Source organism: Symphalangus syndactylus, chromosome 22 (assembly GCF_028878055.3).
Source record: "Symphalangus syndactylus isolate Jambi chromosome 22, NHGRI_mSymSyn1-v2.1_pri, whole genome shotgun sequence".
Taxonomy (NCBI): domain Eukaryota; kingdom Metazoa; phylum Chordata; class Mammalia; order Primates; family Hylobatidae; genus Symphalangus; species Symphalangus syndactylus.
The window spans coordinates 74581823-75076787 of record NC_072444.2 but is presented as its reverse complement, the minus strand read 5'-3'; the positions used below and the strand labels follow the sequence as shown (position 1 = coordinate 75076787).

Here is a 494965-nt window from a genome sequence, read left to right as displayed (position 1 = left end):
ACGCTGAGCCCAGAGCCGGACCCTGTACTGCAGCCCCCTCCATATGCATCTCACCCACCACCCCTCCAGGCAGCACGCCCTGGTGTGGGCACCCGTTCTGAGTGAATAAGAGGCTGGAGTCCACGTGGGACCAGCACCAGCTTGTTCAGCATCCCCAGGGGAGGGTGGAGAGAGTCCCTGGCTTCCTGCTGCCCAGAGCACAGGGTGCACCTCATCCCACCTACAGGAGCCAGAGTGAGACGCTGAGGACAAGACTCAACTCCCAGGCCCTCGAATCCACCTGCCAGCTGAGTGGGGGTTTTGTACCCACCCCAGGGAAACAGCCCCCAGCCCTGCATCCCATGCAGAGCTGCCTTTCTGCTCAGGGGGAGGGCCCTGTGAGGAAGGGGAACGCCTCGCCTTGGGCCCCTCCCTCCCACATGGCCCCGGGGTCCAGACACCTGCCTGATGCCGGGACTGCCGAGTCAAAGCTCCCTGTCACCCCTCCCTGCCTGTCTGGACGGCTCCTCCCCTGTTCTTCCTAAAGTCCGGGCTGCTGAGCCCCCACCCCACCCCTCCAGCGCTGGCAGACCCACCCCCACTCTGAACTCTGGCACAGACCCAGGGAGGCAGGAGGCTGCGGCTGGAGCCGGGTCCCAGAGGCAACGGGAACCCGGGAGACTCCAGGGCAGGAACTGGAGGGATGGAAGCCAGTTTTCAGACTCTGACGGGTCCCCAAGAAAGGACCCAGTCTCAGTCTGACCCAGTGGGGGACATGGAGGGAGGGAGGAAGGGCCAGTAGGGGTAGGAGCAGGGGCAGCCTCTGCTTGCATGCCCTGGGTGACGGGAAGCTCACCCCTCTCCTCTGTAGCTGTCTCCAGCTTTCGGGACCTTCCTTGCAGCAGAAGCCCAGGGGGCAGTCCCCCACGGGCCACAGAACCGAGGGCCCATCTGTCCCCTCCAGGTTAGCCAGCCCGATCCTGCCGCCTGCACCCTGGTCACCCCACCAGGGACCTGAGAGTGTGAGGCCTGCTCCGGGGGTGCACGCCCGGTTGGGCTCCACGGCCACCCTGTGACTCAGCCCTCCAAATGGGGCTATTTCTGAGGACGCTGCATCACCAGCTCTTCCCCGTTTGACCCAAGGTTTCCGGCCAGCCCGGGACTCCCAGCCCTGGGCAGCTCCCCGTCCTCCATGAGGGGTCCCGGGAGGGCATGAGAGACCGCTGGAGACCATAACGCCAGGCCCAGGGGAGAGGAGCGGGGACCAGGAGCGGGATCCAGGGCTGACGGGTGGAGGTCCAGAGAGAGCCCCGACCTGCCCAAGGTCACAGGGCAACTCGATGACAGTCTGGTCATGGGACAGAGAGGTGGCCAGGCCTTCTCAGCCTGCCGCTCCCTTTCACTGAGGAGCGAAGATAGGCTATTTATAGGAAATGCAGGAGAAGGGCAGACACTGAAGAGAGGCTCCCGCCTTGGGGACACCCGGCGGCTGGCCAGGAGTGAAGGGCCCACAGAGGAACAAGGGAAAATGGCAGGCAGCGAGACGCAGGGTCCTCGACAGCCAGACACCCAGCCCGGGAGCTCAGGCCTCCTGGGAGCTACGGGGCTTGGCCCCGAGTGTCTGCGAACGCCCAGCCAGTCCTGGGACAAAGAGCCCCGAGTTCCCATGCCCTTGCTTGAAGGTGTCATGGTGGGGGTGACAGGACATAAACAGGAGGAGACACACACTTAGGAAGCGCCTACTGTGTGCAGGTTTCTGTGCCAAGCATTGTGTGGGTGCAGGGAGGAGCCCAGCCCGGCCCCAGTCCCCCAGGGAGCTCACAGGCTGGCAGGGCACGCGGTGCAGAGGTGGGTGACCCGGCTCAGGGCAGCAGGGGAGGCGCTGGAGGTCCGGGAAGGATGGGAACTCCTGACTGGGAAGAACCGGGAAGGCTTCCTGGAAGGGGTGGTATTTGGTTTGGGCGAGGAAGGAGGTGGAGGCTGCCAAGGCGAGAGGGGTTGGTGCCCCGTGGGCTCAGAGCTGGGCTCAGGAGCAGGAGAAAAACCTCCCAGACCCAGCCTTGCCCTGCAGCTGGGGTGGGTGCCCAGCTTCCGAGGGGCGGCCCTGGAGGGCAGCTCTTACTCGTTTGTGAGACCAGGGCTAAGCCACAGCGAGGGCTCAGGCCTAGGCCGTACCCCTACGACCGTGTGACCATAGCAAGCCACCGGCCCTCTCTGCCTCAGTCTCCTCGTTTGTCCAGTGGGGGGGACGCCAACGCCCGCCCCTCCTGCAGTGCACTGGTTATCCCTTGCCGTGATCATGCTGCCTAACCCACAACCACAGCGTGGCATGGCCCCTCGGGGAGCGGCTGGCAGAGGGCACACTCTCATGTCACGGGGCACAGGGAGGACGGGTTCTTCCCCACAGTCTCCCATCCTCCATCGAGCCAGCACAGGCCGGTTCCTGTGGCGATAGCTGAGGGAGCAAACCCCAGGGTCACATCTGCTGGCATCCCATAGACCAGGGTGAACAACGGGGCCAAGCTCAGAGGAAAAGAGTGGACAGGGCACCCCAGCCCAGGGGCCCGTGGCCAAGGCTGCAGACACAGAGGGCAAAGGCAGGGGGGCCTCTGTGCACCGAGGCCGAAGGCATGGCTGAGACCAGGTGTCCCTCCCCGGGGCAGAGGGCAGAGCAAGAAGAGCAGGAAATCCAAGGCCCCAGGTCTCTGCCACCCACGCATTCACTCAGCACACAAATGCAAAGAGCCTACTGTGTGCCAGACACGCTGCCTGCCACTCCCCACCGAGAACACGTCGGTGGCCTACCCTGTACCAGATACGCTGCCTCCCCCTTTCCCCACCAAGAATGTGTCAGCCACGGTTCCAACAGGAAAGAGCAGACACCCCAAAGTAGAATCCTTCAAGGGGTTGCCTACAAAGGGGCCATTTCCAGAGACACCAAGCTGACAGCACACCTTGGCCCCCTGGGAGAGGGGGAGGAGGAGAGCCCATGAACCTGGAGGGAGAGAGAGAGGGGCAGAGAGGCCCACGCGGCCCTGGAGAGGGACCTCAGGGGAAGTTCCCAGTGGGCCTCGGCAGCCTCGCAGGAGGACTGGAGACACATGCCCACCCCCGCTTCTCCCCCGATCTCCCTCCCATCTCCTGCTGGGCTCCCTGCTGGCTGCATGGCCAGGACACCAGTGAGCCCACGATGGGGCCCACAGGGCTCAGCCCACAGACAGCAGGGGTGAGAAGGTTCAGAGACAACCTGGAGTGGGTGATGGGGGAGGCTGGCCTGGGGGCAGCCACAGAGGAGGGGGCTGTCATCTCCACTGGGGACAGGGAGGCTTTTAGAGGAGGTGATCGCTGAAGACTCTGAAAGTGGCCGGGCGCGGTGGCTCATGCCTGTAATCCCAACACTTTGGGAGGCCGAGGCGGGCGGATCACCTGAGGTCAGGAGTTCAAGACCAGCCTGACTAACATGGTGAAACCCCCATCTCTACTAAAAATATAAAAATTAGCCGGGCGTGGTGGTGGGCGCCTGTAATTCTAGCTACTTGGGAGGCTGAGGCAGGAGAATGGCGTGAACCCGGGAGGCGGAGGTTGCAGTGAGTCAAGATGGTGCCACTGCACTCCAGCCTGGGCGACAGAGCGAGACTCCGTCTCACAAAAAAAAAAAAGTAAACAAAACAACAACAGCAACAACAAAAAACAGACAAACAAACAAAAAGACCCTGAAGCACAAACCAGAGCTGGCGTGGCAGAGACAAGGCGGCAGGGACAGGGAGCGGACTTCCACCCAGAGAGGATGACGGGGACCAAGGTGCAGGCAGCACAGACCCCTGAGCCCACCCAGAGGGGCCACCATGGGGCAGTGAGCAGGGCTGGCCTGCTGAGACTGGGGATGGGGTGGAGCCAGGCTCCGTGGCCTGCTTTGCAAGTGTGAAGAAATGACAGTTGGCCTCTGGGCATAGGGAGCCATTGAAGTCTTCTGTTCTGTTCTGTTCTATTCTATTCTATTCTATTCATTTTATTGAGACAGGGTCTTGCTCTGTCGCCCAGGCTGGAGTGCAGTGGTACGATCATGACTCACTGCAGCCTCAAATTCCTGGGTTCAGGTAATCCTCCTGCCTCAGCCTCCCAAGTAGATGGAACCACAGGTTCGCACCACCACACCTGGCTATTTTGTTTGTTTGTTTGTTTTATAGAGATGGTGTTTTGTTGTGCTGCCCAGGCTGGTCTTGAACTCCTAGACTCAAGTGATTCACCTGCCTTGACCTCCCAAAGTATTGGGATTACAGGTGTGAGCTGCCTGGCCCAGCCAGTATGTTAAAGAATAACAACTTTTATTGATTTTTTTTCTTATCTCAAAAGTAATCCTTTTGCTACATAAACTTCAGAGAACAGTTAAAGAAGGAAACAAGTCATTTACTCTCCCCATCCTGAGCTAACCATGGGAATATATTGGTGTCTGCCTTTCTAGCCCTTTCTCTCTAAAAATGCAGCAGGCTTGAAATCTCTACCCTGCAGGTGGATGTGCAAAGAGGCATCTCTTTATTTTCTGTAACAATGGGTGTTTGTAGCCTCTGTTCCCCCAGATGGGGTGTAGGGCATGGTGCATGAAGATGGGGGAATAACGTGTGTTTTGGGATCCAGTGGAGAAGAAAACGTTGATGGCGAACCGAAGAGGGAGAGAATTGCCAAAGCAATGTTTGAGACACTGTGCTCCATGGAAGGGCCAGGCTTGGCCAGACAGGTCTTGGACTTGGCCGTTGCTCCTCCTTAGTGGGAGAGAAGGTGGGGATGTGGGCTCTGGCGTGGGAGCTGGGGGCACACGTGGGGCATAGGGACAGTCTCTTTGGGTGACTGCGATTTTCTCAGCATCTCTTCTCACCCCATTGCATTGCCCTTTTGTTCTACTTTCTAGGAGTCTTTAAAATTTTTACTTTAAATTTGAGGTAATTATAGAGTCACAGGAAGTTGTAAAAATAGTCACCCAGCTTCCCCCAGCGGTGACACCTTACGTAACTGGTGTACAGTATCAAAACCAGGAAGTCAGCTTGCACCTGGGTGTAATTCTGTTAACTAGACTAAGATCTGATTCAGTTCCTAGCAGCCTGTACACGCATTCACCTGCATGTACGTGTGTGTAGTTCTTTGCAAACTTACCCCACATATATAGATTTCAGTAACCACCGCCCCAGTCGAGATTCAGAACTGTTCCGTCACCACAGGGATCTTGCCGCCCCCCACGCCACCCCAACGCTACCCCTGCTTGGCAGCCACAAATCTCTTCTCCATTTCTGTCGTTTTGAGAACATTATATGAATGGAATCATGCCCCGTGTAACCTTTGAGGTGTTTTTCCCCCCCTCAGCATAAGGCCCTTAAGATCCACCCAAATTCTTTTTTTTTTTTTTTTTTTTTGAATTGGAGTTTTGCTGCTGTTGCCCAGGATGCAGTGCAATGGCATGATCTTGGCTCACTGCAACGTCCGCCTTTCAGGTTCAAGTGATTGTCCTGCCTCAGCCTCCCAAGTAGCTGGGATTACAGGCACCTGCCACCACGCCCGGCTAAGTTTTGTATTTTTAGCAGAGACGGGGGTTTCACCATGTTGGCCAGTCTGGTCTCGAACTCCTGACCTCAGGTGATCTGGCTGCCTCAGTCTCTCAAAGTGCTGGGATTACAGGCGTGAGCCACCACCGCACCTGGCCCACCCACGTTCTTTTATGGATCAACAGTTTAGTTTGTTCCTTTTCATCGCTGAGTAGTATTCCATTGTATAGATGACACACCCAGGTTTGTTTAACCATATTCACCTGTGGAAAAACATTTGGGTGGTTTTGCACTTTGGGGCCATTACAAATAAACTGCTATGAACATTCATGTGCAGGCTTTGGTGTGCACTTAAGTTTTCGTTTTTCTGGGGTTAATGCACAGACATGCAGTTGCTGGGGTGCATGGTAAGTGCGTGCTGGCTGTCAACTGTTTTTCAGGGTGGCTGCGCCATTTTTTGTCCCCACCACCAATGTACGCAAGACACAGTTTCTCCACACCCTCACTGGCATTGGGTGGTATCACTATTTTCTGTTTTAGCCGTTCTAATAGGGTGTAGTGATCTCATTGTGGTTTAATTTCTATCCTCTGGTATCTACTGATGGTGAAACCTATTCATGTGAAACCTATTCATGTGCTTATTTGCCCTCTATAGCTCTTCTTTGATGAAATGTCTCCTTACATCTTTTTTCCCCTTTTTCCCTTCCTTCCTTCCTTCCTTCCTTCCTTCCTTCCTTCCTTCCTTCCTTCCTTCTTCTTTTTTGACAGAATCTCGCTCTGTCACCCAGACTGGAGTGCAGTGACATGATCTCAGTTCACTGCAACCTATGCCTTCCTGGTTCAAGCGATTCTCCTACCTCAGGCTCCCGAGTAGCTGGGATTACAGGCACCTGCCACCACAACTGGCTAATTTTTGTATTTTTAGTAGAGACGGGGGTTTCTCCATGTTGGTCAGGCTGGTCTCGAACTCCTGACCTCAGGTGATCCACCTGCCTCATCCTCCAAAAGTGCTGGGATTACAGGCGTGAGCCTCCGTGCCCGGCCTTTTCTCCCATTTTCTAAATGTTTCGTTTGTTTCTACTGTGGGGTCTTAAGTGTTCTTTACATTTTTCTAGAAACAACACCTTTGTCAGATGTGTGCTTTGCAAACATTTTCTCGCTGCCTGTGACTTGTCTTTTCATCCTTTGAATGCAAGCGTTTTTTTTTTTTTTTAACTTTTTGAGGTCTCATTGATCCATTTTTTAATTTCGTAGATCATGCTTTTGGTGCCACATTGCCTAGCCAGAGGTCCTGAAGATGTTCTAGCATTTCTGCTATATTTTATTTTAGAAGATTATAGTTTACTTTTTACATCTAAACTCATGGCCTATTTCGAATTAATGTTAGAAAGCGCCGGGATGATGGACGTGAGCCAATATACCCAGCCAATCTCTCTGCTTTTAATAAGTGCCGTCACCTTCAGCTGTGCCTGGTGTCCTGCAGTCCAAGGTGTTCGTGATTCTTCCTTTCCTGGGACTAAATTTCTAAACAAGGACAGCCACCCATTGTGGCTTATATAAGATAGGATATATATCTTAAACTAATATAATCAGTGAATCTTCTGGACTTTAGCCCTAAGATTTGGACCATCTGTAATCAACTATCTTCTCTCCCATGCATCGAGTATGGTACCATCTATCAACCATCCTTGGCAGGCTTGAGAAAACAGTCACTGAAATCATTTTTCTGAAGGACTTAATTCCTTCCTGGAACTTCAGCTGGGAAAGGCTGTCATGGAGCCTGTCCTGCCGCAAGGCGGTGAGGCATTTGTGTCCTGCTGTGAGGTGGTCACTGACCACAAGCTGCCCCAGGGTGAGGGAGCAGGATCCCCGGGCACCAGTGAGAGGGGTGGTGCAAACCACCCAGGGAAAACCCTCCAGAGGGGAAGCAGGTGTGAACCTCAGCAGAGGCACCAGGCAGCAGCTGGGGCATGGGTACCCCAGAGGGATGGGAGGAACCCCACAGCATCTGGGTGGGTCGCCAACAGCATCTGCTGCCGACTCACTTTGCACTATTCAAATGCATTTGCTTCCCGCATTAGATGGCTTCTATCCCACACAGCATGCCTGCATTTTAGTTGGTTCAGCTGCTGAGACATTTGGAGAGAGGTAGAGGGGTGAACACTAGTACCCACAGGTGTAGTATGCCCAGGCCCATGACTGAAACCTAACTATAACCATAACCATACCATAACCCTAACGCTAACCCCAACCTACAGGTGCAGTACGCCCAGGTCAACCACTGAAACCTAGAACCTAACCATAAGCCTAACCCTAACCCTAACTTAACTCTAACCCAACCCTAACCCTAACCCCAGCCATAAGCCCTCATCACAGGCAGCCTTGCTTTCTCGTGCTGATCATGGGCCATTACTCCTGCCAGCTGGTGACTGCTTTCTTTTATTCTTTTTTTTTTTTTTCCTGAGATGGAGTTTCACTCTTGTTGCCCAGCCTGCAGTGCAATGGCGTGATCTTGGCTCACAGCAACCTCCACCTCCTGGGTTCAAGTGATTCTCCTGCCTCAGCCTCCCGAGTAGGTGGGAGTACAGGCGCCCGCCACCACGCCTGGCTAACTTTTGTATTTTTAGTGGAGATGGGGGTTTCACCATGTTGGTCAGGCTGGTCTTGAACTCCTGACCTCAGGTGATCCACCCGCCTCAGCCTCCCAAAGTGCTGGGATTACAGGCGTGAGCCACCGCATCCGGCCACAGGTGAGTGCTTTCTTTGCTTGTTTCTATCTTGGTAAAAGGAGCTCGGGGTAAACAGGTAGCATCCACCATGTAATCAAACCCAGGTTCACCTGCTTGCTGTTATGATTGAAGGCAGAACTTGAGAGACGGGCGCTGGTGGGAGGAAAAGCAGGTGTATTCGGAGGCCAGCTGACCGGAAAGACGGTGGACTAGCGCCCTATGCACCATCTTTAGTCAGCACAAGTTTCAGGCTTGGTTTATGTTACTTGTGGGGCGGGGGGTTGGGACCAAGAGGTGACTGACAACCACAGACATCTGGGAGCCAGGGAGGGTCTGAGGAGGTCGAATGCTTCTTACTCCTTGACCGGGTCACAGTGCTTCTGTAAACCTGGAACAAAACCTAATTATCTGTTTATACAGCTCCCTTTAATCTGAGAGTTAGTTGCTGTTTGTGCATTTTTGCCTCAGTGCTCTAAAACTATCCTAGCCTAGGTGCAGGAGAAGGAAAAAGCCCCTTAGAAAACGTGGGGTGAGTTGGCTGTTTCACTGTTGCAATCGTTTTAATTGTAGTGAGACATTTAAAATAGAGACATAGAGACGGTGTTTTGTATGTTGCCCAGGCTGGTCTTGAACTCCTGGACTCAAGTGGTCCGCCCGCCTTGGTATCCCAAAGTACTGGGATTACAGGTGTGAGCCGCCTCGCCCAGCCAGTATGTTAAAGAAGAATAACTTTCATTGATTTTTTTCTTATCTCAAAAGTAATCCTTTTGCTTGTGTTCCCTGGTGGAAGCCTCTTGCCTCTGGGAGCCAGGATCCTGGGAGCCACGGAGCCTAAAGTTGTGGATGGAAAGCAGACATTCCCCAGGTGGGTCACTGGTGGTGATAGACAGTGGGGTCACCCCTACCTCCTCCCCTCTGGCTCTCAGGAATCTGTCTTCTATTCATTGGGAAAACAGCACTATATAAATAGCACCACTGTGTTAACGTGTATGCCACATGCCGAAGGACGTGTCCCTGTCTTCACAGCGTCATCTCCAAGCAGGTCTCCTTGCTGTCATTACAATTCCACCCACCACTCTATCCAGCTGGCAGTTTTGGGGTGCTGTACTGTGTGGTGGGATCAGGGAATCCTGGGGTCCTGTGCTCACCGACTCACCTTCTCCTCCATAAAGCGGGTCCCTTAAGCCAAAGTGAGGTTAGGTGGGTCCTCGTGCCAGTGCATCAGACACTCCACGGGCCTCGGGGTTGGTCCTGGCTGAATCCCAGGTAGCACGAGTCCAGGCTGGAAGGAGTCCAGTGAAATCCACTTGCCACCACCACCTCGAGAGATGGCCTCATAGCGAGGTTCAGACATTTGGCAGTGGCAGAATCTAGATGAGCCCGGTGAGGGGAAGTTCTTGCTACTGGGCCCTGCAGAGCCTCCCTCCCTGCTACCATGGTTGTGCCAAATAAGAGCCACCGCACCAGCACCGAGTGGTCAAGGGCGATGCTGGGGTGGCCAAGGGTGGAGACTGGGATGGCCGAGGATGGAGGCTGCTGGCTGAGGATAGAAACTAGGGTGGCCAAGAATGGAGGCTGGCTGGCTGAGGGTGGAGGCTGGCTGGTCAAGGACAGAGGCTGGGGTGGCTGAGGGTGGAGGCTGGGATGGCTGAGGGTGGAGACTGAGGTGGCTGAGGGTGAAGGCTGGGGTGGCCAAGAGTGGAGTGTGGGGTGGCCAAGGAGGCAGACTGGGGCGACCCAGGGTGGAGACTGGGGTGTCTGAGGTTGGAGGTTGGAGGTTGGGGCGGCCGAGGATGGAGACTGGCTGGCTGAGGATGGAGGCTGGGGTGGCTGAGGATGGAGAGGATAAAGCCTGGCTGGCCAATAATGGAGGCTGGCAGGCTGAGGATGGAGGCTGGTGTGGCCAAGGATGGAGGCTGGCTGGCCAAGGATGGAGGCTGGCTGGTCAAGGATGGAGGCTGGCTGGCCGAGGATGGAGGCTGGGGTGGCTGAGGGTGGAGGCTGGGATGGTCGAGGATGGAGTCTGGGGTGGCCAAAGATGGAGGCTGGCTGGCCGAGGGTGGAGGCTATCTGGCTGAGGGTAGAGGCTGGGCTGGCTGAGGATGGAGGCTGGCTGCTGAGGGTGGAGGCTGGGGTGGCTGAGGATGGAGGCTGGCTGCTGAGGGTGGAGGCTGGGGTGGCTGAGGATGGAGGCTGGCTGCTGAGGGTGGAGGCTGGGGTGGCTGAGGGTGGAGGCTGTCTGGCTGAGGATGGAGGCTGGCTGCTGAGGGTGGGGGCTGGCTGGCTGAGGATGGAGGCTGGGGTGGCTGAGGATGGAGGCTCGCTGGTGTCCCGGCATAAGCCATCCTTTCCACCTGGTTTATCAGAGCCTCGTCTGCGTGGGCTCCCTCTGGTGGATGCCACAGTGAGCTGCAAAGATTCTCGCACTTTGAACCCACTCCTGCAGGTCCCCCAAGTCTCTTCCCAAATCATTTGTCCCCAGTATTCCAATCTTGCTCCTTCCACCTCTCCAGCCCAGCAGCCACGCCATTTGCCGCTGCTCATGAGTCCATGTGGATCCCTACCCTGTGTCCCTTCTCTCTGCACAGGGCAGCGTGGCCTGGTGGGCTGCCTGCTCTCAGCTCCCACAAGCCCAGCCTTCTCTCTCGCATCAGCCTACCTTTGAACCCACAGGCGTGAGCTGATACACAGTCATGGGAGCAACAATCAGGAGACACTGGCATCCAAGCCATCCTTCTGTGTAGCTGGCCCAGCCCAGTCCTGCTGATGGGCCAGTGTGTGCCCGTGGCTTGTTGGGTTTCTCAGCCCCCGGCTCAGCGTGGGCAGCCTGCAGGTGGCACAGTCACTGGACACCCCATGGTTAGATGCCCGGCCAGGACCAGGCCCCCCAGCACACCAGGAGCTGCTGTTTGGAATTGGATGTGGTTCTCTGCTGCAGCGTGGCCCTGCTCCGGGACTCCGGTCTTGCCCTGTGCTACAGAACTGTACTGTGGCTGGCCTGACGTCCTACCCAGCACACTCACCCACCGCAGGTGCCTTGAGCACCACAGGATCTGCCGGCCAAATGGCCCAAGTGGCAGGATTCCTTGTACCTGAGCCTCGAGCTGTGGCAGAGTCCTTGCATCAAAGCGCCACTTAAACCTGGCATTTTCCATGCCTGTTGATGAGTGTGGCAGAGCTGTTTTACCTAATGCAGAATAATCTGCCCCTGCATCTAATACAGCCTACTGAGCCCGGTGCTCGTGTCTTCATGGTAAAAGGTACTAGGCACCGTTGCTTGTCTTTTACCTTTCAGGAAACATCCCAGCCTGCCAAAGACTGTTACCAGGGGCCCCCTGACCACCTGCCCAGTGGGTGGGGGCAGGATCAAGAGGTCATCCTTCAGGTCTGCAGAGCCACGTCTGGTACTAACTGTTTTCGGCTGAGTTGCCTTGAGGCAGAGCCTGAGACAGGAATTCTTTGCAAGTGATTAGGGGGGTTCTCCCAGGAAGAAGAGGAGAGTTGTCTGTTGTTGTTTCTGAGACAGAGTTTCGCTCTTGTTGCCCAGGCTGGAGTGCAGTGGTGCCATATCGGCTTGCTGCAACCTCTGCCCCCCGGGTTCAAGTGATTCTTCTGCTCCAGCCTCCCGAGTAGTTGATTACAGGTGCCTGCCACCACGCCCAGCTAATTTTTGTAGTTTTAGCAGAGATGGGGTTTCATCATGTTGGCCAGGCTGGTCTCGAGCTCCTGACCTCAGGTGATCCACCCACCTCAGCCTCCCAAAGTTCTGGGATTACAGGCGTGAGCCACCACGCCCGGCCGGAAGAGGAGATTTGAACACGGACCACAGAGGGCCGGTGCTGTGAGGCCCCAGGGAGGAGACGGCCATCCACAAGCCAAAGAGAGAGGTCTCAGGAGGAATCAGCCTTGCCACACCTTGACCGAGGACTTCCTGCCTCCAGACCTGTGAGCAATAAATGTCAGTGGTTTCAGTCAGCCAGCCTGGGGTGTTTGTTATGGCAGCCCTTGAAGACCAGCCTGGCCAGGATGCTGCCAGTTCCCGGCTCCACCTGCCCCTCCTCTGACAGGGAAGGAGAGTGGAGGAGTTGAGCTGCTTGGATGCCATATGCCCTTTGAGGCCTCTGCCTGATCCCACAGAGGACTCTGCAACACAGAAGGAATCACAGAATCTGTCCTGCTCTGGGTCCATCGGGAACTTACTGCAGGCAACCAGGGGTGGGGATTGAGCTTCCTGACACATCATCGCATTAGGGTGGGCAGCTCCAGGGGCCAAGTCTCCAGGGAGGGCTGCAGTGCCACCACCTCTAGCTGTGGGACCCGGGGGGCCAGACAAGCAGACAGACCCTGCCCACCAAAAAGCCACACCGAGGGCCAGATGTGGTGGCTCACGCCTGTCTTCCCAGCACTTTGGGAGGCCGAGGTGGGCGGATCACAAGGTCAGGAGTTTGAGACCGGCCTGGCCAATATGGTGAAACTCCATCTCTACTAAAAATACAACAACAAAAAAAATTAGCCGGGCGTGATGGTGGGCGCCTGTAATCCCAGCTACTCGGGAGGCTGAGGCAGGACAATCGCTTGAACCTGGGAGGTGGAGGTTGCAGTGAGCCAAGATTGTGCCACTGCACTCCAGCCTAGGGGACAGAGTGAGACTCCATCTCAAAAAAAAAAAAAAAAAAAAAGCCGCACCGAGGCATGTGCCCATGGGCCCATGTTTATTTTGATGTGAAGATGTTTTGAACGCTTATTTAACACAATTTATCCAAGTCTTGTCTTTACAGATTCTGTTTTGTTTCAGAATTTCATAATAGTCCCATTCAAAACAGCCAAAAATAGAAACAACTGAAGTGTCCACCAACAGGGGAAGGGCCGAATTACAATATGACCAGAGACTAAATGCTGGCAGCAGTAAAGACGGACGGATCGCTGGCATTCGGCATAGCACGGGTGAGCTGCACCACCGCCATGCCATGCCGCAGAGGCCTCACCTAGAAGATTCCCACGGGCCCTATTTTTAATTGCTAAGAAACCCAGACCGCTCCTAATAGAAAATAATATGTAATTTGCTTTGTGTTTTTCAATCTTTTTTCCTTTTTTTTTCTTTTGGAGACAGAGTCTTGTGCTGTCGCCCAGGCTGGAGTGCAGTGGCGCGATCTCGGCTCACTGCAACCTCCGCCTCCTGGGTTCAAGAGATTCTCCTGCCTCAGCCTCCTGAGTAGCTGGGATTACAGGCGCCCACTACCATGCTCGGCTAATCTTTGTATTTTTAGTAGAGATGGGGTTTCACCATGTTGGCCAGGCTGGCCTCGAACTCCTCAACTCAAGTGATCCGCCCACCGTGGTCTCCCAAAGTGCTGGGATTACAGGCATGAGCCACCGCGCCCGGCCCAATATCCTTTTATCTTAAACATTTACTACTCTGGGATTTATTTCGGTTTGGCATACAAAGTAGGGAGCTTTGGAATTTTCTTCCAAATGATTGACCAGATGTTGGGCACGGTTATCAAGCAATCCATTGTACACCCACTGACGCGAGACGCCACTCCCACCTCTCACTAAATCCTCATCTAGGTCCTGTCTGTTCCCGGCTCCTGCGTTCTCACTCATTGATCTATCTGTCTCTTCCTCCCCAGATTCAGGTTGCTTTGGCTGGTTTAGCTAGCAATGCATTTTCGTGTCTGACAGGGTAAGCCCTCTTCATTATTCCTTTCTATTCCCACATTTTTCTTGGCTGTTCTCATGTGAGCATTCTTCAGATGAGCCTTAGAATCACGATCCCACATTGCAGAACGCTTGCTGGGCTTTTGTGTGGGATTGCTTTAAATTTATAGACTAACTTGGAGGGAAATTACATCTTTATAATATTGTCTTCAATGCAGCAACATCGTAACTCTCTCCTTTTATGCAAAGTGGGTTTTTATATGCCCTGGTGGAGAAGACATTTCTTTTTATTTTTTCCCGTGTGTGTGCGTGCGTTTGTGTGTGTGCATTTGTGCATGCGTGTGTTTATGCATGTGTGTGTGTATGTGTGCGCACGTGTGTGCGTGTGTGTTCCTGTGCACGTGTGGATACGTGTGTGCGCGTGTGTGCGCCTCTGTGTTCGTGTGTGCGTGTGTGCATGTGTGTTTGTGTGTATGTATGTGCCTGTGTGTACGTGTGTGCCTGTGTGTGTACGTGTGTGCATGTGTGCATATGGGTGTGTGCATGTGTGTTCCTGTGTGTACGTGTGTGCGTGTGTGCATGTGTGCATGTGTGTGTGCATGTGTGCATGTGTGTGCCTGGGTGTGTATGTGTGTGCGTGTGTGTGTTAGTATCTACCCAGCAACCACTACCCCAGCCTCAGAGCCTCTTTCCTTCGCACTCCCAGGGATGCCGTCCCTACCAAAGGGTTGGAGCCATGAACCAATCAGAGCCAATCAGAGAACTCCATCTCCCCGACCACAGCAATGGATCACAGCCCGGCCGTTGGTCCCTCCGTGAGATTTGATACATGGGTGTTGGGAAATGAAAGCATTTTCTTTCTCTGGAATTACCGTTTGTAAGGATGGGGTGGGTCTGGGGAGAGTCTGCCTGCCTGAGAAACGCAACGATGAAAACATTTGCGGAGCTCTTGCTGTGTGCCAGGCCCTGCTCTCCAAAGTTCACAAGAATAGACTCCTGTTGTCCTCACAATAACCGCATGGGGACAGATAGGAGTGATGTTCAAAACATTTAATAACTGGGCCGGGCGCGGTGGCTCACGCCTGTAATCCCAACACTGTGGGAGACCGAAGCAGGAGGATTGCTTGAGGCCAGGAGTTCAAGACCAGCCTGGGCAACATAGTCAGACCCTGTCTCTTAAAAAATTAATAAATTAGCCGAGCGTGGTAGTGAGCACCTGTAGTTCCAGCTACTCAGGAGGCTGAGGTGGGAGAGTTGCTTGAGCCCAAGAGGTCGAGGCTGCAGTGAGCTAGGATTGCAACACTGCATTCCAGCCTGGGCCACAGAGTGAGACCCCATTTCAACAATAACGATGATGATGATGACTGGCAGGCCCTGGCACTGCCTGGTTGAAATGGACCCCACACCGGTATGTGCCAGCCGCATCTCAGCTCTGACAGAATCATCGTCATCCCATTTACGAGTGTGGAAACGGGGCACAGAGAAGTTTCATAACTTGCCCAAGGCCAGGAAGCTGGTCAGTGGTGGAGCCTGGGCTCCCTCCTCAACCTGGAAAGTGGTCCAGGAGTGAGTGCTGCAGGCGACAGACCCTCAGGGTGGCTGGCCTGCGAGGGGCAGGTCCAGGGAGAGGTGGGGACCCTCACCCCCAGCTGGAAGGACAGTGGCCCTCGTCTGAGGGTAGCACGTTGGTTTAGGGGCCTTGCTACTGGGATGCATCCCCTGCCTGCAGAGCCTGGAGCCCCAGCATGGGAAATGCCCCCAGCGTGGAGTGCTCCCAGCGTGCAATGCCCCCAGTGTGGAGTGCTCCCAGTGTGGAGTGTCCCCAGCGTGGAGTGCCCCCAGCATGGAGTGCTCCCAGTGTGGAGTGTCCCCAGCGTGCAATGCCCCCAGTGTGGAGTGCTCCCAGTGTGGAGTGTCCCCAGCGTGGAGTGCTCATGGTGGTTCCTTGTGCCTTTTGATACAATCCCATAAGGAGGCTGTGTGGTGCTTCACACCTGTAACCCCAGCACTTTGGGAGGCCGAGGAGGGAGGAATGCTTGAGCCCAGGCGTTTGAGACCAGCCTGTGCAACATGATGAAACCCTGTCTCTACTAAAAATACAAAAATTAAGCAGGCATGGCCAGGCGTGGTGGCTCACACGTGTAATCCCAGCACTTTGGGAGGCCGAGGCAGGCAGATCACGAGGTCAAGAGTTCGAGACCAGCTTCACCAACATGGTGAAACCCTGTTTCTACTAAAAATACGAAAATTAGCTGGGCATGGTGGCACACGCCTGTAATCCCAGCTACTTGGGAGGCTGAGGCAGGAGAATCACTTTAACCCGGGAGGCGGAGGTTGTGGTGAGCTGAGATCACGCCACTGCACTCCAGCCTGGGCAACAGAACAAGACTCTGCCTCAAAAAAAAAAAAAAAAAAAAAATTAGGCAGGCATGGTGGCACAAGCCTGTGGTCCCAGCTATGTGGGAGGCTGAGGTGGAAGGATCACCTGACCCTGGGGGTAAGTCAAGGCTGCAGTGAGCCATGATTGTGCCACTGTACTCCAGCCTGGACGACAGAGCAAGACCCTGTCTCAAGAAAATAATAATAATAATAGCAGGGACAGGAATGCAGCTGTGAACATTTTATTTTATTGTATTTCATGTATATGATCATTCCAGTCAAAAAATAAGTGAATTTTATAAAACCAAAATATCTTCAAAGCTACAATTTGGGCAACATCTTTATTTTCTTGAGTCATTCTTTAGTTTTAAAATAAAATTGGCTGGGCGCAGCGGCTCATGCCTGTAATCCCAGCACTTTGGGAGGCCGAGGTGGGCGGATCACCTGAGGTCAGGAGTACGAGACCAGCCTGGGCAACATGCCGAAACCCCGTCTCTACTGAAAATACAAAAATTAGCTAGGCTTGGTGGCACATGCCTGTAATCCCAGCTACTCGGGAGGCTGAGACAGGAGAATTGCTTGAACCCGGGAGGCGGAGGTTGCAGTGAGCTGAGATCACACCACTATACTCTAACCTGGGTGGCAGAGCAAGATTCTGTCTAAAAAAAAAAACAAAAAACTAAAAGTAAATTTCAATTAAAAATATATTAGCCAATTTTAGTAAAATATCTCACATATGAAATACAATTTGCATTCACCAAATCAAAATATGACACTTTGCAATTCATACTCTGTGTCACTCTTGAATTTTAAACCCAGATACAAGCTCCACGTGGTCACACAGAATAAAGGGCTGGCGGAAGTGGGGTTCCATGTCTGTGCTTTTACGGTGCTATGTGCGGTGGGCAGAGCGATGGCCCTGAAGATGCCCAGGTCTGGACTCCCAGGACCCGTGACCCTCGTGCCTTGTGTGGCAGCGGGGGCTTTGCAGACGTGACTCAGGCAGGGCTCTGCAGAAAGGGAGTTTCCTGTGTTCTCCAGGTGGGCCTGAGGTCATCACAAAGGTCCTTCTAAGAGGGGGGCCTGGGACATCTGGGCACAGAAGATGCTACTCTGTGGGCTCTGAAGATGGAAGAAGGGCCCCTTGCCAGGGAATGTGGGCGCCTCCAGGAGCTGGAAAAGCCAGGAAACAGATTCTCCCCGAGCCTCCAGAAGGAATCAGCCATGTGGACGCCTTGATTTTAGCTCAGGGAGACCCGATTTGGACTTTACACCTAACCTATAGAACTATATGAGTGAGTTTGTATTATTTTAAGCCACCGAAATTTGTGGCAATTCATTACAGCAGCCATAGAAAACTAAGGCACTGGGTTAAATTTTGTTTTGCTTTTTTTTTGGTTTTGTTTTGTTTTTTGAGATGGAGTCTCGCTCTGTCACCCAGACTGGAATACAATGGTGCAATTTCAGCTCATTGCAACCTCCTCCTCCTGGGTTCAAGTGATTCTCCTGCCTCAGGATGCCAAGTAGCTGGGGCTACAGGTGTGCACCACCACACCTGGCTAATTTTTGTGTTTTTAGTGGAGGCGGGGTTTTACCATATTGGCCATGCTGGTCTTGAACTCCTGACCTCAGATGATCTACCCGCCTCGGCCTCCCTAACTGCTGAGATTACAGGCTTGAGCCACCGTGCCCAGCCTGAGCTACAATTTTTTTTTTTTTAAGACAGGGTCTTGCTCTGTCACCCAGGCTGCGGTGCAGTGGCAAGATCATGGCTCACTGCACCCTCCAACTCCTGGGCTCAAGTGATCCTTCCACCTAGTCTTCCTGAGTAGCTGGGATTACAAGCATGCGCCACCATGCTGGCTAATTTTTAAATTTTTTTATAGGGACCAGGGTCTTACTATGTTGCCCAGGCTGGTCTTTTTTCTTTTTCTTTTTTTTTTTTTTTTGAGACGGAGTCTTGCTCTGTTGCCCAGGCTGGAGTGGCACAATCTCGGCTCACTGCAAGCTCTGCCTCCTGGGTTCACGCCATTCTCCTGCCTCAGCCTCCCAAGTAGCTGGGACTACAGGCACCCGCCAACACGCCCGGCTAATTTTTTGTATTTTTAGTACAGACGGGGTTTCACTGTGTTAGCCAGGATGGTCTCGATCTCCTGACCTCGTGATCTGCCTGCTTCGGCCTCCCAAAGTGCTGGGATTACAGGCGTGAGCCACCGTGCCTGGCCAACCCAGGCTGGTCTTAAACTCTTGAGCTCAAGCAATCCTCCTGCCTCAACCTCTCAAGGTGTTGGGATTACAGACATGAGCCACTGTGCCTGGCCAATTGTTTACTATGAACCTATTACTCAAACCTAGGAAAATATAAGACCACACGGTGAAAACCCAAAACAAACTGTGACCCCAAATCATTCTAAACCTTTGTGAACTTACACTCAGAATAAGCATGTGTCACTGGGGCTGTGTGTGTGTGTGCTGGGGCTGTGTGTGTGTGTGTGCTGGGGGTGTGTGTGTATGTGTGTGCTGGGGCTGTGTGTGTGTGTGTGCTGGGTGTGTGTGTGTGTGCTGGGGGTGTGTGTGTGTGTGTGCTGGGGCTGTGTGTGTGTGTGTGTGCTGGGGCTGTGTGTGTGTGTGTGTGCTGGGGGTGTGTGTGTGTGCTGGGGCTGTGTGTGTGTGTGTGTGCTGGGGGTGTGTGTGTGTGCTGGGGCTGTGTGTGTGTGTGTGCTGGGGCTGGGCATGTAACTGGGAATTCTCTGAATTAACTTCACGTCTTCCATGGTGTTTATTAAAGGCTGAGTGATGCAAACCCACTAAGTAGCAGTGTACACGCTGCCTCACTTGGCTAGAGCTGCCTCTACAAAGTGCCACACACTGGGGAGCTTCAACAACAGAGACGTTTGTCCCACAGCTCAGGAGGCTGGACCCCCAAAAGCAAGACATGGGCAGGGCTGGTTCCTTCCCAAGGCTGTCAGGGAGAGTCCGTCCCTGGCTCTCTCATTTAGCTTATGATCATTGGAGGGCAGCCTTGGGTGATCCCTTGGCTTCTAGAAGATTCACCCGATCTCTGCCTTCGTCTTCACACGTGCATCTCTGTCTCTTTGTCCAAATTTCCCCCTTTTAATGGGGTCACTGGTCATATTAGATTAGGGGCCACCCTAAAGATTTCATCTTACCTTGATCATCTGCAAAGACCCTGTTTCCAAACAAGGTCCCATTCACACGCAATGACGGCTAGGACTTGAACACCCAACCCATGACACCCACGCACACACACAACCCATGTCACATAACCACAGTGCAGCCATTTTAACTGTGTGTGTATGTGCCTGTGCATGTACAATGCACACAAACACACACAGACACACAGAGAGAGAGAGTTAAAATTCACCAGGGAGAGCAGCAATTGTTTAGAGCAAAGACATCACAGCACCCACACATGCCTCATTTGAGGTCCTGCAACCAGCTGGCCTGGGGAGCCAGTGAGACCACCCACCTCTGTCTCTGCTCATGCAGCTTCCGGTGGGGTCTGTCACTTCCAACAAGAACAACACCCCAGGGCTACAGGAGCAACACCCCAGTGCCCGTTGATGTTCACTCTAAGGTCGTGGCATTTTTTCTGAGACCTAAAGCATTTTTACTTTCATGTTGTTATTATTTTGAATGGGCTCTTTTCCCCATGTTATTCTGATGGCTATTGCTAATAGGCAGGAAAAAAAGTATTTAGCTGGGCGCGGTGGCTCATGCCTGTAATCCCAGCACTTTGGGAGGCTGAGGTGGGTGGATTACTTGAGGTTAGGAGATCAAGACTAGCCCGGCCAACATGGTGAAACCCGGTCTCTACTAAAAATACAAAAATTAGTCAGGTGTGGTAGCAGGCACCTGTAATCCCAGCTACTTGGGAGGCTGAGGCAGGAGAATCACTTGAACCTGGGAGGCAGAGGTTGCAGTAAGCCGAGATCGTGCCACTGCACTCCAGCCTGGGCAACAGAGCAAGACTCCTTCCCCTCCAAAAAAATTATTTTGAAATACATCTTTCTTTTAGAAGTTTGTTTGAATTTACATAGAGTAAAAGTCAGCTTTTCTGGTGTGCAATTCTAAGAATTGGACAAATGTACAGAGTCATGTAACCACCAGCAAAATCAAGGTGTAGCTCCTCAAAGATAGCTCTCAGGTGCTGAGCCTCTGCAACTAGCCTTCCTTGAACCCCTGAGCCCGCCCTGTGCCCCTCCCAGTGCTGTGGGCTGCCCCGTCCAGCCACCCTGCGGCATCACCCAGACCCAGGACTCCTTCAGCGGGAGCCTTCAGAGCCTGGCTGCCTTCAGCTGGCGTCAGGCGTCTGATTGATCCCAGTAGGTACGTGTGTCCTTTTCATTACTGAGTGGTATTTCTCGGTATGAAGGCATCATGGTTTCCTTATGTACCAGTTAAAGGCTGAGTTCTGTCTTCAGTAAATATGAACAAAACTGCTATAAACTTGCAGGCATTGGTTTTTGTGTGAACATAATTTTTCAGTTTTCTGGCATAAATATCCATGATATTGAGGCAGGAGAATAGAGAATGAAGGTAACCAGGGGTTAAAGGATAAGCAAAAGACCAGCAGGTGCAGCCAGTTCTAGGCAAGGTGAGGCAGCACACAGGCCACGTTTAACCTGTGATAACAAGACAGACGCCTCCACTTCAGCCTCTGATTGACTGTGGGCCGAGCCTCCACTTCAGCCTCTGACTGGTCAAAGGCCAATCCTTCATAGGCGGGTAGCCAATCGGAGGCCTCTACAGGGCACCGAGGCGGGGGGGGTGGTGCCAAGTTTTCTTGGCTCTATAAAAGCCCTGGGAGCATTGCAATCAGGAGACTCTTGAGTCACCTGTTGGAGCGTCTCTTGCTCTGTGAATCGTGCCTTTGTTCCTCCTCTGTCCTTTTTTCTTGTCTTTCTTTGCTTCATTCTCTTGTTGCTTTGTGTATGCATTTTGTTCAATTCTTTCTTCAACACGCCAAGACCCTGGACAACTCGCAGCTGGGACCTTCCAAACGGTAACACGTGTTGGCAGGCCAGGAGGTAAGCCCGAATTTGGGGATGTGTTTTTTTCTTCTTTCTTTGTCAAAGCTGTCATCTGTGGGCGCGGGTTGGGCAGTGAAAAGCCACCAGGGCACCTGCTGCTTGAAGTCTCCGGTGACACAATAACTCGGTCATGGAACAGGTCATTCAGGTCCTGCCGAACACAAGACACGTCCACGCAACAGCCAGGACGATGTTTGAGTGGCAGAATGTCTTTGCGGAGGGGAGAGCCCGCTGTTCCGGTCGGTGTGTGTCCCTGTGCTGTGTGGGGAGGCGGTGGTGTGGAGTTACGTTTTTAGGGTCCTCTTCTTAGAGCAGGGCAGGGCCCCCTCAATTTATGTATAAGTCTTTTTGCCTGAGAACCCAGAATTCTTCATTGTTCCGAGGGACAGATCCCTGACTTTGCTGTTAATAGTGTCAAGGTCTGTGGTCAGGTCCCGTGTCTCACGAGGGTTACCGGCTGAAGAAGTTTATTTCACTTTGGTGGGACGCAAAAAGCTAAGCATTGCATCCCGGGACTAGGGGAATCACAGTAAATCAATCCATCGCCCACGGGGGGACGCCTGCAAAACAGCACCAGGGCCCACCCTGAGGTTCAGGATGTCTGACACCGAAAGGCTGGGGGCGTCGCCTGACACCCTGAGGTCGGGGACGTCTGACACTCTAAGGTCAGAAACATCTGCAATATACAGGCCCTCCCTAGGCCAGACCACTATGGGAAACACCTTCCAGAATCCTGCAATCTGTAAAGCTTCTAAGACTGGCCCTCAAAAAGAAAGTCCTGAGGCCGGGCGCGATGCTCACACCTGTAATCCCAACACTTTGGGAGGTTGAGGCAGGTGATCACTTGAGGTCAGGGGTTCAAGACCAGCCTGGCTAACATGGTGAAACCCTGTCTCTACTAAAAATACAACAGTTTAGCCGGGTGTGATGGCTCAAGCCTGTAATCCCGGCTACTTGGGAGGCTGAGGCAGGAGAATCACTTGAATCTGGGAGGTGGAAGCTGCAGTGAGCCGAGATCGCGCCACTGCACTCCAGCCTGGGCAACTCGGTCTAAAGAAACTGAGTTTTAGACCTGAGACTTGGTCTTAAAAAAAAAAAAAAAAGTCCTAAGACTGAGCTGGATGTTGCGGATGACCCCCTCTTAGAAGGGCCACTTTTCTCTCGGGGAACTCTGGCTGTCCCCATATAACCCCTTGCCAAATGCTCAATCCATTCAAGGCAGCCGAAGGAGGAACAAATCCTTCTCAGCCCCCCACAACCCCAGAGCGGATCACCCTATTCGGCAGGTCCCACAGCCTCTCAGGGGAGGAGTGGGGTCCAGTCCAGTGCAAGTCTCATTTCCCATGACTGATACCCAACAATGTCAGGGAAGGTGGGGAAGGTACTCGGAGGACCCTGGCAGGTTGGTGGACAGGTTCCAAACCCTGACTCACAGCTAAGACCTTCCAGCCAGTAACAAGGATTGCTAGCTCAGAAGGTCACTGTAGGTCTAAGAAACTGTGAAACTGTTTTCCAGAGTGGCCGTGCATTGGACGTTTCCTCCCACCACCGAAAATAATTCTGTTTGCTCTAAATACTCACCAGCATTTCATGTTGCCCAATTTCTTTCTGTAACCATTCTTTATAATCATTATTATTTTTAGAAACAGGGTACTCTGTGGCCCAGACTGGAGTGTGGTGGTGCAATCCCAGCTCACTGCAGCCTCCAACAGCTGTTTGTTGCTAGTCTATAGACATGTGGGTTTTTTGTTTTTTTTTTTACTTTATTTTTTGAGATGGAGTCTCACTCTATTGCCGAGACTGGAGTGCGGTGGTGCGATCTCGGCTCACTGCAACCTCTGCCTCCCGGGTTCAAGTGATTCTTGTGCCACAGCCTCCCAATTAGCTGGGACTACAGGCGCCACCACCAGGCCTGGATAATTTTTGTGTTTTTAGTAGAGATGGGGTTCTACCATATCGGTCAGGCTGGTCTCAAACTCCTGACCTCAGGTGATCTACCTGCCTCAGCCTCCCAAAGTGCTGGGAGTACAGGCATGAGCCACCGCGCCTGGCCTTTTTAAATTTTTTTTGAGACAAGGTCTCGCTTTGTCGCCCAGGCTAGAGTGCAGTGGCACGATCTCAGCTCACTGCAAGCTCTGTCTCTGGGGTGCAAGGGATTCTCCTGCCTCAGCCTCCAAAGTAGCTGAGACTACAGCCGCCCACCACCACGCCCTTTACAGATTGCAGGATTCTGGAAGGTGTTTCCCAGCTAATTTTTGTGTTTTTAGTAGAGATGGGATTTTGCCACACTGGCCAGGCTGGTCTCTAACTCCTGACCCCAGGTGATCCACCCGCCTTGGTCTCCCAAAGTGCTGGGATTACAGGCATGGGCCACTGGGCCCAGCCCAACATGTTGTTTTAATTACTTTAGCTCTTGTAATATAGTTTGAAGTCAGGTAGTGTGATGCCTCCAGCTTTGTTCTTTTAGCTCAAGATTGCCTTGGCTTGTGTGTGTCTGTGTGTGTGTGTGTGTATGTGTGTGTGTGTGTTTGGGGGGGTTTCATATGAATTTTAGGATTTTTTTTCTATTTCTGTGAAATAGGACATTGGAATTTTGATAGGGATTGCACTATATCTGTAGATAGCTTTGGGTAGTATGAACATCTTAACAATATTTAATCTTCCAGGCCATGACCATGAATCTCCATTTATTTGTGTTTTAATTTCTTTTGTCAATGTTTTATAGTTTTCAGTATACAGATCTTTCTCCTGCTTGGTTAAATTTATTCCTAGGTATTTTCTTGTTTTGTGGCTATTGTCAATGGGGGACAGGTTTCGTGATTTCTTTTCCAGATCGCTTTTTGTTAGTGTATAGGAATGCTACTGTCTTTCGTGTGTTGATTTCATATTCTCCAACTTTACCATAATCATTTATTAGTTGTAAAAGTTTTTTTAAAAATCATTTATGGCCGGGCATGGTGGCTCACACCTGTAATCCCAGCATTTTGGGAGGCCGAGGTGGGTGGGTCACCTGAGGTCAGGAGTTCGAGACCAGCCTGGCCAACATGATGAAACCCCGTCTCTACTAAAAATACAAAAATTGGGTAGATGTGGTGGTGGGTGCCTGTAGTCCCAGCTACTCCGGAGACTGAGGCAGGAGAATCGCTTGAATCCAGGAGGCGGAGGTTGCAGTGAGCCAAGATCGTGCCACTGCGCTCCTGCCTGGGTGACTGAGTAAGACTCTGTCTCAAAAATATATATATGTATGTATTTAATGTGATTATTAATATGGCTGAATTTAGACCTTCCATTTTGTTTGTTTTTGTCATATCTGTTTTAAATTCATCTGTTGGATTATTTGAGTGTTTTTTTATTCCACTTTATATATCTATTGGCTTGTTTGTTATATCTTCTTGTATTTTTTAGTGGTCGCATTAGAGATTATAGTGTATATAGTGCAACTTTTCACAGTCTACATAGAGTAAATATTTTACCACTTCAAGTACATTTCATAAATGGAGAATTCTCTCCATCTTTGTTAAGACTGTCATACATATTATGTCTGCATACATTGAAAACCACCCAGATAAATGTTACAATTTTTGCTATCAATAGTTATATGTATTCTAAAGAACTTAAGAAGAAACAGTCTATTATAGTTACCCTGATATTTCTGTTTCTACTGGTTCTCCTTTATTCCTGAGTTCCAGTTTCCCTCTAGCATTACTTCCTTTCAGTCTGAAAAATTTCCTTTAGAATTTCGTTAAAAGAAGGTCCACTGATAACAAATTCTCCTAATTTTCCTTCCTCTGAAAATATCTTCATTTCCCCTTCATTCCTGAAGGATATTTTTGCTGGACATAGAATTTTTGAGACGGAGTCTCACTCTATTGCTGAGACTGGAGTGCGGTGGTGTGATCTCAGCTCACTGCAACCTCTGCCTCCCGGGTTCAAGTGATTCTTGTGCCACAGCCTCCCAAGTAGCTGGGACTACAGGCACCACCACCATGCCTGAATAGGTTGACAGTTCTTTAGGCACCTTAAGTATGTCGATTTTCTGTGTTTTCTGAGGATAAACCCAAAGTTCCATGAGCTATTGTTTTCCCACGGTTATCACGTCCTCCAGCTGCCCTCAAGGCCTCTTTGTCTTTGTTTTTCAGCATTTTGATGATGATGTGCCTGGGTATCGTTTTCTTTGCGTTTATCCTATTTGGAATTTGCTGAGCTGTTGAATTGGTAGATTTATGTTTTCTACCAAATTTGGAAAAGTGTGGCCATAATGTCTTCAAATATAATTTCCCACTCCAATTACTTCTCTCCTTTTGGGATTTCAATGACAGGAACGACCGAGCTTATTGTTCCACAGGTTCCTGAGATTCTGTTCCTTTCCCATCCAATCTTTTATACTCTCTGTTCTTCAGAGTGGACCATTTATAGTGACCTGTCTTCAAGTTTCCCAAAGCCGTCTCCTTTCATCTCCATTCTGATATTGAGCCCATCCTATAAATTTTTTATTTTGGATAATGTGTTTTTTTTTTTTTTTTTTTTCAGTTCTAAAATTTCCATTTGGTTCTAGTTTCTATCTCTCTGCAGAGAAATTCTGTCCTTCCATTCACTTCCAGATTGTTCATCTTAACCTCATGAATTAAAAAAAGTAACCTGGGTTATTCTGGGACTGGTGTCTGTTGATTGTCTTTTCTCCTTGAGTATTGCTCGCTTTTCTTTTCCTTTTTTCCTTTTTTTCTTTTCTTTCTTTCTTTTTTTTTTTTTTTTTTTTTGATACAGGGTCTCACTCTGTTAATTTTTTTGTATTTGTAGTAGAGACGGGGTTTCACCGTGTTAGCCAGGATGGTCAAGATCTCCTGACCTCATGATCCGCCCGCCTGGGCCTCCCAAAGTGCTGGATAACAGGCGTGACCCACCGCGCCCGGCCCAGAATACACATTTTTAAGCTGACTGCTTTATTGTGCTCTTATGAATTCCAATACTTTTTTTCTTTTAAAGAAAGCTATTTGACATACAATAACATATAAAAATAGATATAAAAATCAGGGAGTTTAGGAACAGAACAAACACCTGGGAACCTGTTATGCACCTCGTCCCATTATTTTATCCCATGCTCTGGACCCCAGAGATGACCACTAGTCTGAATTAATTTTTATTATGATGACATTGCTTTTCCTTATACTACTTTTAGGTACATCCATAAATAGTGTTTACTTGTTAATTATTTTAATTATACATAAAAATGGTGTCAGTGTATGTATTCTGTTCATTTGCAACTTGCTTTTTTTTTTTTTTTTTTAAATAAACTGGGTCTTTGTTGCCCAGGCTGGAGGGCAGTGGTGCAGTCATGGCTCACTGCAGCCTCAAACTCCTGTGCTCAAGTGATCATCCTGCCTCAGCCATCCAAAAAACTGAGATTACAGATGCACGCACCACCATGCTCAGCTAATTCTTTTTATTTTTGTTGAGATGTGGTCTTGTTATGTTGCCCAGGCTGATCTTGAACTCCTGGACTCAAGCCATCTTCCCATTCAGCCTCCCAAAGCACTGGGATTACAGGCATGAGCCACCGTGCCTGGCCCCGAAAACTTGCTTTTTTATTCAAAATTATTTTAAGATTCATCTACTGGTGGGCATGGCTATAGTTCTTTAATCTCCAGTTCTGTGTTGTTGTGGTTCATTGTCTGAATATACATCTATATATTTATTCATCTGTTAAATGGAAACTGAGTTTTTTCTGGTGGTTTGATCTTGTGAACCATGATGTAGTGGCCCTTCCTGTCCTGGAGCTCTGGTGCAGAAGTTTCTCTCGGGCCTGTACCTAGAAGCAGAATTGCTGGGCCAAAGTCTATCACATCATCAGCATGGCTAGTTTCTCTCAGGCCTGTACCTAGGAGCGGAATTGCTGGGCCAGAAGCTATCACATCATCGGCATGGCTAGATCATTTGAAATTCATTTTCAGAACAGCCATCAGTGCACGAGAGTCTCTGCCAGCCAACATCCTTGCTAACACTTGCCATCATCAGATGTGATCATTGTTGTCAGTCTAGTGTGTACAAAATGGTGCCCTGTTAAAGTTTTCATTTCCATTTCTTGGAAAACTTCTTTTTTTTTTTTTTTTTTTCTTTTTTGAGATGGAATCTCACTCTGTTGCCCAGGCTGGAGTGCAGTGGTGGAATCTTGGATCACTGCAACCTCTGCCTCCCGGATTCAAGTGATTCTCCTGCCTCAGTCTCCTGAGTAGATGGGATTACAGGCATGCACCACCATGCCCTGCTAATTTTTCTATTTTTAGTAGATACGAGGTTTCATGATGTTGGCCAGGCTGGTCTTGAACTCCTGACCTCATGATCTGCCCGCCTCAGCCTCCCAAAGTGCTGGGGTTACAGGCATGAGCCACCACACCCGGCCATTTCTTGGAATACTTTGAGATGGACCATTGTTGGCCACTTGTGTGTTGTTTCCAGTGAAAGCCTATTCATGCCTTTATCCATCTTTCCATCAGGTTGTCATTTTTCTCTTTTGGATTTTAGGAAGTCTTCATTCTAGATGCTAACCCTGTGTCAGTTACGTGTGTGCTAGAATATCTTCTCTGAGTGTGCGACCTCTGTTTTCACCTTCTTTGTGTTGACATTTGATAGACATGCTGATTGTGATTATAGTTGCAGATAGTACTTTCTTTGTGGTGTGTGTCTTCAGCGTCGCAGTGTGCTTTTTGTATCTTGTGCGCTTTGTAACTCATGTTTGTACCTTGATTTCTGTTTTTTGATATGAAGTGATGGTTGAATGCCATTCCTGCTCCCCTCTCCACGGGGATAACCGGTTGCCCAAGCACCATTTATCGAATGTCCGTTTCCTCCTGCTGATTTATGGCACCCCCTTTGCCATGCATCGAGTTTATATAGGCACACGTGCCTCTCTGAGCTCTTGGTCTATCCTGTCCCTTTGACTAGAATGGTACTAACTCCTGTAGTTACTACAGATTTACAATATGCCCTGTGACATGGGAGGCAAAGTCCCTCCTATCTTCTTCAAGAGCATTTTGGCTGTTCTTGACTCTGCTCTAAATTCTAGAATCAGTTCGTCAAGCTTCATGAAAATCCTGTGTGTGCTTCCAGGAATCATCACTGCTATGCCATGTGGCTGAGGTTTGGGGTTAAGGAAATTGTCTTCACTTTGCTATGTATTTTTATTACGGATACATAGATGTTACGTTTTTTTAAATGTTTTTCCCGGCCAGGTGCAGTGGCTCACGCCTATAATTCTAGCACTTTGGGAAGCCGAGGCAGGAGGATCACTTTAGCTCAGGAGTTTGAGACCAGCCTGGGCAACACTGTCTGACCCTGTCTCCAATGAAAGTTTAAAAAATACTAGCCAAGCATGGTGGTGCACACCTGTGGTTCCAGCTACTTGGGAGGCTGAGGAGGGAGGATCACTCAAGCCTGGGAAGTCGAGCCTGCAGTGAGCTGTGATTGCATCACTGCACTCCAGCCTGGGTGACACAGAGAGCCCTTGTCTCAAAAAATAAAATTAAAAAAGTGTTTTTCCTATGCTAGCATGATGACCAGAGATGTTCCTTCCTTATTCTGTTACTGTGGAGAATGTATAAATGTATTTCCTGATGTTAAGGTACCGTTTCAATCCAGGGATAAACTTGATTTGGTCATAATGTGTTACAGACACAGGTACACACACAGAGATCGTGCTATCACATTATAACCAAATTAAATAGATAAAGCACATTATGGGCCAGGCACAGTGGCTCACGCCTGTAATCCCAGCACTTTGGGAGGCCAAGGCAGGAGGATAACCTGAGCTCAGGAGTTCAAGACCAGCCTGGACAACATGGTGAAACCCCATCTCTACTAAAAATACAAAAATTAGCCAGGTATGGTGGCACGTGCCTGTAATCCTAGCTTCCCAGGAGACTGAGGCAGGAGAATCACTTGAACCGGGGAGGCGGAGGTTGCAGTCAGCTGAGATCGTGCCACTGCACTCCAGCCTGGGTGACAGAGCGAGACTCCATCAAAAAAAAAAAAAAAAAAAAAAGTAGAAAAAGGTTTCAAAAATACTAGATTGGTGCAAAAGTAATTGCAGTTTTTGCCATTAAAAGTAATGGTATTAAAAAGTAATGGTATTACTTTTGCACCAACCTTAATAGAAAAAAACTTATGAAATAAAGAAAGAAAATATTTTTGTACAGCTGTACAACGTGTTTGTGTTTTAAGCTAAGTATTACAAAAGAGTAAACGTTTTTTTAAAGTTTACAAAGTAACAGTAAGCTCAGGTTACTTTATTATTGAAGAAAAAATGTTTTTAATAAACAGAGTACAGCTTAAGTATACAGTGTTTATAAAGTCTTCAGTAGGCCAGGAAGAGTGGCTCACACCTACAATCCCAGCGCTTCGGGAGGCGAAGGCAGGTGGATCACCAGAAGTCAGGAGTTCCAGACCAGCTTGGCCAACATGGCAAAACCCCGTCTCTATTAAAAATACAAAAACTAACAGAGTCTGATGGTGCACGCCTGTAGTCCCAGCTACTCAGGAGGCTGAGGCGGGAGAATCGCTTGAACCTGGGAAGTGGAAATTGCAATGAGCTGAGATGGTGCCACTGCACTCCAGCCTAGGTGACAGAGTGAGACCCTGTCTCAAAAAAATAGTCTCCAGTGGTGCACAGTAATGTCCTAGGCCTTCACACTCACTCACCCTCTCTCACCGACTCAGCCAGAGCAACTTCCACTCCCGGAAGCTCCGTTTGTGCTAAGTGCCATATCAGGTGCACCACTTTAAAGTCATTGATCCTGTATTTTCACCGCACCTTCTGTGTGTTTAGATGTGTTTAGATGCACAGACATACACTATTGTGTTGCCGTTGCCTGCAGTGTGCAATGCTGTCACCTGCTGTGCACGTTTGGAGCCCTGGAGCCACAGGCAACACGGTACAGCCTGGGTGTGGGGTAGGCTCTGCCATCTTAGAGTACACTACTGGATCTGTGGAAGTTCACTTACACATGACGAAATCGTCCAACAATATGTGTGCAGACAAACAGATATTGTACTATAACATTACAGCAATATGCGTATAATATTCTATGCATGTCTCAGAATGTATCCCCAGGGTTGAGTGTTGCTTGACTGTGCATATAACACTATTGAGGTAGGAGGTGGGAGTCAACTCCAGACCAGATTGAAGACTGGCTAAAACACAGAAGAGGCACTGAAAGCTCCTCTCCGTAAGACAGGCCCACCAGCGCCGTGACAGTTTAGCATTGCCATGGCAACACCCGAAAGTTACCGCACCTTTCCATGGCAGTGACCTGGAAATTACCACCCCTTTTCTAGAAATTTCTAAATAACCTGCCTTTTAACTTACGTATAATTGAAAGTGGAGTTTGGGCGTAGTGGCTCACAGCTGTAATCCCAGCGCTTTGGGAGGCCGAGGCGGGCAGATCACTTGAGGTCAGGAGTTTGACACCAGCCTGGCCAACGTGATGAAACCCTGTCTCCACTAAAAATACAAAAATTAGCCGGGTGTGGTGGTGGGCACCTGTAATCCCATCTACTCAGGAGGGTGAGGCAGGAGAATTGCTTGAACCCAGGAGGCAGAGGTTGCAGTGAGCCACGATAGCACCACCGCACTCCAGCCTGGATGACAGAGCGAGACTCTGTTTCAAAAAAAAAAAGAAAGAAAGTGGGTATAGGTATGATTGCAGAACTGCTCCCAAGATGTTACTCTGGACACGCTGCCTGTGGGGTGGCCCTTCCCTGCAGGAGCAGCCATGGGGCTGTAATCCTGCCACCTTAGTAAAGCTGCCTTATTCTACCCCACTGCCAGCTTTCCCTTGAAGTCTGTCCTAGGCGAAGCTAAGAACCCTCGCCAGCTAAGCCCTACTCTGGGGCTCGCCTGTCCTGCATCACTGCTAGATGGTTTGATTTTTGTTGTTGTTGTTTCAGAGATTTTGTGTATATGCTTATTAGAGAGAGTGCCATTAACTTCCCTTCTCTTACTACCCTTGTCTATGGGGCACAAGGATTTTCGAATCATCAGAGAATCTGCTGGGGAGCACTCCCTTTGGCTGTCTTTCCTGGAAGACTTTGAATAAGATGGAAATCATCAAGCTGAGCCTCATTTTTGTATTGTGAGAAGATTTCTAAAATACTGATTAAATCTTTGTTGTTGTTTATGGTACATTTCAGGATGTCTTTTCTGAATCTGTTTTGGGAATTTGTATTTTCCTGGGAATGTGTCCATTTCATCTAATTATCAAATTTATTTGCAAAAAGATGTTCATAATATTCTTCTTCTTCTTTTTTTTTTTTTTTTTTTTGAGATGGAGTCTCACTGTGTCACCCAGGCTGGAGTGCAGTGGTGCAACCTCCACCTCCCAGATTCAAGTGATTCTTCTGTCTCAGCCTCTTGAGTAGCTGGGATTACAGGCAAGTGCCACCAAGCCCAGCTAATTTTTTTTTTTTTTTTGAGACAGAGTCTCACTCTGTTGCCCAGGCTGGAGTACAGTGGCGGGATCTCTGCTCACTGCAAGCTCTGCCTCCCGGGTTCACGCCATTCTCCTGCCTCAGCCTCCCAAGTAGCTGGGACTATAGGTGCCCGCCACCACGCCCGGCTGATTTTTTATATTTTTAGTAGAGACAAGATTTCACCATATGGGTCAGGCTGGTCTCGAACTCCTGACCTCTGGTGATCCAACCCCCACCCCCAGCCTCCCAAAGGGCTGGGATTACAGGCGTGAGCCACTGCACCCAGCCCATAATATTCCCTTATTAACTTTTCAATCTCTACACTCCTGTGTAGTAATGTTCATTTTCTCTATCCCAATAGTTCTCGTTTTCTATTTTTTTAAAAAATTGATTAGTCTTGCTAGAGGTTTAGTTCAACTATATTAGTTCTTTCAAAAAATCAACTCCATAATTCCTCCCCATTGTATTTTTATTTTCTATTTTATTAATTTCTGGTTGCCTTTATTATCTTCCTTTCGTTTTCTTTGGAATTATTTTCCTGTTCTAACTTTTAAGTTGGGTACTTATTAATTTTTAGGGGATTTTCTTCTAATATATGCGTTTATGATTACAAAGCACTCACCACCATATGGTGTTATAATTCATTATCATTTTTGGTATTTTCACTATTTAGTCTTAAGTATTTCTGCATTTCCATTATGAGACGTTTTTACCCGTGGGTAATTAGAAATATGTTTTTAAATTTCTAGGTTTATTAAGATTTTTAGGTTTTAGGTTTCTTTCATTGTTACTGACTTCTAAACTACTTGGCGTTGTGATCAGAGAATGCTGTTACCGTGATACCAGTCCTTCCAGGTCTGTTTAGATTTGATTGATGGCTGAATATGTAGTCAGTTCTATAATGTTTCTTGGGCCCTGGAGAAGAAAGCATATTCTCCGGTTATTGTATACAGAATCCTATAAATATCCTGTGGATCAAGTTTGTTACTTTGTTGCTCAGATCTTCTAAATCCTTACTGGTTTTTATTTGCTTGTTCTATCAATTACTGAAGGAGGCGTGTTAAAATCTCCCTGTGTGCTGCTGGATTGATCAGTTTCTTCTTGTAGCCATTTCTTGTGTAATTTGCTTTCTTTATAAAATTTAAAGTTATCCTAATAGGTACATACAAGTTCAGAATTCTTCTGTAGTTCTCCTGAGTCGGCATCATATTGTGACCTCTTTATCCCTAACAATGCTTTTTGCATTTTCATTAGAATATTTTTCTCCTGGCCAGGCACAGTGGCTCACGCCTGTAACCCCAGCACTTTGGGAGGCCAAGGTGGGTGGATCACCCGAGGTCGGGAGTTTGAGACCAGCCTGACCAACATAGAGAAACCCCATCTCTACTAAAAATACAAAATTAGCCGGGCTTGGTGGCGCATGCCTGTAATCCTAGCGACTCGGGAGGCTGAGGCAGGAGAATCACTTGTACCCGGGAGGTGGAGGTTGCAGTGAGCCGAGATTGCACCACTGTACTCCAGACTGGGCAACAAGAGCAAAACTCTGTCTCCAAAAAAAAAAAAAAAAAAGAATATTTTTTCATTCTTTTTACTTTCAACCAATCCCTGTACTAACATTTTAGGAGTGTCTTTTTTGCTTTTTATTTTTATTATTTATTATTTTATTTTTATTTTTTTGAGACAGAGTCTTGCTCTGTCGCCCAGGCTAGAGGGCAGTGGCATGATCTCGGCTCACTGCAACCTCCACCTCCCAGGTTCAAGCAATTCTCCTGCCTTAGCCTCCTGAGTAGCTGGGATTACAGGCACCTGCCACCACATCCAACTAATATTTTGTATTTTTAGTAGAGATGGGGTTTCACCATGTTGGCCAGGCTGGTCTCAAACTCCTGACCTCGGGTGATCCAGCTGCCTCGGCTGGGATTACAGGCATGAGCCACCACGCCCGGCCATGGGCATACAATTTTAGAGCTTTTCTTTAACAGTTATTTTCTGTCTAAACTTGGAAGATAGTTGTTCCTGTTCCTTTTTTGCTTCTTTTCTGTCTGATAGGAAGTCAGAGGTGGTCTGTGTGTTGTAGTGTATGGGTGACCTGTATTTTCTCTGGTGCAGCTTTTAAGACTTGTGTGTCATGTTCTGCAGTTGCACTATGAGGAACCTCTGAATGGATTTCTACTCATCCTGCTTGGATTCAACTGGGTTTCCTTATCTGAAAGACTATGTCTTTCATTCATTCTAGAAAATCCTTTGCCATTATCCCTCCCAACAGTGCCTCTCTCCTGTTCTGTGCAGAATTTCTTTCTGCAGCACCAATTAGCCCTATGTCGGACCTTCTCCCCTGACCTTCTGTTTCTCAGAGCCTGTCTTTTCACCTCTGATTTTCTTGGTGCTACATTCCCTGTAATATCAACTTCCAGTCTACTAATTCCCCCTTCAGCTGTGTCAGTCTGTGTTCAGTCCTTGTGCTGCAGTCTGTGGATTTTCTGCAGGTCTACCTTCTAGTCTGCCAATTTTTTCTTTTTCTTTTTTTTTCTTTTTTTTTTTTTTTTTTGAGACAGAGTCTCACTCTGTTGCCCAGGCTGGAATGCAGTGGTGCAATCTCAGCTCACTGCAACCTCCGTCTCCCGGGTTCAAGTGATTCTCCTGCCTTAACCTTCCAAGTAGCTGTGATTACAGGTATGTGTCACCATGTCTGGCTAATTTTTGTATTTTTAATAGTGACAAGGTTTTGCCATGTTGGCCAGGCTGATCTCAAACTCCTGATGTCAGGTGATCCATCTGCCTCAACCTCCCAAAGTGCTGGGATTACAGGGGTGAGCCACCACACCCGGCCCCAATTTTCTAATTCTCTGTTTAGCTGTGTTTATCTGCTGTCTAATCTTTCCAGTGATTTAAGATTTATTCATGACCATATTTGTTTTACTTTATTTCTTTCCTAGTTTTTAAATTCTCTTACTGTGTTTTCATTTCCCTATTTCAGGTCTTTAAATATATTAAATGTTGTGTTTTATATGCTGTTTTTGTTAAGACCAATATCCCAGGTCTTTCTGGGCCAAGTTCTATTTGTTATTTGGGCTGATCTTTTACATGGTGTCTTGCTTTCTGGTAGATTTTTTATTAAAATCATATTATTGCACATATTATATGTAAATATATATTTGAAGTTGACCTTGGACATTCTCCGCGGCCTGGGTTGAGGCATATTCCTCCAGAGGAAAATGTGTTTGTTTTGGGCAGGTTCCTGAGGCACTACAAATCCACATTAAATTACAATTCTCAGCTGGGTATGGTGGCTCACACCCGTAATCCCAACATTTTGGGAGGGCGAGGTGGGCAGATCACCTGAGGTCAGGAGTTCAAGACCAGCCTAGCCAACATGGCGAAACCCCTTCTCTACTAAAAATATAAAAATTAGCTGGGTGTGGTGGCAGGCACCTGTAATCCCAGCTACTCAGGAGGCTGAGGCAGGAGAATTGCTTGAACCTGGGAGGCAGAGGTTGCAGTGAGCCAAGATCGCACCACTGCACTGCAGCTGGGGTGATAAAGCAAGACTCCATCTCCAAAAAAATAAATAAATAAAATTAATTATAATTCTTGCCTTGTCATTTTGGGGTCATGCAAAGAGCAGAAGATTCAGGGGCCAGGCCCGTGGCAGGGCTGGTCAGTGCTGCACATTGTCTTGGGATTTAAGAAATAAACTTTCCTGGTACTAAGGTTAAGACAGTTTCCCTGCTGACTAAGGCTCAGGATGTTTCCTAGTTCGCTTTTTCTGAAGGGGGCAGCCATTCCAGAATGCTGGCTTCAGGCTGGGTGGTCTCTGACCCCTTCCCGGTGTGGTCTCCAGGCGTGGTGCCCCATCCCTCTTAGGACAGAGTCGCCGTGTCAGAGCCACATTCGCCCCCCACGTATCTGCCGGCTTCAGCTCCTCTCCTGCCTCTTGGACTCTGGCTGTCCTTTTGTCCATGGACTCCCAGAATTTCTTTTAGTTGCTTGCAGGTTCATTCTGGCAACGTAATTTAGGTGTTTTGCAGGGAGTAATCACAGGGTCTCTAGTCCAGAGCTCTCAACCTTAGCTTACATGCGAGTCCACTGGAGAGCTTGTTAGCAGAGGTTCCCAGCACCCCCTCCAGAGTTTTGGACCCAGACAGGCTGGGGCAGGCCTGAGAATCTGCATGTCTCAGGAGATCTCGCGTGATGCTGGCACTGCCAGTGCATGGGCCACACCTGGGGGACATCTGCCCCTTTTTCCTCTGCAGCACCCGGTGGGCACAGGAGCTCTCATCAGGCACAGAGGATTGTCACATCGGGGGTGTTCAATTAATCTGGTATATCTGCCTCAAAAGCCATCTTCACAGTGACTCACAGATTTTAGCATGTGTGAGCATCACCTGGACGACTTCTTAAAACACACAGTGGCCGGGCACGGTGGCTCACATCTATAATCCCGGCACGTTGGGAGGCCAAGGTGGGCGGATTATTTGAGGTCAGGAGTTCGAGACCAGCCTGGCCAAAATAGTGAAACCCCATCTCTACTGAAAATAGAAAAATTCACTGGGTCAGGTGGCTCATGTCGGTAATCCCAGCTACTTGGGAGGCTGAGGCAGGAGAATTGCTTGAACCCAGGAGACGCAGTTTGCAGCGAGCAGAGATTGCGTCACTGCAGTCCAGCCTGGGTGACTCTGTCTCAAAAAATAAAAAAGAAAAACACATAGCGTACTTGCCATCAGAGTGTTAATATTAGTTACAAAGAATCAACTTAGAGTTTCTACGTGTCACTAATAAACTATTATTCACATAAATTCTGTTTTTATGTGTTGCTTCCTCCTGCTTTCTTGATGTGTGTCTTAACGTCTTTAACACACTAGCTTCATTTCTGCTTGTTAAGTAATGAAAACATTTAATCCTCTATATATTTTTTTCATAGTCTTAGCTGGATCTAAGTTTAAATGGCAATTATTTTTCCATCCTTATAGAGTTTAAGTGCAGTTTTTATTTCCTCTTTGACCCAAGACTCATTTAGGAGAATCCTTTACACATCCAATTGAATCATAAAGTGCTTATTAATTTCAAGTTATAATGCATTGCGGTTTGAGAAAATGCTCCATAAAATTTTTTTTTGCATCTCAATGTATTGTCAGTCTTTCTAACTGTCACATAGACACTCGAAAGGTATATTCTCTGCTTGAATAAAAAATAATTTGAACATATATTTATCTCTTAAATATGTCTCTTTTACAACACTTAGATTTTCTCTGATTTTTCCCTCCTTGAGCGAGCCTTATGATTCTCCAGAGTCCTGCCTGGAGAGTTCATAGACCATGACACAGGGAGGGGGACCCCGGCTGAGCTGCTGGACTCATAGAGCTGAGGAAATGGAGCTGAAGGTCCAGGGAGATAAGGACGGATGGAGAGAACAAAGCAGAACCCTGGGGAGGAGGGAGCTGCAGAGAGAGCTGGAGCTTTGTAGAGACTCCTCCTCAGCCACTCGTGAAAGCAATTCATGGATGTTAATGCACCTAACAGCAGAGTTTCAAAATACACCAAGCTGGCCAGGCGCGGTGGCTCACGCCTGTCATCCCAGCACTTTGGGAGGCCAAGGCGGGTGGATCACTTGAGGTCAGGAGTTTGAGACCAGCCAGGCCAACATGGCAAAACCCTGTCTCTACTAAAAATACAAAAAATCAGCCAAGCATCGTGGTGCCTGTCTATAGTCCCAGCTACTCAGGAGGCTGAGGCACGAGATACTCTTGAACCCAGGAGGTGGAGGTTGCAGTGAGCCAAGATTGAGTCACTGCACGCCAGCCTGGGTGACAGTGAGACTCTGTCTCAAAAAACAAAAAACAAAACCTCAAAAAACAAAATACACGAAGCAAAACCCAACAGAATGGTAAAGAGACATAGAGAAATCCATGACAGTGATTTCAACACTGCCCTCTCAATAACCAATCAAACAGGCACATAGAAAACCACTAAGAACTCACAAGATCGGGACGCCACCATTGGCCACCTCAATGGACTTGATATTTACAGAACGTTCAACCCAGCAACAGGAGAATATGAGTTCTTTTAAGTTGCACGTGGAAGATTGACCAAGGTAGACCCTATTTAGGGCCATAAACAAGTCTCAATAAGCTTGAAAAGATTCAAATCATACAAAGTGTGTTCTCTCACCTCAATCGAATTAAGTTAAAACCAGTAACAGAGGCTGGGTGTGGTGGCTCACGCCTGTACTCCAGCCCTTTGGGAGACCAAGGCAGGAGGATCACTTGAACCCAGGAGTTTGAGACCAGCCTGGGCAACATAGTGAGACCTTGTCTTTACAAAATTAAAAATTACCCCAGTCTGATGTCGTGTGCCTGTAGTCCTAGCTACTTGGGAGGCTGAGGCAGAGGCTTGCCTGAGCCCAGGAGGTCAAGGCTGCAGTGAGCTATGATCCTGCCATGTCACTGTACTCCAGGCTGGGAGACAGAGTGAGACCTTGTCTCAAAAAAATGATGGACAACCTTATGCCGTTGCAGTAGACAATTTAGAGAAAACAAAAATTTACTTGAAAAACACACCTTACTGAAACTGACAAAAAGAAATAGAAAATCTGAATAGACATATATTTGTTAAGGAAACTGAATATAAATTTAAAACTGGCCTGGTGCGGTGGCTCACGCCTATAATCCCAGCACTTTGGGAGGCCGAGGCAGGCAGATCACGAGGTCAGGAGATCGAGACCATCCTGGCTAACATGGTGAAACCCCGTCTCTACTGAAAATACAAAAAATTAGCCAGGCATGGTGGTGGGTGCCTGTAGTCCCAGCTACTTGGGAAGCTGAGGCAGGAGAATGGCATGAACCCAGGAGGCAAAGCTTTCAGTGAGCTGAGATCGCACCACTGCACTCCAGCCTGGGTGACAGAGCAAGACTCCATCTCAAAAACAACAAAAAAAATTTAAACCTCCCCCATAAGAGAACACCAATCTCAGATGGCCTCACTAATTTTTCCACTTAAGAAACAAGTAATACCAATGTCATGTGAATTCTTCTAGGGAATAGAAAATGCAGAAATACTTCCTAACTCATGTTATAAGGCTAACACACATTTGATAGTAAAACATGGCAAGGGCATTATAAGAAAAAAATTACAAGCAAATTTCTCACAACTATAAATGCAAACATTATTTTAAAATTAACAGATTGGTAGCACAAGGGATCCTTATAATATAAATATAAATACCCTCTACTTCTAGGGGGTGAACAGGAAACCATGGGCTGAGATTATTACAGGATCCTTTTTTTATTATTATTTTTAATAGAGACAGGGTCTTGCTACGTCGCCCAGGCTGGAGTGCAGTGACATGATCGTGATTCACGGCAGCCTCAAACTCCTGGGTGCAGGCGATCCTCCCAAGAGGATTCTTGCAGTTGGTGGAGGAGCAGGATCTGGGAAAGCCTCGCCCTCGAATTTTAGGATCTGCCCCCTTTTCTAGGTTAGCAAGGACCAAGTAGGCATCAACAGTCTGTCACTGAGAGACAATTGCATAGAGACCAGTTCCTTTTTGAGATGGAGTCTTGCTCTGTTCCCCAGGCTGGAGTGCAGTGGTGCTATCTCGGCTCACTGCAAGCTCCGCCTCCCGGGTTCATGCCATTCTCCCGCCACAGCCTCCTGAGTAGCTGGGACTACAGGAGCCCGTCACCACGCCTGGCTAATTTTTTGTATTTTTAGTAGAGATGGGGTTTCACCATGTTAGCCAGGATGGTCTCGATCTCCTGACCTCATGAACCAAACCACCTCGGCCTTCCAAAGTCCTGGGATTACAGACGTGAGCCACTGCGCCCAGGCACATGGAGACCAGTTCTAAGGAACAGTCACACAGGGAAGTCTGAAAGCTGACTGTAGGGCAGGAACATGGAGAAAACCTCCAAAACACAATCCCCACACTAGATCCAAAGGTAACATTGGAAGAATTTCAAGCAAGTGTTAATCACAACAACAAAACCCATGTCCAGCTGAACTTCTGACTAGAATAACTCAATTTTCTGTACTAATGATCTGGCAGCAAAAGAGGTATGCACATTTTCAGTCATTACTACCATCTACCCTTGTCTCTACTAAATATTCAGCATTACTACCATCTCCCAAGTCTCTACTAAATATTCAGCATTCAACCAAAAATTACAAGATACACAAAGAAAGCAAGGAAATAAAATGATCTGCTATCAAGAGACAAAACAATCATTGAAACTGGGTTTACAGATGATGCAGTTGTTGAAACTACCAGACAGGAAAACTGAAACTATTAAAAGCATAACCATGATTCATATGCTATTAACTATGAGAAGGTAGAAGGTATGTGAACAAATGAAAAATTTCAGCAGAACAATGGAAAGTATAAGTCAAATGGAAATGCTAAAAGCAAAACAAAAACAACCAGTAACACAGATGAGGAATATCTTCACAGGGTTCCTTAGCAGATTAGACACTGGCAGGGAAAGAATTATTGAACTTGAAGATAGATCAATAACAGATGCCCAAGTGAAAGCATACAGATAAAAAAAATGAAAATAAAAACAAAAACATAACAGAGTATCTAAGAGCTGTGACACTCTAAAGCAACATACTACATGCAGTTGGAAACCTAAAAAAAAAAGAGAACTGGGCAGAAGAAACATTTGAAGAAAATAAAGGCTAAAAATTTTTCAAAAATAAGAGATATCAAAAAATAAATTCAAAAGGTTTGAGAACCCCCCCAAAAGATAAATAAAAAAAGGAACACCTGAATACAACATATGAAAATTGCTGAAAACAAAAGGTAAAGAGAAAATCTTGATGTCAACCAAAGTAAAGAGTAGAAAGTACATTACATAGAGAGGATCAAAGGTAAACATTGCAACAGATTTGTTGTTGGAAACTATATCAACAAGATAATGGAATGATATCTTTACATAAGCTGGAGAAAAAAACTCAAACCAGAATTCTATACTCAGAAAAAATATATTTTAGAAATCAAGACAAAATGACTTTTGCAGACAAACAAAAGCTGAGGGAATTCATTAGTAGCAGATCTGCATTACAAGAAAAGTTAAAGTTCTTTGGAGAAAAGGGATATGGTATCAGACATAAGTTTGGATCTACACAAATCTTTGGAAATGATTAAAATAAATATAGTTAAGACTTCTTATATTTAATCACTGTTAAAGGAAATTGACTTTCTAAAGCAAATATAGTAGCAATGTATTATAGGTTTATAGCATATGTCAAAGTAACATTAAAGCAAAAGCACAAAAAATGAGAAGGAAGAACGGGAAGTATACTTTTGAGCAACTATTAAAAATTTTTGAAAAAGAGTTACAGACAAAAGTGGAGACAAAATGGAAAAGGAAACACCAAATTTATCCAAAATTAGGCAGAAAAAGTAGAAAACCGGGGAAAATGGAACAAAACAAGAACAAAGTGGTAAACTTTAATGAACCATGTCAATAATTGTATTACATGTAAGTGGTCTACACATGCCAATTAAAAGACAAAGATTGTCAGACTGCATGAAATACTAAGAACCAATTATTTGTTGTTTACAAGAGATCAAATTAAGTATAAATACATAAACATTAAAATCAAAAGGATGAAAAATATATACTATGGGTTCTATAATACTAAGCAATGTATTCTCAGCTCCTAATTCACCTTCAATGCCTGATCTTTGAAATTGGTTATTTTTCCTTTATGGTTGGCAAAACATTCATCAGTAGAGGGCACTGGAGAGACATGGCAGGAAGAGGGGTCTTGATTCTTGTGGCCTATTCACCATTATCCTGAAGAGCACTCTTCCTCCCAACTGCTTCTGGTTTTCTGTGGTGCTAGATGCCACAGGATTCAACTTTCTCCAGAGTGTGGTTCCATGTGTTTTTTCCAGATCTCAACCTGTGCAGGTCTCAACCTGTTCTCACCTGGTATAGGTAGGAATCTGAGACAGCCTGGCCACAGCTTCTTGCCAAGTCCTCATCTCCAGGAGCATGCACAAGGGGGATCCCACGGGGGTGGTCATCTATTGAGCTGGCCATTCAAATTTCATCCACACAGACACCCAGAGCTGCCTCCGCTCTCCACATCCTCTTCTCAGCCCCAAACACATGCATGTCAGGGTCCTGGCAGGGCTGGCTCACTGGGTGGACGGTCCCTCAACCTGCATCCCCCACATTGGCCCAGAGTGACGCTGGTCCCAGCCATACACAGAAGTGTGCTAGGTTACACACATGAGGAAGCTTCCCTGCATGAAGAAGCCTCTCTAGCTCCCAGTTCCAGCAGAGCATGCATAGAAACTTGTCCCACCACCCTTATACCTGACTCCTTTGGCCTGCCTCCATCATCCATGGTTCACCTGTATTTTCTTCAGCCCTCCCAATGCAGACACCATGAGTTCTAGGCCTCTTTCTGACAGAATACTTCTTCATCCTCTGCACACCTGCTTGCTAGCTTTAGCTCACATGCACCCTAGAGGGCTGTTCCTGCTTTCCCAGTGACCATGGACCAGCTCTTGCTCAGGCAACCCAGAAAACATCTCCACCTTCCAGTAGCTGCAACCACACGTTTTTCAATGAGGCCTGAATCTCCCTGCTGCCCGCAGTCTGTCTTTGCTCTCCTCAGTGAAGAGTGTCCTTAGAGTTCTCTTTCCATTTTTATACTCTTCTATCCTAGCTTGATAGTTTCTAAATATTAAACCTCTCCTCTTTAAATTGCTGTGTGATTTCTGTCTGATGATTGGATCCAGATTGGAACTTGAAAATTGAGAGCAAATTAAACCCAAGGCAAGCAGCAGGAAGGAAAAAATATTTTTTAAAAGGGCAGAAACAAGTGAGAAATTGAAGAGAAAAACAGACAAAAATGAATGAAACCAAAACATGGTTCTTTGAAAAGATCAGTAAAATTAATATGTCTTTAGCCAGACTGAAGAAGGAGGAGGAGGAGGAATAAATTATTATCGTAAATGAAAGGGGGAGCATCATTACAATCCCTACAGACTGCTAAGGGATGATTACAACTTTACGCTCATAAATTCTACAACTTAGAAGAATATATTTCTTGGAATGTATCCCTTTCCTAAAAACTACCAAAGCTCACTCAAAAAATAAAAATAAAAAAAGCTAAATGGTCTTATATCTATTAAAGAAATTAATACTTACAAACATTGTAAAAACTGTGGGCTCAGATGGTTTCACTGATGAATTTTACCACATATTTAAGGAAGAAGTAACGCCAGTTCTACACAATCTCTTTCAGCAGTAGAAGGAAGACCACATTTGTTTATGAGGTCAGCATTACCCTGATACCAAAACCAGACAGACATTACAAGAAAAGAAAACTTCAGAAGAAAAGCTTTTTAACATAGACCCCTTCAAAATTCTTTTTTTTTTTTTTTTTTTTTTTGAGATGGAGTTTTGCTCTTTTTGCCCAGGCTGGAGTACAGTGACATGATCTCGGCTCACTGCAACCTCTGCCTCCTGGGTTCAAGTGATTCTCAGGCCTCAGCCTCCCGAGTAGCTGAGATTACAGGTGTGCATCATCATGCCTGGCTAATTTTTGTATTTTTGGTAGAGGTGGGGTTTCACAATGTTGTCCAGGCTGGTCTTGCACTCCTGATCTCAGGTGATCCACCTACCTTGGCCTCCCAAAGTGCTGGGGTTACAGGTGTGAGCCACTGCGCCTGGCCACAAAATCCTTTTTTAAAAAGGACAATATATAACAACTAAGTGGGGTTTACTTCAGGAATGAAAGGTTGTTTCCACATTTAAAAATTAATGTAATTCACTTTCTTGATAAAGTAGAAACATATGATTACCTCAGTAGATGCCAAAAATATGCTGAAACAGCACAACCTTTCAAATTAAAACTTTCTGACAATTACAAATAAAATAGAACTTAAGTTGATCAAATGTACCAAAATAACTTACAGATAACATCATATCAATAGTGAAATATTGAATGTTTGCTCCCTTTGTAAACAAAATAAAAACACTGTCACCACTTTGACATAACATTATGCAGTAGATTCTAGCCAATGCAATAAGGCAGGAAAAATTTTAAAAGGTGATAAAAAATGAATTTGAGGAAGTAAGCTGTCTTTATTTGTAGGCACCATGATTGTGAGCCTAGTAAATCTAATAAAAAATCCACAAGCTATTAGCCGGGCGTGGTTTTGCATGCCTGTAATCCCAGCTACTCGGGAGGCTGAGGCAAGAGAATCGCTTGAACCCAGGAGGTGGAGGTTGCGGTGAGCCAAGATCGCGCCATTGCACTCCAGCCTGGGCGACGAGGGAAACTCCATCTCAAAAAAAGAAAAAGAAAAATCCACAAGCTATTAAATTGGTTTAGTGAAATTCACCGGATACAATATACTAAAACTAATATACAAACATCAATTGTATTCCTATAGTTTCAAAAAATTACAAAATTAATAAATTTTTACAATACCATGGAAAAAGAATCAAATACCTGGGAATCTAATGAAAAATATGTAAGGTCTCTATATTAAAAACAATAAAATGTGGCTGAGAAATTAAAAAGTGCTATGTAAATGAAGAGATATACTGTGTTCATGAATCGATTCAGTATTAAGATGTCAGTTCCCCTCAAATTGATCCGTAGATTCAATGCAATATCAAAATCCTCACGAGTGTTATTGTGAAAACTTAGAAATAAACCACCACATCCATAGCCCTCTGATCTATGACAAAGGCATCAGTGTAATTCAGAGAGGAAAGGATGGTCTTTTCAATGAATGGTTTTACAGTAACTGGATATTCATAAGGGGAAAAATGAACCTTGACCTCACACTATAAAATTAATTTGAGATTAATCATATATCTAAACATAAAAGCTAAACCATAAAGCTTCTACAATAAAATATAGAAGAAGCCTATCTTGATCATCTTGGGCTAAACAAAGATGTGTTAAACAATATACAAAAAACATTAACCATTAAAAAATGACAACTTAGGGGCTGGGCACAGTGGCTCCCTCCTGTAATCCCAGCACTTTGGGAGGCCAAGGCAGGTGGATCACCTGAGGTCAGGAGTTTGAGACCAGCCTGACCAACATGGTGAAACCCCATCCCTACTAAAAAAATAAAATTAGCCGGGCATGGTGGTACACACCTGTAATCGCAGCTACTCGGGAGGCTGAGGCATGAAAATCGCTTGAACCTGGAAGGCTGAGGTTGCAGCAAGCCAAGATCATGCCACTGCACTCCAGCCTGGGTGACAAAGCGAGACTCCATCTCAAAAAAAAAAAAAAAAAAAAAAGGACAGGCTGGGCATGGTGGCTCACCCCTGTAATCCCAGCACTTTGGGAGGCCAAGGTGGGAGGATCACTTGAGTCCAGGAATTTGAGACCAGCCTGGGCAATCATAGATCCTCTCTCTACTAAAAATACAAAAATCAGCTGGGCATGGTGGTGGTACATACCTGTAGTCCCAGCTGGTTGGGAGGCTGAGGTGGGAGGATTGCTTGAGCCCAGGAATTCAAGGCTGCAGTGAGCTATGACTGTGCCACTGTACATCAGCCTGGGTGACAGTGAGACCCTGTCTCAAATATAAACCCATGATAAGATACCACTGCACACCCATCAGAATGGCTAAAATGAAAAGGGTGAAACATACCAAGGGCTGTGAGGACGTGGAGGACTGGCATTCCCAAACACTGCTTATGAGAGTGACACCAGTCACTGGAAATCTGTTTGGCAGCGTCTGCTAAAGCCGATGTGATGGCCGGGCGCCGTGGCTCCCTCCTGTAATCCCAGCACTTTGGGAGGCCGAGGTGGGTGGATCACCTGAGGTCAGGAGTTCGAGATCAGCCTGGCCAACATGGTGAAACCCCATCTCCACTAAAAATACAAAAATTAGCCAGGCGTGGTGGTGGGTGCCTGTAATCCCAGCTACTCAGGAGGCTGAGGCAGGAGAATCACTTGAACCGGGAGGCAGAGGTTGTAGTGGGCTGGGATCATGCCACTGCACTCCAGCCTGGGTGACAGTGAGATTCTGTCTCAAAAAAATAAAGCCAAGGTGGATGTCCTTTGACCCAGTGGTTCCATTCCTGGGTCCGTATCCCACAGAAGTGCACACCTGTGTTCCCCAGAAGACGTGAACAAGAATGCTCACAGTGAACCATTCTTGATGCCCAAAGTGGAAATCTACCCATCAGTAGCAGAATGGATAAACTATGAAATCGTTATGCAGTGGAATTGTATGCAGTAATGATGATGAGCGAAAATAACCACTAAGACCGGGCGTGGTGGCTCACGCCTGTAATCCCAGCACTTTGGGAAGCCAACGCGGGCAGATCACGAGGTCAGGAGATCGAGACCATCCTGGCTAACATGGTGAAACACTGTCTCTAGAAAAAAATACAAAAAAATTAGCCAGGTGTGGTGGCGGTTGCCAGTCCCAGCTACTCGGGAGGGTGAGGCAGGAGAATGGTGTGAACCTGCGAGGTGGAGCTTGCAGTGAGCCGAGATCGCGCCACTGCACTCCAGCCTGGGCGACAGAGCGAGACTCCATCTCAAAAAAAGAAAGAAAGCAAACTAACCACCCACAGCAATACCAGCTGAGTGTAATGCAAACAGCATTTGAGCAGAAGCCAGACACAAGTGAAGACACACTGTGTGCTGTTTCATTTCCATGATGTTCACAGCAGGCAAAACATCTCCCCAGTGGGAGGGGTTGCCCTTGTGGGCACAGGTGGTTTTGGGGGGGGTGTCTGATAAAGTTTCCTGTTGGGAGCTGAAAAACGAAGATTCACTGAGCTGCACCCTTATATTTGTGTATCTTTATTCTTATTTGTTAACTCCAATAAAAATTTACATGTTAAAAACTCAAGGCCGGGTGTAGTGTCTCAGGCCTGTAATCCCAGCACTTACAGGCTGAGGTGGGCAGATCACTTGAGGTCAGGAGTTTGAGACCAGCCTGGCTAACATGGTGAAACCCCATTTCTACTAAAAATACAAAAAATTAATCGAGCGTGGTGGTGGGCACCTGTAATCCCAGCTACTTGGGAGGCTGAGGCAGGAGAATCGTTTGAAACCCGGGAGGCGGAGGTTGCAGTGAGCCGAGATTGTGCCATTGCATTCCAGCCTGGGCAACAAGAGCGAAACTCTGTCTCCAAACAAAACAAAACAAAAAAACACTCTTAAGAAAAGAGGAATAGATTGGATTTATTCCAGATTTCTTATCTGGAAGAAGGGATCCAACTATAATTTATAATAATGAGACATTTGATATATTCTCTTTAAAAAACAACAAAAACATTGCAAGAAGCTAGCATCCCCCTTGCGGCCCCTCCAAGTCACTTCCCACCACCCAGGAGTGACCCCAAACCCCTGTGTGTGGAGCTCAGCAATTAAGAGAGTTTGGCAGGAAGGCTGGGATAGACATCGTGACTGAGGAAGAAGAACAAAGGCGCAGACACTGATCCACGCATGTGTGGAGGCCTGATTTATGACAGTGCAGGCGGTGGAGCCAGCTTGGGAAACAGGAGACTGTTTAATAAATGCTGCTGAGACAATTCGTTATTCATGTGGAAAAAATGAAATTGAGTTTCTGTCTCATGTCATAAATAAAAGTCACTTGCAGAAGACAGTGTGGGAGATTATGTTTATGTCCTCACTGTGTTGGGGTTTCTTAAGACGCAAGAGCGCCAACCATAACAGAAAAGATTGATAAATTCAACTACGTGAACATCGAGAACTTTGTTTATCAAGAGATGACATAAAGAGGATAAAAACAAGTCACAGGGTGCAAGGAGATCTCTTCCACGCATACAGCAGCAAAGGGTGGGTATCCAAGTATAAAAAGAATTCCACAAGATCAGTAAGAAAGAGACCCAAGCCCACAGAAAAATGAGTAACAGACAGGAACAAACATTTCACAACAGAAGAAATGTGAATGGCAAATACTCCTATGAGAAGATACCTAGCTGCTTTGGTATTCAAGAACAAGCATTTTCAAGTTGCCATTTTGTACCCAGTAGACTGGAAAAACTTGGAAAGTCTGGTAGTACAAAGTGTTGGTGACAAGATGTGGCAAGATCTGGCACCTTGGCTGGGCACAGTGGCTCATGCCTGTAATCCCAGCTGTTTGGGAGGCCAAGGCTAGAGAATTGCTTGAGGCCAGGAGTTTGAGACCAGCCTGGGCAACACAGTGAGACCTCATCTCTTAAAAAAATATTAGGCAGATGTGGTGGTGTGTGCCTGTCATGCCAGCTACTTGGGAGGCTGAGGCAGGAGAATTGTTTGAGCCCAGGTGTTCAAGGCTGCAGTGAGCTATGATAGTGCCACTGCACTCCAGCCTGGGCAACAGAGCAAGACCCTGTCTCTAAAATTTAAAAAAGAAAAAGATGTTGCATCTTGTTGGTGGAAAGGTAAATTTGTCTCAGCACTTTGGAAAGTAATTTGGCTTTAGCTTGTAAAGCTGAACATTTACAGGTGCAATGCCCCAGAAGTTCTACTCCAAGTGAAATCCTAAATAAACTTTTCTACCTGAGCCCAAGGAGGGAGGTAATGGGATGTTCACAGCACACTGTTTCTAGTAGCAAAAAATTGGAAACAAACCAAATGTCCATTTGATGGATAAATACATCTATGGTATATTCATACTATGGAATTTTATGCCGTGGTGAAATGAATCAACAATCCAAGAATAATACAGATAAATCTTAGAAACAAGAACATTGAGTGAGAAAAAGTTCAGTTGCAGGCGAGGCGAGGTGGGTCACGCCTGTAATCCCGGCACTTCGGGAGGCTGAGGTCGGTGGATCACCTGAGGTCAGGAGTTTGAGACCAGCCTGGCCAACATGGTAAAACCCCGTCTCTACTAAAAATACAAAAATTAGCCAGGCGTGATGGTGGGCACCTGTAACCCCAGCTACTCAGGAGGCTGAGGCAGGAGAATCACTTGAACCCAGGAGGCAAAGGTTGCAGTGAGCTGAGATCATGCCATTGCACTGCAGCCTGGGCAACAGAGTGAGACTCTGTCTCAAAAAAAAATTATTATTCATGTTTTATTCAGCTTCATAAACAGGCTCACAAAATCATTTCGGCTTGTTTCTGTGTAGACTGTTTAAGGTTCTGTGTCCATTTCCTGCCTCCAACGGGCACATCTGTCCTGCCCACGCCTTTCAGTTTCCTCAAATCCCTGCCTCGTCGCCCACTCTCACCTCACCGTGTTTTCCTTGCACACACGGCATCTTTCAGCAGCAGTTTTCTTGGTCACTTAAAGTTTTTCTGATCACTCATCCCTAAACTAGAAATGGGGCTTCAGGAGCCCCTTGGTGGCTTGAACAAAGAAGAGATGGCCAGTGGCTGGTTGGGCGACAGCCGAGGAGAATGACTTGTTTTGTGACATCGAGGCCTCTCCAGAGTCCCTGGCTGGGGGTGGAGATGGTGCTCACACTAGCGGAGAAATTCAGCTTCTGCCTGACTCCAGGTCACACTGGGCCAGCAGCCTGCAAGAGAGACCTGGCTTCACGCCCTCAACATGGGACAAAGTCTAAGAGTTAAAGAAAGAGGAAAGAAACACAAAAAGCAGCTCAACAGTCAGAGACAGGTTTATTTTGGAGGAATATACCAGAGAGGGGCTTCTGGCTGATTTTTTTTTGGTCAGGAGTGCTCTCTCTCTCTCTCTTTTTTTTTTTTTTTTTTTTTTTTAAGATGGAGTCTTACTGTGTCGACCAAGCTGGAGTACAGTGGTGCGATCTCGGCTCACTGCAACCTCTGCCTCCCGGGTTCAAGCGATTCTCCTGCCTCACCCTCCCAAGTAGCTGGGACTACAGGTGCCCGCCACCACGCCCAGCTAATTTTTAAATTATTAGTAGAGATGGGGTTTCACCATGTTGGCCAGGCTGGTCTCAAACTCCTGACCTCATGATCCGTCCACCTTGGCCTCCCAAAGTCCTGGGATTATAGGCGTGAGCCACCGCGCCCAGTCAGGAGCATTCTCTCTTACAGACTAAGAGTATATATTGGTTTTAGGGTGAGGGTGCTTATCATAAGTTGGGAATGTTTCTGTGTGGGGGAGAAGTTTTATGGTGGGGTTGGAATGTCTCTGGAAGGAGGGCAGTTTGTCTGGGGGCTGACTTCTTTCCAGCTGGAGGGAGTTATCTCAGGGCTGGCGTATCTCTGGTTGGGGAGGGGTTTGGAATGTTTCTGGACGGAGATGTTATTTGTGGTTTATGGTCATGCTGACCTTACCCATTAGGCTGATGCCCTTTGGATGTAGGCAGCTTTTGATCAAAGTGAGCTTTAGAATGATGATATTTGTCCAAGATGGCAAAGCTCCTGCTCTGTCACAAACTGTTACTGGAGAGGGGTCCCGATCCAGACCCCAAGAGGGGGTTCTTGGACCTCACACAAGAATTCAGGGCGAGTCCATAGCGTAACATGAAAGCAAGTTTATTAGTGAAATCAAGAAACAAAAGGGCAACCACTCCATAGGCAGAGCTGCCGGGGCCGCCGGCTGGCTATTTTTACGGTAATTTATTGAACATATGCAAAACAAGGGGTGGATTATTCATGAACTTTCTAGGAAAGGGGGTGGAGAGTTCTCGGAACTGAGGGTTCCTCTCCTTTTTGGACCATAGAGGGAACTTCCAGGCATCAGCATGGCATCTGTAAACTGTCCTGGCGCTGGTGGGAGTGTCTCTTAGCATGCCACTGTATTATAATTAGCGCATAATGAGCATCGAGGATGACCAGAGGTCACGTCCGTCGCCATCTTGTCGAGGGTGACCAGAGGTCACGTCCGTCGCCATCTTGTCCAGGATGACCAGAGGTCACGTCCGTCGCCATCTTGTCAAGGGTGACCAGAGGTCATGTCCGTCGCCATCTTGGTTTTGGTGGACTTTGGCCAGCTTCTTTGCCACGTCCTGTTGTATCAACGGGGTCTCTGTGACCTGTGTCTTGGGACCTCCTATGTCATTCTGTGACTAGGAACACCCACCCTCCTGGGCTGCAGCCACGCAGGTCTCAGCCCCATTTTTCCCGGCCCCTGTTCAAGATGGGGTTGCTCTGGCTGGAAGGCCTCTTGACAAAAGCGCCTCCTCGCGTCTCTGTTCCGGGATCTTTCATCACCAAGGGGCTTCTGCGTATGCGGAGACGCCCTCCCACCTGTCTCTGCTTCGTCTCCTGATCAGTTTACTTGCCTTACAAACCTCCTAAGTCTATGTCCCTAAATATTTAAACACAATTGCAAAATTAACGAATCCCGATTTAAAAAATTAACCAAAAACATTTCCCAGGTATTTAGGTATTGATTACAGACTTTAATCAAATACTTCTAAATATTAAAATCACAAGCGAAATTTATCACTTTTGTTTAAATTACTTCAATTACTGACCATTAGGTCAAACCCACGTGCCATGGACCAAATTGTGCACTCTCCAAATTCACAGTGCAGCCCCAGCCCATGTGTGACCCTGCTTGGAGATAAGGCCTTAAGGAGGTGATTAAGGTTGAATGAAGTCCTAAGCGTGGGGCCCTGGTCTGATAGGACTATGGCCTTATAATGAGAAGAGAGGTCTTTCCTCTCTCGGCCTCTCTCCTTCTCCCCCTTCCTTCCCTCCCAGCCATGGGAAAAGACACCACCCACAAGCCAGAAAGAGGCCTCCCCAGCTGAACCAGACGGCACCTTCATCTCGGCCTTCCAGCCTCCAGGACGGACAGAAACGGATTTCTATTGTTTATAGCGGCCCGGTGTATGACATGTTACGGCAGCCTGGGTGGATGCGCACACCACAGGTTATTCCCAGGACTTAAAAGCATAGTGTTGGCCAGGTGTGGTGACTCACACCTGTAATCCCAGCACTTTGGGAGGCCGTGGCAGGTGGATCACAAGGTCAGGAGTTCAAAACCAGCCTGGCCAACATGGTAAACCCTGTCTCCACTAAATACAAAAATTAGCTGGGTGTGGTGGCAGGCACCTGTAATCCCAGCTACACAGGAGGCTGAGGCAGGAGAATTGCTTGAACCTGGGAGGCAGAGGTTGCAGTGAGCCTAGATTATACCACTGCAGTCCAGACTGGGTGACAGAGCGAGACCTCGTCTCGGAAAAAAAAAAAAAAAAGCCCAGTGTCAGAGGGTGGGAGGGTTTCGGGGGATGATGGAGTGGTGGGTTCACTCTGCATGTTTCTTTTCTTGAGACGGAGTCTCACTCTGTTGCCCAGGCTGGAGTGCAGTGGTGTGATCTTGGCTCACTGTAACCTCCATCTTCTGGGTTCAAGCAATTCTCCTGCCTCAGCCTCTCAAGTAGCTGGGATAGCAGGCATGTGCCACCTCACCCAGCTAATTTATTTATTTATTTTTAATTGTTATTTTTTTTTTGAGACAGAGTCTCATTCCATCAGCCGGGCTGGAGTGCAGTGGTGCAATCTCGGCTCACTGCAAATTTTGCCTCCCAGCTTCAAGCAATTCTCGTGCCTTAGCCTCCCGAGCAGCTGGAATTACAGACACGTGCCACCACACCTCGCTAAGTTTTGTATTTTTAGTAGAGACGGGGTTTCACCATGTTGGCCAGGCTGGTCTCGAGCTCCTGACCTCAGGCAATCCACCTGCCTGTAATACAGGCGTGAGCCACCGTGCCCGGCCGGTGCTTTTTCTTTAAACTGCAAACTCCGTCTCCTTCCCATGTATATTTCTCCCGCTCTCAGCGACCCCGCTGTATGGCTGTGTTGCTGCTCTCCTTGAGCCTCGGTTTCTCTTTTGCAACCTGGGGGCCCACTCCGGGAGTGAATTGGGATAAAGCAACTCAGCTGAACCCTCCAAGCCTCCTCCCGTTCCCCGGCGACCTCCTGGGAGGCTCCTCTAAGGCATGGGCTGGAGGTCAGGGGGCTTGTGGCTTAGAGGTGACTGCTGAGAAATAATCATAACGAAAGGGAAAAACTGAATTTCCTGACAAAAAGGGGGAATCAGATATTTAAGGTACTCAGTGGGGCTCTCGGCGGCTGTTGAAACCACAGTTCTGGAGGAACATAATGGCGTGGAAAGAGCCTCATATTCTAATTTTCAGTGAAAACAGAAATAACATAAAACAGCATATGCAGTATGGTCCAAACTCCCTGAAGAAATTATTTGTGTCTTCATAAATATGGTATATATTGTCTGTAGAAATTTGTACATATTGAGATATTTATCTGTGTAGATATAAATATATGTATAAATATGTGTGCATAGGCCAGGTGTGCTGGCTCACTCCTGGAATTTCAGCACTTTAGAGGCCGAGACTGGAGGATCACCTGAGGTCAGGAGTTCGAGACCAGCCTGGGCAACATGGCGAAACCTCGTCTCTACCAAAAATACAAAAAATTAGCCAGACGTGGTGGTGGGTGCCTGCGTTCCCAGCTGCTCGGGAGGCTGAAGTGTGAGGATTGCTTGAGCCTGGGAGGTGGAGGTTTCAGTGAGCTATGATCATGCCACTGCCGTCCAGCCTGGGCAATAGTGAGACCCTGTCTCAAAAAGAAAAAAATGTGTGGGCCAGGTGCGGTGGTTCACGCCTGTAATCCCAGCACTTTGGGAGGCTGAGACGGGTGGATCATGAGGTCTGGAGTTTGAGACTAGCCTGACCAACTTGGTGAAACCCCGTCTCTACTAAAAACAAAAAAATTAGCTGGGCGTAGTGGCGGGCACCTGTAATCCCAGCTACTCAGGAGGCTGAGGCAGGAGAATCGCTTGAACTTGGGAGGCGGAGGTTGCAGTGAGTTGAGATTGCACCACGGCACTTCAGCCTGGGTGACAGAGTGAGACTCCGTCTCAAAAAAAAAAAATGTATATATATGTATACATTTCTGTGTGTATATATTTAAATATATAGTACATATTTCTCTGTAGACATATATAAACGTGTGTGTGTGTATATATATATATTTCTATGTGTATTGTCAAAAAACAGTATTTAAACAACTTGGGCTTAATGATGGGAGTGGCTCCTGTTAGTGATTCCCGAACTTGGCAGCTCCATCTGTGTAGCTGCTTGTCTATATGACACGGGGCACACATGACGTCTGTAGCTGCTTGTCTATATGACACGGCACACACATGATGTCTGTAACTGCTTGTCTGTATGACACAGGGCACACGTGGTGTCTGTAGCTGCTTGTCTATGTGACACGGCACACACATGATGTCTGTAGCTGCCCGTGTCCACATGTTGCATGCACAGTTTTGGGCATTTCTGTCCCGTGTCTCCAGGCGTGTGCTGCATGTATAACTCCCGTGTCTGTAGCTAGAGCCCACTTGGATGCGAGCTGTGAAAGCTGCCAAGACACCCCCTTCCTGGAGATTCTGGGGTGTTGGGGGAGGGCACTGCACCCATCCTCACACCACACGTCCATGGAAAAGGTGACCAGGTCCCCTGACTGCGCCAGGGCTCGGGGCAGCTGTGGGGTGGCCCTCATGGGGTCATGCAGGGCTGTGTCGGAGGAGGGTGGTCCCACCTGCAGAGAGTCCACGTGGTCTGTAAGTGAGACCCTGATGAGGACATGCATGTAAGAGCTGCAGGTCCCAGGGGGTGATTCTGCATGTGTGCGTGTGTGCATGCAGACAACACACAGGTATGCGTGCACACTCAACACACATGCACACACGTGTGTGCACACACATGTACACATGAGCACTCACACAACACGTACACGGAGGAGGGGCGGGAAGACAAGAGCCTCCAGGGGCATTGCTGAGTGGGCATGTTTAAGTGACTTTTTGACATGGAGTCTCACTCTGTCACCCAGGCTGGAGTGCAATGGCACGATCTCAGCTCACTGCAACCTTTGCCTCCCGGGTTCAAGCGATTCTCCTGCCTCAGCCTCCAGAGTAGCTGGGATTACAGGCATGCACCATCACGACTGCCTAATTTTGTATTTTTAGTAGAGATGGGGTTTCTCCATGTTGGTCAGGCTGGTCTTGAACTCCCGACCTCAGGTGATCCGCCAGCCTCAGCCTCCCAAAGTGCTGGGATTACAGGTGTGAGCCTCCGCACCTGGACTTAGGTGACTTTCATTTTTTTCTTGAGACTTTCCCACATTTTCTAAATATGTTACAGTGACTGAGTATGAATGTTGGAAAAAAACAAAATTCTAGTGTACGTTTGTTTTTAAAGTAAAAACTCCTGAGGACATCTCCTGTCGCAGGGCTTTTGTGGGGCAGCTGTGAAGGCTCCAGGTCTGGGGCCCACTCAGCTCTGCCATACTGGGCTCAGGGGGAGGCTCCCTGCCAGATGGGTGGCCCCAGGAAGGGGCGGCAGGAGCAGCACCTCTAGCCGTCCGCCCGAGGCTTCGTTTACCACTGGGCCTCAGGGCCTTCCCCTCTCTGGCCAGCTCCGAAGGGGTTAAAATGCTTCACCAATGCAAATAGATTTAATTAATCCTTTCATCAGCTGCAAATATACCTTCTGAACCCTATTAAAAACATGAATATGCAAATATAGACCTTTTTGAATTCTCATTTTCGAGGACTTGGTGTTGGGTTTGATTAGTGAATTCCGTTAACAGCCTGTAAACCTGCTGCAAAATTTAATTTCCATTTTAAATTAAAAAAAAGCATGAAGGCAGTGGGTAATTGGGCTAATTATAGTGTTATGCTGAAGAGGCCACATACTGCGCCCTGGGGTGTCCCCTACCCAGGCTGGGTGCTGGACCCCCGGCAGGTCCTGTGGTCCGTCCGTTTTCCAGATGTGAAGACTGAGGCCCGGGGAGGGGAGGACCCTTGCCCATGACCATCCCGCAGGCTGGGCTAAGCCAGCATTGAACTGAGGCCTCCTGATGTCCCGGCTGGGGTGCACCTGGCTGTCCAGCCCCCGGCTCCGTCTGGGAGGAGGGGGTGCTTGGAGGAAGCTGAGGGGCCATGAGCTCCAGGTCCCCTGTCCTTGGTGGGCAGTGCTCACCTCTGTCCCTCTGCCCAGGAGGGAGCCAGGCCTGGCTCTGCCATTGCCTCCACCCATGCCCAGGGACACCAGAGCTGGGACAGCCACTTCCTCTGTTCTCTGGTTCCAGTTTTCTCATTAGTCAAGTAGGGACACAGCAACCATCACCTGTCACCACGCAGCATGGATTCACCCGCACACGACGGCGCACCGGTGTGAGCCAGGACTGTCAGGTGCCAGCTCCCTCGGTGAAAGTGACAAGGTCCCTCCTTCCCCATGGGGGTGACATGTCAGAGCCAGGGGTGCCCAGGGTGACTGGGCCCAACCGAGACAGACAAGTGGAAAATCCAGTGGGATCCCTGAGACCAAAGCCGACTGTGGAAGGTTCCATTCGCCGTTCACACTGGTTACACGTCGAAATGATGCCATTTTGGATATATTGGGTTAAAGGTGTATTTGCTAACATTAATTTCACTGGCTTCTGCTTACTATTTAATGTGGCTACTAAAAAATGTCAAGTTACGTATGCGTATGCGGTTCGCATGGCACTCTATTAGTGCTGTTCTGTGGATGAGGACACTAAACTGTCGAAAACATGGCTGTATCTACTGGAACAGATGCGCAGTACATGTCTATCATAAATAAACTATGCATTGAGCAAAACGCCAGGTAGTGAGGAATGCAGGAAGAAAGGATGGAGCTGGCTCAGGAGAGGAGGGGAAGGGAGGGCTTACTCATGGGTGAGGATGAGTTGGGCAGCTCCGGCCGCTGTAAACAAACCCCAGACTACGACCCGCCGGGGCGGCCTCCGCCGCAGCAGTTCTTCCTGGAGGTCCTGGGGGCCCAGGCCCAAGATCAAGACATCAATCGGCAGGTTCTGTTTCCCTGGAGCCTCTCCCCGTGGCTCTCAGAGGGCCACCTCTGCTCGTTGGGGTCTGGGACTCAGTGTTTTGTTTTGCTTTAAAAGATAGTGACACAAATGGTTCAGAACTACGGAAGTTCTGAAAAATGCTGTCAATTTTACTTTAAAATGAGAATCTGGTGTTTCTGTGTGTCACCGTTTTCAATAAAACTTAAGAGTGTTGGCAACAACAGCAAAATCCAGTGAAATAGATCAGTACACGCGTCTATGGAAAATTTCCAAGACATATTGTTCAAGTGAGAAAAACCAAGCTGTGGAACAATACGTAGGGATTTTAAAACCACACAGACCACCCAGGGAAGCAAAACCATGTGTTTTCGTGTGTCCATATGGTAGGTGTGCACATCCACCCACAGGCGGGACAGTCTGGGATGGGGGCCAGAAGGGACTTCTCCTTTTCACTCTACGTTCCTCTTATATTGTTGGAGGGATCTTTGTTTTGTTTTAGTGTTAAAAATGCATTTGAATCGTGCAGTTAGAGAAAACGCAAAACAAAACGAGACTGCCAGGCTGGGCCAGCTGATGTCTGGACTGGGCTCCTGGCACCTCCTTGCTGGCCGTCTCTCACCGTGCGACTTCGGATAGGGAACCCCTCTCTGGGCCGCAAGCAGGGATTTAAGAATTCTGGTGAAGCCGCCTGTCCTCAGGGTGTGAGCATGCACGCACACAGGTGCACACACATGCAACCATGTGCACACATGGCTATGCACCAACACATGCAGTCATGTGTGCACGCATGAACATGTGTGAACACCAGTACACACAAGTGAAGTCATGCTTGCACACAGGAGCATATATGCACCTATGTGCACACCTGACACACACCAATACACGTGTGGTCACAGATGCACACATCACATGTACACACATGCTCATGTACACAAACCCTACAGGGATACATGCACGTACACACGTCTGTATGTACACATGTGCACACAGGGCCACACACCAATACACACATGCAGTTATGCACACACATGGCACATGTACACATGCTCATGGGCACACACAAACCAAGCCTGGGTACATGCACTGCACATGCCTGTATGTACACATGTACATGGGTCGTGTGTCCAGGCGTGGCAGTGGTGCATGCCCACACCTCTGCATGTACACGCCTGTAAACACACTCCTGTATGTGTGGCCTGAGGTTCTGAGCCCCTGGACCTCTGAGTCTCCCTGCAATGCTGTCTCTGGATGAAGGTCCCAACCCTTGCCTGCCCATGGTGTCCTGGTGACATTTTAACAGGAGGGCAATGGGCTGAGTTTAACTCAGACGCTGGGGCCTGGAGGGGCAGCTGAATTTGCAGTCAAGAGAGCAGAGTTTGAGTCCGTGCCCAACACAGACTTGCAGGAGGCGCTGGTGGGCCAGTCCCCGTCTTTCTGCACTGAGGTCTCCTCTCCTGACAAGACCAGACTTGCAGGATCATTATGGGATGAGGATGAGCATTGTCAATTGGCACGTTCTAAGCCGACGAGAGCCTCTGTGTGTACGAGCTGCCCGAGAGACTTGTTAAAGGTAGATTCTCACAGTTCTCCAGGAAGGACCTGAGGACCTGCCTTTCTCGGGTGCTTCCAGGGACCCTACTCTGAAGAGTGAGGGGCTGCAGAAAACCCAGGGATTTCTCCAAAACTTGCGTGAGGTATCTGCGGGAAGGAAAGAGACAGACTAACCCTGCAGGGGTCTTGTGCTGGCTGCCCCGTGCCAGGCGCAGTGGGAGAGAGGGAGGGGGGGAGGGGGGAGAGGGGATGGGAGGGAGGTTGGTCCCTCGGGGGCCCCGGCAGGGGGCAGTGTCCTTTCCGGCCTGCCGGGAAGCTGGAAGGAGCCCTGGGGCCCCCCAAATCCTGTTACATCCTGGCAATTACAGTTTATTGCTGCAGCACTAATCCCTTAAAATTAGTCATTAGTGGCTTAAGAACCATTTAGCGTTGGGTGCCCACTAAGGAGCTGGGGGAAACGGGGAATCTGCCAGAACCAGAACTTTCTCTGGCCCGGCGGCCGTGGCTGGGCGGGGACAGGGGCCCGGCGGCGCCTCCCGGGGTCCTCACATGCTGTTTCTTTCCCATTCCACCTGGCAGATGTGTGAAGAGGATTTGACAAACTCGTGGGGAAGGTTTATTAAATCAGCCCGCAAGGGAGACATGTTATCAGAGACCTCTGCTCTCTCCAGCCCACCCAGACACGTCCCTCGGGGGTGTGAGGGCTGCTCCAGCCCCGCCTCTGCCTCTTCCCGGGAAAGGAAAATCCCACGATCAGAGCAGAGCCGCCTGCCGGCCGGAGCTGGTGTATCTCAGCGCTGGCTGGGGGGCCCAGCCTCTTGTAGACCCTCCTGGGGAGCCGGCAGGGGAGGGTCCGGCCCCGGGCTCCCCGAAAGGAAGGTGCTTTGGAGATCCCTGGCTGTGGAGGGGGAAGGGGAGACCAAGGCAGGAAGGCGCCCCGGGTCCAGATGCAGATGTGAGGTTTCACCTGGGGACGGGGGGCTTGTTTGTGGCCCTTTAGCTGCCAAGGCCGTCTCGATGCCACAGAAGCCGGGGTGGAAGGCAGGTCTGGGCGGTGGCCCAGGCTGCAGCAACCAGAAGGTTCAATAGCCTCATATCTTGGGAAGGTGACACAAGGGCTCGGGGACAGTGGGTGGAGTCCTGTGGCCACGAGGGTCTGTGGCTGTGGGAGCCCCTGCTGTGGTTTTTTGGTGTGGGTGGAGGCCGTGACCACTGCTCCTCAGCCACCAGGTTACGCATCGGTGATGGCAGAGCCAGTGGTCCCAGGGTCCCGGAGCCGAGGGGTGTGTGTCCACCGGGGGAGCCGAGGGGTGTGTGTCCACCGGGGGAGTCAGTGGGGTGTGTGTCCACCGGGGGAGCCGTGGGGTGTGTGTCCACCGGGGGAGTCAGTGGGGTGTGTGTCCACCGGGGGAGCTGTGGGGTGTGTGTCCACCGGGGGAGCCGAGGGGTGTGTGTCCACCGGGGGAGCCGTGGGGTGTGTGTCCACCGGGGGAGCCGTGGGGTGTGTGTCCACGGGGGGAGCCGTGCCAGTGCCTCCTGAGGCTGAGCCCACCTCCCCACTCTCTTCTCAGCCTCTGCCCCAAATCCTCCCGATAGGTTCCATTCCCACCTGGGCTGGCTGGAGTTTAGCTCTGGCCTTGCAATCAAGACCACCACCTTTGAGGGGGCTCCTGCCTGGACCTGGACCTGGCTGTCACCCACCAGGGACCACTCCCCCTGCTGCCCCTGGGGCAGAGGCTGCGGGCTTCTGTTCTGCCTGAGGGCCCAGCCCTCTGTCCTCCCCCAGGACGGCCCCGGACCTCCAGCCTCTGGGCCCACCCTATCCCCACTTCCTACCTGTTGGGGTCCCATCTGCCTTCAGGGCCCAGTCGGACCCCATCTAAATTGCCTTGACAGGAACCAGCCCCTGCCCCTGTGTGTTCACAGCCAGGGTGGCGCTGGCTCCCTGGTCCTGAAGGGCTGAGTGGGGGTCGTCACCGGGGCTGCTGGAAGTGAAAGGGTGGGTGGGAGCAGGCACCTCGGCTCTCAGTCTGTGGCTTGGCAGGAAAGCGGGGTGGTGGGGGCTGGGGTGCCAGGACCCTGGGATTGGCCTGGGGGGTTATTGGCGGAGGACAGCCCAAAGGCTAGACCAGGGCCCCCCATTCTGATTATCTGTGGCTGTGGGAGCAGCATCCTGTGTGGGCCCCGGTGTGCTCAGCTGAGACGTGGGATGGCGGCAGCCCCAGGGCTGCGATGGGGCCGAGCAGTCCGGGACTCTGGGTTTCAGTGTGAGAGCCAGTGGCTGCCCAGCTCTGGTGGGGCTGTGTGTCTGTCTGACGCACATGTGTGTCCAGGGGCCGAGCCAGGGCAGAACAACCTTCGCCTGACATGGAGACGTCTCACTTCTCCTCTTGTCTGCACAGCCTGCGTCCCACACAAAGCCCCGTGAAGCTGAACGCCACGGGCCTCCGAGGACCCCTCCATCAAACCCCTTGCGCCCAGGAACAGAAGCCGACGCTGAAAGGTGACATTGGGGGGTAGGGAGAGGACACGCAGGAGGAATCAGGGGCTTCCTGTCTCAAGGCTGGGGGGCACATCCATCTCTCCCAGTGGGCCACTTAGAGGACGCCCCCCAACTTTCCCCTGAGACCTGGAGGGAAAGGCCTTTCATGAAGGGTTTGTGGAACCTGGTGGAATGTTCTAATGGTGGGTGCGGGGGGGCGGGGGCGTTGGTGCTGGGAGTGGAAAGTGGGGGCGAGGTGGGGGTGGCAGAGCCAGTGCTGCCCTGCCCTTGAGGAGTCTGGGTGGAGGCAGCAGTCCCAGGTGTGGCCCAGGCCCACAGTTCGCAGGCAGGAGGCAGGGTCCACACCTCCCTGCTCCTTCCTCCCCCCGCCCCCGCCCCCGCCCCCGCCCCCGCCGTGGGTCTCCCTCATCTCAGCAGCGGCGGCTCTGGAGCGAGGCCGTTCCCCTGGCTGTACCGGCTCCCCTCTGCTGGGCTCAGATAGCAGCACCTGCACCTCTGAATCATCAGCTCATTTTCCCCATGGCTGGAGAAGGCCGGGGCCACCGAGCTGGGTGGAGGGGACTCGATCTCCAGCCTCGAGGGCCAGGTGCTCCATCTGCCCCATGGGGTGGAGCCACCCCACACCCCTGGCTTTGGTGCTGCCAGCCAGGTCCAGGCCCTCTCTTGGCCCTGGAGTGATGGGCACAGAGGGCAGTCTCCCCTTGATGCATCCTTATCTGTGAGGACAGTCCCCCCAACCCCCGTGCCTCCATCCGGGTTCCATCAGCAAGCGGAAGCCCCAGAGCTGGGGCCTGGCCTCGAGGGGGGAGCTGGAAGCTGCTAAGCAGAGGGGCCTCAGCCCATGGTGGTGGGGAGGGCACCCCAGCCACCCTTGGTCCCAGCTGCCATCTGTGCGCTGGCCGTGCACTCCCTGAGCGGAGATGCATGACCCACCCTAACGTTGTCTGGGCTGCAGATGGCAGCAGCTGCTGACGGAGCTCCTGCCCCTCCTCCCTCCCACCCTGCTAGGGCTGGGCCTCAGATAGATACACAGGGCGAGTGGGAGTGTCTGGGGGAGAAGACTTTATTTCACAAGGTGAGGAACCTGGGCTGTAGGAACCCGGGCTGGTGGCCGACACCCACACACCAGGCTCCGGGCCGCATGGGGTCTGCACGTGGGGAGGGTGCTGGTTGCCCCAGCAGGAAGCCGGACATAGGTCCCAGTGTGTCTCAGTCATGCCGCTGCCCTGTGGGGCTGGAGAGGCAGGACGTGCACCCAGCCTGCGGCTGGCAGGGCAGGGGACCTGCAGGTCAGGCCAAGCAGCGTGGCTCCGGCTATGCCCCGAGGCTGCAGGCTAGGCCACGGTCTGGCGGCTGAAGAGCTCGAGGGTGAGCGAGCTGAGGAAGGCGGGGATGCTGTCCTGGCGCCGCAGGTGCACCTCGATGAGCTCGCCCACCGTGTGCGAGAACTCCGTCTCCAGTAGCTGCATCTTGGAGCCCGAGGGGCTGGTGGCCTATGGGGTGGGCAAGAGACAAGACAGTGGTCAGCCCAACAGGCCCCTCCCCCTCCCCTCCCTCCCTACATAGCCCCTCCAGCCATGGGGGCTTCCCTCGGTCTGAGGACCTGGACAGGGGTAGATGTGTCCTCAACCCTGCCAGGCCTTATTCCAGGTCACCTAAAGGGACTGAATTAACCCAGGGCAAGGTCTCTCTCTGTCGTCTACGCAGACAGCTGGGGGTCCCAGGCACTGCGGGGTGTGCCCACCCAAGGGGCTGCCACCTCGCTCCTTCCTCCTCCACCTGGGGGGCTCCAGCACCTGTGCCCCCACCTGTGACAGGCCCCAGTGCCACTCTCCACTGAGGCTGGAGGACCCCACGCCCCAGGCAAGTCCTGCAACGCCTTCCAGACTGCCTGGGGCCCACGACCTAGTTTCCCCACTTGTGCAGGGGGCATGCTGGGGGCCTGGGGGGAGGGGGAGTCTGGCTCTGTGGATTCTGCTGCCCAGAGGGCGGCCTCCTGTAACTGCAGAACAGGCAAGGAGGAGATGGCCCGGTGACCAGGAGCTTCCAGACAGCGCTGCAGGAGCCAGGGGACACAGGGCAGGAGCCACAGGGTTCAGGTCACACAGCAGGTCTAAGCGAGCTGCTGTGTCACGGTCCTGGGCTGTGGGGAGTGGACAGAGGCCCTTCTGAGCTGCCCCTGAGAGCCAGCCCCACCCCGGTCAGCACCCACACAGCCCCAGGTCACACAGGACACAAACCCAGCCCACCACAAAGCTCCCTCTCAAACCACGTCCCTGAAAAGTCCTGTACCCAGAATATGCCCAGAACTCCCACAACTCCACCATGAAGAGGAAAGGGCCAATTAAACAAGGGGCGCTTGAACATTTCTCCAGAGAAGAGCCACATACGGCCAACGAGCTCATGCCAGGACGCCGGGCACCGAGGAAATGTGAATCGCAGCTGAGCGAGACAAGGACCTGCCTCACACCGACGGCCACTGAAAACAAACACCACACGCTGCTGGATTGAGGGGAATCAGACCCTCCGCATCGCTGGCGGGAGCGTGTGTGGTGCGGCCACTGCAAATAGCTGAACGCAGAGTCCATGGGCCCAGCACACGCCCGGGTGCGCAGCCAGGGGGTCTGAGCGCTGTCCACACACACACAGGCCTAGGCATAGATGTCCACAGCAACACGATCCCATCACTAACAGATGGAAAGTGGAACCAGCCCTCAACCGCCGGAAGGAGAGAGAAAACCGGGTTTACCCGTCAACACCGCTTCGTACAGCCGAACTCTGAGACACGCTGCCACGCAGGCAAACCCCGAAAACATGCCCAGCTAGTCACAAAGAAAGACCTGTTGGCACAACTCCATGCCCTGGGGATGTCCTGGAGGGGCACGTCAGGGCTCAGGGCCGGTGGAAAGGCACCACGGTTAGACTGGTCGCGGCTGCACACTGAATGTGCCTGGAAGAACAGAACGGTAGACTAATGGAACAGTAGACTTGAGGGTGAGCCGCATGTGTGTGCATCAGAGCTCAGGAAACCGTTTTGTAAAGCACTCCCTCCGCCCGGCAGCCCTCTGGGAACCCTCCCCAGGAGCCACAGGGCGCCTGGCCCGGCTGCACCCAGCTTGGTCCTGGCAGCTCCCCTGTCCACCGGAGCACATGCCTGAGCTGGGCCCGGCCCTGATGGTGTCGCACCCATCTGCTGTTGGCGCCCCTCCCCCCACCACCTTTGGAGCACGTGCTGCCCCCGAGGCCCTGCGGCCTGACCTGTTCCTGCACCTCCTCTGTTTCTCAGGAGCCGTCCCCCTGCCCTCCCCCTGTTCCTGCTGCCTTAGTACATTTGGCCTTGTCATAGTTCAACACAAACCATTTTTAAACAAAAACAAGAGAAACCACTCTGACCTTTTACTAAGAAAATCCTTTCATTTCTGCCTTCTGCTCTTGATTCTGAATTTCTCCCCCTAAATGTCAGAGGGGCTGATTCTCCTGCAGCTGCCGGGCAGGGGTGGGAGGCAGTGTGGGAAGAAGTCTCCTTAGCCAGCCCTTCGCCCTCTGCCCAACCCAGGGCTGGCAACCTGGCTGGGCCTGGGGCACTGTGGTGCAGACTCCGGCCAGGCTGGACCAAAGAACAGCTGTTCTCCACGCACCCGCCTTCCCCGGCCCTCAGAGGCTGGCAGGCTTTGCGAACCTGGCCGCTCATTTCTAAAAATATTTTTTTTTAGAGACAAGTCTCACTCTGTCACCCAGGCTGGAGTGCAGCAGCATGATCATGGCTCAGCCTCGAACTCCTGGGCTCAAGTGATCCACCGCAGCCTCCTGAGCAGTTGGAATGACAGGCATGTGCCACTACACCTGGCTAATGTTTAAATTTTTTTTAGAGATAGACTTTAGCTATGTTGCCCAGGCTGGTCTCAAACTCCTGGCCTGATGTGATCCTCCTGCCTCAGCTTCCCACGAGGTGAGGATTACAGGTGTGAGCTCTGATCATTCTTTATTTGAAACAGGTGCACCCCGCCAGCGTCAGCAAGACAGCTGCTCCCAACGGTAGGCCGGGCCGCCCACTCACGGCTGCTACAGCACCTCCTCTCTGCTGGCCTCAGGCGGCTCTGGAAGAATGACGCCCTAAGATACTGCGCTGCCCTCCAGGTGGGGGCGGGGGTGGATGGGGACAGGCAGGAGTGACCAGTGCTACTCTCCCAGCTCAAACCCCACACCAAGGCAGACCCAGCATTTGCAAAACACCAGCCCCCTGTGAACAAGTCGACCTGCCGTGCAGCCCACCTCTGCCTCCATTTCCCCCAGCGTACCCGGCCGCACTGGGAGGCGCCACCTCGGTCCAACACGCCGGCAGCACTCCGGCATGAGCAGGACCTGCTGAATGAGTGGCGCTGGGCCCATCCATCTCTGCTTAGCCCTCTGCCATGTTCAAATATCACACAGTCCCCAGGTACCTCGTAAATCACTATAATTAGGGGCTGCTCACTTGAAATTAGAGCACAATTTTTTAAAAAGCAAATTGCCAGTAAGACACGTTGGCTGTGGCTGGAAATATTTATGGGGCTGCCTGCGCGCCGGCTCTGGCTTCCTCTCCCTTCTGTCTGGCTGGCCGAGCTGCCACCTGTCTAGTCTGCACACACGGCTGGCGGGTGCCCTGGGGGAGACTGAGACACTCACTCTTAATGAAGACACTCGCGGCGTCCATTGTGGCCACTGCACTCCAGTCCAGATCCTGGCTGGCCTGGCCTGGGGCTCACCTGCCCCTCTGGAAGCAGAGCAGGCCTGCCCTGGAGGGCTGGGGGCCTCTGCGGCGTGTCTGTGGAACACGTGGGCCCGGGAGTGTGTGCCTGGCCCCCATTCCGGCTCTGCCACATGAGCAGTGCTCACACGGTGCCTGGGGCTGAGGGGCCTTACTAAGCGCTGGTCCCACCATCCCCTGAGCCGAGCCCCGTAGTGTCCCAGTGGGCATGACAAGAGGCACGGAGTGAGGGAGGGGTGGGGGCTGACAAGGTGCTTGGAGAGCAGAGACAGCGCCTCTCTCCACACCACCACCCGCAGGATGTGGTGGGGCTTGGAGGCCAAGGGGGAAGTGTGGGGGATTCCTGTCAAGAGCAAGACCCCCTGCTGCTGGGGGTCCAAGAGAAACTCCATGACGGGGAAACTCGAGGGGAAGAAGCTAGAGACGGAATGAAGGAAGCCCTGAATCTTGGCTCAGACAAGCAAAGCTGAAATAATGCAGTAAAAGGAGAAGACACGCAGGAAATGGAAACGATGCTACTTAGAGATACTGCGAAGTTATGTGAATCTTGTTCACCTGTGGGGTGGCATGAAGAGGTGGAGGCCACAGCAGTGGACATCAAAACCAGAAACCAGTCAGAGAAAGACAATAGGAAAACGGTGTAAGTGCCTGGAAATTAAACAGCACACTTCTAAGTAATCCACGAGTCAAATGGAATGCCTCGAAGGAAATAGAACAGAATGGAAACAAGAATACAGCATAATGAAATTTGCCAGACGCACCCAAGGCAGTGCTTCGAGGGAAACGGACAGCACTCAATGCCTGTATCAGGAAAGGAGAAAGATCTCAAATCAGTTCTCTAAATTCCTACTTCAAGAAACGAAGGGAAAAGCAAGCCCGAAGCAGCAGGAGGAAATAATAAAAGTCGGAATGAACAGGAAAACAAAAGATAGTTCCTAAAAGCAAAAACTGGTTTTTTAAAAACAGCAGTAAGGCCGGCCAGGAGCAGGGGCTCATGCCTGTAATCTTTGCACTTTGGGAGGCCAAGGCGAGAGGATCGCTTGAGCCCTGGAGTTGGAGACCAGCCCGGACAACACAGTGAGGCCCCATCACTATAATCAATCAGCCAGGTGTGGTGGCATGCACCTGTAGCCCCAGCTATGTGGGATCATGTGGGCCTAGGGGTTTGAGGCTGTAGTGAGCTATGATCACACCACTGCACTCCAGCCTGGGCTACAGAGTGAAATCCTGTCTCAAAAATTTGTTAAAAAGACCAGCAACGATAAAATCGATAAACCCCTCGCAAAACTGACAAAGATTAAAAAGGGGGCCGGGCGCGGTGGCTCACGCTTGTAATCCCAGCACTTTGGGAGGCCGAGGCGGGCGGATCACGAGGTCAAGAGATCGAGACCACGGTGAAACCCCGTCTCTACTAAAAATACAAAAAAAAAAATTAGCCGGGCGTGGTGGCGGGCGCCTGTAGTCCCAGCTACTCGGAGAGGCTGAGGCAGGAGAATGGCGTGAACCCAGGAGGCGGAGCTTGCAGTGAGCCGAGATTGTGCCACTGCACTCCAGCCTGGGTGACAGAGCGAGACTCCGTCTCAAAAAAAAAAAAAAAAAAAAAAAAAAAGGGGAGAGTGAAATGACCAATGTCAGAAATGGAAATATTACAATAGATCTACAAGCTATTAAAATAACAATAAAAAATACTACAGCAAAATCCGAACTGGACGGATCCCTCGAAAACTGCATCCTACCAAAACGTGCCAAGATAAAACAGACAGCCTCGGTAGTCCTATAACCATTAAATAAATCGAGTTTGTCGTAATTAAAATGCTACTCAAAATCTCCAGTCCCAGATGGTTTCACTAGAAAGTTTTACCAAACATTAAATATGAATTAATACCAATTTTACACAATCCCTTTTCGGTTAACAAAAGACAGGGAAACACCTTTCCACTATTAACCTTGTACCGAAACCAACAAGGATGGTGCACACACAAAAATAAGTATCAGTCTCTCATGAACTTAGATGCAAAAATACTCAACAAATACTAACAAATGGAATCCAGCAATATACGAAAAAGCGTATCACACCCTGACCAAGTGGGATTCAGTTTAGGTGTACAACAAAGGCTAGTTCAGATTTGAAAATCAATCAATGTTATTCACCCTATCAACAGGCTGAAGGAAAATAATATGATCCTATTGACACAGGCAAAGCATTTGACAAAATTTAATCTCCATTCCTGACAAGAACTCTCGCAAAGCAGGAATCGAGGGAAAGTCCTCCGACTTGGTAAAAAGCACCACAAAGAACCCTCAGCTCATGCTGCTTCATGGAAGAGTCTGGCCGCCTTCCCTCATTCGGTCAGCGGAGAGCTGGCTTTCCCCACTCATCCTCAACCCAGCACGGGAGCTCCTCACGCCAGGGCATGCAGATAAGAAAAGGAAAGCAGCAGCATAGGGATTGGAAAAGAACAGAACTGTCCCTACTCGCAAATGACATGACGGCCCACGTGGAAAACCCTGAGCAATCTGCAGAAAACTCCTGGAATGACATGACGGCCCACGTGGAAAACCCTGAGCAATCTGCAGAAAACTCCTAGATTGACATGACGGCCCACGTGGAAAATCCTGAGCAATCTGCAGAAAACTCCTAGATTGACATGACGGCCCACGTGGAAAATCCTGAGCAATCTGCAGAAAACTCCTCGAACACTAAGTGAGTTCACGAAGGTTGCAGGAAATAAGATGAACATACAAAAATTAACCACATTTCTATAAAGCAATTGCAAACAAGTGAAAAACAGAATTAGAGGGCAATATAATTTACAAAACATCTTAAATACTTGGGTATAAATCTAACAAAAACTTGTATAGTGTCTGTTTGCAGAAAGTTAGGAAATACTGATGAAAGGAATCAAAAGAATGTTTGTATAAATAGATACAATGTTTGTGAACTGGAAGACTTACAGTAAATCAATTTTTCCAAAATTGATCTTTGGTTTTAATGTAATTGGTGTCTAAACTTCAGCATATATATGTGTATATATATATATATATTTTTTTTTTTTTGAAACAGGGTCTTATTCTGTCACCCAGGCTGGAGCGCAGTGGTGCAGTCTTGGCTCACTGCAGCCTCACGAAATCTTCCTGCCTCAACGTGCCACGTAGCTGGTAACTACAGGTGTGCACCACCACTCATGGCTGTATTTTTTTCGTAGAGATGGGGTCTCCCTGTGTTGCCCAGGCTGGTCTCCAACTCCTGGCCTCAAGCGATCCTTTTGCCTTGGCTTCCCCAAGTGTTGGGATTACAGGTGTGAGCCATCACGACTGGCCAGCACCTTTTTTTTTTTTTTTTTTTTTAGAGAGACACAAGATTATTCTAAAATGTATATGGAAAGCAATTCCGAAAAAGAAGAGTGGAGGATTGTCCTTCCTGATGCTGAAAACTGTACAGCTACAACACAGCGTTATACGGCTCCTACGTCAGACAGACATGGCTGGGGCAGCACTGGAGGGGAGATGTGGAGACCAGCGGAACAGAACAGAGGAACTCAAAAGAGACCCACGGATACGTCCAGGCCATTTTCTAACAGAGAATATTATGCTGTGACCAAGTGGGACTTAGTCTAGGTGTACAAGGCTAGCTTGGTATTTGAAAATCAATGTAATCTGCTGTATCAACAGGCTAAAGAATAAACAACATATGATCCTATTAATTGATACAGAAAAGTCACAAAAAAGTCACAAAGGCGCTTGCTTCAGTGGAGGAAGAACAGTCTTGTCTTTGCTACAGCTGGTGCCAGAGCAGCTGGACATACTTAGTTAAAAAAAATTTTTTTTTTGACCGAAACCTCACATCTCATATAAATTTTAACTCAAACTGTATCATGAACTTACATGTAAAACACAGAATTACTTTAAAAAAGAAATCTTCGGGATCTGGATGAGGCAGAGCTCTGACACTCAACACCAAAGCACGATCCATAGAATAAAATTAAAATGGATAAATGGGCCTCACCAACATTTTAGGAAATTGCACAGTGGAAGAGCCTGTGAAGCAGATAAAAGGACAAGCTACACAACAGGGCGCCAGCGTCTCCCTGCCCATCTCTCCTAGAACGCCACGGCCACTGGGGACCCCGGCACCTGGAGGGGCCAGTGCACAGAACCCGGAGGGGTGACTGCAGCGTCTTAACCCCAAGTGGGATTCCTGCCTGTGCCCTGGCCCCACGGGGCAAGGCCCACATCTGTCGTCTTCTCCCTTTTCCCAGGACAGACCTCACCAGGCTGGAGAGTGGCCTGGGCACAGAGGCCGGGGCTGTGGCATTGGGGGCCATCGTGAGGGCAGAGCGCCCAGGCGTTCTCAGACACACCCCTGCTCCCACTGGCCTTCCTGGGAGAAGCACTCCCTTGTTCCAGATGAGAAGCCGCAGCTGCTGGGCCGGGGGAGGCACGAATATTCCATGCTCGGATCTGCAAGCGCCACGCGCCTAACTGGACACAGCTCCAGGCGCCTGCTTCCCTGAAGCCTGCTCCTCCTGTCCCTGGTGTGCTGCAAGCGCCGCTCCCGAGCAGGGCTGTGTGTGGGGAGAGGAAAGGAGCCCTCGGGGGAAGTTATGCTGGGTGCCCATTTGTAGGGGGAGGGAGAGCAGGAAGCAAGGTCCATGAGGATGGGGTGTCCTGCAGCTGGGTCCTGACCGGGGGCTGCTCCCTCTCCTGGGCCTAGGCACTACACGAAAACGGCGGGCAGTCAGACCACCTCCCGGCCGCCACCACATGCCCTCGACAGACCTTCCAGATAGACGGCTCGATCCTGACTGGAGCACTGCCGGCCCCAACGCCTCCTCTCTTACACCCCCTGCTTGTGCAGGCCTGGTGGCAGAGCTACCGGCGTGGGGGGCTTTCACACCCACCAGAACTAGCTTCTAACCTCGGCTTGGCCACCAGGAAGCTGCGTGACCCTGGGCACACCGACACACCTCTCTGAGCCCGGTCTGCATGCTGGGCATTGCCGAGAAGACGAATGAAGTCAGGTGCGTAAAACCGTCGGGCTCGGGAGACACCGAGCACAGCGGGATGAGGAAACCCCCGGGCCACGAGGACGGTGGCTGCCCCGTGCCCTGGCGCCATCGGATGGCGACGACTGGGAAGCGAGCTGCTGCCGGCCTTGTTCCCACCTTGCTGCAGCAGGACTGGTTGTCTGCCAGACCCCGGAGCCCCCAGGCTTCCCACAGAGGCTCCCCAACCAAGACCCGCAGGAGAGGAGATGGACATGCCTGGCTGGCCTCTGCCGGGGCAGCCGCAGGTCCCTGTGAACCTCGCTTGTAGAAGACACCTGCTCTCAAAGCCAGCAAAGGTGAGATTTTTTTTTGTCTTGAGGCTGTAAGGAAATCAAAGTGTTTTCAACTTCAAAAGACTCTCCAGGCTTCTCAAGTTGAGAATCTGACGCATCCCAGGCACTTTCATGCACACATGGGGCGAGCCAGGGAGAAGACTCAGCTGCGTCCACCGAGAGTAAGCCTTGAACTTCAGGGGTGAGAAAACCCTTCCAGTTCACACTGCGGCACGACACACTCTCACACCCACACTCACAGAGTGCAAAAGGACCCTTAGAAAATCATCAAAATGTTAACGGCGGTTAACTCGGAGTGTTGGGATGGGAAGTGACTCATGGTTCTCTGCATTTTCCAGATTTTTTTATATGCTGCATATTTGTAATTAGGAAAAAAGTATATCTAAATTATATCTGCAAGAGCGGAAGAGCTTCAAGACAGGCCGATGAGCACACGGGTTCCCCACTGCGGACACACGCAAGCCCCAATCCTTATCCACCTGGCCTGCAACCCTCGAGCGTCTTGCTCGTCTGCCCGTCTGCCCGTCTGGCTGGAGCATCTCCAGACGCTCTGTGGGAGGCCCCTCTGTGGGCTGCTGAGGCCGGTGCTGCCCGCCCACCTGCCCCAGATGTCCTGGGCCTGGGGTGCCACGCTGGCGTCGTGGCTGGCATCGTGGCTGGTGGCACCACAGACGGCGGGCATGGGTCACAGCGCAAGCCCAGCCAGCTGGTGGGGGTGGGTGGTGCTGGTCAGGTGGCCACAGCAGAGTCCGCTGAGGCCACCTGTCATAGGGCTGCTGCTGAGCTGTGACAGACATGGGCCCACGCCCCTTGGCACCCAGTGGCCAGGGCACCCGGGTTGGGCTTGCGCAAATCCCAGGTGGGGCACAGCTCTGTCTGTCCACAGGTCTTTGTGGTGCCCCTCTGAGTGCCTGTGAACAGTGCTGGGCAGTCTCACCATGCATACAGCTCTGCATGAACCTCCCTAAAAAGTCTCAGGGGCTGAAGGCCTTGGACCATGGCATCAGGGTCCAGAAGTGATAAACCTGGGTAATGTGTGCCCTCATCCCAGCGGGTGCTGCTGGGGATTAGAGGTCAGCACAGTCCCAGCCCCGGGGTTGAAGGCCAGCGCGGTCCCAGCTTGGCTTCATGACCTCGGCGGCAGTGATCTGTATCCCAAAGGTTGGCCGTGAAAACGTCAAGACCGTGCTGAGCCTGCCGGGTACAGCGTGAAAATGGCTGGTGCCACCGTGGTCTACACAACCAGTTAGACCGGGATACCAAGGACTCCTGGCAGCCTCACACCTCACAGCTGGGCTCTGCACAGGAGTCTCAGGTGCTGTGGGGCCAGCATGCCTGCTGCACATCCACGGCCCGAGGGTGACCCAGGAGCAGCAGTCACTGCCGAGTCCTGATAGTCACTGCCTGGCCTGTCCGTGCTCTGAGAAGGGAGAGAGCAAGCTTCTCGCCTCTGGTGTGTTACCTCGGCCGAGGGACTCCTCCTCCAGGCTGGCCACAGGACTTGTTCCAGTCCATGCCTGACTCCCCCGCTCACGGCCTCACTCCCTCATGGATGCCCGCGGCCAGTCCAGCCCCACCCTGCACAGGCCCCCCAGCTCCAGGCCCAGCACAGCTCAGCTCCTTGGAGCTCCTGGTCGGGAGGTCCAGGTCTCACCCCAAGACACCCTGCTGTGTGCACGGCCCTCAGCTCCCACCCCTCTCTGCCCCACTGTCCCTCTGGTGTCCCTCGGGGGAGGCGACGCAGCCGGGCCCAAAGGAGGCCTCGCAGATGCTGCCACGTGAACACTGCGCCGAGGGCCTGGCGGCAACTGGGTCAGGACAGCTTGGACAGAATGCCGAGAACAAATGTCCCGGCATGAAGTTCCAAAGAACGGAAGCTGGCAAAAAGCGTGTCCGGCACAGGGAAAATAGCTCAGCCAATTATTCCTGCCTAATTGTACCGAGGAAAGCATCTAAATACTGCCTGTGCTAATTATACCAACGTTATTGGGGTTTATCTTCCCGGCGAGGGTGACCTTTCCTTCAAGAGTGACTGGCGGGGCGGGCAAGGCCAGGCACCCCAGCAGTCGCAGAAAAATCCCAAACCAACAATTATTATTATTATTATTCTATTTATACAGCTCCCCCTCGCACACGGGCGTTCTGCTTTACAGCCACACGCAGCTGCTCCTGCAGCCGCAGCCGGAGGGGAGCGGAGGGAGTGGGGGCACCGGCTCGGGGTGGGGTGGCCTGCGCAGCCCCTGCTGTGAGTGGCATCCGCCACGGGCGGCTCCAAGGGCCGTGGAAGGGCATGGAGGCCACAGGGATGAGTTACAGGAGGTGGCGGGGAGAGAGAAGCGGCTGAGTGTGGGTTAAAAGACAGGGACTGGCCCCGAGGGCAGCAGGAGCGCAGAGCACAGTGAAGGTTAAGGGAAGAAAGGGGACGCGGCGGGCAGGCGTGACGGGTGCTCAGCTCAGGCACGCAGGTGAGGAGGGAGGAGCTGCAGCACAGCCGTTGCCCAGTGGCTCCCTGAGCCCCACCCAGGTGTGGGGTCCTCCCCTCCTGAGCCCGGCCTGGGTGTGGGGGCCTCCCTTCCTGAGCCCGTCCCGGGTGTGGGGTCCTCCCCTCCTGAGCCCATCCGGGGTGTGGGTTCCTTCCCTCCTGAGCCCGGCCTGGCTGCGGGGTCCTCCCCTCCTGAGCCCGTCCTGGGTGTGGGGTTCTCCCCTCCTGGGCCCATCCGGGATGTGGGTTCCTTCCCTCCTGAGCCCGGCCTGGCTGCGGGGTCCTCCCCTCCTGGGCCCGGGCTAGACAGCACCACCCTTTCCAGATGTAGCCGAATGAGGAGGAGAGGAGAGGACGTCAGTGGCCTCTGCGCCTTCTCACCTCCACCCAGGCGAGGCCCATGCTGCTGGGGGTGACGTTTCGTGGAGCACCAGGCTTAGGGCAATGTGATGCTGGGGATGTGGGGTGAGGGGGGCTGGAGATGCAGGCCTGCCCTCCTGTGAGGCTGCCCCTCTTATCTGCTGTGGGCCCCGGGGACCATCAGTTTGTCTCTCTGAGCTGAAGTTTCCTGAATGTAAAATGGAGACAAAATGCCTATTTTCCCACCTCAGAGGGTGGCCGGCAGCTTCCGGCCAAGACAGAGCCACAAGGACAGATGCACCTGCCATCTGAAACAGCCAGAATATGAGGCATCAAATGTGAAACAACAGTTTTCAGTCAGGAAGGGTGGCGGGCCCTGAGACACGGGGCGAGCCCCGGGAGACCGGTCACGGCCCAGGCAGGGCCTCAGGGGACCCGAGTTGAGGGACAGGGCTGGAGCTGGAGCCGGGGCCCAGGAGAGTGCTGGAGAGGAGGGCTGAGTTCCCTGGAGTGCTCGGTGAGAGGCTGAGAAAACCTGGAGCATTACAGAGAAAAACCCAGAAAACGGCGCCTGAAGCTCACACTGGGCTGGAGCAGTTGCCTGTCTCCGGCAGCCTCGCGGGAAAGCCTGTGAACTAGGCAGCTCCAGGGCACAGCACTGAGATGGACGCCCCTCAGCAAGGGGCGGTGTGAGCCCCAGACAGACGCTGCCCTGCTCCCACCTCACACTTCCTAAACCGAGACCCAGAGAACCAGGCTGTTTCCAAGTACCTGAACTGTGTCTCCGAACAGAGCTCACGAATATTTATGGGAACACATGCACATGCACACACAGGCACACGCACACATGCACACACAGCCCCGCAGCACTCAACAAAGAGAAAATCAGCTGAGTGAAACGAACCTAGGGCTGACCTGACGTCAGAAGCGGCAGATCACATTAAGTCACTGTAACTTTGCTCCATATGCCCAAAAAGTTGAGGACAGACATAAAAGGGACAAAAAAGAGCCAAATTGACCTTCTAAGGATGAAGACAACAAGTGCGGGGACGGATCCATGCCAGATCAGACATTGCGGAAACAGGATCAGTGAAGCTGCAGATACAACCACGGAAACCGTCCGAGATGAAACAGATGAGAAAAAGAAAGAAAAGCGCATACAAACAAAAAGGAAAAAACGGAAAGATAAATATAAAGGAGGCAGCACATTGGGTGTGGGCTGCGGAGTGACGTCACGTGGCCTGACACATGGGGCGGGAGTCCTAGGAGGCGGGCTGGTGGCACTTCTGAAATGGCCCCTGATGGTCCCCACCTCCAGGCATCACCCGCATCAGCGCCAGCCCTTCAGCATGACTTATAGCTGATGGAAAGTGTGGCGCAAGTGCTGGCTGTCCCCTCTGCGGTCGCGTCACAGCAGCCGTGACTTCTGCGGCTCCCACCCTGGTTCTCAGCGCTCTGACACGCCAGCTGCTGCGCGTGAGCTGCCCACATGGCGAGGAGCTGCCATAGGAACCAAGCACAGCAGCCCAACCACGGATGAGAAACAGAATCCTTCTGATGGCCACGCGGGTGTACCTGGATGTGGGACCTTCCCCAGCAGAGCTAAGAGGACCGTGGCTGGTGAGATCTCTGAGCAGAGAGCCAGCTCAGCCACACTTGGACTCCTGACCTCAGAAGCCACGAGCCACTGAGCTCTGCAGCGATGTTATTCAAGGACTGGCTGCCAATGGTGGGGACACGAAAGAGTCTTGAAAAAGCAATGGCCCCAATTTTCTGAAATGTGTGCAAAAGTGTACACTGAGAGATCTGAGAAGTTCAAAGAACCGCAACCACCAAAAAAAAAAAAAAGGGGGGGGATGACATCAAAGTACACAAAGCACATCATAATCAAACTGCTCAAAACCAGTAGTACAGATTAAATATTAAAAGCAGTCAGAGGAAGAAAGGACAATTGACTGACAGAGGAACAAAGATGAGGATGACAGCAGACTTCTCAGAGGAAATACTAGAATTAAGAAGACAGTGAGATCACCTCTGTAAAGTACAGAAAGACAAAAAAAAGCCCAGAATTCTCCACCCAGTGGAAATATCTCCCCCCAAATAAAGACTTCTTCAGGTGTGCAAGAGCTTAAAATATCCCAAAGCAGCTGATTCGCACTGCAAGAATATTAAAGGAAGCCCTTCAGACAGAAGGAAAATGAGGATGCAAACAGGGCTTACACAACAGGCCAGGCACGGTGGCTCACATCTGTAATCCCAGCACTGTGGGAGGCCGAGGTGGGAGGATCACCTGAGGTCAGGAGTTCAAGACCAGCCTGGCCAACATGGTGAAACCCTGTTGGGGCCAATACAAAATTGGCCACGTGTGGTGGCGCATCCCTGTAATCCCAGCTACTCGGGAGGCTGAGGCAGGAGAATCACTTTAACGTGGGAGGCGGAGGTTGCAGTGAGCCGAGATTGCGCCACTGCACTCCAGCCTGGATGACAGAGTGAGACTCTGTCTCAAACAATAAAAATAAAAATAAAAACAAACATGGGCCTACACAACAAGAAGGAAGAACAGCCCTACTCCTTCCATGAATGAGGGGTGGGAGCTGCATGTGCAGACATATACAACATTTACAACTATTATTTACATCTCTTTCAAAGATAACTGACTAAACAGAAATAAAAACAAAGTATTGTGGGGTTTATCATGTGCATAAATAAAATATATTATAAGCAGAGGACTAAGGCAGGAAGGAGAAGACTGGAAGTATGTGACTGTCAGGTTCTCACACTACACACAAGGTGGTGTCGTATCATTCGAGGATGACTGTGTTAAAGATCTACATACCCTAAATCCTAACACAACCTGTAAAAAAGACAGTTAACAAATCAAAAAAGGAGACACATGAACTTGTAAAAAATTCAATCCAAGAAAGGCAGAAAAAGAGGGAAGAAAAAAGAACAAAGGACAGACAGGACAAACAGAAAACAAGTAACAAGTTGATAGACTTATCTAATCAAAGTAGTAATCAATTTAAATGTAAATGTCCTAAACGCCCCAGTGAAAAGGCAGAGATTGTCAGATTTTATGCACATTTAAGACTCAGCTATATCCTGCTTTTAAGAAGCACATTTTAACTATGAAGACACAGTAGATTAAAAGTAACGTGAATCAGATACAGCGTGCTCACAGAAGCCAATTCGCCCTGTGTTCATATGAGCACACCTTGCTTCATCTGTTGCCTGACTGCTTCACAGACACTGCATTTTTTACAAGTTTAACGTCGGTGTCTGGCAAGTCTATCGGCACTATTTTTCCAAAAGCATGGATTCACTTCATGTCTGTGTCGTATATATTTCCAACTTTTTCATTATTAATATTATGGTAGTCTGTCATCTGTGATCTTTGATGTCACCATTGTAATTGTTTCGGAGCGCCACAAACAGTGCCCATAAGATAGCAAACTTAACTGACAAATGTGTGTGTGTTCTGACTGCTCCGCTAACCAGCCATCCCCCATCTCTCTCCTTCTCCTTGGGCCTCCCCATTCCCTGAGACATGACCATCACAACAATATTGAAGCCAGGTCCATTAATAACCCTAGAATGGCCTCTAGGTGTTCAAGTGAAAGAAGACTCATGTGTCTCTCACTGTAAATCAAAAGCTAGAGATAATTAAGTTTAGTGAGGAAGGCATGTTGAAAACTGAGACAGGCCAAAAGCTAGGTCTCTTGCACCACATGGCTAGCCTGCAAAGGAGAAGTTCATACAGGAAATCGCAAGGGTTATTCCCGCACACACATGAATGATAAGAAAGCAGAACAGCCTTACTGCTAATATGGAGATTTTCAGGACGGTAAATGAGCCCTTGGGGCCCTTAAGAATGATGCTACGTCTTCTCTCTCTGTGCTCTATCAGTGGAACAACAAAGCCTGGATGACAGCACATCTGTTCAAACGTAGCACAGTGCATTGAATATTTTAAGCCCACTGTTGGGACCTTCTGCTCAGAAAACAAAATTCCTTTCAAAATATTATTGCTCACTGACAATGCAACTAGTTACTGGGCTCTGATGGAGATGAATGTTGTTTCTATGGCTGCTAACACAGCATCCATCCTGTAGCCCCTAGATCAAGGGACAATTGACTTTCAAGTGTTATTATTTAAGAAATACATTTTGTAAGGCTATAGTTGTCACAGAGTGCTTCCTCTAATGAATCTGGGCAAAGTCAACTGAAAACTTTCCGGAAAGGAGCTGTCATTCTAGATGCCATTAAGAACATTAGTGATTTACGGGAGGAGGTCAAAGTATCACCATTAACAGGAGTTTAGAGAAGTTGGTTCCAACCCTCATGGATGACTTGGTTCAAGAAGATGTCAGTGGAGGAAGATGGACAGATGTGGTGAAAATAGCAAGAGAACTAGAATTAGAAGCAGAGCCTGAAGATGTGACTAAATTGCTGCAATTTCATGATCAAGCTTGAATGGATGAGGAGCTGCTTCTTATGAATGAACAAAGAAAGTGGTTTCTTGAGATGGAATGTGCTCCTGGTGAAAATGCTGTGAACACTGTTGAAAAATGACAGCAAAGTACATAAACTTAGTTGATAAAGCAGTTTGAGGGGTTGAGAGGATTGGCTCCAAGATAGAAAGAAGTTCTACTGTAGGTAAAATGGTATTAGAGAGCACGGCATGATACAGAGAAGTCTTTCACGAGAGGAAGAGTCAATCAATGTGGTCAGCTTCATTGCTGGTTTTTTTTTTTTTTTGCGGGGGGGATGGAGTCGTGCTCTGTTGCCCAGGCTGGAGTGCAGTGGTGTGATCTCAGCTCACTGCAACCTCCACCTCCCAGGTTCAAGCGATTCTCGTGCCTCAACCTCCCAAGTAGCTGGGATTTCAGGTATGTGCCACCATGCCTGGCTAATTTTTGTATCTGTAGTAGAGACAGGGTTTCACCATGTTGGCCAGGCTGGTCTCGAACTACTGGCCTCAAGTGATCCACTTGCCTCGGCCTCCCGAAGTGCTGGGATTACAGGTGTGAGCCACCGCACCCAGCCCGTTGGTGTTTTTAGAAACTGTCACAGCCACCCCAGCCTTCAGCAACCACAACCCTGATCCGTCAGCAGCCATCGCCATCAAAGCAAGAACCTACGCCAGCAAAGAGATTACAACTGGCTAAAGGTTCGGGTGATCATTAGCATTTTTAAGCAATAAAGTATTTTTAAAATCAGGACATGTACATTGTTTTTTTTTTTTTTTTTGAGATGGAGTCTCGCTGTCGCCCAGGCTGGAATCAGTGGTGAGATCTCGGCTCACTGCAGGCTCTGCCCCTCGGGGGTTCATGCCATTCTCCTGTCTCAGCCTCCCGAGTATCTGGGACCACAGGCGCCCGCCACCTCGCCCCAGCTAATTTTTTTGTATTTTTTAGTAGAGACGGGATTTCACCATGTTAGCCAGGATGGTCTCAATCTCCTGACCTCGTGATCCACCCGCCTTGGCCTCCCAAAGTGCTGGGAGGATTATAGGAGTGAGCCACCACGCCCGGCCCATTGTTTTTTAAAGACATAATGCTGTTGTACACTTGATAGACTACAGCATAGGATAAACATAACTTTTACATGCACTGGGAAACAAAATTCATGGGACTCCCTTTATTGTGATATTGGCTTAATCACAGTGGTCTGGAACCAAATCTGCGATATACCTAAGGTTGCTTATTGACAGTGCAACTCTGTATCAATAAAGTAGATTTCAGAGCAAAGAATATTACTATCAATAAAGGTCATTTCATAATGATAAAAGGGTCCATTTATATATGAAACAACTGGAATGCAAGAAGGAATAGAGAAATCTGTAATTATAGTCAGAGATGTCAATATTCGTCTATCAATAACTGATAAAACAGGAAGACAGAAAATTGGCAAGGATATAGAAGCTTTGCAAACATTATTAAAAATGTCTGCTACTTGACATCAATATAGCACATTCCAGTGGGATACAGGATACACACAGATTTCAAGTACACACACAAACATTTACCAAGGCAGTAACATTCTGGATGGACCTTAAAACAAATTTCAAGAAATGTGACCAGATGCAGTGGCTCACGCCTGTAATCCCAGCACTTTGGGAGGCTGAGGCAGGTGGATCACCTGAGATCAGGAGTTTGAGACCAGCCTGGCCTGATGAAACCCCATCTCTACTAAAAATACAAAAATTAGCTGGGTGTGGTGGCACATGCCTGTAATCCCAGTTACTCGGGAGGCTGAGGTAGGAGGCAGGAGAATCACTTGAACCTGGAAGGCAGAGGTTCCAGTGAGCTGAGATCACGCCACTGCACTCCAACCTGGATGACAGAATGAGACTCCGTCTCCAAAAGAAGTAAAAGGATTCAGACTATTCGAGAATGTTCTCTGACAATAATGAAATTAAATGAGAAATTAGTAACAGAACGACATCTGGATTTTCAAAAAATGTGGAAACTAACACACTTCTAAATAACCCATATGTCAAAGAAGAAATCAAAAGGGAGATTAGTAAGTGATTTGAACTGAATGAAGATAAAAACAAAATATCAGAATTTGTGGGATGCCACTAGAGCAGAAACTAGGGGGAAACTTATAGCACTGAATGTCCACATTAAAAAAAGAAGAAAGGTCTCAAATCAGAGACTTCAGCTCCGACCTTAAGAAACTAAAGAAGGGCAAATTAGACAAAGTAAGCAAAAGAAAGAAAATAAAGATCAAAGCAACAATGGTGAAAGAAAACAAAAAAGCAGTAGAAATAATAAAACCAAAAACTGTTTCTAGCCAGACTGACCTGGAATAAAAAAGAAGAGACAAATTACTAACATCAGAAATAAGAGGGGTGATAGCACTACAGATCCTACAGATGTTAAAAGGATAGTAAGAGAAATTATGAACAACTTTATGCCAATATCTTTCAAAACAGACAAAATGGACAAACTTCTAAAGATACAAACTACTAAAGTTCACCACAAAAGAAAAAGACAATGTGAATAACTCTATGTCTATCAAGACACTGATGTGTAGTTAAAACCTCACAAAGAAAACTTCAAGGTTCATTGGGTTTACTGATGAATTGGATCAACTATTTAAAAAAGAAATAATATCAATTCTACATTAACTCTTTTTTTCCAGTTTGTTTTGATCAAGAATTCTACATGAACTCTTTAAGAAAACTGAAGAGGAGGAATGCTTTCCAACCCACTCTGTGAGACCAACATTACTATGATATACAAATCAGAAGATATTACAAGCTGCACCCCCCAAAAACTATGGAACAACCCTAAGGAATATTTATGCAAAAATTCAAAACAAAATGGTTAGCAATTCACATCCAATAACATATAAAAAGGATAATGTACTATGACTAAGTGGGGTTTATCTTAAGAATACAAGGTTGGTTTAACCCTAGAAAATCAAAGTAATTCCACATATTAACAAAGTACAAAAGGAAAACCATATGATCAACTCAATAAATGCAGAAAAAGCATCTGATCAAACCCAACAGGCATTCCTCAAAAAAGAAAAAAAAAAATTCTCAGCAAACTAGGATTAAAAGAGAACTTCCTCAGCCTGAGAAAGGGTATCTATGAATGACGTACAGAGAATACCACACTTAATGGCTAAAGACTGGATGCTTCTCCCTCAGATCTGAAAGAGGACAAAGATGTTCACTCTCACTGCTTGTATTCAGCATCATCCTGAAGGTTCTAGCTAGTGAAATAACACAAGAACAAGGAACTTCACAAGCATCCAGTGTGGATAAGTGGAAGTGCAAGTGTACTTACAGATAATATCGTTGTCTAAGGAGAAAATCCCATCAGATATACCAAGAAGCTACTGGAACTAACACATGAGTTTAGTGAAGTTGCAAAATAAAAAGATCAATATACAAATGAATTGTTTTTATATAGTAGCAACAGTAATTAAATGTAAAAACAAAACCCTTTTATAATAATATCAAAATCTAAAATACTTGGGATAAATCCGAAAAAGATGTGAAACACCTATGTTATCAGGAAGGGGTCTCAATCTAGACCTCAAGAGAGGGTTCTTGGATCTCACACAAGAAAGAATTTGAGGACGGCCCGGCGCGGTGGCTCACGCTTGTAATCCCAGCACTTTGGGAGGCCGAGGCGGGCGGATCACGAGGTCAGGAGATCGAGACCACGGTGAAACCCCGTCTCTACTAAAAATACAAAAAATTAGCTAGGCGTGGTGGCGGGCGCCTGTAGTCCCAGCTACTCGGAGAGGCTGAGGCAGGAGAATGGCGGGAACCCGGGGGGCGGAGCTTGCAGTGAGCCGAGATTGCGCCACTGCACTCCAGCCTGGGCGACAGAGCGAGACTCCGTCTCAAAAAAAAAAAAAAAAAAAAAGAAAGAATTTGAGGCGAGTCCATACAGTGAAGTGAAAGCAAGTTTATTAGGAAAGTAAAGAAATGAAAGAATGGCTACTTCATAGGCAGAGCAGTGATGTGGGCTGCTCGACTAACACTTAGACTGTATTTCTTGATTATATGCTAATCAAGGGGTGGATTATTCATAAGTTTTCCGGGAAAGGGGTAGGCAATTCCCAGAACTGAGGGTTCTTCCCCCTTTTAGACCATATAGGGTAACTTCCTGACATTGCCATGGCATTTGTAAGCTGTCATGGCACTGGTGGGAGTGTTGTGTCATATGCTAATGCATTATAATTACAGTATAACGAGCAGTGAGGATGACCAGAGGTCACTTTCTTTTTTCTTTTCTTTTTTTTTTTTTAAGACTGAGTCTCACTGTGCTGCCCAGGCTGGAGTGCAGTGGCGCAATCTCGGCTCACTGCAACCTCCGCCTCCTGGGTTCAAGCAATTCTTCTGCCTCAGCCTCCTGAGTAGCTGGGATTACAGGCATGCACCACCATGCCTGGCTAATTTTGTATTTTTAGTAGAGATGGGGTTTCACCATGTTGGTCAGGCTGTTCTTGAACTCCTGATCTCATGATCTGCCTGCCTCAGCCTCCCAAAGTGCTGGGATTACAGGCGTGAGCCACCACACCCGGCTGACCAGAGGTCATTTTCATGGCTGTCTTTGTTTTGGGGGTTCGGGGCCAGCTTCTTTACTGCAACATGTTTTATCAGCCAAGTCTTTGTGACTTGCATCTTGTGCGAACTTCCTATCTCATCTTGTGACTATGAAAGCCTAACCTTCTGGGAAAGCAGCCCTGTAGCTCTCAGCCTTATTTCACCCAGTCCTTATTCAAAATGGAGTCACTCTTGTTCAAATGCCTCTGACACCCACACACTGAAAATGAGAACACATTGCTGAGAGAAATTGCTCATAGATTAGAAGTTTCCATATTGTTAAGATGTCAATTATCCCAAAATGATCTATAGAGTCAGCGTAATTGCAACTAAAATCCTAGCAGGCTGACAAAGATGCAAAAGGCCTTCAGTAAAAAAGAATGATCTTGATGCTGGAGTTACTGGACGTTCATATGCAATAAAAAATGAAAAAGAGTCAATCTAGACCTTGTACCATATATTTAAAAAAACTCAAAATGGATCATGAACACAAATGTAAAATTTAAAACTACAAAACTTCTAGAAGAAAAAAAAAAATGGAGGCAGTTTTTGTGACCTTGGGTTAGGTAAAGATTTCTTAGATATGACAGCAAAAGCACACTCAATAAAATAAAAGACTGGTAAGTTAGACTTAATCAAAATTAAAAATGTCTGCTCTTCAAAAGACATTGTTCACAGAATGAAAAGACATGTCATACATGAGGAGAGAACACCGGCAATGTACATATTTGATGAAAGATTTGCATCTGGAGTATACAAAGAACTCTCAAAACTCATTAAGGAAACATAGAACCCCATAAATAATTAGCAAAAGATGTGAACAGGCACTTCAGCAAAGACCAGCAAGTTGGCACATGAACAGATGCTCAGTGTCATTCGTCATGAGGAAAATGCAAATTAAAACCGCAATGAGACGCCATCAGTCACCTCTTAGAAGGACTGAAATTAAAAAGACTGATCATGTCAAGTACTGGTGATTGTGTGGAGAAACTAGAAGTCTCCTACACTGCTGACAGGAATGCAAAACAGTGCAGGCACTTTGGAAAACAGCTCGGCAACTTCTTGTAAAGTTAACCATACACCGACCACACAATCAAGCAGTTCCACTCGGATTTAGCCAAGAGAAAAGGAAATAAATGTCCGTGCAAAGCTTGCATGTGAATGTTCACTGTACACTTTATTTGCAACAGCCCCAAGCTGGAAGCCACCTGAATGCCCGTCAACGTCTGGATGGATGAAGACATTGTGATCTATCCGTATGATTGTAAAGGGATAAACTGTTGATACCATAGCAACATGGATAAATCTCAAACTAATTACACTTAGTGGAAGAAGCCAGATGAGAAAGGCTAGATACTGTGTGATTCCGCTTACAGAAACTCTAGAAAACGTGGATGAACCCGTGGTGACAGGAAACGCAGAAGGATCAATGGCTGCCTGGGGTCGGGTTGCAGTGGAAGGGGCAAGGCGGGCTGCACAGGGGCCTGGGATCTGGGGGCGAAGGGTCTGTTCACTGCCTTGACGGCCTCACGGGTGCGTGTATACAGACGGTGGCTCATCAACAATGCAGACTCAGCAAACAGGGAGGCCCTGGCAGGAGGAGGTGGTGGCATCAGGGGCAGGTCCACTGTCACAGGCCAGCCTGGTGAAACACGGCAGCGTGCTGCTCTTCCAGGAGTCTACAGGAGATTCCCGCACAGCTCTGCCTGGACTGGGAAACATGTTCCTAACCCCATGCAGGGGCTGCAGTCCCTCCACCCAAAACCCACACCAACACCCACTTCACATTTTGCATTTGAATCTCAGGAGGTTCACGGACCCTCTAACCCAGCGGCACTCACAGCCCCTGGGATGGAAAAGCATCATAAAAGCAGACAGTGGTGCGTGTTGGGGAGGATGGGGAGAAGCTGCCAGAACAGGCAACTCCTCACAAAGCTCAACGTTAAATGACCACGTGACCCGGCACTTCCTCTTATGGGTGCACACCCGAGAGAAATGAAAATGCATTTCCACACGCAAGCTTGTACACGAGTGTTCACAGCGGCACTGTGTGTAACAGCCCCAAACGGAAGCAACTCAAATGTTCTATCAACGGATGAACTGGATAAACAACGCGGTCTATCCACACAATAGACCCTGTGATTCAACAGTAACAAATGGAGCGTCAGCACACGGTCCAGTGTGAGCGAACCGTGAAAACCTTACGCTCAGCGAAAGACGCCAGACGCCAGAGACCACTCGCCGCTGAGCCCACCTCCCTGCAACACTGCAGGTAGGGGAGTCTAGAGACAGAACACAGACAGCGGCTGCTGACGGCTGGGACCGGGAGGGGATGGCTATGGGGCACGTTTCCTTCCAGGGTGATAAAGGCATTCCAAGACATACTGTGGTGATGGCTGCACGGCTCTGTAGACGACATCTCAATCAAGCTGCTTCATGAGAAAGGCCCAGCCACTGACACAGGGTGAGCGCCTTGCCGTCCACAGTCCCCGGCCGAGAAGAAGGTATGACTGACAGGTACGACTACCTAAGGTCCCAGGCACACCCTGGGGCGGGGAAGAGGCTGGGGACAAGTACAGATTGTACAAAGACACGCCGGGCTCTGGGAGGTCAGCAGAGTCTGGACCCCAGATTTGAGGCAGCCAGGAACTGCCTGCCAGTCCCAGCTCATGTGGCCTGAGCTTGGCCAACCGCGGCAGGTCTCACTCGCAAATGGCCAGCCACCTCTGTGCCCTGGGGCAGGGATGTCCTGTTCCTGCTCTTTAGAGCGACAGGGAGAGCCCTCCCTAACAGACTCCTCATAGTCATTTAGGTTGGGGGCAAAAGGGGCTGGCCGCAGCTTGGTGTAGGTGGAGCAGGGTTTGGTGGGGGGGCGGGGCTAGGTGGGCTTGCCCGGGGTCGAGGTGGTGGTCACCGTCTAGTCCCCGCCCAGGACAGCCACTCGGGGTCCTGGGGAAGGCTCTGCCTCCTGCCTGGCAGGAAAGCATCCTGCCCACCCGGTGCCATGGCCTGGGGAGTGCTCGGCTCTCAGGCCAGCTGCCCACAGGGGAAGCTGGGACTGGGGTGGGGAACCAGCCTGTTCGCTTCCGAGTGGGGCTGACAAACCCCCAGCCTCTTCACAAAGTCTCCAAAAACGGAATGTCGTGGGGAACTGGACGCAGATCCACAGGGCCATAGAGAGCATTTCCAGCTTAGTCAAAGGAGTAACTTTCTAACAGTTTAAATGCGCGTGATGGGATGTGCAGGCTTGGTAGGCAGTGGACCAGATAAAACCATTGGCCAGAAGATACAGAAGGGCTCTAGGCCGCCCAGGCCCTTCAGTTAAAACATCCCCCACCCCTCCCCGGCTCCCAGGGCAATGTCAGAGACCACCTGGATGGAGGATAGGGCTGGTCCTGGCTTCTCACAGCTTGGGAGGTGGGACAGCTGGGCACCAGGTCAGCAAGCCACAGGTCCACCCACAGCCAGGGCCCAGGCTCCCGCGACCCCCATAACCACCCAGGCACGGAGCACAGACCCTGCCTGGCCATCGGCCCTCCAATCCCTGCTGGAAGACGTGCCCAGGCGGAGCAGGCCCCCCGCGTTACTGCTGCGCGTCCAGCACCTGCAGCGGGGTCCAGCATGGCAGGCATTCCACATGGGCGAGGGCCAGACGAGTGAGCCACACCCCACCTTTTCCTCAACTATCCCCCATGACGACGACATCAGAGTCGTCCCCCAAGCCCAGGTCTGATACTCTCTTTCCCCAACTTTGGCCTAGAGCCCGAGGCCTACCCCTCTGCTCTCCCTGCACACCGGGTGCCCTGGAGCCGGTGAGCATGAGCACGTGAGATCCGGAGGCCAGAAACATCTCCCCGACCCAGCCAGACAAACTTTAATTCACCCGTGAGCCCCAGCTCCACGCCACCTCCTCCACGCAGCCTTCCTTGACTGCAGTGCGCCCCAGGGTATCTGGGAGACGCCGCTGCACAGTCTTTGTATCGGGCTCTACAAGTATCTATCCTAGCGGCAGCAGAGCCGCTTCATCAACAGTAAAACAAGCTGGCCGCGGTGGCCCACACCTGTAACCCCAGCACTTTGGGAGGCCAAGGCAGATGGATCACCTGAGCTCAGGAGTTGGAGACCAGCCTGGCCAACATGGCAAAACCCTATCTCTACCAAAAATACAAAAAAAGCCAGGCGCGGTGGCGGGCGCCCGTAATCCCAGCTACCAGGGAGGCTGAGGCAGGAGAATCACTTGAGCCCGGGAGGAAGAGGTTGCAGTGAGCCAAGATCACGCCACTGCACTCCAGCCTGGGCAACAGAATGAGACTCCGTCTGACAACAACAAAAAACAAAACAAAACAATAAAACAGCAACAGCAGCTCAGGGCTCCTGCAGTTCAAGGTCTTAGCGGCCTGGGCATGCGGTTCCTCTGCCTACTTGGACCTGAGCAGCCTCCCTCTGCCCAACGCCACTGTGCACTCCCTGCATGCCCCAGCCCTGACCTGGGTGAATGGACCGTGCAGATGGCGAGAGGCCATGCAGGCCACGCCAGGATAGAGCGAACCCTGGTGGGGTCAGGTGGTCCCTGTGCGTTTGCAGCCTGGATGCGATGCCCACATCTCTGGGCCAGGCACAGTTCTCCACTGCCGGCGGCTGGTGGGATTAGATGTGACCAAGGCCGCTCCCAGGCCGGCTCTACTCTGTGGGGGGCAGATGCGGCTCTGGGGCTCCTGTTGGGCCTGAGCATGTCCCGATAACCTGGCTGCTGCCCGCTGCCCAAGCGCCAGAGCACACGGCCACCAATGAGAGCTGTGCTTCCCTGGTCCTGGGTTAAAAATATCCCCGTAAGTGACAAGACTTTGAGAATTTCATCTCTCCAGTCACTCACATGGGGGGCGAGGACAGCTCTTGGCTCCGCGTCTCGCCTAGCTGCGTCTGATGCCTGCCTGGGCTGAAGCTGCATCTCATGAAACAGACGAGAAGTCATTCACAGCCCGACAGCACAGGCACAGAAATTTGCTGTTTTATACCAAGTTGAGCGGCCTGTCATCTAGAAGCTTCTGTTCTGACCTCCTCAGCAAAGAGGAAGTCATGGAACCAGCTGCTGAGCCTCCTGGCCTTGGCCCGGCCTCTCCTGGCTGCTGTGGGCCCCAGGATGAAAGCGGGCACCACGTCACTCACGAGACGGACGCTGTTGTTCTCAGAGCCTCCTAGGTGAGTGGCCAGGCGCCTGCCTGAAGCTGCACGAGCCCACAGTGGTTAAGGCCGGTGGCGACCCAAGGGGCCGGTCCGGCCTTTCCCGACCACCAAGGAAGGTGGGCGCTGCTTCCCTCGTGGGGCAGATGGTCTCGGCCGTCGCTCTGCTGTCCCTGTCCTGGCTGTAAGCTCAGCCTCAGTGTCCCCCCCTGTGAAATGGGGAGACCCCCAATCCTTCTGGGCGGGTGCCTCGCCTCTGCCCTCACACGAGTCTCCCCTTCCTGAGCCGGGATTCCATCTCTGCTGGGAATCAAGTGCTCCCTGGCCGAGAACTCAGTAGCCAGGCACAATCACGCCGTCACCGCCCCAGCCCTCACCAGGCCCTGCCTGCTCGCTGCGCTCGGCTGCCATCTTCCTGTGGACACCACTTACCCTCCGGCGTCGCCATCGGCTGCAAATTGCCTTGTTTTTCATCTTTGGCAGGGCTGAAAATCTGATCATGAAAGGGAATTTTCTTTCTTTTTTCTTAATTAGTACTTGGTAATATCACCAAGCTGTGAGTTTATGGCTTTGTAGATCTTGTGTGTTTGACACTAATTACTCACAAAGGCTTTTAAAGCTGCATTTCAACTCTGCAACTGCCATGCCGGTAATTAAGCTAGAGGAAGCGGCAATAGATTTCACTCTCCACAGATACCCTTCCCACCTGTGCTCCCACTCCGTTTGGCGGCAGCCCCCGTGGCCCTGTGGAAACCCAGCAGCTCCTCATGGTTCCGGCCCTGGAGGCCTGAGGTGGCCTTGCATCCAGGAGCCCGGCCTCGGCCGTCACAGCCAGGCTTGGCCCTGCACTCAGGATCCAGAGGGCAACTCTCGGCAGCTGGAAAGGGTTCTCCCAGTCCATAGGCCGCCAGAATCCCTTCCGGCGCATTCCTGCCTGAGCTGCCACAATGCCGCGTGCTCACTGGCCCCCCAGGCCTGTCCCAGGTGAGCTGAGTAACTGGAGTCACTCGAGCCCCGGCGAGGGACAGACGGTTGCGCTTCTTCAGGTCCCCGAGGGGGGCCTTCGTCCTTCGTCCATCGCTGGGCCCATCGTTTACTGAGTAGCTACTGCCTGCAGCTGCAGGCCTCTACCTCCCACTCCTCACCTGGGCCCCTGCAAGGCAGCCGAGGCCCAGGGCACGGTCAGGCTGTGTCCTGGAGGCGAGGGTGGGCAGGGCCTCTGAGTGCTGCACAGCTGCGTCCCCACACGTCAGCCCTTCGCCCAGCTGGCCCTCCCTGTGGCTCAGCACATGGGCTGCCTTGGGGCTGGTTCTGGGATGGGGAGGGTGCGCTGCCTGGAGCTCAGGGGCTGGCTGGGGTGAGTCCGAGGCCGGGCTCCAGCACAGCCTTCGAGCAAAGCCCACAGTGGGGCAGCTGGTACTGAAATGGCATCCTGGCTTCCCAGTAGCACGTTCCTTGAGTGTGTCAGTCCCTCTGGGGACCATCTGGAGGATGGGGGCTGGAGAACAGCCCTGGTCATTCTCCACCAAGACCACACACGAGGCTCCGATGGCACAGTGCCGGGATCCTCTGTAATTAGGGTCTGGGTGCCCTTGTTGCCCTACTCCTCTGAAAGCGAGCCAGGTTCACCCTGAACCCTGCAGAATGATGCTCTTTCTGGCGTCTTTCTCTGTCTTCCTGGGCCTTACAGGTTCTTTGGCAGTAAATCAACTAAAGAGCAACACTCTTCCCTCCGTCTTCCACATTCAGGCAAAGCTGGCCCCGGGGAGCTCCTGCGGAGACGTCCCTCACGGCCAGGGAGGCCTCGATGAAGGCTGAACCTGGGGAAGGGACCCAGGTGGGGTGTAGACCTCCCCTGTCACCCAGCCCCTCCTGAGGGGGCTTGATGGGCGTCCACGAGTGGGCAGCTTTTCCGCGCTTCCCCGTGTCTGACTGTGCTGAGGGCTTCCTGAAGTGCAATTGGTTAGTCACGGTTTAGTGTTCTTTACTGCAATGCTATTTTAAGATGCAATTAAAACGTCTCATTGCCAAAGTGCGTGCTTCCTCCTGGGGGCCTCCTTCCTAACACGAAGGAGTCAGAAACCAAGGCCGGGAGGAGACCTGAGCTTAAGACTCACTTCTGGAGTGGCACACTTTGTCCCAGCTCCGTCTTCCTGGAGCACCCAGGAGAGCCCGCTGCAGGAAGAAGCCCCACGGCAGGCCACGTGGAGGCGAAGTCACCTCCTACCCAGACAGCGTGGGCGATGCTGAAATGAGCGTCAGCTCCAACTGATTTTAGTGAGGTTCAAACCTCCCCTCGGCTGTCAGCCTCTGAATCTCTTCCACTTCAGCCACGGCCACTCCATGGCTAGGGGCGGGGAGGGGACACTCAGAAATCTGGTTTCCTCTGAGGGGCCTAGGCACACACTCAGGATGTGAGTGGGGCCAGGAAGGGTGGCGAGTGGAGCCTACGCGAGAACACTTGTGCAAGTCAGCGCAGTTTCACTACCACTAGAAGGCAACTAAAAAACCCAACAACTCCAGTTGTGTCCTGGCTGGTGTCACGGAGCCTCACACACGGCTGAACTGCTTAACTCACATCTAGCCACGGAGCGGCCTGCCAGGGGCTCCCCGGGAACCCGTCAAGTGTCAACACTTCCCCACAACCCTCTGCCATCCCCGGTGTGGCCCTTGAGAAGTGTGGTGGTCCCACAGGCCCCCCTGCCAAAATCTCACGCTTGAGGAAGCACTCCCAGTGGACAGGGAGCCCCAGCTGCCACTGCTGGACAGGCAGGGGCCCAGAGGCACGAGGGGCCACCTCGAGGCTGGTGGGAGACCTGGGGAGATACCCCGGTTGGGTGCCCCACCGAGACTCTGAGACGCGAGGTGTGGGACATGGACAGCATTCAAGGTCCCACCCTGCTGAAGGAGCTTTACACGGAGCCCTGCAGGGGCAGGGCCGGCCCAGGGAGAGGGGCAGGAGGCAGGGGCAGGCAGGGGCAGTCAGGGGACGCAGCTTGGGACGGGCCTACAGCTGGCCCGGGAAGGTGCTCCCCGAGGCTGCCACGTGCCTAGCACCTCCCCTTGGTGACCGTCCCCCCAAAGTCGGGGAGTCCAGGGCGCAACCCTCCTTTCTCCAGGCTGGCCCCAGGACATCCTGCTGTGGCTTGGCACAGGCCGGGCACTGACAGGGGCCCTGTCTGGTTGCATCTGATCCTTTGATGCTCCTGCAGGGGGTGGAGGGGCGCGTGGGTACAGTCAGCAGGGCTGTGGCCACACCGTGCAAGCCACTCCAGCGCCTGAGCATGTGTCCTCCTCTGCGAGTGGGACAGGAAAGCCTGCCTCGCATAGCTGCTGCCAGGACGGAGACAGTGTGCGCTGGTCAGTGAGTAGGCACAGCCAGGGTCACTGTCCTGCCATCAGAAGCACGACAGGGGTGCGGGGAGGAGGGGCCTGAGCCCGAGGCTCCTGGACTCACACTGGGCAAAGGGTCTGTGCAGCCAAGGCCCCACCTGGCAGGCGCGGGAAGCAGGCCCTGACTGCAGCGGGGAGAGCAGAGCGAAGGGGTCTCCTCTTCCCTCCCAGTGATCTGTGTGCCTGATACGCTGACCAGCTACTTAACACCTGGCACAGCCTGCTGGGCTCAGGGCGGGGAGACGCATGATTCCCATCTTGTCTGTAGCTTTCCTGACGCTGACGCAGGGCCCAGTGCTCCAGAGGGAGACTTGATCACACACAGGCAGTGCACAGAATGTCAATGTGGGAGAGGCCGGCGGCTCCGACCTGGGTGTGTTACAGCCCTCGACACCACCTCCCTCCGCTGCCCTGCATGGGGACTCAAACCACAAACAGCAGCTCGGAAACAAGCAGACACGCTTCGGGCTCTGGCTCATGGGGAAGAGCGCTGTTTGGGAGATGGACACGCTTCACACCACCTCTGGCGTCCTCTCCGCCCTCGGGCTCTTGGGCATTCAGAGCCAGGAGCTGCTTCTGGGGAGGCACAGGTCCCTCCAGGCCCTAGGAAAGGCCTCCTGCTGCCTCAGGGCAAAGCTGTGCCAGGCTCTTCTCTCCACATTCCCCAAGGGAGAGGAGATGCCCAGGAACAGACCAGGAGACTCAGTTGGTGCCAGGATGGTGCCCATGACCAAGGACATGTGCACATGCGTTCAGCGTCACTGGGGAAGGGGCAGCCACACAGGCAGTCTCAGGATGTAGCTGAAACCCAAGGCGTTTCCCTAAAGCACCAGCATCCAGAAGTGCCGAAGGGGCCAGCCCCATCCTGCCCCAGACCGCAGTGGGGAACCTTCCAGGGCCAGTCTCCCCCTGCTGCCCTTCCTGCAGGGCCAGGGGCTGGTCAGCAGCACAGGCCGCCCCCAGCGCTGCAGCCCTGGACATCCACGGCTGACAGCCCCCGGGCCTGGAACACTGCCCCTTCCTTCAGCTCTGCAAAGACACTCGAGGTTCCAGCCAGGACAGGGGACATAAAGGGGGTCAGTCCTCATGGACAGCATTTCCATAGAGGGTTCAGGAGGTTTATAAACTCCAGCAGGATGGATGACACCACAGCCACCACAGGAGCCAGCACCCGAGAGACCCCGTGAGATGCCAAGGGTCACTCGTGCCCAAGGTGCCCTCTGGTACCGGAGACTACAGATACCAGGGGATGCTTGGGCCGAGTGTGTCCAGCCACGAAGGTTACTGCCCGGCCCTGGGAGGTCACTGGGACCAGGAGCTGCCCCCACAAGGAGCGGGCGGAAGGAAAGGGTGAGCGAGCGCCTGGCCCTGCGCCCGTGGCTCAGGAAGACATGCTGTGATTGCATTTGTGTTGTTCCCACAGTGAGGGGATGAGGAGCCTGAGGCCGGCCCGTCCCTGCTCCAGACTGCACCCCCCCGCCCCACCCCGTAGGAGCCAAGGAGGAGGAAGTGCTTCATTCTTTGCAAAAAATACTCCGCCTGATGCAATTTGCGTGTGCAAGATGTGTGAAGTGCCTTTTCCATTTCATCAGCACCCGCAGCCTGTATGAAGCTGCTGTTTGCTCTCTGCCAGCTCGTGGGGCTTGAATGATATCACGGGAGGTTCTTCATCTTGCAGTGGGAGGGTTGCATCCTGCTGATGGCTCCGCATTTTCATTGACCACATTCATTACAAAGAGACATTTCAAAACATGTTCTACAGCTGATTTGCTCCTTGGCCCCAAGAATGGAATACAGATAATCTCCTCACATCCGGCAGGTATCTCTCTGTGATTTAATTTTGGAAATGCTATTTTAAAGGCCTCTGACTTTCCCGTCTGTCCTGGGAACAGGGAGTTCCTCCCTGGTCCAGGGTGTTTGTTTGAAGGCCACGCATCTCTTCCAACTGACGTTTGTCCTTTTCCGTTTAGGAAGCACTGGTTTTCTTTCAGGACACATCCGAACGTGCCAGGACTGCAGCAGCTGCTGGATTACGGAGCAGCAAACCAGGCATGGCAGGCAGTGCTCGCGGAGGTGCCATGGGGCGGACCAGGGTGTGCAGTGTTAGGTGACTTGGGAAGATGTGGGGGGCCCGATGTATCTACCAGGAGACAGTGGAGACCTCTACCCTCTAGCTGTCCTCTGTCCCACACAACCCAGCCCCCACTGGGCGGCCACTGCAGGGGAAGCTCAGCTGGAAACTTCCATGGGAGAGACCAGACCAGTTCTGGCAGTGTCCAGCAGCTGCCGTCGGCCCACGTTCTCAAACCGGGATGCACACAGCATGAAGACCTCACCCCTGGGCCCTGGGCGGGCCTCGCCCCCTCCAGCAGCTGCATTCGGCCCATCTCCCAAAGCCTGGATGCACACAGTGGGGAGACCTCAGCCCTGGGCAGGCCTTGGTTCCCATCGCTTCGGCGTCCCTGGGCCCAGGACACGGAACGCACTTTCTACATGCTGTGTACAAGAATGAACGAATCGGCCTGCCTAGCACCCCTTGGCCGGCTCCAGGCCTCCACTTTCTGTGTCAGGTGAGGCTCCCACGTGCTGAGGGGACAGATGGTCCCTGTGACCTGCGATGCTCCCACTCTCACCCACGCAGCTGCTCAGCTACACAGCCGGCTTCTCCAGGGCTAACAGGCCACCCAGATGCAAGCCAGTCTCGGCCCCTGACCACACTGGTTTTCATATGAACTGTGGGCTCTCATGACGGAGAAGCGGCTGGGAGTCCCAGTGCGGGATGTGGTGGGACGGGGCTGGGGTCTGTGCAGAGACGATGATGGAGGAGCTCCTGGGGGCACACAGACCTAGTGACGCTCTCAGGGCTGGGTCCGCAGGCCACTATCCCTCCCTCAGCAACACTCACACCTGCTGCAACCCCAGGAAGGGTCAGGACTCGCAGATGCCAATGAGCAAGCAGCCCATGCCGGACGCATCACCACCACCCGCCCCGGCAAAGGCTTCCTGGTGTGTGCGGCTGACTATCGGCCACTCGGGTAGACAGAGGTGTGGGTGGGCTGCACGCATGCCAGGGCAGACGGACAGCCCGGGGTCTCAGGCCAATGGAAACAGGAAGTTTCCGGCTCTGTTTGAATACCAGTGGAAACGCCGGGCCCTCGTGCTAAATAGGACACTCCGTCCAAGCTTGCCGCAGCCCGCGGCACTCCTTGCTGCCTCCTCGGAGGCTGGGGCCAGTCACCAGGCCCGGCTGTGCTTTCACAGCTGCTTTTCTTATGGGAGAGCAAGATCTCCTGGGATTCAAGGCCCTACCAGGAGTAGAAGACGAGGGTCATGGGAAGGCTGTGTGAACCCTCAAGGGGCACCACTGGCCCTGCGCACCAGGGATTTGCGCTCCTGGTTCCCAGAGCCCAGGGCTGAATCCTGGCAGAGGGGGAAGCTGAGCTCTGTCTGACCTGCTCTGGAAAACAGCTGGTCCAGGGGAGGAAGATGTCACCTAATTCTGAGTTGCTGAGGATAAGCCAGGGGCCCTGGAGGTGACTGCTGCCCATAGCATCCCAGGGGATGCCACGTCCCCACAGGTGGAGCCCGGGTCCCCCACAGGACTGCAGGCTCCCCACCACTGAGGTCCCTGCCCACTGGTCTGTGCCTCGATAGGATAGCCGCCTCCTCACACTGTTTTGAAATATAAAAATAATACTCATCACCCGTCACCCAGTCACTCAGAATCACACCAGCAGGGGCACAGAGGCGACGGCATGTAGCTCTCCCGCCTGTTTGTGAGCATGGGTATATGTGCGCACACACACACACACACACACATGCACGTACATGTGCACACACAGACGCAGAGCCCCCAAGCAGCCCAGACATCTTATCCGGGTGAAGCTTTGCTTTATGAAGTGCTGCCTGGACCCCCGACGGTCAGCCCTCCCTGTGGAGACAGTAGCAGGCAGGCGGGGGCGCTCCAGGCTGTCTGCTGGGGGCAGCCAGGACCTCACTGAGGTGGCCGACTGGGTCCACGCCCTCCTCAGCCTGCACTGCTGGACAGGCCCCAAGAAGTCGTGCTCAGCGTGGCCCAAGAAGGGGAAGCGGCAGCGTCCTGACGTCCTAGGCGAGACTTCGAGAAGGCTCCCTGCTCCCACCTGGGCTAAAGGTGGAACCCCAGGTGTAAAGAGTCCCCCGGGGTACAGGGGAGGCTGGATCAGCAGACGCCGGCTCAGGGAGGGCCCTGAGGGGCTGTGGAGGGAAGGTGACCCGGCAGTGGCAGCGGCAGCAGGACTGCGCGGTGCCTGACACCCAAGGCCACTCTCCCTGGACCGGGGGCGGGCGGCACTGAGAGGCAGCCATAAAAACCCGAGTTTATTTAATAAAACAAGAGCCCACGCGGGAGCAGCTGCCTCCGAGATGAATGACAAGTGCCGGAAGGGCGGCCACCTTCCTCCGAGGAAGAAACAGCCCCGCTTTGATTAGGAAAATATTGGTTAATTTTCCAGTGGAGTGAGTGACCTTAAGGGGAAAAATCTAATTTCCGGAACAGCTCTGCGAGGCGTTTGTTCTCACCACTCTCGTTCGCCTTAATCTGAGTGGTTGTGGATGAGCGGCGGCCAGGGCAGCGGCTTCCCCTGGGCCTGGTGTTCAGTCATAAAGCCCTGGGCAGGCCTCCCCTTCTGGGGGAACAGGACGGAACCGACAGGCGCCCATTCAGGTCCCGAGGGCCCCTCTGGACCCACGCCTTCGGGCAGCTCCCACCGCCAGGCATCCTTTCCCACAGAGAGTTCTATCTTATGAGGCGCCCACCCTGCCTCCCAGGAACTCACCCCCTACCATCTCTGGAGCCACCCAGCTGCCCGGGCCCGGCTCAGCCCCGTGGTGCCATGAACAGATGCTGCTGCTTTACACTGGCTGTGGAGCCCAGGCTTCCTCTAGCGGGTCCAGGTGGGGGTACCCCAAGTTCCTGCAGGGCTCCAGACGGTGAGTCAGGGCCTGGGCAGATGATCTCACTGCCCCAGGCCTGTGCTCAAGACTCCGGGGAGCTGCACGGGTGACTTGGCAGAGCTGGCCTGGGCTGCAGAAGGCATGGGGCTGGGCCCAGGTCCCGGGACCCCTAAAGCCATGGTTGCCCAAGTTCGCAGAGGGGAACAGGCACCCCAGGGCACAGGGCTAGCCCTGTGATCAGTCACCGCACTGTCCACCCCTGCACACTGGCCCTGCCCAGCCGCTGGTGACGGCAGTGATTGTGACAACAGCAAACACGTGTTCACTGCAGGCCAGACCCTGCACAGAGCGGCCTCAGGACTAGGAGCTCCTCCCCTCCTGGGATGGGGAGCAGGGAGGGCACACCGAAACCTGCCTGACCCCGGGTGGGACCCCCACAGGAAGCAGCTTCCGGGCATCAGAGAGCAGGAAGAGACGCAAGAAGGGCCTGGTGTTGCATCCGTGGGTCGAGGACCACAAATGTGTTGCCCTGAGCTTCTGTGACCCTGTGTCCATCGTGGCAGCCCGGCTAGAGCCAACGAGGTGGCAGGGAGGACAGGAAGTGAGCCCACAGGCCACAAGCATCTGTGCCCGAATCTACAGACGCTCATGTGGCCCTTCCAGCCCAACTACTGACTGATGGTGGCAACCCTGTGGGGTGACCCACGCCCAGACCAGAGCCGGCAGCAAGAGCCTGGCCTCGGCCAGCACAGGGTGGGGGGCTGATGGCTGAGCCCGTGGAGAAGGTGGGGGAGGGCCGTCTGCACGTTTGTCCTGGAGATGGGACTCGCGGTCATGTGAAACCCCGACAGGGAGGCCGTGCTGGGACAGCTCAGACCTCAAACGTGCCGCCCTCACAGATGAGAGGCGTCCCCAGCAGTGCCCGGGAAGCCCCTGATGAACTGTGCGTCACCCCAGTGACCAGCGCCAGAGGAATCTGCTGGGGGCCCCAGGACAGCACAGCTGGTCTGAAAACTCGAGGAAATGCACGATTCCTGGAAAGTCACCAATCACCAACCAAAACGGTCCCAAGAAGAAGAAAACTAGAACGGAACAGTTAGTGAAGGCGTGGCGAGGAAGACGGCGGGAGGTCCACACAGGGGAAGGTGCTGGGGACACAGCCTTCAGTGCCGGCGACCTCTGTTTTCTCAGGAACAGGCACTTACGGCGTTGCAAAACCTGCTCTGCATTCCGGGCAGGTGCAGAAGGGCCTAACTGATCTGTGACGCCTGCCTGCCAAAGGCCAGGCCTCCTAGTTGCTGCCCGGGGAGCTAGAGTCGCCTGCCTGCCAACAGCTGGTTCGCCTGGCCGCTGCCCGGGAGCTGGAGTGGCAGAAACAATGGGCTGGGACCAACAGTGGGAAGAGCCTGGGGAGGCAGGGCCCGGCACGGGTGGGCGGAGAGTGTCAGTGGCAACCAGAGAGGCTGGGAACCTTCACTGGTGCGCACGTTGGGGGCAGATGTCACAAGATTTGTTCCAAGGAATCTGCTGGCCTGGGGAGGAGCCCTCCTGAGGCCCGAGGCCCAGGGCGGGACTCAGACTTGGGGCAGAGCGGGTCGGGCAGAAGCCCCAGGGAAGAAAGTGCTTCCTGTGGGGATGCAGGTTGGGATGGACGTGACCCAGCACTGGGCGGGGATCCTGCTGACCGGGCGAGAGGCACCGTTTGGGCAGTTTCTCAGGGATGACGGCAGCTGGGTTCAGGCCCCCACACCTGCAGTGTAGCACTAGGCTGTGGAGCTCACTGGGTTCCCCGGACTGGAAGGACCTGGCTTGGGGCTGGTGTCTCTGCCACCCTTAGACTCAGAGCTCCAGGAGCTACCACTGCCCCTCCAAGGGTCCCCCTCATTGGACCTTGCACTGGGGGGAGTCCAGGCTCAGGATACCCGAGGCTGAGATCGGGCAATGCCCTGCCCCCTGGGCGGAGAGGCTGGGCAGCCAGGCTTCCACCCCGGCCCGACCGCCGCCATCTGAGAGGTCCGGGTGACGTTATGTGATTTAAAAGTTAATTAAACTGAGTGGCATGAAGTATAACAGCCCCAGGTGTTTATTTCCAAAGAGACTCTGGAAGGAAAAGGGGAGAAATCTCATAAAAAGCTTTGTGAGATGCTGCATTAGGAAGCAATCACACCGCTAAATCACCCGGTGTCGGCACAGGCCTTGGAATGACTCGGGACTTGAGGTTCCCCTGCTCCTGAGCCCACCCAGCCAAGACGCCCTGCTGGGGCCCTCGAAGGCCAGGAGAGCCAACAAATGAGGCTCTGAGAGCCGCACGTGCTGAGCCTGGAAGGGGCGCCTCCGAGGACGGGCCGCTGTCCCTGGGGCCCATGTCTGCATCATTCATCCGGGCCTCCGTGTGCTCCTCCCGCACGCACCAAGCACTGAGCACGGGCCAGCTCACAGCGCAGGGCAGCCGAGGCACCCACAGGACTCAAGGCTCAGGGTCCCGTCCCAGTGTGGAGTGGGAGCCGATGACGACACGCACCAGGAGCCTGGAGCCCGGGAGGGCCAGGGAGAGCCCCGAGGGGGTGCATCTGGGCTGAGACCCCAAGTATGTACAGGAGCTGGGGGTGGGCGGGTGGGGGCCCTGATGCAGAAGGGACCGCGGATCTCATCTCAGTCCACCACCGCCTTCTAACAGCAGCGGCACTGCTGACTGTGGGAACTTGCCACCTCACGGGACTGCCCTCTGTGTCGGGACAGGCCTGGCAAGAAGGCCTCACGCGTGTGGAGCTGACACCTGCCTCCCCCGTGGGTGGCACAGCAACAGCAGGTAGCCCGGTCCCTCTGGAAAGAGCGGAGGTGGAGGGGCCTGGCAGGGAGGATGCACACGGCAGCCCTGCCTTCATTCAACAAACACACGCTCAGCCCGGTCAGGCATCAGACGACAGTGACAGACAGAAGCAGGTGACAGCAGACGCTTAGCACCAGTGTCCTCCTGGGCACACAGGACCTTATGCCATGCTTCCTTGCCACTGCCATGTCTGACCCCGCTCCAGCCCCCACCCTGCCTGCCTGACCACAGCAGACTGATCATCAGCTCAGAAACACTGCATCCCCGCCGCCCTGCACACCCGCACGCCTCCCTCTGCAAGGGGGTCCCCTGCCTCTCCCAGGCTGAGCTCAGAAGGACACTGCCTCCTTCCTGTCCCACCCTTCCATCCCCGCCCAGTGACAGGAGGCAGCTGGGACTCCCCTGCAAGGGACCCTGGCCCTGCACCCCCTCCCAACCTGCGATTTCATTCCGAGCAGCCTGGGTGGCCAAGCATGGGAGGACCGGGCAGGCCCCACCTGGCCGCCTGACAGGTGGACTCGCCTCGGCCCCGTTATCAGAAAGCCCTGTCAGGAGCTGGCCAGAAAAGCCATCTTTTGGTCATTTATCAGGCTAATAAATGACTTCTCCTGCCGCCGCTGGCTCCCAGCGCCATTCTCATGCCACGCACTGGGTGCTTCACGATTAATATCACTCATTGTGAAGGGTAATTACCAGCTCGATCATGGGCGCCGGGCACATTTATCCACCCCATCCAGGCGTGGCGGAGGCCACATCACTCACGGGGCTGCCCAGCCTCTGCCCCTGGGGCACCTCCACCCCCGCCCCGGGCTCTTCACATTCTCTGAGCCCCAACACTGAGCGCCCAGGGCAGGCCGCACCCACCATGGCCCCGGTGCCTCGGTGTTGGGTACCGAGCCCACTGGGGCTGGGAGTGGCTGAGACTGCCCCGGCCCCAGCATCGGGTGGACATCCTGGGCCCCGGGCAGCTCGTCTCCGACCCCCGTTGTGGGGGAACCTGCCCTGTGGAGGCCTGTCTTAGTCCACTTGGCCGCCGCAGACTGGGTGGCTCGTAAGCAGAGCTCACTTCTCACAGGCCTGGAGGCCACAAGTGCAGGGTAAGGCACAGGCAGACTTGGTGTTTGGTGATGGAGCTTTCTCACCGTCCGTCACACAGGGGAAGGGGTGGGGGAACTCTGGGGTCCCCTCTGTAAGGATGTTAATCCCATTCACGAGGGCTCCCCCCCACCACCTCAGCATCTCCCGAAGACCCCGCCTCCTCACACCCTCACAGTGGGGATTCGGTTTCCACGTGGGAACTGCGGGACACAAACCTCGGTCCCCAGCATCCTGCCCCTGGCCCCACAGAACGCACATCCTTCTCCACCCCAGCAGCTCCAACAGTCTCACCAACCCTCAACTCCAAAGTCTCCTCTCAACCTCACCGGCGTCACATACGGGGAAGACAAAGGCCGGACAGGAGGGGACGGACGCTCCCATTTCAAAAGAGGGAAAGGCAAGAGGGAGGGTGCCAGGCCCCGGGCAGGCCAAACCCAGAGGGGCGAGTCCCGTGAGGCCCAGAGGCCTGAGAGCTGCCGCTGTGGCTCCATGCTCTGCCTCCCAGGCCCACTGGGGAGGCCCTGCACCCACTGCCTGGCAGAGCTCCTGGCCTGTGGGAGGCACATGGGCCGCGGTCCCACTCTGAAGAAGGCGTTGGCTGGGAGTTTTCCGAGCCAGCTTCAGGGTCACCCTTCCTCTGCGGTGAAGAGCCGCGCGTTTGCCGGCCGACAGCTCTGTCGTCCTGTCATGTCAAGTCCAAGTCGACAGCCTCCCTCATCCTTCCCGTCTCCCTCCTCTTTGGTTCCAGCTGGCACTGTCTTTGCTGTGGTGGCAGACGGGGCCCAAGGTCACACCCACACGAGCCTCCCTATCAAACGGTTGCGGGCCACACCCTAGGGTTCTCTCCCAGACACGCTCTCGTTTTCCCCAGCAGCGATGACAGCGACAGGCTGAGCATTCCCCAAGTGCTTAAGTTCCACTTCCTTTGCTTGATGCCATCCTAGGCCGCCCCTCTGTGCCCGCATCTGACTATAACAGCGGGAGGAAAGGCCACACTTCAATGCCTTGCCTGGAAAGAGCTGCGGCCAAATCTCCAGTCTCACCCCTCACGCTCACTTTCCAGAAAACACGGCCCGAGCCCAGCCCAGCCCAGCCCAGCTCCACCCAAGGCGGGTCTTCCCTCACCGCCACACACACCCATGGCCTCCTCAGAGTGGCCTTGCCCGTGCCCCCTAATGTTCTGGGAGCATTCCTTGTGCAGGAAGATGGGGGCTCCCTCCACAGTGCTCCTCCCTTCCCCCTGAGCCCTCCCTCACCAGCATCACCTTTCATGGCCTGTTCACAGCAACGTCCGCTTTTCACAGGCTCCACCGCAACCCTTCCAGCCTCTCCCACTCCTCAGCTCCAGAGAGGCTTTAGGGGTCTGTTACAGCTGCACCCTACTCTTCGTACCAATGCTCCCTCTCTTTGCGTCCAGCTGCTGGAACCCCACAGACGGGGTGGCTTATGAACAGCAGACACTGGCTGCTCAGGGTTCTGGAGTGGAAGTCGGAGCTCAAGGCGCCGGCAGACGTGGTGTCTGGTGAGGGCTTCGGGTGTCCAGCGGGCGCTTCCTCGCTGTGCGCTCACGTGGGGTGCAGTGAGGGAGCTCTCAGCTTCTTTATAAAGTGCTAATCCCAATCCAAGGGCTGCACTTCCTAATCCCTCATCTTGGGGGTTAGAGTTTCAACATATGAATTTTGGGGGGACACAGACCTTCAGCCTGTGGCAAGGTCCCGCACCCTCCTGCTTCTGACACCTCTCCACAGGTCCACAGGTGCCTCTCTGAACAGGGACACGGCTGGACCAGGGAGGTGTGTGCCTGTGGAGCCGGCAGGCCAGGGGCTATGGGGCCGGTAGGTCAGGTTAGGCGCAGGGAGAAATGAAGGGAAGGAGCACCTCGCTTCCGTCCTGGCTGAAGGTGTGGGGCCACGCTCTGGGCTCAGCCTGTCCCAGGTGCTCAGGGAAGAACCCGCCAGTCCCCACGGGCCAGCCTCTGCGGGGGCACCCTGCCTCCGGCGGCCCCTGCCGGGGTTGGGGGATGGGAAGGGGGAACCAGCGCTCGGAGCACCACCCACCCCCACAGCCCCCGCCGGCCAGCTGTCGGCTAATCTGCTGGCTACCAGCAGATAATTTCTCACTGGGGCTCGCTCGCTCCCTGTTTATCACCTGCGGCCTGTATCCGCTGAGTGCTGTGTGAGTAGAGATAAGATTCATTAATAAAGAAAAGTTCAGGAGGAGCCGCTCAGTGGCTCCTCCACAAACACAGAAGGGAAGATGGCACAGCCCCGCCAGGCTCCAGACAAGTCCCTGCTTCCTGCCAGCGGCAGGGCCCACGCACACCCCGCTTGCCTCCAGGTTCCATGCGTAACCCAACCCTGGAACGTGATCTTGGACCACAGTGGCTGGAGGGACTCCCGCGGGCCTCTCCCAGGCTCTGTCACCCTGGGGAAGGGACAGGGAGCCTGGACCTTGCTGCCTGTGTGTCCCCAGGGAGGCCTTCAGACCGAGCTGACCATGAGTGGCCACACAGCAGCTCATCCTGTTTCCCAGACCCCCCAGGAAACCCTGACTGTGCTGGACCCTGCTGGTCACGCCTCCTGCCAACCCCCCAGCAGCACTCGGGTGAGGAGGAGGAGCTGCAGGAGGCAGACTGGTGGCGCAGGAGGGACAGTGTCAGGGTCTCCCCCTCAGTGCCCGAGGCTCCGGGAACCTCCAGGACTCCTCACCAACAGTAGCCAGAGCCATGGTTTCTTAGGCAACAGCCGTGAGCGCGGACCGTACTGGCACCTTCCCGAGGATTTCATCAGCAGCCCCACCAGGAGGCACGGCTGTCCCTCGTCTCAGGCGAGGGTGGGTGTGATGACTTTCCACAACCCCTGACTCAGTGCTCAGGGCCCCTGAAACCCGCCTTTGCTGTTCTCGGGGGGCGGCACAGGGTAGGGCCGCCTGCCGGTGTCCTGGTCATGCCCCGGGAGGCAGCTGGCCACAGCCTGGTCCCTTGCTGGCCCCATGACCCACAGTCAGGCCTCTGCTGTCACACAGGCGCTCCTCACAGTCCCCCACCCCGCTTGTGCAGCTGAGTTTTCAGACAGAGGAACACGACATCCCCTCGCTGCCATCTTTTGAGTTTCTGCCCTGCTGCGGCTGGGATGAATGAGGCTCAGGTGAGGGGGCTGGGCCCGAGGATGAGCCCCTGGGCCAGCGCTGCCTGGGAAAGAACAAGGAAGGGCTGGGCCAGCCAGACAGCAGGAAGAGGGGCCTTGGAGCGAAAAAGAGGACACAGGAGTGTGGGCAAGGCCACGGCTCACCAGGGGCCGGGGGACGTCCTGGTCCTGCTACATCTGAGGCCTGGCCGGCTGGGCCAGCATGACGCCCCCTCTGAGGCTCCGATGTCTTAGCCAGTCCTTGTCTTTCTCATCCACTCAGTCCAGGAAGGCAGGCGGTGCCTGGGGACCTCCAGGCTGGGGGCCCACGGAGGCTCTTGTCCACCCTGGCCCTGCAGAACCTGCAGAGGCAGCCCCTCCTCCCGTCCCCAGGGCCGAGTCCCTTGGCTGTGGCCCACGCTGGCAACTGCTGACCACAGAGCCTGCACTTTCCTCCCTGCCTGTATTAATTATGACAGAGTAAACAACAGAGTTCTGAAAAATGCACGTTTCCATGTGACTGCTTTTTTTAATTGGTAGGTCTAACATTTGAAAGCTGCTTTAATTTCGGCTTGCTCTTCTCAGCATGGGCTCAGGCTGACAGCCGGGAACTCATCGCTGGCGCACTTGTCAGTGGCAGTGTTGGGAGTCTTGGAGCACAGACAGGGTCCCCTGCTTGCCACAACCAGGAGATAGCGGTGCTGGGATGTGTGTGGGGACGTGGGCTGGCCAGCTGCACCCCAAGGCCGGACCCCAACTCTGTTCCTGGCCCACTCTGGGCATGACAGGGGACGAATGGCTTTTGTTTTTGCCTTGGTTCAGCCTCCGACTGGCTTGGAGATCTCTGAAATCCTTGGTTTCTGAGGCCTCCCTCCCACCCAGGGGCTCCGCGTGTGAGAGGGTGGCGTCCACGGCATCTACGGCTCCCTTGTGGTGCCCCCACCTCTGCACACCTGAGGGACAGGCGTCCTGGGGTCAGCCCTGAAACTCATTCAGGTCTTGCTGACCCTGTCCCAGCACCGGGACGCCCGCGGTGCCTCCTCCTACCTGGTGGGGCTGCGAGGGTCAGACCCATGCCAGGGTGCAGGGCAGACTGGGATAGTGAGAACATGCGCAGGGCACATGGTGGCGAGGACACGTGGGCCACACAGACACGAGACCCACAGGAAAGCCACGGAGGCCACAGACTAGGCCACCACGGAGTCCCAGGGCAAGGGGTCCCCGGCTGGAAAGTAGGCCCAGTGGGAACGCTTCACGAGCACAGGCAGTCAGAGCCTCTGCCCCTCCTGGCTTCAGGGACGGGGCCTGACCACCTCTGGGAGCTCCCAGGGCAGGGCCGGGGGCCCAGGTCATGACTTGCAACCCACCCGGACCACCACGCCTTTCCACTGAGGCTCTGAAAGGCCACCCAGACACAGCTCAGATCTGGGGGACACCTCCCGACTCGGCCTGCATGGGAGAGCTGGAGGGACGGAGCAGACCTCCACACAGAACCCCACATGCAAGAGGGCCAGACGCCTGACAGAGGCAGTGGGAGATGGCGCCGGGCTTCCCCAGCCTGCCTCCCCCTGGTGTGAAGGAAGAGCCACTTCCCAGAACACTCAGGCAGACGGCTGGGTGCGCGGCAGCGGCGATGATCAGGACCCTGACCAGGCCACAGTGGCAACGACAGCCTCCTGGGGCTGCGGGTTCACCAGGCGTCTCCATACCGGCCCTTCCAGCTTGCACCTTCCCATTGATTCCAGCTCATTCTGCACAGGGAAGGATCAGGGCAGAGCTGCAGTGATATGTGTTTCGGCTACTGTGCAAAGGGCTTTGAAAAGTCAGTGCTGCCCACAGGTGGAGCAGGTGGCTGCAAGGCAGAGCGCATCCCACCTGGAAGCCCCACAGGTGGGGTCTGAGCAGCCCCAGGTGCCAGGACTTTATGTTTTTCTCTGGGGACCTCATGACACCCATGATGGGGACCTTGCCAGCAAGGAGGAGTGGACACCAGTGGCAGCCCCGCAGAGGAGGGAGGAGACAGGCCCCAGGCACAGGGAGAGCCCCTCAGCTGGTGCCCTCCCTAGATCTGACATCCTGCAGGGCGGCCTCTGTCTCCCTAGACATGACATCCTGCCGGACGGCCTCTGTTCCATAGAGGTGACATCCTGCAGGGCGGCCTCTGTCTCCCTAGACCTGACATCCTGCGGGACGGCCTCTGTGTCCCTAGACGTGACATCCTGCAGGGCGGCCTCTGTGTCCCTAGACGTGACATCCTGCAGGGCGGCCTCTGTGTCCCTAGACGTGACATCCTGCAGGGCGGCCTCTGTGTCCCTAGACGTGACATCCTGCAGGGCGGCCTCTGTGTCCCTAGACGTGACATCCTGCAGGGCGGCCTCTGTGTCCCTAGACGTGACATCCTGCAGGGCGGCCTCTGTGTCCCTAGACCTGACATCCTGCCGGACGGCCTCTGTTCCATAGACATGACATCCTGCAGGGCGGCCTCTGTGTCCCTAGACCTGACATCCTGCAGGGTGGCCTCTGTTCCCCTAGACCTGACATCCTGCCGGACGGCCTCTGTGTCCCTAGACCTGACATCCTGTGGGACGGCCTCTGTTCCATAAAGGTGACATCCTGCCGGACGGCCTCTGTGTCCCTAGACATGACATCCTGCAGGGCGGCCTCCGTGTCCCTAGACCTGACATCCTGCTGGGCGGCCTCTGTGTCCCTAGACGTGACATCCTGCGGGACGGCCTCTGTCTCCCTAGACCTGACATCCTGCCGGACGGCCTCTGTTCCATAGAGGTGACATCCTGCAGGACGGCCTCTGTGTCCCTAGACGTGACATCCTGCAGGGCGGCCTCTGTGTCCCTAGACATGACATCCTGCTGGGCGGCCTCTGTGTCCCTAGACGTGACATCCTGCTGGGCGGCCTCTGTGTCCCTAGACGTGACATCCTGCTGGGCGGCCTCTGTGTCCCTAGACGTGACATCCTGCTGGGCGGCCTCTGTGTCCCTAGACGTGACATCCTGCAGGGCGGCCTCTGTGTCCCTAGACATGACATCCTGCTGGGCGGCCTCTGTCTCCCTAAACCTGACATCCTGCAGGGTGGCCTTTGTCTCCCTAGAGGTGACATCCTGCAGGGCGGCCTCTGTTTCCTGTCCCTCGTCCCTCACAAAATGTTTTGTTCTTCCCCAGTGAAGGTCTGGAAAACGAAGCTGTCCAGCTTTGCCTGGGGGCTCCCTTGGGTGCCTAACCGAGGGCAGAGGCTACTGGCGACTGCACCCACATGGCTGCCGGCCTCAGGGAATATGAATCCCCCGGGCGCCAGCCTGGGCATCATCCTGGGCATCACCCTGGGGTCTGACTTCCACTCACATCTCAGGATTCTCTCTCTCGGCCTCAGGAAGGGACGCCGTGAGCATCCCGAGCACAAGGGCACTGCACTGAGGACAGTTCGAGGCTGCCCTGGGTCACCCCTGTGCCTCTGGGCTCTCCGGCAGCTCCAGCTCATGGCAGACAGGCTGGCCGTCGAATCTCCCCCTCAGTTCTGGGTCCTGCCTGGAGGGGCTAGTCTACAGGTGGTTGCACCAGCAGCTGCCCCGATAGAGTCCACCTCTGTCCTGGCCCGCCCCTCCCCTCGGATGCCGTCACTGGGACACCCAGTCTGTATCGCACAAGTCCCAGCACACAAGCCCAGAGGTGGGCGCTCACCCTGCCCCTGCTCGGACAGCTGCCTCCCTATTCAAATCACAACCACCAAAGACGGGCAGGAGGCTGGTGACCCCCCTGGGGCTGGGGCTCCGCCACGGCCAGGCTCTGGGGAGCAGGGCAGGTGCTGGGTCGGGTGGGGGCTGGGCTGAGACCAGGCTGATCCCCCTCTAGCCAGGGGCCCTGGGCATGTGGCTCCGCCTCGCTGAAGCTATACTTTCCCAGTGAAAACAGGGCTGAGATGGGGACTAAAGGCCACATGGGCCAGGACACACCTAAACAGAAGCGTCACTGCTCTGCCTGCCCCTGGTCAGATGGACTCCTGGTTGGCTGGACACACAGGCCAGGACACGCCTCTAAACGGAAGTGTTGCTGCTCTGTCTGCCCCCTGGTTGGATGGACTCCTGGCCCCCCCAGCCCAGGAGCTGCTGGGAACGCAGAGTCCTGGGGTGTACCCTCAGCCTCAGAGCCCCACCGCCACGCAGGAGACGTAGAGCAACTGGAGAAGTGAGTCTCTTGAAGGCCTCCCAGACCTGCAGGGCTTCTGGCATCAGCCATGGCTGGACACCCCCCACCCATTTCCTCCACAGAGAAACTCGGGGAGCTGCTCAGGGGTGTCTGGGGCATCCCCAAGAACTGCACCCCTCAGCCTCGGCGCTCTGGACGTCGGGAGCCAGGTTGCTCTGGGTTGGGCTCCTCAGCACACCATAGGGTGCCAAGCAGCACCCCGGGCCTCTGCCCACCAGAGGCCAACAGCCTGGCCCCAGCTGTGAGGACTGAAATGTCTCCAGATGTTGCCACGGCTCCCCTGGGAGGCAGAAGCAGCCACAGTTTGAACTGTGCCCTAGAAGATGGCAAAGCTCCAGAGGGGCCTTCCCTCCTCATGTCCCTGTCCTGTCTATGAAGTCTGGTGGGGACCCCAGAGGCAGGGGCTTGAGGATTTGTGCCGGAGAGTCCCGAGACTGCAGCAGGGCCGACCTGGATCCCTCCCTGCCTTGCCCCTCCCTGGCTGTGTGAGTCTCTCAACCTTTCACAGTGTCAGAATCCTCTGTACAATAAAGTTCATCAGATCCACTCCGGGCATTGCTGGGGGCTCAGGGCGCTGGCCCGGGCCGGTCCAGCAAGTGGCTGCCATCTGGGTAACAACAGTCTGCCTACAGGCCTGTTATTTACTTAGTATTTTCTTTAAACCAACTTTCCTTATTAGCTTCAATAGGCCCAGTGTAAAAACAAGCTTTACATCACTGCTGTAACATGGAAACAAACAGTGCTTGCTATAAATAGAGTGACCATGAAAACTCAAAAGAGACAAAACAATTCACCGAAACCCTCATCTACTGGTCTGAGGTGGGCTCTGGGCCCACAGCTACTTGCCGGCCGTAGAAAGGGGCCAGCAGGGTCAGATGTCAGGGCCCCATGGGCACTAGACTGAGTTCGTGTCTTCAGGGGATCAGACAAGTCCCACATGTGTTGGGGGGACCCAAAGCCTCCTCCTCACCGCCCGGTCGCTGACTGTGGGGCCGTCCTGCACAGGCCTGGGGGCTGGGAGGGGACGCCGCACTCCACACCCTCCATCCAACCCCCCCCACCACCAGAGAGGGAGCGCCAAGCCCCGCAAGCCTGGCGGCGTCCAGATCTGAGCGCATGAGGAGGACGCCTCGGCACGGGCTGAAGACCTCACTCCTTCAGCCTCCGAAGACGGGGTTAGTGGAGCCCAGGGAGAGGTGAATGCCGGGCATGGCTCATCAGGCCCGAGAAGGCAGGGAGGGAGGCCTGGGGCTGGGATCTAGTTAGGCACTACTGAGGGTCCGCAGAGAGCCTGTTACAGTCTGGCTGCAGAAAGGCAGCTACCGGCAGGCCTGGGGCCAGCGGCACGGCCGTCACCAGGCCTGGGCAAGGAGACCTCGCAGTCCACTGAGGGCCTCTGTGAGGAGAAAGATGAGTCAGCACTTCAGTCCTGGGGAGGGTCTGTAACAAGCCCCCGCACAGCATGGCCTGGCTGAAGGCCCAGGAGCCAGTACTGAGGCTGACCCCGGAGCAGCACTCCAGCCGCATCTCACCCCCAGACCCGGGAGGAGACTTGGGCTTGCAGAGACTGTTACCTGCCCGGGCCCACACCCCACGCCCTAGGCTCAGCCTCTGTTCTCAGCTGCCTTGCCCTGCCCTGCCCCACCTTGCCCCGCCGCTCCCTGGAGCTCCCGGGTGGAGGGTGGCCGGCCTGCAGTCCCGGAACACCATGGGCTCCCATGCTCCTCCAGCCCTGTCAGGCACCTGGCAGCCCAAGGATAGAAAGCCCAGAGGAAGGCCGGGCGCGGTGGCTCATGCCTATAATCCCAGCACTTTGGCAGGCTGAGCCAGGTGGATCACAAGGTCAGGAGTTCAAGACCAGCCTGGCCAAGATGGTAAAACCCCGTCTCTACTAAAAATACAAAAAATTAGCCAGGCGTGGTGGCACACACCTGTAATCCCAGCTATTCTGGAGGCTGAGGCAGAGAATTGCTTAAAACCTGGAGGGGCAGAGGTTGCAGTCAGCCGAGATCGCGCCACTGCACTCCAGCCTGGGCCCCGAGGAAAGCTGAGGGAGAAACTGGCCAGGACAGGGACAGGGCCGCCTTGCAGAGGAATTCCCGCAGCCTGGTGGGGCTTGCAGAGGAACAAAGACCCCGGGGCCAGGGTCTCCGGGAGAGTCAGACAGTGGGGGAGCCGCTTTCCTGGCCACTTGTGTTGCGAGCAGAGACACCTGAACACCTGAAGGAGGGGAGGTGGCCGCAGGGGTCATGGCCTGTCTCAGCTCAGCACTGGCTCCCTGCAGGGCAGACCTGGGGCCCCTTTCCTGGGTGGGACTCGGGGGGACTTGCCTTTGGCCAGAGCTTCAGGGAACCTGCAGATCAAAGGCCCAGCCCTTCCTTTTGACTGGGGCTCAGGGCTGGATGGGTCATTATCCAAATTGCTTCTGGCTTCTGAACACTCCCCTGCCAGGAGTCTTTAAAGGGTGGATTTGCAAAGTTCCCATGACACGGTTGCTGGGCAATTTTTCACAATGAGGAAATATTCCTTAGACATCCACACGAGCTGATACACAGAACTGCTGCAGCTGTGCCCTTCACCCACGCGGGGCTGTGGCCTGGACGTCTGTCTCCCGACCTCACGTGGACCCCTGATCCTCGATACTGGAGTGGGGCCTAACTGGAGGTGTTTGGCCGTGAGGGTGGGCCCTCGTGAAAAGGCCGGCCCCCTCCCTGGGGTGAGTGGGTTCCCACTGTTGGGAAAGCCTGGTGCCCCCTGCCCCCACCCGCCTCCTCTCTCGCGGCGTACTCTCTGCACACAGCAGCTCCCCTCGCCTTCTGCCAGGAGTGGATGCGGCCTGAGGACCTTGCCAGATGCAAATGCCCAATATTGAACTCTGCAGCCAGCAGAATCCTGTGTCGAATAAGCCTCCTCATAAACCACGCAGTCTTAGGAGCTCTGGTGTAGCCACACTGAAGCACTGAGACACCTACCACGCCCGCAGCTCAAGTCCCCACCTCACGCCCACTGACCACGCTTTCACCTGTCCAATGACTCCCTTCCAGGAGCATCCCTGTCCCCAGTGTGCCCTGTCCAGAGCAGGTGACCAGGTCCATCCTGTCCGGGACTCCCGGAAGGGGGCACATGCGTGAGGCGTGCACAAGCACCCACCCTATGGGATCTGGCCCAGAGGAGTCAGGGGCCCAAGGCTTCCCACCAAGACCCCCGCTCTCCATGGTGGCTCCTCCTTGGGGAAAGAGGGGCCATAGAGAAGCTCTTGGGGGTCTGCAAGGCCTGTTGGCCTGTCCTTGAGTCAAAGCTGACTTTGCTGGGCACAGATGGGGCCCCCAGGCCTGGTGCCGGCCCCAGGGCATCCCAGCCCTGCTGCTGCCCGGCTGTAGCCCTGAGTGCCCACAGCAGAGCTTCCAGGGGTCTCAGGACACCCTGCCCTGCGAGCTTCCCTTCAGTCTCCTCGGAAGAAATTGCTTTAATATCATTTACAAGTGCAGGGCGACGGAGCAGCCAGATGGGAAGATGAGTCTTTTTACGACGCAGGGAGGACTGGAGACCTGAGAAGGGATACTCAATATTAATACCATCACCTCAGTGTGGAATTGAGGCCTCTTGGTAACCAGAGGCTGTTCACACAAGCTCCCTTGAGGAATGCCTTCCACAAACTTTGATGTGAACTAATTAAGTTTGCACAGTTAATCAGGACTGGCTGCCTTGGAGACGCAAAGGCACAGACCCAGAGAGCGGCTGCTATGGGATCTAAAGCGACTGCTCTCTTTCTCGCACGGCAGCCCCTCCTGCCTGCAGGCCCTGTGCACCGCCTGGGGGCTTCGGGGCTCCATGAGCCAGATGACAGCCTCTAGTGACCCACTGAGCCCTCAGGGAAGCCCTAGACAAGCCTGCCTTGTGTGTGATCGGCCTGCACTGGGCCAGACAGACAGCCGTGACGTGCCCCAGGGGAGGGTAGGGCAGTCCTGGGTCTGGAGAACCATGCTGGTTTTGAAGCAAAACTCTTGGGATAGCCAGGGGTGCCCATGTCAGAGACCATAAGTGCCCCCTGACAGACCGTGGGTGGGAGCACAGATGCTCGGCAGGGCTGGTCGGGGGAAGGGGTCAGAACGCCCAGGTGCACACTGGGAGCCAGGTGCCTGGGTTGGGAGTACAGGGCCTCAGTACATGCTGGAAGCCAGGTGCCCAGGTTGGTGGTGCAGAGCCTGGGTGCGCTCTGGGAGCCAGGTGCCCAGGTGGGAGCAGATAGATGATGCCTAACCCTCGTGCTGTGGGTCCCGACAGCCTCTGCCCTCCAAGACAACGGTGGACCCTTGCAGAGCCTGCTCCTGGAATCCTAACTGGTTCTGTAAAGCTCCCTGTGCCCCCACTGCAGGCTGAGGCCGTAACATGCTCCCAGGAACAGAAGGCTGAAGTGGAGATGAGAGCAAGCTCCACGCTTCAGACGCTTCCAGTCTCTGGGGCAGAGACATGAAGGTGCACTGTGCTGAGGAGAGGTCTTAAGTGGGGAAGACGAGGCTCAGGGAGCGCTGCAGAGAAGCTGCTGGTGTGAGACGCCACGGGAGGCTGCAGACAGGCAGGCAATGCAGAGGCCATGGCACCTCTTGCCGGCCAGCCCCAGAGCAGTCCTGCATGGCGGGAGCATTGGGGGCAGGCAGGGGTGAAGGGCAGGGAACATTGTGAAAACCAACTAGATCTGTTCCATGGGCTGACAGGAGCCCCGAAGGCCTTCAATGAGGGTGCACCGTGACTGGGGAAGCAGGGGGAGGCAGCGACATGGGTCCCGGTGAGGGCCAAGGAGGAGAGACGGGCAGCTCAGCTGCCAGCGCTGGCTGGGCCAGGCTCCTGCAGGCGTCTCACTGTGCTGGCCCACTGTCCATGCCCACAGCAGTCCGCCTGCAGTAGGGATGGGCAGGTGCAGCTCGGAGGTAGGAGAGGTAAAGGGCAGCACTCACTACAGGGCCCACTGGGCTCCTGACCACACAGTGGGTCACCGCAGCAGCACCTGCTGGCCCAGTGGGTGAGGGGCTGAGGTCAGATGCAGTAGTTGGAGCTCTAGGGCCAAGCTGGGGCGAAGTGGGAGACAGAGGCAGGCAGAAGCTGGTGAGATGGGTGGCACAGTCAGTGAAACAGACATGGACACCATGGGCCTCCCCTGGCATCGCTGGCCACATGCCAGGGACACACATGCAGCTCATGCCCAGCCCAAGCTCCAGAGGCCCTTGGGGCTAATGGAGGAGGGGAATGCAGGGGACAAGGATGTGTGGGACAAGGATGAGGTGCTGGCTGCCTCCACAGGAACCCCCTGGAGGATGTAGAGAGAAGCAGGTCCAGCATGGAAGGCGGCACTGCAGCCTGAGCTCCAGATGTGGACAAGGTGGCGGCAGCAGCTTCCTCTGGGGGCCGCAGGAGTTGGGACAGATCTGGCCCTTCTGCCCGCCCAATCATCTGCAGAGCACAAAGCGGCCACGCATCCCACTACAGGCGTGCAGTGAGTAGGAGCAAGGTGGGCCACGGGGCGCGGAGCCCTCTGCACATCTCCGCGGCACCCTGCCTGATTCTACCAGTGGCTCGGGCCCAATTTCCATTCCAGGAACCTGGGCCTGAGGCCTCCTGCAGGCAGGGAGAAGGGCCATGCTCCCCGGCCTCCAGGGCAGGGCTCCTGCAGGGTGGCTGTAGGGGATGGGAGGGGCCTCACTGGAGGGACTGGACTGGCTGAGCACTGGCCCCTGCCATCAGCTCTGGACAATAATTGGAGCTGAAGTTGTTCCAACGACTTATTAAAAATACATGGCGATGCATCGGAGACAGTCCCTGCCCGGATAAGAGCCACATAATTAGAGCAGTGTCTGTGCGTGCTTCTCTCCCGTCTTCCCTAATACGGGGCGACAACCGCCTCTGAGGGGCCCTCCGCATCCGTCCTCTGTGTGGCCCCTGTCCTGCCCCACATGGTGCTGAGCAGATGCCAGCAGTAATTCCCCTTCTGACCTGTAAGCACCGTCCCTGCTGTGCCTGCTCAGAGTGGGACCTCCCGCACCCTGCCATTCAGCCCAGCTGAGGTGCACTGTGGCCCCCCAGACACCAGCACTCCTGACCCCACGGGGGCCCCTGGGGGGCACAATTTGGCCAAGATGACCTTGAGGCAGAACAGGGAGCCAAGCCCCACCTGCTGATAACCGAAATCAGTGAGAACTTTCTGGATTTGTAAGGAATCGGCTCTGAGACTTCAAGTCACTCCCTCCCTAGCTCCCGGGTACTGTGGGGGCAGCAGGGGCTTCCATGGCCGCTGCCCAGCTCACACCACGCCTCCCGGGCCGCTCCCATGCAGGCCGCGCCTCCCAGGCTGCGTGCTGCTGGAGTGGGGCCCTCCATGGCGGTCCTTCCCAGTGAGGCCTCCCATCAACCCCACCCCATAGATAATTTACACAAAGTACAGGCTCAGCAGGGGGTGGGGAGTAGGGCTCCTGGAGGTCCCTCCAGGAATGGAGCGTTATCCTGGTGTCCTGAGATTAGGCTTGGATTTCTGCAGCGGGTCATGCGATACACTTGCGGCCTGCCTGGAAGTCAGCACAGCCCATGCTGGGTAGGAGCGACGCACACTGCATGTTCACAGCCTTAACCAGAGGCGAGAGTTCTCACAGTTGGGGATGCGGCTCAGCACCAAGGGGCCAACAGGACGCAGTGATGACCACCAGGGGAATGCCCACAAGACCAGCATGTCAGCTAAGGAGCTGGAGGTGTGACCCCCAGCACAGGGGCCCAGCGGTGCAAGACCTGGCACACCAACCCTCTGCATGGAGAACCTGGCCTGTTCCCCACATGGATGAAGCTGAGCACGGAAGCGCTGCCTCACCACGCCAGGCAGAAAGCTAGCTCGGCACAGCCCAATCCCTCGCGTGTGCGGGACTCCCCCGAGGCTCTGTGAAAGGCAGGCTCTGGCTTGGCAGGCTGGGATGGGGCCCGAATGGCACCAACGCAGCTGGTCCAGGCCACACGTGGACGGTAAGGCCCGGGACGGGAACATCCGAGCAACGATCCATGCCCAGGCACCATCGCCCACCCCCATGGCTGCCGGTGTGGGGCGGGGTTGGGTCTCAAGGAGAAGGCACACACGCTTCTGTGAGGGCCACAGAGGCCTGGGGGAATGCCAGGGAAGGAGCAGTCAGCCCACGTGGAGAGCACCCCTTGCTTAGGACCCCCTCCTACACCCTCTCCCAGAGGCCTCTCTGAGTTCCCAGCATCCACCTTGGCGCAGGCTTTTAGCTCTTCCTGAAATCCACCTCGTAGGCTCTCAAGGGCAAGAACCAAGTCCAGGTTCCTAAACTCCCCAGGTTTCCTTAAACCCCCAGCCCAGGGTTGGGCACTGGGATGGCCTGAAAGAGCTCAGCCCGCGTGCGGCTGGGAGCAGGTGACCTCCCCAGGCCTCTTCCCGGTGCCTTCACTGCCTCCCCTTCTCTTAAACCTCAGTATCACAGGGACCTGGGAAAAAACACCGAAAAACGTGACAAGACGGAACACAACCATGTTCCAGCCTGGCTGTGCCATCCATCTCCAGCCGCCGAAGGGTAATTTAATTAGTGTGCGTCGGTAATGAGCTACGATCGTCAGTCAGCACCGTCGCACTAGCACGGGCTGAGGGGGCCGAGGACCGCAGCCGCGTGGAGATCACGTGCGTGGGCTCCATGGACCACATCACGGCTGTCCCTGCAGGAGGTGATGCCACGCCACACCTAGACTGGGCTCCTGCAAGTGCCTCCGTGGGGCAGGCAGGTTCAAGTCCAGCTGCTGACGGAGGAGCCAGGCTCATCCGACAGGGCAGGCTGTGAGCCCAGGAAGCAGCGGGGTCCAACAGGTGGCTGGCTGGAGCGCTTCATAAGCCAAGGGGTGCCTCCCCTGCCCCTGCCGTGCCAACCCGGAGTCCACATTGGTAGGTGAGGTGTGGGAGGCCCAGACATGGCAGAACAAGCCTGACCTTGAACCGAGACAGGCAGAGTGACTGACCCCAGATGCAAGCCGCTGCCCAGAACTGTCGGCAGGAAGGCTGTGCAGGCAGCAGCTCACAATCTGTCACATCTGGCCCAGGTGGTGCCCAACATACGCCTGCCATGCTGAACCCAACATAACACCTGCCATGCTGAACCCAACATGCGCCTGCCACGCTGAACCCACCATAACACCTGCCACGCTGAACCCACCATAACACCTGCCACGCTGAACCCACCATAACACCTGCCACGCTGAACCCACCATAACACCTGCCACGCTGAACCCAACATAACACCTGCCACGCTGAACCCAACATAACACCTGCCATGCTGAACCCACCATAACACCTGCCACGCTGAACCCACCATAACACCTGCCACGCTGAACCCAACATGCGCCTGCCACGCTGAACCCAACATAACACCTGCCACGCTGAACCCAACATGCGCCTGCCACGCTGAACCCACCATAACACCTGCCACGCTGAACCCACCATAACACCTGCCACGCTGACCCCAACATAACACCTGCCACGCTGAACCCAACATAACACCTGCCACGCTGAACCCAACATGCGCCTGCCACGCTGAACCCAACATAACACCTGCCACGCTGAACCCAACATAACACCTGCCACGCTGAACCCACCATAACACCTGCCACGCTGAACCCAACATGCGCCTGCCACGCTGAACCCACCATAACACCTGCCATGCTGAACCCAACATAACACCTGCCATGCAGAACCCACCATAACACCTGCCACGCTGAACCCACCATAACACATGCCACGCTGAACCCAACATGCGCCTGCCATGCTGAACCCAACATAACACCTGCCACGCTGAACCCACCATACGCCTGCCACACTGAACCCACCATAACACCTGCCACGCTGAACCCAACATACGCCTGCCACGCTGAACCCACCATAACACCTGCCACGCTGAACCCACCATAACACCTGCCACGCTGAACCCAACATACGCCTGCCACGCTGAACCCAACATACGCCTGCCACGCTGAACCCACCATAACACCTGCCACGCTGAACCCACCATAATACCTGCCACGCTGAACCCAACATACGCCTGCCACGCTGAACCCAACATGCGCCTGCCACGCTGAACCCACCATAACACCTGCCACGCTGAACCCAACATACGCCTGCCACGCTGAACCCAACATAACACATGCCACACTGAACCCAACATACGCCTGCCACGCTGAACCCAACATACGCCTGCCACGCTGAACTCCTGCACCTGCGATGGCGGTGCAGACTTCCCCGGAGGGCCAGCAGCTCAGAGCCCCAGAGGAGACGTGGAGGGGACATGGAGGGGACAGGGTCTAGGGTCACTACACTTGGGGGTGGAGGAGATGAGAAGAGAGGGGGCAGAACCACGGTGGCTCAGAGTCCACAGGACGGAAAAAGCGGAGGCAGGGAGAGGCAGGATGAAGACCTCTCACCTCCGGGGCTCTGCTGTGTTCCAGCACGACTCCCAGGCGCAGCTCCTGCTTACAGATCCAGGCCCAGCTCCTGCTGACAGATCTAGGCCCAAACAGCACAGTCCAGGCCTTGGGCCTTGAGGAGCCTCCTCCACATCCTGTAGGCCATCTGTGCTCCCTCTGTCCCCTGTCCCTCGACAGCGAGGCTGACACCTACCCCGCAGGGCTGCCTGCAGGGTCACACATGCACACTGTGAGCCCCACGGGGTGCCGCAGGCCTGGGACTCGAACACTCTATAGAGAGGGTCAGGGGCCATGCCGGGGCTGCCGCACCATTTCCCAGACGACAGGTCATGCCCAGAGGCCTGGCCGACGGCCCTGAGCCCCAGGAAGTGAGGTCCCTGGTTCAGGTGCACCAGGCCTCCCCACAGCACCTGCTCCTGGGTGAGCCCTCACCCTCTGCGCTGTGGCTTCCCTGTCTGTCTCTGCTCCCAGACCCTGAGCCTCAGGACAGGCGGCTCCCTCTGCTCATGTCCAGCCCATGTCTGGCATCCCACAGTCGCCTGCGACACGGAACTGGGCTTAGCTGAACGAGAGGCCTTTCCAAAACAGGATCCAGGCTGAAGATCACCTCCAGGATGCAGCCCAGGGCAGAGGCCACTCTCTGCTCCCTCCGGCTCACACTCACACGGGCAGGTCTCCAGGGCTGTCCTCCTGGCTGCAGACTCCTGGGCACCAGACTCTGCCTCTCTCATCTGCCCCCAGCATAGGGCCAGACACGGGTGATGTGGAGAAACGCTTCCTGAACGAATAAACACAGGAGTGAAAAAGCCAGCTCCAAGCCTTCTCTGTGCTGAGATCTGGCTCCACGGTGAGGATCACTCTGTTTGGAGAAGACGCTGCGATGGATGTCAATAAAATGTCAGCGCTTCCAGTGAATTCAAACACCCAGGGTGGGGAGCGCGTCAGAAGGAGAGAAAGCTGGAAACTGCCACGGAGAGAGAGATGGCCATGATCTTTAATCCTGAAATCCCACTTCGGGGACTTTAACCCCAGGTGAGAAACTTAGAGAAGAAAGGGCCCAGCCCAGGAATGATGCAGTGAGTCACACAGGGAAGGGCTGGATGCCAAGCCGTGGAGGAGTGGGGAGGAGCCCCCTGTGGGGCTGGTGGGCCCAGCTCCAATTCTGGTGCAGCCTCCCCTGCCTCAGTGTCCCTTTTCGTAAGAGGGGGCCTTGACCCCCACCGTAAACGTGTGCAGGGAGACTGGCTCACAGGCCCCATCCCCGGCTGGGGAGCCCCCTCTGGACCTCGCGGGCTGGGGTGCGAGTCTGGGTCCCGTCCTGGGGCCTCATTGGGCTAGAGAGCACCAGCCCTAAATGGGGTTGTAATTACAGCGAGAGGGTGGGAGCGGGGGCAGGGCTCTGGGAGGAGGAGGTTGGGGGGGCCTCAAGGAAGGTGGCATTTGGGCTGAGTCCTGGAGGATGTGAGGGGTGGGGGGGAGCCCTGGCGGAGAGCTAGTAGGAGCACGGCATGGCCAGGGCTGGACGATGCTGAGGGGTGTGGGCAAAGCACCTGGGCTCTCTAGAGATGGGGGCCAAGGGGCTCTTCTGGGGCTGGGCAGGGGGCTCTGGGGTGGACAGAGGGGCAGTGGGAGATCCTGGCAGGAAACACACCAGCTGCCCACTGCTGCCTCCCTCACTGTACTCCCCGACCACCATGGGGGAGTGGGCACCCCAGGTGCAGGATGTGCCCCCGACAAAGGCCGCAGCTCACCCGACGGACACCTCCACCGAAGCCCAAGCTGGCCCTGAAGCCCAGTGGGGAGACGTGTGTTTGGGGAGCAGGCAGGGCTTATCCTGCCTCCAGATGCTCAGGGACTCCTGGCCCCGAAACTGCTCCCCGTGGCTGAGTGAAAATGGACGCTGAGCCATCAAGTCAGCACTACGGAGGAAGCGTGGAGCACACAGGCCCAGGCTGAGGCCAGAGGGCCTCTTGGAGCACCCCACGCTAGGATCAGTTCCGGTGGGGAGGCGTGGAACACACACAGGCCCAGGATGAGGCCAGGCTGGCTTCTCTGAGCACTCCATCCTAGGGTTGGTGCTTCTGCCTGGCCACCGGGGATCCCGGGACGGTGTTCCAGCTCTCCATCTGCACCGGAGTGGGGATGGAAAACGAAGACCAGGCTGCCCAGCAGACAGTGGCTGACGCCAGAGGTCAGTGCAGCGAGGATGTCTCGGTGCACGGCTGGTGAGACCCGGGGTCCCCCACCAGCGCATCAGCTTTGGGGAGGTGACACACACCGGCAGACAACTGTGTCATCGCACGGCCAGGCTGGGCCACTGTGCAGAGGACAGAGAGGGTGACTGTGGCCTGGGATGGTCAGGGAGGCGTCTCAGGAGGAGACATTGCAACAGCACCGGGAAGGGGGAAGATGCTGGCCAGGCCGTGACACCGAGGGGAGCACCCGCCGTGGCCAGGGTGAGGCTCTGGTCGGGGAGGGGAGGCAGAGGGCTGACCTTTTGATCTTGATAATCCTATAGCTTTCCGCACAGCTTGTGGCTGAGTGCGGCTTCCTTAAAAAAAATAAAATAAAATAAAAGCGCTGGTGAGTGGCTCTCACCTATCAGCATTACCCAGAGGCAGGTGGCTCTTCATCGATCGCCCGGCGGGCTTAGGAATTGACCCGGGAGGGAAAAGTGGTTCGCAGCGCAACACCTGCTACCTGCTCGATTGGGGCCTTGTGTGGCTCAGCGGGACTCACCAGCCCTCCTGCCCGGGCACTTAGTGTACACGGGGAGGGGTGGGGCTGGAGGGCTGCAGGAGAGAGAGGTGGGGTAGGAAGGTAGAGAGGAGGGGCAGGTGTAGGGAGGAGGAGGAGGCAGGGAGAGAGCACAAGGCCTCCGGCTCTGCAGCATGGAGACCGACCACACCCCAGGCCTGGCCACAGGCACCCTGCATCTGTGCCCAGTCAGTGGCCCCCAGGCTGGGCCTGGGAGCTCCAGGGCAGGCATACTCCGAGCCAAGGGCCTCCTTCCCCTCTGTAGGGCAGGCTGGGCAGGTACAATCAGGACAAGCTCCCCATGAGACTGGGGACCCAGGCCCAGTCCCAGCCCAGGTGAAGGTCCCTTCCTTCTGCCACAGAGACGACTAACGAGCAGCTCCCCGGCTGCCCCAGAGCCCCCGACAGGGGCCGTGGCTTCTGACCCTTCAGACTCAGCTGTTCCGAGGGGCCCTGCTTCTGCCCTGCCCGCCCCCACGGCTGCATTCAAGCCTGTGCTGTGCACACCGAGGCCAGCTGAGTACCGGATAGGACCTGGGCTGAGGCTGCCCAGCTCACAGGGAAGCAGAAGCCAAGGGACCAAGAAGAAAACATCCCCCAACTGCTGACAGTCGCCCTCCTCGACCCCAGATGCCACTAAGAACAACGCGAAGTTCCGGCGCGCAGGGAGGGAAGTCCATGTTGACTTGGGGGCAGGTCTGCAGTAGGAAGGCTGGGCACGCCCTCCACTGGCTGCTCACTAACTCCCCTGCTGGCAGAACCTTCCAGTGAGCAAGCAGAGGAGAAAGGAAGGTGTGGAACATAGCAGGTGGGACGGGGAGAGGAAAGGCTGCAAGGTTCCCAGCAAAAGAGAAGACGCTACTCCAGGAGCCCTGGGAGGTATAAGGGAACCCTGTTTAGTAATGCTGCATGTAGTTGACGTGCACAGACGCATGCGAACATCTATGACGTAACCGAGCGGGACTGTGCAGAGCAACTGTTACAGGCTGAACTGTGTCCCCCAAATCTAGATACCTAATCCCCATGTGACTGTATTTGGAAATAAGACCTTTAAGGAGGGAAGTCAAGTCTGATGAAGGTCATAAGGGTGGGTCCTGAGCCAACAGGGCACCAGAGCTCTCCAAGTGCACAGGAGAAAGGCCACACAGGAACACAAGGGGCGGCCGCCCGCAAGCCGGGAGGAGAGTCCTCCCCAGGAGCCAACTCCAGTGCCCCTTGATCTCAGATTTCAGCCTCCAGAACTGTGTGATACACACGTCTGTGGTCTCAGCCCCAAGCTGTGGGGCTCTGTGGCAGCAGCCCCATCCAGACCAGCAGAGTGCTGGACATGGCTAGGTCTTATTTTGGTGAACTAGCCCTTTGGCTCCACAGATCTCTGTAACGTGTTTATGTGGGAGGATGGTAGGGGCACGGCAGCCCCACCTAGCAAGCAAGGTCTCCACAACCATGGGTCATGTTAAACCAGCTCCTTCTCTGGAGGCCAAGGGCCTCACGTGGTCAACTGCAGGCCAAGGTCCTGAGCCCCCCGTCTGGTCCAACACCAGGTGCTTTGTCTCTCTTCTCCTTCGCGCAGGTGGTCACCCTGCCGGACGCTGCCCCTTTCCCCACTGTCCTCACCCACCGAGAGCAGGCGCTACCACAATAAAAGGACTCTGGTTAGGGCTTTATGAAGTCACCAGCCTTTCAGAGACACATGCTAAAATATTTGAATGATTGCAGCTAAATTGATTACGATGCCTTGGATTTGCTTCAAAATAATCCAGGAAGGGGGAAGAGAGTGGGACGGGCTCACAGGGACTTCTCGATGCTGTTTTCCATATTTTTATATATATGCTTAAAACTTCCCATGGCAAAAAGTGAAAATAAACACAAATAGAAACCAAACCAAAAAGCTAAAAGATGACAACTCATCCTAGCCAGGCCAGGGTGACCTCCTCTCAAAACCCAGGCTCTGGAAGGGCGTCTCGCTCCTACCCCCAGAAGGTGACGTCCTTGGCCCCAGAGCCCCTGCCGGGGCTGCCCGGTCTTTACCCCTCTGCCCAAGGCCACATGCACAGGATGTCAACAGTATTTGTAGAATTGGCGAGGCAGCATGTGAAGGTGCGGTTCCATCTCCAGGGTCCCTGCCCTGGTCCTCCTCCCACTGGGTCTTAACTCCCCAAGGGGCCACAACGCTTCAACGCGTGAGGGGTCGTGCGCCTCTCCACCCAGGAAAGTGTGCACAAGCATACATGGTGCTGCCTGTATAATTCTGGCAATGACAGGGGTCTATGAAGCCCACTCAAGTTCCTGGCATACGGACCCCTGCCCTGAGCTCGCTCCCCATGTTGCTGTTCCTCCTCTCATGTGGATCTGGGACGTCATGCTGGGCAACTGAGACCAGGTCTGCCTTCATGTTGTAAACAACTAGAAAAATGAACAAAATACACACAGTAACCGTTCACAGACACTGGACCGCGATCTCTGAGGACAGAGAAACAAATGAGGTGAACCTCTGAACACCCCTTGCTCTGCCCAATGGTCTCTTCCAGGCTTGGCGCTGTGGGGTGCAGCTCAAGCTCAGCTTGACGGTCCTGCTGAGAGGAAGGGAGGATCTGCGGAGGGCGGAGCTGTGCACAGAAGGCTTACTGGCAACCTGGAGAAAGGTCTCGCTGAGCTGCTGAGTAATACACTCTATGCACACAGCATGCAACTCCACAAGGCTGAGCCAAGCCCATCGGGGAGCTGCCAGGGAACAACTCCAAAGGTCACACAGGACTGGGGACAGGCACGTGCCGACCAGCCAGAGCAGGTGTTCTTGCTGAGCGCCCAGGGCATCTGCTAGGAGCCTCAGAAGGGTCATGTCTTAGCAGCAGAGTTAAACTAGCCCTGGAATAAAAGCAAATCCATACAAGCCCCAAGAGAGTGTGAAAACAGTTCTTGAAAGGATCAAGCTGACCCCAAAATAACTTAACTGCTTGCCAGAAAAAGCCCAATACTCTTCAAAGAAAAAACAAGGAAATTTGCACACTTTCATACACTTAACATAATATTAACAATGCCCATTGTACAATCAAAAATTACTAAGCATGCAAAAAAAGGAAAATGTGGTCTATAGCTAGGAGAAAACTCGGCCAATAGAAATAAGTCCAGAAATGATGACATCAGCAGACAAGGACTTTAAAACAGCAATTATAAATACGCTGCAGAATTTACAGGAAAACATGAACACAATGAAGGGGATGGCTGCTAGCCCCCAGGATGGCCCTGAGTGACCCTGCTTCCTGGCAGTCACACCCTGGTGCTGTCTCCTCCCACATCATACCAAGGTTGGCCTACATGATCAATAGAAAACGGCAGAGCCAGGCATGGTGGTGTGCACCTGTAGTTCCAGCTACTCAGGAGGCTGAGATGGGAGGATCACTTGAGCCCAGGAGTTCAAGGCTGCAGTGAGCTATAACAGTGCTGCTGCACTCCAGCCTGGGTGACAGAGCAAGACTCTGTCTCAAAAAAAAACAAAAAAAAAAAAAACAAAAAGGCAGATGTGATAGTATATCAATTCCAAGATTATGTTATAAAAGACACCGTAGCTTCCATCCTGGGCTGGCTCTGTCTGTCTCTTTCTGACTCATTCAACACTCACTCTGGGTTGAATGCTGCCATGTTGTGAGGACACTCAAGCAGACCTATGGAGAGGTCCCTATGGAGAGGAAGTGAAGTCTCCCGCCAAGGGCCACCTAAATGAATTTGGGCAGATCATCTGGCCCCTGTCAAGCCTTCAGCTTTGCAACCCAGGACAAAAGCCCCTAACTGCACACTCTCACGAGAATCTGGGCCAAAACCATCCAGCTAAACTGCTCTGGGTTCTTGAATTTCAAAAACTTCACGAGACAACAAATGACTGCTGTTTTAGGTGCTAACTTCTGGAGAAAGTTGTTATGTAGCAACAGACTACTAAAATGAAGGAGAAACCAAAGATATGAAAAAAATAACCAAATGGACCTTTTAGACATGAAAAACAAATGAAATTTTAAAACTCCACTGCATGAAATCAATGGCAGGTTAGACACTCCAGGATAAAAGGTCAGTGAACTTAAAGACAGGAACAGAAACTATCCAAATTAAAGCACAGAAAAAAAATTGAGAACCAAAAAACAAAAAGTACAAAGCTTCAGTAATTAGGATAATATTAGTGACTTAAAATATGTAAAACTGGAGTACTGGAAAAAGGGGAGGGGAACAGAAAAAATACTTAAAGAAACAATGGCCAAAATTTCCCAAATCTGACTAACTATAAATCCACAAATCCAAGGAGCTCAATGAACCATAAGCAGGATAAATACAAAGAAAATCAGCTGGGGGTGGGGTGCATATTATATACAAAGTACAAAGATAAGACTACTAGCAGACTTCTTGTCAGAACCCATGCAAGCCAGAAAACAACAAAACATACATTCTTAAGACGCTTAAAAAAAAATGACTGTCAACACAGAATTCTATATCCAGTGAAAATAACCTTTAAAGATGAAGATGAAATAAAGACATTTTGGGACAAAGAAAAGCCGAGAAAATTTGTTAGTGCAGGACTACAATATAAGAAATGTTAAGGAAGTGCTTCCTGCAAAAGAAAAAAAAAAACACCAGATGGAAATCTGGATCAACACAAAGGAAGGAAGAGTGCCAGAAGCAGTAAATACATGAATACAGTTCACGTATTTAAATATGTGAATACACTTCAACAAGCATTTTTGAATCATTTTAATTTAGAAGATAATGTACTCTCTGAAGTGAAAAAATAATTTCACAAAAAAATTTTGTGCAAAAATTACACAAAAAGAAAAATGGAAAAATACTTTAAAAATGCTATACGTTAACTAGTGTAAGATTACTTGAAAATAGACTGCGACATTAATCATGCATATTGCAAAACTTAAAGCTGGGGGCATCAAACTCCAACCCATGGGCCAGTTCTAGCCCACTGCCTGCTTTTGTAATAAAGTTTTACTGGCACACATCTGAGCTCATTATGTAACATGTACAGTTGCTTCTGTGCTACAACGGCAGAGGTGTGATAGACAGTATGGCTTCCGAAGCCTAAAATATTTGATACCTGTTTCTTTACAGGAAAGGTTTATTGACCCTTACCCTACAGCAATAACTAAACCAAAGGAGAAGAAAACCAAAGAGGTATAATTAATAAGCCAATGTTGGAGAAAACATGGAATACTAAAAAACAGTCCAAAAGAAGGCAAGAAAAATGAAAAAAAGAATATACGAGACAAAAAGAAAACAAATGATAAGATGGCAGATTTAAACTCAATGTCATAAAAATTATATTAAATATAAATGGCAGAGATTATCAGTCTGGATTAAAAAAGCAAGATTCAATTACATGTTATCTTCAAAAAATCCATTTAAAATATAAAGACACAGGTAGATCAAAAGATTAGAAATAGACATAGATAGGTATATATAAATATTAAAACTGTAAGAAAGCAGGAGTGGCTATATTAATATTATTCAAGTTGGACTTCAGAACAAGAATATTTCAGAGATGAAGACAGACATTGCATAATTATTATTACAATTGCAAGTGATCAAGAAGATATAACAATCTTAACTGTGTATGTACCCCAAAATAGGGATTAAAAATATAGGAAGCAAAACCTGATAGATCTGAAAGGAGAGAGATAAAAAAATCGATAAAACTTAGAGTGATGAAGAAAAAAAGAGATGATACGTATTGCCAAAATCAGAAATGGAAGAAGGGATGGCACTACAGATGCTACAGGTAATATAAGGATAATAATGAATTATTATGAATGATTTTATGCCAATAAATTTGACAGTATACACAAAATGAGCAAAAACTCAAGAAGATACAAATGACCAAAATTGACTCAAAAAACATCTGAGTAGTCCTATAGCTATTAAATTAAATTCATAATTTAAAAAGCTTCCCACAAAGAAAATGCCAAGCCCAGATGACCTCACTAGTGAATTCTATCAGATATTCAGGGAAGAAATATCTCACACAAATTCTTTCAGAAAAAAGAGGAGGAGGGAACCCTTCCCAATTCATTTTTGAGGCTAGCATCATCCTGATACCAAGGCAAACACACACAAGAAAAACTAAACCACAGATGAATATTACACAAGATCATAGATGCAAAAATTCTCACTAAAAATTAGGAAATTGAATCTAGCAATTGTATAAAAAGGGACCCAGTGGGGTTTATCCTAGGAATGCAAGGTTGGTTTAACATTTAAAAAAATCAACCAGTATTACTTACAATATCAACAGAATAAGAAAGTTCATATGATCATCTCAATAGATGTAAAAAAACTGACAAAATTTGACTCTTAGCAACTAGAACAGAAGGGAACTTTCTCAACCTGATAAATGGTATCTATGAAAAACCCATATTTAACAGCATACTAATGTCAAAATACTGAATGCTTTCTCACTAGCATCAGAAACAAGGTGAAAATGTCCCCTCACCATTCTTATTCAGCATTGTACTGAAATTCCTAGCCAGTACTGAGGGCAAGATAAGGAAATATAAGGCATAAAAATTGACAAGGAAGACATAAAACTCTAACTTTATCCACACTATACAATTGTCTATGTTGAAAATCCTGAAGAAACTACAAAAAATTTCTAGAACTAATAAGTAAATTCAGCAAGGTTACAGAATACGAGATCAATATATAAAAGTCAATTATTTCTATATATTAGGAAAGATACATTGGAAAATAAAAATTTTAAAGCACATTTACAAAAGCATGAAAAATGAACTAGTTAAAGCTAAGTATTTAAAAAATACACATAACCTGTATATTGGAAAATAAGAAACATTGCTGAGAGAAAGTAAAGACCTATATAAATAGAGAAACATACCATTTTCATGGAATGGAACACAATTAGAATGTTAATTCTTCCCGGCCAGGCACGGTGGCTCATGCCTGTATTACAGGCAGGTGGATTGCCTGAGGTCAGGAGTTCGAGACCAGCCTGGCCAACATGGTGAAACTCTGTCTCTACTAAAAATACAAAAATTAGCTGGGTGTGGTGGCAGGCACCTGTAGTCCTAGCTACTCAGGAGGCTGAGGCAGGAGAATCACTTGAACCCGGGAGGCAGAGGTTGCAGTGAGCCGAGATCACTCCATTGGACTCCAGCCTGAGTGACAAGAGTGAGACTTCATTTCCAAAAAAAAAAGAATGTCGATTCTTCCCAAATTGATCTACAGACTGAATGTAATCCAAATCAAAGTCCCAACAGGCTTTTTTGTAGAAATTGGCAGGCAGATTCCAAAATTTATGTGGATCTAGAATAGCTATAATTTTGAAAAAGAACAAAATTGGAGGACTTACGTTACTTGACTTTGAGACTTACTATAAAGCTGCAGCATTCAGGATAGCAGCACAAGGTCACCTGAATGGAACACAGAGTTCAGAAACAGAACCACACATATGGCAAACTGATTTTCTTTTTTTTTGAGACGGAATCTCACTCTGTCGCCCAAGCTAGAGAGCAGTGGTACAATCTCGGCTCACTGCAAGCTCCTCCTCCTGGGTTCATGCCATTCTCCTGCCTCAGCCTCCCCAGTAGCTGCGACTACAGGCACCTGCCACCACGCTTGGCTAATTTTTTTTATTTTTAGTAGAGATGGGGTTTCACCATGTAGCCAGGATGGTCTTGATCTCCTGACCTCGTGATCTGCCCACCTCGACCTCCCAAAGTGCTGGGATTACAGGCGTGAGCCACCGCACCTGGCCGGCAAACTGATTTTCAACAAAAGTACCAAGGTAATTCAATCAGGAAAGGATATTCCTTTAAACAAGAGTTGCTGGAATAGGCCAACTGGGACTTGCCACAACTCCTACAGGAGTGATAGGTGACAGCCGGACACACCTTCCGTATCCCCACAGTGTTCCTGATCAGTAGCCCTCAAACCTGGGCTGATGACATCCATGTTTCCTGGGAGCCTGCCAACACCCAGGTTCCTGGATCCTACCTGCGGTGACCCAGGCTGGGCAGACAGGGCCACAGCCAGCTTTGGGAAGCCCTGCACCAGGTCATGACGTCTCTGCAGGGCCCCCAGAAGCTGAGGCTGTCCTGGTTAGGGGAGCTGGGGAGCTGCTGGGACCTCCCTGCAGAGCCCAAACTTGAGGAAAGCTGGAGCCTCAGGAGGAAGGGAGGCCACTCGACACAGTGATGACAAAGGGCCATGGCCAGGCTGCCCCAAAGTCCTCCCCTCCTTGAGCCTCCTGGCCTTTCCCTGCTCACTACAAACTGACTTCCTGCAGTCACAGTGGGCCCTCAATTTGGCAAACAGTGTAGTTCTTGAACCTGCATGCGTCCCATCTCAGGGGCCCCACACCAAACCCCAGAAGGATGCTCACGTCATTTCCAATACAAGAGGAAGCACGGTGTGGTCAGCAGAAAGCACCTGGCCTGAGGGCAGGCAAAGCTGCAGGGCGTCCCAGTCACTCACGGAACCCTGTGGAGGCAGGGATCTCACTGCTGATGGGGAGCCTGGGATCCAGAGAAGAGATGGAACTGAGAGACGAGTGAGCTGGGAGCAGCCCCATCTTCCCCCATGCTCCCTGCCCAGGCCACTGTAGCTCCACGGTTCAGCTTAGGAGTGGAGCCTGGAGCCTGGAGCCTGGAGGTGAAGTCTGGGCTGCAGAGCTGAGCTGACAGAGGGCTCTCTAGGCGGGATGCCTGGTTCTTTGCTGAGACCCTGTCCAACTGCAGAACCTTAGGCAAACCAGGCCCCGGTGCGCTGATCTTCATAAGATGGACACAGGAACTGCTCCATCACACACATGGGGTTTCATTAAGATTATGAGCCATGACAAAGTCCTCCCAGCTCTGCGGTCTCAGAACTACACGAGATGAGCCAAGTCTCTTTCCCTGAAGTCTTATATGGCTGAAATAGATGCAAAACAACTCAAATATGGGTTTAAATGGTCATGCATTTGAATTAACCAATTTATGCCTAGTGTTGCATTATTGGAACGCTAAAGTTATTTATATCCTGGTGTTCAAGGTCATCGCCAAGGTCTGATTTTTCACAAAAATTTGGAAGCTCCAGCATAAATGGGTTAATAATTTATCCAATTATTTTATCCAAACTAATAATCTATCTACAAGGAACCCAGTCTAAAGAAGTAGCCAGAGAAAGATGTGTGTCGACAGATGATTGCTGAGATGCTTTGTTACACAGCGAAAGACAAATCAACAGGTGAGTAAACAAAAAGAGGAGCTGGCTAAACGTCCTACAACAAGGAAATATTTTAAATAAATTATAGCACAACCACGAAATAGCACATTATGCACCCATTAAACACCATCATCGAGGAAATATTTGAGTGTAAAATGCTCATGATATAGTGTCGAAGGGACAGAGCAGGAAACAAAACGATCTGTCACAGCCCCGATTTCACCAGGAAACAGCCATGAAGATGTGGGGACGCAGAGGTGGCAGGAAGGCAGCAGACATGGCCTGAGGCCCGTGGTGCCCCCTCACTCCAGGTGACGGGTGATGAGCCACTGGCATCTTCTCCTACATACTTCATTAAGCCATGAGGAATTCTCTATGCGGATATGAGGAACGCTATGATTTTGGTCAGCAGTCCTGTGTGGCCGGTGCCAGGGCAGAAGGGTGATCTGAGCCACAGGCTTGCCCGTGTCCTCGGGCCCCACAGCTGGCGACCTCCCCCGTGCCCTCTCTAAGGGCGAGAATCACTCCGAGCCTCCGCCTGCTTGAACCTGGTGGTGGGCAGACACGGTTCACCAGGCACATCCACCAGGAAGGTCTGTGGCTGGGGCCAGGGCATAAGATGAGGAGGGGCAGCCCTGGGAGGGCAGAGCTCACCTTACTGCAAGTACCCCACCCTGGGCTGGACGCCCACATCCCAGGGTGCCTCGGGAGGCAAGTGTGCCGGGCAGAGGGCACCTGGGAGATGTCAGCAAACGTGAACATAGCTGCTTGGACATCCTGAACCATAGCTGAAGCAACAAGATGGGACGTGAAGTCAGCATGTGTTGAAAGCAACTCCACTCTCAATTCAGGGGACCCAGAGAGGCAAATTCAAATTAAAATGTCTGTGTAGACCTCACTGCTCCAGCAGGAGATGGGAAGGCTCCAGAAGAGACTGTGAATGGCCTTGCCTGCCTGTCAGGGAGGGAGAGAAGGGGTGAGGGGCGCGTTGGGCGTGTTTTTGATGTTGCTCTGGCTGGAGCCTCCCAGGGACTGCTGGAGTGGCCTTGTCAGTTAACCACTTCCTGACAGCGCCACCCATGGCCACAGGGTCCTGCTCACCTCCCTTCCTCAGCCAGGCCTGGAGCGTGAGCACCTCTGAGGATGCCACACACCTGCACAGGGAGCAAGAAGGCTGTTGGGTGGGCATGACATGGGCTCCAGCCACTGCCCTGCCACGGGCCCACTGCATGGCCCCTGGCACCCCTTCCCACCGCTGGGGTCCACACCCAGGCCTGCCCTCTGTCACCAGGGCAGCCGTGACTCTGATCCTGGGTCGGTGCTGAGGTGAGAAGCCACTGGCAGTTTTGCTCCTTTAGAAATGTCGAGAACTGAAGTCTTGAGAAACACCAAACCCTGCACCACAAACAGCCCCAGGAACCAGCTCCTTAACAGCAAACCTCGTATCACAAATGGCCCCAGGTACCCAAACCACCAAACCCTGAATCACAAACGTCCACCCCCGCCCCCGCCATGAGCTCCTTAATACCCAAATCCTGACTCACAAATGACCCCTGGTACGTAGGAGCTCCTTAACACCAAACCGTGAATCACAAATGGCCCCGGGTATGAGCTTCCTCTCCAGAGGCAGCAGTCTCTTCTGAACGCCTGGGGCCATGAGTCATGGGGAGGGCTGCCCATGCCAGCAGGATGCCGATTTCCATGGGAATCAGCCCAGCTCCCCACTGGCTGCTGCCTGAAGGCCAAGCTCCAGTGTCCTGGAGATCCTCGCTCTGACTTCAGCTTCAGCACCAGGGGACGGACAGCTCCCTGACCTCTGATATCTCCAACCTCCTCAGGCACAATCCACACAAAACACTTCTGCCCTGCCCAGGGCAGCAAAGAGGGTGCCGTGGCTGGGGTCAAGGGGCCCAAGGCCTGATTTCATGGAGGCCGAGGCAGAGGGTACGGGTCCAGGCTCAGAGGGTGGTCTGGGTGCCCTAGGCCGTATTAAAAGGAAGCCACCACGTGTCTCTATTACCGACAGCTTCAAACCAGATACCAACTCTCAGCTCCGAGTTCCAGGACTTGACCGGAGCAGGAGCCTTGAGTGAAGCTGAATCTGACCTGCAGGCCCTGACACACGGTCAGGACAGGGAGCCTCCTGGATACCCGGGCTAGGAGAACCATGTGCAGCAGAAGAGAGCCTGGAGGAGGAACCGCAGGCCCCGCGCTGCACAGCACAAAGCCAGCTGGGGACTCTCCTGCATCTGACCGCTCGATCCTCACAACCATGCCAGGGCGAGCAGCTCATTCGAGAGCACGTGGCCAACAGGAGGCAGCACTGGGACTGAAAGCCAGGGTTGGCGGCTGGGCCAGTCTCCACTTGGGGCAGGGGCAGCGCCAGTGGCCAGGAGGGAGGCAGCCGAGGCACACATGGTGTTTGGTGGCACAGCCCTGCTCGCAGCTGCCCTGGCTGAAGAGACATGGCCACCCACCCTCACACTTGGGCGCCCAAGAGCACGCCCCTGGCCATCCACCGGTGCACCCCTAGCCACCCACCCACATGTTCGGACAGCCACCAGCTCCCCTGCCTCTGGCTTGGGAAGCCTGAGGTGAGCCCTGGACTCCCGCAGCCTCAGCGCCCCCGGCTGAGTTCCAGGCCTCAATGCTCTCGAGGAGCAATGCCGGGTCAGGGGCCGAGCCGGGATTCCCCACCGCGTGGAGGCCCCGAGGCGATCCTGCTGACCTTCTCTCGGCCCAAACTCCCACTGCATCTTCCTGCCTCTCAGCCCAATCACTACCGAACTTCATTTCCATTCCAAAATGTCACCAGGTCTAAGAGACGACAGAGAGTGGCCCGGTGAGACAGCCCGAGAGGGGCTGGGCAGCAGGGGAGTTGTCTGAGTGGGTGGAGGACCCCTGGTCTGACGTGGGGGGACTGTGTGGAGCGGACCACACCTGCGCCCTGGGGCCCCCCAGCCCAGGCCTCCTGTCCGTTGCCCCGCAGGTCAGAGCCCTGGGGGCAGCCTGAGCCACAGCAGGGAGAGCATAGCGCCCTCAGATACAGGCGGGGCAGGCCGTGGGGCAAGAGGGCAGAGGGCATTCTGCGGCGTGGGGCAGCTGCTCTGGGGACACAGTGTGGTGGGGGGCGCACCCCTCACGTCGCCCTCCGGGAACAGGCTTTAGAATCGGAGATCACTGTGCATGAGATTACCTGTGTTGGTCAAAACCCATACATGTGAATGGTGAGCACACTTCTCCAACAACCTAAGTAATTAGTCGTCACCACTGGACCCAAGGCAGCGGCCCAGGAGCAGAGGCCACGTGGTGGAGTCATAGCAGGACAGGGGAAGACAAAGGACCTCGCTGCTCCCGCCTTAGAGATGGCTCCAGGCCCCTGCACGGACACCCCCACACATGGACACTACTTTCAAGGAACTGGTCTCAGGAACCACTCCCTGCCCAGAGCTCCACGAAGGGCTGCCTCTCACGTGCCCTCTGCCCACACCACAGCATCCCTCTCTCGGGTCCTTTGTTCTCGGTCTATCCCCAAAAACCCTGTGTCCCAGCTCTGCCTGGAGAAAGATGAAGAGGGCTTAACGAGGGCTTTGAAGCTCAAACTCACAGCAGTGAGCACCAGGCGGAGGTCGGTGCCCTCAGACAGGAGACAAGTCCAGGGGGCTGGGCTGCGGGTCTGTGGGGGCCACAGGGGTGCGGTCGGAAGGGCAGATTCCAGGTGAATGTGTGACACGTGGAGCTGTCCCACGGTGGGCCACCGCAGCTCCTGCTTCCTGAGTGGCCCTGCAGGGTATGGGCTCCCGAATGCCCGGCCTTCAACCCCCCAATTCCATCCACCTCTGGCTAAGAGCTGTTGCCATGACAACCCCAAGGTGCCCACTCACCTGGCCCCGAGGCTCTGGCTGCTGCTCTGTGCAGCAGAGGCAGATCCCCGAGGGCTCGGCAGCCCAGCGCCCAGAGCCTCTCCCTGTCTCAGCCCTTCCAGTCCTGTCTCTCTCCCTCCAGCCTGGCCCCCGGGCCGGGTGGGCCCACTCCTTGGCAGAGGAATGAGGAAGATGGAACAGGGCAGGCAGACACCCCAGCAGGGACCCCCGCCTGGCATCTCTGGCCCCATCCCTGGGGGCCACATGCCTGGCTTCCCATTCTATGCCACCAGCAGCTCTGCCTCCTCTCCTCCACGAGGTCCTACTGCCTCCACACCATGACTGCCCCACCTGGGCCCTCACCAGCCCTCGTCCGCAGATCAGGGCAGCCTCATCCCAGCAACCTGCAGAGACCCATGGGTGTGTTTACCTTCCCGTCAGCCCAGGAGCGCTGTGAGGGCCAGGTTCACTTCTGGGCACCTGGCGGCAAGCTCTGGGCCTGGAACGGCACAGGGCTAGTCACTGTCTAAGGGGCTTGTCCTCTGGGGGTAAGTGCCCCTCCCGGGGCCTGGAATCCTGAGTCCTGATCTGTGTAAGATCAGTGCACGGGAGATGGTGGGCTGGCAGATATGCCCACTTATTCACAAGCCTCTTTCAGAAGGAATGAACAGGGCAGCTACCAAGGTCATGTCTACACCTGTTGGCAGCAAAGCGGATGCTTCATCTGAGAGTGATAAATCTTGTGCAAATCTCAGCCTGTGTCAACACGCCCCAACTGGACAGCAGATCTCGATTCAAGAGTCGACACCTCTGCATGGGCTTGGTGACAAGAACGGGCGGCTGAGTGGGACAGCACGGTGGCACGGGCCTGCCTCGGGCTCGCACGCCACACTGTGTCTGCAAACAGGCATATGGGTGTGTTCAAGTTCTCTGCTCTCAACACTTCCAGGGCAGCACGGGTCAGCAGGACCCTGGGCCAGCCTGGCAGGAAGGAGGGCCTGGGCATGGGCCTGCAACCCGGGTGACCCTGGGCAGGCCCTGCTCTGCTGGTGACAGCCGTGGCCAGGCACATGGCACCGTGTGCAGACAGGCAGAGACCTGCTGCAGGGCCGGGGCAGCAGCTGAGGAGTACGCACAGGTCTGTGGCCCTGGCCCTGCACCCTTCCTGGCCCAGGCCAGCAGCTCCCTGGGGCCAGTTGGGGTGTGCAGCCGGACTCCAGAAAGTGGTGCGGGGAGCTATTTCTCTCACACAGTCCTGCCCCACAGGTTCCTGGTGAGAAGGCTTCAGGGCTGTCAGTGACCGCATGGCAGTGGTGGGGAGGACAGGAAGACTCCATATCTCTTTTTCTAACACAGTGGTTTGCACACCGTGGGCCTTCACAGCCCTTGAAACACTCGCTCAGGCTAGGGGGACTCTGGCTGGGCCCACGCTGCCCGACTCACTCTCCCTCCCTGCCCCTGGATCCAGATCATGGAAGCAGGTGCCACACAGGACGCCCAGGAGAGACAGAGGCCAACCATGAGCATGTGTGTGTGAGCATGTATGCGTGTGGGTGGCTGTGCAGGCGTGAGCATGCCTGCATGTATGTGGCTGCCTGTGTGTGTGCATGCATGTGTGTGCATGAATGCGTGTATGTGGCTGCCTGTGTGTGTGTGACCATGCATGTGTGTGTGTGGCTACCTGTGCAAGTGTGTGCATGTGTGTGTGTGGCTGCCTGTTTGTGTGTGTGTATGCATCAGTGTATGTGGCTGGCTGCCTATGCATGTGTGTGTGCATGCATGTGTGTATGTGGCTGCCTGTGGATGTGTGTGTGCATGCGTGCATGTGGCTGACTAAGCATGTGTGTGGCTGTGCATGTGTGAGCATGTGTGTGCATGTGGCTGCCTGTGTATGTGAGCATGCGTGCGTGTACTTGGCTGTGTGTGCATGTATGTGTGCATGTGTGCGGCTGCTTGTGCGTGTGTGCGCATGCATGTATGTGGCTGCCTGTGTGTGTGTGTGCATGCATGCGTGTATGTGGCTGCCTATGTGTGTGTGTGCATGTGTGTGGCTGCCTGTGCATGTGTGTGAGCATGCATGTGTGTGGGTGGCTGTGCATGCGTGTGTGCATACGTGCATGTATGTGGCTGCCTGTGCGTGTGTGCATGTATGTGTGTGGTTACCTGTGCGTGTGTGTGAGCATGCATGCATGTGGGTGGCTGTGCCTACATGAACATGTGTGTGTGTGCATTCATGTGGCTGTACATGTGTGAGCATGCATGCATGTATGTGGCTGCCTGAGTGTGTGCATGTGTGTATGTGGCTGCCTGTGCATGTGTGTGCATGAGTGCATGTATGTGGCTGCCTGTGTGTGTGCATGCATGCGTGTGTGTGGCTGCCTGTGCATGTGTCCCCGCGTGTGTGTGGCACATGGCTGCCTGTGCATGTGTGTGCATGCACATGGGTGACTGTGTGTGCGTAAGCATGCATGCATGTGGGTGGCTGTGCATGCGTGGGCATGTGTGAGCATGCATGCGTGTGGCTGTCTGTGCATGTGTGAGCATGCATGCATGTGGGTGGCTGTGCATGCATGGGCATGTATTTATGTCCATGTGTCAGTGGGAGTGTGCATGAGGCCAGTGTGAGGGCGGGGCCTAGGACAGGAGAGGTTGACTTGTTCCTCCGGCAACTGCCCTACAGTTCTCACTGATGAGCCACGAAAGCTTCTATGATGCGCTTGCTGACCTGCAGCTCTTTGTGGCCTGAAGTCGGCAGACAGTGGCCGGGATCCACTCAGGGCCCTGTGGCAGGCATATGGGGTCCCAAACGTGCCTGGCACTTGCATACATACTGGTCAAGGGCACTATCACCATGACCCTCAGGAAGATGCAATGATCCAGGCCCACATAAAGGCTTGAGGAGGTGAAGCCATGTGTCCAGGTCCCCAGGCTGGCAGAGGCAAGCGACATCCACACCAAGGCAGCTCTGGCCTGGATCCAGCCCCTCCCACCACCCGACGGGGGCTGACCAGCAGTGACACCGCCAAAGACCACCTCCATTCAGCAAACACTCGGACGAGGCCACAGATGCTGGGGAGGCTGGGGGATGGTGTGGCTGGTGTGCCCAGGAAAGGTGGCATCCTCAGGGCCACTCTTGCCATTTTCCTGGCCTCTGTACTGCTAGGGTCCCTCAGGAGGACCCCGCCAGCTCTGGACCCCAGGCCGGGCCCAGCCAGGGGCTCCACAGCAGCCCAGCCACACATCCCGAGCCTTGTCGGGGCCAAGCCTGGATGGGTGGTTCCGAAAATGCTCTCCCCAAGTGGAGCCGCCCCTGCACCATCTCCTACATTCCCTGCAACGCAGAGAGATGCTTCACGGAGGCAATAGGCTCAGCCATGCGGCCTCCGCAGGCTTACCCAGGAAGGCCCTTGGAGCTACACGCATCTTCCCCCGGGGCTGACTCATGCAGGGCTTGGGCCGCATGCCCTCTGCAGGCTCCGGGTGCTGGCAGGACACTTGCTGCTGTCAGCTGAGCCTGCCATGTTTGTGGCTCGGCCCTTCCTCACCTTCCGAGCGCCAGCATGGTGGCTCCAGGTCCCGCTAATTCCTTCCCCTCACTCCACCCAGGCAGAGGCCCAGCCACCCATGAGACTCCAAAGTTCAGAGCTGGGGGGCCTGCTGCCACAGCTCGTTAGGCCACAGCAACAGCTGGGCTCTGAGCCCCAGGCTGGCGGTGCCCTGAAGGCTGCCCACTCACAGGGCTGAGAAGGCAGCTGGGAGGTGGAGCTGCCTCCACTCTCAAGACACACAGGACCTGAGCCTTCCTGGCCCCTCTCTATGGCAGGAATGGGGAATCGTCTCCTGGGAGGGGCACGTATTCCCGGGAGGGTCTCACCCCTGGACCATGAGTTCTGTCTGGTGTGGGTATGATGGGCTCAGATCCCCGGGAGGGTCTCACCCCAGGACCACGCGCTTTGGTGTGGGTACTGTTGGTTTGTCCCTGACAAGTCTCATATTGAAATAGGATCCCCAGTGTTGGAGGTGTGGCCTATGGGGAGGAGGTGTCTGGGTCATGGGGTCACAGGCCTCACCCACCTCCTGGTACTGCCTTTGAGGGAACTAGTGAGGTCTCTCTCTTTGTTCCCATGAGAGCTGGTTGTTAGAAGGAGCCTGGCACCCCACCCCCTTGGCCTCCTGCCATATGATCTCTGCCCACATGGGCGGTTCCTCTTCCTCTCCTGCCATGAGTGGACGCAGCCTGAAACCCTAACCAGGTGCACACATGCCCACTTTTGAACTTAGCAGCCACCAGAATTGTGAGCCAAATACACTCCTTTTTCTCTAGAAACCACTCAGCCTCAGATATTCCTTTAGAGCAGCATAACGGGCAAAGACACCAGACAAGCCCATCCTGCCAGTTTCCACCGAGGCCCAACGCTGTGCCAGCCGCTACAGGTGCGTCGCGGAGAGGAGGAGGCAGACGTGAGGAAGGAGGGAGCCCTGAAACCGAGGCCACCTGTGCTGTTTTATCAGCTCACCATCGCTCAGCACCTAAGAAGCAGTGCTCACGGGCCCCACTTTGTACTTGGGGAGCTGAGGCCAGAAATCATTTCCCAGGGCCAACCTGCTGCCCTAGAGGAGTCTGGACCCTGCCTGATGCCCACGTTCTCATTTTTCTTGGGGACGTGCACAGCCTTCCTGTCTGGGAGTTCCGCAGTCCATGCAACAGTGAGAATGCGGTACCCCGGCGGGATCAGACAGACGCCAGCAGCGGGCTCTGTGCGGGACCCCGGCGGGATCAGACAGACGCCAGCAGCAGGCTCTGTGCGGGACCCCGGTGGGATCAGACAGACGTCAGCAGCGGGCTCTGTGCGGGACCCGGGCGGGTCAGACAGACGCCAGCAGCGGGCTCTGTGCGGGACCCCTGTGGGATCAGACAGACGCCAGTAGCGGGCTCTGTGCGGGACCCCTGTGGGATCAGACAGACGCCAGCAGCGGGCTCTGTGCGGGAGCCCGGTGGGATCAGACAGACGCTAGCAGCGGGCTCTGTGAGACAGCCCGGCGGGATCAGACAGACGCCAGCAGCGGGCTCTGTGCGGGAGCCCGGTGGGATCAGACAGACGTCAGCAGCGGGCTCTGTGCGGAACCCTGGCGGGATCAGACAGACGCCAGCAGCGGGCTCTGTGCGGGACCCCGGCGGGATCAGACAGACGCCAGCAGCGGGCTCTGTGCGGGACCCCGGTGGGATCAGACAGGCGCCAGCAGCGGGCTCTGTGCGGGACCCCGGCGGGATCAGAGACAGACGCCAACAGCGGGCTCTGTGCGGGACCCCGGTGGGATCAGACAGGCGCCAGCAGCGGGCTCTGTGCGGGACCCCGGCGGGATCAGAGACAGACGCCAACAGCGAGCTCTGTGCGGGACCCCGGCGGGATCAGAGACAGACGCCAACAGCGAGCTCTGTGCGGGACCCCGGCGGGATCAGACAGACACCAGCAGCGGGCTCTGTGCCACCTCCTTGCCCACCCAGCCTCCTAACCTCCCCCAGCTGAGGTCCGGCAGACGCAGCAAGGATGAGCAGAGGGAAAAATGGGTGCACAGAAGCGCCACCCCGGGCCGGCACAAGGAGGAGGGGCGCGGGGTTATTTCTGCTTCCCAGGAAGGCTGTTGTACAAAAACATTTTTCTATAGCTGTACGATGTGCTTGTGCTTTAAGCTAAGTGTCATACAAAATAAATGTTAATAGTCTGGGCACGGTGGCTCACACCTGTAATCCTAGCACTTTGGGAGGCCAAGGCGGGAGGATCACCGGGTCAGGAGATTGAGACCATCCTGGCCAACATGGTGAAACCCCGTCTCTACTAAAAGCACAAAAAAATTTAGCTGGGTGTGGTGGCGCATGCCTGTAATGCCAGGTACTCGGGAGGCTGAGGCAGGAGGATCGCTTGAACCCGGGAGGCAGAGGTTGCAGTGAGCCGAAATCACGCCACTGCACTCCAGCCTGGTGACAGAGCGAGACTCTATCTCAAATAAATAAATAAAATTAAAAAGTTTATAAACTCAAAAAGTTACAGCAAATTTTATTATTATTATTATTATTATTATTAGAGATGGGATCTCACTCTGTCACCCAGGCTAGAGTGCGGTGGCGCGATCATAGTTCGCCGCAGCTTCTAACTCCTGGGGCTCAAGCAATTCTCCCACCTCAGCCTCTGGAGTAGCTGGGACTATAAGCAGGTGCCACCACACCTGGCTAAGTTTTAAATATTTTGTAGACACAGGGTCTTGCTATGTTGCCAAGGCTGGTCTTGAACTCCTGGGCTCAAGTGATCCCCCCACTTCAGCCTCCCGAAATGCTAGGATTACAGACATGGGCCACTGTGCCCAGCCATTCATTTATTATTGAAGAAAAGAAAAATATTTTTAATAATTGAGTGTAGCCTAAGCTGTACGGCATTTATAAAGTCTCCAGTTGTGCACAGTAATGTTCTAGGCCTTCACACTCACTCACCTTCATTCACCAGCTCACCCAGAGCACCCGCCAGCCCTGCGAGCTCTGTTCACGGTAAGCGCCCTATGCAGGTGCACCATATTCCACCCTTCACACATCATGTTTATGGCACCTTTTCCATATTTAAACACGCACAGACATGCAGATGCTTAGCACTGTGCCACGGTGGTCTATGCATTCAGCACAGTCATGCACTGCACACTTTCACAGCTTGGCAGCAGCCAGCTAAACCATGCGGCCCAGGGGTGCGGGAGGCCGCACGGCCCAGGCTTGTGTAAGTCACTCTAGGAAGTTCCTGCAAAGACAACACTGCCCAACAGCACATTCCACAGCATGCATCCCTGTCGTCCGGTGAAGCGAGACCGTACTAGACTTACACGTATACACACAGGTGAGTGCTGAGTATCCCTTATGGGAAACGCTTGGGATCAAGTGTCTGGGATTTCTGGTTTTTCCGGTTGTTGGAATATCTGTATTACATGCCTACTGGTTGAGTAAGCATGTCATGCAAATATTCATCCCTAAGCTGAAAATCTGGTATCGGAAACGCTCCATTAAGCGTTTCCTTTGAGTGACAGATCCACAATAAAAAAGCTGTGGATTTTGGAACATTTCCGATTTCAGGTTTTCGAATCAGGGAAGCTGGACCTGTGTATCTTTCCCCCTCATCCATACGACAAACCTGGTAGGTCGACATAGCCACAGGCCTACTGCGCTGAATGGTGAAGTCACGCACAGTGGTGATGCCGGGTTTGCACAGTTCCGGAATCTGTGCCGTCCACGCCTCTGGCCCTGACGCCCACCCTGCAGGCCTCTGAGCTGGGGAAGGCCCTGGACAGCGAGGAACGAGAAGCCTGCTGGAACCAGTGTGTCTCCCGGACCCCAGAAGTTCACGGTTTTGCCCCAAACTGCATTTGCTCTGTGCCCCCAGCCTGGTCACTCCACTTCTTCTTACCATTGATTTTCTCCCTCTCATAACAGGAGGCTTCCTTCCCTGGGTCTTGAGAAGAGGGGAAAAGGGAGGTGGGGAGAACTCCGTGAGAACCACTGGGAGGAGTGCAGCTGGAATGGAGAGACCAGGAGCTGAGCCTCCCCACTCCAGGCCCAGGCAGGGTATGGCCTTCCCAGGAAGCTCTAGGGACGCTGGAATCTCTATCTCCTCTCAGGAGGGAGAGGAGCAGAGGCAGCAGGTTCCCGCTGGGAAGAGCTGGAGCTGAGATACGCCTGCCTTTCCCCCAAACGGCAGCCCAGGCAGCCAGCTCCCTCCACCCACGCGGCAACAAGAGGCTTGGTCCCGGCTGGGATGGGAAGTCCCGGCTGGGATGGGAAGCAGAGCGGCGGGGGACTGTGCAGCAAACCCTCAATTATCCCAGCACACATCTGTGGAACCCGCTCAACTGGAAACGGGCTCGGCTATTTCTAACTCTGTCTGCAGCCCCCTTTCTGCCTGAAGAATCATTTGGGGGAAAATCAGATAAATGAATGACGTGGCCAGGAGGCTGGGGTTTCGCGAGATCTTTTGGGAGCACAGGAGCCACGTATGCCAGCCCCCAGCTGGAGTGGGTGGGGCAGGGGCCTGTCTCCCTGCTCTCCCTGCCCTCCCACACTGGCCTCTGCCCTCCATGGCCCTATCTCAGGAGGGCAGCTCAGGGAAGACCCTCCTGGGCACACCTAGTGATGCTCAGCGCCCTGGGGATGCCTTTCTGAAGCCAAGAGGCCAGGGTCAGGGCCCCCAGGGAGCACCCAGACCACATTCCTCATGACAGATGGGAAACTGAGTGTCACAGGAGCGCAGTGGCCTGGCCAAGGCTGCACACCAGGGTCAGGAGCTGCCTGGGACAAGGTGACTGCAGAGTGTCTCTTATCTCTCCTCTGGACAGTGGAGACTGAGGCCACCGCCGCATGGCCCCAAGGAGTCAGTGACCATCTGCAGGCAGAGGTGCCAACATGAGCCCTGGCCCTACAGGTTGGCTGCTGTCTGTTCACTGTTTATCTCTTCCCTTTTGCTCCACTGAAACCTGTTTTTCTGTCTGTCTGGCAGAGCCCTAGAGCGCCCTCTCCATAAGCCAGGCCCTGAGCTGGGGGCATGGAGCTGCTGCGAACAGTACAAGTGCCTCTCCTGTCACCAAGCATGGTGTCCTGGGTACAAAGGAGGCAGGAATGACAGGTGGATGGGGCAGGACTGATGCTGATCTCCTGGTCAGAGCTCCTGCCAGAAGACTTGGCAGCTCTAGCGCTGTCCTCTTGGAACCCAAGGGGGAGGATTTCTCAGGAGGCCAACAGCCTCACCCAGCGAAGGGCAGCTCGGAGGAGGACTTGGGAAGAGTCGGCTTACAGGGAGCCTTTGAAAGCTCGAGTGTTGCAGGCCGTCCAGAAGGTCTGCAGGGACTGGGACACACAGGGCCAGCAGAGCTAGTCACAGCTCTGGGAGAAGCACGGTGCACCGTGGGCTGGAGCTGAACCAGCCAACAGGGATCCTGGTGCAACATGACCCCTCCCCAGCTCCACAGGCGGCACTTATGAGACTCGCCTCTTGCAGCCTCTGAAATGAGCCACAGTTACTTCTACTCAACAGGTGAGGAGACTGAAACGGGGAGGTGAGGCTGCATGCCTAGTGTCAGCCCTTATGAACATGCTCTAAAGGCCCATATCCTTCCAGCAGGAGATCCCTCCACATCAACCAGATGGGGTGCAGAAAGGTCTGGGAGGCCCGAGCCCTCCAAAGTGGGGAGGGGGCAAGCAGGGTGCTGGGTGCAGCTGTCAGCAGGGCACGTCGGCTGGGCAGGACAGAGTCTGGAGTGGGAGGAGGAGTGGGAGAGGGAGGAGGAAGAGTAGGAGGAGAGGGTGGGGGTTGGGTGAGGCTGGGGGAAAGAGGCTGTGAAAGGAGGCCTGGGAGAGAAAGGGAGCAAAAAGCATCTTTAAGAACCAGGCGCCCAGCAGTGGGGAAGAAACACAGGAGGGGCACGGTGGAGGGACACACTTAGGCACCCTGAGGACCCTCAAAGGACAACTAACCCAACGGAATAAAACCTCCGGCAGAGTCGCCTGTCAGGAAAAACACAAGGTGGCAGGTGTCCCAGGAGGGAAGCCAGCGGAAGGGTCCCACGTCTGGGGAACCCAGGGGGGCTTCCTGGAGAAGGCGTCTACAAGCGAGCTGGGCCCAGATGAAAAGGATGGAGCAGGTGGGCCTTAGTGCTGGGGTTCCAGGGACAGATGCAGGCACAAGTTGGCAGCTTCTTCCTGCGGGGACTTCACTGCTCAGAAATGAAACTGATGGACCAAGGTGGGGTCTCGGCAACCACGATGGGTGTGCCAGGAACATGGACCCACTTACTCTTGTGGGTCAGACATAACTGTACCTGCCTTACAGATGAGGCAGAGGCCCAGCCGGCACCCCCCAGCAACAGCTGCACTTGGGCACCAACCCACACGCTCACCTAGAGTCAGCCCCCTGCCTGGGTTGCCCAGAGCTCCCTGTGCCAGGCCCACCCCAGGGCTCTCAGCCCTGCCTGCAAACACCAACTTGTAAAGCCCTTCCATACTTTACTTAATCTCCCTGATCCTGTGAGCTTCAAGCACGAAAACACAGTGCATGTTACACATGGGGAAAGTGCATAAGCTAAGAGCAACCTCGTTCCCTGACACTGTCCACCTGAGCGAGCCCCCGGGACACGGCCCAGAGCAGGCATGGTGGGCAGCCGGGAGGGTGGGGAGCGGGGCCTCTGTGGGCACCAGGCCTTGCTGGTGGAGCACTGGGCCAGTGGACCGTCTGTCCTTCCAGAGGTGGCTGCCTCAGCTCCATGGCTTCTGACCCAGCACACCCAGCCCTCAGGGCCACAAAGTCACATTCACACAGGCCTTGGGCCAGGACAGGCCATGGTCCAGAAGGTCAGGTCAGACCAGGCCTGCCACTGGAAAGAAGGGCCAGCAAGGGCTGGAGCATGGGCAGTGAGGGGGCGGCCTGTGGGGGCGCCAAGGCTCCAGATCACAAGGGTCTAGGAAGGCGGGCGGGACGCCTGGCAAGAGCTGCGGGGCCCAGGCCACATCCCTGCAGGAACCGCGGCTCCTCGGGGCAAGCCAGGCCTCCCGTACGCTGTGTGTCCTTCAGGTCTGGGGCAAGCAGGGCTGGGGAGCTGGCCAGCTCCTGGGCTCTCTGTCCGCCTGCCTCCTCCTCCTGGGGCCCCCTTCCTGCCTCTCCCTGACCTCAGGAGCCTGAGGGCTGAGAGGGCTCCAAGGTGGGGAGGAGGGCACGGGTTCCTGCCCAGGCCGTGGGGGCTGAAGGCCCGGCCACTGGCAAGCTGAGGCCGGCCCAAGCCTTCTGCTCTCAACATCCTGCCATGGCCAGGATCCCGGGCAGGGGGACGAGGGCCGAGGGAGCTGAGATGCTAGCTCGAGCAGGGAGAGCGGCAGGGCCTGTGCTCGAGGGTATGACGGGGATGGACCTGGTGTCCAGCAAACCTGAGGACTTCAGGCAGGGCTGCACTTCAGAAGCCCATGCAGGCCTTACAGTGGTCAAGAAGCTACTTGCTGATGGTGTTTTTTAAAAGTGACACAGGAGCACACACAATGGAACCCCAGGCTCCCGAGTTCCCACGTGTAAACAAACATGCCTACGCACATACCTACGTATAAAACACCGAAAGGAAACACGGCAAAGCAGGACAGCGGCTGCCTTTCGCGGGAGGATGACGAGTGGCTTGCTTCCCTCTTTTGGATTTTCGACACTCTAAACAGAAAACACTGTGGAGGGTGCCCCAAGGTTCCGCTGGAGTTAGTCTTCCTAAGATCATCGCTTCAACTACAGCACGCGCAGGGATCCGGGGAAAACGCTGTTTCTTAATTTGTAAATGTTGATGTAACGAGTGATATGTCAAGTAATAACTGTTCGTGATACACCTTTATTAATACCTAATCATTTTCAAAACCCATGGAATTTCTATAATGCATTAAACACCTCTGTGAATTGTTCAAAGTATACAGAATTATACAAAAGCAAAGAAGTACATTTCTGATAGCTTATTTAAAGACTTGGTGTGTTTTTATTATTCAAAGGTTTGAGAGTTTCAAGAGTATAGAAATGGATGAATGTGATCTGAGAAGCAGGAAATCCAGAAGTAATGCAGAGCAAGCCTGGCGCAGTGCCCCTGTGCAGCGCAGGCTGTGAAGATGGGCGGGTTGTGCCCCCGTGCAGCGCAGGCTGTGAAGACAGGCGGGTTGTGCCCCAGTGCGGCGCAGGCTGTGAAGACGAGCAGGTTGTGCAGAAGGAGCAGGAAGAACCGGGCTAAGGCACAGCTCACTGCTGTGAGATGCTGACGGATATGCGTAGGCCGCACTGGGTACAGCTTTTATACAAATGAAAGTCGGTTCTCGGTTCTATAAAGACGCGCAGAGGCTGCAGACTGCAGGCTGTTTAGATGCCCGTTCCAGACCACAGCAGTCCCAGGTGGGGCCCGTCTCTGCCTGTCCTGATCTCCCACAGCCACCGCCCTCTCCACCCTTCCTGAAGCTGCCACATGCTAAGACGGGGCCGCGAGGTCATGCCGGGGCCACAATGCCACACCAGGCCGACAGCACCATCTTCACGAACGGGAGGTTAGCTCACTGGGGCAGTGATGAACAAGCCCTGTCGCCCTGGGTTTCCAGCTGCTGGAGGTCCGTGTGGGGCCACCTCCACCCTGAGGGTCAACATGTAACACCCCGATTTCTGCTACCAGACCCTGCTCGCCCGAGGACTCTTCATGTCCACAACGGCAGACCCAGTCCAGCTTCACCAGCAAACCAGAACAGCGCCTGCTGGCTCACAGGACTCAAGTGTGGAGATGCGGCCGGCTCTCCTTTCCTCTTCTAGTCTATCTACCTTGCCCTGCGCTGGCCTCTGGCCACTGTCCCACTGCGCAGCCTGGCGGCTTGGAAGGCGCCCCCTGCCCCGGCCCCACATGGACTTCAGTCCTCCCCAGGCACTGCTGCCTCTGGACACACTGACACACGGCTGCGGCTGCAGCCCTCATGGAACGAAGCCCAAGTCGCGACAGACAGAGTCCGAGAAAGTCAGGGGGCAGCCCAGGGCCTTCCGCACCCAGGGGGTCCGGGGCTGCAAAGCCACATAGGGTTGGCCCAAGGCTGAGAAGCCCCAGGTGGTGATGAGGACGGGCCAGTGCACCTCCTTCCCGCCCAGCCCTCCACACCATCCCCTTTGGATGTGAGGCTGCTCCTCTGCCGAGGGCTACGGTTGGATCTCCCTGTGGGAGGAGACAGAGAGTGAGACAGCCAGAGAGCCGTCGCACACAGGACCCACCTTGAAGATGAGGCAATCGCCCGGGTGCTCGGCGTACAGTGAGGTCAGCCGGTACTGGTTCTCTGTGGTGATGTCGATCTGGTAGCCGGTGAGTGTGTAGCAGGCCTTGCGGAACTCCTGAATCTTGGTCTGGAAAACCTCCTTGAGCCGCTGGTTCTTCAGCTCGGCGCTCTCCACCTGCTTCTTCAGCTCTGCGGGAGGGACAGAAGGAGACAGTGAGTGCAGCACTAGGCCGGAGGGGTGGGGACCTGGGAGCGGCCAGGGCAGGGAGGAGGCTGAGTACAGGCGGGAGTGACGGCTGCCCAGGGACACAGCAGGTCCCCGTGTCACACCAGCCAGCCTCCATCGGCACGTGTGAGGAAACAGGAGTGAGGGGTGAGCTGATAAAGGCTGACCCTCTGGTGGTGGTGATAATAAAGTTACTGCATTAAGAACGGTAACTATAAGAGCCAGACTACGAGCAGCCCGGGCCCCCCCACAGGGACCAGCCCTCGGCTGGCAGAGTGACAACACCTGGAGCCACCCCAGTCACTGCCAGGAAGCCACAGGATCAGGCATGACTCGGGGGTCACTGCCAGGAAGTCACAGGATCAGGCATGACTCAGGGGTCACTGCCAGGAAGCCACAGGATCAGGCATGACTCGGGGTTCGCCTGCCCCAACACTCCAGCGATTTAGGCGAGAACCCTGTGAGGAGCTGGTGCTGAGGATGTGGGTCCCAAAGTGAAGGCCTGGGCCGCCACGCCGCCCAGTGATCCTGACCATCCGTTCCCAGGCTGCCGCCTGGGTCCTTTCTGAGGTTGGACACCTGCCCCACAGGAGCCAGCACCGAGAAACAGGGAGGCAGGCAGGAGGCCACCTGGACGTTCCAGGTCCTACTGCCCCAGGGCTTTACCTGCCAGCCACCTCTGAGGCCAGGCCATCGTGAGATGACAGGCGGCACCCCCAGGCCCACTGCCCTGACATGGCTCTAAGTGACCATTCAGGGTACAGCCCCGCGCCCCGCCCGCCAGGGTTTACGGCTGCTTGGGGAGGAACCGCTGAGCAGAGCCATCAGGAGGATAACAGCGATTATCATGAATCTCTCACCCGAGACGCCTTCCAAGTAATTAAACCTCGATTTATCCCCCCGTTAATTATCAGGACTGGCTCCACTTAGACGCACACAGAGCCGTCCCCTAGGCCAGGTGCTTCCCAGCAGTGCTGTCTGGAGCTGGCGATGGGGAGCCCTCCAGGGCCCTGGGACTGCTCGAGGCGGGAACGGGAGCCCGCTGGACCCTCTCCTGCAGGCCACGGGAGCTGGGCCAGCTGCCAACCTCCCTCCACTATGATGAGGGACTGAATCACAGGACTGGTGTAGGCACCCACATCCAGGCACGGGATGGTCAGCTCCCTGGCTAGGCTGAGAAAGAGGACGTTGAAGTCAACCACGGCCACATGGTTTGAAAGAACAAGGGTTCCTACTCCAGGCAGTGCCCGGGGGAAGGCTGGTCCTGAGTTAGAGATGGGTCTGAAGGCCCCAGGAAGGGTGTGGAGTCCCCCACAGTCCACTCTGGGGGAGTGCGAGGGAAGGTGCAGTGTGAGTGCCTGCTGGCCAGGTCACAGCGAGTGAGAGAGGGGCTGCTGGGGAGTTTGTGCACAGCGGCCCGAAGAGGCTCTGATGGGCCAGTTTAAGGTGGATGATGCAGTCCAGGTTGCTTCCTGGAGGTGAGCAGGGACAGGGGAGCCAGGTGCAAACGAGAAGCCCTCAAGTTTGCAGAGGAAGATGGAGAACGCGGGAGGGGCCGCGGTTCCAGCTCGGCTCTGCCTCCCCGACCTGTGACCTCGAACCTACCCCTTCACCCCATCTCCCAGGACTTCTGCCTGCAACACGGACACAGGCAGGCAGCAGCCTTCAGAGGCGTTAGGCCAGATCACGCACTGGAGGCCACCACCGAGAGCGCAGGGCCGCTGGGCACCCCTGATGGCATGAGCTCAGTCGAGCAGCACGTTCCGAGTGCAAGCTCACTCACTGCCTGGCTATGACAGCTATGAACACGATCCGATCCCCAATCCACACACAAGGACACCCAGGCTCACGGAGATTGGAGATTCGCTGCTTGGCTGTAAGAGCAAGGGCGCTGCCTGCCATGGGTTCTGGAAGGAGCAGCAGTGCAGGGCCCATGTTAGCGGCATCCGGATGTCAGGGGCTGAGAGGAGATGGGGCCTGTACCACCACAGGCCTGTCAGCAGAGGGGCCCTGGCACCCGTCCACCTGTGGGATGGCAGCATTGGCACTGATTCGGCCCTCGCCCCGACCTGGCCTCCTCCCTCCGTCGCTGGCAAAGACAGCCCTGGGGGACACTGTTATTCCACAGGCCAGCCCCTCCAGTAGGACGAGGCCTGGGGCCCTTGATGAATCGAGCAATGAGGCTGTGAAATTTGAAGGTTAATTGGCAGTTCTGACCCCAATACTCTTCCCTGCATCCCTCGGCTGATCCTCCCGAAGACGGGGCTGTTGGTAGCAGGAATTGCCACATGCGGAAGGAAGAACGCAGAGACCGCATTTCAGAGGCCATATTTCACCCTAACATGGCCTGTGCTGCCTTTGATAGATCTCAGGCGTCCAAAGGGGAAGAATTAGATTTTGATAATAAATGCAGCCTGACTTTGGAGGAGGAAACAGCCCTGTTTTCCGATAGACCTCAAAGCTGCCTGTGTCGCTCACAGACGTTTGGAAGTTCTGGGGCTCCGGGCTGCGTTGCCCACCCATGGCAGGTTGGCATGAGGTCCCAGGGTGAGGAAGGCGGTGTGTGGGGCTCCCTCTCAGAGGCGAGACCACCACCCATGCGGCTGGGAGCAGCAGGGGCCACTGCACTCACTCCTGGGGCCACTCTCTCACCCTCTGACAGCCAAACCCAGGGCCCTGGAGGGGAAGGGTCCTTCCTCCATGCCACACAGCCCCTCGGAGGCGAGGGGGCCCTGACCCCGGTCTCCTGTCCAGGTAGGGAGGGGTCCATCCTCCAGACAAGGCTGCCTCGACGGAGTCCGTTCAGCTTGGGGCAGATCAAGCCAGCGTTCTGACCCCCCCCTTTATCTCTGTAGTTCAGTGGCTTACATCAACGTGAATGAATAATTCACACGATGGTTTGGATTAAATAAATAAAAGATGGGTTTTCCGCCTTGGAGATGTCATCTCTTTCTTGCTGGTTGCTCTCACGTGGTGTCCTCCCAAGTGAGCCAAGAGCCCGGGGTTCCTCTGGACTGGGTTCTGTGGGCCTGGATCCTGGGCAGGCTCCCCCCAGAGTCCCCAGAAGCCAGTGGCAGAGACCCCAGGGTGAGAGGCGACAGCTCTGTGCCCGACCCCGTCCTGTGGGACCACACAGGCACTGCCCGGGCTGTTCTCAGGCCCGACCTGCAACAGCAGTGCATGGGCTGAGGCGAGGCAGTGATGCGGCCTTCAGCGCTCCAGGCCCCCGTCCCCCGCCCAGCCCGGCCTGCTGTGTGCCCAAGGCCTGCTGTGCCAGGGGTGCCCAGAGATGGAGTCCAGCTCTGCAGCCCTGCTCTCTGGGGTAGCCCCGGCAAGGCTTTTAGGCCCTCCCCGCTGGCCTCCAGTGCTACCCCACGCTTAGAGCCAAACTGTAAGGAGGCCTTGAGCCCAGCCCACCCACAGCCCTGGCTCCTGCCTTCCCTGCCTGGGGACGTTGAACTCTGGCCACACTGACCAGGAGCACCTGCCTAGGAAGCAGCAACTCCCCTCTGCCTAGACGCCGGCCCTCCTCAGGCCCCTCCTCCACACCCCTGGGAACCCTGCTCTGGGCAGAAGCGGCCCTCTCAGAGGTACCTGCTACCACCTTGCAGGGACGCAGGGGCACAGGCCTGCTGCTGATGGGCTCTCAAGGCCTCGGCGAGGGGCAAGAGAGGAAGGAGAACGGCAGGTGATCAAGTGGGAGTCAGAGAGGATACGGCGGCAGCTGCCCAGGGCCCGGCCCAGTGGGGTGTCCCAGGGCGCTGAAGGCATCCACGACACTGGTGCCTGAACAGCCACCCCCTCACCACATTAGCCCCACACCTGCCTCCTCCTGGAATCACAGGAAGCAGCTGTGAAGAGGCCAGAATAAAAATAAATTGTGCTCCATTACGTAAAGGCTAACTAGCGGGAAAGAGAGGCTTTACAGCACTGAGGGCCGGGATGTCAGGATAAAGGAGCATTTACAGCACTTATCTCAAGAGGCCCAGTTCACAGCCTGAAACGCAAAGAATGCTTCTACCTTGGCAGGGCAGGGAGAGCCAGCACACAGCTGTGATCCACGGGGACGGGGACAGAGATGCCAGGGCCCAGGCCTTTCAGAAGGAGGGAAAAGGAAAACGCGGTACTTTTCTCTACATCCTCTTTACTCCTTCGAGTGTTATGGGGCACATGCAGATGAAAGCAAGCAGAGAACCTTTTAAAGGTACCAACGGATCTTAGGCAGCCCCAGGGCACTGCCTGTCCACTTCTGCCCTTCCCTGGGGCCTGAGCTATACTCATGTGGAACCAGGCCAGGTGGGCTACGTGAGCCTCAGGGTGCGGGGAACCCTGTCTCAGGCTCCAGCCTTGCTGTGCGACCTGCAGTGGGAAGAGGACCCAGCACCACCCCCACTGTTCCAGGCAGCGAGGACGCAGTGGCCTATAGAAGACGCTCTTGCGGAATTCATGATTGATCAAGCACTGTTCCAGGCAGTGAGGACACAGTGGCCTATAGAAGACGCTCTTGTGGAATTCATGATTGATCAAGCACTGTTCCAGGCAGTGAGGACACAGTGGCCTATAGAAGATGCTCTTGCGGAATTCATGATTAATGAAGCACTGTTCCAGGTGCTTGGAACAGCTCTGTGGGCCTGGGCTCTGTGACCTCCCTCTGGGACCTCTCCCGTGAGTGAGGCCGGCCTGACCCCCATCTGCGTCCTAGGATGATTTTAAGAGGAGCCTGGGGCTGGGCACAGTGGCTCACACCTGTAATCCCAGCACTTTGGGAGGCCAAAGCAGGCGGATTATCTGAGGTCAAGAGTTCGAGACCATCCTGGCCAACATGGTGAAACCTTGTCTCTACTAAAAATACAAAAATTAGCTGGGCATGGTGGCACACACCTGTAATCCTAGCTACTCGGGAGGCTGAGGCAGGAGAATCGCTTGAGCCCGGTAGGCGGAGGCTGCAGTGAGCCGAGATTACGCCACTGCACTCCAGGCTGGGCGACACAACAAGACTCCATCTCAAAAAAAAAAAAAAAAAAAAAAAAAAAAGAGCCCGGGCCTAGCTGTTTGGTACCAAGCACCCGCAGGCACCCAAAGGCACTAGGCAGCTCTGCCCTGAGGAGACCAGCCCCTACACAGCTGAGGCAGCTGGCCCACGTGGGAAGACCCCACAGGAGGAAGAGACGCCAGCCCTGGTGCTCCCACAGGGTCCCCCAACCCCAAGCAGCCTCTTCCCAGGCTGGCCTCGGTTGTCTGTGCCAACACCTCTCCTGCTACCCCGTCCAGGATAACCGCGGCCATGCAGACAGATCTCCATGCTTCCACAGCAAGACTTGGGCTGGGGCAGGGCTCTCTTCCGGGGTATTCATACCCTGCTGGATGCCCTGGCCTGGCTGTCACTGCAGCTGCATCTGGCCCTGGCCTGACCTGATCCCAGCCCCGCCCCGGTCCCAGCCCCGCCCCAGGGCCCTGAGCCGCCCTCCCTTTCCAGCTGCCTCTCCTGCACCCTGCTTCTCCATCGCTCCAGCCTCTGGCTCTTGTTCTCCGCACGCTCTTTTCCTGCAGGGCACGGATTGTGGCACCCACAGAGCTGTTTCAGACACCTGGGCCTCACGCTGTTTCCCTGTGGCGCACTCTGAGCTCAGGTGGGCTGGGCCAGGCCTGTGTGTCACTGTCACTCCTGCCCTGCACCCGAGAACCCGGAACATGGAAGTGTGCGACGGGCACGTGCTGAACACGCAGGTGAGTGAAGCCATCACCTGCTATAGCCCTGAGCTCCTGCCCCTGCGCAAGCTTCACAGTCGGCTTAACCACAAGCAAGCACACACACAGCAGACGGGACACACACACCTACCGCTGAACGTCCGTTTATCCCCGAACACGTGTGCGTCTGTCCCTGAACATACAGCCTTCCCGTGGCCTCCGAGGAAAAGCCCTTAAAATCAAGGCAGGCCGAAGAGAGGCCGTGCCACTGCCCCGCCCCCAAGCCCCCACTCCCATCCCTGCTGTGGCTAACAGGGTCACTGTGAGACCCGGGGGTCTCCAGGGGCTTCAGCCTGTGAGGGGACGGTGAGGGCACCCATGGCCTCAGAGCAGCTCCCAGCTGCTCAGCCCTTGCCACGCCTCCATCCCCACCATCTCCCCACCGCCACCACCTTGCCCCTGTCCCATGGTCCCCCAGCTCCTGCCCCTGACCTGAACCGGTGCCCCAGTGAGGAGCTGGCCTGGGTCTGGACCCTGCACAGCTGCCACCGAGGACCCCAAGCCCCAGACCCTGCAGCAACTCTCGGTTTAGGGACTGGAGGCAGCTTCGGAAATTTTCCTTCAGGGACTCACGGCAGAGCCATTTTTCTTTCTAAATAATGAATAAAATACAGTTAACCAATGTTGGGATTTTCAGGCTTTAAAAAACCCACAAAAAGGGACTAATATTTCATCATTAAACAAGGCAGCCCCTGAGGCCCAGGCCAAGCCAGGAGGATAATTCTACTCAGTGTAGGCCTGGCCCCGCCGATGACGGCGCCACAGGGCCAGGAGGAAGGCAGTGATTCCAGGCTCCACACACTGCCTGCGCATTCATGGACAAGTCACCTCCCCTCTGTAAGCCCCCTTTCCTCCCTGGGTGTGGCGGGAGTAGGGGTAACATCACCTGCCCCCGGGTCAGTAAGACAGTGGAGGCGAAAACCCTCTCGGCAATAACACGTTCCTCTTAACAAAACACATCCCTGTGTCGTCAACAACCACTTGGCTGTCTACGGACGTCACAGGTGCTCGGCGCGGGATCTGAGCAGCAGGCCTGAGTCCAGGTGTGGAGTGAGGGGCAGTGTGGTCTGGGCTGCAAGAACACCCAGATCACCTGAGCGTGGTCCGGACTGACTCCGGAGAGACAGGGCGACCGCCCCGGCCCCCGCAGAGTGTGGCCCCCTCAAGAGGCGGCAGCCCGTGGCCCCAGAGCTCACGAGTGAGTCCGGCCAGGGCCACCCTGCAAGGGTGAATGAAGGCTCTTGGCGGACATGGGTGGCCAGACAGTACGTTTGCCCACACACGGTCCCAACAGTGTAGCACAGCCTGGGCACAGCACCTTTCCCAGCTCAAAGGTTGGGATTCCAGCATGACAGGGCCAGCAAGTCTGTCCAGGCTGCTGCAGCTGGAACTGGGGACCACCTGGCTCAGGGCTGCAGCTGCCCTGCAACTCTCACGATCACACCCTTCAGCAGGTCCCTGAAGACGTGAGACAGGGAACATCGTCTGGAACCCTGCATGGCTGAAGGCATCTCTACCTTCAGGGCTGGTGGGTAATTTGGCCAGATGCAGAATTCCAGGCTGTATATACCCTGCCTTCAGTTGTTTTTTTTGTTTGTTTTTTGAGACAGGGTCTCACTCTGTCACCCAGGCTGGAGTGGAGTGGTGTAATCATAGCTCACTGCAGCCTTGAACTCCTGGGCTCAAGCCATCCTCCCACCTCAGCTTCCCAAGTAGCTGGGACCACAGAGGCACACCATCACACTGGGCTAATATACAGCTGGGACCACAGGGGCACACCACCACACTGGGCTACTATATATGTTTTTAGGGTCTTTCTATGATGCTCAGGCTGTTGTTGACCTGCGGGCCTCACGTATTCCTCCAGCCTTGGCCTCCCACAGTGTTAGGATGACAGGTATGAGCCCCACAACTGGCCTCTCCTTCAGTGCTGAAGGCATCGCCCTCCGGTCTCAAGTGCTCGGCGCTGCTGTGGAGAAGCCTGAATCCGTTCTGACGTCTGGTCTTCTACAAGTGACTGGTTCTCACTCCCTGGAAGTGGCAGAGCCATGTCTCTGTTCTCAACATCATGAAACTCCCCCAGCACGCATTTCTCTCGTGACCCCCCACACACAGCCTGGCTCCCCCAAGTGTCTATTTCCCATCTCTCATTAGACGTCTCTCTGGCGGCGGCTGGGCGCTTGGCATGAGCAGCAGCCCTAGGGGGTCCTGCTGGACTGTTTCTGGGAGGCTGCCAGCAACAGCATCTCCAGATCTTCCCTCTGGGACAGGTCTGACGGGTCAGAGATGACTCTCAGATGCTCAGTGCCAGTGAGAACACGGGGCAGGAGGGAACATGCTCGGACTCGGAGTGGCAGGACCAGCCTGTGAAGGAGCCTGACACCGGGGTGGTTTATTAGTGGGTGACACAGGGGCCTCCACATCAGGCCCAGGCCTGACCTCGATGAGAGACGACCAAGGATCCCCTGCACGCTGTGGACACAAGAAGCCAGTTGAGGCCCAGGGCTGGGCGAGCCGCCCGAGTGTCCCTGCAGAGAGTACTCTGGGCCCTGGCAGGCGCTGGCAGCCCCGGTCCTGCCCAGGCCCAATGGCGAGCCATGCTTCCTGGGACTGAATTATTCATGTCTTGCAAACTTCTAAACTATTTCAGTTTTACATTTTTAAACATTTAATAATTAGGCATCAAATATTGATGCAATTTTATTAGCAGTCATGGGCACAGGGCATTGCAGTGGTTATGGCTGTGGGATTTGTATCCGGGTCCTGGCTGGCTCTGCAAGAGACTGTAGGAGGTGGGGACGCACCTATAGGCTGGCTGGGGCCTCCCAGGATGTCACACCGTTGAGAACCGTACCCCAGTATGGCCCATAGGACCCCACTTGCCTCATCTCAGGGGCTGCCTGCCTGACCCATATCCAAATTCCCGGAGACCAGCCTGAGGGGCTGGCAGGCATCATGGTCCCCAGGAACTGGCTTTGGCAACAGGAGGATGGGACGCAACCACCTGCCAGCCAGGGCCTGCTGCTGTCCCAGGAAGATGGTCACTTCAACTCTGCTGTTGCCAGAGGGCCCTTGAGACGCGGCCTCCATCACGAGCCATGAGTTCCCCTGCTGGGCAGAAACTGCACACTCTGCACCAGCGAGGAGACACTCGCCCTGGAATTACACACGGAGGAGCCGCTCCTGGGCCCACCGCCTGGCAGGCGCTGCCTGGGTGAGCTCTGTGCAGCTTTCAAACAGGGCACCTCTGTGTGATTAACGACTCACTCCGGCAAGCAGCTTGTCATCTTGCACACAAATGACGTGAAAAGACACCAGCAATTACAGCCAGCAGATTATGGGGTGGGAGAGTCCCGGGGTGACAGGCGGGCGCGGATATCATATTTGGAGAAGACTCCTCCCCCACCACTGAGAACAGAGCAACTGAACCCCAAGGGACAGCCCCACCCCGACACCAGGATCCACAGCCCCCATGGGGTCCTTCGGCAGCAGAGACCCAACAGAACCTTGGCGGAAGGAGGGACATTGGCTCCCGTGTCAGTGATCCTCTGGACACCCTGCATATGTGGGGGTACGTGGCACCTGCTGGATGGACATGGAGATGCCTGCAGGAGGCCAGGATCCAGCTCCACAATCTCTGGCCAGCAACAGATGAGGGACCCTGGCACCAGGACTTCAGGGAGGGCTGGTCGCTGCAGCCGTCCGACGCGTCAGCACAGGGCCACCTCTGCGACGCCAGCACCGTTGGGGACCCCTCAAACACCCACCGCGGGGCCAAAGCTGGAGCCCATGCTGGGCACTGCCCTGGGGGTTGAGCAGCTGTCTCCATTAGTCATTCAGGCTTCAGTTCAGAAACGCCTGCCCAGGACACTCCCACATTTGCTTTCTCCCTAGAGCTCACCAGCATCTGAGTTCGCGTGTTTGCCTGTGTCCTGGCCTCTCTTCCACCTGGAACACGTTCCTCGGGTGAGAGCCTGCTCAGGCTTTGAGTAGGTGCCTGTCCGGGGCAGGAACACACAGCCTCCGTGCACTCACCCCGGCCAGGCCCCGCCCTGGGGACCATGGCTATGTCTGTCCCCACCTTCCGGATGGGGAAACCGACGATGAGAAAGCAGGGAGAGGGCTCCCTGAGACGCCAGTCAGGCAGGATGTGGGCTCCAGCCTGGGGATGTGGGGCCACAGTGTCTCTCTCCTGACCCCCAACCCTGCACCCATCCCCTGACTGTACGCCCTGGCGGGGCCTGGTCTGGGCACATCAGTTCTACACGCAGCCTCAGCTACCTGTGCCCACAGCCCTGATGAGCCATGAGGTCTCATAACTGCAGGCGTGCCTCATGTGCTAAGTGCCACTCCCACAGTTCCCGCTCCTGCGCGGCCGCCTCTCCATCCATCCCCCACACCCCTTGAGCCAGACAACTTGGGTCGCCTTCGGCCTTCCTGGACTCAGCACTCAACACCCGCTGGCCACCAGGCTTCAACGCTCTGTCCTCACCAACCCTCCCTGGCACCACCTCTGTTCGGGGTCTTTCTTTACTAGAGTCCAAATTCTACTTCCTGTCACCCTCCTCTCCCTCCCCCTCAGGCCTCAGGGGTCTTTCTTTTGACGCAGAGCCCAGCTTCGGAAGGGGAGCACTGCCACCCGGCGCAGTCACTTGCGGAGTCAGAGCCCAGCTTCGGAAGGGAAGCGCCATTGCCCGGCACGGTCACTCGCGTGCACCCCAGGTGTTCTGCCCTCTGCCGCTACAAGTCCACAGCCCTCCCGGACACCCCAGGCACACTCAGAACGCGTGGTGCTCATTTCGGCTGCCACAATACGGCGGGCACATTTGCCTTCTCTCAGGGGACGATGTTCACCAGTGAACTTCTGCAAGGCCAGGCTCCGGCGTCACCTCCAGAGGCGGCCCCTCTTGGGCATCCCAACCCTCTCCAGTCCGGCGTCACCTCCAGATGAGGCCCCTCTTGGGCATCCCAACCCTCTCCAGTCCGGTGTCACCTCCAGATGAGGCCCCTCTTGGGCATCCCAACCCTCTCCTGTCCAGCATCACCTCCAGATGAGGCCCCTCTTGGGCATCCTGACCCTCTCCAGTCCGGCGTCACCTCCAGTGGGCATCCCAACCCTCTCCAGTCTGGAGTGACCTCCAGATGAGGCCCCTCTTGGGCATCCCGACCCTCTCCAGTCCGGCGTCACCTCCAGATGAGGCCCCTCTTGGGCATCCTGTCCCTCTCCCCTGGACTGGGTCTGCACCTCTGGTGCACACACACGCCTTTCCAGCTGCGGCCACATGCGCAGGGCCACCTCCCTCACTGTGTGAGCTGCCTGAAGGCAGGGGCTGGGCCTCAGCTGTCCAACCCGGCCCTCCATGCAGCTGCAGGGCAGAAGTGGTGGGAGCGGGCTGGGTTCCACATCCCCTTAGACACTTGTCGGTGGTCTGGGGGTTGACGGGAGCCACGGCCAAACCCGGAAGTCTGCAGGAGCACAGACAGCTGTCGGGATAGTTTCCTTCTGACCCAAAATCCTAAAGAGGGGGAAACTGGGGTAGCAGGGGTCCAGATGGTGGCAGGGGCCCTGCGTGCGGGTACAGACCCCAGAACCAGCCAGCTCTGCGTGTGTTAGCAGTGGAAACCGCATGCCCAGCCCTGTCGACTGGATGACGGATGGCCATCTGAGAGATGGACAGCAAATGGGGGCATGTCTGGCTCAAAAGGAAAACTTAACCTATCCTTTTGGGGAACATGAGCTGAGAAACTCTGGTAAAAGGAAGCAGTTGGGGTCAGAGGTGACTCCTCCTGTTTGTGTGAGGTGAGGCAGGCGGCAGGTGTGGGCACCAGGAGAGATGAGAATGGGTGGCCACTGCAGAGGCCGCAGGCCCTGCGCGGAGAGGCCAGCCCATGGAGAGCAAGGGGCGCCCATCCTCTCGCGGCTCCTCCTGGCACAGGCAGGGCTGCGGTCCCTGCAGCCGATGCATCAGAGCCACCGGGACCCTGTGCTCCCCGTCCCTGCACCAGTGGGAGAACGGTCTTCAGAGCACTTCCCTCTCATCCCACTGGCTCCAGGCAGACCCAGCCTCACAGGCTCACAGCCAGGGCCCCTGTGTAGGCAGGGAGCCCATCGCGCACGCACCTCCCAGAGCCAGAAACACTCCAGAGGGAGCAGTGCACCACAGCGATATCACAGCCAAGCCAAGATGTGACCACAGACCACGGCCGCCTCATCTGTTTCCAGAAGCTTCCTTCCAGGAACATGCCCAGCAGCTGGTCCGTGAAGAGAGGCCTGGGGTGGCGGCGGCGAGGTCCTGGGAGACGTGGGGGTGGGGCTGCGCGGGCTTCGGCCGCTTTGCATGCCACGTGCATTATTAATTTCCCACGGAAGCTTGCAGAGCCTCAGCTCCCCGGCAGGCGAGCCCCCTTTGAGAAGAGGGAAGCCTTTCCAGAGCTCATCTTTTATTGACCGGGTCATTTTCGAGTCAATCTGTCTGCTTCCGGCAAGACGAGAGTTTTAAATCTCCTGTCTTTTCCCCTTTTTGAGACGTGGCAGTCTATGAAAACCTGCTAATGTAGGCAGCGAGGCCTCGGATTCCAGATGTAATGAGCTCTTCATATAAGCAGGAGACTTGGGAAGAGGACATGGAACTGCTCCAGTAACTGCAGCAGCCAGAGAGAGGACTCCGGGAGGAGAGGTGCAAGGAGCAGGGTTCCGGGCGGGGTGGGTGCAGGGAGGACCCGAGTGCTGAGGAGCACTCCACCTGGAGGAGGGGCCTGGGGTGGCGTGGGGTGGGGGACCCATCAGGGCAGACGGGCTGTGCGTGAGGAGGAATCCGCGGGTGCACGCCTGGCCTGGAGAAGGGAATGAAGGGAGTGGGAACCGTCGGGGGAGCCTCTCTGAGGCCAAAGGCCTTACCTTCTAGGAGCTGTAGCGGCAGCCAGGCCCCTTGCTCCCCCAGGTCCTGGAGATGGCCCTGGCATCCTGGGGGTTGGTGTGCGGTCAGCAACCCGGGACCTCGCAGGGCGCTCTGGCTCTAGGGGTGGCGGGGAGGGGGAGCCCTTGGCTGACACCATGAGGGTTTCATGATTTACAGCTGCTATGTGGGGAGGGAGAGCAGCCCCCAGTGGCCTCTCCCCCAGGACAAAGCTGAGGCTGAGAGGGAAGCAGCTGGTCGAGGACACAGTGGAGCCGCTGGGGCTGCAATGCAGGCCATCCGGATTCTGTGGGGAGTGGAGGGGAGGCTCCCTGGCTGCCTCCACCATACAGACTTCACCCCTATGGGAAGAATTCTGCAGGAAACGCCACAGACTCAGTCACACCTCCTCACAGTTCCTCCTGGGCCCTGCTTGGAGCTCTGGGTGGCCACGCTGGAGGGGGAACACGCCACATCCTGCTGGACGCCACATGGCGGGAGGAGAGGGGAGACGTGCTCCCAGGGTAGCGTGGGCAGGTCTCCCCCACAGCACGCCTGCCCACCTCTCCTGCAAGCCCAGGCACCGCATCCAGGGCCCAGGCCCAACCCCACAATGGGGGATATACTCTCCACTCTGCCACACGGCCTCACTGGCTCTTCCCAGCCCCTGCCTGGCCAGTGGTGGCCTGGAGGCCTCAGGACCTGGGAGTCGGAAGGAGGAGATGGCGCTGTGATGGGCGGCAAGAGACCAGACACACATCAGGAAGCGGTGGCTATGCCTGGGCCCAGGACCGCACATGGAAAGGGACTCTGCAGATGTGTCCAGGGCAGGGATGGTGAGATGGCAGACGTTCCTGCATTATCCTGGTGGCCCGCTACAATCACGTGGGTCTTCACATGTCAGAAAGGGAGGCAGGAAAGTCGGCTAGAGATCTGAAGATGTGCGCTCCGGCTCTGAGGATGGAGGAAAGGCCATGTGCCAAGGCACGTGGGTGCCTCTGGGAGCCAGAAAAGGACAGATGTGGATTCTCCCCAGAGCCTCTGAAACGAACCGGCCCTGATGACCCCTGGCCTTTAGCCCAGGGAAACGTGTGACTTCCAGAACCTAAGATCACATCGTGTTGAGTTTTTGGGTTTTTTGAGACAAGGTCTCGCTATGTTGCCCAGGGTAGAGAACAGTGGTGCGATCACAGCTCACTGTAGCCTTGACCTCCCAGGCTCAAGCCATTGTCCTGCTTCAGCCTCCAGAGTAGCTGGGATTACAGGCAGGCACTACCACACCTGGCTAATTTTTTTTTCTAATTTTTTTTTTTTTTTTAGAAATGGGGTCTCACTATGCTGCCCAGTTTGGTCTCAAACTGAGCCTCGGGCAATCCCCTGCACCTGGGCCTCCCAAAGCGTTGGGATGACAGGCATTAGTGCGCGCCAGCCCTGCTGTGTTGAGTAACTCAGTCAGTGCTGGTTTGTCATGGCAGCAACAGGAGCCTCACATAGTGGCATCTAAGGTTAGTGTGGGCCTCCGATTTTCCAGAGCTGAGCCCTCCCTGCTGGGCCACAGAGCAGCAGGAACTGGGGTCTCACTGGGAGCAACCCTGGTGCCAGGGTCCTCAGAAACACTGCTCAGCTATTCATTCACTCAGCAGGTACGTGTGGAGAGGTGCGGGGTGTCTGGCATCACCCCAGGCCCTGAGGACACAGTATGTACGGAGAGATCAACCCCCTGCCCTAATGGATGTTGCTTTTCAACTAGAGAGACAGATAAAAAATAAACTAAGTGTAACAGTGGCACCTCGGGGCAGAAGTGCTACAGAGAACCGCAGCAGGGAAGGACAGGGAGCTGGGAGGGGGAGGGCTGCAGTCTGAAAAGGCGTCCTGGCAGCACCTCGCTGGGAAGGAGACCTGGGGCAGACTTAGGAGAAAAGCCACGCGCTTCCCGGGACAGAAAGCTGCAGGGCCAGGGAACGGCACAGGCAGAGGTGCTGAGGACGGTCAGGGGCAGCAAGAAAGGCCACAGCAGGCTGACGCGGGACGTACATGGAGCGGTCTTCCACGGCGGGCTGGAGGATGCATGCTGCCTGCCTCCAAGTCTCACAGTCAGGGAAGGACTGATGGTCAGCTGCGTGGGACTGCTGCGGGGACAAGCAAATGCGTCGCCGGCACAGAAGACAACCAGGACGAAATGTTGTGCGTTGGGTGCTTTTCAAAAAACAAGTGAAAGCACCTCCACGGGGAAAGAAAAGTCTTTTCAGCCAGCGGGGCCAGACGACCCCATGTCCACACGGAGACGGTGAGATGTGGACCTCTCCTCACGTCACGCACAGAACCAGCGGAATAAGGGGCTTAGTCTAAGGGTGACTGCAACACTGGGGTCAGCAGGGAATTCTCAGGACAAAGTACTACACCATCACTACCACAGGAAAAAGTGATACATTACACTTCATCAAGATTTAAAACTGCTTATCAAAAGAAAGCACTGAGAAAATGACGAGAAAACAATCCAGTCAAAAATGGGCAGGGATTTCAGTAGGTATTCTGCGGAAGATGACCTAGGAGGGGCTAACAAGCCACGTCAGTGCCCATCATCCTCACCTGTGCGGAAATGCAGGCATCCCCACACACTCTGCACCCACCAGCGGGGCTGTGGTCAGAAAGTCAGACGCTGCCAACGCCGGGAGGGTGTGGGGCCCCAGGAGCCTCATGTGGGACATGCAAAGGGGTGAAGCCGCCTTGGACACTGTAAGGCAGCTCCTCTCAGAACCTGGCAGCTCCTCTCCTCCCTAGAACCTGGAAATTCCCCTCCCGCCCGGAGGAATGAAAACCATATCCACACAGAGACTTGTACCCAAACATCCACAATGTCCATAGCATGATTCACAACAGCCAAAATGTGGAACCACCCAGACGCCCTCAGCTGAGGAACGGATGAGTGAAATGTCCGTCTGTGCAAGGCAGCAGGCTGGGCAGTACAGAGAGAGGAGCACGACACACGTCATGGCACAAGGCGGGGACAGCATGCTGGGCGGTACAGAGAGAGGAGCAAGACACAAACCACGGCACGAGGCGGGTGGGGGAGGCCGGGACACATGCCCGGCAGAGAGTGAGCCCTCAAGGAAGGGACTCGACTTCGACGGCCCCTCGGATTACGCATACCCTCCGGGCCCTGCGGGGGAGTCAGCAGCTGCCCAGGCCAGGCCCGGGGGATGGTCACTGGCAGGGAGATGAGTTCACGTCCTGCCCTGCGCTGTGGGTGTCTTGTCACCTCCCTGCAGCTCCCCTCCCTCACGCGTAGAAAGGACAGTAGTCCTGATCCCACGGTGGGGGCCAGGCTGGGCTCCCAGGAACTCCACTGCATGAACAGCCCGGGCACCCCCATTCACCTACCAGGCACGACCCTGGCACATCTCCCGTGCCAACGAGAACGGAGGCTGGGGCTGGCAGAGGACACGGCTTCTCCAGTGTCCTCCAGTCATCACAGCATCTTGTGACAGGAACATCCTCCACTCCCCACTGCAGATTTCCTCCTGCTTTTCCAGGACAAGGATGCCCACAGCCCGAGGTTGGTTCCCCTCCCTGGACCAGGCACCCAGTTCCCTCCATCCACGTGCCCCTAGGGCCAGGCGTCCAGGCGATGCTCAGAACACACGCGGACAGAACAGCGTGGGCTTGGCGCTGGGGTCCAGCGAGGGAGCCGCGACATGGAACCACCCGCCCTGCACCGCCAGCACATGGGCCTCCCGCTCAGCTGCCCACCTGGCATGCAGACCACCCAGCCCTGCACACATGGGCTGTGCTCACAGGAGCCTCATGACAGCCTGGGGCAGGAGGGGCCACACCCCCGACCAAAGATAAGGACACAGGGGCCGAGACAGGGCTGGGTGCCCACCCCGGGTGAAGGGCGCACCTCCCCTCCAGACAGCCAGAGCTCCCAGCGGCGCCGCCCCTCTCCTCCCTCAGCACCGCCCAGCCAGGGCTCAGAGGAAGCGCCTGTTGGATGTGTCAGGCACTGAAGAGCTCCCACTTCAATCAGGTTTAAATGCAACTGTGAAGAAATCCCTAATTGGGTACTTGGCTTGAGTTACCAGCAAAGTTTACAGACATGCCAAAAAGAAAGAGGAGAGGAGAAGGGTGTCGCGGCGACGGAGCTGCTTGCTACGGCTGGGGACCGTAGCAAGAGCACGAGGGCTCCTCAGCAGTCCGTGGCCGGCGCACGCTGCCCGAGTGTGTGGCTGTGCACAGCCAGGACAGGACAGAGAAGGCATCCTGGGCACTTCTGCCAGACACAGCAGGAAGGGTGGGGCCACCTGGCTGTGCCAGGAACACTCTTACCCATCTCCGGTTCCCCAGGACGACAAAGCCCCCAGAGCAGCGGAGAGAAGGGCTGGTGGGGACGGAGGGTGGCCCTGACTCTGTTGCATCAGGCCCCACCCTGCGGTTCAGCCTTCAGCCCACAGCACAGCAGCCTAGATGTGGGGCTGGGGAGAGGCCCAGGCAGTGCTGTACCCCTACAAACTGAATTCTGGGCCCACATATCACACCCCACCTCGCAGACCAGCGCCTCTGCCCAGTCCACAGCCAGCGCCCGGCTCAGCCTGCCCTGGACCGTGCTCCACTCCGCAGCCAGGCCACCTTCCAAATTGAGAGAATGCCTCCACGGCTCTGTGTGACCCTCAGGATAGAGCCCAGAAGCCCCACGGTGGCCCAGTGGGGACTGCCCCAGCCTGGTCTCTGGCCCCGCTGCAGTGAGGCCCACCTGTGTCCCAGCCCTGGGACCCCAGCCCCAGTGCAGTGCCCTCCCCACACCTCTGCTGACTTCTCACTGGTGCTGCAGAACCTGGTTCCGGGAGCGTCTGTCTGAATCCTCCCTTGGCTCCATCTTGGGGCCCCCGAGCATGTTTCCAACACACAACCGCAGTCACGCCACTGGGGACGGTGCTTCAGCCCTCCGCACTGCCCGGGAGCTCCGAGGCCCAGGCTGGGCCCAGGGCATGGGGGGTGCCCAGTCCAGAGAGAATCTGTTTGCAGGCAGCCAGGCGGGTGTGCCCAGCACAGCGGGTGGTACCCTTCCTCTGCCCCGCTCACCTGCAAACCCTGTAATTAAATCCCGTAATTCCTTTACAACTCTAATTACACACCTAATTAATGGTGCTGGCCTTTATTACCCGACACCAAGACCAAAAAACAGCGTGGAGAGAAGGGCCTAGGGCGTGGTAACTGGAGCACCAGCCAGCCTTCAGCAAAGCCACTGTGCTCTGAGGCCACTGCCCCACCTGGACTGCACTTGGGCCCACCTGAGGAGACCACAGCTCCCAGCCCCAGGGTGAGTGGTGCTGTGGCTACTCCTGGCTCCAGCCCCCCTTCCCTCCGCTCCCCTCCCCTCCCTACAGGGCGCCTCTGAGCGCACAGGATGAGAGCACATGGCAGGGCAGGGGCACTGATCCTTCCAACACCCGTCCTGTCTCTGGGTCACCCAGGCTCTGGCGGCTCTGGCGGCTCTTGCCAGCAGGGCAGTTCCCTCAGGCCCAGGCTGCCGTGATCCGGCCCCTCCCCAGCAAGGACAGGGACCTCCCCCTATCGTTCAGTCTCAGGAGTCTGCAGAGATCGTCCGCCTGTCACGCTCACCCTCGGTGCGGGCACAGACACTCGCAACTGCCCCAGGACCTGGGCCGGTGGTCCCGTTTCTCAGATGGGGAAGCTGAGATGCAGAGAGAAAAGGGTCCACCCAGACCCCCAACTGTTATGGTGTGGAGCAGGACTTCCATCCAAGCCTTCTGACCTCAGGCTCCCAGGCCGTCCAACATGGCTGCCCCAGCCTCAGATGCCCACACGGTGTTTTGGAGCCAGGAACACCTGCGGCCTGCAAGGTCTCCTCTGCCTTCTCTCCCTGACCTGGTGCAGGAGGTCCAGGCGCCTGGCATTGAAGGCAGAACTGTAAAGCCAAGCCTGCAGTCCTCGCTGGGGACCTACCACACAAAGGGAGGACCACACCGGGCAACGGGCTCATTGGGAGCCACTTTTGTTTCTCTACCCACGAGCCTGGCTCAGCTTCTACCAAATGGGCTCCTGCACAGGCCCAGAGGCCAATGGGCTCAGGCCACAGACGCCATCGTCACCATCACCACCACGCTGAGCACACATCGTGGGCCAGCGGTGCCTATACTATCAACACACCCTCCACAATGACCGTGATTGGAGTGAGCCACATGTCAGAGCTGAGAGCGCTGCACCCAAGGTCACACGGCTGCTGGTGCAGAGCTGGGACTACGGCCCAAGTCCAGAACAGCTGAAGTGTGTGGCAGCCCCTCCTCCAGCAGCTCAGGAGCAACTTTGCTTTGGAACTGAAATTTAACTTTGATCAACAAAAAGAAACTGCAGATGACTCTGGGGAGGGAGCTGAAGTTGCAAAGTGCCCAGGGGTGGGAGGGCGGAGTCAGCCTTACTCACACCCCTCCTCCAGTCCACCCAACACTTATACAGGGCCAGTGCCAACAGCTCCAGTGACACGGAGGTCCCCAGGAGGACGCACAGCAGGGCTGCAGCAGCGTTAGGAGGCAGCAGCCCCCAGGGTCAGAAGCCGGGGATGTGTGGGCCTAGCCTCCCTGTCCTTCCCCGGGACATGAGCGCTCCTGGGTCCCTGGCTTGCCCCTAACCCTGCAGCTCTTGGGACTTGCCCGTCATTGCGTGAGCCAACTCCCTGTAACAAGCATCTCCGTGTGCGTGCCTGCGTGTGCATGTGTGTGTGTACACACATTCTACGAGTTCTGTGTTTCGGGAGAACCCTGCCCAGTAAGCTCGCCCGGGGCTGTGTTGTCTGCAGATGGAGCAGCGACACTGTGTGGGAGGAGCAGGGGCAGAGAAAGTCAGGGAGACTGGGCCGCTGCGGCAGCCTCACACTGTGTTGTGGACCCAGGGATTCCTCAGAGGCACCAAGGGAAGTGGTTAAAACAGGAAGACCCGCTGCACACTCTCACCCACGGGAGCTGGGGGAACCCATCGCATGGAGTGGGGGGAGGAGGGTGCAGGTGTGGGGTAGGCGGGGATGAAGGGAGGCTGGTCAGTGGGTACAGACACACAGCCAGACGGAAGGAGTAAGACCTCACGTTCCACAGCCGAGTAGGGGCGGACTACAGTCAGCCATGTGTGCTGTCAACTTCAAAACAGTGAGAAGAGAGGACAGGAGGTCTTCCCAATACTTAGAAATGACCAGTCCATGAGGTGACGGGTACCCCAAATACCCCTGTGTGGCCACTGCCCATCCTGGGCATGCAAGACAACATCACCCACACCCCATAACAATGCACGAACACTGTGTATCCATTTAAAAACCGACAGCAAAAAACCCTAATCTTCATTGACTGAGTGAAAGATTCACGGGACATCCGGTCCAGACAGAAAAGGGTGCAGACTCACCTTCCCTGCTCCTCCTGCGAAGCTCGGCTCTGAGCCCTGGAGACGACGCGACAGGCAACCCAAAGAGAGGGTGGGGAGGTGGGAAGAGGGCGGAGAGGTGGCCTGGAGCCAGCAGCGGGGACTCAGGACCCCCGCCCAGCAGATGGCAGCCCAGGTGGCACACCCCTGTCTGGACTGGAGCCTGCAAAGGGAACCCCGGCACGCTGTGTGTCTGAGACGTGGTCTCGGTGAGGGAGGCGGCCCTGAGGCGCCCTTCCCTGCTCAGACACAGACGCTGGAAAGCCGAAGATTCTTCTACTAGATTAACCTATAACTTCAGTGTAATTTCAGTAAAAAATAAAACCTTGATGCCTTTTTTTTGAACTTGACTAATTCTTTTTTTTTTCTTTTTGGAGACAGGGTCTTGCTCTGTTGCCCAGGCTGGAGTGCAATGGTGTGATCTCGGCTTACTGCAACCTCCATCCCCCAGGTTCGAGTGATTCTCCCACCTCAGCATCTACAGTACCTGTGGCTGGGACTACAGACACCCTCCTGCCATGCCCGGCGTTTTGTGTTTTTTTAGCAGAGACAGGGTTTCACCATGTTGGCCAGGCTGGTCTCGAACTCTGGACCTCAGGTGATCCACCCACCTCAGCCTCAGTGCTGGGATTACAGGCGTGAGCCACCACGCCTGGCCATGACAAAGTAATTCTAAAATCAACTTAGAATAATAAACAGGTAAGAAAACCTTTAAGTCAAAAAAAAAAAAAAAAAGGATAAATGAAATTAAAAAAAAAAAAGATCTGAACACAGACCCGATGTTGCATAAGTTTTAATAAAGATGAAGGTATAAATCTACGGGGAAGGAAGGATTCTGTGATAAATGGCCCTAGGGCAATTGTTTAGTGATCTGGAAAAAAGATCAATTTAGATCCTGACCTTATACCATACACCAAAATAACTTTCAAGTAGATTAAATCTTTAAATATAAAAATAAGCTCGAAGAGCCCAGAAGAAAATAGAATTATTTATCAAATCACTAAAGTACTTTCTAAGCTTAAAAGCAACGGAATTAACAGATAAGAGAGCAGACGAGGGGTTCGGGTTCTGGGAAAGATGAAGAAACCAATCAGCCCTGTCTCTCCCTGAGGCAGCTCTGACCACGGAGGGAGTGCAGCCAGCAGCCGACTACAGACCTGGAGAGCCACAGGCTGCGGGCGGACTGAGGTCGGAACCCAGAACCGCTAGCGTCACCAGCCCAGCGGCGAGCGCCCTGCTTCCAGCTGCGAGAGACGTGCAGCTGGACCTGGCGGCGCCACATCTTTACTGCGCTGCATCCCGTGAGCCACAAAGGCAGAGTCTCCATTCACGCACACCTCCCACGCCTCGCCTCAGCAGCTTGCTGTTGTCGGCATGCTGTGGTGTTAGTGATGCCTGAGGATTTCATCTTCAGAAGGGTGAACAGAAACGGCATGTTTTTAATTTCGGTTTCCACATGTGCACTGCTATTGTGTAATATTTACAGAACTACACAGACACACGGACATATTTCTCATAAAGTGAGCTCAGCAAGGTTGCAGGATACAAGAGCCACACACAGAAATCCCTGGTGAACTCACTCGACTCGTTTTTATCTTGTGATTTTCGACACAATCACGCCACCTGTGAAGAGGAAAAGGGTCGGTCCTGCCTTTGCAGTCCGTGTGCCTTCGACCCCCTCACCCTGCTGCCCATCTGGGGCTCTGGGACATGGACCAAGGCGGTGAGAGGGAAGGCCTCTGCCTGACTCGGCGTTTCCCAGTCCCTCACCAGCCAGGTCGCGGTGAGCTGCACGGATTCTGCAGATGCTCCTCGGCAAGCTTGGGGGTTCTTGGCTTCTCCTGGTTTGCCGAGTTTCCCCATGAACATGTGTTGGGCCTCGCTGAATGCACTTGTGCATCCGTTGGTTTGGCCACGTAATTTTTCCTTTTGGCGTGCTGACGTGATGGACTGCACCAGCTGATGCTCAACACCAACCCAGCCTTGCACTCTCAGAAAACAGAAAATAGCCCCGCAGTGTTCTTCAGTTTTGCCACTGGTTTTGAAGTTGGGGTAAATGCTTGCTTCACGGAGTGAGTCGGGAAGTGCTCCCTCTTCTGTTTTCTCGGAGAGTTTTGGCAAATTGGTGCTAAGTTTTCTTTAAGTGTTTGGTAGAATTCACCAGAAAACCATCTGGGCCTGGAGATATCCTTTTTTGGAAGCTTTTTGATTGTGGATTCAGTTATTTAATGGTTCTAGGATTAATGAGACGATCTATTTCATACTGTGTGAGTTCTGCAGTCTGTGCTTGAAGCTTGCTAGAGTTTTCTGTCACTGGTTGGGTGTTTGCCCTGGTGCTACCCAGTCTGGACTTGGGGACCCCTAAAACCTGGGAGTGAGCATAAGACGCACACAGCTTGTCAAGAGAAGCCTGAGAGGCAGTGGGGGAAATTCTGTCTGTCTCCATCCTCTTCTACCCTGACACCCGGGCAATCCCGTGCTCTTCCGCCCTGGCACCCGGGCAATCCCGAGTTCTTCCGCCCTGCACCCGGGAAATCCCACGTTCTTCCGCCCTGCACCTGGGCAATCCCGCGCTCTTCCACCCTGCACCCGGGCAATCCTGCAGAGGTACAGCCACAGCTGGACAGACGTCTAGAGCCCTAGAGTAGGCCCCTCCCTCTGGACAGGGTGCGTGGGGCATGTCCTGCCCCGTTCCAACGCTATGGCTGAAGCTGGCCGTGAAGGTGGCTGTGGCCGTGGGACTGACTGCACAGCACAGCGGGCAAGCCTTGCCTGGCTCTGTGGCCAGAGGGCAGTGAAGGGAACCCTGGGTCACAGAGTGGCTCTGGAAGGTGCTCTCTAAGCTGGGCATGGGGCTCTGACCCTAATCAGCACCCCACAGGTGTGAGAGGTGGACTCTGAGCTAGACCACACCAGGACCCAGCCAGGACTGTGGAGGACACAAGGTTCAGTGTCCTGGGAAACTCGGCAAAGACCTTGAAATGGAACTGCCATCAGGAAATGCTGAAACCAACAGAAATTTACATTCTCCAGAGAACTTAAGAAAGACCTAGAATCTCAGGATATTCAAAGCATCCAGAATGCAATCTAAAATTAAGCAGCATGAAAAGAACTGGGAAAACAGAAACCTGCCAGGAAAAACACGACCAACAGGCGCCAAGCCCAAGATGACGGAGTTGCTGGAATTATCGAGTGAGACTTTAAAGATGCTCCAAGAAGCAAGTGATTGGAAAACACAGACTTAACTTTTCACAGTATCTTAGAGATGATGCCGCACCACTAAGCTCAGTGCAGAAAGCACATCACCGCAGGAGTCCCTCTCGCGGCAGGGCGGCAGGCTTTACGCCTACACGCACTGGAACCCAGCAGACAATGTGTGCACATGAATTCCTTCCCATCCTTCAACTTAAAACACCATCACACTTGCAGTATCTGAAAGCCTCTCTCATCTACACGGAGGGGAAAGCGGAGATTCTCTGAGTGACTGCAGATTGCTCATCAGAAACCACAGAAGCCAGAAGACGGGGAAACAGTGTTGATTTTTAAAATGCTGGGAGACAAGAACCGTTCTCCCAGAACCCCGTATCCAGCAATGGTATCCTTCAGTAACGAGGTGCGGTGAGGACACTGCTGGGCGAGCAAACGCTAAGAGAACCTACACTAAAGAAGTCTCGAAGGAAGTCCTGTCAAACCAGAAATGATCCCAGGGGAACCTGGAAACGTCAGGAAAGAAGGAAGAGCATTTTTTTAATCCAGGCAAAACCATAAACTACTTTTTGCCTCTTATGTTTTTTAAAATAGGCATGACAGTTAAGAGCAAGAATTGTAATATTTCTTGATGGGGTTTTCCACATATAGAGAGTAAGTACGCATAACTACTACAACATAAAGGGAGGCAGGGAGAAGCCTATGTTGTGGTGAGATCCTGACGTTTCCACCTGAAGTGATAAAACATTAATTATAAGTGCACCGTGAAATGTTAAGCTTGCACACTGTAATCCACAGAAAAATAACTTTAAAAGTATACAAATAGATATAATAAAGACACAGATACATCAAAATGGAGTACTAAAAAAGGCCAAATAACCTGAAATAGGTAGGAAAGAGAAAACGGGAATAAAAAATGGAGGACAAACAGAAAACTAATCATAAAATGGACCTTAATCCAAATGCATAAAAAATTACATTAACTATAAATGGCCAAAATACATCTATTAATCAGCAGAACACACATACCTATCAGGTGCATGTGGAACGTTTTGAGGTTGCTATCAAATTATCAGCTACCAAATAAACTTTAAATTGGAAAGAAAGTGAATTGTAGCAAGTACGTTCCCTCAACATAATGAAATTAAACAAATCAGGAACAGAAATTACCCAGAAAATCAGGGAAAGACACTTTGAAATTAAAAAGCATCCTTCTTAATCTGTATGGATCACAGCAGACATCTTAGTCTATCTGCGGTGCTATCACAGAATACCTGAGACTGATTTATAACGAGCCGAAGTTTATAGGCTCACAGTTCTCCAGGCTGGCAAGTCCGAGATCAAGGCACCAGGTTCTGGCAAGGGCGTTCCTGAGGCGCCATCACATGGTGGAAGGCAGAAGGGCAGACACAGAGAGCCAACTAACGGAAGCCCCTTTTATAAAGGCACGAATCCATTCACCAAGGTGGAGCCCACGTGACCTCAACGCCTCCCATGGGGCCCCACCTCCCAACACCATCACGCTGGGATGAAGTTTCCAACACGTGGACTTTGGAGGCCACGTTCAAACTATGGTACATCTTAATGGAAATTTGAAAATGTTTTGAACTGAACGTACATAAAAATACAACATATCAAAACGTGTGGAATGCAGCTAATACAGCACTCAGATGCAAATTTCTAACACGGAACGCTTACGTTGGAAAACAGAAAAGATCTCAAATATGCAATCTCATCTTCCACCTGAAGAAGCCAGAAAAAAAAGGAGAGCAAACTAAAACTAAAGCAGGAGAAGGAAGGAAACACAGAACAGCAACAGCAAAATAGCAATGAAACCAAAAGCTAGGTCTCTAAGGAGATCAGTGAAATTTATACATCTCCAGAAAGGCTAACAGACAAAAAAAGAAAAAAAGAAAAAAGAAAAAAAGGACATAAACTATCAGTATCAGGAAGGAAGGAGGGAGTACTGCTACGAACCCAGCGGGCATGATAAAATCAGCGAGGCAAGAGCACAGACAATTCACTGCTCATACATTTGACCACTTAGATATAATGAACCAGTTCCTCACAACAACAAAAAACCCCAAAACCTACACTCTACCAACACTCAGCTGAGATGAGAGAACTCACTATGCCTGTAACAATTAGAACCTGCCACAGCCACAATCCCTAGGCCCAGATGGTTTCACCTGCAAATTCTACAAAACGTTTAAAGAAGTAACACCAAATCTACATAATCTCCTCTAGGACATAAAAGGGGAACACTTTCCAATTCACTTCATTCATTACATCTATACCACAACCAGACAAGGGCAGTACAAGAAAGCTACAGACCAATATGAACACAGACACGAAGATTACTGACGATGTCAGCAAGATGAATTCAGCAACATGTAAAAAATACTATGCTATAACCAAGGGGGGTTTATTCCAGGAATGCAGAGTTGGTTCAACGTTGGAAACTTCCCAAAAAAATCACAATGACACACTGTCAACCGCAACGGTATAAGGGAGAAAAAACGTATGATCCCATCAATTGATGCAGGAAAAGCATCTGACAGACGCCAACATCCTACATGATAAATACTCTCAGCAAACTAAGAATAGAAAGAGCGTTTTCAGCTTGATAAGGAAAAACCACAAATAAACTGCAGCTAGCAGCACGCCTCATGGAGGAGGACGGACTGCTCTCCCCCGGAGGTGAGGAGAAAGGCCAGGATCTCCGTTCCCCCATCTCCTACTCAGCACCGTACTAAGGTCCTAGACGGGGCAATGTGGCAAGAAAACAAAATAGAAGACATACAGATCTTAACAAAATAAGCAGAACTGTCCCTATTCACAGACGCTATGACTGCAAAGGATTAGAAAACAAAATCAAAACAGCAACTAACCCAGATCTAAGAAGTGAGTTCAGCAAGGTTATGGGTTACAAAGCCAGCACAAACATCCATCATACTTCTACACACACGCACTGAACCACCTGGAACCCATAAAAACAAGCCTACAATTACACAGCTCCAACACTAACAATAAAACAAAACCATGTGTATTTCTAATGAAAAAGGGGTGGGTGCGTGCGGTGAAAATCACAAAACACGGATGAAAGAAAGTAAGAAGAACGTAAATAAATGGACAGATGCACCGTGTTCATGTATGGGAAGACTCACTGCAACCAAGATGTAGATGCTCCCCAGACTGATCGACAGATTCAGTAATTCCTATAAAAATCTGAGCAGGCGTTTTGTAGGTAAAGACAAGCTGAATCTAAATCTTGTGCATAAAGTGGGGGATTGCACTGCTGATTTCAAGACTTACTATGAAGCTACAGTAATCAATACCATGGGGTGTTATTAACACCAAAGGGACAGACGCTTAGATCAAGGGAACAGACGAGACGGTATAGCAAGAGACCCCCATAACGCATGGCCAACTGGTTTTGGACAAAGGTGCAAACATAATTCAATGGTGGCAGGAAAGTCAGTTCAATAATAATGGCACAATTGGACATCCATATGAAAACAAAAAAGAGAGAAGTAGCTTGAACTCAAGCTCACATCATGGGCAAAAACTAACTCAAAATGGGTCACAGATTTACATGTGAACTTAAAACCTTTTAGTAGAAAACAAGAAAAAATATTTTTGGCCTGGATTACGCAGAGAGTTTCTGGATCTGGCCCCCATAAAAGAAAAATTGATCATTAGCATGTACCCAAATGAAAAGCATTTGCTCTGAGGAACACACGGTCAGAAAATGAAGAGGCTCGTCACGGGCTGGGAGAAGATATTTATCAGTTATATATTCGACTTGGATTCACCCCAAACTCAATACTAACAATCCAATTAAAAAATGGGCAGCACCAAGCAGCACGTGGGGGGCAGCTACTTCCCCAGGCAGTGGAGAGCCACCAGCTCGTGCCCGAGGCCTTGGCCAGCGTCACATCACTTCTCTGTCTCCAGCACTATAGGCAGAGCCCATGACAGAACACCTGCCATGCCTGCTGCTGCTCCCCACGACCTGCCGGTCCCTAGAGGAGTCCACGACGGAACTGCCACATCTGACACTGCTCCCCACGACCCGCCGGTCCCTAGAGGAGCCCACGATGGAACTGCCACGTCTGAGACTGCTCCCCACGACCCGCCGGTCCCTAGAGGAGCCCACGATGGAACTGCCACGCCTGACACTGCTCCCCACGACCCGCTGGTCCCTAGAGGAGCCCACGACAGAACTGCCACGCCTGACACTGTTCCCCACGACCCGCCGGTCCCTAAAGGAGCCCACGACGGAACTCCTGCCACGCCTGACACTGCTCCCCATGACCCGCCGGTCCCTAGAGGAGCCCACAACGGAACTCCTGCCACACCTGACACTGCTCCCCACGACCCGCTGGTCCCTAGATGGCAGGACCCAGGCAGAGGATCTCTGCTTGGCACAGGACTGGGCCACACACAGGATGCCAAACAGGCATGGTCCTGCACCTCAGATACAGCCCTTCTTCTCCAACTCCCACTAACTGCCGAACAGGGGCACCCCCATCTCACTTGAACCACTCAGCTGTCGGCATCGCACAGTATTTGTACTGAGCAAACAGAGGCGTGGGCAGGTGGCGGCCCTGCCCAGGTGGCACGGGGTGGGGGCATGACGTAAACACAGGCCTGCACCACGTGAGAGCTGGGCACTGATTTCTGGCTGCGGGAGGGCACAGCTGGCTTGGCACTGCCAGGCCAATGGGCAGCTCTCCACAGTGCTTGTCCTGGTGGTCCACGGAGTGGCCATTAGGGCACCTCACTGAGGCCACCTCTAGGGCCAGCGCCAGCCAAGCAGGAAGAGTGTGAGTCCTGAGACTGCAGAGGACACGCGCCGATACAGAGAGAAGCAGTGCACAGGACGAAACAGAAAGGCAGTCACTGCTCCCATCCTCAGCCCAGGCAGGGACACCAAACCAGGCCTCCCACCGAGGGCACCCTCCTCCCTGGGGCAGAGCAGGTGGGCTCCAGGCAGAGGAACTCGGTGGCCAACCATCTTCCCCTCCCTCCTCCCCTCTTTTCTTCCACCTCCTCCCTTCTTCTCCCTCGTATCTCTTCTCCCTCTTCCTCGCTCCTCCCTCCTCCCCAGAGACACCTCTAGGATCAGCTGTGCCCACACAGGTAGTGACAAATTTGATCACCTTCAATGTGCTGCTCTGATAAGATTATTTTAATATTAATGCATTCCCTAATTAAGCTGCAATTAACAATCTCCCTGGCCCAGCCTGGACGTGGCAGGGGGGCTGAGTGAGGAGCCAGAGCCAGCACGGGAGGCTGGGGTTGGGGGCTCCTGTCAGCCAAGGGCCCGTGCAGATGGCGAGGGTTGTTTAGTGACTGCCTTGTCAAAGAAACCAGGAAAATCACAAGGGTTTTCCCGCCTGACCTTCCAAGCAGTGACTCAGATCCCCGAGGGCAGGGGCCTCTTTACATGTTTCTGTGTCCTCTCTGGCCGGAGGTCTGGGGCCCACACCAGAGACAGCCCTTGGGGAAGCCGTGGCAAACACGAACGGGAGCTCTTGACCCTGCAGCCCCACTGCCACGTCCCCTCGCCACATCCCCTCACCACGTCCCCTCGCCACGTTCCCTCGCCACATCCCCTCGCCACGTCCCCTCGCCACGTTCCCTCGCCACGTCCCCTCGCCACGTCCCCTCACCCCACCCCCCCGCCCCATCCCCCCCGCCACATCCGCTCGCCACATCCCCACCACTACGTCCCCTCGCCCTGTCCCCCCACCAAGTCCGCTCGCCCACCCTCACTGCTGCATCCCCTCGCCCACCCCACCACCGCGTGTCCCCTTGCCTCATCCCGTCTCGTCCCCTCACCTTGTTCCTTGGGGGCCCTGATTCCCCAGAACAGGAAGAGACATCTACTGACCCCCAAGATGTCGGGTGATCAGGGTGTGAGGGGACTCCCCTGGGACTGGCTCCCTGGTGGGACACTGGGCGCTGCCTCAGGCCACCCAGCTCACCCTTAGCCAGTGACAGGCCTGCCATCTGCAAACCTGCTGGCCTGACGCCCTCACAACTTACCCTGGCCTCTCCTGACTCAGCAGACCCACCCCTAAGCCATGCTCAGGGCCAGCCAGGCCGGGGAGGAGCATCCGTCTCTGTCTCAGGCTCACACCTGCCATCCCACCCTTTGCAGGGACTGCGCAGGCAGCCCACCCACGGTCACAGGAGCGAAGATGCATCATGGGGTCCATGTCAAGGGTTTGCTGACAGTGTGGGAACACCCCCAACTTCTCACCCCACACATGGTCACAGGAGCGAGGGCATGTCGTGGGGTCCAAGTCAAGGGTCTGCTGACACCGTGGGAACACCCCCAACTCCTCATCCCACCCACGGTCACAGGAGCGAGGGCGCATCATGGGATGCCATGTCAAGGGTCTGCTGACACCGTGGGAACACCCCCAACTCCTCACCCCACCCACGGTCACAGGAGCGAGGGCACGCCGTGGGGTCCATGTCAAGGGTTTGCTGACACCACGGGAACACCATCTCCTCACCCCACCCACGGTCACAGGAGCAAGGGCACACAGTGGGGTCCATGTCAAGGGTCTGCTGACACCGCGGGTATGCCCCCATCTCCTCACTCCACCCACGGTCACAGGAGCGAGGGCGTGTCGTGGGGTCCATGTCAAGGGTTTGCTGACAGTGTGGGAACACCCCCAACTCGTCACCCCACCCACGGTCACAGGAGCAAGGGCGCACCATGGGGTCCATGTGCAGGGTCTGCTGACACTGCAGGCACGCCCCTGCTCCTCATCTGGAGAACAGGGAGGGGACGGCCCTCTCTGGCAGCAAGCGGTGTGACCTGGACTTTTCTCTTTTTAACTTTAGATTTACACGCACATGAGTTAAGAGCCCGGGAATTCTGTGGGGTGTGTCAGGGAACAGCAGTCTCCACACTTCTCGTTTCCTTCCTTTCTCTCCAGAGTCCACCATGTTCACCTCTCAGCCAATCATGTCAGTATTAACTGCATTTCTCTGGAATACACATTCTGTGGACTCAAGGGCTCGGGCGTCCTGCTGACTTCCCGAGAGACAGCGAGGCTTCAGCTCTCCCTCCCTCCCACCCTACAACATGCGTCTCCCTCCTCCCTGTCCCCCTTCTTAACATGAGGCTCAGGGCTGTGTTCAGATCAGGCCTCAGCTCCCTTACGACTGTATGAAGCTGCTCGGGCCAGCTCAGAACACACGGACGCTGCTGCTTCTCGTGCAACTCTGCTGTCCCTGGAGCCAACGATCGTCCTGCTTCCCACGCACTCAGCTTTCTAGGTGCTCCTGGCTCTTGTCAGCCGTCCCTCTTTGCCAGCTGTCTACGCAGGTGCTTCCCAGTCTTTTGGTGTGGGGTGGCAAACCTAAAACCTGAGAAATGTGTGTGGCACGCAGGGAAGGAGGAGGCTGCCAAAAAGCGACTCAGGGACCAACTTCCATAGCAGCCCACGCCTGGCACACATGTGTGGAAAGCTCCGGTCTGCATCATGACACCCAACGCACCAGGTTCTGTCCTAGAACCTCTGGTGGGTTCCAGCCCCCGCTGGAGGCTCCCCAGGCCGGGGGCTTCCTTCTCTGCTCTATATCCCGGAACCTCTGGCCCGTTCTGGCCCCTGCCTGCTGCTCCCCAGTCCTGAGGCCTCCTCCGCATGCCACAGCCACGCTCTTTCCTGGTTTAGTCCCTCATCCTTCGGAAGCGCATCCTCTGCCAGCTTCCTGAGAGATGGTGCGGGGTAGTCAAGGCCTTGAACCCTGCAGATGCCCGTACTTCTTCCTTCAGACCTGATGTGGGGTTGGGGGGCTAAAAGATCCCGAGATGCAGGTCACTCTGCTAGAAACTCGGAGGTGCTGCTGCTAGGAAACGCTAGACGACTGATCCCGGATCCTTTGACCAGTGACCTCTGTGTTTCTTCTCTGAAGTTCTCAGGGTCTTCCTTTCGTCGTGTGTCCTGAGTCTTCACGCTGCCGCGCACTGTGTGGGTCTATCTCCATCCAAAGACAGCCCAGTCTGAGCCTCTCCTGGGAGGCAGGGAGCTGCGTCCTTCCTTCAGGGAGACGTCCTTGAGGCACTTCTGTGTCAGCTGCTGTTTTTCCCTGTTCCCTCCTTCCGTGTTCCTGTCGTTCAGACGGTGGGCTGTGCCTCTAATGTTCTTACCTCTCTTCTCCTGTTTTCCATCACGTTGTCTTTACTTTCAGACTTTCTCAACATTATCTTACAAATCTTCTTAGATTTCCATTCACTGTTCCCTACTTTTGCCTCCCCGCTGCTCACTGCTTTCTCTTGGCATGTGTTAAGCTGCCCTGTTGTTTGGTTGCTGAAGCCCCGTCTTCTTCTGAGGTGATCCAGGAGACAGTTTTTAGAGGTTTTCTTCACCGGGACAGTGGGTTCCCTTCCCGCTGATGCTGTGTTTCTCTGCAGTTCGCTTTGCTCTGTTTTCCCTGCTCGTTTCCTGTCCTTTCCCTTGGGCCGTCTGACAATCCCTGGGTATCAGCTCCTCACTAGGGGAGGGCACTAGGGGCCTAGGGATACTCCGGGTAGAAGCGTGGAGCCGCCTGTCACGGTTTTCCCCAGGGAGCGATCCATGGGAGCCGCTGAGCTGGGGAACTGCCAACACCAGGTCCTTCTGGGCTGCTCAGATCCACAGGGAAGTCTTTCGACCGTGATCTACAGGGTCACACCTGCTGCCCATGTTCTGCAGGGCACGTGGCGGGGGCGTGCGATCCAGGCTCACACCTGCATCTTTCAGTCCGGGCTCAGTTCAGGCCTGTTGTCCTGACTCGGGCCTGTCCAGGGACCTCACCAGCCCTCTCCAGAGCAGCGGTCCACAAACTCACAGAGCATCCGCGTGGTCTGTAGGGCTGCCTAGCACAGACTGCCGGCCACCCCCAGGCCCCTGGCCGAGCAAGTCTGAGATGAGACCCGAGAATCCACATTTCTAAGAGGCTCCCAGGGAGGCAGCGGCCGGCCTGGGGACTGCACTTTAAGGATCACTGCTCCAAGAATAAACTGCTGGCTTGTTTTGGAGTTTTCATCTTTCCTGGGGAGGGGCAACTGCCCAGGACACACAGATGGATGGTCCCGGGGACCCGTCTCTTAATTCAGCATTCAAGCCTCCACATCCACTGTGCTTCAGTCAGTGGCATCCCTCCCCTAATGCCACTTGCAGCCAGCTCCTGGGCCACGTTGGAGTTTTGAGGTATAACTCAGGCGGATTCTCAGCTCCACCCACCACCGGCTTAGATTCCAGCTTCCCAAGTCCTTTCACTGCTCACTCACCCATTCCAGATTCCGAAAGTCTGCCTCTGTATCCTCTCCCTCTGTGGGGTTAGGCCTGACATAAAACAGAGGCCACCACCACCACTGTGATTTTCGGGGGCATAGACACGAGCTGCATCAGCCACTGGGGCCCAGATGCCTGACCCATCCTCACCTCCTGGCGGAACCATGTGGCACGGCCCCGCCTATCCCAGGCCTCTGCTCATCCTCCCATTCCTGCTTCCAGACCACGCTGGCCCTGACTTCTCCATGGTCAGCTCGGACACACCTCTCCACACCCCCTGCTCCCGATCAGCCAAGGCCTGGGACACCTGTCACAGCCAGATGCCGACCACCCGCATGCCCGAGACGCACAGAGACCCAGACAAGAGGTTAACGAACAGACGGGCGAACCCGAGACGCGCAGAGACCCAGACAACAGGGGAAGGAACAGACAGGCGAACCCGAGACGGGCAGAGACCCAGACAACAGGGGAAGGAACAGACAGGCGAACCCGAGACGAGCAGAGACCCAGACAACAGGGGAAGGAACAGATGGGCGAACCCGAGACGCGTAGAGACCCAGACAAGAGGTGGATGAACAGACGGGCGAACCCGAGATGGGCAGAGACCCAGACAACAGGGGGATGAACAGACGGGCGAACCCGAGATGGGCAGAGACCCAGACAACAGGGGGACGAACAGACGGGCGAACCCGAGACGGGTGAACCCGAGACGGGCAGAGACCCAGACAAGAGGTGGATGAACAGACGGGCGAACCCGAGATGGGCAGACACCCAGACAAGAGGTGGACGAACAGATGGGTGAACCTGAGATGGGCAGAGACCCAGACAACAGGGGAACAAACAGACAAGCGAATGGGTGCACAGCCAAGGCACAGGCCCATGACAGCAGGGGACGGAAGACCCCTTCCCAAATCCTCTCCCAGGGTGCAGAGCCACCTAAAAATATTGCTCCAAGTCTGCATGCTCAGCTCCGAAACTTGCCAATAACACTTGCAAAATGCAGGGCGGAGAGGGAGCCACGGCTGGACCGGAAGGGGGGCTGGGGACATGGGGGCTCAGGCCCTCACAGCCACAGTGGAGACCGGGAGCAGCCCTTGTGTGGGTGGGGAGCTGGAAAGGAGCCCCTAACTGCCATCAGCTCGCCCCTCGATCTGGCAACACAGGCCCCCTCTTCTGGCTTTTGTCCTCCAACTCCACCGTGCTACTCCAGGAGGGCAGACCACCCGCTAGCCAGCCACCAAGCCCCTACCTGCTGGCAGGGCGCACCCAGACTCAGGGCAGTCTTGGCTTATGGGGGTGGGGTACAAGAGGGAAGACCCTATCTAAGACCCTCCCCACAAAGGAGCAGTGCAGAGGACAATCACTCCTGATACATCAGCCTGGGTGCTGGGCTGTGGGAAGGGGACAAGTGACCGCCACACAACCTCTGCACCTGCACACTCACAGGGAATGCTCTCCCATGGTACAGGGCGCGATGACAAGTATGTGGGAAGAAACAGGAGAGGGTGTCATCGGATGAAAAGCGAGTATGAAACCAACGCGAGATGCCAAAGGCCGGAAAGCAGCAGCCTCCAGGCCCCACCACAGATGACCCTACAGACACCCCCAAGGGAGGGGCTGATGGGCGGGTGGCTCAGACTCCGGTGATGCTGCAGATACCCCCCGCCAAGAGAGGGGGCTGGAGGCCGGGTGGCTCAGACACAGGAGCAAGGGGACGCCGGGCCACGCTCCAGGCTGCTGCTAAGGGCTGGACAGGGAACCCTCCCCCAGGTCCCCCCAGAACCAGGAGCGTGGGGCAGTGCCCAGCTCCCTCCAACAGCAGAGAGCAACACAGGGGGCAGGGGTCTCCTGGGCCCCACAGCCTCCCTAGGGGTGCCGACTGCACAGAGTCACTGGGCTCCCAGCCCTGCTCCTTCAGGGGCACCCTGCAGAGTGGACACAGCCCCGGCAGCACCCTCCGAGGCTTGGCGTGGGCAGACCCCAGCACCACCTCACCACATCAGGGGATAGGCCAGCGTTCCAAAGGCCGTGGGCCTCACGTAGACCTGGAGGGTGCGGGCAGGCCCCGCTGGGCCTTGTGGAGGCCTCATTCTTCCCTGGGGTGCCACAGGCCTTGGCCGTGAAGGGCTCTCTGGACGCCATGAAGCACACTTAAGCTGGTGAGAGATGGACTTGTTTTCATGGAGGATTGGATTTACTTGTGATTAATGGGGTACACATCAACTGACAAATGATGCGAATTTGTTTAAGGGCCTGAGATTTCAGCCTCTTGCTTCTCCACAGCTGCCTGCAGACTCGGATGGCTCTACCTGTTTGCACAACCCCACGGGGCCATGGGGACACAGGGCCAGGGTGCTCTGCCCCAGCAACCACCAGGCCCGGCTGCCCGCAGGGGAGGACAAACCCTCTAGGGATGACAGGCAGGTGACGGCCTGAGGCTGCCCCAAAGGCGCGCAGATGGACCTACCCACGGAAGGTCGAGGATGGCGGGGGCCGGGGGTGGGGGGGTGCCTACCTGCCACCTCCTTGGACGATGGCAGACTTGCGGCGGCAGCCTCAAGGTCGGCTAGGACGGTGCCTCCTCTCTCCATGGCGCGCAGGAGCCCGCGCAGTCGCTCGCACTCCGCCTGCAACTGGCTGTGGTCCTCGCGCAGGCGCTGCCTGGCCACACTGGTGGGGTTCAGGCTCATGTGCAGCACTTTGGTCCTGCTCTGATCATAGTCACCCTGCAGGAACACACACAGCACAGGTCACCATGGCCCAGGCACACACGCAGCATGGGTCACACGCAGCATCGGTCACCATGGCCCAGGAAGACACGCAGCATGGGTCACACACAGCACAGTGCTCAGTTCTTTTGTCTTCTTGAGGCTGCCTGGCAGCCATCTCTCCTTCAAGGAGTGGCTCCTTCCCTGTGCCCCGTGGAAAGGTGCAGGACCAAGGCCTGGCTGCCTGCTGGGTCCCTTCTGCCTAACCACAGGAACAGAGTGCAAGGGGACACGCGGCCCTTGCTCAGCCAAGCGCGGTGCTTCCCGGAATTCCACACTCAGTGCCCGGGAGGGAGGCTTCCTCTCCTCTGAGGTTCCTGGCTGGGATGAGACTGGCAGCCCGTGTGGCCATGTTCCCATCTCTTCCCTACCAGCCTGGAAGGTGCCCTGTGCCACAAGAGAAACAAGGTCAACCACACAGAGATGGAAGGCGAGGGAGCCTGGCACCAGCGTGGGTGGCTCAGGAATGGGCCTCGCGACCTGACATTCCCATGAAACCCAGGGCCGGGACATGCATGGCCTCCTTGAGGGAGGAGTGCGCCTGGAGGCCCAGCCTGCTGACCTGTGGTGGGTGACCAACCCCCAGCAACGAGCACCACGCAGCCCTGCAGCAGGGACAGCCCCCCACAGCAGGGACAGCCCCCCAAAGCAGGGACAGCTGCCCACAGCAGGGACAGCCCCCCATAGCAGGGGACAGTCGCTCACAGCAGGGACAGCTGCCCACAGCAGGGACAGCCCCCCATATCAGGGACAGCCGCCCACAGTAGGGGACAGCCACTCGCAGCAGGAGACAGCCCCCCCACAGCAGGGGACAGCTGCCCACAACAGGGAGGTGCAGGGTCACTGCACACCCCTGAGACCTCGACCTCACACCACACACAAATATCAGTTCTACCACATTCTGTCTCCTAGGAGTAGGCACAGGTTTCTCAAACAGGGTTCAGGAAGTGCTGGCTGTAAAAGAAAAAAAAAAGAGTACAACTGACCTAATACAAATTAAGAACTTCATCCACCGAAACAGTGGAAAGGCACCCAGAGCAGGAGGCGCTGTTCGAAAATCATATTTCTGAAAAAGGGTTCAGATGCAGAACATACGAAGAAATCAGAAATAACCAATGGCATGTCAGACAACCCACTCCAAAAATCAGCAGAAAATGTGAGCAGACACTTCCCAAAGAAAGACACCCAAAAAGCTGATAAACACATGAAAAGGCGCACACACATGGGCCAAGGCCGGGGCGAGGCGCACACACACACACACACGCACACACACATACAGAGGCCAGGGCCGGGGCCAGGGCCAGAGGTGCACACACATGCGCACGCGCACACACACACACACACACACAGGCCAGGGCCAGGGCCAGAGGCGCACACGCACACGCACACACACACACACACACAGGCCAGGGCCGGGGCCAGAGGCGCACACGCGCGCACACACACACACACACACACATACACACACAGGCCAGGGCTGGGGCCAGCAGTGCACACACACACAGGGCGGGGCCAAGACCAGTGGCACACACACACACACGAACCAGAGCGAGAGCCAGAGCCAACAGCACACGCACGCACACACGGGCCAGGGCCGGGGCCAGCGGTGCACACACACACCGGCCAGGGCCGGGGCCAACGGCACAGGCACACACACGCAGGCCAGGGCCAGAGCCAGCGGCGCGCACACACACACAGGCTAGGGCTGGGGCCAGAGGCGTGCACGCACGCACACACACACACACGCACACACGGGCCAGGGCTGGGGCCAATGGCACACGCATACATACATGGGCCAGGGCTGGGGCCAGCGGCACACACACACACGGGCCAGGGCTCCTGCCAAGTGCTGAGATTCTGCAGCTCATGGCTGTGAGCTGTGGGGCAATGAGACTGGATGGGCACCTGGTCCCTCAGGCACAGACACGACCAGCCCCCGTGAATGAGGAGTGCCGGCCAGCAAGCCAGGCCAGCCCCATGCATAGCAATGGCCTCCTCCCCTTTGGCAATGAGCTCCCGCAACCCTTGAGGCTTCTGCCCACACACTGTCCTATCTCCCAAAGGGGAATAGGGAAACGTCCTGTGTTCAGGTCACCCCACGCTCTCAGGAGAGGCTGGTGTGGACACACTCCACAAGGTGAAGAGACCGGGCGCAGTAAGCCTCCAGCCTCCCAGGAGCTCAGGCTGCTGTGGGCCACTGCTCTCCAAGTCCCTGAAGGACGGTGAGGCCTGGCCTGGGCTGTGCCCTGGGGGCCTCACTGGGGCTGGAGCCCGTCAGCCGTGGGCAATCGTGGTCCCACAGCCCAAAATGTGCCTCCAACAGGGAGAGAGGAGGGGATGGGGAAGAAGGGAAGAGACCTCACCCCTCCTGGTGCCACCCTGGACTCTAAGACATCCCCCTGATGTCACGTCACAAAAGCTAACCGCTGGCCCTGCCGCCCCCTCATGGAAGAGGACAGTGGAGATGGACACGCTGACCTGGGCCAGGGACCTCCGGCCCCATGGCACGATGGCAGAGGCCGCCGCAGAGGGAAACAGGGTTTGCAGACATGGCTCGCTTGGCTGCTCCCTCTGTGCTTCTCCTGGGAAGGAGGAGGGGAGAGGAAATCCACCCACTCAGGCCCAGGGGAGAGGGAGGCGGCAGCCCCGCCGCTGGGCCGGGGCGGGAGAGGATCCGCGCAGCTCTTCACAGGTTTTCTGAGGACCTTGTAAACCTCAGAGAATGAAGAGACATCTTGTAACTCTGGCTGAATCACAGACTCTTGGGGTTGAAAGGATTGCTACTTCATCCAGCTTTCACAGCCAGGGGAAGATAACCCAGTGTGCAGAATCCAGCCACCCACACGCACTCAGGAGGCCCCTCTGATGGGCGGCACCGGCTTTCCGGGGCCTCTGTGGGCTGGACGGCATCTCAACCTCTTCACCATCCTACGGAGCCTCGAGGAGCCAGGGAGGATGCGGGCAGAGGGTGGGGCCGCCTCCTGTGGAGACCAGCCAGTCATGGGGCTGTGCAGTCACTCTGCCCCTGTCCTAACCACGCAGCGCTGCAGCTGCACCCAGAAAGCCGCAGGGCTTGCAAGGCCAGCATGGGCCCCGCTGACAGAGGTGCAGGCACGGAAACACGAATCTGAATCTCAGATAACTTGCGTGTGTCCCAAAATATTCTTCTTTTGATTTTCTTCAACCCTTTAAAAATGTACAATGGTTCTTAGTTTAGGGGCTGCACAGCAGGCGGGGCTGTAGTCAGCTGACCCGCGGCAAGGACGAGGCCGCACGGCATGTACTCAGCCCTCCTCTGACCCACAGCAGCAAGACCCTCCTCCTCCAGACCTCACCCTCCTCTTCCTCCCTAGGCTTCAACACCGCTGACCTCCTGAAGCGACCTCCAGGTGGGAGGACGTAGTGACCATCCTGGAGGCTGCCCAGAGAGGCCTCGCCTGGCCCCAGCGTCCTCCCACTTAGCAGACAGGTGGACTTGCAGGAGGGGCAGGGGATCAGCAGTGGCGTGCCCAGCGCTGGCGTTGGACCCAGCAGTGCCTGAGGACGTCAGGTTCCCCGGGGTGGATGTCCTGGCAATGCTCAACGTTCCACGGGCAGGATCGAGAGCCAGAGGCACAGCCCCAGCCCCCAGTCAGAGTGCCCCGTGACCGGCCCATCATCCTGGGGTGAGGTTTCCCCCCGATGGGGGGCTTGAGGTCCAAGAAACAATTGTGCATATCAGAGGATTTAAGGACCAAAAGCAGGAGCCAGTAGAGATGGAGGAGACCAAATCAAAACAGAGAGAAGATAAAACTGAGCAGTTCTTCTTAAACACCACCCTGTCACCCTCTGGCCCCCAACAGTGCAGCGTACTGCACTGCTGGCCCCGCTGGGGGCGAAGGCTTGGTGTGTGCAAAACCACCGCGTCCAGGCTGGGACCAACCCCCAGGCTTGTCCCCCTCAGCCGCTACGCATGCACCACCAGGTCCTGCCCTCCTGGAGCCACAGTGTGAGGCCAAGGTCCAAGCAGGTGCCCGTGGCCCGGCTTCTACCTACAGCAGGGGCCCTGGGTCACGGAGAGCATTCACTGGGCCCCTGGGGCTGGGGCTGGAGCCACCTGCCAATGGCACCGCTGAGCAGGGCTGAGAACAAGCCTGGGCTCCATAACTGGTGGCGTGGACAACCCACCTCCCAGGAGGGCCAGGGAAAGGGGAAGACGGGCGCTGGGGCCCTGTGCAGGTGGCAACATTCCGGGCAGCTACTTGCCTTTCTGTAAGTTCAGGGGACTTTCCCTGCCTAATGCCTGGAGAAGGCAGAGCCCCTAGAGGCAGCATGGGAGGGGCAGGCTGGGCACCACCCACCCTCTCACGTCCCCACTGTGATTCTGGGCCAGGCTCTTGACCTCCACGGGTTCGTTCCTGCCATCCTTCCTTTCTTCCTTCGGTCCATCCACCTGCACACCTGTCTGTCCATCTGACATGATTTCCAGGCCCGGGATGCCCTCAGCACAGCTGTGAATATAGTGGTGGAGATGCCACTCACGGTGGGAGCAGCTGGCATCCCACAGAGGGGCCTCCTGGGCCCCACTCAGCACGTGGAGGGGACATTCCCGGCCCCTCCAGGAGGAGGCCACGTCTGAGCCCCTGGGGGCCCAGGACCTCTGCTCCAAGTGAGACAGGACCGTGCCCCAAGGTGGCTGGGGGCAACAGCCAAACTTCCAGGCTGCTGCTGTGACCACAGCCTGGGCGGCGCAGGCAGGCACACCATTCCATGCCTCGGAGCCCGCGCGCCACACACTTCAGCAGGTGCTGGAAGTGCAGGGGTAACGGGAGCCCTGCACTGAGGTCCGCCTCCAGGGCAGCCAAGTGTCGGGACGGGAGGACGGCCCTGTGTCCTATACAAACAGCACCACTCCTGTGCCCGCCCCACCAAGAGGAGCCATTTCAAACACACAGGCAGCAAAACAGCATGGCAGGAAACTAGGCGGGATCTAGGTGATCAGGAAACATCCCATGTCTCGGATCAGAAGACCCAGTGCTGTTGGGACCAGAGACTCCCAGGACTGATCTGTGCGTTCGGTACAATCCCAGGACTCAGCAGGCCTTCCTGAAGAACTGATAAGCTGATTCTGAAACTCACACGGCACTGCAGGGGCTCAGAAGAGGCTTGAAAAAGGGAAACACGGGAGGAAGACTCAGTCTCCTGATTTCAAAACTTACTACAAAGCCACAGCGATCAAGACGGTGTGGCGCGGGCATGAGGACCGACGTACAGACCAACAACACAGTGGAGAGTCCAGGAACCAACCACACGTCCATGTTCAGTGATGCCGAGAAAGGTGTTAAGACCGTTCGATAGGGAAAAATAGTCTTTTCAACAAATGCTGCTGGGACAGTGGGCTGTCGCATGCCAAAGAATGAAGCTGGGCCCCGCCTCCCACCATAAACAAAAACTAAGTAACAATGGATCCAAGACCCACGGAGAGCCCAACCATAAAAACTGTAGAAGAAAACAGAGGAGGAACCTCCTAACCTTGGATTTAACAAAGAGTTCTTAGCCCAAAGCACAAAGAGCAAAAGAAAAAAACAGGTAATCAGACTTCATCCAAACTAAGAACTCTTGTGCTTCAGAGGATGCCAATGAGATGCAAAAACAAGCCACAGAACGGGAGAAAATGTCTGCAAATCTATACCCAAAGAACTTACACCTGAACACATAAAGCACTGTCACTGCTGAAACGACCCAGTGTCACAACGGCAAGGCGTCTGCAGAGACTCCTATGAGGACCCGGTGTCACAACGGGCAAAGCGTCTGCAGAGACTCCTATGAGGACCCAGTGTCACAACGGGCAAGGTGTCTACAGACTCTTATGAGGACCCAGTGTCACAACGGGCAAGGCGTCTACAGACTCCTATGAGGACCCAGTGTCACAACGGGCAAGGCGTCTGCAGAGACTCCTATGAGGACCCGGTGTCACAACGGGCAAGGCGTCTACAGACTCCCATGAGGACCCGGTGTCACAACGGGCAAGGCGTCTGCAGAGACTCCTATGAGGACCCAGTGTCACAACGGGCAAGGTGTCTGAAGAGAGACTTCTATGAGGTCAATAAACACATGAAAAGCTGCTCGGCATCGTCCAGCATCCAGAGACAGAAACCGAAATCACAGGGAGGTATCACTTTGCACCCCCAGGACAGCCGGGAAGTCACGCGACAACACGTTGGTGAGGATGGGGAGAAACTGGAACCCTAGTGTGCGGCAGCCCTGGAGAACAGTCTGGCAGTTCCTCCAATGGTGAAATGGTTACCATGTGACCCAGCAGGCCCAGTCCCAGGCAGACCCCCGAGAGAACCGCACACACATCCACACAGACTCGTCTGTGAATGTTCAGGGCAGCTGTGTTCATAACAGCCTCAAAGCGGAAACCACCCAAATGTCCACCAGCCAAATAACTGGATACGTCAGATGTGGCCGTGCAGACAGTGGGGTGTTTCAGCCACAAGAAGGAACACAAGGTCCACCAGCCAATGACTGGATACGTAAGATGCGGCCGTGCACAGTGGGGTGTTTTAGCCACACCACTGACACCTACGACCACATGAGTGAACCTTGAACATGGGGAGTGAGAAAAGCCAATCGCAAAGGCCACGGGACTCCCTTCCCAGGAAATGCTCGGAACAGGCCACAGGACTCCCTTCCCAGGAAACCCTCAGAACAGGCCACAGGACTCCCTTCCCAGGAAATGCTCAGAACAGGCCACGGGACTCCCTTCCCAGGAAATGCTCGGAACAGGCCACAGGACTCCCCTCCCAGGAAATGCTGGGAATGGGCCACGGGACTCCCTTCCCAGGAAATCCTCAGAACAGGCCACGGGACTCCCTTCCCAGGAAATGCTCGGAACAGGCCACGGGACTCCCTTCCCAGGAAATGCTCGAACAGGCCACAGGACTCCCTTGCCAGGAAATGCTCGGAACGGGCCATGGGACTCCCTTCCCAGGAAATGCTAGGAATGGGCCACGGGACTGCCCTCCCAGCAAATGCTCAGAACAGGCCACGGGACTCCCTTCCCAGGAAATGCTCGGAACGGGCCATGGGACTCCCTTCCCAGGAAATGCTAGGAATGGGCCACAGGACTGCCCTCCCAGGAAATGCTCAGAACAGGCCACGGGACTCCCTTCCCAGGAAATGCTCGAACAGGCCACAGGACTCCCTTCCCAGGAAATGCTTGGAACGGGCCATGGGACTCCCTTCCCAGGAAATGCTCGGAACGGGCCATGGGACTCCCTTCCCAGGAAATGCTAGGAATGGGCCACGGGACTGCCCTCCCAGGAAATGCTCAGAACAGGCCACGGGACTCCCTTTCCAGGAAATGCTCGGAACAGACGGACCCACAGAGGCAGGCAGTAGCTGACTGGTGGCTGAGGGTTTGGGGGCACAGGAGACAGCAGGGTGATGGATAACTAGAGGGTTCTGGCTTCCTTGAGAGGTGATCAAAACGTTCTGCGAAAGGTGACAATGGTTGCACTAGCCGTGGACATAAAAGCCGCTGAACTGCCCCCTTCAAAGGGACGAGTTACATGGAATGTGCGTCACATTTCAATATAGCTGTTAGAAATGGCGGGCCGGGTGGGGAGTGAGAAACAACAGGAAGTGTGGACGCAGCCACCAGAGCCTGCGGGGCTGAAACCAGCCGCTTCCTTTGCATGTGCCACGATTTCAACTTCAAGAGCATCTCTCCAGGGGGAGGACAAGGGCTGAGAGGGGCTGCCTGGAGGGAGCTCCCGGGTGAAGGAGAAACTCTGGGGCTCCGTAAGGAAATGTCCTTACTTGTATCCTGCCTGGGCTGGGGAATGTGAGGCTGAAGGGGGTTCCTGCCCCCAAGACCCTCCTCCTCCTCCACAACCAGAAGAGCCTCTAGGGCACAGTGGCCTGACCATCACCCCCCACCCCGTCGGCCCTGTCCCACTCCTGCCAGCTGGGCCCAGACACCAAGTGCAGTGACCACAGTCTGCAGGACCAGGTGACATCAGGGTGTGCCCACAGGGCCCTGCCTTGGTGGCTTCTCAGAGCCTGCAGGCCACCTCTGCAGCTGATGGGGACAAAGTCCCCGTGAGTGAGGCAGCTGACAGGCAGGGGACCGGCTGGCCTGGCTTCTGTAGCTTGGCACCCCCTGCAAGTACACAGTGTGGTGGCCACCAAGGGAGCCGGGAGCAGAGGGAGACGGGCAGGGGCAGCCCCTCGCCTGGGCCATCGGCCACTGGGAGAGACAGTGGACACCGAGACCGTCCCGCTAGATGGGGGCTGCGAGGGGCCAGGCCTCCGCCTCTCCCTGCAGAGCAGGGAAGCAGCACGGTGCCTTGGCGCCTGCTCAGCAGGGGCCCAACAGAGGCCGGCTGCCAAGGGTGACTGCTGTTGCCGGCGGGACACCCCCATCAGCCTAAACACTCATCTCAGTAAGCGTCCTCCCCTCCAGAAGTCCAGCTCCGCAGTGACAGGGACTGCTGTCCACCACCGCACCACCAGTACCGAGGACTGTCCCGGCACAGGCCCCATGTGGAAGACGTGTTTGTTGAATGAATGGATGATGATTATTAACACTTACTAAACTAGGATGTGCTCCTATGGGCTTAAAACCAGGTCGCTAGAGTGGTTAAAGTAACGCATGAAGTAAGAGCCAGTAGGTCCCGGGAAAGGGCTTGGAACCCTTCTCCAAGTCGTGGAGAGGCCCCCTCTCACTTCCTGGGTCGCAGCTGCATCCTGGGAGCAGCGGACGGTGTGGGAGAGGTGCTGCTGCTGCTGGGCCCACCCTGGAGATGAAGGGAAGGAGGGTGAGGGCAGCGGCCATCTGCAGATGCCATGGGGTGCCATGCCCGGCTGGTGCTCTGTGAGCCCTCTTTCATGTATTCTGCTGCTTTCTGGAGAAGAACACAGTCACGCAGCACTCAAGCGACCCCTCAGAGGTGCGGGGAAGGTGGTGGCGCTGGGCCGCAGACCGGGGTTAGGGCTCTGCATGGCGTGGCTGTGGCTGGGGGCACCAAGGGGCTCAGAGTGTTGCCTGAGAAGTCTGGAGGCAGTGGGGGAGGGACCACCAGGGCAGGAGGTGGTCCGGGGGCATCCCAGATGAGGCACAGGCCAGTGCAGTCTCAACATCCTCCTACGCAAAGACCCAAGCACTTCCCACCACAGACACACCAAGCCTCCAGCTCAGAGGAAGGGCCAGCGGGTTCTGCACTGGGGCCAGGAGGCAGTGGATGTGGGGTGGGCTCTGCAGCCCAGGAGGCCAGATCACTTCCTCCTAGGCCCCATCTGTCCATCTGCTCAGGGCTACCCCTGCCCTCTGTGCGTTCTGGCAGGACACCTCCCGCTCACAGAACCCACTTCTAGCTGCCGGCCCAGGAAATCGGTGTGAGGCTCCAGGCATGGGGAGAAGCCCCTCCAGTGCTGCCCCTGGCCCCGTGCACCCCACCCACCTAAGGCGCTGCGCACTGTGTGTGCCAGCAAGCAGGAGCACCGTCGGGGGCTGGCACCACTCAACTCAAGCAGATGGGAGATCGAGCAACCTTGCTGGAATCGGCTGTTAGATGACAGCTTCCAGGAAGAAAGGGGAAAAATGGCTATAATCTTTTGCTAAAATTTGTTGCCTTGTTTGATTCACAGCTGAGAAAACTGTTGAGACGCTGACGAGAATATCAAAAGGAAAAGTTTGGAGCCTTCCTTTGATGCGATGGTGCAATCATTGACTCAACAAAAATCTTTCACTTGCAGAGTGAGCAGGGCTCTGGTGCTGTTAACTAGCGCAGTTAAACAGAAGAGCCGGCTGGTGGGTGCGGCAGGAGAATGCTGGGACAGGCAGGGCAGATCCCCGGCCACTTGCAGGCCTACTGTCTGTCCAAGCTCCCCTCCAGGCTGGGCCTAGGGTTCTGGAGATGACAGGGCCCCACCTTCAGACACAGCGGTCTTGGAGGGGTCTGCACAGCGAGAGACAAGGCCCAGAGAGGGTGCAGGTGCTCCCAGGCTGCCATGTAAGCCCACACCTGTGCCCCCCAGGAGGCCTCGGCCTCGACTGCCCGTTTCCCTCTATGTTCAGGGGACTGTCTGCAGCCCAAGTCCTGGAGGAAGAGGCTGGGTGGTGGCTGGCGTTGGCTCCACCTCTGTTCCCACTGTGAGTTCTACCCCTAACTTGCCGGCAGGTCTCCGTCCTCTCTGGGCCTCGGCTTCCCATCTGTGAGGGTCAGTGTGGTGAGTTTCACCTTAAGGACCTCCCTTCCGGCCAAAATGCTCATAAGACCTGGAGCAGAGGGCAGGAAAGCCACGAGCACACACCCTGGTGTGTGCAGGGGCTGGGTGCCATGGGCCCTTGGCTGCCCCGGGCAAAGGAAGTGGCTTCTGAGGGGCCACACCCTCAAGGTCCCTGCCAGGGAGGAGGCTGCCCCCAGCAAGGCCCAGGCAACACTCGGGGAGGGAGACGTCTGTCCCCCTGTGCCTGATGCGCGTGCTGAGCAGAGAAAGCGCTGGAAGGAAGCAGCGACAAGAGGGGAATGGAAAACACAGTTAAATAACCGCCAGTCCTCATGCATATTTATAGATCGTCCGGCCTCAAAATTCAATCAATACCTCTCCTGGCTGAAGGAAATGGCTCAGGGAGGAGAGCGAGGCAGCTCGGGCTGTGCCTGTTGGGCCGGGGCAGGGCAGAACCAGGCCCACCAAGAGGCAGAGGCAGAGGCTCGGCCTTCCCATCTCCTGCCCGTGGCCTTGACTGCCGCACACAGCTGGGCTGTGGGACCTGCCTCTGTGACAAGCCCAGGCGAGGGTGACACCTCCCAGCCCCGCCCTCAGCAGGGCCTGACCTTGGGCACCTTGCTCAGGGCCAGCAGGAGGGCTGAAGGGCTGGACGCACCTATACACACCTGACGCTGAGGGGGCCTGCGGGGCTGTGTCCCACCTATTCCAGGAAAGCAGCTCCCAAGCAGGCAGAGGCACATGGGTGGGAGAGGGCAGCCTGCAGCAGACAAAGAAACTGAGGCCCAAGGAGGACAGAGGCCATGCTGCTGTCCGTGACCAGTGCCCGGGAGCAGCGGAAGGATGAGAACGGGATGGGGGTAGGACAGGACCCCGGGAGCTCCCTTTCTGCAGAGCTGAGTGCTCCACCATGGGGAGTGAGTGTCCCGGGCCTCGTCTGCGGCAGCTGCAGGGGGAGAGGGAGTGGCCCAGGGGGAGAGGGAGTGGCCCAGGGTCACAGGGCGGAGCCCCTGGAGGCCCCTCCAGCACATGCCCCACGGCCAGGCTTCACCAGAAGTGGAAACTCCCCACAGCCAAGGCGTCCACGGCAAAGCCAGCCTGCGAGTGAGCCCACCCACCTGCACCATGGGCCCCAGCGAACGCCCCCCACAACCCCCCTCCCACCCCCCAGTGGCCGTATGCTGCACAGCCTCCACTCAGGGCCCTGCCCAGAGGCTAAGCAAGGGTTCACCACGGCCTGAGGGAAGGGCCACAGCTTTCCCCAGTGGGACACGCCCTGTGAGCCAGCACATCTGTCAAAGCAGCGGAGCCGGGACACTGGCACCCAGGAGATGGCACTGAGGCCACCGCACAGCTCCAGGGCTGGCCTTCCTGGCCTGAGACCCTGCTGGGCAGCTCCACATGCAAGGCCAGGGGAGGAGGGAACTGGGAGGAGTCATGCCTGTCCTGGTTCCAGCAAGGGTCAGGGGCTCCTCCCATGGCACCCCTGATAACAGCCTCTGTGGTTCCATAGCAGAGAAAGGGCAGGTGGCCTGCAGTGGCCAGGGAGGACGGCATGTGAGAGTCTCCACTGGTCAATGGGGCGGGGACAGCATCCCCTTCCTAATCTGGCCAAGGCTGAGACCAGATCACCCTGGGCTAAACTCCTGGGCTCCAGGGGCTGTGCCTGTGGTGAGGAGGAGATGGTCCTGATGGCACCCAGCAAGGCTGACATCTGCCCCACCTGTCTGGAACAGTCCCTGAACAGAGACGAGACGCAGAGCTCCGGAGGGAGACCCAGGCCGCACACCCGTACAACACAGGAGAGGCTGGGCCCGACACACACACTGGATCCAGGAGGAAGGACAGACAGCTGCTGCCCCAGGACGCCATGCAGGGCTTCTCTGGACCTGCCAGCAAGGGACCAGCCCAGCTGGGGCAACTCTGCCCAGGCCCTGCTCCTTGAGGCTCCAGGGTGGCTCTCCTAGGAGGGGCCCGGGGCACGGCCCCTGGAGCTGGCACTCTGTGGTCCAGAGCATGTGCACACGCACAAGCTTGCTCTCCGAGCCTCGACCTGCTGTCTGTAGGTGACCTACCAAGTCCATGAAAAGGTCGGGCGGGTTAATGGACGTGCACATGGTCTCAGGCTGTAAGGAGCTTTGCTGGGCACACAAGCATCGCCCAGGGGGGACTCACGGAGTGAAACCAAAGATGTGGATCTCCTCCTCCTGCCACATGCGCCCGGCTCTCAGTCCCTCTTGAACTCCAGCCCTGTCTGAGGACCCAAGTCCTTCCCAAGACATCCTTGAGAACCGAGGGGCATCTGGCAAACCAGGCCATGGGCAGGCTCCAGGTCCAAACCCAGTTCCTCGTGACAGAAGCAAAGTGCCTCCCCTTTGCCAGAGTCCTGCCGAGTGGGGGCGGCGGGGAGGGGCCTCTTCCTGGCCCCCAGGAGAGCCGCAGCCACTTTCCACCTCCCCTCAAGCCCCACAGGCACCAGGAGGGCCCCGTGCTTCCCTTCTCCTCTAAAAAGCTGCTCTCATCTGTTTCCCTGCAGATACGCCCGGGAACCAAAAGGACGTCGATCCCTTGGACACAGTGCCTACAGCAGTGGCTGCTTGGGGACACCTCCATTGTGCCATGTCCAAGAGCCGCGGGGACTGGCACCCCGTGTGGGGCACTTGCAGACAGGGCCATGGCCCTTGCTTCCCAGAGGAGGCCCCAACCCTCCAAGAGGCTGCAGACATGCTCAGGGATATCAGCTTTGGGGAGCCCGGAACCCCAGGTCCCGCCTTTGAGTTTGGTTTTCTACCCCAACTGCAAGACATGGCTTCAGTCCAAGTGGCAGCAGCAGGGACAGGCTGGGGGAGATCGAGGTGCTCAGCAGTGGGTCCCTGGGCACATCTCTACTTGGGGGGACAGCAGAGACAACTGGACGATCTCTAGACAAAGGACAAGGGCTTGTGGGCCAGGCGTGCACGCCCATGCCTGCCCAGGCAGCAGACGCAGGGGTCTGGCAGAGCCCGAGTTGGGTCCCAGTTCCACCAGCCACAACTGTGTGACTCTGGGCCAGCCCCCAGAACCCTGACCTCAGTCTCATGCCACCCAGAGGTGAGGATGGTCACCATGCGATAGGGGAGCGAGAGCTCGGACACACACCATCCGTCTGTCCGGCGGCTCTGCCACCCTCCTGCACATCCCGCACCACCTCGAGGCCTGCACGCCCTCATTAAAGCTCCCCTGACCTCAGGCCTCATCAACAGATGAAGGACTCTCAGCACAGCCAATTACCCGGTGCTGGTAATCACCCGCTGACTTCCACCCCAGTCCTTCAGAAGGTGGTCTGCTAAGAGCGGCTTGTAAACAATTGGGAGGGAAAAGATAAAAACCCTAATTGTCAGAAGGGTTGGACAACAGTGACTTAGGCTGAGGCCTGGCTCTGAGCCCCAGACCTGACCTCGCAAGGGAGCCCCTCAATGTCTGCCCCCAGCTGCAGCTCTCACCTCCTCCCCTGCACCCAGGCCCTTCGCCACCCTCTGCTGCCTCTGTGAGCAGCTGCAGGCCCACAGGGGGAGGGTGTTCTAGTGGGGCCTTTGGCAAAGCTCAGCATGGGGGGAGCAACATACATGGGCAAGCGGGGGATGAGCGGGCAGAGCCCAGTGAGCACCGCAGCGGGTCCTGGCTCTGCCACCCGTGCTCCTCGTTCAGCTCACAGCCCATCGCCTGCCCCATCTGCAGACCAGGCATCTCCCTGAGCTCCCGCCACGGCAGTGTGGTCAGTGCACAGGGCACCCGCTGGCCACCCACCCTGGGCACGAAGCCCATGCTTCCTGGGAGAAGGAGGAGGAGGAACCGGCAATGTCCTGGTCCCGCTGCAACCACAGGTCCTCCTCCTCCTTCCCAGACACGTGGGCTTCACCCGGGAGGCTGCTCCCTTGGCCTGCCAAGGAAGTGAACTGGGTCCCTGCCGGACTGGCGGATGAGCAGGAGCCCTGGGCAGCCTCCACTATCCCAACCTCCCCACTACAGGGCACAAACAACAGCCGGCGCCTAAACCATCCTTCCTGAGGCTCGGCCAGAGCTGGCAGGGGGCCTCGGGGGCTCAGGCAGCAGGTGCAGGACCAGCTGGTGGACGAAGGGCCTGAGGAAGGCAGGGGCGACCGAAGGACAGAGGCCGTGTGAGGGCAGGGTTGGAGCAGTCACCCCGAGCGCCCTGCCCCTCTGGTCTGGGGTGTGGCTCACTCCTAACAAGCTGCCTGTTGGGTCTCAATGTAGTGAAATGCATGTGACAGGAAACTGACCACCATAACCATTCTAAGTGCACAGCTCCCTGGCATTCAGCACACTCCCAGTGCTGTGCGGCCACCACCACAGCCCATCCCCAGAGCTTCCTCATCTCTCCAGGCTAAAGCCCACATCCATCAACACTCACTCTCCATTCCCCTGCCCCAGCCCCAGCCCCTGGCACCAGCCTCTCCACCTCCTGTCTATGGATCTGATGACTCTAGGGGCCTCGTGTAGGTGGAATCACATAGCCTGTATCCTTCTGGGACTGGCCGGTTTCACCCAGCCCAGCGTCCTCAGGTCCATCCATGCTGCGGCAGGTGCCGGGACGCGCCTCCTCCTCGAGGCTGTATCTATCGTGCTCCGCTGTACAGAAGGACCACACTGTGTCCACCCACACATCTGTCCACAGACGCTGGGGTGCGCTCACCTCTGTGCTATCGTGAGCGAGGCTGCTGTGAACGTGTGTGCCCGTATCCATGAGTCCCTGCTTTTGGTTCTTCTGGGCATGTACACAGCAGTGGACTTGCTGGTCAGTGTGGTGAAACAAAGCCACTCTTCCATCAGTGGCAGCACCATGGCCAAGCCCCCATCGGTGACATTTCTTCTAGAATCTCAGGCTTAGTCTGCAAACTCCCACGGCAGAAATTACGTAAGTGATCACACTTTCCTTTCTCCTTAGGCTGCCAGGAAGCTCCGATTAAACAGAAGCCCAGCTTCACTGGCACCTTCAGCCCTCGTGGGCAGAACATTTCTGGTTTCCCACACACGGCATCGGCTGCCAGGAATCTGTGGAGCAGTGAGATCTCACGGAAAGGAAACGAGCACGATCACAGAAAACACTCGACGCTGCTCTGAGGACTGCGGCCGACTCAGCCTCTCCGGCGGCCCGGTCTGGAGGGGGCGCTTCTCCTGTCCTTCCACAAGCTACGGGAGGAAACCAGGAGCCCTTGGTCCCGCCAGGACCTAACATGGGTCCCTGGGGCCCCGTGCCAATGACCTGCTTCCTTTCACAGATGGGAAGCACCTCATCCGTCTGAACCATCAGCTCACTATATGACCCCGCAGAACAGGGGGCCCAGGAACATCCGGGCTGTGGCTGCTTGGACCCCGCTGTGCCTTGGCTTAGAGCAGCGCCTGGCACAGAGGAGGTGCGTGAAGGTGGCTCACACATGGGAAGGGAGGGCTGGGCTGGTGAGCATGGAGTCCCATGAGCCCTGCAGAGCTGCCCTCCCATGATCCTGCCTCCCAGGAAAAGTCCAACCCCCTTGACTCACAAAGGAGGCCCTCAGGGCACAGAGAGGAGCACTTCCCAAGGCCACCAGGTAACACCAGGCCCACTGTCCTGGTCCAGAGGCCACACTCTGTCCAACATGGTATAAGGTTCAGGAGAAAGGGCCGAACACAAAATGAAGGTCCCACTGATGAGCCACATGCATTACTAGGAGTCTGGCGAGCGGGAGAGGCCAGACCTGAGGAGGCTGGTTTGGAGCACCCACCAGGAGGCCCCCGGACAGAGAGAGGGACGCCACCCCAGCCCACCACACCTGGGCACGGACGTCAGCACAAAGGGGGCAGCTGTGGCTCCAGGAGGGGACGCAGCCCTCTCCCAGGGCAGCTGCAGGGTTGGTGGCTTCAGAATTCCACGGGTCTGGGGGCCACAGGGATGGCATCTCAGGGAGGGGGTGAGGAGGTCTGAGGAGAGGTGACGGGCCCGCCCCGCCCTGGTCCCAGGGACACCAACCAGGGATGTGAGGTACCGCACCACCTGCCTGCTGGTGCAGACGGGAGCAGAACCGTCTCCGTGTGCTTCCAGCTTCTGCTCACAGGGAACCCGACAATCTTCTACCCGCTCCTTCCCAAAACACCAAAACACATGCACTTATTTCAAACGTCGCGGGGCTTTTGTCTGGTCTCTTTCCTGAGCAGCACTTGGGGCACTGAGGTTGGCCCCGGCCACAAACTCCACCCAGGCCCCGCCAGGGAGGAGCAGGCAGGTGTGGCGGGGAGGGATCCGCACTGGGGGGGCTCCACCAGCCCTGACCACCAACCTGCCCAAACAAGCACCGTGATGAGGCCACATCGAGGAACGGCTGGAGCACGGGCTTCAGAATCCAGAGATGAATTCTACTTAATTACACGCACACTGAGGTAGTTAGAGGAAGTGTGCAGATGTCTGCAATTTACTTAAAGCGTGTCAGAAGAATAAAGTGGCGCGGCGGCTAGGCGAGGGATAAAGAGATGTCAGAAAGCCCCACGGCGGAGCATCCATGGTGGAGCCTTGGTGGTGGGTGAACAGGCGCTCGCTGCAAACTTCCCTCAGCTTCACAATCTATCTTTAAATGTTCGTAATCAAATGCTGAAAAAACCCAACAGGGCTGAATCTGAATGCTGCTCCCATCACTGCTGGGTGACACGGGGGCCCCATGGGGCACGGGTGCTGGCCCACGCTGCACACTTCCCGCACAGAAGCTGGAGGCTCCTGGGTGGGACTGTCAGGTGGGGATGCGCCCACCCAGCCAGAAGGTCAGTGTCCTGCCCAGTGCAGCCTCCACTGGATGTGCCCCTCTCTACCCGGGGCAGCCTGGGAGCCCCGACCGGCCTCACTGGGTGTCCTGCCCCAGCTCGATGCCCTCCATCCCCAGATGTGGCCCATCAGAACCACAGACGTGGAAAACGTGCAAGTGTCTCGGAAGTGAGGACGATGGTATTATGACGGATAACAGGAATGGCCGCCATGCAGGGCTGGTTCACCAGGTATGTGCAGGGCCCTCCAGGAGCCATCACCTGAGATCTCCAGACAGCCTGCGGGAAAGGCCCGTGCCCTCCACATCCTGGGGAGCACGCTGAGGCCAGGCTGCAGCCGGTGGGAGACAGAGCCATGGCCCACCGCAGGCTGTGGGCTCCAAGCCGGCAAGGCCGTGTCCCCGCCATGAGGTGAGGCATCAGAGGGCAGCCGGGAGCCAGAAGAGAACAAAACGCTGGGGCCCCAGCTCCTCGGTTCTAGGCCTGTGGAAGAGCACAGGGCACACTCAGGAGGTGGGGACAGGGGTGGGGCAGGAGGCCGTGGCTGCAGGTGGGGTCAGGGACCGTGCCGCCCACCTGACCTGACTCCTGTGGCTACACCAATAGCCACGGGGGTCCCTCTGCTGCCAGATCTGGAGTTCCATGGGGTCCGCCCGATTTCTGTCTTCACTTGAGGACACTGCAACACGTTCAAGCCTCATTCTACCTCCCAACGTGGAGCGTCTGAGCTCCTTCCTCCTTCATACCCAGGCTCCATGTGGGCCTCACTTTCCCCATCTCTAGAGGGGGCGCCAGCAGCCCGGCCAGCCACCATCAGTGGGCACCCCTAGCTCTTCCACCCCCACCACTGGATGGGAGGGCTTGTAGTCCAGGAGACCCCGCCCACCCACTTCCAGACCCTTTAGCAACACACGGGCACACACAGTCGGCCCTAATGAGTGTGTGGACAGCTGTGGGCTCTTAGGGAGACCCAGAAAGGGCAGTGCCACAGCAGCACCCAACGACGGCCCTCCCAGGAAGGCAGCATGAAGACCTCCCAGGCCTGGTCCCCTGGCCTCAGCACCGCGTGAGGGCATCGGCACTCGTGCCCAGCTCTAAGGGGTAACTGGAATTCTCTTTCCTCGCCAACCAGCTGTGAACTAATTACAAAAAGTTCTAACTAGTCAAGCCCCTCTCCAAGCATATGTTCCCAATTAAGTCAGACTGCAGCTGATTTTAATCAATCTTCCTTGAAGCGGCCCAACTTGAAGGCTTCTCCAGAGGGAGTGGGAGCAGGGAGAGAAGAGGAGAGGGCATCGCATAGTGGGTGCAGGGGCGGCAGCCGGCTCCTGGGGCCTCGCTCTGTCACCTAGGCTAGAGTGCAGTGGCGTGATCTCGGCTCACTGCAATCTCTGCCTCCTGGGTTCAAGCGATTCTCCTGCCTCAGCCTCCTGAGTAGCTGGGACTACAGGTGCCAACCACCATGCCCAGCTAATTTTTGTATTTTTAGTAGAGGCAGGGTTTCACCATGTTGGCCAGGCTGGCCTTGAACTCCTGACCTCAGGCGATCCACCCGCCTCGGCCTCCCAAAGTACTGGGATTACAGGCGTGAGCCACCATGCCCGGCCAAAAGAGAGATTTTCAATGGTCTTGCAAGATCAGGTGTCTGGTGGGCAGGCACACCCAGCACGGTCACAACAAGCCATTTATCCCCTAGTGCGCAGGCCCCTCCCCCAGTTCCTCACGGGCTGAGTCCTCTGGGGTCACAGTCTTCCTGGACGTCGCCTACTGATCGTTGGGCAGGGGCTATAGGTGTTTTTTAAGGGTTGTCTTGTGTATTTTGTTGCAGCCCACGATGCATTGCAATCCTAGTCAGCTCAGGGGCTCTTCACATATTTGGCTTATGACCTAAGTAGCTGGGCAGGCTGATAAGAACAGACAAAACGAACTGTTTTGCAGACTAGTAAAACTTTGATCATAGACTAAACTTACTTGGTTTGGATGAGGGCAAGTAAGGTGGGTGAGGGGGCGGGGGGAAGGGGGAGGCCGACAAGCAGGCATCGGTGATCCAAGCAGGGGCCTAGTACATCCTGTTTCTTCTGTAGTTTGCTGACCTAAGCCGGTTCAAGGCACTTTATCTTGGAAATGGATCCTATTTACATTATTTCCTTCAGTCGCACAGCGCTGGGCATCCAGAGCCAGGGGCAGCCTGAGCCACCATAGGGCCTGTGAGGCCTCACCTTCCCCAGGGCCACCCTGGACATCCCCCCACTAAGGGTGAAATCACAGGGGGTGTCAGAGGTGGTGGCAGCTGGAGGGCTGTCTAGAAGTTTCCAAAACTTCACAGGCCAAACCCCAGTGGCCTCCGCGCCTCACTGCTCTGCACTTGCTTCTCTCACACTATCCGGGCACTGTCGTCCCTGTTGCCCTGCCCCAGGGAGGAACAGCTCCTGAATCCTGGGCTAGGCTCGAGGTCACCATATCACAGCATAAACATCTGCTTCCCCCGGACCACCAGGCCCAGCCCTGTCCTCTCCCCAAATGGCCACACTGGCCACACTGCAGCACCACACCTCAGCTCTAAGCAGCTTTAGGACATGCCTGGGGCAGAGCCCCCACCCCTCCAAGGCCCTGGCAGAGCTCAGGGGAGGGTCACAGGTGACACTGCCAGCCCCACTCCTCATGCCAAGCCCACGGTACGTGACAGCCCTTGGCATCTCCCACAGAGGAGTGCTCCACTAGTGAGCTCCCGAGCACATGCTGTCTGTGCAGGACGGGGATGGTGGCCAGGCCCTAGCAGGTGTTCACCAGGTGCTGACACAGCACTCACCCACACCCTCACCTCATTCACGCCTCAACAAGCTCCAAGGGCCAGCCACTGAGGACGCCTTGGGGAAAGTGCTGGAAGCCGGGGCAGGGAAGCCGTAAGAGGTGCCTGCGGGGATGCCTGGCCCCCAGTCAGCAAGCAACGTGGGCGCCAAGGAGCAGGGTTCAGGCTCTGCTCAGCCCAACACCCAGAAAGACGTTCAGCAGCTCTGACGCAGAGCCTCTGGTGGCCGGGCAGCAGCCCCGTGACCGCTCCCTGTATACCACGGCCCAGTTAAAACAAGATGACAGGTCCTAGGGCTGAGGACAGGCCAGCGTGGCTCGGAGCCGCCCGTCACCACAGATGTCACTCCTCCCATCGCCAGGAACTGGTCATAAAAAATAGATTTGATCTGCCTCTAACAGGTGCCAAGATAAAATTAATGGCCTGTCCAAAAACCCAGTAACCTCGAACCTGAGGGCTTCCTGCCATGCAGCAACTCAGAGAGGAGGATGAAAACCAAAGAGAAAGTACAATTATTAAAAGAACACAAACAGCAGTCCAGCCTTGCCACAGCAGATCCCGGGTGGGCATAGTGCAAACCCGCCCAGAGCCCACTCCACCGACACCAGGCGTGTGGGTGGCACAGTGCTCAGAGGACCCCGGAGGCAGCCAGTGCAGGCCTGTCAGTGGCACAGCCTCCCCGCCAGGCAAGGGGGTACACATGGGAGGGAGGAGAGCCCAAAGAATTCAGACAGACGAGCCAGAAAACAGGTGTTCTGTGGCGGCAGGAACCATGGTCGTTCACGATGCCCAGAGAAATGAGAGGCCCCAGGCAGTGCCTCCCCAAGAGGCTGCCCTGCCCTCACCTGCAGCACACGCCGCTCCAGCTGTGCCTCCAGCATCCTCTTTTCCTCCTCCAGCCGACTCCGCTCGCCCTCCAGCTCCTCGACCTTCAACCTGCAAGGAGAGCAAGACGGTGACCAGGTGTCTGTGGCCAGCCATGCTGGGGAAGTCTCACCCTCTGGGTGATAAGCAGGTGAAAGGTTAGGAGACCCAGCTATACAGCTTTATTTCTAAATACATGTCGTGAACCTCTCAGAGTCCAGCGATAACATCAAGAGAAAATTGGAAAATGACACAAGTACAGGATGGGGGAGTCCGTGGCGGCCCCTGCTCAGCTGGAGGAGCCTGTGTGTAGAAAGTCTCTGCGGACCACACCTTGGCTGGAAGCACAGAGGGAACCAGCCCAAAGCAGGACGCCTGGGAGTCGGTGTGTCCATGTCCGTCAGCCACTCCCAGAGGGTGATGTGACGGCGGAGTGCAGGGGACACTGAGGGACAGGGAATCGACCTCAGGACATCTTCAGAAATGAGGAAAAGACAGGAAAGGACTTCTACTGCGGGGTGTAGAAGGAGCTGATGACATGGGACCACAGAGCCACAATTCAGATGACAAAAGCATGCTTCGGGGTTCCCTTCTCCACAGTGGGAACAGAATGCAAAACAAACCTCCATGGCCACGACTGGAATGGGGCCAGTTTTAGTTCACTGTAAGAAGCTGTCTAGTTTTGTCTTCATTTCTAGATCTAATATTTTGAATGGAAAACATATTCATGTGGTTTAAAAATTAAAAAAGTCTGTCAAGGCCCGTAGTGATGGAAGTATTACTTGACACCACACAGGGACAGGAGTGGGGACAGCTATTCCAGCCTGAGAACTGCTCCAGGGCATCCCAGCACACCACAACAGCAAGACCCGAGGAAACCCAACTCTTTCCAAGAAACCTAACTGCATCTCTGAAAAAAGATCAAGAAGATTTATACAAATGCAAAAATGTCTAGAACACAACAAGCTAAAATTCACAATGCCTGCCATCCAGTCAAAGATTACCAGACATTTAAAGCAGCAGGAAGACATGGCCTATAATGAAGAGATTAACCAATCAACGAATACCTACCAAGACACAGCATTGCAGAGACAGCAATGCTGGCAAACAGGGACATTTAGACAGTTATTAAAACTATTGGAAAAATGCAACAGTTCATACTTGGAAGAGACACACGTAGAAGTGGAAACTACGTCTCAGATAAACATGCTGGATGGGATTAATGACAGATTAGAATCCGTAAAGAGAAAAGTTTAATGTCCTCAAGGGCACAGCAATAGAAACTATCAAAAACAAAACACAGAGGCCGGGCACAGTGGCTCACGCCTGTAATCCCAGCACTTTGGGAGCCAAGGCAGCTGGATCGCTTGAGGCCAGGAGTTCAAAACCAGCCTGGCCAACATGGCGTAACCCCTTCTCTACTAAAAATAAAAAAATTAGCCGGGTGTGGTGGTGCACCCCTGTAGTCCCAGCTCCTCAGGAGGCTGAGGCGTAAGAATCGCTTGAACCCAGCGGGTGGAGGCTACAGTGAGCCAAGATCACCCCAGTGCACTCCAGCCTGGCTGACAGAGCGAGGCCCTGTCTCAAAAATAAATAAATAAGCAAACAAACACAGAGAGGAAAAGATTCCTGAAAAATGAAAAGAGAATCACTGAGCTGTGGGACAGCTTCATGAGGCATAAAATACATGAACGAGAGTCCCAAAAGGAAAGAAGGCAGAGGAAGCGATGGGACAAATACTATAAGAAAGTTCCACATTCAATGGAAAGGATAAAGCCACAGATGTAGGAAGCTCAACAGACACGAGGCAGCGCAAGGAACACAGGCCCAGGAAACAAAACGCTGGCAGCCCCAGAGCACATCAGGACGAGCCTGCTCAGGACCACGGCATGGAAAACCACCTTAAAGGCAGAGGTGGTACCTATGGAGGCACAAGGCGGGGTTCTCATGAGAAACAGCACAACAGAGAAAAGAACGAAAGAAATGAAATGAAAACTGAAACAACGAAAGAAATGAAAACCACCACCTTAGAACTGTGAAACCATCTCCAAAAACAAAAGCAAATAAAGATGCCTTCAGATCAGACACAAAAGCTGAAAGAATTCATCATCAGCCGACCTGCTCTACAGAAATGTCAGGTAAGGCCTGCAGGTGAAGGAGGACGAGGGTGGGGCGGGGCGGTGCGAGGCAAATAAACCCAGATCTGCGCAGAGAACCAGGAGGGCTGGAACAGCAGCTGCATTTAGGGAGATCTTTCTTACATTCATGTCTTTTTAAAAAATTTAAATTATTAACTTTTTAAAGTGATTAATAGATTAAACAAAACTAATGAAAATATATTGGGGATTTAATATATAGAATAAATAAAATGTATGACAACAGTATAAAGGCTGGAGGAGAAAGCCGACACTGCGGCTGTAAGGTGATTACACTGTATGTGAGAAGACGTAATATCATTTGAAGGTAGGCTGTGGTAAGTTAAAGACGTATACTATACACCCTACAGCAAGCCCTAAAATAACAAAGACTTATAGCTAAAGTGCCAAAAAAGTAAATAAAACAAAATCAGAAAAACACCAAACTAGGTTGAAAAAAGGTAAAAAGAAAAAAAAAAAGAAAAAGGGAATGAAGAAGAGACAGACGAATAGAAAATATTAAAATGACAAGATCAAAACTAATCATATCAATAATCAAATTAGATGTAAGTAGCCTAACCACTACAATTAAAAGACAGACACTTAAACTGGATTAAAAAGCAACACCGAATTAGATACCGCCAACAATAATGCACTTTAAATAGGAAGATGCAAAAAGACATAACATGTCATCACTAAGAAAACCAGCAAGAAAGAGCCAGAGACGCTACTAATACCGGAAATAGTAAATTTCAGAGCACATACTATTACCAAGAAGGTAACTTATAATAATAAAGAGATCCATTAGTCAAAGGAAAATAATAATCCTAAACATGTGTGTGTACTAATAAAAGAGCTGCAAAACAAATGAAGCAAAACCAGCCAGAAATGCAGGGAGAAACAGACGGGTCCACAATGACAATCGGAGACTTCAATATCCCTCTCTCAATAGCTGATAGAACAACGGGCAAAAAATCAGGAGGACAAGGACCACATGATCAGCCAACTTGCCCTATTTCACCTGGGTAAATGCTTCGACTCTAAGAGCAGAAGACCCAGTCTTTTCAGGAGCACTTGAACTATGTACCAAGATGACCTCATGCTAAACCATAAAAGAAGGTTCAGTCTATTTAGGAATTTCCTAATTCTAACTATGTTATAGGACCATCATGGAATTAAACTAGAAATCAGCACCAGAAAGTCATCTGGAAAATATCACTTACAAAAGCATCCAACACCATGAAATACACAGAGATGGAACGGAACAGGCCAAGAAAAACCTGCACGTGACAAGCTCGGAGCACTGCGGAGAAAGCTCCAGGGCGACCTCCACACAGGGAGATAGACATGCCTCGTCCAGGCTGGGAGACTCTGGGTGTTGGGAACACACTTCTCCCCCAAATTAATCCACAGAATCAGAGCAACCTCAGTCAAAATCCCACAGGCTTCTTTGTACAAATTGGCAAGCTGATTCTAAAATTCATATGGAGATGTAATGGACCTAGAACAGAGAAAGCAACATTGACGATGAAAAAGGAGTGGCTACCTAATTTCACCAACTACTTGAAAGCTGTAGTAATCACAACAGTGCAGTACTGGTCTGCAAGACAGACAGACCAATGAAACACAACAGAGTCCAGAAACAGGAGCACAAACACAACCAATTTTTGAAAAATATACACAGGCAATTCAGTGTAGAAAGGACAAACTCTTCAACAAATGGTTCTGGAAAAACTGGGTGTTCTTGGGGGGAATAAAGAATTAAAATCTTGTACAATAAATGAAAATTCCTGCTCAATCCTGAACCAAAAGTTATAAAGTTACTAAAGGAAAATACAGGAGAAAATCTTGTGAATTTGGGACAGCCAAAGATTTCTTAGCTATGATACCTGATATGGTTTGGCTGTGTCCCCACCCAAATCTCATCTTGAATTGTAGCTCCCATAATCTCCACGTGTTGTGGGAGGGACGTGGTGGGAGATAATGAATCAGGGGTGGTCTCCCCCATACCGTTCTCACGTGTTGTGGGAGGGACGTGGTGGGAGATAATGAATCACGGAGGCGGTTCCCCCATACCGTTCTTGCGTGTTGTGGGAGGGACGTGGTGGGAGATAACGAATCGGGTGGTTTCCCCCATACTGTTCTCGTGGTCGTGAATAAGTCTCACGAGATCTGATTTTATCAGGGGGTTTCCCCTTTGGCTTGACTCTCATTCTCTCGTCTGCCACTATGTAAGACGTGCCTTTTGTCTGCCGCCATGATTGTGAGGCCTCCCCAGCCACGTGGAACTGTGAGTCCATTCAACCTCTTTTTCTTTATCAATTATCCAGTCCGGGTATGTCTTTATCAGCAGCGTGAAAATGGACTAATATCCAAAGGATCATATGTAACAGAAAACATTGAAAAATTGGACTTTATCACAAAAACTTCTCTTCAAAATACCCGATGAAAGAATGAAAAGACAAGACACAGACTGGGAGAAAATATTTGGAAAGCAAATAATCTGATAAAGGCCTTGTATCCAGAACATATAAAGAGCTCTCCCAAACTCAACAATAAGAAAAATAATCAAATTTTAAAATGGACAAAAAAACAGGTGCTTTACCAAAGAAGATCTACAGATGACAAGTGAGCTGAATGAAAAGATGCTCAATGTCATTAGTCATTTGTGAAATAAAAAATAAAAGGCCACAGTGAGATACGACTGCCAACCTATTAGAAGGCCTAAATGAAAACTTTTAAAACTAGCCGGGTGTGGTGGTGCACACCTGTAGTCCCAGCTACCCAGGAGGCTGGCGTGGGAGGATTACTTGAGCCCCGGAGTCAGAGGCTGCAGGCGGCTATGATCCCACCACTGCACTCCAGCCTGGGCAACAGAGCAAGACCCCGCCTCTAAAAGAAACATTAAAAAAAATAAAACAGGGACTAAGTAAAAAGACTGTGCTGCATGCTGGTGAGGAGAAGCTGCACCTCAACCACTCTGGAAGACAGGCAACCTCGGAACACGTTACACATGTGACCGCTAGGCACTCTACACTAGGCGTTTACCTGAAAGAAAACAAAGTTGATTTCTACATGGGATTTTATTTATAATATACAGCAGTTTCATTCAGAATAGCCAAAAACCAGAAAAACTCCAAATGTCCATCGCAAGGGAACGTATAAACTGTGGTGTCTCCATACGACAGAACACAACTCAGCAGTGAAGACGACGCAGCTGTGTGCACAGTGATCTCTCCCCAAACCAGCCATGCTGCGTGGAAGAGGCAAAAAGACGGAGACCACACGCTCCAGGACTGACGCCACGCCCAGAAGACTCGACAGCCGCCTGCCAATCTACAGTGATGGAAAGCACGTCGGCGGGTTTGGCGTGGGGAGAGGAGGCAGGGAGGAGGGATTCCTGTCAAACAAGAGCACGTGTCTGGGGGTCTTGAATGTGAGTGTGGTAACAATGGCTCCATGGGTATATGTGTGTGTACATGCAAATTCATCACACTGCACTTGACATCATGCAGCTTACTGCACACCAGTTGTACCTCAAGAAAGCTGTAAAAACCGTACTGTAGTGAATGACCTCTGACATCTGCTTCCTGCTTGTACGGCGCACCTGCAGGACATGCATCTGGAGGCGGGGCTGCTGGCCGGGGGCAAGCATCTCTGTCATCCCAGCAGACGCCATGCACTGCTGTCCCTGGGTGTCTGGGACACTCCCACTCACACCAACATCCTGAGCATGGGCCTAGAAGGTATTTCTGCAGCAACAATGCCTCGCTCCTCTTGAGGCAGGGAGTGCCAGCAGGGGAGACATCTGAGCACAGCCCAGTGTCACCGTCTCTCAGGAGGGTGGCTGTGCAGCGTGAGACCTAGCACACACCTCCGGCACCAGCTGATGCCTCCTGGAGAGGTTTTGGGAGCCCCACAAGTGCTGTGGCTTTACAAACAACCCCCTCAGTCTTCACATCAATCTAGCAGGGAAGTCCTGGTGCCTGAGTAAAGGGGAGACTGAGGCTCAGAAAGCTGTCTGAGAGGCCCCTGATCACAGAGCTGCTAAGGGGCCTGGCCGAAGGCCCGGGATGGGTGTTCCTGACCCTCGCCTCCCAGGGCTTCTCAGGGGAGTGAACCTGCCCAAGGTAATGAATGACGACATGGTGGCGGCCTCCAAGGCCATCTCCGAGAAGCTGCCTTCTGCAGGGACTTCTCAACTTAGGGAGATGCTGGATGAAAAGGCCCCTTTTAAAATGATATTATGGATTCTGAAGGCTTGGGAGCAAAATGTTTTCAAGGGCTGAATTTGAATAAGCGCACGCGTGTAGCTGCAGCCATGTTAACAGAATGACCTGCGTGACCCACCCTCGCCGCCAGACAGCAAGCCCACATGCGTGCTCGTTTGTGCACCAAAGGGGTGCACTTTCTTCTGCTGTCCTCCTTTCAGACAAACTGCTACTGCACAGAGAGCAAGAAAGAGAACAAACGAATAAACAAGTTGCGGGGGATGGTGCTCAAAAGCTCAGAATTCTGGTTTGCCTTCAAACTGTTCAAAGCAATCAGTTCTGGCATAAGCTTCTTGAAATTGACTTACTGCAACTTTTTTAAACATGAGGAGTGCTACATAAATTAGCTGCCAGCCTAGATCTTTCCTCGAGACGATGACGCCAATCAAAGCAGGTGCCTGTCTCCGAGCGTATGCGTGGAAAGCAGCTGGAGGGTAGCCGGGATCTTGCTTGTAACAAACCCATCACACACGAGGGAAACTTTTGCAAGAAAAATGATTAGTTGTTTTTGCTGAACTAAAAGATGTATAATGTAATGGGGGGGGCTGGGTGCCGCAGGTGAGGCTCCCGGGGCCTGGAGAGGGGACAGTAGGGAGACCTGAGGCCCAACGGGCAGACAGCATCCAGTCCAGGAAGCCCCTCATCCAGGCCAGCCTCCCACGGGTCCCAGACCCCTGCACTGCCTGCCAGCCCCTCCCCAGTGGGCCTTGACCCCCACACTTCACATTTTACTGCTCTGTCCCCTTCATCAAATGGCTGGCTCCACATTTCCAGCCCTGATCATGGTGTCTGACTCACAGCAGGCATTGATGAGCGTTTCCCTTGAACAATGGGTGTGGAACCCCACCAGAGAGGCTGGCAAGTGGGGTACGTAGGACCCCCCAGCCCTGAAGATGGTCACACAAGGGTGGGTGGGGCCCAGCTTAACCCAACACTCGCTGTGTGTCCTGACACGGAGCACCCCGCCCCTCCAGGCTTGTCATAAAGACAGCACGTGACAAAGCCCCGCAGACATGGCAGTGTGACGGGGTGCCCACGCCTACCCTTCCTCTCCCACAGACAGGGTTACAAAGCCTGGACACACGCCCAGCTCTGGAAGGCCCACCGCACTGGCGGGAAGGGGACACCATGGCCCTTCTCTCACATCCCCTGACCTCAACCTCATGCCACCATCCAGGCAGCAGTGAGGCTGCTGTAGGAGGAGCTCAAGGCAGAGTCCTCTGGCACTCACCTGCGGGCCGGGAAAGAAAGCCACAGAGTTTCAGGAGCGTGTGGCCCTCCCTGCTCGGAGTATGGACTCCCCGGCCCCCGTGGCCTCTGCCTCTGCTTTTCACACACTACCACGGGCTCAGCCCACAGGGCTGCAGGGGCGGCAGCGAGCCTGAAGCAGGAGCCGTGTTCTCCGTTCCCAGATGGGCAGGACAAACTCTAGCTGCGTTTTCCTCCCTGTCCTCCTCCCGCAGGGCCAGGCGTGGGCCCAATCTCCACGACACCAGCAGAGTGCAACAGACGGTGCAAAGAGAGCCCCACATCCCTGGAGGACCACAAAGGGGAGACCCAGAAACATGAAAGCACCCGAAGAGCACGGAATGGAGGGACTGAAAAGGGTGGTCCTGGGGAGTTGGGGGGCATCCCTGGGTCGGCCCATGCCTGGGTCACATCCACACTGGCATCTGAAGCCAGTGAGAGCTGAGGGCATCCCTGGGTCGGCCTGTGCCTGGGTCCCATCCACACTGGCCTCTGAAGCCGACGACAGCTAAGCTGACGGGCACTGCCAATGTCCCAGGCCAAGGCCAGGAGCACTGCCAAGGCTTCACGACCTGAACTGGGATGGGAACCGCACCCCACAGAAGGTCGCTGGGACCTGGGCTAGAATCCACCAAGGTCGGCTCACTGCCAAACTGAAACACTCACATTCCTCACAGGACTTAAACACAGAACCTCTCTCACAGTGTTCAGGACATAACCCCAAATTACTCGGCACATGAAGAACCACAGAGATTTCAAGTCAGCCTGGAGAGGCAGTTCCAGCTGCCGGGGCTGAGGAGACAGGGCTGGGTTATCTGGGAAGTGCGGCAGAGAGGGGCCACAAGACGGCCCACGCAGACGAGTGTGCACAATCTCACAGCACACGGACACCCAAAGGTCTCAGCAAATTCACAGAAAAGTGAAGTGCTGAAAAAGTATTTAAGGAAATAAATGGCTGAAAAATCCCAAATTTGGCAAAAAAAAAAAATAAAAAATCCCTAGAGATTCAAGAAGCTGAGCAAACTCCAAACAGAATAAACCCAAAGAAATCCACACCCAGACACATCCAAATGAAACTGCTGAAAACTGAAGGCAAAAAAATGGTGAAAACAGAAAAAATCTGTGTGACCTCAAAGGGAACAGTGATTCAAGCATCTGAAAATCTCTCCCCAGGCAGGAACCGCGGTGAGGAGGAGGAACGCCGCACTCGTGGCGCGCTGGGAGGCGAGGGCCGCGGGCCGCGCTGCGTGCGCAGGGCAGAGCTCCTTCAGGAACACGAGGGGAATAAAGACGGACCCACCTGAGGGAAACCGTGAGGAATCGTAGCCACCTGCTCTCCAGGAGTGGCTGCCGGAAATCCTTCAGAAGGAAAGAGGACATGAAGGATACCTGGGGAGTCGACAATGAAGGAGGAACCGACGGCAGCTATCTGGGCTTACAGATAATACCCGGTTCTCCTACTGCCCTCTTCAAAACACTGTATGACTGAAAACAAAACCTGTGGCATTTCCATGTAGGTGGAAGGACGGCAGGAAGGCAGAGGGCAAGGGACCTGCCGGGAGGGGCTTCCAGGTGTGACTTCAAGTGGGATGACGCTGATTCTAAGTAGGCAGTGATAAGTACTCTAATTCCCAGAGCAAACACTCAAAACATCAAACTGAGAAATAGTCAGATGCCCATCCGCTAAATTAAAATGAAATACTAAAAACCATTCAAGTAACTTGAGAGAAAGCAGGAAGCATGAAAAGGAAAAACAAAAATGGAGGAGACACACAAACAAATAATAAAATGGTAGCAATGAAAAGACAGAGATTGCCATGATGGTTCAGAAACTGACCCGATGACATCACGTATACAGAAACTCAAAGAATGGGTACAGGCAGGCTGCAAGTAAAATATTTACAGCAGGCAAACACTATGGTAAAGGCAGCTGGCGGGAGGGTGTAGAAGCAGCGCCGCCCCAGGAGCCACAGGCACACCCAGACCCTGACCTGGGCTGCTCAGGACTGTGCTGCCGAGAGAAGGCTCAGGGCTCCGTGGAGGAACGGCTGATTGGAAAGCTGGGGCAGAGGACACAAGGTGAGTCTGGAGCACCCTGTGGTGCCGGAGAGTGAGGAAGGGCTCAGGAAATCCAATGACGGGGCACAGTGGGGAGCGGCCAGCCGCGGGGAGATCACCCAGCAAAACAAGTCCCGGTGCATGCACCGGATCAGAACACAGAGCACGTGGCAAACTCCCTTCAGTCCACACTGCGCTCAATAAACAAGTCCCGGTGCATACACCGGATCAGAACACAGAGCACGTGGCAAACTCCCTTCAGTCCACACTGCGCTCAACAAACAAGTCCCGGTGCATGCACCGGATCAGAACACAGTGCACGTGGCAAACACCCTTCAGTCCACACTGCACTCAATAAACAAGTCCTGGTGCATACACCGGATCAGAACACAGAGCACGTGGCAAACTCCCTTCAGTCCACACTGCGCTCAACAAACAAGTCCCGGTGCATGCACCGGATCAGAACACAGAGCATGCGGCAAACACCCTTCAGTCCACACTGCGCTCAATAAACAAGTCCCGGTGCATGCACTGGACACAGAGCATGCGGCAAACACCCTTCAGTCCACACTGCTGCCAATAAAAGAAGAAGTGAATAAACGGGGAAGAGGAGACACCTCCCTCACAGAACTCCACATCATACATGTAGAACTCATCCCTCCAGAAGGGGAGCGTCGCCTGCGCCCTGAGGGATTCGCTTCCAAGGAAGAGAGTGGAGAAAGTACAAACAGCTTCGCGGACGAGGCACCAGGCAGAGCACGCCTCAGTCCAGTGGTCAGGTCAACCGTCCACGCCTCAGTCCGGCAGTCAGGTCCGCCGTCAACGCCTCAGTCCGGCCGTCAGGTCAACCGTCCACGCCTCAGTCCGGCCGTCAGGTCCGCCGTCCACGCCTCAGTCCGGCAGTCAGGTCCGCCGTCCACGCCTCAGTCCGGCCGTCAGGTCCGCCGTCCACGCCTCAGTCCGGCGGTCAGGTCCACACTGCTGTTGCGTGGATGTCAGGGGCTCCCTGATGGGACATGGTGAGAAAGGACTTGCCGTCTGTGATCTTCCTTCCAAAAACCACCATCTCAGGTTAATAAGGAAACACATCACACAAGCTTGCTTCGGGGGCGTTCTAGGGACACCTAAACATACTGAGGTCAGGAGAAACGAGGAAAGACAAACGGTCACTGACCAGCGGCAGGAGAGATGTGACGACTAAAATCAACGCGGTGCCCTGGCTGCAACATGCAGGAAAGCCTGGTGGATCCAGACAAGGGCTGGAGATAGGCCCAGAGTCACACACCGGTGACGAACGCTATGGCGGCGTGAGATGTCAACAGCGAGAGAAACCGGGTGAAGAAGGTATGAGAACTCTCCGTCCAGTTTCCACAACTTGCCTATTGAATCTGGTAAATGGTGTGGCAATTCCATCTTTTCAAACAATCAACTGTTGGCCGGGTGTGGTGGCTCCCGCCTGTAATCCCAGCACTTTGGGAGGCCGAGGCGAGTGGATCACCTGAGGTCGGGAGTTTAAGACCAGCCTGGCCAATGTGATGAAACCCCGTCTGTATTAAAAATACAAAAATTAGCCGGGCATGGTGGCACATGATTGTAATCCCAGCTACTCGGGAGGCTGAGGCAGGATTCGCTTGAACCCGGGAGGCAGAAGTTGCAGTGAGCCAAGATGGCACCACTGCACTCCAGCCTGCGTGACAGAGCGAAACTCCATCTCAAAAATAAAAAATAAAAATAAAAAATAAACAAATAAAACAAAAAACCCATAGCTTATGTCAATCTCAATGGTGGAAGGCTAAAAGCTTTTCCCCTAAATCAGGAGGAACAAGACAAGAATGTCTGCTTTTGCTGCTTCTATTCAACATAGCCAGAGCAATTAGGCAAGAAAAAGAAATATTTTCCAATTGTATCCAATTGTATCCAAATTGGAAAAGAAGAAGTAAAACTACTTCTCTCTCTTTGCAGATGCCAGGCTACAGAAAACCCTAAAGAAGCTGCAAATAACCTGTTCTAGTCAATAAACAAAATCAGCAAAGTTGCAAGATACAAAGTCAACACACAAAAGATCAGTTGTATTTCCCTGTATTAGCAACGAGCAATCTGACAAGGAAATCAAGAAAACAATTCCATTCATAACAGCATCAAAAAGAACAAAACACTCTGCAATACATTTACCCAAGGAGGCATAAGATTTGTACCCTAAAAACTGCCAAACGTTGCTAAAAGAAATGAAGAAAACCTAAGTAAATGTAAAGCCATCTGTGTCAGGGAGAAGACTGCATGCTGTTTACCCGTCAGCGGAGTCAAACCCTCCTGAAAAAGAACCACCAGGAGGGAGACTCATAGCTCCTGACCTCGATATTTATGAGAAAGCTACATAAGTGAAAAAGGAACTGACTTTTATACACAAACAACTCGGATGGATCTCAAGAGCGTTGTGCTGAGTGAAAGGAGCCAGTCTCAAAAGACTGCATGTTGTAGGACTCGGCTGGAAAAAGCCGAGCTGCAGGGTGGAGCGGAGATGTGCAGCTGCTGGGAGGTCCCTGTGTGGCCGGGTGAATGGAAAGGGGGACCATGGAGGATTCCTGAAGGGGTGACGTTATTTTGCACTCTGATTACAGGGTGATTAGAGTTCACAGAGCTGTATCCTATAAGAAAAAAGTTAATTTTACTATATAATTTTAATTTTTACTTTTTTTTTTTTTTTGAGACGGTCTCACTCTATTACCCAGGCTGGAGTGCAGTGGCATGATCTCGGCTCACTGCAACCTCCACCTCCCGGGTTCAAGTGACCTCGTGTCTCAGCCTCCCAAGTAGCTGGGATTACAGGCGCGCACCACCACGCCCAGCTAAGTTTTCCATTTTTAGCAGAGACAGGGTTTCGCTATGTTGGCCAGGCTGGTCTCCAATTCCTGACCTCGGTGGTCCGCCTGCCTTGGCCTCTCAAAGTGCTGAGATAACAGGCGTGAGCCACCATGCCCAGCCTACTATATAATTTAAAAAGTAAAAAATTTAAAAACCTGCTGGGCTATGTCCTATGTCTTACTGTGGTGGTTGCATGCTTGTGCATACATTTGTTGAAACGTGACGGTGGCACGTCGTGGGGGAATGGTGGTAGAGTTGCAGATTATTGCTGGCATTCTTTAGAACTGCAGGCATGTGGTGATAAGAAGTGCATCCACTTTTATTTGCTTTAATTATTGTTTTAAAACTCTGAAGATAACACAGCCTCTATGACCTGCTCCCTGGATAAGGGCACCACTGCCCGCCCTTGGTACTCACTGACCATGAACTCAGGTTTAAATGAATCCCTCCCATTGTGTGCGAGTTGCGCCTCAATACAGCAGATATCCTTCAACTCCTTCTCAGGCCCACAGTTAGAATTTAGTGGTGTGGAGATGCATGCAGTGCCATGCAGCGCCCACAGCCAGCCCTTCAGTGTGCGAGTTCCACCTCAATACAGTGACTATCCTTAAACCCTGTCTCAGGCCCGCAGTTAGAACTTGATTGCGTGGAGATGCATGCAGTGCCATGCGGGGCCCACAGTGAGCCCTGCACAAACGTCAGCTGCCTCTCACTGCAATCATGGCCACCGCTGCTGCTGCGGGCTGTTGCCGTCACCACTAAAAACCACAAGGGATGGGATTTCTCGGTGCAGCCAGGCTCCCACAGGCTACAGTCGGTCTTTTTAGACACACAGAATTCTCTCGCACAGAAGTCAAAACATGGCCCACAGTTCACCTTCGTTCTCACTAGATGAAAACGCGAAACCACTCAAGCTCCAAAAGGGGTTAATCAACTATATGTTAAGACTTATAAAAACCTATAAAAACATGGGGAAGTGTTCACGTTATAATATATAGTGGAGAAACAGGATGCAAATGATGCGTGTTTCACTTAAAAATATATATATATAAATGGAAAAATCATCAAAGACTTCAGTTAAAGATGGTGGCTTGAATGTGTGCATTTAAGTGTAATCTCTCTCAAAATCCCAGTAAAACAAGGGTAAAGATTTTGCTTACTTTTTTTGAGGCATTTACCGGAAGACAAAGAAAATAAAAGAAAGCACAGCATCAAATAGCCTTTAGAATGGAAGCTGGAAAGCTTCCAGACAGATGAGTGGCAAACGACCCCAGAAAAGCTGACTCCTGCGCCAGCAATGGAACAGCCAAGAAGCTTTGACACCACAAGCTCCCCAGGTTCGGGGATACCCACCCCAGCAACAACTTCCAGAAGCAGGGAGGAGGGAGCGCTGGAACTGCAGGGCTGGCTGGAGACCTTTAAAACAGAATGAAGACTTCATCACAGATTCACAGCAATGTGTGGGAAACGTACAAGGAGGTCCGTGTCCTCTTTACCCAATCTCCCTCAATGGTAACAACTTAAACAGCAATATCAAAAATGGGAAAACATGGGTACAATCCAGAGACTGCTCACCTGCCACCAGCTCACAGACACTTCCCTCCACGTCTACTCCCATGCGATCTGTCATATGTGTGGATGTGTGCGCCCACAACCGCCGTCCAGACACAGACCTGTCTTGACACCTGAAGGCCCGCCCCGCTGTCGTTTTGTACACACATGCACCCCCGCGCCTAAACCCTGGCAATCTCTTCAATTTTCTGTGTCAAACTGATCTTAATTATTAACTGTCTGGTAGATTTCTCTAGGGAAACCATTTGGGCCTAGGGATATCCTTCTCATCTTTATGACTTCAATTTTTTTTTTAATAGTTTACAAGACTATTCGGATAACCTATTTCATCTTGGTCGAGTCTGGTGGCTTGTGGGTTCTGAGGAGTGAATCTGCTGCTTCAAGTTGTTTGTGGGGTAACACCCTCTGCTTAATGGCTACAGGGCCTGTAGTGATGGCCCCTATTTCATTGCTGATATTGATGATTTTGGTTATCTTTTTATTTTTGTCAAATTTGCTAGAGATTTGTCAATTTTATTGAATTTTTTTTCCAAAAAAGCCCCAGCTTACTGTTTTAATAATTTTCTCTATTTTCTTTTTCAATTCCATTGCTTTTTGCTCATTATTTCCTTCATCCATGCTTGTTCTGGGCTATTCCGCTCTTTCTCCAGGTTATTGAGATAGGAACATAAATCAGAGACCATTCCTCTTTCCCAACGTGAACACTGAGCGTGACGTACTTCCTTCTCAGCACCGGTCTAGCTGGACCCCACTTACTTAGATGTGTGTATTTCCATTATTGCTCAGTGTACTTATTTGTACCGGGAGACCTCCTCCCCCACACGGGCAATGCAGACATGTGTTGCTAATTTCCTAATGTTTAGAGACCTCCCTGTTGTTCTTCTGTTACTGACATCTAGTTTGGGTTCATTCCACTCAGAGCACACAGTCTGAGTGAATTTGATTCTTTCGAGTTTACTGGGGTCTCTTTGATGACCCGTGATGTGATCTGTTGTGACTGTCCTACGGGAATGCAGAGGCAAGAGTCCTCTGCTCTCGGACAGGGCGTTCCCCAGACACTGATTAGGTCCTGCGGGTTGATGGGGACACTCAGTTCCATCAGTCGCAGAGAGTGAGGTGTGAGTTCTCAACTGTAAATGTAGATCTGCCCGATTCTCTGTTCATCCCAAACACTTCTGCGTCCTGGGTTTTGAAACTATTGTTTGGTTTGTGTACATCTAGGCGTGCCAGAGCTGGGGGCAGAGTGGGAGTTCTGCCACCACACAGACCTGGTGGATACCATCCTGGCACACGCAGAGTGCGGAGGTGCACCTGCTCACAAGGGGGGCGGACATGCGGGTGTGAACTGGGCCCCTAGAGTGGGGATGCGTACCCCACTCACCCCACGGACGGGTGGGTGTGAGCTCAGCCCCTAGAGTGGCGATGCATACCTGCTCATGAGGGCCACGGACAGGCGGATGTGAGCTGGGCCCCTACAGCGGGTAATGTGTACCTGCTCATGAGGGCCACAGACAGGCGGGTACGAGCTCAGCCCCTAGAGCGGGAATGTGTACCCCGCACACGAGGACCATGAACAGGCGGGTGCGAGCTGGGCCCCCGCCTGTCTTGCCAACACCACGGACAGGAGACATGAAGGGCAGCCCACAGCCTCCCTGCTGCAGGGTGTGGGGAAGGCCCTGCTGAGCCTCTGACATGGGCTCCCGGGGGTTCAAGACCCCCCTCCGCATCCTGCTCTGCCTCGGTGCTGGGTGAGGTGGAGGCTCCGTTCCCTGCTGGGCACTGGGACACTAGTGGACCAGAGAGCCAGAGCTGGGCCTGCCTCTGCCGAATGGCACCAAGGTCCCTGCCATCAGCCCTGCTGACCCTGCCCAGCACAGACACAGGAGCAGTGCCGGCTGCTGAAGGCTGGGGCAGGAGACATGCTCCCTGAGGGGCCACGCTGATGACACTGGGCGGGGACAGGGCACTCTGCTGGCTTCTGCTTCTGGGAGTGAAGGGCAGGAGCCTGCATGTCACTCTGCACATCCTGTGTAACATCTCCGGGCTGAGACAGGCCGTTAGGTAAGGCACGGACAGGGTGCCCCACCGCAAGAGGAGTCCTACATTGGCGACATGCTTCCCTGCTCAGCCCCCAGGAGCTGGCAGCACAGGCCCCCCCAGCCAGTCACCCAGGCTGAGAGGAAAGATCAGAGGCCCCTCCCAAGGGCTCCCCAGTGGAAGACCCAGCCTGATTCCGCGGAGAAGCACAGGGCAAACCCACCCTGGCACGGGCAGCTGGGACCACCAAACGCTTAAGGAAATCATCCAGAAAGAAAAGAGTAAGGTCCAACACTGGCAGAAAAACAGCAACTTAGAGCAACAGAGAACAGGGTTCACTAGGAGAAGAAAACTCCAAAAAGCCCTATTATAAACATCAAAGACACAGTGACCCCCACTGCACTCATGAACACTGACAGGATGTTTCATACATAAAAGAATCCTCAGAGAACAGAAACACACTCTCAGGAAACAAAGAGTATGGCAACAAATAAAATAAGAACAGGTTAACAAAGCTGAGAAAATACAGAAGGTAGGACAAAAAGAAGGAAAACAGGATCAAAAAGATTTAAAAGAGAGAAAACTATTCAAAAATCCAACATCCAAGTAACAGTTTCAGAAAGAAGACACAGAAAACAGGAGAGGAAATGATCAGTGAACAGAGCCAAGAAAGCTCTCGAGAGCGGAAGGGCATGAGATGCCAGAAGGAAAGGCCCAGAGTGCCCAGCACAGCACACAGAGCAGGCCCCGGCCAGAGTGTGTGGGTAACCTGAGGATGCTGGGGACCAGGGGAGGCGGGCAGGCTTTTGGAGAGGAAGCAGCAGGTCCAGGGCACAGGACCCAGGCAGGCAGGGCCCTGAGGACCCAAGCTGCAGGCCGGACCTGGGGAGCGCACCTGCCTTCACCAGCTGTGGTCACCGGCCCCACCTGCAGAGCCCAGGCACAGGGGCCGCTGTCGCTACCGGCAGCCAGGCAGTGGGCTGGGGTCAGCTCTGGTGGTCACGGGCCTGCTGACAGTGCTGCCCAGCCAGGTGGAGGCGGCTCACCAGCCTTCACCCTATTGACCTGGCTGCCTCAGCCTGCTCCTGAAGCTGCTCGGGGGGGGAGGGAGAATGAGGCCACAAAGGCTCCCCAAGTCCCGCCCTGGGCTCCTGATCCCCAGATGGGCTGGGCAGTCCATCACCGGGCCCCATCGGGGCCACACCCTCCCACCTGGGTCCATAGCATCTGAGGGTGACCTCTTTCCGGCCGCAGCTGTCCTTCCAATGGGACCAATCACTTGTACTCCAGACCCGGCCCAGCCAGCAGGTTCTCCACGGTGGGCAGCAGGAGCAGCTGCAGAACAGGACAGAAACAGGGAAAACCGGTTCCACTTTCCCAGGCTGTATGCTCCCTGGCGGCCTGGGCTGGGCACAGTGAGCTCAAAGATCAACCCACTGCCCTGGAAGCTTGGCAGGCAGGGACTGTCTTTCCAGTTACCTCTATGTGGCTTCATGAGGAGACTTAGAGCAGCTGTGTTTAATGGAGATTTGTTGGATAAAAAATGATAATTTCTACAAAAGAACATTAAAAGTCTAGCACCTGGCCCTCTGGAAAGGATGTGGGCCTGGGCACTGCGTCCCTGGGGTGTGAGTGGAGATCACAGAGTGTCCTGAGGAGTGGGGACCTCGGGTTAGTGGGGTCTTGGGTCACCTCTCATCCCGAGGCAGGCCGGCGTCTCCAGGGTCCCCAGCACCTCCAGGGACACAGAAGGCATCACACGGCTGAGAAGCAAGGGCCCGAGTGTGACTAGCAGGCACTGGCACAGACAGGCGAGCCTCTGGAATTAGCGAGCGTCTAACCAGTTGCTAAATCCACAGGCAACATTTAGGATTTGCTAGAGCTGCTATTTGACAGCAGAGAGGAGTAGCTCAGATTTGTTCCAGCTGAAAGGGCTCCTCAGCTGCTGCCTCTTAAAAATCCCCACCAACGCCCTCTCTAGCTTCTGTGTTGAAAAACGATGCTGTGATACATGTCATTCACATACAACAAATAGATGGATGTGAAAATGTGAGTGTGCATGTGGGCATAGGCAGGTGCACATACATGTGGCTGTGTATGCGTGTGTGCACGTGGGCAAGAGCAGGCACACATGTGTGGCTGTGCATGTGTGTGTGAGGACCATCCCTGGTCCTCCTGTGTCCGAGATTGGTGGGTTCTTGGTCTCACTGACTTCAAGAATGAAACCATGGACCCTCACGGTGAGTGTTACAGTTCTTAAAGATGGTGTGTCTGGAGTTTGTTCCTTCCGATGTTCGGACATGTTCAGAGTTTCTTCCTTCTGGTGGGTTCGTGGTCTCGCTGGCTTCAGGAGTGAAGCTGCGGACCTTCGTGGTGAGTGTTACAGCTCTTAAGGTGGCGCGTCTGGAGTTGTTCATTCTTCCCGGTGGGTTCGTGGTCTCGCCAGCCTCAGGAGTGAAGCTGCAGACCTTCGTGGTGAGTGTTACATCTCATAAAAGCAGTGTGGACCCAAAGAGTGAGCAGCAGCAACATTTATCCAAAGAGTGAAAGAACAAAGCTTCCACAGCGCGGAAAGGGACCTGAGCCGATTGCCGCTGCAGGCTCCGGCACCCTGCTTTTATTCCCTTATCTGGCTCCACCCACTCCTGCTGATTGGCCCATTTTACAGACAGCTGATTGGTCTGTTTTGACAGGGCACTGATTGGTGCATTTACAAACCTTTAGCTAGACACAGAGTGCTGACTGGTGCATCTACAAACATTTAGCTAGACACAGAGTGCTGATTGGTGCATTTACAAACCTTGAGCTAGACACAGGGTGCTGACTGGTGTATTTACAATCCTTTAGCTAGACATAAAAGTTCTCCAAGTCCCCACCAGATTAGCTAGACACAGAGCACTGATTGGTGCATTTACAAACCTTTAGCTAGACACAGATTGCTGATTGGTGCATTTACAATCCTCTAGCTAGACATAAAAGTTCTCCAAGTCCCCACCGGACTCAGGAGCCCAGCTGGCTTCAGCTAGTGGATCCCACGCCAGGCTGTGGGCAGAGCTGCCTGCCAGTCCTGTGCCACACGCCTGCACTCCTCAGCCCTTGGGTGGTTGATGGGACCATGAGTGCAGAACAGTGGGCGGCGCCCATTGGGGAGGCTCGGCCGCATGGGAGCCCACGGCAGGGGGCGGGTGTGGGCTCAGGCATGGCGGGCTGCAGGTCCCAAGCCTTGCCCCGTGGGCAGGCAGCTGAGGCCCGGTGAGAATTCGAGTGCAGTGCAGATCGGCTGGCAGTGCTGGGGAACCCAGCACACCCTCCGCAGCTGCTGGCCCGGGTGCTAAGCCCCTCACTGCCCAGGGCTGGCAGCGCCGGCCAGCTGCTCGGAGCGCGGGGCCCACCAGGCCCATGCCCACCCAGAACTCGCGCTGGCCCATGAGCGCCACGCGCGCAGCCCCGGTTCCTGCCTGCGCCTCTCCCTCCACACCTCCCCGCAAGCAGAGGGAGCCAGCTCCAGCCTCGGCCAGCCCAGAGAAGGGCTCCCACAGTGCAGCGGCAGGCTGAAGGGCTCCAAACAAAATGGTGGGGACGAGAAGCTTTGACCTTGATGTAAAAGATATCAATGATAAAGGCCTTTTCTTAAATTGTAAAAATGAATAAACCCCAAGCATGCCAGCCCACACAAATCTGACACACGCCTGGCCATGCTCCCATCAACTGCAGAACGAGAGGTTCTAGGTGCCAAAAGGCCCAGCAGAAAGCAGAGTGCCGTCTCAGAAAGCGGGGAGCCGTGCAGCGTGATGCGGGCTCCTGCGTGGGCAGCCACGGGCCGGGACACGCTGACCTTCCTGAAACCTCCACGGATGCTGGAAGCCACAGCCGCAACTCCCCAGATTTAAGCACCTACTCCACCACCTCCCACGTGGCTCCTGGGGACTAGAGGACAACGGTGGAGACCACCCTGCCTCGCATGGCATTCAGGACCTTGCAGAGTCAGGCACCAGCCACACCAGCCCGGCCCTTCCCGACTCGCTGCTATGCATGGCCTCTCCCCCTGCACCCGCGTGCCTCCAGAGGCCCTTCTCCATGATGACAAGGCGTGGCCTCTGCTGCTGGTCCCAGCTCCCCCTCTCACAGCAGACATACATTGAAGCCTGTCTGGTACGTCATCCAGCCTTGGCGAGCTCCTGACCTGCCTGGGCTGCCCTTCTGGGCCATTCCTTCTGTCTCGCTACACACGACCCCCTCTCTGAGGCCCCCAGGCCCGCTGTTCTGTGTGGCAAGGGTCTTTCTCCCCAGGCGGGGCTGCTCCTGCAAGTCAGGGTGTGTGTGGGAGGCATGTTTTGTTCATCTCTGCAAAGGAAAAGCCAACTCCAGCTTCGGAGGGGCTCCCAGCACCAATGCTTGGCGAGCAGGTGGCGGGGACGGCCTCTCTGCCACTCTCCTCCCCCTCCCCAGGCCTGGCAGCCAGTGCTTTCTCCAGCCACATTCTTCCACTTTAAAGCCTCTAGTGCCTCCCATCGCTGCTAGGAAAGAGACTGCACACTCACCATGGCACCCACCCGGTCTCCAGCTTCCCCCGCCCCACACCCACGCTCATCCACAGCCCCTGACCCCCAACAACCTGAAGACCGCACGCAGACGCACTTCCTGGGGAGACACCCGCTGTCACAGGACTACATGCACCTCACAGGCTGTAACGACAGAGCCCCTAGGTGAAGAATGGCCCCCAGGTCCCCAAGACACGGAGACGCGGATGAAGACGGAGAGCGTGTCGGGGCCCACTCACCACTCCATCAGCCTCCATGCTCAGCCCTAAGGACGCCACGGCACACACTCGGTATCTCAACAGCTGAACAGATGTAAATCAAACCACTCAGACTCCGGCGGGTGTCAGAGAGGGCGATGTGTAAGGCACAGCCCATGCACGAGGAATGCTTCAGAGACGCTGGAGGAACCTCGAAACTAGAAGGCATCACAGCTCTCACGTGCAGAGCACTTCCTAGGCCAGGGCCAGACTAAAGGCAGCCCTTTTCCTGCTTTACTCTGGGCAACCCTGAGAAAGAGGGGCCATCCATGGGTGAAAACCGGAACCCCAGGGAGTGGGTGTGACAAAGCAGAGGCTGCTGCCGCGGGGGGTCCAGGAGCCCACACACCAAAGCTGAGTGGCCAAAGGAAGGCTGCTCTCTCCCCACTCCCATCTCACTGCAGGGCCATCAGATGTCCCCTGGAGCTGTCTCGGTCCCCTGTTCTCAGTTCCTCTGACAACCAGGAGAAACCCTGGATGCCCAGGGCCTGGCCTGCTGCAGACACTCAGAGCAGAGGAGTGGCCAATGCAGGAAAGCCATGGGCCTCCTGCCACCCCACCCTGTGCCCACAGCCACCACCTCCCACAGTGGATTCTGGCAGGACACTTGGGTTGCCCCACGGCCACTTTCAACCCACACTGGACGGGGCAGCGCCAACACAGGCACCGAAGCAGGGCCCGGAGCTCCACCTGCGTCTCTCTGGAAACCTCTTGCCTGAGGACCCTGATGGGTCCCACAAGGCGGGGGAGGGGAAGAGAGCTCTAGAAGAGCAGCCCGGCCCGCAGACCCTGCTCTAGGGGTGCCGTGTGCAAGCAGGAGCTGGGGTGAGGCTGCCCTAGGACAGTGCGGTGGCAGAGAGCTGGCAGCATGTCTGAAGTGCAGCCCGAGGGCTGCTGGACATGCCTGGCTGCCGCACTGCCCGGGCTCTGCTCTGAGCCACACTCCGGTGCAGCCGTCTCGGCACAGCACTGCCATGCAGCCCCTGCAGCTGCAGACCCAGCTCCAGCGCCGCCCTGTGATGGAGGACCTGCTCCCTTCTGAGCGTCGGGGACACAGAGGCCCCCACTGTCAGCGCTGGCTGGAGAAGTGCTGCTGAAGAAAGGCCCACACCAGCAGAGACAAGTGTCCCTGCAGAGAGGAACCTAGGTGGATGGGATGTGACTTACAAAGAAAAGCCCTTGGGCCGGGCGCGGTGGCTCACGCTTGCAATCCCAGCACTTTGGGAGGCCGAGGCGGGTGGATCACGAGGTCAGGAGATCGAGACCACAGTGAAACCCCGTCTCTACTAAAAATACAAAAAAAATTAGCCGGGCGTGGTGGCGGGCGCCTGTAGTCCCAGCTACTCGGAGAGGCTGAGGCAGGAGAATGGCGTGAACCCGGGAGGCGGAGCTTGCAGTGAGCCGAGATCGGGCCACTGCACTCCAGCCTGGGTGATAGAGCAAGACTCCGAAAAAAAAAGAAAAGCCCTTCCTGGAAGGCAGTAGAGGAGCAAGACTTCACTCCAGCCACCCACGGGGGAGCACACAGAGAAGGGCACGGGCTGGAGAGAGGGACAGGAGGCTGCTGGAGGACGTATCTCCTGCACTTCCCTCCTCTGGAGAGGGCATACCTGAGCATGCGCACCTCCCCACTGGGGGACACGCCTGAGCGTGCGCACTTCCTTCCTGGGGGACACCCCTGAGCGTGCCCACTTCCTTCCTGGGGGACACGCCTGAGCGTGCCCACTTCCTTCCTGGGGGACACGCCTGAGCGTGCCCACCTCCCCTGACCCCGCAGGACACACCTGAGCACGTCTGCCTCTTCCTCCGTGGGACACACCTGAGCGTGTCTGCCTCCTCCCCCGCAGGACACACCTGGGCGTGTCCACCTCCTCTCTGGGGGACATACCTGAGCGTGTCCACCTCCTCCCTGGAGAACAGGAAGCTCTGTTCGGCAGAGCTGGACTGAGACTTTAGCATCTTCAGCTCCATCTCCAGCTAGGAGAAAGCAAAGGACAGAGGGTCAGCAGACAAGAGCGCACCCAGGTGTGTGGGGAACCCCCACCCAGGCCCCTGAGACTGCCCCTGGCAGCACCCCCGACCTGGGCTGGGAGCTGCGGGAGAGACCGCTTTCCCGGAAACCTGAAGCTGCCAGGCCACACAGCACTCTAACTTTGCAAACTCAAGTTCTCTCACTTTGTTGTCACTTCCGTCTCCTGAAGAGCAGCAGTTGCAGAGGCTCACGGTGAGGTGTGTGGGGCAGATGTGAGAGTCTCTGGGGAGCGGACACACAGCTGGTGAGAGAGCACGCTCCAACGCTGCTGTCGGTTTGGTTTAACGGCCACAGCCGTCGTTTATTCTGCTACTTCCAATTCCTCTACAGAACAGCATAAGATGCTGCACCGCCCGGGAGGGAGCCTGGATTCTTTTTTTTTTTTTTTTTTAAGAGACGCAGTCTCACTCTGTCGTCCAGGCTGGAGTGCAATGGCACAATCTCAGCTCACTGCAACTTCCACCTCGCAGGTTCCAAGCGATTCTTCTGCCTCAGCCTCCTGAGTAGCTGGGACTACAAGCACATGCTGCCACGCCTGGTTAATTTTTTGTATTTTAGTAGAAATGGGGTTTCACCATGTTCCCCAGGCTGGTCTCGAACTCCTGACCTCAGGTGATTCACCCACCTCGACCTCCCAAAGTGCTGGGATTATAGGCATGAGCCGCTGCGCCCGGCCAGGAGCGTGGATTCTAGCTCACCCCTACACACCTGGGGTGGGAGGCGTCGGGGACAGCAGATGGTGGGGAGGCCAGGAGCCAGAACGGACTGCAGGCTCAAGGAAGAGTAGGACGCAGATGGGGGCCTGGTCAGGCAGGCTGGCGCAGGCTGAGGGGCTACGTAGGCACCAGCTCCAGGCTCTGGGGGTGCTAAGGGAGGCCCACCCAGAGACGCCCCTCACCACTCCTGGGGTGTCTCACGGACAGGATCCGATGGGCTCAGGGAGGTAAATCCTGCCCCCGGCCCAAGTCAGAACCTTGTGCCCGCCAGTCCTGACCCACTCCAAAGCCCGGCTCACCCCATCACAAAGGAAAGAGGAAGGGCAGCGTGGCCTCAGGGAGGGAAGGATAGGTGCCAGCAGGTACCAGGGCAGCTGGAGGCCCCCAGCAGTGAAGCTGCAAAGCCTGCCAGACACGATGACTCGAGGGGGGACAACACCCCCTGGGCTGGGGGCCAGCAGGAGCCTGGGAAAAAGGGCACTGGGGCAGGGGGTGCACAGCGTGCAAGGGGGTGGGATATGCTAATTACCCTGATCTAATCACCATACATTACATGTACTGAAATATCACTATGTACCCCATAAATATGTACAAGCATCATGTGTCCATTAACAAGAAAGATCCACAGTTCAGACAACAAACACGGAAGCCCATGCCCTGAGCAGCCTCTCCCCAACTTCCAACCCCAGCACCACAGGCCCCCGACTCTCAGCCAACCAACGTTGTGAGGTTTGAGCATATGTTCCTTCCGGAGGCTGCTGGTGCACATGACAGCATGTTTATGTTCTTCCTCCCACCACACTTTATTTAACAAAAATGGTAAGATGTCCTACACATCATTTGGTACCTTGCTTTTTTTCACTATATATATATATACACACATAAAAATTTATACCTAAATATATATATATATTCTGAGACAGAGTCTCACTGTGTCACCCAGGCTTGAGTGCAGTGGTGTCATCTCAGCTCACTGCAGCTCCCGGGTTCAAGCAATTCTCCTGCCTCAGCCTCCCAAGTTGCTGAGATTACAGGTGCACGCCACCAAGCCTGGCTAATTTTTGTATTTTTAGTAGAGACGGGGTTTCACCATGTTGGCCAGGCTGGTCTTGAACTCCTGACCTCAAGTGATCCACCTGCCTCGGCCTCCCAGAGTGCTGGGATTACAGGTGTGAGCCGCCGTGCCTGGCCTTTTCTTCTTTCTAACTTATCTTTGTAGACATGATTTTAAATTTTTGTTTCCCGGCCCCTTCACTAAATTCCAATCTACGGCAGCAGTTCTCAGTTGATTCTCTGGGTACACAATCTTATCAACAGCAAAGAGGGATAATTTTCCAATTTTCCTCCTCCTTCCCAATATTGATACCTTGGGTTTCTTTCCCTTGTCTACTTTGGATGACTAGTATCTCCAGAATAATACGAAATCACAGTTGTGATTCTGGACATCCTTAGGTGGCCTGTGGCTTCACTGGAGCTGAAGCCAATACTTTCTTATTTACAGCACGTCACCTTTGGCTTCAAATAGGTATTTTCTATCACGGTGAGAAATTACCTATATATTCCTATTTTATTAAGAGTTTTTAATCAAGGCTGAATGTTGGATTTTGTCAAACGCCTTTTCAGCAAATATGAAGAGGGTATCCTATAAACTGATATCCTGAAATCAAGCTGACAGGCTGGTCCTGGAATAAACCCTACTGCATATGATGTATTTCAACCTCCTGCTGAATTTTGCTCGTGACGTGTTAACACTGACACTGATACATGTATGTGCGCGCATGCACACACACATGCACACACACATGCATGCACACGTACACACACATGCATGCACAAGTACACACACATGCATGCACACGTACACACACGCACACAGATGTGCACACGCACACACACATACACACACACACAGGCTTGTAAGGCCTTTGCAGTTGTTGGTGTCAATGCAACACTTCCAGAATGCCTTCCCCTCCTTTTCCCACCGTCTGAACTGGTTTACACAGTGTTCAAAGTATCTTCACTTTGAAGATCTGGTAGAATTTTCCCATGAAACTGGCTTGGCCTGATGCATCTTCTGTTTCTTTCCTTTTGTGGTGGGGGAGAGCAGCCATGGCAATTTTGGGACAACGTTTTTCTACAATGATTGGTCTGTTTAAAATTTCTCTCTTCCGGAGTTGGGATTGACAGATAACATTTCCCTAAAATGTCATTCATTTCCTACAGATTTTTAAATTTATTAAAATGGAATTGAGATATAATTCATAATTCCTTTTATAGAATTCAGATAAAACTTGTAATTCTTCTCAATTTTTTAATCTTTGCTTTCCCATCGAGGTATACATAATTTACACGCAGTAAACTGCTCAATCTTATGTGCACAGCTTGATGGCTTTTTATACATGTCCACACCTATGTATCCACCGTCCAGATCGGGACACAGAATTCTCAGCACGCCTGAAAGCTCTCGCAGGCTCCTGCTCAGCCAATAGCTCCAGGTAATTAGTCCTGTTTCTTATTTGGATGGTGATACTTTCTATCAATTTTTTATTAGAACTGTGAATAATTCATATGTTTTATTGGTTTTATTTCAAATAACAGGTATTTGGACTTATTTATTATTTCTACCATTTTTCACTTTCCTATTAACTTCTGCTTTGATCTTTACAAATTCCTACCTTTTTGTTTCACTAAGGTTTATTTTCCTTTTGTTCTCCGACTTCTTGGGTTGAAGGTCCAATCCATATATTTTTACATGCTTTCTTGTTCAATAATATAAATATTTAAACTTGTGAATTTAGATGGTTCCCACAGGCTCTGATGAGAAGTGTTTTCATGACAATTATTTTCTACATCTTATGCACTTTTGAATCGTACTTCTTTGAACCAAGAATTGTTTAAGACACAGTGTTTTGTTCTGTTTTGGGTTTTGTTTTTTAATTTCCAAGTGTTAAGAGCTTTTGTTTTCCTGATTTTGTTCTTGATTTTACATCACATTGCAATCACAGAAGTTGTATTAGTTCTACTTATTTTAATTTATAAAGGCTTTCTCTATTACCGAATACACAATTAATCTTTGTGAATGTTTTCTATGTGCTCCCTTTAACATGAGTATATTCTCTAATTTGGGGGATATGGGTTTTACGCCCATATACATTTTTCTGCTATTTCCATTATTCTTTGCCCACTTGATATATCGCAGATTAGGACATAAATTCTGCTACTGGCGTCTTTGACAATTTCCCCTTGAATCTCTCATTTCTGCTTTTCCCTACAGTGGTGACGTATTATTTGGCTAACCCATCCGCACCTCGCTGTGAAAAGCGCCCACCTTTGTTTCTGAGCGGCTTCCGGCTTGAACTCACACTGCATCGAGATCATAGCTCCTGCTTTCCAGGTTCGCATCATCAGGATGCCTTTGCTTCCCATATTTTCCAACATGTTTGGTTTTGCTTTGCAATCCAATCAGGAAGTCCTTTCCTTTTAACAGGAGAGTTTAATCCATCTATAACTTGATTTGTGTCTATTTCTGTTGTATTATTGTTGTTATGCTTTACGATTTTGTAGCTTTTACATCTATATCATTCTGTGGCCTTTTTAATCTAGTTTACTTTTTTGCGTGTAATTCTCTCGAGGCTTAGAAAAGTGTGTGTGTTTTACCCTGGTTGCTTTTATAACTCAGCTTTGTTTCACACCTATAATTTCCTACTAGACAGTACCTACTGTATCTCCTATGTTGAGTGCCTAACTAGTCAGATATATCACCCTCACTGTTTATACAGTCTGTGACGGTTCATTCAAAGTGTCCACTGGACAGGACCTGGGGTACTCAGATCAAAACACTTTCTGGGTGTCTCTGGGAGGGTTCGTGCATGAGATCAGCATTTGAATCGGGGACTCAGCAGACTGCCCTGGGCAGCATGGGCAGGCCTCTCCAACCCCTTGAGGCCCGAATGGAATGAAAACTGGAGGAGGCGAGCGTTCCTCCCCTGCCTGGTGGCCTGAGCGGGGCAGCTCCTGTTTTCCGCCCGGGACTGGGGCTTTCACCACAGCCTCCGCTGGTTCTCAGGCCTGCAGAGCTGGACTGGGCACAGCACGGGCTCTTCCAGGTCTGCTGTGCGCAGATGCAGACCACGGGATCCTGGCTCCATGGCCAGGAGCCAGGCCCTTACACAGTCACTCTCGGGATAGACCAGTCTACTGCACCTGGTGCTCTAGGGAGCCTAACACGCAGCTCGATCTACTCTCCCCACCTGATACTACCTTTAGATGGTGTGTTTGTGTCTTCGGCTCTCAACGGCGAGGACGTCATCCTCATGTTCTCTCCTCCCTCTGCCATCCTGACACTTCTTTTTGAATATACGACATGTAGCACTTACATTTCCCAGCTTCCACATTCACTTCATCTTCCAGTTCAGGAGATGGAACTCTTGCTGTGGGTTCTTTAGGTAGTTTTTCCCATGATTCACCTCCCTGTGCATCCGGTCACCCTTCCTTCCTGTGCTGCCCCCTCTCCTGCCCTGAGACCCTCTGGGTCCTGTCTCACGCATCCCCCGGCCTCACTGTCTCTTCCTGGAGCGTGTGCGTTCCACCCAAGCCTCACAGACTCTACCGCCTCATTAACTTTTATTTCTTGGCAAAATGTCTGGATAGAATTTTCACCTGCTCAATGTCCTCCATTCTTCTGTGAAACTTTCTCTGCCACTTGTTTTTCTTCTTTTTCTCTTTTGCTCTTACGCAAATGCACGGAGTGACCTTTACTGCTCACTGCTGAAGATGAGTTTTATTGAATCCGGCTCTGTGCACAGGTTCACAGTGGGGAAGGACAGGCCTGCTTCCTTTTATCTGTAATCCAGTGACAGTTTTGCTGCGAGTCCAATCAGCCCCCAGTAGCTCCCTCCGGCAGGAGAGAAAGGACGCTGTGAGTTCTCCTGAGAGCAAATGTTCTCTCTGCCACAGATGCGGCTTCAAGCACATGTGATGCACTTGTGTGACCCCTCAGCTCAGCACCAACCTCTGCTGCAGCTTGGAACCAAACGCCAGTCCAGGGACCCCTGTTCCAGCTGCTGCCGACCCCCCCACCGCAGAGCCAGGGTCAGGGGCTGCCTCTTGCAAGGGCTCCTGCCAGCAAGGGAGTTCTACTCAGCGGCTCCCTTGCGGAGCTGTCTCCACCGGCACTGCTCCAGGCTTCCCTGGGGATGTGTCTGCTCACTGCACTCTCCCGCACCATGGGCTGCCTGTCTCTGCCTGGGGCTTGGTTTGCAGCTGCATTTCTGTTTTGTCGAAATTTAAGTGCCATTTTGGTTTTCATGCTTCTTGTTATGTGTGGATGATTTCCAGGAAACAAGGGGGAAACGCTGATGTATGCCACAATGTTCAGAGCAAAAATCAAGCCCTTTTATTTTAATGTGTAACCTTAGACTCATAACTAAGCTCCCAACTGTATTCTCACAGTAGCCAATGTCTGCCCCCTCGAGCCTGTGCCCAACACCCCCAGCCATGCTGCAGGTCCTCCACCCACCCTGCACCTCCCCGCCAGGCCAGCTCTCACGCCTACATCCCCCTCCAGGCCCATGGCACAGGACAGTAGCCACAGAGGGGCAGACCCACGATCCATGTCCATGGGTCACCTTACACCTACACCCCCGCTCCCATCCGCCATTTAGATCCAACTGAAATGCCGCCTTCCCCACAATCTGTCCTGGCAGCTCCCTCGCCCCTCCCCTGCCAGCTCCCTCGCCCCTCCCCTGCCAGCTGGAAGTGCCCACGCCCACTCCTCTGTGACCGCACCCTCTACCCCACCACACCACACGGTGATTGGGCACGTGACTCTCCTCCCTACTGGATGGGGTGTTCCCTGGAGGAGACGTGGCAACCATGTAGGGCCCCATTGCCAGCACAGAACCTGGCACACAGTCGGTGCTTGGACGGGCACACGGGTGGGCAGACGGTAGGCACGGACGCAGCAATGGCCACTTCCCGGGCATGTCCAGTGTGAGTGTGGCCGAGCTCGGAATGGGGAGGTCCTGGGGTGGGTCAGAGCACCCAGGATGAAGCAAAGGGAGCTGCTCAAGCTGAGCAGACAAGACCTAGAGTCTGCTCTGCTCTTCACCAATTTGAGAAGCTGTGTAGACATGCCAGTATTTAAAAGAAGGAAAGCCATCGGGGAGGGGGAAAGAGGCAGGTGGGGGAACAGCAAACGCAAGGATGGTCCTGAGGTGCTCTCGGCACCAACTGCAGCGCCTTCGCCCAGCCACCAGGTCCACATGGCAGGGCCACGGCCGCCCAGCAGCCCCGGCTCCACGTCTTTTCTCCTGGGGACCGGGCAGCCGAGAGTGGAGGGTGCAGAGGGCTCCTTGTGAGGACCTGGGGGACTCGCTGGCAGGGCACAGGCCTGGGGCAGCAGCGTTCTCAGAGGTCACTCACAGGCACCTGTGCCTCCAGCCCTCGCCGTGACGACGGGGATACCACCACCTGTCCCTGGGTGGGAAACTCGGGCTCCCAGGCACGGGACCATGTCTAAAGCTCCGATCTCAGGCAGCCTACAGCCTAGGGAGGAGGCTGAGCTGGCAGGAAGTCAGGCAGGCCCCTAGGAGGCACCCTCACCGAGGACCTGTAGAACGCGTACTCACACCCGGGGCAGGCCCATGAGAGGCGGGAGCGGCGGGAGGTCCGTGAGGGAGGGGAGACCCAGAAGGAAAGGAGTAGCAGGCAGACGGAGCAGCGTGCGGAAGCGCAGGAGGGAAGCTGGGATCCAGGAAGAGGGCGCTGGGGATAAGGAGAGGGCCCTGTTGAACACTTCCCGACATGGGGGAGAGCTCATTCATTATTCATCCGAAGGTCACAGAGCAAGACTCACCTCCCGGGGGCAACTGTGTCCCTGCATCAGGTGGCGCACACAGCAGCCTGGCCGTCCCCCGTTCAGGTGGCACACAGCAGCCCGGCCGTCCCCCGATCAGGTGGCACACAGCAGCCCGGCCATCCCCTGTTCAGGCGGCACACAGCAGCCCAGCTGTCCCCCAATCAGGTGGCACACAGCAGCGCGGCCGTCCCCCGTTCAGGTGGCACACAGCAGCCCTGCCGTCCCCCATTCAGGTGGCACACAGCAGCCTGGCCGTCCCCCGATCAGGTGGCACACAGCAGCCCGGCCGTCCCCCAATCAGGTGGCACACAGCAGCCCTGCCGTCCCCCGTTCAGGTGGCACACAGCAGCCCGGCCGTCCCCCGGTCAGGTGGCACACAGCAGCCCTGCCGTCCCCCGTTCAGGTGGCACACAGCAGCCCTGCCGTCCCCCGTTCAGTGGCACACAGCAGCCCGGCCGTCCCCCGATCAAGTGGCACACACCAGCCCGGCCATCCCCCGATCAAGTGGTACACACCAGCCCGGCCGTCCCCCGATCAGGTGGCACACAGCAGCCCGGCCATCCCCCGTTCAGGTGGCACACAGCAGCCCGGCCGTCTCCCGATCGGGTGTCACACAGCAGCCTGGCCGTCCCCTGTTCGGGTGGCACACAGCAGCCCGGCCATCCCCCGTTCGGGTGGCACACAGCAGCCTGGCCGTCCCCCGTTCAGGTGGCACACAGCAGCCCAGCCATCCCCACCACAGGGACCTGAGGCCCAGGCACTTTGTGGAGCGCCCAGCCTACAAGACTTCAGCGCAGACAGATCAGGGCCCACCAGTGCAGTGACAGGGCAGGGAAGCCCTCCACAGCCAGGCCTGAGGACAGGACACTGCTCTGGGCCCAGCCCAGGCACTCAGTACCTAAAACCTCGTTTTCTGCGTTTACTCCCTCATGCCTGTGTCACGGTGGCTGTGAAGCAGCAGCACAGTCCCTGACGGACTCTCTGGAGGACCTGGCAGCGCTCCAGGGTGGTCTAGGCACACAGCGTGGCTGAGGAGGGCAGCGCCGCAGGCAGACTTCTCGGGAAGGGCCATGATCCCACGGCAAGAGCCTGGAGGACAGGATTCCCGGCAGCCAGGGCTGCCTTCCAGGGGCCCTGAGTGTCTCCTGGCAGTCCTAGCACTGAGCCTGTCTGTGGAAATCATTCTCTCTGGGCAAACCCTGTGCCCGCACCAGGCTGCAGGAGGCAGGGCCATGTGTGCCTGGCCCCTCCACACCCCTTCCCAAGGCCCACAGATGGCCATCTCCTCCCTGACAAGGCCCTGACACCCAGCAAGTCAGAGAGCCCTTCCTGGGCTGCCTCACAGGGGCCTCTCATATCATATACCTGAGAAGGGTCTAGTATCTAGAACACATGAAGACTCTTACCACTAACCAGCAAAACAACCCATTTACAAAGCGGGCAATGGATGGGACAGACACTTCTCCAGAGAAGACAGATGCGTGGCCCATAAGCACAGGGTGAGCAGTTCAGGACCACTGGCCTCAGGGGAACGCAAACAAAAGCCACAGGAGCCACTTCACACCCGCCAGGATGGCTCTAATGAAACATGGAAAATGGCATCACTGTCACTTCCCTCACGCCCAAGAGTGTTCATGTCCTCTTATACGATTAGTCTGGCTAGAGGTTTATCAATTTTATCTCACAGAAACAGATTTTGGTCTCATTTACGGAACTCAACTGTATGTTTGACTGAGATGAAGCAACCTGTTGATTTCAGGTGGGGCCGACAGGGAGAGGGGAGCAGAAAGCCGGGCATGGGCTGGGAGCCCTCAGAGGCGGGAGCCACCCCACCCTGGAAGACAGAACTCGCACAGCGCCATGTACATTGCCCAGACCCAAACTGGAACAGGCGTGGGGACCCTGGGAGAGCAGCCTGAGGGTGAGCACAGACGTCCCGGCAGCAGCTCCAGCCTCAGCGTGGACCAGCCTCAGTGCAGGTTGGCTTCAGCGTGGACCAGCCTCAGTGTGTCCTGGCTTCGGCATGGCCCAGCCTCAGTGTAGACCGGCTGGCCCCATGTCCCTCTGCCTACAAGGTCCCTCCCTCCTGGAGTGCAGGCCTGGCCTACCAGATCCACTCATAGCCCCAACCTTCATGAAACATTAATGCTAATGGTCCTTGTGGCAAACTCACTAGTGCAGCATAACCTTTAAATAGAGACCTTGCATTTGGTTTAATTTGGGAAGATGCAGGGTGTGCTCCCAGGGGCCTTCCCTAATGCCACAAACTAATAAGAGGAGGAGCTGGGTAACTCCCCCACCGCAATTCCAATTAACGAGGCTGCTGCTGAGTGCCAGAGTGAGGGCGTCCACACGCACGTGCACCCGCCGCCTAATTGCCAATTCACGTGGCATCCCCGAGTCTCAACTGCACCCTGTACCCCGTGAGGTGGTTAGGCTGAGGCCCAGAGCCTCACAGAGCTCTGGCTGCAAGGTGACGGCCTGCATCCCAGGGCTCCCCGGGGCTGACTGGGGCAGAGGCTCCAGGTCTCCAAGAGATGAGAGGGTGCTGAGGTCAGAGCTGGGCATCCTGGCCAGAGGCCACCTTTCTGCTCAGCTCTGCACCCTCTGGCACCAGGAAGGCTTCTGGAGTGGCTGTGGCTTCCTGAGGAGGCCTGGGGGGGATCTTAAGTGGAGTCCACTCTCCAGTTTCCTTTCCAGCCTGGAGGAGACACAGGCGCTGTGGGCCATGGACAGCCCTCTTGGCTCACCCAGCCGTTTCCTCGTGAGCACAGATGTGCGCCTGAGCTGGGAAATGCTTTCTCCTAGAAAAAAGCATCCCAGCCGGAGGGCATGTCCTGGCCAAATGTTTGCCTGAGGCCACCTTCATTTCTCAGGATGACTCCTCAGGCACCGCCCCTGGGACGAGGCTGCTGCAGAACCAGAGCAGCCGTGCTCGGAGGAACCGGGACCTCACCACCAAGGCTGCAGCGTGCCCAGGGTCGCCACTGCTGGCCTCACGAGCACCTGCCCACCAGAGCACCACTGCTCTGACTTCCAAGCTGGACATCCAGCCCCATTTACATTCACGGAGGAGCGTTGGGAAGCCAGATGGGTGGTGTCTGCGTATGTGGCTTCCAAGGGCTCCAGAACCTTCGCTGGGATCAATGAGGCTGCCTCCTCAAGAGGAGCAGTTGTTAACACTGGGGAGGGGGCACAGGTGTCAGAAACCTTTTGGAGACGGCCACTGCTCTCTGGAGAAAAACGTGTGCACGTAACGGAAATGTGTATGCAGCCTCAAGGGCTTCGTGGAGAACTGAGCACCTGCCCTGGGATGCTGGATAAAGAGACCCTGCTTAGAAACAAGCCTGAATTTGAAAGCTCTCCCTACAGAAAGGGCCTCCCTCTCTCCTATCAGCTCCAATCCTACATCTGCCTTTTTAGGACATCTGAGGCCACCTCCTGTCCCTGTGAAGCCTCTCGCTGTGGAAGTTAACTCTGCTGGGGGAGCTTGGGGAAAGCTGTCTGCCAGGACTGCTGGCTGAATCACAGGCAAAAACAAGCCCCCAGGCGGCCCAGTTCAAGGGAAAGTCCCAGTGTCTCCAGAACAGGCGGATGAGAGGATGGCATGGGCTCCACGTCAGGGAGGCAGGCAGCAGGGGCAGGTGCCACCATTGTGGGCCTGGGGCCAGAACGGGATCAGCTTATGGAAGATACTCGTAGCTGAGAGAAAAAGCTAAGCCAGAAAGGGCCACTGAAGAGACACGACAAGTTTAAATCGCAGGAAAATGCTTCGTACTTAGGATGAGGGCACGATGTTTCCCCTATACGGAATTACTCCCATAATTTTTCAAGATAAATGAACCAATTTCCTTTCTTGTGGTTACTATAGACTCACTCTAAGTTTCATGGAGTGGAATGCACAGGGGACTTCACTGCTCTGAGTCTGAAGTGCCCACCTTCTCCTCATCCCCGCCCCCAACGCCCAAAAGAGGCCCCCATGGGTCACATGGCAAGTGTGCAGACAGTAGCGACATGCAGGTGACTGGGATTCTAAACCACCCAGGAATAACCCTAGTGAGCAGTGGGCAGGACCCACAGTGCAGGGAGGGGACAGGGCTTCTGGGGGAGCCGCACTGCGACGAGCCTGCCTTCCCACATCAGTCCACAGACCAAGGCAATCCAAGAGGACTGGCAGGAACCTTGGCAAGCTCCCTCTAAAGTTTACTGGAAAAAACATCGGAGAAGATCTAAGATAATTCTGAAAGAGAAAATAACACAAAGGTCACGACGTATCAGACACACTCTGAGGCTCTGCTAGCTCACACACTGTGGCACTGGCCCAGATAGAATACAAGCGTACACATTCCCTCTGCACTGAGATTTTCTTCTGTTTTTCTGGAGAAGCAGGGATCCAAATCCTCTACAACCAAGGCCCAGACATTATGCTTGAGCCTATTTTCTATTTTCTGGGCTAAGAAACCATCTTCTCGGGCTACTGTTTCTAAAATGCAGATGATCCTTGCAAGGTAACGACATTAAATCACCAGCATCTTCTCATAAGATCTTTGCAAACTGGTAAAAACCGAAAAGGCTGGATGCTCACACTGGGAAAGGGGACAAAGGTAAGATGAAGCGTCCTCCTCCCACCTATCCCCACTCAGCACTCGGCAGATGCTTTAAAATCCACAGCTGAATGCCTGGCCCTGGGCTAGCGCTGGAGCCCCAGAAAGCCCTGGGGTCCCGTCCTGGTGGATTTCACAGACGGCCTGATATGAGGAAGCCCCTGCAACCACCCTGGCCACAGGGTCTGGGGTCAGCCTGCCTGGGTGTGAACCCTGGAGCACTCTCCGCCACTGCCTGTGCGAACACGGGCAGGTCACTAATCCTGGCTGCACCTGTTCCTCGTCTGAGTCTCTGGGGCCATAACCAGCTTGTGGGTCTGCTGCCAGGATCACAGTGGGATAATGTGTGTACTCATGACATGGGGAGCACCAGCACACATTGGCTTTGCACGTGCCACCGCCACGCCCAGGACAGCACAGGGACGACGGTGGCGATGATGGTGAAGGTGCGGGCCCCATGAGGGCAGGGAGGGAAGAGCGTGTCTGGGATGCAGAGGCAACAGCAAGGGTCCAGCTCGATTCCCAGGAAGCCTGAGTCTCCACTGGACTGAAAAGACATCCTCGGAGCGGGAGCAGCACAGGGATTGCTTGGAAGGGCATGAGAAGATGAGCTCAGAGGGCGGGGACATCACCGTGGGCAGGGCAGGCCTATCAGGCACTGAGGGACCAGGCAGAGACCCCCCAGTAGGAGGACGGGGCAAAGCAGTGAGTGCCCACCGGGTCTCACACAGCAGGAAGGAGGTGGGCCCGTGCATGGACTGTGCGCTCCCGCTCCCATGCTGAAATCCTAGGAGGGAGCCTGGGGAGGTGAGGAGGCCACCAGGCAGAGCCTCAGGGAGGGGATTAGCACCCTCATAAAAGGGACCCCAGAGCTCCCTCGCCCCTCCCACCATGTGAGGACACAGTGAGAGGGCGCCATCTGGAACCAGGCAGCCTCAGCAGACACCAGACCGGCCAGTTCCTGATCCCGGACTTCCAGCCTCCAGAACTGTGAGCAACACATGTCTACTGGGGTTTTGTTTTGTTTTATTTTTTAAACAGAGATGAGGTCTCACTCTGTTGACTAGGCCAGTCTCGAACTCCTGGGCTCAAGATTTCCACCCGCCCCAGCCTCCCAAAGTGCTGGGATTAGAGGCGTGAGCCACCGTGTCCAGCCAGCATCTGCTACTTTAAGCAGCCTAGTCTGCGGTGTTCCTGTTGGGGCAGCTGAATAGACAGACACGCAGCCACAGGGTCTCTGTTCCCTCAGACAACGGCCTAGAAGAGGCGCTCAGCAAATGCTTGCTGAATTAGACACACTTCCCTCCAACACAAGAGGCATTTAAAGCAAAGGTTGCTCCATGTGACACTTGCTGTGGCCAGCACGATTCCTTCCGCTCTGTGGAGGAGGCTTGAGGCACCTTGGGGCACGCACTGAGGATGAGGCTGGATGCAGGGAAACCTTAGCTGGTGAACAGGCAGCGAGCCTGGAACCAGCCCCGGGGCTGCTGAGGAAGATCAGGCCGGTGTTCTCACCCAGAATCGCTTCCCAGAACAGCCTCGATCTTCCCAGCACACAAACTCTCTTAGCTTTGTGAGACTCCAGGGAGGCTCCCCTTCCTCTCTCCACCCGGAGGACCAGGCAGTGAAGCACCTGCCTGTGGCCACACAGCAAGAGAGGTGACAGGTGTGGCTGAGGGAAGGGACCAGTTGTGTGGGGTGGAAGGGCGGGCGCAGGAGCTCCAGGCGGGGGCCCAGGAGAGGCCACCTCCAGGGCTGGAGAGGAGGAGAGTGAGCTGAGGACACAGTCTCAGACTTTGAGCCATTCCCCAGTCCTGCCCCGGACACATCCCTGGCCCCAAAGAGCTTCTCCAAGCTCAGGACACCTGCACACCGGGGCACATGGGGACATACATGCTGGTGCAGCGTGAATGGAACGGGTTGCCAGTAATCAGAAGGCTGCCACCAGCCATACAGAACCCCAATGCCAGCAGCGAACCCCGGTACCAGCAGCGAGCCCCTCCAGCATGCCCCAAGCAGGAAGCACTCTGGTCAGAAGTAGTGCTTCGTCGCGTAGCAGGACAGGTCCAGAAGGTGAAATGAGGTACCGTAAGTTACCACACCAGGAGGCTCTCATGATCATTCATCTGGAGGCACTGGCCATGCTGGTGGATGTGACCAGACAGATTCTGGGCCGGGCACAGCCATGAGGACCGGCACTGAGGAGCGGCTCACAGCTGCCTGGTCCATCCTCAGTATTAGCACCAGTGAGGATAGAGGCACCAGCCACGCCTCCCGTGTGTGCCGGGCCCTGCAGGTCTACACACAGCTCCTGGGCGGGCAGGGTCCCCCCCGGGTCTACACACAGCTCCTGGGCAAGCAGGGTCCCCCCCAAGTCTACACACAGCTCCTGGGCAAGCAGGGTCCCCCCCGGGTCTACACACAGCTCCTGGGCGGGCAGGGTCCCCCAGATCTACACACAGCCCCTAGGTGTGCACAGCCCTCCAGGTCTACACACAGGCCTCACAGGAAGTTTCTTCAGGGCAAGCTCTGCCGGTATCCTCACCTTCCCATGAGAAGCCAGAGGCTCTGAGAGCCACACAGACCACAAGCTCCTGCACGGCAGACCCCAGAGAGCCCAGGGCTTCTCCATGGGCCCACGGGAGCTGGCCTGCTCATGGTTGCCAGATTTCAGAATCTGTCTGTAAAGCACCTGCCGCTAGGCCCAACTCAGAGTGGGCCTCGACACCCTGCCCATTTCAGAGATGGACAAGGAAGGGTGGGGGACGGAAAGCGGCCTGTCCGGGCCTCAGTGCTGCCGTAGCCACGGCCCTTGGCGGCGTAGACTTGGCACAGGGTGCCCCGGGAGCAAGGAGCAGGCTCAGAGGGGCCACAGAGGGAAATCAGGAATCAAGGAAGATTGCTGCTTAATCAGAGCTGAGGGTAGCGTGATTCCCTCTAAATCGGAAAATAAATCTTCACTCCTCACTCCCCAAAGTATACAAACTATCAGAGGACTTTTTATAGCTGTAATCAAAAGACTCCTATCTCCAGCCACTGCGGGCCTAGCTAATTAGGGGGGTTCACTAATGATACAACGATGGCCCAGGAAATCTCTCCTTGTGATATTAATTGCATTTAAAGAAACAAACATGAATTGTACTTATGCTTACTAATTAGTACGGGTTTGCTAATTAATAATAAGAAAGTCAGAGTGCCTTTGTCTTGTCACTGGCAATTAACTAAAGATTTAAATTTTTCTTTTTTCTCTCTTTTCTCCTTTCCTAAATAACAAAATGACTTTGGGTTGGAAAATAGCAGGTAAAGGAGCTGCAGGCTGGGAGACGGGACGGGCACCAGGGCCATGTCCCAGACCACTGTGGACAGAAGGCGTGAGTGATGCCGTCAGCCCTGCCTGGAACGTGGCTTCTCCATACAAGCCCTGAGGGTGCAGACCACCTAGGCCCCAGCCTTTCCAGGGACAAGGGAGCCCCTTCCCCAGACAGCACCCACTGCCGAGCCAGTCACAGGGAACTGGGTGGGAAGGGCCTCAGAGTCAGACCCGGGGTGACTCCAGCCATCCCAGCTCAGGGCGAGCTCCCGCTCTGGTTCCTCCACCACAAAATGAAAAGGGAGTCAGGCTGTCCCGCAGCCCAGAGACCCCCTTCAGACAGGACCATGCGCCTGCACCTGTAATCCCCAGGAAGAAGCCATGACACTGAGGGCTCTGCGTCACACAGAGAAGGGGTGACCTGGAGCCCAGGGCTGCACAGCCCAGTGCGGTGGCGGGGGACAGGGGAGGGAGGCCACTGGCCTTCAGGCATGCCTGGCAGGGCCCAGCCCCAACCACGGTGCCTATAGCCCCCTTGCCTGGCACTGCTCTCCCCAGGACCTCCTCCGAAGGGCTGTGCATGGCAAGAGGGGCACAGAGCCAACGAGACCCCTCCTGTCGTCCCTCGGGAGCCCATCTGGAGGGCCTATGGCTCCAAATAAAGGACGGGGCCAGGAACAGGAGCTCAACCCGGGGAGGGGTAAAATCATAATCCTGCTTGGGGGTAATCCTCCTAGCACCAAATTCGAAGTCAAATGCTACAGCTTGGGGCCCAGGCATTAGAGCTTAAATGCTGCTGGGCACAATGAATAAGGAACAGAAAATCTATGGGCTAAAAAAGAGAAAAAAACACAGGTTGAAAAGCAGCCAAACCTCCAGCCCAGCGCTGCACCCAGCGCACCTCACAGCCCCCTGACCAGACCCAGAGATCCAGAGAAGCGAGCACTCCAGGGACGGCCACACCCACCCCGCCTGAGGGCCCAAGACCAGTTTCCGTCTCCCTCCCCACAAAAGAGGCCTGGAGTGAGCAGTTCCTCCAAAACCACCCGCAGCCAGAGAAGGGCCGATGCCTGGGTCAAGGTGCCAGCTCCGAGGCGGCCGTGCCTCTGTTGGACGTGGGGAGTCCACGCTCCAGGGCAGCTGCAGGCACTGGGCAGGTGGCTCAGCCATAATGCCAAGGGCTTGATCTGACCTCAGACAACTCCATTTCTAACCCTCCTGGCCTCCTGCACACGCGGAAGCATGGCCCCCGGGCACGTTTTAATTCAGGCCAACAGTGAGACAGCTGGCGTGTTGACACACAGAACACCAGGGTCTCCACAGGGCATCTTCAGATGGGAGCATTCCTCCACAAACAGCACCCACCCCACCCCAGGCTGCTCCAGAGGCAACAGAAAAGGAGCCTCACTGAAGGGTCCAGAAAGCTCAGTCACTGAGAAGGAAGCAACAACAGCCCTCGGGGCTGGGAACAAGGAAGGCCCTGGTGTGCCCCCCACCAACCCCCCACACAGGCAGAAGAGGACCCTGGCATCCTTCCTGAACACCTGCACTCAGGGGAACCAGACCCCACAGTCCACAGAGCTCCCTAACTCCACTCACTGCTGGACACCAGACCCCACAGTCCACAGAGCCCCCTAACCCGCTCACTGAAGCAGGAGCATCTTTCAGGCCTGCCCTGAGCCGTCTCAGATGAAGGCAGAGGAATGGAAACCGAGTCTCAGACCTGCCATTACACAATACAGTTATGATGGGTTCCCCTGCAAATGACATCAGCAATGAAAGCTCACAGCAGAACACAGGGAGGAAAATAAACAAAACAACACCCCCCCCCCGCCCCCCCCCAGTATTTCTACAGCCTAAAGAGAAACATGGTTCATACTCCAGTTTCAAAACCCAGACCTAAGAAAGGCCTGTCCTGGAGCCCCCAGCAGCCTGCTTTTCCCTCCACTGAGCAAAGCGTCACATCCCTGCCTCCCTCCCTCCACTGCGCTCCCCTGGCAAACCCGCCCTGGTGAACCCCCATTCCCTATGACTGTGTCTGTCAGGAAGCACCTGAGCGTGGCAGACAGAAGCCTGCCACCCAACCTGGCTCCAAGTTCACACCACAAACCTCAGCAGGACTGCCGGGACCCTCACAGGCCAGTCCGCCTCATGCCCACTTCAGGAAGAGATAGGAAGCTCCAGCAACCTGCTGGCCCCGGCCCCTTTCAATGCCCCTCAACTGCCCCAGCCCTACGTCATGCCCGTCACTACAGTGAGGCTCCCATCAGCATAAACCGCTCTCCCAGTGCCCATCGGTAAAATGCATCTTCCCTCCCAGCTCCAGGCCCAGCCCTTGAGCAGGCCCTTCTGTGCCTCCCCTCTCATTAATGAAACAGCCTGCAGGGCCCAATGCAATCCTCTGCTCCCCTTCCGGGTCCCCTCTGCAGTCCGACTGTCCCCTGAAAACACCTCCTTCTCCAGGGCTCTGTGAATGGACCTGCCCTCCATGGAGTCCCCCAACTCATGGCTCTCCCCAAGACTAGACGCCGGGATGCTGGAACGCCCCAAAGAGGCTTGAGCCTCCGGTTCTGTCTTCTCTGCTACCTACTCATTCCCAACAACAGAAATACTATGCAGAGCAGATGGGCACTCTGACCCCAGGGCACTGACTCAAAGCCTCCAGCCCTGTGCATCCAACGTGTGGCAGGTGTGAGACTCCCACACTCTCCCCACCCCATACCATGAGCCCACCCAGGGCAGAATGCCAAAGCCATCCTTGATTCCCAGCCTTCACGCTCTCTACCTCACCTGCATCTCCCTTCAACGCAGCCGACTTGGACCACGCCTCCGCACGCCACTGCAGTCCTAGCCCAGGGCACCTGCGTCTCCCACCCCGGCCTGCCGGTTCCCACCCACTGCGGCACTGCACAGAGCAGCCAGGCATCCTTTACCAATGGACACCAGGTTGTATCACCACCTCCTCCACCCGTGAAACCACAGCCCTGCCATGACCACACAGGGCCCACAGGTTGGACTACCAACCACCGCGGGCCCCGCTTCTGTCACCCCTAACCTTGCTGTTGGGTCCGGGGACCTGCCTGCCCCACCATTTCCACCACCAACAGTCGGGTCCCCCAGGCTTGGCTCAGGATGCTCTGCAGAGTGGCCCCGTGAGACTGTGGCTCCTGCATTTGCCACCACTGGAAGTTCTGTCCTTCACTCTCCTATGGGCCACTGACTACTCACTCGGCAACACTTTGCCTCCAGGAGGGCAGGAGCCTGTGTTGCTGGCTGCCGCATCCCCAGCACCAAGAGGAATGTCCTTAAGCGGCTGCTGAGTGAACAGCGACCATTCCAGAGCCTCAGGACAGCTGTTGCCAGCCCGCCTGGCCTTGGTCCTGCAGACGCCAACTCTGCCCAGACCCACATGGTGCCCTGCTGCTGCTTCTCTGCACCGCTGGGCAGCTTCTTCCAGGGTCTCAGCAGACAACCCTCACCCATTCCCAGCCTCCGCCCTGGTGCCTGTACCTCTCAAGAGGGTGATTTCCAACCCCATGCAACCCTGTCCCACGAGAAGGGCCTGTAACCACGGCCACAGCCACAACCGCCACAGGCTGTGCAGCCAGCCCCACAGTCTGTCAAGGGATGAACCCTCAGCACACCCCTGCCAGGTGGAAAGGAAGGCCCTGAGGCCCTGAGAGCCAGGACATCAGCTCCCAGTCATGAGCTGGCAAGCAAGGACGCCCAGACGGGAGCCTTGACCTGGGCTGCAGGCCCTCGGGTCTGTACAACACCGACAGCCACTCTGCCTGTGACCCAGGCCAGCCTGACGCATGGCCCAGGGCAGAATATGCAGCCACACGCATGCACGCATGCCCCAGGGCCGTCCTTGTCCTTCACAGACATGACCAAGGCCAGGGCAGCGTGGAGGGAACCTATACTTTGTTTAGGCCAAAATGCTTCAAAAGCAAAGCCCATTTGTTCCCTAAAACAGTGGGAAGCTTTTTGACACTGGAGGCCCAGAAACCAGGAGAGCCTGCCTGGTCCCCCACGGGCCCACACTGTGGGCCCCCAACCCAGGCTCGGAGGCAGCCAAACCAGGAGAGTGGGGCCGATGTAGGCTGAGCAGAAAACAGCTTAAAAGCACACCTGCCGCATTCACAGACGGCAGATAAGCACTCGCTAGAGACGTCCCTCTCCTGGTCAGGACCCAGGCTGAGTGACGCCTGAGCCCCGGCTGAAGCACTATCCCACTAGGGACTCAGGTCCTGTGTGGTCAGGACAGGGGTCCACGAAGTCACAGCACCAATGCCCAGTTCGCTGCTGGACAGACCCCTTGTGGGCTCTCACACCTGCTTTGCCCCTGACACCGTGGCCTCGTGCGGCAAACACGTCACTGCCTCTTGCCACAAACACGGCGGTGGGGCCCAAGGGGCTGTGCTCTCCCCAGGCGCGTGCCACCTGTCACTGGCAGAGATGGGACTCAGGCTCCTCACACACCCTTCCCCGCTCAACACAGCTTCCGACAACAAAGGAGGCAGCCATGCAGTGGCACCCACGGCCTAAAGGCTTACGGGGACAGGCGTCCCTGCCCAGACCCAGGGTCCAGGTGCCCTGAATCCCGGCCACTCCCGAGTCTGACTCACCATGTCTGCTCTTTGCTTCTGGCCTCCCAGCTCCTCCAGGGCCTGTGACAGCTGAGCCTGCAAGACAAGACAGGATTCGGCCTGAGACTGGGGTGGGCCAGGCCCCATTTCTAGGACTGCGGGGAACACAACCCCCACCACCCCGCAGCCTCCACTCCCTGGGGAGCAACGGGACCCAGGAGCTGGGCAGTGGGCAGCCAGAGGGTAGGCAGGGGTCAGCACAGCCACTCCATGAGGCCCAGAGCCCACTGATGGAGATGGAGGCCGAGTGGGCTGCGGGAGGCTTGACAGAACGAAGGTCCATCCCAAAAACCTGCCTCAGGAAACTGACTGTGAATCGGGTGGACGGGGGTGGGCCCAAGAGGGACTGTGGAACTGGGGGAGAGATGGAGGGAAAGGTTCAGCATGGGACTTTTGGTCAGAGGAAATCAATTCACTTTCCCTGGCAGGCTTGTGCTTAAAGAACAGAATCAGGTGACCTTCCTGGCAGAGGCCCCACCTCAGAGCATCTCCTCCGCCACGGCCACCCCCGCAAGCAGGACCCCGACCCAGGCGGGAAGGGTCTCCTGCCCCGACACACTCCCCAAAGGGCACCAGGCTTGACCCCACACTAAGGGTAGAAAAGCCAGCAATGAAAAGCCAGCCGCCTCCTCCTAACAGGCCTCATGGAGCAGCAAGGCTGGGCCTGGTTGTGGGGCGGGGATGTCAGCAGTCCAGCTCCCTGCTGGGGACAGTGACCCTGCACCCATGACCTGCACGGTGCACAGGGCTCAGGATCTCGGAGACCCCTGCCCTGGGCCTCTGCCCCTGCAGTTCCTGCCTTCCCCCCCATCCTCTGCCTCTGCCCCTTCCTGACTCCTTCCCATGACCCTGCTTGGCTCCCCACTGCCCCCACCACCTAAACACACTGTGGCTCTGTCCTAGAACCCAAGAGAAAGGGCCAGGCAGAGGGCCTTGTGAGACCCCCCAGGCCACAGCACACACGAAAGGCCGGGAAGGAGATGGAGGGCCAGCCCAGGAGTGAGGCAGGTGGCTGTGGTGGGGTGTAGGATCTGTGGGGTGGAGGCCCAGCAGGCCTGAGGGTGAGGGAGGAATTGAGAGGCAGTCAGAGGCCTGGCCCGGCGGCAACTGGAAACCACTGGGCAAGTCACCAGGAGAAATGGGAGAGACCAAGGCGGGGAGGCGTGTGTATGTGCGTGTACACAAGTGTGGGTACGTATACGCACACCTGAGTGTGGCGTCTGCACATGTGGTGGGGATGGGGGAAGTATGTTTGGAGACACAGAAAACGAGGCACTACAGCCCCTGGGGACACAGCCTGGGGAAAGTAGCTGAGGCAACAGCCCACAGTCCTCAGCCTGTCCGCTCTGCAGACCATGGGCCCCCAAGCTCCCCTACAGGCCCAGCCAGAGCCAGGCTCTGGACTTCCCATGGGCCATCCTGGTGCCTGCTGGTTCTGGACGCCACAGCAGTCAAACCCAGGCTCCAGGTGACCCTGTGGAGGCTGCAGGTGTGAGCACCTGAACCCCCCAAGCCTCTGGTGTGGGGCCTCACTCAGTGGGGCCACCCGAGTGACTCCCATTGCCCAACGCCCCTGTGCAATGCCTGTGGGTGAGGGGAAGGCCTTGAGCTCTCCCACCACCAGCCCCCGCCTGGTGCCCTCACACTGCTCCGGGGGAGGCCCTGGAGCCTGCCCAGCCACCGTCATCCGAAGGCAGGTGGCCATGGCCACGCTGGGCTGTGTGGAAAGCTTGGTGCCTTGGGACCTAGGAGCAGCGCACTGCCCTCTTCACAGCCAGCTGAACCCTGGATAATCCGGCCACTGCTGGGGTCACCAGCAGCTGGGACTGGGAACGGCAGATGGAAGAGGGACATCCCCCAATCTAGGCCTAGACACAATGCACTTCACCCAGCTGCAGCCCTGGGCGCTCCCGGGGGCACAGGGAGCCAGGTCGGGGCATCCAGGCACCCCATGCCCCTGGGCAGAGCCTCAGCATGCGGGAGGCAGCTGCAGTCCACACTCATGCTCTCCTCATGCAGCTCTACACCCCGGCCAGGTCCACCCGCACCCACAGGCCACCAGGCCAGAGACCACCCCAAACATGGGGGACGACAACAAGGCTCTGAGCTGGTCTGGGCAGCGAGATGCACCCGTTAGAGCCACCCACACCCCCGGCAGCCTGGCCATGTCCGCCACGCCTGGCACACCGTCCTGGGCACACAGGTGTCTGGCACCGTGGACACTGGCCTCAGGTGACAGCTACAGGTGAGGCACATCGTCATCCCCATTTACATCAGCTCACGTGGCAACCTACAAGGTCAAAGGCACTTTACAGGAGCAGCTTAGAAGAGGCGGGGCCGTCCAGAAGCAACAGGGCTGGGAGCTGTGCGCGAGGCCTGGGCCAACCCCACTCTCCTGTGCCTCCCGACACAGAATCACTGCAGGGTGGAGCCGTGACCACGGTGGCCAGCCCAGGGTCCTGCCAAGGCCAGGCAGGCCACAGCAACCTCAGCCTTCACAGCCTCTGGCACCAGGCGGGTAGGCTGCAGGCATTCTCAGAAGGCTTCATGAAGTTTCTGTGAGGACAGCACTGAGCCATGTGTGCCTGAAGACAGGTTCATTCACAAGCGGCTCATCAGCCTGAGGCCAAGGCGTCCACCTCCCCACCAGCCCCATTCAGCCTCCAACTTCCGTCAATGGCTGGAAAAACAGAACGCATGCATCTGAAATCCTCACGACCCAGGGCCTGGAAACACAGAGACCAGTGAGATTTCTGATACATCCTCAAAGCCAGTCACTGGCGAAAGGTGACTCTGAGCTGCGGAGCCCTGCACTCAGACTCGTGCCCTGGTCTTGGGTACCTGGGCAGGGCCTGCTTGGAGCAGCTCCCGTGAGAGCGCAGCCCCGGGATGGGGCCAGGAGGACAAGCGCACGTCAGCAGGAGCAGCTATGGCTCGGCTCACATGCCCGCCTGGCGCTGAGCAGGGCCCTGGGTTCAGCAAGGCAGACATCGACAACCTGAGTGCTCCCCAGGAGGCGACCAGGACAGTAGAGGGCATCACAGGAGCCATCCAGCCAGGAAGACAGACAGCTTACAGACAGTGAGGGCCACCTTTCACCGAAGACTGAACACACAGGTGTCACTCAGGCTGCAGTGAGACGTCCACGGGGTCCTGTGTGACCCGGGAGGTTCTGTGTCTTCGCCTGCACTAGGGGGGTTACACGCACACTCACTCTGTCGTCCGACAGGCTGAAAACTTACAATCTGTGCACTTCGGTGTATCGTGTTATATTTCCATTAAAACATATACTCTAGCACCCTTGGGGACGAATTAGGGAGGAAAAGAAGGACGGTTCTGTTACCATAAAGAGAAATGGTTTCATCCACGCACGGTGCTCATGCCTGTGAGACCAGCACTTAGGGAGGCCAAAGCAGGACAACTGCTTGAGGTTAGGAGTTCGAGACCAGCCTGGACAACATACAGAGATCCTGTTTCTACAAAAAATTTAAAAATCAGCTGGGCGTGGTAGCACACAACTGTGGTCCCAGCTACTCAGGGAGCTGAGGCAGGAGGATCTCTTGAGACCAAGAAGTTGAGGCTGCAGTGAGCCGTGACTGGGCCACTGCACTTTGGCCTGTGGGCAACAGAGTGAGACCCTGTGTCAAAAACAGAAAAACAAAGATGTAAAACAAAACGAAAAAAGCTTGTTTGTAACCAGCTGCATCTTCCCAAATGGACAGCCAAATGCGACACTGCACAACCCTGAGTCAGGGGTGACTCCAGGCGCAGGGCTCTCAGCAGAGCAGCCACCAGACAGAAGCTCAGCAGGCAGAGGGGCTGGAATTCCAGGAGTGTGAAATGGAGGGCACGCTCCATGGGCATGGAGATGGGGGAGCAGCAGCAAGGCAGGAGGGAGCTCAGGTCTGGCTTATAGACATTCCACAGCACAAGGTTTGTGGGTGCAGGACACCTCAGACACAGGAGACACGGGACATCACTAAACACACAAGGCCCAGCACAGGAGAGGCGAGGCAGGACATTAGGGTCCCGAGAGACCCAAGACGACGCTGTGTGCGCAGAGGAAGCCCCTAGATGGGGCACCAGGAAGCTAAGGGGAACAGGCTCTCATGGGCCCCAAAACATGCTAGAACTTCTCCTTCTGGACAAGCTGGAGGAACCAGCACAGACATACCTCCCACCTCAGTCACCAAACACCAGATACAACATAAGGAACCGTGGGATTCTGGAGGGAGGGCAGGCAGCTCAGAGCTCTGAGTCGCGGGAAGGCATGGGGTGAGTCCCCCAGGACCCAGGCTGGGGCAGTGCCACAGACAGAGCCCAGCAGGCCCGCTGGGTGAGGAGAAAGGAACGGGAACTCCAGGAGGCACAGATGGGCAGCTGGGCCTGGCAGGCCAGCACCAGACAGAGGGAAGGGACCTGAACAGAGGCCACCAGAGAAGAGGCGCCGAGGTGGAGAAGCACGGGAAACGCTGGGCACGTCAGTCACTGGAGACACACAGATTTAAGCCAGGGCTAAATGTGCTGCTGCCCCACTGGATCCAGATACCAAAGCCGACAGTGCCACAGCAGAGTGTTCTCCTGTCTCTGGTGCCGGCGGCCTGGGCAAGAACGTGTCACTGAACCCCGCATGTTGCCATGGTACGGCCGCTGGGAAGAGTCTGGCAATGTCTTAAAAAGTTAGGGCCCAGCCCGGTGGCTCACACCTGGAATCCCAGAACTTTGGGAGGCCGAGGCAGGTGGATCACCTAAAGGCAGGAGTTTGAGACCAGCCTGGCCAACATGGTGAAACCCTGTCTCTACTAAAAATACAAAAATTAGCTGGGTGTGGTGGTGGGCGCCTGTAGACCCAGCTACTCAGGATGCTGAGGCAGGAGAATCACTTGAACCCGGGAAGCGGAGGCTGCAGTGAGCCGAGATCACGCCACTACATTCCAGCCTGGGCAATAGAGTGAGACTCTGTCCCCACACTGTCCCCCCAAAAAAAGTTAAACCCCACAATCCTACTCTTGGATGTAGAGCCCAAAGGAATGAAAACCTACATTCACAGGAAGTCTGGCACGCAGATATTCACAGCAGCTCTGTCCCAACTGGCAAGAACAGGAAACCACCCTGGTATCGGCCAGCAGGTGAACAGATAAGACCATTTTGGTAGAGTCTCAGGATAGAGAATTATTTTGTAATAAAAGTAAATGAACTGCTGATACAACGTTGATGGGTCTCAAAAGCTCTGTGCTCAGTCAGAGATGACAGATGCAGCAACTGCAGGACTCCATTTACATGAAGTTCCAAGAAAGCCCGAAACAACAGTAACAGGCCCCAGACCAGTGTCTCCACGAGCCGGGGGTGGCAGGAAACTGACGGTCAACATGGACCAAATCATACAGATAAAGTTGGGGGATTTTACTGAGTATAAATTTCAATAAAGCTGCCTTTAAAACATGGAATCCCCAGAGCTTGGGGAGAACCACATTCACAAGGGCGAGGAGCTGGTGCGGCCTGAGTGTGCCCTGGAGAGCAGCTCCCGTGGGGCCTCAGACAGCGCAACTCCAGGCTGGTCTCGGGAGGGTTCCTCCAGGAAACCGCGTCTGTGATGGAGGCAGTGGGTGGGCGGCAGAGCGCCCCTTGTGGAAACACCCTGGGCCGTGCACTTTGGCACTGACTATGGGGCTGCCCAGCCACCTTCGGGGGGCACAGACACTTCTCACTCTCTGGGTGACCGGGTGGAGCTCCCGGACCCTGGCCACAGTGTCGTCACCTCTGAGACAAGGGCTCCCCAAGCTCAGGCTGCCTCCACAAGGCAGTGTGGGGTGCAGCCTGCGCTGATGCAGAGATGGTGGGATGGAGAGAGAGCTTCCCAAGGCCCGGGGTGGGGGCTGGGCTGACGGCTGGGAAGACCAGATGCCAAGGCTGCTCGCAGGCAGGCCAGGCGCTTCCCCAGCCTCAGCCCCTCCTCCACAGCCCACCCCAGGCTGGGTGCAGACAAGCAGGAAGCTCAGGTGGGAAGGAACACAGCTCCATCCCAAACAGCCTCAGACGCAGTGCTCGGGTTCCCCAGGAGCGGCCAAGCCCACTCGGAGCCAGGCTTCAGGGGCACACACCAGGGAGCACTGAGGGGTGCGGAGACTGTGGGGAGAGGGTTTCATCACACAGTGGGAAAACCAGTACGAGCAGGCCCCCAGAGCAGCCACGCCCTGGCCCCACACCCCTGGCACCGAGTGAACACACAGCTGCCTCCACCTGAGCAGCTGAAGGGTCACACACAGCTTTTCCTGGGTGGGACCACGTGTCCCGGGTGGCTACGTGTGCTGAGACACAAGCCCCAGGCCCTGGCGCCCTCGGCACCACCGAGGTGCTGCACAGAGGCCTCAGCAGGGCTATTTTTATCCTGAGGTGAGAAGTTGCTGCCTGTGATCTAACACTCCTGCCAGCCAGGACATGGCAGAAAATAGCTAGGACAGGTGGCCACAGACCCCAGCAGCCACAGGACAGCCGGGCTGGGGAGGACCGGAGGGCACCAGGCACAGCCCTGCACACAGTACTAAGGCTGGAGCTGGGGGAAGGCAGCCCCACCGGTGGTCACGGTCACGTGGAAAAGGATGGGACGGAAGCTCAGGCCTCCACCTTCCTGGCCAGGTCTCCTGGTGGCTTGTGACACAATGTGCAGAAGCAGGAGGCGGCACACCACAGGGTCCCCACAGGGCTTCCCAGGCCACAGCCCCAGCACCTGCCCCAGGTAAGGCTGTACACAGAAGCTCTCCCTGTGCGTGGAGGTCTGAGGATGACTGTGAGCCCAGCGCTGGCCACAGAGCACACAATAGGCAGGCAGCGCACGGTCAGTGGCTCCACCGCAGCCCCTGATGCAAGGAAGGCTATGGGGTGGACGCCCAGGCCGTGGGGGATGCTCTGAGGGTGGCAGCAGGTCCTCCCATGGTGGAGAGGACAGAGCCTGCCCTGGGCTTATTCCTCACGCACAGCAACGTCGGCTCCTGTGCTGGGCAGCGGTGCTCTAAGTGTGTGCTGTCTGGGATGGCACCGGCATGTTACAGGGAGCCTGGCTCGGCGCAGCTCTGTACTGCACAGACACCCCATTCTGGGAATGGAGCCAGCACCTCGCGATTCCCCCTGAGGACCTGTAGCCACACAGCAGAGGCTCCCACAGCCCAGATTCCAGGGTGATCACCATAAACCCCTTGGCCCACTTTTCTTCACTGAGTGATTTTTAACTGCTTCAAGTTTTTTTTTTTTTTTTTTTTTGGCTTTACGTCTGCTTTGTACAGTACAGTCATCTAAAGCTCTTTCAATGAGGGAAACAGATCAATACACTCACAAGTACCGGGCCTGGTGAACAACCTGAGGCCCTGAAGACCAGGCTCTCCCCGGCCCTCCTGGAGCCAAACCACCCACGGCAGCCAAGTGACAGTACCCGCAGAGCCGCCCAAGCCTCTGGGAGGTCACCGCGAGGAAGGGAAGATGGAAACACCGTGACGGCCAGTTCTGCCTAAATCATTAGGAACTATTTCAGAGCCACTGCAACCTGAAACAAGGATTCTCCACACACCTCCACATGGCCAGCAGCGCATTAATCGGTTTTAATTAAATGAATCGGAAACACAAATCAGGCCGATGTGTTGAATCAACGTGGCGTGCGCTGCGTGTTTACAGCTCCATCCACAGAGGACTCCTGACACGCTACCGGCTCCCGCAGCAGCTTTATTAAATGGAATAAATAACACCGTGCAAGATGGCAAAACTTCACCAGACAGGTCTGGGGTTCTCCCAGCTCAACACTGTTTTCCTGCAAGGTCTCTGCTGGAATGAAAACATGGTCCAGATGACAATGGACTGATGTCCAGTTTAGCAGATGAGAATGGACTGATGTCCAGTTTAGCTAATGGATGGGTGGAAGGGAACCACTCTCAGAGGGATGCTGCATCCTCCCGCCGGCAACTACCCCAAGCCCACCTGGCCATCAGGTAGCAGAATCTCACCTGCCCCAAGAGGTGCCTTCCCCAGGGGCATGCCCAGCGCTGGGAAAGCTTTCAGGGAAGGCTTGCGAGGCCCAAGGTCAGAGGACATAGAAGTGTGTGGGGGGACAGAGGGGTGAACAGAGGCCAAGGGAGAGGGAAAGATGGAGACAGGAACTATCAAGACAGGCGTGCAGAGGACAGAAAGAAAATCAAGAAGGGAAAAGGAGGCAGGAAACAGAAAGAAAAACCGGGTGGCGGTAGCAGGGAGAGAGGGAGGTAGCAAGGAGAGAGGGAGGCAGGGGGTTCGGGGGGAGCACCTGGGCCATGTGGGGTCAGGAGCCCTCCCCGGCTGGGGGGATGGCGGCACCCCACCCCCAGACCGTGGGGAGAAGAGGAGACAGGCCCTTCGCAGAAACCAACAGCCAGAGACACGCGGCATGTGCAGGGTCTCCAGAGCAGCCCCTTGGCCCTCCACGGGGGCATCCCTGGCTTGGGCTGGCGTCCCTGCCCCAGGGGCTCCCTGTGCACAGAGGGTGCAGCCACCCTTGCCACACTTCATGTGCAGCCGCGCCCCAACCTTCCCTAGAGCACAGCGCTCCTGCTGGGCCCCCGCCTTCACCTTGCAAACATGCTTAGTTCCCAGAGTTGGGGCCATGTTCTCCCAAACTTGTGCCACATCCATGGAGAGGTGGGGAGCCCCCAGCAGATGCTCCCCCGAGGCAGGAACCCAGCCCAGGAGCTGCCGGCACCCCCAGCCTCCCGCCCAACTGTCGCTTCAGGGAAAGGCACGGCAGAGGCTCCGCAGGTGACCTGGTCCCGCTGAGGCAGAAAGGCAAGGATGCCTCTCCCAGGCTTCTGGGAGGAGAGGGCTGACACAGAGGTACCCCCTCTGATGAGGCAAGGCATCAGGTCACGATGTCATGCAGAATGTGGTGGTGGCTGCTCCACAGACCGCAGAGGGCACTGGCACCTGCACAGGCTCAGGGAGCAGCCAGGGGCCTGGAAGACCTCTCTGGAATCTGTGCTAGCCGCCGATACCGTGGCTGTCTCCATCAACACAGACACAGGCCTGTGCGGCGGGGTCCTGGGGGAGCCTGCGGGTGCTGGCCTGCTTCTGGAGGGCACCCAGGGGGATGGGCAGAGGAGGCTGTGAGGGCTCAGGGAGGACCAGCCGTGTGAACTCCCACAGTGAGGACTAGTCAGTGCTGGTGGAGTCTGACCCTGCTCCAGCCCTGCTGGGCCCAACTCCACCATGTGCCTAATTCTGAAACCCCAAGAGACAGACAGGAAACGCAGTAACCTGCCCCCACACCCCACCATGGGAAGGGAGGGGCAGGGTCCCCAATGTACATCGCTCTAGCAGGGTGAGGGCTAAGGCTCCAAGATGCCCGGCAAGGGGGCGAGCACGGTGCCCAAACAGTGCCAGCATCTGGTCAATGAGTCCCGAGGTCCCTGACAGCCCTGATCGCCTCAATACACAAAACACCAGAACCCAGAACACTGGATGTGCCCACAGCCAGGCCCATGAGGAGCCGGTCACAGGGCAGAGGGCAAGCACAGGCTGGAGAAATCGCTCAACGTGGAAAACGCCGGGGACAGCAGAAGGGGTCAGAGACCCTCCCCGCAAATCTCTCTTCATTAATGCTTCACAGGAAGCCAAGGGTGTTGGAATGAGATGGCTATCAACGCACTCAGGTTTACGACAGCTCCCAGGTACAGCCGGAGCCAGCCTTTCCCGTGAGGACTAAAGGTCAGTGTGCAGCCCTCAGCAGCAGGCCCTGCACGCACGGGACGGCGGGACACAGAAAGGAAAGCCAGGAGCGGGAGGAAGGAGGATGGACAGAGGGGGCTGGGCATCAGAAGAACACACCAGGGGGCAGTACCAGTGCCTGAGGGTGGTCTCACGCCCAGGGTTTACTCTTGCCAAGTGTGGTGGTGAGGGCTCACCCCATAGGTGGGGACACGGCATAGTCCCAGGGCCGTTTGGCGTGGCCTCCACATGAGCAGGGGGTAGCGAGTGCATGTGGGCCCCTGGGCCTGGGACCTCCTGAGCTGGGACCTGTCATTCTCGCCACATGCCATTCCCAGTGCCTGAGCCTCTGTGCCCGTGCCCCCTCTAAACCACTGAACCATCTGCCAAGCAACTTTCTAGATGCAGTTTGGCGACCTCCATCTCCCATCTTCCCTGAACAGCCGCCGGGATGGCCATGCAGGGCGGCTCCCTGAGACCCTCCATTACAATCCTTTCTCCAGAAATTCACTCCTCCTAACATCCCACATGAATTATGTTTGTTCATTAACTGTCTGCCCTACCCAGCAGCTCAGCTCCAGGGGCCAGAGGCTCTGTCGGACATTCCCCGGCACACGGCCCGGCCTGCTGTGTGTGCTCAGCAGCCTGGCTGGAAGGTGGCTGTGGTCATGCCTGTGAGCCTGGCTCTCCACTGGTGGACCCAGGTTATCTTACAGCTGGTCACTGGCTGAATAAGGAATGGACACAGCAGCCTACAACAGAGCAACAGGCCACACCGATGCCCTCATCTGCATCTCCATCTCACCGCAGTCTCCACCATCAAGGTCCAGCCCAGACACAGTGACCCTTGAGACCAAAGAGCTCACAGAGCTCGGCTGTTCAGCTGTGCCCGCAGACACCACAGGCCCAGGCCCTCCGAACGTGGCCTGGCGGTGTCACACCCCAGCTCGGTGATCTGGGCATGTCCCTTGACACCCCCAGGCCTGGGTTTCCTCGTGAGCGAAATTCAGGTCACAACAGCACCCACTCCGTAGGATATGGTGACAATGAGACTGAGTGGTCAGGTAAAGGGCCAGGCAGAGCAGAACGGCAAGGCATCCAGCGGCGGCGTGTGCCAACGAGGCCAAAAGACCCTGGCATGTATCCCACCACGCCCAGGCAGGGCTGCGCTGCACCCACGGAGAAGTGGTGCAAATCCTCAGAGGAGAACACAGGCCCTTCAAGCTCTAGGCTGGGAACGGTGTGCTGGGAGCCCCTGGCCCCAGTGTGGATGAGGAGTGTGGACAGGGAATGTGGACGTGGCCTCCGCCCAGGCCCTGCGATGCCCAGCTCCTTCTTTCCACTGCACAGGTGAGAGATGCTCAGAGCTAGACAAGGGCATGGAGCGTCACGGTGGCCCATGGGGCAGGGAAAAGGCAGAAGCCAAGGCTGAGGCCACCTCTTCTGGGAGGACCCTGGAGCCAGGAGAGGGATGCAGGCTGGAGGCTGCAGGAAGGAGGAACACCTCTTCCAGTTCTGCAGCGAGCTGGGCAGCCCTGCGCCTCACACACTGCCCGTCAGGGCCCAGCAGAGCCTCTCCCGCAGCGGGGACCAGAGCCCTGGCAACAACTCTGAGCACCCGGAGAGCAGGTCTCCTTGGCAGATGCCCCTCACAGGGGCAGGACCTTGAGTGTCCGTTTGGCGGGCATGATGAGGAGGTCCTAACCCGTCAAAGGGGCACGGTCCCTCTGTCATCCGCTTGCAGGCTGGGACCACCTGAGACACCCTGACAGCTGAGGATGCTGCAGGTGCCATCGTGAGAATTAACGTGGATCCACATGCAGAGGAAGCAGCCCGTGGACACCCTCCCTGATGGATGCCTGCCAGCCGGGAACTGGGGAGGCGGGGTCCAGACCTCCACCTCCCCCACCCCAGGCTCTGCCAAGGCCCACTGGGGAGAAGCCCTACCTGGCGACGTGAGCCCCACGCCCACGGCCCCTCACCTCCATCTCGGCGCTGTGGCTGTGCACCTTCTGCACCATATCCTCAGCCTCCCGCATGCGCCGCGTCAGCTGGGGCGAGTACTCGGCCGGGGTCAGCTCGCTGTCGTAGGACCCCAGGATGGCCCGCATACCGTCCCGCTCCTGTGGACACAGAGGGCAGCTGATCAGGACCTGGGACGGAGGATGAGGTAATGATGGAGACGGCTCAGGGAAGGCCCCACGAGAGCTGGGTTACGCAGGGGGCTCCCTCGTGAGGACCCAGGCCAGCACTCAGAGCCCATCCCTGAGGGCCCACCAAGGTGAAGAGGGCCCCGGAGCTCAGCGCCCCCAGACCCAGTAAATGCCAGCAGCCCTGGCTTTGCCTCGGCACCCGCTCTGACCATGTCAGGCCTTCGCTGCAGCGGGCGTGGGCTCCACCTCGTATTGGCAGTATGGCTAAGGGCTGGGCTGGGAGCAGACGCCTCCACCCCTGTGGACACAGCACACACAGGGCAAGGGCGCACAGTGGGCAAAAGCCCAGGTTCCCCACCCCAGCCTGTTCTATTGGGTCTGCGTGACTCCTCTGAGTCCCAGTCACACTGGGCCCAGGGAAACGACAGTGGGCAGGCCCGGAGCTGGGTGAGTCCCCCTCTTCCTGGGACCTCTGCCGGGACCTGCCGAGGGAGGAGGCACAGTGTGCACCAGGAAGCTGCCGCGTTGCAATGGGACAGGAAACCCATCGCTCGTCCAACCGCCCAGGGCCCTCAGGAAGGCTGAGCCCCTGCTTTTCAGCTCTGGGCTGGGGAGTTCCTTGTCTTCCCACGGAGCTCCCAGGATATCTGCGGCCACACGAAGGCCCCTACACAGCAGCCAGGCCCAGCAGGGCTCAGCTTCCTGGGATGACACTGACCACAGTGTCAGGGCTGATTCCTAGAGCCAGGCAGAAACCCCTGCTCAGTTGTGTCCTGCCTGACACGCTGACGGCGAGAGCCAGCCAGTCAGGGGCCCCGGGAGCTGCGTGCTGCCTCCGGACCCTGCGGGTGCCCATGGGTCAGGAACTGAGCTGCTAGGATGGCCCCCACAAAGGACATGCCGCTGCGGGGAAGTGTGGTCTTCCCTCTGGCCTCCTGCTGCCTGCGCTCCCTGCCCCAGGTGTGGGCCTGCACCACGGCCCCCGGACCCTTCTGGTCTCAGACACTGAGTCTGGATGGAGCAGATTCCAGGTGCAGGCTGGGGCCCTTCTCCTGCCGCCCGCCCTGCGGGAGCCCACAGAAACCACATAATCAGGGATCAGTCCTTCAGACACCTAGGTGTGCGGGAGGGCAGCTTCCAGATCTTCACGGGCATCTGCACACCCTGGACGTAGATTCAGGGTGGGCCTGGGAATCTGCTCTTCTAACACGTGCCCCAGGGACATCTAACTGATGCTCTCAGTAGCCTCTGCTGGGGGGCTCTGCCCCATTCTTGAGAGATGAGGGATAAGGATGCTGGGGTAGCAGAGCCCAGAAAGAAGCAGATAGGTATCTATAAGATGCAGGGTCAAGCCCCAGCTCTGTCCTGAGGCCAGCCATTCAACCTCCCTCCCTAAATCTCAGTTCCTTTGTTGATAAGATGGGAAACGGGGCGGCCGTGAAGACTGATGCTATCAGGAATGAACTGTCCAGCCAGCTGCCCTGGAAACAACAGGTGCTCAAGAAGCGAGAGCCAGGACCTCACAAACCCGGGAAACGGTCTCCACTGGCCCACGCCCCTTCCCAACACACATGCTGGGCAAGGGGCCAACGCTCCGGCCCAGCCCTGCACCACCTCACTGTGTCTCGGCCAGCGTGCTCCCCGCCAGGTGAGGGCAGGAGAGCTGTGGGGACCGCCCCCCTACCAGTCCTGGCTGAAAGGGCAAATTCATGGCCCTGATAGAGACCGGCTCACTCAGGCAGCCTGGGGAGCAAGACCCTCACCCAGAAGCGGAGTCCACGAAACTGCCAGGGTCCCTTCGTGTGACCTCCTGAGTCTGCACGTACACAAGCTGAGCCCCTGCCCAGGCCACGTCTTGCTCCTAGGAGAGACCCACCCAGTGCTCCCCAGCACTGATGACTGCCTGGCCCCTGCCAGGCCCTCCGTCTGTCCCCCACAGGCAAGGAGGGCGAGGCTGCTCAGGCCGCCATGTCTGGGGCTCTCCTGCCATCTCCTGAGCCAGGGACACAGGTGCCACCCTGGTGTGGACTTCATAATTAGTTGATGACAAAAAAATCAAACTACAATAAGTGAGAAATTAAAGTTACAAATCCAACTGGAACAGGTCACATATCTGTGGAAAATTTGTTTGCACAGGAAGGTTTATCGTGTGTCATAATCTTATTGAAATCCTTTATCTTCCCATTGACTTTTATCGTTTCAAGCCAGTTACCGGAGTTGTCAGTACCAATGTGCAGACGCCGCGCAAGGCCAGGGTGGGGGACTTCCCTTGGTAAACAAGCTGTAATTGTCTCCTTTATTGATCAGTAAATCTCTGAGAGCTTCCCTTCGTGACGGCTCTCTCCAGCATAACTCCAGGCTAGCACTGGCTGGCACAGAAGAAAACTATTAGAAAGTTTGCTGTTTGTACCCTTTCAAGAAACTGTTTTGTCACCAGTAGTGAAAGAGCAGGCACGCTGTGGGTATGACTTGCTATGACTTTTTAACAGCTGACTCCACTTGCGGGCAAGTCCACTTCATTTCCACCTCAACACATGCAGTGATTAACTGCTGAACAAACAGGCGGCTGGCAGTGCTGACGGGGGCGTCCCAGACTCACTTAAGAAGCACCCAGCAGAGTTACATTGTCCACTGGCTGCTCCTCCTTGGGTACAGAAATGTCCCGGTTCTAAGGAACAGAATGTGCTCGTCATGCAATGAACGGCCACGTGAAGAGAAGGTGAGCAGTTGGCAACACCCAGAAGAAGTCAGCTGAGGATGGGGCCTCGGCACCCTGGATACACCGGCCGATGGGGGCCGGGGGCAGCAGCAGTAGAGGGCGGCTCTGCCCTGGCCTGCGATAATCAGGCAGAGGGGCTGCTCACCCAGGGAGGCTGCAGGAAGGATCTGGGCACCCTGGGAGGCAGCGGTGGGGAAGGGCACTCCAATCAGAGGGAACAGCGTGAGTAGGCGCCCAGAGGACCCTTGCAAAAGAGCAATAGAGATAATGACGCTCATCCCCTCATCAGCGGGTGCTCCAGTGCGCTAATTACCATGGAGCTTTTGAGTACAAGCCCCAAGCATGCCGATGATTCCCACGCGATGACAGCCAGATTCCCACGGAGGCTGAGAACGCCACAGCAGGGGGCAGGACACCTGGGCAGGAGGGGCTGAGACAACAGGCAGAACAGGGCCCAGTGCCCTTGGAGGAAGAAATCCAGGGCACAGCCCTTGAGCCTGGGTTTGGGAAGGGCAGGGGAGATCAGAGCAGCGAGGCCAGGACGCCGAGACAGAGACCAGGGCTGCCCGTGGTGAGAGCACCCGCAGGAGCGGGAGACTGCAGGAGGCCAGCCCTGTCGGAGGTGCTGCGGGCAGGGGAGATATGGATGGAGGCACTGCAGGGGGCAGAGACCAGCCCCGTGGCCCCCAAGCAGCGGTCACTTGAGGTATGCATGCCCAGGCCAGCCCCCAAGTCAGACCCAACACACACACCCAACAAAGCCCACATCCTGCCCGCACACTAACTAGATGTGTGACCTTGGGAAAAACAATGAGCCTCTCTGAGTCTCAGGACACTCAACCATATAGGAGAGGGCAGAGAATGCCTCAGGCTCACTGTGAAGTTCAAATGCAGCATGGCACAGAAAACCAGGCACACGGAACCTGCATACACAGGCGATGAATGCACGGCAGCCACGGTCATCACTTCTGTCCTCACTGCTGTCTGCCTGGTTCTTCCACTATGACTGCACCTGCTCGTGAAAGATGACCAGGAGAGTAGGCAGGTGGGGCAGGCATGTCCTGCACGATGGGGACAGCCTCTGGCCATGGCCACACCTGGTGAGGCAGGCTCCCAGCACTCCATAAGTCCACACCATGGACACAGAGGGCTTCCCTCCTAGGAGTCAGTGGCAGCCTGAAGGGGCTGTGTGAGGCAGGCAGGCAGCTCCACATACAGAGGCCCCTCCTCAGAGCCCCAGCACCAACCCCCACTTTCCAGAGAAGCCCAGAAGTAAGCTGAGTACCACGTGGCCCCTCCAATGAAGCAGCAGCCCCTCACCCATCTTCCTCCCTCACCCAGCCTCCGCCACCCACTCCCACCCGGCCTCTGCCGCCCACTCCCACCCGGCCTCCGCCACCAGTGCTGTGGAGCCTGCCTCCCTCCCTCCACCCCCTCCAGCCCAAGGCCGAGGCCCATTCTGCAAGGGCTCCAAGGCTGCTCTGCACATGCGACATTCTCTGCAGGGCCTCTTCCCAAGCCCATCCCACCTCAGCTCAGCCACCTCCACCCAACTCTGAGTCACTCCACAACTTCTCCTTTTTTTAGAAAAGGAAATGTATGGTCATAAATAGCTGAAAAGCCCTGTTCTAATTACCTCTCCCTGGAGTCACCACAAGAAACTGAATAGATTCAGGCGGGAATGCGGGGCTGTAGACGCGGCTCTGCCCACCGACGCCAGCACCATCTCCTCACTGCTGCCCGCCTCCCCAGAGTCCTCTGCCCACTCTTTCCCCAGACCCCCAGTCACCAGCCTGGACAGGTCTGCTGTGACCCCAGCAGCAAGATCGCCCCAGACCAGGAGAAGGCCCTGGTGGGACAGAGGCTGGGAGAGGCAGGAGGCCTCTCTCTGGACCCCTCATCCCGGCTGGTCATTTCCCAAATGAGCAGGATTCCGGCGTCCATGGGGCCCATCGAGAACATGATGACAGGTGAAAGCCGCAATAACAAGCACCTCGGAGGACCCACGCAGGTCAGACAGTCCTGAGCTCCAATCTGACACAGACCAGCTGTGCACCCTTGGGCAAGGGACCTAACCTCTCTGAACCCACCCTCCTTGTGCAAAGGGTGCTTAAAAGGTGCACCAAGATTAATAAGTACATGGAGACAGCACCCGTCAACAGGAAGGGCAGCAGAGAGGGCCACTTACGGCCACAGGGGTTGGGGGTGGGGGTCGAGCTGCCCGGCCCAGCCCCGGCCACCCCCCACGCGAGGCCACGCCTCACCACCCCCATGCAAGGCCACGCCTCACCACCCCCCACGCAAGGCCACGCCTCGCCACCCCCACACAAGGCCACGCCTCGCCATGCCACAGTGCTGAGTGCACATGAGGCAGCGTCCCAGTGCTTGGCCCACGCCTGCTCCCGGGCCAGATGCCCTGGCCCCCACAACCAACTACAGAACGCTTCGCCTCCTGTCTGTCCCTCGCTTCTCTTTCCTGGGCCTGCTGCCCCTAAACAAGGTTTTTTTTTGACAACTGACTGTTTTCAAGTATGATTCACTGAGGCAGATTTTAATTGGTGACATCAGCACAGCATGCTAATGGCTACATATGACTTAAGCACACGTTACCTCATTTGATCTTCAAAACTGCCAGGCAGGCACAGGGCTGAGGGAAGAGGACTCAGCAGCCACGAGCTGTTGTGTCTGCCCTGCCGCTCAGACCACGGAGGGGCAGAGCCCCTGCTGGTGCTACAAACAGAGGAGCCGCCCAGGCTGCAGCCCTACAGTCACGGGGTCAGCGCCCATCCTGGGGAGGCAGTGCCATGGATAGCCTCACTGGTGAGAACACTGGAAGTGGCTCTCCATGATCGGGGGGCACTAACTCCCACTCTGGGCTGCCGGAAGGAGGAACTCACGAGGCCCGAGATCGCTATCCACAGCCCCAGCGTGACCCCGGCACTCCCATCAAGGCAGGCACCCGGACCCAGCTCCAGCACCGTGCGGCCCCCACCCTCGCCTTCCTGCAGCTCTGAGCCTGCAGTTCCCAGCAGCCTTCAGAGGCCGGAATGCCACGGGCACACAGCAGCTGTGAGACTGAGCCGCAGGGGGACGCCCGGACCTGACATCATGGGAACAAGCTAGAGCAGAACACCATGAGGACCCCACCTCTGTGAGAGCAAAGCCAGTTCCCTGGGGTCCTCTCTCACCTGCATGGGCTGCCCCGGTACCCAGAGTCTAGGGGCCTCCTGGGAGGGAGGCTGACCCGGTGGCTGTGGGCAGAGACAAAGGAAGGAAAACATCAGACGGATGTCAGCCTCTGGTTAAAAACATACACAAGACAGGAGAAACTTCACCTGAGACAACAGCAGCCTGAGCAAAAAGAATACTTTTTCTTTTAAGACAAAGTCTTGCTCTGTCGTCTAGGCTACAGTGCAGTGGCACAATCTCAAGAATGAATAACTTAGAAGAAAATGTATTAATTTAATGCTTAGAGTAGAAAGGCTAAAACTGAAAGTAGCAAGCTAACTAGCCAGCATAAAAAATGAAAAAAATAAAACAACATGTGCAGAAATATAGGAATAAAGATGAGAGCAGAAATGAGCAAATGTAAAAACAGGTCCACAGAAACTTCCCATATACTAAAATGCACTGAGGAAAACGCAATGAAAACAAAAGAAGAGGCGACCTAAGAACGGTGGGATGACCGTGAAGGTGGAACCTACTCATGACAGGAAAACCAGAGGAGAAGGAGGCGAGGAGAGAACACAGAAGTATCTGCCACGATAATGGCCGAGATGTGTCAAAACTAAATCCCAGATCCAGGAAGCTCAGAGAACATCAAGCAGGATAAATACCAAAAACTCCACACTTAGCCATATCATATTCAACTGTGGAAAACAAGACAGCCTGAGCGGGGAGAGCCCTACATTATCAACCAAGAGAGTAGGAAATGGATCAGACCTCCTGACCAAAGCCACTCAGGCGGCAGAGAGGGAAAGGAGGTATCCAAGCACCGAAACAAAACAGCACCAGCCTGGAATTCTGCATCCAGCAAGATGATCTTCCGTAAGAAAAGGAGAAAGAAAAACTCTCAGCAGGGCACAGTGGCTCACACTTGTAATCTCAGCACTTTGGGGGGCCAAGGCAGGCAGATGGTCTGGCGTCAGAGGGGTTTGAGACCACCCCGGACAATGTGGCGAAACCTCGTCTCTACTAAAAGTACAAAAATTAGCCGGGCGTGGTAACAGGCGCCTGTAATCCCAGCTACTCGGGAGGCTGAGGCAGGAGAATCGCTTGAACCCAGGAAGCGGAGGCTGCAGTGAGTCAAGATCATGCCACTGCACTCCAGTCTGGGCAACAGAGCGAGACTCTGTCTCAGACAAACAAAAAACGCTCTCTTAGACAAACAAAAACTGGGGGAGATTGGTCATTGGCAGCCCTGGCCCCTGTAAGCAGTGTGAGATGGATTGTCCAGAGAAGCCAATGAGAGGTCAGAAACTCAGATCTATGTGGAAAGACAGAGCAGAGAAGTAATAAATAAAGGAAAAATAAAATCGACTTTATTTATCTGTTTTTTTTTGAGACAGAGTCTCATTCTGTTGCCCAGGCTGGAATGCAGTGGTGTGATCATAGCTCACTGCAGCCTCTGCCTCTCGGGCTCAAGTGATCCTCCCACGTCGGCCTCCCAAGTTGCTGGGACTGCAGCTGTGAGCTGCTGAGCCTAGCTTACTTTCTTTAGTCTTGTTCATCTAATGGACAATTGTTTGAAGTATAGGAGCAGCAATGTGTGGGGTGACGATGGCGCAGGGATGGGTGAAATGAGGCAGCAGGTGGCACGGGAGGCGAGAGGAACAGGCGTGCTCTGCGGGAGGCGCCCACCCTGCCTGTGACCTGGTCAAAGGCCATCTGACTATGGGCTTAGATTCGTGCTTAATGTATGCTGCAAACTCTAGGATAATTCTGTGCTTGGCTCATGCCTGTAATCCCAGCACTTTGGGAGGCTGAGGCAGGTGGATCACCCGAGGTCAGGAGTTCAAGACCAGCCTGACCAATATGGCGAAACCCTGTCTCTACTAAAAATACAAAAATTAGCCAGGCATGGTGGCAAGATCACACCACTGTACTGCAGCCTGGGCTACAAAAGCTAAACTCTGTCTCAAAAAAAAAAAAAAAAAAAAAAAAAATTCCATGCTAACAGAATTAAAAAATTAAATCGTGTAACATGCTCAGTTAAAACCAAACAAAACACATAAAGAAGATTTAAAAAAAAAAAAAAAACAAAGAACAAGTGCCCCAATAGAAAAGAGTAACAAACATGGCAGGTATTAAATAAACTGTATCAATGATCATTTCAAATGTGAATGATCTAAACACACCAGTTAAAAGATGGTCAGGACGGATTAAAAAAAATGAGACTCAATTATATGCTGTCTATAAGGAACCTACTTAAAATATAAACACACTTTAAAAGGAAAGGAAGTAAGCTATACCACGCTAAGCCCAAACAAAAGAACGGCAGAGCAGCTCGATCCATCTCAGGCAGAACAAAGAAACTATCAGGAATGAAAAATGGCACTCCATACTGATAAAAAGATCATTTCTCCAAGAAGACATGACCACCCTTAACATGCATCTACTTAACAACAGTGTCTCAAAATATGCAAGAAAAAACCTGAAAGAACTACAAGGAGAAATGGCTCAATTCACTGTTAGAGTTGGAGGCTTCAACACCCTCTTATCAGAAACAGACAGATCTCGGCAGGCAGAAAATCAGTAAGAACACAGTAGAACTCAATAGCCCCATCAATCAGCTGGGTCTAAATGACAATGACAGAACACTTCATCAACAGCAGAATTTATATTCCTCTCAAACTCATATGGAAAATTTACCTAGACAGACCACATTTGGGCCATAAAACACACCTAAATAAATTTAAAAGAATATAAAGTATATAAAGTAAGCTCTCAGACCACACTAAAATTAAACTGGAACTCAGTAACAGAAAGATAACTGAAAAATCCCAAGATATTTGGAGACTAAACTATCCACTTCTAAATAATGCATGGGTCAAAGAAGTCTCATAAGAAGTTTAAGAACAGTTTGAACAAGAAAATGAAAATACAACCTATCAAAATTGTAGGATGAAACAAAAGCCATGCTTAGAGGAAAATTTATAGCATTGAATGTAAATGTTAGAAAAAAAGAAGGATCTAAAATCAATCATCTAAGCTTCCCATTAGGAAACTAAAAAAAGAAGAACAATGTAAGCCTAAAAAAAGAAGAAATAATAAAAATTGGCCAGGCGTGGTGGCTCATGCCTGTTATCCCAGCACTTTGGGAGGCCGAGGTGGGTGGATCACCTGAGGTTGGGAGTTCGAGACCAGCCTGGCCAACATGGTGAAACCCCATCTCTACTAAAAATACAAAAATTAGCCATGCGTGGTGGCAGGTACCTGTAATCCCAACTACTTGGAAGACTGAGGCAGGAGAATCACTTAAACCTGGGAGGCGGAAGTTGCAGTGAGCTGAGATCACGCCACTGCACTTCAGCCTGGGCGACAGAGCAAGACTCCATCTCAAAAATGAATAAATAAATAAAAATAAAATAAAACAAAATGAATAATAAAAATTACAACAAAAAACAATGAAGCTGAAAACAGGAACTCCACAGAGAAAAACCAACAAAACCAAAAGCTGGTTCTTTAAAATTGATAAATCTGTAGCCAGGTTAACCAACATTAAAAAAAATAAACAAAAAAGGAAGACACAAATTACTAACATCAGAAGTGAAAGAGGAGCCATCACTACTAATCCTACAGACATCTAAAGGGTAATAAAGAAACATTATGAACAACTCTATGCCCAGAAATTTGATAACCCAGATGAAATGGACCAATTCCTCGAAAGACATGAACCACCAAAACTCACACAAGTAAAAAGAGATCACCTGAATCAGTCTTTCTAGAGGCCCGCCCACCCCCAGCTCCCTTTCTCTTTCCTGACTGAGACACACAGAGGGCCTTCACCACCATGTGAGCCAGGCAGCTGCATACTTTCCCTGTGGGCTTGAGCATTCCATTATTGCCTGAAACAGAAAGATCAGCATGTTGCTGTCACGTAGAAATTGGCTCTGAGCCAATTTCCTTCAACTCCCATAGAAACTCCACAATGAGACCCCTCCCTGTAGACATACTCAGGTCTCGCTGTGGTCACAAGGAAGCTGCTGTCCCCTCTGTAGGCAAGTTCCCCTAACAAACGCTTTAAATGATCACTCAGTGTTTAGTGCTTCTCTCTTTGGAATCCCAGCCAGCCCCATCAAAGACGGGTTTGCGGCTATCCCTTGTGGGAACTCCCTACAGTCACTTTGGGGATAACCCTAGCCCTGGGTTCAGCCAGAAAAAAACAGGCTGTATCTATGAAAAAAATTAAATTGATCATTAATAACCTCCCAAAAAGGAAAGCACCAGACCTGGACGGCTTCACTGATGAATTCTACCAACTACTTCAGTGAGAAATGACACCAATTCTCCAAAATCTCCTCCAGAGAATAGAAGCAAACTATTCTGTATGATACTGTAATGAGGGAAACATAACATTATGAACTTATCAAAATCCATAGAAAGATACCACACAACGAGTAAACTTTAATGTAAACTATGGGCTTTGGTTAAAAACAATGTATCGGTACTGGTTCATGAACTGTAACAAATATACCATAGTAATGTAAGACTTTAGTAACAGACAAAACTGTGCTGTGGAAGGAATCATATGAGAGCTCTATGCTGTCTTCTTAGTTTTTCTGTAAACCTTAAACTCTCCCAAAAACAAACTTTATTAATTAAAAAATAATAGATCTAGAGGAACATTTCAACAACACTTCTCCCGCCAAAAAGACAACCATCAAAAGAGCTAGGGAAGAGGAGAGGAGAGGAAGATAGATTACTTAAAAGAAGCAACAGTGAGACTGACAGCTCATTTCTGAGCAGAACCAATGGGCGTCAAAAGACAGTGGAATGATAGGTTCAAAGGGTTGTAGGCTGGTGGGTAGGACAGGCATTGATAACCTATGATTTTATACCCAGCAAAACTGTTCTTCAAAAATAAAAGTGAATTAAATATGTTCTTGACCCAAAGAAAATCAGATAATTCCTCAGCATGAAATCCGTATCATAGGAAACAAGGAGTATTTTGCAGACAGAAGAAAAATAATCGCGGATGGATGCTTAGAGATACAGGTTGCAATACAGGGGAATAAAAAGGGTTAGAAATGTGTACATAAAAATGAATATACAAAAACAGTATCTTTTCAAACACATAAGTGTATGAATAAAGTACTTTATAGCAACAGCCTATGAATGGAGCAAAATGTAAACAGAAGAAAGGATTTTAAGACCCTTGGATTGTCTAGAAGGAAAAGAAGTATTAATTTTATTAGACTTTGTTAAGTATATAATAATAATCTATCTTATAATCACCAACATAGTCACTAAAATTACATAAAAGCACACATAACAAGATAACGATAATAAAGAAAATATTTATTCTATGATTAAGATGTTTTTATAAAAAAGGAATAGAAACTAAAGGCAACTATTAAGATGGTTAATTTCAATGCAAATGTATCATTAATTACATCAGTTACAACTAGATTAAATATTTCGACTAAGAAATGATTTTTACGCTGAATATAAATACTTATTTATATACTACATTTATAATGAAACAATTTAAAAATGCTCAAAATGAAAAGTGAAAAAGCAAAAGGTGCCCATACTATTAAACACTGGAAGCTGACATATCCATATTAATATCCCACAAAGGAGATTTAAAAATCAAAACAATCCACAGAGATAAAGAATGTCTCATAATAACAAAAGGCAAAATTCACCAGGAAGATAATTCAGAATTTATATGTGCCTAATAAAACAGCATCCAAAGACATACTGCAATAATTGACAAAATTAAAAGAAGAAATAGACAAAACTCACAATCATAATGGGAAATTTCAGTACAACTCTTGCAGGAGCTGAGAAAAAACATCATTACAGAAATGTGAATAAAAAGATTAACAAATGATACGTAGCTATTTACAAAACACTGCACTCAACAATTGCAGAATACATACTATTTTCAAGTGTGTATGGGCCATTTACAAAACTGACTTCCTATGGGGCCATAGAGCATTTCTTGGTAAGTTTTATGGGACTGGGGTCATTCAGAGGATAGTCTCTGAGCACAGGGAGATAAGGCTAGAAATCAATAAGAAGATACCTGAAAATCACCAAATGTTGGGAATTTGAGAAATTTGTTTCTGAATAGCCTATTGGTCAAAATAAAAATCACAATGGAAATTGATAAATAGTTTGAGCCCGATGATAAAGAAAATACAACACATCAAAACGTATGGTATGCAACTAAATTGACAACCTTAAATGCATATACCATAAGACAAGAAAGGATAAATATCAGTTATCTACATATACAACTCAAAAGTTAGAATAACATCAAATTAGACTCAAAGAAAGTAACAAATTAATGAAATAAAATACATATGGGAAAAAATCAATAAAGCCAAAAGATGGTTCCTCCAAATGACTAATAAAATTGATAAACTCTTGATGAGACAAATTAAAAATAAGCAAATAACAATATTGAAAAAGACATAACTAGAGATCACAAAAATATTAAAAACATGACAATAAACAACTTTACACAAATGAATTTAAAAGTTTTGATAAAATGAAGTTTTAAAAGTTAAAAACTAACTTTTACCACAACTGAATAAAGAAAGGAAAGAAAATCTTATGTTTCAAAGCTATTAAAATAAATCAAGCCCAAATTTAAAATCTTCTAAACAAGAAACCCCTAGGCCCAGATGCTTTCATTGGTACACTGCACCAAGCGGTTAAAGAAGAAATATCACCAACCTTACAAAATGATTACAGAAAACAACAGAAGAGAACTTGCTAATATTTTCTAAGGCCAGAAAAGCCATAACATCAAAACCTGAAAACGACATTCTGAGAAATGAAAATTAATGACCTTTCTCCCCAATAAATGCAGATGCAAAATCCCTAATTAACGTACTGGCAAACCAAATAAAGCATTACACACAGAGCATAACCCATAGGCCATGCTCATTTATTCCTGGAATGTAAGTTTGGTTTAACATTTGAAAATCAATTAATTTAATGCGCATTAACAAAATATAGAAGAAAATCAAATGATCATCTCAATATTTGCAGAAAAGGCATTTGATTAAAATTCAACATACAATCATGATAAAAACTATGAAACAAAACAAAAGCAAAACCCTCTTAGCAAATGAGGAATAGAGAGAACTTTAATCTGAAAAGGATTTCCTTACTAAAGTCCTCAGCACGATCTTTAACAGTGAAATGTTAAATTAGCCGGGCGTGGTGGCAGGCGCCTGTAGTCCCAGCTACACGGAGAGGCTGAGGCAGGAGAATGGCGTGAACCCGGGAGGCGGAGCTTGCAGTGAGCCGAGATTGCGCCACTGCACTCCAGCCTGGGCGACAGAGCAAGACTCCGTCTCAAAAAAAAAAAAAAAAAAAAAAAAAAAAAAAAAAAAAAAACAGTGAAATGTTGAAAGCTTTACTTCTGAGGATGCAAAACAAACACCAGCTATCAGCACGTCTGTTCAAAGCAGCATTGGCGATGCTAAGCCACAGATAAGAAGAGGCATGAAAGGTATGAAGATCAAGAAACAATGAAAGCTATTATTAAATCACTCAATTACGAACATAGAAAAGTCAATATAATCTACAAATAAATTATTAAAGTAAGTAGATTTAGCAATGTTGCGGGACCAAAGTCAATAATCAAAGTCCAATTAGATTTCTACATATAAGCACAAACATTATTATTCAAAAAAACAAAACCTATGATATGTCCACCCAGAAAACATTATGAAACAATTTTGAGAGAAAATAAGTATGACCTAAGGCCGGACGTGGTGACTCACGCCTGTAATCCCAGCACTTTGGGAGGCCAAGGCAGGCGGATTACGAGGTCAGGAGATCGAGACCATCCTGGCTAACACGGTGGAACCCCATCTCCACTAAAAATACAAAAAATCAGCTGGGCGTGGTGGCGGGCGCCTGTAGTCCCAGCCACTCAGGAGGCTGAGGCAGGAGAATGGCGTGAACCTGGAAGGCGGAGCTTGCAGTGAGCCGAGATCACGCCACTGCACTCCAACCTGGGCAACAGAGTGAGACTCCGTCTCAAAAAAAGAAAAAAAAAAAAAAGTATGACCTAAACACATGTTAGCATATAGTACGTCCATGGATTAGAAGATTCAATATTGTGCAGATGTCATTTAATCAATGCATTCTCAATAAAAACTCTAGCAAGTCCGCTAGTGAGACTGACAGGTTGAGCTGTAAAATCTACGCGAAGAGGCGGATGGCCATGCAGAGCCAGGGCAGCCCTGATGCAGACAAGCAGAGAGGGCCACCCTATCAGGTAACAAGACTCTAAATCTCAGGAATTGAAACTTGTGGTTTTGCCAAAAAGAGATGAACACACCAATGAAACAATACAGATTCCAGCAACAGCCAGTACAGAGCCAGCTCATGTGGAGGTGCAACCAGCACTGTGGCACGGAAGAAGGAGCAGCTTTGCAGTAAGTGGTGCTGAGTCCACTGGATACCCATGTTGGCAAGAAAAATGAAAAAAATAAATAAATAAAGCTTCACACAGTGCAACAACGCCGCGCAGGGCAACAAGGCTGTGCAGTGCCACGGTCAGTGTGAAGAAGCAAAGCCACCAAGAAGACAGGAGTGAAACCCTGGAACAGCCTGGAGGGTGGCGAAGCTTTCTTAAACAGGACACACACAAATCACAACCACAAAGGGAGGTAAAGATTGATAAATTAGATCTCATTAAAATGAAGAATTTCCGTTGAGAGTGTGAAAAGCTGATACGGAATGAGAGGAGACATTTGCAATACAAATACCTAACAAAAGATGATATAATCTCCCATTCTGTAGTGTTAGTCACAGTAGCCAAGAAATAAATTCAAATGCCCATTCACAGAAAATTTAAAAAATTATTATGTGATATACTCATAAGATAGAAATGAAGTAACACAGCAACAGAAACCAAACACAAAAGATTACATGCTGCACAGCTCCATTTCGCAACATTTTTTAAAATGAGCAAAACTAATTGGCGTACGGGAATCGGGAAGGCAGGGCTTTGGGGGAGGTGGAAGAGCCAGCAGGTCAACTTGGGGGCCCTGGTGACACCGTGTTCCCGACCGTGGAGCTGAGACATGCATGGACTGATTTCATCGTAGCCCCCTAAGTTGTATTCTCAGGACAGAGCACTTTCTCTATGTCTGTTATGCTCTAATAAAAAGATTAAAAGGCAGTAATTTTTTTTTTAAGCGAAACTCCGTAAGTCCCATTTACAAATAGCTCAGGGCAAACACACTCAGATGGAACCGTGAGCCCAGCTGGGACTCCAGAGGCCTGGAGGCCCAACTTTCCGGCAGTGGGAGAGCGAGGGCGGTGGGAGCTGGTGGCAGGCGCAGGGCACTCTGCATGACACACCCAGGGCAGTAGAAGAGGAGGAGCCCAGGAAGTTTCTAGGCAAGAGAGTGATTGATAGAGAGTAATTTGAGGTTAATGTGCAAGTTATGATTACAATGAAATGAGAGAGGGGAAAAGGAAAGATGGAGCCGAAGAGAAGTAAAAATCCAAGAACCAGAAAGAAGATCATCCCCAGCGCCCAGACACGAGTGCCGGGAGAAAGGTCTCTGGAAAGGGCAGATGTTGGCTGTCCCCTCCTGCACAGTCCTGTGGACACCGGGCTCACCACATTCAGGGAGCAGATGGAAATCGAGTCTTTGGCCCAAGCTGCTCTCCGTGTAATCCCAGCCTCATTTCTGCAGGGCACCCCTGGCTGGCAGAGAGGGCCCCAAAAACGCGGAACCCAGCGCTGTGTACAGGTGCGCATCCGCTACGCCCTGCGCCGTGGAACCCAGCGCTGTGTACAGGTGCGCATCCGCTACGCCCTGCCCCGCGCTCCGTGGAAGGTCCACACACAGCCTGAGGAGGTTCCCCCAGCCCGTAGTGAAGCCCAGGGTGGAGATCACAAAGTTTTCAGAGTCATCCAAACTCATTACCTTGTTAACTGGGTAAAAAGTCCAGTTCAATGGATGGTGACTGAATTAGAGGGCGATTGTAACAGAATGCAATTCTACTATTAATAATTTCCATATAGCAACTCGAACAAAGCACTGACAAAGTGTCACCAAACGCATTTCTTGCTTCACTTCTTTCATGAGCAGATAAGGCTAATTCACTTGCTTATGCTAATTAGAGCCTGTTACACGCGGGCCCCTGAACAGCCTTGATGTGCAGAGGCCCCTGGGTAAGCCAGGGCGCCAGTGACAGGCGGCCGGACCCCGCAGGTGGGGAACCTGCCCATCTGCGCTTGATGAAAATGCCTCCAAAACAAACCAGACGCCGCCCCGGCAGAGGAAACTAAGAATGAGGAGAAACAGTCTCCTTTCCCGATGAAAGGGTTCTCTCTCTAATGGGCACCAATGACCAGGTTCTGAAGGGCAATACTGTGAGTCAGCGAGGGTTTCCGGGGCCCCATGGGAGGCGCCCTGCTGTCAGACGCGTTTCTGTCCTCCTCAGCCCCCAACCTGCGCCTGGTGCTCTCGGCCAACCTTGCTCAGCGCTTGATGATACCACGCTTGATGATACCACGTCTCTCCCTTGTTCCCATTCCGTCCTCTCTGTTCTTCCTCATTTTTGCCTCAAGTTCCACAAGCCTCATTACAAGGTTATCTTATCTGACCAATAAACCTGGTTTACTGTTGACAAAGTTCTATTTCTGCTGGGCGACTGGATTCGGAGGAGCCCCCAGGAGAAAAAAACGGTCCCCAGCCTTCAGCAGCATCTTCCCTCCAGCAACCAGCTGTGCGTTCTCCATGAAATGCACCTACACGAACTCTCCTGAAGGCAGCAGGAGGCTGAACACCAGGCCGCTCAGAGAGGAGGCACGGGTCCTCTCCCACTGCTCACCCCTCTGCCTGCAGCTGCACCAGGCGCACAGAGCACGCTCCCTTCCCTGCCCCACAGCTGTCTCGGGGTTACCCTCAGCCAGATCCTCCTCTGGCTTCCCGCTGTCACACCCTCCCCACTGGCCTCCACCACCCACGTGTAGCTGTGGGGGAGGGGGAAAGGGGGATGCTCTGGGCTCCCCAACAGCAAGCCTGGTTCTTACAATTTCAACCTCTGATAAAAAGCTCTACAACACCTATTGTAGGAAGGAGTGGAATCAATTACAATTTCCCGAGGCAATTTTACTTACATTTCACACTGCTCTATGACAAATTCCACTTCATTTGTGTTCGTTGTATAAATGCATTCCCGAGCATCCACCTGAACCAGCACCAGCCTCGTTACAGCAGCTCCTCACACCTGCGCTCTGGCGACGTGGGTGCCGCGCACAGCTGGGAGGGCACTGGGACCATCCTGACAGGAAGCCATACCCAAGCCACAGTGGCTGCAGATGGCCCCTTACCAGGGAGGAGGACGTGACCCTTGCAAAGTCCAGCCAGCATGCCTGACCCACGCGGATATGGGGCCACGGGCCTGAGACAGGCCCTGTGCCACATGGCTCTATTTTCAGTGCAGTTTATTTGACAGGACACAGGGAGAAAGGAGAGCAGGGCAACACGGGAAACAGCGCAGTGGAGTCACAGCCCTGGGGCCACCACCCAGCCTGAGCAGTCAGGCAGGTTCCTTTCCTCTCCAGGCCTCCAGCGTTCCTATCAGCAAAACAGGGAATTCGATGGACTTGGTCTTCTACAGTTCAAAAATCTTACAGTGCTGCAAAGTCTAGATGGCCCTCTCCACCGACGGGTAACAGGCAGGCAGCCAGTGCCCAGGGTGCCAGGCACACTCCGGGCCTTGTGCCAAGGGGTTTCCACGCATCAGCTCCCGGATGCCTCATTCATGCGGGACGCCCAGCCCCAGTCCCTGCCCAGTGCCTGGAACAGAACAGGTGCTCAGGAACTGTGTATTCAATTAAAAAATGAATGAGTGAAACCATCAGCCGATCAGTCCTTGGAACCACCTCCTGAGGTAGGCTGGAGTCCTCCCTCCCTTTCAGATGAGGATGAGGCTCCCGGTGAAGGCGCACACCCCAGGTCTCCAGCGTCCGTGACGCCAAGCCTGGGCTCTTGGCCATCATGCTAATGGGCAGGTGGGAAAGCGCTTACCCAGCCCTGGGCTCTAATAGCTACCTGAAGACCCCGGGCAGCAGTGATCCCACCAGTCCTGAAAAGATTCAGGGCACATCCATGGTCAGGAACAGGCCATTACCCAAAAGGCTCTGACGTCAGGGTCCTTCCTCAGCTGAAAGCTCATCTCAGCTGGGGAGAGCTGGCCTTGCCTTCGTCTCCTTCAGAGCTGTGCTAGTCTGAGTGGGGCCAGAAATTAGCATGAGGAGGATTCAAAACAAGATGACTCACCCACGGGAAGTACCTCCCACCAGGCTCGAGGGACCCTGTGCTGCTTCTGGCATTTTGAGTTCACGCCCAGGGCTGTGGGCTCCCACCAGGGTCAGGCCAGCTCCTAGCAAGTGGTGAGGGGGATGGCGCCGCCCTGCTCTCCCGGAACTCAGCCTGGAGAGGGAGGCAGATGTGAGCACTGTAAAAACAGGCGAGGCTGGGCAGGGCACTCAGGGGGCCCCACACCAGGAAGGAAGACCCACTCTGCACAGAGGGAGAGTGTGCACGGGGCAGGGGGGCAAGGCGCCCCCGCAGAAGGACGCGGAGCAGGCACCAGCTGAGAAGACACCCCCAGCCCACTGGTATCACGCGTCTACTGCCTTCTCGGGGTACAGCAGCGTGGGCTGAGGACACCTAGCTGACGCTGCCACTGACTGGACATGATAAATAGACGCAGAACTCCGAGAGCTCACACTCCCAGCCCAGCACCTCACTCATACACTCGCCAGCCAGGCACCACGTGCCAGGCTCTGTGCTGGCCAGGAGGTGGGCCCTTCGATCATCCCATTCTCACAGAGACAGCCTGGGTGCCGCAGGTGTGAGTAAAGCGCCCCAGGGGAACAGAACACATGGGTGCGGAGCCCCAGTTTGAACGAGCCCAGATGACCCAGTCACCCCTGTCCTCACCTGCTTCACTGCACTAGAACTAAAGGAAACCAGATGGATACTCCATGGAGCAAGGCCTTGAAAGGCTGTGGGCACCGAAGCAGTGGAAGGAATGACAGAGAAAGACCAGCACGCTTCGCCACACCAACACCTCCGCGGGTCCCAAAACACCACTTAAAAACACAAAAGGTAAAACACAAACTGGGGAAAATGTGCCACAAATACATGAAAACCTTTTACAAATCAATAGGAAAATCACTAACACGGTAATAGAAAACTGGGAAAAATCAACAGACAATCAACAGAAGAAACGTTAACTGACAAACACAAAATTCATTAAGACCCGTTCCTCACCTGGAGTGGCAAGAATTAAAAGGCTAACACCCAGCACAAGTGAGGCCGTGAGGGCTGCACGCCACGCCTGCTGGGACAGCGGCCACGGGCACTTCTGGAAAATGAGTCGGCAACACTAGCCAAGGGTCCTGAAGGTGTTCACGCCCTTCCACTCAGTAACACTTGCCTAAAAAGTAATCAGACTGCGGTGGGAGGCCGAGGCGGGAGAATCACCTGAGACAAGCCTGGGCAACATAGTGAGACCCCATCTCTACAAAAAAAAATTTTTTTAATTAGCCAGGTGTGGCAGCATGCACCTATAGTCCCAGCTACTGGGGAGGCTCAGGCAGGAGGATATATTGAGCCCTGGAGTTCAAGACTGCAGTGAGCCAAGATGGCACCACCACATTCCAGCCTGGGCGAGAGAGCAAGACCCTGTGTCTAAACAAATAAACAAATAACGAATCAGATATGGGGAAAGAGCTGTGTCCAAGGATGTTGCACACATTAGCAACAATAATGAAAAAATGAAAAACAAAGCTACATTTCCAATAAAGAGTTTCCTTTTATTTATTTTTTTATTTTTTTTGAGACAGAGTCTTGCTGTTGCCCAGGCTGGAGTGCAATGGTGTGATCTCGGCTCACAGCAACCTCTGCCTCCCGGGTTCAAGTGATTCTCCTGCCTCAGCCTCCTGAGTAGGTGGGACTACAGGCACACGCCGCCACGCCCAGCTAATTTTTTGTATTTTAGTAGAGACGGGGTTTCATCGTGTTGCCCAGGCCGGTCCGAACTCCTGAGCTCAGGCAATCCACCCGCCTCAGCCTCCCAAAGTGCTAGGATTACAGGTGTGAGGCACCGCGCCCGGCCAAGAGTTTACTTCTGGTATGTCTATACAAAGAAACATTGTACAGCCAAAAAAGATTTTATTTTCAAGGAATGTTTAATGGCACAGGCACTGGCTGCAATAAAATGTGACAAGTGCAGGAAGCATACAAGGCTGCCAGCTCTGCCACAGCAGTCCCCACACTCGGCTGCCCCCATGGCACCTGCACACGTGGGTGTCCGTGAGTGCTTACTGGTTGGCTGATAGATTGGCTGAATGAATGAACAGGGGAGGAAAGGAGAGGAGAAGGGAGACGTGGAGATGAAATGCACGCCATGTTCTTGGTGCTACCTCTGGGTGCAGGAGTCAGGTCTTTTTCAATGGCCTCTTTATACTTTTTGATCAGTCCCCAAGCTTTGCACATGTCCAGTGTTATAGTCAAAGAGGGCTGCATGTTTTCAGAGTCCAGTGGTCACAGAACTCACACCCATCTACTCTGCAGACCCAAACCTGAGGCCCAGCAGCACAGGGGGCCACAAGTCCACACTGGGGCTGGCCCCACAGAGCCGGGAGCTCAGGGAGGGACACAAACTCCACAGGAAAGCCAACAACAGATGCCTCATTTCTGAGTGAAGAAACGCCAGACACGATGTGGGAGAAAACAGGAAACCAACCAGGCAGCCCAGCGGGGCCACATGACCCCACAGACAACCCCAGGGACACACAGACCACACACAGCCCAAGGACATGCTGAGAAATGTGAGCCGGGGTCCAGGCTCCCAGGCAGGAGCGCTGACAAGTCGGGACAGGAGAGGACGATGAGTTCCTGCGCCACCTCCCTGCAGAGAAGCAGAGCTCCAGCCCGAATCCCTTAGGGTTGGCTGAGAGTCCTCTCTGGATGAAGTGTCTCGTCTGAGGAGGACAATCCACGCAGTTGTGAGTTTGGGCTCTTCCTGCAAAGGCCAATATATCAAAATTACATCCCATGGAAGCCCAGGCTGTCACTGGAGAGCATTTCCCACAGCTCCAGGCATTGGTAAATCAAAGGCCTGAATCCACTGTGGGTCCTCTTTTAAACAGAAGACACGAGCAAGAGCTTACCCCTAAAGGCAACCCAGCAACCCAGACATGTGCCTGTCCCACCTCCCCAAGGCCAGGGCTCCTGATCGGAGGTGCTGTGAAGAGCCCAAGCAGGTGTTGGAAATGACACCGGGTACCTAGAACCCTAAGAACTAGGCTGTCTACAGATGGAGACCAACCAGGTGGGAGGTGGTCAGCTAGATCCCACCAACGCCACGCACACCCACCAACGCGCACGAGCCACACTCCGCCTCCTGAACACTCCTCCCACAACTCCCCCGCAGCACGAGCTTCCGGGCACCCACCCACACGCAGGAGCCGAGCTCCACCTGCCGCACGTCCCTCCCACAGCTCCCCCAGCAGCACGAGCTTCCGCGCACCCACCCACGCGCAGGAGCCGTGCTCCACCTGCCGCACGCTCCTCCCACAGCTCCCCCCCGCAGCACGAGCTTCCGCGCGCCCACTCACGCGCAGGAGCCGAGCTCCACCTACCGCACGCTCCTCCCACAGCTCCCCCCGCAGCACGAGCTTCCGCGCGCCCACTCACGCGCAGGAGCCGCACGCTCCTCCCACAGCTCCTCCCACAGCACGAGCTTCCCTGCACCCACCAAGGTGTCCAGCCGTGCAGCAAACGTGGATCAAGCCCGGGTACACATCAGATCTCATCGGCTCCAGTGCCCTCTGCCAGGTGGAAATTGCAGCTCCTTCTTTGTCTTAATAGACTTTTTTTTTTTTTTTTTAAGAACAGGTTTATATTTGGAAGAATGGAGAAGATGGTAGAGACTTTTCACATATTCCACACCCAGTGGCTGCCCCACTGTTAACATCTTACACGAGTACAGTGTGCTGGCCACAGTAATGAGCCAGCATGGACCCGGGCACGCCTTGCTCTCCTGGACTACACAGACACTATGCTTCTTACAAATGGAAGGTTTGTGGCCGTCCTGCCTTCGGAGAGGCTGTCGGCACGATGTTCCCAACAGCATGTGCTCCCTACACGGCTCTGTCACATCTGGTAATCCTCACGGCGTTTCAGACATTTTATCACTGTTATATCTGTTGTGGTCTGTAATGGGTGATCTCTGATCTTACTACTGTCATTGATTCTGGGGCGCCATGTCCTCACAGTATTTCCGACACTGTCTCACTATTATATCTGTTGTGGTCTGTGATCGGTGGTCTCCAATCTTACTGTTGTCATTGATTCTGGGGCGCCACACGCTGTGCTCCTCAGACAGCAAAAGCTTCACCGACCAACGCTGCATGTGTCTGGCGGCTTCACTGACCGGCCATCTCCCTCCCTTCCTCTCCTTGGGCCTCTCTATTCCCTGGGCGACACAACAGTATTAAAATCAGGCCAATTAATAACCCTACAACGGCCTCTAAGCATTCAAGAGAAAGGAAGAGTCGCATGTCTCTCCTTTAAACCAAAAGCTAGAAAGGATTAAGCTTAGTGAGGAAGGCATGCCAAAAGCAAAGATAAGCCGAAAGCCAGGCCTCTCGTGCCAAACAGCTCGCCAAGTTGTGAATGCGAAGGGAAAGTTCTCGGAGGAAATTAAAAGTGCTGCTCCACTGAACACACCAATAAGAAAGTGAAACTGTCTTATTGCTGATACGGAGAAGTCTGAGTGGTCTGGATAGATCAAACCAGCCCCAACATTTCCTTAAGTCAGAGCAAGTTCTATGAGGCTGAGAGAGGTGGGGAAGCTGCAGAATTCAAGTCTGAAGCTAGCAGAGATGGGTTCGTGAGGTTTACATTAAGAGGCAGTCCCCATCATATAAAAGACCAAGGTGAAGCCGCAAGTGCTGACGGAGAAGCTGCAGCAAGTTCTCCAGAAGATCCAGCCAAGAAGGTGTCCACACTAAACACCAGATTCGCAGTGCACATAAAACAGCCTTCTGCTGGAAGATGCCGTCTAGGACTTTTACAGTCGACCCCTGCCTTCAAAGTTTCAGAGGACAAGCTGACGCTCTTGTTAGGAGATAATGAAGCTGATGACTTTTTTTTTTTTTAAAGGCACAGTCTCACTCATTCTGTCACCCAGGTTGGAGCACAGTGGCACGATCTTGGCTCACTGCAACTTCCGCCTCCTGGGTTCAAGCAATTCTCCTGCCTCAGCCTCCCAAGTAGCCGGGATTACAAGTGTGTGCCACCACGCCTCACTAATTTTTTGTATTTTTAGTAGAGACAGGATTTCACCATGCTGGCCAGGATGGTCTCCAACTCCTGACCTCAAGTGATCCGCCCGCCTGGACCTCTCAAAGTGCTGGGATTACAGGCGTCAGCTACTGTGCCTAATCTAAGCTTTTTATTTTGATCCAATTACAGATTCACATGGAGCTATAAAAAATAATACAGAGATCACAAGTAGCCTTTATCCAGTTCTTCCCAATAGCAACATCTTGCAAAACTACGGCACAGTATCACAACCCGTATGCTGACAATGACATAGTCAAGATACAGAACATTTTATCACCACAAAAACCCCTCAGGTTGTCCCTTCACAGCCACGATTCCTCCTGCGCATCTCCGTAACTCACGGCGGCCATCCACAGGCTTTCTATAACTTCAGGCTTTTAATTAACGTCATACAAATGGGATCATGCAGCACACGACCTTTAGGGACTGGGCTCTTCGCTCTGCTAAACTCCCTGGAGATCTACTCAAGTTATGTTTATCCACAGTTAATTTCCTTCTTAGTCCTGAGTAATACTCTGTGTGACGGAGGCACTACCATCGTTTAACCATTCACCACCGAAGGACATCAGAATTCTTTCCGGTTTTTGACCATTATGCAAAAGCTGCTAGGAAGAGTCCTCTGTCGGTTTTTGTCCAAACCTCGGTTTTATTTCACTGGAATCGACACCCAGGAATGCGACTGCTGGTCATATGGGAGCTGCAGTGAAGTTTTTAAGAAACCCTCGAGCTGGTTCCAGAGTGGCTGCGCCCTGTCACTCTCCCATCAGCAAGGCACCAGAGATGGAGTTTCTCTACACACTGACTGGCATTTGATGGTGTCCATTTTTAAACTTTGACAGGTGTGCAGTGACACCTCACTGTGGTTTTAACTTGCATTTTCCTAATGACTAATGATGTTGAACATCTTTTCACAGGCTTAACTGTCGTCTGTATATGTTCTTTGGTAAAAATGTCTGTCTATATCTTTTGCTCATTTGCTAATCAGGTGTGTCTGTTTTGTTTTTCTATTACTGAGTTTTGAGAGTTTTCTTATCTATTACAGATAACAAATCGTCTTTGTCAGATATGAAGCTTGCAAATATTTCCTCTCTATCTCTACCTTGTCTTTTCATCTCTTCACAGGATCTTTCAAGGGGCAAAAATTTTAATTTTGATGGAGTCCAACTTCAGTTGACCCAAGTAGAAGGAACGAAATAATAAAGATTAGAGCAAAAATAAGTGAAATAGCACAAAAACAATAAAAGACATCGGTCAAGCCTAAAGTTGGTTCTGTGAGAAGAGTAACAGAATTAACAGAAACTTTTAGCTGGGCCAACCAAGGAAAAAAGAATGAGGGTGCAGATCACTGCAATCGGGAGTGAAAGAGACACCGTAGCTGACCTTCCAGAGGTAAAGATTGTAAAGGAGTAATATGAATAGCTGCATGTCAAAAATTAATAACAGAGGTGAAATCAACAAACTCCTAAAAAGACAAAAGCTACCAAAACTGACTCAAGAAAAACACAGATAATCTGAGTAGACCCACAGAACAGTGAAGAGACTGGATTAGTCTCGAAGACGCTGCCTGCTGCCTCTGCGGCTCCATCTCAGCTCCTCCAGACCCTCTCAGATCCCCACGACTAGAATGCTGGATCTTGTGCTGTGGCCCCACTGGCACCGGGGACTTTGTTCCTTTTATTCCATCGTATTCCCAGGTCCCATTGGTGCCGGGAACTTTGCTCATTTTATTCCATCGTATTCTGTCTGCTGTTCAGAATGGGCAGATGGGCAGTTCCTACTGGTCCATCTCTGAGTTCATGAACGCGCTCCTGTCGCCTCCATTCTGCTGCTGACCTTATATCCATCACGTTCTTCTTTCCATTATTGGCATTAACTACATTTTCTGTCTCCCAGCTGCTGTTTCCCTAGTCCTTTGCTGGGGAGCGTCAGCATTTTGGGGATGTGCTTCCTTAGCTCCAAGTCTGGGATGGAAGAGGCAGACCAGGAAACCTGGGCAGCTCCCCGCCACGCTGTTCCGAGGCCCCTGGCCTCCATCCCGCAGAGGCTCACTATGCTTATTCCATAGATAATGCCCAGGGCTCTTCCTTATACTTAACAAAAGGATCAAAGAAAATGCGTCAGCTCCATCTTCCTGCAAACAGAGGTGTTTGGAATCGCTGCTCTTTGGAATCGCTGCTCTTTGGAATCGCTGCTCTTTGGAATCGCTGCTCTTTGGAATCGCTGCTCTTTGGAATCGCTCATTCGGCCAGTGCTGATTTAGAACCTTCTACGTGATGTGCGCCGTCATAGGGGCTGCCCTGAGAAGCCTGGCTTCACAATCACGTGAGTCTCTCACTGTTGGCTGCTGAGAACCACAGAAGAGCTCTCAGCACACAAGGGCTCTGTCCTACCCCCCTGCACTGAGACACCACCCGCCACAGCAGGACTTCCTGAAGCCTGAGCTACAGCACCCCCAGAGTTCCTGTCAGAAAAAGCTCAGGGCTGTCAGGAGGATTTGCCCTTGGTTCTACCACACCTGACAACCGGCCCCTGCCCTGCCTCCCCTTCCTAGCACAGTTACTTCGGAAAATCCGAGCTAACAATTGTGAATCCTTCCTCAGTCCCTTGGAGACACACATGCCTGCACCTCCTACAGCTCTGAGACGTCCTTCTCAAGGACCGAGAGCAACCCTTTGGAACATAATCATCAGGAAAACAGGCCTGTCTCCCCGTCTGGGGCTGGGGAAGGGGAGCAGGAGCCCATCCCCGCCAGCCCCAACCTGCCAGCTCGTAGCAGAGTCAGCTCATCACATTCATGCTACCCAACCCTCTTGCTGCTTTCTGTAATTTTTCACTTCCTTGACTCCATTTGGGCACCTGCTCCCCACATTCCCTTTAAAATGCCCGGTCACATCTGCACAAACCTGAAAGGAGCTCAGCTGTGTCCCCTGCTGTCAGCAGCAACTGAATAAAATCTGTTTTCTCCACTTTAACTTATATCCAGCTGCGTATACCTTTGACATGGGTCACAACTGACACTCAACATGAGTTGAATTAAACCAGATGAGGAAGAGCTTTGAAGGCACACCATCAAGTGACAGGTCACTAACCCTCTCTTTGCCTGAGGAGAGTAGGAAACTCCACAAGACAGTCTCACTTCCGTGCTGCAAAAATGTCAACGCTCACCATGGTAGCCCACAGTGGGGGAGGGATACTGAACACGAAACTCACTCAGCTGCCTGCTTTGGCCTGGCCATGATGCACCCAGCTCCCCGCAGCATCTCCTGCTCTGTTCCAGAGAGGCGAGCAGAGCCTGCGTCCTACCCAGCCAAGGCCAGAAAGAACTAGCTCCCTGGGGAAGCAGCAAGGGACCATCCAAGAAAGACTCAGACAGACACACATACACAGACACACACATGCACACGGACATGCACACAGCCACACAGGCACACAGATGCACGCGCACACATACGTACACACATACGTACATCCACACATGCATATGCTCACACACACATGCACAGACACACAGACACAGACACACATGCACACGGACATGCACAATGTACACAGACACACATACACATGCACGTGCACACACACGCACATGGACACAGACAGACACACACACACAGGCGCACGTACACACATACATAGACACACGCACATGCACACACACACGTACATGGACACAGACACACACGCAGACGTGCGCAGACACAGGCACAGGGACACATGCACAGACACGCACATGGGCACACACAGACAGGCACAAGTGCACGCACATGGCATACCTAACTGCCACCACCTACCTTTTCACACTCCAGCCACCCCAGAACCCTGGCTTTTAGACTCTGCAGCTAAAATACACCCAATGATGGTTTCAACATTCACTTATTCATTCAACAAATACTTGGTGATATGGTTTGGATGTCTGCTCCCTCCAAATCTCAGGTTGAAAAATGTTTCCCAAGGTGGAGGTGGGGCCTGGTGGGAGGTGTTGGATTATGAGGGCGGATCCCTCACCAATGGCCCAGAGCCATCCCCTGGGTGAGGAGTGTTGTTGGACTGAGTCTGGAACCTCGAGTGTCTCTCTCACTCCTGCTCTCGCCATGTGACGCACCTGCTCCTCCTTCGCCTTCTGCCATGATCAGAAGCTTCCTGGTGCCTCAGCAGAAGCAGATGCCGGCACTGTGCTTCCTGTACAGTCTGCAGAACAACCCAGCCTCAGGGATTCCTTTATAGAGACACAAGAACGGACTAACACACCTGAGGAGCCTTTACACACGCACACGTCCACGTCCACATCAAGGCAGTGCTGCTGAGGGCCAGAGGATGCTGCCACAGGCTGACCCCAAGAAGCTGAAAGTCACCTTCACCAAGAAGGATGGGCTTCCGGGAAACACAGCCCTGCACTTAGAAACTTCAGACCGTACTCTTCACAATCTCTTTATTTATAAAATTGCTTATGCGAAGATATTTCCACACATAATGCATTCAATTATGCAGCGTAAGGTGGGGCTTGAATGGAGAACACCCAAGTCAGCACGGAGACACTTCAGGAAATACAAGGAAACGACCCTGCCGCTGAGTTTCTAACTTGTCGGCATCCATGCCCTGTCCCATCGGAGGGGCACAGGGTAATACCTAACACTGCGCTCCCCTCCTTCTCCCGGGGTTCCCCTCCTGACAGCACAGTGCAGTGCGGCAGACACCCCTCATCCTCAGCATTAGCATGTAAATAGCTGGCAGACACAAGGACATGAAAGCAAGGAAGAGCTCTTTAATTAACTTTAATCCTCCGAAAACCCATGCTGCAATCTGTTCTGACAGTCCTGCACTCCTCAGGAGGCCCTTGGCATGACCTGGCAAGTCCTGCGGGCTGGAGGTGGCCAGAATGGGTGGGCTTGGGAACGTGATGCCCGGGTACCATGCCTACAAGGATGCTGGGTCATGACTGTTCTCTGGAGGCTACGGGTGCCCTGCAGAGTGGAGGCACGGGGAAGGCCTGGCGGGGCTGGGGGTCCAGAATGGCTGAGCACCTGTTTCCCACCACAAACAGCCTTGCAGAGTGCCAGCCTTTTTCTCCAGGGTGGGGGCAGCACCACCCCAGGCCTCTTGCCAGGCCCCAGGGAGCCCTGAGGCAGGGGCCTCTGCCCGTTCTCTGCTCCCAACACCCCGCACTGCCCAACATAGACAAAGGCTGAACCCAGGGCTGCTGAACAAGGCCAGGGAGGGCAGGGCTGCCGAGCCTGCCCCTGGAACGTGGCAGACCTCACCGTGCAGGAACAGGGTGTGGGTGGCAGCTGCAGGCTCGGACATGACTCAAGCACAGCTGCGTGCCCATCCCGTCAAGAGAGCACATGCAGCGGACGGCGGCGGCAATGGTCCAGCAACCACAGCAAAGGCCTGATGGAGAGAGGAGAGGAGACGGCAGCACAGGAGGACGAGCTGCCCAGAGCTGGTGGCCACAATGGGCCGCAGGAAGGGGAGCAGCCAACAGTCTGGAATAAAAATCGTAGCGAATGCTCACAGGACAGAGGCGGCTACTGCAGGCCCTGGTCCAAGAGTCACTTGTGCTCATTCCTCCCAATTTGTTCAGTCCGCCAACAACACTGTGAGGACACGCTGGGACAACCTCTGCTCTCTCCAGCAATGAAACTGAGACACAGACGAATGACGTCGGCTGGGTTCCACACAGCCAGCACCTGGGACCAGGATTTGAACTCATGCACCCAGGCTCCTGAGAGGACACTCCTGCCACAAAGCATCTCAGGTGTGAGAGGCCAAAGAGAAGCCACCCAGCGCACGGGGAAGGAGGTGGGGATGCTGTGAACACACTGGGAACAGTGCTTTAGAAACAGCAGCAGTGAATCCCAGAGGAGCCCGTAGCATGTGTGAGATGATAACATGATTTCCCAAATGGTTCAGCAGGGCACAGAACCAGCACGGGGGTGCAGCCAGGAGGTCTGGGTCCTGAGTACACGTGAAGTCCCTAGGCGATCGACCACACCAGCCTCTCCGCTGCTCCAGCCTCAGTTTCTCTTCCTGTACAGCGAGGGCGACTCAGCACAGCCCATGTCTTTCCCGCTCAGCTTTGTGGGATTCAGTGAGGATGAAAAGAACTGGAACTGGGGTCCCAGCTCAGTGAGAGAAACCCCAAGAAATGCAGGCCATCAGCGTGGCGTAGTCTCCCAGGGCGTGGACATCCTCTCAGGAGCTCCTGTGCCAGTGGTGTAGACAGCGGAGCCCAGAGGAGGCAACGGCATGAACAAGAATCGAGGCCCGGGCCAGGCCTGTCACCTCACTCTGATGAGCAGCAGCGACCATTCTCCACACTTCACAGAGGAAGCAGAGGCTCTGAAGGGAGCCACACACCCAAGCCACGCGGCTGCAGAGGCACAATCTGAGCCAGGGCGCCCTGACGGCAAGCCCCAGCGTCTGATCACCTCCCAAGGTGAAGCCATTCAGCAAGGGAGCTGCTGCCACCAGGGGCCAGAAAGGACATGAAAAGGCTCCAGCCTCCTACCTGGCCTCCACACCCCTCTCTGCTCCAGGCCAGGAGCACCAACCTGTGTCTCTGTGGCTATGAATCCTTGTGAGAGTCCCCTGTGTCCCTGTGAGAGTCCCCGCGTCCCTGTGAGAGCCCCCGTGTCCCTGTGAGAGCCCCCATGTCACCATGACATTCCCCGTGTCCCTGTGAGGGCCCCCGTGTCGTGGGAGCCCCTGTGTCCCCATGAGATGCCCCGTGTCCCTGTGAGAGCCCCCGTGTCCCTGTGAGAGCGACTCCCAGCCCTCCAGCCGCCGGGTGCCCTCTCAGGTGCCTCTCATGGCCAGCCCAGCACTCTGCGTGTACACAGTGCCATCCCTCTCGGGAGCCCACAGGGGCCACACCAGCCTGGCTTACACAGAAATAAATCGTGCTTCTGTAACCAGCAATATTTCTTTAACCGGAGGTTAATAAAAATCACCGTCGGAGGCTAACCAGTGGATCTAATTTATTTAGAGACTTTCCTGAAGCTGTGGATAAAGCCCTTTATTAAAGCTTAGTATAGCACCTGAGGACGCCCTGGAAAAGCGACAGTCGCTTAGTGGGATTTGGAGGCCGCAGAGCAAAGTGAAAAGTCTAACAAGATTCCTTGAAGGAAGGGAAGGGGAGTGGAGGAGGGGAGCGGGAGATGGGAGCCAATTTCTCACCTGAGGAGCCCAGCCTCAGCTAGACAGCACTTCAGGGCCCGTCCCAGGCCTTCCCTAAGCCTCGGAGCACGTGGTGAGTGGTCCTTAAATCCAAACGTTCTGCGGAGGGCCCCTCATGGGGCTGAGCCATCATCCCTAGGAGACATGGCACACGTCCCCTGCACCACGGGCCGCCACAGCCCTGCTCACTGAGGGCCTGCCCATGACAGAGGCGGCAGTGGAGGCCCTGTAAGGGAAGGATTTCCTGGGGAAGGCCGGCTGAGTGCTACAGTGGCCACCTCGGCTGCCTCTAGGGAGTCAAGGAGGGTCCCATGTAAGCCCCACGCCGAGCCCTGCAATCAGTGCTTCTCCTGCGATGCGGGTGGGGGCGCAGGCACCGCACCCCAGGTGGACTGAAGCCCTGCCCTCCCTGCAGAGTGGAGGCCCCGCGCCCCAGGTGGGCTGAAGCCCCGCCCTCCCCAGAGTGGAGGCCCCGTGCCCCAGGTGGGCTGAAGCCCCGCCCTCCCCGCAGAGTGGAGGCCCCGCCCCCAGGTGGACTGAAGCCCCGCCCTCCCTGCATTGGAGAGGCCCCTCCCTTTCCAGGTCTGCACTCAAAGGCACCCTATGTCCCTGTCCTCAGCTGGAAGGCAGCGCAGCCCGGTAAGATAGCCTTTCAATGTGTACAGAAATGCAAGACCCCGTTCAGCCACCAAAAGCCCCCACAACCTCAGGGCCAGCCAGCGAGCTAGGAAATCCATGTTGTCCTCCTCCTCCCAGGCCCAGAGCCCATGCCCACCCACCCCTCCCCTCCAGACAGGCTCTGGCTGGGCACTGCCCATGAAATGATTAAGACACACAGAAGCGCACTTAAAATTTCTAGCTAAAAGAGTTGAAAACTTCGGAAGGGTAAAGTTCAAGAACTGTGCAAATTCTCTCTTATTTTTCTGGAGACTGAACTCTGTGCGTGGCGATCATCTCCTCAGCTGCTAAACCCCTTCCAGATCAGAAGCGACACAAACCCCGCCTCACCCGCCTGCCCTACACTAAGCTGTGATGACGTCTTAGTGTAGGAAAGGGGTGGGCGCTGCCAGCCTGTGCCCAAGGGGCCAACATTCAACCAAGGGTAAGAAAAGAGGTAGGTCCTTTCCAGACTCTCTGTCCCCACTGAAGATTCTGTAAGCTCCTAGGTGGAGGGCTAGACCTTGCCCAGACAGGAGCCTCGGCTCCGAGGAGGAGGAGCAGCCCTCCTAGTGCCCACACGCACAGTGCCCGGCCCCATCCCAGGTGCTACCTCTGCACCACATGCTGCGCACACAACACTCCCTGGGCTGAGCGCACCCACTCACAGATGACAGACAAAGAGGAAACCGGAGGATGGGTAATGAATGGCCACCAGCACGCACGCCCCAACGCCAGCTCCGGGGTTGAACTCTAAGCTGTTTACTGCGTGCCACCCTCCCGGGCAAACACTCTTTGGCTAAGGCCCTCCCTTCCCAGATTCTCAGGTTCTACAAGTCAATGTCTCTTCTCCGTTCACCCCAGCCCCCCAGGGCTGCCAACGAGCTGACCTAAGGCAAAGCAGGCAATGAGAATTGTGGAAAGGGATCCTGAGACACCACTTGCTCTGAGCTGCAGCTGCGTAATGAGTTGCAGAAAACCCATGGGCACGAGGAAACCCTGGGGGCCTGTCTGCAGACCCTGCTGATGATTGCTTCCGTCTGGAAGAACCTCCCCTCCTCCCCCTGGTGTTTTACTGGGGGCAGTTTAGCTCTTTATGAGTGAAGTTAACCAAAAGAATATTAACTCCATTCTATACTCCCTGCATCTGACTGTTTTCCATTTGATGATGGATGATGTTTAATACCTCCCAGTCTGAGCACACTCTGGGTCTGTAAATACAGATCCTGCTTTATTGCTGTTTAATAACTATCACAATGGCTGGGGCTGGCCTTGTCTGCTGGGCTTAATGTTCCATGAGGGTCTCGTGGGAACAGAAGCCAAAATGCATAAAAGAACCGGTGTTCTAGAATGGCAGGCACAGATGCACACACATGTGCACACACAGCACTCACACCACACGTGCATGCTCAGACACATGCACACACAGAGCTCACACAGACATGCACACTCACGTGTGCAGACAGCTGACTCCGCAGACACATGCACACACACACATGCACTCAGGTGTGCACAGAGAGCTGACTCCGCAGACACATGCACTCACACACGTGCACTCACGTGCACACAGCTCACCAGTACAGATACATGCACACTCACGCTCACACGTGCACAGTTCAGACATGTGTACTCATGCTCTCACATGCAGTTCACACAGATGTGCATGAACAGCTCACAAAGCACATGTGCACACTCATGATCACATGTGCACACAGAACTCAGCATACAACTCAACATGTGCACACAAGTACACACGTATGGACACACACACGACATACATGTACACACAAGTACACACGTATGGACATACACATACACAGCACTCAACAGATATGCACACACAGCTCCTACACAGAGCTCATGCAGCACAGACACGCACACAGCAATGCTCATGTTTGCACACACGCACACTGAGCACCGACACAGGTGTGTTCATGAACACCCAGGTGCACGCATGTGCACACTGACGCACACGCGCGCTCTCAGACACCATGCTCTAGCACCCCAGTCGGGCAGCGGGGTGGGTGTAGAGGGACTCAGGGAGAAGGAGCAGCTACCAGGGCTGGGAATCCTACCTGTTCACCCGGGCAAGTTCCTTCATCTCATCCAACGACAAATTCCTGTCGCACAAACATGGGATTTCCAAATCCGAGCTCAGAATTCTCCAAATGATTTTTAAGTGAGATTATTAGAGGGATGTTAATGAAATGAGAAGTTACTCTGATGAATGCCAGCAGTGACCGCTATACATCGAATGCCCACTCACTCCAGGTCCCATGCCAGCTATTCAACATATGATTTGTTAGGAAATAAATGTGATGAATGGTAGTAAGTATCAACTACACTGCACAAGGCCTGGCACAGGGCAGGCAGGTGGGTCAGCCAGGCAGGGGCTGTCCCATCGGATGTTGAGTGATGGCCAAAAAGTCCCCCTCCGCCCCTCTGTGAAGAACCTCCTCCAAGATGGACGCAGAAAACCACACTCAGCTGAAGGGAGCTGTGCTGGGAGCCTCCGGAGCCTGGCTGAGCCCCCTGTGCCACACCCCTCCAGCTGTGGGTGCCCTCCCCACTCCACAGTGACTCACAAGCCGCCATTCCCACTTGCCCAAGCCAGCGCCAGGCCTTCTCGAGGCGAAGAGCTGTGCCGATTGTCACACTTGCCTGTGTCCAGCCACTGACCGCGTCAACCATGCTGCCATTTTTATCAGGGTCCCACCTTGTTTTTAATGTGATTTTGCGTAGCAGGGTGACTTTTAGGAACACACATCACCTTAGAATAGAACTAACCATATGTTTGTTGAGTGAGCTGATGATGAACTACCTCACACATATATTTGAACATTACAATTTAAAAATATTTTCAAAGCATTCCCTCACGTAATCTGTGAATCGGCTCCGCGTGCAGATAGGGTGAGGCATGCATGCTTCATTCTTCCAGAGAGGAAGCAAAGGCGAAGAGAGGTAAAGGGAGCTGGCGCCAGGCACAAGCGAGAGAGTGACAGAGTTCAGGTTCTAACTCGGGTTTTCTGATGCCAGCTCCTAGGCTTCCTCCCCCTAGAAGAGAGGAATTCCAGCAGGGCTGGCCTCCGGCCACCACTTCCCTTCCCAGTGCCCCACCCAGGGTCAGACCCTCTCCCTGCACAGCGGGGGCCCCCACTCCATGGCCTCTGCTGACTCTGAGCCGACTCCATAGGTGGCTCATGCCCACCATGGGTGGCAAAAGGCTCGGGGCAGCTTTACCAGCTCAAGGGCCTTCTGATGTCACTCAAGAAGTTTAGTTTAAAAATACACAGATTTTCAAAGAGGCGGTAGGAGGAAGGACTCACCTGGTCTGCCCAGGGGCCTCCTGCAGAAGCAAGGTCTGTGCCTGGACCTTGCAGACACCTGGGTCCAGCGGCATCCCCATGTCTTGCTGGAGGGCAGCAGCCACCCAAAGGGCACTGGGCACTGCCTGGCGTGGGTGGCCAGACTCGCTTCATCAGCACCAGTGTCCAGGAGGACCATCGAGCACTGAAATTCCCAGGGCACCTCACCCAATGTCTGCGGGCACCAGACCACAGGTTCACAGGGCACGTCACCCAATGTCTGCTGGCACCAGACCACAGGTTCACAGGGCACGTCACCCAATGTCTGCGGGCACCAGACCACAGGTTCACAGGGCACGTCACCCAATGTCTGCTGGCACCAGACCACAGGTTCACAGGGCACATCACCCAACGTCTGCTGGCACCAGACCACATATTCACAGGGCACCTCACCCAACATCTGTGGGCACCAGACCACATGTTCACAGGGCACCTCACCCAACGTCTGCAGGCACCAGACCACACGTTCACAGGGCACCTCACCCAACGTCTGCAGGCACCAGACCACACGTTCACAGGGCACCTCACCCAACGTCTGTGGGCACCAGACCACAAGTTCACAAGGAACCTCACCCAGCATCTGCAGGAGTCACCAACCCTTCCACCTGTTGCACTCCTACAAGAGCTAAGTCAGGTATGAGGCCAGACCAGAAACCAGAGACCAGGATGGAACCTCACGCGCCTGCCGGAAGCAGAGAATCCCCCAGCCAGCACCTCAGACCCATGTCCGCACCCACACGGGCAGACAGAAGCACCAGGCTGAGGGTGGTGAGCCAGGGGGTCCCTGGGCTGCCTCCACTCTGGCTGATGTCAGGCTGTGGCTTGACCTTTCTGGCAGCTCCCTTGAAGCACCCATAGAACCATGGAGACCACAAGCCAACGGTGGCCTATCACCAGCCTGGAGAAAGTCCAGAGACTTCACACTTCTGACTGAGGCCAGGGACCTTTCCCAGGACCATGGACGCAAGGACTCAGGCACCCGCCAGACTGCGGTGCAGGGAACTTCCAAGGCTCTTGGGTGTGCTGTGACACCAAGCACAACTGAAGGGGCAGATGCCGCCAAGCGAGCAGCCCAGTACCCCCGAGGGCTGCTCGGCCGTCAGCAGGCCCACCCACCTGTGCCTCACAGGCCAGGAGCAGACACACCTGTGCGGAACGGCCAGGTGAGGCTGGCTGTCACCTTTAACATCTCTGAATGTCTCCAGGAGGGGCCTGGAGACAGTTCACACACCACCACCAGGACGATGCGGCTATTTTTAGTGGAAAGACTCAAGAGGCTTCCTTGGCAGGGAACCATGCCTTTGAGCATGACCATCAATTTCCACCTGCAGCTAACTTCCTTTCAAGATCAAGGTTATTCAAAGATTTGGATTTCTTCAAAATTGAGTTTAAAGAGAGAATGTTTCTCTACCAAACACGAGAGGGGATTTTAAAGCACAAACAAGGACAATGTCAGGCCAAAGCAAGCCTGGGTAGGCAGGACAAGGTTCCGGGCCTGGTCCCTCCAGCCCTTCCCAGACAGCCTGCAGGCCCTGCCTGTGTCCCCCCGAGGCTGGGCTGAAGCCACCTGTGCCGGCTGGATGAGGCCTGGCCTAGGCCCTGGAGGAGCCTCCTGGGCTCCTCTCCAAGCCTCGGTCTCTCTGTTATAAACCTCCAAAGCCGAGGGGGACTGGGAATTCCACAGCCTCTCTCCTAGCAGGACACTCTGGGTTTCTCATCCATAACCCATGTGGTGCCTACAGGACAGAAGGGGCTCCTGGGGTCTGGATGAAGTGGTGGTGAGGGGGGCGCTGACCTTGGCCTTCAGGAAGAGCCACGTGGCTCAGCAGGCAAGATCCGACACATTTCAACGTGGTGTGTTAGAAACTCACACTCAAGATCCGAGACATTTCAACGTGGTGTGTTAGAAACTCACACTTAATGCAGAAAAGCCCCGGAACGAGATATTAAAACCGCACATGAAGACTGGGCCTTCCCTGCGTCCGCCGGGTCACCTTGCTGTCCCCTACCTCCACCCCCCCTTCACCAGCTGCCCTGCGCCTGCCAGGTCACCTTGCTGTCCCCCACCCCCCCACCAGCTGCCCTGCGCCTGCCAGGTCACCTTGCTGTCCCCCACCTCCCCCACCAGCTGCCCTGCACCCGCTGGGTCACCTTGCTGTCCCCCACCTCCCCCACCAGCTGCCCTGCGCCTGCCGGGTCATCTCGCTGTCCCCCACCTCCCCCACCCCCCCACCTCCCCCACCAGCTGCCGTGCACCCGCTGGATCACCTCGCTGTCCCCCACCTCCCCCACCAGCTGCCCTGCACCCGCTGGGTCACCTTGTTGTCCCCCACCTCCCCCACCAGCTGCCCTGCACCCGCTGGGTCACCTCGCTGTCCCCCACCTCCCCCACCAGCTGCCTTGCACCCACTGGGTCACCTTGCTATCCCCCACCTTCCCCACCCCCCCCACCAGCTGCCCTGCACCCGCTGGGTCACCTTGCTGTCCCCCACCTCCCCCACCCCCCCACCAGCTGCCCTGCACCTGCTGGGTCACCTTGCTGTTCACCCCCCACCGCCCCCACCAGCAGCCCTGTGCCCACTGGGTCACCTTGCTGTCCACCCCCCAACCCCACCCCCCACCAGCTGCCTGGGGCCCCTGAGGGCTTCTCCGAGCCATGGACAAGCTAAGCAGCAGGTGCCATGTCAGGCTATACCACATGGGGTGTCACAAACTGATTTCACTGGGAAGCCTTTTGTTAGGAGTACTCCAAGGGCAAGCGTCCTCTGGGAAGCGTGTTGGGAATGGATGTTTACAGGGGCGTCAGGCAGGGAAACAGCCAGGTGGAAAGACAACCATTCATGCCGAGTCAACACCTGTGCACCCCCTGCACGCCACAAAGGAACCCCTGGCAGGCCGAGACCCACGCTCTGCACACATCAGAGAGGAGGGGCTGGCCTCAGAGAAGCGAGGGCAGGAGCAGGGTGACCACAGAAGGGCAGAACCCTATCGTCATCCTCTCCACGTGCATGGCCACAGCCCTGCCACAGCCAGCCATGGCATGACTCCATATGCCAACAGGCTTCCCTGGCCCCTCCATGTGAGCAACAGAGCACAGGCAGTGGCGTGGTGGGAGCCCCAGGCCTGCTGACACCAAGCCCAAGCCCAACCTGCCACCACCACAGCTGGTAACAGCCTCAGGAAGACCACACGGACACAACGCCCAACAGACAGCAAGCAACAGCACCCAGGAGGGCGCCAGACAGCTCACTGGGGCCCAGGCACAGCAGGCAGGGAGGGGGCTGGACACTCACTGGGGCCCGGGCACGGCAACCAGGGAGGGCACCTGACAGCTCCCTGGGGCCTAGGGATACAGTGGAAACCCTACTTACATTTATAAGTCCTTATATCTTACAAATAAATGGGCGTGTTCATTATTGGCCACAAGTCATACATATCCTTTTTAAACAAATACGCACATATCAGTGTGCAAATTCCACAGTTTTTATAAAGGGATACACCATCAAAACAAACCTGGAGCGAACAGCTGGGACGCAGCTATGGCAGCTGGCATAGGCATGGCCCTGGCGCCACAGACTGCTGCCCAGAACAGACGGAGGAACTGGGAGGGAGCTGGGGCCCCAGCCTGGAGCACAGGGGAGGGAGGTGCTGGGCCTCTGGGACCAAGGGGAGATAGGAAGCCCCAGGTCCCCAGCAGGACATGTGGGAGGAGGAAATCCAGAAGGGAGAGCTGCCCCAAGTCCCGGGACAGCGGAGGCTCCTCCACCAGCCTGAGGAGGGAAGGGGTGGGTGCCGCCTCCAGTGCCTGCATCTGAAGGCCAAGTCGTCCCTGCCCCGGCACCTGCTCCCAGCCACTGCCCTCCTTCCTGCTCTGCCACTGACAGCTACACTTCTTGTGACTTTCATTGTTGGGAAAGTTAAAAGCAAGTAACCCCCTTTTCCACATTGCTGACATTAGCTCAGGCATCAGAAGTGGAAGCCTCGGTTTCTGCTACCTGGCAGCAGGCCCTTCCTGAAAACCAGTGAGTTTGGAGGCAGCCGGAATGGGCAGCAGGGGCCATGGTCTCCGCAGCCGGGGACAGCATCGCGGGGACAGCGTCGCAGGCCCCGTGCAGGTGGCGCCACAGAGGCCCATGCGGAGGGTGAGGCTGGGACCAAGAGTCCTCCGGGCAGGGGCAGAGCACAGGGTGGGTGGGGCAGAGGCAGGAGAGCTGCTCCCTGGCCACTCCAAAGGCCTCAGCACCTCCTGTAGGTGAAGGAGTCCAATATTCACCAGGCACTTACTGAGTGCCTGCTGTATGCAAGGAACTGTGCCAGCCGCTGGTGAACAAGGGAGAAAAGGGCCTGCCTCGATGCTATGAGCCGGACGCCAGGGATGATCCGGGTTCTGGGAAGGAGAGAAGCTGTGTGAAGGCCCCAAGGCCCTGGCGGGTGGCAGGAGAGCAACGGGCAAGCAGAGGAGGCTGCAGAGGTGGGGCCCATCTTCCCCACACAGCACGTTCCAGCCAGGGCGTGGGGACACGGGTTATGGGGGTGCCCCAGGCCAACTGGGTGCGAGGCCGGGGACAGCCCCCGGGTGAAGCCAGGGAGCCTGTGACCCAGGCCCTGCATTCTGGGCTGCAGGTTTCAGCAGGCTCCTGCGACCGAGCTCTCCAAGTGTGATTTAACACCATTAAGTGGACGCAGGCCATGACTCCTCAAAAAAGAAAGCAGACCTGGCTTCCACAGTGCTCCAGGGGCACCCAACTCCAGCCACCCTTAACATGGAGACCCGAGGAGACAGCCTTGTCTCAGCAGCACCACCCAGAAATGTCCTCATCGGGGTTTCTGATGACACACCTGCCACCAGCACCCTCCTGCTGGTGGAGGCAGGGCGGGAGGGCTCAGGGCTGCACCCGGGTGCCCACAGACAGGGCACTCCCACCAGGGCCAGAGCCCACGAGCACTGCTGCTCCCAGCCCACCTCCCCCAACGCAGGGGTGTGGCCATCTCCTCAGATCTCCCTGAAAGGGCCAGGAGTTCCACAGCCTCACCTGGAACTGTCCAGAAAGTCCCACCCATGGGTGGGTGGGGCAGGACTGTGGTCTTTTCAAAAAGCCAAGAGTAAAGATGGGGTGCCTGAATCCAGTGGAACGCAGCCTCCAAACTCCGCGCACCTGAGGCAGAGAGGGAGGTCGGGCGCACGCAGAGGGCTCGGGCTGGTGGAGGCGGCCCACACTCCCACAACCCAATCTTAATAATCGTCTTCACACTGGAGAGGGATAAAAGGCATTTTGTTTTGATTTCACTGTATTTCCTAAAACTGCTTTTCTCCCTGGGATTTTTTTCTGCCACAGCCAGGTCCAGCTCCCTCTTGGAGGGAGAATGCAGCAGTGTCTGTGACAAGGTTGGCTTTCTAATAACTGTGCAAATGGCATTGTCCCCTAACAAAGCAGACGTTCTTTCCTAAACGGATATAACAGAAATGTCAGTCTAGCAAGGTAATGTGAAAGGGCGATATATTAACACCTGGAAATTACATTCCAAAGCTGAGGGAACCCTGCTTATCTGTGGAGGGAAGAGGCCAGCTCACTGAGCAGAGCAAACACTACCCAGGAAGCCGGGCTGGCCTGCGTCTCAGGGCCCCTCCTGCAGGCTTCCCACCTATCCAGGTGTACGTGGAGGGATGTGCTTTAAGTAAAAACAAACCAGGGTCTGAAGCTGAACTTGAGCTGCACTCGGCTGGGCTGTGCCCTCACAGTGATGGGAGAGCGGGGAGCACATGCAGTACTCAGGGCTGCTCCTTGGACATCCCCAGAGGCTAAAGCCCAGGAGAGAAGACGGGCTGCATGGGTCACAACAGCAGGAGGAGGAGAGCAGTGGGGCCGGGACCCAGGGACGATGGCAGGGCCCAAACTCCGTCTGTCCTGTGTTCAGGTACACAGTGCAAAGCTTGTCACAAAGGGCGGGGGCAGCAGAGAGAGAGGAAGCGGGGCCAAGCCTCCCTCCAGGCACTAGGCAGGCAGCACAGCAAGGCGGCGTGTGCTGCGACAGCGCCAGGCAGAGGCACACCACAAACCCTTACAGAAAGCAGGGAGTGAATGAGCACACACCAGGACATATGTCCTCTGGAGGGCAGACAGCGAGGACAGCAGGTGGGCAGTGGTCTTCAGAGGGAGGTGGTGAGCCAGGCCTAGGGCCAGTCAGCGGCATCCACATCAGCTGTGTGACCCGGCCCCTGTGGCCCACATCGTAGGGCATGGTCCAGGCCTCTGCCACCCCTGACAGAATTGGCCCAGAGCAGCACAGGAACACCACCAGGGAGCTGGTGAGACATGGGGGACTGCAGGCTGCACCCCAGAGCTACCAAGTCACACTCAGATTTCCATGGTCTCTACAAAAACACAAAAGAATTAGATGGGCATGCTGGTGGCACCTGAAGTCCCAGCTACTCGGGAGGCTGAGGCAGGAGAATCACCGGAGCCTGCGATGTCGAGGCTGCAGTGAGCTGAGACCACACTACTGCACTCCAGCCTGGGTGACAGAGAGAGACCCTGTCTCAAAAATAAAAAATCTAGGACCAGGCACAGTGGCTCACAGCTGTAATCCCAGCACTTTGGGAGGCTGAGGTGGGCGGATCACTTGAGGTCAGGAGTTCAAAACCAGCCTGGCCAATATGGCAAAACCCTGTCTCTACTAAAAATACAAAAATTAGCTGGACGTGGTGGCAGGCGCCTGTAATCCCAGCTACTCGGGAGGCTGAGGCAGGAGAATCGCTTGAACCCAGGAGGCAGAGGTTGCAGTGAGCCGAGATCGTGCCACTGCACTCCAGCCTGGGTGACAGGGCAAGACTCCATCTCAAAAAAAAAAAAAAAAAACCCACAAATCTAGCATCAAGGCTGGCCGCACGGCCTGGGCAGTCTCTATGCCACTTCTTAAGCCTCGACTTACTGGGCTAACACGGGGCCACAGAGCTGACCCCCCAACGCCTCGGCAGGCGCCATAGGGAACATGACTGTCTGAGACAAAACCCTGGAGGGTCACAGAGGATGATGCTTTCCAGATGACAAAGCAGGTATTGGGTGTTATAAATACTCCCTTCAGTGCTACCTAAGACCAAACATTTTCAGTATTAAAAAAGAAAGAGCAAGAGAAATCATGCCGATCACGACCCCTCAGACCTAAAGAGGGGTGTGGAGCGGAGGAGACGGCGATCAGAGGCAGCATGGGGCTCGCGCAGCCTCTTCTGTGGGAGGGATGGAGACCCTCTGCTCTGCTCTGCTCTAGGGGAAAAGGGCTAGATCTCACACTCGAAGGGGAGGGAGGAGCACACAGCCAGATTTAGGCTCCCACTGGGGCAGAGGAAGAAATCAAAGAACGGCTATCCAGGAAAGATGTGGAAGGAAGTACAAGGCTGGCTCCATGACCCATCTGCAAAGCGACCCAGGAGACACCCATGTGAGCGAGGGCAGTGCTCACCTCGAACCAAGGCCCACCATGGAGCTCCCACGGGCTCCCACCCAGCGCCCATTATCACAGAGGGGTGAAGGACAAGTCCTACTCAACACTAGAACCAGGACAAGGAGTTGGTGTGGCTCCAAGGGGCAGCCCAGGGGGACCGTTGTGGGGCCACAAAAACCTACACAGGCGGCCGATCGCGGCGAGGAACACAGGCTATGCTAATGCCAAAGCCCCTGGTCTTCCCCCTGCACCACAACCACCTACGAAACTGCCACGTGGAAGCTGGGGAGCTGAAGTTCGCCCTACGAACTTCCCAACTACCTGTGCAGCTGTCATTACAACAAACCAAACCCCACCATGGTCTAGCACGGCAGATGGACACGGCTCTCCCTGCAGTGACTTTCTGGGCTCAGCAAGGGCACCTGTTCAAAGGCTTCCCACACCTTCCCTGACACAGGACCCCTAAAGCGCCTCACTTTCTTCACAGCAGCGATCACCGCCCCAACGCGACTGCCACCTGCCCCACCTAGAGAGGGGCCCTTGAGCTCCGAGGCTGCTGTGCAGCTCCCTGCTGTTTTTCACAGCACCTAAATGTGCCAGGCTCACAGGAGACGCACAGTAAGAATCTGGGGAATGACCGGGCGCAGTGCCTCATGCCTGTAATCCCAGCACGTCAGGAAGCCAAGGTGGGCAGATCACTTGACGTGAGAACGTTCCTGGCCAACATGGCAAAACCCATCCCTACTAAAAATACAAAGAATTAACTGGGCATGGTGGTGCACACCTATAGTCCCAGCTACTCAGAGGCTGAGGGGAGAATTGCTTGAATCCGGGAGGCAGAGGTTGCAGTGAGCCAAGACTGCACCACTGCACTCCAGCCTGGATAACAGAGCAAGACTCCATTCCCCCACCCCGCCCCCCAAAAAAAAGAAGTTGGGGAATGAAAAATTAATGATCAAGTGAGTGAACTGAGTCTGGGTTTCTCCTTTTCAATCCCTTTTCAGCTTGCCAATCCACCTGTATTATATGCTTTCAACGCATTAAATCCTGCTGGAAGACCAGGCTTTCTAAATCCAGAGAGAATATCAGAAAATATTTTGAACTGAACAGTAACAAAAACAACCCACATCAAAATTTATGGGGTAGGCCTTCGTGACGAAGATTCTTAGAAAACCGCAAGTTGGAGAGGATTTCATTAATTCAGTAAAGAGTATCACACAGAACATCTAGCACACACCACGCTTACTGATGGATTACTGGAGCGGCCGCCATAGCCTGAAGGAGACGAGGTGCCTACTGTCATCATTCCTCCATGACACTGCACCTGGAGGAAAGAGGCATGGAGAGGCACAGGGCTGGAGAGGGAGCATGGCCAGAGGAGAAAAGCAGGGCTGGAGAGGGAGTGTGGCCAGAGGAGAGAAGCAGGGCTGGAGAGGGAGCGTGGCCAGAGGAGAGGCGCAGGGCTGGTGGGGAAGAGACCTCGTCTACTAAAAATACAAAACTTAGCTGGGGGTGCTGGCACATGCCTGTAGTCCCAGCTACTCATGAGGCTGAGGCAGGAGAATTGCTTGAACCCGGGAGGCAGAGGTGGCAGTGAGCCGAGATCGAGCCATTGCACTCCAGCCTGGGCAATGGAGCGAGACTCCGTCTCAAAAAAATAATAAAATAAAAATAAAAGCCCAAAGGGAATAGGAACAGAAAGCCTGTCCAGGTGCCCCCAGGAGTCGGTGTCTAACTGGCCAGTGAGTATTTAAAATGCGGCTCAGCTTCACCAAGCCTCAGGGAAGTCAGAACAACAGCTTTGGAGTATGGGCCCCCACCAGGGAGAAAACCAAAGGCCAGAGGTGAGGACCCAGAGGGACCAGCACCGTCCACACCCCAGCAGGAGTGCCACCTGGCACAGTAACTCTGGCAGGGGTGGCAGCCCCGGGAACTGACCCTATGCCACACCTGGGCATGCCCAGCGCAAGGGCACCCAGGGGATCACCAAACATTACGCACGTGTAAAAACGTCCATGTCAGCAAGAGTCAACACTCCCATGCTGGAAACCATCCGATGTCAGGTACAGCCAAGTGTATTTTAAAAAGTGGTATTTTTATACAATGGAAAACTTAACAGAGTAATTAGGAAAAATCAACAAATCCCAGCTATACACAACACACATGACTCTCACAAAGATAACATGTAATGGGAAGCCAGGCACTAAAGAGTACAGGTATGTGATTCCATTACTTGACACTTAAAAACAGGGAAGTGGGCCAGGCGCAGTGGCTCATGCCTGTAATCCCAGCACTTTGGGAGGCCAAGGCAGGTGGATCACCTGAGGTCAGGAGTTCAGGACCAGCCTGGCCAACATGGTGAAACCCTGTCTCTACAAAAATACAAAAAAATTAGCTGGGCATAGTGGCGGGCACCTGTAATCCCAGCTATTCAGGAGGCTGAGGCGAGAGAATGGCTTGAACCCAGGAGGTGGAGGTTGCAGCGAGCTGAGATCGTGCCACTGCACTCCAGTCTGGGTAACAGAGCGAGACTCCATTTCAAAAAAACAAACAAACAAACAAAAAAAAAAAACAGGGAATTGAAGGCTGGACACAGTGGCTCATGCCTGTAATCCCAGCACTTTGGGATTGGGAGGCCGAGGCGGGGGGATCACGAGGTCAGGAGTTCGAGACCAACCTGGCCAACATGGTGAAACCCCGCCTTTACTAAAAACACAAAAATTAGCCAGGAGTGGTGGCACGTGCCTGTAGTCCCAGCTACTCGGGAGGCTGAGGCAGAAGAATCGCTCGAACCCGGGAGGCGGAGGCTGCAGTGAGCTGAGATCGCGCCACTGCACTCCAGCCTGGGCGACAAAGAGAGACTGTCTGAAACAACAACAACAACAACAATAGGGAAGTGAAGTCAGGAGGCGCTTGCCCTGGAGCTGAGGGAGCGGCTGGAACCAGGCAGGAAGTCTCGCTGGGGTTGCTAACAACCTGCTCTTCCGTCTGTCCTGGGTCTGTCATTTGTGCACACTGAACTTCAACACGGAGACTACTGAGAACAACTCTCCCGAGGTGGGGCTGAGCCACACCCACTCTGCAGCACCCACCGCCTGAGGGCTAAACCGGAACACCTCACACGTCAATTAACTAATAACTAAACCGTGACCCACTCCCTGCGCACCGCATCACAACAGCAGCGAAAAGGAGTGCGCTGCATTCCCAGGGACGAAGGTCAAAAGGATGATGCTAAGATAAAAACAAAGAGAAGCCACAGAGGCATGGGTCTATGTATAGAAAATATAAAAATGGAAAAAGCGGAGCAATGTTTAAAGATATACACACAATTAAACTAGAAAGAAAAATGAGGCAAGCACTGCTCTACGTTTAGAGCGCGGCTCTGTCTGACAGCCGAGGCTGTTCTGTTTCTTACGCCAGGACTGAGACACGGTAACTTGCTGTATTCTTCCAGCTGTATGTATATGTTCTATATGATCTTTGCACATGCAATGTGTTTCACGAGAACAGTGAAAAGAAAGACTGGACGTGGGGTGGGCGGTACCTCGCTGCGCCACAATCTTGCTCTCTGAACCGAGAGGGAGCAGAGTCCTGGGCCCCTGGGAGTCCCTGGCTCCGCGTCCTTGCTCCAGGCTGTGCCAGATCCCAGGACTTCAACAGACACCATCAGGGGAGATCAGGACTTTGAAATAAAAGCAAGCCAGCAACTTGAAGTGGCACTCAGCTGGAGGAACAGCGGCCTTGTCTGCGGCTGGGACAGGCATGAGCTATGTTAACGTTGTTGGGGTGGTCTCCAAAGTGGAAGCTGCCCAAGCTGTATAAAAACAAAATAAATAACAGCGCTTGCCTCTGCTCCATGTCCCTTCTACCCACACATCCTACGGGAGCAAAAACACGCATCAGGTGTGTCTCCACCGTGCTATTCCAGGACAGATGAAAATAACCTGTTCAAAAATAAAAACACTCCAGCAACGTGGGTCCATTTCTAAATCGCTGTGCAGCCTGAGCACGGTGCCAGCGAGGCCCTGCCCTCTTCCCGTGGGCACCACACCTGCCTTTGCCGTGGCCAGGGCACGGCCACCAGAACACACTCCTTCAAGACCCAGGGGCCACTCTGACCCTGAGCACCTGTGGCCTCAGCTCCCTCGGGGCAGCCAGCCTCCCTCGCTCTGCCCTCAGCACACACAATCCTGCAGAGGAGAAGGGACACAGGAGGAAATGGAGGGGCCTCCTGAAACCCCAGGCCTGGGAGAATCCCAGCGAGGACTGCACTGCCTTCCTCGGATGGACCAGAAGGGGGCCTGGAGCCTCTCCTGTAGCAGGCCGGCTTCATGGAGGACACTGAGCTTCAGCAAGGAACATGCATGTCCTGTTCTGGGCCTGGGAGCCTGGCCTCGCGGCTGGCCCTGCCGAGACGCTGAATCCAAGGAGACTGGGGATGCAGCCCAGCAACCCCCCGGCGAGGGAGCGCACAGGAGCCCAGCCTCAGGCAGCCGAGTGAATACACGGGACACGAAGAGCAACGTGTCTTCAAAACAATCAACACCAAGATCCAGGCGGGCCCTCCACCAGAAAGGGCATGGGAGGCTCCAGCACAGCATCCTGGGCACAGAAATGACCCCCAAGAAGAGAGGAGGCCCTGGCAGAGTCGACTGAGAATGCGCAGGGGTCCCTGAGCTAAGCCTGGCTCCCCTGCCCCAGATTCCCTCGGAAGGCACCATAGCATGGAGAGAGGGCCTCAGGAAGCGGCTCTGGCCCCTGTAAGAGGCTGGGATGGCTCAGGCTCACAAGAGCTGCCTCTGGGCCAGGAACATAGCAGGAAGAGAGCAGCTTCTCCGAAGAGGACAGAGGCTTCTCCCCGGAGGACAGAGGATTCTCCTGGGAGGACAGTGGCTTCTCCCAGGAATATGGCAGCTTCTCCCAGGACAGAGCCTTCTCCTGGGAGGACAGAGGCTTCTCCTGGGAGGACAGAGGCTTCTCCTGGGAGAACGGCGGCTTCTCCCAGGAATATGGCAGCTTCTCCCAGAAGGACAATGGCTTCTCCCAGAGAATGCCAGATTCTCCCGGGAGGATGAGGATGGCAGCTTCTCCCAGGATGGAGGCTTCTCCCAGGACAGTGGCTTCTCCAGGGAGGACGGTGGCTGCTCATGGGAGGACAGAGGCTTCTTCCAGGAGGACAGCAGGTTCTCAAGGGAGGACAGAGGCTTCTCCCGGGAGGATGGTGGCTTCTTCCAGGAAGACGGTGGCTGCTCATGGGAGGGCAGAGGCTTCTTTCAGGAGGACAGCAGGTTCTCAAGGGAGGACAGAGGCTTCTTCCAGACTCTCTTCTGGATGTGAGGCAGGAAGAACATGGAACTCTTCTGAGGGGTCCCCCCCTTGTACTTCCTGCCTTCTGCCCCCTATTTGACTGTTTTTTAAACAGCAGCAGCCCTTGCCCTCCTAGGCCCAGTCTCCATCTGCCTTCACCTGTCTCCTGGATGGATCTGGCCTAAACTGCACCCAGCAAATACAGACACCAGCTCTCCACACTCTCCCATCACTGAGGGTGGCAGCCGTGTCCAGGGTCCCAGCCCTCTTGTTAAAGCTCATCTGCTCCCAATCCCACAGCAGGCCCAGCCACGTTGGTTTTGAGACCATGGATCATCAGGAATGTTTGTGGAGGGTTTTTTGATTGACTAAAGGAACTTTATGGGAGTGGACAGATCTGATGCTCCAGGCAGCGAGAAGGACGTGGGAGAGGGGAATGTCTGTCGTCACCAACCCCAGCTTCGGAGGAGGTGGCCGAGGAACGTGCTCATTCAGCCAGCCCAGACCCAAGACCCCAGCCCAGAGCTCAAAACTCAGACCCTCAACAACTCCGGAAGACACAAATCTGTCTTTCCCAATGTGCGGGTTCCCAGGGCAGGGTGTCACCATGACAACCACAGTATGTGCTCAGCAGCCACGACGTGAGTCAGACACCACTGGTCACCCAGTGTCAACTGCTCACCCACAGCCTGTGGCCTCCAGTAAATGGTCTGCTCAGAAACAGGGAGGGAGGGTGGAATGCAGAAAACAGGAGGTGGGAAGGGGGAAGCTTTTCTGTCATTTTAGAAGTTTCTTGCTAAAAGTTAGCTTGTATCACTGATATTCCATAAACAAGACTCTGCAGCCATATTGCGGAAGCTTGGGGCACTGGAGAAACAGCTCATTTCAAATAGGAAAATGGTTTGTGTTCACCCAGTTCCAGAAGCCAATTTTCAACTGCTTAAAATAGTCATGATATTTTACCAAGGTAATTATACTCTTAGCTATCAGTAACAATTAAATCCTTAGACTAGAGCCGCTTAATAAAGGTCTCGAAATAAAACCGCACACTCCAAGCACTGTGTACTAAAATGTCAAGCACACAAGGAGAGCCCCCACCAGCCGGAGGCTCGCAGCCCCCGTGGGTGCACCTTGAGAGAAGGCGCTCCTCGATGACCCCAGCTGGGCGAGCTGCCATGCAGAGCTGAGGTGGGCACTGGCCGACACCAACGCGTACAGAGCCAGAGCAGCAGGCACACTGCTCCCTCCAGATGGCTGAGTGAACAGCTTCATCACGGCTGGCTGGACAGATCCTGCATCCCTGGCCTGGGGCTACACGGGCGACTGGGATCGATCCTTTGTCAGGATAAACAACCAGTCTGTGCCCAGCGATCAATACCCACCTTCTTGCTAACACAGAGCAGGCCCACGAGCACAGCAGGGTCGGGGTGAGGCTGGTGCAGGCCAGAAAGTGCCAGAGGCTCTCCACCTGCAAAGCAGAGCAGAGAAGAACAGAAACTTCCTGCCCTGGGCGGGCCGGGGTGGCCATCAAAGAGGAACGGCAGGAAGGAAGATGGGCACAGACTTCCCAGGAGGCTGCGGGGCTCCACTAGACCATGAGGGAGCCCCACAGGGACGAAAACCACACCAGACATCCAGTGACTGCATGTAACTCCTCATCACGGCTGGGAGCCCTGGCACTAAGAGGGGATGGTGGGCAGCAGCACCAGTGTCGCGTGGGTCACAGAACATCAGGCTGCAGGCCAGACCCAGCACACAAAAACACTCAGGCACACATGTGACCTGTAAAGGGAACTCTTCCATCAGCTTCCAACTGCTGGCTTCACTTAAGAAACCAGGAGGTTCCCACTGGATGAGCTTCAGACAAGGCCGGGCGGGGCTGCCCTCTGTGGGGGCCACACTTGTAACCCACCCAGGCCACGCACGCAGGACCAACCCAAAGTGCTGCCCGCCTAGCCGGTGTGAGCTGATGTCACTCCCCAGCCCCGACCCAGAACTGGGGAGTGGGCCCAACAAAAAGGTGCACTCAAGGGGGCGCCACCCGAACACAGCACGTTCGCAGGCACCCGGGGTCATCAGGCCTGAATGGGGCGCCACCCAAACACAGCACATTCACAGGCACCTGGGGTCATCAGGCCACGTTCGCAGGCACTCAGGGTCATCAGGCCTGAGCCCAAAGCTTAGCAGAAAGGAGAACTGAGACCCAGAGAGAATGAGGGACATCTGAGATCCCAGAGAAAGGCCCAGCTCCCAGACCAGCCCTCCCACTCTTCCTCCTCCAGAAAGCTCTGAGCTTCCAGCATCACAGGACCACAGCACGTCATCGCGCACCCAAAGATCACGGAGCCAAGGTGTCCCGCCACCCTGAAAGAACACAGCCTCACCCCCTCTGCTTCCCAGGGCCTCTCCTCAGCGGCAGGGTCAGGCTGCACTTGCCTGAACCCCCGCAGTGGTCAGCCCATGTGCTGTGGCCTGTGGGCCCAAGCCGCTATCTCCTCCTGCTCCAGGCCGCAAGGGTGACTGCAGCAGCGTTTTGTGACGAGCTGCCTTCTCTCCCTCCGCCGTGGTTTTCCACACACGCTTTCACAAAGGGGAAATCCTTGGGTCCCCACATGAATGCCACCTCCTGAGAAAAGCCCTTCTGCAGCATCACCACGGCGTCCACCTCTGTTGAGGTGGGTGGCAGGTGCTGGTTTGGTGCTACTGCCCGGCCCCACTAGAGAGTGAATCCTCCAAGGGTTGTACCCACACATCTGTGCCACGTGCACCTCACGCATCTTGCCTAGAAGCTCACACACTAGCAGACACGGTGTTGGAAGAGAAGGGAACACGGAGGAAGGTCCTAGAGCTTGCTCCACAGAAACACACTGTGCCTGACCATGCAGCAGGGCTAGATGTCCCCTCTGCCAGAGGAAGCAGACAGCTCTGGCTGAAAAGCCATGTGAGAACATTTTGGAGTGTCCCCTGTCTGAGGTGCACCTGCAAAGCCAGGGCTTTGGGGTCAGCATCTGAGCTGTGCACAGGGGCCAGCTTAGCCTGTGTTCCAGGAGCCCACACAGTGCCCAAGGGATCTGGGCCCATGTGAACTTTTCCTTTAGGAGACAGCATGGAGCCGCCCAGGAGCGAGCTGGAGAAGCTGTAAAACAGCATCTTTGGAGTGGAAATGTTACTCATTTTCTAAAAGCTCCACAACCAAGAGGTCCCAGCAGTAAAGAGCCTTGGTTTTCATCAAAAACTATCAAGAACAGGTGAACATTCAAGAGGCCCAACTCCCAGTACTTGACAGGTGCAGCACACATCCCGGGCCAGGGTGGCACAGCCCTCCCCCCACTCAGCACTAGTTGGAGGCAGGCAGGGGAGTCTCCGCCCAGCAAGCTGGACACCCGCCCTGGCCCAGAGAGCATCTGGGGACAGACTGACTTCTTTCCTGCCTTGTCTTCTGAAATTTCAGTGCCCAAGGAACATTTTAAACAGCACTCACAAAAAACGTCTTTCACGCTCCAGCGACCTCTGCTCACGGTGCCAGACATCAGAACCCCCGCAGGCCCTGAGGCTTAGAGTCGGGCCATGGAGCCACCCACAGGTGGGGCTGGGGCACACCTGGAAGCAGGTAACAGCCTTCATCCCAAGCCCAGGCCAAGACCCACACAGTGAAAATGGCATCACTGGACAGCAAAGCATGAGGATGCTGACTGCAAGGGACGCAGGAGCCTGCAGAGGGTCCGCAGTGACAGGGAACCCTCTCCAGAGCTCAGCACCAGGCCAGGGGTGGACACTGAGATGCTGGGGGAACCGAACAGGGTGGGGCGCGCAGCAGGCCCAGAGAGTCCTACAGGGAGCACCGGGGCTGAGCACTCTCTGGCATTCCCAGAACCCTCCTGGCAACCCAGGGACAAAGTGCCAACCCTGACCCGGCTGCAGCACTCCTGCCTCCGCGGTGAGATCCGGCTGACCAGGTGTGCGCTGCCCCGCAGCTCCCTGCGACTCTAAGCAACATGGGAGGGCATACATCACCTTGGTGAGCAGCAGGACCCGTTTCTGGAGCCTCCGGGCCAGCGCCTCGTGGGTCTCGCGCTTCTTCCTCTCCTCCAACAGCTGGCCACTGACCTGCCGGAGCTCCTCCTGCAGCTGCTGCCTGGCCTTCTCCAGCCCCCGGGCGCTGCACGGGAGAGACAAGAGGGCAAAGCAATGAAACCTGGGGTGACCACCCCACCACGCCCCGCCCCACCCCAGGAATGAGCCCCACCAGGACACCCTAAAATAGAGCTGCACGTGCAACCCCCTCACTGCCATTTCCGCACTGCTGAATAGCTACTTAAGGCCTTTCAGGAGTTTCTGCATTTCAAATAGACTCCCAGGGTGATCCCAGAACACGGCAGGGAGGGGGAAGGGAGCTCAACTCCACACACAATGGGAAAAATTGTTGGCGACGCAGCCCTTCAGGAGACGGGACTTCTGAATGAGCGAGATTGCAGAGCCAGCGCTTCCCCTCTGAATCACCGCAGATGTGCAGCGTGGTGCGGGGAAGCAAGCGCTGGGCGCCTGGTGGGGGGGGCCTGTTCTAAAAACATTCTGCGAGGTTGAAAGCCCAGCCTGGCGCTAAGCACTGGGAACCCGAGAGGCCTCCTGCGGGCCGACACCATGGGCAGGGCCAACTCCAGGCTGCCCAAGAGGCCTCTCCCTGTCTGCCCCTTCGGGTGGCTGATGGTTCCTTTCAATTCTGCTTTTGAAATCTCCCTTTTCCCTGCACAGTCCCCACAGCCACTGCCTCAGTCCCTGTGCTCGTTGCCTGTCACCTACGTTACCACAATAGCCTCCCAACGGCTCTCACTAGGCCCCTCTGCCACTGGGCACCAAGTTGTCTCCTCAGACAGCAGAGAGGGGCTGGGTCATGCGACTTTTAAGCCTTTGGTGGCTCCCAACCACTCTTGGTGAGCCTCCGAGTTCGTGGCCTGGCAGTAACAGGCCTCAGGGGTTTGGATCTTGCCCCTCTCTCTCTGTCCTTCAGGAGCTGACTTGGAAGCCGGACGAATGACAGCATCCACTGACCCTGACTGCAACGGCTTTCTGCGATTCCGGGAGCCTCAGCACTCCACCTCCTCATGGGAGGGGCTCCCAGGAAGGGCACAGTGAGGCGCAGAGAGGAGAGGCTGTCCCAGAGACAGGGTGAGTCAGGACTCCACCTCCCACATGGGACAGCCGGGCACACGGGTGCTCCCAGGAAGGGACACAGCCAAGAGAGATGAGAGGCCGCCCGAGAGGAGGGGAGTCAGGACTCCACAGCGAGGTATGAGGGCACTCCCAGGAAGGGACACGGCCAGGAAAGAAGAGAGGCCACCCCGGGGAGGGTGCCAGTCAGCAGAGGGAGGGCCCATCCCCACTCAGTCAGCCCAGGGCAGGCGCAGAGTGGAATAGCGCTGGAACACAGGAGCTGCACACACACGACTGTATTGAGTACCACAAACTTCTTTCCAAAGGAAATCTTAACTAAATCTCAAGGAAATAAAACACAGCACTGGGATAGAGAAAAGCTAACAGGGACCACAGTCCTGTGAGGGGACCGTCAGGGAGAGCCAGGAGGCTGTTTGGAAACAGCAATGTGGGATGGGGCCATGACCACCACCCTCACGTTCACACCTTCCCGGCCATTGATTGCTTCTGCTTGGCCTTAGTTGCATGACTTGAGGAAAAGCTTCATCCCTGGACTGGCAGATGGCGCTTTCTTGGGCAGTGGTTTGGGGAAGGGAAAGCTTCATCCTGGGGCTGGTGGATGGCACTTTCTTGGGCGGTGGTTTGGGGAAAAGCTTCATCCCGGGGCTGGTGGATGGCGCTATCTCGGGTGGTGGTTTGGGGAAGGGAAAGCTTCAACCCGGGGCTGGTGGATGGCGCTATCTCGGGCGGTGGTTTGGGGAAGGGAAAGCTTCAACCCGGGGCTGGTGGATGGCGCTATCTCGGGCGGTGGTTTGGGGAAGGGAAAGCTTCAACCCGGGGCTGGTGGATGGCGCTATCTCGGGCGGTGGACTCCAATGGACTCATGTTTGAGTGAAGTGAATACGGGGTTTTTAACTGTAACTTGGTAGAAGTCTTGAAATAAAGGATAAGTTGAAAGTGAATGTGAATCCAACACTCACAGAACGTCAGAAGGGACTTAGTGGTGGTCCTGACCCAGCCAAGCATGGCGGGAACCCCAACCTGGCCACCCTCAGCCGGCCCCAGCAGAAGCCACACAAGCCCACAGACTGGGGCCAATGCACTGGCGTCCAGGACGCGGGCATCTCATTTCAGCCTCGTGTGATCTTGTGAAATATGTATCTGATCGTCAACCCATCGCCCAGAACACAGCTCCTAAAACCCTTGGGCTCTCCTGAGTGAGGCCTTCCATGTGCCAACGACTGACGGTGGCTGCAGCCCCTGGGCAGCTGCAGGACAGGGCAGGACACCAGGAAGATTGAGGCCGGACTAGAGGCTCGGGACTTCAGCCCCACCCCTAAGCTGGGCAAGGAGAGGGGCTGAAGGCTGAGTCGTTCACCAATGAGCAGGGGCGGAGTCAATGATGTCCCCCTGACAAGGCCTCCATCAAAACCCAAAGGTTTCTCACCGGAGCGGGGAGAGCTTCCACTGTTCCTGGAGGGTGGTGGCCTCCATCAAAATCCAAAGGCTTCTCACCGGAGCGGGGAGAGCTTCCATTGTTCCCGGAGGGTGGGGAGGGCATGGAAGCTCCACACCCCTCCCCCACACCTCGCCCTGTGCATCCATTCATCTGCGTCCTTCGCAGTCACCTTTATAATAAACTGGTAAACATACGTTTCCTTGAGTTCTGCGAGACACTCCAGCAAATTAATCAAACCCAACGGGAATCCCAGCTGGGTGGCAGGAACCCCAATTTACAGCTGGCCTGTCAGAAGCACACCTGTGGCTTGAGACCAGCACCAGAAGGTGGGGACTGGGCCCTCACCCCAAGGTCTGACAGCACCTCCAGGTAGACAGTGTCAGAACAACTGAGTGAGACAGAACGGAACGGCTGGTGTCCCAGGCAGAACCAACTGCTTGCTTGGTGGGTGGGGAACACCCACATCTGGGCAGAGTCTTCTGTGCTGACTGCTGCGATGCGAGAGCAGAGGAAACCGTTCTGAGTCTTTCCTATCCCATCAGCTGCCTCGGAAAGCCCTACGCTGACACTGGCCCCAGGTGCAGCACTGGCCAGCGGCCCCCCTGCCCCCTCCAGACGCTCCATAACCAAAAACGCAAGACAAAATAAAAAGCAGGCACAAAGCTCACGGGAAACACATATTATGAGGCTACTTTGGGCTCCAGTTCAATTTTAAACTATTCATGGGCCAATTTAATAGTCAAGGGCTACAAAATCTACTCTTGAATCACTGAATTCAGGTGGAAAAGTTCACAAGTGCTTTAAATCACGGCTCCGTGTGGTCATTTAACTAGAAGAACGCCACCATTCCCTGTACTCTGCTTCAAAGCCAAAGTGTGCAAAGGCAAGAATGTGACAGGTGCTGTCTTTCAGGTGACAGGCACAGCACAGGCATCTGGCCAGAGAGAAGGGTGAGGAGCTGTGCTGGGAAGCACCCTCAGCTCAGCACAGGATGGCTGGGCAGCCTTGAAGGGGGCCCAGCAAACCCGCACCCTGCATCCTGAGTGAGGGTGCGCTCACATCTGTGTGGGGCACATGTGGGGCTGGAGTCGCCCCCGCCACGGAGAGCAGATGTGAGTAACGCACACCCACAGGACAGTGGCTGTCCTGCTTCAGAGCCCAGGCTCCCGGCACTTGAGGACCAGGGCTCAGTGCAACAGAGCCGGGGCCAAGACTGGGTCCCAGGAACCGGATGTGGCCTGAGCTGCTTCCTTCAGGCCCACATCCCACTCTCTGCAGCCTAGGCCGCCTCCGTGAGGCAGGACGGCAGGCACCGAGGCGCCCCAAGCCCGGCCCTCAGCCTGTAACGGCAGCTCAGCACAACTAGCACATCCCTCCGCCACTGCTTAAAGGGTCTTTACCTACTCCTAGCTTTTAGAGTACTGAGGTAATAATGCAAAAATAGCAAAGAGTAATAATGCAAAAACTCACTCTGGGATCAAAGGGGAAGTGTGGAAACAGCTAACCAGGCTTTGTTAAAGACCTGCAGGAGCGCTGTGGCCTGGCCAAGGACAGAGAAGTTCCCGACCCCTTGGACCCTTGCTGGCACCCAGATCTCTAAGGTCGTCAGTCACCTCTTGGTCCCAACCCCCTCCTCTTGCCCCTACCCTTAGCATAAGAAGAGCCTGGGATCTGTACTGACTTTAGATGGTCTTTGTGACTGTAGGTCACCATCTCCCTGATCTGCTGGCTCTCCGAATACGCCTGCTCTTCCTCCGCCACTCTCGCCTCTCGTGTCTGGCTGTCAAGCATCGAGCAGCTGGACCTGGGCTTCCTTACAGACCCGGTCTGAGGAAATGCAGTGGCTGCAGGATGTAGTGTGAAGCGTGTGTTCTGCAGCACCCCAGAGGGAAGACAGAGCCATAGGGGCGTGAGGCTGAGCCCAGGCTGGAAAAGCTCATCCGCCAGGTTGTGAAGCAAACCTCTCCTTCCTGGCAGTGAAATCCACATCACGAACGGAGATGGGAGAAATGAACCAGAGCAACACATGCTCCTGGCTGAGGGACGGCATGGGCAGCAGAGACACACCCACTCCAAGACCGTCCAGGTGCAGGCACTCAGGCCCGCATCATTGGGGCCACATCCCCAAGGCCTGATGGCTGACACTGAAGTCTTCTGAACAACAGAACTAGACTGTAAAAATCCAACACCAAGACGTGACAAGGAGAGATGACACTGTGGAATGCTTGCCAAGAGCCATGTCCGGGACGTTCGCCACTCACACCTGACTGGCAGGCGAGTGTACCCAGTCTGTTCAGCACACGGGATGTGGGAGAGGGCAGCCACATGCCGTTCCAGCCAGCAGAGACGGCAGCATAGAACCCCACAGCCAGCCTGGGCTCGCTGGGCCTCCATTCTACTGGGGTGGGAATCTCAGGCAAAGAAGCCACGCGTGTGGTATGAGCAGAGAATCTCATGGTGGGTGCAGGTACCGAGGTCACTGAGAGCAGGAGGAAGACCCTCAGGCGCCAAGGACGCAGTGACTTCAGGAAACAGCTCCCATCCCTTGGGCTGTGGGAACACGGGGCAGAGGCTGACATCATTAAAATGTAGACACTCAGAGATGGGCCCCATGGAACAGGAACTGAGGCTGCTGAGGGAGGCCGTGCTGGTGTCTGCATGGGGACCTTGGAGGGCCTGGACCCAGGCCTCTGAGAACAGGGCAGCAGCCCATGGAGCTGGCACCTCTAGGTGCTACAGAATCTGCAGGCTGGCAGGCTGCTGGGAGGGGGCAAGGCCAGCGGCTAAAGAGCCACCCCACTTGCCTGCAGGCTGGCCCTGGGCCCTCTCCAGCGCCCCCAGGGCAGGGGCTCCCTGGCGAAGGGCAGGTGTGGGCTGCAATCCCTGGCACCACAAAGTAGGGCTCAGATAAGGGAGTGTGAAGCTGCGAGGCAAAAACTCAGTAACCATGGCGGGCAGAAGACAGGCCATCAGCAAACCAGCAAGCAGGTGCCTCCTGACACTGGCGGGGAAACAGGAGGCTGGGAGGGCCCTCAGGAAGGGGTGGCGGGACAGCCTGCGGTGTCAGAGCCGGGGACGCTTCCGACAGGCAGCTGGTGTGCTCATTCGTAGTCAGCCCAGTGGGCCTGAGGTTGGGCCAACCGGGGGCAATGGGCGAGGTCAGAAGAGGACGAGCAAACCAGGAAGGGCCTCTGCACGGGGCGTGAAGAGCGGGGCAGGAGGGCAAGGAGCGGGCTGGCATGTGTCCATGAGGTGCCGGCGTCTCGAGGGGAGGGGAAGGTCCAGCAGAGGCGGCCCTGTCCCGAGGACCCGAGGAAGTGGCGATTAGGAGCCAAGCCCTGGAGGTGCAGGAAGGGCCGGCACAAAGTGGACGGCCCCAAAGTGCAGCCTAAAGGCCCCCATCTAGTGCTTCAGACACTGCCAACAAGTGGTGCTGCCCACCCCAGCCTGCAGGTAGAGGCGCTCCGGCAAGATGGCCTCTGCCTCCCACCCCTCAGGCCCTGCAGGGCACCGGGACCCACAGCGGCACCAGCGGCGGCGGGCTCTCCCCTGTTGGGGATGTTCTCTCTGTTCAATCCCGGCCCTTCTTCTGAGGTACAGAAGAGAAAACTCATAAAAAATTAAGCCTCTAGTTCCATGCTTGGGCTGAACTCTGAGGTCACTGGCATTTCCGTGAGCCTCTGGGAGTTCAGAATGAAGTTCTTAGTTCCTCAAGGAGAAGCCAGGCATCTTTATCAATCAATGCCTCTCTGAGCCAGCCTCTACTCAAAGAACAAGCTCTGAGCTTTTGAGCATCCATCTGCGCTGTGACCAGCCACTGCCGGCCACTTTAATGTGATCTTCATCAGAAACTCCCGGCCTGAGAATACCGACTTTCAAGGAACAACGAAAGGACACAACGCATCCCAAAGCGGCGGGACACATTTTAACGACCTTCCTCAAGACACTGCTGAGCCGGCTCTTCCACGCACGACCCATTCCTCCCACACACTCTTTCCTTCTCCCAAGTCCCAGCCCACTCTGAGCACCCGCCAAGGCAAAGGCAGGCATCGCACAAACAGGCATCACTGGACTCTCCTCAGAAACCATGGGGCCCTGGAGCACAGAAGCCCACGGCATGGCCACTGTGGGAGATGGGCTCTGAGAGAGGCCAGGACAGGTGGTGCTGGGGTCCAAGGCAAAGCAGTCGTGCGCTCCAAGGACCTGATCCGACCCTTGGGATGGTACGAGGCGGCCGTTCCCGCCCCAGTCACAAGTCTGAGTGGTGCCTGGCGTGTGGATCCACAGGGTATGAAGATGCCTCCACAGCCACGCCCGGGCCCAGGGCAAAACCAGCATGTTTTGGGCAGTGCACAGAATGCCTGTGTCGTCCCAAGTTCACCTGTGAAGACCCAGATCCCCAATGTGATGGTGACCAGAGGGGGGCCCCTGAGAGGGGATTCAGTCCTGAGGGCGGAGTGCTCCCAACGGGATGCGCATCTTGCAAGCAGCACAAAGCTTGAGTCCTCTCCCTCTGCCCTGTGTGGTCATCTGCAAACCAAGAAGAGAGCCCTCCTCAGACCCGGCACTGCCATCCTGCACTCCTCAGCTCCACAGCCGTGAGAAACGGACATCTGTTCAGATCCCCAACTATGGTACTTTGTTATGTGAGCCCAAACAGAGACGGCCTCCTAACTCATAACGCCCAGACACACTGTTCACACATAGGCATGGGGTCACACCGAGGCTTCCGTGCTGATGACTGCCCCAACACGGTTATGACACAGTGAGCCCACAGCACAGCCTGCAGCACAGTGAGCCTGAAACACAGGTATGACACAGCGAGCCCATGGCATGGTGACCCTAAGACAGGGTTATGACTCGGTGAGCACGCAACATGGTGAGCCCGAGATGGTTACGACATGGTGAGCCCACAGCACGGTCAGCCCGAGACAGTTACAACACGGTGAGCCCGTGGCACAGTGAGCCCGAGACAGGGTTACGACTCGGTGAGCCTGCAGCATGGTGAGCCCGAGACGGTTATGACACGGTGAGCTCACAGCATGGTGAGCCTGTGGCATGGTGAGCCCGAGACGGTTACGACATGGTGAGCTCGCAGCACCGTGAGCCTGCCAGTGGCCTCAAGGGTTAAGATGTACACACAGCTGCATGCAGGGTGATCTTCAGTGATGACGTCTGGCATGAAACTAGGAAAATATTAATAAAATTGTATTTGAACCTTGGCAAAATCTCTAAAAGCATCTTTATTCTTAGATATCTGAGGAACATAGATCAAGACCCACCCACAAGTATTTTTAATCATCTCAATTTTACAGATGAGTAAATTCAAGCCTCGAGCAACTGAATCATGAGCATGAAGCCACCGTGTCCCCCAGGACACCACTGTACTGACCTCCAGGGTCTCCAAGGCCGTGCCTTGAGCACCCCCACGGGGCTGGGGGGAGATGCCCCAGTCAGGCCAAGCAACAGCACTGCCATACAGGTGACACATTCCATGTGTCTCTCAGGAAGAGAGCAAGTGCAGGGGCTTGGCCGAGCCAGCGGTTGGGAGGGCTGTGACCCAGCGGGGAGCAACGAACTCTAGCTGGTGGCCTGGAGCAGGTACATGAGGCAAAAAGCAGTGCCGTTCTGCAGGAGGCGCTTGGCAGCAGGAGACGGGGATCCAGGAGGCTGGCAGGGAGCAGAGGACGGGCTCCAGCCCCAGTGGACAGCCTGCTCTGCTCTGCTCTGAAGCACCCACGGGTTCTGAAAGAGGATATCGCTGGACAGAACAATCTCCCAAACCACATGTGCTCATCGTCCGGTCACAAGAACTGTACACACAGCTGTGTTCACAGGCGCCCGTCAGGGAGCCTCGCAGCAGCCCGGATCCAGAGACACGATTTTAAATGGAGCACGAACTGGTTTCAGAAATACTCCCTGGAAGGCCAGGGTTCCCAGAAGGGCAGAAGCAACACTGCGCATGTTCAGGCATCCACATTCGCTCCTTGCTAAGAGGGAACAGCGGGGAAGGGCCCCCATGCACCACAGAGAGGGGCCGTCTCTGCCATCAAATGCCCCAGCTCTGGCCTGGAGGCCGGCACGACAGACGCAGGCTCCCTGTGTATCTGAGGAGCCTCCTGAGAGTAGAAATCAATAGCTGCCTCTGCAGAGAGGCAGGGAAACAACTGCCCTGGGACCCACAGGGTTGAGAGGGTCTCACCTACCCGCAGGATCCCCCACGTCACCCCACTGTCCGGAGGCTCTGAGTGCTCCATCCACCTCTGGCCTTCTCCTTCCTCTTGGATGGAACTGAGGCCACTGAGCCCCTCGCTGCTAATGGGCAGGGGAGGATTTGATCAGACGCGTGCATCCCTCATGAAGCACAAGAGCATCAAGAGGTCCCAGTTCCTCCCCTGTCCCACGCTCACGGGGCCTCCGCGGCTGAGCCAGGAGAGGCTCCCTGATCAGGAGCTGCTGGAGATTCAGATCAGAGTTCATGCTTCTCATCTACCCAGGACTGAAGAAGAAAGCAGAGGAGGCTGACGGCCAGGGCCCCTCCATGTCTGAACTCAGAGGCGAGCCTCCTGAGCAGTTTCCCGCTCTCGCCCGAGCAGCTTTCGGCTGCAGGGGGTGCTCCTCGGTACATGACCTTGTTCAGTCTGCACCAGAATCTGGGAGGAGAGCAGCAGCGCCGCCCCTAGTCCCCACATCCCCAAGGAGGAAGGGGCTCAGAGGTGGCATGCCTCGCTGAGGACTCGGGTTCGAGTCTCCACCAGAATCTGGGAGAAGAGCAGCAGCGCCGCCCCCAGTCCCCACATCCCCAAGAAGGAAGGTGCTCAGAGGTGGCATGGCTCGCTGAGGACTCGGGTTCAAGTCCACATGGCCAGCCCCCACATTGTGATGAGGTTGGGGCCGGGCAGCCACACTCGGTGGCACAGGTGGGCACTTGCAGGTGAAAGAGAGGGACAGGCCCTCCTCCCTGGGGGGCAGGTTCAGACTCGGAAGGGGCTGGGACTCCGAGAGGGGGCGGCGCCCCCTCCCTGGCACCCCAGGACGTCAGGCTCAGCATGGCACACAGCTGTTGTCATTTACACCATCTAATTCCAATCTTAAATGCCTCCAAGTGTCAATACACATTTTTCTGAAAAAAATAAAAATCCAAACAGCGGAAACAAAACCAGAGAATGAGAAGAGCAAAGGCTGAAATAATTACCAATCAAAGGAACGGCCAGGGGAGCAGGCTCTGAAGCTGCAGCCTGGCTTCCCGGTTGCTTCTCCCCAACTCTGCCTCTGATGAGCGCTCTGTTCCCAACATCTCATCAATTGGAATCACCAAATTCAGTTTGCATTCCCAAATAAACAGAGGCCACACTGCAAATACTGTCATCTGACCTTGAAATGTGAGAAGGAAAATTGCCCTTTGCAATTTCAATTCACTCCCAACCGTAATGAATAATCCAGTTTAGCTGATCAGCTACCAACCTGTAATCGCCTGGGTAGGGCTGCCTCCAAATGCTGGGTGGGGAGCCCTGGCAAGGGTGGCCGCAGGGAGACCATAAATTCACTTCCGCCCCAGGCTGCTGGAGATTAGGAAATGAGAACTGCAGAGACAAGGGGGCAAGTCACCTCCCCAGGCTCTACTAAACAACTGCTCCATGCCCTCCAGTTCCGACTTTCAGAAAAAAGAGAAGACACAGAAGATAATCCGGTGCCTGGAGAGACGCAGAGAGGCACAGCAGGTGTCCTGCAGACGTCTACGGTCTCCCGAGGTCAGAGAGAAGGAGACCATCCCTGCATCCGTCAACCCAGTCAGCACTGGCTCCCTGCCCGCCTAATGCACAGGACAGAAGCCCCAAGGGGCCACATGGCCAACAGGCAGGCAGCGGGCGGGTGGGCCAGCCTCGAGGCTGGGTGCTTTCTCTGCACTGCTGCTCAGCAAACAGCCCACCACCTATGTTTGTAAGGAAAGTTTTCCTGCAACAAAGCCACACCTATTCATTGACATATGGCTTACGGCTGCTTTCCTGTGACAGAGCCTGTGACTCAAAAAGCCAAAAGTATTTACTACATGGCTCTTTACACAGAAAGGTTACCAACCAATACTCTATACCACAGATATGAGGTTTAGAAACGCTGGCATGGGTAACTAAAAACACGAGTTCCCACCCACCTGAGGCCAGGCGACTGCATGTCCCCCCCAACAAGAGAGCAAGCTCCTGCCAGGCCCAGCCTCGGCCACTGCGGATGCACAAATTCCATGGCAAAAACAGCAATAACAACCCTCCAACTAAACCCACCCACCCACCCTCACGTGCAGAGCTCCTCCCCCACGATCACAGGCCGCTGGTAAGAAGCCCAGGATTCTGGGGCCCCTCATTTACAGATGGGAGCAGGACTCAAAGAACAGCGCTGGGCTCTGACGCCACGTCCATCCCTGGGCGGCTGGAAACTCCCGGGTCGCACAGCAGCCCTGCTGTCGGCTGCACAGAGCCCTGCGTTCAGAGGAGGTGCGGAGCCTGATTTTCCCAATGAAGATGTGTGTGGTTGGGCAAAGGGAACTGCCATTTCTTCAAACACACCCTGAACATCCTTGCCAGGGAGGGAGACATTTTCGCCTCATTTCTCGGTTAGGGACACAGATGCTGGAGGACAGTGGCATTCCAGGGGACCTGGCTCATAGGCGGTACCGCCGGGACATGGCCTGCACTTTGTGACATTATATCTTGGCCTCATTAACCCTCAGCTGCCTCTCAGCCTGCCCAAGGTCCAGACTCCGTGCCCCCTCTCCCCGGCTCCCCGTTCCTGGAGGGTAAGCAGATGCCTGAGCCCAGGAAGAGAGAGGAGAGAGCTGCTGTGATGGTCCAGGAGCCAGGCCAGGAACCAAGGACAGGACTGGGGATGACGCAGGGTGGGAATGGCAGAGCCAGCGGGAAGGGTGTTTGGAAAGAGGACATGGACAGACAAGCTGGGCCGGGGCAGGGAGCGGGGAGGCCCTGGGCGCTGGAAAGGGGCCTGTGGGCAGAGGAGCCGCTTGGGGCCAGGGTTGCCCCACTGGCCTCCTTGCCCCTTCCTCATCTGGATCATAGGTTCTAGTAAAAGTCCATCGACTTCCCTCAAACAGACGTGTAAAGGAACGAAAATCACAGCATCCATGTATCAGTCCCGCTCCACCAACACTTCTCCAATTTCCAGAATGCCATCGTGCTACCCAGGAAACCTCAGGACACATCTCAGCTGGAGGACACCAACCTGTGGAGGGACTGTGGGTCTCGGGGGCTGCCAAAAACCCCCGCATCGGGCCGGAACCCACCCCACACAGGAGGCGGGGGACGCTCCCCGTGCCACTGCGGCGCAGGGCACCATCATGCACCCCTTCACGCCCTCGCCTAGCCAGCAGGCCCCAGGACTTGTCTCTTCCGGGCTCTGTCCTCCGCACAGGGGTCCGCTGCCACTGTTCCAGCCCCCATGGTCGGCAGAGCACAACGACCCAGGCCCGGGGGGGCGCAGGAGCTAAGTGTGAGGGAGAAAAGCCGGAGCACAGGTTAGAGAGGGGAGGGCCGCCTGGCCCAGCTGGTGGGAAAGCGGGAGACACACCTGCCCTCAGGGTGGGGAGGCTGGGCCTTCATGCGATTGGCCAACAGAGATCACGGGACCCCCGAGGAGACAGCAGGGCACGCCTGACATGGCCCCAAGGTCAAGAGCAATAACAGCAAGGTGGCAGCTTCCAGGGGCAGAGGAAAATCTGATCACAGAGATTAGGAGAGGGTTGGAGCCAAAGACAGAGACTCTGAAGTCTGGCCACACTGAAGTGACAAGAGGAGATGTCAAAGCACAAGAACTTATGTAAGAAGGAAAAGCAGAGACCGAGGAATAAAGAACGGAGAACAAGCTCCCGGGAACACCTGTGCAGGAGATGCAAGAGAAAGGGAAGGGAGGCAGGAGAGGGAGGGGACAGGGACCAGGAGGCCATGTGCGAGTGTGAGGGGGCTGTGCACATCCCGCAACAGCTGCACGGGAAACCAGAAAAGCCAGGGAAGGAGGGAGGGAAGGGAAGGAGAGCGGGGACCATGGGGCCATGTGTGAGACAGAGTGCAGGAGGGAGAAGGGAGAGACAGAGGGAGAGACAGGAGGGAAGGAGCCAGGCCTGGGAGCTCAGCGGAGCTGCTGTCGGAGCCGTGACTTCAGCACCACATGGCCGGTGAATCGGAGTCGTGAAGCATTAGCCGGGCTCTGGCCGGCGTCGCCGGGTCTGGCGTGGGAGTGCAGCACTCTAGAGAGAGGCAGCAGGCCAGCTCGAAGGACCAGGCCGAGGAGTCGGAGCTCTGAGGATCAAGGGGCTCACATACCCCGTTTAACTGAGGCTTGCATCAAATTGGACAAATAGTTAAGAGAAGAGACAAAGCGATCTCTGTGGCGTCTCTCTTTGGAATCACCAGATAGCCCAATTAGCAGCTCTGAAGCTGAGGCTCTAGTGCCCATGACAATCAACAGAGCCCGGTGCCTGCACTCAGCCCAGCCTCCGCCCAGGCCTGTGCACCGCACGAGCACTCCAGCTGCTTCACCGCTACCTGGGTAATGAAGCACATTCGGCCTGTTTATTTTCCCATTGATTTTGCCATCCTCGACCCAAAGCACAGGAAGTCAATACCCCGTTAGGTGTGGCACCTTCATGGGGACTCTGCTGTCTCTCCTGCTGCAGGGAGAGCTCCCCTGCCCATCAATCAGGAACGGGTGGCATAGGCCCCCGGGGGAAGAGCCATTCCTCCCTGTGCGTGACGTCCTGGGTAACCAGGGCTGACAGCCTCTAAACGCTGTTGCTCGACCAATAAAGAAACATCTCCCAAGCATTCCCCATGCTGAATGACAAAACTCTAAGGAGAAAATGAGATTTTCGGAATTATTAGTTTCCTTTCATTTCTTTCTAGCAGGAGCTGGAGAGAGGGAGGCACCCACTCGCCCACCACTGAGCCACCCGGCAGCTCGTTTATGAACCTCGTTTCCTCCGCACCGGGCGGGGGGCTTGGAGGGCTGACACTTGACTTGAGAAATGCCAGCTCTAAGCAGTTTATTTCCTCTTGAACTTTAAGAACTGACAAAGACAGGAATGACCTTTAAAAGGCAGGGTTAGTGCTTGTTGGAATCGCTGAGCACTTCTCAGCTTACACAACACGGAGAGGAGGTGCGGGGTGAGTGCCCCCAGTCTCGGGGCACGGCTCTCAGCACTCAGGCAAGTAAATCAGTGGAGAGGCCTCCAAGGTGGGTCAGTGGGTGGAGGCCAGCACGGGGCAGGCTGTCAGGAGACTCCAGACGTAACAGACTGCAAGATGTCCCCTTGTGACCAAGATGGAAGAGGCAACGGCATCGGACGCCAGCAAGACCTGGGAGACCTGGGTTCAAACCTGGCCTCTGCCACTGACCTGCAGCAAGCTGTGCACCAAGACGACCAACATTTCCTCCTCCCAGTTCTTCAGGGAAAAGCACGTGGGAAGAAACAGATCTGTTCCTGACACTGCAGGGGCGCCCGTTCCCATCTCCAGGACCTCCTGGTTGGTCACTGGAGTATCTACTGGGCCCATCCTGTGGGCCGGCTGCAGAATGCTCCCAGTGATTCCAGCATGGTCAGACCCTGGGGTGGGGAGGAGCTTGGGCAGGAAGGCACTGGGGAAGTGGGGGCGGAGACTGGGCGTGGACCCCTGCCCAGTGAAGGCCCGGTTTCCCAAATGCACCCAGCTCGGAGAAGAATGCTCACATCAGGGCAGCCATTCCCTTTCTCGCCATCAGCTAACCAGTGGCTTCCTCTGGACACCTGAAAGGCATTCCGAGGCAGCACTGCCGGCGGGGTGTGCAGTGGACACTCCGCAGGATCTGGAAGACTTGGGTCAAAATAATTCAGGAAACACGGTGGAAGTTTCTGGGTATGTGTAGAAAAATAAAGCTCTGCTGTGCTGGTGAATACCAACTTCATTTCCTCAAAGTCCAGGGGGACAGAAGGGGCCTGTCCACAGGTGTGGTCGGATCCACCACGGAGACAGCCACGGGCAGCGCGAGGCCAGGAAGGCCAAGGGCCACGACCTTCACTTGCTGGGAGCAGGGCGCTGCAAGGGGGCGGAGCCTGCAAGTGGTGCTGCCCGGGCAGGGTGATGGCAGAGAAGGCCCTGCGCCCACGCAGACGTGCTGGGGACGACAGAGCAGATGCCTGTGCTCACGGGGGTCCCCAGGCTCTGGCAGGCCTGCCTGCTGGAGAGCAGATTAGAGGCAGGAAACCCAGCTCAGTGCGGAGTCCTAGCCCAGAAAACCTATTTCCTGGGCCGCTGTGGTGGCCGCTGCAGCCGCCAGCACACCACTCAGTGTGTCATCTGCCACCAGCTTGATTCCTGCACTGGAGAACCTCCCTCGGAACTTGTCTGGCACCTCTGAACATCTGGAACATCCTGATGTCCGGTCCCAGATAACCCTGGGAGCCACCGGAGCCAGTCTGGGGCAGGGAGGAGAAAAGGGAAGGAGCCGTGACAAATATAGGGCCAAGCATGGGGACAGGAGGGCGCTCCCAACCCTCCAGGTGAAGGGCCTGAGACTCTGTAGCCTTGTAGCGTAAGAAACTCGCCACATGCGGGCAAAAGAGACCTTACCATTACCGTCATCGTTTCCTGAACATACGTCGTCACGTTTATATGTTGCTCACCACCCCGAGCTAAGGACTATTATCATGTCCTTTACAGATGAGATGGCCCGGCTGAGAAGACATCAGAGACCCTGCTGAAGGCCCGCAGTCAGTGATGAGCAAGAATTGAACGCCGGTCTCGCTCAGTCCTGACAGTGACTACACTGTTCATTACTGCAGCTCGCATGCCAGCCACGGATCTCACAGAACCGTAACTCCACGCTCACCTCAAGCACCCACTGTGTATCAGCCACCATTCCAGGCAAAGCAGACACAATGGTGACCGTCCTCAAAGAAGCTCCAAGGTAGAAAAGGTTAACAAAAGACAAGTGTAACGGAGCAAGTAACGGTGCCTGCTAACAAGCTCCACCCTCACCCCCCACCGTGTGGTCTGTGTCCCCGCCGCACAGCCACGCAGAACATGCCCCAGGAGAGCAGCACATGTAGCTGTCCCTGCCTGCAGCCGCCACTGCCTCTCGGCCACCTGGTTCTCCCAGGGCAGTGGCCACTCTGATATTTCTGCCTACGGTGAGAACATGAAGCCACGGCATGCCCTGCTTTGAGTTCGAGACTTTGCCTATTCTGGGCACTTCATATTAATGTCATCATACAGGTGGTGGCCTTTCATACTGTTGAATTTACTTGGCATCATGTCTTCAAGGCCAGTCCGTGCTGCAGCAAACATCAGCGCTCCATCTCTTATGGCTCAATAAACCCTCACTGGGTGGACAGCCATGTTGTTTTTAGTCACAGCTGAGGGGCATCTGGGTCGGCCCCATCTCTTGGCTACTATGAGCAATGCTGCTATGAACAATGACACGAGTGTTCATGCAAACACATTATCAATTCTCTTGGGTGCGCACTTAGAAGGGAAGCTGCTGGGTCATCCAGTGGCCCCCCTAACCTCTGAAGACCCACTGGATGCTCGCGGCAGATGCAGCTTCCCAGGACCACCAGGTGCATACGAGGGCACCAACTGCCCACCCTCGCCAACTTCACAGGCCCACCAGGCGTATATGAAGGCCTGGAGGATGGTGAGACCCGTCACCTCCCTCAATCCTGGCCAGCAGCCCCAAGGAGCTCCTAAGGATGAGCCCCTCCCTCCCCACAGGCCCAGTGAGGACAAGATGCCCGGTAAGAAGAAGCTCAGATTCTCCATTCTCCTCCCCAAAATGCATCCCATCCAAAGGAAGGTGCAGCTCAACAACTCAGCACTGGGTAAAGCATCACTAAAGCACTGGCATGCCCTCGCTCACACCGCAGCCACAAAACCTGCGAAGTCCTTATGGCATGGCAATTAGGGGAAGTGCTGCCAGTGACCTTTAATTGGAGGCTCCAGACAGGTCAGTCAGTCAGTGCAAAGGAGCAAGACAGAGACAGCACGCCGGCTCTGCCCGTGGGAGAGCCGTAAACGCTGCAGGCAGGGAGACAGGCCAGCTGCAATTGCTCTTTTTCTTTTCCTTTTTTTTTTTTTTTTTTTTTTTTTGTGGAGACAGTCTCGCTCTTGTCCCCCAGAGCTGGAGTGCAATGGCATGCTCTAGGCTCACTGCAACCTCTGCCTCCTAGGTTCAAGCAATTCTCCTACCTCAGCCTCCAGAGTAGCTGGGATTACGGGTGCCCGCCACCACACCCAGCTAAATTTTTTTGTATTTTCAGTAGAGACGGGGTTTCACTATGTTGGCCAGGCTGGTCTCGAACTCCTGACCTCAGGTGATCCACCTGCCTCGGCCTCCCAAAGTGCTGGGATTACAGGCGTGAGCCACCGCACCCAGCACAATTGCTGTTATCTTCTGAGACTAAAAGCAAGGGTGGCAGAGAAATTACATGCCAGGAAGACAGGGGAGATGTGGCCAGGAATCCTGAGAGTTACAAGCTGAGTTCAGGAAAAAGTTTTAAAACAAGAAAAAGCAACATCATTTTGAGAAGAGCAGGGAGGAGGTGGTAGTCATGCATGGAGAAACTGGGCTTCAAACCTCATGGAAGCTCTTCTCTTTAAATGTACCCACATGGCTGCTGACAGCAAGAGAAGAGCATTGTGACCAAGGGGAGGCACGAGAAACTCTTAGGGTGATGGAACTGAATCATGGCTGTGGTGGGGGATGCTCAGTGCATCTGTCAAGACTCACAGAGCCATACACCTCAAAGTGAATTTTACTACCAATAAATAATCAGGAAATGGACCAGGCATGGTGGCTCATGCCTGTAACTCCAGCACTTTGGGAGGGTGAGGCGGGCAGATCACTTGAGGTCAGGAGTTCAAGACCAGCCTGACCAACATGGCGAAACCCCGTCTCTACTAAAAAATACAAAAATTAGCCAGGCCTGGTGGCGTGCGCCTATAATCTCAGCTACTCATGAGGCTGAGGCACAAGAATCACTTGAACCCGGGAAGCGGAAGTTGCAGTGAGCCGAGATAACATCACTGCACTCCGGCCTGGGCCACAGTGTGAGACTCCGTCTCGAAAATAATAATATTAATAATAATAATCACGAAATGGAGAAGCCCAAACGGAATACGACTGTTGAAGGCAACTTCTATACCACAGTCTGCACAGCTCCACTGACCCAGGCCTGGCAGGGCTGACCTCTCCTGCCTGTGCCAATCGCAAAGGAACAGTGGTACTTGGGAAGAGACAGGATCCTCTTCGTTGTAAAAGGAATGACGTCCCATGGTCAGGAGCAGGGAGTGGGGAGCTGAAAGAAAGTTGGCGCCAACTGTATGTTTAGAGAGATCCTGCCTGTCCACAGAGAACAGCTTCATGGAACACTATAGGCGCCCATCCAAGACAGCATGGTGCTAGCAGCTAAAGGGAAAACCACAACAGCGTGTGGGGAGAGGAAAGAGAATTCAACATCCGGTGCCTGTGAGAAGATTGGGTGAAACTCAGCAAAGCTGCCACTTCCCCTTTCACAGCTAACTGGACCCGCTTCCCAGCAGACGGTGGCTTGAGGATCTAGGAGAATTAGAGAAGAAGAAGACTGGGACTCAGAACACACTGACTTCTCCCCTTTAAAAGTCCACACACAAAGCACCCGCACAGGCTGAGTGGAAATACATGGGCCCACGTGCATGGCCATGGAACAGCGGACGAGGCCAGGCAGCAAAGCAATCTCAGATCACACACCGTGCCTCTTCACGCCTCCTCACACCCCTGCCTGAAACCTGCCGACGGGCCTGTTGCCGCTGAAACACAATCCAGGCCCGCATCACAGGCCGCATCATCTAGTTACCAGCACGGCGGTCTCCTGCTACCCTGGTTCCCTGTGTCGGTGCCAGCCCTCCAACCTTCTGCCCCACACTAAGCCACCTATTCCCACCACAGCCCCTGCCCCACCCCATCCCGCCATGGCAGTCTGAGCTCCACTGAACCCCAGAGAGGTACCCCCCTTGCCTCCAGGGAACACCGCCCCAGCCTCGAGTGCCACCATGACAGCTCTGGAGCTGCCGCTGCACGTACACATCCATCTCCCTGGGAGGCCGGGGAGAATAGGACGGTGTGGCACAGCCTGGGGCACTCCCAGCATTTGGCAGTAGCCATGAGCGAGAGGCAGCAAGGGAACGGGTGGAGGGAGTGCCATCTATCACACTCCATGTAGCCCTTCGGCCTGAAGGAAGGACACTGACGGAGCCAGGGCCATCTCTCAAGTACAACCTAGATGCCCTCAGGTCCATTCCCTGGGTGCCCCAAAGCACACACCAAGATTCTCACCAGCAGTGAAGCCAAGTCCAGGGTCCACAGAGGAGTTGTGAAGGTTCACACGGGGCTGGTGGTCACCCTCTGCCACCGACCCACACGCCTCCCACACAAGCTGCCAGGCCCACGGTGGAGGCTGTGCCTGCAGAAGGCCTCCGAGCCACGCAAGCAGGCGCCTCACCCGGTGGCTGCCATGTGCTAGGCAGGCAGTGAAAGAGCCAGGACAGGCTATTCATTCCGCCCCACTCCACTGACGGCCTGAAGGTCACCAAGTTCGGGTCAAAGCAGGCAGGGATGGGTGTGCTTCAACAGGGAAAGCGGCCCACATGGCCAACTCGGGCCCTGCTGTGCAGCTTCCTCAAGACCACACAAACAGGCAAGGAGAAGGCAGCCACAGAGACACAGCTCTCTGTGGCCAGTCCCAGGCACAGTGGAGGCCAGAGCCAAGGTGATATCGTCTGGCTGCGTCCCCATGGAAATCTCAACGGAATTGCATCTCCCAGAATTCCCACAGGTTGTGGGAGGGACCCAGGGGGAGGTAACTGAATCACGGGGGCCCGTCTTGCCCAGGCTATTCTCGTGATAGTGAGTAAGTCTCATGAGATCGGATGGGTTTACCCAGGCTTTCCACTTCTGCTTCTTCCTCATTCTCTTGTTACCACCATGTAAGAAGAGCCTTTTGCCTCCCACCATGATTCGGAGCCCTCCATAGCCATGTGGAACCGTTAAGTCCAATTAAACCTTTTTGTATTCCCAGTTTCAGGTATGTATCAGCAGCATGAAAACAGACTAACACACAGGGAAAGCAACCAAGCCCCAACACCTGTCCCCGGGGCCCACCGCACATGCCCACCCCATCACATGCATCGTGTTTAATCACACTTCCAACACCTGTCCCCGGGGCCCACCCCACATGCCCGCCCCATCACGTGCATCGTGTTTAATCACACTTCCAAGTGCACACCTTCTAAAGGAACGGGCTTCCAAAACAAGGTGTCCAATAATCATGCTGTTCTGACATCCATCTCGAAGGCCAGGCTTAAGGCCAGGCTCACACATACCTGCCATGAGATCAGAGTGGGCTGAAGGGCTGCTTTCCCCGGACCTTTCGAGCTGCAGAAGGAGCTCCAGCCAGGCCCAACGGCCACTCCCAAGGGACAGGGAACACCAACCCTAGTGATGTTGGTTTGCTACCAGCTGTGCAACGAAAGCTTTGGGGCCAGGCGGACAAGGAAGAGTGACAGGAAATGGCAGGTTCCCTTGTCAGGAATGGCATGGTCGTGTTTAACTTCATTAGGAAGAAGTCATTCACCGCCAGGGACTCCTCTCCAAACACATCCAGATGGTCGGTCAGGGGCCTCAAAGGCTGGTGCTGAGCAGGCACCACCCCTGGGGTTCTAAGTCGGAGGTGAGGGAAGGGCAGGCCAGGAGAAGACAAAGCAGGTCCACTGCGTCACAGGCGCTCAGGGAGGGGCCGGGTCCACTGCCAGTTGTATCTGGTTCTGCTGTCGTTTGCTTTGGGGAACTCAGGCAAGCGTCCTGAACACTTCAAAACCTCCCAACGATCCTTACCTCAGGGGTTTTTAAAGTAAACTTTGGTTTTGATTTTGGAATGACTAGGTGTACAGAAAAGTTGTCAAGACAGTACAGTGAGTTCCCAGGAACCCAGCCTCCTAGTGCAAGCACTGGAACGGTGTCATGAACGGACCTGGGACTCTACCTGGACAGCACCAGTGTGTCTGTCCATCAGCGTCCTTGTTCCTTCCCAGGGTTGGATCTGGGTGCCATTAGTTGCCACATCTCCTGAGTCTCCTCTCATTTGTCAGCCTTTCCTTGTTTCTCATGGACTTGACAGTTCTGAGCAGGACTGGCCCAGGCAGACCCCCAGCAGGGTCAGGTGTGTGTTGTGGCTGGACTGCAGCTACAGGTCTGGAAAGAACCACAGACGCAGCGTCTCCATCATCCCTTGGAGCCTGGGTGGGGCCCTCATCACTCTGGGAAGGTGCTGCCCACCAGTCCCCTCCAGGCAGGCAATGTTACTCTTCGGTACTCCACTCTTTGGAAGGAGGTCACGGAGCCTGGCCTACCCTAGGGAGATTAAGTTCCATCTCTTGAGGGCAGAGAACTACATCCATTTTATCTCCAATCCTTCCAGAGGGAGGAGCTGCGTCTGCCCCATTGAGTCACTCCATCATTTATTTCTGTCAGCCTGATTAACCCGCGTTCATTTGACACGTCGGGTGATAAGTCACTGCCACTTCATTTTCTCGCTGCAAGTGTTTTGCCTTCAGCCACGGGAGTGCTTTCCTCTGGCTCCTGTGTCCCATCCACACGCCCCATCCTTTTGAGTTTTCTGCATTTCCTGACTTTCTGGAACTAGAAGACACTCCAGGCTCCTCCTGTATATTTCCTACCCCAGTCCTAGAACCAGGTATCTCTCCAAGGACGCCCAGGTCCTCTGACTGAGAATGGTGCTTGGAAGCCCTGCTCTGGGCCCCGGTCGGCTCCCTGTTGCTGGGTGCGCCTGCCTCCGGGCCCCACAGCAGTACAGGTGTGCGCCAGCCCCCCATACACAGACGCACCGCCTGCAGTTCCTTCTCAATCTGTCTACTTGTGTTGAGCCAGTCAGGAGTTCATGCTGATGTCTGGCTGGGGTCTGGCTTTTCTCACTTAGAAAAATACATTCAAGATTCATCTGGCCAGGCGCAGTGGCTCATGCCTATAATCCCAGCGCTTTGGGAGGCTGAGGCAGGTGGATCACGAGGTCAGGAGTTCGAGACCATCCTGGCTAACAGGGTGAAACTCCGTCTCTACTGAAAATTACAAAAAATTAGCCGGGCGTGGTGGCGGGCGCCTGTAGTCCCAGCTACTCGGGAGGCTGAGGCAGGAGAATGGCGTGAACCCAGGAGGCAGAGCCCGCAGTGAGCCGAGATCACGCCACTGCACTCCAGCCTGGGTGACACAGCAAGACTCTGTCTCAAAAAATAGATTCATCTATGTTGTTGTATGATCAATACCTTGTCCCATTCTCTCACTGAATAGGATTCCATTGCACAAATGTACCAATTTGTTTATCTGCTCCTCTATTACAGGGTGTTGTGGTGCTTCTGGTTTTTAGTAACTATGAATAAACCTGCTATAAACACGTACAGTCAGGTGTCTGTGTGGACACAATTTTCCATTCCCGTGGGTAAGAGCCCACAGACAGGGCCATTAGGTCATACGATAAGACCGTGTTTGGCTTTGTAAAAAGCTGCCACACTGCCTCAAAGTGGCGGCACCATTTCGCAATCCTCCCAGCAGTGAGTGAGAGTTCCTGTGGCTCCCTCCACGTCTTCACCAGCATTCGGTGCTGTCAGTGATTTTACAATTTTTAGCCATGCTCACAGTGTGTGGCCATGTCTCATGCTTGTTCTAATTTGCAGTTCCTCAAAGACAAATACTCCTGAGCATCCTCTTTTTTTTTTTTTTATTTCTGAGACAGGGTCTCACTCTGTCTCCCAGGCTGGAGTGCAGTGGTGTGATCACAGCTCACTGCAGCCTCAAATTCCCGGGTTCAAGCAATCCTCCCGCCTCAGCCTCCTAGAATGCTGGGATCACAGGTGTGCATGACCACGCCCCACCCAAGCATCCTCCCTCACACACCTGCCCTCTGGATATCGGTGACTGTCTTTTCAGACATTTTGCCCATCTTTCAATTAGGTTGTCTGTTTTCTTATTATTGAGTTTTAAGAAGGCCTTATATATTCTGGATACCAGTTATTTGTCAAATATCTGACTTGTAAATATTTTCTCCCATTCCGTGGCTTGTCTTTTCGTCCTCTTAACAGTATCTTTCACAGAGCAAAAGTCTTTAACAAGGCAAGTTTACCAAATTTTTTCTCTTATGGATTTCCTTTTAGTGTTATACCTAAAAACTCATCGTCCAACCCCAGGGCACACAGATTTGCTCCTCTATCTTCCTCTAGCACATCAGAGGGCCTTCTTCAGGGGTAACAAGGTAATGCATATAAAAGCATTTGGGCCGAGTGCAGTGGCTCACACCTGTAATCCCTGTACTTTGGGAGGCAGAGGCAGGTGGATCATGAGGTCAGGAGTTCGAGACCAGCCTGGCCAATATGGTGAAACCTCATCTCTACTAAAAAAAAAAAAAAAAAAAAAAAAAAAAAAGACAAAAATTAGCTGGGGATGGTGGCACACACCTGTAGTCCTAGCTACTTGGGAGACTGAGGCAGGAGAATCGCTTGAACCCGGGAGGCAGAGGTTGCAGTGAGCCAAGATCGCACCACTGCACTCCAGCCTGGGGGACACAGCGAGACTCTGTGTCAAAAAAAAAAAAAAAAAAATTCAGAGGGTGGACCGTACATAGCCAAAAAGTTATGTTTTAAAAGAAAATTTAACATAGAAAATGTTCACAAAAGATTAAACAAGATGACTCAGCAAATAGTGCATACAGTATTTTCTCCTAAAACCCCATTAGAAAAACACATCCCATGTATATAAAAATGCCAGGAAGGATCTTGGCCAACACAGTCACAGCGGCTTTCCCTGGGCAGAGGGACGATGGGAAACCTTTCTTCTCAGCTTTGCTGTCTCCTCCACATTGTCGAGTGTTCCAAATCAAAGTGTGTTGCTTTTGTAATCAGACTCAGAAAGGAATTCAAATAAAATGCTGACATCCCCTTCACTCTCCTCCTCCTTCCTTCCAGGTGTGGGAACACAGCTCACAGAATGTGGGGAAAGCAGATCCGGCAAACCTGGAAGAGAAAGTGGCCCCCAAGACAGCCCCATCTCGTCCACCCCTATGAGATGCAGTGGCACTGGCTGGGTAACGCACGGGAGAGTCCACAGCTGCGCTTCATCAGCCAGAGGAGCACGGAACGCAGAACCCAGGAACGCAGACAAAGCCACTGTGGGGCACGGGGCAACAGCCAAGGAGAGGCTCCGTCAGCTGAAAAGCCTCAGGTGACAACGTCAGGTCGGCAGTCGGAACCCCCAGAAGCTGCTCCCGAACCCATGACAGCAAGGCAGGGAGAGGACAGGACCCCCAGAGCCACAGCGTCCACACAGAGCTCTCAGGCCACGCGGGCGCAGACGGTCGTCTGTGCAGCTTGCAGGGCCAAGGAAAGCAGATGCCAGGGACGACAGCACTGGGGAGGAGGGAGCCCGCTGGGAGCATGCGCCCAGCCATAAGCAAACTCACAGCCCTTGCTGAGCTGCTGGGGACAGGCGGCCTCAACGCCAGCCACAAGGGGCAGCCCTCCCAGGAGGCTGAGCAGGGACCCACCCACGGTCAGTGTGGAGGAGTGTGTCCCTAAAGGGCTCCCAGCGGCCAGCACTCCCTTGGGATGCAGAATCCACAGCTCTCACATTGGGAACGGGACATGCACTCACCCACACTCTCAACAGAGGATGCCCGAGCACCCCTGTGTGTTGGAACCTGTTCATAACACTGCTGAGGACACGCTGCCCTTCAAGTGACAAGAGGGATGAGAAATAAGACACAAAACCAAAGTCTATAATGTGCTTGACGGGGAAAAGTGACAGCCAGACAGGGAACAGACAGTCATGATGTTTCACAGGTGGCAGGGAGGCCCACGAGGAGGTAACAGTTGTGAAAGACAGGAAGGAAAGTTAGGAAGGCTGCTACTATCCAGACAGGGTGCTCCAGAAAGAGGACTGGCCAGTGCAAAGGCCCTGGGGCAGGAGCGGGGCTGGCAGGTGAGAAGGCCCCAGGGCAGGAGCAGGGCTGGCAGGTGAGAAGGCCCCGGGACAGGAGCGGGGCTGGCAGGTGAGAAGGCCCCAGGGCAGGAGCAGGACTGGCAGGTGAGAAGGCCCTGGGGCAGAAGCAGGGCTGGCAGGTGAGAAGGCCCCAGGGCAAGAGTGGGGCTGGCAGGTGAGAAGGCCCCAGGGCAGGAGCAGGGCTGGCAGGTGAGAAGACCCCGGGACAGGAGCAGGGCTGGCAGGTGAGAAGGCCCCGGGGCAGAAGCAGGGCTGGCAGGTGAGAAGGCCCCGGGGCAGAAGCAGGGCTGGCAGGTGAGAAGGCCCCAGGGCAAGAGTGGGGCTGGCAGGTGAGAAGGCCCTGGGACAGGAGTGGGGATGGCAGGTGCAAAGGCCCCGGGGCAGGAGCACAGCTCACAAGTGCAAAGCAGGAAGGGGCAAGGACTCCAACCAACGAAACCACATGACCCACCTACATAGAGACCAAACACAGCAAAAGTGACCCAGGGCGATGGGAACTGGGTGGGAGTTCCAGGAACAGGAAGGGGAGGGGCAGGAGGGACTCTCAGCTGACCACGCCGTTTCCTGACCTGGTGATGGTGATGGTGTGTTCATGGATAATTTGTGCAGGTCTCTATATACACTACATACACTACAGTGAAACGTGAGGAAAATGAAGTTTTTCAAACTGAACAATCATTAAATAGTATATATATATATATATATCTCCCCATGTTTTTTTTTGAGGCAGAGTCTCACTCTGTCGCCCAGGCTGGAGTGCAGTGGCTCCATCTCGGCTCACTGCAAGCTCCGCCTCCCAGGTTCATGTCATTCTCCTGCCTCAGCCTCCCAAGTAGCTGGGACTACAGGCGCCCGCCACCACGCCTGGCTACGCTTTTTTGTATTTTTAGTAGAGACGGGGTTTCACCATGTTAGCCGGGACAGTCTCGATCTCTTGACCTCGTGATCCACCCGCCTCGGCCTCCCAAAGTGCTGGGATTACAGGCATGAGCCAGAGCACCTGGCCTGCAAAAAATATTTTAAAATAAAATGTTTTTGGAAAGATTAAAAAAAAAAAGAAAAAGCCAAGCACACATCCCTTTATCCACACACCCTTAACTTCAAATAGCAGAAGAGATGCAAAACAGCCTGAGTGGGTTAGCGCTGCTCCCAGGCTGCAAACGGAGATGGGCAGTGCTGAAGCCGTGGTCGCTGTTAAAGAGAAGGGCAGCGTAACCAGAGGGGAGATATGAGTGAGTGCTGTGGCTCTGGCTAAACAGAAAATGCAAGGAGACGAGGCGGGCAGCAGCAATGCTGGGCAGGGTGGGGCGAGGCAGCACTTCCTCCCTGAGCCTCTGTCATCACCTGCCTGCTGCGAGAGGGGCACAGGGACACACAAGCGCACAAGGCTCAGCCGGCGGGGCCAACGCAGGGAAGCCATGAGGAGAGGTGGGCAAAGACAATAGGGACAGCTGTGGGGACAGGCCAGACACCCCAGCCGTCTCTAAGGGGGAGGGCAGAGCACATCCACGCACATTGCCGGCAGCCCTAGGATGGAGAGGGGTGCCTGAAGGAGAGAGGCGGGGTGTCTCCCTCAAGGGAGCTTTGCTTCTGTGGAAGGAAGAAGGAGAGAGCAGGTCCGCGGGGAGACACAGCAGGAGAGATGAGGTCCCTCGTGAGGGCCTCGGGGTCGTTAGAATCTGGCTCCCCCAAGCCTGATCAAGACTCAGTCATGTAACGACAGCTTGCAGCCCACAAACAGGAGAAAGCAAGGGCCAGCGGCCAAGGTGGCCTGTGGGTAAGGCCATCAGAGCACACGACGCCACACAGGCTGTAGGCTGTGCTCAGGAGAAAGGTGAATTCCAGATGAGGACAGGGAGGGTCCTGAGGGACCAGCCTCCAGGACACTTGCCAGCCACAAGGTCGTCCTCATCAGCCACAAGGGCTCCCAGGAGGAAAGGGCCCTGTGTTCCCAGGGAGAAGTCACACAAAGACCCAATCCTCCGGCCGAAGAGCTGTGGTGCTGACCCTCTGCATCTACACACATCTGGGGGCGGCGGGGCTCATGCCTGCAATCCGGCTCTGGGCACACACGAGCCTGGCCGAACCTCAACGCAGACTCGGCTTTCACTCTCAAAAGCCGGGTCTCTTCTATGCTGCTTTTCCACAGAGCTTTGCATTTGTTAGCTGCCTTCATGGGACCAGGGGACCCTTCTATTTTATTGTGTGTGTGCAGTGGGCAGGACGGGGTGGGCACTGAAACAGCTCTCCAAGGGGCATCTATGAAGACTTCAAGGACAGCTTCCCCCACTACAGCGAGACCCTGCAGCTCCTCAGCAGAGGACAGGAGGACCGAGGCCAGACTCAGCCTCAGAGAACCTTCCTGCATGTGTCTGAGGCAAACTCGTCAACTCAGGCCCCTTCACGAGGCCCAGCCAGACAAAAGGGGGTGGGCAGCTGCCCCACCACCACCACCCCGCCCAGCAGAGGCTGGGGGCACACACCCATGGCACAGCCCGACAGCAGAGGATGCTGGCCCAGGCATGGGCCCCACCCTCATAGCCGGTGACCGCCGGCCAGCAGCTCTGCCGCTGCACCTCCAGGCTGCCATCCACAGGCGGGCGCCCTCCAGGACTGCCGGGAATGACAGCGCACCCGGGGACCCTGCCCGGTACGGAAAGCAAGCAATGGACCACAGTTGACATGGTTATGATAAACGCACCACGGGTGTCCCCCACACCAGCTACAAGGCGGGAGATGTGAAAGGGGAAGGGGGCAGCCTCCAGGCTCCTGACTCCACCACACCCCACCCCACCCCATGATGCCCAGGCACCCGCTCACCCCACACAGCTCCGCCACGCCCCACCCCACGGCACCCAGGCACACGCTCACCCCACTCGGGCCTCAACTTCCTTGTTTCCGGGACACACAAGAGGAGATGACCACTAAGGCCTCCTCAGCCAAGACCAAGTGGACGGGACTCAAAACCACCCCAAAGTCCAAAGCAGCACAATGCAGGGGGCGAGGATGTGGGGGCCAGAGCCGGGACACCTGGGGAGGGGGTCTCACTCCACCCAGGCCTCAGACAGGCGACTGCTCCAATTCATCTCAGTCCATACCACTGAGAAAGCAATGGGGCTGAGGAACAATGGGTCCGAGAATGCCGAGGAACCCAAGCTGGGAGCCAGGCAGTGAATGAGAAAGTGCTTTTCACACCTAGAGAAGCTATGAGGGTGAGAACCCAGGCAGCAGGGGGCGCGGACACCCACAGCCACAGCCAGCTGTCCACAGGCACCAGGTCTCTGGAGGTGCAGAAGGGCACACCCCTGGCACAGGGGATGAGGCAAGAGACACACAGCAGCGGCAGGGGCTGCCCAGACCAGAAGGGAGTGGCGCCGAGTGGGGAAGGGAGACAGTGAGGCCTCGAAGCTGCAGAGGCATCTGGGACCCCTGGGAGCAGCGCCTGCATCGAGACTCAGCCCATTCTGAGGCTCATGCCTGGGCAGTGTCCCTCAGCAAGGGACGAGGGCCGGGCAAGCAGGAGGGATGCCCCTGCCGTAGGCTTCTGCACTCAGGCCTCCCAGACCAACGGGGAGGGCATGCTCAGCAGCGCAGTGTCACACTGTATCAAAGTAAGACGGAACTGAGAGGAAGCTTCACCTCCAACGGGAGGAAGGCAGCGGAATCACTCATGCGGTGGCCCCATGCCACACAGCTCTGTCTTCTCGGGGCACAGAGGACAGATGAGTGAGGACTGCCTGAGACTTCAGACTCTGAAGACACACTCGGAATCACCTTGCTTTGGAGGACTCAAAATGACCTTGAGTCTTTGAGGCCCCAGGACTGGGGCTGACTGCATAGCGCCGACCTCTGCCAAAGCCCCCACGGCGCCAGGGCGCCGCCAGTCACGCACCAGGCCTCCGCACAGAAGGCGCACGGCAAACATCCTCTGTCCACAGATGAGGCCTGAACAGCACACGGCCACAGGGGCCCAGGTGCTTAGTCCAGACAGGAACAAGAGACCTCGGGCCCTAAACCCTGTGACAACCAGACACAAGGTGGGCAAGAGTCCCTCCCACTCGCCGCAGACATCCAAACAGCCAGGGTCCCTCTGCCCTGCTGCCTGGGGTCCCACCAACCATGCCGTACGCGGCAGCCATCACCCAAGCCATCGTGTGTATGGTCTTGCCTGGTTAACAAGTCAGGAAGGCTACACTAAGGATGGCCCCCTCAAACAAATGGGCAGGGAGCACAGCACTGCAGACATGTCCATCCAGCACAGCCCCGGTCACGGAGGACACGGGACAAGCAAGAGCCGCCTGCTGCCACTGCTCCAGGAGGCCCAAGGGAGCGCACTACCACATCCGATAGCTGCCCGGCATGAGCCAGAGGCAGTGAAGATCTACATGCCACAGGGCTCACACCACACGCTAGGCATCACACACCAAGGCCCAGTGTCCCCAGAGGTGGGCCCAAGGGGAAATGGAGGAACAGAAGGAAAGCCCCCGGAGGGCCAAATAAAGGGGTCAGAAAAGATGCTACTTGAACTGGACCTCAAAGGCTGAGCTGGAATTTGCTAAGCCAAGAGGGCAGGTGTGGGAATTCTTGCAGAGGAAACAACAGGAAGGTGCTGGAATGTCTGGGGATGGAGGGCACCCTGGCATGGACACGGAGGCCTCCTGACACGATGACTGGCAAGGGTGACAGAAACACAAGTGACCCCAGTGCACGTAGCTGAAGAGGGTGAGCTTCACTGAGGCTCACGGGAGCCCTTGTGCTCCTAAGCACGGCGGTAGCACAGCCTCCCATGGTCCAGGAAGGAGCATCCCCCAAGGCACCGCTAACGCTGGTGACCAGACTGTACCCCGACTCCACCAGGTCAACGTGCAGCAGCCACAGGCTGTCTCACCTGGACCCACAGCCCCGCCTGCCCTGTGCACTCCGGCGCCCGGCCCACTGCGGAGGGTGTGGGTCAGGGGCTCGCTCTGCTCCTCAACAGGAGTCGTCTCCCGCAGCCCCTGCCACCTTGGCTTCGTTAGCATTCAACAGCAATTTATTCCTCTCTCTCTGCCTTCTTTTGTGCAGCAGAGATAAGTAATGTTTCTAATCTGTGCTATCTCCCAGCTGCAAATGTTCAAGTACTTTTTTCTTTTTATTTAAAAAAATGAAATCTCATTTTAGATTTGCAAAAGAGACAGCTAGCAATCTTTACTGTACTAACAACCCGCCACCCAGAGGCCAGGCAGGAGCATGGACGGAAGTGAGCACATCGGGCTGGGAGACAGCCGAATCTCAGAAGCCGGCGCTGGGAGATTCATTTCTCTTCTCTTCAAAAAGCCCATTAGACGTGGTTCAGAAGAGGTACTCCGACCCGAGACCCAGGAAGCACCCGGGCCATGGCTTCCTGTGAACAGTCTTCAGGCATGAGCTCTCAACCCTGCAGGGAGGAGCCCCTGGTAGGCCATCCTGGCCATGAAACTATCCCCAGTGGGACTGGCTGCCGACTGTGAGGAGTCACCTCCCACCGTCCCAGCCCTCAATGCCCCAGGCACAGCTCGGAAGAACCAGCACCAATGCTCTTGGTGTCACCTGGGCTAACCTAGCACACGGATTTTCAAACTTCTCACAGCTCAAGCCAAGGGGCTGGCTGTGAGCTCCTTACAGGTAGAGGTCATTCCTTACACTTTGACCCCGGCCACACAAAGCCCAAAACCGTCTCAGGGACACAGGCATTTAATAACTACCTGTTGATGGATTAGGACACAGGAGAGAAGCAAATCCCAGGCAACCACTGAGGCTTGAGAGACAGGTGTGCACTGCTTTACGACGGCCCCCGTAGACAGCTGCAAGTACTCTCTGTTCCAGACCAGCAGGGAAAATGAGGAGGAAAAGGTCTCAAAGCCCAGGCTGTTTCTGAGCAGAGCTAGGAATCCCAGCTGACTAGATCTCCGCGTTTTCCTTTACTCTTGAAACTCTGAGAGAAAGCACGGCCTTTTGACCTTGAGCCTTTTGACAGAAAGTAAGCAACATGCCACAGCCAGGCGCTTCTGAGCGTGAAGCACCTGTTTCCTGGAGGGGGTGCCACACTCCAGACATTACGATGCTGAGGCCTTGCTCTGTGGCACTGCCGCTTTGCTTCTGCTTTACCCTACCCACCTGCCCGCCTGGCGGGTCTGCCTCATCCTGGCAGGACAAGCCCTGAGCAGGCCCTGCACCACCTGCAGGCTTCCTGACGCCTGAGAACAGAGATGTTGTCCATGTCCCGGGCCCTGGATGCAAACCGGAAGGCATCCTTGGAAACAGCCGCACCGGGCCAGCACACAGCAAGCAGGGACAGCGGGAGCCACATCCACCCGAGCCCCAGGTCCTGGCCACAAATCATCACTTCATCTTGGCAGCTCATTCTGTTTTTATCATCAGTTTTAAATAATTAAGCTGGCCCTGAAGGGGGTTGGAGGGTGGGAGGGGAACAGCTCGCTGCCCACAGCCAAGCCCCGGCGACTGGAGGGGCGGCTCCAGCACGACTCCTGTTGGGAGGGGTGCAGGGGCCTCCAGTGCCCCCCACCTCCACTCTGCAGACACGCCTGACAACTTGAGGTTGGTGTTAAAGTCGTATCATTTATGTAACAGTGCAGTTATTAACGAAGCCTCATTTGCACGTGTCAGGGGAAGAGAAAAATCACCTAATTAACCACTTTCCCCATCAGCAAGAGGATGGGGGGAGTGCTGCCAATTTGTTTTCAACGGCTTTCTTCCTACCCTCAGAAACTTGCTCCCCTTTAATGGGAAAAGATTTATAATCCTTTGTCACAAGGGACTGGAAAAACCCTAGTTTCCACTGTGGGAACATTCATACACCAAAGAGGATGCGGGCTTTTGTGCTATGGGGTCTGCTCTGGGGGGAAGGGCCACAGCCACTGTGCCTGGCACACGACTGGGGCTCCACTCCTAAAGGGTCTCCATCCGGGTGGGTGGCACGAGACTGGGGCTCCACTCCTGAACGGTCTCCATCCGGGTGCCTGGCACGAGACTGGGGCTCCACTCCTAAAGGGTCTCCATCCGGGTGGGTGGCATGAGACTGAGGCTCCATTCCTGAAGGGTCTCCATCCGGGTGGGTGGCATGAGACTGGGGCTCTACTCCTAAAGGGTCTCCACCCGGGTGGGTGGCACAAGACTGGGGCTCCACTCCTAAAGGGTCTCCACCCGGGTGGGTGGCACGAGACTGGGGCTCCACTCCTAAAGGGTCTCCATCCGGGTGGGTGGCATGAGACTGGGGCTCCACTCCTGAAGGGTCTCCATCCGGGTGGGTGGCATGAGACTGGGGCTCTACTCCTAAAGGGTCTCCACCCGGGTGGGTGGCACAAGACTGGGGCTCCACTCCTAAAGGGTCTCCATCTGGGTGGGTGGCACGAGACTGGGGCTCCACTCCTGAAGGGTCTCCATCCGGGTGCCTGGCACGAGACTGGGGCTCCACTCCTAAAGGGTCTCCACCCGGGTGGGTGGCACAAGACTGGGGCTCCACTCCTGAAGGGTCTCCATCCGGGTGGGTGGCATGAGACTGGGGCTCCACTCCTAAAGGGTCTCCACCCGGGTGGGTGGCACAAGACTGGGGCTCCACTCCTGAAGGGTCTCCATCCGGGTGGGTGGCATGAGACTGGGGCTCCATTCCTGAAGGGTCTCCATCCAGGAGACTGTGCACCTGGACCCTGAGAGCCAGTAAGGAACAAAGACGCTTCTTCCCTCAACTTACCAAAGTGAGCAGCCTCTATGCTGCCACCCACCAGGCTACTGGCTCCGTGCTCACCAAAGTGAACAGCTTCTATGCTGCTCACCCACTAGGCTGTCAGCTCCGTGCACACAGGGCCACAGCTGTCTCAGTCACCATCACAGCCTGAGCTGGCCCACGCCTGACACATGCTGGATAAACACATACCAGGCAGGAGAAGGAGGGGTGTGGTCCAGTGCACACGGGGGGCTCTGCAGCTGGGAAGACCCTGACTGGAGGCCTGAATCTGCCAGGGGTGGGAGTGGGCAGATCACACAGCCTCGCTGACCTTGGACCCTCCTGTCTGACTCAGGACTGAGTCTCCCCAGCAGAAGAGGCTGAGAGCACAGGATAAGGTGAAAACGCAGGATAAGTCCCGGCACCAGTCACAGGGCAGACTCTCAACAGATGCCAAGTCCTGCCACTGCACCCACCATCATCACCAACACTGCCACTGTCACCACAACCACCACCGTCACCATCACCGTCACCATCACTCTCACCACGTCCCCACCATCACCACCGCCACCATCACCACCGCCACCATCACCACCGCCACCATCACCACCGCCACCATCACTAGCACTCTCATGTCACCATCACCACTGTCACCCTCACCACCACCGCTACTGTCACCATCACTCACCACTGTCACCAATAACCACTGTCATCACCATTCTCACATCACCATCACCACCACCGCCACTGTCACAACCACCACCGTCACCACCACCGTCACCAGCACTCTCACCACGTCCCCACCATCACCACCGTCACCAGCACAGTCACTGCCACCGTCGCACCATCATGGCCACCGTCACCGTCTCCACCGTCACCAGCACTCTCAGGACCACTCTCCACACCATCCTCAGCATGCGACGCATCCTTGTCACTCCAGAGACAATGCCCAGAGACGGCGTCTTCTCCTACCAGCTCCTAGGCCAGGCCTCTCCTCAGGTGTGTAAGGCACACGGATAAAACAGGCTCGGCAGAGGTGGCACTGTCCTCTCTCAGGACATCAGCTCCACAACTCAGAGGAGGCAGCCTCCATGATGCTGCCAACACCTAGGTCGGCACTGGGTCAGGCCTGGCCACGCTGCCTGCCTGCTGGAGATGCGCGTCCTCTCCCACCTCGGGGCCCCTGCGGTTGCTGCTGCCTAGAACGGGGCTCTCTCCCCTGCCCCTGCACCCCACAAAGGGGCAGCTCCGACCGTGCTTCAGCTCTCAGCCCATGTGGTGTGTCCAGGGGGAGGCCGTCCATCTGGCCACACTGAGTGCCGGGTCGCAGCTCACGCCGTGGCTGCCCCAGACGGGTCCTGAACACACAGCCATTCCTGTGCCCCTGCACTCAGTGAGGGCCTGGGCCTGCCTGCCCCGCCGCTCGGTAGATGGCACATGGGACATCACCATGCCTAGTGATGACGTTTCTGTTTAGAAGAAGTGGGTGAGCACGTGAGAGGACAGACGGTGAGGCGATACAGCCGTGCGGCAGATCTCACCCGCCCCCGAGGCCACTGCACAGCGGCAGGGCTCTCAACCACCGTGCTCTTGGTTGGGCAGGGCAACCACAGATGGGCCAGCACTGGGGCAAAGCCCACCACCAGGCAGCCCTGGGAGCCCCTGCGAAGGCCTCTCAGGAGCCGGGCAGCACAGGCAGAACACTGAGACTAGATCCCACAGGGGAGAAGGAGGGAGCGGCCACGAGGAGGAGCCAGGGAGGCGGCTGCTCAGAGGGCAGGTGCTGGCCGCCTCCCTGCCCAGAGTCCAGCAGTGTGGCATAAGCAGACCCCCAGAACCGCTGTGCACGGAGTCCCTCCGCATCCGTGACAGTCTCACAGGTGGTGTCTGGACTCTGGAGATGGGGTGGGAAAAGGCAAGGAATGCGGGGAGACCACCAGTTCTGATCCCACGCCATACAACACTCCACCCCACTGGGCGTGGGAGAAAGAGGCCCCCAAGCACACGGCAGAGAATTAACTATGCAGCCGGTGTCTGGAAATCATTCAATGAAGGTAAGGATTGTGCTCTTCAGCAGCCTGCCTTGAGCAAAAGCATCTCGTGGCAGATAAGTAATGATCAGAGCTCTCCAGGCCAACTGCACAACAGGCAATATCTGTTATTAAAGACATGCTGCTTTGATGACCAGAAACCTGGACTGGAACCAGGGCAGGCTGGGCCTCCATTTGGGGAACCAGGACAAAGGCAGAGCAGACAGCAGAGGCAAGCCCGGAGTCCCCCGTGCACTGGCGGAGGCTGCTCAGCCCGAGTGGCACTGCACAGACTCCTGAAGGCAGATGAGGCCCCGGAGAGAAAACACAGGAAGACAGCCCCTACAGCCCCGCCCCTCTGCGAAGGAGAGCCGTCAGGGGCGGCTTGATAGCAGGCCAAGGGGGACGCGGTCTGGCATGTGGAGGCGGCCTGTTGCGTCAGATCCCCGACCCACATGTCAAACAGGCTGGTGCCTACAGAGGGCGGCTGCGGCACCTGGACACTCGGAACACGCGCTCTGCCACCAGAGACAGGCTGGGCTCAAATGAGAAGGAATGAAATGCCAGCAACTACAGATCTTCCACGAAAGCTCCCCTTAAGCCAGCTCTTCGGTTTAAATGAATTTATTCCTCATTAAATTCTTAACCTGAAAACATAACTGTTTTATACTTACATGCCTCATTCTGACATCCCTAACGCCTTTGCTGTGAAAGACCTCACTGCCAAATCCCACTTTAATTATCTGAGCACAGGTCACATAAATCACTGCAGCTCCCACGCCAGGCCATGCACAGCCATGTGGGCTCAGCCTGCAGCTGCCTCGCCTTCCAGCGTGCAATGCAGGGTAGGTCCCCCCGCAAGCCCTGGGACTCTTCCCAGAGCTCAGGGAAGGAAACCGCTCACTTCCTACATGTTAAAACATGAAGGGAACTATGCACAGTCCGCCTGGAGATGGGATCCCTGGCACAGCCTGAGGGCTGACCCACCTGGTCAGAGCCTGGCTTCCCAGGGGCCAGATGCCGCAGTGAGGGGCTGTTCTGAAAAGAGGTCTGCTGGGAAGAAACTGGCTCTGCCTCTGCAGCCCGGGAGAGCCTCACTCTCTGAGGCCACAAACACCGCACCGTCCTGCTTGGGGATATTCCAGTGAGCAGAAAGGGAAGGTCTCTGCCGACAAGGGGCTGGTTACTAACAAAGGGCACTAACACAAGAGCTGGCTCCAGGTGGTCACAGCCTGAAAGACAACAAAGCTGGCAGCGAGGTGGAGTGAGGGGGCCCAGCTAAGAGCAGGGGGAGGAAGGCCTCGCAGGGCAGAACAGGCTGCAGAAATGGCAGTGCCCTACGGGGTGGTCTCGGCTGGCCTGGCAGCAGCAGAGGAAAGTGCGGGCTCCACGGGAGGGTGGGCAGGCACAGCCTGCACTGGGGCAAGGCAGGGAGTGTGGATTGTCACCCGAGGGCCACAATGATAAAGGACAACCCAAATGTCTGCTTTGTTAAAGTTCACACAGCTGCTCCTACACTGCCCTGAAGCCAGGAAGTAACGAGGCCAGGAAGCCCTGAGATCAGCCATACAGCCTTGCCAAGGCCAGCCATGGTTCTGAGAGAAAATGGGGCAGCCCTGCTTTACCTGGTGGCCTCCGCCTGTCTCCTCACTCCCGCACAGTCCAGTAAGAGACCACCTTCTAGACATGACCAGAAAGTCCAGGCACACGAGACGCCCAGCCAAGACCCCAGTTCCACCAGCTCTGGCTCTCTCCTCCTCAATGCTCCTCACCCACCCCGTTCCCCAGCTCCAGGGTAGGGCAGCAGGAAAGGCCCCCATTGTCACAGATGCCACCTAGCAACACCTTGTGGAGCACAGTCCCAGAGCCCCACCCAGCTGCGGCCCCACAATCGAAGGGCATCAACACCTCAGCCCTGCCCCTGCCCCTGCCCCTGCCCCATACAGGGCCCCGCCCCATACATGGCCCTGCCCCTCCACCCTGCCCAGCACGAAGCCCCACCCCCCAGACCCACCTATCACACACAGCCCCAGCCACCACACAGCCCTACCCCACCACACGGCCCCGCCCCTCCACCCTGCCCAGCACACAGTCGCACCTCCCACCCCCAACACAGGGCCCTTGCCCCACTAGGCCTGGGCTAGGAATTGGGCCCTTAATGCTGGCACATCGGCTTTGCGCCCCTCCACTTCGTCGGTGCCTTGCATGAAAGGCGCGAGCACGGCAGGCCGCTTCTCTATCGGATCTACATGTCCATCCTGGAGAGGGCCATGGTCACTCACTCTCCCCCGTTCCCAGGCCCGGCCCCACCCTTCCCTTCCCACATGCACTCCTGGGAACCTCTGCCAAGCCAGCAGCCTCTCCGAGGCTCTCTCTCCAACCCCGCCTAACACCAAGGAGGACACGTGAGCTCCACTCTCCCAGGGGTGGGGGCAGAAGGAAAGCCAGGGGCACAAATCCCTCCTAGGAGACCGCCTCCCTCCTCTCCAGCCCACCAGAGCCAGGCTAGCATAGCCTGTCACACTCTCGGCCCGTCCCGCAAAAGACTCCTGCAGCTGCACTGGAACGCATTGTCCCGGCATAGGCTGTAGGGCCTCCACGAAACCTGAGAGAGGAAAGTCACCATTCGGTCCCTTCCGCAGGGCTGCCCCTCCCCAGCGCTGCCCCTCCCCAGCTGTCATGAGTCCATGCTGCGGCCAGCTCTCTCAGCTGGGAACCAGTCACCCTTCAGCCCCCAGGAAGACTCGTGATGGAGACCCTCGTGGCCCTGGCTGAGTGCCAGCTGAGTGCAGACCTGGGCAGGGGCCTGGGGGTCCAGGACACAGCTGGCCCAGTCCCCTAGAGGAGCACAGTCTAGTGTGAAAGAGCCAGGAGGCTCCTGATGCCGTGCGTTCTCACAGGGCCCGGCCCCACAGCCTGAGTCCCAAGGACAGGAAGGGCAGCCACATACAGCATCATTCGGCACCTGGTTGCCTGGAACAGCCGGAAGGCCTGGGGATGGCAGGGCACCGGAAGGCGTGGAAGGAGGCCAGGCCCACATCCTTGGCAACACAGAGGAGTTACAAGCACCTTCCCTGCAGGCGGTGAGCCGGGAGTGTGCGGGGCAGGACAGTCAGAGTTGGGGAGGTCTCGCTGCCGGAGCATCTGGTGGCAGGAAGCCCAGTCCAGAGGCTGCAGCCCGAGCCACAGCAGCCCTGGGGCAGAGGGGGCTGGCCCTCGAGGATTATGTGGTCACTGCAGGGTGGTCTTTGCCACCCCGCCACCTCCCCCTGAACTACCCACAGCCTCCTCACTGGTCCCCTGCATCCTCACACATCGACACACTTCCTGCTCCCCGTCCTGAAGGCCTCTTTCTCCAGGTTGCTCTTCCGACTGTGTGAGGGAACCATGCCACTGCCGCAGCATGGTCTTCAACAGCTGCCCCCTGCAGTCACGCTGTGATCCCCGCACCGTGCCAGCCCTGCCGGCGTCCCAGCGGCTCGCCTGTCAAGCTTGGTCACCCCTGCCCAGCCCCCAGCTGCCCTCAGGCCTCTGCTCAGATGCTGCCTCCTGGAGAAGGCCCTGCCTGGCCCCCAGTGACGTCCTTCCCACCCTGTCATTCCACAACACCCAAAGCGTTTCCTTCACAGTGCTTTCCATAATTTCAATGCACTTCCTATGTTTCAAAACATTAGAGGGTATTTGAGGATCGGAGATGGTAAATGCATGGACACAGCGATGGGTGAAAATGGTTTCTCAGCTGTCACCCAGACCTGCAGGGGCACCCATGGGGATGGTGCCTGGCACATGTGGCTGGACTGTGTCCTGGGCTGTGACACCGTAGCTCTCCACAGAAGAGTCCAGGCAGGGGGGCAGAAGACACCGGCGCCCCCCCAGGATGCTCAGCAGGGACATGGAACCCATCCAGGTGCTCGGAAAACACCTGTTTTAAAACTTGCTGACCAAAAACCCCAAAATGGATCATTTTTAAATACACGGAGCACTAAAGATTTTCATTATGTACGATAACATTCCTATCAGAACAGAACAAACTTGGGGGCTGTAGCAAATGAATTCCGGTGGGATTCATGTCCGCTGATCACTATTCAGGCCCCACCTCATTACCATAGCAGGCTTAATTGGCATTTCATCCCCACATTGTGTCTCACAAACGAACAAGGTGTAATTATGGTAAAAAGAGCGCTCCGACGGTTTTGGTTTAATTCATGTCATTCATCCGCGTCAGAAGCAGCACAGATGTTCTACTGGCGGACAGAGAGGAAGATGAGTGGCTTTCAAATTATACTTTTTTAGTTTAAAACTTTATTTAAAATAAAAAGTTATTTAAGTGAAATTTACAACACAGTGTTTTTCTCCCTTTGTTTTACTTGCTATAGGGCATTAACTTTCAAAGGCTGGTTCTGCTTAATTTGATTTTTCATTTTCAAATGAACATCTGTGTTTAGGTCTAAAAAGCTCTTTGTTTAAACATACAGAGCCCCAGAAAAGGTCTGAACAAAGCCTTCCTCTGTAAACACTTGATTACCAGGAAGGCTTTTCACAGGGAGCCAGGGGTTGGCAGAGGGGGTTTCACTCTGGCTTTCTCTCTAAGGTCGGTAGAAACTTTCATCTCCGGCCGGGCGCGGTGGCTCACGCCTGTAATCCCAGCACGTTGGGAGGCTGAGGCGGGCGGATCACGAGGTCTGGAGATCGAGACCATCCTGGCTAACACAGTGAAACCCCGTCTCTACTAAAAAAAAAAAAAATACAAAAAATTAGCCGGGCGAGGTGGCGGGCGCCTGTAGTCCCAGCTACTCGGGAGGCTGAGGCAGGAGAATGGCGTGAACCCCAGGGGGCAGAGCCTGCAGTGAGCCGAGATCGCGCCATTGCACTCCAGCCTGGGCGACAGCGAGACTCTGTCTCAAAAAAAAAAAAAGAAAGAAACTTTTATCTCCTTTCAGAATGAGAGAAACAAAGGCAGCAGCCCTGGGGGGAACGGCTCAGCCTCAGAGCTCCTTCTGAGGTGGGGACGCGGCCCTGGGGGAACGGCTCAGCCTCAGAGCTCCTTCTGAGGTGGGGACGCGGCAGGAGCGGCTGTCAGAAGTGGGCCCGGGTGGCCTCCAGGAGCCGGCCCGATCCACGATCAGTTCCATCCCTTCTTCACTGGCACATCTCTGAGCCAGCTCCCAGGGAAGAGCAGGGCCCCCGGTGAGGGCTTGCAGGAAGAGCACAGGACAGACCAAACAGACGCCACCAAGTGTGGGTTCCAGACCCCCACCCAGCCATTCCGGACATATCCCTGTGCCCACACAGCCTCCTTGCACCCACTCTGCAGCTCAGAGCTGCTCACCCTCAGCTCTGGGTCCTCCGCACTCACTTTGGATTCCCACCAGAGGACAGACAGGCCCTGCCTGTTGGCCCATCACCATCCCGTCTCCCACCTAGACCAAAAACCCAAGCTCTGCTCCTACTGAAATGAGGCCAGCCCTCCGGTGTCAATTACATGCAACTTCCCCAGGCCTCAGCTTCTCCTTCAGGCCACATGGACAGTCCCTGCCTTAAGCAGCCCATGAGGGCACTGGAGGCGCACACAGAATCAGGTGAGGAGAAGCGGCTGCAGCAGCGGCAGGGAACACAGCAACACAGGAGCCGAACCCAGCACAGCGGGAGCCCCACGCCCACCAACCCCAGGAGGACACTCAGGAGTGGGGCCCCAAGGACTCTGTCATTTCAACTCACTTCCTATGTTTGTAAACGTCAGAACTCATAGCAGGGAGGTGTGCGGCCTCAGGATCCCAGCAACAGCCTCCAGCGGCCTTGAGATGCTCTGGCGTCAGCTTTAGGGACTACATCAGAAGACCTCCCCAAATCAAAGATTGTCAAGAGCTGGTTAACATAGGAAGTTTAGCAAGAGCTCACTGCGGCTGTGTGGGTCTAAATAGTTTTAAACACTTCTGTGTTTTTATAGCATTATATTTAGAAACCTCTAAATAAAACTCATGGCGAGTGTTGCAATAATATACATTTTTTAAACTAATTGAATGTTGCCATTACAAGTGCTATTTTGGACAATCTGCTAAATATGTAATTTAGGAATTAAGATTCATATCTTACAGGATACGCTAATTATTCCTTTGAATCCATTTGGGTACTTTCTGAACACACACAAGAAGTCTGAGAGTTGGCAACAACACCCACCCTTCTTCTCCACGGCGCAGAGGTCAGGCCACTAATAAGTGCACAAGCATGGGCTCAGCACAGCAGACCCAGCTGTGCAGGCCGGAGGTGGCCATGAGGCCCACGCCTTTCCAGTCCAGGAGGTTCCAGCTCAAAGCAGCAGGAAGTGCTGTTTATTAAACCACAGCCGATTTTCCTAACGCTCCCCTCCACTGATCTCACACACGTTATCAAAATGACACAGACGTCCAGATGGCAGCACCTCGAAGATTCTTGAAGCCTCCTTCTGTGGCCGGACTGTGGGCTCACAGCCGTGCCGCCGCGCCCCACGCCTCGGTACACAGCAGGCACAACTGAGCGGGCAGCTGCCCGGCTGCTTCTGTTCCCTTCGGGGCCTCGAGGTCCCGGCTCAGAAGCCATGCCCAAAGCAGAAACCAGACCCCGCAGGGCTCTGTGACTCGCACAGCCGCACTGCCACCTCCTTTCCTGTGAAGCGCCTACTTCTATTAATACAGCCTGAGACAGAGTTCACTTCTTCTGAAGTCACAACCCAACAATGATTTGCTCTGACTCACACTGGCCATGGAGAAAACTCTGGAGTGACTCAGACGTGCGGCAGATGAAGGCCTCCTTCCCATCCTCAACACAGGCAGTAGTTTTGGGTCTCAAGCGTCTCCTTTTGTCCCAAATCAAATTTTTCATGCTGAAGAGCCATCATTCCAGACTGTTAAGATGCTTTCGGATCTGTCACAGGCTTCACCAATCAATAAAAGCTACTTCTGTACCGAGACTCACCGCCTGCCCCCAGTGCAGTCCGAGCAGGGAATTCCATGGTGCACGCCCATAAGAAGCGCTTTCCGCATCTCACAGGACAACAGCCGTCTGCGCTCAGACCCCACCATCTCCCTCAAACACAGCTTCCCAGCAGAGCCGAGGAGATGACGGTGCGGGCAAACCCTCCCTGTCCAAACAAAGCTCACTACGTCCCTGGCTTGCTCTGCTCTCACCCCATCCCTTCCTCGAGTCCTGTACACAAGTGAAGGGAGGAAGAATGGATCAGGAAGCAGCAGGGTACAAAGAGCAGAAGAGAGCTTCGGTCAAGTCCAGAGGGCACAGTGCGGCCAAGTCCTCCGAGGAAAAGTAAATTAAAAACAAGAGGAACAAAGAAGAAACAGGGAGAGAGGAGAAGCCCACGCACTGAGCGTCCACTGTGCCCGCCCCTCGCTCCCCCGACACCATGCGGTCGGTGTGATTATCCCACAGACGAAGACCAGAGGAGCTCGGGAAGCCGGGCCTCAGAGCCCGCAGGCGCCTCCATGCTCCCCTCCACCTCTGCACGCTGCCTGCCCGGCCCCTGGTCCCAGGTGTGGAAGCCTCCCGGGGGCAAGGAGCTTTCGAGACCGTGGCTGCTCAGCCGTTGCTCTCTGCTCTAGTCAAGGAGCGTGCCTCGGAATGAATGAGGTACAGTCTTTCCCTAAAGTCACCAGAGAACAGAGATCAATGAAAAAGAGCACTGAGGAAGGAAGGAAAGACAAAAGACTTGAGAGGAAGCAAAACGAAACCAGCTTAGATTTGATCCAGATAGCGGGAAATCAGGTAGGGAAAAGGGGCTACAACTCCATGATGACCAGAAGTCCACAGGGCTGTGCAAGCCAACACGGCTGGGGGCTGCAGAAAGCACCACAGCAACTGTCTGACGCCAGGTTGGGACAGGCAGCCGCACGCTGGAAAACCCAACACATAGCCCACGCAGCCCTGTGGGGGCAGCTAAGCCCAAAACCCTGGTGTGGCCCAACATGAGCAGGGCTGTGCGAAGTGGACGTGCACACACCACAAACGCACACACCGGATGGTTCCCGCTGTGGAGACCCACGTGGCAACGTCTTCTGAAGTTAAAAGGATGCCAGGATCCAGCAGTCCCACTCCTAAGTATGTGCTCAAGGAAAAGTAAGAGTTTAGATCATATAAAGCCAACGTTTCCAGCAGCTTTACTCCATTTCACCAAACCCAGAAACAACACAGATGTCCTTCAACCAGTGAACAAATGAAGAAGATGCGGAGGAGCCGTGCCTGGAGCATCACTCAGCAACGAAAAGCAGTGCTGCGATTCACACAGCCACGCGGTGAGTCCCAGTGCACCTCCATGAGCCAAAGATGCCACATTTGTATGACGTTCTGGAAAAGGCAAAATCACCAGACAGAAAGCATGCTGGGATGGCCAGGGAGGGGAGTCTGGGGTGGTGGGGCTGCAAGTCAGCTCCAGGCATGTGAAAATGCACAGATGCACAGCAGAAGGGCAAATGAGGCTGTATATACAGTTTTTTTAATCAACCAGAATGAAAAAGACTCAAAATGAAACACCAGCTCTAAGCGGTTCTAAGGGAACCACAAAGAACACGACGCCAGGCGGTAGGAAACACGACGGCACCCACGGTGCTGAGAAAGCGCCATTTCCACCGGGAATGGTAGGCCAAGGACAGAAAGGCCTGTCCACAAACACTGCACCCTCGCGAGTCAACCTCTCCTCACACAGCTGTGGATTAGCAATTCCAGAAAGACCTCGTGCGCATGTGAGGATTGGATGGGTAAGTAAAACATGGTGTGTGCTGACAGCTGGGCTTCTCAAGACCAAGGAGACAGCACAGGAGGCGAGGACAGCCCAGGGGTGCTGGATGGAGCCAGTGTCAGGGTGTCCACCAAGGAGCCCTGGGGCCCTGACACACCCAGAGCAGGCAGCACCCCACACACACATCTCATCTCTAAGCAGCACTCCACAACAAGAGGAAACAGGGCTCGCTGGGAAAGTGGCAGACTCCGGGAAAAGGGCAGGAAAAATCTAAGTTTAGAGCATCTTGCAGTGCCAGATAGTTTAAAAAAAAAAAAGCTTTCAAAAAAGATGAGGGCAAATCACAGGGCACGAGAGCCCAACTGTGAGAGTTCCCAGTGGCCAAGGCTGAAATAACGTGAATGAACCAAATCAGCAGAGCACTGGGTCACGGCCATGAAGTAAAACAGAGAAGTAACTGACACAATAACTGACTCAACGAGGGGCAGAGCCTCCCTCAGCAAAGCGTCCCACTCAGGAAACAGGGACGAGGGGCAGAGCCTCCCTCAGCAAAGCGTCCCACTCAGGAAACGGGGACGAGGGGCAGAGCCTCCCTCAGCAAAGAGTCCCACTCAGGAAACGGGGACGAGGGGCAGAGCCTCCCTCAGCAAAGCGTCCCACTCAGGAAACGGGGACGAGGGGCAGAGCCTCCCTCAGCAAAGCGTCCCACTCAGGAAACAGGGACCAGGGGCCGAGCCTCCCTCAGCAAAGCGTCCCACTCAGGAAACGGGGACGAGGGGCAGAGCCTCCCTCAGCAAAGCGTCCCACTCAGGAAACAGGGACGAGGGGCAGAGCCTCCTTCAGCAAAGCGTCCCACTCAGCAAACGGGGACGAGGGGCAGAGCCTCCCTCAGCAAAGCGTCCCACTCAGGAAACAGGGACGAGGGGCAGAGCCTCCCTCAGCAAAACGTCCCACTCAGCAAACGGGGACGAGGGGCAGAGCCTCCCTCAGCAAAGAGTCCCACTTAGGAAACACGGAAGGGACAGGCAGACAGAAAACCGCCCTGTGGCCGTGGTGACGAGCCCCGCAGCTGAGATGCACCATGGATGCTTGAACTAGGAGGAGAAGTTTTTGTAAGAAATAGGGGTCAGGCGCAGTGGCTCACAGCTGTAATCCCAGCGCTTTGGGAGGCCGAGGTGGGTGGATCACCTGAGGTCAGGAGTTCAAGACCAGCCCGATTAACATGGCGGAAACCCCCTCTCTACTAAAAATACAAAAATTAGCCAGGCGTGGTGGCGGGTGCCTGTGGTCCCAGCTACTTGGGAGGCCGAGGCAGGAGAATTGCTTGAACTCAGGAAGCAGAGGTTGCAGTGAACCAAGATTACACCACTGCACTCCAGCCTGGGCAACAGAGCGAGACTCTATCTCAAAAAAAAAAAAAAAAAAAAAAAAATAGGATATTTGCATATTCTCAAAGCATCTTCCCCAAAATACTTATTAATTACCAGAACAAAAGCCGCAGCCATGCCTTTAGGGAGGCCTTCGCCAGGTGACCAGGGTGACCACACCCGCAACAGCACATGGTGACGTCACACACCCTGACATCACACACCCAGAGGGACATGACATCCCTTTTATGATTTTCTGTCCAAAAATGCATAGCTTCAACCTAATCATGTATAACATCAGCCTCGCTCCAACTGAGGAACAAAACACCAGCCCTTGCTCTCGAAGAGGCAAGGTCACAACGACAGGACAGACCGAGGGGCACAGTCTTTCCTGTCCCAGAGTGCAGGGTAGGACGGGGCCGCCAAACGCCAGGGGGATCCCAGGCCAGATCCTGGCACAGGAAAAGGAGCTCAGTGGGAGAGCCGACAAGATTTGCAGGCAGTCGGGACCCACGCCTGCTGCACCCAGGCCTTACAGCTTCTGATAACTGCACACGGGCCCACAAGACGCTACCCTCGGGAAAGCTGGCGGAGGGTGCGTAGAAACATTCTCCACGACTTCTGCAACTTTTCCGTCAGTGTAACATTATGTCAAAATGAAAAGTTCCCAGAAGAACGTGCCAGACACATGAGAAAGACAAAAGGGCAAATGGCCGGATGGTAATGACTCATCCCAAAGGCCATCTCAACACACCTCAGGCGGGAGGGTCCTGAGCCAGCCCACAGTCTGAGCAGGGACCCTGGGAGCCTTCCCCACACAGAGCACAGCTCCCACCCTGCAGCACTGCCCGGAGAGCACAGCTCCCACCCTGCAGCACCGCCTAGCCGGGGCTAACACCAGAGGATGCCATCCTCCTTAAGGCCACAAAGTGTATGGTCCTAGGGCATCTTTCCTGAAAGAGACAACTGTGAGAACTGAAAGCTTGGCTGCTGGGATCAATCTTGCGGGTCGCCTCCCTGCAGCAAGGCCCAAGCCGACGTCACGTGACGGAAGGATCTTCACAAAGATAAGCCTTGCTATGACTTGAACGGTGGTTTCTTAACAGGGTCCAACAACTACAGCCTGTGGCCAAATCCCACCCACAGCCTGTTTTTGTAAACAACTTTTGTTTTTTTTAACAAAGTTTTGTTGGAGCACAGCCACCCAGAATCAAATAGGAATCGCCACTGCTGCTCTCACAGCACGATGGCAGAGTTCAGCGTCTTCGACAGAGACCGCCTGCCTGGCAAACCCTGAAGAGTGCCTTCTGGCCCTTCACACAAGACACTTGTCAGACCCATCTTTTGAGGCCCACAGGTAGTTCTGGGTTCTCAGTAAGAATCTGCTTTGCAAACACAAGGGCCTCAAAGCCCCGCCTTCCGGTGAGCACTGCTGCACCAGCAGGGAGCCTTCCAGAATAATCTGTTCCCAGGGTAGAAACGGTGACAGAGCCAGTGCAGCAGAAAAGAGCAGAGTGCCTGGGAGACCTGCATCAGAGCCCGAACAGCTGGAGGCGCCACTCAGTCTGTATCCCCGCCCCGCAACCCACGGCTCCCCTAGAACCCGGGGCCCACCACTGGCACACTGTGGATGCACCCCCGCAGGAGGACGCAAGGCCGTGTTCACACCACGGGGCACTGGCTCAAGACCCTTCCCAGCAATTCCCACGTGTTCCGGGGGTCAGAGGAGGCGCTGGACAGGGTCCCCGCGTGTTCCGGGGTCAGACGAAGCTGGACAGGGTCCCTGCGTGTTCCCAGGCTAGAGGAGGCACTGGACAGGGTCCCCGCGTGTTCCGGGGTCAGAGGAGGCGCTGGACAGGGTCCCCGCGTGCTCTGGGGTCAGAGGAGGCTGGACAGGGGCCCCGCGTGTTCCGTGGTCAGAGGAGGCTGGACAGGGGCCCCACGTGTCATGTCAACACCAGGCCTGTGGGCACTCAGTCTTTGTGGCTCCCGCACGGCCACATCCAGGGAAGCCACGGCCCTGCCCCCAAGGTCGGGACGATTCCTGGCCAACCAGAAGGACCTGCCGCGTGTGACCTGCATGGAGCACTCAGAGCAGAGGGAACGCACTGAGGCACAGCCTAGGCGCTGCCATTGGGAGGGGGATGGTGGAGGGCCCTGCAGGGAGAAGCTCTCAGAGCAGGACGGGCTGTCCCACTTCCCCTTCCTCCTGCCCCAGGCCCACACCCTCTCCTGCCAGCACCCCACCACCTAAACACAGAACGGGGCTGCGCTGCCAGAGATGGTGGAGAGGGGATAAGGCTCAGTGGGAACGGGGCCCAGCCCCACTGCCCACCACTTAACCACACTCCCTAACCCGAATATCCCTCTGTTTCCTCAACACTAAATAACTGAACCACACTCCCTAACCCGAATATCCGTCTGTTTCCTCAACACTAAATAAGGGCCAAGGCAACCACAGAAAAAGCTGAAGGGCGTGAGCAGGACCTCACTGTCCACACTGACATGTCGGCTGCTGCTCATGGTGGCCCCAGCTCCAGGCTCCTCTTGTGCCCCTTCCCAGCACAGAAAGGGGCGAGAGCCAGGCCTGGGGAGTGGAGCGCGTGGGTGCAGCTGGAGGGCAGGCGGCTGTGTATGCGTCAAGTGCTGGAGGACGAACAAGACTCAGGCCTGACTCATCTCATATTCCTGAAGCACCTAAAGTGGGCTGCACACAGCAGGTGTTGAACAAACGCTTCCTGAACAGGAGCGACAAGGAGCCTCTGTCCTCTAAGAGAGGAGAGCCTCGCCAGGCAGGACTGCGGAGCCCCCAGAGAGCCAGCGCAGACGACGAATGCCAGGGCAGGGAAACCGAGGTGTCCCCACCAAGACCCCAGGTGGGCAGGGCCCGGATAAGGCAGGTACGCAAGTGTGGCAGGCCAGAGGGTTGGGGGGGCTCCTGTGTGTACACAGGGCTGCGGGAGGTGGCAGTCAGCGGAAAAGCAGTAACAGGCCATGTGTCATACTGGTGCAGGGGGCCCAGGTCCATCGGACTGGTGCAGAAAAACTAGAAGAGTCCTGAGGAGAAGCAGGACAGGCCACCAGACCTAACAGGGAGGAAGGCGTCTAGATGTCCCAGAGTTAGTGACAGGGCCTTAGCCAAGGAGGCAGGCACATCACCAAGTACGAGGTGGTCGTCTGCACTCTGCCTCTGCAGGCCTGGGCAGTGCTGCACAAAGTCCCAGGAGATCCTGAAGTGCGCCCTTGGTAAAGAGGACGGTGGAGACAAAGTATTTGCAATAAACAAGTGAAGGCCCACAGCAAACACCCAGCATGGCACAGCACTAGGCACCACCCGAAGACAAGGAAACCCGACCTTGGGGAGCTCCCAGTGCAGCAGGAGAGGGATCCAGGCTCTAACGCTGGGAACACAGCCTTTTCTAGAGATAGGCCTGGCAGAGGCAGCCAGGCAGGCAGCCAAAGTGGGCAGGAAAGACCAGAAGCAGCTAAGAGTCTCGTGCAATATCCACGTTCCCCAGGCCCCTCCTTCCTGAACAGTCTGGTGGGCCCTGGGGGCCACTGTCAGGGAGGAGCAAGGCTCTGCAGGGAAGCTGCACCCCATTCCCAAGGGCACCTTCCCAAGCCAAGTCAACCCCTGTGCAGTCCAGCTCTGAAAGCACTGCTGATGCGGACAGCACAGAGGCCACCCACATGGTCGTGGTCTCAACAGACAGGCAGCTGCCCATTCACAAGGAGGAAGGGTGATATGATATGGTCTGACTGTGTCCCCACCCAAATCTCATCTGAAACTGTAGTTTCCATAATCCCCACATGTCATGGGAGGGACCTGGTGGGAGGTGAGTGAATCACAGGGGCAGTTACCCCCACACTGCCACTCTCGTGATAGTGAGTGAGCTCTCGAGAGAGGTGACTGTTTTATAAGGGACTTTTCCCCTTTTGCTCGGCACTTCTTCCTGCCACCATGTGAAGGACGTGTTTGCTTCCCCTTCCACTAGGATTGTCATTTTCCTGAGGCCTCCCCAGCCATGATAAACTGGGAGTTAATTAAATCTTTTTCCTTTATAAATCACCAAGTCTCGGGTATGTCTTCACTAGCAGCATAAGAGTGAACTAACACAGGGGTAAGGGAAGAGAGAAGCCCTGCCAGGGAGAGGACAGCAGCAGGAAGCACCCAACCAAGAGGTGTGTGTATCCACAGGGCCCCACTGGCCTTTGGGGCAAAACAACTCACTTGTATCCACAAACATCCCAACGACTGCCGGACACTTGGCTTCCCTGGCCCCAGTCCCTTGCATAGCAACGGCCCCTCAAGTACACCGCCAAATGTTCCCTAGTGTCCCTCAGCAGGGGGCAGGACAGGAGAGGATCAGGCCATCCAACTGCCCTAGGAGGCTCCAGCCCATCAGGCCAGCTCAGTGCCCCTTACCCGCCCTCCACCCTGTGCGCCCGACACTCATCCCAAGCCACCAGCTGGCCCCTCCTGACCATGATGCCGGATACTGTGCTGCCGGGGGTGCCACTCAGCTGCAGCCTGTCAGACCCTCCACTGGAGTGGATGGGGCAGCATCCAGGGCACAGTGCCAGCCCTGCTCTGGGGGCTCCTCTACAGAACGGGGCCTGCACCTGACACACGCAGGATGTGGTCGGCGGTCACAGATCTACACGGCACACTGTGCAGGTGAACCCTCCCTCCTGACCAGCAGGACCTCCCCCTGTGCTGCCATCAGGCTCCCAGAAACAGAAGGTCAGCCCTGAGTGATGGGTGAGAGCCACAGGAGCTTGGCCGTGTGGGCGCATTGAGCACACAGGGGTCTGCCCAGCATTCACAGTGCGTAGCATGAACGCGGCAAGATACACACCACTCAATACACTGGGCCGCCATTTTCTCCCCAGCAAGCACTATCAAGGCTGTTGTTGGTGACAGGCCCTTGACGTCCAAGTTTCCTGGGGCAGGTGACAGAAGTGAAGGAACAGGGCCGTCTCCCCCAGCCCCTGCCTACATACTGCCTCCATGGCAGGTTCATGCCACCAGCGAGCAGGCTCGGCTCACAGTCTTCCTTCCGAATGAGGGGCTACCACCAGCTGAGCACATCCCTCCAAAAGCCACATCGTATCTCACAGGCATTTCACAGGTGACATGAGGCACACGCAGACACTTCCCTAGCATTCCACAGCCATCTGGGTCGCAGCCTGCTCTCAGAGGAGAAGGCGCCCCGCGATTGTGCCTCCCGTCTCTCTCCTTGACCTGCACTGCAGACCTGGAGCTGAGACGCCCTCCATCAAGGCCACAAGCTCCACACACCCAGCTGCCCAGGCTCGCCCCAGCCTCCAGCCCCATGTTTCCCAGACCCCTGCGCTGACAAGCAGGAGCGGCTGGGCTCGAGCTCCAGGGCTGCAGGGTGACTGCTGCGCGGTGCTCTTGGTGAAGTGGTGTTTCCACAAAGCAAGGAGGTTCATGCCAGGCAGCCCGGACTCCTTCTGCTGTGTTTCATCTACTGTGACATTTCTCCTGTCCCAGTGCCCTCCTCTCCCTCTCCATTCTCCCCTCAAAACAAGTGACCAAAGGAGTGCCCCGCCCCTGGTTCACAGACATGAGAAGCTCCCAGGCTGTGGCTCTCCACAGCACCTTCCCTATCGCGTCTCCATCACACACCCTTTCTGACAGTGGCTCACATGGTTTAGGATGGGTGAGAGCCCTCCATCTCCCACCCAGATGCACTAAGCAGGAGCTGTCATGGGGCGCACACTCTCTGAAGCTGGGCAAAGCTGGACGATGCCACAAGAGCAGCTCTTTACATCCTTCTGGCCCTGTGCAAGTTGGCCCCAGGCAGCTCTCAGGTCCCAACTGTGGGGACAGCACATGCCCAAGCTCTGACCCACATGCAGACATCAGAGGCCTCCAAGCCCTTGACTCAGTGGCAGGTGGGCTACAGCTGCAGGACAGAGGGCTGGAGATCTGGAGGGTAACCTGTGCTGAGTGACAATGCACCCCGAAACCCAGAGTGCTGCTGAGGAGGGAGAGCCTGCCAGTCCAGCAGGGGACCCCTCAGCACAGTCCTGGCTGCACCCATGCAGCTCACACAGATGGCAGCCACACACGTCCCACAACAACTGTTCCAGACCCCTAGGCTCTTTCCCGCTGGCTCCTCACTGTGGTCCAGGACTCTGATCTGGGATCTCCCCTCCTTCCAAGCATCCAGCCAGGAGCTCCTTATTCCCTGAAAGCTGTCCTCAGCATCCTCCTCACTCCACCTCCTCCCAGGATGCGCCCAAGGCATCCCTAGCAATGCCCCGGGTGGAGAAGCACCAGTTCATGCTCTCCATCCTCAGATCAGGCCCACCGGCTCTCCCTGGGGACCAGGTGGCGCCTGCCTTTTCACTCCTCCAAATGAAGCGGAGCCTCCCACAGTCCGGCGCACCACGCTGGGTCTATGGTAAGGCCACCTCTCCCTCTCTTGGCCCTCTCCACCTGCTGGCTTTGCCCAACACAGTCTCCCTTTCCCAGCTGCCTGTCCTTCAGGACCATTCCTACACCCCGACAGCCCTGCCTGTGTGTTACAGCAAATGTCACCTCCTAAAGTCTGACCCAACTCAACACCTGCCACCGCTTCCTCCCAGCTGATAACGAAGGCCGCACTGCAGCAGCCTCTGCCTCCACAGCCAGCACCATCCTCTGAGAAAGCCTAGGACTGACCGCCACACCCCAGAGAGCTGGGGACGCAGCCGTGGGGTCACCACCCTGCAATCTGCACGGCTTCCAGAGCCTGGCACAGGGAGGAGGCACTTGCAGTGCAGGAACCAACCGGAAGCCCCGCGCCCAGGGTGCTGCCTTTGGCCAGACTCCCTGCGCCCCCACGGGTCTGACTCTTGCCCTCCCCACCCAGAGGCTTCCTCAGAGCCAGGAACTGTGTCTTCTGTTGCTTTGTTTCCCCAACAACACAAAACCAAGGCTTTTCAGAAACATAATAATTATCTGAGAGTTATCACTTCGAGAGAGACTTGTAAACAAGAGCATATGCCAAGAAAGGCAGGGGGTGCGGGACAGGAGGCGGGAGGCAGACTGCGAGCCCCCATGGGAGGAACTCGGGGGACGGCAGGGCCTCAGGAGCTGCCTCCGTTTCCAAGACTGCAGACAGGGATCAGAAAAGGATCCCAACAGGCCGGTGTGGCCTCCAGGGCGGGGCGAGGAAGGTCTTCACCCCTTCACCTGCTCTAGGGCAGGCGCAGACCCCAGAGTTGGGGAGGCCCAGCAAGGAAGACAGGGCGGCTGCCATCACGGCATAGGTGGACTCGAGGAAGCAGGGCCCAAGTGAAGTCGCACGGTGACGGCAGGGCTCCTGCAGAGGCCCACCAGCCCCAGTCGCAAGGACGCTCCCGGCGCAGGCTCCCAGGGCAGGTGCCCCGCCACAGCATTCACCAGGATGAGCTGGACCAGGTGGCTCTGGGGCCCTTCCCACCTGAGGCCTCATGACCTGAGTCTCCCACTCACTGGTTAGCCCCATTTCCATGTGAGGTGTAGGCGCTGGGTGCTGTCAAGAGGACAAGCCCAGATGCGGCTCCTCCACCTCTCCCGACCTCTGCTCAGCGTCAGAACGAGGCTCCGCACCCAGGCCACTACCACCTGCCGGGCAAAACGGGGACAGGCAGGGACGAGGGAGGCTGCGGATACACCACACACACTCGGTCCAGCTGGAGCCTCCCGGGCAGTGGCAGGCACGACCTCACAGCCCCCACAGGAGGCTCGTTAACAGATTCCCGGTGGCTAGAGGTGTACCACCAGGCAGGTGCTCACTGACACTGTCCCCATGGGTCGGGCTTCATTAGAAACCACAGACCTCAGAATAACAGGCCTCTGGGCTCCTGGGAGGGAGTGGGGCAGGACTGTGCTGCAGATCAGGGCATCCTGGAACTGTTGCCAGCAGGAGGCCGCTTGGGCCCAGAGCCAAGCCGGCCAAACTCAGCCTCCAGCACTAGAGCCTGGGGACCAGGAGTCCTCGAGGGTTGGGTGGGGAGGGAAAGGCCACACCTTTCTACAAGCCTGATGATGTCCCACCAGCCTCACAGGCCTGTGTGCTCTGGATGGTGAGTTCTGTCTGCCTCGCTCTCCACCCTCTCTAGCACCAGGCAGGGGCTGGCACAGCAGGAACGCAGACCCATGCAGCAGCCAGATGTGGGGACACGTGGACACCTGAGAGACGGGCAAAGGCGCACAGAAGGGCTAGGGAGCCAAGACGCACCAAGACACTGGGGAAAAGACCCTGGGTGTTAAAGTAGCTTCTGGGATGGGGAGGGGGAGACTGGAGGGACAGAGGAACTCTTGGGAAAAGGCCTCGAGTTTTAAAAGTGGCTTCCTGGGGAGTCAGGAACTGCCACTGTCTCATGTCATCCACAGAAGAGCCATCACCAAAAGAGGTCGGAGCAGTGGCCACCCTGCATGTGGCCAGAGGGCTGGGACAGAGGAAACCCGCGGGGGCTGGGGAAATGCTCAGACTGCCCATGTCAGACCCGTCCACCTCGTGTGCCTTGCCTAATCTCATACCTCAAAGTGTCTTGAAATATTATCTAGCACCTTGATAACTGTTACTTAAAACCGCCAATCACCTGTGCGGTGGTTCATGCTTTTAATCCTAAAAGTTTAGCAGGCCGAGGCAGGCGGATCACCTGAGGTCAGCAGTTCGAGACCAGCCTAACATGGACAAACCCCATCACTACTAAAAATACAAAAGTAGCTGAGCACGGTGGCACATGCCTGTAATCCCAGCTACTCGGGAGGCTGAGGCAGGAGAATTACTTGAAACCGGGAGGCAGAGGTTATGGTGAGCCAAGACCACGCCACTTCACTCCAGCCTGGGCAACAGAGCAAGACTCTGTCTCAAAAAAAAAAAAAAAACAGCCAATCACCAGGTCCCAGAATCACAAACCAGGGAGCTGACGCTGGCCTGCTCCAGGCAGGTGAGACTCAGGCAGGAAGGATGTAGCCTCGGTCTGAGCAGACGGCAAGTCAGCCCCAGTGCCAGAGCCACGATTGCCACCTGTGCAGGTGCACAGGTGAAGGGGCTAAAGCTCACCGCCAGGCACAGTTGGGAAGTCAAAGTGTAGCATCTGTCCAGAGCTGCACATGTGCCGGCCACAGTGTCGGTGTGGGTGGTGACAGCCGCCGTCCACCCAGCGTCCCTCCCAGGTGAGCTTCCCCGTCACCGTCTGCCTGTCCTGCCCTGGTAAAGAAGCATATTATCAAGGCGACCGGTACCTCGCCTGCCTCCCTTCTGCTGAGTCTGGCTTAAAGAGCAGCAGGGAAGCCGGGCGCAGTGGCTCATGCCTGTAATCCCAGCACTTTGGGAGGCCACGGCAGGTGGGTCACGAGGTCAAGAGATTGAGACCATCCTGGCTAATGCGGTGAAACCCCGTCTCTACTAAAAATACAAAAAATTAGCCAGGCTTGGTGGCGGGCGCCTGCAGTCTTAGCTACTCGGGAGGCTGTGAGGCAGGAGGATGGTGTGAACCCAGAAAGCGGAGCTTGCAGTGAGCCAAGATTGCGCCACTGCACTCCAGCCTGGGTGACAAAGCGAGACTCTGTCTCAAAAAAAAAAAAAAAAGAGCAGCAGGGGAGCTCAGCCAGCTCAGGGACTGAGATGAAACTGCACGCTACAGCTTGGAGACACTGTGGAAGGGCTCCCAGCAAGCGAAACTGGGCTGGGGTGCAGGACAGACAGAGGGCGCTGGTGAGGCCCTGGTCCTGTGTGTGAGTGCGGCTGACACCCGGTGGGCTCTGTGCTTGAGTTAGTGACAGTAGGGTTTCCTTCCCTGTCAAGCAGGAGAGCGCCCCAGTCCACCCAGGGAGCACTCAGGAGGAGCCAGCCCCACCAAGGGCACGCGTGGGAGGCGTCAATCCCCTGGAGGGCAGCAGCCCTCAAGCGAGGACACACGGGGACACGTGATACCAGGAAGTGAGTAGGAAGCAATTAAGCCTGTTTCAGAGTGGGCTTGGCAGGCGGTGCTGAATCGATAGATCCTCCGGCGGCGTGGTGCTGCAGGTGAGGAATCAATCAGGTAGATGCCTCCCAATCTGTTCCCGCTGTGCAAAGAATCAGCGCTGTTTACCACTCAAGCCAGAAATAAATAAATAAAGCTGCCAATTAGCCAGTGCCCTTTTTCGCTCTGGCAAGGGCTTTTTAGCTTCTCCAAATACAACAGAGCCCCTGCAAGGCTGCACACAAGCAAAGGCAGCCCAGGCAGCGAGGGGCGGGGGCTCAGGCCCCAGGGCAAGAACTCTGCTTCCTCGGAAGCCCCCTGCAGCCAGGTCAGGCTCCTCCTCTATACGGGGAAGCTGGGCATGCACTTCCAGGAGCAAGGCGAAGGCTCCCAGTACCCCCAGTACGGATGCAGCCGGGAGTCCCCAGCTCTCCACAGGTCAGAGGCCATGCCATGCCCCTGCCCACCCTACAGAACAGCAAGGCAGGAGAGGCAGGCCATCGGGCAGCGGTGCAGGACCCACAAGGGTCGAAACACAGAGAGGAGGCAGGCCCAGCCAGACAGGCCTCTTCCAAGACTCCAGGGGCACAAGGGTTCCAAAGACCCTCGCCCAGGAGGGCGACAAACACGGGGGTGTGGAACTACCACGGGGTGTGGAACCGATTTGGGAAGAGCCAGACGTGCCAAAAAGAAGAGCAGACTCGCCCAGGAGAGAGTAAGAAGACCTGGGAGAGGAGTGGGCAGAAGGCCTGCCTGCCACCAGGGCTAGTGAGGAAGGAGCTGCACCCACGGCCTGAGGGGACAGCTGGCCTGAATGTGGCCCACCCCAGCCAACAGAGGCAGACTGCCCAGGGGCACAGTGCGGGCAGGACGGCTAGGAGGACTCTGGCAGAGAGGAGGTCATGAAGCCCCCACTCTGAGCTCGGCAAGGAGCGTATAGGGCTCCACGCCTCCCCAGGGACAGACCTACTGGGTTCTCACACACCCTGGGAGGGCCAGGCCCACCCTGCCCCACCCTCCTCTGGGTCAGGAGACAGCCATTCCACCTGGGTGTCCGGCACTTGTGGGAGAAACTCTGAATTCAGGAGCCTTGCTCAATGCCAAGCACAGTGACACCACATACAACAGAGGCACCTCCGGGTGAGGGAGAACGCAGGGGCTCAGTCAGTGATGCCAGCGGGCCTCCCTGGGGCTTGAGGAGGGTGCAGGAGCTGCAGGTGGCCTTCCAGCCCCAGGGCAGGAGACACCGGTGAGCACAGAGGACACACATGGGCATGGCTGAGGGCACGGGGATGCGGGTGGTTCCTGCTCTGCATCCCGGGCCCATTCCCTGCTGGGCTCCCGGCCCACACTAAGGATCCGGTCCTCATAGCGACCCCAGGAAGTCCCTGCTCCCAGGGCTGCACTTTACAGATGCGGGACCTGCCACAGAAAGGTCGCGTCAAACCCCTGGTCATGCAGCCCACGGTGGCACAGCAACAGCAGGGCAAGTCACCGCCATAGTTGCCAGGTGCACTCCAGTAGGTCCTGGACCCGAGGGTGGGGGTGGCGCCATGAGGCAGATGCTGACACGGTGGGTGGGGGTGGTGCCCCTTCCGATGACCCTGATGACTGGGCAGACGCCCAGGTGGGGACAAAGAGGACACAAACAGCAGCCCTGAGCCAAGCCGCCCATGCATCCTTCCTCCTCATACTGGCCCCATGTGTCCCCCGGGTGACAGCTCAAAACGACGACAGTGATGCCTCGGCAGCCTGGTGAGCGAGCTCCACCGTACACCCAGGACGAGAATGTAACATAGCATCTGAGATATCCTTTGAATATTTAAAAGTTCTCATCTGCCCAGGTGAGTGAGGGCCTGCTGTGGCAAACCCAATTCTAGCTACAACCCCCACCAGGTGAGGCGGCACCTCACCGGCAGGAGGCTGGCTCGAGGTTTCTGACGACTCCAAACAGGGCAGTGGGCCACCGGCCCTCTCACCCAGAGGCAGGCGTCCAGACGCCAAGCATCACGAGTGCTCCAGAAACCGCAGCTCAAACTGAGCTCCCACCTCCAGCTAAGGGCTTCCTGGGGTCATTTACCGCAGCTCTGAAAAATAAACTGAGGAGACAATATCAAGAGAGATTCCTGACATTCATCCCGCTTTAAAATCAGGAGAACGGACTACCTGAAAATCAGCTTACGCGTCTGTTTAAGCGTGAGCCAGCACTGGCATCTGAGGAAGCAGCCAATTGGCCCCTGGGCCTCCTCATGTTTACAGCACCACAGGTGAGAAAGCGAGTGGGGCCAGGCGGCCTCCTGGCGAGGGGTCATCTTCCACAGGCTGCTTTCCACAGGTGGGGCTGTGGCCCAGGGCGCTGGAGCAGTGGACTTGGGGACAGACCCAGGCTTCAGTCCTCACTGCCACTTCCTGCTGGGCGGCCCTCCTGTGAAGTGAGGGATGGCACCCCTACCGTATGGCCTAGGTTCCTGCAAAGACCGGGCAGGATGAAGGAGAGTGTCTTGGGAGCTGAGGGCAGACGCCCACAGAGTGCAGCCCTTGGAGGGCCCCAGGTTGAAGGCTCCACCTAGAGGAGGATGGTAACAAGGGCAGCTTCGAATTCCATTTTCAATAAACACACAGGCACTCGGGCATGCACGCAAAGGGCAGACCCCCAGGGCAGCAGATGTGGACCAGACCACCGGAGGGCCCCAGCCTGCACCCCAGGAGCCTGGAGGTCCTGTGCACAGCTGCGGAGCTATCTCCCCTCTCAGGCCTGGGGGGCAGCGGGGACACCTGACCCGACAGCCCAGGCCAGGCACAGTGAGTGTGCACCAAATGGCCACTAAGAATCGACACAGGCCGATGCCACCGGCCTTCCCGGGGACCAAGCACAACCCGGGCCCAGCCCAGCTCTGAAAGGCAGTGTGAGGAGGCCCAGGAGCATCTCTGGGAACCGGCCTCTTCTGTCACTCAGTTTTTAAACACGCAGCTTAGTAGGTTCCTTCTGCAAGGAAGCAGAGTGATCGCTGGGCAGCTTTACACTTGTCGTCAGCCCCGCAGTGAGCCACGAGCCTCCACCAGGCAGGTGCTCACCGACACTGTCCCCGTGGGTTGAGCTTCATTAGAAACCACAGACCTCAGAATAAATAACCCCCCCTCACACTGCCAGGCAAATCAGCTAATCAGCGATGCTTCTATGTATCCAGTAGGGCTTTTCAAACAATGGCAGATTACAACCGAGAACCTGGGATAAAGCCAGAGGGCCGAGTCAGGTATGAGTTCAGTCATGAAGCACATCCGAGGCCTCATTCCCAGAGAAGAACAGAGCAGATGCGGGTGGGATGAAGACATCTGAATGCTCTCCTGGAGGGGGCCTCTCAGCGACCCCACTTTGGGGACAGTCTTGCACAGTGCTGGCCTGACCCGCTTGTTCCAGGAGAGAGGTGCTCAGGGCTGGCATGAGCCCGCCCGCGGGCCTTTGCTAGTCATGGGAGTGCCACGGAGAAGACATCCCCGCCCTCCCCTACTTATGACAAGGGGGAGACAGAGGCAAATCTGAAGTGATCACAGGGGCACAAAGGAGCGGCAACTCACCCAGCCCTAGCAAGACACAGGAGGCTGTAGAGTGGGGCCCCCAATAGAGCACCCAAGGGGCGGGGGGGAGGGTAGCAGGGACAGCCCGGCACACTTGCTCCAGAGGGGATTCTCCAGAGGGCGATGGACACACAGCCTCTCGGAAAGCTGCCTCGTGCTGTGCCACGGAGGAGCAGCTGCACACGGGGGAGCGGGCCCCGGGCCACACAGACTGGCAGGAAAGACCAAGGTCCAGACGTCAGGAACCTGGCATAGGTGGGAGATGAGGGAGGCAGCAGAAACGACCCAGGGTCTAGGGTGGGGAAAAAAGGCAGGAGAGGAGGAGACCCACAGGAACCCCCCTGCGGAGAGGAGGAACCCGCAGGAACCCACCTGCAGAGAGGAGGAACCCGTAGGAACCCACCTGCGATTACAATCTCACACCCACCAAAGACCCCTGCACTCGGGGAAATGCGCAAGAGCAGCCGGCTCTGTGGGCGTCAGGGGAGCAGATGCCTGCTAGGAACGAGAAAGCCTAGGGTGGAGGTGCTGGCGCCTCAGAACCCCACTACCCACGCAGGCACGCAGCTGGCAATGGCCCCAGAACCGGTCTGAACTGGCTCCGACCAGCGGCTGTGACCTCAAGCAAGAGACTTCTGCTCACACCTGAGAGATTAAGATAGTGTTGACCTCTCCTAACTTCATGATGAGAACAAATGGACGAAAGGCCCTGACACCAAGAGGCATTCGATAAATAAAACGCTTTTTAAATCACAGTCGTCGGTTACAACTCATCAACTCGGCCTCTGGTCCGGCCTCACCCCCTGCTGAGGAGCTGCTGACGCCCCCCCAGATTATTTCTAAATCAATGTGGTTCTCATGAAGCTGGACAATTGTCCCGGTCTGCATATATTCTGTAGAGTTCTCTGGTCCCAGGCTAATTATTCTGCATTTTCTGTCACTGAATGGCATTTGTCATCAGCAGCTCAGCCACCTCTCATCTCCCAAACAGCACTACTGAAACCTGGCAGGGCCATCCACGCCTACAGTCCCCAAAATGCAGCCCTGGTGCCGGAGAGAGAGAGTGGAGGAGGCCAGACCACCAGGAAAGACCTGGGCAGTTCAGAGCTCGTGAAACACTGGCTCATCAGCACAGGAGTCACAAAAAGCACAGAACACGAACAGGAAAGGCCGCTTCCGGAAGATGGCAGTTCAGGAGAGGCCAGGTGACCTGTCCTGCCTAAGGGAAGGCCCTGACGGAGTCCCTGCACCCAGAGGCCTCACCAAGGGCACAGGCATGCCACCAGAGGCTGTGTAACATGGAGGGATGAACGGAAAAGCAGAAAACACGATGTGTCTGCAAGAGGGCTGAAGGCTCAGCTGGGGCCTTGGCCATGGCGGGGACACTGAGCGGGGCTGAAACCAGCTCCCTCTGCCCTTCTCACTCTGGGGACAGGACAGGTGGCTGCTGGGACCTGCTCTCAGAAGGTTCATTTGGCCACCCTCAAGCCTACCAGGCCACATCATGCCTCCCCAGGAGCACAAGGCCCCATCTTCGGCTCACGCTGCAGTCTCTCTACTCCCACACCTTCAGGCTTCCCACACGGCAGTCAGGCACACGGACCACAGGGAGGAGGAGAAAAGCCAGAGGGGGACACAGGTCTTCCCGAGGCTTCAGGGCATCTGGACCTTGAGGAGACGGGGAGTGCTGCCGGCACTGACCAACTGGGCAGAGTGGAGGTGGTGCACGACCCCACCCCAAGGACAAAATTGGGTTTGTGGATAGGCAGCTCTCTTCCTTCCAGTCCCAGAGCCAGCTGGAAGGGGCAGGGACTGGGCAGGTGTATTCCATGAGGGGCCTGCAGGATCCTGGGGGAGCTGCGGCCGCCAGGGCTAACCCACCGCCAAGCAGCTCACATGTGCAGCGGGCCGACACCAGGCAGGCCAGGGGGCAGGGAGGGAGTGAAAGAATAAGAGGCCTGGAAGAGGGAAAGCCCAGGTTTCTGCCTGTGGACATCTGAATGTGCTGTGGCAGGTATAGAAGAGCAAAAGGTCTGTCTCCGCGGGACTGTGAATGTGGACAGGCACGAGCAGGCCAAGCCATCCAGCAGGCTCACTGTGGCTCCCAAACACATGGCTCCTGCTAGGCAGCGCCCCTCCTGCCGTGGGTCTGAATCCGTCACCTGCCAGCGACAAGGACGCGAGGAACACGCGCTTCTCAGAGTCCAGTCACACACGAAGCAGCAGGACAGGAACCCCAGGTGCCTCCCGTCATGAGGGGAGAGCACGCACACAATCCCATCCCTCTGGAGGCCGCCTGTCTAACAAAGATGGTCTCCCTGACGAGAGCAAGGTGGCAAGACAGACACACCTGGACGCCCAGGCTCGAGCTTCTGCCCAGAGATCAGAAAAACAAATGCAGTTATTCTTACATACATGTCAGAGGCAGTCCAAGGAGTGCTCTCTGCACCACAGGCTTGAGCCAACGGCCTCCCCTAGGATCCTGTCTGCACACAAGGAAGGTGCACAACACAGCCACCACCGTCGGAGTGGCAGACAGGCAGGCAGCTGGGTCAGCAGGTGCAGAGGGACTCATGGTTCCCATGGGACCCGCTGCCAGGACGCTCCCAACCAGTCCAAAAAGCTGTCCTTCTGGGGCCCAGCAGAAGGGTGAAGAAAACACTACCCAACAGAGGGGCAGAGATGGGGGTAAAAGCACCAGGGCAGGCAAACAGACTCCGGCACCAAGTGGGTGCAAGAAATGCCACCTGGCTGCCCCGATGCGCCTCACCGCATCAAAAGCACCTCCACGTGTCGGGAGGCAAACGCCCTCCTCTTGGATTTCCCTGCCCAACCCTCAGCCCGCAGCAGGTGCCTGGCTGGGCGCAGCCATGGAGCTCACCTGAGAGGTCCAGGGAGCTGTGCCAGCAGCATTCGGTGCCTCCCCACTGAAATATTTGAGTCGCCACGTCCTGGGGCTGGAGAAAAGCTGGCCTGGACACACGGCACCTCGAGGCCAAGTCCCTAAGCGCAGAGCTCTCTCCACACCGTTACAGCCCCACCCACCCCAGGAGCTCCCCAGAGGCACACCAGATGAACAGACAAAGGAATCTGGAATAAGGAAGCAACTGAGAGGCCCAGAGCTTAACTCTCTACATCGTCTGCGGCAGGTCTGGGAAAGGAGGCCAGCTTCCCATACAGTCTTGGGCTTCTCTGTCTCTCTCTGGGACCCCAATGATTCCAAACAAAAACTCAATTCCAAAAGTGTGTCCTATCACTCCTGCTTGTAAAAGAAAATAAAATGTCAGGACCCTTGCAGTTTATTATGCCAAGTTAAGCCCCGGAGGCCGAAGCTGGGAGCGTGTCTGCGCCTCTCTCTTCCTCTTAACTCTTGTTCCGTAAATGACTAGGAGAGATCATACACCACACCTCTCCCACTTCCAGTCACCGGTCTTTGTGATGGATTCACTGCCTCTTTCACTGTCCTGCACCTACAGACCAGATGGCACAAGATGCCTGCTACGTCTTCAGTGTGAATGCCAAATCAACCTTCCCGGAAAGATAAAGGCCACCTCATCGAATCCGATCTTTCTAACGATGCATTAAGCCTCTCGCAGAAGGATGCTGAGATCTGCTAAGCTTCCCTAAACTTGTCTAGATCCCGAACTTCCATGCTTCGGAACACTGACTTCCATTCTTTGGAATCTGTGCTTCCCTGGTGGCCGTCCTGAAAGAACCTTGCACTGGAATAAACTCTGTTTAAACTAGATTCGGACCTTTGGAGTATTTTGGGTTGACATACTGCACTATGAGCTCCTTCAAGAGATGGATGAACAGCATGTCAACCTTCTTCGGGCCCCAGAGCGGAACCCTGCACACGATACACACTCATCCCAGGTACCTCAGGAATCTGCAAAGGCAATCTTGGCCCAAATGCTTAAAAACAGAAGGGACACATGTAATATGGTCTAGAGAGGCACAATTCCCCTCACTTCTCCAACTTGTGATGAGAGGCTACGTTAAAAATGGCTTAAGCATCATAAAATCAGTTCTACTCATGGTGAGGAAATACGGAAGGGCAGTAAAACTGGCAGAGCATGGAGATGAGAGGACACTAAACTCCCTGGCTCTCTAAGGGAAACAGGGAGCAGCTGAGACTGTGAGAGGAAAAGGAATTTAACCAATTTAAAATTCAAAGCACTGCTTCTGCTTCCCCGACGAGCTTGTCAGTCCCAGGGGACCTCTGCACAGGCACTGATGGCGTCCTTGCTCAAGTCCTCCCAGCTCATCCTCACAAATGTGCTAGAACATTCATGCCTGCACCAGCTGGGCCCCCAAGGTTCTGACCCAGAGAGCAGCAACAGGGACAGCTCAGGTGTGTCCCCCAGGCCCACGCACCTCCCCACAGGTGCCCTGTGCCCTTCAGCCCCCATCAGCCCTTGTCGCCACCCCAGCCCGAGCTGGCTCTGGCTGGGAAGGGCAGCAGGATGTGACGGCCATCGCACCTGGGGTCTCTCTGGTCATGACAAGGGACCTGCTTCCTTCTTTCAGCAACTGGTAGTCACACAAGTCCTGTGAGCCCCCTACAAGGGCCTGACCACACACACGTGAAATGCTGCCAGGGGCTGCTCAGGTGTCTCTAATGGTAACGCTGGTGAAGGAGGTGTCTCGTGGACCCGCTGCAGCGCTGCCTCCTGATGCTCAGTGTGGTCTCTCTCTTCTCCAAGCAGCCAGTGAGGCTGACTCAGAAGGAAGCTGGCCCCAACTGCATTTGGTCTCAATCTGACCCCTGGGACAGCTCTCTCTAGCCTCATCTTACTTGCTAATTTTTGTTTCAAATTTACAGACATTCTTTTTCCAAGCAATTTTAGGTTTACAGGAAAATTGGGCAGAAATGAGAGTTCTCATCTACCCTTCAGCCCCCAGGCAGATTCCCCTGCACCGTGCATGACTGCAGCCCATTCATTACAATCGATGAACCCAAGTCCACAGCAGACATGCGGGCTCACTTGTGTCTTACGTTCTCGGGTTTAGAGGAACGCACGTCTGCAGTCCCTGTGTGACTGCGTGTCCACCATCACAGCCGCATGCAGTCAGTTCACTGCTGCGTGTGACTGCGTGTCCAACATCAATGCCGCGTGCAGAGTCGGTTCACTGCTGCGTGTGACTGCATGTCCACCATCACGGCCACGTGCAGAGTAGGTTCACTGCCCAGAAACCCTCTGGGTCCACCTGTGCATCCCTCCTGTCCATCCCTGGCAACCACTGATCTTTTTACTGTGTCCACAGTTCTGCCTTTTCCAGAATATCATGGAGGAGAAACCCCATAGTACGCCGCCTTTGCAGATTGTCCTCTTTCACTCTGCAATATACATTTAAGATTCTTCTATGTCTTTTCAAGGCTTGGTAGCTCATTTCTTTTTAGCTCAGAATAGTATTTGAGTGAATGGACATACCGTCATTTATCCATTCACCTATGAAAGGACACTGTTACCGGGTGGTTCCTGACCCCTCCAAATCTCAGGCTGACATCTGATCCCCAGGATTGGAAGCAGGGCCTGAGAGGAGGGGTTTGGGCCATGGGGGTGGGTCCCTCATGACGGCTCATGATAAAGAGCAGTCCTCACTTCATTAGTTACCAGGAGACCTGATTGTTACAGGGAGCCTGGCGTCTCCCCGCTCTCCCCCTTCCTCGCCACGTGGTGCCAGCCACCTCAGCTTCCGCCACAAATGGAAGCCACCTAGGGCCCTCACCAGAAGCCAGGTGCCAGTGCCATGCTTCCTGCAGGACCGTGAGCCAGACAAACCTATTATTTGCCCAGCCTCACATGTTCCTTTATAACAACACAAAAACAGACTGAGACACATGTCGGTCACTTCCACGTTTTGGTAATTCTGAATAAACCTACTATGAACACTTGTGTGCAGGTCTCTGTGTGAACGTACATTTTCAACGCATTTGGACAACTTCCAAGGGGCAGAGCTAGACTGTACAGAATGTTTACTTTTCTAAGCAGCTGCCAAAACTTAGTGGCTGCAGCACTGTTTTGCGTCCCCACAGCAACGGCAAGAGTTCCTGTTGCTCCACGTCCTCGCCAGCGTTTGGTGCTGTCGATGTTCTAAGCACGTGCAATGAGGTCTGGGTGCTTTCACGTGCCGCTCCCTAATGACATGCAATGCTGAGCATCTCCTCATGTGCTTCTCCGTCACCTGCGTCTGCTTTGGTGAGGCGCCTGTTCAGAGTTCATCCATTTTCAATGCTGAGCGTCTCCTCACGTGCTTCTCTGTCACCTGCATCTCTCCTTTGGTGAGGCGCCTGTTCAGAGCTCACCCATTTTTCAATTGGGTGGTCTGTTTCCTTACCACTGAGTTTGAAGAGTTCTTTGTATAATTTGGATAACAGCCCTTATCAGATATGTCTTTTGCATGACAGTGAAAAATATTTTCTCCATCTGTGGCTTCTCTTTTTATTCTCAACAGTTTCCTTCACAGAGCAGCCATTTCTAACTCATCTCATCAATTCTTTCACAGACTGTGCCTTTGGTGTTGTATATTAAAAGTCACTGCCAAATTGAAGGTCAGCTAGATATTTCTCCTGCTATCTTCTAGGAGTTTTAAAGTTCTGTGCTTTACACTCAGGTATGTGATCCATTCTGAGTCGATTTTTGAGGAAGGTGTAAGTCTGTGTCTAGATTTTTCCTGTGGCTGTTCGACGGTTCCAGGACCATTTGCTGAGAAGACCTTTCTCCTCTGAGCTGCCTTTGCTCTGCTGTCCACGATCAGCCGAGTATATCTGTGTGGGTCTATTTTGTGGCTCTCCGACCTGTTCCACAGACCTGTTTGTCCATTCTTCCATCAACATTGTGCCACCTTGATCACTGTAGTTTTACGCTAAGTTTTGAAGTTGGGGAGCATCAGTTTTCCAGTGTTGTTCATTGGGGTTGTTCTGGCCCACGCCATCTTGATCACTGTAGTTTTACACTAAGTCTTGGGGTTGGGGAGTGTCAGTTTTCCAGTGCTGTTCACCGGTGTTGTGCTGGCCCGCGCCACCTTGATCACTGCAGTTTTACGCTAAGTCTTGAAGTCGGGGAGTGTCAGTTTTCCGGTGTTGTTCACCGGTGTTGTGCTGGCCATTGCCATCTTTTGCCTTCCCATATAAACTTTAGAATCTGTTGATATCCACAAAAATAACTTGCTGGGATTCTGACTGGGACTGCACAGACCCTCTGGAGAGAATTGATAATATATTGAGTCCTCCTACCCATGAACACAGAATGCCGCTGCATGGATTTACGGCTTTGATGTCTTGCATCAGGTCTGGTGACTTCCTCACACATAACCTATACAGGTCTCTGTGTCTACGCTGTTTTTGGTGCTAACGTAAATAGTATCGGGTGTTGATTTCAAATTCCCTCTGCTCGTTGCTGGTACACAGGAAAGCAGCTGACAGTGTGTAAGGCCCATACCCTGCTCTCTCTCACCACTCATTACTCTACAAGTTCTTTTGTTCTCAGAATTTTCTACATAGACGATCATGTCATCCGCAAACAAAGACAGTTTTATTTCTTCCTTCCTTTATTCCCTCTTCTTGTCTTACTGCACTATAGCTAGTACTTCCAGTATGGCAGTGAATAGGAGTGGTGAGTGGGACTCCTTGCCTCGTGCCTGATCTTAGCAAGAAAGCTTCTAGTTTCTTACTTGGTTTTCAGGTGGAAATAGTTGACAAGTAATAAGAAATTAGCTTCTCTATGACAACAAAAAGAAAAATCTGCGCATTTAAACAGGACCAGTCACCAGAGCCCACATGTGTCCAACAGCTGCACACGTCTCTGGAGAGGCCACCCTCTCTTAAGGACTAGTCTTGGATTTGTGGGGTTCTCAGCAACTTCTGGCTGCCCAAGTTCTTGGCTCCGCCAGAAATCAGGTGGGCATGATCTCCAGGCCCCGGGGCCACCCCTGCTGCTCATCTAGGGTGAGAACACCTGAAGGAAGCCAGCTCTGCTGCTTACGGGTTGAGCCGTCTTCCTTCAACTGCCCGGAATGCTACAAAGTGGGCCTTTTCTAGGATACACGAGTCACCTTTTCCAGAAAAACCAGAACTGAGGAAACCTTCCCAGACATTCAATGACTGATGTTCATTAATGATGTTCATGTTCAACACACACAAAACACCCCCTACACTCTAATCAGAATTTTGAGCAAACACTACCCAGAAAGGTAAGACTAGCCACAACAGGTGTGAAGGAACAGTGAGCACTCCTGCCTTCAGCCCCCACCCACCCAGCAGGCAAGGCTGAGCAGAGCCTGTGTGTTGGGCCCTCCTTCTTCCAACTGCACACCCGTGCGGGGCCAGACTTATTCTACAGACTCCAAAAGAAGAGACCACGGCAGATGGATGCAAACACGAGATGCCCCCGTCTTCTATTTCACCAGACACTGAAGAGATTTGTAGAAAGTAAAAAAGAATGCCATTCCTCTCACTAAGTCTCATTTTGTGTTAGAAAATGCATTTTTCATAAATATATTTTGTTAAGTGATAACGAATTGTTTTTAATGAGATTATAAATTGTAAATAATGATTTAATTTTAATTTCCAAAGACAGTAAATACTGATAGATACGATTCCCCACAAATAAAAACTTTGTTTTCGGTAATTGTTTATCATTAAAGGGGCCTGGACTGACAAGTGAGGGCAATGCCGGTGCAGAGGAAGACTCGGGCGGTGGGCAATGTCCGGGCCTCTTGCCCCCAGCTCTCACAGGGACGCTTGGGGCAACTGCTCCCCAGCTCTCACCCCCTCTCACGGCCACGTGTGGGAGTCCTGCCCGCCACCTCTCATGGTGACGTGTGTGCGCCACCTCTCATGGTGACGTGTGTGCACGTGTCCCAGGCCCAAGAGAAAGTACACTCATGAAGGGAGCAATGGCCTCAGCAAGAAGCCCTGAATCTGAGCCTTTGGAGGTGAGTCCAGGGAGCTCCGTTTTCAGGCTCTTTTCGCCATATAACTCACAAGCAGCCAGGCATTTGGGAAGCGTGACCATGATCAGGACCACATGGCCCAACGCTCTCCAGTCCCCTAAGGGATTCACTGCTGGTTTCTCTTCCCAGGCAGGGGGAAAGCTCCTTCGGGGCAGGGGTCACAGACTTCCTTCTCCTAGAACCCCTATGTCCACTCCAAGCTCAACGAGACAGAAACAGGAAGCCGCACTTGCCCCACGCTGACCAACACTGCCTGTCACAGCCACATCAACGCCGTTCCTCCTGCAGACTCTGCACAACTGCGTTTCTCGGCCACAGTATTAAAAAAGGGCCAGCATTAGAGGCTTCATGCCCTGAGGAAGCGACCTATGATACCCGAGCTTGAAAAAGCATCGCCCTGATGAGAGGCAACGTGGTGAGAGGGCACAGGCTTAGGAGACAGCCAGCCCTGAGCTCACAAGCAGAATCCAGGCTGAGCAGCTCCACAACCTCGGGGAAACCGGGGCAAAGCGAGAGGCCCCCCGCCAGCGGGCAGGGTCGGTGCTAGGGCAGGGGGACACGTGTGGAGTGCCTGGTACCCACAGGTGGCTAGCAGTGGATGTTTCTTTGTTCCGACTCTCTTACCCAGTTTCCTAACAGGATCGAGAGACCCTCCCAGGTCCATGGCACCCAACTCGAGCTCAGGATACTGGCAACACCAACACCCTCCCTCAGACCAAGTGCACTCACCTGCCCAAAGCCTGCCCTTCCAGGGGCCCCCATTCTCCACAGGCAGACCCTGAGCGACCTGCATTCCTCTGTGGGCCCCCCCCCGCCATCTCCTCGGGGCTCAGCAGTGGAGGCCATGGCGGGAGGGCCCGAGACTGACTTTATGCTCTGCCAAACAAGGAAGGAAAGTGTACTTCAACCACCTGATGGCATCGGAGCTGCTCTCCACAGCTGCACACGAGCATCCTGGCTCGGGCATGGAAAGGAGCCGGCAGCGGCCAGCTTCAAGGCTAAGAAGGAAGCTCTTGGCTCAGAGCTTACAGAGTTCACAAAAAGTTACAGGGAAACTCAAGAAAAGCGTTCATAAGAGGATGCTCCCAAGTCCACTGATGATGCCCTGGGCTTGGCAGTACCGGGCATGAGGGAGGAGGCCTCAAGGGCCCCACCTCAGTCTCACCAGATAGCTCCTGGCAGCCCTGGCCCTGCTCTAGGCTCTGCTGTGGGGTGTGGGCTGCTCTCCTGGGGTTAGGCTCATGTAAACCCCTTCAAAATAATCAAGGAAACAGAAGTTCAGGGCACCAAAACACTTATGGACCAACCCCAGCAAGGGCCCTTCTCCCATCTCCCTATTCTCTTCCTGAAGCAACAATGAATAACATTCAAGTAGTATTCATTTCTGTTTTCTCCAAATGTTTGAGGAAATCTAGATTCTACTACCACCTTTTGGGGGCCAAGAAAGATGTTTGCTTTCAAAGGACAGAACTGACTCAGGCACCCTCTTCTCAAACGTATATGGCACTCCAGATGCCGTTTTCCGAATTGGGGAGCTGAGGTCAGGCACCTTCCGCTCTCTAACAGAAACATCACACAATGGCAGGCATGTTACCAGTCTGCTTGGCCCATGCGAGTGAGGGGCCCATGCTGCCTCCTCCCCTTCCCTTCTGCAGCTTGCACATGCCACGTCTGGCCCAGGTGAATGAGGGGCCCAGGCTGTCTCCTCCTTCCCTTCTGTGACTTGCACGTGCCACCTCTAGCCCCAGATGCAGACAGGTTTGTGCCATGGCACTGCCTGAAAACCTCAGTCAGGAAACAGAGCGCTTTCCCTGTGGTCCCGGGTCACCTCAAAGATGCCACCTCAGGCTCCCACGCAGGCCAGATCCACAACCAGAACAGGAACTTCTCCAGGAAAGGTCTCCCGACCAGCAGTTTCTGAACTGTGCTCCTCTGGCCCTGGAGGCTCCAAAGACGAGGAGCCAAGCAGGAGGCGGATGTATGGGGCAACTACGCAAGGACACGAGATCGGCCATGATGGCAGCTGCTGCTCACAGAGCGTTTCTGTGCCAACGGCACCGTGTGGGGCAACTACGTGAGGGCCACATAACACCGGCCACACAACACAGGCCGTGACGACAGCTGCCGTTCACAGAGCGTTTCTGTACTGACAGTGCAGGCCAGCCCATGATCAGAGCACAGAGCCGTGAGTCCCAGGCCCTTCACCAGGGCTGCACCCACGCTGCGCTCTCACCACCACTGGGCAGCCCCTGACACTGCGGGCTGAGACTGCTGTTACAAAGGGTTTCATGGGGGTGGGAGGAAATGCCAGCTTTTTTTTAACTTGCTAAAGAGGGTGAGAGAATGCAGGGGTGCGTACAGGGTCCAAAGGGAAGGAGAAAGGAAGGGGATGCATCTGCTGCCCCAGGGGACGTGCTCCCTGGCCACCATCCTGGCTGCGGCAGCGCTCAGCAGGCTGGCGGTGGGGCGGTCACCTCTGCAGGTGCACTTAGTCCAGAGCCACTCAGCCTAATGAAATGAGGCGTCCTGAGAACCACGGCGAGGCGGGCGCCAGACCAAGTGGCCTGGGGAGATAAGCACTTCAGCATGGAGAGGTTGAAAACAGATCCTATTGACAAAATGGAAGGAACTACATCAAGAGGTGGTGATTTGGGGGCATGAATGCCAGACGCACACTTCCGGCTTGTTAGAAGTCAGCCCAAGAGGATGCAGCAGATGGGGACTCCCCCACTCTCAAGGCCACACCGCTGTTGCCTGCAACACCTCACTCTGAGAACCCCATGCCTAGGGGCCAAGCAAGCACTGAGAGGAAGGCCAGCACTCCTCTGCCCTCCCCCAGGCGGGCTGCACATACCCTTCAAAGAAACCCATTCAGGGTGGAACTGACCCTAATACAAATGAGGAAAGGAAGGCTCGGGGGTCAAGTGAGCAGGACCCAGTGACAGAGACCACAGACCCCACTCCTGCAAACAACGCCGCCATTCCCTGAGCACCTGCTTGATGTCAGGAACTTCTGAAATCTTCAATTCTCCACTCCTCTTGCAAATCAAGAGTCCTGGACCTGATTTTCCAGAGGAAAAGCAGGAGAGGCAAGGAGAACACCTCTCAGCTGGAGTCAACAGGCATCGGAGAGGCCCAAGGTGCCAGCAGGACAGGTGGTCTTCCTCCTCAGCAGACGCCCCGGCACCGAGGCCAGAGGCAAGGAGGAAGAGCAGGTGAGACTGCCTCAGCCTCACCCGCCTGTGTGGCCAGCCCACCCAGACAGGGCGAGGACTGTGAGGAGGGCCCAACCCCCAGGAAGCACCCCACACCATGGCCACAGCCTGAGCCCTGGCTGCCACGGGGAGCACACAGCCCGACCCCGAGCCAGCAGTATACTCACAGCCAACCCATGGGACCACCCTCCCCGCACCCCCACCCCACCCTAGCTCACGGGACCACCCTCCCTCTGAGCTCACAGGCTGCAGTCCAGGGCTTGCCAAGGTGGGAGAGCTGCCGGCCCCAGGCCACACACTGAGATGCACCCCACCCTCAGCAGTGAAGGTGACTCCCCCAGCCATGCCTCCAGGGCCATAGCCCTGAGCTCTGTGTCCTGCCTCTGGTCTCGGGAGGAACCAGACACTACCAATGACCCAGCACCCTGAGAGTGTGGAAAATACAAACTCATGCTGGGAGAAGCTGCCAGGGGCTGGGGCCAAAGGCAGACTGCTGAGAACTCCACAGCCACAGAGGACGCCCGCCGCTCTCCTTCAAGGCTGTTGGGGGAGGAAGCCCGGCTTCGGCAGACCCCGTCCAGATGGCTCCAGCAGGGGCCAGTGTGAGGGGCTCTGCATGGAGAGGCCAGTTGCAGCTCGGACCACACTTCCCCTGACCCTCGAGGCTAAGGTTTTGTGGGCGATTTAGGCCTGAGATGATAAAAAACAATTTTATGCCTAAAAATATTAAAAAGTAAGTAACAATACAGATCAGAAAAATCCATGCTCTAGGCTTCACTCCATCAGAGTCTCTTTCCTCCCACGGGCCTCAGTTTCCCTGTTTTTATGGTCTATTATCTGGACCCCCACAGTCCCTGCCCTGCTCCACTGCAGCACGGCACACCACGGGCCAGGTGGCCAGGCTTCCAAAGCCCTCAGCTACTTCCCTGCAGGACGTGCATCCTTCTGTGACCTGTGCTTGGCTCAACATCACCCACACAGCCTCCAAGCCCAGAGGGCCCCTGCAGACGCCTCTCCCAGAGCCTCCTACTCTTGTCAATCCTTGGTGGCTTCCTCGGGGCCTTCCCCAGGCCAGTGTCCCAGAGGCAAAGGCTCAGCCACAGTCATCAGTGCCCAAACGTAAAACAGTGACTCCATCACCCCTCCGGCAGCCCCCGTCCGCCCCGCACACGTTCTTACACAGGACCCTCAAAGGACCCTGAAGGGTGAAGGGTGCTGGTGCCACCCTCCACCCCTCAGAAGCAGATAGTGCACCAGGGCTGGCTGGCCCTCCGAGGCCCTAGCCGCAGCCACAGAGCCAGGAGCAAAAGGCCAACCAGGACAGGGACGCCGAGTGACCAGGGAGAAGGGAGAAAAGGAGCCAGGCATTCCTGGCTTAACCACTTCCAAGATGAAAAGCCTCGTCTGCCTTAGACATTTCCTCCAAAAGAAAAGCCATGGGTGTGGGTGGGAGCCGGCCCTGCATCCCAGCACGAGGCCAGGCCCCCACCGGGAGAAACCCCAGGGAGCGACCAGGCCTCCATGCCCAACCTCGGGTGGAAAGCAATGCTGATGGCAGTTGCCTTCCCCCAGTCTCTGCATGCCAGAAAGGGCGGCTCCATGGCCCTGGGACCCACCGGCTTCTGGAACAATCTCCTATGGCAACTGCCACAAAACTAAGCACTCAGAAAGTGATTGCATTTGGGATGAAATTTTTTTCTAGTGCTTGAATAAAAAGGGGAGTTTCACATTTCATCCACTTCCACATCCCTTAACAATAAAAACTTATTTAAAAAGCCATGAATATGTAAATACCATTTTAAATATGGAAATGCAAAACATTCAGGGAAACAGTCTGGGTGTGAAATATTAACGGCAGCTCATCTTGCTGAAAGAAGCAACACAAGCTGGCTGAAGCAGCAGGAGGAGGCGCCCCGGACAGACCCCAGAGCCCAGCGACAGTGGACGCTGGACCCGGCCCAGTCATGAAGGAGCGTGTGCTCGCCTTGAGGGCTCTGCCTGGGGAGGGAACAGGTTCAGACACCCACCTAGAGCAGGGCCAGCCTTGCCAAAGCCTGCCTGCATCCCACAGGGCCACCTAGTGCCCCACATCGGAGGCCCCTCCAAGCCAGGCAGCCACCGCATGCTGTGGGGAACAGCCATGACACCCAGCCATGCCTGCTGATGACCTGGGCTTTTCCCTGGAGCCAGGATGGGCCAGACCCCTTCTCAGGAGAGATGAGGCTTGATCTCAGGCCCAGCAGCCAGCTGCAGCCTGAAACATGATGGTGCCGCAGACAGGCCCCCAGACCATACTGGGGGGCCACAGAGAACCCGACATTGGCAGGATGGGCACCGGCTATATGTCCCCCAACCCAAGACTTCACTAGCCCTGATCAGGAAAGGACTGGAGGAACAAGAAGGCACCGCATGAGGGAGGGAGGCCCCGAGACAGACGCCCACTCACCCAGACATCTCCATGCCATGCCCCCCTTCTCTCTCTCCCTCTAATTAGCCACAAAATGTACAGGCCTGGTACCTACCCACCTCCGCTGAGGAGGCCCCACGAAGAGGTTCTAAGCTGAGCACAGAGGAGCGGGCGGCTGCACATGCCACGGGCACCATCTCACGTCCAAGTCTGGGCACTGCAGGCAGGTGCCACACAGACAGCCTGGGGAAGGCCCAGCCCCTCCACACGGCCTGGCTCCCAGGACAGGTGCCGCCAAGTCCTCTTTTCCTACTAAAATCTCAGTGGAGAAGAGAGGGGGACTGAGAACCAAAAGGACAGGCAGAGGCCACCAGCCAGGCCAGGGTTGCCGGGGCAGCCATCACCGGCCAGCAGGTGGACCGCACAGCTGTGAGCACAGAATGGGCCTGCTCCCCTGTCACCTTGGGAGGCGTGCTCTGGGGTACCTGACCCACTGAGGGGCCCATGTTCAAGTGCATGGTGCCAGACCCCAGGCACAGGGATGGCCCTCACATTTCCCCAAAAACCCGCTCACTGGGCCTATTCTACAGACAGAAAACTGACTCATGAGAGAGACGGCTTTCCAAAGGGTCCACGCTAACCAAACTAACCCGAGCAGCCTTCGCCAAAGAACAAGGCAGGCACGTGCCTGCATCTGCACTGAAACCACCACAGGGAAGCAGATGCCATCAAGGGCCCCGTTCTAGAGACAGACAAGGAGCCTCAAAGGCTGTCCCCTGGTGCAGGGCTGGGTTGGGGGCTGACGCCTCTATGGCGCAGGTGCACTGTGAGTCCCAGGCATGGTCCGGGGCTGCAGGAGAAACTCTTGGGACCAGCCCCACGTGGGATGCACAAGGGGCAGAGAGGGACAGGAGCAGGATACAGACAGATCACACGGGTTCTCTGCTGCCAGACGGAGCGCCCCTAGCTGCCACGGAGCCCACGGTGAAGGGCACGGTGCCACCCAGAGCTCCTGGCACGTGCCCTGCCACAGCCCTGGACCAGACAGGCATGGCGGGCTGCCACCGTGGAACACATGGAGACAGCCCCTTAGACTCAGGCTGATTCCACACCTTCTGCCAAAGCCCATTTACATCGAGTGGCGCCAAAGCCGAACGGACGCGACAAGGCCTCTGCCTGTGTCAAACCCCAGAGAACCCCTTATGCCGAGAGCAGGCGGTCAGGTTGACCATGAGACTTGCTGGGAACACGTGGCTGAGGCCATGGTCAGTTCAAGGGCAGGCCAGAACCGGCCGTCCCGATGCGCTCTCTCACCCACAGTGATCCACGGCAAATTCCATCACCTTGACCTCCCAGATGCCCCCACCGCCTAACCCGTCCGATCATCACCACTGGCCACAACACAGGAGACATCCTGCCCCACAGAGCCCCCTGGAAAACTTACCCCTGCCATGCCCTGAAGGCTCCCAGAAATTGTACTTTCTCATTACCTCAAAAAGTGACAGCAGGACATGGTGCCAGTGATGATAAGGACTAGCTAAAAACCTGCACCGTCCACAGCCTCCACAGCGGCAACTGCACTGAGCCTCAAAACCCCCAACAGGAGTCACCATCACCAGAAAGACTTGCTCGGAGAGCCACTCCTGGTAGAGCCAAATGCAAACACGGGCCCCCGGAGCCTGGACCAGTGGTGGCTTCTCCAGCGGGAGGCCCCTCAGGTGCAAGGGGGGAATAGCCCAGCCACCGTGGATCTCGTATGCCTTGCTGGTCTCTGGATGGCTCAAGTGCACCATAATTCAGACACCAGGTGACAAGGTGACAAGGCCTTGTTACGTCCTTGAGAGGACGGCCTAACCACCTGGGACCAACAGCAGGAAAGACTCATAACTAGTAAACTGATCTTCACTCACTCTTGGGAGGCGACAGAAACCTGAGGCAGGAAGAGGCTCAGAAAAGCACCGTCTGTGACAGAAAACATGGTGATATCCACTCATGACACCCAATGACTCTCGAGTCCCTTATGCTTGACAAGGGCCTGCCTCCTCCTGACGCTGCCCAGGCCCCTGATGGCAGCAGCAGATGAATCAGCCAGGCACAGGCACCTGGAAGCACCACGCAGCCAGGTGTTCCAGGATATGCCAGCCTGGTGGCTTCAGGCCAAGGGCTCTCCTGCCTGGAGGCAGCAAAGTGGGATCTTCAAAACAAACTGTGGCCATCAGAGCCCAGGCTGGAGTGCACTTCTGGGAAAGCCGATGCACAGAGGGGAGGCAGGGGAGGCCGGGGCAGACCCCAACATGAAGAGCTCCATCCGCATCCACGCCCCTCAGGGGCTCCCCTCTGTGGACTTCTCAGCCGGCTCTACCTTAAGTCAGCATCGAGGAGGACACCTGGGGCTTCAAACAGGCAAAACAGCACCAGGCAGGATCCATGACCCGGGGTCTCTGCTGAGGCAGAGAAGCAAGGCCAAAGGCCGAGATGGCAGCCACACAACGCGTCCTGCAGGGACCCAGGATCCACCTGCAAACACATCCCACAGAGCTCTGGAGGCCCACAGGCCTGGACGCATGTCCTGCTTTCACCACCTCCCAGCTGTTTAGCCCGGGGCTCAAGTTCCTCCCTGCAAAAGAGGGAATCATAAGAGCTTCTAGCTGGGAGCATCTGTGAGGCTCAAGTGAGACGCTGCACATGAAGCACGGCGCAGCTCATGGTGAGGGCAGATGCGGGATAAACACTGACTGCTCTCATCATCCCCGTCGTCATTCATCGCCGGGATTACAGATGAGAAACCTGAACCCTGGAGCCCTCACAGCGTCCTGAGAGGCCCTGCTCCCGCCACCAGCCCTCTCCAAAGCACGGCCTTATTTCCGGCAAAGCAGAGAAACCACCAAGAGTACGGCCCCACGCATCCCCGCCCAAGCTTCCCAGTCCTGCTCTTCAAGAGCCCTCAGAGCACGTTGGCCTATTCCACTCCAGATCTGAAAGAGGACAGCACAGCCACGGGCTGGGCCACAAAGGACTGCAGCCTCCTGTCCCGGCTCTACCCACGGCAGAGCTGGGGACGGCAGAGCTGGGGACGCCAGGCAGAGGGGTGCTTGGGTCCCTAAGGGCCAAAGAGACTAAGAGGGCCCGGAAAGGGAAGGGAGGCTACAGGGCAGCCCTGGGGCACCCTGTGTGAAGCGTGAGCAGAGGGCACACCAGATCCACCCACTGATTCTGAACAGCATGCCCTGTCCTCAGCCCCACAACCAAGAGGTCCACTCTCAGATTCAAAGAGCTGAAACCGAGGCTTCAGCGCAAACAAGGCCAGGCTCCCCCACACTGCCATGAAACTCCTGCTCCAAGGTAAAGAGGACCAGGATCTCTGACAGGCTCTGCTCACACCAGTGACCAATGACGCCCCATCTGTCCACGGCTAAAGGAAGGGAGAAACACACAGGAGGCAAGGTTTGCTGGTTCTGACCCAACCCCCAAGCTGAAATGCACTCAAGCACTCCGCCCTCCTAGAGCGCCTTACGGCCAGTGCCCTGTAGGCTGCCCCGCTGCCCACTGAGAGCCCTGGCTGCCCCCGGCTCCACAGCCAGCCCTGGACCCTTCGTCACAGCACCACGTCCCGGGGACTGCCAAGAGCTGCTGCACCAGGCACGTTATCAACGTCATCCCGCTGAATCCTCAAGCAGCCCCATAGACACTCTTTCTTGTAAGACAGGAATTCCAGTGCAGCACCTGAGCAAACCCGCATAAAGCTAACAAGCAGGCTCCTCGCAACCCTGGAAAGCAGTAAGTCCTACACTGAGAGTTCCAGAAGCTTCTTGCCTCTACAAACTCCAGCCCCAAGACCAGAATGCAGCACAGGTGCCACCACGGGGCTTCCAGCCTCCAAAGAGCGCAGAAACATTCGGACACAAACTTCAGTCCAGCTCACAGCAGCGTTTGGAACTGTGCTTCACCAGTAAAAGGGGTCAAAACCATAGCTCAATGCTAGGAAAATTCTTTCTTGCTCCAGGCTGGTTGGTGGCCTAGAAGCTAACTCCGAGATATGGTGTCATTTTATCTTCCTCAAACAAGGCAGGCGATGGCTTCCGACTCGGCATCTGCTCACTGCGGGATGATCTGTTTCCTGCACCGAGTTTCACGGCAAGTTCACATCAGACCCTCCCTTGGCTGCCTTCCCTGCCTCGGAACTCCTCTGGGTGGAATGCTACTGAAACAGGCTGGAATGCTACTGCAGTAACTATGGAGAGAAACTGATGCAAACTTTAAAAAGGCAGCAACGGCAGGAACTCCGCAGAGGAGCCCGACCCACAGGACCTGCTGAGGTACCTGCTGGCTTCTGGCTTCATGGACGTGGACATGTGTCACATTGGTGAAAGGAACACCGAGTCACCAAGACAGCAACTGTGGGAAAGGCACTCTGTTCTGCACATCAGATCAGCAGAGAAGGAAAGTTACACAACACCCAGGAAGTGCATCAAGACTGCGTGGTGTAGGCTGCTCACAGCGGCACACTACGCCGGCTGATAGGCAACATTCATCTTCTAAAAGCCAAGCTCCTGAAAACAGGCACACGAATGACCCAGCCATCACTTCGGAAGCTCGGCCTGAGGTACCAGCATTCCGAGATGCTGCCATAAGAGATAACCCACGGCACCGTCACAGCAGCACTCCCTCGAAGAGGGAGCACCGGGCACTGGGCTACGAGGAACAGGGCACCGCCTCCAAGAGAGTGCACCGGGCACTGGGCTACGAGGAACAGGGCACTGCCTTGAAGAGGGAGCACCGGGCACTGGGCTACAAGGAACAGGGCACTGCCTTGAAGAGGGAGCACCGGGCACTGGGCTACAAGGAACAGGGCACTGCCTTGAAGAGGGAGCACCGGGCACTGGGCTACGAGGAACAGGGCAGCGGAGCCGTACCCTGAGAAGCTCCTCAGATGGCAAGAACAGCGTTCACTACCAGGGAAAGATGGACACAGCCAACATACTCGGTAAAAACTGCAGAGGAGAACACACGTGGCCACAAGCACATGCCCGCTGGTCCGCACAGACGAGGGAAAATGCCCGGCAGCTGCCCTCACGACCCATGACCTCAGCTGGACCAGGGCTCTGTTCTTTGGTGACTACAAGCTACTTTCAGTGAGAAACAAACAAAAGTGACTTCAAAATGAGGCCCGCCTGGCAAAGCCCTCAGGGATCTGGGCCACCGTGGCCTCCCATCTTCTGCCATGCCGCCTCCTTCACGCTCATCTGAATTTCTGTCCGACTGCCTGTAAGAGACTTGTAGAAATGTGCTCAGCTGTTCAATAGCGTGAGGCTCCCTGACCCCGCCACGGCAGGCCGCGATGAACACGGTGTCCCGCCACCGAAGACAGCAGCAGCCCAGGGGCCAGAACTCAAGCGCCGAGGCCATGACGGCACTCATCCACACCTCAGTGGCCACCGCCAACGCCGCCTGTCCTAGGGTCTGCCTCCTTCCTGGGCCTTGGAAGTGCACAAAAGGGCTGGGCACTCAGCGTCACCAGGCCCCAGAAAGCCTTGGTCGGGAAGTGTCCACCCACCAGCAAGCAGCACCACTGAGACCTGGGGATGGCTCAGTGCCCAGGCGCAGCTCAGGAGGCTCAGACCTCACAGCAACTCAATCGTTACTGCCAGTACCTTTCAGCTCACAGAGATGAAGAGAGGACCAGGTGCCTGCCCAAGTCACATGACCAGCAAGGAGCAGACCAGCCGCCCCCCAGGCCCTGCAGGCAAGAGGGACCAGGAGCTCCAACCTCACGCCCAGAGGCCTCCTGCACCTCTCCACTGCCCCATCCCAGGGAAGCGTCTCCAGCGCTCCTGGCGATGGGTGACCAGCGCCATCTGGAGCCTGCACCTTGGCTAAAGAAGCCCACATAGGGCAATAAGCCACACGTGGGACAGAAGCCAGCACACAGACACACACATGAAAGCAAGCTGGAAACGCTTGTGAGAACCCAGGATTTCAGGGCAGCTTCTCCCTTTGGCCTCCCAGACCAGTGCAGTACTGGGGACCTCGTCTCACCCCCAAGACCCCATTTCACAGAAAAGGGTGGAGCACCAAGCGCTTCCATGGGGTGCCCCAAGACTCACCCTTCCCCAGGGAGGGTGCTCCAGCTCTCAGAGGGAGCCCACAGGTCCTGAGAGGCCAGCCACAGCTGGGGTTGTGAGGACCACCCGCCCACTGTAGAGGCTGCTCCCTGAGACAGAGACCCCTTTCCCAAACCAATCCCCCCAGGGGCTCAATCCACATCTGTGACCACAGCGAAGGCAACACGGGCAGCATGCAGATGCGAATGTTCCCTTCCGTGTGGCCCTGGACACAGAGACGGGCCTGCTGCTGCTGGTCGAGGCAAATAATTTTAGGAAGCGCCTCCCTGCTTGGTGGGAGAGAAGTAGAGGCAAGTTTCCTTTAGTAGCTTTAGTAGCTCATTCTGACTCATTTAGTAGCTCATTCTGTGTCATTTCCCAAGTAAAATGACGGGGATCGCCCGGGAAAATGTGAACACTTTTAACTTCAAATCACTTTTAATGCCTGTTTCATCTGACAGTGGCTTTGAAAGCAAAAGGCGAATCTTTATCATTTGAGGGTTTTCAGTAAATTGATGTGATTATGTCCAACACAACCAGATGCTTCTAAAAGCCAATTTTCAAAGTGACATCAGCCCCCAAAATAAGAAACCTCCTTCTGGCTATTAATAAATTATTAAAACACTCTCTCCACAGGAGGAGGAGGCTGAGCTTGATCATCAATGGCAAACAGGTGAGCTTCAGGCCCTCCGCACACACCCACGGCCTGGTCAGCCGTGCAGGGCGCAGAGCTCCCTTGGGGCCCCGTTGCACGGCCCTCCCCTCTGCCCCAAGCCCACCCCACTGCCCACCAGCCCCACAGGTTCCACCGAACGGGGTTCAGTCCCTCATGGTAGCTCCATCTTCTGGTCAGGGGCAGGCATTAGACCCCTTTTTTGCCAAGGAGGCATAAGGGGCACTTGCTGGCAGTGGGGGTCCTAGGAAAGGCTTCCTTATACACAAAAGATCCAAAAAAGAGGCCTCTATTTTCCGCCTCTGGGTGTGATGCCGGTGCCTCTATAGCCCCTCACAGCCACGAGTGAAACCAGAGAAGAGCCGGGGTGTGGGATACGAAGAAACACATATCTCATCGCCATCCCAGGTTCCCTGGAGCCCTTGGGACTTCCGGAGAGACGGGCATGTCTCTTGGTATTCACAGTGAGCTCCTTCCAATCACACCTGCATTCATGCTGACGTGAAGACTCAGGGTGGACCTGCTAGTGATGGACGGGCTGGTTCCCAAGACCACATGAGGCCCCACCCTGCTGGAAAGACGAGAACCCTCCTGATCCAAGGAGGGACCCCAAAACAGGAGGCCAACCCCCAGACCCCATGGCAGTTTAGCACATTGTGAGAACAATGGACGGCGGTGCCTCAGCGGAGGCTCAGAGCACGTGGTGGAAGCATGGGGCAAACCCTTCCCTCAAATCCCTGCTCCCCCATCCCATCCCAGCCCGGGGCCAACTACACGGTGAAGGGCAGCCGACCCCCGAGAGCCAGGGGGCACACACTCTCACCTGCCCCTAACTCTCCAAAGAAAAGGCATGCCCACAAGCGCCCTGGGCGGCCAGGTCTACCTGCTGGTGACGGCACTGTTCTTGTCCTTCAAGGCAAGCTCCCTCTGCTGCAGCTCAACCACGAATCTGGAAAGGTCTTCTGGAGTCCTGCAGGATAAAGAAGGCACACTCAGTTCCACCTGTCCCCCAGAAGTAAACCTGATTCTGCACACAAAACAGAAGGTCAAAAGCAACCTCTGTAGCTGATGCTCTGGGACCCAGGATGTGTGAACTCTGCCGACCCGGGTCCAGGGCAGCATGCACGCACTACAACCTGGGGTCAACCACAGCCCCCACCCCTATGCAACGCCGGGGAGATGACCTTAGTAAGCCCCGATTTTATTTCACCTGTAGAAACAGAGACATGACCTGACAGTGTCACTCTTCAGAGGAAATGAAATCATGTTTAAAAAGCACCCACCAGGCACCTGGCACAGGGGAGGTGCTCAGCGAGTTTTAGGTTCCTTTCCTCCCCTCTCCTTCAAAAGACCCACATATAACAAGAGTAAAATCAGCGATCTCCAGGTGCAGCGCTTTCTACTTTCCAGGACGATTCCAGATTGTCTCAGCGAATGCCCCAGCAACCCTGTTGTTTACCATTTCCGTTTTTTAAATGAGGAAACTCAGACTCCAATGTGAAACAGCCGCTTCAAAGTTCAAAGTGCACCCCGATCATCAGCAGCAGCTGAGCTCAGCCTGAGCCACATCTTCTAACTCAACGCTGGGACTCCGGAGGACACGGCAAGGATCTGAGCCGTGCATGCAAAGTTACACCAGTGGTGTGTGAGCGTTCCCAGCCTCACAACCTGGGGCACAAAGCCAAGGCTCCCTGGCTAGACTGACCAAGTGGCATGTGAGCTCCGGCCCGAGGACCCATCCTTGTTCTCTTCACCTGTCATGGACCAAGTGCAGGTCCACATAGAGAGCAGGTGCTGGGCAATGCTATGAGAGCCCCATCCAGCCCCACTCAGGGAGCCGGCACTGCACCACTGAATGAGCAACGGACACCCCGATATTGGCCAAGGAGGCTACCTGCACCCCTGGAAGGAAAGGTCCTAGTCACTCTGTCAGCCAGGCCCCCAGAGCAGCCTCGGGTGGATCCCGAGGACACCCTCCCAGCAGCCTGCTAGGGAGCTCCTCTCTGCGAGTCAGCCACGGCCACGTAGAGGCACACTGCAACCATGGACCCCTAACAGAAGCCATCCTGTTGCCTAAAACGTGCACGCTGCAAACCTCACGCGCTGGGCCTGACCCTCTGCCCTGAGACAGCCATTGACCTTTCCTGTCACTTGAGCACCCTGCCCATGGGCCCCCAAAACCCTGCATCAGCTTACCCAGTGCTCACACAGCCCCTCCCCCGGACTTCCAGCGCCCAGCTCCTCCTCCAAACGCAGAGGAAGGGCCACTTCCTTACAGTGCCTCTGGCCACCCCCACGCCCCTCGCCATCCCATGCCTGTTTTGCATGGCATGGAGGACAGCTGGAGCCCGCCTTGCCCAGCATTAGTTTGGTGTTTCTGGAGCGTCTTCCATCACTGGAACAAAGCTACCAAGAGCCAGTGAGCAGATGTCCTGTGGCCCAGCCCAGGCCCTGAGCCCTCACACACACCCAGGGCTGGTCATAAGCCCTCCCTCTGACCACAGCCTCTTCACACAAAGCACGCCACGGCCTTCTCCCTTCCAGGTCCCCCAGAGAGGCCTCCTCTGCCCACCCAAAGAACAGGCCCCTTGCTGGACATCTAGTGGGGACAGCGATGAGTGCGGAAGGAGTAGCTGGCACCAGAGAGACCCCATCTGTCCTCCCACACACAGGCAAACCGGGGTTAGAAAGCAGCTCCATGGAAAAACATTTTATGACTGAAAGGTCTTGGAAGAGAAACTGAACTCTAGGAGAGAGATGAAAGGTGCAGCTGGCCTTGAACACCGTGACCATTCTCTCCAGTTTCCCAAAGCTTCCAACCTCGGGGAGTTAAAAATATCAGTACGAAAGTAAGGAAACCTTTCCAAGCCAACAGATATTTTTTCTGAAACATTTGAATGAGATATTTAAGTTGTTTTGCATTAATCAAAGGGGCTTGTAAATTTTCACTAACTCAGTGCAAAGAATTTATTTACAACACATAAATAAAAATCGCATATGTCCACATCTGCAACGGCGCCTCCCAGCCCCTGTGCCCAGAACTAGTGGCAGGTGGGGTGGTCACAGGCTGTAGGCTACAGGCTCCACCTACATAGCCAAGACCACTCCGCTCACACCCCTCAGGGCCCCCACATGTCGCCGGACCTGAAACAGCAGGAGGCCAGTGGAGAGGCATCTGCCAGGCAGTACCAGGCCCCAGGGTTCTCCCAGCTGGGATGGCTCTCTCTCACCAGAGGGCACACTGCCTGCCACCTCCCTCTGTGGGGAAGCCTCCCTGCAGCCCGCAGAGCAGGAGGCAGGGTCGGGAGCATTTGATACCGATTTAGAAACAAGCTTCTTGCCCCAAGGTACGAACCTACCCAGCAAAGCTGGGAGCTGGGGTAAGATCTCAGAGGGCCAGGCTCTGCTAACCATGTTCTGCAATTCCCAGAGAGGCCAAGACCATGATAAATGCAACAATTTAGCAATGAGGGGGAAATGGGAGTGGTTCAAATAAACTGAAAAGTGACAGTGACAGAGCCCTCTTCTAAAGTGCTGGGTGCCCACAGATGGCACACGCACCAGGCAGTCTCCTACGTCACCCAGGAAGGCCTCTGTCTCATGCCACTGGGGTCAACGCCTCATTCTGGCATTGATGGGCCACAGGAGAAACCTGAGTACTCGGGAACCCGGGGGCATCCATCTCAATCACCCAAGGAGCAGGCTGGCTTCACAGTCGCACAGACTCTGCAGGAGGCTGCTTCTGGGTGGCTCCCTGCACGCTCCTCCCCGACTGAGGGGGGTGTGTCCTGGAGCTTGTCCTGCCCCAGGCAGGAACAGAGAGGGTGGCTTGCCCTGAGGCAGAAGGCTGGCGCCTGAGGCGGATGGTCCCACACAGACCCCAGCCCTCGGGAGCACTGACACGCGATGGGCTCTCAGCCTGGATACTTTCTGGCCACATCCCTAGGCCCCCAGATCCCTGGTGCCAGCTCTCAGTCCCCATGCGACCAGGCCCCTATCATAGGGAGGACTGAAGCTGCAGGGCTTGCTATTCCAGAACCCTCCAACTACAGGGGCGGCCGTGCCCAACACCTCCCATGGGCAGAAGCCGCTGGAGGGCACAGGGGCACCAGGAGGAATTCCTCCCTTCATAGCCTCTTGCGCTGAAAAACCCACAGTCACTACTTTGGCTAAACCAAGCCTTGTGAGCCCTGTCTGGCCATTCTTGCTCATGACCAGGGTTCAGCTTCCACTCAAAAGCAGAAGCACAGTGAGCTCGATAACCGTGTTCAAGAATGTCACACGGGACCAGTCTACTCTACTTGCAGAGACAGAGGGAAGGCCAGGACATCCTTAAAGGACAAGGAGATGGACCCGTGGGAGAAAACCTGGGTCTCATCCCCAGCCCTGACCCCTCCAGGCTGAACCCCCTACCTGCTCGGCTGGGCTTCCTCAGGCTCATTTCCAAAACCCTAGGGCACAGGCATAGTGGTCTGCTATTACTTGACAACCCCTACGTCATTAATTTTATGGATGTGGAAGGGACAGGGAGGATGTTTTCAAGGTGTGCAATCCAAGCCCATTTTCACACTGGCATTGGGAGGCCAGGAGAGGACATGCACCCTGGAGGCGGTGTCTGGATGTCACCGTGGACATGAGGAGAACACGCTTTAAGTACAATCATCAACCAACGGGTTAAAAGTTGTGAAATTTTGTATACCCTTTGTTCAGCAGTGTCAATCAAAAGAAAATGTGCTCCCCATATACAAAAATCAACTGGAGATGGATTACAGGCTGAAACCTAACACCTGAAAATATAAAAATACTAAAGAAAACAAGGAAAACACTTCAGGACATTGGTCTAGGCAAAGATTTTATAGCTAAGACCTCAAAAGCACAGGCAACAAAAACAAAAATAGACAAATGGGACTATATCAAAGTAAAAACCTTCTGCCCATCCAAGAAAACAATCAACAGAGCGAAGAGACAGCCTCTTGAATGTGGGAAAATATCTGTCAACTGTTTGGCCAATAAGGGACTAACATACAAAATACAACTCAAAAGGAACTCAAATAACAACAATTAAAAAAAAAAAAACAACCCCATGAAAAAGTAGGCAAAGGACACAAAGAGACATTTCTCAAAGGACAACATGCAAATGGCCGACAGCTATATGAAAAAATTCTCAACATCATCTAATGCTAATCATCAGGGAAATGCAAATCAAAACCACAGTGAGGTACCACCTTACCCCAGCTTAAAATGGCAATACAAAGACCACCAAACACACAGACAGATGCTGGTGAGGATGCAGAGGAAAGGGAACTCTCAGCTGCTGTTGGAAGGAATGTAAATTAGTCCCACCGCTATGGAACCCAGTATGGAGATTTCTCAAAAAGCTGAAAACAGAACAACACCATATGATCCAGCAATCCCACTACTGGGTATTTACTCAAAAGAAATCACTGTATCAAAAAGATACCTGCATTCTCATGTTTATCACAGCAAAGATGGCAAAGATACGGAATTAACCTGTGTCCATCGACAGAGGAATGGATAAACAAAACGGGGATGTACACACAGTGGAATGCTATCTGGCCGTAAGAAAGAACAAGAGCTGAGCCGAGCGCGGTGGCTCACGCCTGTCATCCCAGCACTCTGGGAGGCCAAGGCAGGTGGACCACGAGATCAGGAGTTCGAGACCAGCCCGGCCAACATGGTGAAACTCCATCTCTACTAAAAATACAAAAATTAGCCAGGCGTGGTGGCACACGCCTGTAATCCCAGCTACTCAGGAGGCTGACGCAGGAGAATCACTTGAACCAGGGAGTCAGAGGTTGCAGTGAGCCAAGATCACGCCACTGCATTCCAGCCTGGAGATAGAGCAAGACTCCGTCTCAAAAAAAAAAGAAAGAACGAGAGCCTGTCATTTGTAACAACGTGGCTGGAATGGGAGGTGACCGTGTCAGGTGAAATCACCAGGAACAGAAAGAAACTGCACGTCCTCACTCATGGGAGCTGTGGAAATTCACCTCCTAAAGGCAGAGAGTAGAATGACAGGTACTAGTGGATGGGAAGGACTGGGCGAGTGGAACAGCAGATGAAGAGAGTTGAGTTAATGGGTACGAATATACAGTTAGATGAAAGGTATAAATTCAATTGTTCCACAGAAGAGTAGGGTGACTAGAGTTAACAGTGTATTGCATAATTCAAGAGAACCAGAATTTTTCCCAATACGTGGAAATGATAAATACTCAAAGTGATGGTTACCCCAAATACCCTAAACTTGCTCATTCCACATTCTATGCACATAGGAAAACATCACAGGTACCCCATAAATATGTAAAATATTATGTATAAAAATAAATAAATGGTAAATAAATAAATAAAATAAAATGTGCTCTCTGGGGATGAAGTGTATGAGCTTTAGTTAGTGGAAACAGAATGGGTGTAGGGCAATGGTTTCAGAGCACTCCATATGAGAAAAAGAAAAGACGAAATGGTTTCACCAACATGTGGACATTTCTGAGGCCACGAAGGAGGTCCCATCAAGAACGAGGTGGAATCCGATCAAACGGGGCAGGAAGTCACCTCCTGAACTGTACAGGAAGCATTCCGGCGCCCTCTTCTCGCATTAACAGCAGCCCATGGAGAAGGCCATCATCTGGAGCAAACGACATACCCTTGAACCAGGCGAGGCGGGGAGGAGGAGCCCAGGAGGCTCTGGGCACGCGGAGGAGGCCACAGAGGTGGACTGTGAGCTCTCAGAGAGGCTTGCACAGAGAAGCAGCCCGGGAGCCGGAGAGCCGCTCCTCCGGCGTGGGGCTTCTGTGGCCTGGCAAGGAAGCTTGCTACCTGAGGAAAACTGGACCCTCCAAAAGGACAAGTCTAAGAGAGCGAGCAAAGGGGGGTCCTCAGCCCCGACCTGCCATGCTCTTCCAAGAGGAAACCCAAGACAGGCACCACACCTGGCCAAGGCGGCATCCTGCCACCGTGTTGGGATGTTTTTAATTGTGGTAAAGTACACTTAACATAAAATATACCCTCTTAACCATTTTTAAGTCCCCAGTTCTGTCGTGTTAAGCATATTCACGTTATTGGGCAACCAGCACCACATCCATCCCCAGAACTCTTAATTTCGCAAAAGTGAAACCTTGTCCCATTAAACAGGAACTCCCGCAGCCCCTCTGCTCCCAGCCCCGGTTACCTCCATGCTACCTTCCATCTCTAAGAATGCGACCACTCCAGCCACACGAGTGGAGCCGTAGAGCATTTCTCTGTGACAGGCTTACTCTACTTGGCATCACATCCTCAAGGCTCATCCATGTTACAGCATGTGGCAGACTTTCCTTCCTTTTGAAGGCTGAGTAATACTCCATTGCATGGCTACACAACATTTATCCATTCACCCGTCAGTGGACACCTGGGCTGCTTTCACCTTTTGGCTATTGTGAATAATGCTGATCCCTGAAGGCGGGGCTTAGGGGCTGCACACAAATTCCCTGGTGATTCTTAAACACAACTACTTCTGGAACTACCGATCATCTGCATAAATAGAGAGGGGAGGCTGGGTGCGCAGTGGCTCACGCCTATAATGCCAGCACTTTGGGAGGCCGAGGCGGGTGCATCACCTGAGGTCGGGAATTCAAGACCAGCCTGGCCAACATGGTGAAACCCCGTCTCTACTAAAAATACAAAAAATTAGCCGGGTGCAGTGGCAGGTGCCTGTAATCCCCCCTACTCGGGAGGCTGAGGCAGGAGAATTGCTTGAACCCGGGAGGTGGAGGTTGCAGTGAGCTGAGACCACGCTGTTGCCCTCCAGCCTGCGCAACAAGAGCAAGACTCCATCTCAAAAAAAAAAAAGAAAGAAAGAAAGAAAATGAGAAGAAAAGAAAAGAAATAGGGGAAAATCTAAGCAGAAAATAACCCTACAGCCTTCTGGGCAAGTTACCAAAGGCAATTCTTTATGCCACCAGGATGCCACCCACCACACATGTGACAGAGAAAACACTGCCTGCGGTTCTCTGTCAATCTGAAGGACAAATATTAGGTTACAGAATTTGGTCCAAGTCTAAAAGAAGAATCCTACAAATGTCATCACAAGAATTCTGGAAACTCGAACACCTGAAACTGCATGACGGCTTTGACTACTGTGTAGGACAAGGTCATGGACTTTTGATCATTTGATATACACTGGAACATCTTCAAAAGAATGCTAAGTAATACAATATTTTAAGAATAGAAATCAATAATAACAAGGCGATGAGAACACTGTTGTGGGCAGGCCTGCTCCACTGACCACTCCAGGAGTGCAGGTCACCGTGATCGGGAAGTGGTAATGACGGAACAAATCACAGCACTCAGAGGGCTCCTCCCCTTCATGTTATCATTTGAGTTCCCCACCGTGCGAGTCCACACCTCACATGCGTAAGAACCCGCAAAAACTAAGAGACTGAGAAGAGAAAAGCAGCACAGCACGCTCCTGACATGGAAGATGCTGCCCATCCGGGAGGAGTGGGAGAGCCGGTCCCCTGCAGTCTCTGCTCAGCGCAGCACAGGCCCAGGGCCCTGGGACACAGGGCAAAGGGCGTCTGGAAGAGGAGGGCAGACACCTCCCAAGAAGCCCTGGGACTCAGGAACCCGGCTTGCGCCTGTGGGAAGAGAGGGCCGGAGCTCCACCACCACTGGCTGTCATGAGCTCCACACAAGAACAGAGGAAAGTTCTTGAAGAGCTGTTGAATCATGAAGGGTTATTAAACAATTGCAGCCTTTGCCGCATATCAAATCCAAGACCAGAGCCCCAACACCTCCAACTGGCAGGAAGAGTGTTTATTTTCCAGAAGCCTCCTGACCTGTGTGTGGTTAAAGCTACGCAGAGATGTTTACCAAGGGTGCTCTGGGGATTAGCTAAGTGCTCGTAACCAGGAGGAGCCGTGCCAAGTATCATTACGGCCTAAGAATAACTCCCGACAGTCCATTCTGAAACCCGCACTTCACCAACTACAAAGTGGAAGGCATTCAGAGGCCTCAGGAGCCTCAGCTTGGAGATGACACGGCAGTGACAGTTCCAACTGCAGTCCAAGCTGTGACATCTGCTGCTGAAAATGCGGGCTTCAGCTGCGAAGCCTTTTAAATTCTAACTGGTGGGTTTTCAAGGGGAAGAAAGTCTTTTTGTTCTATCTGCAGCTGAATTTTGACTCAAGCCCAGCTGCACGCAGAGCGGCAGAGGGCTGTGGGGAGTCCGGCCCACTGCTTTCTTTCCGAGGCGAGAGCAGCTCCAGCCCAAGCCACGGCTATTTTGGGGCTAATAGCAGATGTTGGGGCTCTAGCTGAAGCACAAAGTGCCAGTTTCACCGAGTCTGAAAAACTGGAGATCCAGAGGACTGCGAGGTGGAAAATGAATGAAACAGCAACAGCCATCAAACTAATTAGCAAACAAGACACCTCAAGCTTTCAAAGAATAGAAATCCACAGGGCCTAGGACCACAGTCCAAAACTGCTGAGGCTGGGGTTCCAGCCAGAGCCCTGCAGAAGGCAGGGAACACAACAAAAGTGACACAGGCTCTCTCTGCAGGGCTTGTTTTGCGAAAAGTATGCAGAAATAGGAATAAAATACATTAGACAGCAAAATCTCAGTGCTACAAACCAAAGGACAATCGGCATTCACAACTGCAAAGTCACCAGGGCAAGAGGGCGTCATGTCAGCCAGATTTTTCTGGCTGATGCTACACAATTGTGTGGAAAGGTGGGGTCGCCAGGTTGGGAGAGATGCATGTCCCCAGAACACGGGAGGAGCAGCTGGTGTTTTCCTAAAGACAGGGGACTAATGCCATGCCGTGCGGCACCCGGCCCTGGGTCAGGTTCTGCAGGAGCCACCTGCCCAAGGCTGTACCTGCTGCACCTGCCGCACCTAGCCTGAGGCCACTGAGCTGGAGCTCAGACTCTCCTGGTCCCAAGACCAGGGGAACCCCAGGTCAGGGGACTCACACGGGGCACCAGTCCCTCTCACCAAGAGCCTGGGCCGCTCCATGACACCCTGGCCACATGGCAGATGATGCCACTCACACTTTTCCCAGCAGACAGAGGGAAGGTCACTCTTACCCCATGGAAAGGGACCCAGGAAAGGTGTGGTTTCAGGCCTGGCTGCTCCACTACTACTCTCCAGCCCCATCCATAAGCCCAAAGGCCCACGCAGCAGCAAACCCTCGTCACGCTGTGACTCCTACAGGGAGCAACCACTTTCCTACGGGGATGTGGGTCCCACACACTGCCTGGGCAGGACAGGGGTGCAGGAGGCGTCTGCTTCTCCACATCACTGCCTCAAAACCTACCACGATGGGAGCCACATTCCCACCTCAGGGCCTCTGCACAGCCCTCTTCCAGAACACCGCACCCCTAGATGCCCACGTGGCCTGCCCCCTCTTCACTTGTTTGAGTCTTCAATGGAATGTCACCTGAGCCCTGGCTCCTCCTGGTGCTCTCCTCCTTCACAGAACACCACCAGCTGAGATCCTGCATCTTTCTACCTGCTTATTTAGTATCTTTCCCCCTCCACTGGAATGCAGGCTCCAGAAAGGCACGGGACTGTTTTGTATTTTGTTCTGTTTTTTCCACTGGCCCAATAATATGTTTTCAATAAATATTAAGAGAATGAGCAAAAAAAACATATCATTCCAGAACAGTAACTATCCAACTAAATGCTACACAAGTCATTCTACTGAATTCACCACCGGATTAAAAGTTCGGTATAACAGGTTAAATGTCATAGTCTATCCATACAATGGAACTTGTGTAAGAGGAAAAAAACACATCTTTTCCTATATTAACGTGAAAGATCACCAAAAAGGCATTGCTAAATACAGATACAAGAAGTGGACTATAAGTATGCTATGCCGCCATGTGCAGGAAAGTCAAAACCTGCATGGCTGTGTTGATTCATTTTTGCACAAAAGAAGTCTGGCCGGGCGCAGTGGCTCATGCCTGTAATCCCAGCACTTTGGGAGGCAGAGGTGGGTGGATCACTTGAGCCCAGGAATTTGAGACCAGCCTGGGCAACATGGTAAAACCCCATCTCTGCAAAAAAAAAAATACAAAAAATTAGCCAGGCCTGGTGGGGACTGCCTATAGTCCCAGCCACTCAGGAGGCTGAGGCAGGAGGATCACTTGAGCCTGGGAGGCAGAGGCTACAGTGAGCTATGATCACGCACTGCACTCCAGCCTGGGTGACAGAATGATACCCTGTCTCAAAAAAAAAAAAAATCTAAAAGATAAACAAGAAAATAACAATGGCCACCTGCTGGAGAACAAGAACATGGCAGGAGGCTTGCCACTGGATACTTTTTTTATTTTTTGAGACAGAGTCTCGCTCTGTCGCCCAGGCTAGAGTACAGTGGCGCAATCTTGGCTCACTGCAAGCTCCACCTCCTGGGTTCACACCATTCTCCTGCCTCAGCCCACCGAGTGGCTGGGACTACAGGCGCCTGCCACCACGCTGATTTTTTGTATTTTTAGTAAGGACAGGGTTTCACTGTGTTAGCCAGGATGGTCTCGATCTCCTGACCTCGTGATCTGCCCGCCTCGGCCTCCCAAAGTGCCGGGATTACAGGCGTGAGCCACCACGCCCGGCCTATTTTTTTTTCTTTTTTGAGACAGAGGCTCACTCTGTCGCCCAGGCTGGAGTGCAGTGACATGACCTCAGCTCACTGTAATCTCCGCCCCCCAGGTTCCAGCAATTCTCCTGCCTCAGCCTCCAGAGTAGCTGAGATTACAGGCACCCACTACCATGCCGGGCTAGCCACTGGATACTTTTTGAATGTTTTCAATATTTTGTACCAAGAAAATACAATAGCTGTTCAATAAGTAATTTTCAAAGCCCAGTATTGCGACCTTATATTGCAGAATCAGGTACTACATAAAAATTTTATAAAAAGAAAAATAATTCCCACAACAAATTAATGCAGAGAAAATCTAATTACAAACACTTGTAACAAAACAATTCTATCATTCCTAACTGACGCTCAGTTATGCATAACAATACAAATAATTTGCACTATAAATGGGGCAGCAATATATCAGTGCAAGGTTTCCTACCCAGAATCACCAAGACGGTAATGGATCCCAGAAGTTGGCTAAGTGACGAATCAAATGATGAGTGTATCTCAAACATTTCAACGTAAAACAGAAAAATACACAATTATTTTTCAAGCTGCAAACTTTTTCTTCGAACATGAGTCCATTAATTGGAGTTTCGTCTTTTTTTTTTTTTTTGCATGAACCATGTCCACGACACACCACTCATGATTGTTAGCTTTGTTTCTTTAAAGTGGATCCCTGTCATCTTCCTAGACCTTACAACTTTTCCTCATAATCTTTCACTATTTGCTTTATTCAACAGCAATTTTTTTAGCAATTTTCCTTTGGGACTTTCCAAAGCATTCAGCTTTGTCTTCACAGAAACATTCTCTACACATAATTATTTTTCATCAGCTTCCATATTTAATTAAATGATGCAATTACAATGACGTGCAACAGGCACAAACTGGTACATTAAGGATGGGCGGCCAAGGCCTCCAGGGAGCAGGACTGAGTGAGCACCACAGTGTTTACAAACCTCGGGAGTCATCACAGAGCCCAGGGGCTTGCTCTGGGAGTGTGGGTTGGGGACGTAATGGGATGGAACTAGGGAAGGTCCACCCGTTTTCAAAGAAACTTTCCTTTTTCTTGAGAATGGGCACACAGACAACAGTATGTATTCTCTGTTTTGTTTTTGTTTTTTGAGACAGTCTCATTCTGTCGCCCAGGCTGGAGTGCAGTGGCACGATCTCGGCTCACTGCAACCTCCGCCCCCGCCCCGGTTCAAGCGATTCTTCTGCCTCAGCCTCCCGAGTAGCTGGGATTACAGGCACGCACCACCACGCCTGGCTAATTTTTTGTATCTTTAGTAGAGACAGGGTTTCACCATGTTGGCCAGGCTGGTCTCGAACTCCTGACCTCATGATCCGCCTGCCTTGGCCACCCAAAGGGCTGAGATTACAGGCGTGAGCCACAGAAGCACACTTTTCTATGTATAATGCATTTTAAACTTGGTCATGAGAGCTGCTGTGCAGCAGGAATCAACACTCTCCTGGGCAAGCCTGGGGAGCGCTGGATGCCCTGGAGGCAGCCTGGGCCTGACTCCTCTCAGAGTTGCCCCCTCCTCGCCATGCGAATCTGACACAAAGCATCCCCCTCATCCACACCAAGAATTACTGGGAACAGAAACGTGCATGTAAATAGTCTTTTCAAAAAGCAGGTTCTGCAAACCATCCCAAGCATAAAGAGGCAGCAGAGTTAACACCTTAGGGTCTAAAGTCAGTCAAGCACTCAATTCTAAGTCCATTCATTGCGAATCTGTGACCCTGACCTCTCCAAACCTCAACCCCCCACCACCTCAGGAAAATGGGAACAGTTACAGTCCAGCATGGACTCACTGAGAACCGGGTGCACGCAAACACCTATGTCCTCTTCTCAATAGGCTACTTGTATAATGAACCGCCGTACAAACAGAGACTATATGATTAGAAACAAACATTTCTCCATCCACTGGCCTCTTTCCAGAGGAGACATAAGGTGATTCTAACATCCTCAGGCACTGTTCCAAAGAGTGCCGACTGATGCAAAGGAATGAGAGAGGCAAGAGAACAGCCTGGCACCGCAGAAAGCCGGCACTCTGGAGGCAGCCAGGTGAAGGGCCCAGCTGAGCCTCAGTTTTCTGGTCTATGAAACAGACAATTCGACCTTCTTGCAGGAGCTCTGCACTGAGGGCACCCGGCAGTCAGTGGAAAACCCTGGACCCCTGTGACGGTTGCTGGTGCCCACGTCCATCGCCCGAGCAGGGGCAGACGGCATGCCTATCAGGTTCTAGATCACATCGAACGGAGACAGCAGATATGTTAAGTGACAGAATCAGAGTCTAAAACCACACTGAGAAGCAGGAAAAATGGGGGAGGGGGTGGTAGAGGAAAAATAAATTTTTTGACAGTTGCACCAGAAAAAAATCAATTGTAGAAACCTATGGTGGAAGGACACACCTGATCCATCAGCAGAACCTGTGAAGATGCCTGCAGAATCTGCATCCAGTGAACAAATTTAACTGAGCGCTTACTGTGTGCCCAGCAAGGACACTGCATGGACAAACAGACAGAGTCCTTTGCAGCTAGAGCTGAGTGGCTTGCTGGGGAGGCCGGCCATGACAAGAGTGGGCAGGCAACATCCCCGAGGCCCAGAGGAGGTGACAGTGGCATGATCCAGTGGCCAGATCTGGAGAAGAGTGGAAAGCCTGAGGCTGAGGGAAGGGGCCTGTTGACCTGGGAGGGCCAGGAAAGGGCTCTAGGTAGGGAAAGGTGACAACTGAGCACAGATTCAACGAAATAAAAGGTGGGCAATACAAATGCGCTGGGCCCAGTGGCTCATGCCTGTAGTCCCAGCTATTCTGGAGATTGAGGCAGAAGAATCACCTGAACCCGGGAGGTGGAGGTTGCAGTGAGCCGAGATCGCACCATTGCACTCCAGCCTGGGCAACAAAGTGAGACTTCATCTCAAAAAAAAAAAAAAAGAAAAAGAAAAAGAAAAAAATAGAAAGGGAAGAATTTATAGGAAGTTCTACAACAAACGAGGCTAAGCCACAGCTGCCAGGGGATGAAGGGCTGGACTGGGGGGACCCAGGGAACTCTGGAGTGATAAAAGTGTGTTATCTGGACAAGCATGTGTTCCACTTGTCACGACTCATCCAACGACACACCTCAATCTGTACACTTCAGTGTCCAGGCTCAGGGGACACCTGAGCCATCAGCATGAACCCACGGTCACACTCTGGGATGCGAACCACCATGGGAGGATGCTGCTGCCTGCCGCACTCCAGCCACCAGGACCACCCTCAGCACAGCGGGAAGAAGCAGCCGTGCACAGCAGGGAGCCGAGATGGGGAAACGTGGTCCAGGAGAGAGGGGACTGTGCGCCATGTTTCACTGTAAACCAACGTGGTGTCCACGGCACGAAATGACCAAAACACGTGTCTCAGCTCAACAGAACGGAAGGGGTGGGAGAAGTGGGTGCTTTGCTAGGTGGCAGACTCCCCATCCCCAAGAGGTACAGGGACAGACTGACGGGCAAGATGGCTGGAGGCTCAGGGCGAGACAGAGTGCCCCTGAGGACCACGGGGTGGGCTCGCCGCAACACGGCCACGGCTAGGTGGCCACCCCACGCTGCCCACAGCCCCACTGACAAAGGCGGGTCTGTGTATGCAGAATGACCGGCCCCCAGGGTACGCCTGTGCCTGGAACTCCAGTGTGGTTACTGTGGGTCCACATGCTCTGTGGAAGAGGAAGTAAGTCCTGGGGTCCATATTGATGAACGTCTTAGAGCTATTAGGGTCACTCACTAAGTGACTTCAGTAAAACCACACGTTCTCCCATGTGCAAACTTCCCACAAGAACAGGCTGCCTGCAGCAAAGTCCACGCCACCACGACTGTGACGTGGTCCATCCAGACCTCGCCTCCCAGGAGGGGATCCTGCTGCAGCCCTGGACCCAGGCCATGTTTTACAGCTCTTCTGCCAGAAACTGGCCCCCACCTCTCTGAGCTGTCCACAAGTCAGCAACTTGGCTCAACGGCTGCAGGGAAATGAGTCACAAGAGTCCCCAGACACATGTAAATAAAATGAAGGAATTTCAGCTTTACAGTTGCTGCCCTCACACTCTTTCTCCCAGCTCAGGAAGGATTTAAAGGACTTCAAAGCAGCCTGGGTCCCAATTAAGCCAGTGTGACCACCCCAGGGATGCTAGAATATTCCTGATTAACAAGAGGCACTGTTTGAACTGTTCAAGCTAAAAAAAAAAAAACCCTCAGAACCTTTCAAACAAATGCCATAATTTTCTCTCCGTTTCCTCACTCTTTGGAAAAGCTGATCTTTTGAATGCTTTAAACGTTCAAAAAGAAAGTTAGATAATGGCCCCAAACACAACTTCGGCAAGAAGCTCAGAACAGGGGCAGCGAGCGGAGAGCTTGGGATGCAACCACACACAAGCAGGCCCGCTTCCGGGAGGCGAGGCCCGGCCGGCCTGAGTCTGTGACAGCGTGTCTCCACCGTCCACAGCAGCTGGGCCGGGAGAATGACCTGGGCAGAACCACGCCTGGCAGGGAGCTGCAGGGCCTCCATTATCATGCCAGGCGACCTCAGTGACAAGGGCCTCAAACAAGAGGCCCAGGGAAGGGCAGCCCACGGGCCTGAGAAGCACCACTACACACCTGGGCGGTGCGCTTCGCTCACAAGGCACTCTTCCAGGAAGGGCCCTGGGCTGCTGGAGACTGAAATGGAATCTGCGGAACTGGTGGAATCCCCTTTTACAAAGAAGTCCCCGTAGCTCACGGGGCTAGAACCCAGGAAGGCGTCAGGTGAGCTCGGAACCCTAAAGCAACCCCACTGTGGACAGTGGCATCGCGGATGGGAGAGTGCCGGTGAAACAGTAAGGCCAGGGCAGCATGCTTCACTGGGCAACGGATGTGCTGCTACAAGTGGGCGCAGTAGCAGGCAGGTCAGGGAAAACCAAGGGACTGTGACTTCAGAGATAACAAGTGTCATTCCTGACTGTTCTACCTTTAGTCATGATAAGCAGGCCGGGCGCGGCGGCTCATGCCTGTTGTCCCAGCACTTTGGGAGGCTGAGGTGGGCGGATCACGAGGTCAGGAGCTCGAGACCATCCTGGCTAACACGGTGAAACCCCGTCTCTACTAAAAATACAAAAAATTAGCCGGGCATGGTGGTGGGCGCCTGTAGTCCCAGCTACTCAGGAGGCTGAGGTGGAAGGATCACTTGAGCCTGGGAGTTTGAGGCAGTAGTGAGCTATGATCACATCACTGCACTCCAACCTGAGCAACCTCATCTCTTAAAAAAAATTAAAAAAAAAAAAAAAAACCCACAATATTTTAGACCAGGCATGATGGTGTATGCTTGTAATCCCAGCACTTTGGGAGGCCAAGCCAGGAGGATCATGTAAGCCCAGGAGTTTAAGACCAGCCAGGGCAACATAGCAAGACTCTGCCTCTTAAAACAAAAAATTTTTTAAGTAGTAAAATAACCATTATGTAATAAATGTCACACTCCCCACCACACCTATCTTACTTACAAAGATTTATTTTGGCAAAGAGGCAGCAGATTGCAGAGTAAAGAACAGTAAATTGGCCGGGCACGGTGGCTCACACCTGTAATCCCAGCACTTTGGGAGGCCGAGGCAGGTGGATCACTTGAGGTCAGGAGTTCAAGAACAGCCTGGCCAACATGGCGAAACCCTGTCTCTACTAAAAATACAAAAATTAGCCGGGCGTGGTGGTGGGTGCCTGTAATCCCAGCTACTCAGGAGGCTGAGGCAGGAGAATTGCTTGAACCCGGGAGGCAGAGGTTGCAGTGAGCCAAGATTGTGCCACTGCACTCCAGCCTGGGTGACAGAGCAAGACTGTCTAAAAAAAGAAAAAAAAGAACAGTGAATTGAAAATCAAGTAAATCTGGCTTCTAGAGAAACAATCAAAGGCAATGTGGGAACAAAGGACTTTAACGAACAGAAACTCAGAAAAAGGTGCATCATTAGCGAGATGTTCTTTGAACTTGCTGAGCAATAAAGGGAGAGAAAAGGCCTCAGAGCTCTAGAAAGGCAACAGCCACGCACCTGCAGGCCTGGGCTGTGGCCCCAGCTGGTCCCTGGCCTGCTGTGTGGCCTGGGCTTTCCTGAACTTCAGTTATCTGTCCTTAAAAGGGAGGAAGGGACCAGGAGACCTCATCCTGATCTGTGATTCTCCTTCAGCAAACAAAAATCGCCTAAGAATCTCTTCCTTCTGATGATGTAGCTGGTGTGGGCGAACCAGCCGCGAGAAGGCACAGGACGAGACTCCCGGGTGGAGGGCGCCGCGAGGGCAAGGTCCTGAGGCCGGAACACCAAGGAGCTCTGGGAAGGTGGAGGAAGACCACAAGCCTGGAGCAGGGGGCAGACACACGGGGCGTGGGGCCCAGAGGCCACCAGGAGGACTCAGGTTTTATTCTGAGTGCACTAAGGAGCCAGGGATGGCGGCTGAAGCGGGAGGAACACGCGCTCGGACTCACCGATGGGCTCTTACGTGGGCTTTTCCCCAGCTGAAGAATGAATTACTAAATGTGTTTTAAAATGCGATGTGTACCAGTGCTTGTCCTGGCGCTGTTCAGAACAGGAAGAACCAGAAACAACCTGAATATTCACAGGAGGCAAACAATCCATGACAGGACACGCGTGGGATGGCCTCCTGTGTGGCAGAAAGGACATTCGGGGCCTATGACGCAAACGCAGGTGGCTACACATTTGCCTGCAGGACCGCACCTTTTAAAGTCCATATGTAGACAGTGAAAATCTACAAAGGTAAACAGGAATCTCCTAAGAGCGGGTAGGGATGTGACTGGTGGGATTACGGGGGATTGGCAGTCTGCTTTTTATGTCTCTGTATTTCCCTACTTTGTAAAGAATATTACTTGTGCAATAAAATTAAGAAAAAAGTTCTATAGCCACCTTGCTCAACCTCGTCATGTCAAGGAAAAAAAAGTATTTAGGAACATAAATTGTTCTTGGAAAAAAAAATCTCTGCTCCAATCCAATAAGGCACAGGAAAAAAGGCTTAAAGCGCTGTGCACATTAGCAAAGGCGCCCTCTTGCACTGAGCGGTGGCCAGCGTGTCTACACTGCAGTTGCCAGGCTCCATGCTGCATGCAATTAACAGGTCAGGTGCATGGAGTTTAAAGGAGAGCAGAACAAGCAGCGGGTCAAGGTGCCAGGACTGAGAGCACAAAGGCCCACCGGGGGCACTCAGAGCAGGGGCTGGACCACAGTCTGGGTGGAGGGGTTGCAGAAGGCTTCCTGAGAGGAGACAGGATGCAGATAAACCCTAAATGGTGAATGCACCTAAAGGGGCCCTGGCTCCAGAACTCATGGCCTCAGGTCGTCCCTTCCACAAAGACCCGGGCCAGGCTCCAGCCACAGCTACTGCAACCATGACCAACAGGCTTAAGGAGCCTGCATGCCAGGGCTTGTCCCTATGGGCTTTGGCTGCCACATGAAGCAGTTCATCCTAGCCAGACAGAGCCCCTGAGGAAAGAAGGCAGCCCTGCCTCCTGGCCATTGACAAGGCGGCACACGTGCATATAAAGCCATCCTGGATGTCCCATCCCCAACTGCCACCAGGTTGGCCCCAGGCAACCTGCAGAAACCTGAAAAATTACCAAGCACTGTTCAAAGCCACTAAGTGTTCGGGGCTGGAGAGGGCCGTAACAGGGAAAGGGGAAGGCAAGTGGGAGGGCAGAGAGAGCGGGAGAAAGCACAGAACTCATGTTCGGTGTGGCTGGTGCACAGGCTGAGGCAAGGGTGACAGAGAAGCGGGAGCGCCAGGCAATGGCAGGAGGCCTCTGGTCAGCCACATCGAGACATGAGGACTTCATCGTGATATCGGCAGGGACAGACAAACAGCTTTGAGCAGGGTCTCGTGGTCACTGCTTCATCTCAGACAGATCCCTCCGAGTGCTGGAGTGAAGAATAGTTGCAAGACGCAAAAGTGAAGCCAGGGATGGTAAGGCGGTGGCTGCACCAGAAAGGGTTTCCCAGTGGCGTGGCGGCAGTGGGGATAGGCTGGAACTACAGGATCCCAGGAAGGCAAGGAGAGGAAATCACGGGAAAGGTGACACAGGCTGAGAAGGGAAAGACGGGGCGTCAGAGATGAGAACCAGGTGCCTGCCGTGGGCGCTGAGTGGATGGGCCTGCCTCTCCCAAGGATGGGAACTGGAGAAGCCCCAAGATCCCTGTGACCAGTGAAACACATGCAGAAACACATGGGGGGTTGGCGGTTACAGGCGATCAAACGCAAAACAACTTCCCGCCTTCAACAATTCAAAGAGCACAGTTGGAACACAGATGATTTAGCAAGACAGGCAGAATTCAATAGTGCTTCAAAAGGGCCCAGTTTTCCTTGCTGCTACACCACTGGTGGCTGCCATTAATGAATGGGGTAGAAAAGAGAACTGGGGAGAACTTTCGGAGAATCCTAATAATCTGCCGAAGAGAAGCAACGTTTCCTGCGTATCGTGCCAGCAGAGCGAAGGGCACTCTCATGCTCCCCAATTTAGAGATAAAAACATGGGTGCAGTTCCACAACCTGCCCGAGGCCACACAGCCAAAGGAGGCAGCAGGTCTCAACCCAGACTCTTACCCAGTAGGCTCACAGGACTGTCAACACTGTGGTGTTGGAGCCAGGGCGTGCGCACACGCCCTACAAAGATTCCTGAACTTTACCCCTAAAAGTGCTTGGTGGATTACAGAAGGGCCACGTATGGGTCACCTCCGCCGTGCAAAGGACAGCAGAGAAGCCCAGCAGCTGGAGGGTGGAGATGGGCCACGTATGGCTCACCTCTGCCGTGCAAAGGACAGCAGAGAAGCCCAGCAGTTGGAGGGCGGAGCTGCTGCGTTCCTGAGGCCTCACCGTGCCCAGTAAGAGGGCACCATGCAGGCTGCCAAAGGGGCCACAAGATCACGCAGCCCAAGACCAGACCGGGAAGAGATGCCAGAAATCAGTCACATCTGGAGGGTCCCTGGAATAGACACACAAGCTCATCACCACAAGGCCTAAGTCTGATGGGAAGAGCACACGGCAATGCAACACGGTGCTGTGTGGGTTCAGATCCCGGCCGCTCACCAGCTGTGAGTCCTCAGGACAGCTGCTAACCTCTCCTGCCTGTACTTCCTCACTCATAAAATGAGTGTGACAACAGTGCCCCCACCTCAAAGGGTGGCAGGGAGGACTGCCGGAGTGAAGGCCCAGGAAGTGCTTGGAGCAGCAGCTGGAAAGGGCCCGGTGAGTGTTCTCTGCCATTATTCCTCACCACACGGCTTTCATTCTTCACAACCTTGCGAGACACCACGGCCGTTCCCATTTGACAGACAAGTACACGAGGCTCAGGTGGGACATGTCTGGCTCAAGATCACACCGCTGGGAAGCTGCAGAATCCCATGTGAACCCCAGACTCCAACTCTCGTTTGACTCTCGCCCCTGCAGTGCTCGACTCCGCACAAGGCCCAGGGCCCAGCAGCAGGAAGTCATGGTGCTGGCGCGAAAGGCCCCGCATCTCCAGAGAACATCCACGCCTCCTCAGGACAAAGGGCTCCTCTGGGAAAAGGCACAAACACTGCCTGCACCGTGTGCTTCCCAGAACAGGAAACGAGAGGGCACTGCCACCAGGACGGGGCAGCCCAAGCGCAGCCGCTCGCCACGTTGGCCGGCTCAACTTCCCAGCAGCATCCAGCAAAGCCGTCAGTAGTCCTCGTGGTGCCAGCTCAAGTGCCTGATGGGCCCTCGCACAGGTCTCCGTGGGACAGAGGTAAGGGATAGAGGACCGAGGCCCTAAACAGCTGAGAACCCACATGGTTGGCGGCAGTCCCATCCCAGCCCTGCTGGCTGCCAGGTCGAGGCTGGAGCCCCAGATGGGCTCCCGTGGGGCGAAGTCAGAGGTGCTCGAGGCTGCCCCCATCAGATGGCTCCTGGGAGCGTGCACACCACGGTCTGTGCACACAGAAGACCCCAGACGGTGCCAGGCACCCTGCACACACGCCTCTGGCTGGGACTACAGCACCTGCTAGCATGCCCCTGGCATTCCCAGTCGAATCTCCTTTTCTTCCATTTATACGTATTCCTCGTGAAGTTACATAAACAAAGTGTACACAGTCAAACTACAAGGCTTGTTATGGCAAGCAGCCACCCCCAACTCCACTCTGCATCTCCTGGCCCAGTTCCCAGCCTCAGAAGCAAACACTCTTAAGTTATTGGAGTCAATTATGTTGAAATGGACCTCCCTTCCTCTAGACAATAGGCTTTCATTGCCACTTTCCTAATTCTTCAGTTTGGGGCATTACCTGTGACTTCTCAGGATGGAAAAGGCGGCCACGGCTCTGCTCCCATCACCCCTCTGCCACCCCGCAGGTACCACCATCACTACAGCTCTAGCTGCCCCGCATCTGGCTGAGCCCCGCATCTAGCTGAGCACAAAACTGGGTGCTCAACCACTCACACTGAGGCCACACAGGAAAGCATGGTGACTTCCAACTCCTTCCTACTTTGTGTTTCCCCTCAAGCTAACAGGAGAAGGGGTTTTTCACTTGCTTAGCTATCTGTCTATCGCTCATTCCACCCTGGCTCTTTAAACTGTTCAAATCTCCTCTGGAGACGTCCATGCGCACCCGGCACCGTGCTGCCTGGCAATCTCATCTTTGGGGAGACTTTCTCAGCACCACTTCCTGCTCTGGTGACTGAGCACTGTCTGCCCGGGCACAGGCATTGTCTCCAGCTGCTCTCCCCCAGTGATGGTTATCCTGCTCCCTGCGTTCCAATCCTTCCTCGGTCATCAGTCTCTCTCTCTCTTCCTTAGTACAATGCACCCTCCAGTAGCTTTCTGAAAAAAGATTTGAGGGAGATAACTTGTTTTTAAGACAGGGTCTCACTCTGCCACCCAGGCTGGGGTGCAGTGGTATGGTCATAGCTCACTATGGCCTCAACCTCGTGGGCTCAGGCGATCCTCCTGCCTCAGCCCTCTGCACCCTGAATACCTAGGACTATAGGCAGGCCAGCACACCCAGTTGTTGTTGTTGTTGTTGTTGTTGGACAGATGGGGTCTCACTCTCCTATACCATTACCCATAATGGTCTCCAACTCCTACGCTCAAGTGATCCTCCCACCTCAGCCCTGAAAGTGCTGGGATTACAGGTATGATGCACCGTGCCTGGCCAGGAAGACCGAGTTTTTTTAAAGACTTTGCAAATAAATCTCCATCGTGCCTTTAGTCTGCTCTCTCATGTGACTGTTAGTTTCACTGGGTATAGAATCAAAGGCTGAAAATTATTTTCCTGCAACTCTAGACCACATTGCTTTACTCTGCACTAAATTCCAATGCTGCTGTTTAGAAGCACAAAGCCATCCTGATTCCCGCTTTGTATGTAACCTATTCTCATCCTTCTGAAAGTGTGTAGGATCATGACTTTACCCTAATATATGGGGTCACAGCAACATGCCATGGCAATGGTCTTTGATCACAGACGTTCGTCCACTGGACTGGGTATTTAATGGCTCCTTCAGTCTAGAAGACGATTATGCTCTAAGAAAGTGTTTTTGAATTGTTTCATTATGCTGTCCTCCCCGCCATTTCTTTGCTGTACTTGTTGAATATGGTCCACAGAACCCGATCCTCAGAGTATATTCTGTTTCTCCTGTTTGATCTTTTTTTGCTTTCTGGATTTCCTTAACTTTTCTGACACTTACACTGATTTTTTCCCCGCATCTGTTCACATAGTTTTAATTTCCCAGAACTCTTCTTGTTCACCGAATGTTCTTCTTCCAGAGGACATGTTTCTTGTTTCATTATCTTCTCATGTTAAAGTAACTACTTTTATCTCACTGAGGATGCTTATGAGAGGTTTCTTCCTGGAAGTGTTACCCTCGCATAATTTCCATTTCCTCTGCGCTGTTTCTCTGTTTGCTTGGTCTATACCTTTTATATCAGAGACTCCTTCAGATGTCTAGGAGGCTCTGAGTGAGCGACTGTGACGGCCACCTGTAAGTTTCATGGCAAGAGAGTTGTGAGATGGCGACTTCAGTGCCTTTCTGTCCTCCCTCTGGATAGTCTCAGTCCCCACAGGAGGCCCTTCTACTCTTGCTTAGCGGACAATGCTCCACCAGCCCGGACTCAATGCTGAGTGGGGACAAAGCTGGTCATCTCGGCAGTCACACAGAGTTCACTTACCGTGGTCTGTAAGGCACCCCGTCCCGAAAAGCGCCAAGTGCACGACCATTGGCTTTACCGCCTGCTCAGCACGCCTAATGCCCGCCCCGGCTGCACCGGGCTGAGCAGGGACCAGGCCTCTGAGCAGCCGGCTCACAACACACTCTTATGTCCTCATGTGGCCACTCTGGAAGTAAGCAGTCACAGCTCCCAAGCGTGGTCAAAACTCTGCAGCACAGATCAAGCTAGCTCTCAGCTTTCCCCACTCCCAAATTAGCATTTGGTTTTCTCAAGTCAGCTAAGTCCAACACCAACTCTCCAATATACATTCCAGCTTCTGAAATAGGAATGCTATGACTTTACTTTCTCCTTATTCACACGACCCTTTGCCAAAAAAACAAAAAAAAAAACAAAAAAAAAACCACCACTCTTTTCACTGCAGTATGAGGTTTCAGAAAGAAGAAGGTAGGTGTATGTATTCAATCTACCATCCTCTCCATCCCCAAACGGGTCCTAGAAAAACTCTGGCAACATATTTTTCTATTTTACCAGTAAGCCACATTCCTCAGGCTTGTTGAATGACTGCCAAAGTAGGAGCCACGTGCAGCCCAACAGTGCTCAGGAATTCCCACCACAGAAGGGGTGGGGCTCATCCTCCTCCTGAAGCCTGGTCGCTTCCGTCCAGGCCATCCCACACAATCACCCAGGAAGTTTCGTAAGCATGCAAAAGAAACCCGAAGACAGGAAATAAAGATTAAAACCAGATGGAAGAAATGCAAAGGTGAGAAATCAACCAAGTCAAACATCAGTTATTTTAAAAGGCTAATAAAGTTGGTAAACATCTGAAGATACTGAGAGAAGAGAAAAGGCACAAATAACCAAAATCAGGCAGGAAAAAAGGACTATCATCAGCCATCCTGTCTGCATTGTACATTTTTTTAATTAAATACGAGTCTAAGGATGAGTCTGGGTGTGGTGGCTCACACCTGTAATCTCAGTACTTTGGGAGGCCAAGGTGAGCAGATCACTTGAGGTTGGGAGTTCGAGACCAGCCTGGCCAACATGCCAAAACCTCGTCTCTACTGAAAATACAAAAATTAGCTGGGCATGGTGGCACATGCCTATAATCCCAGCTACTAGAGAGGCCGAGGCAGGAAAATCACTGGAACCTGGGAGGCAGAGGTTTCAGTGAACCGAGATTCCGCCACTGCACTCCAAACTGGGTGAAGAGTGAGACTCCATCTCCAGGAAAAAAAAATAAAAATAAAGAATGAAATATTGAACATTTTCCCCCAGATCAAAAATAAGAACAAGCTATCTGCTATCACCACTGCTATTTCACGTCATACCAGAAGTCCCGGCCAATGTAATAATGCGATAAAAAAGAAACAAAAGGTATAAAGCTCAAGAGGAAGAAGTAAAACTGTCTTTATTTGCAAATAGCGCTATTTTTACACAAAAAAGCCTAAGGAATCTTAAAAAAAAAAAAACTTACTGGCATTAAGACTGAATTCAGCAAAGTCACAGGACACTGTCAAAACACTAAAACTATACTGTCTCTATACACGAGAATCCAGCAAAGTCACATGACGCTGTCAACATACTAAACTATACTGTGTCTATGCAATAACAGCAAATATTGGAAAGGTGACATTCTTCAAAATTCTACTCTATCATCAATAATACAAAATTCTTAGGATTAAATTGATCAAAAGATAGGCAAGATCTCCTTTAAAAAACATATGCTAGTAATAGCTGTTTGCTTGGTGAGCTGTGTGGCCAGGGTTGTGAAATCAGAAGAGACACCTAGCCTTCTCCAGGTGAACTGTGAATCGCTAATATGTTATTAAAAGACGTATTTTGGAAACGGTGCACTTCAGTGGAAATCCCTGGAGATCTGTCAATGCCTTCGCATTCCATAATATGTTTTAATGTCAGGAGAAACACAGACCAAAATGCTTATGAAATAGTCTGGTCAAGTTTTTCTGTATCCGTCCTTCAAGTGCTCTCCCTGATATCAGGCAGTAACAACATAGTGTTATAGCCACAATTTCAAAGACCTAAAATGATTAGCCACATTACTTCTTTAATTTGAATCTGGCACTTTCTAGGCCACTGGTTGTCAAGTGGCCTAGTGCTATGCATTCATGTATAGCAGATGTATTCATGAGGTTTTATGAAATCAAAAATGGTTCACTCTATCTCAGACTTACCCAATCTCTTCATTGGATATGCTTTGATATATTCTGGGAATATTTTGTCTCAACATTATACATCTCAAGACTGTTTTCTTTATAAAAATTATGTTCACCCATTTCAATGAATCTGATGTTAACATCCACTGACTTCTTTGAAACAGGCTGAATCATTATCCTTAGTAATATTTTGTCTAATTTTTTAATCGCCTTTTTATCTTTGTTTTGGATGCCACAGAAACAACCCAATTTCCTCATTAGTTGCGTTATTATTAAAACCACATCAGACATTTCATGTTTGAAAATTGTATAAAACCTCATCAGGCATTTCACACTTAAAAATTATCAGTAAGAAATTAACCTTTGCCATCAAGTCTTTGTCATCCGTGTACAGTTTCTGTTTGACTCTGAAAACGCCTGCCTGAAAGCTCGGGATAAACTCATAGGCCAGAGTTTGCATCTTCAGCAAGAAGGGTGGTCTCAGTGGCTCTGGAGAAGGACTGCAGCCGACATCTCCACGACTGAGATCTGTGGGGACAGCCTCAGGAGGCAACAGCGACACTTACACCACTTTCAAACACACCAGGAGGTTGAGTCCACATTTCCAAATTCACTTCAGGCAAGAAGCAATGGTTTCATGAGGTTATAAACCCTAGATCTAACAGGATAAGAATTAATTACACAGAACTAAATGAACTGAAGAGGGATGTTTTATTTAGGTTATTTGTGGATATTGGTTTTATGTTCTATTTTCTGGATACAAGGGGAAGTGATTGAGCTTTCTTCTTAAGCTATTTAACCTACAACAATTTGTTGAACTCAGCTTTGATAAAAATGAAATATTTCAAATGATCGCTGACCTTCACTGGTATCCCAGAATTCAGAAACTCTTACTGAGTCTCCTTAATTTTCATAGCAGTAGGTTCAATAAGAACCCTTCCTCCTTTTTAATGTGATAGAATTGGACAAACCGTACAACCAGTGCCTTACCTGCGTGTCATCTGAGAACAATGGTCACTCAATAAAGAATGACAAACCACTCCGAAGGGTCAAAGATGGCTGTGCATATGCAGCCAACAGCAACAAAACTCTCCCATCATCCAGACGGTTAAGACCACTTGCTGGAAAGACAGGAACCTCAGGATACCGGGAGGACCTCAAGAAGAGGAGAATTTACCCAAATGTACAGGAAGAAAACATAAAATAAATTTGCAACCATGAAATGGAACAGTTCTTAAAACACAGAAATTAGGCTGGGCACGATGGCTCATGCCTGTAATCCCAGGACTCTGGGAGGCCAAGGCAGGCGGATCACCAGAGGTCAGAAGTTTAAGACAAGCCTGGCCAACATGGCGAAACCCTGTCTCTACTAAAAGTACAAAAATTAGCCCGGTGTGGTGGCGGGCGCCTGTAATCGCAGCTACCTGGGAGGCTGAGACAGGAGAATGACTTGAACTCAGGAGACAGAGGTTGCAGTGAGCTGAGATCACGTCACTGCACTTTAGCCTAGGCGACACAGAGAGAGTATCAAAAAAAAAAAGAAAAGAAAAAAAAGAAAAACTACTATCACGAAAGAAAAAATTGATGAATTGGATTTCATCAAAATCAAAAATTTTTACTCATCCAAAACACCATTAAGATCTCAGTAAAAATGTTAGAGTAAGAGCCTGTGGAAGTTCACTCTGCCATAAAAGCAACAGAAGAGTGACTCAACGGTCAGAATCAGCTTTTTGAACTCTGAAAACTAACCAAAGGCTTACAGCAATCCGGGAACATTTAGTCAAGAAAATGAGGTGGCTCTCAAGAAGAGTGAGCCTGGAGCATTTTAACTCACCCTGGTCCCAGCCCCCACATCACAACTCCATGGTGGCCTTGAAAAATCAGTCTAGACCGGGCGCGGTGGCTCATGCCTGTAATCCCAGCACTATGAGAGGCCGAGGCACGCAGACTGCAAGGTCAGGAGTTTGAGACCAGCCTGACCAACATGGTAAAATCCCGTCTCTACTAAAAATACAAAAATTAGCCAGGCGTGGTGGCGCATGCCTGTAATCCCAGCCACTCAGGAGGCTGAGGCAGGAGAATCACTTGAACCCAGGAGGCAGAGGTTGCAGTGAGCCAAGATCGCGCCATTGCACTCCATCCTGGGCAACAACAGCGAGACTCTGTCTCAAAAAAAAAAAAAAAAGAAAAAGAAAAATCAGTCTACCTTCCCAGGACAGAGGGAACAGAATGGGGCTGGCATCTCTCAAAACATCACTCCCAAAGAAGAGTTATTACTTGACCCATCTGGGTCACTTACTACCTTAAGATCCCGATTGTCGGCCGGGCGCGGTGGCTCACGCTTATAATCCCAGCACTTTGGGAGGCCGAGGCGGGCGGATCACGAGGTCAGGAGATCGAGACCATGGTGAAACCCCGTCTCTACTAAAAATACAAAAAGAAAAAAAAAAAAAGATCTCGATTGAAAGTCGTGTCTTACGCTGGACATGGTGGCTCACGCCTGTAATCCCAGCACTTTGGGAGGCCAAGGCGGGTGGATCACCTGAGGTCAGGAGTTTGAGACCAGCCTGGCCAACAGGGTGAAACCTCATCCCTACTAAAAATACAAAAAATGAGCTGGGCGTGGTGGCAGGCACCTGTAATCCCAGCTACTCAGGAGGCCAAGGCAGGAGAATCGCTTGAACCTGGGAGGCGGAGGTCGCAGTGAGCCAAGACTGTGCCACTGTACTCCAGCCTGGGCAACAAGAGCTAAACTCCATCTCAAAAAAAAAAGAAAGAAAAGAAAGTCCTGTCTTGATTTGACCTCCCCTAATCTCTCCCAGGGCAAAAACTTGGTCGGGGGATGAGTCTGTCAACCACTTCAACATCACAAATGCCTGAGTGACAGCCGTGGCAAACAAAAGACTCGCCAAAACGCTGACACAGACAAGCTAAGAAATGAGCTGTCCGTGGGGACTGAGATTCTAAGGGACCACGTCCGCGCGTGTTGCGCACAGGCTCGGAAAGGCCTGTGAGGGCCCTGGGTTCTCCCTCCCGCTCACCTTCAAGCTCTGAGCAAGCAGGAAATGAAGGCAAAGGCGGAGTGGCCACCACCTGGCCCAGCATGCACCAGAGCCCCTCATCAAGGACTCCCCAGTTCCAGGTATCTCAGGAAATCTCTGCCTAATATTCATTCTGAGACTGGCCTTTGCTGAAGATAGAGACTCTAGCCTAAAGCATGCCGACCTTCCAGACAAGCATTAGAGGCAAACGAAAAACTGTCCACAGATCACAGAGACTTGATGGCCATGGTTGATTTACGACTCAGAGTTTTCAAATGTGAAATGTCTAGTGAGGTTTTATAATAAAAATAGTGCAACTGTCAAGGAAACTGGGCTTGTTTCTGTAGCATCTGAAACAAAGTAAAATGCCAATGAGAAAATTAGACAAAATATCCCTGGGGATAATAATTGTTATCGGATTGTTCACTGCTAATGTATAATATTAAACATTATCTTATATTAAATATAATATTAAATATTGATGTTGTATCCTGCAACTTTGTTGAACTTGTTTATTAGCTCTAATAATTTTGTAAATGTGTATCTTTCAGTTTTTTAATGTATAAAATCATGTCTTCCACAAATAGAGACAGTTTTCTTCTTCCTTTCCAACCTGGATGTCTTCTATTTCCTCTCCTTGAATAAACGTCCGGGGTAGAGCCTCCAGCACAATGCTGAAGAGAAGTGGAGAGAGCACGTATCCTGTCTTCATTTTTCTTCTCTCTCTGCTTTATTCCCCTTACTGGAGAATCTTGACGGACCTATCTTCAGGTTTGCTGATTCTTTCTTCTGCTGCTCAAATATGCTGGTGAGCTTATCTAGCAAATTTTCATTTCAGTTGCTGTACTTTTCATCTGTAGAATTTCTATGTGGTTTCTCTTTATAGTTTCTTTTTATTGATATTCTGCTTCTACTGATTGCTTTTTCCACCATGTATGAATTATACTTTCTTGCTTCTTGCACGTCTTCTGATTTTTGCGGCAACTCTGGAAATCAGATTCTCTGCCCTTGCCAGGGCTGGCTGCTGGTGCTGCTAGCTGTAGTTGTTTTTTACTTGTTTCGTGACTTTTCTGAACTAATTCTGTAATGTTTGTGTCTCTGTTCTATGCGGCCACTGACGTCTCCACACAGTTTCACGTTAGCCATGAGAAATACAAATTAAAAAGCACATAAGATTTAAAAAATGCTAAATGTCGCTAATTATCAGGGAAATGCAAATCAAAACCACAATGAGATACCACCTTGCTCCTGCCAGAATGGCCATAATTTAAAAATCAAAAAATAACAGATGTTGGCATGGATGTAGTGAAAAGGGAACACTTTTACATTGCTCGTGGGAATGTAAACTAGTACAATCACTACGGAAAACAGTACAAAGATTCCTTCGAGAACTGAAAGTAGAGCTACCGTTTGAGACAGCAATCCTACAGAGGAAAGAAGTAATTCTGTGAAAAAGACATGTGCACACGCATGTTCACAGCAGCACAATTCGCAACTGAAAAGATACAGAACCAGCCTAAACGCCCATCAACCGAGTGGATAAAGAAAATGTGGTCTATATATATATATATATATATCATAGAATACTACTCAGCCATAAAAAAGAATGAAATAATGGCATTTGCAGCAACCTGGATGGAGTTGGAGACCATTCTTCTAAGTGAAGAAACTCAGGAATGGAAAAACCAGACATCTCATGTCCTCACTTATAAGCAGGAGCTAAGCTATGAGGACACAAACGTGTAAGAGCAATATAATGGACTCTGGGGACTCAGGGGAAAGGGGTGAGAGATAAAGACTATACATTGGGTACAGTATACACTGCTCGGGTGACATGTGCACCAAAATCTCAGAAACCACAACTAAAGAGCTTTTCCATGCAATCAAACACCACGTTCCCCAAAAACTATTGAAATAAAAAATAAAATCCCATTAAAAAAATAAACTCCTACGGATAAAAACAATGAAGATTATAAAATGTAACTGGAAATAATTTTTTGTCCCACGGTAAGTCATTGTTTAAATTACGCTATATCCGTCCAATGAAAAATCATGCAGTCATTAAAAAAAAAAAAAAAATCCACTTTAAGATACCACTCCACACCCAAGAGGATAACCATAAGAAAAAAGACATCATAATAAGGTTTAAAAATTCAGAGAAACTGGAATCTTCATATACTGCCGATGGGAATGTAAAATGGCGTAGTTACTATGGAAAATAGTTTGGCAATTCCTAAAAAAGTTAAAGAGCTACCATGTAACCCAGTGTTTCCACTCAAGAGAAGTGAAAAATAAAAAGGTCTCATACAAACATCTGTACTTGAATGTTCGTAATAGCCAGAAAGTGAAACAACCCAAATGTCTACAGCTGATGAACGGGTCACTGAAATGAGCTCTGATGACACAACAGGGTATGATCACACGCCATGTGGTGGAAGGGAGCGCTGATCCGTGCCACAGGGTAGACGCCCCTTGACAACGTGCTGAGAGGAGGGCGCCAGCACAGAGGCCACCTATGGTGCGATTCCACTGACACACAATGTCCAGAACATGCAAACCAAGAGACAAAGAGCAGAGGAGTGGCTGCCAGGGGCTGGGGAAAGGAGAACAGGGAATTTCGGCCAACTGGGCTTCCTTTGGGGACCATGACAATGTTCTGGAATTAGACAGTGAGTATGAGTGTACAACCTTACAAATTTACTAAAAACCACCAAATTAAACACTTTAAAACAGACAATCGGCAGGGCATGGTGGCTCACACTTATAATCCCAGCCCTTTGAGAGGCCAGTGTGGGAGAACTGCTTGAGGTCACAAGTTCAAGTCCAGTCTGGGCAACATAGCGAGACCCTATCTCTACAAAAAAGAAAAAATTAGCCAGGTGTGGTGGCTCACACCTGTATTCCCAGCTACTCAGGAAGCTGGATCACTTAAGCCCAGGAGTTAGAGGCTGCTGTGAGCTATGATCGCGCCACTGCATCCTGGCCTGGGTGACAGAGCGAGACTCTGCCTCAAAAAAAAAAAAAGAACAACAACAGTCAATCTTACAGTAGTAGTCATGTGTATTTTAATAATCTAAAAACTAAAGAAAATGACAAGCCACAGACAGGGCAAAAATGTTGACAAGACATACACTGGATGAAAAACTTGTAACCAGAATAAAGAACTTGGAAAAATCAATAATAGAAAGAAAACAAACCAATACAATTTCCCAAAAGACTAAGAACAGACACTTCCCAAGGAACAGATACAAAGCTATGTTTATTGCGGCACTATTCACAATAGCAAAGACTTGGAACCAACCCAAATGTCCAACAATGATAGACTGAATTAAGAAAATGTGGCACATATACACCACGGAATACTATGCAGCCATAAAAAGTGATGAGTTCATGTCCTTTGCAGGGACATGGATGAAGCTGGAAACTATCATTCTCAGCAAACTATCGCAAGGACATAAAACCAAACACCACATGTTCTCACTCATAGGTGGGAATTGAACAATGAGAACACATGGACACAGGAAGGGGAACATCACACACCAGGGACTGTTGTGGGGTGGGGGGAGAGGGGAGGGACAGCATTAGGAGATATACCTAATGTAAATGACAAGTTAATGGGTGCAGCACATCAACATGGCACATGTATACATATGTAACAAATCTGCACGTTATACACATGTACCCTAAAACTTAAAAGTATAATAATTAAAAATAAAAATAAAAACAAAAACAAAGCTATTAAGCATAAGAAAGAACTCGGCTGGGTGCGGTGGCTCATGCCTGTAATCCCAGCACTTTGGGGGGCCAAGGCGGGTGGATCACGAGGTCAGGAAATCGAGACCATCCTGGCTAACACAGTGAAACCCCGTCTCTACTAAAACAATACAAAAAATCAGCCGGGCGTGGTGGTGGGCGCCTGTAGTCCCAGCTACTCGGGAGGCTGAGGCAGGAGAATGGCGTGAACCCGGGAGGCGGAGCTTGCAGTGAGTGGAGATCGCGCCACTGGACTCCAGCCTGGGCGACAGAGCGAGACTCTGTCTCAAATAAAAATAAAAAAATAAAAAAAAAGAAAAGGCTCAACATATTCACTGACTAGGGAACTGGTCATTAGGTAACGCTGAGTTAAAGCCAAAAGCTGGTAACACCGCACACCAGCTGGAATAATTAAAGGATGTTTTAAAAACAAACAGCCACACCAAATACTGGTGAAAATATACTGCAAATGGAATCTCATACATTCCAGGTAGGAGCATAAAATCATACCACCACCTCAGAAGACAGTTTGGCAATTTCTTATGAAGTTATACATGTGCTTATTAAAAGGCCCAGCAATTTGACTTCTGGGTGCTCACTCAAGAGAATGAAAACATAGGTGCACATGAGATGTGGATGTCAATTAACCACAGCTATACTCACAATAGCCAGCTACTGGGAAACAACCCAAATGTCCTCAGACAGGAAACGGGGAAACAAACAAGCAGATTCATACAAGTTAAAAATGAACCACTTGGCCGGGCGCGGTGGCTCACACCTGTAATCCCAGCACTTTGGGAGGCTGAGGCAGGCGGATCACTTGAAGTCAGAAGTTCGAGACCAGCCCGGCCAACATGGTGAAACCCTGTCTCTACTAAAAATACAAAAATTAGCCAGGCATGGTAGTGCACGCCTGTAATCCCAGCTAGTCGGGAGGCTGAGGCAGGAGAACCACTTGAACCCAGGAGGCGGAGGTTTCAGTGAGCCGAGATCACACCATGCCACTCCAGCCTGGGAAACAAGAGTGAAACTCCATCTCAAAAAATAAATAAATAATAAAAATAAATTATAACATACCACTCATCTCCCCAAAACAGGGATGAACCTCAAAAAGCACTCTGTTGTCCAAAAGCAGGGCCAGGACGAGGGTGAAGCAAGAGAGATGCCGGCATACGAACTTTCAGGAGGTGATTGCTCTGAGAATCTCACTCTCGGGGTGTGCAGTGTAGATCCCACACTCTCTTGCCTCCCCCTAGTCCCAGCCCTGGGCAAAAGATGACAGCAATTTAAGAATAAACACAGTACAATTCCATTTATTTACAATTCAAGAACACACAAAACTAATTTATGGTAATAGAAATCAGAACAGTGCTTGTCTCCCGAGGGTAGGAATTGATTGAAGGGACCAGAAGGAACTTCCAGAGGTAACGGAAACTTTCTGCAGCCTGATGGAGGCAGTGATTACACAAGTGGTACATTTTCAATACTCACTCAATTATATACGTACGATCTATCCATTTCACTGTATGTAATTATTATCTCAAAAAAAAGTTAAAGGAATAGATAGTTTCTTTTTTAAAAAGAGCACATTGAATGCCACTGTCGAAGCAAGGGAACTGCATCTGGCAACACAAAGGCATTTTCTAAGCCACGTGCATGCTTCTAGATTTTGTTTTCGTTTTTCTTTTTTCTTTTTTAATGCTTCTAGATTTCTAAACAAGTTTTGTGAGAGAGAGACCATTTTAACCCTGGGAAGCTAGTGTGACTGGGGATTGAGCTGGAAAAGGTGAGAACGTGATGGTCAGGGTGAGGAGAGAAAAAAATCAAAATAACAGGCGAGAATGCATCCTCTACCTCCATTTGTCATCTAAGCCACCGGACTCAACCCCACCCCGAGCCTACCTGTTCAGGAGGCCCTTGGGCCAGGGTGGGCAGCATTTTCAGAGCCCTTGACCCCAGTCGGTCCATTAGGGAGGGGTGCCTGAGAGCCTGAAAGCTACCAGGGCAGCCAGATGCGCCTGCGGGCAGGAAGCACTGTCATCTGAAACATCTGTCACAGAAAGCACTGTGCTAAGAATACAGCAGCTGACTTTAAGTAAAGGGCAAAAACTGGAAACACTGACAACATCAATGAATGTTATCAGAAAAATGGGCAATCTTAAGTACTGTTAACAGAAGTATAATTTTGGAAAGTAATTTGGCAAAAATTATTAAAGTGTTAAATATTCATACCCTATGTCTTAGTATTCCCATCAATAAAAAGAATCTTTCAGATACACTTAAAAAAATATGTTTAATGAAATGGTATTCACTAAATCTGTGTGTTAATAGCAAAAAGAAAAAAGGAAAAAATTGGCAAGAACTGTAGTGTATGCTAATAAGGAAATAGTTAAAATATGTGCCTTCTACGATGGAATAACGGCTACTCAAGAGTAAACACCAGACACTTCAAGTAACTCAATCCAACAGAAAATAATATAACAATACAGGCCATATGATGCCATTTGTTACGTACGTAAGACGTCCATGCACATAAAAATTATCTGAGGACTTATAGCAAACTGCTGATGTTAACCTGGGATACAGCAGAATTTGAAAAAGCAGAGAAATCCAAGGAAGTTTCACTTTAATTCTGTACTGTTTGAGGTTTCTTTGTAGTGAGCATGGATTTACATTATACCTGTACAATATTTTTGAAGAGCATGTCACAGAGCTGTAGGATCACATGTGAGTCCAACTTGTGAGCCTCCTTCTGGCCTTGAGGGACTAAGTGCTAGGACAACAGTTCACTAAGTGTGGTCTGTAGACACCCTTCTAGGCAGTCTTGTAGCATCAAAACTATTTTCTTTTTTTTTTTTCCTCTGAGACGGAGTCTAGCTCTGTCCCCCAGGCTGGAGTGCAGTGGCGCAATCTCAGCTCACTGCAAGCTCCACCTACCAGGTTCAAGTGATTCTCCTGCCTCAGCCTCCCCAGTAGCTGGGATTACAGGCATACGCCACCACGCCCAATGAATTTTTGTATTTTTAGTAGAGACAAGGTTTCGCCATGTTGGCCAGGCTGGTCTTGAACTCCTAACCTCAGGTGATCTGCCCACCTTGGCCTCTCAAAGTGCTGGGACTACAGGCGTGAGACACTGCGCCTGGCCATCAAAATTATTTTCATAATAATACTAAGTGGATCACTCGAAGTCAGGAGTTCAAGACCAGCCCGGCCAACATGGTGAAACCTTGTCTCTACCAAAAAATACAAAAAATTAGCCAGGCATGGTGGCGCACACCTGTGGTCCCAGCTACTGGGGAGGCTGAGGTGGGAGAATCACTTGAACCCAGAAGGCTGAGGTTGCAGTGAACCAAGATCATGCCACTGTACTCCAGCCTGGGTGACAGAGCAAGACTCTGTCTCCAAAAAAAAAAAGGAATAATAATAATAAGCTATTATTTGCCTTTTTTCTTCTAACTGTGCTGACATTTGAACTGAAGATACAAAAGCACTGATGGGTATAACACATTAGTGAAACAAACCAGGGGCACCACATGGGGTCTTGCCATGGTGTCCAGGCTGGACTGCAATGGCTACTGACAGGCACAATCACAGCTCCCGACAGCCACAAACTCCTGGGCCCAAGCCATCCTCCCACCTCAACTTTCCGAGCAGCTGGGACTACAGGAGTACTGGGCCCAGTTAAAATATTCACTTCGTTAAATCTTAACCCCTCGATAAGATCTCAGATAAGATCTCAACATTCTGTGTGAAGAAATACAAAGCACATGTGAGACGTTTCTGGTGCATACTAAAGTGCGATGGTTGGTCTTCCATGTTTGAGTTGTGAACTGAACTAGCCCTTTTTATGTAAAATATTTTACTGAAAAAATAACTGACCAACAATAGTTACTCAGGCTTAAGCATCTGGTAGACATTTTCTCAAAAATGAATTAAATAAATGTTATCATTTGAAAGAATACAACCAAGAGTATTTGTTGACAATAATAAAACTCAAGCTGCCAAACACATATCTAAATTCTTAAAAATCTGTATCTGCCACCACAAGCTTGATGGATTCCTAACGTTTAAAGACTTTTCAATAACTTGTGGTGATTAGCTCGTGATTTTTTTAATAAGGTATAATAAAAGACCTACATAATTCAGTGCGTCGATATTTTCAAATGAGCGATGTATGATGTTACATAACCATGCATGGATAAAGGTCCATTCAAAGTGCAAGACAGACCAATGAATTTTAGTACAACAATTTGAAAAGATTATTCCGTACCACAACTAACCTTCCAGAAACCACTACATGTGGAAGACTTGCTGTTAAGACGTCAACACCGCCCAAAGCCATCTAGACATTCAATGCAATCCCTATCAAGACCTAACTAAATATTTTGCAAACATAGGAAAATCTATCCTAAAATTCACATGGAATCTCAAGGGATCCCAAGGTCCCTCGCCAAAGCAATCTTGAAAAGTTAGAACAAAGTTGAAAGAGTCACGCTTTAAGTCAAAACTTAATACAAAGCCACAGTAATCAAAACAGTGTGGTGCTGATAGACTGACAGGCATATGGACCCATGAAATACAGCAGAGATCCCAGAAATAAACCCTTTTGTATGCTCAAATGATTTTTGACAAAGGTGCCAAAACCATTCAATGAGGAATGGACAAAGTTTTCAACACATGTTGCTGGGAAAACTGGTCTCCACATGCCAAAAAATGAAGTTGGGCCCTTAAACCATACACAAAAAATTAACCCAAAACAAATCAAAGGGCCGGGTGCGGTGGCTCACGCTTGTAATCCCAGCACTTTGGGAGGCCGAGGCGGGCGGATCACGAGGTCAGGAGATCGAGACCACGGTGAAACTCCGTCTCTACTAAAAATACAAAAAAATTAGCCGAGCGTGGTGGCGGGCGCCTGTAGTCCCAGCTACTCGGAGAGGCTGAGGCAGGAGAATGGCGTGAATCCGGGAGGCGGAGCTTGCAGTGAGCCGAGATCGCACCATTGCACTCCAACCTGGGTGACAGAGCGAGACTCCGTCTCAAAAAAAAAAAGACAAATCAAAGACCTAAATGTAAGACCTAAAACTATAAAACTCTTAGGAAAAAAACAGGGGAGAAGGTTTATAACATTGGATTTGGCACAGATTTCTTGGATATGACATCAAAGGTACAGATAACAACAAAAACAGACAAATTAAATCTTGATAAATTTTTAAATTCTGTATATCAAAGGACACTATCAACAGACTGAAAACACAACCTATAGAATGGGAGAAAATGTTTGGAAACCGTATCTATAAAAGAAAAATATTCAAAACATACAAGGGAACTCCTAAAACAACAATGAAAAAAACGCGATTCAAGAACAGGCGAAGAACCTGCATAGACATTTTTCCAAAGAAGACACACAACTGGCCAATGAGCACATGGAACGGTGCTCCACGCCACTAATCATTAGGGAAATGCATATCAAAGCCAGAAAAAGACACCACCTCACACTTATTAGGATGGCTACCACCAAAAAAAAAAATCACATCACATGGTGATGATGTGGAGAAACTGAACTCCTGTGCACTTTGATGAGAATGTAAAATGGTACAGCCACTGTGGAAAACAATGTAGTGGCCCCTAAAATAGTTAAAAGTTGAATCAGCAGGTTGAAAGCAGGGTCTCTAAGAGATATCTGCACGCTCTTGTTCATAGCAGCATTATTCACAGTAGCTACAATGTGGAAGCAGCCTAAGTGTCCATCAGCAGGTGACTGGATAAGAAGAACGGATAGTCTATCCATACAACAGAATATTACTCAGCCTTAAAAAGAAAGGACATTTTGGCACATGCCACAACATGGATGATCCCTGAGGACATTATGTTAAGTGAAATAAGCCAGTCACATAAGGACAAATATTTCATGATTCTCCTTCTATGAGGTCCCTACTGTAGTCAAAAATCACAGAGGCAGGAAGCAGAATGGTGGGTCCCAGGGCCAACAGGGGGAGCACAGGGAGTGAGCGTTTAATGGGTAGAGTTTGGGTCTGGGAAGATAAAGTTCTGGAGGTGGATGGTGGTGGTGGTTGCACAGCAATATGAGTGTTCTTAAAGCTACTGAACTGTACACTTAAAAACAGTTAACACAGTCAATTTTATTGTATATGTATTTGACCCAATACAACAAATCGGGGAAAAGAAAAGCATCCTCCACAACCTGATGAACAGTATCTCACAAGACCCTAAAACTAACCTCATGCTTCAGGAAAATCTAAACGCTTTCCCTCTAAGGCTGACAAGATCAGGACAGCCATTCTCACCATGCCTAGGTAAAACTGCACTGGAGGTCCCAGTGAGTGCACTAAGGCAAGAAAAAAATAAAAGAAATAAAAAGTAAACGGGGGGGAAGAAAACAAACTGAAAGCTAAATCTAAAATTTATCTGAAAATAAAAAAAAACTAAAATAGCCAAGACAATTCTTACAAAGAAAAAGCTGGAGGGCTTACTATGTTCTTTCAAAGAGTATTAGGAAGTGACAGTAATTACGACCTTACTATACTGGAGAAAGGACAGACACGATTCAATGAAAGATGACCTCGAGCAAAGGCCCATGAGTGTGTGGCCAACAGGCTTTCATCAGAGGTGCCAAGGAAATTCAAAGGGGAAACAGACATACCTATTGTGGGTCAGGAAAGCGACCCTCAACTGTGACCACACTACACACAAAAATGAACTCAAAATTAACAGTAAAGTTAAAGCTAGAAAGTTTCTAAAAGCTTGGGTTAGGCAGATACAAAAAGCACAAACCATAAAGAAAATGAATTGATAAATCAGACTTAGCAAAATTAAAAGCTTTTACCCTTCAAAAGACACTAAGAAAATGAAAAGGAAGCCACGTACTGGGAGAAAATATTCACCGTACATCTGACAAAAGACTCTGTCATGAATATATATAGTATTCTGCCAACTCAGAAGATGACAGTCCAATTAAAAAATGGGGAAAAGACTTTGAAAAGACACTTCACAAAAGAAGATATATGGCCGTCAAGTTAAGTACATGAGTAGATGTTCAACATCATTAGTCACCAGGGAAACAGGAACGAAGGCCACAAGAAAATACCGCACACACCCACCAGGATGGCTAAAGTGAAGGCGGCCAATGAATGCATTCGAGATGCGGGGCCAGCGGAATTCAATGAACGCGCTCAGGATGTGGGGCCAGCAGAATTCAATGAACGCGCTCAGGATTCGGGGCCAGCAGAATTCAATGAACGCGCTGGGGATGCGGAGTCAGCGGAATTCAATGAATGCGCTCAGGATGCGGGGCCAGCGGAATTCAATGAACGAACTCGGGATGCGGGGCCAGCGGAATTCAATGAACACACTGGGGATGCGGGGCCAGCGGAATTCTCACACACGGGTGGCCAGGGGACAGAATTAGGCAGCCACTTTGGCTCATCAGCTTTTTCTAAAGTTAAAACATACTCACCATATCACCCAGAGGCCCCACTCCTAGGTATTATCCCAAGAGACAGGAAAACATACATTTGAATACAAATGTTCACAGAAGCTTTATCTGCAAGAGCCAAAAACTGGATTAAAAATTATGGTATATCCATTCGATATAACAAGGACAACCGACTGATACAAGCAACAAATGTGAATGAATGCTTTTCAGAAAACATTCTGCGAATGAAATCACCAGACACCAACGACTGCATGACATATGATTCCATTCCCACATAATTCCAGACGAAACAAAACCACGGTGACAGCCAGACAGAAGGCAAGTACGCCGGGAGCCTGTTACCTCCACCTGCCGCTAGGAAGTCCCAACAAGCAGCATGAGTCCAGACGCAACAGCAAACAGCCCTCCTGGAACGGTGGGATTTCTCAAAGAACAGGAACATGGCCCTTTGGAAACTTCTTGTTTATTTCACATAATGGTCATTTAGAGTTTGTTTTTACTTTTTTAATAATACAAATGTATCTAAAACTAGGGTGGAGGCTCACACCTGTAATCCCAGCATTCTGGGAGGCTGAGGCAGGCGGATCACTTGAGCTCAGGAGTTCGAGACCTGTCTGGCCAACATGGTGAAAGCCCATCTCTACTAAAAATACAAAAATTAGCTGGGCATGGTGACAAGTGTCTGTAGTCCCACCTGCTCCAGAGGTTCAGGTGGGAGAATGGCTTGAGCCCAAGAGGCAGAGACTGCAGTGAGCCATGATTGTGCCACTACACTCCAGCCTGGGCCACAAAGCAAGACTGTCTCAAAAAAATTAAAAAAAAATTAAGCCGGGCGCAATGTCTCACGCCTGTAATCCCAGCACTTTGGGAGGCTGAGACAGGCGGATCATGAGGTCAGGAGTTCGAGATCAGCCTGGCCAACGTGGTGAAACCTTGTCTCTACTAAAAATACAAAAACTAGCCAGGCGCAGTGGCAGGCACCTGTAATCTCAGCTACTTGGGAGGCTGAGGTGGAAGAATTGCTTGAACCCGGGTGGCAGAGGTTGCAGTGAGCTGAGATCGTGTCACTGCACTCCAGCCTGGGTGACAGAGCGAGCCTCCATCTCGATAAAAAAAAAAATACATAAAACTTAAAATTAAAAATTAAAATTAAATCAGGGTGGAGGTAGCATGTTAAATATAAATCCATGGGGGTTTTTTGTTTTTTTGGGTTTTTTTTGAGATGGAGTTTTGCCCTGGTTGCCCAGGCTGGAGTGTAATGGCATGATCTCGGCTCACTGCAATCTCTACCTCCTGGATTCAAGCGATTCTCCTGCCTCAGCCTCCCAAGTCATTGGGATTACAGGCATGTGCCACCACACCCAGCTAATTTTTGTTATTTTTAGTAGAGACGGAGTTTCACCATGTTGGCCAGGCTGGTCTCGAACTCCTGACCACAGGTGATCCACCCACCTCGGCCTCCCAAAGTGCTGGGATAACAGGCGTGAGCCACCACACCAGGCCAAATCTGCGTTTTAAGCTGACAGGGGAGACAAGCCAGCAGCTACGATTGTGCATGTCCCTCTTCCATCCTCCGAAAGACAAGAGCTTTGAGTATTGAAAAACAATTCAGGAAAACCATCAGCCACCTAAGCCGGTACAGCAGGGAAGATGAGAATGAAAATGTGACTATGCTCAAGTTCCTTGGGAACTGATTCTCCACAGAGTAAAGTTTTTAAAAAAAATTCTAAGGAAGGGCGGGGAGAAGGGTGGTGTTTCTCCCCACCTCCCTCATGCCCCTCAACTAACGTCATGCCCCAAGGAAACGAGAGAAAAGGATGTCATTAATAAATTTATACCAAGTTTCTTTTCAATGGTGCTGAAAAGTATATGCAAATCCATCTGTAATTAGGTTTAAAATTCCATTTCATGGGATAATCAGACTTCAAAAAACTCAATTTTAGTTATAATCAGATTTTAACAAGGATATTAAGTCCATTTCGTTTAGAAAAGGAAAAAACTGTGAATTTAACACAAAATGTATTCAAGCTTAGCCCTGGGAGATAATTAAATAAAATTAATTTGGCAAGGGTTGTCAGTAAATGGAAGTGCTCCAAACAGTGGTTCATGTTTTTGACGGAGACAAAAGCAACTCCTCACAGTACAAACAGACCCAGAGCTCAGCACTCATGGAGGAGGGTGGAGTCTCTTCCCAGGGGCAGGGAGGCTGGAAACCCTAACCCAACCCTCAGTCAGAACAGGGGCTCACACGCCCCACAGGGAGCCCAAACTGAGCCTGACAGGTGCAGGCTCACAAACCATCGGCCAAAGCCATGCCCCAGCATACTCACTTGCCCAAGCAACCGGGGTGAGACAAGAGCCACCCAGCTCCGACAGCCACCATGTCCTGGAGAGAAAGCGTCCCCACCCAGAGGACGGTCCTTGTCCTAGAACAGCGAGGCCCTCCAACTCTTGGTTCTCAAAGCCCTTCCCCACCTCCGCACCCAGCACCATATTGCTGTGCTCAGTTTCAGCACAGGGACCGTGTGTCCTGCTCTCTGCTGCATCTCCCAGCCAGTATACGCCACGGTACGTCATAAGCCCTCAACAAATATTTGTTGAATGGAACTGACATGATCACCATATGTGCTCCTGGGAACTCTCAGCTACCAGAAAAAAAGGCAAGAAGAAATGAGCACTTCTCACCCCTGGGAGCAAATTTATAAGGGTTTTATCCTTCACAATTCTTTTTTTTTTTTTTTTTTTTGAGACGGAGTCTCGCTCTGTCGCCCAGGCTGGAGTGCAGTGGCGCAATCTCAGCTCACTGCAAGCTCCGCCTCCCGGGTTCATGCCATTCTCCTGCCTCAGCCTCTCCGAGTAGCTGGGACTACAGGCGCCTGCCACCACGCCCGGCTAATTTTTTTGTATTTTTAGTAGAGACGGGGTTTCACAGTGGTCTCGATCTCCTGACCTCGTGATCCGCCCGCCTCGGCCTCCCAAAGTGCTGGGATTACAAGCGTGAGCCACCGCGCCCGGCCTATCCTTCACAATTCTTAACCAAGGGTAACATAGCCTCGGGTAACTCCAGGTTCCTCCAGAAAACCTCACTGTGCACTGCCAAGATTCCAGCCAGAGCAGGTGCTGAGCTGCGATCCAGGAAACGCCAATCTCATCCTAGGCTCCCTTCTACGACCACCCTCAAGCAAGGTCACACCCTGTCGCCCAACTGTCCCAAATCTGGAAAGGAAGAAATCACCATGATGCTGTGTGGGCAGCAAAAGGCTCTGCATGGAAAAGAAAAGCTGCAGAGAAAAGGCAGCAAGGCTCTGCATGGATTTTTTTTTTTTTTTGAGACAGGTTCTTGCTCTATCACCTAGACTGGAGTGCAGCAGCATGATCTCGGCTCACTGCAGCCTCGGCCTCCTGGGCTCGGGTGATCCTCCTGACTTGGCCTCTCAAGTTGTTGGGACCATGGGTGCGTGCCACCATGCCTGGCTAATTTTTTGGTTTTTTTGTATTTTTTTGTAGAGATGAGGTCTCACTATGTTGCCCAGGCTGGTCCTGAACTCCTGAGATCAAGCCATCTGCCTACCTCAGCCTCCCAAAGTGCTGGGATTACAGGCGTGAGCCACTATGCCCAGCCTCTGCATGGATTTTTTTAAAACAAAATTAAATGGCTAGCCCTGTATCCTCAGGTAGGAGTTAGCAGGTATGGCCTTCAGGCCAAACCTACTCCCACCCCAGCTGTCTTGAAAATAAAGTTTTACTGGAACACAGCCATATCCATTCATTTACACACTGTCTACGGCAGCTTTTGCGCTAAAATCAACGACAGTCCTGTTTCATCCTGGGTCATCTCAGTTTTAACATGAAAGGTCCCACCTCCCAAGCAAAACTCCTCAGTCCCAGACAAATCATGAGGGCTAGTCACCCTATTCTGGGCTAGAAAGGCAGAGCCAAGTAATTGTAACAGAGACCTTATGGCCCCCAAAGCTATAAAGTAAATATTTACTATTAATACCCAGCCCTTTAGAGAAAAAACTTACCAGACTCTGCCCTAAATCCATCCCAACCTATCATAGGTACCCACTGTTTAGTTACAGAAACTCAAAGAAAACCTAGCATACTAAATGATGAAACAAGATAAAGTACATTTTCTATTATTAAAAGTCTTTGGGCTTGACGCAGTGGTCACGCTGATAATCCCAGCACTTCAGGAGGCCGAGGAAGGCAGATCACCTGAAGTTAGGAGTTCAAGACCATCCTGGCCAACATGCCAAAACCCCATCTCTACTAAAAAAACAAATATAATAATACAAAAATTAGCCAGGTGTGGTGGTGCACACCTGTAGTCCCAGCTACTCGGGAGGCTGAGGCAGGAGAATCGCTTGAACCTGGGAGGCCGAGGTTGCAACAAGCAGAGATCGTGGCACTGCACTCCAGCCTAGGCAACACAGCAAGACTGTGTCTCAAAAAAAAAAAAAGTATTTGAATCTAAAGCTCAAGCTTAGAAAACTTACAGATAACTTAGCAGTGACCCCTACTGGGTTATCTATGACACTTCAGCTAAGCTCTAGTAAACAATAAAAACACCTAAACTAAAGGAAATGCTTGTAATAGCTACCAATGACACTCTTTTCAACTAAGGCTACTAAAAATACCTACTTTTCTCATCCAAGTCAATAAAAAATGAGCTTTAATTTAAAGGAACCTAGTTGATACCTGCATTTTGTAATTGCAATCCTAATAAAAGGCAAAATAATCCTGAGACCTAATTGCAGTAAATGCTAGCAATACAGAAAAAGTAAAAACTAGAAAGAGCAAATGGGAATACCAAGAATTGTGTGTCAAAATGTCCTCCACATAGACTCGTAAATAATTCCTATCAGCTTAAAAGCAGACAAACAGCAGTGCTCTGAAAAATTACATGGGGTAGAAGCCTGCCCCTCCCTTGCTGTGGGAGGACTGTTTGATTCCATGAAACTGAAGAGTAGTTTGCACCTGATAAAAAATTAATTGCTAATCTTCTAACTCAGCCGCCTCCGCGAACAAGATAGTATTGTGTTGCAGCCTCAGAAGTTAAATGCTTCCTCTCCCAAGTAATTACTGCTCTTACTCTACCTTGCAGAGAGCCTCCTCCCACTGAAAACCAAATCCCAGAACCGCCAGGAGGTGCTTGGCTCCCAGCAAAGCAGGCAGGTCAGCCCTCCAGCAGGCTGGTAGGTCCTTCTTGCCAAAGTTCGGCTGGGAGCCATCAGGTCTGAAAGAGAAGCTATCAGCTGATGGGCTTCATGCCCGCACATGTGCTGAGTTCTGCTCAGGCTCCCAACAGAATCCTTTCAGTGCCAGCATCAGGCTGATCAGCTCACAAAAATGCAGGATCCAGCTGCATGGCACCATGTGGCCAGCCAGATGGATGGAGGTTATCGAGGGCACAGCCCACCATGCTCCAGGATCAGCCAAGCATTCCAGCAACAGGGCCACAAATTCACTGGATGCCCTTGGGCCAGTTAGCCCCTCCCAGAACCCAGCTTAGTCCACAGGGTTGTGAGGAAGAACAAATGAGACACTGATTATCAGCAGGCTTTGTCAACTACACAGCAGCTCTCTAGAGCCAACTACCACCGTCAACAGTGCCATCCTGCCAGCAAAGTGAAGACCCTCTTGAGAACAGGGTCTGTCTTTAAACAAATAAACTCTAGAGGCTCTTGTAAGCCACCTGTTTCCAAAACAGGAAAAACGTCTGCCCTTCATTCCCACTAGCGTCATTCATATCCAACAACGCTGTCTACAACTAAGATACTCCCGCAAAATGCTCCTGTGGCATCTTCCAACTGATCGCATCTGAGGAAGCACCCCTGTTGTTTTCATTGTTTAAAGCTGTCTGTGTGTGTGCACTATGTGGGCAGACTGTGCTGTGCTCGTCACGGCTTCGCCAGAGCCAGCCCAAAGCCTGGCAAACGGCAGGTCTCCAAATAAATGTTCAAATGAACAAACAAACGAGCATCTCCAAAATCACAGTGTTACCCACAGACACTGTGGTCACAAAGGAACAGGCATTCACCTGAAGAGGAAACGGAAAAACAGGGAAAGAGTCTGGCCTTCAACACGAACCCTCTTCAGAAGTTAGAAGGCCTCCGGCCGGGCTCCCTGCTCACGGGAACAGCGCAGCTCAATTCTAACTCTCACTACAATGCGACTGACTCCATGGCTCCTACCCCACGAGGCTCTCAACTGACCCAGAAAACACCACCCGCCCTCCCCACACTTTGGGGCTGCTGAAACCCGTAGCGGGTCAGACAGCCCCAGGGACTTCCACCAGCAGGGTCCTGCCAAGGCGACAGGTCCTCGCCCTGTGAATTCAGCGAGGAAAGAGGCCCCTTCACAATGGCGGATGTGTTCCTCCCTGATGAAGACCTTCTGCAGCTCCCGTGACCTGCAGGATGCGGTCCAAACTACCCTCAGGACAGATCCCTGCCAACCTGTCCAGCTTCTGTCACATCCCAGGAGAACTGTGGTTAGAAACAGCTGGAGCCACACAACACTGTCCGAACACGCATCTGGCCAACCCATGTGCTGCCAGCACCCGCCCTATCTGGAACGTGCTGCCAGCCTCTCAAGTGTCATCTCTTCAGGAGCCACGCTTGACCCACCAGACACATGCCCAGCTAGGTCTGAAAGGACTGGAAAACAGCCCCTGACTTACGGCTGTATCCCCAGCACCCAGCACCAGGCCTGCACACCTGTGTGCTCAAGAAGCGCTCACCAGTGAAGAAGAGGAAGAAACCCCACTGCTCTGGAGGCTTCTAGCCTCTCCTCACTCCTCCTCTCATCTCCAGCCCCGACCCACGCATCACTCCGCCGACGCCTGGTACACATGACGTGCACTGCACGGCCACCTTCTTCCTGCACACGGGGGCCCAAGCTCGGACACAGGCACGACCAAGACTGGCGGGCTGCAGAGCTCTCTGACTCAGTGGGGCACTGGCCCTCAGGCTCAAAGCCACCTGCAAACGCCGAAATCCCTCCAGACTCGGGCCAGCTATCTGCTCCTCCGGCTCTGCCACTCCCCTAGGCCGGCTCATCCCTGCCCCTCACTGGGCAGGCCAGCCCTAGGGCTCCTCTAGGAGCCATGCAGGCCTGACATCGGCTGCTGTCTGACACCTCCTTCTGGCTACATCACTGACACTTCAAACACACATTCCCAAAACAGAGTTCACAACCCCTCCCTATCTGAGCCAAAACTGGTCCTAGCCTCCGAGTCCCAGCCCCCAGGCCCCAGCCTGTTATTGACCCCATCTCCCTGCACCCACAGGGCCCATCAGCCCCTCCTCTAGGAGCAGGCCTGGGAACAGGCCCAGGATGGCGCAACCACACCCAGTTCTGCCCCACAAGCACCCCTGCCCATCCCAAGGTCCACCATGAGTTTGGGTTTTTTTTTGGAGGGAGGGTTATCTTTATATTTTTATTTTTAAAAATAGAGATAGGGTCTCACAATGTTGCCCAGGCTGGTCTTGAACTCCCAGGCTCAAGCGATCCTCCCACTTCAGGCTCCCAAAGTGCTGGGATTACAGGTGTGAGCCAAGGCACCCAGCCCAGCGTGGATTTGTACCAGGAAGAGCCAGCAGGAGCTGACCAGCCCCATGGAAGCCTCCAGGCCAGCTGCCTGCTCTCATCTCCCAAGAGCCCGCCTTGGCTTCTGCCAGCCATTCACGCTCTCCACAGGCTGCAGCCAGGTAAGCACCCCCCTTCAAGCAACAAAACCACTGCCTGAGCACCTGGCCTGCTCTAAGCCCACGGCTGAGACAAGGGGGAGCCGGCCACACACGACACCAGGAGCGCTGGCATCGCCAGAGCAAGGAGCCCGTGATGGCCATCCACCCGGGAGAGCAATCGCGCTCTGCGGCACGAGGCTTTCAACAGAGGCGAGTGCTTCCTGGGGGTCAAGAGCATGGAACACACACTTCTGGCCCCCTCTCCAGGCTGCAGGCCAACAGGCGTCCATGAGACAGACACTCCCTGATGTGTCCCACTCAGTTCTCCTGCCACTGAGTGACTCTCCCAGGGAGGCCCAGAGCCACATGCTCTTGGTGGCCCCTACTCCTCCAGGTGTTAAAGCAGGTGCCCACGTACGGTCCACAAGCACAGGCCATCAGGCTGGGAAAGGATGGGAGAGGAACCAGGCCCCTGCCCCTTGGGGCTCACGAGCTCCAAGCTACAGAATAGGGTTCCAAAGCTCCAGCCACCCGGAGGACACACAGGCCACAGGAAGCCGGCGACCAGTTCACAGAGAGACACGCTGTGGGGCCCGACAGGCTGAGGTCAGGCAGCGGGTTCCCGCCTTCACAGTCCTCCCAGCCTTGGGCAGGGCTATCCAGGAGGGGGCTGCCCCTCCCTGCCGGAGTGCACTGGGGCCTGTATGATGCCAGCCTGAGAAAGATGCGCAGCTCCAATTCCACCTGCACGGAGATGCCCCACAGCAGATCCCTGCCAAAATGGCATTTCCAAAGCGAGGAAACTGACCCCCGGAAAGGACACAATGATCAAAAACGGTCTCACTGCAACTTCCAGGTACATTCTCTAGGCCTCTGGTTTTGGCCTTTTTAAATGGCGGCATATGAACTAAGGAATGGAATACCTAACTGCTTTCCAAGAAAGGAGTTTGTTACTTCTGGGTCACAGATTCCACACGTTCACCTTTCTAGCCTTCACACCTCACGTGTCACAGCCAAGACTCCTAGGAGGTCCCCTGCCCGCCGTCATGAAGGGCGCCTGCAGCCCGGTGCGCCACCCCCACACACCCTGCACGCGGCAAACCACTCAATAAGGACTGCAGTGAACACTTTCTTTAAATCATTGATGGTTTTCTTAATCATCTTAGAATCACTCTGCTACACGGATGCCCCGGAGTTTCGATTCCTGAATCAGCAGTCTTCCACTCCGCATCCGCGCCCCCGCAGTGCCCTGCCTGGCAAGGGCAGGGGTGCCTCCCAGACGACGGAAACCAGACGAGGGCCAGGCCAGGCAGACACACCGGGCAGCCACTGAACTGCTGGGCCGAGATCGCCAGCCTCCCAAACCCAGAGTCCTGGTCCTAGCAGACGGCTTCCTCAGCTGCAGCCCAGACTCCACGGTAAGGCCACAACCCAACCCACCACCCACCTAGGTGCTTCCCAACGCCACGCTGGCCGGCAGCGCCCACACTCCGCACCATCCAGGTCAGCTGGACCAGCCCCCAGCTTAGGGCAGACAGTGAAGCCTGGATGAAAGGGACGGGAGAGCCCCTGCAATCACTGGTGACAAATCCCCCAGAGTTCCAGGAAGCCACACTCACAAAGGCCCGAGGGCAGGGGAGGGGTAACTGCCCAACACTCTCCTTGAGGCCAAGGGTCTCAGAGCTCTTCCCACGCATGCCCTCCCTCCTCCACCCCCTCCCAGGGCGCACCCTCGACAGGTGGGGGGTGAAGAGCGGAAGCAAGGCCTGCCAGCCAGGTGTGCACCACCCTATGCTAACATAGCATGCGGGGCACCCACCCAACCACCCCACACCTGCCCCGGGCCACCTGCCACCCTGGAATGCAGGGTGGACACTTGCATTCACCTGGAACATCTTCCCCCCTCATCCACGTCCTTCTCAGGACTCCCCACCAGACCAAAGTCCCATGGCAACAGCCTGATCTTGTTCTCCACGGGGTCCCGGACACCAGGCACCAGGCCTGCACACAGGGGGTCTAAGGAAGGTTTGCTAGCCTGGCTTGGAGCCCTGCCCCTCAGCACCTGGCTGTGTAACAGAGCCCCAGGGTCCATGCACAGCTGCCGGTGAAGGTCTCTGCATTCTGCCCAGGTGAGACACGCACACGGTACTTCTGACCGTGGGAGATCAGAGCTCTGCACCTGGATAACAGTGGAAACATCGTCAAACAAAAGCCAGGAAAGTCAGATCACTTAGTCCACATCAGCCGCCCACAGGCTGGTGCTGACTGGCTTGTGATGAAGTGATCATCTCACAGCACTTCTGTTAATGCAAGCCCACTCTCCCCAACGCGGCTCTGCACAAACAGTGCTACCATGAGGACTGCCTGCTTCATGCACACGGCCCCCCTGCAGCCACTGAGCATGCAAAGGCTGGTCCACCCCTTGGCCCAGGCTCCCTTCCCGCCTGTCCAGCAGAATCAGGGCACCTGATTCCAGGCGACCACACCAGTGAGAAGCGTGCAGGAGCCGGGAGGAGCAGGATACAGGTGCCGAATGACCACGGGTTCCAGGAATTCAACAGCTCAGGATCTCCTGTTCCTCCCAAGAACCCAGGCCATGCAGGGTAGGTGGAGGGTGGGAAGGGTGGGTGGTGCAGGCAAGACCAGCAGCTCCTGACACAAATGACAGCTACAGCTGGCTGCAGGGAGTGACCCCAGGTGATCCTGTAGAAGTCACACCTCATAGCCCCAAAGCTGACGTTGAGGAATGTTGGGTGGGGAGCTGTGCAACTCCCCATAGCCTGCCTGAGACCCCAGCTCTCCGAAGGCCACGGCACTGCTGGGAAGTCCTCGGAGAGAAGGGCAGGTAGTGGCGGGCTGCCCAGGGGAGGCCTTCAGCTTCTCTGCCTCTGGCCCTCGGCTGGCGCTGGCTTCAAGCCGCCTGTCAAAATCCCCCTTCTACCAGCCCTGTCACAAAGCTGCCCAGACCCTTCCTCCATTCCACGCCAGGGCACCCCCTACTCTACCTGTTAAAGTAGGGACCTGGATACCCTGGGAGCCCCTAGCCCACAAGGAGGGGACAGCACACAACAGGACCCCAGTAAGCACCCAGGAGTAAAAACCAGCCCAGCTATCACCAGGGATGCCACCGCCTCCTCTAAAATAAATCCTGGAACCTACGGCAGCCGGACTTGTCTAAAGCCTGTCACTATCTGGCCTTAGACTTTTTAAAATCAACTTAAAAAGAGACCTACAAGTAGAAGAGCCCTATCTACAAAGCTTGGAGAAAAGCCCCAAGAAGTGCTCCGAGACCAAGTGAGACCCACAGCGTTTCCACCTGGACAGGCCGCGGAGCACTCCGCTGTCCGTGCAGCCACGCACATGCGGGGGTGGAGCCCAACGGTCTCTTCTGGGAAGCCCTTCTCTCGCCTCTCCCTACGGGGTTCAGACGCCCACAGCACCGCCCCCAGACTCTGACAGTCTCCAGCCTGCCCCACCCTACCTGGAATGAAGCCCGAGGGAGGCGTGAGCCTGTCAGCACTGCTGGGAACGCCCATCTGAAACTTCACAAGGGGGCGGAGAGGGGCACAGGCTGCACCCCAGCCAGGGCCGTCACCAAAGCAAGGCAGCTGTCAGGAAGCTCTCTGCTGGCCTTGCTTTGGGGGGTCTCTCTGGGATAGTGCAGGACCCCAGAGGGGCCCTGTCACAGCAGCCAAGAGCGCCGGAGGCTCCGCCCATACATCACCACCACCTGCAAGGCACAGAGACGCCCTCGCTCGGTCCTCCACTCTTCAAAGGCTCAGCACACGCCTACTGCACGTCCGACTCAGGCACTAAAGGGAGACCCCGGCTCTTAACTCACAGTGCTCAGGATTGAGGATGACTTTACGGACAACCAACACAACCCCAAGGCAGAAAGCGGCCAGGACTCAGCCACAGGAGGAGCTGGGGTTGAGAGGAGGAGAGATGGCAGGCACCGTGCTCGGACGGAGCTGGGAACCTGGCTCATGCCCCACCCTGGCCTGCGCCTCTGGAGGGAAGCACACTCGCCACTCTCCAGCTCCAGGGTCCTGGGACCTGCACACCACAGAAGCACAGGCCTGAGGGATCCTTCTCCCTCCAGATTATGGGCTCCACAAGAGCAGCTCATGGTGAACAAATGAGTGAACGAATGAACAAACCAAAAGGGGAAACGTGGCCCAGACCACGAGGCATCTGGCATGCAGGCCCAGAAGAAAGGGCCGTGCTCACACAAGTAGCCAGAAGGCCAAACGCTTCTCTCCCTCCTCCTCCTCCTCCCATGCCCCAAAGAAAACCAAACCGGCGCCAATTAAAATGGACCAACATACCTGACAGTCGCCCGCCTTCCCAAGCACCACCAGGGCGTCTGGTATTGATCAACTCATCAGCCGGGTAATTACAAATCACGCGCATGATAACTAGGATAATAAAACTGTCCAGGCTGGCTGGTCAATTAGACCTTTCCTTAGAGGAAAATCATGCATCCCCTCACTGTCCTCCTAATTGGCCTCACACATCAGGGAAGCTGGCCCCTGAGACTTGTCATCTGGCCAGTCTACAAATGTTTTTGGGAAAATGTCCAGGTCAGCACTGACAGGTGCCCAGATTTGACTACAGGGGATGGGTCAGCAATTCCAGGTGGGCATAGCTGCCAGGCCTCTGAGCCAGCAATGCCTGCCTCCCATCTCCCCAGCCCAGCCTCCTCTGCAGCCCCTCCTCACCCCCCTCAGGCCTGCCCCTCCCGACGGGTACAATGCCCACCCGGCGGGATGGGAAGCAAGGCCAGATTGAGGCACAACCAGACAGGCAAGGAGCCACATAACAGCAGCATCTTGGCCACGAGCAAGTGATTTCCTCCCTAAAGTGGAGACTCGGCTACAGGCCTTGACACCCACTCCCTTCCTATTTCATAGGGTCCCCCTCAGTGGGAGCTGCTAAATGACATTTTTGAAAAGCCAAGCCTTTGAAGATGCCTGCTCTCCTCACTGTACTGTGACTTCGAGCTGAATCTCTCTAGAAACGTTGAAAGCACACCACCCCAATTAGGTGACAGCAGTCACACGCCGTGACGGGAGCGCACAGCACTCATGCTTTTCGGGAGGGCGGTGTGGCATCAGCTAGGAGTCTCAAACATACATCTCTTTTGAACTAAAAATTCTCCTTTTAAGAATTTACCCAACCAGCATAGCATGGCTAATTGGGGAAAGAAGCTGGAAACACCCTAAGTGTCCATCAACAGGGGCTGCTGGGGTCTGAGTCTGTCTGCACTCCAGCACACCCCGCAGCTCTTTAAAGTAGTTCAGCAGACCAGCCTGTGCTGGGGCCAAAAAACTGTCAAAAACTGAGTGAAAACAGTTGCAGAATAAAACTGTGGAAGGAGCCCCAATTTTAAAAGGTGACAGGAGTACATAAAGAGCTTCTGGCCGGGCGTGGTGGCTCACACTTGTAATCCCAGGACTTTGGGAGGCCGAGGCGGGCGGATCATGAGGTCAGGAGATTGAGACCACGGTGAAACCCTGTCTCTACTAAAAATACAAAAAATTAGCCGGGCGTGGTGGCGGGCGCCTGTAGTCCCAGCTACTCGGAGAGGCTGAGGCAGGAGAATGGCGTGAACCTGGGAGGCGGAGCTTGCAGTGAGCCGAGATTGCACCACTGCACTCCAGCCTGGGCGACAGAGCGAGACTCCGTCTCAAAAAAAAAAAAAAAAAAGAGCTTCTATGTACACACATTTCCAGAACAACACACAGGAAACTCATCAGGCATTGCCTAGAAAGACGAACTGGGGCCAAGCACAGCATGCCCTGCTGCCCACCTCCGGGGCAATCAGTTCTATTCTGGAACAGCCCCCCAGGAATACTGAGAACACAAGGTGACGATGGCCAGGAAGCTGTGACACGGGGCACCCAGCCCTGAGTGAGGTCACCAGGGAGGGCAGGAAAGGAAGACCACGCTCCACTTTTCATTCCATTCGTTTGCATTTATGTAGCTTGTTCTGCTTTTAATCAAATGCGAAACTCCTTGACCCTCTGCAGCCTGCACCTGACCCCACTTGCTGCCACTCCTCACAGCACTCCTGTGACGCGCCAAAGACCCAGGAGGTGAAGGCAGCCATGGCCGTAGGCCTTCTATAAACTCAGGGGATGGGTCCCTCCCCAAATGAAGGCTGGCTTAAACAGTACCCCCAGGCCACTCTCCAATTCAGTCCAAGTCGCCACCAAGGAATTTTCCTTCCCCTCACAGCTAATCCGAAGAGCTGACCGTCTGCTGTTGAAATGCCAGCTTGAGTGAGGTATGATCTGCATACATGAACAGTTTGACAAGAGCACTGTCATGAGCTTTGCTGCGTGTACACCTGTGCAGCGATCACCTCCGTTATGCCAAAGGGTATTTCTAGCACCCCATAAGACCCCAATCATATCCCAGCACGAGACTCCAGGGATCACTGACCTGCTTTCTGTCACTGTTGCTCAGTTTTACCTTTTTAAAAAGTTCAAATCAGTGGGATGGTATAGTAAGTAGAAACTCAGTAAGTCTGCCTTCCTTCACTCAGCAAGAGAGACCCGTTCATGTTTCCAAGCACCGCCGCTACCGCGCATTACACTGTGTGGAGACACCACGGTCCACGCATCCCTTCACCTGCTGACAGGCACCTGAGTTGTTCCCGCTCTCAGACTATTAGAATAAGGCTCCTACAAACATTCCTGTACAAGTTTTCATGAGGCTACATTTTCTCTTGGGTTTCTCTTAGGTTAAATACCGAGGAATGGAACTGCAGGGTCATACCGTAAGTGTGTACAAAGCTACCAAACCATTTCCAAAGTGGCCACACCACTTCCTACTCCCAAGGGCAACAGGCCTGGCTGCTCTGCATCTCTGCCAGCAGTCAGGATGGTCAGTCTGCTTAATTTTAGCCATTTTATTGGGTGCCTAGTGGCATTTCACTGTGGTCTTGAAACCGCCTTGACAGAATTCTAAGTAACGAGAGAAATCTACATTACTGACTCCGTCTTGCTTCTAACCTCACAGGATCTTTTTTTTTTTTTTCTTATTCTACTACAGAGGCCAAGATAACTATGAGAGGAATGTAGTTTATAGTTAAACTTCAAGGCAAGGAAAAATGACACCCGTCCTTGTTTGGAGATTAAGACTGGCATTACTACAGGGGCCTGAACTTTGCTAAAGAACAGGCACAGGTAAACTACGGCCTGTCAGTGCTTACTTAGCTTGCTCTTCTACAGTGCCTGCTGCCCGGAGTCACGTAACCAGATGTTGTCAGATTTGGAACTTCCTTAACGGCTCCTACAGACATCACTGCTGTGAAACCTAAAAAACTGGTCTTTGGGATATTTTTCAGATTTAGCATTTCAGCAGATCAAGAGATGCCACCTGGACCTGTGACCCCACCTCCCAGGAACTGACTCAGCTGCACGGAGACAGTCCTGACACCCCTATGATTGCATCCCCAGCACAACCAACCAGCATTCACCACTCCCTAGGCCACTGCCCGCCAAAACACCCTCAAGCCATCGCCTCCGAATTCTCAGGGAGACAGATGTGAGAGTTATCTCCCGTCCACCTCCCTCGGCTGGCTCTGCAATCATTAAACTCCCTCTCTGCTGCCACACCTGCCGTTCTCAGTGCGTTGGCTTTCTGGGCAGCAAGAAGAACCCTGTCGGGCGATTAGAGTCTTAATTTGCATTCCCCTAATAACTAACAATGTTGACCATCTTTTCATGTCCTTATTTACCATCTATATACCTTCTCTTGTAAAGTATCTGTTAAAAGCAGGCCGGGTGCAGTGGCTTACACCTGTAATCCCAGCGCTTTGGGAGGCCAAGGCAGGCAGATCACCTGAGGTCAGGAGTTTGAGACTAGCCTGGCCAACATGGTGAAACCTGTCTCTATTAAAACACAAAAATTAGCCGGGTGTGGTGGTGCATGCCTGGAACCCCAGCTACTCAGGAGGCTGAGGCTGGAGGATTGCTTGAACCTGGGAGGCAGAGGTTGCAGTGAGCCAAGATCGTGCCACTGTACTCCAGCCTGGGCGACACAGCGAGATTCCATCATCAAAAAAATAAATAAAGTATCTGTTAAAAGCCTTCTGGCCATTTTCTAAACTATGGTAATCTTACTAATTTGCAAGAGTTGTTTCTCCATCCTGGAGCACATCGTTGGTCAGATACATGTTAACATCTCACAAATATTTCCCTAGTCTATGGTCTGCCTTTTCACTTTGTGTCTTTTGAGAGCAGAAGTTTTCAATTTTGATGAAGTCTAATTTATCAATTTTTTCATTTACGGTTCATGCTCGTTGTATCATAAGACCTCTTTGCCAAACCCTAGCTTCCAGATTTTGTGACTTTTACACATAGGTCTCTGCGTCATTTGAGTTAAATCTTGTGTCCAGCACGAGGCAGGTGTTAAGGCTCATCCTCACCATGAACAGCCTACTGGTTTGCCACGCACATTGAAAAGATTCTTTCTCCCACTGAATTACCTAGACACTCTGACAACAATCAACATTGTATTCTTCAATCATTTCTGAATGTTCTACTCTGTTCTGTTGATTTACATATGTCTATACTTAATACCACAGTGTCTCGATTTATGCAATTTACAACGTGTCTTGAAATTGGCCAGTGTAAGCCGTATAACTTGTTCTTTTTCGAAACTGTTATGGCTATAACAATTTATAGGTGCTTTACATTCCCATAGAAATTTTTGAAATTGTCAGCCGGGCGCAGTGGCTCACGCCTGTAATCCCAGAACTTTGGGAGGCCAAGGCGGGTGGATCACTTGAGGTCAGGAGTTCAAGACCAGCCTGGCCAAAATGGCGAAACCCCGTCTCTACTAAAAATACAAAAATTAGCTAAGCATGGTGGTCCATGCCTGTAGTCCCAGCTACTGGGGAGGCTGAGGCAGGAGAATCGCTTGAACCCAGGAGGCAGAGGTTGCAGTGAGCCAAGATCACGCCACTGCACTCCAGCCTGGGTGACAGTGAGATTCCGTCTCAGAAAAAAAAAAAAGAAATTTTAGAGATCAGTTCATCAATTTCTGCTGGGGCTTTGATTGGGACCATATTTGGGTCAATTTGAGCAAACTGCCATCTTAACAATAATGAATCTTCCAATACACGACCACAGTACCTTTATGATACTCTAAAATATATTTGGTCTTTCTGTTCCCTGACATACATGCAGCTCCTTATCTGGAGTGAGAAGAGTGTCTCTTGTGAACTAATGAGCTGAGTGCTGGTTGGCAGCCCCCAGGCAGCTTCAGATAGGGTGGTCATCCGAAACACCAACGTGGGATTAGAGGGTTGGGACTTTGAGTCCCACCCCTCAACCTCCTAGGAGGGGAGAGGGGCCAAAGGGTGAGTTGATTTCCAACGGCCAATGGTGTAATCAATCACGCCTCTGTGATGAAGCCTCCATAAAAACCCATAAATAAGCCCAGGGTTCAGAGCTGCACACACGGAGGCTCCTGGAGGGTGGTGTGCCCAGAGAGGGCATGGAAGCTCCGCGCCTCTCCCCATACCTCACTCTGCCAACCTGTTCACTGTATTATTCGTAACATCCTTTATAACACATGACTAAACATAACAAAGCGTCTTCCTGAGTTCTGTGAGCCACACTAGCAAATTAATGAAACCCAAGGAGTGGGTAGCAGGAGCCTCGTTTAATAGCCTGTCAGTCAGAAGTACAGCTGACGTCAGTGAAAGAGGAAGAGAAGAAAACAGTAAAACGAAGCAGAGATGCCGGCCAACTCCTTGCACCAGGAATCTGAAGGGGGCACAGACATGTGGGACTGGGCCCTGACCCGGTGGAAGCTGATGGAACTCCAGGCAGACAGTGTGCAGATGAGGCTGCAAGACACCCAGCTGGTGACCCCCGGAGAACTGCTTGGTGTGGGGGAAACCTTCCAGTATCTGGTGTGAGAGGCTGTGTGAGAGCAGGGGGGAAAAGAGTTCATTTCTCCTCTCACAATGTCTCCACTTTTCTACATTAGGTGATCTTTAATGTCTCAGTTGCGTCTTAAACTTCTCAGCGTACAAATCTTACACAGATTTTCTTATATGCATTCCTAATATTTCAAGGACTTTGATGCCATCATATGTGGTATGTACTTCGAGTGGCTCACTGCTAGTATACAGAAACATAACCTATTTTGGTACATTGTCCTCGTATCCCGTGACCTTGTAAACCTCACGGTTTAGTCCTACTGGCTTGTCATTTATTCCCTGGGAATTTCTATAGATAATTATGTTGTCTCCAGGTAGTTTTACTTCCTCCTTTCCAGTCTGTCCATCTTTCCCTTTTGCTTCCCTAATTATACTGGTGATGATCTCCAGTACAGTGCGACCAGGGGTGATGGGAAGAGACACTCTGCCTGGTCTCCGTGTCAGGGATGCAGCCAGTCTCACCTTGTATTATATCAGCTGTGGTTTTCTGCAGGTGTCTTTTTCCTAGTTGAGGAAGTTCTCTTCCCTTCCTAGCTTGCTGAGAATTTTCAATCACAAACGACTTTTGGATTGTTACAAATGGTTGTGCTGTTCGCCTACGGAGGTGGCCTGCACCCCCTTTCATTCTACTGAAACAGGTGATTTTCCAAAGAGAAGCAAGCACCCTGCATTCCCAGATGGCCTCCAGCCTCACACCACCTTTCCCACTGGCCTCTCTCTATTACTCCTCCTTCTCCTCCTGTGCCCCTGAGGTCTTGCAGAGGATGACATGTACCTCAAAGGGTGTGTGCTGGCATCCACTTTCCTCACCCATAAGTCATTCCCCAAGACAGACCACGCTCCTGGGAGACCAAGCTGATCACATCGCTGCCTCCAGACACACGCCTCACACTGCTGTTAACTCCCTCAGCCCAACTTCCAGCACCCTAAGGATGAGGGTGTCCACACCACACTCCCAGCACTGGCATCCTGCCCTTCCCCACATGTGTGTTCAGGTAGGCTCATCCACACACTGTGTCCCTCCCTGCCTGTGACTTCAAAGTCGTAGAAACTAACATGCTCCCAGCCTGCATGACCCCGTGTGCTGCACACGTCACATGTGCCCAGGTCTGTGTGACACATAAGGACCTCGTTCCACAGGGTCTTCCCATGGTTTCACTGACTAACCCCAGCCAGCCTGCACCCTCCTCTCCTAAGACATAAGCCCCACATGGGGAAGAGGGTGACCAGGCCACTCTCTCCTGGAGCTCAGTCAGGGTTCATCCAAGCCCAGGGCGAGGCGAAGAGCCCTCTGAGGACTGCAGGACATCAGCGCCCTGTCCTTAGGGAAGGGCCCACGCAGAGGACGTCTGGCCTCAACGCCAGGAGCTCACAGCCCACAGCCCACAGGCCTGAGGGCCCCAGGACACTGGTCAGAAACAAGGCAGGCAGGCATGGGACAGCCAGAAGCACCCCCCTGAAGGCAGTCAGGAACAGTGGCCACAAGCCCCTCAAATCCCCATCGACCAAAACCCCGGTGTCAGCAAGCAAGTCCCATGGTGGGACAGCAGCGGTCCACCAGGCCAGAGAGACCCAAGGGAAGCTGCTGTGGGAAGGATCACCAAGGTGGGGGCACCACCTAGTGGCAGCAGCTCCTCCGCACCCACAGCGCCGGGGGCCTCGGCAAGCCCCAAATCCCAGCAAAGCCTGGGCCCGAAGGCAAGCAGACGCCAGCCCACCCGGCACAGGCCCAGGGCACTCCCAGCCACAGAGCCCTCTGCTTCCAGGACATCTGATGTCACCTCAGGTCCCCATGGCTGAGAGAAGGGGATCCCCAAGCTCGCCCACAGAGGCACGCATGTCTCCACACACGAACGGCAAGTGCACTCAGCCCTCCCACAGGGACCACAAGCGGCAGCCGTGGCCCCCGTGGCCCCCATGGCCCCAGCTTCTCACCGCATCTGTGTCCCTGTTGCCCACTTCATCACCACATTTAATGCTGCCAGACATGGGCTTCAGAAATCCCTAAGAACTACCCCAAACCTGGTCCCTAAAAACAGAAAAGAAAGCCCAGTGCATCTCAGGTTTACTCAGAAATCTACTCTGGTTTTTGTTTTTGTTTTTCAGAGACAGGGACTCACTCAGTCACTGGAGTGCAGTGGTGCAATCACAGCTCACTGCAGCCTTGACCTCCTGGGCTCAGGTGATCCTCCCACCTTAGCCTCCTGAGTAGCTGGGACTACAGGTGCACACCACTGAGCACAGCTAATTTTTTTTTTGTTTTTTTGTTTTTTTTTTTGGTACAAACAGGGTCTCAACTACGTTCCCCAGGCTAATCTCAAACATTTAGGCTCGAGCAATCCCCCTGCTGCAGCCTCCCAAACCACTGGGATTACAGGCGTGAGCCACTGTGCGCAACCAGAAATGCACACGTTTACCAAACCCTCCCGGTGATTCTATGAGCTGTATTCAGCACCGCCAGCCTGCATTCCCATGGACTGCGGCATGAGCACCACCCCCACTGACGTCGAGCGTGAGTCACCCGAGATCAGGGCCTGATGCAGAACCACACTCAGACACCCGCCCTGTGGAGCACGACGCAAGGAGCGGCGGGGAGCCCTGAAGGGACCCAGGCATGGCAGGCAACCCAGCACGTGAGGAAACCTGCCCCCTACCAGGCCCATGGCCAAGGCCAACACAGGAGACTAGGGGTCAACCCCCACAGCGAGGACGGCTCCATCTGCCTTCCTGGCCATCAGCCTCCGGCTGCTCAGAGAGGACGCTCGCACCAGCCCTCTCCAACTCACAGGGCCCTCCATAAGTACACGATCACGTCGGATCTTCACACGCAGTTGGGGAGAAGAGCTCCATGTCCCGCTTTCAATAAAGAGAACGCTGGCCCAGAGCAGCGCAGTGACTTGACACAGGTCTTACTGTTGGTGACAGGGGGTGGGGGGCAGGGCCTTGAATCCAGCCTCCGAAGCACTGTCTATGTTCCTCATCAAAGCTGCAGAGCGCCACACATGCATGCCACTTGCCTCCCACCCACTTTAAGCTGGTGGTGGGCACAGGCAGCCCACCTCCACCAGCCCTGCAGACCAACCCCTCCTCTCCCTCATCCAGGCCCTGGCCACCAGGAAGGGCAGAGTGAACACAGAACACACAGGCAGGCAGAATCCCCGGGCCAGCTTGCCCTCATGCTGGCCACACCCAGGCCAGCTCGCCCTCACATAAGCCATGCCCAGGCAGGGCGCTCAGATGCGGGAACAGGGCCGAAAGGAGCCACAGTACTTTGAAACCAGCCAGATACAGCAGCCAGCTGCACCAGGTCTGCTGCCTGACTGACACCCAGTGCCCCGGGGCAAACTGCACACTGGACACTCCAGCAGGGCCGGGCCCATCAGGCACGTGGGGGCCTCTGATGTCCCTTCACAGGAAAGAAGTCACAGAGGTTTCTCATCTGGCCAGAGTATGCCTGGGAGCAGAAGGGTCGCCTTCCAAGCAATTAATAAGCCCAGAGAACAGACAGAAGCACAAAGCATTTAGGCCCCGCTGAGGCCGGCCCTACAGAAGTCTGTGTTCTACAGGGGGAGTTCAAGAGGAGACAGCAGCCCGGACTGTGCTCTGACTTAGCAAAGCTCAAAGAAAATGAAGAGGCACTTTCAGGTGACAGAGAACTGAAGCCAGTAATGCTGATGAGAAGATAGTGGATTCCAGAACCAGCAGTCGGACAGTGTGGTCAAAGGACAGCTCTTTCAGAGAGTCTCAGTCTCAGCCTAGTTTCCAAGAACAGCAGGAAAGACAGGCAAGAAGCGGGAAGCCTTGAAATCTCACAAGCAAACACAACAAGAGGCCGCCTCGGCACCCGCACCACAGGCCCTGAGCCCCGGGCTCCGATGGCTCCTTCAAAAGCATCGCTCCTGCACCTCCTCGAGACCCGGCGCACACAGGACAACCAGGAAGGGGGGCCCAGACCAGGGCTGCCAGGAGGCGGTCACCTGCAGGGGCACAGCGGCTGAAGGGCAGGGGCCAACTGAGCAGCTGCTGGAGAAAGATGAGCGCAGGGCCCTGGGATGGATGGGGCAGGAGGACAGACAGGACCAGACCTGGGAACGCTCCAGCTACCTGTCTATAAGAATACCATCCCCAGCACCCAGGGTGGTCCCCCAGCAGCTCCACCCCACATACCTCCACCCACGTGCTGGCACTCAGCTTGGCACAGACTGGGTGAAGAGGCTGCTACAAGCACCAGACAATCGTCTTCCACTATGGTGGGTGAGAACCGTTTGGATCTGTGTCCCTGCCCCAAACCTCATGGTGAATTGTAATCCCCAGTGCTGGAAGTGGGGCCCGGTGGGAAGTGTTTGGATCCTGGGGCGGATCCCTCATAGCTTGGGTCTGTCTTCATGATAGTGAGTTCTCATGAGATCTGGTCATTTAGAAGTGCGTGGCACCTCCCTCCCAACACTACTCACGCTCGCTCGCTCTCTCGCTCTCTCGCTCCTGCTTTCGCCATGTGGCGTGCCTGTTCCCCCTTCACCTTCCGCCATGACTGAAAGCTCCCTGTGGCTTCACTAGAAGCCAAGCAGATGCCAGCACCATGCTTCCTGTACAGCTGCAGAAGCGTGAGCCAATTCCACCTTCTCTTCATCATTACCCAGTCTCCAGTATTTCTTTATAGCAATGCAAGAACAGCCTAATACAGTCGGTTTTTCTTAATTCTAAAAACTCAGTTCATCTCCACTGGTTACAGTTCCCTAAAATGATTTCCCCCAAAAGCAATTACTTCCTCAGTACACACCAAAAAGAGTCCTTTCACAAAGCCCCGCAACGCAGGGCAATCAGACGCCTGCCACTGGTTTGCTGTGGATATTCTGCTTCTCAATGAAGATGTTACTAAGGCTTCAGCAGGATGAGTCGCTCGGTTCCACTGCCCCACCCGCTGGGAAAGGCCTCATTAAACCTGAGCAGCCCGGGACAAATGCCCCCCACCAGCCACAGAGATGCCTGGCTGGAGACAGCGCTGGTGAGCCAGAAGCAGGCTCTGCTCTTCCCCGACGACCCTTCAAAGAAGGCGGGACCCCGAGGCACCTGCCCCTCCCTACCTGATGCTCAGGCCGGTGGTCTGGTCCAGTCTCTCCCAGCTTTGCAGCTTGGCCAGCAGCCTCTGAAAATACAACAAAAGCACAGACCCCATCATCACCTGCCACAGGATTATCACATAAGACTGACAATAATGATCACGGCGCTAAGTCCCTGACCTCTCAGGAGAGCCTGCCCTCATCTCTGAGCTGGGCGCCACATGCTCCAAGTCTGCTTGGAAGCGGCCACGTTATTATTCCCCAACTGCAGAAGCCACACTGGCACTTCCTGCCTCACTCCTTCCTGGCCCCATAAATTCAAGTATGAATCCCAGCAAGCTAAAAGCAATGTGTGGCCGTGGAGGGAGAAGGCAGACAGCTTCAGAAAGGATCCTGGGGTTGACTGTGCCCCAGGGAGCAGCCTCAGGTGCTTGAGCTATGAGGACTCATCCCTCTCCCATCTTCCAGGGGCTCCTCAGGGAGCCAAGCCCTGGAGCAGACAGACTCAGTCCTGGAGCCAAACTTCCCACCATCACACAGCGGACCAGGACCAGCAGGCCCCAGGAGAGGAGAGCAGCCATGCTGCGGCATGAGGGAGGGTGACATCACTGCCTACAGGCCAGCCCACCCCTCTGTGTCACACGCCTGTCCCACGCTGAGCCTCATCCCAAAGAGGTGAGTCTCACGACCCTTCTGGGATGGAAGCAATCTGAGGGCAGGGACTCTGTGCCTTTGTTCTGGCCTGGCTTCGCCTCCACCCAGTGCCACGCACCATGCCGTTATCAACGCTCCACTCGGCAAGTCAGTCAGGTATTCTCAGAGCCCCTCCTATGCACAGGCACGCACTTGACTAGTAACTATATGACAGCCAACGCCACAGAACATTCTCTACGCGCCAGGCACTCCTCTGAGCACTTTGCATAGACTCATGTGAGCCTCACAGGCCTGACAAGGCAGCCAGCACCACTCCCTTCCTGCGCAGACGGGGAGACGGACAGGGAGGTGAAGGAGCTGGCCCAGGGACATGGAGCAGCAAGCACCCAACTACAGAGTGTGGCTTGAGAGCCCCAACTCTTCAACCATCAAACAATAAATTACACCGTGGGAGAGAGAAAAGGATGTCACATGAGAGCTGTCTTTTCAGGCTAAGCTCCGACAGAACCCAGCACCTGAGAGAAGAGTCCCTGCTGGACACCCCCGCTGGCAGGGAGCCACCTCACCGCGGGTCACAGGGCCAAGGCCCCAAAAAGACCTTGGCTGTATCACAGCTCTGAAGAGGACAGAAACGCCACGCCACCCAAGGGGGACTCTGGAAGTGGCCAGCCAGACAGGTGGGCAGCTGCAGAGCACTGTAGATGGAGTCTGCTCTCCTGCCAGGCCCCACAACCACCGGAGAAAGGCGGCACAGGTGTGCCAGGCACAGAGGGGAGTGGCTGTGGCCACATGGAAGTGGCGTGAAAGACAGAGGACCCGGGCAGGGGCCAGAAGGCCTAAATTCTGGTCCAAATTTGCTGTGCACCGGGCAAGAGAGGGAGCTTCTCTGAACCTCAGTTTCCTCCTCTGCCCGCAACACGACTGCAGGATGCTTTCCAGCACTGAAATCTTCCTACCAACTGCCACGGTGAAGGCAGAAGACCCCCAGTACAGGGCCCTGCCAGCCCTAGTCCTCACAGTGCCACACGCACTCTGACTCACCCTCTGTACCAGTTCCCTGCTGCAACCGAAACAGATCACCACAAACTAAGTGGCTTCAAACAACACAAATCGGTGTAGCACAGAGGCTCACGCCTGTCATCTCAGCACTTTGGGAGGCAAAGGCAGGAGGACTGCTTGAGCCCAGGAGTTCAGGACCAGCCTGGGCAACACAGGGAGATCCCATCTCTACAAAAATAATTTTTAATATTTAAAAAGCCCGGCCGGGGGCGGTGGCTCACGTCTATAATCCCAGCACTTTAGGAGGCTGAGGCGGGTGGATCACGAGTTCCAAGAGATCAAGACCATCCTAGCCCACACGGTGAAGCCCCGTCTCTACTAAAAATATAAACATTAGCTGGGTGTGGTGGCGGCGCCTGGAGTCCCAGCTACTCAGGAGGCTGAGGCAGGAGAATCGCTTGTACCCGGGAGGTGGAGGTTGCAGCGAGCCGGGATCGCACCATTGCATTCCAGCCTGGGGACAGGGTGAGACTCTATCTCAAGAAAAAAAAAAAAAAAAAAAAAAGGCCCACAAATGTAATATTTTATAGTACTTTAGTTCAGAAATGCAAAACGGGTCTCCCCGAGCTGGAATCATGGTGTTGGCAGGGTTGTGTTCCTTCTGCAGATTCCAGGGGAGAGTCCACTTCCCTGCTCTTTCCAGCTTCCAGAGGCACCCACATTCCTTGGCTTGTGGCCCCTCCTCCATCTCCACACCCAGCAAGAGCTGCCAAGTCCCTCTCACGTCACTCTGAGCACCCAGGATGGCCCAGGAGCCCTTCCCCACCGTGGGCCAGCTAACCAGTCACCTCATTCGCCCTGCCAGGGAAGGTGCTATGTTCACAGGCTCTGGGGATGAGGCATGGACCTCTCTGGGGACCACGATTCTGCCTCCCACCCCATCACAGCAACCTCCATCTTGTAGGTGAGCAGCTGGTGGGTGTGACCACAATACCGAGGCTCCTCCAGGCAGGGCAGAGGACACCCACAGGAACCGCACACCACACAGGCCCTCACCTCGTTCTCCAGCTCCAAGCCAACCAGCGTCTCCTGCATCTTCTCCTGGCGCCCCAGCTTCCTCTGCAGCCCTTCCAGCTCTTCCTGGAGCAGCCCGTTGGTCTCTCTCATCTCCCTGGCAGTGCCACAAAGAGTCGCTCAAATAGCCACACACCCCAGGGATAAGGCCAAGAGCCCGGGAGCCCTGCCCCTACAGGGTCTGCAAGGCGGGCTCCATGCGCACAAACCCAGACTCACTCGAGGCGGCTGCCCCATCCCCCGCAACCCCTCACCGCAGGCGCGCGCTCTCCTCCCGCAGCTGCTTCAGCTCCCGTTCCAGCCTAGGGAGCCGCACCAGCTCAGACTTCATGTTCTTCACAATCGCTGCATCCTGCTCTTGCAGGGACAGCTTCTGCTCCAGATCCTGATGGAGGCCAGGGACAGAGAAGAAGGGGAAAATGAGCCACGAAGAGACCTGGAGAAAATCACATGCACACGGCTAAGAGAAAGAAGCCAGTCTGCGACGGCTACATGCACTGCAGGATCCAACCACAGGACGTTCTGGGAAAGGCGGGGGTTATCAAGTGCTCAGAAGGAGAGAGGCCAGGATTGACTGGGGGAGCAGAGAGGATTTTTAGGCAGTAAAACTTTTCTGTGTGACACTCTAATGGCAAATATAGAACATTTTACATCTGCCCGAACCATACACTGTCCCACTCCAAGAGTGACCCTCGCGTGACCTGTGGACTCTGCGTGACACTGATGTGTCTAGGCAGGTTCATCACTGTCACATGTGCTCCACTCTACCAGGGGAGGCTGCGTGTGTAGGAGGGGGGAGCAGGGGGTACACAGGAGCTTTACCTTCTGCTCATTTTGCTGTGAACCTAAAATTGTTCTAGAAAATACCATCCATTAAAAATTAAAGTCACTAAGGTCACAAAGTTCCTCTGCTAAACTGCCGCAGGTCCTCAGCAGCCTCCATGCCTCAGGACTCTCCTGTGGGAGGCCTTCCTGGGCTGCACCAGGGGCCTCGAAGCTGCTTCCAATACTGAGCCTCAGCATCCACTCCAGGGCAGCTCTTCCCAGCGCTGTCCTCCCAGCCCCCCGCGTATTGGGAGCTGGCATTCACACTGCACACCACCGGCCTGCTGTGCTCACCACCTGCCCTCGGGGAGCTCTCCAGGAGCGAAAGTCTGTCTCAAGTCTGGTCCAGGATGGCACTTCATGGTAAAACATCCCACCCCTCCCATGTCAAGCCCACTTCTGCCACTCTAGCAGCACGTGTGACAGCTCAGTCTTTCCAATAGTGAGGACAGGCTTTTCCCTACGGTACCCAGTCCCCTTGGGACACAGACAGCTGGCATCTGTGGAGCAGCAAGTCACTGAACAGGCAGAGTATGAAACCACGACCAAACCAGACGGTCATTCAACAAACACTAACAGAGTCCATCGCCCTGCCAGCCAGAAAATCCTGAGAGGTGGGCAGAGGGCTGTGAGAGGCCAGGGACCACCACCAGGAGGGGACATGGCAGAGGCTAGGTTGGGGGTGCCGGTCAGCTCTGCAGCCAGGAAGAGCTGGTGTGAAGCATGGAGGTGAGGGTGCATAGGGGCTGAGAGGGCACAGCCAGAGCACAGGGTCTGGAGGCTGCTCTCCAGGCAACAGGAGGCAGGAAAGGAATCTGGAGTCAACGTCTCCCTGGTACGTTCTCCGCAGGGAAATGGCACAGCCTAAGCTTGAGTCAGACTCCCAGACTGAGACCCAGCTCCAGCTGTGCAACTGTGGGCAGCTTTCTCAACCTCTCTATGCCTGTAGCATCTTCTCACACTCATCAGCACTTGACGTCATCACACACACAGACATTTTCTCTTGGTGTTTGTGGTCAGTCTCCCTCCTCTAGAATACACGCTCCCGAGAGCGGAAGCATTTGCCTCATTCACCGCGGCATCCCTGGTGCCCAGCACAGTGCCCAGCACACAGGGCAGCAGCTAACCTCACAGAAGGACCACAGAGCTCGGCACCAGCACAGAGAGGCCAACAGGGGCAGGAGAGTCAAGGCCACCACAGGGATGTCCACAAGGCACTGACACGGAGTGACTCACCTTAATCTGCTGCTCGTGGTCTGCTCTTGCTTCCTGGCTGGCCTGGAGTTCCTGGATTTTCTGATTGGCTTCCTGGCATTTTCTATTGAAGGAAAAATACATCACACACAGAAACAGGCATGTGGCAAAGCCAACAATTCTCCTCAGCCTGAGACCCACCCCAGCACAGAGCCACACACGTTCACTCCCACCCCAAGGTTCAGGACCCCCCGCGGCACAGACCCCCACACACACACACTCCACTGCATGGGTACCCCAAAGTCCCAGGCCCCAGCCCACAGGGGTTGGGCCTCAGGCCCAGTCTGCTCATCCAGATGGGGTGCATAGTGAGCCCAGGCCACCTGCAAGGTCCTCTCCAACAGTGGCACCCACAGCTCTCACCTGACTGCAGCAACCTCCAGCCCCGGTGCAGCTGCAGCAGGGCCCCACCCAGGAATGACCTCTCCTCTCTACTACAGAACTAGAACTCTCCTAATACGACATCTGCTGAGGGAAGGGTCCAAGTCTGCAGAAGGTGCCCACAGTCTCCAAACCGCACCTCCAGACAAGACTCTCATGTCTGTGCCTCGGCTCAGCCCTGTGTCTGGACATCCCTTCCCAGCCACGACTCCTCCACCTCCAAGGCACATGATGCTGCCCTTTCAACCTAGCCCTCAGCAGGGCACAGCAGCTCAGCCTGGGATCCCAGCACTCTAGGAGGCTGAGGCAGGAGGATTGCTTGAGGCCAGGAGCTCAAGACCAGCCTGGGTGACAAAGCGAGACCACCATCTCTACAAAACGTTTTTTAAAATTAGCCAGGTGCAAAACTAATCCCAGCTACTCGGGAGGCTGAGGCAGGAGAATCACTGAACCCAGGAGGCGGAGGCTGCAGTGGCCGAGATGGTGCCACTGCACTCCAGCCTAGGTGACAGAGCGAGACTCAATTTCAAAAAAAAAAATTAGCCAGATGTACTGCACATGATTGCAGACCCAGTTCCTTGGGAGGCTAAGGCAGGAGGATCACTTGAGCCCAGGAGGTTGAGGCTACAATGAGCCATGATTACGCCATTGCACTCCAGGCTGGACGACAGAGTGAGACCCTGTCTCAAAAAATAAAGTAAAATCTGGCTCTGCAGGAGCCCTCTCTAAGAAGGAAGGGGAGGAAGTTGCTGCCCCCATGCTGCTCCAGGAACATCAGGACACTTTCTGGGCTCATGGTCCTGGCTCCAGAGGCCTCAGCATCTGCCCCTCTTGACTGTCTGTGAATTAGGACAGCATCTGGGAGTGCATCCACATCCCACCCAGCCACCAAGAGAGGCGGGACGCATGCCCCCACACGTGACCCGACCCCCGACCCCACACCCTGGCCCCGCCCACTTGTGTTGCAGGTCCAGCTGCTCCTGCAGCTCCTGCTTCTCCGACTCCAGGCGCTTCACCCGCATCTCCTGGTCCATCACACTCCACTGCAGTTCTGAGATCCTCCCCTTCAGTGCATTGATGGTCTAAAAGCAGAAGGGACCAGAGAGCCACTCAGTGAGTGGAGTCCATGCGTGGAAGGAGCCTGCACATGGAGATGAGAAGAGTGGAGAGGACACCACCCACGTGCTATAATCAGGGCGGGAGGCAGAGGGGCATCAGGCAGAGGGGTAACGGGGCAGATGGCAAGGGGGCAAGGGGGGCAGAGGGCGGGGGGCAAGGGAAGCAGGGGAGCAGAGGGCCAGGGGGCAGAGCCACCTCCTTCTGGAGGACGCGGGTCAGGCAGACGTTCACACGCAGGGCCCACCTTCCTCCTGGTGCTCCAGAGCAGCACAGCCCAGAGCCTGCCACGAGCCACCCAGGAGCTGACGGAGGAGACCCAGGCCCCAGCCAGGGCCCCTGGAAAGGAGGCTTGGTGACACGGCTTCAGAAGCAAAAGCCCTCACCAGCCAAGATGGGCCTGGACTCTCAGGCCTGGCACCTGCCAATCTCTGTGCCAGTGTCCCACGCTCCCAAAGTCCCACCAGGCATCCACATACCCACCACACCATCACTTCGGTCCTCCCTCCAACCGTGGCTCCTGTCATCCCTCCCTAGCCACCCCAATGCTACTATGCCGGCTGTTTGCTAATGACATCGCCCTCGAACAACAGCAAGGCACTGGCCAACCAACAGGACAAAGATGGAGGATGTGCAGGGGGCTGGGCTGTAACTGCTGGGGAGGCAGTGCGCTTGGAAGGGGAGCGCACGGCACGGGCAGGAGCGCCCCTGGGGAGGCGGCCCCTGAGCAAAGCCAGCAGCCCCTCTGGCAGCCTCCAGGACAGCAGGTCTGCCTGACATCACAGAACCCGCATGCAACAGAACCGCCACGCTTCATCCTGACCACCCCCACCAGGCAACCTTCTGAGGACCCTAACCCTCTGGAAAAGCTCAGAAAACCCCAGGTGTCCTCAGAGAAAGAACACGTGGGTCGAGCCAATGTGAAAAGCCGGACAGACCCTGAGAAGCGTCACTGTAAGTTAACACACGGAAACATATGGGCATAATGTCAGCTCTGGGGACCACGCACCCAGGGCAGGACAATGGCAAACTCACACAGCAAACGACCTGGGTGGGCCTGGCTAGGCGGCACCTTCCGCAAACAAAGAGGCCTCAGCACTCATTTCCTTGTCCCTGAGAACCCGTGCCTAGCTCAGGACCTGCTGAAGCCTATCACCGCTGTCCACCCCACGCCGCCCTGAGAAGGCCCACATGGGGGCTGCGCCCTCCCCACACGCCCACAATATGTACGGTTTACTTCACCACAACAGTGAAGCATCAACCTGGGAGTCAAAAAAAGAAGAAAGGTATTAAAAACATACTAACAATAAACACATCCTCCCTGAGGTCTTCTGAACTCAATTAATACACACCATGTGCCAGGGGCAAGGCCAGATGCAGGGCCGAGCCCACCTGCCCACAGGGGCACCCGTGTTGTAGGGGACGCCGGACAGTTGGCAAGGAAGAGGCGCATAAGATAATTCCAGAGTAAGGAGCGTGACAATCAGGGCCCTGTGACAGGAGAAGGCAGTCAAGGCCTAGTGAGCAGGGAGGGCTTCCCTGAGGAGCTGCCATCTCGGCTTAGACATGACAGGCCAAAGCAGCAGCACCTGCAGCGCCACCATCTTCCCCTCGCCGTGCCCCACCCCACTGGGCACCGCCCTGCAGCTCCTGCAGTCTCCTGCTCCTCTGCCCCTCATGAAGTGCTGGGCACGACTCACCCTCCCCCATGGAACCACAGGTGCCCGCAGGCAGCGGGGACAGCCCCCGGCCCACCTCTAGCACAGCCCAGCACATGGGAACTGGAACCCAGAGCACGGGCAAGGCAAGAGCAGCTTCTCAGGAGCCAATCACGCCTCCTCTCCTGCCAATGTTCCCTCCAGAAGCAGATGGGGGAACAACCTGAACACGCTTCCCCAGCACCGCCCACAGAAAGGACCCACGGCCAGTTTCTGGACCCCTCCAGGACCCCCGCTGCACACCCACCCCACCCCCACCACGCCAGCAGATTTTCATGTTTCCTCTTGGCACCAGCAATCTTGATCGCCACAGAAAAAGGACAGGAGAGGTCAGAAGATTCCAATTTCCACCAGCGCCCACGTCTGGGCTGTTTCTAAAATGCAAGCAACCTTCACCAGGACTGCGGTTCACACAGGCTCTGGTTCAGAGGCAATTCTCCGACGCCATCAGATGCCTGTAATCCTTGTGGATAGTCAAAGAAATGCAAATCCAAACGTGCCTACTTAAGCCTCCTGACACAACAACAACTATTTCCAGAAAAGACCACCATCCACGACAGGGAAGGCTACGGGGAAACTGGAGCCCTCAGCCAGGGCTCTAAGAACAACCGCTACAGAGACCACCGTCGCTGGGGACCTTATATAACCCAGTCCTGGGGGTCTGTCCAAAGTCAACAGAAGCGAGGGCCGAGGGAAGGGCTACCTGTCGCATACATACACAAGTGAACGCAAACACACTAAACATCCACAAACAACAAAAAACGGATTCGTCAGCCATTTAAATTCATAATTACAAAGGCAAAAAAGTGCTTTTTTTTTTTTTTTTTGAGACAGTCTCGCTGTGTTGCCCAGGCTGGAGTGCAATGGTGCGATCTCAGCTCACTGCAACCTCCACCTCCCGGGTTCAAGTGATTCTCCTGCCTCAGCCTCCCGAGTCCCACAGGCGGGGACTACAGGTGCGCACCGCCACACCTGGCTAATTTTTGTATTTTTAGTAGAGACGGGGTTTCACCATGTTGGTCAGGCTGGTCTCCAACTCCCAACCTCAGACGATCCACCCACCTCGGCCTCCCAAAGTGCTGGGATTATAGGCGTGAGCCACCACGCCTGGCCCAAAGTCTCAACTTTTTAACTGAAAACTACAGAATGGAAAATTAATACTTCTACTGATGACAACTATGCACAAAATGCAGCTGCCCGTGTGGGAAGCACCATTGAACACACAAGCCGGCGCTGCAGTGGCGAACAAGAGCATGCACTCCCTCTCCTCGGGAAAACAGCTCTAGGAGGGCGGGCCCCACGCAGCAGAGGCCCCGCTCACCTCGCCAGCCTGGGCCAGGCTGTCCTCCTTCTCACGCAGCCTCTTGCTGGCAGCGTCCAGGTTCTGCTGACACTGCCTGTTGCGCTCCAGCTGCTCCTGCATCTTCTCCTCCGCCCCGGCCTCCCGCTCCTGAAGCTGCCGGATGCGCGTCAGGAGCTCCTGGTTGCGGTCGACCTCACGCTGTCAAGAGAGCAAGAGTCAGATGCCACATGCCGCCCACGGGAGGGTCAGCGGGGAGCCCTCACCCCCACGCCTCTCTCAGAACATGCCGAGGCACAAAAAAGAGCCGAGCAGGACCCGTCAGCCAAGTCAGAGGCAGAACCAGGACGGGACCTGGGACCCAGCTCCAGCGTTGGCACCCCCGCTGTGGCACCACGACAGTGAGCACTGTGCGAGGTCAGGGCTCCCAGGAAGGGCACTTGGCACAGATCACACACACATTTATCACACCGTCTGCTCAGCAGTTGCCTCTGCAGGGAGAGGGGGCATGGGAAATCTAAAATTCAGCATTGACCTTGGGGAGAAGCTGAGCTTTCACAGCACCAGCAAATCCTGTCTAACTACGCTCTGGCCGGCACTGAAATGAGCTGGCACTCCCCCAGCGAGCAGACAACAGGGGCAGAGACAGGTGGCGTGGACAGGAGGCTGCGGACAGAAGCAGTTTACACTGGGCTCAAATCTGCCACACATACACCCCATCTCACACAAACCTCCAGAGCCACCCCCTACGACTGGCCTTAGGGAGGCCACGTGGCTCTCACTTGTTGGGATGGGACATAACCAAGAACCACGCTCAGACCTCCTGATTCTAATGACCCGCAGGCCCTCCAGAGTTCACTGCCAGGTACCGGAGTCCCAGGAGGTGAAGGTGGTGAGTCCTGGTGGAGCCCGGCACTCTGGGGCCCTCTCGCCCTGCCTTCCTCGGGAAGCACCAAGCACTCCCGGAGGCCTGGGTGGAGTACGAGCTTGTGCTGTGCTCATCCAGGATACTCCAGCCCAAAACCCAGGAGAGCTGTGACAGACGTGGCCGCCTTCTGAGAGAGGCTGACCCGCACACCTCGGAGGGACTCCAGCCCTTGTGGGCTGCCTCAACAACCCAGAGACCCTTCTGTGATGCAGAACAAGAGCTGGGGTTGGCACGGGGCTCCGCTCAGCACCATCACAGCCAGATGTGGCACCGGGCCTGGTACTGCCAGTCCCAGGGCAGACAGGGCAGCCAGCAGATCCTTGGACTTCAGACACTTAAGTCTCACCCCCTAATAGGTATTTCCAGGTGGAACTCCAAGGAACAATTGGAAAACTACTGGTTCTGACTGTTCCTGGGGTCCCATGCAGCTGTGTCTGTGGGCAAGGAAGGACAGGCCTGTTAGAAGGTGGCTGGAGCTCAGCAGGGAGCCCCAGGTGTAAGCCCAGTCACCTGCATCCTTGGATTTCCCCAAGAAAGGGTTCCTGGAGACCCTACAATGACCCCTCCCTCAATCCAACATTTGTGAGCACCCATAAAATGTCATAAGCTGTGCCACACAATGGAGATCCTGGGCAGAGTTGGGTGGGCCCCGCCCTCGGGTACTCTTGGCCCAGAGGAACTCCAACAGCTGCACACTCTGTCCCTCCTGCCTGAGAGCCACAGCCATGCCATGAGCACACTGCCTCCAGACTAATGACCTGGTGCCATCTCTCCACCCCTAACAAGGGAATCTCAATAGTTATGGAGATTCCTGTGGCCTCTCCCTCCCCTTCCCACCAATTCCTCCAGGACTGTCCCTCCTAGGACCCACCCAGGCCATGAGCAAAAGCCCCACCTCTCAGGGAAAACAGCTCTCAAAGCAGCGATGGAGCCAACCCTGAGGCAGTGGCCCCCACCCTGGCAGTGCCTCAGGCTCACAGAGCCCACACAATGCACCACAGCCAGGATCTGCAGGCCAGGGGCAAGGAATCCAACCAGCATCACACCCAGGAAGACGTGAGCTATTTTTCTAGGGCCCAGGAGAGTGTGTGAATAAACTGCATGATGTCAGGGCGGGGCTGGACATCCACCCGCCAAGAGAGGGCACGGAGGCCAGGGAGACTTCCCGCCCAATACTCTGCCTGAACCTTGGCAGCATTTCCACAGCTCATCAGCACTGACGGAAACCCTGGCAAAGTGCTGTTCATCAGAGCAGAGGGGATCCGCACACTCAGTGGAAACCTAATTCCCTCCCCAAGGACGGGGTGTTTTCCCTGCTGCCCTGGGTGAGCCAGGAGCGACACGGAGCCGCCACTGAGGCCAGCACCCTTTGCTAGGGCCCTCCAACCCCAAGACCCAGCACGGACCCGAGACCCTCATCCACCCCGTGACCTCCTAAGCCTGTCACTCCTACGCTACTTGGCATTTCTGCCAGACCTGCATTCCAGTTCTTCCAGAGGGAAGAGGAAACCAGGAGACCCAGCAAAAGAATCTGTGCCAGCACCGCAGCCTCAATGAACAGACATAGCAAGTGTTCCCATTTCATGCCACCCTCCTCTAGAACATCAAGCATAACTGATACCTGCCCCACAGCATGAGTGGCCTCAGAAGGAATGTCCTGGCAACCATGACACAGGGCATGTCAGGCTTCCAGCCAGCTGGGTTCTGATTTCCTATGGCCTGGCAGGTACCGTGCACAGCCCTCTTGCTCCCAGGGACTAGGATCAGATTTCTTATAACCTGGCAGGCACCGTGCACAGCTCCCTTGCTCCCAGGGAGTGGGATCTGATTTCTTACGACCTGGCAGGTACCGTGCACAGCCCCCTTGCTTCCTGGGGCTGGCTGGGCCGACCCTCACCCCACCTGAACCCACCTCATAGTTCCTGGCACTGGTGCTGGCCGCTCTCTCCAGCTCCACTCGAGCCCTCTTGTGACTCAGCTCCATCTGCATCTTCTCCCGCTCCACCTGGATGAGGTGGGACTTCGAACGGATCTGCTCTGCTCGTTCCTCCAGCTGAGCAAGTCGTACCCAAAGGAAAACAGAATCCTCAGTGACTGCATCAAACAAGGTGAGTGACAGTGCAGCAGACACACTCCCTGAGCACCCATTCCGGCAGGTCCCGTGCTGTCTTGATTTGGCCCAGCCACTGGGCCCCAGGCTGGGGAACAGGGGAGGGGCAGGAAACGAGAAGGTGAAAAAGCCTGGGAAGAGGAAGATGTCTTTTGAGATGACATCAAGCACATTAGTGAACACAACGGCCTGGAATGCCACCATTTATTTACCAGCCAATGGCTCTGTGGGTCAGAAGTCCAGACGTAGGTGGCTGCATTCTCTGATCAGGGTCTCCCAGACTAAAAATCAATGCAGTCGGCCACGACATGTTCTCACGTGGAGCTCAGCATCCTCTCACAAGCTCACAGAGATGGAGAATGAGGTCTCCTTCCCGACCAGCTGCCAGCCCAGTACAGCCATCAACTTCTAGGTGCTGCCCACATCCCTTGCCACACGGCCCTCTCCATCTCCAAAGTCAACCACGTCCAATCTCCCTCATCAAATCCCTCTCCTGCCATGTCTCTGACTGCTTGCCTCGGACGTCTGGACTCAGACTTAAAGGGCTCAGGTGAGTACATCAAGCCCACCCAGGGAGTGGATCAAGCCCACCCAGGTAATCTCCCTATCTCAAGGTCAACAGATCTTAGACCTTAATTACATCCGCACAATCCCACAGCAATGATACCTACTCAGTATTGGACTGAAACCTGGGAGGCAGTGGGAAGGTGAGTGTGCACAAGGAGCCTGGAATCTGGGGGCCCTCTCTGAAGTCTGCCTCCCACACAGGGCTAGTGATTGCAGGTGAGCTGAGCCTCAAAGAGCCCCAGAAGACTTGCCAAATAGTTCCAGAGCCGGCCTTTGGGTACGACCTGCTCAGCTGAAGAAAAAGGCAGAGTCACTGACTCTTCACGTGGCCCAGAGCCTTGCAGTGCAGCATCTCCCGGCACTTAATGAATGCAGAGTCTCAGACTACACCCCAGACCTACTCAGTCAGAATCTTCTCTTTAGGTCGGGTGTAGTGGTTCACACCTGTAATCCCAGTACTTTGGGAGGCCAAGGCGGGTGGATCACTTGAGGCCAGGAGTTCGAGACCAGCCTGGCCAACATGGGGAAACCCCATCTCTACTAAAAATACAAAAATTAGCTGGGCGTGGTGGTACGTACCTGTAATCCCAGCTACTCAGGAGGCTGAGGCAGGAGAATCGCTTGAACCCAGGAGGCGGAGGCTGCAGTGAGCCAAGATCACGCCACTGCACTCCAGCCTGGGTGACAGGGCAAGAGTTCGTCTCAAAACAAAAAACAAAAGAATCTAGGCCGGGCGTGGTGGCTCACGCCTGTAATCCCAACAGTTCGGGGGGCCAAGGTGGGTACATCACTTGAGGTCAGGAGTTTGAGACCAGCCTGGCCAACATGGTGAAACCCTGTCTCTACTCAAAACTACAAAACTTAGCCGGGTGTGGTGGTACGCACCTGTCATCTCAGCTACTCGGGAGGCTGAGGAGGGAGAATCGCTTGAACCCAGGAGACGGTGGCTGCAGTGAGCCAACACTGTACCACTGCACTCCAGCCTGGATGACAGAGTAAGACCTTATCTCCAAAAGAAAAAAAGAAACTTCTTTTTAAACACATTCTCAGGGCGTTCACATGCACATGAAAGTTTGAGAAGCACCGAGTAGAGTGGTGGTTCCCAATGGGGTCCAGTTTTGCCCCTGGGAACATCTGGCCCTGTCTGGAGACACCTGATTGTCACAGGGGGGTGGTCACATGTGCGTGCTGCTGGCTGGCATCCAGGGGGTAGAGGCCAGGGAAGTTGTTAAACAGCCCACAATGCACAAGAAAGTCCTGAGAAAAAAGAATTACCCAGCCCAGATGCCAAGAGTGCCAAGGCCAGGAAAGCCCGGGACGGGGGAGGGAAGTTTCTCTGTCCTCCCACCTGTGTTCTCTGGTAGCCCAAACCGACACTTCCTTTATTCCTATGTTACCGTGTCTCGATTCCCAGCTGCTGCTGTTTGGGGGTTCCTAAGACTACCCTTCAAACTCAGCAGCCTTCCTGGTCTCACTTCTGTGTCTGCAGTCAAGCCTGAGCCTCTCGAGAAGGGTGGGCACCCCGCCTGCAGGGAGCACGACCAGCAGGGACCAGGAGTCCCAGACACACCTGATCTGTGTGCCACCTCTGCCTGGAGCTGACTATAAGTGAAAGAAAGGAACCCTGAAAGCTTGCCCTTATATTAAATCAACACAGATGTGTGGGAAACCAGACAGCACACATTCCCCCCACCTGACACGTTCTCCAGGCCCTCCCTGCCACGCCAGGGGCTCAGGAGGAGAGAAAGAACCACGACGAAGTCCAGGAACGGGATGTGACAGGGGCCAAGGACCGGATGTGACGGGGGCCAGGGACCAAGGCTGGGCTTGCCGCCATCACTCTGCTCACCACTCGCTCTGACTACCGCACTCCATCACTGATCCCCTCACCGAGAGGCCCTTACCAGTAAGCATTGGGAGCCTCAAAGCTCCAAGACAGACTCTAGAATCCCACAGCTTTGACAGATAGGCCAAGAGGTCCCAGACATTTGCATCACTGGAATTACAGCATTTCAGACCAGAGTTGCCAACTCTGTCACCCAGGCTGGAGTGCAGTGGCGCGATAGCTCACTGCAACCTCCGCCTCCCGGGTTCAAGAGATTCTCCTGCCTCAGCCTCCCGAGTAGGTGGGATTACAGGTGCCCGCACCTGCCCAATTTTTGTATTTTTAGTAGAGATGAGGTTTTACCATGTTGGTCAGGCTGGTCTCAAATTCCTGACCTCAAGTGATCCACCCACCCTAGCCTCCCAAAGTGCTGGGGTTACAGGCGTGAGCCACTGCAACCAGCTCAGAGTTGGCAACTTCTAATTTTGCCAGTGATAAAAAACAACTACCATCTATTACCTTCATAATTTCACAAAAGAGCATTTACATATATATTTTATATATATAAACACACATATATATATATGACCTAATCTCAGAATAAAAAACAGTCCTCAACAAGAAAGGGCAGTGAGCAAGCTAGCAACTAGCATTCTTTTTTTTTTTTTTTTTTTGAGATAGGCCAAGAGGTCCCAGACATTTGCATCACTGAAATTACAGCATTTCAGACCAGAGTTGCCACTCTGTCACCCAGGCTGGAGTGCGGTGGCACGATCTCAGTTCACTGCAAGCTCCGCCTCCCAGGTTCACAGCATTCTCCTGCCTCAGCCTCCCGAGTAGCTGGGACTACAGGTGCCACGCCCAGCTAATTTTTTGTATTTTTAGTAGAGACAGGGTTTCACCGTGTTAGCCAGGATGGTCTTGATCTCCTGACCTCATGATCCGCCCGCCTCAGCCTCCCGAAGTGCTGGGATTACAGGCATGAGCCACGACGTCCGGCCACAAGCTAGCATTCTAACACACGTTAATTCAATTATGCAACAAAACAAATACACACACACACACAGTTTCACCATATGCAGAAGGGTCTCGTCTGGGCTCCAAGAGCGCAGGAAGCCAGAGCCTCCTCTAATGGGGACTGAACTACAGAATGGCTCCGGGGACCGCAGCAGGAATTGGGAAAGAGGATCCAGGCAGAGGAGCCTAAAGGAGCCTGTGCAGCCACAGGGCCCAGGCAAGGCTGGAGACACTACTCGCCAGCACTCCACTCCCCACCACTCCCCACCACTTGGCGGCCCCGTTATCCCAGCCCCAACTGGGACTGGGCCCATCACTCTTTGGAGCCTGAAGCCTTCAGGAGGCCTGAGTCCTCTGCAGTTGTGTCCACAGCGAGCAATCCCAAGAACTTGTAATGAAACAAAATACAACTACTTTATAGAAGAAAACTGTACAAAATCACCGCAAAATCTGCAAATGGCCCTCCACAGTCTGAGACCACAAAACACCCAGTCCTTCTGCTCACTGCTATGGCTTTGCCTCTGGGCTGCCCGGGCACTCTGGGCACTGTGTTTCCAACACAGCCTTCCTGACAGTCCTGGTGCTCACTCCCCCAGGCAGTTTGGGTTTTGTCCTCAATTAGATGAATGAACTGGCTTTCCGATCCTGTCACCAGGGTCTGTGGGTGCACTTGTGTGAACCCAACGCTGAGCGCCAGGCCCTACTCAGAGTGCTAACAAGGCAGGCCTTTAAGCCAGGATGGCTCAGGGCCCCAACTAGCCTCCAGCTACGACCCCAAAATGAGGAGTGCCCACAGTGAGACCTGGAAGACGAGCAGCTGGTCTCTAGGCTCCGCTAATACTGACCCACCTCAACTACAGAAGACTTGAACAGGTCCTGCCTGGGCCCAGGGTCTCCCAGAGACCCCCATCCCAGCACATGCTGCTCACCTGAACTATGTGGGACTTGAACAGGCCCTACCTGGGCCCAGGGGTCTCCCCAGAGAAGACTCCCACCCAGGCACATGCCACTCACCTGCATGCTCTGCTGGTACTGCATCTGCAGAGAACCTGGGGCCAAGGTGGAAATATCCAGTCCAGATCCTCCCTCCACGCGCTGAGAGATGAAGTTGTTCAAAGATCTCAGGGTGGATAAAACCGTGGTGTTTTCCCCCAGGTCTTCCATGGTTGCTTTCCTTCCAGGGACAGACAAAGGACTGGTCAGGGCCAGCTCTTCCACGTGCCATCAGCTGTGCAGTCAGCGGAGCCTCTGGACAGCCCCACTCCCAACACTCACTGGAGCCGACAATACACCTGTGCCCGTAACCACATTCTTCAGTGGCAACTGGGAGCCACGCTGCCAATTTACCAGACAAAAAATGGAAGCAAGAAAGCATGCCACCAAATCCCCACCACCAAGCCACTAACTGAGTCTCAGTTGCACATGGACAGATGGACAGCTGGCGCCCGGGAGACAGGGCTCAGCACTCAGGTGGCACGTTCCCCCACTGCACTGTAAGAGGGTTCTCCAGAGAGACAGAGCCAACAGGACAGAGACAGACACACGAGAAGGGCTTTATTAGAGAAACTGACTCACACGATTAGAGAGACTGACCCACAACAGGCCGTCTGCAAGCTGGAGCCCTAGAAGCCTGGCAGTGTGACACAGTCCAAATCTGAAGGCCTCAGAGCCAGGGGGGCCAATGGTGTAATTCTCAGTTCGAGGGACTGCTGGGACGTGTCCTGGATACCAAAGGCCGGCGAGCTTGGAGTGCTGCTGTTGAGGAGAGGAGAGGAGAGGAGAGGAAGAGTGTATCCCAGCTCCCGCAGGCAGATGGACACATTCGCCTTTTCTCTGTTTTTGGCCTCTCCAGGCCCCCAGGCTCTTGGATGGTACCCCCGACACTGAGGATGGATCTTCAGCACCTGGTCCACTCAGACTCCCAAGCTCATCTCCTCTGGAAACACCCTCAACAGGCACACCCAAAAACAAAAACGATGCTTTCCCAGGTTTCTAGGAATTCCTGAATCCAGTCAGTTAATGCCTGAAACTACCTACCAGGAACACTCACAAAAAAGTCTGGCCTCTTGCCCAGGCGGGGTGGCTCACGTCTCTAATCCCAGCACTCTGGGGAGGCGGAGGCAGGCAGATCACTTGAGGTCCGGAGTTCAAGACCAGATTGGCCAACATGGCAAAACCCCATCTCTAATAAAATACAAAAACTAGCCAAGTGTGATGGTGTGCGACTGTAATCCCAGCTACTCGGGAGGCTGTGGTACAAGAATCGCTTGAAACTGGGAGGCAGAGGTTGCAGTGAACTGAGACCGCACCACTGTACTCCAGCCTGGGTAACACAGTGAGACTGTGTCTCAAAATAAATAAATAAATAAATGAATAAATAAATAAATAAATATAAATTAAGGCCAGGCACTGTGGCTCATGCCTGTAATCCCAGCACTTTGTGAGGTCAAGATGGGCAGATCACCAGAGGTCAGGAGTTCGAGACCAGACTGGCCAACATGGTGAAACCCCGTCTCTACTAAAGCCGGATGTGGTGGCATGCACCTGTAATACCAGCTACTCCGGAGGCTGGAACAGGAGAATTTCTTGAACCCAGGAGGCGGAGGTTGCAGTGAACTGAGATTGCGCCACCGCATTCCAGCCTGGGCGACAGAGCAAGACTCCATTTAAAAAAAAAAAAATTTTTTTTTAAATCTGGCCTCTGGGAATCAGAAACGAGGCATGCACAACAGTGACAGTAAAGATGATGATCATCACAGCTGTGCTAATTTTCATTGTTTATTTCTAGTGACATTAATAAGTACTACTACTGTTTTCAACTAGGTACCGGAAAGAAAGGTATCTGACATTTCCGAGCACCGAGACTTCTTGAACTTCAGTTTCCTCATCTGTAAACTCATGACAGTGAAATCTACTTGCAAAGCTGTGGGGAACGGGGTCAATATCCCTCAAGTCTTCCACTGCTAGATGATGGGAATGCGGCTGCAGTTTGACCAGCACTATATTTGTAAGCTCAATCTTAACAGGGTGATGAATTAGGTCTTTTTACACAGATTCTAGAGATGATGAAACCGAAGCTTCAAAAAGTTACAGAACGGAGATTGGAACTTGGGTCTGTCTGGCTTTGGAAGGCTGAAGACAAGCCGTAGCAAGGAACCTTGCACCCCTAACACCGGCGCTTACGATGGTCTCATGGCAGGCCGGCCCACCAGCCACAACTAGGGAACAGCCAAGCGCGTTTAACAGCCAAAGGTAGAACTTCTGCAGCTGCAGTTTCTGAGTTTCCAATTAACAAGAACCTTGGCCTGGTGCAAGCAGAGGCCTGAGCTCCCCAGGCCGCCAGCCCCGCAGAGGCAGGCCCGCCTGGAAGGAGGCTCCACAGCCCAATTCCTCCATTGCCCAGACGAGATCAGGGTGGCCCTTGCCATCCCTGAGGGGAAACCCGGCCCACACGCCCCCTTCCTGAGAGCGGACCCGCGCGAGCCACTAGGATGCCAAGAGCCCCTGCAGGCCCGACTGCTCCACCAGGAGCCAGCTCAGGCCCCTTCCTCGGCGCGCCGGCACCCCAGCCCGGGGACCCCCACGGCAGGCAACGGGACCCCGGGGCTGGGGCCACGAGCACGCGCCCCTCGGCCGCCCGCCCTGGCACAAGGGACGGCTGCGGAGACCCAAGCGAGGGGCCCGCTGTCCCCAGCACAGCCCGAAGTGGGGAGTGGGTACAGCGGAGTGGGGAGAGGAGGGGAAAGCACAGAGAGGAGAGCGCGCCCATGGGAGACGGGGCGGGCGCGCGGTCCTGAGGCACGGGGTCCGGGTCGTTGTGCCCCACCCTGGCGAGCACACTCGGTCCGGGCCCTCGGCCCCGCCCTTGCCACTCCCGGGACCCCCGGGACCCCGGGACCCCGCCGCCCGCGCGAGCCGGGCCGCTCACCTCAGTCGCCCGCGGCCAGCTTGCTGCCGCCGCTCGGATCTCCCTCCGCTCCGCCCGCGCCCATTTATCGCGACACTTGCGCCTGCGCTCTCGCGAGACCTGGGTGGCAACCGGGCCGTAAAGAACCGACTCTGCGCACCGGTTGGTCCTGGGGACTCCGCGTCCGCACCCGGAGCCGCCACCCCGGGAGACTCCGCACGGAAAGGACTCGGAACCGAAGGCTGAGCCAAGGCGCAGTCGGGGGGCCCCCCCGGCCCTGCGCAGGACGCTCTTCCACTAAGGCTTTCGCCTCGCGCCGTAATGTGTAGAATAGCCGCGCCCACGGTAGCCTCCTCGGACAAACTTGCACTGTTGACTCTTCCCAAAATTTTGCTACTCAGTATCAGCTTGAATCAACCTGTTATTTTGCTTTTCTCTGGGCCTACTAGAAATGCAATTTATGCTACCAGGCTACCTTCCCAGTGCTCTGCAAGCCAGGGCACAGCATCCAACGGGGTGAGGTCAGGCCCCATTATTATGGTAACCTTTGTCTATCCTTCAAATTGGAGCCTTCCTGAGAAGAGTGTGCCTTTCTCGTTTCCAAATTCTCTTCCTGTCCTCCTCCCATCTCTGCCCAGCCCTTGGCTTCCCTCTAAGAAGATGCTGTTCCTAAGGGTCTGCAATGAATTTTCCTTCTTTCAGAGAAAAAGACTTCCAAGGCCGGGCGCGGTGGCTCACGCTTGTAATCCCAGCACTTTGGGAGGCCGAGGCGGGCGGATCATGAGGTCAGGAGATCGAGACCACGGTGAAACCCCGTCTCTACTAAAAATACAAAAAAATTAGCCGGGCGTGGTGGCGGGCGCCTGTAGTCCCAGCTAGTCGGAGAGGCTGAGGCAGGAGAATGGCGTGAACCCGGGAGGCGGAGCCTGCAGTGAGCCGAGATTGCGCCACTGCACTCCAGCCTGGGCGACAGAGCGAGACTCCATCTCAAAAAAAAAAAAAAAAAAAAAAAAAGAAAAAGACTTCCAAGTTGTGTGCCCCGGGAATGAAATGGAATGAGAAGAGAACGAGGTGGAGTTAAGGCAAGAGAATCCCTGGACTTAACAACCTGACTGCAACCAGAAATGAAATGAAAAGTCAAAACATCGGGCGGCCAGGCGCGGTGGCTCACGCCTGTAATCCCAGCACTTTGGGAGGCCGAGGCGGGCAGATCACAAAGTCAGGAGATCGAGACCATCCTGGCTAACACGGTGAAACCCCGTCTCTACTAAAAATACAAAAAAAAAAAAAAAAAATTAGCCGGGCTTGGTGGTGGGCGGCTGTAGTCCTAGCTACTCCGGAGGCTGAGGCCGAATGGCGTGAACCCGGGAGGCGGAGCTTACAGTGAGCCAAGATCACTTCACTGCACTCCAGCCTGGGCGAGAGTGAGATTCCGTTTCAAAGAAAAAAAAAATCAAAACATCTGACCTGCAGTTTTCTTCGGGGAGCTGGACAGAGCCCCAGATCCCTGATGGAGATAGATTCCTGGGTTTCCAGACTTCCCCCACTGGTCCTTGGAATTTAATCATAGTTACAGTCAACAAACTCTTCTTGAGGGATGAGTGCACCTCCAGGAAATGGCTTTGAGGAAGCCAGTTTTAAAAAAAAAACAAAACTTCAAAGCATGGAAGTCCCTTAAAATAATGCAATCTCTATTATATTATTAAATATACAGCTGCGTCAAGTTCCTAGAAAAGTAAAAGAAGATAGACACACCACATCACTGCTTGCTTTGGCAATTACCTTTATGTTCTTGGGAGCCCAGACACTGATACAAATTTCCAGCAAAACCCAAAGCACACCCACCGCATGCATAAATTCAGACCATACGTCTTCCCTAATTGCTCCGGGAACTTTTGCTGCTTGAAGAATGCGTGAATTGCTGTATTATTCACCAGAAAGACAGAAGTTAATCCCCAGATGGAAATTTCAGATTTTTCTTTTGGTTTGCTTTTTGGTTTTTCATTTTTGTAGAGATGGGGGGTGTTGCTATGTTGCCCAGGTTGGTCTTGAACTCCTGACTTCAAAAAATCCCCCGGCCTCAGCCTTCTAAAGCCCTGGGATTACAGGCATGAGTGGCCTCACCCAGCCCCCAGATTTTCTACTTTAAACAGCCACACTAAGAACTGGAAACCTGTGCATGGCGCTCTCAGAGCAGGGGTGGAAAGCCTATTTCTGTGTGACAGTTTAACAGTCTACAAGATGAAGTCCCGTCAAGGCACACATGGGTACACCCATCGCTGCCTCGGCGGATTCCTTCTGATCCTTCCCACAGTCTGTTTTTCCCCATCCTTCCATCCTCACCTCTTTCTCTTGATAACTTTCTCTTCACAAATCACAATATAGCGGACTTTTTCCTTTTCCATGGCCCCTGAACTTAGTTTTGTCATCTCTTTTTGGTTAAAACGAGAGAGGGAGAGAGAGACTCCCCACTTGTCCTGCTCCATCTCCAAAATCAGCTCAAATCTCCCAGGAACTCTTCAGGAAGGAGCTCAGGCTACATTTCTAGCTTAAAAGGAGCTAATGACCATTACGAAAATGGCACAAGAAATCCTCCCTGCTTCACAGCACCCTTCCTTCCGTGGTACTGTGTGGCCAGGAAGTTCCCTGCTTCACAGCACCCTTCCGTGGTACTGTGTGGCCAGGAAGTACACTTCTGATGACTCTTTCCTACTGGCTTCAGGTTTCATGATCCTTACATTCTGGAATTCCTCTGTCAGTCTCCTCTGTAACCGACGGCTCTGACTTCCAGCCCAGGTTTTACAAAGGAATGTCCCCCCAGGTTGCAGGATGTCTGGGGTCACGCTGAGAAGGGTCAGGCACAGGCTGATGAGCCTGTCATGATCGAGGTCCCGGAACCCCGTGGCATTGGGTGCCATGTCGCTCAGAATCACATCTGCTCTCCCACCAGGAAGCACCTCGAGGATTCTCTGTGAGGTTCTCGGGTCAGTCACATCAGCAGGGCACAGAAAAGTTGCTCCTTCCAGGGGGAATATGTGAAGAAGATCTACCCCAAGCACGAAGCCAACAGGAGAGCTGGGATCTATGGAAGAAATGGTGAATGTGTTATTTATTTACACCCTGAATCTTTTCACAAAAATACAGTACATGTAACAAAGTGATGAAATAAAAATAAAATGTCAAGACCAGGGCAAAGAGCTAACGTGCAAATAGGTAAACACAGGCCTTCTCTATCTATACATCCTATAAAGACATATGGTGGGGTAGGTGGCGGGCCTTAACATCCGAGAAACTGAGGCCCAGACAGGAAGTGACTGTCCTAAAGTCATCCTCAACCATGGGCAGACCTGTGCCAGGCACCAGGACTTCTGATTCCAAATCTGGTATCATTTCACTACCCAAGGCTTACTCTCTGTGAAAGGGTTCTTATCTCTGAGTGCTCTTTTTGATAAACTAAAATAGAAAATAGGCCAGTCCCAGTGGCTCACACCTATAATCCCAGCACTTTGGGAGGCTGACACGGGTAGATTTAGGAGGTCAGGAGTTCGAAGACTAGCCTGGCCAACATGGGGAAACCCCGTCTCTACTAAAAATACAAAAATTAGGCAGGCGTGGTGGCACATGCCTGTAATCCCAGCTACTCGGGAGGCTGAGACAGGAGAATCGCTTGAACCCGGGAGGCGGAGGCTGCAGTGAGCCAAGATCGCACCACTGCACTCCAGCCTCAGCGACAGGGCATCTCAAAAAAAAAAAAAAAAGAAAAGAAAAAGAAAATAATATACTAGTACATAAAGTGCCTCTGGATTAAATCAATAAATCCGTTCTCCAGCTTAATCCAATTGCTTTCAATGTAGAAACTACTGGAAACAAGTCAAGAGATGAGGAAAATGAACAGATACAAAATAATGTACAAAAACATATTGGCTAGGTGCGGTGGCTCACACCTAAAATCCCAGCACTTTAGGAGGCTGAGGCAAGAGGACTGCTTGAACCCAGGAGTTCTAGTCCAGCCTGGGCAACATAGTGAGATCCTGTCTCTACAAAAAAAAATATAAAAATTAGCTGTAGTCTCAGCTACTCAGGAGACCCAGCTAAAATGAGGCGTGAGGTGTCCCATTTTCCTGGGCTGAAGATTGAGGGGTTTCGCCTTTGAAAAATGAGGTAATCTTCAAAATACCTGGACTTCCAATGTTTAAACTAAGAATGAAACACGGTCCCTTCCTCTCTCCCTACTGTTGGAACAGCCTTTCTGTTAAACAGACTGAACAAGAAAATCTGTGACTGTACCCTTAGCTTATCAACTCTGACAATTTCTCAACAGAACTACGGCCCTCCCAGTGGAGGGGACTGTTGGGGAGATGGGGGCGTTGGGCTTATGAAGGGGGGGCTTTGAATGTAGGTACAGAGTGAGAAGAGGGGGAGGCAGACGCTGAGATCAGTTATAGGCAACAAGTCTTGTTTTAGGTAAGATGACACAATGGCATCTTTTTAGTTTTATAACTGGTGTTCCTCAAATATCAGCAAGTTATCTTTGTGTGTGTGTGCGTGTGTGTGTGAGACAGGGCCTCACTCCGTTGCACGGCCTCAGCTCACTGCAGCGTCGACTTCCCCAGGCTCAAGCAACCCCTCCCACCTCAGCTTCCTAAGGAGCTGGGACCACAGGCACATGCCACCATGCCTGGCTAATTTTTTGTAGAGACGGGGGTTTCACCATATTGCCCAGGCTGGTCTTGAACTCCTGACCTCAGGTGATCCTCCCCTTGGCCTCCCAAAGTGCTGGGATTACAGGTGTGGCCACTGCGCCCGGCCTCACCCCTCACTTGACGCTCCTGAGCTTTCGCTCCTATAATATCCAGCATGTTACAACCTTGGGAAATTTCCACCGAAGGCAAACAGCTTTGGCTGCATGCTTGCGACTTCCGGGAGGACAAGCCCAGGCAGATCACACTCACGCTCTCTCCTTCTGTCACTTCCTGCTACAAGGTACGCTGGGCCACTCTCCTGCTTCATCTCAAGAGCACTTAGGGGAACAGAAACCACTGAAATCAGTTACTAGGAGGACTCCATGGTGATAAGCTCAGCAATGAGAAAAGGAACTGACATTTCCAACACAAATTCACTTATTTAGTCAATAAATGTTGAGCTGAAAAACAATAAAAAGGCTGTTCAGGCCGACCACAATGGAAGCACCAGGAAGCACCTTGAGGATGCTGGGAGGCAGAGGCGGGCGCATCACCTGAGGTATGGAGTTCGAGACCAGCCTGGCCAACATGGCAAAACCTCATCTCTACTAAAAGTACAAAAATTAGCCGGAAATCACTTAAACACAGGAGGCAAAGATTACAGTGAGCCGAGATGGCGCCATTGCACTCCTGAGCAAGAGTGAGACTCTATCTCAAAAAAAAAAAAAAAAATGCTGTTGAAAGCCCAAAGAGGCATATCCTGGCCTAGGTATGGGCAGGGGCCACCCAAGGGGATGCTGATAGACACCAAGAGTTCATGGCAAACCTACCGCAGACCAGCAGTGAGGCGGATGTGCAGATCCAGGGGACCAGCATTCCAGGTCTGCACTTTCAACAAGTCATGAAACCCTGAGCCTCAGTTTCCTCACCAATAAATGCGGACCAGTGTCCCTACTCTAAGGTATTTGGGAGAGAATTGGGAGAGCTCTGGGTGGACTGTCTCACCCTGTTCAAATGCCAGTGCATGCAGCTACCCTGGCTTTACAGCAGGAAACATGAATGGCAAGGATATTCACCACAGCACACGCATCCCAGCCAAAAGCCAAAAGCAACCTCGATGCCACAGTGAGGGAGCTGGTTAAAGAACCTACGGTGCAAGCACTACACGGAATAGGATGAAACTTTCCCAATGACGACAGTGTCTTCAGTTGTATGAGGGGTTGGCTGATCTCATTATTCAGGGGAACCTTTTTATACAGAAAATCTTACTCAAAACCCTAAGATATAAAACAGATGAAAACTGCATCTCAGCTTCACCCAGAGCGGAGAATCCATAGCCCTGGCCATGAAGCCTCTTCTAGGTTCTGGAGGGAGCAGCCCCAGTGGGGCCACCAGGAAGCCCCAGGGCTTACGGGACTTGGAAATTTAGCTGTGCTGTTGGGGAGAGATGTCAATACACCATTAAGAGTAGCCGGGCGCCGTGGCTCACATCTGTAATCCCAGCACTTTGGGAGGCCGAGGTGGGAGGATCACATGAGGTCAAGAGTTCAAGATAAGCCTGGCCAACATGGTGAAACCCTGTTTCTACTTAAAAAAATAAAAAGAAAAAATTAGCTGGGTGCAGTGGCGGGCGCCTGTAATCCCAGCTACTCGGGAGGCTGAGGCAGGAGAATCGCTTGAACCCGGGAGGCAGAGGTTGCAGTGAGCTGAGATCACACCATTGCACTCCAGCCTGGGCAAGAGTGAGACTCCGTCTGGGGCGGGAAAAAAACAAACAAAAAAATAATTATATATATATATATAAAATACATATATATATGTATTATTAAGCAAAAATAACTCCAACAAGGCTGCAAATCAGCAAGGAAAGTATGGCACAACATCGCTTTTGAAAATGTGAGGGGTCTACGCAAGCACAAGCCTGGAAGGATGCACACCACCGTGCTGGTGCCGGTACCTGTGGGCGGTCTCATGCAAGGTGATTTCCATGTTCACTGCACCTTTCTACCTTGTCTTTCATTTTGAAAATGGCAGCATCCTATTTTTATCATCACCATTGCTAAACCACCCACTAGGAAGTGCGCGCCTTCAAAAAAGGGCTCCACCATCCCACATCCACTGGCAGAGGCAGCTTGCCCATGCCCACTCAGCCTCAGGGTAGCCAGAAGGTGCCAACAGCAGTGCAGAGGCCCACCTGTGCCTGCGGCGTTGACCTTCTGCACCGCTACCTGACTCCAGGCCCCAGGAGCTGCCCCGCAGTCTAACACCCGAAGGCCAGGCCGCAGAATCTGGTGCCTCTCGTTCACCTCCAGGAGCTTGAAGGCGCTTCGACACCGGTAACTCTCCACCTTTGCAGCCTTCACAAATGGGTCCCTGAGATGCCGGGTCAGCCACAGGTGCTCAGCGCCTGTCCGATTCTTGCAGCGACTCCCAACAGTGTGGAACCATTGACGCTGAAAAGAAGCACACACCAGCTTCAAGTACCTGGTGGGAGAGAAGAGGAGCAGGCAGGTTGGCATCACACAGAATGGCAGGTCATGAGCTGGGAGGGCCCTCAGATCAACTCATTCATTTCTAGAGACAGGACACCAAGGCCCAGGAGGAGAGGTGAACTGACAAGGCTACACAGCCGGAAAGCAGGCATCACAGGCCAAACTGTGTCCCCGCAAAATTCATGTGTTGATGTCCTAACCCTTGGTACCTCAGAATATGGGGGTATTCGGAGACAGGACCCAAATACGCCCATACACCTGAAAGAGGTGACCAAGTTAGAACAAGGTCATATGGGTAGGCCCTATTCCAACAGGACTGATGTCCTTATAAAAAGAGATTAGGGGGCCGGGTATGGTGGCTCACACCTGTAATTCCAGCACTTTTGGAGGCCAAGACAGGTGGATCCCCTGAGGTCAGGAGTTTGAGACCAGCCTGGCCAACCATGGCCAACATGGTGAAACCCCGTCTCTACTAAAATGCAAAAATTAGCCGGGCGTGGTGGCACGTGCCTGTAAACCCAGCTACTCGGGAGGCTGAGGCAGGAGAATCGCTTGAACCCGGGAGGCAGAGGTTGCGGTGAGCCGAGATTGTGCTACTGCACTCCAGCCTGGGCGACAGTGCGAGACTCCGTCTCAAAAAATAAGTAAATACGTAAATTAATTAATTAAAGTAATATTCTTTTCTCATCTGGCAAAAATGTTCATTGGACTCTGAGAGGCTGCAAGAAAACCTCGTAAGGACAGATCCTTGCCTTAGTGACATAGTTCCAGGGCTTTGGCAGCTAGTACAGAGGATCTGGCCTGTCACATTTCTTTCTTTTTTTTTTTTTTTTTTTTTTTTTACTTTGAGACAGGGTCTCGTGCAGTGGTGAGGTCATGGCTCAACGCTGACTCAAACTCCTGGGCTCAAACAATCCTCTCACCTACATGTCTTAAATAAAATTGAACTAAACCTGTGTCAATCGTTGAAGGACAATTTCCAAGACTCTCTGGACAATTGTTACAATAAATGTAACAATTTAGGCCGGGCGCGGTGGCTCACGCCTGTAATCCCAGCACTTTGGGAGGCCGAGGCGGGCGGATCACGAGGTCAGGAGATCGAGACCATCCTGGCTAACACGGTGAAACCCCGTCTCTACTAAAAATACAAAAAATTAGCCGGGCGAGGTGGCGGGTGCCTGTAGTCCCAGCTACGCGGGAGGCTGAGGCAGGAGAATGGCGTGAACCCCGGGGGGCGGAGCCTGCAGTGAGCCGAGATCGCGCCACTGCGCTCCAGCCTGGGTGAAAGAGCGAGACTCCGTCTCAAAAAATAAATAAATAAATAAATAAATAAATGTAACAATTTATTCACAGCCCACAATAGCCAAGCAGGTGGAAGCTATACACACCTCCCCTCGTTTAACTCTGAGAAAACCTCACCAAGTAAGTTCTATGTCCTTTTTTTTTTTTTTTGAGACGTAGTCTTACTCTGGCGCCCAGGCTGGAGTGCAGTGGCACAATCACAGCTGATTGCTGCCATAACCTCTGGGTCTCAAGTGAACCTCCCACCTCAGCCTCCTGAGTAGCTGGGACTACAGGTGTGCACCACCATGCCTGGGCTAATTTTTTTTTTTTTTTTTAATTCTTAAAAACCTTTTTTAGAGACGGCATCTCACTATATTGCCTAGGCTGGTCTCGAACTCCTAGGCTCAAACGATCCTCCTGCCTCAGACTCCCAAAGTGCTGGGATGACAGGTGTGGGCCACGAAGCCCGGTCTCGATGTCCATCTTTCTGATTTAAATAAACAAATAAAAGTTACTACCCCCATGGCTCCAAGGCCAAAGCTTCTAGCTTCTGCAACACCAAAGCGTGCTGACCAGCCAGGAGGCACTGACTGCTGACCGTGAGTCGCTGTCTTCCCCTGGCTTAAGGGGTCTCCCGAGAAAATGGCACAGGCCGGTCCCGGGGGCCAGAGCCCACTCGACAGCCCGGGAAGCGTGGGCAATGGAGCTACCCGGCCCACGAAACGACTCCCGCCCCGGGCTCGCCCCCAGAGCCTTGGATCTGGGCCCTGGCGCTGCCCCCGCACCTGGACTCCGCCCCCGGCCCCGGCCTCCCCACGGCGCCGCCGGCCCTGCCCCTGGAGACCTGAGGGCCCCCTCCTCCCCGGGAACCGCGACCCGGAATCCTGGCCTCGCCCCTGTCGCGCTCGCTGAGTGCGGCGACGGTGCCCAGCGCTCGGCACCCAGCCCCGAGGCCAGGACCCAGGAAGGCGACGGGGCGGACCCCCAACCACTCCCGCCGCCTGCACGCACACCAGCAGCGCCCAGCTCACCCCGCCATGGGTGTTCCCCGCGCCTGCAGCGCGGCGCCGGAAGTGCCTGGCCTCGCTTCCGGTCAGAGGCCCCGCCCCCGGAAGTGGCGGTGCAGGTACGAAAAGCGTGCCCGGGGTTCCCAGGAGTCGTGGGGACCAAGGTGGGGAGCCGGGCCAGCGGGCGGCAGGAGACCAGGGGAGCCGAGCCATGGGCCTGGGGGAGAGCGGAGCCGGGAGCTCGGGGGAGACCAGAAGAGCGAGGCCGGGGGCTCGAGGGAGACGAGGATAGCGGGGCCGGGGGTTTGGGAGACAGACAAGGAGAGCGGGGCCGGGGGCTTGGGGGAGATCGGGAGAGCGGGACGGAGGCTTGGGGGAGACCAGGAGTAAATCACAAAAATTTACTGTGGAAACCATGGCTTCTGGCAGGAACAGATCAGTGTCGGGACAAAGTACACGGGCCTCGTATGAAACTCAGCCACAAACCCACTTACCCTGTCTGAACTGCCTCCGCCACCAGGACCCAGTCTCAGTGAAATGGGAAAGGTTCCTTTGTCCTCCTCGAAGGGCGTGCGATGGGGATGTGGGTCACTTTTTCAGTGCCCCGCTGCTCAAGCCTGTAGGGGAGCATACAGACAGGCAGGCTGAGGGGCTCCCACCCCACGGCAGTGTCTAGGGGTTAATGTTTGCAGCTCCTGAAGCCCCAGTAGGCATGTGTTAGAGGGTGCTCTTTCAGTTTAGCCTTGTAGGTGGCCTGTGTTAGTCAGCTGTTAGACTCTCTGCCTTATCGCAAGGACAGAGGGCTTTCTGTATCCCCGGGTTTCTTGCCTTGATATACCGGAGCAATCAGATCACACGGCGGCTTGGAGAGTGAGTGCAAGGTTTTATGAGTGGAATTAGCCCTCAGCAGATGGGGGAGCTAGAAGGGAGTTGGAGTAGGAAGGTGATTTTCCCCTGGAGTCGGGCTGTTGAGCAGCCTGGGCTCTCCTCTGATCGCCCCTGCCAAACTCATGGTTCCGCCAGTTGATGACCTGCTGGTGCCTGTTGGTGTGCTTTCCACGTCTTCTTGACGTCCAGCGGCTTGTGTCTCTGCCCACTAGGATCTGGGGTTTTTTTATAGGCACAGGACGGGGACGTGGCGGGCTTGGGAAATGCAACATTTGGGCAGGAAAACAGAAATGCCTGTCCTCTGCTAGGTCCCTGGGCGCAGGCCTGGGGGTGGAGCCCTAGCCAGATACCACGCCCTCCTCTCCCCAGCACTTCCCTGCCCCCTTCCTTATCATCTGGTCCCTTTTCTCAGACACCACAACTTCCAAGAAGGATCACTGGTCCTGAACCCTGTGTCTTGGCCAGGTGTGGACCTCAGAAAAGTTGGTCCTGGCTGGACGCAGTGGCTCACACCTGTAATCTCAGCACTTTGGGAGGCTGAGGTGGGTGGATTGCTTGAGCTCAGGAGTTCATGACCAGCCTGGGCAACATGACAAAACCCCACCTCTACTAAAAATACAGAAATTCGCCGGGCGCGGTGGCTCACGCTTGTAATCCCAGCACTTTGGGAGGCCGAGGCGGGCGGATCACGAGGTCAGGAGATCGAGACCACGGTGAAACCCCGTCTCTACTAAAAATACAAAAAATTAGCCGGGCGTGGTGGCGGGCGCCTGTAGTCCCAGCTACTCGGAGAGGCTGAGGCAGGAGAATGGCGTGAACCCGGGAGGCGGAGCTTGCAGTGAGCCGAGATCGCGCCACTGCACTCCAGCCTGGGCGACAGAGCGAGACTCCGTCTCAATAAAAAAATAAAAAAATAAAATAAATAAAAAATACAGAAATTAGCTGGGTGTGGTGGCTCATGCCTGTGGTCCCGGCTATGTGGGATGCTGAGGCAGGAGGATGGCTTCAGCCAAGGAGGCCGAGGTTACAGTGAACCGTGATCACGCCACTCTCCTCCAGCCTGGGCAACAGAGCAGGATCTTGTCTCAAAATAAATAAAGTTGGTCCTGGCCCTCCAGCATTTCTCCAGGGTCCTTTTTCCAGCAGGGACCTGGCAGAGGCATCGCCCTCAGAGTCCTCTGCACCTGGACCTGCACACCTATGGGAGCAGGAAGGGCCCTTGTGACTTACAGTGCCCCCCCGGGTGCCAGGTCCTACAGTAGGAGCAGAGTGAGTAGGGTATAAACTCCTATCACAGGAGGGAGGACTAGCCAGGCCTGGCTGGGTGGACCTGTGTCTACAGCCACACATTTCCCGGGAATCTGGAAGCCTGCTGCAGAGAGGCCAGGTCCCACTAGACTGAAAGAAGCTCCTGTTAATCCAAAGGCCAGAGTTGAAGCCTGACCTGAGGACCACAGGATAAACTGCGTGGTTATTTTGGTGCCAATCAGGCACGGGGACTGTTGTTGCCCACTGTGTGCCTATGGGCAGGGGGTTCCTAGCGGTAGACGCAGGAGCAAGAGCGCGCTCTGGAAGGGTGATGTTGTCCTCTGCACCTGAGTACTGAGTTGTGGAGAAGGAAGGTAGCACCAGCCTCTGTTCTACTTGATCAGCCCTGCTGACCACTGGGTTCTGTTTCTACCTCAGAAAATCATTGGTTCAATGGCAGGTTTCCACCTGCCACAAGGGAAGCCACGCGTGGCAGGGCTGGGGAATTACAGCATACCCCCCGCCCCCCACTGCCTCCCAGAGCACATCCCCTTCCTTCTGGCCCCTGGCACGTGCTTCTTCCACGAACATCATGGCTGACTCTGCCCTCTCACCTTCCTTTCAGAACCCAGGGACCATGGGCGCCTCCAGGCTCTATACCCTGGTGCTGGTCCTGCAGCCTCAGCGAGTTCTCCTGGGCATGAAAAAGCGAGGCTTCGGGGCCGGCCGGTGGAATGGCTTCGGAGGCAAAGTGCAAGAAGGAGAGACTATCGAGGATGGGGCCAGGAGGTAAGGATGGGGCAGGTCTGGCCGTGGAACTGGCTTTCCCAGGGCACAGGGATTCGGGCTGTCGGGCGACACCCTTGGTTTCACCACTTAGAGCTAAGTGACCTGGAGCAGGGGATTAACCTGTGAGCCTCAGTGTCTTCATCTCAGAATGAAGAACAGTCCGCAGCCCTTAGGACTTTTGTGAAGATTAAATGAGGAAATGAACACGAAGGACTTAGAACAGTGCGTGGTGTGTGGTGCGTGGTGCGTGCGTGTTAGCTGTTGTGGCGCGGTGGTGCTGGGGCCTGCAGGGCGTATCTGGAAGCCTCTGTGCAGCGGCTTGAATTGAACCCTCCGGCACCCTCACTGTCACTGAAGGGCTTGTCAGTCACTTGGTTCCTCTGTTCAGTGGAGCTGATGATCGCTTTTATCTCACACCCACTGTACACAAGGTCTCACTGCATCCTCAACACAGCCAGCTTCACCTAGGAAGGAACTGAAGCCCAGAGGTTGAGCCGTTTACCCAAGATCACCCAGCCCTCCAGACGCCCCTCACCCCTCGCAGGGTAAATGAGATCCTCTGTGTAAACATCGCTGCACAGACATTAGCCCCCGTTCAGGTTTTTGTTCTGAGAAAGGTAGGCCGGCTTCCCTGGAGAGGAGAACTGCAGAGTAAAGAGGGTCCTGGCATGGAGGAAAGCCAAGACGCTGCAGCCTAGTGGCTTTCCAATTTTTTCATCACAACCTGCAGTAAGAAATACGTTTTATAGTCTGATAGAGTATACACACTCAGGTGGGCAGGCACAGCTAAAATAAGTTGCAGTAGCCGCCCTTATTACGTAAAAGGGCACTCTACTTTTCCCATTCATTTCTCTTTTTTCCTCCAGAGATGGGATCTCACCCATGGCACACTCCTGGCTCACTGCAGCCTCAAACTCTTGGGCTCAAACGACCCTCCTGCCTCAGCCTCACGAACAGCTGGGACCACAGGCACATGCCACCATGCTCAGTTCGTTTTTTAATTCTTTGTAGAAATGGTGTCTCCTTAATTCCCAGGCTCAAGCGATCCTCCGTCCCGGGCCTCCCAGAGTGCTGAGATTGCACGCGTGAGCCACTGGCTTGACCCTTTTTTTTTCAATTGCAATCCACTAAGCCGATTTCGCGGGGTACGTGGGTCCCAACCCTCAGTTTGGAGAGCCCTGTGTGTGCTTCCCCTCCAAGGCTTGGGACCCCGGGCCGCAGCCACGCGGACACATTTGATCAGTCACTGTGGCAGGTGCCAGTGCGACAGGCTCTGTGCTGGGGGCTGCAGCTGGGGAGGAGGACCACTGGGTGTGAGCCGGGCATCCAGCGTGTCCCTGCCAGGAGTGTGTGCAGAGCAACAACAGCACAGGAAACAGGAAAGGTGGCCCCGGGGGTTCTTCTGCCCAGCCCTTTGTCTTTGATCTGCTAAGACCGCCTATCAGCTCAGGGATTTCTGTAGCGCTGCTCTGTGTTGGGGCCTGGGGACATGAGGAGGAACAGGTCAGTCCCTGCCTCTGTGGAGCTCTCGTGTCGTCTGGCTGCCGGGTTCAGGAGACCTGCAGAAGGAGGTCTGGTCCACACCTGGTGGCCAGGGGCCTCCGGGAGAAAGGAAGGGAGAATAACTGGGCACCAGGAAAACGCTCCGAGGGCCTGACGTTGGCTGGGAGGGCGTGGCAGGAGGGAGGAAGGAAACATTTGCAGAAGCACAGAGGGCTGGAGGAGCGCCAGCTGTGCAGAGAAGTAGGGGGTGTGAGGGGAGCAGGCAGTGGGGCGAGGAGGCTGGACGGAGGAACTCCAGGTGGCTGGATTTCCGCTTCTTGTCCTGCCGGTGACAAGCAAAGCACAGGCCCCCTCGGCAACCCTGCTTTATTTTCTTCTGAACTTTGTCACAGTCGAAGGAACTTTCCTCCTACCCTCTGTAAATATTACACAAACAGAGGGACCATCACTCCAGACCCTCAATGCTGAATACAGCGGTGGCTTGCTGTCAGACCAGGGTTTGAGGGGGTGAACTGAGGCACAGAGCCAGAAGCCTGTGACTTCCATCCTTGGGTGTAACCTGGATCCATCCCCCTCACCTGGGCAGGTGCAGCAGCCCCGAAGCTGGGCTGGCCACCTCCACCCTCCCCTCTGCAGTTCCCGCTCCACACAGCTGCCAGGTGGCCCTTCCCAGACTGCATCTGGGTCTCCCCCAACCCCCAACACACAGACACACACACACACATTAAACCCTTAACACCTCCCAGTGCACTGAAAGCCGCCCTCCTGTGTCAGCCACTGAGCCCCCCATGGGCTTGCCTTGCCCCCTCCCTCCTGACTCTGTGCCCCTGGGACACCCCAACCTGTTGCCCACCTTCCTCTTCATCTGGTTGACCCCCCACCCCACCCCTGGCAGCTTTCACAGCTAAGAAAGTGCCTTCCCCACGCATCATTCTTAACACATCTCATCCTGTATCTTCCTTCACGGCACTCTCACCCTTTCTTTTTTTTTTTTTTTTTTTTTTTTTTTGAGACGGAGTCTCGCTCTGTCGCCCAGGCTGGAGTGCAGTGGCACGATCTCGGCTCACTGCAAGCTCCGCCTCCTGGGTTCACGCCATTCTCCTGCCTCAGCCTCTCTGAGTAGCTGGGACTACAGGCGCCCGCCACCACGCCCGGCTAATTTTTTTTGTATTTTTAGTAGAGATGGGGTTTCACCGTGGTCTCGATCTCCTGACCTCGTGATCCGCCCGCCTCGGCCTCCCAAAGTGCTGGGATTACAAGCGTGAGCCACCGCGCCCGGCCCCACTCTCACCCTTTCTAATCATATTTAATGATTCACTTCCTGTCAGTCTTTCCCCAGAATCATTCTATAAGATCAGGACTGCCCAGGCTAGAGTGCGGTGACACGGTCATAGCTCACTGCTGCCTCGACCTCCTGAGCTCAAGCCATCCTCCCGAGTAGCTGGGACTACCAGCGCACACTACCACAACTGGCTAATTATTTTTAGTAGAGACAGGGTTTTGCCATGTTGCCCAGGCTGGTGTCAAATTCCTGGCCTCAAGCGATCCTCCCACCTCAGCCTCCCAAAGCACTGGGATTACAGGTGTGAGTCACTGCGCCCAGTGTAACTTGCACTTTTATTGAAGTGTCATGCACATATAGAAAATTGCACAGTGGGTTTTTAAGAAGTGGGTCCACCTGTTTGTTTTTTTTTTTTTTTGAGATGGAGTCTCACTCTGTTACCCAGGCTGGAGTGCAGTGGCATGATCTCGGCTCACTACAACCTCTGCCTCCCGGGTTCAAGCAATTCTCCTGCCTCACCCTCCTGAGAAGCTGGGACTACAGGCACCCGCCACCACGCCTGGCTAATTTTTCTATTTTTAGTAGAGACGGGGTTTCACCATGTTGGCCACGATGGTCTCGATCTTCTGACTTCGTGATCCACCTGCCTTGGCCTCCCAAAGTGCTGGGATTAGAGGTGTGAACCACTGCACCCGGCCACCTGTTTCTTTTTTCGAGATGGAGTCTTTCTCTGTAGCCCAGGCTGGAGTGCAGTGGCACGATCTCTGCTCACTGCAACCTCCACCTCCCAGTTCAAGCGATTCTCCTGCCTGGGCCTCCCAAGTAGCTGGGAGTATAGGTGCATGCCACCACGCCTGGCTAATTTTTGTATTTTTTGGTAGAGACAGTTTCACATGTTGTCCATGCTGGTCTCGAACTGACTCAAGTGATCCAGCACCTCTGCCTCCCAAAGTGCTGGAATGACAGGTGTGAGCCACCGCGCCTGGCAGGTCCACCTGTTTAACCAACATGTAGATCAAGAAATAGAAGTGGACCGTGGGACCCTGCCCTCCACCCTGACCTCCAGCACAGCTGATGACTTCGGCCTGTTCCCAAATACAGTTCAGGATCCTAGCGGCTGTGCCCTTGTCTGGCTTCTTTTCAGCGTCACATGTGCCACAGCAGTGACTCCTCTGGCTGCTGGGTAATGCCCTGCAGAGGCCGATGCTGCAGCTCACCCGCTCTGCTGCAGGTCCCAGCTCTGCTGTAGCTCACCCACTCTGCTGCAGGTCCCCAGCTCTGCTGCAGCTCACCCGCTCTGCTGCAGCTCACCGGCTCTGCTGCAGGTCCCCAGCTCTGCTGCAGCTCACCCGCTCTGCTGCAGCTCACCGGCTCTGCTGCAGGTCCCTGGCTCTGCTGCAGCTCACCCGCTCTGCTGCAGCTCACCCACTCTGCTGCAGGTTCCCAGCTCTGCTGCAGGTCCTCAGCTCTGCTGCAGTTCACCTGCTCTGCTGCAGCTCACCCACTCTGCTGCAGGTATGCATTTGGGGCTTTCCCTTGGGAGCTATTGCAAGCGACTGCCAGGAACGGTCCTGACGTGTCTTTCGGTGCCTGTGTGCACCTTTCCCTGCGGACAGTCACCTTGGAGGAAAACTGTAGATGTTCAGCTTCAGCAGAGATTGCCAAGCCACTTTCCACAGATGTTTCGCTAATTCACAGTCCCGCTAGGGGCGTGACTTCTGCTTCCTCCAAATGCTCAACCACACTTGGTACTTTCTCTTTTTTCATCTTAGCCATGTTGGTAGGGGAGGTTCTGTGGGCCCTCAGGACTGCAGAAGGGGAGCGTCTTCACAGTGTTTGCGGGCCGCGTGGATGTCCCCCTTTGCGAGTCTGCGGGCCGCGTGGATGTCCCCCTTTGCGAGTCTGCGGGCCGCGTGGATGTCCCCCTTTGCGAGTCTGCGGGCCGCGTGGATGTCCCCCTTTGCGAGTCTGCGGGCCGCGTGGATGTCCCCCTTTGTGAAGTATCTGCTCAAGCCTTTTGCCCGTGTTGAATTTGGTTAGCTTTTCTTGATTTTTTTTTTTTTTTTTTTTTTTTAAAGAGATGGAGTCTCACTGTTACCCAGGCTGGTCACAATTTCTGATTTATTTGTAATTCTTTAAACATTTTAGATGTGAGTTGTCAGATATTATATATATTGCAAATATTTTCTACTCAGTGGCTCCTACTCTTAGTGATATTTTGATAAACAAGTTTATTATTTTAATATAATCTGATATGTAATTTTTATTTTATAGTTAGCATTTTGTACATGCTTTTAAAGAAATCTTCCTATCCCAGGCTTAAGATATTCTCGGGCCAGGAGCAGTGGCTCACGCCTGTGATCCCAGCACCTCGGGAGGCCAAGGCAGGAAAATCACTTAAGCTCAGGAATTCAAGACCAGTCTAGGCAACATAGCAAGATGTCTTCTCTACTAAAAATTTTAAAACTCAGCCAGGTGTGGTGGTGCATACCTGTGGTCCCAGCTACTCGGGAGACTGAGGTGGGAGGATCGCTTGAGCCCAAGAGGTCGAGGCTGTAGTGAGTTGTGATGGCACCATGGCACTCCAGCCTGGGCGACAGAGTGAAACCCTATCTTTTTTTTGTTTTTTTTTTGAGACGGAATCTCGCTCTGTCGCCCAGGCTGGAGTGCAGTGGCGCAATCTGCTCACTGCAAGCTCCGCCTCCCGGGTTCACGCCATTTTCCTGCCTCAGCCTCCCGCACCTGCGACTACAGGCGCCTGCCACCATGCCCAGCTAATTTTTTTAAAATATTTTTAGTAGAGCCAGGGTTTCACCACGTTAGCCAGGATGGTCTTGGTCTCCTGACCTCGTGATCTGCCTGCCTCGGCCTCCCAAAGTGCTGGGATTACAGGCGTGAGCCACCGCGCCTGGCCAAAGAGACGGAGTCTCACTCTTGTTGCCCAGGCTGGAGTACAATGCGCCATCTCAGCTCACTGCAACCTCCGCCTCCCAGGTTCAAGCGATTCTCCTGCCTCCGCCTCCCAAGTAGCTGGGATTACAGGCGCCCGCCACCATGCCCGGCTGATTTTTTTGTGTATTTTTAGTGGAGATGGGCGTTTCACCATGTTGGCCAGGCTGGTCTTGAACACCTGACCTCACGGGATCCACCTGCCTCGGCTTCCCAAAGTGCTGTGATTACAGGCGTGAGCCACCGTGCCCAGCCGAGACCCTGTCTTAAAGAAAAAAAAAAATCCCTCGTTGGGGAGCATCTGCAAGCGTGAGGAATGGGAGACACTGGAGCCAGACAGGCTGGTGCTTAGGGGGTCCCGGGCCCCGGGAACCCAGCAGAAAACAGCCTCACCCTCAGGGGATGACGTACCATCAGCCACAGGCCACCAGCACAGCCCTGGGCTTCAGTACCTGCGAGTCTGAATGGATTTGCTCCTGGGGCGACCCCAGGCCCTTGCTGCTCAGGAGGAGGCGGCAGGGAGGAGCCTTGGCAGCCTGGTCTCCGGGGAGGCTGGTCCCTGCTTTATTCACGCAATACCCAGTGCTATTCTATCAGGAGGACCCCAGGACGGGCCCTAACTCCCAGGCCAACAGCCGGTTTAGGCGCCCCGCTCGCCTGCAGGGGGCAGGCCTGAGCGCCTAGCCCCAGTCCAGAGGGCTGGACTCAGACCCTCCTCTGTGGGGCAGGGGACAGGCACATGGGGAGTACTGAATTGTGGGGGTATGCAGATTTGGGCTTCAGGTGCACGGTGTGAGCGGACCTTTCTAGACAGCATCCGTGATCCGAAAGACTAGCGAGGCCAGGGACACAGGAGCAGCGATGGGAAGCAGGCCCGCCGGAACCTCTGACTCCCACCTCCCCACGCCACGGAGGCGCCGCACCACCCTGTGTTTTTGTTTCATGTGTTTCTCATCCTGTTCCCCATGTTCCGCCTAGGGAACCGAGTGCCATGGATAGAGCAGACACTTGGGCAGAACTGAAGCAGCGTCATCTTCACCTGCCTGATGCTCCCTGCCTGGGAAATGGAGCTTCAGCTCTGTCTCCCAGCGGATTCTTGATGCTTCCTACGCTGCCGTGTGCTGGGGAAGATTAACCAAAATCAGTCACAACATTCCATTGGGAGGTGACGCTTTTTTTTTAAGACAAGCAACAGCCCGCCGCCAAGAGGCGGGTGAAGCCCCACTGAGCCCTTCTGTTGCATCTAATTGGGGAGCCATTTGTAACCCACAAGTAGAAGCACACATTAATTTTTTAGCTCAAGTCCAACTTTAATTAGCCATCTCCATGAATAAATGCTGATTCCAGGTCCGTTTCCTCTCCAGTCCCTGCAGTTTAAGCTGAGGAGGCAATGCTTAAATCAGACCATTTAGGCCGGGCATGGTGGCTCACACCTGAAATCCCAGCACTTTGGGAGGCCAAAGCAGAAGGATCGCTTGAGCCCAGGAGTTCAGGACCAGCCTGGGCAACATAGCAAGACCCTGTCTCTAAAAAAAAAAAAAAAAAAAAAACCAGAAAAATTAGCAGGGAATGGTAGGAGGAGCAGACTGAGGTGCCCGGCGGCTGTGGCCCGTGCATCCCCAGGGTCCCAGCATGGAGTGGGTCTCCGGGAAATGTCTGCTGAGGGACTGAGCAAGAACCCGACTGAGCACAGCAAGCAAACGCTCAGAACGGGAGGTCAGCAGCACCGCTGTGCCCAACGCGGGTTTCCACCATAACCCGAAGGTGGAACATTTTATTCGTCCGTACCAAACAGGAGTTGAGAAGCCGGCTGGGTTCCTTGAGGTGTGGAATGTCACACACTCCTCCTTTCTTGCTTGGAAAGCCCAAGGTATAAAGTGTGTATAACGTTTTTTTTTTTTTTAGACAGGGTCTAGCTCGGTTGCCCAGGCTGCAGTGCGTTGGAGTGATCACAGCTCACTGCAGCCTCCAACCCCTGGGCTCAAGCATTCCTCCCACCTCAGTCTCCTGAGTAGCTGGGACTACAGGCAAGTGCCACCATGCCCAGCTAATTTTTGTCTTTTGTAGAAACAGGGTTTTGCCGTGTTGCCCAAGCTGGTCTCAAACTCCTGAGCTCAAGCGATCGATCCTCCCACCTTGGCCTCTGAAAATACTGGGATGACAGGCGTGAGCCACCCTGCACCCAACCTGTTTGCATTTTTATTTTTTAACTTTAAGCTATTAAGGGCTAATGTTTGCATTTCTTAAGGGATGTACAGAGGAGAAAGAGCCAAAGGAAAAACACTGAAATGGTAGCATTCCTGGGTGATGACTTTATGGTGTTTTGTTTCCTGGTTGTCTACAACAAATAAGTAATTTTTAAATTAGCAACAGCATTAGACTACTTCGGAGGAGCCTTCTGGCTCTGTGTGCCCCGAAGCAGGGAAGGGCTTGTTCCCAGGCGCAGCAGCACTTGGGCACCCCGTGGTGAGGTCAGCCCCTTACACCTCCTCCAGGCACAGCCGTGGGGAGCAGGTCCCGAGAAGGCGCAGGAAGAGGCCCAGGCCACGTGTCCCGTGTGGTCAGCCTGGGGACCAGAGTTAAAACCAGAGCTCCAGGCCGGGCGCGGTGGCTCACGCTTGTAATCCCAGCACTTTGGGAGGCCAAGGCGGGCGGATCACGAGGTCAGGAGATCGAGACCACAGTGAAACCCCGTCTCTACTAAAAAAATACAAAAAATTAGCCGGGCGTGGTGGCGGGCGCCTGTAGTCCCAGCTACTCGGAGAGGCTGAGGCAGGAGAATGGCGTGAACCCGGGAGGCGGAGCTTGCAGTGAGCCGAGATTGCGCCACTGCACTCCAGCCTGGGCGACAGAGCGAGACTCGTCTCAAAAAAAAAAACCAGAGCTCCTCCTTCAGGAAAGAGATCATAGAAGCCTGTGGTTTCATCCTGTGTTCTCAGAGAAGAGGCACCAAGCTGGAAAGACATTTCTTTGGGCAGACAGGCCCAGAGTGTAGGGCCCAGGTTCCCGGAGCAAGCGTCCCAGGGCCCCGGCGGTCATAACCACCGCTGCGTGGGCTCTGATGCTCAGCCACGGAAAAGCAAGTAACCGGGAATGAAGGAAGTGGGGTCAGTCCCAACCCTGCCACGTTCAGGTCTCGAGACAGTGGACAAGTAGCTGGACTCCCCTGGGCCTGGGCTGTCACTGGCACACAGAGGGCACTGAACTAGAGCTGCGTTCCTCCCACCAGCGGCTCCACACCATCTCCGGGCCCCTCCCCAGAGCCTCTCAACCACAATCAGTGTCTTCAAAGTTCAGGTTGATCCTGAAGCTCAGGCAGGTCGGGACCAGCTAATGCATTCTGGATGACATCCTGCTGGGGCTCCCATCCACCCTGGTGGCTCCCTGGGCTGTGTGTAGATGCCCAGCTCCTCCTCCCTGCCATCGTGTGGGCACGGTGCCATGCCCTGACAGCCTCCCTCCCCTGTCCACCTCTGCCTGCAGGGAGCTGCGGGAGGAGAGCGGTCTGACGGTGGGCGCCCTGCACAAGGTGGGCCAGATCGTGTTTGAGTTCGTGGGGGAGCCTGAGCTCATGGACGTGCATGTCTTCTGCACAGACAGCGTCCAGGGGACCCCCGTGGAGAGCGACGGTGAGTCTCATGGGGCCTGCTCCCCATCCCCACTATGCAGGTCCCATCTCCTGGCTGGGAGAAAGGCCATCCGCCCAAACCATCTCTGAGTGCCAGGCACCGGGCAGCCTGTGTCCCCCTCCACCCCACAGTGCCAGCGTGGGCCCCATGAGCCGTGCGTGGTTTCTGCACCGAGGCTACAGCAGCGTACCCGCCCCTGCTCTGCACCCACCCTAAAATGAGAAACACGGTCATGAGGATGAAATACAAACAATCATCAGGTTCCTCACGATCACTCGGTGAACTCCTCAGAGAGTCCGTGTAAGTTTGGGCTGGCCAGACGCAGTGGCTCACACCTGTAATCCCAGTGGACTGTGGGAGGCCGAGGCAGGAGGATTGCTTGAGCCCAGGAGTTCAAGACCAGTCTGGGCAACATAGTGAGACCCCATCTCTACAAAAAAACATGATTGGTTTTGTTGTTGTTGTTTTTGAGACAGTCTCACTGTCGCCCAGGCTGGAGTGCAGTGGCGCGATCTCGGCTCACTGCAAGCTCTGCCTCCCGGCTTCACGCCATTCCCCTGCCTCAGCCTCCCAAGTAGCTGGGACTACAGGCGCCTGCCACCACGCTTGGCTGATTTTTTGTATTTTTAGTAGAGACAGGGTTTCACTGTGTTAGCCAGGATGGTCTCGATCTCCTGACCTCGTGATCCGCCCACCTCAGCCTCCCAAAGTGCTAGGATTACAGGCGTGAGCCACCACACCCGGCTACGCCTGGCTAATTTTTTTGTATTTTTAGTAGAGATGGGGTTTCACCGTGTTAACCAGGATGGTCTCAATCTCCTGACCTCGTGATCCGCCTGCCTTGGCCTCCCAAAGTGCTGGGATTACAGGCGTGAGCCACCGCGCCCGGCCAAAAAAAACCATGTTTTTAAGCATGAAGTTTGGGTTGCACCTCAGTGCCTCCTCTTTCCCCCTCGGTACAGAAATGCACCCATGCTGGTTCCAGCTGGACCAGATCCCCTTCAAGGACATGTGGCCCGACGACAGCTACTGGTTTCCACTCCTGCTTCAGAAGAAGAAATTCCACGGGTACTTCAAGTTCCAGGGTCAGGACACCATCCTGGACTACACGCTCCGCGAGGTGGACACAGTCTAGCAGGAGCCCAGGGCAGCCCCTGGGCAGGAGACATGGCTGCTGAACAGCCGCAAACCGTCTTCACCTGGGGGCACTGAGTGGTGCAGAGCTGGGTTTCGTCTGGAATTAACTGGATGGAAAGGAAAATAAAGGTCCCTAGCGGTGGGTTTTTTGTTTTGTTCTTGTTCTTGTTTTTGGAGATGGAGTCTCACTTTGTTGCCCAGGCTGGAGTGCAGTGGCACAATCTTGGCTCACGTCAACCTCCACCTCCCGGGTTCAAGCGATCCTCCCATCTCAGCCTCCCGAAGAGGTGGGATTACAGGCGCACATTGCCACACCCAACTAATATTTGTCTGTTTAGTAGAGATGGGGTTTCACCATGTTGACCAGGCTGGTCTTGAACTCCTGACCTCGGGTGATCCACCTGCCTCAGCCTCCCAAAGTGCTGGGATTACAGGCGTGAGCCACCTTGCCTGGCCAGTCTCTAACCTTTCAAACATCCTTCTCTGGACACCAGCACAGCCTGCCAGGTCCCATCCACAGGAAGCTGCCAGATGTGCTGGGCTTCGGCCCGCGCTGCTGCACACAGCTGGGAGAGGATGGAGACTCTGTCCCCGAGGTGGGCAGCTGGCCGAGGGCAGGGGCACACATGCTCAGTGCCGCAAGCTGGGGATGTGTCCTCTTAAAACCCCCCTGCACAGTGTGGGAAGCTGAGGCTCGGCCAAGGGCGCTGGGCTAAAACCCAGGTTGAACGCCTCATAGGCTAGTCCCCTCCCCTGCCCAACTTTCATACACATGTTTAATAAGTTGTTCACACATGTTTATTGATAAACTGTCCAAAATGTAGGTCATGTGTAAACAATTCCAGTTTGTTGGGTGTATTGGGTATTGATCCCTGCAGCCTCCTAAGGTGCTTTGGACATGAACTGACCCTCAAAGCAAGGGCAAAGGCCTCAGATGCACAGAGCTACCCTGACATCCCTCGGCTCGGAGCCCCTGTGCCTCATGTCAGAGCCCTCAACCTGTCTCCCCTGCCTGCACTGTCTCCGGCAGACAAAGGGCAGCTGTCTGCACAGCGACCCTGAGTACGCGGGACACGGACCAGGAGGACCCAGTGAAAATGTCCCCTTTCACCATGATCAGCAGCCCCCTCCCACGGCCCCGCCAGCCCACAGCCCCCTCCCACGGCCCCGCCAGCCCACAGCCCCGCCAGCCGTCCTCACAGGGCAGGTGCCATCTGGCATCTCCACCAGCATCACATGCAGCTGTCCCTGCCAGCTGGGCAAGACCGCAATGACCGGCACAGGCTTGGGCTTGGGCCATGGGCAGCTGGAGGGCTGGAGAGGCATGTGGGGAACCCCACTCTCCCTCCAGCACGGGGCCTCCACCTGCAGCAGTAAGCAGCCTCTCAGCCCGAGCCTGGGGACCTGCCCGGGCAGCACAGGGCCAGGGCCAAGAAGTATTTGTGAGAAGGAAGGTGGTCTCTGCCACCCCTGCCTAGCAGGCCTCTTTCTGCTGCCCTGTAGAAGGCACTGGGTGGCAGAGGAGGGAGGGGAGGGAGGTGTTCCAAAGCCAGTGCCCACCCTTCCACAGAGGCAACGCCAGGGCACACAGGAAGCGGCCACCACACATGGGAGACAGGCTGCCCTCCTCACCGCTGCCCTCCAGCCCCCCTTCACCCTGCCCTCCTGACCCACCCATGCCTTCCTGCCCCCCTGCCCTCCTGCCCCCCCACCCCTGCCCTCTTGCTCTCCTCACCCCTGCCCTCTTGCTCTCTCCTCACCCCTGCCCTCCTGCTTCCTCCTCACCCCTGCCCTCCTGCTTCCTCCTCACCCCTGCCCTCCCTTACCTGTTCTCCTGCTCCTTCCTCACCCCTGCCCTCCTGTCCCCCCTCACCCCTGCCCTCCTGCTCCCCCTCACCCCTGCCCTCCCTTACCCGTTCTCCTGCTCCCTCCTCACCCCTGCCCTCCTGTTCCCCGTCACCCGTGCCCTCCTGTCCCCCCTCACCCCTACTCTCCTGCTCTCCTTAGCCCTGCCCTCTTGCTCTCACCCCTGCCCTTCTGTCCCCCCAACACCTGCCCTCCTGCTCCCCC

The 494965-nt window shown here is 54.4% G+C and overlaps 4 protein-coding genes and 1 pseudogene across 19 annotated transcripts; 2 read left to right on the top strand and 3 right to left on the bottom strand.

The window, feature by feature from the left end:
• Positions 1-61643: 61643 nt before the first annotated feature.
• On the bottom strand, positions 61644-470265 carry MAD1L1 (mitotic arrest deficient 1 like 1). 13 transcript variants are annotated; one of them, XM_063631057.1, is made up of 19 exons: positions 470027-470265; positions 467674-467853; positions 467113-467267; positions 462492-462632; positions 459673-459852; positions 456475-456599; positions 455119-455200; positions 453312-453442; positions 453040-453154; positions 450355-450416; positions 388269-388355; positions 307987-308131; positions 256559-256699; positions 244836-244892; positions 224575-224663; positions 201687-201777; positions 180773-180983; positions 145452-145642; positions 61644-62091 (listed from the first exon to the last, which is right to left on the bottom strand). In XM_063631057.1, the coding sequence occupies exons 3-19, from the start codon at positions 467260-467262 to the stop codon at positions 61933-61935; spliced, it is 2157 nt and encodes a 718-aa protein (XP_063487127.1). In that variant the 5' UTR covers positions 467263-467267; positions 467674-467853; positions 470027-470265; the 3' UTR covers positions 61644-61932. The 13 variants fall into 13 exon arrangements, with proteins under 13 accessions (XP_063487127.1, XP_055118318.1, XP_063487124.1 ...); XM_055262343.2 differs by having other exon boundaries at positions 467113-467272; positions 467674-467850; XM_063631054.1 differs by having other exon boundaries at positions 467113-467390; positions 470027-470244.
• On the top strand, positions 84757-93686 carry LOC134735653 (uncharacterized; annotated as a pseudogene).
• LOC134735546 (uncharacterized) lies at positions 276687-282920 on the bottom strand. Its single transcript, XM_063631116.1, has 2 exons — positions 281553-282920; positions 276687-277700 (listed from the first exon to the last, which is right to left on the bottom strand). The coding sequence occupies exons 1-2, from the start codon at positions 281748-281750 to the stop codon at positions 277239-277241; spliced, it is 660 nt and encodes a 219-aa protein (XP_063487186.1). The 5' UTR covers positions 281751-282920; the 3' UTR covers positions 276687-277238.
• A 1506-nt stretch (positions 470266-471771) lies between the features above and the next one.
• On the bottom strand, positions 471772-479582 carry MRM2 (mitochondrial rRNA methyltransferase 2). Its single transcript, XM_055262353.2, has 3 exons — positions 479495-479582; positions 476882-477171; positions 471772-473087 (listed from the first exon to the last, which is right to left on the bottom strand). The coding sequence occupies exons 1-3, from the start codon at positions 479500-479502 to the stop codon at positions 472657-472659; spliced, it is 729 nt and encodes a 242-aa protein (XP_055118328.1). The 5' UTR covers positions 479503-479582; the 3' UTR covers positions 471772-472656.
• NUDT1 (nudix hydrolase 1) lies at positions 479558-493038 on the top strand. Of its 4 annotated transcripts, none has more exons than XM_055262356.2 (4): positions 479558-479589; positions 482232-482395; positions 491613-491758; positions 492721-493038. In XM_055262356.2, the coding sequence occupies exons 2-4, from the start codon at positions 482244-482246 to the stop codon at positions 492891-492893; spliced, it is 471 nt and encodes a 156-aa protein (XP_055118331.1). In that variant the 5' UTR covers positions 479558-479589; positions 482232-482243; the 3' UTR covers positions 492894-493038. The 4 variants fall into 4 exon arrangements, with proteins under 4 accessions (XP_055118331.1, XP_055118330.1, XP_055118332.1 ...); XM_055262355.2 differs by having other exon boundaries at positions 479558-479634; XM_055262357.2 differs by lacking the exon at positions 492721-493038 and adding an exon at positions 492389-492685 and having other exon boundaries at positions 479559-479589.
• The last annotated feature ends 1927 nt before the right edge of the window (positions 493039-494965 follow it).

What these genes read in the sequence shown, in the direction of transcription:
- LOC134735546 (XM_063631116.1), bottom strand. Translation starts at nt 281,750, where the DNA reads ATGAGCAAAGTTCCCGGCACCAATGGGACCTGGGAATACGATGGAATA. An exon ending in TCCAGTCTCTTCACTGTTCT is followed by an intron (nt 277,701 to 281,552) that starts GTGGGTCTACTC and finishes TGGCCTTTGCAG; the next exon opens with GAAGAGCCCAAACTCACAAC.
- MAD1L1 (XM_063631057.1), bottom strand. Translation starts at nt 467,262, where the DNA reads ATGGAAGACCTGGGGGAAAACACCACGGTTTTATCCACCCTGAGATCT. An exon ending in ACCACGAGCAGCAGATTAAG is followed by an intron (nt 453,443 to 455,118) that starts GTGAGTCACTCC and finishes GGCCTCCATCAG; the next exon opens with GATCTGGAGCAGAAGCTGTC. An exon ending in GGGTCCTGCTGCTCACCAAG is followed by an intron (nt 256,700 to 307,986) that starts GTGATGTATGCC and finishes CTGTGTCCACAG; the next exon opens with GAGCGGGACGGTATGCGGGC.
- MRM2 (XM_055262353.2), bottom strand. An exon ending in GGTCAACGCCGCAGGCACAG is followed by an intron (nt 473,088 to 476,881) that starts GTGGGCCTCTGC and finishes TTTCTTCCATAG; the next exon opens with ATCCCAGCTCTCCTGTTGGC.
- NUDT1 (XM_055262354.2), top strand. Translation starts at nt 480,357, where the DNA reads ATGAGTGGAATTAGCCCTCAGCAGATGGGGGAGCTAGAAGGGAGTTGG. An exon ending in AAGGGAGTTGGAGTAGGAAG is followed by an intron (nt 480,414 to 482,231) that starts GTGATTTTCCCC and finishes CCTTCCTTTCAG; the next exon opens with AACCCAGGGACCATGGGCGC. An exon ending in ATCGAGGATGGGGCCAGGAG is followed by an intron (nt 482,396 to 491,612) that starts GTAAGGATGGGG and finishes CTCTGCCTGCAG; the next exon opens with GGAGCTGCGGGAGGAGAGCG.